This window comes from Haliotis rubra, unplaced genomic scaffold, assembly GCF_003918875.1.
Source record: "Haliotis rubra isolate DU_JTF1 unplaced genomic scaffold, ASM391887v1 Scf117, whole genome shotgun sequence".
NCBI classification, from domain to species: Eukaryota; Metazoa; Mollusca; class Gastropoda; order Lepetellida; family Haliotidae; genus Haliotis; species Haliotis rubra.
In genome coordinates, this window is record NW_025765081.1 from 1 (window position 1) to 432,796 (window position 432,796).

A 432,796-nucleotide genomic window follows, 5' to 3' on the forward strand; every position below is an offset into this window, starting at 1 on the left:
GGGTACTTGATTTCCGGTTACGCATTGCTCGGATAGCTTTTTGCGTCTGATCGATTTCCGAAAGTGATGCACATGGAGCACGCCACAACAGTGAGTAAACAGTTGCTGAAAAGATTGTTTTCGCCAATATTCAAGGATGTCAGCTTGGGGAAATATTAGCCCTAAGAGTATATATACCTACTGCAGGTCAAATATCTGTGTTTTATGCGGATTTTCGTTTGTTGAGAGATCAGTGTCAGTGACCGGGAATTTTGTAAGTCCTAAAACAGTAGCCGCTTGTCGATTGGTTAAATCCGGTTCGCCATCTCTCATTTGATTGACAGTCATAGGTCGCTCAAAGGTTAGCTGACAGGACCTTCTACTAGGTTTTGTTAGTCTCAGTATAGCAGTGTAACGAATAATACTGAGCCTAAGTTTACTTAGGGCTGCACGTTAGGGTCAAGCCATGTATCAAACCCTTCCACACAGTTTGAGGGATCATCAAGATCATGATTTTTGCATATAGAAGATGAACTGGCAGTTCTGAATGAAAACCAAGAAGATATTTTCTTTAGGCTAGGTTTTGGCATGTTTGCTCACAGTTCAACTGATATGACCTCCAATACAGAGTTTGTTGATGGAGAGAGGTACTAAACTGGAGTAAAGGTGAATCTTGTCCTTTACCTTGTTTACATTGATGATCACTCTCTTGTCCCCAGGCAGCTGTTGATTTGGCCCTGCTGCAGCTGTTGTTGGCTGTCAGCTGTCACAAGAGCCAGGTGTTACTGTACCGCCTGGATGTCAACCTCCTAGGTCGATCCCCCAGCCCGGCAGACAGGGTAGGTACTGCACAGACACCACAAAGGTATAGGTACCTTCGTACAGAATAGACCTCATCTTTCTTGGATGGTCACCTGGTCCTTCGAATAAAAGCTGGACAAACACAGCAAGCATGTAGCACTTGGGACCTTTGGCCATTCATGGGGACCTAATCTACCTGGTTATAACTCAGTCATTTTATCTGTGAAGATAATTATTGTCAGTGACAGCTGATTGCCATTCCATGTAAGACCAGTAGACAATAAGTGATAGGATTGTATGATGTATGTTTGTGTCTTTCCAGAACCAGTACAGCGGCATGGACCACATCAAGCTGCCATCACTCACGCCACTCATCCTGCCCAGAAACCAGGTGAGGCCATGCTGCCTTGTTACATATAGGTGGATCTGTAGGCAGAGGTTCCAGTGTTATAAGATGTTACATTTGACTGATTAAATGTCAAATACTTGGCATGGAATATGACCGAATGATATATTTTGTATTGTGTTTTAACCATGGAGACTATTTATGAATATATTCTTAAATTCTGAATGCTGAAAGTTGTGAATAATTCCATTGATACTGCTTCTACTGTGCGGTGGACTTGGTGATATTTGACCGATATGTTGACCAATATTTTCAGCTGGCGTATGAGCACGCCGTGGCACAGCACCGCGGAGCCGGAGGAAGAGATGGTGCAAAAGATGAAGCTGGCTCGCAGGTACAGCAACACCGGGGAGGAGAGAGAGAGACGCCACTTCACTGACTTGTCTTCTGTAGGGGGCGATAATGGTTGCATGTGTGGGCAGAATAACCATAGTTACACTTAACTGAGAAGTGTGCTAAACTGTGCAAACATTAAATCATAAAATTAATTTGATCATTACAAATAGTAGTGGTATCGCGGTTGTGAGGATAGAACAGTTCCACCATGTGGCCCAATTAGGGTCTGGCAGTAACATTGTATTACTGCAAAAAATAGGTGTCATGAACCAGATAGAGTGGACCTTTGCACTAGTTTTGCCAGGCCCAGATTAGATGATTTTCAGCCTGGAATATTTCTGACTGTATAATTTAATATTCACCCACTCCCTCATAATGATCATAGTTTTAGTTTAAACTGATGATACCCGGTGAAGATCCGGGTTAGAATATTGATCTTCAGTAACCCATGCTTGTCGTAAGAGGCTACTTAACGGATCGGGTGGTCAGGCTCGCTGGCTTGGTTGACACATGTCATCGGGTTCCCAATTTCCCAGATCGGTGGTCATGTTGTTGATCACTGGATTGCCTGGTCCAGACTCGATTATTTACAGACCGCCATATAGCTGGAATATTGCGGTGTAAAACTAAACTCACTCACTCACTTAAACTGATAATGAGACCATGAATGATGGGGATCATGTTAAAGGGAGATAACTGATGATAAGTGCTTCCTGTTTCAGCAAGTCTAACCTGGATGAAGACTTCCAGGACTACCTGGAGAGGGCCAGAACCTGGCACCAGATGACGGTCACAGCTCAGGTGGGTTCAGCTGGAAAACATTTACACAGAAACTGTTAATGCAGGTATAAGCTCATCTAGTGCCTCCAAATGATGTCATTTATGGCTTGGACAATATAATGATTTAATCTGACCAGATTTCATTTAATGGGTATAAATATCCAGAAAACAGTTCAGTATTGGTTACTTCATTTGGACAGGTAAACATCAAGCTTTTTCCATTTGGAGCGTGGGTAGCCCAGTAGTTAAAGTGTTGGCTTATCATACCATGATATTGCTGGAGTATTAATAAAGGGGGCGTGGGTAGCCTAGTGGTTAAAGCGTTGGCTTCGCCATTAAGACCCGGTTCGATTCCCCACATGGGTACAATGTGTTAAGCCCATTTCTGGTGTCCCCCTACCGTGATATTGCTGGAATATTGCTAAAAGCGGCGTAAAACTAAACTCAGTCAGTCAGTATTAATAAAAGCGCGAAAACCATACTCACTCACTGAATGTGTGCAGGTCCACCGTGGAATGACTTGGACCAATCCTTGACAGTCATTTATATATTAAAACAATGAAAATTGTAAACATATAACTGTTAAAATGTAATTATAAACCATGTTGGTTAGTATATGGAAGTCATGTAATGCATTTTTCATACCGATACATTATTGTCTAAAATAATTATGTCAGCATTAAGGGGTCAAACCTCACATTATGATGGACACAGGGACTCAGTCCTTGAAGGTGCTGCTTGTAGAGTTGTGTCTCTTTGCTTAACTGCCAGTTGTCACCCGGAATCAGATCCCTTTCACTCTGGTTAATAGGTTGTCAGCCCATCCATACCAATGGATGTTGAAGAAAATTGCAGCATTGACCTGAAGCTGGATTTCGCGAATATTATAGCAAGATCAGGAAACTGTAGTAGTATACAGGATAGGGTACGGGATCAGGGGTAATCTAAAGCTTCATTTAATAGATGAAGCCTTAGTCGGACCCTTCCTATTACCATCTACTACAGTAATCTAAAGCTTCATTTAATAGATGAAGCCTTAGTCGGACCCTTCCCATTACCATCTACTTTTTCATAAAATAAGACTTTAGTCGGGACGCTTACTATAGCGGACGTTGGTATCTTAACTCTATGTCGTGGTTGACGGGAGGTAGCATTGTGTCATACGGTATGATTAATAATTCTTCTCTTACAAATCCTCTGCCGGGCCATCCCTCAAGAAATACAAGGTAGGTTCGTCTGCTTTCATATCAACTTTATCTATGTTGTAAGTTTTGACTGACCATATCGGATCTGTGGCTCGCCACGGCTATCCCCTTCGTGTTCCCCGGCTGGTATAGGTACCCTCACGAAATTCTATCTGGTATCTGTTTCTCCTTCCCACGCAGCGAGCGGCCGGCTCTGCTGCTATCGATTTTAATTTTATAGCGCCTGCCGGCTTTTACCGTGAGACGAGTGACTTCATGGTTGATTACCGACACCACCTTTAGGTAACCTCATTACCCATTCAGTCGATCGCTTCCCTGGGGCAGCCATCTCCTCGCGATACTGATACCCAATAAACGCTCAGCCAAAGTCCTATTGAATCTCCTCAACTATGGCTTGGCTGCGATGGGCTCCAGCCGCATTCACGCCTGACCTTTTGTATCGTGGTTTGGCTAGCAGTTGTGACACGGCACCCATGAACTCCCGCCCAGTCAACTTGAGCTCTGATGGCCATGTCAACGGACTGCGCTTGTATATGCGTTCCATGGCTTGAGCTACCTGGGCAGAATCTTTCGCGGGTCAATGGTTCAGCTTCCTTATACCGGCTGGCTACATCCACGATAGTCAGAGCATATTTGTAGGTTTTCACGTCTCACCCTGTCGTGAGGTAGGAACAGCAGGTCTGCTTTGGTGAACGCTATTAGGTACATTAATACCAAACTTCCTTCTAGGCACATAGCGTGGTGGTGGCAAATAGATCTGCCACAGGGCTTGTTTTTCAAGCCACGCTTTGGCTTCCTCCGGGGTACTCGCATTTTAGCCAGCTTATCTACAGCTTAGCTCCTTTCCAGTACCCACGCTGGCTGTAGTAAATAGCCTCAAACTTTCTCTGGTTCCGTGACATGTCACCATTTATTTATATCTATGTTCTTGGTTCAATTTTCTCATGCCCGTATCGCTGCATTTGTTTATCCCATCAATGGCTATCCAACGCTTAGTGTCCATAGGTGATAATGATGTTTTTATTTATAGTCAGCCCGTATATCCTATGCCCATCACTTCTAAGTGTGTTCATTTTATGTTTAAAGGTACGGGTCTTGAACAGGGCTTCCTTGAATCTGGTGTGTTTGATGTGTTGTTTCACCACGCATGCTTCTTAACACCCTTAGCTTCCGGATCTCACCATTATCAGCCTTCAGTATAGAGTACATCTTAGGCCTCAACCCTATGTACTCAGCTATGGGCGATGCCAGCACACTCGTCCTTCATCTTACCTAGGACCTTTTTATTCACCGTGCTGTGTATGGCATGGTCCTTGGGGTAGTCGCTGGTGTCGCATAAATCGAGGTGTTTTTCATGTCCTCGCATTAATCGCCCGGGTTCAATCTCCATCAGCAGGGAATCCGCGGTCAGTGTACAGCACTTCACACCTGTCGCCGCATTCGTTTCTTAAGCTCGTTGTAATAAAAAAGTCATACATCAGGTGTTTGGATAAATCAAGGATGCTCATCCCAACGTAAACAGGTCGGTTTAATATTATGTGACTTTTCTTCATGTGTATGGCAAGCTGCAGGTCGCTATCGAATATCTTACTACGGTTGAATGCAGGGTTAGCGATCAGCTTCCTGAGTTTTTCCTCCTCATTCGACCGAACCAGCTTCACGATCACGCCGCTTTCCTCAGGTTCTCCATCGCCTTACCGTAATACCGAAGTTGTTCATGAGCTTATACAAGTTTTTCTCAAAGTCACTGGTGGCCAGCTTCGCGGGTCCGTGGTTCATTCTGATGTAAGGCTCCATCCAGGGGCTCTTGATCGAACACGAGCACTCTGTGTATTTTGGTCAGTTTCATACCCAACGACAGGTACAGCTGCAGGTTGCGATAGTGAACTATGCATTTGGTCTTATTCATTAAGTTAGGCCACGAAGTTTTCAACGCCCGCCACCCGCCTATCTAACAAGTTATGTTGGTATTCAGACATCCAGTTCGGGTTTCAACCCTCATATCGCTCGGAAGCTAGGGGGTAACTGTTGTGTGACGGTGTAACGCCTTGGGATACTCCAAGTCTCACTTCGAGGGATATAACCTTTATTCAATCCGCTGATGCTCATAACATCGACCTCATGTGACGCCCATTTGAATCCCCTGTGGGTAGATACTGACTCATAGCCCATCCGCATAGGTTATTTATGCGTCGAGATAGAGAATGTGATTGGTTGGCTTGCTAGGGTCGGGTGAACCATTCACGCATTGATTATTTGCTTTAGCTGCATCGCTTGGTTACCATGGAGATCCCACCTCGCAAGCCTTTCTCGATGAACAGGTGCATGTCATAATCAGTAAGCAATTCCAACTTAACTCCGGGTCTTTTAAGCAAGGCATCCCACGACAAACCTGGGCTGGTGTAATACCATGCTGGATCTAGTTTATACTGCTTGATACATGTCCTCCTAAATGTCTCAAACACGCCGGCTAATAGTAGTACATCCATCTTCAAGTACAGATCGTGGATAGTCACCCAGGTTTTACAACCAAGTTTATTCCATACATTAATAGCGCATTTAAGTAATCGCCTTCGGATATTTCCGTAGTCTGTCAGATTGCTGTAAAATTCTCGATGATGGGAGGTAGTCTGGTCTCGGGGCTAACTTAGTCCAACTATCCATGTACTCATAGGGATACACACTCCTTCCTCATAAGCAGAGATCTAGTCTCCGGCTGCCTGTGTATCGATCGGTGATAGGGAAGGTATCGTTGGCTTTGATCAGGGCTGGCTAATGACGACAATAGAAATTGACACGAAGTCAATGAACCTAAGTCCGTCTAAGCTGAAAGAGAGAGATATTTCTCCATGTTGTTGGGAATGCATCGCTATATTACCATCGATTTTCAGCGATGGCCTGCATGATTAAGTGAGAGTCGTCGTACCCTCTCAAGTTGTGAGACAACGGAATGTTTATTGTCTTAGGGTTGATTCTAAGCTTGAGGTTACACTCACGCTATGAGCGGTAGCTATATACTTAATACGGTTATGTGACAGTGATCTCAAATCAATCACCGTTCAGTGGTGAGTCACACACGCGACAGTTAATGCTATGGGAGTGAGCTAACCTTGTCGGCTCGGTCATCGCAGCATAGGAGCCGCATTCTATGCAACTTTTCCTAATAATTTCTTCTTCCTTCCTTCAAACTTTAGAAACCTTTCAACAGCTGTCTAGACCCTTCTGTATACTACGGGATTTCTGCTTCACCGGGCTTCACAACGTGACTGACTATGTATCCAAATCCACATGCTTCATGCTCTTGTGTTTTGTATGTGAAGGCTTCACCTGTGGGAGTATCCCCAACAACCTTAATTGGTTTTGACCAAGGCTTCAAAGTCGTGATATGATATAAGGAACAGACATTTGCGAACGTGGTTGTAGAATTTTAGGATATTGTCCTTCCTCGGGCATATCGATGCGTGATATTGCTCTGTCCTACACCTTGACAATACTCCTGGTGGATTCTAATAAATCAGCTCGGGCTGAAACCGCGCAGACATCGTGATACAAAAGTGTTTTTCCCACTTGTATTTCGGAATGATCATTACAACAACCGACTGGAAATGTTTGATCCACGGTAGTGATACTTTTCACCTGGCTGGATCATAAATATATTGATAACACGCTTCCCCTACCAACGAGCTGAGCCTGTGTATTATTGTTGTGTCGCCTTAAGTGTCCAAAGACATTTATAGCTAGATTATTCTGTTTTTCTACACTTTAGTGATCTGGGATATGGGGTTGGTTCATCTATACCATGCCATCCAGTTGAGTCCATCGGGTCTTGGGGATAACTAGAAGGCCTGCTCGAATTAGTGTCAGCTGGAAACAAAGCTGATCTGATAGCTAATCTCAAGCAATCGTTTCCTCTCTATTCTTAATCGCTTACTATGGCCTGTTTTTCTTATAGTAGGGAGGTAAGTCTAGGTATGACCACGCTTTGAACGGCATCGAGTTAGCCATGCAATACAGATAGACAATACATCGATTTTATCTACAGCCCACCCGATCCCAAGTGTGTGTAGCTCTAGGTATTCCTGTATCTGCTGAAAAACTAGTATCGATCGTGATGTGTTTATAGTCTCTATCTGGGTCGACCTCTTGTACACCTCGGAAGTAAGGCTGAACGCATTCGGTAACATCCACCGCGTTCTTTTGAGTGTCATTTTAATTACATGATTTGAAATTTGATACTTCCAAGACTGGCTAGTTCCTGTTTTATTTTATCATCATCTATCCCTAAGGGGCTTAATATCGGGAATACATCTATATTCCTATCAACGCAGCGATGCATCAGCCTCTTAAATACTTACTCTACGCGCTCAGTCGCGTAATGAATCATATAGTATTCATAATTAAGTACATAATAACACCTAAGGGAATTAATGGCTATACCTAATTGGGCATGATAGTGAAAAATCGCATATCCTCTCCGTCCACCCCAATGAACTATTTTTAGATGGGTATTTACAGTCAATTGCTCACACTGTTTGACATAAGTATTCCTTGAAGTTTAGCAGGGTATTCCGATATACTTTGTAAAACAATCTATCTGATATTGAGTCGTGATGTTTCCCCACACATACTGAAGGACGAGCATACTTAAACACCATCTTTAATCCCGCACCATTTTCAATATTACCTGAAATCTGGAAGTTCAGTTTATCTTTGAGTATGTTTTTACTTGGGAGATTCTGTAATAGCTTCACTGGGATCCAAGTTCCCTGACATATCATATCACGTATCGTATTAATAATAATCTCTAATTGGGGTCTATCTTGAGAAGTAGCCACCGTTCTTTTTATTATGGAGGCCTTTTTTATCGTAAGATACGGTGATGTCTGATCACGTTAAGCTTCCGTGAGCTTGCATAAATAAACAATAGTGTCCTTTGGACTCCTAGCCACCACACACAGACCACGGTAGTTTGGGACTTCCCATGTGGGAATAACAGTACCCATGAGTGCCGCGATACCTACTACAGGTCTCAGTCTTCCCCATAAGTATATATTCCACATCTATACATGTCTAGCATACACTTATATATTGTGTATTAATTCTAATTGCTTCACAACCAAAGCAGTCAGCCGCTATACCCAGGCGCTATGAAGGTCAGTTCCGCGGGTCCATTTGTCCATTTGATGGTGTATAGTACTGAAGCGGTAGTGTTGGCTTCTGTAGTGGCTCCAATGGATTTACCAGTTAATGAAGTAAATTATTGTATCTTTTAAGCTTCGTCGTCGACGCCGTTACTGGAATGTTTGAGCGGCATGGTTTTCCGCAGCCTGAGTTGTTAGATTAATGTAATCGATCCGGCTGGAAGCGTTGTTGTATGAATCGCCTGTGCTATTTGTAAAGTTCTCAATGGCGAAGAGATCGTGTCAGCTTCCTCTCCATGCTGTATTTCCAGCCCACGGCATTGAAGCTCTGGAGTTTAGAGAGGAGGAAATTATCTCCAGAGAAATGCACCAGGGCATTCCGCACTAACGCACCACCGCACCATCATAGCAATCGTGAGCCATCATCCTTATATTTATTTCCATACGTATCTTCCGGGTATTATCTCCTTGTTTTACTAGGATGTCTTTTTGTGGCCATGCATGTATACCAAAGGTTCATTGTTAGCATACCCATATCCTGTAGGTTGAAATCCCAGCTTGCAGTAATTAGGTTGTTTAAGCACCATTTTGGTCAGCCGGTAAGCGATCCTACGGTAGACTGGCGACCACGCGTTGGCGTGGGTGCATGCGTCGTTAACCTAACGTTTTTCCCCTCAGACATTATGCGTATGGCATATAAAATATATATTTTGGCGCATGATATCTTGGTTGACCTTTAATTCGGGTGACTTCACCATAGTCGTGGTATATAACCACGCGGGGAATAGCGCGGCTGCAAAGGCGCATACAACTAACAAGAGTAGCTCGGGTGAGTCACCCTGATAATTTTATGTTGGTTACACCACCGTTTTTACCGCAGCTACTCTTACGGTTCTTCTGCCTGGTCACCTGTGTGAAGGGGTCACCTCCAGTTAATAGAGATCTCCCTCCAGTTGGGGTGGGAGGATTCTCCTCGAGAGGGTCTCTCTCTCCTCGCCCGGGGAGTCTCTATTACGGCATCCATGTCTATACTATTATTATTATTTTTCCACTCTCAAATTGACAAATGCTTTGCCGTAATAATGCATACGCCGTCACCGGGCTAACTGTATACCATATTTGTGGATACAGCTCGCCTTCATAATAGAGCTCAAAAGTGTTCGATAAAAGGGGTCTTTCTCTAAGTCTTCTTACAGGCTAAAATTCGAGCTCGATACGGGATGGGAAGGATGACGTAATACCAGTGTATATCTGGGTCTTAGCCGATCCCACAATAATGTCTTTGTCATTTCTGAACCTAATTTTAGCCTGCATTATTTAGTACAGTTTGCTCGATTTCTTCGGGCTGACATTTTTGGCTGAATTTTATCCCGAGTGTACTCCCAAAGTAATGTTTTTGGCTTTGCCACCAACAGCCAGCGCCACCAGTTTCTCTGGCTATCATCATCCACCTGTGGTGGTTAGGGTACCAACGGATTTGCTCTACTTAGCTCCTCACACTCCATCCTATAATATGATAAGTAAGTTTTAGTTTTAACAATACTCAATATACGATATGTTTAAGCGACATTGCAGAAATAAAGGTTAAGTTGCTGACCTATTTGCATACTTCAAATGTCATGGCTATAACTAAATGCTGAAATTATTTTATGCTATAGCATTGTAAGCTTTGCTAAGCATTTTACTAAGCATTGCTAAGAATTTACTAAGCATTGCTAAGCATTGCTAAGCTAAAAACACACTATAGGCTACTTTTCGGTTGGTCTGTCTTGAGCACTGCGAGCTTAGCGATGTTGACAGTTTCAGCTAGCTGTTTCTTCACCCGTTCTCCGTCTCTAATTTGCTCATCACATACGTTCTCTCTCAAACCTCTCGAGCGTAATCCGCAATACTTGCACGTTTGAAATAAGGCTGTACGCATCGCGTGCTACTCGGAGGTCTTTCAACGCCGAGTTGAACTTCTCGTTCTTTAGGCGCTAGACGCTTTTCGCGTTAATGGAAGGCCTGAAAATGCCAGGCAATGCGATAGCATATCTCTCTTTTTGTTATCTGGCGATTGGCCTCTGCAGTCAGTCCAGTATGAACAAACGTCGACTCCCCTTCACAAATTTCCCTATATGGTAAAAAGCTTTCAAACATTCCTGTAGGCGTGGCCCGGATCGACTCTGTGTAATGCGTCAGGGTCGATATGGCAAAAGATACTTTTCCGTAATGCCGTTTTATTCAGCGTAGCAAGGTAGGACGCGGTAATGCTGATGTGGTCGAACCACATCCTCGTAGTACTTCCTCCGGCACCATCCAGCACGCAGCGGTCTTCCCACAGCCAGTCTGCCCAGCATTACTTATGGCGAAAGTGTAGATTAGCGGGGCAATCAATCAATGGCTTGCACGATATCCCATTGTCTATATTAAGTTATTCCATCCATAACGACGACAGATATAATTTCAACACCCGGTAGGTTGGGCCTTCTGGTAATCTGTGGATAGTAATTCCTTCCAGCTACCATTGTGTCTATTTCTAATGACCGCTACCGTGGCAGTTTATAGATCATCATTAGTTCGCGATGGCCAAACCAGCGAAAGCTGTACTTGTTGTTAGTTAAGTATTACCGCCGCGATTTGCACGGATGATAGGTCCAGGTCTTTATTATATATGGATGTTTTGCTCGCATACTTTTTTTATCTCATCCCCTTTTGCTGATACGCCCTCATACCATGAAAATAGAAGCAGCTGGTTATTGCATCCCTCGATGGTCACTTCCACCTTTTCCGATCTCTGGGTTGAAAAACTTCACAGCTGTGTATCCCTCTCCGGGCGGCTCGTAATCCCTCCACGAGGAGGTGACTCAGGGATGCCTTCTTTCGCATCGCTACCGCACGTTCAGGTTGATATTCCACACAGTGGCGGCTCTTATCCCGCATGCGCATGGATCGGAGTACCTCAGTATATCGATCATACAGGATGGCCACATTCCCCGAAAGGTACTGGCTTCAACCTGCCTGGCCAGTCTCCGGTCGACTAGTGACCATGTAAACCGAACCAGAGATATGGAAGAACAGCGGCTTCCGTAGCTTCGTTCCGGGCGATACGCACTACTTTTACTGTAATTAGTTAAGCGTGAGCTTTCATTATTCAAGCCTATCGCCGTAGCGGCTTGGTAAAGCGGCGCGTGTTCCATCAAGCAACGCTTCGAAGTCGAAGCGTGCGCAGAACCTGTTCCCGCGTGCAGCGGCGATGGCCTTTTGCCGTCGTGATCTTAGATAACTGGTCTGCCGTGAAGGGGCGTACCCAATCTGGCGACCTCGGTCGGTTTGTTGATGCCCTGGTACACGTCATTGTAGCCAGTTTCTCCCTCAGCGCTTTTCCAGAGGTCCTGGCAGCGGTGAAAGGCGTCGTATGCATTAAATTTAACCAGCACCACCGTTTACCGGTGATCTTGATGAATTACGTTTTCTTATTAATGAAACCGACCTACGTTCCGCGCACTATTTCAGCGTTTATGCGTTGTCGAGGAGGTCCACGCGTGATGTTAGGCATGGTCGAAGACGAAGTGCCTGGTACAATGGGGCCATTCAGGCGCCTAAGGTTTGGAAATCTAACCAGCAGCGTTTGATTCTGGTCTATCTTGCTGGGATGTTGGTGATGGTCACCCGACTGGCCTTACGGGCTTTGACACCCTGAAGTGGCTCTCTCGATCTCCTGAAGGATCTAGTTTTCACCGTGACATTGTTATATAAATGAAATATATGGGGTTTTAATACTAAATAATGGCTGAAGGCGATCATGAAGAAATACCTATGGATGATATGTGGGGATGATAGTGCCCTAACATTCGAGGATGATGAAACCTCATCTCGCAAGGCAACGAACTCGAAGCAGGCCACAAGCGGTTTTACGATGGTTTAAAGAGGATAGAAATTACGAGAGCCGTGGGGAGAATATTCCAAGTTTTTTGTCGATGGCAAGGGCATCGCCATGCATTGAGGGCTCACCAGAGATCGATCTTTATGAATAAGCCGCATCTAGAGAACCGCTTTGCTTTATCAACACTCGCAGTTTAAGCCGTGGGGGTGACTTTATCCGCTGATGAACTAGGCTTCATAGATTACGGGCGCACGCCTAAAAGCCCTTCCCTTCAAGATCTGCAAGACATCAGGGGCGCCACATCGATCAAGACATGACTGATAACATTGAAAAGCTGTTGGCCACCTACCATGACAAACCCTTTACCCGGATTCGAATTCGTACCGCCGAACTTCGCGGGGGCTGGACAAGGCCATGCAAACCGATTCACGGCCATCTCGCGGAACAAACACAGCCAAACTGGATGATATAGGCTACCACATAAGCCATGAAAAGGTCAAAACTCGGTGAAATCGGAGGACGGAGTCCCTGAAAGCCACCATCGAGGAACTAATACGAGTTTGGAAGATGAAAAAGAAGACCCGCTAGAAACGCATCCTCCTTCCGACCAGCTTCTGATCCCAGGTCAGCCGTGGTGTCGAAAACCCGCTGATCGAAGTCCTCCACCAAGACACCACGGGCTAGCTGATAGGCATCCAATCCTGTTCCGAGCAAGGGATCACCATCGCCAGCATTTTGACTGCATTGGGCTTCATCATATCTACCCTGGTGGTGTCACTGACGCTTCGCCGGCGGTGGTGGTACACCCACGACGCACCAAGTGGTGGTGGTGGTGTCAGAGACTGGATTAAAACTCGGGAAACTCTAGCTAAAACTGGCTGGTAAGGTCAGCCGGGCCCTACCCGCATCCTGGGTAGCATCGCCTCGTGGTTGCTGGAGCTTGCTAAAACTGCCAATGGCTTAGTCAAAACCTGTGGGCAGCCATCGTCGCCCGTGTATGGTCTGGTGCACGAGCGGCTAAGGAATTTTTAACCAAATGAGCCCCAAAGCTACCCCACCAACCACCATGGCTGTTTCACGATCGATGTGCTGCTGATTGGAGGCTGCAGACTGGGGCTGTAGGTGTGTGTGATGATGAACCCTAGGCTCCGGTGGGCGCTTACTATACCCGCTTTCACCCGATCGTGGGTGGTGGGGACGGGGACGATTGACATCGAAAGGTTGACGCCAACTTTTTAGTCCGCCGCGGGCTATTTCCAATTATTTCGTTGTTGTAGCCCACTCACTTTTTTTACTCTCAGTTGCATATCGCTTCTCGAGCCATGTACAGTCCCACGTCGAACACGAGGTCGACTCTTCGACCTGGCGTATTCCAACACGCCTTGGTAGCGTTTTATGGCACTCGGAGATCAATCTGGAGCATTGATAGCATCCTCTACGCTGACAACTAATTGTTTCTAAAGGCCGAAAGCAGTCCCTTTGCTAGGATATTTGAACGCTTACGCTTTGGCGCTGCATGCAACAGTGCCCACACGCGTACACGTTAGTCTCGAGTCATTCAAGCTGCTGATTGCGCTAAGTACGGAAGTATACCCTTCGATTCCAACATGAATTTTTTTTCCAGTCACCCCTGCTCGAACTCTCCAAACTCGGGTAATCCTTACTGCTCGTCCGAATGCCATGTAACGGTCATCCCACTCGCTGGATTGTGATATGATGATAATGACTTGTATCCCTTAATCTTGCAACTTCTCGCTGGCTTGCACGAGGCATGTTGTGAACGACATAGGAATACCTTAACTGCGGTTCGGTCCCCGCAAACGCCAATCCGGCTTTAGTGTCGATTCAATTCGACTGCAAATACGCCTCAGAGGCCCGCCTATATCGTATTGGTTGTTTACTGCATTCCACGCCTTTTCCTGTGAGAGTGGAGCTGATCTCTTTGGAGGATAACATGACCTGGTGGTAGTACACTTTGAAACGCGTGAACACAGACTGACTCAGCGGTCCACCGAGTGTCGGATACACCACACCTCGCTGTAGCGCCAATCACACGGCGAAGTTGAGTTGATTCTGCCAGAACTGCATCGGGTTGTTGAACCTGCTGCAGTACTGTCTTAACGTTAGTCACCGAAAACTTATACTTATCGAATACATCTCTATGAACTGGGCCGAAAGGCCCACAACCCATCAGCTTACCACGATCTTCATGTTTTAAAACTATTATATATAATGAGTTTATATAAACATGTACATAACACTTCCAGGAATAACGAAGCGGAGGCGAGGCTTCGCTGTACCACGCCGCATCGATAACACGCCGGGTCAACTCCGAAGTAGCACTGTGCGATATCACCTACCTACCACGATGGACTAACATCAACGCTTAGCTAGCAACAATAAACTGTTCGTGAGGTAGATGGCGCTTAGCAACAAGATAATTGATGGTTACTACAGTGTGTGCCTCTCCTAAGCCGATAAGGTATTCAAACCATTGGGAAGCCGAACTCAAGATGAACGACTCAAAGCGGTACAGTGGTGTTAATCAACAACGGAAGAAACTCCTTGAGGCTCGGTCGACCACCGGCGACACTTTCGGTATACAGCCTGAAGAGAGATAAAACCAACGACTACCGCCTACAGGCTACGAAGTTACCCCGACCTAGTACCGCATCGAGCTGTGCATTCATCTCAAATCCAGGTTAGCACAACTGGACAATATTCAAGGAGGCCACCCTTCAACCATATACTTAGAGCAGTGCCGTTAAAAGCGCGGAGAAATACAACGATCGCAGAACCGAGAATCGCTTTCAACGATGGCAATATAAGAGGTTAACCCAGGGCAACATCCCTGGAGCTGATAATATCGGTGTTAGATATAAATCATAATCTCGGTGAATATAGGATACTCACTTTAACGTATAACGCTGCATAAAATGACCAAGCGCCATGCCATCCCGGAATGAAGTTGAAAAAATGCACCAATGTGGGGATCTCCTCGATCTCGGGACACACGCTCTGGTTCGAGCACTCGAGTAGATGGTAAAGCGTACTGCAACTTAAAAACAGCATTTACAAACGCTGAAGTTTCCGTGGTACTAGCAACCTAAGCCGAGTATAGTAGATACCTTCCCAAGAGCCGTAGTCAACACTAAGTACACCCTTGTCAACACGGTGATGACTGGATGATATACCCATCGCTTAGGGCAAACTGTTCTGGCCTTAATCAACCGATGTTGAGCACTACCGTCAGCGAAACAAACAAACCATATACCAAGTTCACCGATGATGACAAGTGGGTGTTATTACCGGATTAAAGTCGACTGGTTTCTCAATATTAGGCTCGGCTCCCCTACGTGGTTTACGGATAACAAAGACAACCACCTAAACAGAAGTCGTCGGAACAACGGAACCCTGCTCGCGGGCTTTCGACATCCCGACTCAGAGATCATCGAAGCGCAGTCATCAGCCCACTTCGCCAGTATGGCAGCCTCACATGCTATCGAAAGTAAAGCGGGGATGCAAAACGTGGTATTGCGGTTGGTGTCTGAATTCGAAGGCGTGGTCAGGATCCTGAGACTCACCGCTTAACTCAACATTGATCATCCAAGTCTACCTAGGGAACCATCGCTGGATGATGTAGAGATCGTCGAAGGGGGTCAAACTCGTGGGGAAACAACAACAGTATCACGCTTGCAACGCTTACGCCACGCGGCGGGTGGGTGTCGACTCCAAAACCAGTCTGCAGGGTGTCACCGTGTACCACCACCGTGGGAAGACACTATATCACTAACCAAGATATTCCTACCCGACAACACTTACGACAGCTTCCATGGGGTGAAGTGCACCCCTGAATTATTATCAGAAAACCAGTTGGAAATTATATCGTAATAATATAGCAATGTCTTGATTTCACCCCAACACTACGATTAATCGACTTAGGGGACACGGAGGATCTTCGACCAGCTACAGGGAGGAAGACACCTTGTATTATCCTGCACTTCAAAAGGCAATGTGTATAGGCGGTGTCGTTATCGGATTTTAAAGAAGCCTCAAATGGATAGTCAACTTAACACTCGCCTCACCTTTATATCACATCAAAAAGAAGATGGGTATATCTATGAAATTAAAGAATAGCGGTACTACCGGGTGTTTCGCTCCGGACCAAATACAAAGATTGTACTAAGACCGACTTTACCCAATATGTTACTAGCATTCCACGGGGTGAGTTAAATTATGAATGCTACAGACACCGATTGATATTCCAGTTGTGCCACCAGGCTCCACACTCATCATAGAAGTCTACATCGCTAGAGTTAATAGTAATAATCTAGAACAACAACTTCATACCTGGGGTGATAGTACACTGGAATCCTCAGAAAGTTAATGAACGCTACTGCACCATCATCATACAAACGACCCCTCTAACGGGTTCTATAACCTCCTCAATAAACCCCTCCTATGGGGATCGTGTGTGGATGTAAAGTTACCTATTAAACTCTCATCTATTTTCCTACATGAGGATTTACACCTTATAAGCCTCAAGCACGCTTGATCGACTGTTAAATGAAACCCAATTAAAATATCTTTTGTAATATATATTATAGGATGGGATTGTATCCAGGCATAGATGAAGTAGTGGGGAAGACCCTGGAACCGTGAGATCGGTTCCGCTTTGAGGCAATTATGTGATGTAAAACGCCTAACCAGAACAAGATCGCGGATAAGCGGAAAGCACTGTGTAAGAAGTACCATAGAGTTTCAATGCCGTCGGACGGGACCGATACTACCCTTTATGGCAGCCAGCATGGGCCTAGGGGTGGCAGGTGTTGGGTTGTTAGCTACCATCGTAATAGCACTCTATAGTGATGGGGCTCAAATAACGGCTGGGGTGACAGGGGTGTTGGGGTTAGGGCTTAAGCTTGTATCTCGCAGACTACATCGTGAAGGCATTGAAACATAATGAGATCGGGGTTCTAGCTGAAGCAAAGCTTAACACTATAAGCCGATCTTATTTCCACGGCACTCACTGATAACAAAATCTCGGAGGAGGAGGTTTCGCTTTAGTCCTCTGAACTCGCAAAAATATAACAAAATGAAACAAGATATTCAGTCCAAGTCTCGTGAAAAGTACTGCTATCAGTGAAGATGAGAAAAAAGTACATAGAACAGGGAGTACAAAAGCCCGGCAAGCTTATTACAAAACACCAAAAATATAACAGACGCATTTACATTAAACTGTTTCACCGTGAGGTAAACATGGCATAGTGTCATAGATAAGGTAGACATCAAAGCCGAATTTAACCTAACTTATACTACTTAATAGATGGCCCCGCAGAGGGTTGTGAGAGAAGAATTATTGATCGCATCAGATGACACAGTATTACCTCCTGTCAACACGACATAGAGGTAAGATACCAACGTCCGCTATAGTAGCCCCCGACTAAAAGTCTTATTTTATGAAAAGTAGATGGTAATGGAAGGGTCCGACTAAGGCTTCATCTATTAAATGAAGCTTTAGATTACTGTAGTAGATGGTAATAGGAAGGGTCCGACTAAAGGCTTCATCTATTAAATGAAGCTTTAGATTACCCCTGATCCCCGCACTCCTATCCTGTATACTACTACTGTACATATATTATGTAAAACAAAAATAACAGCCATAGCAGTTCTTCTGTCTACTGCTCCACACTTGGCCCCACTTGCGAATGTCTGGCCCATGATATATACTTAATATGATCTTGTGTCTTGTCTTGACATACAGAAGAGAGAGGTGAGAGTTAGTGTTGTGATGATAGAGGGTTAATTAAAAGTTGGTGTTATTTTTTCCGTATTATATTGATGTTTTTTGTACAAAAGTATCAATTATTTATAATTAGCCTTTGTGTGACAGGTGGAGTACATGTTGTAATGAAATGGTGTTATTCAGAAGGTTTGGGTATCATTTGACTGAGATTAGATTTGACCTTATAGTGGACAGTACATTTGTATTGGTGTGCTTTTAGTTGTTTCCTCATCATTTAATATGTATGTAGCATCCTTTTTAAAAATGTCACTTTGGTTTCCTAGATACAAATGGTTCAAACTTTGGTTTCCTAAACATGTGTGGGGTATAAGCTGTTGTGTATAATTCGTCCTGGACAAGGTGCTTCACCTTGATCTTGACCTTCTGCTTGCATTTTACTCCTACATGAAAATGTTTAAATCCAATCAAACCCTGATTAGGGAAAGTTCATAACTTATAGCTAGGGAGGGTGATGATGATTGTTTGGGGGAATCACCCATTTTGTTCTATGGAGGTTGGGGGCGTCATCAATTTTGTACACATACACATTTTTTTATTTATTTATTTATTTATTTATTTATTTTTTTTGGGGGGTCCCCAGCTTACTGAGGGGGGGAGGTGTTCCACTTACTTTGTACATACATTTTTGGGCAGGAGGGGGTCATTCACATACACACACATACACACACACACACACACACACACGCACACGCCATGAATTTGGAACAGTGCCGTATGCAGACTGTCGGGTGGTGAGGCTTGCTGACTTGATTGAGGCATGTCAATCACTGGGTTGTCTGGTCCAGACTTGTTTGATTGTTTACAGTATGTCACATATAGCAGGAATATTGTTGAGTAGCATTAAACAACAAACACACACAGACAATAAACGAAACACTATACAAACACAGATCAGTATAAACAAAAACTCCATTCAGTGAGTTCCTGCGATGGAAGAGGGGAAAGTGAGGGTCAATATATGTATGAAATTTGAGACAAAAACTAAGCTGGAAATAGCAATCAGCTGGACACATGTTTTCTCCCAATCTACTAGTTACTCTGTTAAAAACACAAAAACATGACACAAAGAAGGTTGACACAGTGGGCGGAATATATTGTAGCTGAAACTAATTTTGAATCACGAAATAATATATTCCAATATCATGGTAGTTTAGTTGCAGTGTATAAATTATTTATTATTTATAAGTATACCACTAAGGTACGACTGATTCTGATGTTCAGTTCAAGGATAAATATTGACAAATTTGCTTGTGGTTAGTATACATAACTGTGATTTGTCGATCACTCATGATTTCGCCAAAATTAATGTAAGCAATATTGACTGAAATGTTAAATAAAATTAATAAAATCGAATTCCAACATAAGTCCAGATGCACAGGGAGCATATTCTTTAGAACCAGTTTGTGTAATGACATCAGTAAATTATCACTGAGATCATATGATACCCGCGCACTTTCATCTTGTTAGCGAGATGATGAACCAAGCCTTGTTATTATTCAGCAAGTGGAAAACAACAGTGTGTAGTTTCCACTGCTGGTAATTGGATTTCACTGCTCAGATCTGAAAGTTGGATTGTCGGTTAAACAATGTAGAGTGTAGAAGCCGTAGTGGCTGAGTGGGTTAGGCGTCTGACTGTGTGCTGGCGATCAGTTGCCTGACTCTGTGGGTGTGGGTTCAAATCCCTGATGGGACTCAACCCAACAAAAGTACTAGAATCTGTACTTTACCAAAAAAAAGTGGAATCCCAAATATTACATATTAAATTTGACCACTTTTAAAATGGGATTGTGTATTCATAGTGTTTAATTCGTTTTATTTAAATATTGTCCTGTATGCAAGTTTCTTTTGTGATATGTGGGGTTTGGAAAAGTGGGGTTCCATTATATAAAAGATGAACGGTGCAAGGACACCATATTGCCCATGAACATCTAACAATAGGTGCTGACTCTTCTCATGGCGGTGAAGTCTGTGTTAACTAGTGGTGATCCGATTAATTGAAATAATCGAAGATTGGTCGCAATCGATCATGTTTTCTCATAATCGAACACAAACAATTCTGGAACACTTGTTTTCATCAACACTATTTTTCACAAGGTTGGTTTTGTCTGTTACATTTCATAAACACTACAAGCTCGTTCCAAGTCATGATTGAATATATCTTAAAGACACCAAGAAATTTATGTTCCTAACATACTAGTCATCCTTTAAAGATGTTAAATGTTGCCAAAAAACCCCAATGGTTTCCTTATTTTTTTGTGCATTAACAAATTTCATAAATGACGATAACCAATTATTTTCGATGATTGATCGGTGGTAATGGACGAATCATCAATAATGAGATTTTAACCAATTCCCAACACTAGTGGTAACTACAGACACTGGCTATATCTGTCTCTGCCGGGCATTGACCTGTACTGAACAATCCTTCATAACACCGGTGATTCTACCATTTATGAATCTGTAATTTAATAAGTAAAGCATCTAATGGAATACATAAAGACTCTCTGAAAGATGAACATGCAGGCAGGTGCTTTCTGGTTTCATAGCAGTATAATTTGAACATTTTTCATGATAAAAATTTTGAAATAGAATTTTAGGATGATTACTTTTCAGTTTGTTGTAATTATTTATACCGGTAACTATGACATTTCCAGCTGTCTGTGATATGGTCTGATGATGGGATATGTTTGTCAGTGGTTCCTTAAAATGTGGCTGAAAGTGCTCTAAAAGTCAACTCTGCTTGCTGCTGGATGAAATCTTAACCTTGGGCAGATCATTACTAATACAGAGTGACTAATACACAGTGGTCAATGACAGCTTGAATTCTGCTTTAAAAAAATAAAGTACAATTTTTCCTTATCCTGACTCATGCTTATTGCTTGTCTTCTTCTTCTTGCGAACATAGTGGAACACGTGTATCTCCCAATTGAAGTTCCCTTCAATTAAAAAATCACTAATTAGCACTCACTACGAGTTACCTCCCTTACACAAGCGCGGGAACGAGGGCGCCATCTGAACCCATGTGCCTCACTCTCTCCTTCTTCGCCCAGTGAGCTGGACGTGAGAGCACCTGTGTCTCCCGACACACTATATCCTTTATTTATATTTAGTTTAGTACCTCTTATATTCATTTATAGAGGTGTAACTAGTATCCTTATTCAACTTGCATTGATTATTAGTCGTGTTTCTGCTGTTTTATTCACGGTTCGCCGTGTTTGTTCAGCAGTTTACGCTAATGAGAATCTGCACAGGTTGTAAACTACGTTATTCCGCTACCGATCCACATTTAAAATGCCCTAGTTGCATTACTCCATGTTCTATTGTTTCTCGCTGTAAATTATGTATTAATTTACCAATTTCTGCCTTTGATAAATATTTATGTTCCGCTTTGAGACGGAAGGCAGATAAATCTCGAAACAATCTTCAGTCATGGCTAATAGATCGGAGTCAGATATATCCTGGGTTACCTTCGGGATAAGCGTGGGACGAAGTCCGCTATATCCTAGAAGCTTTACCTGCATCCCAGGACGCTCCTTCATCACAGTCTAAGACTAGAAGAGCTTCCACGCCGCCTCAACGCATTCAAACCCCCAGGTCTACAGCTTCGTCAAAGGGAAATCCACGGCTACTACTAAAAACTTTGCTTCTGATATTCAGAATTATGTTTATATGATGATGACATTCCGATTATCATTCCAGATGTACGCCATAAGAAGTGACTAGTATCGGCTACCGCCACTTCAGCGCAGATCAACATGCAACCAGAGATGCCTACGCTGACGCCGAGATTATAACTGAGGGTCCCGGCCACTATCACAGAGAGGACACCCTCAACGCCAGCGCAGACCATCTCAGACGACCTGGTCAACCAAATCATGAGACTGATGGAGGACCGCTACGGTTTACAGAGGCCCCAGAGCCCAACCCAACCCATAATAAGTCATAGAGGGCCCCAGAGCCCGCCTTTGGCTTCGCTGAGGGGGGCCCAGAGCCCACAAAAAGCCGCCTCCGCTGGCGGGGCAACCCAGCCCGTGAGCTTAACACTTCGCTAAGGAAGTCCCAGGCCGCCTCCGCGAAGGAGCTAGAGCCTCACCAGTTGCGAGGGACATCGCGGAGAAGGAGCGCTTCGCCGAGCCCACACCCTGTAGAACACAGAGGTCGTTCGCGAAGCAAGCGCTCATATATTGATCGGACTCTGACTCGACATCTTCTCGCAGCGAAAAGTCGCCCACACCCTGTAGAACTAAGGTCTGGCTCCAAGTCATATTCACCCAGAAGATCTTTTCGCGAGAAGGCTATACTTCGAGATTCCAGAAGATCTAGAAGGGATACTTCGAGATTCGAAGTCTCCGGCGCTCGAGGAAGTCTCCAAGGTCTCCATATACTAGCCACTGTCATATATAGCCACTCGTCAGTCCGTTCAAGACATCGCATGAGTTGTCTATCAACTGCATGCCATATGCCGCCTACAAGCCTACGCCAAGACAATTGCACAGGCTATTTACAACACAGAACGCCGCTGTATTATTTTATCAACAGATGAAGAGCCTAATTAAGGATCTTCAAGCCGACTACCTACATCAAGGGCATCAACGACGCTTCGTGACCTTCACAGGAATCAACATTTCCGTGATAGATTGCTAGGTATGCAATCCCGACTACGATACGATTATCTCACATGCGACCATTACGCAGATCTGCAGACAATTCAATAACGAAAATTGAACAGCAGCCTTGTTACAGCGAAGTAAAACTCATAATCGCCAACGATTTCCTGAGAAGAAATATGTACAACAAGTTCAGCTTTAACAGTCTACAAGCTGACAACTTGCAAGTTTTATTGAACCTTATATAAGGAAGTCAGAATTATCTTCAAGACTGAAGTTACTTTCACGACAGCCTGGATAATAACCTACCCAGCATTAATATTACAGAGCGAGGTATTTCATACCGAGGTTTCGCTAAGCTTACCATTAACCCTCGAAACACGCGGTCACTCGGTAACTTCGAAGCTACGGGAAGACCGACGATTGTTCTAATATCAACATCGCACTATATTATACAAGGTTCCTTTTCCTGCTACACCGGGTGACATCACAGCTCGGGTACTCTACAGAATCAAAATGCCTTGTTCTGATTGGACCGAGATGGACAACGCCCTACGCAGAGGTCGATCATAGTTCACAGTTCAAGACATAGGTTGCAAGTGACAACAATATATCAGTGAACGAGCAAGCCTCCTTACAGTCCAGCTAATCTGAACCTTCATGATTGGGCTGCCTTCTTGAGGTTAGAGACCTCCCCTGTCAAGTAAGGATGAGGGCAGGGCAGTCAGGCGGTTTTTTTACATAAAGTTCAACGATGGCAGTCACCCTTGGTTGTGCACCTACATCGTCAAGGACTTCGCAGCGAATTTACCTCGACGACGGGATACAAGTGGATCCAAATCCATAACGTCTCAGACTACAGTTGAATTCATCATCAAGCTACTAACACAACTAGATGGTTAGTAAACCTACTTAAGTTGGACCTAGAACCTTCGCAAGATCTGCTAATTCTAGGTTTTTGATTTGTAACGGCGCAGAATCGTATAATTGTACCGGAGGACCATGGATCAAGATCCAACAGTCATTTCCACAAGCCTTACTCTCTCCGCTACCACTACGACAGTGGCAGAGCCTGTTGGGGTTACGCACTTCAGCTCAAGACATGACAGGCAGAGGCAGACTACAATTACATCCGTTACAAGTCATCATCAATTCGCATCTAGACGAATCTCTACCGTTCAATTTACCGGTTCAGGTCAAACCTCATCTACTATGGTGGACCAAGAGATCGAATGTTTGAATAGGCGTCTCGTTAATAGAGCTGGAATCGATAACACTTCTCTACGTAGATGTGTCACTACAAGGTTGGGGAGCCCATCTTGCCAACAGGACGGCATCAGGGCTATGAGCAATCAAGAGAGCAAATTACACATAAATCTGCTAGAGATGCAAGTAGTAATAAACGCCTTAATGCACTGGAGCAACTTACTACAGTATACCCAGTGGATGATTCACACAGTCAATTCAAAAGTGGCGTTTTATGTGAACAAACTAAGCTCAACCAGGTCCCCGAACCTATCGACTCTATGTTTTCAATTGTTCGATTTAATCGACAATCTCAACATACATGTCAGAGCATATCACATTCCAGGAGCAAAGAATGTGATAGCAGACGCTCTCTCTCGGCCACACATACCATCGCCGACAGAATGAATGCTCCATACAGAGATATTCACTCAAATTATCAAGGAAATAGGAACTACACTAATAGACCTATTTGCCACTCGATTCAACAAACAACTGACAACATTCGTATCGCCAGTTCCAGACCCACTAGCATTGGCAACAGATGCACTAAGCATATCGTGGAAGGGACTCAACGCGTCAGACGCTTTTCCGCCACCAGCGTTAATCTCACAAGTTTACTCAAAATCAGTCAAACACAGAGCCTCCATCTGAATTTGGTCGCCCTACTGACCAGCGAGAACGTGGTTTCCAACTCTTATTCAAGAAATCGGACAAATAATACTACATCTTACAGAGTGCTCGAATCTGTTAATACATCCGCACACCAAACAAGCATACGCACGGAAAGCCAGATATATTCCAACTTCACGCATGGATTGTATCAAGGCGTGTCTGAATAACAAGTTATTCAGCCAGAGCGCAAAGCAGTCTAGCTTGCCCTGCGTAACTCAACTTGCAACTTATAATGATGACAAATGGCACAGTTTTGTCAATTATGCTGCAAAGGAAGGATTTACAGCTAGATATGCTACTCATCCTCAAGTGGCTGACTTATGTTTATCTACGCCAGACTAAGATTTTAAAAGGCTCAACTTGTCCACCTATCTTGCAGCAATAGCTCTGTCATAACTGAGAACGGCCAAGTTAACCTAAACCCAGTTACTCGCCTTGCTACGAGCTTTCCGTTTCACGCTCCAACTTGGGATCTGAATATAGTGTTCCAACACCTCACAAGTGAGGTTTATGAACACGCTTTGATGATATACTTGGACCCCATGATACAATGAATCTATCACAATGGCCAGTAAGAGCACTGAAAATATATCTCCACCGAGCCAAACAGGAGGGAAAAATTCAAGAGATTTATTTCCTCTATCAACAAGCTACGCAGACTGAAGTCTCACGTACTACTATCTCCTTTTGGATCAGAACTGTCATACTACGTGCCTACAAGACTGCAGGACTCGACCCTCCAAGAGCTTCTAATCCTCATGATATTAGATTCAACATCTACACTTGCTCTACACGACAAGTGCTATTGAAATACCAGGGTTAATTCTGGAGATCCGATATGGTGTTTGCCAACCACTATCTGAGAGATATCACCACCGAGGACGTCTCAGGTATCCACCAATTCGGTCCCATGGTCCTCGCACAACAGTTGACAGTTCCTCGGAGAAGATAAGTCAATCTTACAGATTTCTACTTATCTTATAACAGTACTAAATAGCTACATGCTATATATATTTTGCTTAAGTTCTTTTATTATCTTAAGCTCAGTACTATGGTTATTATATCATACAATATATAAGCTAACAACTCTACGGGAGTTTGTTATTATATATTTAGCTTAAGTTAATCATATCTTAAGCTCAGTACTATGGTTACATTATAAATGTATTAGCTAACAAACTCTACAGAGTTTTTGCTATTATATATGTAGCTTAAGTTAATTATATCTTAAGCACAGTACTATACTCATATCATAAAAATATATTAGCTAACAAACTCTACGGAGTTTTTTGCTATTATATATGTAGCTTAAGTTTATTCATATCTTAAGCTCAGTACTAGGTTTATATCATATAAGTATATTAGCTAACAAACTCTAAAGAGTTTTTGCTATTATATATTTAGCTTAAGTTTCATCATATCTTAAGCATTATGGTTACATTATAACATGTATTAGCTAACAAACTCTACGGAGTTTTTTGCTATTATATATGCAGCTTAAGTTTATTCGTATATTAAGCTCAGTACTATGTTTATATCATATAAGTATATTAGCTAACAAACTCTAAAGAGTTTTTGCTATTATATATTTAGCTTAAGTTTCATCATATCTTAAGCATTATGGTTACATTATAACATGTAATAGCTATCAAACTCTACGGAGTTTTTTGGCTATTTAGGTAGCTTAAGTTAATTATATCTTAAGCACAGTACTATGCTCATATCATAAAATATATTAGCTAACAAACTCTACGAAGTTTTGCTATTATATATATAGCTTAAGTTTTATTCATATCTTAAGATAAGTACTATGTTTACTTCATAAAAGTATATTAGCTAATAAACTCTAAGGAGTTTTTTGCTATTATATATTTAGCTTAAGTTTAATCATATCTTAAGCTCAGTACTATGTTTATATCATAAAAGTATTTTAGCTAACAAACTCTAAGGAGTTTATGCTATCATATTAACAAGCTTAAGTCTATTAGTCTTAAGCATTGTATTAATGTTATATATACTTTTATCATAATAAGTAAATTGTAATAACCTTTATATGGCAGCTGATAAGTTAGCAGCAGGAATTCATCAGTTCAGTGCCTTTATGAAGTTCCCATAGGGTTATTACAATCATCACAGTTCAAATCACTAATTATTAAAATCCAAAGTATTATATATTCCCACCTCCTTTTCCGTCGGATTCTACAAGCAATAAGCATGAGTCAGGATAAGGAAAAATATGTAATTTTTAGAGTAAAATTGATATATTTTATACTTATCCTGACTCATGAGGTAAGCCCTCCCATCCTCCCCACATAACACTTTGGATTTCCCTGGAAATTCAAGTGTTGGGCTCAGTATATGAGGAGAGAGTGAGGCACATGGGTTGAGGTGGCGCCCTCGTTCCCGCGCTTGTGTAAGGGAGGTAACTTGTGGTGAGTGCTAATTAGTGATTTTTTAATTCAAGGGAACTTCAATTGGGAGATACACGTGTTCTACTATGTTCGCAAGAAGAAGAAGACAAGCAATAAGCATGAGTCAGGATAAGTATAAAATATCAATTTTACTCTAAAAATTACATTTTTGTTACTCAGTCACAAATACCAGTACAATTAAAACAATTGTTGTTATTTTCTGGGAAACATATTATACATTCTTTTAAAGCACTTTTTACCATCAAACCATTATATTTTCATTTTCCAGGCCAATGAAGCATTAAAGGAAGTTGGGAGGCCAAAGACGTCCCCTACAAAGGTCAAGGTCATTGCAGGAGGCAGCGCATCAAGGGAGCGGATTCCTGTTACTCAGGAGGAGACGCTGATGATCCCTGAAGTGGATCAGCGTAGAGACTATGCTCACTTTGTGCTCCAGCAGAGAGTCGACAACATAGGACTGCGTCACAAGGATGAGGTCATGAAACTCTACCTGCCGTACATCCAATCATAACAGGGGCAGTGGGAGTAGCCTATTGGTAGCTGTTGGTCACAGCGATTAGGCACCAGGTAGACATCATGGAACTCTACCTGCCGTACATCCAATCATAACAGGGGCAGTGGGGGTAGCCTATTGGTAGTTGTTCGTCACAGCGATTAGGCACCAGGTAGACATCATGGAACTCTACCTGCCGTACATCCAATCATAACAGGGGCAGTGGGGGTAGCCTATTGGTAGCTGTTCGTCACACCGATTAGGCACCAGGTAGAGGTCATGAAACTCTACCTGCCGTACATCCAATCATAACAGGGGCAAAGGGGTAGCCTATTGGTAGTTTCTGGTGTCCCCTGTCATGATTTTGCTTAAATTTTTCTAAAAGCGATGTACAACCTCTTTCACTCCAATCGTAACAAACCCTTCACTGTTTCATCAGACTTGGCACCAGGTAGAGGTCGTGAGACTCTACTGTCGTACATTCAATCATAACAAACTCATCACTGTTTAGCTGACTTCACACAGATTAAGTGTTGGATCTTTCCAACAGTTTAATTTTGCAACGACCAAAAAATAAGTGTCATCATCTGACCAGGTCAATGGAAGAGTGAACAATATGTAGAACAAATTGATTGATTTCAATGGGATATCATCTCTCATAGTGTTTAGGGATCTGTGACGCAGATATACAGATATACTAGAGCTTAATGATGACCCGACATAACCACAACTGTTACTGTAATAGACTGTCCAACCATGCAAAACATACTGACGAAACATATCTGAAGCTGTATCAGTTCAGCCTTACAACTTACAACTTATTCCCAAAATAGTAATGATAGTATCATTGCTGTCTGACTGGCTTCAGCTCATTCATATCCTTTAGACTTGTGTTATCAGTATTACAGATAGGTGAAGACTTCACATATGTGCATGGAAAACAGGTGCAAGGTTCATCCGGGATATATTGGGAATGGAACTTTCCACCCACAGATTTATGGCCAAGAGGTACTAGATCCAGTTATATTCTTGCGTGGGCCCCTATGTGTGACATTCCAGGGCTGATCAGAAGCACGCTTCCCATGCTGCTAGAGCTGACTGATAAGAATCGGGGTTACAATATGAGACATGTCTCGTTGTGTGTAATCATCTCCTGACCACGTACAGGTGTATACACAACTGATGAGGTCCAACTTGTCCACAACTCAGACGAGATGAGTGGTCTGTGTAAAGAATCTAGGTTTGGGGAGAATACAACTAGTTCCTCTACATGGTCACCGGTCAAGAAACCAGCTTGAGGCAGTGTCTCTCCCCGGTGTGGCATGTTGTTCATACTGTCAGCCACTGGTTTGTCCGGGTCAGATGTACATTATGTTCAGGCTGTCAACCACTGGTTTGTCTGGGTCAGATGTACATTATGTACAGGCTGTCAACCACTAGTTTGTCTGAGTCAGGTGTACATTATGTACAGGCTGTCAACCACTGGTTTGTCTGGGTCAGATGTACATTATGTACAGGCTGTCAACCACTGGTTTGTCTGGGTCAGATGTACATTATGTACAGGCTGTCAACCACTGGTTTGTCTGGGTCAGATGTACATTATGTACAGGCTGTCAACCACTGGTTTGTCTGGGTCAGTATGTACATTGGTTTGTACAGGCTGTCAACCACTGGTTTGTGTGTGTCATGGTCAACCACTTTGTCTGGGTCAGATGTCGTACATTATGTTCAGGCTGTCAACCACTGGTTTGTCTGGGTCAGATGTACATTATGTTCAGGCTGTCAACCACTGGTTTGTCTGGGTCAGTGTACATTATGTACAGGCTGTACATTATGTACAGGCTGTCAACCACTAGTTTGTCTGAGTCAGGTGTACATTATGTACATGCTGTCAACCACTAGTTTGTCTGAGTCAGGTGTACATTATGTTCAGGCTGTCAACCACTGGTTTGTCTGAGTCAGGTGTACATTATGTTCAGGCTGTCAACCACTGGTTTGTCTGGGTCAGATGTACATTATGTACAGGCTGTCAACCACTAGTTTGTCTGAGTCAGGTGTACATTATGTTCAGGCTGTCAACCACTGGTTTGTCTGAGTCAGGTGTACATTATGTACAGGCTGTCAACCACTGGTTTGTCTGGGTCAGGTGTACATTATGTTCAGGCTGTCAACCACTGGTTTGTCTGAGTCAGGTGTACATTATGTGTACATTATGTTCAGGCTGTCAACCACTGGTTTGTCTGGGTCAGGTGTACATTATGTTCAGGCTGTCAACCACTGGTTTGTCTGGGTCAGATGTACATTATGTACAGGCTGTCAACCACTGGTTTGTCTGAGTCAGGTGTACATTATGTTCAGGCTGTCAACCACTGGTTTGTCTGGGTCAGATGTACATTATGTACATGCTGTCAACCACTAGTTTGTCTGGGTCAGGTGTACATTATGTACAGGCTGTCAACCACTGGTTTGTCTGAGTCTGAGTCAGGTGTACATTATGTACAGGCTGTCAACCACTGGTTTGTCTGGGTCAGGTGTACATTATGTTCAGGCTGTCAACCACTAGTTTGTCTGAGTCAGGTGTACATTATGTACAGGCTGTCAACCACTGGTTTGTCTGGGTCAGATGTACATTATGTTCAGGCTGTCAACCACTGGTTTGTCTGGGTCAGATGTACATTATGTGCAGGCTGTCAAACAATGGACAGTTACCTATTGGAATCTGGTGCTGTCCTCATCTGGGGGCACAGTGCACCATCAGTGTAATTAAAGGGGGACTCTGCTCCAATAGTGCAATTGTAGGGCACTGCTTCATCTGTCTGCAAAGGGGACTGCTCAACTAGGGGCACTGTTGTCCAATATTCCAATAATGGGGAGCTATGCACCATATCAGCCTTATTAAAGGGGAACTGCTCAGATATTGCATTTAAAGGGTACTGTACACCATGCATGTAGTTATACTGACTGACGGCCTGACTGACTAGGTTTTGTTTTACGCTGCTTTTAGCAATATTCCAGCAACATCACGGCGGGGGACACCAGAAATGGGCTTCACACATTGTACCCATGTGGGGATTCGAACCCGGGTCTTCGGCGTGATGAGCCAATGCTTTAACCATTAGGCTACCTCACCGCCCCGCATGTAGTTATAAGGGTCACTGTGCTCTAATAGTCCAGTAAAAGGTGACTGCTACATCCGTCTAATAAAAGTGGAACTGTGCTCGTTCAGCATAGTTCAAACGACCATGCTAATTCGGTCTAGTTACGGGGACGATGCTCCACTAATCTAGATAAAAGAGTCACTGCGTTCCAACAACCTAGTTAAAGGGAATTGCATTCCATCAGTTTAATAAATGGGACACTGGGCACCGTCAGTCTGTTTAAAGGGGAACAGTGCTAAATTCAATCTAATTAAAGGGGCACTGTGCACCAATATTCCAAGCATCAGTCTAGTTGAAAAAGGCTTTGTCTTTTAAAAATTTACTCTGACACTAGGTTAACAGTAACTGTCATCTAGATACAGCTGTTTTTAATAGCTTGGTCTCCCTGCCTCTTCCAGTAACAATAACTCCTGGCTTACTCAGAGATATTGTTCTCACTGAGTTCTCCAGTAATTGTTTAGCTGTGTAATATCTGGGTAGTTCTGTCGAGGAACTGTTCCATACATTGTATGAAGTAGTTACAATGTAATACGATCTGCTCTGGGATCACATCAATACAATTAATATTCACTCACTAACAATTATTATTGCCATGTTATCTTCAACTGAACCTTGATTCAATAACGACTACATTTACTTATCATAATGGCCAGTAGCATATTCTCCTGATTCAGTTTAATATCGAACATCTTACTCATGTTCTATATCATATATGGTACCGGGCTAGATAAACATGTCTGGGTCAAACTGAATGTGTTCACTGATAAAATACTTCAGTGTCATCGTCTATTTTGAACAACTGTGAGTATGCAGTTTGTCCTGGAGTTGAGCCTTAGTGAGTTCAGTATGTAGATGATAGTGTTAGGTTCAATACATGTCATGGCGCACGAATCATGATAAAACGTGTAGATAGGAACCCATGCTCATGGGTTCAACATCCTGGATATGTCGTGTTGTATTTCTACATTTCTCAGCCCAGTGCTGCATCATTTAGGGCTTAATTACCTACGACATCAAGGTGATATGTCATGAATAAACTGAAATACTGTTTAATGCGGAGTTAAACCTAACTCACTCACTGATGGAATTCTTTTTTTTATAATTTCTTTATTTTTGTTGCATTTATACCTGGTTGCACATGTATATAATTGTCTATCTAAACCAAAGGTGTTAAGATGACCAGAATTTAGTAAATTGGTTAACATGTCCATACATTTGTTGTGTATTTCGTAAAGTAATTGGCCAGGTTGGAATTTTCTGTTGGTTTATAAAATCTTGAGACTTGTCCAGTTGTCTTAAAACATCTGACAATAGGAAACAATGGTGAAGTACATGAAATTTGAATTTAATATCCTTCTACAATCAATCTCTTCAAAATCAGATCTTAATTTGTACTACCTTTCTTTGAAGATCTTTACTGAGATTGTATGAAATAATAATTCTATTGTTCAAGGTGTGACTTGTATTTCCATATTGTCATGTGACAACTTAATCAGTTATGGCACAGTACTCCTTTAACTGTAATGAATAAGGGTGTTCCTAACTTCTTTTGTGTGGTGTACATGACATTGATGAATTGAGGTCTTTATATTGTTGAAATATATAAATTATATCATAGTTGACGTTCAGCATGTAACAATATGAAACTCCATTGTTAAAAATGAGTACTTTTATGAAGAAAAGAGCATTCATATGAAGAAATAATTAATATATCAAACAGACATTTTCCAGCTTATTAAACTAGTACATTTATCAATATAATGTTTGCTTTACCATGAAAAAGTGATGTCAGTTTGATTGACTATTCTGATCTGTTAATCCCGTACATTACCTTTTCATATAAAGATCTGACAGAAATATTGAATGTTGCCAAGTAAATCCTGTGTAACTTTATGTCTTCGATGTGAATGAAACTTTTTGTCAGGCTGATGTGGGGAGAGTGTGGTAGTCAGGGAAGTATATTATTTAGTCTATGAACAAGATGGCTGTGTAGTCAGACTAACCATTCTTCATCAGTACATAGTGTTCCTGACTTATGAGAAACCTGCTGAGATACCATGGATTCAAGCATCTCTGTGATATATTGCTGTGATATTGGATTGTGTTGTATATATACATTCAAGTTTGTTGGAATGGATATTTATGTAACCAGCATTATTTATTTGAGCTTGTTTTATTGCTGAACATACCCTACTAGTTTTAAATTAAAGTATTGGTATTGCAATGTTGTCTTGTTTTGTTGTTTTCAATAAAACTCATCAGCTTTAGATTATTTATGAAGTCTTACTAGAAAAAGGTACTCTGAACTGATTCAGGGCACGGGTAAAGGCACTACAATTTGTTATTCAGAGATGCATCCTTAAGAATCTTCTGGTCATGAGTTTGAACTTCATTTTAACTCCTGTTACGATCCCTGTCAGAAGAACATCTACAATTTGTGTCATCCCCGATAATCCAGCATGTCCATTCCATTAAAGGAGAATCCGACCGAAAAAAAACCTTTTGATATATTGTAAAGGATATTCTAAAAGTCACCTTCTGTGATAAAAATTGAACAAAAAGTTTGTAAAATAGTAATAAAACAACAAAAAACGTACTCGTATTTCCGCCTTTTACGGAAACACCCGAAAGTTAATAAGCATGCGACATGACGTCGTATGTGCCTGTTGCTGATGGCTGCCTCTATGATTTAAGAAATACAGTTCGCTCTACCACCATGTATAGTGTAATAAAACACACTTTCGCCCTGAACTATTATAGTTAAAGTACGAGGATAATTACGATTAATTTAAGGCAGAAAACAAATGACGGTGTCGGTGACCTAAATTAAGAATCCTCGCACAGGGCTAACTGGCGCGCTGTTCTATTGATGTGTCTGCCCCCCCTATGCTAACAGTTTGATGACGGTTTACGTTCGGGTTCTTTGGTGACCTAAATTAAGAATCCTCGCACAGGGCTAACTGGCGCGCTGTTCTATTGATGTGTCTGCCCCCTACGTTAACAGTTTGATGACGGTTTACGTTCGGATTAAATATCTTCTCTGAATTACTTTCATTACATCTGTCATTAACGTAAACCATATGGGGCAATATGAACGTTGCATTTCTACTACCAACGTAAGTTTAGATCAGTATGTAGCCGTGTTTGTGCGGTTCGGCTCTGGGCTGCTGCTCAAGACGACACAAAGCAATGGTGATGAAATGAATTTTATTATATGAAGAATGAAGCTGTTGCTGAGGTCAAACCTGAGAAGGGAAAGAATGTTTCCAGCTCAGCAACAGCAAGTGGAGTGATAAAAATTAAACTCAAGTAAATAATTTTAACAAATTGTAACAATAAATATTAAATAGTTTTAAATATCACAGTAAATATATTATCAATTCAACTACCAGGACAAGGTTATTGCACTCTTGAACAAAAATGAAAGCACATGGTTTCAGCCATGTTTATAATTTACATTAATTGTAAAGTAATATATTTAACTAAATTTATATAATTATCAATTAAATATTACTTTTAATGTTATAATATTATTATTGCAATAACATTTTACACCTTTTTATAGGAATTTATAAAGTATAGAGGCAGATGGAAACAGATTAGAAACATGGCCATACCTGAGAAGGGAAAGAATGTTTCCAGCTCAGCAACAGCAAGTGGAGTGAGGTGGAAAACAGGTGGCCAAAGGATGTAAGGTCAGAGGACACAATAGCCAATTAGAAAGTAGGTAGCACATCAAAGGAAGTCTTTGATGTGACCTATTAATAGAAAAGGGAAAATCCCAAAGAATGGGTTACCTGGCTAAGAATAGAGAAGAAGTGAAGGGAAGTCCTTGTTGACAAGGGTACATGAAACAGAAGGAAAAGGTGAAGATGTACAGAGGCGGCATTCAACGGCAAGACTCAGACAACATGGAACAAATGAACATTTAACATTTGATGATATTTATGAAACATGATGAAATGAATTGTGATGTGATTTAGCACTAAAAATAAAAGCACTGCTACAAGTACATCCAGACGAAGCTGAGTAGTCATGCGACATTCCACGATTGCATTGTGGGAATGTAAACATTGCCAACGTTACAGATATTTTTTGCAGTGTGATTGCAGTTCCTTTTGTGTCAAATGGGTGACTGCGATTTAAAAAACACAATAATTATGCTTCAGATGGGAAAAAAAATTAGGATCCCAGTTCTCATTAATTACGCAGCAAGTCTCTACACAAAATCCCAGCCTGGTCGAACAGAGATAATATTCGCGACGCAGATAAGTTATTCCCCGAAAACTGGTGAATTATAAAATACTTGTCAGGACAATGTATGTTTCCCAAGTGTTTGGTTATGGAAATAGTTATGGTTCTCGGCCATAGCCTTAGAATGGCATCTTGTCAGCCAATGTGAACACAGAACAACTTTCACGGCACACACTACAGACAAATAGCGAGTCTGATGCCGACGTGTGTAAATAGACAAAATGGAAAACAATGAAAGCAACAAATACTTCATGCTTTGCCGTTGTATTCGGCAATGTTTCGAGTTGACTGTATCATTTAGGGCTCCAAACCGAAAAGAACGTCACACAGTAATTCTCAGTTAAGTTGTACAAATGCTGTCGGACTGGTTACAGGCCCCGCTATCCATACCGTGAAACCGCAAATCGACAGTATTCAATAGTCAGATGTAATAGAAATTTTTGGTAAACTACAATAGTCACAAACATTTGAGAAAATATTTGAAACTGACTGTTTCTATACAGTTGGTTATGATTTTCTTGCTGTCGGCAAAGCATATTGCCGTAAATAATTCTCTTCTAGATAATACTAATTACTTACAAGTCAACGTAATAAACCAGAATGATGAAATTTCAAAGTGTGCTATTATACTTAAGAACATAAAAATCAAGAATGAGAAAGAAACAAAAAGACAATTTTTTGTTTTAATTTTGTCGGTAGAAGTAACGTAATTTACGTTATGGTAACTGATGTACATAACATTTACTACATATAAACAAGTTTAGCAAGTAAAATGGGTTGTATAATATGCCGAACACAATATTGATTTCAAACAAATGTCTACTGATCAACAAGGAAAATTAATAGAACGAACTAATCCATTTTATGTTCAGTTATTGGAGCGATGTTTTAAGGATGTAATCATACGTGACGGTCACAGTAAAATAAGTCTCATAGGAATCGATGCTGGCCCTAATCCATTTACATGGATAGCTTAACCGTGTATGTTTCCAAACATTAAATCACCAACACGGAGTAATGTGGCCCTCATCCTGGACATTTAATATAAGGATGTAATTTACGTTGTGTAATTTACGTTTAGTAGATGTTCAGAAATCCATTGTAAGTGCAAAAGTGCACCACAAATACCCTATGCAATCACACGTTGGAAGCAGTGGTCATTTCAGCACGTCATTCGAATGTGAACTTTGATGAACCGGAGTTTCCTGATTCATCCTGAAGTAGAATAAGTGTTTTTCAATGATAAGGATGACTGTACTGTTTTGACACATGCTGTATAATGATTCCGAGTTACATTTTTGCAACATTACGATAATATATTGATTAATCAGTTTAAATACTTTCATAATTCAGACATGATTTATGAAAACCATTCTTTGCCTTCCATGCATGGCCCTGTAACGTAAATTACAGGAATTGTGACGTATATTACTTTTCATTGCCTCTACATTAATCTTTTCTGTATAAAGCACAGGTGTATAAAGTAAGCTGAATATTGAAACATATGGTTTCCTATCAAGTGATAAAGCAGTAAACCTGTGATTGGATCGTGGGGATTTAAACTTAAAGATGTAAACAGAACTAATTTCAGTGTTTCATTATTTGTTGATGTAGTTTATATGATACTTGTGAAACTGCACACAATGATGATAATACTTAAAAACATGCATGTTTTATCCTTAAACAAATGGTTATTGGGATACTCTTCAAAGTAGTGATGTTATTGCATGCGATTCATTAAAGCAGTTATGAAGTCTCACATTAATTGTGAACGTAAATTACATTACTTTTGGGGGGGATTGTTTGGAAAGTGGCATTATGTTAAATGATGGAATCTATACATTATTGCTTGAATTGTGGTCATCTATTACAGATATAATAGCTAATTCTCAAGCAGAGAAAGAAAGAGAATACAGAGAACGGGAAAATCAGCATTGGGAAACAAATGGAATAGGAAAGAATTGGAACGTGTTAAAAGTATTATAAGCAGACCAGTACACTGTTTAGAGCTGAAAAAGAAAAATTAACCGTAGCGAAAGAAACAAAAAGAATTGTCAGAAAATATGGAGAAAATGTAAAAGGCATTCTAGCTACTATGACCCAGAATGAAGCGACTGCAGAAGTTGTTCCACGGGAGCCTGCAGTGACTAAAATGTCTGATGAGAATGGTGTGTCCAGTACAACACACGAATCAGTGAGTTTAAGCTACCTGCTTTTATTCATGTACAAGTTTCTGTGTTTTATACGTTCATATACGTCAAATGTTTTTCGAAACCTCTGCTTTGGTCCTTGCTTATGATAGTATCACCAATGACCATTTATATTTAAAGTTGCAATTGTTGACAGGTAATTTACGTGACAGTGGTATTTTGATCAGGGTTTATGTGTCTAATGTTCAAGGTCAGGTTAACCATAAGTTGTTGGTTTCATTAATTAGTTGTCAATTTGGAAAAAAACAACTTCTAAATATAGGCATTAAAGAGTTGCACCTTTTGTCATTTGGTATTGTTTATTTGTATCAAAATTAATGAAACATTGTAATTTACGTCCCTCAAAAAAAGAATGCGTTGTTATCCAGATGACTGTTAAGATCGTTGGGACCAGCATGTGAGATTATTGCCTGACAATACAGTATCACAGTGACAGGTGATAATCAAATATGAAACGCAGCAATTCTGTTTTAGCATTATCGATGAGAAAGCATATCAGTTTTAACAATGTAATTTCCTTTCATACCCAGTATAAAAATTCTGAAATAATAAAGTACATGCCCGGATGTTCATATAGCTTTTCCACATAGATGACATGAGAAACTGTCTATCTTATTCTGCTGTTTTTGAAAATATCAATGTATTGCTAGTCGAAAGGCAGCTTGTCATTGTGGCTTGGGTGTCACGTAAATTTCATTGTAGCATCAGGGTACAGTAGTATAAAGAGCTGTTGCAGGGTAATTGTCTGTGCCTGAGTGTTGAATATTTAGTAAAAGGTTCTCTAATGCTTGTACTTCATGAAAAGTAATGCAATTTACCGAACATGAAACATTTTTTTCCCGCGAGTTTCCACTGGCAATTGTACATTTTAACTGAGAATGGCTGCATAGCGAAACATTTTCAAGCTCATGTGAAATCTCTTACTGATTTTGATATCTATCTCGTGGGTACCAGTGGAACTGCCCCAGCTACAAAATGGCCCAGCAAATTTGGTCAATCATTCTAATTTGGTCAAATTTATTTCAAATGATTAAATATATGCTGTAAATGCATAGTTTTTGTCAACTTTGATATTATGTTCTTCATATAAAGTTATTAACAAGTAATATTTCTGATAAATATTCCATCAGTAAACTCATAACTATGTATATACTTTATAATATCAAAGTTGACAAAACTATGCATTTATGGCCTATATTTAATCATTTTAAATAAATTGGGGCATTTTAAATGGTGACCGGACAAAATCCACCCCAAAATTGCCACCCCGGACAAAATCCACCTTTTCTTAACCAAAAAATGGACAAAATCCACCCTTCTCGAATTGCTATTGTTAAAAGTTTGAGTGTGGCCTGATCTTTGATCAAGTTGTTTTTCTAAAAAAATGGACAAAATTCACCCTTCTCAAATTGCTTTTGTTAAAAGTTTTAGTGTGTCCTGATCTTTGATCAAGTTGTTTTTCTCAAACATTGTTTTGATAGGATTTACGTTTTCCTAATTGGCTCTTGTTCCTAGATGTTGTTTCAAACATTAAAGGTTTCTCCATTTGTCACATTTTGATCACTACTTAATCCTCTTCCAAATGTGCTTACAAAATGTGCTTACATATGTATTTTGGTTGTTTTTGTTATCGATTATGAATGACTGATATGAATAAAATTCATTTCTGTGACTAAACATGTCATTAGTTTGTGTTTTTCTTAGGGTGGATTTTGTCCGGGGTGGATTTTGTCCGGGTGGATTTTGTCCTAGGTTGCAATTTTGGGGTGGATTTTGTCCTGGATTCGCTTACCACGTTCATGAGGGTCCGTATAACCTTAGTGTTGATTATATATATTTTACATAAAAACTGTAAATAAAATTACACAATGCTAGGATATATTTCTTTGGGTTAAATAATAGTATTCTGTATTATATTTTACTGACGACTGCGTCAGAATTCATCCCGTTATATTATTGTGCATGTTTGAACTTGTTCGCCGAGAACATGTGCACAGCTGATTGCTATTTCCGGCTCAAATACAGACGGTAATCTTAATTAATTTATAGAGCAAAAATTGTAACTAAAATTACACAATGCTAGGATATATTTCTTTGGGTTAAATAATGGTATTCTGTATTATATTTTACTGATGACTGCGTCAGAATTCGTCCCGTTATATTATTGTGCATGTTTGAACTTGTTCGCCGGGAAACGTGTGCACAGCTGATTGCTATTTCCGGCTTTGTGTACGAGACAAATACACACGGTAATCTTAATCCCTGCAAATAATACAATGCCCAGCAAAAACGACTAATAACTTAAAAGGTAAATAATCTTGTCTAGTGATGTTTAATTGCAAATTTGACGTCTCTACTGACAAAGTCGTCTTCTGTTGTTTGTTCACGCGAAGTGATACGATGTTGTTTTCTTACCCCTGGAAAAATGTTTGACGAAAGCGTAACCAATGGATAAGACGACCCCCTTCTACAGACTGCTTATAGTCGGCCAATAGACGGTCATATATAATTTACTTGTAAGTTTGAAATACTATTTGCTATCATCAGCCAAGATAACTTCTTGAAATTCCATAAACTGTAGGTTTTAAAGGCATTATCCCACTTCTGGTCAAATGTATGTGATTAATAATAATAGTTAAAAATCTCTGTAAAATAGAATTATAGACCCAGTATATTCATAATTTACTCACAGATTTGAAATGCTAATCTATATCATCAGCCCACACAGCTTCTTGAAATTCCATAAACTGTAGGTTTTAAAGGCATTACCCCACTTCTGGTCAAATGCACGTGATTAATAATAATAGTTAAAAATCTCTGTAAAATAGAACTATTGACCCAGTACATTGATAATTTACTTGTAAGTTTGAAATGCTATTTACTATCATCAGCCAAGATAACTTCTTGAAATTCCATAAACTGTAGGTTTTAAAGGCATTATCCAACTTCTGGTCAAATGCACATGATTACAAATAATAGTTAAAAATCTCTGTAAAATATAACTATTGACCCAGTACATTAATAATTTACTTGTAGGTTTGAAATGTAATTTCTTATCATCAGCCAAGATAACTTCTTGAAATTCCATAAACTGTAGGTTTTAAAGGCATTACCCCACTTCTGGTCAAATGCACGTGATTAATAATAATAGTTAAAAATCTCTGTAAAACAGAACTATTGACCCAGTACATTGATAATTTACTTGTAAGTTTGAAATGGTATTTACTATCATCAGCCAAGATAACTTCTTGAAATTCCATAAACTGTAGGTTTTAAAGACATTATCCCACTTCTGGTCAAATGCACGTGATTCATAATAATAGTTAAAAATCTCTGTAAAACAGAACTATTGACCCAGTACATTGATAATTTACTTGTAAGTTTGAAATCCTTATCCTATCATCAGCCAAGATAACTTCTTGAAATTCCATAAACTGTAGGTTTTAAAGACATTATCCAACTTCTGGTCAAATGCACGTGATTCATAATAATAGTTAAAAATCTCTGAAAATTTGAATTATTGACCCAGTACATTAATAATTTGCTTGTAAGTTTGAAATGGTATTTACTATCATCAGCCAAGATAACTTCTTGAAATTCCATAAACTGTAGGTTTTAAAGGCATTATCCCACTTCTGGTCAAAGGCACGTGATTAATAATAATAGTTAAAAATCTCTGTAAAATAGAATTATAGACCCAGTACATTCATAATTTACTCACAGATTTGAATGCTAATCTATATCATCAGCCCAGACAGCTTCTTGAAATTCCACGAACTGTAGGTTTTAAAGACATTATCCCACTTCTGGTCAAATGCACGTGATTCATAGTAATAGTTAAAAATCTCTGAAAATTTGAATTATTGACCCAGTACATTAATAATTTGCTTGTAAGTTTGAAATGGTATTTACTATCATCAGCCAAGATAACTTCTTGAAATTCCATAAACTGTAGGTTTGAAAGGCATTACCCCACTTCTGGTCAAATGCACGTGGTTAATAATAATAGTTAAAAATCTCTGTAAAACAGAACTATTGACCCAGTACATTGATAATTTACTTGTAAGTTTGAAATGCTATTTCCTATCATCAGCCAAGATAACTTCTTGAAATTCCATAAACTGTAGGTTTGAAAGGCATTATCCCACTTCTGGTCAAAGGCACATTATTAATAATAATAGTTAAAAATCTCTGTAAAATAGAATTATAGACCCAGTACATTAATAATCTACTTGTAAGTTTGAAATGCTATTTCCTATCATCAGCCAAGATAACTTCTTGAAATTCCATAAACTGTAGGTTTGAAAGGCATTATCCCACTTCTGGTCAAAGGCACATTATTAATAATAATAGTTAAAAATCTCTGTAAAATAGAATTATAGACCCAGTACGTTAATAATTTACTTGTAAGTTTGAAATGCTATTTACTATTATCAGCCAAGATAACTTCTTGAAATTCCATAAACTGTAGGTTTGAAAGGCATTACCCCACTTCTGGTCAAATGCACGTGATTAATAATAATAGTTAAAAATCTCTGAAAATTTGAATTATTGACCCAGTACATTAATAATTTGCTTGTAAGTTTGAAATGGTATTTACTATCATCAGCCAAGATAACTTCTTGAAATTCCATAAACTGTAGGTTTTAAAGGCATTATCCCACTTCTGGTCAAAGGCACGTGATTAATAATAATAGTTAAAAATCTCTGTAAAATGAATTATAGACCCAGTACATTCATAATTTACTCACAGATTTGAATGCTAATCTATATCATCAGCCCAGACAGCTTCTTGAAATTCCACGAACTGTAGGTTTTAAAGACATTATCCCACTTCTGGTCAAATGCACGTGATTCATAGTAATAGTTAAAAATCTCTGAAAATTTGAATTATTGACCCAGTACATTAATAATTTGCTTGTAAGTTTGAAACGCTATTTACTATCATCAGCCAAGATAACTTCTTGAAATTCCATAAACTGTAGGTTTGAAAGGCATTATCCCACTTCTGGTCAAAGGCACATTATTAATAATAATAGTTAAAAATCTCTGTAAAATAGAATTATAGACCCAGTACATTAATAATCTACTTGTAAGTTTGAAATGCTATTTCCTATCATCAGCCAAGATAACTTCTTGAAATTCCATAAACTGTAGGTTTGAAAGGCATTACCCCACTTCTGGTCAAAGGCACATTATTAATAATAATAGTTAAAAATCTCTGTAAAATAGAATTATAGACCCAGTACATTGATAATTTACTTGTAAGTTTGAAATGCTATTTCCTATCATCAGCCAAGATAACTTCTTGAAATTCCATAAACTGTAGGTTTGAAAGGCATTATCCCACTTCTGGTCAAAGGCACATTATTAATAATAATAGTTAAAAATCTCTGTAAAATAGAATTATAGACCCAGTACATTAATAATCTACTTGTAAGTTTGAAATGCTATTTCCTATCATCAGCCAAGATAACTTCTTGAAATTCCATAAACTGTAGGTTTGAAAGGCATTATCCCACTTCTGGTCAAAGGCACATTATTAATAATAATAGTTAAAAATCTCTGTAAAATAGAATTATAGACCCAGTACATTAATAATTTACTTGTAAGTTTGAAATGCTATTTACTATTATCAGCCAAGATAACTTCTTGAAATTCCATAAACTGTAGGTTTTAAAGGCATTACCCCACTTCTGGTCAAATGCACATGATTAATAATAATAGTTAAAAATCTCTGTAAAATAGAACTATTGACCCAGTACATTAATAATTTACTTCTAAGTTTGAAATGGTATTTACTATCTTCAGCCAAGATAACTTCTTGAAATTCCATAAACTGTAGGTTTGAAAGGCATTATCCCACTTCTGGTCAAAGGCACGTGATTAATAATAATAGTTAAAAATCTCTGTAAAATAGAATTATTGACCCAGTACATTAATAATTTGCTTGTAAATGGAAATTAAAGTCAATTATACAGTGTGATAGCAAAAAAACAATTGCCTGAACACAATGCGACAGTACTAACCTAAATATACTGTAGAACGTTGAAGTTGAACGAAAAGTTGCATCCAAGGAAGTCTTGAAAAACACGTCCTCACTCAGTGAGTACAGAGGAAAATATGATATGGGTAGAGATTCACTGGCAGGAGAACAGTCGAGGGAAGTAATCGGAAGGGGGCAAGGGTTATCTAGGTAAGGATTACCTCCCTTTGTTATAACATTTTTTTATTTTTTATCTAAGGGAGTCTGTAACACATCACCAAGTGACGGAGGAAAAGGCTATCAAAACCCAGAGGTAAGTTTACTTATAATTACAGACAATACTCATGATTGTTCGTGTTAGCTACATACTTGCAGAGGAATATGGAAATATGTAACTGATAATTTTCAGTGTCTCCTCACAAAAACTAAATCATATTCCGCGCATAGATCGCCTTAAGTTTTAGAGTTAACCGGGAGCAGTACTGCAGTAAATAGGGTTTTACGAAATTGTGGACTGTTTATCCCAGTTCTGGTCTGTCCCAGTTCTGGTCTCTACATATGTGCAATTACTCAGGCGACACTGCAGTGTTGAAAGTATGAACGTTGACAAAATACTCCCAATAAGCCAAGTTCCAAAGGCTGCTCGCTATGATTTTCTGCTGTTATTTAGAACATTCGTAATATAAGCATATACGATAAAAGTTTATAACAAAAATTATCAAAGAACAAAAAATCAGTTTCGGGTATGACGGAGGGTGTTATGTCAAACAGCAAGTTCTACACACCCCTCAAATTTAATAATATATTTTATACAAATAAGATTTCTATGCATCTTCCAGTCAAAAGTAAACCTTTTACAATTTTGCTGATGTCTAAAATTGGAATGCAGGCGGCAAGCTATGAGGATGTGTACGCATATTGTTCAACATTCAGGTCAGGACTTGCTCATGGCTATTTATAGATCATAACGTAAACACTTGATTTTAGAGAGAAGCTTTCTATTTTCTGTTTGAAAAGAGATTGCTTGACATGGGATTGTTACTCTTTCTGTGGTCTTTTACATAACTAATCATCTCCTTGGATTTCCATGTAAGTATGGAGTTTATTCTGTAAGCTGAAACAGTCTAGATATGAGGTCGATTAGACAAGGAAGTAAAAGGAAGAGAACCATTATCATATGAAGATTCAGTGTATGTGTGTGAGTGTTTCACACTTATGAGGACATCACATTTTGTTCAGAACATTATATGTATGTGCTACTTTCTCATTTTCAGTGATCATGCCGAAACTATCTGAAAATCAATTTTTTTGTAACTTTATTTCTTTTTGCCAGTACATGTTTTACAATAAAGGGTAGTTCATGGTTCAATACACAAAATATCTAAACAAGGGCATCATTCTAGCCACATGATGGTGTTCTGTAAATAATAAAGTCTGGACCAGACATGACAGTGACAGTGTAAATAATAAAGTCTTGACCAGACATGCCAGTGACCGACATTATCTTCTGACAAACATTGGTTGCGAGAGACAGTTTCTAAGCCGGATGTTCACAGGTTAGGTATAGTGATCTCAAGATAACTCGATTATTTAGTGTATCTAGGTGCCTCTAACGCTGACATTTCCGTGCCTTTTCCGCCCAGTATGTTGAACACCTTACTTAATATTCCAACAATATTCTGAACGTCTGTACTGCCTCAAACCATAAACAACCAGTGAAAGATATTATGAACAAAACAACTTTGGGTGCTTGTTGGTCCACACCTAAATCTGAGATCCATCAACTTGCCTTGAGTGACTAGGTTACTAGGCACCGATTCTAACATTGTGTGGCCACCATCTATTACTAGGCACCGATTCTGATATTGTGTGACCACCACAGGATCCTTGGCACCAAATCTAACCTTGTGTGACCACCACAGGTTACTAGCCACCAAATCTAACCTTGTGTGACCACCACAGGTTACTAGGCACCAAATCTAACCTTGTGTGACCACCACAGGTTACTAGGCACCAAATCTAACATTTTGTGACCACCATATAGGATACTTGGCAGCAATTCTAACCTTGTGTGACCACCTGACCACCATAGTACTAGACTCCAATTCTACCCTTGTGTGACCACCATATGTTACTAAGCACCAATTCTGCCCTTGTGTGACATAAACAAATATATGTAATGGAAAGCTTGAAGCATCAACAGTCACAGAGTCCCATCACTTTGGTGAAAACAGACCACCTCTGGTAACTGCTCTTAAAGATCATTATGTCTCGAACATGTAACAAGGTTGTCTGTTGTTTAAAGCTGTAACTTTCCAGCGATAATATGGCGTTCTGTAAATAATCAAGAGTGGCCCGGACACTACAGTGACTGACATTATGCACAGGTTAGGTATAGTGATCTCAAGATAACTCGATTATTTAGTGTATCTAAGTGCCTCTAATGCTGACATTTCCGTGCATTTCTGCCCAGTATGTTGAACACCTTACTTAATATTCCAACAATATTCTGAACGTGTGTACCTGCCTCAAACCATAAACAACCAGTCGAAGATAATATGAACAAAACCACTTTGGGTGCTTGTTGCTCCACACCTGAATCTGAAATTCATTAACTTGCCTTTCGTGACTACCTCAGGTAATAGGGCACCAATTCTACCCTTGTGTGACCACAATATGGTTACTAGGCACCAATTCTACCCTTGTGTGACCATCATAGTTTACTAGGCACCAATTCTACCCTTTGTGTGACCACCATAGGTTAATAGGCACCAATTCTACCCTTGTGTGGTTACCACACCAATATGGTTTACTAGGCACCAATTCTACCCTTGTTGTGTGACCACCATAGGTTAATAAGCACCAATTCTACCCTTGTGTGACCACCATATGGTTACTAGGCACCAATTCTACCCTTGTGTGACCATCTTAGGTTACTAAGCACCAATTCTACCCTTGTGTGACCACCATAGGTTACTAGGCACCAATTCTACCCTTGTGTGACCATCTTAGGTTACTAAGCACCAATTCACCAATTCCACCATAGGTTACTAGGCACCACCATAGGTTGACTAGGCACCAATTCTACCCTTGTGTGACCATCATAGGTTACTAAGCACCAATTCTACCCTTAGGTTACTGTGACCATCATAGGTTAATAAGCACCAATTCTACCCTTGTGTGACCATCTTAGGTTACTAAGCACCAATTCTACCCTTTGTGTGAACATCTTAGGTTACTAGGCACCAATTCTACCCTTTGTGTGACCATCTTAGGTTACTAGGCACCAATTCTACCCATTGGGTTACTAGGCACCAATGTGTGACCACCATAGGTTACTAGGCACCAATTCTACCCTTGTGTGACCATCTTAGGTTACTAGGCACCAATTCTACCCTTGTGTGACCACCATAGGTTACTAGGCACCAATTCTACCCTTGTGTGACCACCATAGGTTACTAGGCACCAATTCTACCCTTGTGTGACCATCTTAGGTTACTAGGCACCAATTCTACCCTTGTGTGACCATCATAGGTTAATAAGCACCAATTCTACCCTTGTGTGACCACAATATGGTTACTAGGCACCAATTCTACCCTTGTGTGACCATCATAGGTTAATAAGCACCAATTCTACCCTTGTGTGACCACAATATGGTTACTAGGCACCAATTCTACCCTTGTGTGACCATCTTAGGTTACTAAGCACCAATTCTACCCTTGTGTGACCATCATAGGTTACTAGGCACCAATTCTACCCTTGTGTGACCACAATATGGTTACTAGGCACCAATTCTACCCTTGTGTGACCATCTTAGGTTACTAGGCACCAATTCTACCCTTGTGTGACCATCTTAGGTTACTAGGCACCAATTCTACCCTTGTGTGACCATCTTAGGTTACTAGGCACCAATTCTACCCTTGTGTGACCACCATAGGTTACTAGGCACCAATTCTACCCTTGTGTGTGACCATCATAGGTTACTAGGCACCAATTCTACCCTTTTGTGTGACCATCTTAGGTTACTAGGCACCAATTCTACCCCCTTGTGTGACCATCTTAGGTTACTAGGCACCAATTCTACTACCCTTTGTGTGACCACCATAGGTTACTAGGCACCAATTCTACCCTTGTGTGACCATCTTAGGTTACTAGGCACCAATTCAACCTATTGTGTGACCAGCATAGGTTACTAGGCACCAATTCTACCCTTGTGTGACCATCATAGGTTACTAGGCACCAATTCTACCCTTGTGTGACCATCTTAGGTTACTAGGCACCAATTCTACCCTTGTGTGACCATCTTAGGTTACTAGGCACCAATTCTACCCTTGTGTGACCATCATAGGTTAATAAGCACCAATTCTACCCTTGTGTGACCACAATATGGTTACTAGGCACCAATTCTACCCTTGTGTGACCATCTTAGGTTACTAAGCACCAATTCTACCCTTGTGTGACCACCATAGGTTACTAGGCACCAATTCTACCCTTGTGTGACCATCTTAGGTTACTAGGCACCAATTCTACCCTTGTGTGACCACAATATGGTTACTAGGCACCAATTCTACCCTTGTGTGACCATCTTAGGTTAATAAGCACCAATTCTACCCTTGTGTGACCACAATATGGTTACTAGGCACCAATTCTACCCTTGTGTGACCACCATAGGTTACTAGGCACCAATTCTACCCTTGTGTGGCAACCATAGGTTACTAGGCACCAATTCTACCCTTGTGTGACCACCATAGGTTACTAGGCACCAATTCTACCCTTGTGTGACCATCTTAGGTTACTAGGCACCAATTCTACCCTTGTGTGACCACAATATGGTTACTAGGCACCAATTCTACCCTTGTGTGACCATCATAGGTTACTAGGCACCAATTCTACCCTTGTGTGGCAACCATAGGTTACTAGGCACCAATTCTACCCTTGTGTGTCACCATAGGTTACTAGGCACCAATTCTACCCTTGTGTGACCATCATAGGTTACTACGCACCAATTCTACCCTTGTGTGACCATCTTAGGTTACTAGGCACCAATTCTAACCATGTATGATTTGTTGTTTAACGCCTGACAATGTAATTTACAGATTGACGTCATATAGCTGTAATATAGTGAAGTGTGCCAGCGGTGTTAAACAGCAAACAAAAGTATTGAAATAACAGAACTACCTCTTGCCTGAAACAATGTTTTACTGAAAAGTGCTGTGGATCACCTTAATTGTAGAGCACTAGAAGTTTTCAGATCACATCCCCACCCCAAGGATGGGTACCTGACATACAGTTCATCCTTGTTTAGTGGCTGATGGAAGCAATGATCTTCAAAGTTCTTTTTTCAGAGAGGTGTATTGACTTGAAAAACTATTCTTTAATGTTGACACAATTTCTGTTTCAGTTACTGTCCAGTGATCCTATCAGACTGCGCACATTCAAGCCATGGCGACAGCCCCCGCTAAGTATGTGATATTTGATATGAATGCTAATGGGGACTCCAAAGCAGGGATGAGAGAGAAAAGAAAGCATCACATTGCAAATGTGTTAAAGTCAGAAAGCCCCCTGGTGGTTTTCCTCCAAGAATTTCTCTGGAAGGGTATTCATTCGAAACCATGGGAAGAGTTTGGTATTCCCGACCATTTTCAGTATGAAGGCCACAATGAAGCAGGTTTCATATTTGATACAAGGGAAATCACATACTTGAGGATTGACAACAAAACATCGGTGCGAAACATGTATGACACCATGGTGAAGGAAAGTGACATGGGCTCAGACTACTTTGAGCTGCCAAGACTTTGCGTCTATAAAATAGAGAGCAAAGGAGCTCCTAATTTTGAGATCCTCTGTGCCAGTTGGCATGGTCCTTATAAGGTGTCTATGGAGAAAAAGCAAAAGGCCCTTGATACATTGGTCAAGTTTCTTTTGAAACTGAAAGTGGAAGAGGAGAATATTCCACTCTTGCTTGGGGGTGACTTCAACATGTCAGCATCTGCTGTGAAGAATAGACTCCCTTCGAATGACAGTTTGATGCTAAACACGCCAGGTGACTCGTCTATAGATATGTTCATCGTGAGCTCCGATATAATGCAACTATTTAGCGTTTCAAAAGTTGATACCATGAAAAGTAATGAAGCGTTTGACCATTTGCATTTGAAAATATATTTAATCCCTAAAGAACAAACAGGGGACGAAAGGCCACAACGTCCTCCTGAAGCGGAAAGAGGGAACAAAGTGGCACAAGGTCCTCGTGAAGACCAAACAGGGGACGAAGGGCCACAAGGTCCTCCTGAAGCGGAAAGAGGGGACGAAGGACCACACGGTCCTCCTGAAGCGGAAAGAGGGGACGAAGGGCAACAAGGTCCTCGTGAAGACCAAACAGGGGACGAAGGGCCACAAGGTTGTGAACAAACATTGCCACCAACGAAGAAGAAAGCATCGCCATCAGAGGATGAATCCAAACAGAAAACTAAAGGCCAAGAAGGAATGAGCCCTGAAAAACAAACAGAGGACGAAGGACCACAAGGTGCTCATGAAGAGGAAACTGGGGACGAAAGGCCACAAGGTCCTACAACAGAGGACACAGGGGATGAAGGGCCACAAGGTTTGCTACCAAAGCTCTAAAAGAACAAATCGGGCTGACACAGTCTAGTGGTGATGCTCTTAAGTGGACTATTGCATCAGTCATAGGCTACTTGGGACCAATATAACCCAGAATCCCTACAAACAATGGTGGTGTTGATTTTAAATGTATTTGGGAACATTTCATAGTATAGGGGCATCCCTCTCATCCTGTATGGAGGTATTCTGATTCAATAATGCATGTAGAGGATTCCATCATACATGTGCTAAATTTTCAATGTTGATCTATGCTGAATAATTGTGGGATTGGTTGGTAACTTGCAGTACAATGAAAAAGAGTAGTCCACAATGAGTGGTAGAATGGAGTGGCGAGTGGGTCTGAGAATCTAGCTTCATGGAATGGAGGCATTGAACAATGGATAATCAAAGATCGTGTTAGTCGCTTCTTACGACAAGCATGGGTTACTGAAGGCCAATTCTAACCCGGATCTTCACGGGTGTCGGCACTGTGAAAATGTCCAATTTCCTAAATGTTTGTATCCAAACATATACTCATAAACATGAAAAAGAAGACATTTACTAGAACTAGCAAAAGTTCTAGTAAATGTCTTCTTTTTCATGTTTATGAGTCTTTCTCAAAATTCATGCATAATTATGTTATATGTTTGTACCCGACAAACTTAAGTCAAAATCAATAAAAAAATTATGGTAACCAATGTATCTCAGTTTAGTCTACCCTTTACAGTAACAAAATTGGAAAAGATATTTTTGTATTTATTCTCTCTCTCTCTCTCTCTCTCACACACACACACACACACACACACACACCAGTGGGCGATATGCAATTTGATTTTTGTTGTTGTCTATTTCCTATTTGTCAATAGAAAGCATTTAAATGATGTAACAGCTACATGTTTAAGCCTTTTTTGTATTGAAAATCATTTTCTAGAAAAGAGGTCAAACTTTGTCACAAGGTTTGATGTCACAACCGTAACCCTTCCCCCCACCCACCCCCAAATTGCAATAACGATTACACCCTGTACTGTCTTCTAATTCTACTTCATGTTTGCAAGCAATGGCAGTGAGGAAACATGGCTGTCAAACACTGACACAAAAAAATTCAAATTGTGTGTATAAAATGATATCTGAGATTTTTGCATGTCCTAACCGTTACGGTGGTTACCATTGAAACCAGTTAATTTTGTGAAGTACCTTAGACAGTAGGGGAAATCATTTGAAACCATGTGCTCAGTAAACTTTGGGGACCAGTTATTGTTTGAAAACTGATATTGTTAGTGGCTGTCACTACCGTTACGGTCACTGCCGTTATCATGGGTTTTGTTACGGTAAGGACAGATTTTGTGACGGCAGTGACATTTTTCTAGTTTAATCTTGTTTTTATCTAAATTTTCAATTCAAAGATACCAAATGTTTTGGAATATTATTTAACATAAAACTTTCGTATCAAATGAATATAATCAATAATCATATAAGTATGATTGTGTTGTTACGGTTAGGACAGGGTGGGGTAACGGCTGTGACAAAGAAGAACACGGATGTGATAGGGCCAATACGGTAGAGACATTATATACCGCCACAATGTCACTGTCGTAACATGCAATCTTTACCTGTTTTTTACATGACAGGGACATCTACAAGTAAATCTTTTGCCTATTACATATTCTTCAAACATTCTGAAATATCTGACTGACAAATTTCACTAAATTATCTTTTAAAGTAAACATACAAAACTGGCTATTAATAAAAATGTCACTACCGTTATTGTGTCACTACCGTAACAATTAATGCCAATGTCCACGCCATAACATTATCATTTTCCTTATTTAATTAAAATTGATTTATCTGTTTATGTCTGAAATTTGTAGTGCAAGTATGTTTGGTAGTAGAGCTAGTAAGTAGTAAGCATACTATAATTCATATTCTCATTGTGAAATTTTTGCTACATTTTACTTTATATTTGCAAATCAGAAAAAAAAGGATATTGTTTGGCTTGTTGGCCCCTTTTAAGCAATAAATATATATTTTCAAAACTCATTGGCCATGTTATGTTGCAAAAATAGATATTTTAAGATATATCATCCTTGGATTTTTGTTAGATATACACTTGTGGAGGAAGGGGGTGGGGCATAGAGAGAGAGGGATGGAAGGAATGAGGGATGGATTGAGTGAGAATGATTAAAGGAGGGGTGCGGTGAGTGAGAGGTATGGAGGCATGGAATTGATGGATGATGGATTGAGTGCGAGACTTGATGGGGTTGTGTGGGATAGAATGGATGGACGGATGTCTTAAATTAGAGATGATGGGAAGGAGTGTGAGATAGAAACAAGGAAGAATAGAATGGATGGATGGCTTAAATTAGAGATGATGGGAAGGAGTGAGAGATGGAAACAAGGAAGGATGGATGGATGGCTTAAATTAGAAGATAAAGCTTCTCTGTTTTCAATTTTGCGGTCCTTTATTGTTGATTTAAGACCGCTAAATGTAATTTAAAAACCGAACGTGAGGTTTTAAATTAAACATTTAGCGGTCTTGATTCAACGATAAAAGACCGCAAAAATGAAAACAGAGTAGCTTTATCTTCATTCTAGCACGACTGATAAGCGTTTTAAAACCGAACTGTTTGGCGCGCAACAGCCCAAGGCGCAAAGGGGCGTTTTTCCTGGAAATCGCTTGGAATCGTCCCGTTCAGGGACAGGTTGTGTAATGAACAAAATAAGACATTTTCAACAACGTAAATGCTTTATTTCAGGAAGCAGTATGCTTGTATCTGTAACAAGTAGCATACATAATTAAACAAAATACAGTTTATACTGTGAGCAAGTAGATTTTCTCAAGCGAATTATTGATCTCCCCTACTGTATGACAATCGACTCGCCCAAATGCAAGTCATGAACTCGCTAAGTTTAGTCGCCGCTAACTTTATTCACGGAAATAATTGTTGATAACCACCGTACTATTCCCAATTTGGAAAAGACCTGACATGCCACGTTTTATGTGGGATACATGGACAGTTGAAGTGGAAGGACTGTGCATTACGGCCGGGACGGAAGCGGTCAGGTTAGGGCGTGTCGGCCGACGTGTGTTGTCGACGTCAACACACGTAGATCTGGACCCGGTTTGAATATACTGCCGCTTTAGCGCTGCTGACGGATTTTCCAGCTTCGTAGTTTCTTCACTGGGATTAGGGTCAAGAATTATTTCTTCAAACCATTCGCTTTTTACTTAAAAACACCAAAGATGCTGCCCGAGATAGAAATTGTCGATGTCCGACATGTTTGTTTACAAACAATAGGGTCAACGAGTTCAGTGTATTCATAAGCGGTGAATCAGTCTTTTAATAGCGGTCTTAAACTGCCATTTAAGTACGGTTTAGATGAGCTCTCAGCCAATCCGAATCGAGTATCACACAATGTCGTGCTAGAATGTTTGTTTATGGTTGGGTCTTTACATTGAAATTGAGTTTGAATATGCTTTTGATAAAAACTAAAATGATAGGAAGGTTCTCAAAAAAATGTGGAGGAAAAACTGATTTTATTGTATTTTTCGAGTTTTGATAAATGTTTTATTATTACTATTTCATTCACGACTGTAAATATAGTTCACTTCAGTTCAGATATCAGCTTTGTTGGGGGTCAAAAGGAAGTAGTGCGGCAGTGTTGTATACTGAAGCGGTCATAAAATCAGCCGCATTTACAGTCCAAATTGATTGTCCAATCAAATTTGAGTATTTCACATAGTCATGGTAGAATGAGGGATTACACTCACTTTATTTTTTCTTGAAATATGATATACTAGTGTCCTTATGTATATATAATTGATTCCATATTGTCTTCAGATGTTGCATGCTTTGTGCATTCATAATTTGGATGTATAAGATGATGTAAAACTGTCGTGATTTGTGAAGAAAAAAAGAAAATGTTCAAGTATCCATTATATGCTTCCGATATTTGATTTAAGTTGTAATGCATTTAGTAGTATATACAATGGGGGTACGAAATCACTTTCAACAAAAGCCTCTGCAAATCCTTATTTCACAAATAAAGCTTTTGTCAGGCCCTTAGATCTCACCCCATTACCCCTACTATTATAAAAAAAGTTTGAGACGCCAGCGGGATACGAACCCCACATGTATACCTCACAGCTGCACCACTCAACCGACTGAGCTACCGGGGACTTAAATGCGTATGTTTGTTTAATGGGTCTATCCTGAGATAGCGAACTAGCACTTTCCTGATCATGTGACATGTCGTGTTGACAGGATACTATATTGGGATTACTTGGTAAGTGTTAAATATTTTGCTTGGGGGGTAACATTGTGCCGTACGGTATGACTAATAATTCCTGTCTAACAAACCCTCTCCCTGGCCCATCTCTCAAGTAGTACAAGTTCGGCTCATCGGATTTCATGTCCACTATGTTGTAAGTTTTGACTGACCATATAGGATCAGTGGCTCGCTTACGGCTATCACCCTCGTGTTCCCCCGGCTGGTATAGAGACCTCACTAGGGCCCTATCTGGTATCTGTTTCTCTTTCCCACGCAATGGAGCAGTCGACTCTGCTACTATTGATTTTAGTTTGATAGCGTCTGCCGGTTTCTTGCCGGTGAGACGGGTGGCTTCATGGTTGATTGCCGACACCACCTTAGGTAGCCACGCGACCCATTCAGTCGATCGCTTCCCCGGGGAGGCCATCTCTCTCGCATACTGATGTCCGAATAAGCGCTCAGCCAAAGTCCTATTGAATCTCTCAACTATGGCTTGGCTGCGATGGGCTCCGGCCGTGCCACGCCTGACCTTTGTATCGTAATTGTCTAACAGGTGTGACACGACACCCATGAACTCCGGCCCGGGGTCAACTTGCAGCTCTTGCAACTTGCAGCTCAACTGCGCTTGTATATGCGTTCAAATCCTCGGGCTACCTGGGCAGGGTCCTTCGCGGTCAAGGGTTCGGCTTCCTTATACAGGCTGGCCACATCCACGATAGTCAGGGCATACTTGTACCTCTTATCGTGGGGTAGGAATAGGAGGTCGGCCTGGTGAACGCTATTGGGTATGTTAATACCAAACTTCCTTCTAGGCACGTAGCGTGGTGCTGGTAAATAGATCTGCCACAGGGCTTGTTTTTCAAGCCACTCTTTGGCCTCCTCCGGGGGTACTCGCGCCATTTTAGCCAGCTTATGTACAGCGCTAGCTCCTTTCCAGTACCCATGCGGGCTGTAGTAAATAGCCTCAAACTTTCTCTGGTTCCGTGACATGTCACCCCGACATTTATATATACATCTATGTTCTTGGTTCAATTTGCTCATGCCCGTACGCGTACGTGTTTATCCCATCAATAGCTATCCAACGTTTAGTGTCCATCGGCGACAGGGATGTCTTGTTTATAGTCAGTCCGTATATCCTATGCCCATCACTTCTAAGCGTGTTCATTTTATGCCTGAAGGTACGGGTCTTGAACAGGGCTTCCTTGAATCTGGCGTGTTTGATGTGTTGTTTCACCACATACTTCTTAACACCTTTCGCCTTCCGATGGAGTACATCTTAGGCCTCAAACCTATGTACTCGGCTATGGGCGTGCCAGCACACTCGTCCTTCATCTTACCTAGGACCTTTTTATTTACCGTGCTGTGTATGACATGGTCCTTGGGGTAGTCACTGGTGTCGTACAAATCGAGGCGTTTTTTCATGTCCTCGTACACGTCCTCGGTTCGAATCTCCATCAGCAGGGAATCCGTATCAGTGTACAGCACTTCACACCTGTCGTCGTACTGTTTCTTCAGCTCGTTGTAGTAAAAGTCGTACATCAGGTGTTTGGATAAATCGAGGATGCTCATCCCCACGTAAACAGGCCGGTTGAATTTTATGTGGCTTTTCTTCATGTGTAGGGCAACCAGGTCGTCGGTGAATATTTTGCTACGGTTGAATGCCGGACTGGCTATCAGTCTCCTGAGCTTGTCTTCCTCATTCGATCGAACCAGCTTCACGGTCACGCGTTTCCTCAGATTCTCCATAGTCTTACCAAACACCGAGTTGTTCATGAGCTTGTAGAGATTTTTCTCAAAGTGACTGGTGGCAAGCTTTCGGAGGTCTGTGTCCATTCTGATGTAAGGCTCCATCCAGGGGCTCTGGTTGAACACGAGCACACTATGTATTTTGGTCAGCCTCATACCCAACGACAGGTACAGCTGTAGGTTGCGATAGTGAACGATGTACTTGGTCTTATTCATTAAGTTGGGCACGAGTTTTTCAACGTCTGCCACCCGCCCACCTAACAAGTTATGTTGGTACTCAGACATCCAGTCTGGGTTAACCCTCATACGTTCGGGGGCCAGGGGGTAGCTGTTGTGTGATGTGTGTAATGCCTTGGGGTATTCCAAGTCAACCTCGAGGATATAACCTTGGTTCGAATCGTCCACGATGCTCATAACATCAATGGGTGACGCCCATTCGAATCCCCCTGTAGGTAGATACTGGCTCATGGCCCAGCCGTACAGGTCGTTGGCGTCGAGATAGAGAATATGATTGGTTGGCTTGCTCGGGTCGTAGCCCTTCACGTATTGATTATTTGCTTTCGCGTATCGTTTGGTTGCCATGGAAATCCCGCCTCACAAGCCTTTCTCAATGAATAGGTGCATGTCGTAATCTGTGAGCAATTCCAACTTAACTCCGGTCTTTTTCAGCAAGGCATCCCACGACAGACCTGGGCTCACGTAATACCATGCGGGGTCGAGTTTATACTGCTTGAAACATGTCCCCCTAAACGTCTCAAACACGTCGGCTAACAGCAGTACATCTGTCCTCAAGTACAGGTCGTGATAGTCAACCAGATTCTTACACCCCAGTTTATTCCATAAGTTAATAGCGTGTGAGTAATCGTCTTGGGATATTGCCGAGTCGGTCAGATTGCTGTAAAATTCTCTGATGGGGAGTAGTCAGGTCTCGGCGAACTTGGCCCAACCATCCATGTACTCATAGGGGTACACACCCTTCCTCATCAGCAGGGGTCTAGTCTCGGCGTCTGTGTATCGATCGGTAATAGGGAAGGTATTGTTGGCCTTGACCAGACTGTCGAGTGACGACAGGAGGAACTGAACCGAGTCGATGAACCTCAGACCGTTTAAGCTGAAGGAGATGTATCTCTCCATGTTGTTGGGGATGCACGTTAGGTTGCCGTCGATTTTCGCGATGGCCTGCATGATTAAATGAGAGTCGTACCCTCTCAAGTTGTGAAAGACCACGGGGATGTTTATTGTCTTGGGGTTGATTCTGAGCTTGAGGTTACACGCGCTGTGAGCGGCGCCTCTATACTTACCGGTTATGTGGCAGTGATCTCTCACCGAATCACCGTTAAGTGGTGAGTCACACACGTGGCAGTTAGTGCTACAGGCGTGGGCTAGCCGGTCGGCTTGGGACATACGCATGGGAGCGACTGTATACAGTGCATTCCTAATAATTTTTTCTTCCTCCTGCAAACACTTAAGAAACTTTTCAGCCGCCTCGGGACCCCTATACACTACTGGAGCTTTTGTTTCCCCATCACATCGGACGACAACGTATCCAAACCCACAGGCCTCATGCTCCTGTATTTTCTGTGTGGTTGGGGTCCCCCCAATATCAATAGGTTTGACCAAGGCTTCAAAGTCGGCGTAGATGACATAAGGCACGGACATTTGGTTCTTGTGGTTGCCGAATTTTAGGATATTATCACCTTCCTTAGGCATGTCGACTCGTTTGGCCGTCTGCCGCACACCTTGGCAATCCTCCCGTTGGGATTCTAATAAATCAGCTTGTGTGAAGCCGTGTAGGCACCGTTCGCAGAAGTGGCTCTTTTCTCTGTGTGCCGATTGGTCATACAACAGCCTGCTAAAGTGTTTTATCCACGCGTAGTGGTACTTGTCACCTCGCTGGATCATGAATATATTGATAACGCGGAGAGGGGGGTTCCCCAACGGACTGACCCTGTGCACTATTGTTGTGTTACCTTCGTGCCCAAAGACATTTATAGCTAGATTATTCTGTTTTTCTACTTTAGTGATCTGAGATATGGGGGTTGGTTCATCTATACCATCCCAGTTGAGCCCATCGTCTTGGGGATAACTAGAAGGCCTGTTCGAATTAGTGTCAGCTGGAAACAAGGCTGACCTGATAGCTACCCTCAGGCAATCGTCTCCTCTATTCTTGACGTTGACCATGGCATGTTTTTTCTTATAGTAGGGGGCAAGTCTAGGTATGACCCATCTCTGAACGGCACGTAGTTAGCTATGTCTAGATAGACATTATCGATTTTATCAACAACCCACCCGGACCCCAAGTGTGTGTAGCGTTCTAGGTATTCTCGTATCTGCTGAAAACTGGTATCGATTGATGCGTCTATGGTCTCTGTATGAGTGACGACCTCTTGCCTACCTCGGAAGTAAGGCTGAACGTACTCAGTGACCCCATTCCCCATCTGCTTATCGAGTGACATTTTCACTGTGATCTGAAACTTTATACTTCCCAGATTGTTTAGTTCCTGGTTGACTTTATCAGCTATGAGAGGCTTGATATCTGTGATGTCTATGTTCCTATCAACATGCATGCGCCAGCCTCTCAAATAGTTACCTACAGCGCGCTCAGTGGGTATGAACTGTAGGTCAATAGCTCTATTCTGCCGTAATAGTCCTACAAGCTGTGGCTTCCTCATACGGGAATAACCACCTAAACCCAAATTGCGTACCTCAGCTTTTAATTGTTTTACAGTGGGAGGTTTTGCTCTACGGGGTCATGTGATAACAATGCGACTAACCCGGCTCTCCCCAGGTGGGAATAACCTGTGAACCCAAGCTGTTTTGCTTGGACTTTTAATTGTTTTACCGTGGGAGGGACTTGCAGGCCTAGTAGCCGCCAACAAGGCTGATTTCCTCATCCTAGAGTAACCAATCACACCCCTCTGGCTCGCGATCTGCTTGAGTTAAGCTAACAGTAGTCATAGTTGCGTACACACCTAGGTATATCAATCTCTAATTGGGCCGCCGGCAAGGGCCAACCTTGATAAAAAATATAGTGAGGTGTTTTAGTAAATATCTAGATACACCTTATCGATTATTCCCTCGGCCCACCTGGAACATACGCAGCATAGTAGGGTGTTTTGTATTACTTGCAACGAGTTGTCAACAAGTATATCTATCTCCCCATGCACATCTACTCGCCCCCCATTAAAGTAATTCCAAGTGTGCCCAGCCCACGGCACATCAAACCCTACTTTCACCATGATTGTAAACGAGCACCCCGTATATAGTTCGCTAACAATCATGGGTTTGAGAACACTGATATCTATACTTTCCCCCACATACATCTGCCAGCTTCTCAGGCAATTTTCCCTGGGCTCAATTTCCACAAACATAGTTATACCTAGGTGTTCACAGTCTCTAATTGGGGGCCTACCTTGAGAAGTCGCCTACGTTCTTTTATGTAGGCCTTTTTATTCTCGTAGATGAGATGATGTCTGACTACGTTCGCCCCGTGAGCTTTGCATAGGCAGTAGTGCCCTTTAACCCCTATGCCACACACAGAACACGTGTAGTTAGGGCTTCCCATGTGGAAACAACAGTACCCCTCAGTCCTGCATCTCCTACCACAGGCTTCTTTCTTCCCCATAAGTATGTATTAGCATGCATGTGCACGGAGCAGGTCTCATGTTTAGCATACTTATATGAGTATTTAGTCTAATTGTTTTGCAACCAACGCATTCGCTGCTATACCCAGCACGATGAAGACCAGTTCACGGTCCATTTGCCCCTTGGATGGTGTGTAGTACTGAGCGAGTGTGGGCTTATTGAGTGGTTCCAGCTGTTTACCTGTTAGTAGGTAGTATTCTCTGCGCTGCGTCGTCGACATCGTGGAATGTTTTAACGGCATGGCTCTCACGCCTGAGTTGTTCGTTAATGTAATCGATCCTCTGGAGACGTTTTTTAGCGTACTTGGATTGTGCCGCCTGTAATCGTTCTACAGCGAGGTCGTGCCTCTTACGCTCTGCCTGAATCTCAGCCGCGTGCGACTCTCGTAGTTTCGAGAAGAGGAAATTACTCCCGGAAAATGCCAGGGCATTCACTAACGCCCCACCGACCATCATGGCAATCGTAGCCATCCTATATTTACTTCATAATATTTTCAGGTAGTATCCCTTGTTTTACTAGGATGTCCTTGGTGGCCATCGCCATACCAAGGTTCATTATGAGCATACCCATATCCTGCAGGTTGAAATCTAGCTTGATAGTCTGTTGTTTAAGCACCCTTTTGGTCAACCGAGCGTATCCTACGGCTAGACTGGAGACCATGGTGGCGTGGTATGCGTCGTTGACGAAAGTTTTCCCCTCAGACATTATGTATATGATATAAAAATATATATTTTATAACATGATATGTGGGTTGACCTCTAATTGCGGGGGTTTCTCCAGGGGCTCCTCCCCGGGCTCCCTGTGTCGTGTATATAACCATGAGATAGCCACGGCAGCAGTTACGCCTGCAACCAACAAGAGTCGAGTCGGGTTCACCTTGATAATTTTATGTTGGTTACACCAATTTTTTTTACCGGCAGCTTCTCTCTTAGGATTCTTCTGCCTGGTGACTGTAGGTGGGGTTTCCTCCAGTTGTGGGGTCTCTCCCTGGGAGTCTCCTCCCTGGGGGTTTGAGGCGGGGTCTTCTCCTGTGCAGTATCCATCTATACTATTATTATTATTTTTCCCCTCCTTAAATTGGCAATGCTTTGCCGTGATAATCGCCGCCGTCACCGGGGCTAACAACATACCGTATTTGTGGTACAGCTTGCAGCTGATAGAGCTCAAGGCATGTTCAATAAAAGGGTCTTTCTCGAGGTCCTCCCACAGGTAAAGTCGGCGCTCCGGGGGGATGGGAAGGAAGTATGACGCAATACCAGTGTATATCTGGGTCATAGCCGATCCTATAGTCTTCGTCATCTCGGCACTGAGTCTAGCCTCGTATCTAGCGTACAGCTTATCGATTTCTTCGGCTGACATTTTGTGAATTTTATCGGGAGTGTAGTCTCCAAAGTAATGTTTGGCTTTGCCACCAACAGCCTACGCCACCAGTCTCTCTCGCTTATCATCACTCTTATCATCGCCCACTGGCACCAACAGTTGCTCTAGCAATTCATCACACTCCATCTTATAATGTGATAAGTAAGTTTTAGTTTTAACTATATAATATACGGTATGGGCGAAACACAGAGAAATGAAGGTTAAGTTGCACACGACGAACACTTCAAAAACAACCATTACTATAACTATAACTGATAAGTGCTAAACGCTAAGCATATACTAAGCATTGCTAAGCTTTGCTAAGCATTTGCTAAGCTTTGCTAAGCTTTGCTAAGCTTTGCTTAGCTTTTACTTAGCATTGCTAAGCTAAAACACCCTATAGGCCACTGGTTGGTCGGTCTTGAGCACAAGCTTAGCATGTTTAGTTTCAGCGAGCTGTTTCTTCACACGCTCCCTATCATGTTTGCTCATCACATCGTTCTCTCTCAAACACTCCTCGAACGAATCCCTGTCCTTGCAGTGAAATAAGGCCACCCATCGCGTCTGCTCCCTGAGGTCTTTCAACACCGAGTTGAACTTCTGCGTTCGCACCCAGACGCTGTGATTTGCGTGTCGGCCGGAGAAGGCCAGGTACGATAGCATATCTCTCTTTTTTGTTATCTCACGATTAGCGCTGCAGTCGTCCAATATGAACAGCGTCGACTCCCCTTTAACTTTCCCGTGAAGAGCTTTCAACCAGTCCTGCAGACGTGTTCCCGGGTCGACTCTGTGTACGTCCGGGTCCGTCATCACCCAAGGTCTTTCCGTGTACGTTCTATTCATGCTCAGAGTAGGGCACATGAAAACGATGTTGTCGAACACATCCCTGTAGTACCCCTCCAACATATCCAAAACAAAACGGTCTTCCCACAACCAGTCTGCCCACACACTATGGCGCAGTGTGGGTCGCGGGGTAAATAAGTAGGCAGTGGCCTACTAGAAGGCCTAGTAGATGGCTTGCACGAATCTCCCATTGTCTATATTAAGTTGTGCGTCCATAATCACGTACAGATATAATTTCAACTTGCCCGCGGGTTGAGCCTTCTTGGTGATCTGGATTGTTATCCCCTCGCTGCCTTTGTCTATGCGGCGACCGCTACCGTGCAGTTTATCGTCATCCGTGGATCGCATGTCCAACCACAGCGCGTACTTGTTGGTCAAGTATTCACCGATATGCACGGAGGATAGGTCAAGGTCTTTGGTTATGTATGGGTGTTGTTTGATGGCTGGTAGCTTTTTTATCTAATCCCACTGCTGGTATGCCCTCATACCATGACTGAACAGCTGGTTGGGCACACCCTCGATGGTCACTTCCACCTTTTCAATCTCGGGGTTGAAAAACCTCTCGCTGTCCCTCCTGAACGGCTCGTAATCCTCCACGGGGACGACCAGGATGCCTTTCATCGATCGCGCCGGCACGTTCAGGTTGATATTCCACACAGTGTCGCTCTTATCGCGCACGACTGATCTATGCCTCAGTATGCGATCGTACAGGATGGCCACCTTCCCCGAGTACTGGCTTCGAACCTGCCTGGCCAGCTCCGGGCTAATGACCATGTCGAACTTCAGAGAGATGTTGTCTATGGTGTAACTGGCCTCATCACCGTTTGGCATATGCACTACTTTGCTGTAGTCATTAAACGTTAGCTTGTATTCAAGCCTATCACCCAGCGCAGCCTGGTAAAACGGCGCGTGTCCCGTGAGCAACTCGAAGTCGAGCGGCACGCAGAACCTGTTCCCGTACGCTTGGGCGATGGCCTTTTCACCGTCCGATATCTTGTCTAGTTGGTCTGCCGTGAAGTCGTATCCCACGCGCAACCGGGTCGATTTGCTGATACCTTGGTACACGTCATTGACGCGTTCTCCCTTTCTTTTCCAGAGGTCCCCGTAGCAGTGAAACACGTCGCTGTCGTCGATGCTCAGCACCTCGTTACCGCTGATCTTGATGGTGGTTTTCTTGATGATGGCTCGACCTACGTTCCGCACTAGCTCGCGTTTGTCGTTGTCGGAGGTCAGGTTGAGGTTGAAACCGCCAGTCATTCTCGCCAAGGTTTGGGAATCTAACCAGCAGCGTTTGATTCTGATCTATCTTGCTGGGATTGTTGGTGATGGTCACCGACTGGCGCACGGCTCTGACGCCTAGAGGCTCTCTTGATCTTCTGAAAGGATCTAGTTTTCTACCATACATTGTTATATAAATGAAATATATAAGTTTTAATACTAAATAATGGCTGAAGGCGGTTATGAGTACATCCCTATGGATGATATATGGGATGATAGTGCCCAGGCATTCGAGGATGACACCACATTCACGCTAGGCAACGAACTCGTGAAGCAGGCCGTCAACGGGTTTTACGATGGTTTAAAAGGGGATAAAAATTACGTAGAGCCGTAGGGGCGAGACTATTCCAAGTTTTTTGTCGATGGCAAGGGCACGCTGCGATTGAGGGATCGCCCGGAGATCGATCTCATGAATAAGCGCACGAGAGAACCGCTTGCCTTATCAACATAGGCAGTCGCCATGAGGGTGACTTTATCTGCGATGAACTAGGCTTCATAGATTAGGGGGGCGCACGGCCTAAGCTTCCCCAGGAGGCCGCTCAAGATCTGCAAGACGTCAGGGGCGCCAAAGCGGATCAAGACATGACTGATAACATTGAAAAGCTGTTGGCCACCTACCATAACAAACCCTTACCCGGGTTCGAATTTACCCTTCGGGAACTGCGGGGGCTTGACAAGGCCATGCAAACCATTCGCGGACATCTCGTAAACAACACGGCCAAACTGGACGCGATAGACGACCACATCGCCCATGAAAAGGTCAAACTCCGTGAAACGGAGGACGAGTCTCTGAAATCCACCATCGAGGAACGAATACGTAATTTGGAAGAGGAAAGGAAGACTCGGCTGGAAACGGCATCCTCCTTCCGAGACCAGCTTCGATCCCAGGTCAGCCGTGCGCGGGAAACCGTTGATCGAGTCCTCTACCAAGACCCCACGTTAGTTGACAGGATTCGGATCCTGTTCCGGGAGCAAGGGATCACCATCGCCAGCATTCTGACTGCATTGGGCTTCATCATATCAACCCTGGTGGTGTCATTGACAGGGGATACCCCCATGCCTGCCGGCGGCAGTGGCACACCACCAAGTGGTGGTAACTGGATAAAAAAACACTTGAAATCCCCAGGGGAGGCCCTGGCTAAACTGGCTGGTAAGGCCGCCGAAGCCCTGCCCAGCATCCTGGGTAGCATCGTCTCGTGGCTGCTGAGCGCTCTGGCTAAAACTGCTACGTGGCTCAGTCAAAACCTGTGGGCAGCCATCGTTGCCGTGGCGGGTTTGGTGTACGTAGCGGCTATGGAATTTTTAACCAAATAAGTCCAGCCGCGACCCCACCAACCACCAGGGCTGTTTTACGGTCGATGTGCTGCTGCTCTGCAGGCTGGGGTTGTGGGGGTGTTGGTTGAACCCTAGGCCCCGGGGGTGGCGCCACTATACCCGTTTCACCAGTCTTGGGTGGTGGGACGTGGGGGGTGTTAACATCGGGGTTGACGCCCAACTCTTGGCCTGCCGTGGCTATGACTATTTCGTTGTTGTAGCCCACCACTTTTTTTACTCTCAGTTGCATATCGCTCGGAGCCATGTACAGCCCCACGTCGAAGACGTAGTCGACTTTCGACCTGGCGTATTCCAACACGTCTTGGTAGCGTTTGATAGCACTCGGGAGATCAATTGGAGAATTGATAGCATCCTCAACGTTAACAATGAACTGTTTCTGAGCGTCGTAAGCAGTCCCCTTACCGAGGATATTGGAACGCGTTTGCATCTGCGCGCAACAGCCTTCACACGCGTGCGTTCGAATCGAGTCGCTTAACCTGATTACCCCGGCACGAGTGAACCCTTTCGACGTGTCCAACATGAACTTTTTCCAGTCATCCTCTGCCCCCTGCTCGAACCTCCAGACTCGGTAATCCTTGCTGTTGTCGAAAGCCATGTAACGGTCATCCCACTCGTTGGTTGTTAGGTGATGATACGACTTGTATCCCCATTCTTTCAACTTCTCGCTGGCATCCAAGAGGTGCATGTTGTGAACGATGGGGTTACCCAACCCGTGGTTCGGTCCCGGCAAACGCCAATCCGTCTTCGGGTTTAGTTCGAATTCGTTGCAAATACGTTCATAGGCCCGTCTATCGTGCTTGTTGTTTACTGCGTTCAATGCGTTGTCCTGTGGGACCGAAGCGCTGATCTCTTTAAGGATACGTCTGACCTGGTAGTACACGTGGAATGTGAACACAGACTGACCCAGCGGTCCACGCCGAGTGTCGGTCAATGTCACACCACACCCCGTTGTAGCGCACCACACGGCGAAGTTGAGTTGATTCTGCCAGAACTGCATCGGGTTGTTGAACCAAGCATGAACTACCTTAGCGTTAGTCACCGAAAATTTATACAGGCTGAACACATCTAAAAGCTGGGCGTTGAAATACATCCCATCAGCGACCACGATCTTCATGGGTGAGAAATCTACGTCCAGTTTAGGGCAAAACACTCCAGGGGAGTACATTTTAAAACATATAATGAGCATATATACTCTAACATGTACATAACACTTCCAGGAATAACGAGCGGCGAGGCCGTTCAGCTGACGCACACGATCGATAACACGTCGGGTCAACTCGAAGTCGCACTCTTCGATATCACCTACCTACCGCAATGGACTAACATCAACGTCAACAACAATAAGCTGTTCGTCAGTGGAGCTCGCAGCCAGATAACTGACGGCTACTATAGCGTGTGCTCGCTAAGCGATGAGGTCTTCAAACCCCTGGGAGCCGAACTCAAAATGAACGACTCAAACGGCACAGTGGTGTTAATCAACAACGGAAGAAACTCCTTGAGGCTCGGTCGACCATTGGCGAGGACACTAGGTATGTCGCCTGACGAGATAAAACCAACAACTACCGTCACAGGTACGAAGTTACCCGACCTAGTACCGTACCCGAGAGCTGTACATTCATCTCGGCCAAGTGAGCACAACGTACAACATTCAAGGGGGTCACCCTTCCACTATACTGAGAGCAGAACCGAGTCGTTTCACCGCGGCAGTATAAGAGGTTAACTCGAGGCAACATACCTGAGCTGATAACATCGGTGTTAGATATAAATCATAATCCCGTGAATATAGGATACCTCAGCATAACGCTTCACATAAAATGACCAGCGCACAAGGGCCTGGGTTGAAAAAATGCATCAATGTGGGGATCTCCGACCTCGGGGACACACGCGGATTTGACGCTCCCGGAGTAGATGGTAAATTGTACGCCTTGCAACTGAAAAACAACATTTACAAACGCGTTGAAGTTCCCTCCGGTGGAGCCCTAGGTGATATAGAAGATACCTCAAGAGCGACCGTCAACACTCGGTACACCCTAGTCAACACCGGTGATGATAAATGGATAATATACCCATCATTCGGGGGCAAACTGTTCGACTTAGACGATGTTGAGAGCACTACCGTCGCCGGAAACAAACCATATACTCTCGTCTTCACCGAAGATGACAAGTGGGTGTTGTTACCCGATAAAGACGACTGGTTTCTCAATATTAGGCTCGGCTCCCCTTACGTGTTCACGGATAACAAAGACAACTACCTAAACAAAGTCGTGAACAACGGAACCGTGCTCGTGGCTTACGTCCCGACTCAGAGACGTAGCATTATCATCAGCCCAGTCGCCAGTATGGCAGCCCACATGCTATCGAGTAAACCGGGAGTGCAAGACGTGACATTGCAGTTGGTGTCTGAATTTGCTGGTGTGGTCAACATCCTGGCGAGCCTACCGGGTAACGCCACTCTGATCATCAAAGTCTTCCTAGGGGAACCATCGAGGGATGATGTCGAAATCGTGAAGGGGATCAAACTCGGGTGGGCGAAACGACACCAGTATCACGTTTGCACAGTTTACGTGCGGGTGGGTGTCGACTCCAAAACCAGTCTGCAGGGTGTCACAGTGATCGTGGAAGACATGATATCACTAACCAAGATCTTCCTACCTGACAACATACACTTCATGGGGGTGAAATTAACCCCTGAACTATTATCAGAAAACCAGTTGGAAACTATATTGTAATAGTATTATAGCAATGACCAGTCATCGTCCCAACGCTACGCTTAACGACCTAGGGGACACGGAGGGATTCGATCAGCCTGGTGAGGAAGGTGGCTCATACGTCCTACACTTGAAAGACAACGTGTATAGGCGGGCGGCAATGGCCGATCATCTACCCAAAATCACACTCAGGGACCTAGGAGACACAAGGGGGTTCAATCAGCCTGGCGAGGAAGGTGGCTCATACGTCCTAAACTTAAATGGTGGTGTGTATGCGCGAGTACCTCAGGCAGAGCCCGAATGGTTGTTCAACATGGCCCTCACCACACCTTACGTCTCTTTTCGTAGTGTTGATCCTAGTGATAGGGATATCGCCGAAATTAAGAACAGCGGTATCTTGCTCGGGGGGTTTCGATCCTCGGGCCCTCAAAATATAACAGTTTCCCAAACCCCAAATCATCCGGGTTACATGTTAGATTCAACCGGGATTTCACAGTTATCATTTGGGATATACGCTGACCTACCATTTTCTAGGTGTATGCCCCCAGGCTCCACATTAATCATAAAAATCTTTTTAAAACACGCCCATAGGGTCTCATGGGATCTTTTATCTGGGGTGGATATAAGTTCATCTATTGTTGGATCTAAAGGCCCCTATTGTAGTATCATCATACGACGGGACTCGGACCCCCCACAGAGGTTGCTGCCCCCCTTAATAAGCCCCTATATATTTAGTATAATCCAACATTTACCTATTGACATTTCCTGTATTCGCCTACCCGAAAACGTAGGCCTTATAAGCTTCAAGTACATTGATCGGCTATTAACTGAAGACCAATTAAAAAATATTTTATCAGATATATTATAGGCACACAGAATGGGTCTATACCCAGTCGTAGAGGAAGTAGCGAAGACCCTGGAAACCGTAGACGGGTTCCGCTTGAGACAGTTATGTGATGTAAAACGCCAACTAGAACAAGACCGTGACACGCGGAAAGCACTATGTAAGAAGTACCATAGAGCTTTCAATATCGTGGACGGGGCTGATACTGCCCTTATGACAACCAGTATGGGGCTAGGGGCGGCAGGTGTTGGGTTGTTAGCCACCATCGTGGCCGCACCTATAGTGCTAGGTATTGAAATAACAGCTGGGGTGGTAGGGGTGGCAGGGTTAGTGCTTAAGTTTGCATCACACAGACTGCATCGTAAGGCGTTGAAACACGACGAGATCAGGGTTCTGGCCGAAGCAAAGCTGAACACAGTAAGTGAGCGTATATCCACGGCACTCACTGACAACAAGATCTCAGAGGAGGAATTTCGTTCAATTCTATCTGAACTCACAAAATATAACAAAATGAAACAAGAGATTCGATCCAAGTCTCGTAAGTCTGCTATCAGCGAGGACGAGAAAAAAAAATTACATAGAACAGGGAGTACGAAAAGCCCAGCAAGCCTTTATTACAAATACCAAAGAGATCATAGGCGATTCACATTAAACTTTTTCATAGAGGTCAACGTGACATAGTGCCACGTGGAGACGGAGCGATGATGCAATCCCAGGATAGACCCGTTAAACCGACATACTTTAGCTAAGTCCCTGGTAGCTCAGTCGGTTGAGTGGTGCGGCTGTGAGGTATGTGGGGTTCGTATCCTGCTGGCGTCTCAAACTTTTTTTATAATAGTAGGGGTAATGGGGCGAGATCTAAGGGCCTGACAAAAGCTTTATTTGTGAAATAAGGCTTTGCAGAGGCTTTTGTTGAAAGTGATTTCGTACCCCCATTGTATATACTACTCATTTACTAAATTATATCTGCATCTACTAATTTGAATCAGTATTTTCAATCAGGTTATTCTCTATAACATGTCTGTTTCACTTCTCAGATTGGGTAAACCCGAGACAGATCCATTTGAGACATTTACTTGTATTTCAAATCTTGTGTTTTCTGGTCCTCAGATACAAAAGTTCTCAATTATCATCTCTCATTGATGTTGTATCGTTGTATTATTGATGTTTTTACCTATTTGTATAATCGTTATAGTGAGTGAGTGAGTTAAGATTTAAGTCACATCGGCAATATTTCAGCCATATCGTGACTATAAACAAGTTGTGAATTCACCATAAATACATACCCAAAACATGGGTATACAGAATGGCAAGTCACAAGAATAAAAATGCGAAATTTCGCAGTTCAATATCGTGTATGGCCGCCCGCGCATTCACCACCGCCAAACACCGTATCCTCATCGACTGCCTCATGCTTGTGAACACATGGTTGGGGATTCTGCGCCATTGCTCTTGCAAGGCAGCGCCAAGTTCCTGCAAATTCTGAGGTTGGTTCCTAAGACCACGAAGCCTTCTCCCAAGTGCATCCCAAACGTGCTCTATTGGATTAAGGTCAGGGGACCTCGATGGCCAGTCCATGACGTTGATTCCAGCGTTTTGAAGGATATTTCGTGTCAACATCGCGGTATGCGGCCGAGCATTATCATGCTGGAACTGTAGACCTGGGCCATGAAAAGAAACGAGTTCAGCGGTGAGCACCTGGTCGCGGTAAGCAGTAGCTGTGAGGTTTCCACGGATGACCAGAAGTCGGGAACGGTTGTTCCCACAGAAAGCACCCCACACCATGCAACTTCCGCCCCCGAATCTGTCGACTTCCTGTACACAACTTTGGGCATACCGTTCACGACGTCGTCTCCAGACTCTATGCCTGCCGTCTACGAATCTGAGGGTAAACCTGGATTCATTGCTAAAGACGACTCAATTCCAGTCTCTCTGGGTCCATCGGAGGTGACGTTGGGCCCACAGCAGATGTTGACTTTGATGAAACGGCGTCAATATTGGCCCACGATATGGACGTCGAGAATGGAGACTGGCAGCTAGCATCCGATTTCGAATGGTCTGTGAGGACAACCAACCTCTAAACATCTCAGCCCTGGTTCGTGTAGCCGGCAGAAATCTGTCACGTAGGTGACGTAGGACGATTTGACGGTCTTCTTCTCGTGACGTCACACGTGGACGACCCGACCTTGGGCGATCAGAAGTGGTGCCAGTTTGTTGTAGACGACCTCGCAATTGATACACAGTACGACGGCTGCATCCCATTGCTCTTGCGACGTCAATAACTGATCTTCCCGCTTGCAACATGCCAACGGCCCGGCCCGTTCACGTTGCACAGTTGACAATCGTGGCATTTTCAAGTACCGTTAGAACTGTGGTTTAGAAGTGTTTTTTCAATTCTTGAGGCCAATGCAAACACGTGCATATGAAGAAAACTTCGATGCGAAGATCACGTGATCGACTGCACGTGCAAAACCTGATTTGGCACTAACGTCATTTGCACGACGAATGGATGGGTTTGAGTGGGTTTTGCTAAGGTTTTTCTAGAGTCGAAAGATAGGGATCCCATTTCGGATACATAGATGAATCATCAGAGAAAAATTATTCATTATTTTTCAAATTACGTTTTGTGAAGTTTCTTTTTTGACTCAGTATATTATTGATGTTTATACCTATTTGTATAATCGTTATAGACTTGACATACTTATGTATAGGCTTGAGCTTAAGTCATTGGTCAGTCGCAAGGGACGACATGCTCTACACCAGGATGGGCATGTATAACCAGGATATTTATTACAACAAACTTTCAGGTCACATGCAACGTAAACACAATTTTGCAGATTCTGATACCTTTCGGTATGGACTTACCGAAACAAATCGTCAAAAATGCAAATTCATCTTATAAAGTTGAAAAATAAAGCAATGAAAAAAACCGCTCGAAATCGGAGTTCAAACGTTTCACTAATTTTCCCCCGACTTTTCGGGGGAAAACTGGTTTCAACAGCTGGGCTGCGCTCATAGCACGTGCGCAGTGAAATAGGTTCGCGCAGCTTGGAAACGGGTTGTCCGGTGAATACTCGGTGAAGGCTTTGGTGTGAGCTATTTTTCTAATGTTTTGTTGATATCTCACAGGTGCGAGCTTTTTATATGTTATGACAGTAAATTAACTGTTTATATAATTTCATTTGTCTATTTCACCACACGTTCTTCTTACCGAGTCACTTTCTCAATTCGATACTTAAAAGCAGTGTCATTATTTAGCGTTGACACAATTTCTAACTGTGATATAGATATGTCATTGTCACAGACAAAACTCAATGTCTTGTTTTATTGACACCTGTGTGTCTGCCTGCCTGTCTGCTGATGACAATATTCAATACACAGCTGCTATCACTGACCACATGCAATTTGAACTTAACACCAATCAGGCTATACACCATAAACAAAATGCATTGATTTATGGCCCGAGTTCGGTCTCTGTCACATTATGTAATTACACAGACAGGCAGGTGTGATACTTGTACACATGACATCTTATGATGTCTGTTGATTGCAAAATGGTATACACAAAAAATGAGCATGTATTTACAAAACCCAACATCTCTATATATACACACACGAGCCGTGAGGGCATCTGCAAATGAACCAGTCGTTACACTTGAGTGCACACCCACCCGCTCTGACTGGGTTCGGTATCCCGGCTGCTTCGTTTCTGGGGAAGTAAACCCAAGTACACAATATTGCACTTTTGATTTGCGATTGTACGCTTATAATTTTGTTTATATGTTTTTTTCATAACCAGCAATGTATATTATATGTCATGAATAAGTGATAATTGTGTTTTAATTATGTTTGATTTTTTGGTTGCATGTGACTTGGAATATAGATTTGAAATCAAGCTAAGAGGGGTCAATGTACTTGCAAATAACAAATATGATAAGGGAAATGAGTGGATAGACTGGATCGGGTGATCCAATATACCCTTTAGGAAACTAATGGTCAGTTAGGAGGCCAGAAATTGGAAAAAGGACACCATGAGGGGTTGGAATGAGTTGAAGAGGTATCATCTGGCACCTACCTGTCTGGAGTACGGTTTAGTTGTGAACGGTTGACAATTGACTTAAGCTAATTAATTAAGCAATTTTATACCTGGAAGAATATTATGGTACCGATTAATTCTTGTATATGTCATAATGGGTTATGACTCATTTTAGCATGACGTAGGACATTATTTCAGGGGAGGAGGTGCCAAAATTGTCATCAGTACTGATACTACTATCAGTCCAGTGAGTGATGCGGACAACTAACCCACCGTTGACTGAAGAAGTTTTCTCTGTATATTGAGAGAATAGTCCAGATGAAGTAAACTAAGTTAACAGTTGTATAAGAGAATAAGGGAATCGTCGTTTGTTTTAGATGTTTTACGTCGGCTTCAGGCTGGGGCCTATGTCGCCCTTCCAGGAATTCAGTGAATCTGTGTTGGTGTATAGATCAAGTAATATCTGAGGACCATTGTGCCATAACTATTCCAAAATAAAGGATTTGAACAGCTCACCGGACTTGTTGACTTTATCTCAGCTACATCATCCCCAGACCAGAAGAGTGGTCAGACTGAGAGTGACTGGGCAGAAGGGCATAACATCCAGACACCCTATGGTAACATATGGAATTATTCAGGTTCTGCCCCACAGGCCTATGTTAGATGAGTGAGTGAGTGAGTGAGTGAGCATGTTTTTTAAGCAATTGGGCAAAAAAACAAACATGCTCGGTCAGTAATTTGTGAGTGAGTTTAGTTTTACGGCACTTTTAGCGATATTCCAGCAATATTATCACAGCGGGGGGACACAAGAAACGGCTTCACACTGTGTACCCATGTGGGAAATCGAACCCGGGTCTTTGACGGTATTAGCAAACGCTTTAACCACTAGGCTACCCCACCGCCCTCTATGTTAAATGAGATATGGTTGGTTAGATTGTCATGCTGGGGTTGCGTCCTGACATGTCTGCGCGCGGCGTTAAACAACAAACCAACCATCCAACCAACCTCATCATACACCAGCAGCATAATACATTGCTTGAAGCGTTAATTCCTGATTAATCACAGTCTGTCATGTTACTTGAACATCGCTGACTCAGTGTTAGACAACAAACAAAGTAATGAAACAGTAAATGAAAACACAGGCACAGTTTGTTTCACAGCCACATTTATTGTTCCATATTTGATAGAGTTGAAACGATACAGCAAAATCATGATACGATACGTACCATAACACCATGATCGATACACATCTTCACAGCTAATGGTGTGGACACTTCTTGATTACAATTATTTACTTCGTAGCAGCTTTTTTTAAATAACGTTTGCAAATTGCTAAACACGTTTCGATATCTGACTGACAAAAATGCTGGGGTCATTTATAGAGTAACATGTTGTTTATTTTAGTTTATTGTCTTGTATCAATACAGAAAAGAAAAGTTCATGATGTAGATATACATTGAAGTATCGTTCCATCCTTAATATTTGACAATGTTTGACATTGAATAAGTTCGACAGTGGTCCCCTGGGCTTGTGAATGGTGACGACACTCTACACCCTGTGACAAAAGTACCTGAACAGGCTGAACTCACAGGACTTGTGATCAAGCCTGGGATGCGATGCCTGATGTCTCATCAAGCAATGCAACATACAGTATTTCAATGGTAACAAAATCTATACAGTGTTTCAGTATTTAGTTGAAAACTAGTGAAAATGTGAATACCATAAGGGATTAAAACCTGCACTGTTTGAAAACAACAAATTGCAAGCGAACATTTAGAAAGAAAACAAATTTTGCAATTTGGTGTATTTCAAATTCCACAGGAACATCAACATGTAACTAATGATAAAGGCATACGATTGAAATCACTATTCCTAAAATGGCAGATTATTTTCTGAAACTTGTCCTTGTGTGAAGTGTTACTTCAAACATTTTGTTTAAATAATTTAGGCTGTTGTAGCTGACATGCTTTGATGCCAGTGTTACTTCCTTCCAAATGAAGAATAACACAAGAGCTTCCAGATGCATACCACATACATGTACCTTATCATCAGAGAGAAAGCAGTTTCACTATATTCACCAAGTTCAAGCACCTCTAAGCACAGAAGGTGCTAACATTATGTAAATTTATTATGGCTGGCTTGCTTACATGAACCATAACAATTCGTACACAGCACCACAGATTAATATTAATCTGTCATTTGGTTGCATCAAACATCTGCTGATCTTTCACCCAGGAGTGAAAGGTTTGTTTGTTGTTCAACGCTGGTTGCTAAATGACGGTGGTCTGTTAATAATCGAGTCCGGACCAGACACCCCTGTGATTTACTGCACCGCTATGGGGATACGAAAAGATGCAGGAATCAACGGGTCTAACTACCCCATCACCTCTTACAACAAGCAAAGGTTGCTGAAGGCTATTTACCACCCACATCTTCACGGGGCTAAAGAACTGTTTGGCACTACTTCGAGGCTGTAATAACTTTGGAAGCAGGACGAAGAATGAGTGAAAAGAGGTAAGAAACTGTAGCTGGACCAATATTTTTGCAGTGTTTGATATAGTTTAGTAAAGTTCGCATTTAACTGCTTCTATCTTCCCGACGAACGCTATTCTCCGTGAGTTCCGTCCATGATTTTAATCGTAGAATATGTGTTCTTTTAATTTATGACTAATTCTTGAAAGAATTATGTAAGTCCAGCCCCTAGTATGGTGGTGTAACTTCAATTGCTGGTATTTCCAGTCAGTTTTTATATTGTATTGTTCCATAACAGAGGTTTATTTTACAGTTCCATGCTAGTGTTAATTCTCTGTGTGTGATCATCTAGTTATTTTACTGTCCTTTGTCGACAGATTGTGTAACATACTTTATGAATGATCAATAGATGACTTGTTTTAGTTACGATAAGGCTGAAATATTGCCGATGAGATTCTAAATTTTAGCAGGGCAGGGGGGTCAGCTGCCCCCGAAAATATAGGGGCTCTCCCCCTCCCCTATTTTACAAGCTGGAAATTTTTAGGGACCATAATAGAGAATTAAACACAAATTCAAGCCTCTGGTAACGTTGAAAAAATAACATGATCACAAAAAAAAAATCCGCTAATGATAGAATCCAAATTTTTTAATTCATGTCACTCAAAAGTGAAAGTAGAGGCAGTCAGGCTGTTATTAACAGCCAACATGGATTCGAATCAGCGGTAAAAATACCACTGACAGTAAGCTGTAACAGGGAATGATGGAGCATAAATGAATCTCGTGGGTACTTCTTCCTTCTTCAGCCTAGCTTTGGGATTTGTATGCCCCATGTGTGCCTGTCTCTTTCATATGCGTCCGACTCGGAATGATCGGACCATTTCTCCTGCCTAAGTCTGTCTCTTTACTTGGAAAACGGAAGAAATGGTGGCTTTCCATTGTTCGATGATTCCGTGCATCCCCAGGCAACAGAATACACCATCGTACCATTTACAAAAAGGACAGAAACAACACAATTTGTACTACTGTAGCGCTTGGTCTTTGGCAATATGGCGGACTCCAGGCACATTTGACGTCACGAGCGGAAAGGTCACGTGGATTCCAGCAAATATGCATAATGGCCGAAGCTGAGATTTACAGAAACTGTTTTCGCGATAAAAAAATAAAATAATTATACATAATTTTTAATTGAAAATTTGGTAATATGTTTCTGATAACTTTATCTTTCACCAAGCAAATTATTGCAATTCACTCGTATTTTCCTTTAAGATAAAAGCCCTGGGTGCCGTTCCACTAACCGATCTTAGCCCTATGCCAATCGTAAACCCCTAAAATCCCAATCTTAGCGTGACGTTACGATCGGCATACCGTTCCACTAACCAATCTTACCTAAGTCAATCGTAAAGTTAAGATTCAAAGTCTAAGTTGCTAATGACCAACTTAGGATAGCTAAAATCAATCGTAGAGAAACCAAAATGGTGGCTTTCCTATTCTATGTGAAAAATAAGAGCGAGCATTTCACCGTGAGCGTCCCCTAAAATCCCCCATGAAATGAATTTGTATATTTCTGTGATGTAAACAAACACTGCACTGAAGCCTTACAAATGTCAGGCCAGTCTGACCACTGTCGTCATGGGAACACAACCGAGCGAGTCGGTGTGACACATTTGTACAACAATATTGCAACGTCATGGTTAAGAATAACGACAGCCGTAAAGTGAACAATGTTCTGAAGCAAAAAGAAACAAATATGTTTGATTTCACTGCGCATATTTGGTGGGGGATTCTAAAGGCAAGCCGCGTGTGATTCAAGATTAAATTACATTTGTGACGTCATTCCATTGTCTGCTCGCTCCATTACTTTTCAGGAATGGAGCGATGTGTACCAGCTTCAAATTAAAGACTTCATTTTGTCATTTTGACATATAACTTTGATAACAGAAATATTCCCAATACTTTGAATGTAATTTAAGTAGGGTAATATCCTCGTAACTCTCCATTCCTTAAAAACAATGTGCCTCTCGCACGAAAGAGTCTCGATCTAAGCTTGGATCGGATCGTAAGATCGGGACCGGCTACGATCGGCCTAAGATCGGTTAGTGGAACGGGTGTAACTTTCAGCTAAGACGATTGTAAAATTGGCGTAACTTGCTAAGATTGATCTTAGATAAGATCGGTTAGTGGAACGGCACCCTGGCACATTCACCCAAAAGCTTCATTTTAAGGTCAGTCTGAATGACCATGATGAAACCATCCTAAAAGCAGTCATCCAAACAAATTACACGATACATGTTACCGGAACTCTGTATAGGGGAAATGCACACCTGTGTTTGATGGACAGAATTGAAGTACAATTTATAGCCAGAGTTTTGGGGCAACTGGAGCCTTTAACAAAGAAAATTAATTATGTAGAATATAAATAATGTGCCTTTCCAGGCTTCATATCCTGCTCAAATCGCACAGGATCTGATAATCTGATTATTATTACCCCGGATATCCCAAGCAACATTTAAAAAAGCTGAAAAAAACAATAATCAAGGTTGTTGTGATGTTTCAAGATACGAGATAAAATCAACACTGAAAAGATTATTTTCTGATTTTTTTTCATTGTAAATGTCCTGATGAGCCATCAAGGATGTTTGACAAGTTTGGTTCAGGTTATGCAGACATTGCTTGCTCAAATTAAAGCTTGGCTTGTACAAGTAAATTAATTGTTTCTCTGGACTCGGGTAATCCCTAAAACTGCCTCCACCCCAAATCGTTTGAAGCACTGACAATGAATCAGTCCAATTCTACTTTTTGGCACCAGATTTCAACTTTTCCTAAATGAGATACATGTATATGCCATTAACAGTGAACCAGATTTAGCATTGACACTGTTAAGTTGTGAGGTAAAATCAAAGAGGAAGTCATCAGCAACAGGCACATATGACGTCATGTCACGTGATACCCCCTCTGCTCATTAACTGTCGGGTGTTTCCATAATAGGCAGAAATACGAGTACGTTTTTTAATGTTTCTATTGCTATTTTACAAACTTTTTGTGAAATTTTAATCACGGAAGGTGACTTTTAGAATATCCTTTACAATATACTCAGGGGCAAAAGAAACGATGCCATAGTATTGAGGATAATTAATAAAAGATGACAAAAGATAAACAGAAAATCAATGTTGTAATTTGAAGACAAACAGGTGAGGAGCATGGAAAATCAAATTCATTAATCGAGGGCAATAATTGTTTGAGATAATTGCAAAACAAAACAACACATAATATTCATATGTCCTGTATTCGATCACTCCAATGTTATGAGATACGTCAATGTCAGTGATACAGGGACACTCCTGTGAGTCAATATCGAGTGTGGTCACCACTGGCATCGATACAGGCTCTAACACGACGTCGAACAGATGAGGTCAGACGTCTGATGACGTGAGGAGGTATCCTGTTCCACTCCTCCCTCAAAGCCTGGATGAGGGTTTGTCTGTTCACTGGGGCGACCTGTCTGGCACGAATCTCCCTCCCAAGAAATGCTCAATGAGTGAATGGTCCGGAGAGCGTGTTGGCCATGGCAAGACAACACCGTTGTTGGCGTTGAGAAATCCTTGAACACTTTGACTTGTGTGACATGGGGCGTTGTCCTGTTGAAATACGGTTCTTCGATTCTGTTGTAGGAAGGGTAGAACAACTGGCCGAAGGACTTGGTCGATATAACGCTGCCTATTCAAATTCCCATCGACAACAACCTGATCTGTCTTTCTGTCACCACATATCCCACCCCACACCATAACGCCATCACCAACAAACAGCTCAACAACCTCCTGCACGCAGCAACGGGCCGTCCACTCTCCTCTATGTCGATGCACTCGTGTCCTGCCGTCAGGTTTGTTGAGGAGGAATCTGCTGTCATCAGTAAATAAGACTCTGTCCCATTGTCTGCGCTGCCAACCTTGAACGATATGTGCTCATCTCACCCGTCGACGTCGAGGAGGCGCCTACGTGCCACACCGCGATAGGGTCTGTAGGCTCGGATACCATGCTGACAAAGTCTCCTGGACACCGTCCTTCTGCTGATACGATGACCCAGGGCAGTCGATGCTGATGACGTCACAGTGATGAATCGGTTGCGCAAATGCAGGGTACGCAAGTACCGGTCTTCAGCTGGGGTCGTGACCCGAGGTCTGCCACTCCCCGGCCTGTCCCGTGTCCTGCCTGTCTCTGTCTGTAACAAGTCATCAGCCTGGTTATTGTAAGTCGGCTACAACCGAAGATCCTGGCGACGTGATTGTGGGTAGCGTCAAGCTGGATCATGCCGATTGCCCTTTCTCTCTCTTCTTTCGATAATCTCGGCATGGTCGCAAATGTAATCGTAAAATGTAGATGTTCATAAACATTTTCACGTGCCTTTATACCGAATCACGTGTGTCATGTGTGCACGGGCACGAAACTTTCGTGAATAAGTTCACTTTTCTGGGTTCTTGCTTTGCACCTGCATCGCTGTTTCATTGAGTCAGTTTTGTTGCGTTCGGCTGAATGTTTCTGACCATAAATACTCAAAATATCAAAGTCCAAACACAAATTATAATTTCGAAAAGTTTGGTATCGTTTCTTTTGCCCCTGAGTGTATATCAAAAGTTTTGTTTTCGTTCGTATTGTCCTTTAAATAACCACTTCACTATGCTACCTCACCAACCCTTGGTGAAGTAGTTGAATTTGGTGTCACAGCTCACTAAGACTGCGTGGATTCTTTGCTCAAATGATCAAGCACTTGACTCTTTGGTCCAGATTACATCAAGTTGACAGACTGCCAACAGAAAGCTGGTATATTATTGAGTGTGTTGTTTTAAATGCTGCAAATTGCTTATTAGTTTTTGAGTATGTTGTCGCGAAGAAGAAAGAAATACGTCATAAAGTAAGACTGTTACAAGTTCGATTACTCAACTGAAAACGACATGTCAAACAAAGACGGGGCGAATACGTCAATGCCAATTTTTTGTATATTTTTTCTGTGCATGAGCAAAAGATATTTAGAACTAAATTATCCCACAACATTGTCTTCATCAAAGCTATATATAGTTTCTCCAACAATAACTAATTAAATTCTAAATATATTCACTAAAGCCACATGTGCAAAATATCATGCTGACAGCGTTTGTGATCTGTTGGGATCTGAAAAGCCATCTTGACTATCATTTAAGCTCACGATAAATACTAGCGCGCACCTGCTGATTGGAGTTGCTTCCCTTTGCCTAGATACGCTTTGATCCACTTCCGGAAATAACAAACTTTTCACAGATGTGTTTTCTAAGCTACGCTTGATTATAAACATTGTCAGGCTATTGTCTGAACAAGGAAGCAGAATCTACCATGCACGATCACACATTCTAACGTAAGGAAGTCGGAGAACAAATCACGACCTAACCACTAATCGCACACGTGCGTCGCCTTGGGTAACTTTGGACTTTGGATTAGCTTGATGCAGACGTCACGCTCGGTCGAGTTCAACTTTGCTCGGAGGCTCAGTTGGGTAGTTCGCGATTTGATGGGTGGCAGCATGTTGCTGAAAGCGGCAGCGTTCCTTGCACTAGGCGTAACATTGTCTTGTTATGCCGGCTTTAGCTGTGGCCTGACCACAGTCATTGTGTTTTTAGTTTATTTATTGACTGGCGGTCACAGGTTTGCCTTGGTGGTTTGCAAGACACTTCCTCGAGATCTGAAGTAAGTAATACTAAGTTGAAATTTTTTTTCTCTCTCCATATTGATATTAACTTACTTCTAGAAAACAAAACGTGATTGTCATTTACACGTGGTAGCTGTGTGTCTTGCATGGGTTATACTTGACATTCAGGGTAGATTTCATTGTTGACCTTCGTGGATGTGATCGAAACATTTTGCTAATTATTTCTGATATATTTCTTCGCATTTTGAAATCATTTCCCGTTTTCAAACTATTTTGAGGATTTTTGTGTTTCATTATATAAAGTGCTGTTTACTCTTTTACGAAACAAAATCTGAATTCATGTTTGGGAACAATTAGACGTAGATTTGGATTAATTTGAAGGTATCAGTCATTGTTTTACAAATGGGATACAACTGAATTTCACTTTGGCAATATTTCAGCCACATGTGGTGATGACTCAGTATAACGTAACATCTATTGATAGTATTAAATACCTTTCAACATGTTTCATGTCATATTTTTTTGTATTATTATAAGTCTGTTTTGTGTGTTTAATCACTTTAAAACGACATTTGTTTACACAGATGTACTCTATGAAGTTATGTTTCAATGATAATTCACTGCTGAGCATGTTAAAGTAGACACATTGTTCCGTGGATATGGTGTATTAATTAACAATAGATTACTATCTGCAAGCATGGCAAGTATGTAGATCTTTGATTTCACTTTACATCTGCATCAGGCATCATACTGAGATGCACATGTGGACCAACTTAGGCAGCACACTTCCTTGCTTTATGATTTACAGACTGCTGTGGTATTGAAAACAATAATTTATATAAACAAACTTACCTACCCCAAACAACATTTATTCCATCCAAAGCAAATTTATACGAGTATTCACATATTACATTGCTATAGGTAGCACACTTCATTATAACCGTTTGATAACTGTTGAGTATATTGCAATTGTTTGAAGTTTGATCATACACAGACTATACCCGTGAAGATCTGTGAGAATTGGTCTTCAGTAACCCATGCTTGTATTGACATGTTATGTTGCTATACATTGTGATAGGTTACAAGATTATTGCAGTACATAGCAGCTACAAACTAACTTCCCCGCACCTAAGTTCACTGAAGTATGAACTTCTTAGAGCTGGGTCCAAAGTGTATGAACTTTGAACTTGTTGGAGTTTACTCTTACTCAATGAAGGTTTATACTCTAAAAACTCTTACAAGTGAGACGAAATTACATTGACGAAATATGACCTCATATTTACACTGACTGCTGTAGTACAACCATACCAGAAGAAGTATGTCTTGAACATGAGAAATGATGTCAGTGTAGTCTTTGTACAGTCTGTGTAAAATACATGTGAGCAGGGCTTGCAAACATGATTGATAATGGGAATTATTTATGATAGGAATATAGTTTGATAAAGTAGAGTTTAAATATACCTCAACAGGCTTGTTATTGGCTTTGAATAGCTTTCATAAGTGATACACACAACGGGGGGAAATTTATGGATGTCAGCTTCTGTGTTGAGAGAAGTTCAGAGTTCTGGGGTATATTCTTACTCATTCATCAGGCGAATGAAAGCTAGGATGCATAGAACTCTATATCATGTATATGTATACATGTGAAAAGATGGAAGGGAGCCAGTAGTTAAGTGATGCAGACTGGACAAATGATAAACACCTGATGCATGTGTGAAGCCCATTTCTGGCTTTTCCACCCACTCCCCGCCGTGATATTGCTGGAATATTGCTAAAAGCGGTGTCAAACCCTACTCACTCAGTCCTGCATTAGCTGACACGCTGTGATGTAACTGGAATACTGTTCACGCATGCTGGCTCGCACTCACTAATGCAGATAAGTGTTCACTCACTTGAACACACTGGCGCTGGCACGCACATACCCACAAATCCCAAACCACTCTAACCACCAAATCCCACCCCGCTCTGTATATTAATATTTGTAGGTTCTACTTCCCGAGGAGGTTTCTAGGTAGCCCAAAAAATTATCTGTAATTTGATATAACAGATTTATTAATTTCATCTTATGGATTGTTTCTTTCACCTTCCCTGCCCTCTACTGATGGTCAGTGGGTGGTCACCTGGTGGTCAGTCTGATCATGGTCATTAGGCATGAGCTCGTTATGTCATACAGCCTGCAGATACCCTAGGGGTCTGGATTAGTCAAAGTAGAACAATAACCATGACAACTTCTTTGAGAGACATTTAGAAGTTGGATCAATAAGGAAGGAAGACAAAATATGTTATCATCCTTCCTTGTAACCTTGACCTAAGAGATTTGCCCAGTACCTTATGTTTCTTAATATTTTGTTCCTGATTTTGTCAGTGTTGAATCAAGTTTATTTATTCATTTTGATATTAAATAATGTTTGTGTAGCGACAGTTTGGTACCTAACTCTGAGATCTTGGGTTCGAATCCTGAATGAGACTTGACCAAGATAGTGCTAGAATTTATATTTTAATTTGAAAGTGTTATCACAAAAAAGACATATTTTCCAAATGACATGCTGGGATCATGAGGGATGATGTTATCATTTGACTCAACCCTAATGTATGTTATGTTTGGGGTTACATTTTCTCAGCAAAGCACAGATTCTAGTACTTATGGGGGAGTTAAATCCCATCTGGAATTTGAACACACACTCTCTCATAGTAAGTCAGCACACAAAGTCAGCAATCTAACCCACTCAACCAAAAATGGGAGACAGAAAATTGGTAGTCTCCCTCCCTCACTCATTCACCACATCCCACATCAATATGCCTTGTAATGTATCAGATGTATTGCGATCTGGAACTTGTAAATCAATATCTCACTAGACTTGTATTACGATACGGAACTTGTAAATCAATATCTCACTAGACTTGTATTACGATACGGAACTTGTAAATCAATATCTCACTAGACTTGTATTACGATACGGAACTTGTAAGTCAGTATCTCACTAGACTTGTATTACGATACAACACTGTGTTGCCGTATCGTTACAGCTATACACCCCACCACACTCTGTACATTTGCTGGTTGAGAGTTATTTATTATCCCCCGCAACGCGTTTTGCGGGGGGTATTAAAATGGACTCCATCCGTCCGTGCACATTTGTCTTTTCCGGAGCAGGGTGCCGTTCCACTAACGGATCTTAGCCCTACGCCAATCGTAAACCCCTAAAATCCAAATCTTAGCGTGACGTTACGATCGGCATACCGTTCCACTAACCGATCTTACCCATGTCAATCGTAAAGTTAAGATTGAAAGTCTAAGTTGCTCATGACCAACTTAGGATAGCTAAAATCAATGGTAGAGAAACCAAAATGGTGGCTTTCCTATTCTATGTGAAAAATAAGAGCGAGCATTTCACCGTGAGCGTCCCCTAAAATCCCCCATGAAATAAATTTGTATATTTCTGTGATGTAAACAAGCACTGCACTGAAGCCTTACAAATGTCAGGCCAGTCTGACCACTGTCGTCATGGGAACACAACCCAGCGAGTCGGTGTAACACATTTGTACAACAATATTGCAACATCATGGTTAAGAATAGGGACAGCCTTGAAGTGAACAATGTTCTGAAACAAAAAGATACAAATATGTTATATTTCACCTGCACTTATTTGGTGGGGGATTCTAAAGTCAGGCCGCCTGTTATTCAAGACCACTGACAGATTCTACATACGTTATAGAGGATGCCTCGTCACGCCTTGTTTATTCTGATTGACAAGGTTCAGGCACATAATAAAAGCTCTGACACAATTGACATTTTTAAGTCCAGACTTAAAACCTGTTCTCAGTATATTACTTATAATCTCGGCTGTAAATACTCTCGTGAAATTATCTGTACATAGCGCTTTGAGCATGCCCCAGGATGTGGAATAGGCGCACTATAAATATGCATTTATTTTTATTATATTATGCCTGATACCCAGCGTTCACACACACTTGCACCTGAAACCAAGGTGCTCACTACCCTAATATTTTGCTCTAGGTTTTTTCTCCACGCTTTACACTTGGTTGGAAAAATACCCATTAGAAGGCCCGGATTAGAATATTGAACTTCGATAACCCATGCTTGTCGTAAGAGGCCACTAACGGGTTCGGGTGGTCAGGCTTGCTGACTTGGTTGACACATGTCATCGGTTCCCAACTGCGCAGATCGATCCTTATGCTGTTGATCACTGGATTGTCTGGTCCAGACTTCGATTATTTATAGCTAAGATACATAGCGTTCACTAACATGAACGCCATGTTAGTGAACGCTATGCATCTTAATTAGCTAGATTATTTACAGACCGCCGCGATATAGCTTGACTATTGCTGAGTGCGGCGTAAATCTAAACTCACTCACTCACTCAGTTGGTTCGTAAACTACTTCCATCATTTGCTAGACTATGCAAAGGGAGATAACTCGTGCCTCGCATTCCTCTATCTCTCGCACGAAAGAGTCTTGATCTAAGCTTGGATCGGATCGTAAGATCGGGACCGGCTACGATTGGCCTAAGATCGGGTAGTGGAACAGGTGTAACTTTTAGCTAAGACGATTGTAAAATTGGCGTAACTTGCTAAGATTGATCTTAGATAAGATCGGTTAGTGGAACGGCACCCAGAACTCTAAAACCATTCACTATTTCTTCACCAAACTTGGCACATAGATAGATCTGGTGGTGTACTGGTGCCTTTTGGTAGTTTTGGAATTCTGAATAAAATATTGTTGGCTTTTCCATGGCAACAAGTTTGACATAGCCTGAAATTGGTGGTAGTGCTCTTTTCCGGAGCAGAACTCTAAAACCGTTCACTATTTCTTCACCAAACTTGGCACATAGATAGATCTGGTGGTGTACTGGTGCCTTTTGGTAGTTTTGGAATTCTGAATAAAATATTTTTGGCGTTTCCATGGCAACAAGTTTGACTTAGCCTGAAATTGGTGGTAGTGCTCTTTTCCGGAGCAGAACTCTAAAACCGTTCACTATTTCTTCACCAAACTTGGCACATAGATTGGTCTGGTGGTGTACTGGTGCCTTTTGGTAGTTTTGGAATTCTGAATAAAATATTTTTGGCATTTCCATGGCAACAAGTTTGACTAAAACAGAAATTGGTGGTAGTGCACTTTTCCGGAGCAGAACTCTAAAACCGTTCACTATTTCTTCACCAAACTTGGCACATAGATTGATCTGGTGGTGTACTGGTGCCTTTTGGTAGTTTTGGAATTCTGAATAAAATATTTTTGGCGTTTCCATGGCAACAAGTTTGACTTAGCCTGAAATTGGTGGTAGTGCACTTTTCCGGAGCAGAACTCTAAAACCGTTCACTATTTCTTCACCAAACTTGGCACATAGATTGATCTGGTGGTGTACTGGTGCCTTTTGGTAGTTTTGGAATTCTGAATAAAATATTTTTGGCATTTCCATGGCAACAAGTTTGACTAAAACTGAAATTAGTGGTAGTGCTCTTTTCCGGAGCAGAACTCTAAAACCGTTCACTATTTCTTCACCAAACTTGGCACATAGATAGATCTGGTGGTGTACTGGTGCCTTTTGGTAGTTTTGGAATTCTGAATAAAATATTTTTGGCGTTTCCATGGCAACAAGTTTGACTTAGAATGAAATTAGTGGTAGTGCTCTTTTCCGGAGCTGAACTCTAAAACCGTTCACTATTTCTTCACCAAACTTGGCACATAGATAGATCTGGTGGTGTACTGGTGCCTTTTGGTAGTTTTGGAATTCTGAATAAAATATTTTTGGCGTTTCCATGGCAACAAGTTTGACTGAGACTGAAATTGGTGGTTGTGCTCTTTTCCAGAGCAGAACTCTAAAACCGTTCAAAATTTCTTCACCAAACTTGACACATAGATAGATCTGCTGGTGTACTGGTGCCTTTTGGTAGTTTTGGAATTCTGAATAAAATATTTTTGGCGTTTCCATGGCAACAAGTTTGACTTAGAATGAAATTGGTGGTAGTGCTCTTTTCCGGAGCAGAACTCTAAAACCGTTCACTATTTCTTCACCAAACTTGGCACATAGATAGATCTGGTGGTGTACTGGTGCCTTTTGGTAGTTTTGGAATTCTGAATAAAATATTTTGGCATTTCCATGGCAACAAGTTTGACTTAACCTGAAATTGGTGGTTGTGCTCTTTTCCAGGAGCAGAACTCTAAAACCGTTCAAAATTTCTTCACCAAACTTGGCACATAGATAGATCTGGTGGTGTACTGGTGCCTTTTGGTAGTTTTGGAATTCTGAATAAAATATTTTTGGCGTTTCCATGGCAACAAGTTTGACTTAGCCTGAAATTGGTGGTAGTGCTCTTTTCCGGAGCAGAACTCTAAAACCGTTCACTATTTCTTCACCAAACTTGGCACATAGATAGATCTGGTGGTGTACTGGTGCCTTTTGGTAGTTTTGGAATTCTGAATAAAATATTTTTGGCGTTTCCATGGCAACAAGTTTGACTGAGCCTGAAATTGGTGGTAGTGCTCTTTTCCGGAGCAGAACTCTAAAACCGTTCATTATTTCTTCACCAAACTTGGCACATAGATAGATCTGGTGGTGTACTGGTGCCTTTTGGTAGTTTTGGAATTCTGAATAAAATATTTTTGGCGTTTCCATGGCAACAAGTTTGACTGGCCTGAAATTGGTGGTAGTGCTCTTTTCCAGAGCAGAACTCTAAAACCGTTCACTATTTCTTCACCAAACTTGGCACATAGATAGATCTGGTGGTGTACTGGTGCCTTTTGGTAGTTTTGGAATTCTGAATAAAATATTTTTGGCGTTTCCATGGCAACAAGTTTGACTTAGACTGAAATTGGTGGTTGTGCTCTTTTCCAGAGCAGAACTCTAAAACTGTTCACTATTTCTTCACCAAACTTGGCACATAGATAGATCTGGTGGTGGTGTACTGGTGCCTTTTGGTAGTTTTGGAATTCTGAATAAAATATTTTTGGCGTTTCCATGGCAACAAGTTTGACTTAGCCTGAAATTGGTGGTTGTGCTCTTTTCCAGAGCAGAACTCTAAAACCGTTCACTATTTCTTCACCAAACTTGGCACATAGATTGGTCTGGTGGTGTACTGGTGCCTTTTGGTAGTTTTGGAATTCTGAATAAAATATTTTTGGCATTTCCATGGCAACAAGTTTGACTAAAACAGAAATTGGTGGTAGTGCTCTTTTCCGGAGCAGAACTCTAAAACCGTTCACTATTTCTTCACCAAACTTGGCACATAGATAGATCTGGTGGTGTACTGGTGCCTTTTGGTAGTTTTGGAATTCTGAATAAAATATTTTTGGCGTTTCCATGGCAACAAGTTTGACTTAGCCTGAAATTGGTGGTTGTGCTCTTTTCCAGAGCAGAACTCTAAAACCGTTCAAAATATTTCTTCGCAAAACTTGGCACATAGATAGATCTGGTGGTGTACTGGTGCCTTTTGGTAGTTTTGGAATTCTGAATAAAATATTTTTGGCGTTTCCATGGCAACAAGTTTGACTGAGCCTGAAATTAGTGGTAGTGCTCTTTTCCGAGCTGAACTCTAAAACCGTTCACTATTTCTTCACCAAACTTGGCACATAGATTGGATCTGGTGGTGTACTGGTGCCTTTTGGTAGTTTTGGAATTCTGAATAAAATATTTTTGGCGTTTCCATGGCAACAAGTTTGACTTAGCCTGAAATTGGTGGTAGTGCTCTTTTCCGGAGCTGAACTCTAAAACCGTTCACTATTTCTTCACCAAACTTGGCACATAGATTGATCTGGTGGTGTACTGGTGCCTTTTGGTAGTTTTGGAATTCTGAATAAAATATTTTTGGCGTTTCCATGGCAACAAGTTTGACTTAGACTGAAATTGGTGGTTGTGCTCTTTTCCGGAGCTGAACTCTAAAACCGTTCACTATTTCTTCACCAAACTTGGCACATAGATTGATCTGGTGGTGTACTGGTGCCTTTTGGTAGTTTTGGAATTCTGAATAAAATATTTTTGGCATTTCCATGGCAACAAGTTTGACTTAGAATGAAATTGGTGGTTGTGCTCTTTTCCGGAGCTGAACTCTAAAACCGTTCACTATTTCTTCACCAAACTTGGCACATAGATTGATCTGGTGGTGTACTGGTGCCTTTTGGTAGTTTTGGAATTCTGAATAAAATATTTTTGGCATTTCCATGGCAACAAGTTTGACTTAGCCTGAAATTGGTGGTTGTGCTCTTTTCCGGAGCTGAACTCTAAAACCGTTCACTATTTCTTCACCAAACTTGGCACATAGATAGATCTGGTGGTGTACTGGTGCCTTTTGGTAGTTTTGGAATTCTGAATAAAATATTTTTGGCGTTTCCATGGCAACAAGTTTGACTTAGCCTGAAATTGGTGGTTGTGCTCTTTTCCGGAGCTGAACTCTAAAACCGTTCACTATTTCTTCACCAAACTTGGCACATAGATTGATCTGGTGGTGTTCTGGTGCCTTTTGGTAGTTTTGGAATTCTGAATAAAATATTTTTGGCGTTTCCATGGCAACAAGTTTGACTTAGCCTGAAATTGGTGGTAGTGCTCTTTTCCGGAGCTGAACTCTAAAACCGTTCACTATTTCTTCACCAAACTTGGCACATAGATTGATCTGGTGGTGTACTGGTGCCTTTTGGTAGTTTTGGAATTCTGAATAAAATATTTTTGGCATTTCCATGGCAACAAGTTTGACTTAGCCTGAAATTGGTGGTAGTGCTCTTTTCCGGAGCTGAACTCTAAAACCGTTCACTATTTCTTCACCAAACTTGGCACATAGATTGGTCTGGTGGTGTACTGGTGCCTTTTGGTAGTTTTGGAATTCTGAATAAAATATTTTTGGCGTTTCCATGGCAACAAGTTTGACTTAGCCTGAAATTGGTGGTTGTGCTCTTTTCCGGAGCTGAACTCTAAAACCGTTCACTATTTCTTCACCAAACTTGGCACATAGATAGATCTGGTGGTGTACTGGTGCCTTTTGGTAGTTTTGGAATTCTGAATAAAATATTTTTGGCATTTCCATGGCAACAAGTTTGACTTAGAATGAAATTGGTGGTTGTGCTCTTTCCAGAGCAGAACTCTAAAACCGTTCACTATTTCTTCACCAAACTTGGCACATAGATAGATCTGGTGGTGTACTGGTGCCTTTTGGTAGTTTTGGAATTCTGAATAAAATATTTTTGGCGTTTCCATGGCAACAAGTTTGACTTAGCCTGAAATTGGTGGTTGTGCTCTTTTTCCGAGCAGAACTCTAAAACCGTTCACTATTTCTTCACCAAACTTGGCACATAGATTGATCTGGTGGTGTACTGGTGCCTTTTGGTAGTTTTGGAATTCTGAATAAAATATTTTGGCGTTTCCATGGCAACAAGTTTGACTGAGCCTGAAATTGGTGGTAGTGCTCTTTTCCAGAGCTGAACTCTAAAACCGTTCATTATTTCTATTTCTTCTGGTGGTGTACCAAACTTATTTTTGGCACATAGATTGACTCTGGTGGTGTACTGGTGCCTTTTGGTAGTTTTGGAATTCTGAATAAAATATTTTGGCGTTTCCATGGCAACAAGTTTGACTGAGCCTGAAATTGGTGGTAGTGCTCTTTTCCGAGCAGAACTCTAAAACCGTTCATTATTTCTTCACCAAACTTGGCACATAGATAGATCTGGTGGTGTACTGGTGCCTTTTGGTAGTTTTGGAATTCTGAATAAAATATTTTTGGCGTTTCCATGGCAACAAGTTTGACTTAGCCTGAAATTGGTGGTTGTGCTCTTTCCGGAGCAGAACTCTAAAACCGTTCACTATTTCTTCACCAAACTTGGCACATAGATAGATCTGGTGGTGTACTGGTGCCTTTTGGTAGTTTTGGAATTCTGAATAAAATATTTTTGGCGTTTCCATGGCAACAAGTTTGACTTAGACTGAAATTGGTGGTTGTGCTCTTTTCCGGAGCAGAACTCTAAAACCGTTCACTATTTCTTCACCAAACTTGGCACATAGATTGGTCTGGTGGTGTACTGGTGCCTTTTGGTAGTTTTGGAATTCTGAATAAAATATTTTTGGCATTTCCATGGCAACAAGTTTGACTAAAACTGAAATTGGTGGTAGTGCTCTTTTCCGGAGCAGAACTCTAAAACCGTTCACTATTTCTTCACCAAACTTGGCACATAGATTGATCTGGTGGTGTACTGGTGCCTTTTGGTAGTTTTGGAATTCTGAATAAAATATTTTTGGCGTTTCCATGGCAACAAGTTTGACTTAGCCTGAAATTGGTGGTAGTGCTCTTTTCCGGAGCTGAACTCTAAAACCGTTCACTATTTCTTCACCAAACTTGGCACATAGATAGATCTGGTGGTGTACTGGTGCCTTTTGGTAGTTTTGGAATTCTGAATAAAATATTTTTGGCGTTTCCATGGCAACAAGTTTGACTTAGCCTGAAATTGGTGGTTGTGCTCTTTTCCGGAGCTGAACTCTAAAACCGTTCACTATTTCTTCACCAAACTTGGCACATAGATAGATCTGGTGGTGTACTGGTGCCTTTTGGTAGTTTTGGAATTCTGAATAAAATATTTTTGGCGTTTCCATGGCAACAAGTTTGACTTAGACTGAAATTGGTGGTTGTGCTCTTTTCCGGAGCAGAACTCTAAAACCGTTCACTATTTCTTCACCAAACTTGGCACATAGATAGATCTGGTGGTGTACTGGTGCCTTTTGGTAGTTTTGGAATTCTGAATAAAATATTTTTGGCATTTCCATGGCAACAAGTTTGACTTAGCCTGAAATTAGTGGTAGTGCTCTTTTCCGGAGCAGAACTCTAAAACCGTTCACTATTTCTTCACCAAACTTGGCACATAGATAGATCTGGTGGTGTACTGGTGCCTTTTGGTAGTTTTGGAATTCTGAATAAAATATTTTTGGCGTTTCCATGGCAACAAGTTTGACTTAGCCTGAAATTGGTGGTTGTGCTCTTTTCCGGAGCAGAACTCTAAAACCGTTCAAAATTTCTTCACCAAACTTGGCACATAGATAGATCTGGTGGTGTACTGGTGCCTTTTGGTAGTTTTGGAATTCTGAATAAAATATTTTTGGCGTTTCCATGGCAACAAGTTTGACTTAGCTGAAATTGGTGGTAGTGCTCTTTTCCAGAGCAGAACTCTAAAACCGTTCACTATTTCTTCACCAAACTTGGCACATAGATAGATCTGGTGGTGTATAGATTCGAGATCTTTCCGTGGCAACAAAACTTGTGACTGAAATTGGTGGTGTACTGGTGCCTTTTGGTAGTTTTGGAATTCTGAATAAAATATTTTGGCGTTTCCATGGCAACAAGTTTGACTGAGCCTGAAATTGGTGGTGGTAGTGCTCTTTCCGGAGCAGAACTCTAAAACCGTTCACTATTTCTTCACCAAACTTGGCACATAGATAGATCTGGTGGTGTACTGGTGCCTTTTGGTAGTTTTGGAATTCTGAATAAAATATTTTTGGCGTTTCCATGGCAACAAGTTTGACTAAGACTGAAATTGGTGGTTGTGCTCTTTTCCAGAGCAGAACTCTAAAACTGTTCACTATTTCTTCACCAAACTTGGCACATAGATAGATCTGGTGGTGTACTGGTGCCTTTTGGTAGTTTTGGAATTCTGAATAAAATATTTTTGGCATTTCCATGGCAACAAGTTTGACTTAGCCTGAAATTGGTGGTTGTGCTCTTTTCCGGAGCAGAACTCTAAAACCGTTCACTATTTCTTCACCAAACTTGGCACATAGATTGGTCTGGTGGTGTACTGGTGCCTTTTGGTAGTTTTTTGAATTCTGAATAAAATATTTTTTGGCATTTCCATGGCAACAAGTTTGACTAAAACTGAAATTAGTGGTAGTGCTCTTTTCTGGAGCAGAACTCTAAAACTGTTCACTATTTCTTCACCAAACTTGGCACATAGATAGATCTGGTGGTGTACTGGTGCCTTTTGGTAGTTTTGGAATTCTGAATAAAATATTTTTGGCGTTTCCATGGCAACAAGTTTGACTTAGCCTGAAATTGGTGGTAGTGCTCTTTTCCGGAGCAGAACTCTAAAACCGTTCACTATTTCTTCACCAAACTTGGCACATAGATAGATCTGGTGGTGTACTGGTGCCTTTTGGTAGTTTTGGAATTCTGAATAAAATATTTTTGGCATTTCCATGGCAACAAGTTTGACTTAGCCTGAAATTGGTGGTAGTGCTCTTTTCCGAGCTGAACTCTAAAACCGTTCACTATTTCTTCACCAAACTTGGCACATAGATAGATCTGGTGGTGTACTGGTGCCTTTTGGTAGTTTTGGAATTCTGAATAAAATATTTTTGGCGTTTCCATGGCAACAAGTTTGACTTAGCCTGAAATTGGTGGTTGTGCTCTTTTCCGGAGCAGAACTCTAAAACCGTTCACTATTTCTTCACCAAACTTGGCACATAGATAGATCTGGTGGTGTACTGGTGCCTTTTGGTAGTTTTGGAATTCTGAATAAAATATTTTTGGCATTTCCATGGCAACAAGTTTGACTTAGACTGAAATTGGTGGTAGTGCTCTTTTCCGGAGCAGAACTCTAAAACCGTTCACTATTTCTTCACCAAACTTGGCACATAGATAGATCTGGTGGTGTACTGGTGCCTTTTGGTAGTTTTGGAATTCTGAATAAAATATTTTTGGCGTTTCCATGGCAACAAGTTTGACTTAGCCTGAAATTGGTGGTTGTGCTCTTTTCCGGAGCAGAACTCTAAAACCGTTCACTATTTCTTCACCAAACTTGGCACATAGATAGATCTGGTGGTGTACTGGTGCCTTTTGGTAGTTTTGGAATTCTGAATAAAATATTTTTGGCGTTTCCATGGCAACAAGTTTGACTTAGCCTGAAATTGGTGGTTGTGCTCTTTTCCGGAGCAGAACTCTAAAACCGTTCACTATTTCTTCACCAAACTTGGCACATAGATAGATCTGGTGGTGTACTGGTGCCTTTTGGTAGTTTTGGAATTCTGAATAAAATATTTTGGCGTTTCCATGGCAACAAGTTTGACTTAGCCTGAAATTGGTGGTAGTGCTCTTTTCCGGAGCAGAACTCTAAAACCGTTCACTATTTCTTCACCAAACTTGGCACATAGATAGATCTGGTGGTGTACTGGTGCCTTTTGGTAGTTTTGGAATTCTGAATAAAATATTTTTGGCGTTTCCATGGCAACAAAAGTTGACTTAGCCTGAAATTGGTGGTTGTGCTCTTTTCCGGAGCAGAACTCTAAAACTGTTCACTATTTCTTCACCAAACTTGGCACATAGATAGATCTGGTGGTGTACTGGTGCCTTTTGGTAGTTTTGGAATTCTGAATAAAATATTTTTGGCGTTTCCATGGCAACAAGTTTGACTTAGCCTGAAATTGGTGGTTGTGCTCTTTTCCGGAGCAGAACTCTAAAACCGTTCACTATTTCTTCACCAAACTTGGCACATAGATTGGTCTGGTGGTGTACTGGTGCCTTTTGGTAGTTTTGGAATTCTGAATAAAATATTTTTGGCATTTCCATGGCAACAAGTTTGACTAAAACAGAAATTAGTGGTAGTGCACTTTTTCTGGAGCAGAACTCTAAAACTGTTCACTATTTCTTCACCAAACTTGGCACATAGATAGATCTGGTGGTGTACTGGTGCCTTTTGGTAGTTTTGGAATTCTGAATAAAATATTTTTGGCGTTTCCATGGCAACAAGTTTGACTTGCCTGAAATTGGTGGTAGTGCTCTTTTCCGGAGCAGAACTCTAAAACCGTTCACTATTTCTTCACCAAACTTGGCACATAGATAGATCTGGTGGTGTACTGGTGCCTTTTGGTAGTTTTGGAATTCTGAATAAAATATTTTTGGCGTTTCCATGGCAACAAGTTTGACTTAGAATGAAATTGGTGGTAGTGCTCTTTTCCGGAGCTGAACTCTAAAACCGTTCACTATTTCTTCACCAAACTTGGCACATAGATAGATCTGGTGGTGTACTGGTGCCTTTTGGTAGTTTTGGAATTCTGAATAAAATATTTTTGGCGTTTCCATGGCAACAAGTTTGACTTAGACTGAAATTGGTGGTTGTGCTCTTTTCCGGAGCAGAACTCTAAAACCGTTCACTATTTCTTCACCAAACTTGGCACATAGATAGATCTGGTGGTGTACTGGTGCCTTTTGGTAGTTTTGGAATTCTGAATAAAATATTTTTGGCATTTCCATGGCAACAAGTTTGACTTAGAATGAAATTAGTGGTAGTGCTCTTTTCCGGAGCAGAACTCTAAAACCGTTCACTATTTCTTCACCAAACTTGGCACATAGATAGATCTGGTGGTGTACTGGTGCCTTTTGGTAGTTTTGGAATTCTGAATAAAATATTTTTGGCGTTTCCATGGCAACAAGTTTGACTTAACCTGAAATTGGTGGTTGTGCTCTTTTCCAGAGCAGAACTCTAAAACCGTTCACTATTTCTTCACCAAACTTGGCACATAGATAGATCTGGTGGTGTACTGGTGCCTTTTGGTAGTTTTGGAATTCTGAATAAAATATTTTTGGCGTTTCCATGGCAACAAGTTTGACTTAGAATGAAATTGGTGGTAGTGCTCTTTTCCGGAGCAGAACTCTAAAACCGTTCACTATTTCTTCACCAAACTTGGCACATAGATAGATCTGGTGGTGTACTGGTGCCTTTTGGTAGTTTTGGAATTCTGAATAAAATATTTTTGGCGTTTCCATGGCAACAAGTTTGACTTAGCCTGAAATTGGTGGTTGTGCTCTTTTCCAGAGCAGAACTCTAAAACCGTTCACTATTTCTTCACCAAACTTGACACATAGATAGATCTGGTGGTGTACTGGTGCCTTTTGGTAGTTTTGGAATTCTGAATAAAATATTTTTGGCGTTTCCATGGCAACAAGTTTGACTTAGACTGAAATTGGTGGTTGTGCTCTTTTCCGGAGCAGAACTCTAAAACCGTTCACTATTTCTTCACCAAACTTGGCACATAGATAGATCTGGTGGTGTACTGGTGCCTTTTGGTAGTTTTGGAATTCTGAATAAAATAATTTTGGCATTTCCATGGCAACAAGTTTGACTTAGACTGAAATTAGTGGTAGTGCTCTTTTCCGGAGCAGAACTCTAAAACCGTTCACTATTTCTTCACCAAACTTGGCACATAGATAGATCTGGTGGTGTACTGGTGCCTTTTGGTAGTTTTGGAATTCTGAATATATTTTTGGCGTTTCCGTGGCAACAAGTTGACTTAACCTGAAATTGGTGGTTGTGCTCTTTTCCAGAGCAGAACTCTAAAACCGTTCAAAATTTCTTCACCAAACTTGGCACATAGATAGATCTGGTGGTGTACTGGTGCCTTTTGGTAGTTTTGGAATTCTGAATAAAATATTTTTGGCGTTTCCATGGCAACAAGTTTGACATGGCCTGAAATTGGTGGTAGTGCTCTTTTCCGGAGCAGAACTCTAAAACCGTTCACTATTTCTTCACCAAACTTGACACATAGATAGATCTGGTGGTGTACTGGTGCCTTTTGGTAGTTTTGGAATTCTGAATATATTTTTGGCGTTTCCATGGCAACAAGTTGACTTAGACTGAAATTGGTGGTTGTGCTCTTTTCCAGAGCAGAACTCTAAAACCGTTCAAAATTTCTTCACCAAACTTGGCACATAGATAGATCTGGTGGTGTACTGGTGCCTTTTGGTAGTTTTGGAATTCTGAATAAAACAATTTTGGCGTTTCCGTGGCAACAAGTTTGACATGGCCTGAAATTGGTGGTAGTGCTCTTTTCCAGAGCAGAACTCTAAAACCGTTCACTATTTCTTCACCAAACTTGACACATAGATAGATCTGGTGGTGTACTGGTGCCTTTTGGTAGTTTTGGAATTCTGAATAAAATATTTTTGGCGTTTCCATGGCAACAAGTTTGACTTAGACTGAAATTGGTGGTTGTGCTCTTTTCCAGAGCAGAACTCTAAAACCGTTCACTATTTCTTCACCAAACTTGACACATAGATAGATCTGGTGGTGTACTGGTGCCTTTTGGTAGTTTTGGAATTCTGAATAAAATATTTTTGGCGTTTCCATGGCAACAAGTTTGACTTAGACTGAAATTGGTGGTTGTGCTCTTTTCCAGAGCAGAACTCTAAAACCGTTCACTATTTCTTCACCAAACTTGGCACATAGATAGGTCTGGTGGTGTACTGGTGCCTTTTGGTAGTTTTGGAATTCTGAATAAAATATTTTTGGCGTTTCCATGGCAACAAGTTTGACTAAAACTGAAATTAGTGGTAGTGCTCTTTTCCAGAGCAGAACTCTAAAACCGTTCACTATTTCTTCACCAAACTTGGCACATAGATAGATCTGGTGGTGTACTGGTGCCTTTTGGTAGTTTTGGAATTCTGAATAAAATATTTTTGGCGTTTCCATGGCAACAAGTTCGACTTAGAATGAAATTAGTGGTAGTGCTCTTTTCCGGAGCTGAACTCTAAAACCGTTCACTATTTCTTCACCAAACTTGACACATAGATAGATCTGGTGGTGTACTGGTGCCTTTTGGTAGTTTTGGAATTCTGAATATATTTTTGGCGTTTCCATGGCAACAAGTTGACTTAGCCTGAAATTGGTGGTTGTGCTCTTTTCCAGAGCAGAACTCTAAAACCGTTCAAAATTTCTTCACCAAACTTGGCACATAGATAGATCTGGTGGTGTACTGGTGCCTTTTGGTAGTTTTGGAATTCTGAATAAAACAATTTTGGCGTTTCCATGGCAACAAGTTCGACTTAGAATGAAATTAGTGGTAGTGCTCTTTTCCGGAGCAGAACTCTAAAACCGTTCATTATTTCTTCACCAAACTTGACACATAGATAGATCTGGTGGTGTACTGGTGCCTTTTGGTAGTTTTGGAATTCTGAATAAAATATTTTTGGCGTTTCCGTGGCAACAAGTTTGACATGGCCTGAAATTGGTGGTAGTGCTCTTTTCCAGAGCAGAACTCTAAAACCGTTCATTATTTCTTCACCAAACTTGGCACATAGATAGATCTGGTGGTGTACTGGTGCCTTTTGGTAGTTTTGGAATTCTGAATATATTTTTGGCGTTTCCGTGGCAACAAGTTGACTTAGACTGAAATTGGTGGTTGTGCTCTTTTCCAGAGCAGAACTCTAAAACCGTTCAAAATTTCTTCACCAAACTTGACACATAGATAGATCTGGTGGTGTACTGGTGCCTTTTGGTAGTTTTGGAATTCTGAATAAAACAATTTTGGCGTTTCCGTGGCAACAAATTGACTTAGACTGAAATTGGTGGTTGTGCTCTTTTCCAGAGCAGAACTCTAAAACCGTTCACTATTTCTTCACCAAACTTGACACATACATAGATCTGGTGGTGTACTGGTTCCTTTTGGCGTTTCCGTGGCAACAAGTTGACTTAGACTGAAATTGGTGGTTGTGCTCTTTTCCAGAGCAGAACTCTAAAACCGTTCACTATTTCTTCACCAAACTTGACACATAGATTGGTCTGGTGGTGTACTGGTGCCTTTTTGGTAGTTTTGGAATTCTGAATAAAAATATTTTTGTCATTTCCATGGCAACAAGTTTGACTCAAAACAGAAATTAGTGGTAGTGCACTTTTCCGGAGCAGAACTCTAAAACTGTTCAAAATTTCTTCACCACACTTGGCACATAGATAGATCTGGTGGTGTACTGGTGCCTTTTGGTAGTTTTGGAATTCTGAATAAAATATTTTTGGCATTTCCATGGCAACAAGTTTGACATAGACTGAAATTGGTGGTAGTGCTCCTTTCTGGAGCAGAACTTAAAAAATCTTTCAATACTCTCCTTCCACTTTTCTATATACACACCTAAATATTTGACATAATCATAACTCGTAGACATAATCATGAAGAGTATTTTGCCATTGCGGGGGATATTGATGACTTTGTCTTCTTGTTTTATAGTTTATGCTGTTCAATGTTCTGTGATTGCCTTGGAAGTGTGCTTCTATGCTTCAGTATGTGATTCATATGATCAGATGTCATTTTACTTATATTCCAGGGGCCTGGTCGTGCTCTTGAAGTTGACATTAGGAGTGAAGTATCATCTCAGGAAGAATACCACTGTTCCAGCACTTTTCCAAAGCAATGTCAAGAATAATCCCCAAAAAGCTTGTTTTGTATATGAAGACAGGACTTGGACATTCGAGGATGTGGAAAATTATTCAAACTCGGTGGCCAACTTTTTTCACGAGGCAGGATACCGGAAAGGAGATGTTGTGTCAATCTTCATGGAGAGTCGTCCCGAGTATCCGTGCTTCTGGCTGGGCCTATCAAAGATTGGCGTTGTAGGGGCCCTCATTAACTTCAACCAGAGGGACAAGGCTTTTGCCCACAGCTTGAATGTGTCACAGTCCAAAGCACTGATATTTGGAGGGGAACTATCTCAAGGTGAGGAACTGCTGCTGCTGCTTTCATGATAATAGAAGATGCAGTACTGGCTTATGTAGTCCGTGTTCCACACTAATACTGGTCTTGAGGACCTGGAAAACTGAATATAGATGTGGATGAATTTTGTTTGTTTAATGCCACACTCAGCAATATTCCAGCTATACGACGTCAGTCTGTAAATAATCGAATCTGGCCCAGACAATCCAGTCATTAACACCATGAGAATTAATCTACGCAGTGGGGATACCCAATCCTGTTAGTTGCCTCTTACGACAAGTACATGCTGCTGAAGATCAGTCGTAATCCGGATTTTGCAGGATGTTTATGTGGATAGACAAAGTCATCTTAGTTTGTATGACTTTTGAAATCAGACATATTGACGTTAAATTCTAAACCAACAAGTAACTGAAACAACCGTATGTGGTACAAAGGTCACCTTCTTCTCTGGTCTTTCATTCTATTTGTGGGGTGGTGGGGTAGCCAATTGGTCATTGTGTTCACTCGTCACGCCAAAGGCCCAGGTTCGATTCCCCACGTGGGAACAATGTGTGAAGCCCATATCTGGTGTCCACCACCGTGATGTTCCTGCAATATTGCTAAAAGCGACGTAAAACCATGCTCACTCATTCTAATTGTGCAGTGAAGTAATACCTTTCAAATCCTTATCAGGTCAAGACCAATGTGTCAAGTCTGTTTTAGATTCACCAGGACCAGTAGGTATTTCCAGAAGCTGGTTCTTTCGACCTATGACTAATTTTGGTCAGTATTATTCATTGACAGTGATCAGAAATATTTGGCGCATCTAGCAGTCTTCTCTTCCATTAGTCTGCTGAAACTTTAGCCTCACAGGATGTTCTAGTTCCTCTGTTAGCTTGTGATTTGTGTGAGTGAGGTGGGCATATTGGGTGAAGCATGGGGATGCTGCCTTGAGGTTTCTTTTTCCATATACTGAAAATGAATGGGCAGTTCCGGATGGAAAAAAGAAAATGTTTGGATATTTATTCCCTGTTGGTTCAGTCACATCCTTCCATGAAAGACATCAGAATTGGGTGTGGTTTCATTTCCCTCTCATCAAATGTGAGTAAAGCTGCCAGTAAAAAGCTGCTCGAGTTTGCTCATTTTATGAAAGCCGAATCGGTTTTGAAAGATGACATCTGATTATCTCAGGAATCCATCCTTCATGTGTGTGCTCAAAGTTAGCAGAGGGTTCACACAAAACATCTTCCTGTTGCCTATGGAGGGTGTGTCTGATCTTGCCAGAGGGAAGTATTTGTTTGCTTTTAGTGTTTGTTTGAATTGTTCTACATATTATTATCCCCCGTCACGAAGTGGGTGCAGGGGTGGAAATAACCCATTGCCCGATGCCCGAGTCCAGTGTTTTTTTCTGTTGGGCAAGCAAATTTGTATATCACACTGTACCGGTGTCCAGTTGATATTCCAATGTTAATTATGTTGTTTATTTAAAAAATCAACGAGAAAATGGCCTGTATAGTGGAAATATTATCAGGGCAAGTGATTTTACATGTGCCACTGTACCGGCGTACACTAGCAATTTTAAAGTTATTTCCACCCCTGGGCTGGGGAATATTGGTTTGAGCTCCGTCCGTCCGAGATGATTGGGACCGATTTTCTCAAAAGCCGTTATAGATAGGGAAACCAAATTTGGTATGTGTTTTCAGGACATGAATGCCTTGATGGAGTTGAAAACGGAAACCATGTGACAATTTGTTACAGAGTTATGGCCCTTGTCATTCATTTCTTGACTTAGTGCACGGTATCCCCAATGGGGACAGACTTTCTCAGAAACCGTTATAGATAGAAAACCAAATGTGATATGTGTTTTTCCAGGATATGAATGTCTGGATAGAGTTCGAAAACAGAAACTGTGTTACATTTTGTTACAGGGTTATGGTATGTGATATGTGTTGTCAGGACATGAATGTTGTGGTGGAGTTAAAAACAGGAACCAAATAGGAACAGAACACTGTGGGGGGGAATATTGATGACCATGTCTTCTTGTTTTGTCTGTATGTCACATGATGGGGGCCTCAGCTTGAAGTGTGGTCTTGTTTCTGTTGCAGCGGTGAAGGATGTTCTCCCCCTGCTGGAGAATAACCCGACTTTGTACAGCAGCGGTATCCTAGCAACCAATGACATCACACCCATCAACCTCGATCAGAGGCTGCAGAAAAGTCCAACCTATCCACCACCATATACCCAGGGGTGTTTTAGAGGTGGGTGACATGTCTGCACTGCCTGTACCCAGGGAGGTTTCATGGGTGGGTAGCACGATCCATCCCTGTCCTCCATCATCACCTACACTACACACAACTACATTTGTGGCAGAATGGATAAAAGAAGAATGCATTTGTAGCAGGGTCTGGAGTCATCCCAAAAATGACATCTTTCTACAGCTTGCTGACGGGGTTAACCTCTTTGGTCATGTGGACAAGGAGTCCGAATTCGGATCAGAAGGTCCCTGGTTCAAATCCCAGCACGAGACTCGGAAATTTTATGACCGCTACCATTGTGTTTTTTATAAGTTTTCGTATTTTGGCCTGTATACTCAGATTACAAATACTTTTGTTGATACAGTAAATTATCATTATAACAAGCTCATCGGACAACTAGTTATAGTTCATTATCACCATGGTAACTGTAGTTTGTTATGTGCACATTTCCACTAAAACATACATCAAGTTTCCTGGGAAAAAACACAGTTTGTTATATTTGTCAGTTCTTTTTGTTTAAGTGTGTTCCTTACAAATGTATTTTACTGTATTTGTAAATGTTCCAGGCATCTGTTAACATCACAAGTTGTTCACTGGTCCAGTGAACAACGTATTTATCTTACCAAACTCCTCAATATTAATTTTGAACTGTTTGAAGCATGGGTATCTGATCATAAGAAGAAGTATCAGAGTTAGGCAGTTAGCCAATACTGACGACAGACGACAAGAAAAACAAATTTAGAGTTACCTCCCTTTCACCGATTTGCATTCGCAAAACATCCATAATTTCTCTACATCAAACGTGACTCAATTATTTGAGATAAGGAATAACTAACACAAAGTACCAAATGAATCCCACAGTTTGGCATTCCCAGTGGGTAACATAGAAAATGTTACTCGCTTGTTATGTAAGCGGGGTACATTGAAAATTATAGAAGAGCGCTCAGCCAATCAGAAACCGACATTTATGTGTGAGGTAAGATAATAACTGTTGACACACATGAAGTCTGACTGTTAATTTGTGTTGCATATATGATGCACCTGTACTGCATCAATTTAGGAAAACATGCTAAATACAGTATCTGTTTCTATGGCGGCAATGCTGTAGTTATTTTATAGCCGAAATGATGCAAGGCGGGGTTGTTTCACAGTGTGAGCAGGTGATCTACAAGTGAGATCATTTACTTGATTCATCAGGGCCAAGCAAGGTGTAAGTTTTGATCCTACTGGGGGATTGATTGTTGTTAGATTATAGGGATCGAAATAGCGCTTCATTTGCGCTCCATGGTAGTGGTGTGACGATTCATCGATGCATTGATTCATGGGCTGCTGATACAGTGAATCGATACAAAGTTTTACATTGTTGTCTATCCCGATACGATACTTCAAATGGACCACGATACATCGATGTTTAACTTTGAATATTGCCCGAATCACGATATCTGTCAAGAAAGAGGACTTACTTTTGTTTGATGATGAAAATATTTGCTTACTTATTTTCTCTTCATAAGTAAAGTGTAACGTTTTCTCAGAAATTCTTGCGTCAAACTGTGTCGGACACAGCGCTCGCATGTTATCAACATTCACAACATCCGTCTATAAACATAATTATCCTGTTTCCGAATGAACATCGAAAAACGCTGGCGGAATTTGACGAAATACTTTAAAATGTTTTTGTTTTGATCTTAAGGTGTTTTATGGTTGGTGTTAGAATTAAAGATTTTAGTATCATGATACGATGTGATCGTGATCGCGACCCTTATATATCGATTTGTATCGTGATCGCAGCTTCAGTGCACAATACTTTGGCAATATATCGTCGCGACTAAAATGTTATTATTGTGATGTAACGTATTGCAGGTTGTATGCCAATACCAGCACTATTCCATGGCACAGTAGATATTGAAATGGCACAGATGAAATATTTTCAGTGTGCCCTGGTGGCACGCCTAAAGTTATAATGATAATACTCAACATAATTCATTTAATGGAAAATGTGATAAATTTAACCAACTGATTCCAAGCCTAGTTTTGCACCCTATCAAACTGTTTAATGACGGCACTCTCAATCTGAAAGCTTAACATGGACATGGCCTTGTGAATAACAGGAAATCATCCCGTTTTGAATGAAAACAAAGGTTTGTGGGTTACTTTATGGGTCTGACCGCCTCCGTGGTGTAATGGTTAGAGTGTCCGCCCGGAGAGCGGAAGGTCGCGGGTTCGATCCCCGACTGCGTCATACCAAAAGACGTTAAAATATGGTACTTGTTGGTCCCTGCCTGGCTTCGCATTAATGGGTACAACAAGGACTGGTCGGCTCGGAGTCAGTATAATGTGTCTGAGTGGGGTATTCATGCTTCACTGCGGCATGGTATCTCAGTGGGCTAGCACTATAAAACCAGCTTCAGTCTGGGCTAGTACAAGCAGCCGCACATACACATACACACGCATGCACGTCGTCATATGAGCGAAATATTCTCAAGCACGACGTTAAACCCAATTCCACCACCACCACTTTATGGGTCCAGGACATAGCTGAACTATTCTTGCAGTCTTGATAGTGTTTAGGAAATGTAGCTCTCAAGTTTACAGGTTTATGTAATGTTTACTGCTTTATTGAACAATAAATTGAAATGACGTAATTGTTGTGATGTTTAAAGTTGAATTGTATCATGAAAAGGAATGGACACACTTATTATCACAACAGAACACCTTAATTATCTGTCTGTGCCCTAAGTCACCCTTAGAAAAAAATGAAATTTGTCCCTAGATTACCAGTACATACAGGTAAATAAGGGGTTTGTGTCAACAAGGTTTCACTGTATCTTTTCAGATAAGCTATTCTATGTCTACACATCTGGAACAACCGGCCTACCAAAGGCTGCCATCGTCACCCATACTAGGTGAGCTCTTCATTATTGTTTGTCATTACTATAGTCTGTTTGCAGTGAAAACGTACCGATGAATTTCACTTTAAACCAAAAAGTAAAACAAATAAATTGAAATTAAGACTGCGAATCCTCATGATTTTACCTTGCCAATTGAACATTTAAATCTCAAAATTATATTCAACTTAGGATAAAAGTTGTTTTACAAACGATCATAGATTCATATCGCTATTACTGGGTGCCGTTCCACTAACCGATCTTAGCCCTATGCCAATCGTAAACCCCTAAAATCCCAATCTTAGCGTGATGTTACGATCGGCATACCGTTTCCACTAACCAATCTTACCTATTCAAAGTCTAAGTTGCTCATGACCAACTTAGGATAGCTAAAATCAATCGTAGAGAAACCAAAATGGTGGCTTTCCTATTCTATGTGAAAAATAAGAGCAAGCAATTTCACCGTGAGCGTCCCCTAAAATCCCCATGAAATGAATTTGTATATTTCTGTGATGTAAACAAACACTGCACTGCACTGAAGCCTTACAAATGTCAGGCCAGTCTGACCACTGTCGTCATGGGAACACAACAGAGGGAGTCGGTGTAACACATTTGTACAACAATATTGCAACGTCATGGTTAAGAATAGGGACAGCCTTGAAGTGAACAATGTTCTGAAGCAAAAAGATACAAATATGTTTGATTTCACTGCGCATATTTGGTGGGGGAATCTAAAGGCAGGCGCATGTTATTCAAGACCACTGACAGATTCTACATACGTTATAGAGGATGCCTCGTCACTCCTTGTTTATTCTGATTGAGAAGGTTCATGAGGCACATATTAAAAGCTCTGACACAATTGACATTTTTAAAGTCCAGACTTAAAACCTGTTCTCAGTATATTACTTATAATCTCGGCTGTAAATACTCTCGTGTAAATTATCTGTACATAGCGCTTTGAGCATGCCCAAGGATGTGGAATACTATAAATATGCCACTATAAATATATACCCAGCATTCAGCGTTCATTAATTGCACCTGAAACCAAGGTGCTCACTACCCTATTATTTTGCTCTAGGTTTTTTCTCCACGTTTACACTTGGTTGGAAAAAAACCCATGAAGGCCCGGGATAGAATATTGAACTTCAATAACCCATGCTTGTCATAAGAGGCCACTAACGGGATCGGGTGGTCAGGCTCGCTGACTTGGTTGACACATGTCATCGGTTCCCAACTGCGCAGATCGATGCTCATGCTGTTGTTCACTGGATTGTCTGGTCCAGACTCGATTATTTATAGCTAAGATACATAGCGTTCACTAACATGAACGCTCATGTTAGTGAACGCTATGCATCTTAGCTAGATTATTTACAGACCGCCGCCATATAGCTGGACTATTGCTGAGTGCGGCATAAATCTAAACTCACTCACTCACTCAGTTGGTTCGTAAACTACTTCCATCATTTGCTAGACTATGCAAAGGGAGATAACTCGTGCCTCGCATTCCTCTATCTCTCGCACGAAAGAGTCTCGATCTAAGCTTGGATCGGATCGTAAGATCGGGACCGGCTACGATCGGCCTAAGATCGGGTAGTGGAACAGGTGTAACTTTTAGCTCAGACGATTGTAAAATTGCCGTAACTTGCTAAGATTGATCTTAGATAAGATCGGTTAGTGGAACGGCACCCTGGTTTGTAGTACAATGGGGTAAGCGCAGTAGTTGGAACTGTGAAACAAATGCACATGCGGTACGTGAAGAGCGTTAACTTATAACAATCCTTGTCATTCTCGGTGTTTCATTTGATGTGCATATCCCCTTGTAATACAAACCAATAATAGCGATGTGAAACTATGATCGTTTGTTTAACAACGTTTATCCTAAGTTGAATCAAATTCTGAGATTTAAATGTTCAGTTGGCAAGGTAAAATCAGTCTTAATTTCACTATATTTGTTTTACTTTTTGGTTTAAAGTGACATTCATCGGTACGTTTTCACTGCAAACAGACTATAATAACTGTTTTATCTTTGGTTTAAAGTGACATTCATCATCACTGTTCATCGTACATTGTTCATCACTGCAAACACTGTACATCATGTTCATCACTGTAACTGTTCATCACTGTTCATCATCACTGTTCATCACTGTACATCACTGTTCATCACTGTACATCACTGTTCATCACTGTACATCACTGTTCATCACTGTTCATCACTGTACATCACTGTTCATCACTGTACATCACTGTATCACTGTTCATCACTGTACATCACTGTACATCACTGTACATCACTGTACATCACTGTTCATCACTGTACATCATCACTGTTCATCACTGTACATCACTGTACATCACTGTTCATCACTGTACATCACTGTTCATCACTGTTCATCACTGTACATCACTGTTCATCACTGTTCATCACTGTACATCACTGTTCATCACTGTACATCACTGTTCATCACTGTTCACTGTACATCACTGTACATCACTGTTCATCACATCACTGTACATCACTGTACATCACTGTACATCACTGTTCATCAATGTTCATCAATGTTCATCAATGTGGTGTCTCAGATGTCGAAGCACACTGACTCATGTTATAGAGTTGCATCCCTTGGGTGTGCCAGAATCTGATGATTTGGGGTTTGAAGTGAAGACTTGTTCTGATGATGTTTCCCGATTTGCCAGCCCCATACTCCTGCTTCTGTCAATATTCAGGCAATGTGTGCAGCGTTATATGATATCCACTCTAATTGTGTTTTATCTGGTAGAACCCATGCTCTGTTTCTGCCGTAGCCCTAGAAGCCAGTCATCATCAGTGTTGGGAGAAGCTCAGCTCCAAGGATAATACTTCTTTCTTCATTTCAGGTTTTACTACATGGCCAATGCCATTCGCTATTTCTTCAACATCAGCCCAAGTGATGTACTGTACGACACGCTGCCCTTATACCACACAGCAGGGGGAATCCTGGGAATTGGACAGGCCTTCATGGGAGGCACTTCTGTTGTCATACGTAAGAAGTTCTCCGCCAGTCAGTTCTGGAGTGACTGTGCCAAATACAACTGTACAGTAAGTTCCATCAGTTTCCTCCCACCAAGATGTAAATGTCTGAGAGCTGCAGAGCTTCAGGCTCTTCCACATTAAGCTGACTTCTAAGATGCTCAAAGGCGCCAATAGTACTTTATCAGACGATAATGTAAACTTTTTGCATTACGTCACAATGTATTGGCGTCACTGCGCCATTCCCATCTGCCCCCTCGTAATCAAGCGAACGACCTTTGGTAACCGACGTCATGATGCATGTCAGTTGTAATCGCCTCGTACAGCCTCCTACAGTAAACTACTCCGTAGCACCCTGTTTCTTGGTTTGCAGTTGCTTCACTTTGCTAACATTACTGGTGGAAACATTACGTTTATATTTTTGGATGGATATAATGTCTCAGTTCGACTCACAATTAAACAGTGACACGGCAGCATTCGCAATGTTTACATTCCCACAATGCATCCATGGAATGTCGTGACTAGTGGGTTTCATCTGGATGTACTGATCTAAACTTATGTTGGTATATTGCCCCATATGGTTTATGTTAATCACAGATGTAATTAAAATAATTTAGAGAAGATATTAACCTGAACTTAAACTATCATCAAGTGCAAGCTTCTTCCCGCTTTAACTATTATAGTTCAGGGTGAAAGTGTGCTTTATTACACTATACATGGTGTTAGTGCCAACTGTATTTCTTAAATACTCTGATTTTACTGCAAAGGATGTTAAAATTATGTATTGCACTTTTGTTTCAGATTGCTCAGTATATTGGTGAAATCTGTCGCTACTTGCTTCTCCAACCATTCCGGCAAGAGGAAACTCAACACAGAGTTCGTCTGATGTTCGGCAATGGACTCCGACCTCAGATATGGGCTGACTTTCAGAAGAGGTTTGGGGTCAAAACTATGGGGGAGTTTTATGGTGCAACTGAGGGCAACTGTAATATAGGTGAGACACCATGGTTCAACTTCAAGTCGTGTCAAAGAATGTATCTGTTTAGGAGCCTGTTTGTAGTTCTGTCCTTGACCTTTGTTCCATAGGCAACTTATATTCATTTGACCCTGTTATTTGTGCAAAGCTTAAAAACCTGTGTTCAGTTTTGATATGATAAAAATGGGCAGATATATTTTCCCTTTAGGGAAGCTAAAGAATTGGGTTAAGTGTGAAAATGTTTCATTTATCATGAATTTGCTCATTCACCTCAACTTTTCTGGAAGAATACATTTAGATTTATTTCTGAAATGTCTTCATGTCTATTTCAGTAAATTTTGAGAACAGAGTAGGAGCTGTTGGCTTTACAACCCGTATTGCACCGATTTTGTACCCAGTAACACTGATCCGAGTGGATGAAGCTAGTGGGGAGCCTTTGAGGGACAGACATGGAATGTGTATACATGCTCAGCCAGGTGAGTCTGACACAGGATGTGTATACATGCTCAGCCAGGTGAGTCTGACACAGGATGTGTATACATGCTCACACAGGTGAGTCTGACACAGGATGTGTATACATGCTCACACAGGTGAGTCTGACACAGGATGTTTCTGCATACTTGACCATGTTTACCTGTTTATTTCAGGTGAGACCGGTGAGTTGGTGGGGAAGATTGTAAAGGTGCAACCCACTGCGAGGAGTTTGCTCACGGCTGACGGATTAACAAGAAGGCATCTGAGAAAAAGGTTGTCGAGAATGTGTTTAGGAAGGGAGACACAGCATTCCTTACTGGTCAGTACACAAGTTGTGAAAACAGCAGTTGTTATATTAAGATGAAGGTCGATAAACTGAACTAATGGACTAGCAGAGCCAATGTGGCTGTAACCATTTCCTTTCTGTCTGAGACCTTGTTGTAACACTATTTGCTCCACTAGACTTGCATGGCCAGGTACTTTTATGTTTTTTATCAGACCAGGATGCTAGAAACTAAGGACAGCAGTTGATGGAAACCAGTTATTTACTTGTAACAGATTCCATATTTGGAAATACATGTATACACCTATCAGCACCTTGGTTTAGGTCAGTTTAACATACAAGGCTTTCCTTGTTTGCAGGAGATGTGTTGCTGATGGATGAGTTGGGGTACATGTATTTCCGGGACCGAACAGGAGACACGTTCAGGTGGAAGGGAGAGAATGTATCCACATCTGAAGTGGAAGGCACCATCCACAACGTCCTGAAACTGCAGGATGCTGTCGCTGTATGGCGTGGAAGTCCCAGGTACTAATCTCACCTGATCTTACACAGGGCAGGTGTATGATTATTTGAATGTATTTTCACCTTCCACCTTTGTATCAAGTGAATGAGTCAGGATCAGACAAACCCATGACTGTAAGCATGAACAATTGTCCTGGTGAGGTAGGTGAGGTGAGGTGAGGTGAGGTGAGGTAAGGTAGGTGAGGTAAGGTGAGTGAGGTGTGAGATGAGGTGAGTAAGGTAGGTGTGAGTGAGGTGAGGTGAGTAAAGGAGGTGAGGTAAGGTAGGTGAGGGGAGGTAAGTTGAGGTGAGGTAGGTGAGGTGAGGTCAGGTGAGGTGAGGTAGGGGAGGTAAGTGAGGTGAGGTGGGGGAGGGGAGGTGAGGTTAGGTGAGTAGGTGATCTAGACTTGTAGTTGGCTGGATGGGTAAGGTTGCTTACTTTGTCTGCTGGCGATTAGGTGACTTACTCTGAAAGTCTGGGTTCGAATCAACGCTGAGGCTCCACACAAAAAGTAATAGAATTTGTGTTTAAGAAAGTGTAATCACAAATATAATGCGTCACATTACATTACTTATAAAACAAGTTTGTATTTTTGTGGTAGATTTTAAGACAAATAAGAACAAAAAGGAGAATCATGATGATGCTTCTCTCCATTATGTGCCATGGATGGTAGACGGATATCTATGACTTCTCATAGGCAGATCCAGAGGGGGGTGCAGGGGTGTAAGTTTATTAAATGACCATTGGAATGATCTTAAAAATGAAGTGTGCACCCTTTCTCAAGAGTGTGCACCCCCTTTTTCTAAAAGCTGTATCTGCCCCTGCTTCTGTAGGCTACGAAGGTCGTGCTGGAATGGCTGCCATTGTGGACGAGACGAACTCCTTGGACCTGGCTGACCTGAACCAGGCCCTGCAGCGGTCACTTCCGCCGTACGCCCGGCCGGTCTTCATCAGACTGACCAAGGCGGTGGATACCACAGGTAGGTCTTACAAGACTAGTGACAATGAGTCTCATCAAGGGAGCGTCTAGGGAGGGTTATATGAGCAGGGTCAGAAATTGGCTCCAGCATCAGTCAACTCAGAGGAGGAAACTGAAGGGAAGAAGGAACGTCTTAATATCGTGTCACTGTTTGGGGAAGCAAATGTTTTAAGTGTATACTGTCACCAACACCTTATATTGTCTAAGGCCTTTTGGAATTTTCGGAAATATATTTTTTGGGTTTCCATGGTAACAATTTTGACATTGATTTGTTCATAGTGGTGTGTTTGTCTGGACCACTGCAGTGTTAGAACAGGTGTTATTGAGCATGGGCATTGGCTTTCCATGTTTGCCATTATGTAACAGACCCGTGAAGGTCCGGGTTAGAATATTGATCTTCAGTAACCCATGCTTGTCGTAAGAGGCTGACTAACAGGATCGGGTGGTCAGACTCGCTGACTTGGTTGACACATGTCATCGGTTCCCAATTGTGCAGATTGATGCTTATGATGTTGACTGGATTGTCTGGTCCAGACTCGATTATTTACAGACCGCCGCCATATAGCTGGAATATTGCTGAGTGCAGCAAAAATTAAACTCACTCACTCACTCATTATGTAACACAATGCGTAAGTAAATTTAAAGTAAATGTCCGGGATGTTTTCAGGCACCTTCAAGCTGAAGAAGACGGATCTGAGGAAGGATGGGTACAACCCTAACACTGTGAAGGACAGACTGTATTACATGAATGCTAAGGCTGGGATGTTTCAGCCCATCACCCAACAAGTCTACAGGGACATCTGTGATGCCAAGATCCGACTCTGAGCATGTGTTTGGTTCTGTGATAAATCAACTCTCATCACAGCATTCCAAGTGCATTATTATTTGGCCTTGCTCTTCATGACAGAACTGTGCCTACATTGAAGTATATCCTATATTTGTTATAAACAAAGTCGATATTAGAGTTGGTTTAGATCAATATATACAGAGTGCAGGGGACAGGTAATACTGTTTGATGGCTATTGTTGTCCTTTGGGGACGTCCTGTATAGTGGCTGCTGTTGTCCTTTTGGGACGTCCTGTATAGTGGCTGCTGTTGTCCTTGGGGACGTTGGGGCGCGTCCTGTATAAGTGGCTGCTGTTGTCCTTTGGGGGCGATCCTTTATAATGGCTGCTGTTGTCCTTTGGGGACGTCCTGTATAGTGGCTGCTGTTGTCCTTTGGGGACGTCCTGTATAGTGGCTGCTGTTGTCCTTTGGGGACGTCCTGTATAGTGGCTGCTGTTGTCCTTTGGGGACGTCCTTTATAATGGCTACTGTTGTCCTTTGGGGACGTCCTGTATAGTGGCTGCTGTTGTCCTTTGAGGACGTCCTGTATAGTGGCTGCTGTTGTCCTTTTGGGGCGTCCTGTATAGCGGCTGCTGTTGTCCTTTTGGGGCGTCACTGTATAAGCGGCTGCTGTTGTCCTTTAGGGGCGTCCTGTATAGTGGCTGCTGTTGTCCTTTGGGGGCGTCCTGTATAGTGGCTGCTGTTGTCCTTTTGGGGACGTCCTGTATAGTGGGCTGCTGTTGTCCTTTTGGGACGTCCTGTATAGTGGCTGCTGTTGTCCTTTGGGGACGTCCTGTATAGTGGCTGCTGTTGTCCTTTGGGGACGTCCTGTATAGTGGCTGCTGTTGTCCTTTGGGGACGTCCTTTATAATGGCTGCTGTTGTCCTTTAGGGGCGTCCTGTACTAAGCGGCTGCTGTTGTCCTTTGGGGACGTCCTGTATAGTGGCTGCTGTTGTCCTTTGGGGACGTCCTGTATAGTGGCTGCTGTTGTCCTTTGGGGCGTCCTTTATAATATGGCTGCTGTTGTCCTTTGGGGGGCGTCCTGTATAGTGGTGGCTGCTGTTGTCCTTTGGGGACGTCCTGTATAGTGGCTGCTGTTGTCCTTTGGGGACGTCCTGTATAGTGGCTGCTGTTGTCCTTTGGGGACGTCCTGTATAGTGGCTGCTGTTGTCCTTTGGGGACGTCCTGTATAGTGGCTGCTGTTGTCCTTTGGGGGCGTCCTGTATAAGCGGCTGCTGTTGTCCTTTAGGGGGCGTCCTGTATAGCTGCGCTGCTGTTGTCCTTTGGGGGACGTCCTGTATAGTGGCTGCTGTTGTCCTTGGGGGGCGTCCTGTATAAGTGGCTGCTGTTGTCCTTTGGGGGGGCGTCCTGTATAGTGGCTGCTGTTGTCCTTTTAGGGACGTCCTGTATAGTGGCTGCTGTTGTCCTTTAGGGGCTGCGTCCTTTAGGGGCGATCCTGTATTGTGGCTGCTGTTGTCCTTTGGGGGCGTCCTTTATAATGGCTACTGTTGTCCTTTGGGGATGTCCTGTATAATTGAGGACATATGTGTTACTAGAACGAGTGAGAACTGATGATTGTCCATTTTCAAGAAAGAATCTAACTATGCGCATGAATCGTCATGACTCAAGATGAATTGTTTACCATATGGTCCCCACTCTGTATTGGCATCACAAGAGAAATGTTCCCTGTCAAAGTTTTGTTTGATATCAGATAGAAATGATTCATGAAAACATATTCAAAGAGATTTATTTCAGTCTAAATCATGAGAGTGTGGAATTGAACAATGTCTTATTAATGCTCAATGAACACTCCTGATAAGATTTGCTCAATTAATATTTTTGCAGGTTCTGGAAACCAAAAAGTCCCTTAACACATCTTGTTTATTTATCTGATTCTTGCCACCATATTTTGAGATCCCTGGTCCTGTTTTCAGTCGGCTTCCGTTCTAAACCTGAAACCTTTATGGAGCCGTAGTATAGCCTCGAAGTTCAAACGCTCACTTGTCACCTGAAGACGCTGGTTCTATTCCCCACATGTGTGAAGCCCATTTCTGGCATCTCCTATTGTGATATTACTGGAGTATTGCTGAAAGCAGCGTAAAAACTCACTCACTCATTACTGAGTAACAGGATCGGGTGGTCAGACTCGCTGACTTGGTTGTCACATGTCATCGGTTCCCAATTGCGCAGATCGATGCCCATGCTGTTGATCACTGAATTGTCTGGTCCAGACCACCACCATATAGCTGGAATATCACTGAGTGCGGCGTAAAACCAAACTCACTCACTCACTCATTACTGGTAGATATAAGAAACATTGTGGAAATATGTCGGTTTAGTGTATAACATCATAGTTGGGTGTAGCAACAAGTGATTATCAAGTCATTTGTAGGGAGATAAATAGATACATGGTTACCCCAGCTACTTTTACATGAAAGTCCCCCAGCTACTGTTACATGAAAACTCCCCAGCTACTGCTACATGAAACTCCCCCAGCTACTGTTACATGAAACTCCCCCAGCTACTGCTACATGAAACTCCCCCAGCTACTGTTACATGAAACTCCCCCAGCTACTGTTACATGAAACTCCCCAGCTACTGTTACATGAAACTACCCCAGCTACTGTTACATGAAACTCCCCAGCTACTGCTACTGTTAGCTACTGTTACATGAAACTCCCCCAGCTACTGCTACATGAAACTCCCCAGCTACTGTTACATGAAACTCCCCCAGCTACTGCTACATGAAACTCCCCCAGCTACTGCTACATGAAACTCCCCAGCTACTGTTACATGAAACTCCCCAGCTACTGCTACATGAAACTCCCCAGCTACTGCTACATGAAACTCCCCAGCTACTGCTACATGAAACTCCCCAGCTACTGCTACATGAAACTCCCCAGCTACTGCTACATGAAACTCCCCAGCTACTGCTACATGAAACCCCCCCAGCTACTGCTACATGAAACTCCCCAGCTACTGCTACATGAAACTCCCCAGCTACTGTTACATGAAACTCCCCAGCTACTGCTACATGAAACTCCCCAGCTACTGCTACATGAAACTCCCCCAGCTACTGTTACATGAAACTCCCCAGCTACTGCTACATGAAACTCCCCAGCTACTGCTACATGAAACTACCCCCAGCTACTGTTACATGAAACTCCCCAGCTACTGCTACATGAAACTCCCCCAGCTACTGCTACATGAAACCTCCCCCAGCTACTGCTACATGAAACTCCCCAGCTACTGCTACATGAAACTCCCCCAGCTACTGCTACATGAAACTCCCCAGCTACTGTTACATGAAACTCCCCAGCTACTGCTACATGAAACTCCCCCAGCTACTGCTACATGAAACTCTCCAGCTACTGTTACATGAAACTCCCCCAGCTACTGCTACATGAAACTCCCCCAGCTACTGTTACATGAAACTCCCCAGCTACTGTTACATGAAACTCCCCCAGCTACTGCTACATGAAACTCAAGCAGTATCATCAACAATTTTATCAACACATTCCCTTGACTGAAGTGTGATATATTTACAAAGGTTTTTTGAATGTGTGAATGAATTAAATGGCTTTCTGTGAATATTGCCATGCAGATATTTATGCAACACTTGCATGATTTCTCAGGACTTTGGGTTCTAAATGTTAATCTGATGCAGCTATTTGGTCCAACATGATATACTGTATTAAGCAGTATTGTAAGATTGGTCAACTATTGACTGTTTGCTTGGTGTGCTGTGCAACAGTTAGACTAAGTCATTTGTAAACTTACATGGATTTATTTTACTCATTCAAAGATAATGGGTGTCTGTTGGATTTACTTTCTGAAAAATATTGTGTTATAAAGAGGCATGCAACCATTGTGATATTTTCATGGCATTTCATGATGTGGATGTCCGGAGCATTTTGAGGGTAGAAGTATCTTCAATATTGTGAGATTGAAACATTTCATTGACAAAAGTTTTTATGGCCATATGTAATACTTGGATATACCATGTTACTGCTTGAACTTGACGACGGACAGAGTTATTCTAGATGTGTCAAGGAACATGGTTTAGAGAGACTGTCATATTTATCAGGGGCGGTGGGGTAGCCTAGTAGTTAAAGCGTTATCAACAGTCACTAACACACACATAATCAAGTCTTGAAGACTTGGTTCTCTTGTTGAACAATAACCTTAACATCATTCTCAAACATAAAGAGTATCTGTATGCGTGATTTGATTTGGGTTGGTGTGGAGTTACTATTGCATTCATTGCCAAAGGACAGAGTCTGTGTGTATTGTGTGGAGAACTGATAGTATGTTTGTGTGACTGTATTTATTCAGGAACTATGACTTTGTAATCTCCTACAGAAGATGACCTTCTGTACATTTGTAAATAGAAACAAATCTTTCATTGTATATGCAATAAATCTGTCTTTATATTTTGGGTGATTCTCGTTAATATGTAACACATAAAAACCAGCAGCAATAATTCCACTCTGGACATTCTGTTGCTTACAGAAAGGGGCAAGTGTGAAGGAAGGAGGATTTACTTTGCTTTTCTGAAATGACGGCCCAGCCAATGTCACCCTGAGACCTAGTGACCAATCTAGGGATTGATCGGTGATGGTGTTTACCATGACTGAGCGATCCCCACTCCAGACTGTGCATTAAAGGCAACTGGACATTACTATGAGGACAGCATACTAACACCCTTTGATGCCTTGTTTGCCATGTTGGAGGATGATGTTTTACGCATATTGTCAGTTCCCTCCTCCTGCAGCACAACGTCCATAGAATGGCCATCGCCAGGAATGTTCCCAAACCTTTCCCTCACTGAACCCGTGCATTAATGATTGGGAGATGTGGTCTTCAAAGTCACAAGCCGTGGACCACAATAGCTGAACTTGGGCTGGTGCAGCAAGAGGAGTGAAATTCCTCAAATTGCCATAGGGAGACTCGTACACAATGTGCATCATAGAGAGAGTGAGAGACAAATCGAGGGGATATTCTGCACTACTCATTAAACACCGACATCTTCCATCAAGATCGTTGGTTATCATCTATTAACACCGACTGGTAAACTGTCTTAGATTATGATCGGTTGTGATGTGTTTCCAGTTTTGTCCATTAGAACAAACATATATTTCTAGAAACTACTATCTCTTGCAAGTTCTGGCTTCCATGGAAATTTTCTAACCATGGATGGTGAGGTGAGGTGAAATTGGGTTTTACGTCGTGCTTGAGAATATTTCGCTCATATGACGACGTGCATGTGTGTGTATGTGTATCTGCGGCTGCTTGTACTAGCCCAGACTTAAGCTGGTTTTATAGTGCTAGCCCACTGAGATACCATGCTGCAGTGAAGCATGAATACCCCACTCAGACACATTATACTGACTCAGAGCCGACCAGTCCTCGATGTACCCATTAATTCCGAGCGCCAGGCAGGGACAAACAAGTACCATATTTTAACGTCTTTTGGTATGACGCAGTCGGGAATTGAGCCCGCGACCTTCTAACCATGGATCACCACAGGGGCCTGACTAGGCTAAGGCTTAGTCTCTCAATATATATAATTTTGATACTAACAAACAAACCTATTTAAATTGAAAAGGCGCCCAAGGCAGACCAGAGATTCAGCGAACCTGAGGAAATCTAGACTTGCTTCATTAAGGGCTTTAACACTGCAGTGAGGGCTAGGCAGTAGGGAAAATAATGTGGTTCAGGGACTGTGAGACAGACTAGGGCCTGACTGATGTTGATTGACTTAAAATATTGAGTGGATTAATGTTGTTGAACTCCAATCAGCAATGTTCATGCCTTATAACCTTGGATGGAGTGAAGGTTAGAACTGCTCTTCAGCAACCCATGCTTGAGGCAAGGGGCTTAGTCTCTGAGTATACAAGATTTTGATAGAAACAAATTATTCCTTTTAAATTGGGATTTAGTTTGTTTCATGTAGTGTTTTAGCATTACAAAAGGGCTGGGCGGAAGGGAAAATAATGCTAACATGTTATATTTGGAATTACACTCTCTAAGTAAAGTACAGATTCTAGTACCAGCATGGCATTTTTGGAGGCAGACTAGAGATTTTACGAACACTTCAAAATGCCCTCACTCCCCATCCATGGCAATAATGAATGTGGCATTCTACTTGTATCGAAACAGCCTGTGGAATGGTAGTGTCTGGGCCAGGTATACAGGTGGTTAATTTCATGAGCATCACTCAGTCGGGGTACGATGACACACTTCGGTCTTCGAGCCTAAGCGTTCGATTGGTCTTGGTTACTTCTACAGATAATGACATATCCCTCGGCCTGACAAGTACCAGTTCTACCCAGAAATCCCCATGTGGTGAAAAGGAATAAGAATTATTTTCTAAAGACCGCTTCATCCAAAGCTGACTTTCCGGCGTTTACTTTGTAATGAATCTTATTAACATTCATTTGTGGAAAGTCACCATTTACAAGAAGCGCTAGTTAAATCACTGACGTCAGCCAGGTATTCCGCCTGATCGCTTCCACAACTCGCTCTGCAGTATGTATTGATGTTCAGCTCCCCCATTAAACTGAAATACTCTTCATGTTTTACCACGTTTCTTCCTTAGAAATGGAGCGATCGGCGAGCCTAGTGCTTATAGCGCTCACTCATCACGCCGAAGACTCGGGTTCGATTCCCCGCATGGATAAAATTCAGGAAGCCCTTAGTACATATTTGTTATCGTTGATATATAATGTTTCCTGTACAAAACGTACGAGTGAAATAATATATTTTATCTTACAGTCTCATTAAATCAGTTCGAAGGTCTAACTATCGCTACAAGTTCATCCCGTACATCCTTTATTCCAAGTACCATATCTCTCTTAAACAAATGTGAAGATACCTAAATCAATGAATTTATGTAAATATGTTTTGTATCTCTGTGATGTGTCAGTAGCTCTGCTGATGTAACACAAATTCCTGAAAAGGCATTAAAGTATTATTCTATTCTATTCTAAGTTCGGGTAGAACTACGATCTGCTTTAATAAGATCTACTTACCATATGTCATTATGAAAAATAACGGTGTTTTAGACAATTGAACAGTTTTGGAAACCGCATTAGAGTTAACTGTTTGAGTGAATCACACTATTTATCACACTTTATACCAAATGAATTGCGTCCATCTGTGTCTTGGGGCGGTGGGGTAGCCTAGTGGTTAAAGCGTTCGCTCGCCATGCCGAACGCCCGGGTTCGATTCCCAAAGCACCATGTCATTTGGTGCATAGAGAGTATTTCATTATTGTGCAATGGTAGGTCCTATTCCATACGAATGGATTGCTATCGATCGACGAATATATTTGTTTTAAGACTGAGAACACTTGGGGTTTCTCAGGCAGAATTGGCCCCAAGCCGTCACTTGTGTTCGTTAGAGACGATTAGAGAGAGAATTATGTGTCATGGTACCCCAACTCCATGGGGCGTTGTTCAGGCGATATCAGTGACAGTTCGCCGTCATATACATAGCTTATTATCGGCGTAAAACAACATTCAGTCGATGTTTGCTATTGACTATATAGCTGTCTGTGAGAAGTGGTAGGGGTAGCGCAGTGGTTAAAGCGCTCGCCCGTCACGCCCGGGTTCGATTCCCCAAATCGGTAAAATGTTTTGAGCTATTTCTGATTTTCCCCGCCGTGATATTGCTGGAATGTTGCTAAAAGCGGCGTAAAACTAAACTGACTCACACCCTTATTTGCATGTTTAGAGCTTTTATTTTATAGTTTATGCAACCCGATGGTATCCCTCGCCGTGATATTGCTTCAATAGTGATAAATGCGGCGTAAAACCTTACTCACTCTCCCTCACTCGTGTGCATGCGTGAATTAGTGAGTTTAGTTTTACGCCGCACTCAGCAATATTCCAGCTATATGGCGGCGGTCTGTAAATAATCGAGTCTGGACCAGACCATCCAGTGATCAACAGCATGAGCATCGATCTGCGCAAATGGGAACCGATGACATGTGTCAACAAAGTCAGCGAGCCAGACCACCCGATCCCGTTAGTCGCCTCTTACGACAAGCATGGGTTACTGAAGATCAATATTCTGACCCTGATCTTCATGAAAGTAGACGGTATGTATGTACGTACAGATGGACGCATGCATGTACATATGTCTTGGCCATTAGGTGCCTTACCCTGAAAGTGTGGGTTCGAATCCAGGATGGGACCCAAAAGGTACTAGAATCTGTACAATACTGGGAAAGTGTTATCCCAACTTTAACATAGGTTACATTCTTGAAGATGATTGCCTTGAAAGCGGCGGCTTTATGATGCTGAGTAGGAGTGGGACCGGAAGGTCTCAAATGATTGTGATTGAAGGGAATTTGAGTACTGGGACCAATCAGGAATATATTTATGCAACAGAACGTCCGAGTTCCAGCTCATTAACTCCAGATAATATTTTTCTGCAGTATTAATATTTAGATTAATCAATTTATCAATAATGTGCCGAATGCATCCTTCTTCAGCGTGGTGAACCCCAGACATAGGATTAATGCACTCTCGAAATTCACACGTGAAGATCCGGGTTAGAATTGATCTTCAGTAACCCATGCTTGTCGTAAGAGGCGACTAACGGGATCGGGTGGTCTGGCTCGCTGACTTTGTTGACACATGTCATCGGTTCCCATTTGCGCAGATCGATGCTCATGCTGTTGATCACTGGATGGTCTGGTCCAGACTCGATTATTTACAGACCGCCGCCATATAGCTGGAATATTGCTGAGTGCGGCGTAAAACTAAACTCACTCACTCACTCTCTAAATTAGTTCTTATCTCCCTGGGGAGTATACTAAACCAAGCAGCTTGAAGAGACGTATGGAGGTTACAGTCAGCATTTCATACTACCTGGTACCCATTAGACCATGTCTTCATCTATGCATTGTAAGAGGCGACTAACGGGATCGGGAGGTCAGGATCGCACATATCATCTTATCCCAGTCGTGTAGATCGATGCTCATGATGTCAATCACTGGACTGTCTTCCCGACATTTACAGACCGCCGTCATACAGCAGGGTTCACCTTGTTGAGGGCGACGTTAAACAACAAACAAATAATGGTCCCCATTCAGAGCTTTAGAAGAGTGAGTGAGTGAGATTAACGCCGCTTTTAGCAAATATTCCAGCAATATACATTGTGACCATGTGGGAAATCGAACCCGGGCGTGACGAGCGAACGCCTTAACACTAGGTTGGTTTGTTGTTTTACGCCGCACTCAGCAATTTTCCAGCTATATGGCGGCGTTTTGTAAATAATCGAGTCTGGATCAGACAATCCAGTGATCAACAACATGCGCATCGTTCTCGCAACTGGGATACAATGACATGTGTCAACCAAGTCAGCAAACCTGACCACCCGATCCCATTATTCGCCTCATTCGACAAAAATGGGTTACTGAAGACCGATTATAACCGAGATCTTCTTGGGTCTTAACCACTAGGCTACTCCCACCGCTCCTGTATTAGAAGATGCCACATGCGACGTGTTTTAGTATGTTACATATTGTTGCCTTAGAAACTCACAAGTCAAGCTTGCAAGGTTGACCCATGCACCTCCTCACCGCGACCAGGGTTTTTCAAATCGCCTGACTTGTGGCCTGTACACAGATCCACGCTACATAATGAGTGAGTGAGTTGAGTTTTACGCCGCAGTCAGCAATATTCCAGCTATATGGCGGCGGTCTGTAAATAATCGAGTCTGGATCAGACAATCCAGTGATCAACAACATGCGCATCGTTCTCTCAATTGGGAACCGATGACATGTGTCAACCAAGTCAGCGAGCCTGACCACCCGATCCCGTTAGTCGCCACTCTTACGACAAAGCAAAGTCGCCTTTTGTGGCAAGCATGGGTTGCTGAAGACCTATTCTACCCCGGATCTTCACGGGTCCCACGCTACATAAACACAACACAGGTTAAATAAGGAATGTTTAATGAATAATGACCACATGATCACAGACAAAACTAGAGAAACTCAAGGAAGGGAGGTAACTCTATTAACACTCTTTGCCCGTCCGTATGTTATGCGTAGACGTGACTCATTATGGAACATATAAATGTGTTTCAAACTTAATAATTGTACATGGTTCTTGTCATTAGATTATTTATGCAACGTGATATGATGAAGAACTATACCATGGAGTTATTTGAAAACAATGCTGAACCATAATGTTGTTGGAATCGTTTTAAGTGTTCTAAATATAAAATTTAAAGTAAAAAGAAACACCGTATTTATTTCCACCACTCGCAGATCATCCTCAGTGATCTAGGGAAGTTTACCCATTCGTCACCAAAGTTTCGTTCCAGAAGTGTCGACGCCATCTAAATATCTCCTATTATAAAACCTAGCGTCCAAACGAAACTATGGTAGCGAATGGGGCCACAACTTTTATTGTGATAAAACGGAGAAGTAATACCCTGCCTAATCGAAAATGCAATTACATATGATTTGTAATAATTGGAAAAATGTTTTTCATTCTTTATATATATAAAACCTTTAATACGAAACATACTTTCTGTGAATTCGGCTTTTCTTAAACTTGTGCGCAATATAACCAGTAAAGTGGAACCTCATTAAAACGGACGGTTGGTCTTCATTTATGAAGATATCCGCACTTCTAAACAATGGACATATATATAAAATATAATATAGTCACATATTCTGGTCGCAACAATTTGGTAATAGAGAGAAACTATCCAGATATATTTTTAATAAATATCCCTCAGTGAAATATACGCCACACTATGTATACTTAGATATTCAAAGGTTTATGAAAAAGCATAGGCATTGCATATAAAGTGAAAAATGAAGTTTTAAAAAATGTTTCATATCTGAAAGAATACCCTCGCATGTCATGAACAAGTGAAATAGACTGTTGTCTCGCCTCGCATTATGTGGCTGCACGTGCAGCACGTGCGAGTTAGTTTCAATCCCAGATGTCGTGTCAGTTCTGTGTCACTGACGCGCATTTGCAGCACGTGCGTTGCTTGGGTACTTAAAGAAGTACAAGCACACCTGATGGCGAAAATGGTAAGGAATCGATATTTTTTACCATTAATTTCCTCAGCAAGAAAATATACAGTCAGGATAATTATTCAATAAGCAAGATAAGTATCAATTACACTTTTGCCGAAATTTCATGAAACATATCCACAAAATCGAAATGGATGACCATTAACTCATTCCAGTTTAATTCATTCCGAAATTTTGTACTAGTAAACAAAATTGAGAAATAGGGTTCTCTGTTATTAAGCCAAATGATCCTCAATCACGGGCTGCACATGCATATTATGCAATTCTCTCTTTGCACGGGAGGTAATTATAACTGCAATAAAGTTATAACATTCCTAGCTGACCTTTCAGTCGAGGCGAATAACATTTCATACGTGTGCCCTTGCTTTTATTCTTGCAGCAGACATTATATCACTATGAAATTGTCTGGGTCATACCCATCAATATCAATGCATCCTTCGTGCAATCCATAACGGACCGTATGTCCCTATACTCTTGAGCTCCTGTTGTAAAATCAGTATGTCCATTTTGATACATGAGATCCATACTAAAGAAGGTTTTTGTCGACCCGAATTTCAAAACGTAACAAGTTTTCACGTCTCAGAACAGGAGTTCGGTATCACGGTGACCTTGTCAGTGTATAGCTTGTTTACATCTCGCCCCCTGGCGGCAATGACCGTTACCATCTCACCTGGTCAAATGAAGAGGTCAAGGTCAGTGTCAAGGTCACCGCTTACCTTCCAAACCGAAAATCGAAATCAGGTATAGGGGACATAGAGTTCATATACATAACCATCCCAGCAGTAAAGTGTCCACTGTTTCTTCCCGATCAACATGTAATAAATGGATCTACAGTAAAATATTCGCTTTGTGCTTTTCAATTTTTATCAACCATAGCCAAGTAAAATTAAAATGACCACATGCACAAATACATATGACGAAGCAGTGCACTATGCGAAATAAAGAATGAAAATAAAGTATTCACAATAACAAAGAAATAAGTATTTCTATTTTGCATTCAACTGGGCACTTGGACGTCCTTGACCTTTAAGGATAGTGCCATCAAAATACTTCCACTGACCCACTCAATATCCTCTTTCCTCATTGACTGAGAGGAACAGGCATTCAGTAAAGTATAACAAATCTGTTCAGAGAAAATTGCTGTTCCAATTTCCCGTTTCACGGTTTAGGTATCCGTTGCTATGGTAACGCACTCCCATGATGCCCATATTTGGTGTGTCCAACCACGTGCACCACCGGTAAAGCAGGCTTCTGTGCCGCCATGATGTTCACAACACTCTGTAAATCTGTTGGCTAGCTACAAGGCAGAAGTGGAGCGCGTTTGGATCAGAACAGCGTGATGAGAAGGGTTGACTCGAATTCCACAAAAGTCTTGATCATGTCTGAGACGGACGCCTCCGTGAAACGTCCACATCGGCGATTCTGTCACTTGAAAGACCAGCCTTACGTCCCCCATTAAATGCCGCTATTTCTCCAGCGGAAGAGACGTCATTGTGGCGGAAGAACATTTTTACGAAATTCTCCTGGCATATTGTTATTCCCCGCTGGTCTGTACTGGGTCACCACGACATATCGATCTTGACCTTTCACCTTGGATATTCCTACGCCAATTTCTGAAGTAGATCTCCAAATCATTTGGGTGAAGTTCATCGCACCTGTCGAATAGAGAGGTTGTAATAAGTCTCGCTGAAGAAAAATATGATATTAGATATAATATTCCATACAATCATATAGTTATATTTCACTTTAATCTCGTCGGTAGCAACTTTTTTCACTTTCGACGGCTCCTCTGAAACGACAAGCCCTGTGGAGCTTAAACTCTGCCTTAATTACCCAACCCGTCGTGTCTCTGCAAAGCGTACCCAGAGAATTCGATCCGATTTTTAACATCGCGCCTCTGCAACCATATTGTAAACGCCATTACAAATTACTGTATCAATATTGAATTTGATATTCAGATTAGCATGCTAGAAGATAAAGAACATGTAATAACATGGTTTCTTATTGATGCGCTTTTCAACATCCGGGATATTTCAGCCTATTTATCCTTGCAGGCTTGCCTCCAAGGTTCGATCACAACATTCTGATCTGTCTTCAAATATGCCTGTCACATTAAAAATTTTTGCTCATTGCTGAGACATTTCTGTAAGTGTTACTATTACATACAATTTACAGTAGTTTAGACTAACATCTAGTCTCTGAAATGAACATATTTTACAAAAACAACAACAAAAAACGGTTAATAAATAATAGTCATAAAATATAATGAAAAAGAGCCCTGAGATTTTCTTCATTTTCAGACTTGACATACATTCTAGACTTGCATGGGCTTTCTTGGATATTTTTGTTTCGGGGTCTGTATGACAGACCAACAGTGGTTATGTGGAATGACTAACATGAACATGTGCTGTTATTTGCTATTTTTAGACTTGTGCTATATTTAGACAGAGCTCTAGAGGCTTCCGTCGTTTTCTGACCCACAGAATATCGTAACATTTAGAAAGATTTGCTGTAGTATTTTCTAGTATCTAATTCTGGTGTATATAAGGGGAGTGGCTATTGCCTCCCATCTCACATTACATGTCAAGCCACAAGAAGATCAGCATTGCATGTGACGATCATACCTTGGAGCTCTGGATCTCTGGGGCCCTGGATCTCAACCCTGGAGCTCTAGAACCCTGGAGCTCTAAAGCCCTGGAGCTCTAGGGAGCTCTACAACCCCGGAGCTCTACAACCCTGGAGCTCTAGAACCATGGAGCTCTAAAGCCCTGGAGCTCTAGAACCCCGGAACTCTACAACCCTGGAGCTGTAGAGCTCTGGAGCTCTAGAACCATGGAGCTCTAAAGCCCTGGAGCTCTAGAACCCCGGAATTCTACAACCCTGGAGCTCTAGAGCCCTGGAGCTCTAGAACCCTGGAGCTCTAGAGCCCTGGAACCCTAGAGCCCTGGAACCCTGGAACCCTGGAGCTCTAGAACCCGGAGCCCTGGAGCTCTGGATACTCACTGCCCAGCCCTTTCTACTTGGATTACTGTTCATTGTCTTTACCATCATTGTCTTTACTGCTATAATCACTGCTCTTATATTTTGTTACCTCTGCCTGCTGCCCCACAGTTTGCACTGCCATAGTTCCACCTTCTATCATCTAATGGAGGAGGTTGGTGCAATACAGCAATCTGATAAACTTGGTATCCAAATCTGATACCTATGCAAATTACGTCAATCCACGAACTACTTTCACAAAACTCCATACACGCCATGCGAATCCTAAAACGGATGATGAGGCACGAGTGAAAGGCGATCGTCTAAGAAAGGCTCGCATAATACAATTTCTATTCCAAATATATGATATTAATGATACGGAAACACACTCGGTTAATAATCTCTATATATTGTTTTTTTAACTTGGTTAATAATAGAGTGCAGTTGTTAATTACAGCCCATTTCTTTGTTGTTTGCGACTATGCTTGTCGTAAGAGGCGACTAGGGATCGGGTGGTCAGGCTTGCTGACTTGGTTGACACATGTCATCGGTTCCCAATTGCGCAGATCGATGTTCATGCTGTTGATCACCGGACTGTCTGTTCCAGCCTCGATTATTTCAGACCGCCGCCATATAGCTGGAATATTGCTGTGTGCGGCGTAAAACTAAACTCACTCACTTTGTTGCGTGTTGGTTTCCCACTTAGTTCTTGTACGGACTGATTCCTGGTTAACTATTTAGTTTCAACTTGGGGATGGACACATGTACACATGCGGGGAATCAAACCCTGGCCTCCGCGGGCTCATGATATCAATCACTGGATTGTTTGCAGCGTCACATAGCTGGAAGGAGACGTTAAAAAACAAACAAACCTAGCTCCCCTATCACGACAAAGTTTACATTTGTACCTCCATGACAAACATGGCACTGCGAGTGGGTATAGCTAATGGTATCCAAGAGAGGATTTGTCAGATAAGAAGTTACGAAATCTGATTTTATGAGTTTGTAGTTAGGTTTTGTCCCCAATCTGTACTCACCTTTCCGCCATCTTGGAGTTGAATAGTCATATTTAGCACACTCTCTGTACCACTGTTTGGAGACCTCCTCCCCCACGGGATCCTTGCCGTTCAGGTCCAGGAAGATGATGTTCTCTCCCACGCCTACAACACAGAGCACAGGGACATGTCAACAACCTGCTTGAGTTTCCTAGCCAGATGTAAGTGTCGCATCATATAGCACAGTACTGACAGCAGAATAAATAAAAACCGAAAAATAGAAAATGAAAAATAAATAAATAAATATATATACTCTCCCCAAAAAGAAACGCATCATGAAAATAGCAATTTCATGTAGTAATGAATTAAAACGTGATTCATTTTACAAAAGGTTTTGCTCTGTTTATGAGTCCTATGGTGTTTATGTTTTGAAACATCACAACAAAACGCACCATCCGTAAAATACCCGTATTTAACAGCATGATTTTCAATTTCGGCGTGTAGTGTCACAGAATACACAATTCACATGCAATGCACGTGAAAGTTGAGGATCAGATAGTCTCAATGATGGGTATAAAAGGTTGATCGCTGTCTGTCGATTATTCACTGTATTTGGAATATTGTTGACGAACGCAAAATGCCACGTCTAAGTGAAGCCAACCGTCATATCGCCGTTGGTTTGCTTGAAGCTGGCCAGTCTCAACGTGCAGTTGCCCGACGCATGCATGTTCACTAAAGCACCATTTCACGGCTCTGGGAGAGATATCGCCGCCAGAATGCGGTATCAGATGCCCCTCGTAGTGGGCGACCTCGAGCGACCACTGCGGAGCAGGATCGCTACATCCGGGTACATCACCTGCGTCATCGAACAGCTACGGTGACCAGTACCGCTCGACAAATACCCGGATTGAGGAGGCTTTCTGCACAGACCGTCAGGAACAGGTTGAGAGAGGCTGGTTTACGTGCCAGAAGACCTTATTTTGGCCCTGTGCTTCGACAACAACATCGTCGACATCGAGTTCAATGGTGCACCAAAGTTCAGGCCTGGAACCTACCGAATTGGCGTAGAATCTGGTTCAGTGATGAATCACGATTTCTATTGGAACGACGCGATGGAAGAATGCAGGTGTACGTCGACGTGAACGTTTCGCCGACGCTTGCGTTCCCCAGGTGGACAGATTCGGCCGGGGCGGTGTTATGATGTTGGGGGCGATCACCTGCCGTAGGAGAAGGGATTTGGTGATGATCCAGGGCAACCTGACAGCTCAACGGTACTGTGACGAAATCCTACGCCCACACCTCCTTCCAATCATTGATCGCAAGAGGGAGTTGTTTCAACAGGACAATGCAAGGCCCCATTAGAGACTTCCTCCAGAATCACAACATCAATGTGCTCCCCTGGCCCTCAAGATCACCGGACTTAAACCCGATCGAACATATGTGGGATGCCCTGGACAGACGGGTGCGACGCCGTAACCCTCAGCCCCAGACACTTCAGCAACTCGCACAGGCACTACAGGCAGAGTTGGCTGCGTTTGGGCAACACGAGATTCTGAGACTTATTCGTTCGATGCCGAGGCGATGCCGTGCAGTTCTGGATGCCCACGGTGGTCACACGAGGTATTGACTTCAGCGCCACCACACGTCTCCATGTGACACTCAAACTGACTTTCCTCGAGTTGGTGCCAAAGACGGATAAGTCTGCATTCCCAGTGTGCAATTTCGCTATATTTCATTGACTCATAAAGCCTACACGATGTTTCAAAATACACATAAAAATACAGTTGAAATTTCTATATACGTTTCTTTTTGGGAGAGTATATATACACTAAAATAACCAGGATTTAATAGCGTTTCTGTCATATCACAGCCTGTTAGCATTGCGTTGAGTGCGTGAATGAGAGAGTGAGAATGAGTTTACGCCGCGTTTAGCAATATTCCAGCAACATCACGGCGGGGGACACCAGAAATGGACTTCACATATTGTGCATTGTACCCATGTGGGGAATCAAACCCGGGTCTTCAGCGTGACGAGCGGACGCTTTAACCATCAGGCTACCCACCGCCCCATGGACTGGTTTGTTCTTTAACGCCGCACTCAGCAATATTCCAGCTATATGGCGGCAGTCTGTAAATAATCGAGTCTGGACCAGACAATCAAGTGATCAAGAACATGAACATCAAACTACGCAATTGTCAACAAAGCCAGCGAGCCTGACCACCCGATCCCGTCAGTCGCCTCTTACGACAAGCATGGATTATTGAAGATCAATTCTCACCCGGATCTTGACGGTTTGCAATAAAAAACAGGAATTAACAGCGTTTCTGTCATATCACAGCGTGTCAGCAATACATTGAAGAAACCGTATGTTGTATCGTTCGAGATCGAGTTTGTCACTTGGTGGAACAACAACCACGGATGTTCTGATTGACAAGGGATCATTAAAGGGACATAACTCTATATCATGATGTGTTAGATTCCGACGTTCATACATTTTGGACCTCGTTCCATGAAGGTTCATACTCTTATGAACTCTCGCAAAGCGAGAGTTAGAACTTACCTGACCAGTGTGATTCATGCATACCTTGGGCAGTACCCTAAATGAAACGCATAAACTGTGATCCTCACTTAAAATGTCATCTTGCAACAACTTTGTGTTCCTGCGCACGTGGCCTCGGTGCGAAGGGAGACTACTCTGAGCAATATCTGGATCGGCAGCTATTATTCACAAATACATTTCTTTGTCTATCGGCAGTACGTCTAACAGTGAGTGAGTATGGTTTTACGCCGCTTTTAGCAACATTCGAGTAATATCGCAGCGGGGAACATCAGAAATGGGCTTCAAACAATTTACCGATGTTGGGAATCGAACCCGGGCGTGACGAGCGAGCGCTTTAACCACTGGGCTACCCCAACCGATCCACTTCTCACAGAGAACCATGTAGTCAATAGCCAAACGTCGACTGAATGTTGTTTTACGTCTATAATAAGATATCTATATGACGGGAGCTGTAAGTCAAGTGTAAGTGATATCGCCAGAACGACACCCCGAGGAGTTAGGTCACCACGACACATAATAACTCGATCCTCTCTCTAATCGTCTCTAACGAACACAAGTGACGGCTTGGGGCCAATTCTGCCAGAGAAACCCCATGGGCTCTCAATCTTAAAACAAATATATTCGTCGATCGATATCAATCCATTCGTATGGAATAGGACCTACCATTATACAATAATGAAATACTCTATATGCACCAAATGACATGAAGACCACGTGTACTTCACCAGATTAGTGCCTCTGGTCTTCACTCGGTGGCGTGCGGGAGTCTCACAAACCTCACCTTGCTGGTGTGAGAAATGGCACCCAATCACGCATAGATCACCAGTCTAAATATACCATCGCCAACCCCGCCATTAATTACAGTATGTCCATATTCCATCGACTGAGATGCCAGTCATTTGACAAGACTCTTGTTGGTTTAGTTTTTGATGGGCGGACGTCCATTATCCACTTAGGCAGCTCGTGGAGAAGTGTCTGGTAAATTTGACCAATTTGTTAGATGAAATGCCCAAATATGGCTTGTATCCAGCATTGGCTTTCGCTGTCTATGTGCGGCTTGGAATCGGTCAGAGTCAAACCATTATGGACAATGTGGAAGAAAGTACCTTACAACGGGAGCCAAAGGCCAGTGACCAGCAAAATAATTTGTCTGATAGTCTGAAGGTAACACGCGAACGATGTAATTTTACGATATTTGTTTAGGAAGATATGTGATTATATATTTCCCTGTACAGAAGAGGTATTTTCAGCTTATGGTAAAGAGGCGGGGGCTAGCCAGTTTGTTCAAGGGTTAGTTCATACTGAAGGCCGTGGTTCGATTCTAAACATGGATGGAAGGCGTGCCACTTCTGAAGTCTCTCCGCCGCCATATGACTAAGGAGCTGCCACTTGAGTTCTCATCTCTCGCCGACTCACACATTCTCCATCAGTGAATCCCTTCCAATAGTCTCATCAAACCTTCTGATCGTGTATTGGGCTTTGTTAGGAGTACATGCAAATCTGGTGTGACGATAAGTCTATTATTTGCCAATAGACTTTGCCACGCCAACCCGGACGCATCTTCAAGCATTCAGTATGGCACATACTCTGATGTACAAATGAAAGTTCACACATGGTGTTTTGGATTATTTTCTAAGAAATACCGCAAATGTTTTGAAAAGGTGTTTGCTTGTCACTTAAAAGTAACAAACATTGCGTACGTCTTGCCAAAACACCACATATAACGTGTTGGGAAATAATCCCAAAGAACCAGGTGGGTACTTTCTTTTGTACGGAAATTTATATTCAAGTGGGTTACACATAAACGATGCGGGTGTCATCACCCTCCTCACCCCCAGAATCGCAACATCAGTGAGTGTTTAGTTTTACGCCCCTTTTAGCAATATTCCAGCAATATCACTGCGGGGGACACCAGAAATGGGCTTCACACATTGTACCCATGTGGGGAATCGAACCCGGGTCTTCGGCGTGACGAGCGAACGCTTTAACCACTAGGCTACCCCACCGCCCCGAATCGCAATATCAACTACCTTTATACTCTCAGTTCTCATCTGATCACTCCGAAAGCCGATTGCAGTTTAACACAAATCTCGGAAGCACATGTTAGAATTCAACTTTAAATTAATTCACCTATGACTTTCGGTTGAAATGCCTGATTAGATTTGCTGCTACCATACTTTCATCATATCGGTAAATTTCTAAGACCTGCATATTTTCAGTCTGTCCTCCCACGTAAACGCGATGATATAACCGGAAACCTGTTGAAATCAGCGTTAGAACCAACCAACTCACTAACTACACGAGTATGCCCTTCCTGTTCTGAAAAACCCAGATTCAGACTAACGACTACCAGTATTGACCTGTGGAACTGTTCAGGGCCCATTTATAAATCACGTACATCACTTTCAGGCCAAGAAACAGCACTATCGTATCGCATCCAAGAATTAAAACACAGTCCGTCTGTCTGCTAACTCGGAATTAATTACCCGCCTGCCGGTGTGTGGTTACAATCATTCCAAAGAGTTTCACATGCGGCACCGAAAACAATGTCTGGAAGTCGACTGCTATCACACCATTCGTCACCACTCGGGCTTACCGTAACCTCCAAGAAAATTCGTCTACCTACCAATGGTATCCGCGAAATTGCGACAAACCTTTCAGAACGTGCGTTTGACATAAAGTACTTCGGTTAAAGAATCTTTCAGGAATGCATTATATTTTACAATTATTTTATCCCTTCATAACAAAAGATACGTTCAGTCTTGATGCATGTACAATGACCCCCCCCCTCCCCCCCCCCTCTCTTTGGCAGTGAGTGAGTGTGCGTGCGAGTGTGTGTGTGTGTGTGTGAGTGAGAGAGATGCATGCTTAGACACCGAAAACAACATTTATTTAAATAAACGCGGGGGAAATATAAGCGTTGACGTTCCATTTAGCTATGCCCATTTACGCTAAGACGGAACCCAGTCTCATTATATGGTCACGAAAGGGACCCAAGTTGGTCATAAAAGCGATCGGCGACCAGACCGGAGACCGAAGGACCTCTGTTATGTCAAGTAGTTGGTCAAGAGGTTTAAACGCACAGCTCCTTAGAAAAGCCGGTCTGGACCAGCACCAATACGTCTGGGGTCTGTTTCACTTCATATAATCCATGATTGTTGCAATTTAACCCCTCAAGCCTTTTCCTTGGATTTAAGGCACTTCCTTCCATGCTTTTAAGTCGCATACTTCCTACGGAAACAGGGCCCATTTGAGATATCTTTGCTCACCAAATAAAACATAAGTTGAAAAAAATGAATGCACATGGTTTGATGTTTAGGGAGCTTTCATTCGGAAACCCATTACGACTGCTGGTTTGATATCCGTTAATTTACCTGTAACAACTTAAAGCGTTTTTCTTGATTTTGCAAAGCTTCATAATGGCCTCCGCCACGAGTGGAGTCACGGCAATCAGGTATGGACAATTTTTTTTTTAAAGATGACATTGACATTTTAGTTTTGATCTGACTATTTGTTCGTCAATCAGTCACATAATTGAAACAAAGAATGCAATAACTAATTTGACATGTAAATTATGTATAATGATTTAAGAGAGTGGCGGTTATCTCCAGATCTTAAACCAGCTTCCCATCAGCAGCCCCGAAAGCCACACTTTGGATAAATATCCAAACATTTCCAAAATTGAGTTGATGTGTCCTTAAGTTTTCCCAATTTGTATAAACACGAATTACATAGACCTACTTTACATCATGGATTAATTATAAGCCCTCTCTGTCTGCCAGGACAAGGTTTATTACATGTCATGAAAGTGAACCTTTGTCAGGGAATAATGGGCTTATTGTGGTAGAATATACATTTAATTGGTACCCCTCTAATTAGCACCTGCCACAAGAGGTGGACATTTTAGTGGTGTATCATTGCGTAAAAACAGTCAACTAACCATGAAATGTTGTTTTAAGACTGTGGGCTAATTTGGGCTTGTGGTCAGAGACTGTGTGTACATGCCCGGGAAGGCTGAAATTGATGACCGGCCACATGCAAAAATGTAAATATGACTATTGACGGTGAGGACACATTTCAAGAATGTTTTGTGCATGGGCTTGTCTCAGACACTAGTACTCGAGTGTAAGACTTATCACCAGGTTTAGTTCATATATCTAAGATATATGTTTGTGCAAATGGCAACAAACTTCAACATTATCATTATTATTGTTTTAAAGATATAGGTTTATTATTATGTGTAATTATTGTATGTAAAATACCTATTAGCCTATTATATTGTGCTAATTATAGAAATAACCTAAATCACGATGCTTCTCGGTTTGGGGGTAGGAGCGTGTGCAGTTCAGTCTAGAATATTTTACCCATATATGATAATACAATATAGAAACCGGCTATAGATTGCCAACAACTGTAGATATAACACCATACTTGGGACCATGAGGACTTACAGTTCATTTGCTTCCTGCATGGCCCCTTGCTGGATTTACACTATCCCTTCAGCCGTTAGCAATTGAATATTCGAGTAAAGTTGTTTACACAGAATATATACATATCACATATATATAATACATAATAATAAATAATATCTCTGTTCAATGGTTTAATTATTTCAATCGATAATTGGTTTACTTATCTAAAGATACTAACAAACCTTTGTTCGATATCTGAGATCTGACTTGCCAAAGAGTCCACCCATTCCTGTTTTGTTGTATGTTTCATACATCATTATAATAACTGACTGTATGTTTACAATACACAAACTATACACGACAGTTCAAACATTCGAAACAGCCGAAACACAACCTACCCATTGGTTAACGATATAACCAATCTCTGTTCATTCTGCTGAGTCACCAAATGTTCCCTTCAGAAATTTAGGCCACGTCCCATCACCTGTCACCTGTCCTTCCTATGTGACAGGTATATCATAAAAACGATTGGTCATACATAACAAATGATCAACCACTGTAATGAGCAATTGAGATAGTAAGGAGTCTTTCAGGAACGTGATCCAATCCATCACATGACGCTTTGTATCAAGCGTTCACTCTGACTTAGCCAGAGTCCCACCTAAAAGGTCTTGTTGAAACAACATTGCACTATGGCTAGGTGAGAGATGCGAGCCAGGTAATTAGCACTAGCCACCGAAGCGTGAGCCTTTGTTCAAGGGCTATAGTCTATATTATATCTACAGTGTGACAAGATTAAAGAAATATGCGAGTGTGCGTTTTGTAATAATTGTAAAATCAAAATTTGGTTTTAACATATATATTTATGTGTCTCCAGACAAAATAACATTTATGCGATTAACACGATTACAAAAGTACATGACATCATCTGGGTAATACCATACTGAGCATCAATAATACATATCAGTGTACATGTATCTCCCTTAAACACATTTCATGAACCACAAATATCACTAACTGAGCATTTTGTTAAAACAAACTATAACTCATATGGACGAAGTGTTATCAGAACTCTAACTCCAGTCAGCCAAACCCCACTCTGGCTTTGTGAGAGACCAGTTTTTACAGAATCTGGCTAAGTGAGAGGACACCGTATCAAGTCAAGACAAGGAAAATGTATATGCATGGTAATATATGGTTGCAGTGATGAAACAAAGTGACAAAGTATGAATCTGTTCCATCTTACTTCATATTCATATTGGTACTGTCCTTGAGATATATGCAATATTAATAGATGTTTTGTAAAATTAAACCTCACGCAAAGGTATGAGAGAGACAGTTTGTTTATGTATGTCTCGTGTCTTACATACAAGAAATACACACAAATGTTAATTACACATAAATGTTCGATTCGCCAAAGGTCTACGGGAGAAACTTGCAATAAAATTACATATAACGTTGCAATATATGACAGCACACCTGCTATCTTTCAACATATACCTTTACGACACAGTTGAACAATCAAGACTTGTTTGAATGACTAGACAGTTTCCTGTTTAATCCCCTAGGTGTGTAGAACACTAATTAGTCTCACCACACAGCGAGCCAGGCAATCAGTGAGGGGCTCCAGGTGTTGGAGCAGTGAAGCGACTCTCTGGCTTAATGAGTTCATGGTGGCAACACCAAATATATTATGTCATGAAACATCAAATTTCAACTCCAATCATGCCTGTTAAAACACACACTAGCCTTTTTATCATAAGACTTTGAAGGTAATAACCCCAATCTCATTACGGTGCTTTTACAAACAGGGAAATAGTGTACATTCTCCAATTAACACCTGTCGCAAACATTTGTGTTCATTAACGGTGTTATGCAACGGGTGTATTCACGAAATCTCATGCACTTTAACAGTAGATTTGTTGTGTTGTCAAAGATGCGAGGTTTGACAAATACTCAAATGAATTTCCTTTTTAATAAATCACAGTGTAACTAAATTAATGTGACCATTTACAAGAATCATGTTACATGTTTCATTTTATATCAAATTAATTTCCATAGAAACCAGGACACAAAGTCACAGATGATTCCACAGACAGGCATACATTTGGAAGATAAGCATAACATAAGCAAGCAAATGATACATATAACTTTTAATAGAAATTTCACGAATCTCACTAATTGAGCTTTTTGTTGAAACAAACTATGAGACCAGTTTTTACAGAATCTGACTTAGTGAGAGGACACCGGGTGAAAGAGGAGATGTCCAAGCCAACAATGTCACAAGTGGACTCTCATTTGTCCTTTTATGTTAAACATGCATAAATCGATAAATTACTAATAATACATAAAACATAACATACATAACTGTGTATGTCACAATAATCAATGTCCCTGTGGCTTGTTATTAGAAGTTGGAAGTCAGATATGGCATGTCGGACATCCAAAAGTGAAACTCTGTATTTACGTTTATTTAATGATTGTTGTATTTGATATGCCATTCATATGATAGTTCATATGACGCCACATGCTTCAATTGAATTATGTATTACAAATTGTGTGGGACCGGTGTTCATATAAAGTGTAAAATTGTTCAAATTCATTTTATGAATAATAATAAAACGAAACAAAAAAGCCCCACCCCCTGAATACATGGAGATGTTTGGAGTTGTATGGAGAACTGCAATATAATTACTAAACAAAAAACATTCCCTCAGTTGTGAAGGCCGTGCGATATTGGTATAAACAATCAAACAAGCCCAGTGGACCAAGCCTCATAATCCATGACATACCCCTTAAATAAACAACGTGCCTGACTGGCAAACAACGATACCATTTGTATGACATATATTTCTTTACTTGCTCCACAAATTGTTGTATGCACTGCCCATTGTATTTCTTCCAACAAATACAGTACGGACATTCGTTAAGATTTGAGATGCGTTCACAAGGTGTGTATGCTAATAAATTTAAGAATCATGAGAAGAGGGTTTTAATTAGTGACATCCGAACTGTTTCGAAATACAGTAACAGGTTATTCAAGCCAGATGAAACCAGCAGAAAGTTGGAGAAGCTGCAGATGGGAGGAGCAACTCATATGTAATTGGATGAACTCATAGTTCTGAATATATATATGAACACCCGATAGGAAAATGCAGTCCATTATCGCACATCAATATACTGAATTTTGTGCTATCGTAAATTTGAGATTTTGCATCTACGAAGCCGTCCAGAATGTCTGTCAGCGATATCTCTTTAGAAGACGCTATCAGCTCAGGTAAGTATATTATTGATTACACAAGATATCAGTAAGGCAATCCTGATGATGCAATGTGCTCCTTCAACAGTACAGTTGTTGAGAAATGTTACACTCAAGACTACCATACCAAATAATGACTATTTAGTATATTGAATCACAATTTGAAAACAAAAGTAACAGACCGACTAATTGGCTGTTCAAACCTTTAATGGATGACATAAAAGTTCTCCCTGGGGCTTGTCAGGATAGCAGGTTGAATATACTCCCTAATTAACACCGGCTATTTTTCTGTGGGACTGTACAGTGGCCAGAACGGTAAACCAAAGATCTGTATGTCGAATTGATATTTCAAAATATGTCCTATCCCTATTTTGAATCGGAGACAGTACATTATCTTGTATGCTATGTTTGTGTTCCAGGGAGTGAATACCAAATAGACACAGACCAAACTAGTACGACAGACTCTGCCAAAGGCAACCAGGTAATTACGGTGTCACAACTGCATATTCTTAACATGGTCAAATGCTACTTCTACCATGTATTACTTACTGTACTTACTGTCAGTGAAATCAAACCTCATTCTATCTCAACTAATGATAATCTTAATGTCCTGAAATAAGGGAAACATATATTCCGACTTCTCTGTCCAGACAACAGCAAACGTATTCACTTTTCTATCTGAGTCGATGAAAGAAAATCTTGTGAAGGTATGACCAATATCCATTGTTTATTTCATTATCATGGTTCAAAATGTTGTATAAGAATGCAACTGAATTTTCAGAAATCCGGTCACCAATCACGTCCGCGAGCGACAAGAATGAAAATCAGACAACAGCGAGCAGCGGTGCCGTTCACGTCTACTCCTACGGCAACGGCCTGTGCAAATGCAGCAGCTTCATTCCTGTTATCAGGTACTTTCTCCGATGTTTCAATGGGTGTTCCCTCTGAATGTAGTTCCAGTAATTGTAATATAACGTGGCTTCTTTGATGGTTATGCATTTGATGTTTACGTGTGTCACAGGCTAATGTTTCTAATTACAGACTGCGAAACTGAAGACGATCATCAGTTTAACCTTGACAAGAGATGCTGTAAGTAGCGTTTATATATAGCAGGATTATACAAATTAGTTACTAATATAACAATATACTTTATCTTATCATTTTACGGGAAGTGCTTGGCTATAACAAAAATAGCGACGTACTTCAGTCAACTGTCCTGATATAGAGTTTGCAAAATATTCCACGTTTTAGAAGGTACAGTTTACATATGAACTGAAGTATCGTAAAACAAATTTGTAATGCCGAAAAGGTTATTGTCAAGATTTCAAGAAACGAAGAAACTCCGTGAAATTCTTAAAGGTCACATGCAACGTAAAATACAACTTTGCAGATTCTGATACCTTTGGAATTACTGAAACAAGTCATCAAAAAATGCAAATTCAACTCATAAAGTTGGAAAAAAATGCGATGAAAAAAGCCAGCTAAGTCGGAGTTCAAACGATTCACTAAATTTCCACTAGCGCTGGGGGAACAAGTGCTTTCAACAGCTGCGCTCATAACGCATGCGCAGTGAGCAGGTTCGCGGAGCTTGAAACACGATGCATATCAGGATTATATATATACAAACAAGTAAATAATATCCTCGTTGCATAAACAAAAAACATGTTGATTGTGGTAAGCAAACAAAACTCAATCTGCCTGCCTGTCTGCTCACGACAATATGCAACACACAATTTCAATGTCACTGACAACATGCAATTTGAACTTAACACCTATCGGGCTTATTACGCCATAAACAAAACCGAATGAGTGCATCAGCTAATGAACCAATAAAACGACCCCGTTACACATGAGTGCAATCACACCCGCTCTGACTGGGTTCGGTATGTTTGATTTTTTTGGATGCATGTGAATTTTAACAAAACTTTGCACCAAAACGCAGCTGTTCTCATGCACGATATTTGCACACGATTTTCAGTTATTTGATGCATGATCCTCGTGCAATTCATCTGCATAAGGTTTGCAGTTGGTTCCCAAAAGTTGTTGGAGAAATTCATCTTTGATGTAACCATATATTCATATCATACAGTGAGTGCTTTATTTGAGTCTAAACTTTTGATGGGTAGTATATGACATCAGGACGACAAGGCAGTTCTTCAGCAAATAACTTTGAATTGTACAGTTTCAGAGAAGCAACACACGGAAGATATTCTACAGATAATGGAACGGAGGATGAAGCTGATGGAGGACAAAATGTGGATTGCTATTGGTGCCCTGAGACGAGATGTCGCAATGAGAGATCGACAGGTATGGTGTAGCGCTAAATCACCGAGTTATAGTTATTTGTTTTTCTTTTGCGGTTATACACTTGTACATTATCTGAGTGTATGTTCCACTTGAACGAAGCTTCCCGGAGAGGCCACCTGTCTATTACTTAAATAATCAACTAATCAACAGAGATCAAGGTTATTACATCCCTACGGCTTACGATCAACTAATCAAGCCTAATCAAGAATAACCCACCTTTCTCCACTGGCTTCAATCATCTCCTATCACAACAAGCCCCATGTCAACACACTGCACATCAACCTCCTCTACTGTATAAACACATACCCGTCATGTATATAATTCTCCTTGTGCATACATTGTGCATCATTTGCTTGATAACGGTGTTAGAATCTACACCGAAACGTCGCATCCACTGCAACAAAGAAGTTGTCATATCCATAAAAGTTCTTGATCCTCATCATACCAGCTACTAAATGCCACTTAAAGAAGTAATCAAGGTGTGAACGTGGGGGGCAGTTTTGGAAAATGTACTAGTTGTCAAAACAAAGAGTTACTCTGCAAGAAAGTATGTCATTTTCAGTAATTTCATTTGCAGATTGCAGATATGCAAAAAACAACTGGAGAGACTGCAGAGAGGAAGGGATAGTCAAGAACCAGTGACTGGAAACAAACAGAAAGCAACTAACCATGCAAAGGTATTTCTGCTGCCATTTCAGTAACTTTTGGTAATGATTTTTAGACGATTCAGTGTTCTGACACACTTGAGTGAGTTAATATTTACTGTCACATCGGCAATATTGCAGCCATATCGTGCCGCTGACACGCAAGTCATATTTATCGGAATGTTGTATTTTTTCCCATAAATCTTTTACAGGCAACTGTGAGGCAGGCACTTCAGAATGCAGAGACTGCTGGAGGGATGGCTCTAAATCCACAATACAAGTATGAATATACTATATATATATATATATATACACTAAATTCAAGAGTTTCAATGCATTAAACCGTTCAACAAATACAACTTCAGGTAGAATTACGACAATCTTGACTCTTGAGTGATAACTTTGTCTTCCACAAGACAATAAATTTAGAACTTTAAATTCAGGTTGGAAGCAGAGCAGAACAAGGAAGTTGTGGACTATGCTTGGAACTTTGCTAAGACAGCACTCCCTGCTATTCCGCGCCCTGAATTTCAAGGTATTGCAGTTTTGCTATACAGTTCTTAATCAGTTAATGATGCATTTACATGCGTCACTGCACAGCCATAAATAAGCAAGACCCACTATAATGTAATGATAATACTCATTTCTTGACTTTCCGAAAGTGATTTTTTGTTGCGTAGTACAAAAACCTGTTATGTTCATGGGCGATTTTATTTAACCATTGTATTTTGTGATGACTTCGTTAGATATGTAATATTCATGCGTTTTCTGCCACTGTATTGCATTTTTTGTTCAGTTGCTATGAAAAGATGTCTACAGACAAAGAAGGAAAGGGCCTCAAGACAGAAATGTGGCAGCCGAACAAAGCGGAATGATGACATGAGAAAATACTCCAGAAAATCTACAGTAAGTAAAAATAAAAACACAACAAGGTGTCCTAACTGACTTGACTCACTCATCAATTAACATGTTAATTGATGAACCTTAACTGACATGACTCACTCATCACTCAACAAGGGATTAGGCCTTGTCAATTAGTGAATCTTAACTGAAATGACTCACTTATCAATTAACAAGGGATTATGTATTGTTAAACATTGAGTTTTTGTTAGAGGCTGAACATGTCCAATAAATATTAACTATTAACTGTGTTCAAATCCACTAAACATGCAACTATCGATATTACTGACCATAAGATTATCAGAATAGCCATTAATTCAATTATCACGTTGGTTTTACACTCACTTTACCTATATGGAAATATAAGTATGAGCATATTGGTTTGTTTTCTTCAGAAGAGTCGTAACAGAGTGAAGGGTATTCGAAAAGCTGACCTCCCCAGCCACAAAAAGACCAAGTATGAAGAGGCTTTGAAGAATGTTCAACTCATGTCATCGGAAGAAAGTGATATTGACGAAGGTGGCTTCAGATATTTTATTGTGCGACCGAAGGTCGAGTCACGAGAACTGATGTCAGCAAAGAGGCTTGCTGATGAAACTTTTCAACAGTTGCAAGGTCAAGGGGCCATCCCAAAGGCAAGGCGTGTCCGTGGACCACCGTCCAAAACCAACATCCCAAGAATGATTAATGATCTGTCATGGGTCAACACTGAGTATGGAATGTTTTAGATAAGTGGAGAAAGTTTACGTCGCTTTTAACAATGTTCCAGCAATAATTAATTAAGTTGACGTGTCTGGTGGCTGGTGTATAATATATAGTATAATATATCTTCTATAATATATATATTATATAGGATGAAATAGATCAGATCATTATAATAGCATAAATGACGCTTTAATGTATATATAATGCCATTATAATGATCTGATCTATTTCATCCTAAATAGTTTTTCTTTCATCCAATGTTTTGAAGCTCAAATGATAACATGGAAGTGTTACTATTCCAATCCATTCTTCAAATGGTCCAACAATATAGTCATTATGGTTACCACCGGCCTGCTGTTTAATTACTATCAAGTTGGATGATATATTAAATTATGCGCACAAACCCACACAAAATATCTGTGATTTGTGAATTCTGTTTTGACAAGGAAATATAAGAATCATTATAGAAACTATGTTCCCTCCCTCTGAGAGGAGCATGACATTATTTATTCATTTTTTGATAATTTTATTTGCATAATAATGGGGCTATCAAAAATTGAAACAAACTCCTGTATACTACCATTGCGCCAATATTGCGATATTGACCATGGAACAATGTTAAAGGTCACATGCAACGTAAAATACAACTTTGCAGATTCTGATACCTTTTGGTATGGAGTTACCGAAACAAATCATAAAAAATGCAAATTCAACTTATAAAGTTGTTAAAAAACGCGATTAAAAAAGCCCGCGAAATCGGAGTTCAAACGATTCACTGAATTTCCCCGAAACTGGGGAAAACTGGTTTCAACAGCTGCGCTGCTCTCATAACGCATGCGCAGTGAATAGGTTCGCGGAGCTTGAAATAAGATGCATATATCCTGATTATATGTAGGCCTACACAAAGAAGTAAATAATGTACTCGTTACATAAAATAACATATTGATTGCAAACAAAACTCAATGTCTGTTTCATTAACACCTATATGTCTGCCTGCCTGCCTGTCTGCTAATGACAATATGCAATACACATCTTCAATCACTGACCACATGCAATTTGAACTTAACGCGTATCGGGCCATAAACACAGGTAAATGAGCCAATAAAATCATCTCCGTTACAGTTGAGTGCACGCACACTGGCTCAGACTGGGTTCGGTATCCCGGCTATCACTGACTGCTTCGTTTCGAGAGAAGTAAAACCGAAGTATAAAATATTGCACTTTTGATTTGCGATTATGGGCTTATAATTTGTTTATTTGTTTTTCTTAAGCAGCAATGCATTGTATATATCATGAATAAGTGAAAACTGTGTTTTAATTATGTTCGATTTTTGTTGCATGTGACCTTTAAGTTCAGTCGGTTAAAATGCCAGGTTCCTCGTTCACACATACATAGAAACTAAAACCTTATCACAAAACCAAATGCAAGATGTCCCTCGTTTAGAAAGCAAAGCGAATTTTAACAGATCAAGTTATCCTAAGATGGCAAGAAGATAAACGTTCCAGCCTAAGGGGTTTCTATATTCAATATTTAAAAAACCCACTGTCTTTTGAAAAATACCTTCTATTTCCAAAATCTATACATGACCCTATTTTGAAGTTTAGAACCTCAAATTTAAATCTTACAATCGAAACTGGCAGATGGCAGAACATACCGAGAGAAGAAAGATTATGTAGACTATGTAATTGCAACTTAGTTGGTGACGAATTTCATTATCTTTTTAAATGCACGTCACTTAATTCTTACAGAAAATCAAAGCTAAGCAAGCTAAGCAACTATTAGCAAGGTCATATCACCTGTCAATTTTAAACTTAGCAACTGTCTATCACTTTGTATCTCTCATTTGTATAAATTGTTACATAAATAACTCATCATCATGACGCATGTCCATATGTATACACATTTGTAAATATTGTATAGTTAAATGCTCTTGTACCACCGATGGTGGTTTTATGAGAATAAAGAAGTTGAAGTTGTAAGAGGCATATAAACTGGGAACTGGGTTATCCTTCCAGAGGCTGTTTTAACTGTTCACTTGCTAATTAACAAGACAGCAGGCCTTGTTAATTGGTGAATCTTAACGGCCTTGATAAGGTCGTTGGGCGTACATTTACCATCACCCATCGGTTATCTCCCTTGTGGACATATAAAAATTGGAAATTAATCAACATACAACCAAGTTGAACCAACTTGTTTATGCTGAAAGATGTACATCGAAATGTATGCAATAATCAGGTATTGTTACCACATACGTGGTATGATGCCTTATGTATCCCATACTGTTTAATGCAGTATAAGTGAAATCTGCTTCAGTGTGCCAATGACCGATCTATTGAAGTTTTACTTTGAGTGAATGCTACCTAACAAAATGATCTGAGATTAAACGTCTCACTGAAAATTTGTGTAATCTTATCTCAAGTACTAAGAAATACTGAATGTTTACGTAATACATATAAATCTACCGGTACCAGGTTGATGTGTCTGGCCATGAGTAAACTAACAATGTCATAGTGATTATATAATTTTTAATTTCACCATTACATGAGTCATTAAAGCCTCATTTATGCCATTATAATGTTCTCTGATCCATTTCATCATAAATAGTAATTATTTCATTCAATGTTTAGAGGCGCAAATGATAACCTGAAAATGTTGCTGTTCAAGTTCATTTTGTAGCGTGATATTATTCAGTGGTCCAACCAGTATAGTCATAAAGGCTACAAACAGCCTGATTTTAATGACTATCAAGTTGTTAATTGGTTAATCTACGGCCTTGATTCGCTCATCAAGTAACGAGGGTCAGGTCTTTCGGCGTACATTTACCATCACCCACCAGTTATCTCCCCCCTTGTGCACATATCCAATAATTGGAAACGTATGGATATCTCATGTATCCATTTTGGATATGTCTTGGAAACATCATCTTTCCAAGATTGGAAATGTCTTGGAAACATCATCTTTCCAAGACATTTCCAAGCTTGGAAACATGCATTTTTTTTTCCAGTGTAAGTAAGTGGTTTTAGAGGCATTTAGAGTGAGTGAATGAGTGAGTGAGTGAGTGTAGTTGAACGCCGCTTTTAGCAATATTCCAGCAATATTACAGCAGGGGTCACCAGGAATGAGCTTCACACAAGAGGCATCTAGAACTTGGGGCAGTAAGGAAGTTTAACAATATAATCATGGACAACTTATATATCACAGCGAGATCGATTTTTCGGTGTAGATTCTAACACCATCATGAAGCCAGTGATGAACAGAAAAGAAGGTGATTATAAACACTCTTCAAAAAAGAAACGCATAGGTGATTTTGAGAATATTGGACTCAATTAGCTGCGGCAAAACAATACAAATATACTATTTCTTTTCCAAAACGTCATCTTTGTGTGATTGTAAACTGGTTCAGCGCCAAAACGCGGCAATTGTAACCTTTTCCCTTGTTTTAGAAGCGTTTGAAGAAATATTTGCCAAAACGTCGCCAAGAAAACATGCGAAAGAAAATGCACGTGCAAGTAAGCGGAAAAACATGCGGCATCGATCACTATAAAAGAGGAAACGTTGGTGTTTGGTTTTTCCCATTCGTTTTTGCCTGGAAAAGAAGAAATCATGAGTGCCGCCAATCGAAACATCGCCACTGACCGCCTTGAAGCTGGGGAGTCGCAGTCTGCAGTTACCCGACATTTCAACGTTCATCAGAGCACCATATCTCGCCTTTGGGATCGTTTCCTGCAGACCAATTCCGCCCAAGATCGCCCGAGAAGTGGCCGTCCAAGAGTTACCACACAAGCCCAGGGCCGCTACATCCGGGGTTTTCACTTGCGTCATCGTCTTGCCACAGCCGTGGAAAATGCACAATGCATTCCTGGTTTGAGAAGAATTTCCGACCAAACTTTCAGGAATCGATTACGTGAAGTGGGGATTCGACCATGAAGGCCAGTTGTCGCCCCTGTTTTGACAGACATCCAGTCGGTGGACTCAAGTAAACAGAAACACAACAGTAAAGGCTGCTGTTGTGTTGGCGAGCTCTTTGTCTATAGACATGTGAATTTTCACCTTTTTACTATTGAATGAATTGCCCTTAAAGTAACGCAATAAATTCTTCTAAAATGGCTGATGCTTTTCTTTTTTTGAAGAGTATATATACACGTTAACCCTGTAGTACCAACAGAAAGATTATGGCTGATGAGATGACAAGCTGGAGGTATGTAATAGCCTTGGTCACGGTTGACTCATGGTTGGAGTCCATTGATGTAGATAGCGTCTTGGAGATTTCTGATTTTAAAGGGGCGGTTGGGTGGCCTAATGGTTAAAGCTGTTCGCTCGTCACGCCGAAGACCCGGGTTCGATTCCCAGCAGGGTACAATGTGTGAAGCCCATTTCTGCTGTCCCCGCCGTGATATTGCTAGAATATTGCTAAAAGTGGCGTAAAACTAAACTCACTCACACACTGATTTTAAAGTCTTTGGGGTTGGTTGTTAGACTTTTGACCCTGTCCCACTGGATACTGTGGCCGGGATTGGCTCTGATATAAGGATGACTTGAAGTCAAGTTTTGATACTGAGGTCTGATGCTTTTTGATTCGGGCTGTGCGGGGTCTGGATGTTTCACCAAGATAAGTATGTCTATAATTGAACGTGTTTACTGTTCCCAATATAACAAAGACTGACTAACTGAGTTTTACGCCGCTTTTGCAATATTCCAGCAACATCACGGCGGGGGACACCAGAAATGGGCTTCACGCATTGTACCCATGTGGGGACTCGAACCCGGGTCTTCGGCGTGACGAGCCAACGCTTTAACCATTAGGCTACCCCACCGCCCAATATAATAAAGAAGCTGTTGATGCATATACTGTTATCCTCCTTCACGTAAGTGGTATTGTTCAGCCAGGTGTGAAATGGGTACCCGACAGGAAGACTGTGACTGTTAAACCTTCTAATGCTTTATACGGCAACTTGGGCTGTATCCTCCCCGGGGAGTTGAGAATAACTGATTCCTTGAGACGTGTAATAATATTAACGCTTTGAGCATGCGATGGATGTGTTAAGCCCAGCACAATAGAACTACACACATCATTATCATTGCTATCAGAATGGGGATAAAACAGAATAAAGTAATTACAAAACGGTCTCCATGAATAGAACTAAATGTTCAATTCATATGAAACACGATACATCATAGCGCTTGCATTAAGGTCACGATGACCTAATGCGTTACATTGTAATCCCAAACTGAAGCATCATCCCAGAGGCCATATCCAGTGCATAACCAATCCCATGTCAATAATACATACCACAATCCAATTAATCTGAATCGTTACCATCTTGATACTTTCAAACATTAATTGAATGCCATGAAATATGACGATCGCCAAAAGCTAATGTATTTCTATTCTGCGTGACTTTCATTGTAGCCGAGATGTTTGCGCTGAATCCCGATTTGAACAGCCATGTAAACAAAGAGTCCGAGCGATCACTAAATCAGTGTTTGTCAATGTACTCCTTAATTATCGATGTCCACCACTGATTAATCATAATTACGTCATTGATGAGTTATTTGTGTTCTGATCGCTGTTCTATTGTAGCTATGCATTGTTCTGTTGCAGATCAGGTTGTTCTATTGTAGCCAGACTTTGTTCTGTTGTAACCAGACTTTGTTCTGTTGTAACCAGACCTATTGTAAATAGGGGTTATGTTGTACAGAAACGTTGTTCTGTTGTAGCTAGACTTTGTTCTGTTGTAACCAGGCTTTGTTCTGTTGTAACCAGGCTTTGTTCTGTTGTAACCAGACCTATTGTAAATAGAGGTTATGTTGTACAGAAACGTTGTTCTGTTGTAGTTAGACTTTGTTCTGTTGTAACCAGACTTTGTTCTGTTGTAACCAGACCTATTGTAAATAGAGGTTATGTTGTACAGAAACGTTGTTCTGTTGTAACCAGACTTTGTTCTGTTGTAACCAGACCTATTGTAAATAGAGGTTATGTTGTACAGAAACGTTGTTCTGTTGTAACCAGACTTTGTTCTGTTGTAACCAGACCTATTGTAAATAGAGGTTATGTTGTACAGAAACGTTGTTCTGTTGTAACCAGACCTATTGTAAATAGAGGTTATGTTGTACAGAAACGTTGTTCTGTTGTAACCAGACTTTGTTCTGTTGTAACCAGACTTTGTTCTGTTGTAACCAGACCTATTGTAAATAGAGGTTATGTTGTACAGAAACGTTGTTCTGTTGTAACCAGACCTATTGTAAATAGAGGTTATGTTGTACAGAAACGTTGTTCTGTTGTAACCAGACTTTGTTCTGTTGTAACCAGACTTTGTTCTGTTGTAACCAGACTTTGTTCTGTTGTAACCAGACCTATTGTAAATAGAGGTTATGTTGTACAGAAACGTTGTTCTGTTGTAGCTAGACTTTGTTCTGTTGTAACCAGACTTTGTTCTGTTGTAACCAGACTTTGTTCTGTTGTAACCAGACCTATTGTAAATAGAGGTTATGTTGTACAGAAACGTTGTTCTGTTGTAACCAGACCTATTGTAAATAGAGGTTATGTTGTACAGAAACGTTGTTCTGTTGTAACCAGACCTATTGTAAATAGAGGTTATGTTGTACAGAAACGTTGTTCTGTTGTAACCAGACTTTGTTCTGTTGTAACCAGACCTTGTTCTGTTGTAAATAGACCTATTGTAAATAGTTATGTTGTACAGAAACGTTGTTCTGTTGTAACCAGACCTATTGTAAATAGAGGTTATGTTGTAACCAGAAACCAGTTTGTTCTGTTGTAACCAGACTTTGTTCTGTTGTAACCAGACTTTGTTCTGTTGTAACCAGACTTTGTTCTGTTGTAACCAGACCTATTGTAAATAGAGGTTATGTTGTAGCTAGACTTTGTTCTGTTGTTACCAGGCTTTGTTCTGTTGTAACCAGACCTATTGTAAATAGAGGTTATGTTGTACAGAAACGACTTGTTCTGTTGTAACCAGACTTTGTTCTGTTGTAACCAGACCTATTGTAAATAGAGGTTATGTTGTACAGAAACGTTGTTCTGTTGTAACCAGACCTATTGTAAATAGAGGTTATGTTGTACAGAAACGTTGTTCTGTTGTAGCTAGACTTTGTTCTGTTGTAACCAGGCTTTGTTCTGTTGTAACCAGACCTATTGTAAATAGAGGTTATGTTGTACAGAAACGTTGTTCTGTTGTAACCAGACCTATTGTAAATAGAGGTTATGTTGTACAGAAACGTTGTTCTGTTGTAACCAGACCTATTGTAAATAGAGGTTATGTTGTACAGAAACGTTGTTCTGTTGTAACCAGACCTATTGTAAATAGAGGTTATGTTGTACAGAAACGTTGTTCTGTTGTAGCTAGACTTTGTTCTGTTGTAACCAGACTTTGTTCTGTTGTAACCAGACCTATTGTAAATAGAGGTTATGTTGTACAGAAACGTTGTTCTGTTGTAACCAGACCTATTGTTAATAGAGGTTATGTTGTACAGAAACGTTGTTCTGTTGTAGCTAGACTTTGTTCTGTTGTAACCAGGCTTTGTTCTGTTGTAACCAGACTTTTAGAGAGAGAGACGTATTGGATTATTTTAGACAGTTGCAGACGCCATTTTGAATGTAGCTGCTACGTCACCGTGTGAAAACAAACACTTCACAAGTGTAAGTGTAACAATGACTTCATTTGAAACATAAATATTCATTACATATGTGAGATCACACGTACCAGGGTGACGCGATGTACATTCATTTATTTCTTCGTTGTCAACAAATATTTCGCAATGCTGAAGTCTCCGTCCCCAGTACTGCTATTTATAACCAAACGCGTTTACTCCACAAAGTTTATTGTGGGTTTGTTTTACGTCAGCTGAAATCAGCTTGCCCGGCGTATTGATTGTTTTCCCAAGGTCTTCATGTGCGGGGATATATTTTTCCAGATGTACATTCATCCAGTGTTTCGATCTCAAGTAAAATTCCACGGATCGTCTCATTATGTTCAATGTACCGGATGGAATTTAAAAAATACAATCAATCTAACGGCGCACTTTGGTGCAGTGGTGAGATGCGAGTTGAATCGCGATGGCATGAAACTGTTTAAGGAACATGTGCAAAGATTTATTGGCTCTGGGTCTTAATGAATTTTGTAGGAGAAAACTCGGCACGAAAATCTCGTTTCTCTCTCTAAGTCTGTCACGAGTTCGTGGTTCGCTTTGATTTTCGCTGTTTAGTGTGATGGACTGACAGATTGGATGCGTGTGGAATGCGTATGTTTGATTAGCCGATGCGTCAGGAGTGCTATGTGGCAAGAGATCAGTCAAGGATGCGTATATCAGATGATGTGATGCGTGAGTTTTGCGTATGTCAGATGATGTGATGCGTATGTCAGATGATGTGATGAGTCAGTATGCGTATGTAAGATAATTTGATGCGTGAGTGATGCGTATGTCAGATGATGTGATGCGTATGTCAGATGATGTGATGAGTCAGTATGCGTATGTCAGATGATGTGATGCGTGAGTGATGCGTATGTCACATGATGTGATGCGTATGTCAGATGATGTGACGAGTCAGTATGCGTATGTAAGATAATTAGATGCGTGAGTGATGCGTATGTCAGATGATGTGATGAGTCAGTATGCGTATGTCAGATGATGTGATGCGTATGTAAGATGATGTGATGCGTGAGTGATGCGTATGTCAGATGATGTGATGCGTGAGTGATGCGTATGTCACATGATGTGATGCGTGAGAGATGCGTATGTCAGATTATGTGATGCTTATGTCAGATGATGTGATGCGTGAGTGATGCGTATGTCAGATGATGTGATGAGTCAGTATGCGTATGTAAGATGATTTGATGCGTGAGTTATGCGTATGACAGATGAAGTATTGCATCAGTGATGCGTATATCAGATGATGTGATGCGTCACCGGTGCGTACGTTAGATGATGTGATGCGTGAGTTATGCATATGTCACATGATGTGACGCGCCAGCTGTGTGTATGTCAGATGAGTTGAAGAGTTGGTATGCGTATGTCATATGATGTGAGAGGTGCGTATGTCAAATGATGTGATGAGTCGGTATGCGTATGTCTGATGAGGTGATGCGTGAGGTATGCGTATGACAGATGAAGTATTGCGTCAGTGATACGTATGTCAGATGAGGTGATGAGTCAGTATGCTTATGTCAGATGATATGATGTGTGACAGATGAGGTCAAGAGTCAGTATGCGTATGTCAGATGATGTGATGCGTCACTATGCGTATGTCAGATGATGTGATGCGTCAGTAAGCGTATGTAAGATGAGATAACTCATCAAAGTGAGATCTAAGTACTCACTGGGGTTACCCAAATATCACGGGAAATTTCATCACAAGTCACGTCAGAAAGACCTTTTTATCACTAGTACCACTTACGAGATAACGAAAGTCAAATTCCGAATGTGTTTTCTCATCACGCGACCTCGGAAAGGTGAACACGGGACATTCCTAACGACGGCTTTGATCTGTAAGTGGGTAGACATTAAAAACGGAAGACACTTTCTACAGCGCAGAAAGTACTGCCATACTATCCCAGCCATCCATTAGATATTCCAGATTTTTCTTTAGAATGTCCTGTTTTTAAGATTTTTCGTCGAGATATTTTTTCAAACCATAATCTGGAAAGACGAAGGCTGGTCGGCATAAACGGAGGTTAACACGGTGTAACCTATCAACTTTTTGAAGAACATGTGAATTACAAAACCGTTTTGAAAAACTCCTGTGATAAGTAAATTATTCTATTATTACTTAACTAGGATGACCTTCCTTACGAGTTCATATTTTATTTGGTTAATATTATTGATCTTCAGATAACCATTCGGGGCGACTCGGATAAGTCCGCTACTTCGATGCCTCGGGTAATGGAGTAGTGATACAAGTTCAGTTAAAACCGTATAACCCTGATCCATCCGCATATAGTTCGTAAAACACAACTGACGTCATAACAACAGGTGAGTCCGTACTGATTGCAACTTAGGTATGCGCTTCGATATGAAGACATAAGCAGACGTAACCATTTTGAACCGAGATATAAGATCCAGGGCCCCGTTCAACAATGCGATTGAGGCGCTAGGACGGCCTTAACTCCTACATTTTAACATAGACACACTACAGTCAGAGCTCTACCATCGCATTGTGGAACAGGGTCATGGTTTCTGCCATGTTGTGTCAAGCGATAGTTGTGTGAACGAAATTGGTTCCAGTATGAACTCTGGGCAGTCCAGGTCGAGGCGCTATATAGCTCCTGTAAGTCTCGCGAGACGCTACTTCCGGTACTAAACTGGTTCCCGGCACCATTGCGCGCGCCAATTACGATATGCTAGACGGGGCCCAGCTTACTTCCGGTACCATATTTTCTGTGACAAGCATATAATCAGGACCAGTTCTGGTTCCAAATTACGCGACCACCAAATATGGCTAATTTGGGGATGTTTTGAGACGAAATTTGTTATTCCTGCAAGGATGATCGGTTCCTTACTGTTAACTGACAGCCATGAGGTATGAAACGTTGTTTTGTTTTTCACCGGAAGTACCAAAGTCTCGCGGAAGAGCTGTGACCTACTTACGGACCCTATTCTACTGATGAGATGAGTGTCAGCTACCCTACCTGATGTTTCACTGTATTGAAGATAACCCCTCTCCGACAGACTGTTGGCCCACACCTGTGATTCTTTACAAAGGTCTTCCGAGGGAGATAATTCTGGACTTCCGTGGCACATCCGGAACGAGTTATGTCCCTTTATCATTTCCTGTTTGAAGAGACTGAAATCTGCAAAGAAAAGACGCAAACATTACCATTGTATTACATTTTGTAGTTATATTCAACGAAACCAGTTCACTTTAGGTATTTTATCAACACTACAATCTGACAAGACTTGGTCCCAGAGTATGAAAGTAACGCAACCTTTCATTCTGGTTTAAGGTGCGCCAATTCACTGCTCGTCCCTATGATGTTTCTAGCTTTGTCACCAAAGGGCTAAACGTCTGAGACAAGCATGATTTGGACAACCCTTGTCTTGATCAGTTACCACCAGGACTGTCAGAATTGCACGTTCTTATAGATCTTAACTCGAGGCCAGACGCTCTATACGTCAATAGTCGCATCGTATCGCTGTTTCTAAAGTAAAATCGCAAATCCTGCAAAACATCCAGATATCTAATTCACAACTTGATTCACGATAAATATTAGGAGTTGGTCAAACCTATATTTCAAAAGACAATATAGTCACGTGTCCTTGAAGTACAGTACTGGGCAAAAGACGTTACACGTCCATGTAAGATTATCGCGAAATATAAACAAACAAGGGATGGTGATTCTATGGGAAGTGTATTAAATTGTATTTGACTGTTCATTAAGTCTAGTAACCTTTGCAATATCTTGTCAGATCTAATTGTCAGGAGTACGCTTTCTTTTGCGTGGTAGTGTAGTTCATATGTGTAATGGGTAAATGATCAACTGTCAAAATATAATGAATACAGACAGCTATTTGTTTGGCGTGTCTGTATTCACATCCACAATTTGAACATTCAAATTTTGCATCAATTTAGATAAGATGTTGATCGTATTTGTAATATACTGAACAACATTAGAAACGCACCACCCATATAATACGAAATAAGTCCGTCAGATTGAAATGTACCCATGATATTTGAGCATCATCGGTGCATTTTAGTGTGGTGCGTTTCTAATGTTGTTCAGTATATTTAGACCGAAACAAAACAATTTCAAACTTTTTCGGTATAATACTTGTACAGTTGAAGTCTTCAATGGAACAGAATCATTGGGATATGCTATTAAACACACGACACTGATAGGTCTTGCGATGAGCAACAACACTGACAGCTTGCTTAGTTTTCTACATACACGTACTTGAAAAAATATATCGGAATAAGTTTCGAAGGCTGTAACTCCAAACACCTCACTGACGTTGAACGTCATTGACTGTATTTTCAAATACCCAACCATTTCTCCTTCTGACCAAAATACTGTCATGTTTCTTATTCCGACCAGGTGTATCTACGGAAGTCACATTTTTATAAAGAATGGCGCGTCTTTGTGCTAGAAAAACACTGGATCAGTTGAACGACGTTTTCTTCACGGCTGAGGCACAAAAAGAGTTGTCACTAAAATAGCTGTTTTGAGTTTCAATCTTGTTCTTGTGGATAATTAGCTGAGAACCTAATTATAGTAAACAGCATGTCTTCCATGGAAAAGATTAACGTTTCTCCCTGGAGGATGTGCAGCTACAACACGCCGGGAAGTGGGGAGTTTCCATGTTTGGCAGTGTGACTTACGAAGGTCATGGTCAATGGCGGAGTGTACAGGGTTCTACGAGATCAATTAACTTGTACACCACAAGACGGAAGGTCGAAGGTTAGCAAGGGCGTTCAAAATGTGTAAAATACCGCAGATGACACATGTAATAGATCTATCATAAAGCAGGTTACAAAGAATCGTAATTGTGTTTGTTACAATAAAAGCATCTTGTGACGTAACCCGGCCGTAACTACTAACATGAATAGGGTCCATTTTGACGCGAAATACAAGACGTCATATAACGCTGCTGACGTCGGCAATATTTCAGCCATATTGTGACTTCATTAAAACTGTCATCGAAGAATGTTATCGAAGGACAGATTAACAACTTATCTAGTACTATATCGCTGATGGTTTTAAGCTAGTTACAGAACGGTAAAATATGTACATGAGAATGTGTTTCAACACAGGGATTTGACTCAACGTGGTCAGTTAAGGATATAATCTTTTGTCTGGATCTACATTTGTTCAACAAACATATCATCATAGGCAACTGTAGGTAGTATGTGAGTTTGTCATTCAGGGATTTAAAAACCTGCCCCGAGACATTCACTCATTTTAAAACGTCCCCAAAGAAAAGAATTTCATACCTAATCACCTGATAGTAAACTTCACATTCGCAGGACCCGTGAAGATCAGGGTTAAAATTGGTCTTCAGTAACCCATGCTTGTCGTAAGAGGCGACTAACGGGATCGGGTGGTCGCTGACTTGGTTGATACATGTCATCGGTTCCCAATTGCGCTGGTCGATGCTCATGATGTTGATCACTGGATTGTCTGGTCCAGACTCGATTATTTACAGGCCACCGCCATATAGCTGGAATATTGCTGAGTGTGGTGTAAAACTAAACTCACTCACTCACATTCGCAGGGTCGCGCTTCATATATATTTCACGTGCATCATGTACAGGCAACTGATGATGTATATTTCACGTGTATCACGCAGACAACACATGGTGTATATTTCACGTGCATCACACAGCGGCAACTCATGGTGTATATTTCACGTGCATCCCGCAGAGGTGATTTGTGGAATATATTTCACGGACGTCAGGCAGGGGCGACTCGTTGGGTGTTCACAGTTAACCGTGCATTTTGACATGCATGTACAACAGTCGAGTTTAAACATTTCAATAGGTTCGGTTCTATCAATATCATCTATGGTTTACAGTTATGGTGCAGTTGAATCCTGGCGTCCAACCAACCAATTTCAACGATTCGAAAGTCTCGAGATCAGACGTGGTCCACAGTATAGGCTTACAGATGCCTTACTGCCCATGTCGTCCGTTAATAACACGTAATTTGCTCCGGCACTAATAAGCTCTTGCAGTCTGTGAGAACAGCTTTGCACTGTTGAGTAGACAAGAATAACGGCTTTTGAGCGTTCAGATTCGCCTAATGACTGCTCATCTGTACAAGGTCTTGTTGTAGTAAGCTGCCTATTTGCCAAGCTTAAAGCGGTTTCGTTTATTTCATACATGGGAATATGGGAATCTGATGTTAGTAAAGTTTGGGTAGTGACGCCAGTGTCAACGGCACTCCATCATGGCGTGACATCCACGTGGCTGAATTGCGCATGTGCGTCACGTGCACTTACAACGTGAATCGGTAAACCTAGTGAACCCTCCCCAGTCACGGAGACAACGTTCTTGTCACATTTGCGACATCTACACTGCTCAAACACTTCTTTGTTCTGAAATACACAATTCCAATACAAAGAAAGTGTCATTACAACTGTGTGCAGGGGCGGATGCAGTTTTTTTAGGAAGGTGTGTTTGTGTGTGTGTGTGTGTGCGTGCGTGCATGCATACTATTGAGAAAAGGGAGGGTGCACATTTCATTTTCAACCGAGTTTCAATCGTCATTTAATAAACTTTCAGGACAAATGGGGGGGGGGGTGCGCGCACCCCTGCACCCCCCACCCTCACTCTCTCTCGCTCTCTGGATCCGCCTATGGTGTGCATAATCATACCTTGGCGTAGCCAGTGCACCATTTTGCCTGTAGGAGGACGTGCAATATTGAGAGGTTAACAAAATTTAAGTGACCTAAAATAAACTCCTTGGAGCCAAGCGCGGACATTGTTATATTACCCCTGTTAACCTAGGCTGCCTGTGAGGCGCTTGAAGGTTAACAGTCATATCACTTATCCCACCGGGTACCCATTCACTGCTGGGTGAATAGAAGCAATTAAAATCACTTGTCTAGGTGAGACCACATGCGTCACGTGTGCTTCGTTGGGGGCAGGACAGAAGTCCTAAAAACTCTCAGGAGTCAGGCTACCAAATATGGTCACCCATCCAAGATCTCCCTGACCAACTGTGCGTACCTTCAACGGCTTTGTGACCTAGGCTCTGTGCAGGACCACACACCACCACTTGGATACCATTTGGGCACCCAAATGATAGGTATCTTCACATAAGACAGACCACCCAAAACACAACACATTTTATGGTTGGTTGCACAAGGATTAATTAAGCTGTACCCTTGATAATAATGGCGTGTGCCCAGATGAAAAAGACAACATTACGTATTAACTATAGTTTATCTTTATGAAATTGTTGATATTACTTTACGCTGACGATACTGTCATATTAGATGAAACAAGTGATGGATTGCAAAAATCTTTGAATGTGTTTGACCAGTATTGTAAAGAATGGAAACATAGTGTCAGTGATGAACTTCACTTTTTATTATAATGTCCAGCACTAAACGCCCTCAGAAATCAATTTCTTCCCCAATATGTGTGTAAACATCGTACTATTGAAAAATGTGTTTATCTAATGAAATGTGATTATTCACTACTTAATTCTAAAGTTATCAAAACTGGACTTTACTCAATGTTTTAATATGTTACAGTATCAATATGCTGTATGTTCTCTGAGTCACTATTTGTGATTTTTGAGAATAAATTTCGGTTCTATTCTGTTCTGTTCAGTAAAAGGATCAGTAATATGTTACTATACTCTGTAGTGACTCTGGGTCAGCTCATTACTTAAATAGGGGTGGACAACATGGCTCAGCTAATTAGTGTAGTCATTGAGTCTGTCTTATGGGAGGTCTTTCTTTTGGGAGTGAACCAACTGAAGCCCCTAGTCAGCTTCTCAATCCCTAAACTTTGTCATTTATCTTTCGACCAGCGATTACAGTAATAATGGGAATCTCTCAACCTAACGCTTAGTCTCTGAATTCATATAAATTTGATACAAACAAATAAGTCCATTAAAATTTAAAAGGAGCCCCAATGAGATTCAGATTGAATAAATCTAGACTTGCTTTAGCATCGCAGAAAGGGCTGGGCGGAAGGGAAAATAATGTGGTTCAGGGACTGTGAGACACGCTAGATATATTGCATCTCACTTGGGCTCCCTTTCCGTCCAAATGCAGTTGTTCGTTTTCATGGAAATTACATATTTTCAGAGGCTAAGCGTCAGTCTACCTAAACCCCAAACTGATAGATTCGAGTTGCCATACGTGTACGCAAAACGGTTTGTGTTGAACGTTGTCAATATTGATCTTCTTGATTCAACCACGCGAGATGGAAGGATATGTAATTCTAGCGCTTGAGCAAAACACCTATTTACTTAACGTGTAACAACACATTTATGCTTTTACAAACGACAACCAGTTTCTATGGCAATATCGGATGATTGTTCTTTACATAGACGTATCGGCTACGTCCACCCATAAATAAAGGGAATAGCGGAGATTTTGAACATATGTGAATCATTTTCTTTCGGAGAACCAATGACAGGAAATATACACTTAGAACACGTCAAGAACACGGTCGTTACGAATCGTTGTATTGTTGCTTGGTGTTGCTAGCTCGTCGCGTTAAGAACACAAACACAACATATTTGCCGTAAAAATTCTGATTGCACTCGAGTGCTTCGACATGATGGTTGATCAGCCTGAATACCCGGGTTCGATTTCTAAATATTGTTACAATGGTCTTAGTGTCATTTGACCCGTGAAGATCCGGGTTAGAATATTGATCTTCAGCAACCCATGCTTGTCGTAAGAGGCGACTAACGGGATCGGGTGGTCAGGCTCGCTGACTTGGTTGACACATGTCATCGGTTCCCATTTGCGCAGATCGATGCCCATGCTGTTGATCACTGGATTGTCTGGTCCAGACTCGATTATTTACAGACCGCCGCCATATGGCTGGGATATTGCTGAGTGCGGCGTAAAACTAAACTCACTCACTCACTAGTGTCATTTGTTTTTGTTTGTTGTTTACCGTAGCTAGATGACGATGGTCTGTAAATAACTGAGTCTGGACCAGACAATCCAGTGATTGACATTATAAGCATCGATTTGCAATTGGAAATCGGAAGCGATGTCATGCATCCATGTCAGCGAGCCTTCTTCGTCTTAGTCATGATATTGTTATATATCTTAAAGCGGAACACATTGCAACAAACACCACAATCATATTTGGAATTCGGATCATCTTGCTCCACCGCCAAGGTTTGAAACTGTATATCGCCCAATAGGCCTCCAGACTCTTTATTTGTTTGCAGCTTAATCACCTGATTAGCTATACAGAGTTTCTTCCCCTTTGCCCTCCAGGATTCGGAGATCGTTTTTTCGAATCCGATTAATACACCTTGGGTGGTAAACATCGGCGTGACATGATTTTTTAAGCTGTTCAAAGCGGCATAAAACAAAACTCAGGATTGGAAGTCTGAGCTGGGGTGGAGTCCGGTGTAACTACCACGTTTGGCGCTCATCGAGACAAGTCAATTGTTTAACTGGTGAAATTAACATTCAAGAAAAGCGCTGCACGCTGTGACATTTATGGGTCCGTGTGTTTGCAGCAGCAACCCCCCGGACAGCGATGCTATTAACACGCAGCAATCAAAAGGGATGTCAAAAACCTATTTCTCTGCAATGATCTGCAACTTCACTAGCGACAGGTTCATGCAGATTCGTGATAAGATCGCTGAGTTTGACAGCCATGATGGCACCTCCGAGTCAAGCCTGGCTGTTATACCGTGACATTTACAGCGCGGAAGTGGATCGATGAATGAAGTCGTACGGCTATACACTGGCACTCATTTCAAATTTATTGAAATTGATCACTCGTGTAATCGTCTTCACATATTTCATGAATTGTGAATGTAAAAGTTATCACTACTACCAATAAGGTGAAATACTCTTGGCGTGGTAGCCTAAGGCTGAAAAGATGAGCTTTCATCTGTGAATGCCCGTTGATAATATCGAGGTAATTTAAACGTATGGGTTGTTCCCCACAGCGATAAAGCGGTGTTTAACTCCCATACTTTAAGGCTGGCGTTCGAGTGTCCCTTTCTGTTGAACCGACTGTGGGATATCATGGAGGGCGCACTTGTCAAGGAGAGCAGAATGTCGATGGTTCGATTCTCGTCTTCATAGCAATTGGCATTATCAGATGGTATTTGTTGTTGGTGATCGTCATTATAGAGGTAAAAAGTAATGGGGCTTGGTCGGCTCGGAGTCAGTATACAAACTCCGAGTTTCGAACCCGGGTCTTCATCTTGACGAGCGAACGCCTTTTACCACTAGGCTATCCCACCGCCCCTAAACATACGTGCACGAATGTTGCTCCAAAGGTGCAAAACGCTTCATCACGATGTAACCCCATTTCACCTGGCCTCAACTTTGTTGAACGGGAGTAACACATTTAGAAATCTCAAACAACTCCAAGAAAATGTGTATTTTGTTTGTTTAATATTTCAGGTGCATGAGTGAGCGAGTTTAATATTACACTGCTATTCGGAATATTCCAGCAATATCACGGCCGGGACAGCAGAAATGAGCTTCACACGTAGTACCCATGTGGGGAATCGAACACGGGTCTTCGGCGTGACGGGCGAAGGCTTTAACCACATGGCTACCCCACCTCCCTCAGGTATATGAAAGTACAAGTCTCCGGTCTAAACCATGTTGTGGACGATGCATGATTTGCCGATAGTTAAATCAGTTTTCCTTATTTGACATTCTCGTTCAGGATTGCAGAATCGTGGTCAGAACCAACTGCAACCACAATAGCAGTTTTTAATAATTTGATTTTAACGGTGAACCGAGACGAAACAATATTATCTATTTCAACATATTAAATATCGTGAATGCTTGGAAAAAAGCTAATTCGTAGTCCCGAGTAAGCACATATAATGCTGAAATATACACAGAAACTTGCACAGAAACTTGCACAGGAACTTACACAGAAGAAGGCTTGCAGTGTCCATTAGGAAAAGACCAAGTACTCTGAAAAATAAGTTTTCACGCTTCACGTTTTCCGCGTCCTTGTTGGTTGATTTTTGGAACAAAAAATTCAAAACAACAAGAATCATGAGAGTGCGGATATACGTTTCGGAATGAAAGCAATCACGTTTACTATTACCCGAAACTACTTTTTACTGTTAAAACGTTCGGAAAGTACCGAGGTTGAACGTGTAACGTGTTGACTCCGACTGACACAAAACCCTGCCGCTGCTAACTGAAGCATCGCCACGATCGGCCATCTCCGCTGAAATGACACCTCTGAGATGACAAGTCGCCATTGTAAGCCGAGACCATATTTGACCCTCGATCCCGCTAGCATATGCCCATCACGTGATTGCAATCGGCAGCCATGAATGCCTGGACAGAAAAGCCTCAGAAAATTGGTAATCTGGTGATAGTATATGATTATGTTCGGGGATAGATCACTACTGTTTATCTTTGCAAATGCAATGATTGTTTGTAGTCAATGCTAGTCATATGATCACTTTAGAACAGGTACCCTCGTGCTGTTATATATAGTCACCACATTGGAACCATATTTTCATAATGCTGTTGTATACAAGTACCTTTTGACTGCATTTAGGATGTTGCAAGCTCATGTAAGCATCCTGGATACATAAGGGAAACGAATATTCACCTAACATCAGAGACCATATACCGATGAACCGATAAAGCCGGGGACTGGATTTGTTTACAAACAACATCGTTCAGCTGAAACAAATATATACTCATGATAAAGTCACAACTGAACAATCGACTCTGCTTTTAACAGAGATTTCTTATGGATGTGGAAACTAAGGGTTTTGACGCTTCTGTCGTTCAGACCGTAGCCTGTTCACTGATCAGTTGCTGTTACGGAAAAGGGCGAGATTTCCCGACTGGCATTGTCAGAACCATGCCCGTTCTGAAAAATGAACACTTTCACACATTATTGAAGCCGAAATTACTAAATGTACGATGTTTTAACCCGTATTTATTTTCAAACACCAAAAAGCTACTAATTCATATTATATAGCTTAATAAATCAGCATTTTCACGGCAAAATAGACGCTTTCCTTAAATTCGCATAAAACACGCGAGGAAGACTGCAGTAACTTTAATTATCCTCGGCCGGGCCATCTGATTGAACTGATGCAATAAACAAGCCACTGGTGATGAGCTTGCTGGGGGTCCTGTCATCCCTCATGTAATTATCTGATAACGAGAGCCGTATCTTTCACTCGGCAAGCCCAACAAGATGAGGTGCCACATGCTGGTCGCTTAGCGTGCAAAGGGCATATTTCTGTCACACACAACTTTGATTGGCTATATTCTCACAGGGCGGTTGAGAAACAAACACACCCATCATACCAGAAACGACTACACCTTTACGCTCATACGTTCATGCACGGACGATATATACAGTGTTTGTGGTCACGAGCCGTAATAAACAATGAATTGATTCAATCCTGAATCTTTGACCGATCTTTGTAATATTCATTAGCGTTCTGTCAAAAGGGTATGTTGGTGTGATCAAATTAACCATATTATCGAGCAACTAATCTGCCTCTACATGAGGTGTGAGATGCCTCGATATAAAATCGATCTTTGGGAGAAATGATGTCATAATCAAAGATGATATGCATGTTTTTCATCGGCGAAAAGGGAATATAATAGTTTATAAGCCATAAATATCTATATCAACAAGATAAACAAAACCAACTCATAGGAAGCCCGCCAGTGTTACTAACGTAATATAAGTATGATATTTGTTGGCGTTATTGCAAATAATAGTGTTGACGCCATACAGACCGCGCCGTTGACGTCATATTATGACGTCACAATTATGGTGACGTCATGGCGTATACTTTTAGACAACGTTGAAGCATCTTCAAGCCTCGGTTTTCAATAAAGAATGCACTTCCTTCCCCAACACCTTATAGTCTGTTTGCAGTAAAAACGTACCGATGAATTTCACGTTCAACAAAAATATAAATCAAAAGAAGTGAAATTAAGATTGCGAATCCTCATAATTTTACCTTGCCATTTGAACATTTAAAATTCAGAATTTTTTTCAACTTAAAATAAAAGTTGTTTAACAAACGATCATAGTTTCAAATCGCTATTACTGGTTTGTATTACAAAGGGGTAAACGCAGTAGTTGGAACAGTGAAACAAATGCACGTGCGGTACGTGAAGTGCGTTAACTTAGACCAACTCTCTTGTTCTCGGTGTTTCAGGGGAATGTGCATACACCCTTGTAATACAAACCAATAATAACGATTTGAAACTATGATCGTTTGTTAAACAACTTTTATCCTAAGTTGAATGAAATTCTCAGATTAAAATGTTCAAATGGCAAGGTAAAGTTACGAGGATTCGCAATCTTAATTTCACTTTATTTGATTTACATTTTTGTTTGAATTGAAATTCATCGGTACGTTTTCACTGCAAACAGACTATAAGTATGGATGACATTGACATTGTTACGTCCTCGGATGTATTCAACTGATAAAATGCATCCAGAAAAAAACGTGTTATAATTCCTGTATTTTCCTGGCTATGAGGGGTACGTGAGTCCCAAAACATTCAAAGTAAATTTAAACATACCATTTTTCTAACCGTAGAATATGTGTTATTTTAATTTATGGCTAAATGGTCTAAACTTGCTGACAGCTGAAGGGATGGTGTAAATCCAGCTGGGGTCCATACAGGAAGCTAATGTACTGTAAGTCACCATGGTCCTTAGTATGGCGATCTATCTTCAGTTGTAGCCTACTTAGCCTGTTCTTATATTGTATTGTCACACATAGTTAAAATGTTTTAGAGTTCATTACTAGTTTTAAATTGAAATCTGTGATAAACTAGTTATTTTACTGTCCTTCGTTGACAGGGTTATATAATTTACCTTCATTTATTATGATTATGAAATTATAACTTGTTTTAGTCACGATATGGCTGGAATATTGCCCCTGCGACTTAAAATCTTAACTCACTCACCCACTCCTGGCTATGACTCATTTCATATCTTCTGTGTGTATTGGTCGATTCCACCATCTAGCACTTCACAAGCCTTATCAAGTTGAGTACAATATGTGAAGCCCATTTCTGGTGTCCCCCGCTGTCATATTGCTGGAATATTGCTAAAAGCGGCGTACAACTGTACTCACTCACTAACCGTATCAAGCATTGTGACCAACAAATCACCTTTTACGACAAGACTTCCATGACAACCGGCATGACCGTACGGAATAAAGCTACAATTGTGTATCTGTTCGTCATAAGAAATCCTACCTCTATGGAGATTCGAACCTGGACCACCGGGGTCGCCAGTATACACGAACTATGTAATAGTCGACAAAACTGAAGCGAAATATTTACCTCAATACTAACCCCAACAACACTCTTGGAATGAACCATTCTTAACTCGGTTGAATCGAAGTATTGTTTATGTCGACATAACGTGTAGGTTCAGACAGAAACATTACCGACATTAAACTAAATTCGGATTTGCGCTTTTCGCGAATTACAAGTATTCGATATATTCGATGAGTTCGAGTTCACCATATTTTGACATATCAGTTAAGGACCTCTGCTTGTAGCACTTGAAGCCATTATTCGAGTAACTGCCATTTCCGAAACACGCTATTGACGTGTCTAACGTCTCATGAAATAACGACAAGTAGGCTATTTCGAACCCTCTTCACTTACTAACCCGGCCTGACTTTAAGAGCCTGACACTTTCCCTTTAACGCTACGATGAACATCCCTTTAACCAAATCAGTACATTTTCCCGTTACTGTGAAAATAGCTTTTGTGACCCAGTCGAGCTGATGTCATCCCTGTGCCGAGATTGGAGTATGTCTGCGATGTCTATATCAATAATAGATGCAATATACAATACTATTGACAAGCGATGTCTGACACATATGGATGTAGATTTCACTGAAATGGACAAGACTGGTCGGGCAGTTACTGCTGCTCTCGCCGTGACTCTAGTGAAATATACTCGCCTCTGTCGCGGTAAATAACTGTCACGATTTGTCTAAAAGAGGAATCGTGATAGATGCGAACATGTAATTGTTGATGGTATCGTGTTACGATGGGTTTGGACGAACACCGCTTTAAGCAGTGTTTTATGTATATCACAGTGTTCCAGCTGCAGAAGTCCGAAGTGATATCGATGTAGGTCTCAGGCATCACTTTATCACTTTACCGATAACACAAGCACGGGTGCGACGCCATTTGTCTATTGTTTTACGCCGCACTAAGCAGCACTGTAGCGTCATGACGCTGGTCTGCAAATAACTGAATCTGTACCAAACTAGTGATTGACATCACGAGCATCGATCCACGCAGTTGGGATGCGACGACATGCTGGGTATGGCATTTACAAATATAGAAACAGTATAAAGCCGATACTGGACTCGACTGTAATATATTTTTATACTTCTTTAAAATGAATTTTAGGATGTATTTCAAGTTTTTCAAATATGTTATAGGGCTAACAAAGAAACAATGTCGTTGTTTTCGGTATTTCCCCACTTCATAAAAGTCAACAAACATATGACAAAATGTTGACTGACTTTTGACCTTTTATAGTCATTGTCACTACACATGATTGTCACAACGTGCACGTGCATCTTCCGTTTAATTTCTTTTGCCTTGGCATCGCACAGTCTTATATAATTGTTCCATAACGCTACAAAACCTTAAAACGCTTGCGTTTGTGCATTACAACCAGTCAACGAACATGTGACGTCCTGCGTAATTCAATAAAAACTGCATTTATAATAAATGTTTCATAAATAAACTAAATCAACATTCTCAGTATCCCCTTTGAAAGAGCAATGAGTGAATGGCGGCCATTTTCAAGATGGCCGCCATAACTACCTTCACCCGGACATTTGGGAAATCCATAACATGATTTCATGCTGTGTAGACTTCGGTTATTTAAAAATCATGATGGAAATTTAACTCGATCGGTAGTCAAACATTAAAGTCTGGCTCATGGGCTGCTATGGGTTTCTGTGTCTGTGTAAGATGGCAGTATGCAACAAGCATATTCATCAGTATCCATATATTGACAGGCGATATACTTATGCAAGAGTATAGACATCAGGGAGTATTGATACGAGAGCATCTGTCACACACAGGCTGCAGGCGAGCCACATCACCTATACACAAGACTCGTTCAATAATGCATGCATAACCTTATTTATATAAGAGCACCTCTAGACGTCAATAAGTAGGTCAAACCCACTACACGTCTGCAACAGTATGTACATGTGTTATTCACGTGCTAATATTCGTCAGTCGAACTTTTTGCATGATTGGGCATAAACTGTTCACTAATAATAAAAAATACCTGAAATTTTGTTGTTGATAAATATATCATTACAAGCTCATTAAGCACTTGCGAAAGTGTGTTTTCAAAATGACTCAGCGGTTAGAATTTATAGTTTTGAAAGAGAAAAAATGGTGTATATTTAATTTCAGGAAAATATAGTTAAATGCAGGAGAATTTAGGAGAATTTTCTTCATGATTATAATGTGAATTTCCCAATCGTGGTTATTAGGTATCTGCAATCTCGAATGAAGCGTTAAGATCGAATAAAACGTCGTGCAAAACGTTAGCACATTTGGTGAAGTTTCCGCGTATTCATTGGCCCAGCGGTAATTATGTTAGCTAATCACAAAGGCCGTTTTCGATTCCCCAAGTGGACACATCTAGTGTCTTATAGAAAAAAACGTAGACTATAATTCAATCTAACTCATCAAATAAACCAGCAATGTCGAGATAACGAGATCAAAATTACATCGAGACAACGTTGACCTCGAATTCGACCGAGGGAACTGAGTTTGAAACACAATTTAAATTCGCCTGATTCGATCCGAATTTCTCCGATTGGATCATGCATCCAGTGCATTGAGAGATCAAACCCTGGACCCATCTGACAATCCTTCAATAAAACCTGTTATACGGGTAACCGAACTGATCTCAACTCAAGACAATTTCTGCAGTTTAAACAAGACGATTCTGAGTAGATTAGGGAGACTGTCATTTGTCTACTTACATGCGTTTAAATTGAGACGCTCCATATCGTCTGTGCTCGTCCTTACAAGAGGCACATGCCCTAAGAGTAGAAATAATTCGATTTGGAATTCTAAACAGTTGTTCTACTTCAAAAGGGAAAATCGATACCAGCATCAAATAGTCTTTGTGACGAAAGTCCCGCTGACGTATAAATTCCTTCGAGCTAAGAAGAAAATTCTAATTTCGGATTTTCAATGACGATAGACGGACGTTTTGTTTGACCAAGAAGGCTTTCATTTTGCCGAAGGGAGTTGTGTGTTATTCGAAAATAAGCATTTGCTTGAATAAAGGAATTTTGTTTCATAACAATAGAATTTGTTTCGACATGAAATTTTAAAGGCAAAGGAAGTCCTGAAAAAAAACCAACTGAAAAATTATTTTTTGTTTGAGTCACTGCGAAACTATATGATAAATCCTTTACTGAGTTATTGATTCCAGTGACTATATGGGTTTGTGTCAGATATGCCCGCACAAACGCCATTGATTTTTCATTATATTTACTGGAAGGTTCAAATGAAAACGTCCATATGTTTCACTGACAGGTGGTTGATCTACCAACTGTGGATATCGCTATTTCCGTTACCAGAAAGCAATCTGGATTTTACGACATTCTGTTAACGACATATCTCGTCATAAAACCACCGCATCTGGGGAGGTATGTCATTAAAGGCGTTGCCCGACATCTTTTTGTCAACATCTTAAGTGTCTACCTGTAGTATTCGTTTCTTGGTACGATCGTGGCGCCAGCTAGTGTAGATCATGAGTTGTGCCCCTTTTGAAGAAGATCCGATATCAAATCAGATCGCTGTCTTTTGGAATGGCTTCACAGATATGACTACCATAGCAGACAACATGTTCGATGAGATAAGGACAAGATTTGAGACAAACTGAAAGACTACCACAGTAAAACTACTTAGTACTGACAGACAGACAGACAGACAGTGTGTTTTATTACTGTCGAATTTCGTTCTTACTATGACAGCGGTACATAGTATATATCAAGTAAAAGTGCACATTGCGGCAACATGAAATGCTCAGCTGTCTAAAAATAGCATCGCATCTCAGTCATTGTAGCAAGCCTTTAGTCGTTTGAGTTAAAAAAAAATCCGTATGATATATGCACTCAGATATAAAAACGCACTTGGGTTTGATTTCGATAACATTTTATTAGCTTAACGTTTGGGATACTTTCAAAACAGATGTGACAAGTGGCCCATTCGTGACCAACTCGTGTTATTCCGGGACAAGCCGAAAAGCGACTCGTGCCCCTCTGAAAGGATTATGTGCTGGTGTATGAACACAAGAATTACTTCAACCAAGAACAATAACTCCAGTAGTAATGAACAGCACACACGCACTTGTTGTTTTTCCAAAGAATTAAACTTCTTTGAAATGCTACTATAAATAAAACAAACAAGAATAAATTGTTGAAAAAGACCTAACGTAATTATTCATGGCTGCTCATGTTTTTTTCCAAATGTACATTTCTGAATGTGGTTTGAAAGTTAAAAAAGAGTAAAATGTGTCTGTTTAGTGTAAATTAACTTCTTCAACGTTCCCTGACATTTAGGAATCGCTAATGTTATTTCTTTTCCTTGAATAGACAGTTACAGTAATGGTTCTTCAGGTGATAGTAGTCTCAACACAGATACACATTTGTCACAACAACCTATGAGTATGTAGTTTGGCTGTCTGAAGCTCTCAGATGTGTACCACATTTCTTTTCCATAAACCAATTCTGTCAGCAATATAAGCTATATGTTAAGGTACCTTCAATAATAAAATAAAAAACATAATTGGAATTTCGGAATATTGGGATTGTGTTTCATGTGATGTGACACAAAAATATATGACACCTATTTATATATGTAGTAACGACGTACAACAAGACTTACAACAAGAACAAGAATACCAATATATTTTCTTCACTTCTTTATACATATATAGATGTAAACTCTTCCAAAAAGAAACGCACAGACCAAACATAAGGAAATGTATTAAACGTATTGAAGTGTACATAAGTCGATTAAGCTCAAACACAGATGAAGGAAATTCGACACATGGATGAGCATATGTATTGTAGTCATTGTCAGCATTAATTCGGTTCATTACTGTACATGTGTGAACACAAGGGGGCGCTCATGTCAGCACCTGGTAACACCATCTCTTGCAGCCGTCATTGTTCGACTTGGGCGGGATTTCACAAGTACTATATCATATCTTACTATTGGATGGCATGACAACAATAACACTATAGTGGCACGTGTATTTTTTAGCCATATTTGCGTCATGAATTGCAATACAGAAATATAGTCGTTCATTGAAAACGTAGATTTGTGTTCATTAGTATAGGGCCCATAAGTAGGTCACGGCACTTCGCGAGACCTTAGTACTTCCGGTAATAAACAACATTCCATACCTTTTCAAATGACCTCATGGTTGTCAGTAAGGTATCGATAATCCTTACAGGAATAACACATGTCCGATCTAACCATCCCCAAATTAGCCAACTATTACGACTGTCAACAGCTGTGACAGCCAAGCATGTTTGGACACTTAGTCCGGTCTAATAAAGTCATATTTAGCGGTCGCGCACTTTGGAACCAGAACTGGTGCTTGAATATATGCTTGTCACCGGAAATGTGGTACCGGATGTAAGCTTGGCCCCGTCTCGCATATCGCAAGTTGGCGTGTAAAGGGAGCCGGGAACCAGCTTAGTACCTGAAGTAGCGCCTTGCGAGACTTACAGGCCTATTGTATTTGCTATTCAGCCTGCGCAATAGGAAGTACCCGGTTTTTTTAAAAATAGGATGTGAAATTTATTGATTTTTATCTCATCATCATCATCATCATCATTGGTTCGTCGTTCCCCTTCCACATGCCCAAAGGCATTCGGCTGCAGCTCCATTTAATTAGCGAACCACACACCGATCACCTTCTGACAAATCGGCCACATGTTTCGTGCTGGTTTCCATCGACTACCGATCAAAGCAATCGGATTTCTATTTAAATTTCACCAAGATCCGTTTCCGCAATATTATATTTTTCATTTTTCGAAGTTTAACTTTTGAATGTAACCGGACGTGACGACCAGAAATATAGTTAATGACTTTGCATGTCAGGAAACTCTGCGTTGTTGTGCCAAGGAGGGATTTTTTTGAAGAAAGGTTTATTTCTGTTAGAGGGAAACAAAAACTAGACGTATGATCATAATTTGATCACGGGAGGAGAAGCATGAACTTGTCTTTGTTTTGTCTAAAGTCAGAAAACGGCTTGATTGCCTGCCAGATCTTGATGATGCATCTTCATTCTATGATAATAAAACACTACCAACTCTTTGACGCACCTTGCTTGGGGTGAGAGCCCGCTATCTCTTCCTCTTTCATCAGTTGCGCTTTTAGTAGAATTCCTCTCACGCATCAGTGTAATTTGATTGGACAGTTATATTTATCGTCGAGTGAGACTCAAAACGAGGCTATGGTTGAGACTGGGTCGACCGTATTGATCACAATAAACAGAAGACACAATACCATTCATTATCGAGGATGGCGGTTGATCAGTCAATAAACTTATATGTTCAATGTCCAAACACATCAGCGACTCTGATCAAAGGATTTTAGATTCACTACATATTCAAAGGTGTTCAAATGAGCGAGTTGGTTTTTATACCATGGCAATATTCCAGTTTCACATATCACACGATTCGAACTCGGGTTGTCGAGGCGAGCTCTAGTCACCAGGTTATGCTAGCGCTCAACCATCTCACAACCTACAACAAGTATCGCTATCAACATATCCGTGATGTCAGCCCAACTTGCCCGAGATACCAGTCTAATGACCATGAGGTAAGCAAACTGAGAAATCACAAAGCTGAAATTCAGTAACTGAATAAAACACGCAGTGTAACCTACAAATTTAGAAACCACAGTTCTGTCTCTCGGCTAGGACATGACACTTTGTTAGTTTACAAATCCAAACACCCACAAAGGAAATTACCATGCTGAGAAACCACTGTACAGAAATCTTCAATTTGAGAAACCATGGAATAATTCATAAACTTAGATTCCACTCTTTGAAAAATGGCAAATTGTAACACTTGTGAAATTAATTAAAACACTATTGATAACATGCTAGTGCTAGTCTGTGTCACAGTCCATGAACCACATTATTTTCCCCACAGCCTAGCCCTCCCCTGTAGTGCTGAAGCACTAAATGAAGCAAGTCTAGATTTCCACAGGTTTTGAATTATCCACCGACTCGGGCTCCTTTTCAATTTAAATGGGATTATTTGTTACTATCAAAAGTATATATATTCAGAGGCTAAGAGCAAGTCTACGCAAGTGTTTGCATCTTGGTAAACCGACACTACCCTCTGGCTCCATTCGGACCGCCTCCATGGTGTGGTTAGAGCGTCCGCCCGGAGAGCGGAAGGTCGCGGGTTCGATCCCCGACCGTGTCATACCAAAAGACGTTAAAATATGGTACTTGTTGGACCCTGCCTGGCGCTCGGCATTAATGGGTATAACAAAGACTGGTCGGCTCGGAGTCAGTATAATGTGTCTGAGTGGGGTATTCATGCTTCACTGCGGCATGGTATCTCAGTGGGCTAGCACTATAAAAGTCTGGGCTTCAGTCTGGGCTAGTACAAGCAGCCGCACATACACATACACGCGCATGCACGTCGTCATATGAGCGAAATATTCTCAAGCACGACGTTAAACCCAATTTCACCTCACCTCACCCTGGCTCCATTCAATATGGATCTGATATTCCCACCTTTAATTTTTAATAACATTTTACCGACCAATCAAACGACGAGATAGGGAAGATAACAAGGGTACGGGGGAAAACTCGCACTGACCAAAACCACCACCATTCTTTATTTACACGGAAGCAGCATGTTTCAGGACTTTCTTTAGAGTGTCAGTCAAGTCTTAGTGTTGAAATTTTCACAAGCTCTGTCATAACCAATGACACTGACTGTAAGGTTGCATATACCGTCAACCCATCAATTAAGCTGGTTTGTAACTCGCATTCTGATTGGTCCGTTAGACTGGGAAGCTTAGCAAAAAAAGCTGGCTGATAAAAATCAAGGGCCAATAATTTGAGATCATGAGAAACGGGCCTGACATCCAAGTCTCTCGTATTTTTCAGTTCCACACAAATCTGCAAGCCACCACTCAAACCCGGCATGTCCCACTCTGCTAAGTGCCACTCACCTCAAGACTGACATGCACGTCTTTCCTTCATGAAGACACTCGCACGGTAGGATCTGTCAATTATACAGCCATTCATAATGAAATTGTGCACCGCTCCGGGATTGGGTTTTACATTATTCTTCAAAATTAAATCGTCAAGCTTCGAGGGGGAACGTGAATAAGGCCAAAATCAATTCCATTGTTGTTTTCTTAATACCCAGAGATACAGTTTTGTGAAAATTGCCTGCTTGTACGATCTATTTGTATGGAGGTGATCTCCGGAAATTGGGTCTTTGTTCATTTGTTGAACTGCCTGAAAACTGTACACATTAAGTTTGAGATCATTTAAGGCTTGCGTACATGTTTGTCACATTCAGTAAAAACATCACCAAATGCTGAGTTTTACCACGAAGCTCATTACTCCAGAAACATATATTTGTTATCTGTTCATCAAACACTAGAGAATATATAAATAAAATGAAGAAGATGGTGATGGTGATGGTGATGATTTTGTGGTGATGTTGCTGCTGCTGCTGCTGATGATGATGATGAAGAAGAAGAAGATGACGATAATGATGACGTGGTAGTGTTGATGGTGTTGATGATTGTCAGAAGTGGACAACACACATACATTTTCAAAATCTGCTAACTGCTAGATGTAAACAAGTCTGTAATACCAAGCAAATGTTCATTTTCAAAATAAAACGAATGAACTTTAAAATGTTAAAATTGGTTCTGTGTTCATTTGTTGAACTGCCTGAAAGCTGTACACATTAAGTTTGAGATCATTTAAGGTTTGCCTACATGTTTGTCACTTTAGTAAAAGCATCACCACAATGCTGATTTTTCTCCCTGAAGCTCATTACCCCCAGAAACATATATTGTTATCTGTCAATCAAACACTAGAGAAAATATAAATAAAATGAAGAAGAAGAAGAGGACGATGTGGTGATGGTCATGATGTGGTAATGATGAAGAAGAAGCTGTTGATTATGAAGATGTTGATGATGATGAAGATGATGATGATGATGAAGAGGATGTTGTTGATGAAGATGATGATGATGGCGTGGTGGTGGTGGTGATGGTGTTGGTGATTGACGTTGACGATGATAAAAAAATAGTGTATCAAGACAGAGGCAGAGGTGGATAACACACATAGATTTCCAAGATTTTGTTAACTGCTAAACAATTCTATAATACCAAGCAAATATTCATTTACAAAACAAAACGAATGAACTTTAAAATGTTAAAACTGTAAAGAACTCGACATTCCTAATTTCAGCTTTTACGGCATAGTGTGACGTGGCTTGGCAGTTTTAGGCGAAATCAATAACTTGGGCAATGAACAACGCAAATATGACACACGTTCTTCTCGGCCTTCGATGTTAAATCGTTTAAAGATTATGTTTACCCTAGTACTGAATGTTTATTTCAAAACGGAAACCTATTTTGGAGTGAGTGAGTATGGTTTTACGCCGCTTTTAGCAATATTCCAGCAATATCACGGCGGGGAACACCAGAAATGGGCTTCACACATTGTACCCATGGGGGAAAGCGAACCCGGGCCTTCGGCGTGACGAGCGGACGCTTTGACCACTAGGCTACCCCACCGCCCCACCTATTTTGGAGGGTTTTAAATAGTGAAATGGGGAATGATCTAGCTTCAGTCAGTGCACCGGAGGCAGTTATCGATGATGTGTGTTACTGTTATGCCAACAACATGATTCACAAGATTTAAACCTTCACAGGCCAGAGCAATAAAATTGGTTAATCACCATTAAAAACACACAGAAAGTAAACAATAATAATGTATATACATGTCGGTTCCATACACTCTTTGTATTCTCAAGACGCTAACAATAGATCCTTGTGCCCTCAGTGTACATTCTCAGCTCCCTAGGAAGTATACAACACAAGCTGTCTTGCACGGACAGTCATTTGCACATCTTATACTTCCGGGTTCCGGCGAATAAACATTTATGCACTTCAAAATTTGTTTATTCTGATTTCCAACATAAATGGATGAATGCACCAAAATCAAATAAAAAAGTCCTTCACTTATTTGTAGAATGAACGAGACCCATGAAGATCCGGCTTAGAATTGGTCTTTAGCAACCCATGCTTGTCGTAAGAGGCGACTAAAGGCATCGGGTGGTCAGACTTGCTGTTGATCACTGGATTGTCTGGTCCAGACTCGATTATTTACAGACCGCCGCCATATAGCTAGAATATTGCTGAGTGCGGCGTAAAACTAAACTCACTCACTAACTATCGGCTGCTTGTTGGGACAGGTTACATTGAAAAGTGAAACTTCGTGATGGAAAATATCCGTAGTAGTTTCTCGTGCTGTTTCAGTGTTTGTCGGGGGCGATAAACAAGCAGATATTATTGTGTGGCCTAACCAAAAGTACAATCATTAATAACAAGCTACAAAACATGGCTAGCAACTACACCCACACCATGAAGACGTTCATGTGTCGTGAAGCCGTCGAAGTCAATGACAGCCTACATTTCAAGTCCATATCAGACTTCGCATGTCAACAGCTGTTTACAATTACCATTACCTCACAATAAATAACCCACGTCGCTGTCATTCCTTCTAAAGACCATGTCAAGTATTTGATATTTACAGGCGCTAAGGCAACAGCGAGGTCGCTAAATGCATCGAGTGCTTTATAAGGATTTATTGTCAATATCCGTAACGAGATCATATATGTGTGATTGACCAACAATAGGGCCATTGATCGAGAGGAAGCCACAGGCCGCTTGACCACCCACGTAAATCTTGACAGGTGATCGGTTCAGAGTCCTTGTAACTAATGGGTGAGAGTGGGTGACTTCTGTTTTAGGCCGCTTTGTACAACACTTCAGTTACTTGACAGGGTGTCATCCATAGTTGTGAGAAAGCCCGAACTTGAGTGATGCAAGTCATACAAGTTTATCCTATATTGCCCTGATAAACATACAAATGCAATCATGGCGAGGCTGGGATTCAAACCAACGATCACAGGATTCTAGCACGTCTAGGGGAGGTAACTCTGAGTGGGTCATTATCGCTTGACGCCCCATTGGCATCTAGCAATTCTTCTGGGTCGCTTTTTCTTACATGTCATAAATAAATAGGAAAATGGGGCCGTCGAAATTATTCTCAGATAATCTTTATTGCGTAATGAAGAGGCCACAAGCATAAACTACATAAAAAACATACATACATATGTATTCACACGAGTAGTAACATTTACATGTTTTTTTCAAATATTTTTTTTTCTTTGTACTGTTGCATGGAATATAAACATTACTAAATTCTGGAGCATTGAAACCTTTGTACTTGTAAGTAGTAATGTAAATATAATAGCGTCTGGATATCTATAAACATGATTTGGTAAACATTTTCTTCTAAGATCTGAGTACAGCGGACAAATAATAGCGTTTGGATATCTATAAACATGATTTGGTAAATATTTTCTTCTAAGATCTGAGTACAGCGGACAAATAATAGCGTTTGGATATCTATAAACATGATTTGGTAAATATTTTCTTCTAAGATCTGAGTACAGCGGACAAACAGTAAGGAACTGGTACTTATCCTCGACGGTATTTACGTCACATAGTCGAAATTATTATTAAGTTAATATTCAAATTTGGGACGAAAGGAATGTCAGCTGTCAGAATGTAAGTGAATGTTTGGTTACGCCGCATACAGCAACGCATTGCCATGAAGCTTCCAGGGTACATCTAGGAGAGAGGCAGATGGATCATCACAGAGTTTTACCCAGAGAAGATTGAGGAAAATGATACACCATGTGGCGTTAAAAACGGACACAAGAACTAATCTAAGCAGCGTGTGTAGCACTGGCTACTAAAGGGCTAATATTCACTTAGTTTTACTGAATGTTTTCGATTTTTTTTCTTAAATGTCAAAGTGACTGTTTGTCATTCTCAAATTAGTGAATTGTTTCCGTACATCATATAAGATTTATAAAAACTGTAATAGCTACTTCTTTCAGTCGTGTCAAAGTTTTATAAAATATAAAGTAAAAATGATAAAGCTAAAGATAGAATGTTGTATGAAAGGGATTGCTGGGTTTAATTTCATATCTTGTCAAGTCAAAAGGATTAGTGTACAAAAACATTTCAATCTCAACGGTCTGTGTCGCATGTTGAACAAATTTCATTTCAAAGATTTGTTGTTTGTTAATAAAGGTCATATTCTGTAGCAAAACCATCTTCAGAAAATCTTTTCCTTTTCGTCTTTTATGTGCTACCTTGCCCTCAGCTTGTGATCAGACACATGGTCACATGTCAGCCCTTCTGTTATCAGTATTACCAGCAGATATGTTTGAAGATTAAACTCTCTTAAACTAAAACTTATAAGAGTTAAGTTCACCTTGAAATGCAATAACAGTAATATTCTTTCAGAACTTTATCTAGTGAGCATTAAACTTGATGTCAACGTGTAACTCGCTATGCTTATGGTGTATTTCTCTACAGTAGCGCTGTCATAAAAGGTTCATTTCTCATTAACAAAAACTAGCTTAAAACGTGGGATAATTTATAGCATCTCACCCTCGTATCATTTGCCATTAGATATATCACCTCTCCTCCATAAAAGTTATAAATTTCCTGGCGAAGGCTAAAATGCTCTCGACTTTTATCGACTGGAGCTAATATATTTCATATCAAAATCCGCTTTGAGGAGATGCTCTATTTATGGTTTATGACAATGAAGTTTTATAGTTACGGGATACCAACATCGGAATTAAGTTCAAATATCGATATTTCCCTGTAAAACGTCTTATCCGAGTTCGACCGACTGAGCGTGGGTATGTGTTTACATTATCAACCACTAGTTTATGTCAACCAATTGGGATACGGATAACGTGATGTGTTCTCGCTGTCAACCATACCTTTGTACTTACGTATTAAAGGGCGATGGGATAGCCTAGTGGTTAAAGCGTTCGCTCGTCACGCCGAAGACCCGGGTTCGATTCCCGACATGGGTGCAATGTGTGAAGCCTATTTCTGGTGTCCCCGCCGTGTTATTGCTGGAATATTGCTAAAAGCGGCGTAAAACTAAACCCACTCACTTACTTATTAGACGGTGTGGATATTTGTTCATTCTATTAACCACACGATTGTGTTAACCAGACATGCTCACAATATCAGTCATAGGTTTGTTCTATCCAGACACGAACAGTGTGGGTATTTGTTCATGCTATCGATCACAGGTTTGTGTTAACCAGACGCGGGCGGTGCGGGTATATGTTCATCAGTCAGTTCTAAGGAGACAAGAACAGTTAGAGTAACTTCCACACTGCTGTCAACAGGAAACACATCCACCTATCAGAACGTTCACATCAAAGACCACCACCACCAGATCAAACAAGACATAATTATCACCTTTCCCGACGCACCATACCGGTATGCAATCCTAACAGCCTCAAAGAAGAAATCCAGCACCTTAAACACACGGTTCTTATCCGCAATGGACATTCCGAAAACACAAAAAAAACTCCAAATTACCAAATCTCGCTTCCAGATCCAAACCAGCCACACCACACATCCTCACCTTCAACCTATGTCAGAATCCCTCCTGTCATCAGATCAGGAAACGTTTAGTGAGTGAGTGAGTTTGATTTACGCCGCTTTTAGCAATATTCCAGCAATATCACAGCGAGGGACACCAGAAATGGGCTTCACACATTGTACCCATGTGGGCAATCGAACCCGGGTCTTCAGCGTGACGAGCCAACGCTTTAACCACTAGGCTACCCCACCGCCCCAGAAAACGCTAAAAAATAATTTAAAATTACCCAGCCAACATCATATCGTTGTGATGTTTACCGCCGACAAAACTCTTACATCATCCACACCAATGGTAATAGGTCCCGTCCAGTCCACGCTAAAACCTAGGGGATAATTGTATGCCATCTCATGCAGTTGCGGAGACAAGCATATTGGGGAGACAGAAGGCCTCTTTTGTAAAAATACTGACATGAAATTAAATGTGCCCTTTATGAACACCTAATGGCAGCGACCTACGATTCTCCATACAATCAACAGTCACACGAAATAGAGGAAACGACAAGAAACTGTTGAAATACAAAGACAGAATTCAGTCATTCAGAGTCCAAGGCATCTAGCGACCCAAAGTGTACTCCACTATGCTTAATCATGCCGTTAAGTGGACATCTTGATTGCCTTCTTGTTCCGGTTACCAGTCAGCCTCTTGTTACTACAAATAGCCAAATCACTACACCATCACTGTACTTAACTGGCTTCACTCCTGTCAGTCTCTCACATTATATTGTTATCTTTGAACATTAAATATATCGGGTGAAAAGATATCAAGATCTCTACTCTCACTCTCTCTCTCTTTCACACACACACACACACACACACACACACACACACACACGCACACGCACGCTCGCACACACATACGCTCACTCACAATTCAAGTATGAGGTATAGCTCTAAAACATCTTCACAAAGAATAATAAAGGTTTGTCATCCATAAAAAATTAAATTAATGTTTTTCCAACTTCCTAATGCCTATAAAAGACTATCAGCCACCCATTTATGTTAGCCAGGTCCGTATTCTCTACAGACAATCCCAGCAATACATGATATTGTGTCGGCTGTAAGGCTGTTACTGTTCTTAGCCATGGTGTGAGTTTGGACAGCTGGAACTCTACTGGAATCCCAGCAGTGACTGAACATGTGTCCGCATTCACACATAGAACACGACTTGGGGAGCTTATCACACAGGAGGGGTCCGGAAATAAATAGCCTCTACAACACAGCACATCCAGCAACATTGTTTATACCCTCAGAAAATGTAAACTGATTTCTTTGAATTAAAACTGTCTGGCTACCAGTTTGGAATTATTTGCCAGCCATCTCTTCATTGAACTCTTTCAACGAACCTTTCATCGAAGAAAACACACACTATAGGCTAACTGTAGAAGTTTTTTCACAGTGTGTGGAATTTAGCGCCGTTAAATTAAGTTGTCATATAGGGTTTAATTAGTTTAATATTATTAGTAGTGGTAGTACCAGTAGTAGCAGAATTAACATTAAAGGTAGTATTGGCACTAGTAGTAGCATAATCCTGCTGTCGATCTTGTTGTGAAGACGATATGTTTGTAGCGGAGGTTTATGGGTTTTTGTATAAAGTTGTCTATTTCATGTATACTCCACATGTATGACACAGGTTTAAAATATGAAAACATTCAGTCTAAAACACTGGCGGGCATTTCAGGTACATTTGTATATACTCTTCATATTCATTCAGGTTGGAGCTACAAAATGCACACCTCGGTTGACGAACAGCTGCTGTGTCATTACAAACGTCACGAATGTAGCATCTTCGTCCAGAAATCTCAGATACAGTTTGATGATGATAATTGTGATTGTAGTGATGATGATGATGATGATGATTGTGATTGTAGTAATGATGATGATGATGATGATTGTGATTGTAGTAATGATGATGATGATGATGGTGGTGATTGATTGGTGATGATGATGATGATGATGATGATAATTGTTGTGATGATGATGATGATGATGATGATTGATTGTGATGATGGTGATGATGATGATGATGGTGGTGATTGTAGTGATGATGATGATGATGATGATGATAATTGTTGATGATGATGATTGAAGTGATGATTATGATGATGGTGGTGGTGATTGTAGTGATGATGATGATGATGATGGTGGTGGTGATTGTAGTGATGATGATGATGATGATGATGATGATGATGATGATGATGATGATGATAATTGCTGTGATGATGATGATTGAAGTGATGATTATGATGATGGTGGTGGTGATTGTAGTGATGATGATGATGATGATGATGATGATGATGATGATTGAAATGATGATTATGATGATTGAAGTGATAATTATGATGGTGGTGGTGATTGTAGTAGTGAAGATGGTGATTGTTGTGATGATGATGATGATGATGATGTGTTGCTAGTGGTGAGGATGGTAGTAATCATGCCCCTCAGAAACCCCTGTCGATGTGTATTGATGCTAATGGCGGTACTCGTGTTGACACCGACATCCTCTGAGCCTCGCGATGACAGTGGTAATGACGCTGCTTACGAATCTAATGACGGTGAAAGTGACATTGACAACATCGAACACCAACTCCAAATGGAAAATACGACGCACTGCTACAAAGACAGGGCTGTGTCCATAGCCAAACAATGAACATTTCATTCCAATCTTCATGGGATATAAAAGCCTCATTCTGATTTGTAGACTGTCATGAATCTGGCTTTCAATGGACGGAGATCACCCCAGCGAAAACGGTCAACACGATCTGGGTCACCGCGACCCAGCCCGGGGTCTTCAAATGCCGTATTGAATCGAATCGATACGCGGCCGTATAAAAGCAAATAGACGGCGTCCAATAACGCACGGGGCTGTCTTATCAAAGGAGAACGAGTGGCAATTTATGAGATTTTGATTTTTGTTGAAAATATTTACGATAACTAGCAGTAAATCCCACTTGTAGACGGAACGCCGCGAGCCAGAAGCCGCGCAGAACAAGGACCCTCCTGGGACTGAAGTTCCATGTATATAGAATGGTTTCCTCATTGAAGTGTTGATACTGAACTCCAAAAAATGGTCTTTAAGTATGAAAAGGCTTGAAGCTTGAAAGTGTTTCTTCCGCTGAACAGTGTGTTTGATGTTAACTGTATTTTCTTTGTAAGAAAACTTGCTTACATTATTATGTGAAAAACCTTTGATTGAGAGTATACCAAAAGAATAAATAAACTTTATCGCCACGTCGATCAACCTGATAGGAAAGATGGACAGAGTTGTGTCCCGTGGGAGTGACAGAGATTTATATGTGCGATCATCGGTTCGAATCCCATGTGACCCTGATGATGTTTCTTATTCTGCCGGGGCGGTGGGGTAGCTTAGTGGTTAAAGCGTTGGCTCGTCACGCCGAAGACGCGGGTTCGAATCCCCACATGGGTACAATGTGTGAAGCCCATTTCTGGTGTCCCCGCCGTGATGTTGCTGGAATATTGCTAAAAGCGGCGTAAAACCAAACTCAGTCAGTCAGTCTTATTCTGCCACCGCCATATCCCTCAACGTTGGCTCTACCGATTAATAGCCTCCCACATTACACTGAAGGAATCTCACTCACTCACTCACATACCTAGGGGATTCGTGGGGAGAATATGAACTACCATCCCGCTGGTATTTTAAGAGGATCGGATAGTATCGATGTATGACCAAGTTGATTCCACCATCATTATTGGAACCGGATCAATGTTCCTAACATCAACCACTGGTTTGGCGCCTTTTGAATATTTATAGGTTGTCGCTCAGAAAGATTACACGAAACACCAAACATGCAGTTTTCTAATTATTTACATTCTATTGTCTGGTTTGGGATGCCGGGGAAAAAAGAGGCCTAAAATGCACCCTTGATACTGTGTGATTCTGTTCGCCAGACATTTATATTCCGAGGATTTTCGAGCCATGTCGGACTTGGCAACTTCTGGATAGTACGTGACAATTATTCTAATTTCAGCGTAAACCTTCCCCCGTTCCTCGAAGGAATATGTATGCTACGATTGTCAGACTGCATGAGACTATGCTAAAGCGCTGGGAGAGCGTTGTGGAAAGGGGCCCGTATTGGGTTCCTTTCGAGTCGGTAATTTCCGGCAAGACCCGAGAATCTTCGGCATGAAATAGACACATTTACCCCAAAGAGATTTTCAAGCGGGACTACCTGATAGACAGTCTGGACAACCGTTAAACTACAGGGACAAGAACTGATGGAATAACACGTTCACAGAAACAGCGCGCGTACCTACAGGATTGCATCGTCCAAGTCCGTGATTCTGTCGGATACTATCGAACACTGACAGGTCGCATTTAATTCTGTTTTAGGTTAAACACAACAAGCTGTATTTGGTCAAAACACTTTCAGGGTCATGTTTTAATTATATTTTATAATTTCCAAATACCAAGTTGGCATATCAGGGTATATAAGTTGGAATTTCAACATACTAAGTTGTAAGATGAAATTGCAAGGTATGTAAGATGAAATTATATGTTTATGCAATAAAATAATAAAACAAATACATTCCGAAGTAGGTGTTTAGTTATCATGAAATTTCAAGTTGGTCTTCAAATTTGAAAATAAAGATGGCACCTAAAAGCTTCCGCACAAATGCCAGCCAAGAGGCAGTAGTTTCTGTTCAGTGTTAACGTCATCAACAGACAGATAAAGGTGGGGTGAGACTCAACGTCTGTCTGTATCAGTGGCTGGGTATTAGAGTGAGTTAGTACGCCTTTAAGCAAGTTTAGCAATATTCCAGCAATATCGTGGAAAGGGACACCGAAAAACTCTCCACACATTGTAACTATGTATGGAATGGAACCTGGGTGTTGGGCGTGACGAGCGAACGCTTTAACCACTAGGCTACCCGACAGATACAAATGTGTTCACGGTGCATTTAATTGGGATCCGTACATGATTTCAATGACCGAGTGAGTCGAGATTTACGCTGCTTTTAGCAATATTGCAGCAATATCACGATGGGAGACACCAGAAATGGGCTTCACACACTGCACCCATGCAAGAATCGAAACCGGCCTTCGGCGTGACGAACGAACGCTTTAACCATAAGGCTACCCCACCGACTATAAAATGGATTTGGATGAATATGTGGGGTTTGCAGACAGAATAAATAAAGAATAAACAGAATAAACTAGTCTACCCATCCTGTTATCCCATTTGTCTTCGAACTTGACAACATTTACAAATATTTAACGTCAGCTATTCTGCACAGAAGGTTCCTTTCTGGGGGGTCTCTCGGTAAACGAATCCTTTAAACCAAATGACTTTCGTTGGATCAAATACAATTTTTCGTGTATTTTCTCGAGCACCACTCTCGGTGCTAAGCCTCCATTTTGTACCTTGCTTTAAAGGTCACGCATCCACATGGAGTTTAATTTAGAGTTGGATTTGAATTGAAATTAAATTTGAAGGGACCTTAGCCAAATCTAGTAGCGTCTGCTCTCAGTCAAAGCAATTTCCTCCCGAAAACATCAATATTGTCGTGGACGTCAAGTTCGTTTCACTTAGATATCGATCTGTAAATTTCAACAATTGCATTATTGCTTGTTTGAACATCAAATTGTAAAATAATGTCCAATAATTTTCCTAGAAAACACCCCAACCGAAGTCGTTGATGCTTCTAAAAAAATAATAATAGTCTTGTAATGATTTAATGTGAAATGTTTGTTGTATTACGCATAACTCAGCAATATTCCTGCTGAATGACGTGCAAGTAGTCGAATCTGGACCAGAATATCGAGTGATTGACATTATGAACTACGATCTATTCCTCGTAAGAGGCGACTAACGGGATCGGGTGGTCAGACTCGCTGACTTGGTTGACACATGTCATCGGTTCCCAATTGCGTAGATCGATGCTCATTGCTGCTGATCACTGGATTGTCTGGTCCAGACTCGATTATTTACAGACCGCCGCCATATAGCTGGAATATTGCTGAGTGCGGCGTAAAAATAAACTCATTCACTCACTCCTATGGGAAACCGCCTACATGTTTCAACCAAGTCAGCGAGTCAGACCACCCGATCCCGTTACTCGCGTCCCCTCAGCATGGGTTGCTGCAGGTTTATTCTAACCCGGATCTTCTCGGATCTGATGTGAAATGGAAAGCTTAAACTAGCCTGTCATGTATTTCAGATGAAACAAAACAGTTTGATAGGGATTTCCGTGTCTGTGCCTGGTTAATAACAACTCATGATCTCACGGCATCAATTACAAGCGTCCCGATTTAAAGTGGTTTAAATCAAAATGCAAGGCTGTTCCACCTCTGCATATAAACAGTCTGCAAATGGCTACTTTAAAACAAAATATTTATCCAGTTTGGGTTTATGAGAAAGAGTTTCTATGCTCTCAAATGTACAGAACATATTAAAATGATTTGATTGGAAGAATGCTATTGAGTTTTGTGAATATATTCACTATTGGGGACTTGCTTTCATTCAAGATAACGAGAATCACATTTATATATACATATACATTCAAACATCAGTAAAATCGAATATAACTGAATATATTGGATCTGTTTAAGTGTACTTACAGGACAATAACATTTTTCAATTTTATCGTGTTATTGGGAGCGAATTATCTGAGTTTATTTTTAGGCCGCTTTTAGCAATATTCCAGCAATATCACGGCGGGGGCACCAGAAATGGGCTTCACACATTGTACCCATGTGGGGAATCGAACCCGGGCCTACGGCGTGACGAGCGAACGCTTTAACCACTAGGCTACCCCACCGCCCCGTGTTATGGAGAAGTGGTGTACGTTGAGCAACAATGTTTCAACTGTTATACATTGTACCTGTATGTACCATGATATTATTATATGAGTATTTATGTAGCGCTATAGTCCATGCCATCTACATGCATGCTCAAAGCGCTTTCTTTTTCCCTCGATCATGGGATGTAAATCTCAACGGCACATCGTATTGTTCAATCCCAACTCCCTGGGGATCAGACACTAATCGCACCAAGCACAGTCAAATTGTAGCGCAAATAGGGTTGCACAACAAAGAGAAAATGACCAGTCTTCTAATATGCGAGTGAAGCTAGCAAAGGTTGGCAACGTGCTTCCCTCGCTTCGGTTCGAAAAATATTTTTAATATCAAAATAACATATCGCCATCATCAAAGATAGACACCCATTTCCTCATAGAGTTGTGCTCTCAGATTTCCAACCTCATATTTAATGATTACTCACGTATAATATATTTAATTCAACATTTTAAGCGAAACTTGTGGCATGTCAAATCGTTCTTTGCCTCCATTACTCCTGCCAGCTTCCGGTTCATCCTCAAATTAGCCAACTATTACAACTGTCAACAGCTGTGACAGCCAGGCATGGGTGCACTCTTGGTTCGGTCTAGTAAAGTAATATTTGGCGGTCGCGTAATTTGGAACCAGAACTGGTTCTTGAATATACGCTTGTCACCGGAAATCTGGTACAGGAGGTAAGCTGGGCCCCGTCTCGCATATCGCAAGTTGACGCGCGCACAAAAGGGAGCCGGAACCAGCTTGGTTCCGGAAGTACCACCTCGCGAGACTTACAGACCCTATACGGTTTGGACGTGCAATAGCAGCAATGCATGCACATAAAACGCACGCCTTGGCAATTTCTTTAACGAGGCCCATATGCACATGAGGCCCTTATGCACATGATCGACATAAGCCACACCATGCCTTGACAAATTTTCAGTGAGATTTGCGCAAGATCATCATGACCAAACTCTTGACCACAGGCGCGACTTTGAAGCCTTGTGATATCATTTTGCGGACCGCTTACATGTACTCCACATACTGATTTCAACGGCCTACTCGAAGTATTATTAACAAAACTCAATTGTGTCACATAAATACGAAAAAAGTTATAAATGGATAAATGCATGTCTCGCCTAGACTCTGAGCGCCATGGCAACGAAACAACTTTTCATGAAAGCTAAACGATTATTGATATTGCATCGTGACAACGAGGAAACCTGAGTATCACTCTGGATACAGTTAAGGCGCCTAGCAACAACCGCAGCAGTCAGTGCTACCCTCAACTCACCCTCTGATCGGTACAAAACCAGTTCGTAAATTTTATGAAAGACATTGATTACGCACAAAGGGTGTCCTACAGGTGAAAACTAGATTAATTACTTGTCGCTCGAACGTAAATCCTTTCACCAGGCTTTCGAAAATAATGAGAAAATGATAAATAGTTTGACTAGTCACATCAATTCTGCTTCTGCTTTCTACCACGGTGAAGTCTAATGTAACCAGGTTCTCACCAATGGTGTACAATCGATGTAACTGTTACACCTATATACCTAAATTTGATTCTGTGCTGTTAGCTGACCTGATTGTGTGTAAGTAATCTGGTTAAACACCATTTTTAGCAATAATCATCCCCATCGCATCCTGCAACCTTGGTGGGGGTTTGTTTGTTTGTTTGTTTGTTTGTTTGTTTGTTTGTTTGTTAACGCCGCACTCAGCAATATTCCAGCTACATGGTGAAGTTTTGTGAATAATCGAGTCTGGATCAGACACTCCAGTGATCAACATCATGAGCATGTATCAGTTGGGATACGTTGACATGTGTCAACCAAGTCCGCGAGCCTGACCACCCGATCCCGTTGTCGCCTCTTACGACGAGAATGGGTTGCTGAAGAACAATTCTAACCCGGATGTTCACTGTCCTTGTTCCCCGCCGTGATGTTGCTGGAATATTGCTAAAAGCGGCGTAAAACCAAACTCAGTCAGTCAGTCCTTGATGTACGAAGAAGCCCCCAACGAGGGTGTTACGCTAAGTCAAGGCTTATAAATTTGAGGTGAGGCGAAAGATCTGAACCAAGGAATCCAAGGGGCGTGACTCTACAAAGCGAATTGAATATGAGACTTAAAGAAACTGTGCTTAACAAAACCTAAAACATTTTTACAATGAACACAATACTTGGCGATAATTTAATGTATGGTTGCATACAAAGAGCTGTTTTAGACTTCCTCGTTAAAACTGGAAAGTATGACATAATTTAACTGAACATAAATATAACAGTTTGTTAAGTGTTGGGCGCATATAGGCCTTTTGAAGCCCAAGGTCGCCCTAAAACTAGTGTTGGGAATTGGTTAAAATCTCATAATTGATGATTGGTTCATTACAACCGATCAATCATCGAAAATAATTGGTTAGCGTCATTTATGAAATGTGTTAATGCACAAGAAAATAAGGAAAAAAACACGTTGTTCTTTGTTGTTGTTTTTCACATCTTTAAAGGGTGACTTGTATGGAGGAACATAAATTTCTTAGAGTCTTTAAGATAAATTCAATCATGACTTGGAACGAGCTTGTAGTGCTTATGAAATGTAACAGACAAAACCAACCTAGTGAAAAATACTGTTAATGAAAACAAGTGTTCTAGAATTGTTTGTGTTCAATTACGGGAAAACATGATCGATTGCTTGGTCGTTTAGTCACTGCGACCAATCTTCGATTATTTCAATTAATCGGACCACCACTACCTAAAACCTTACCTACCTACCTACCTACCTACCTCGAATATAAGCAACAAAACCCTTTTTCACACCCATAAGCAATCTCTGCCGAAAGCAGATTTAATAGTACAATTCCGACTATATCATGAGCATGTGTTTATGAACCACTATAAACGAAGTGATGACACCGGGTGTCCGTGAAACGGTGAGCATATCCTGCCGAACCGGTGGCAGGAAAGTCTCAGTGTTGCTGCTGATAGAGAGGGGGCGGTTTGGTGGCACTTAGAGCGATGTATAAACAAAGGCTTGTAATCGGTGTGGCATAGGGATTCGAACCCATGATCAGCAAAACCCTGGTAACTGTGGGGCGCTCTGAAAGTTTCCCTACCCCAAATATCATTCTGTCTTTGCCGTGGTAGTGTTGACAAGAAGGGATGAGTCTCGGAGTAAGTATTATATTAGTCTGTCATACAGACCCTGAAGCAAATATATCCAAGAACTCCGACGCAAGTCTAGAAAATGTGGCATTTCCACAGCTTCGGAAAATGAAGAAAGTCTCAGGGCGGGAAAATAAACTTGTATTTGACGCTCGGAATCGAACCAGGACTTTTCGTGTGACGAACAAACTCTTGAACCTCTGAGCTACCCTACCGACTGGACTGAATCATTCATCACGGCGATTATGGGAAATAAACTTGCATTCGATTACGCCCGCTCTACGAATATATGCAATTATATACATATTGTGTTTTCACGTCAACAGTATCGAGTAACATAACAGTACATGACTGCCATTCAGTTCGAACCATGTACACGATAATTCCAAGCCGCTATTGGTGTTGATATCAAATTCTAACGGTAAACGTTCAATCGACAACAAATAAAATGTCCCCTGAAAACAAATCAGATACCTGCCCAGATTATAAATCGATAAATCGTGACACGTGTTTCATGTTGATGAAATCCGTCTCACTCGAACCTTGTTCATTTCACAAACCGGCTATAATCTCACCTTCATCACTTCGGCCACGCCCACCCATCCACGCCACCCCCGGGATGTAGCTCCATAGGCTGCTGACGATATTCATCTTAATCCTTGAACTAAATGCCCGTGAGTGATATCTAGGTGATATCGAATATTAGGGTACGTAGATATATCCGGAACTGATCACCATATCTTGAAGATCTTCAAGTGAGGTGAGGTGAAATTGGGTTTAACGTCGTGCTTGAGAATTTGAACATCTTCAAGCACAATATTATCATGTGATCATCGACCATCTTCTCTTGTCAAGGATATTCCAGAAACATTACATGCGCCTCTTTAACGCTACGACCCGTATGTTAACCACTGCAGCTGTAACAGCTGTCTCGCACACAGCAGATCAATAATGTTGACAACAATCGCAATTAACCACAACCACTTTCTATTTTCAACGAGACGAGGATAAAGTGCCACGTACCCCGATACAGTGTAAACGAATGAAGTTTTTTAATTAATATTTCAAAATGAATTCTGGTGTTTAGAAAGGGTTAATGTCCCAATGTGCACTGTCAGTGAAGCGAGTCAGAATATCGATTTCCTGGCCCATAGATATAGCATAACTTAGTGAAAAACAAATCGATACAATCGGAATAATAGCGTTATCGATTTTTGTGTTAGACAATGTGTTTCAATGAATGAGGGGTTTGGGAATAATGATAAACGCAATTAACGAAAAGGCAGCCAGGACTATAAATTAAATGTTTTATAAAACCTACGGCAAGTTCTTTGGACCGTGAAATGTTCAAAATTGAGTTTAAAAACACCTCAAATATCATACCAGCCTCAAAAAAGAAAGAAAGTCAAAACCGTGAAGTGTTGCGGTTCGTAAAAGTGTTTTAACACCTGGGGTTCGAATCTACGAGCAGCGGATCCTGACACGTGTAAGGGAGGCAAGGCGCAAAGAATTGCTATGCACCACACCACATTCTACATCAACGATTAAACGTAAACACTGTCTTAACTTAGACTATGAACCCGAAATATTAGTCTGGATGTACTAGACGTGACGTATAGAGTCTAATTTGAAGTCAATTCACGTCACATTGCGTCAAATATGTCGGCATCATAGGTCAGGGATCTCCCAAATTAGATCCGAACTGGCCTTTTTTTTAACAGTAGCTGTTGATCTCTACTCGATAATATCATTAACTTGGTCCCTAATCTTATCACTTTTATTTACTTAACTGCTCGTTGTTTGCCAACGGACAAGACAACCGAGGCACGGTAAGACATTAATCAGGTCCTTGGCGGCGATGTTCGTGTATTTGGGTCAAGCTAATGAATCAGATGTCTACATCAATATGTCGACTTTCTGGCACAATGCTGAATAACGCCCATAGCGGAAGCGACTCATCAAATCCCATAGACATTGGCGGCTTAGTGGCAACAGTCATTTCTCCAATCAGTGAGTTCCTTCATGTACCGTTGTTTCGGTTTTTTTATTTTCGCTTTGTGGAGATTGTTGATCAGCCTTACTGTGAACAGCAGTCAGACATTATTTCAAACATTCAGTAAAATGTGAAACAGAGGTATACCGTCAGTAAAATGTGAAACGAGGCAATCACGTTCAATAAAGGCAAAATAATTCCGCCATCATCAGCAAGACTATTCTGTACCTTCAGTAAAACACAGCTTCAGCAAAATGTGAAACACAGTTGCTACCTTCAGCAAAATGTGAAACATAACTGCTACCTTCAGCAAAATGTGAAACACAGCTGCCACCTTCAGTAAAATGTGAAACACAGCTGCTACCTTCAGTAAAATGTGAAACACAGCTGCTACCTTCAGCAAAATGTGAACCAGCTGCTACCCTCAGCAAAATGTGAAACACAGCTGCTACTTTCAGAAAAATGTGAAACACAGCTGCTACCTTCAGTAAAATGTGAAACACAGCTGCTACCTTCAGTAAAATGTGAAACACAGCTGCTACCTTCAGTAAAATGTGAAACACAGCTGCTACCTTCTGTAAAATGTGAAACACAGCTGCTACCTTCTGTAAAATGTGAAACACAGCTGCTACCTTCTGTAAAATGTGAAACACAGCTGCTACCTTCAGTAAAATGTGAAACACAGCTGCTACCTTCAGCAAAATGTGAAACAGCTGCTACCCTCAGCAAAATGTGAAACATAGCTGCTACTTTCAGCAAAATGTGAAACACAGCTGCTACCTTCAGTAAAATGTGAAACACAGCTGCTACCTTCAGTAAAATGTGAAACACAGCTGCTACCTTCTGTAAAATGTGAAACACAGCTGCTACCTTCGGTAAAATGTGAAACAGCTGCTACCTTCTGTAAAATGTGAAACACAGCTGCTACCTTCAGTAAAATGTGAAACACAGCTGCTACTTTCAATAAGTATGTAAGTGTATACATTTCTTGGTACCTCATACCGTGATCTTGTAGCAATATTGCTGATAGTGCGTAAAACTATACTCATTCGTAGGCGCGTATAGAAGTTTAGTAGGTTTTAATGGTAAATCCGCTTTGGGGCACTGGGCGAATACGTATCCTCGCTGTAAGTAACACACACCTCGGCAAACCCAACGTCGTGTACCCATGAGGTTTGGGGTTAGAATTGATCTTCAGCAACCCAGTCTTGTCATAAGAGGCGACTCGCTGACTTGTTTGACACATGTCATCGTATCCCAACTGCGTAGATCGATGTTCATATAATTGATCACTGGATTGTTTGGTTCAGACTCGATTATTTACCGTCCGCCGCCATATAGCTGGAATATTGCTGAGTGTGGCGTAAATACATCGTCCCGTATTGACTGAGATAATTTAACGATCTAAGATCCACCGTCTACCGTCTTATTAATCAAATCACTGAATCAAAGCCATAATTTCACAGGTTGTTTGAATCACCCAGGTTTCCGAACAGTTATTAAAAATATACCGCCGTGGGACGCCATTGCAACTGCTCAGTGGGAATTCTATATTGACTTACATTCATCTGTGTACAGGTATTGACGAGGTATATATTATGCAGGAGTGTGACAGTCGTTGTTATTCTTGTTGAAGGGAACTTGACGGAGTATTCTTTTTCCAAACAATGAAGATTATTCTTTCTAAATTGAACAATCTTTTGAGAGTTTGAATTTCACATATTACTTTTTCTTTGTTATAGTCGATCGACTGCGTTGCCATAACTACAGAATAACATATGTGAAAAAAATCAGAATGATCAATGTAACAAAAGAAGAACTGTTTTATTGGTAAAATGATAAAACACCCCTCGAAGCCTACATTCTCAGCAACCCGCCATGGGCATGTTGTGGTAACAGTGTTGTTTGAGTGTACTTAATGACACATCTTTTGAGGGAAATTGTAAAGGTAGAAATAAATGAAACAATAATACTGCAAAATTAAAGACAGTATATACTGCAATGTAGATTTGGCTAGATATATAGCGTTTGTCAGAACAGCGCGAATTGGCGATCAGTGGTTTACTTTGACCACTGGACTGGAAAATCCTGAAATACACTGTTGAACATATCATTGCCCAGATCAGATCACAGTTGGTGATGACGTCATAGTGACGACCTGATAGTGACGATGTGATGGTGACGACCTGAAAGTGACGACGTGATAGTGACGACCTGATGGTGACGACGTGATAGTGACGACGTGATAGTGACGATGTGATAGTGATGACGTGACAACCTGATAGTGACGACGTGATGATGACCTGACCACCTGATAGTGGACGACCTGATAGTGATAACGGATAGTGACGTGATAGTGACGACGTGATGACGTTAGTGACGTGATAGTGACGACCTGATAGTGACGACGTAGTGATGATAGTGATGACGTGATAGTGACAACCTGATAGTGACGACCTGATAGTGACCACCTGATAGTGGACGACCTGATAATGATGACGTGATAGTGACGACCTGATAGTGATGACGTGATAGTGACGACCTGATAGTGACGACGTGATAGTGACGACCTGATAGTGACGACGTGATAGTGACGACCTGATAGTGATGACGTGATAGTGACGACCTGATAGTGACGACGTGATAGTGATGACGTGATAGTGACGACCTGATAGTGACGACGTGATAGTGGACGACGTGATAGTGATGACGTGATAGTGACGACCTGATAGTGATGACGTGATAGTGACGACCTGATAGTGACGACCTGATAGTGGACGACCTGATAGTGATGACGTGATAGTGACGACCTGATAGTGATGACGTGATAGTGACGACCTGATAGTGATGACGTGATAGTGACGACCTGATAGTGACGACCTGATAGTGACGATGACGTGATAGTGACGACCTGATAGTGACGACCTGATAGTGACGACGTGATAGTGACGACGACCTGATAGTGATGATAGTGATGACCTGATAGTGATGACCTGATAGTGATGACGTGATAGTGACAACCTGATAGTGACGACGTGATAGTGACGACCTGATAGTGATGACGTGATAGTGACAAGCAGATAGTGACGATCTGATAGTGACGACCTGATAGTGATGACGTGATAGTGACAACCTGATAGTGACGACCTGATAGTGACAACCTGATAGTGATAAACTGATAGTGACGACCTGATAGTGACAAACTGATAGTGACGACCTGATAGTGACCAACTTATATGACAACCTGATAGTGACAACCAGATATTAATAACCTGATAGTGACAAACTGATACTAACAACCTGAAGGTGATAAACAGACATCGATAACCTGATAGTGATAAACTGATACTAACAACCTGATAGTGATAAACTGATATTAATAACCAGATAGTGATAAACTGATATTAACAACCTGATAGTGATCAACTGATACTAACAACCTGATAGTGATAAACTGATATTAACAACCTGAAGGTGATAAACAGACATCGATAACCTGATAGTGATAAACTGATACTAACAACCTGATAGTGATAAACTGATATTAATAACCAGATAGTGATAAACTGATATTAATAACCTGATATTAACAACCTGATAGTGATAAACTGATATTAACAACCTGATAGTGATCAACTGATACTAACAACCTGATAGTGATAAACTGATATTAACAACCTGAAGGTGATAAACAGACATCGATAACCTGATAGTGATAAACTGATACTAACAACCTGATAGTGATAAACTGATATTAATAACCAGATAGTGACAAAGTGATATTAATAACCAGATAGTGACAAAGTGATATTAATAACCAGATAGTGACAAAGTGATATTAATAACCAGATATTGACAAAGTGATATTAATAACCTGATAGTGATAAACTGATATTAATAACCTGATATTAACAACCTGATAGTGATAAACTGATATTAATAACCTGATAGTGATAAACTGATATTAATAACCTGATATTAACAACCTGATAGTGATAAACTGATATTAACAACCTGATAGTGATAAACTGATATTAATAACCTGATAGTGATAAACTGATATTAATAGTTTTAGTTTAGTTTTACGCCGCTTTTAGCAATATTTCAGCAATATCACGACCGGGGACACCAGAAATGGGCTTCACACATTGTGCCCATGTGGGGAATTGAACCCTGGTCTTCGGCGTGACGAGCGAACACTTAACCACTAGGCTACCCCACCGCCCCACTGATATTAATAACCTGATAGTGATAACTGATATTAATAACCTGATAGTGATAAACTGATATTAATAACCTGATAGTGATAAACTGATATTAATAACCTGATAGTGATAAACTGATACTAACAACCTGACAGTGTTAACCTGATAGTGATAAACTGATATTTATAACCTGATAGTGATAAACTGATATTAATAACCAGATAGTGACTAACTGATATTAATAACCAGATAGTGATGAACTGATATCAATAACCTGAGAGTGATAAACTGATATTAATAACCTGATATTGATAAACTGATACTAACAACCTGATAGTGATAAACTGATATTAACAACCTGAAGGTGATAAACGGACATCGATAACCTGACGGTGATAAACTGATACTAACAACCTGATAGTGATAAACTGATATTAATAACCAGATAGTGACAAAGTGATATTAACAACCTGATATTAACAACCTGATAGTGATAAACTGATATTAACAACCTGATAGTGATCAACTGATACTAACAACCTGATAGTGATAAACTGATATTAACAACCTGAAGGTGATAAACGGACATCGATAACCTGATAGTGATAAACTGATACTAACAACCTGATAGTAATAAACTGATATTAATAACCAGATAGTGACAAAGTGATATTGATAAACCAGATAGTGACAAAGTGATATTAATAACCAGATAGTGACAAAGTGATATTAATATCAGATATTGACAAAGTGATATTAATAACCTGATAGTGATAAACTGATATTAATAACCTGATATTAACAACCTGATAGTGATAAACTGATATTAATAACCTGATAGTGATAAACTGATATTAATAACCTGATATTAACAACCTGATAGTGATAAACTGATATTAACAACCTGATAGTGATAAACTGATATTAATAACCTGATAGTGATAAACTGATATTAATAGTTTTAGTTTAGTTTTACGCCGCTTTTAGCAATATTTCAGCAATATCACGACCGGGGACACCAGAAATGGGCTTCACATATTGTGCCCATGTGGGGAATTGAACCCTGGTCTTCGGCGTGACGAGCGAGACAACTTAACCACTAGGCTACCCACCGCCCCACTGATATTAATAACCTGATAGTGATAAACTGATATTAATAACCTGATAGTGATAAACTGATATTAATAACCTGATAGTGATAAACTGATATTAATAACCTGATAGTGATAAACTGATATTAATAACCTGATAGTGATAAACTGATACTAACAACCTGACAGTGTTAACCTGATAGTGATAAACTGATATTAATAACCTGATAGTGATAAACTGATATTAATAACCAGATAGTGACTAACTGATATTAATAACCAGATAGTGATGAACTGATATCAATAACCTGAGAGTGATAAACTGATATTAATAACCTGATATTGATAAACTGATGTTAATAACCAGATAGTGATAAACTGATATTAATAACCAGATAGTGATAAACGGATATTGATAACCTGATAGTGATAAACTGATATTAATAACCTGATATATAGTGACAAACTGAAATCAACAAAATGATAGTAAACCTGATAGTGATAAACTGATATTAATAACCTGATAGTGATAAACTGATATTAATAACCTGATAGCGATAAATTGATATTAAGAACCTGATAGTGATAAACTGATATTAATAACCTGATAGTGACTAACTGATATTAATAATAACCAGATATTGATGAACTGATATTAATAACCTGATAGTGATAAACTGATATTAATAACCTGATAGTGATAAACTGATATTAATAACCTGATAGTGATAAACTGATATTAATAACCTGATAGTGATAAACTGATATTAATAACCTGATAGTGATAAACTGATATTAATAACCTGATAGTGATAAACTGATATTAATAACCTGATAGTGATAAACTGATATTAATAACCTGATAGTGATAAACTGATATTAATAACCTGATAGTGATAAACTGATAGTGATAAACTGATAGTGATAATGATATGATAATCTGATAGTGACAAACTGATATTAATAACCTGATAGTGATAAACTGATATCAATAACCTGATAGTGACAAACTGATATTAATAACCTGATATATAGTGACAAACTGAAATCAACGACCTGATAGTGATAAACCTGATAGTGATAAACTGTTATTATATAGGTAGTATTTTTCCTGTACCACGATTGGTCAAAATACCGTCACATGATTGACTACAAAACACGAAATTGACTTGAGTTTTCTGATAAATTACGATATTGACTTGGGTTACTAAAAATAGACAAGGAATCCCGTACGAAGGGGCTTCCCCCGCTTTTCAGCCAATCAGATCACTCGGTTAGATGGCACAATGTGTGTATTAAAAGTTTATGTTAAAACCCGTTTCTCTTTCATTATATAATAAAACAATTATAGACTCTTGTAGAGGTCGATATCTGTTTTTATTGACCTGAGAAAAACAATATCGACCTCGCAAGCTCGGTCGATATTGTTTTACTCAGGTCAATAAAAACAGATATCGACCTCGACAAGAGTCTATAATTGTATAATATTAATACCCTGATAGTGATCAAGTGATATTAATAACCTGATAGTGATAAACTGATATTAATAACCTGATAGTGATCAACTGATATTAATAACCTGACAGTGATAAACTGATATCAATAACCTGATAGTGACAAACTGATATTAATAACCTGACAGTGATAAACTGATATTAATAACCAGATAGTGACAACCTGATATTAATAACCAGATAGTGATAACCTGAAAGTGATACTGCAATACTTCATTTGGAACAGTAAACAACAAACATCGGGGCCATGATATATGGACATGATAGATAATGCTTTCGGTCATTCTCAGTTTCAGCTTGTCGCCAGCGCCAAAGCTGAATGCATGTGTATATTTATTAATACCATATGTACAAATAACGTTAAGAACCGATGGGTCCTTTTATTTTCAGTACGGGCGACTTTAGAAGGCGTTGCAGAGTTCCTGCCAGATCCTATGATCCGATTTCTGGGTTTGGCATGGGTTGTTCTACAAAGGCGGTAAACATTTGAGATCTTCATAATGTCGGGATTTCCTCCCTAATCAGTCTGTAACGTTATGATATGACCTAAATACCACTAAACACAACATATACTGAGAGAAACAAATAAAGGAACACAGGACAATTTAAGCGTTCCTTTAATATTTTCCAGTTTTCTTCACCAGCTTTGAATAACGCTGTGGGAGGAAATCTGAGAATAAAAAAAGGAACACTGCCATAAACTGGTGTTCCCTTATTTGTTTCCCTCAGTATATTTCACTCACCTGATAACAGAAATTGCGAAACACATTGTTTTGAAACTAAATAATTCTGTAATAGATCTGTTTTAAGCCTGTCCAATGATTTAGATATACAAAAAATCTTCAAAAACGTGCATGCTAGGAAATTGAACCAAACGTGCGTGATAGACTAGATAAAGCATACCAGGAGGCGGCTCTCTTATTTTATTGTAATTGGAAGGCGTATTAAGAACGAATCTTTGAACCTGCATGAAACTGTCTCTTACATGTTTGAATAATTCTTTATATTACGTCATAAGATATAAGAATTACAAAAATGGATGTCGGAATCACAGGAGATAGATATCCCTCTGACATTTCGCCATCTGTTGTCTCAGATCTTGATGGATCCGCAAACACTTGATTCATGCTTCTTGACCATTTCTTGGAATCAAGTGTTTTATAAATAAATGCTTACTCAAACAGATAATCCCCTTTAAAACACTCATCATTCATGGATCATTTCCAATATGATCGATGAGAATAAATAATAAGATTCCAGAAGGAATGGACTTTGGTCTTAATAGTGTATTGATAGCCACATCGGAAAAATAATGATATAACTGAATGTTTTGAATGGGTTAGTGTCAAAATGGTGAATCTTCAAATAAACATATTTATTTAAGAATAAATATTTATTGAAAATTGGGACAATTCGAATGAAAGCTATGACGTCACAAAGAAATCGCATGAATGTACGAGCTTGAAATAAAGAACTATTCAAAATAATGCACCTGCGAACTAGTTGGAATTGTTTCAAGCACGATTCATGATTTTGTTGATGCAAGGATGTAACGAAAATGTATCCAAGGAGCTGTTTCACATTTGCGAACTCAGGAGGTACGGCGAATTTGTATGCATATATTTTAATTAGCCCAATGTAAAGATACCCCTTGGGTAAGAATACCCAAGGATAAATGAACACAGGATTTATATGTCTACCATTTTGGTGAAACCCACGGGCACGGGCATGGGTACAGCACTGACAAACACAAAAGTAATCCCGGCGACCATGAATACGAACGCAGGATCATAGGTTCTTGGAGCTACACAACTCGGTGCAACGAATGTCGTCTCCTTAATCGACTGGGCCTGTCGTAGCCCTATTTAGATGTGCTTAAGGTTATAATTTACCACGGCTCCGTGACGTTGACCTTTTGGCAATCATCGTATGTCGTTATCCATGATCAAACACTCTCGATACAGGCAACGGGGAGCTGTTGGTCATGCTGTCGAGGAGCTTTAATTTGCTGTGCTGAGTTGCCTCCTCAGTCTGGTTCAGGATCCGATGCTCTTGGGTCCAAATTCCAAATATGCACTGATTCGACGCTTGGTTTGTCAGAACGTCTCCCATCATGTTGGATTTCACCTACAATCTTTGACACACTGACCTTCCCTTTAAAATAATTTATTCTGGGTTGTCTCCCTTTGCTTTTCAGGATCTACTACTTAATTAATTCGAATAACGTATTCATTTTGATAATGATTGTTTTGTCAACTGTTTGTTGTAAGGTTTCCATTGTAAAATATGATCTGATATATACATCTAAAACTGGTTAAAGAACCCTCCGATTCTTTCATATCACTATCGTTAATCTGTTATCGCAAGACAAATTACTATAGTAACATCTCCAAATGAAACTGACGAGCAAAAAGAAAGTACACAGGTGTAATTGTTGTTGCAATCCCGAATATGCGTTCTAACTAATACAATTATTGAAAAACATTGATTGTATAGAACGCAACCATCATGTTTCATTTGCCAAGATGCAACCAAAAACATTTGTACGTGTTTTGCACGAATTTTTGCAAAATTGTGATTATTGTCCCATGCACCAGCACTTTTCTGACAGAGAGTATAAAACCTGTTTGTCGTGAAGACTGAACAACCACTTGACAGAAATCTCACGAGAAAATGCCAAGATTGACGTCGGCGCAACGAGAACGGGCCAAAGGAATGACACAAATGGGTGCTTTCAACAGCGATATTGCAAGGACATTGGGTTGCACAAGACAAACCATAATTCGGCTGTTTAACCGTTTCAGTACGACAGGCCAGACATGTGATCGACCCAGAAGTGGACGTTCCAGAGTCACAACACCCCAAGAGGATCGCTATCTGCGGGTTATTCACCTACGCAACTGGATGTTGACGGTGACGTCATCAGCAGCCACATCATTGGGTCATCGCTTAAGCCGATTCACAGCGACAAGACGACTTCGTCCTGCTGGCATGTATGGGCCTACCGACCGCTGCGTGGAATGGCCTTGACCTTCCAGCATCGTAGGAACCGTCTGCAGTGGTCATCACTACATCGCTGTTTATTGTTACAATGTCATTTTGCTGATAGAACACGTGTATAGCAGTGTGCTTCAACATACATTTTCCATTTCATCAAAAGGTTTTGTTATTTTTATCTTATTGGAAGAAACACAACCTGTGTACTTTCTTTTGCGCATCAGTTTAGGTTGTCCATAACATATTGTTATTTTGACATTTTGCCAAATTTCACCCTGATATCCTGCCAGTAAATGCTAAGAAACAAATATTATTCAGTGTGACATCAACAGTAACATAACCTTTGCCTGTGGGCCGTGGGCCACGAGTGTGGCTCAGTCCAAAACCCGTGTGTCTCATGCAAAGGTTCACAATGACAGTTCGTGCCAACACTGCTGTCTGGGTGGGCTCTATCACGATGACCGCTGGGACAAAACATACATAATTCATATCCTCCAAGATCAAAGATACCTTCCATCACCGTAGGGCATACATGCCCGGATGTAAATGTCGGAAAGGAGAGGTAGATTTACATTTTAGCGACTCAAGTTCAGGAAACTATCAGATATGTGATGACGCACTACAAGGCTCGACACATTGGTGTGTGTGCGTGTGTGCGAAGGGCAGGGTTGGACTTAGGGTTACGGTTGGAGGTTATGGGGATATGTTTTCGGAGGGGGAAGAGTTACTGGAAATAAGCTATGAACAGGGACTTATACATCAGCCACTCCTTATGTGCGTGTTTGCGTGCGTGCGTGCGTGCATACGTACGTACGTTCGTTAATACAACTCCTTAAGGGGATATGTTTTCGGAGGGGGAAGATTTACTGGAAAGAAGCTATGAACAGGAACTGACACATCAGTCACACCTTTTGTATGTTCGTTCGTTCGTTCGTTCGTTCGTTCGTTCGTTCGTTAATGCAACTCCTTAATCCCAGCTACAGCATGATGACTCGTGAACAAAGAGGACTGGACCGGGCAAACCATTTAGGTTTGCAACAAACACCGATCCAGCCAAGTCGCGGACCGGACAACCGGATCCACTCAGCCACTCTTTCAGCCACCAAAGGCTGCCCTGGACCCATGTGAACCCTGAATCCCCGTTAAGGTCCATGTATACAATCACAAAGTTTTCTAAACATTTCAGTAATACCTTGTTCTTTTAGGCAACACACCGAACGCTTTTCAAGCAAAGGATCGCTGATCCTTGAACTAGAAGGGACAACGCGCTACATTGTAAAGGAGAGTAATCACAGCGGTAGGAATTGGGTTTCAGATAGAAATTCAATAACGTAATTTAATTCATCAGCTGTAGCGTTTTTATTGTTCTAGTGTTGTAGTGAGTGATAAAATGGGTTTTAACCAGCATTAGAAGGAAACTTAGGAGGCGTGTATATTGCGTTAAAATCCCAACAGAGAGCAAATGTGTCAAGTATTCGCGGAATATGTCAAATTTATGATCGCAGACAGTTTCCAGAAGGTGATTTGTATGTATGGTTGCTAAGCGATGGGTCAATAGGAAAATTACTATTGATTTTTCGACCACTTTTAGAGATACCCGAAAGGAAGAATGCAATGCATCCTGAATATATCAAACTGCAAACATCTGTTAGTCAAACATGGTGATATACAAGCGTAAGAACAACTACAGTTCTGGTTATTATCCGACAATGTATTTAAGAAAATGACAGTGAATCGCCATGAACAGAAAATGTTCCTACAATGTAGGGGTTCTCATTTAAAATAATTTTAATTCTGTAAAATTAATCAATCAATGTTTCTAATGTAAATACTTTGGCGTTTTATAAAACTACTCCAGACAGAATATTAAAAACAAAATCAACTTGTAATTGTGGGGCAAGTGGGGAAGAGCGGATTCTTCTTTAGCGCTTTTTCCTTCTTATATCGGGGTCCCTTAACTGTCTATTTCTCTCATGAAAATTCATCAGAGTGGATTTTTGTGTTTTCTTGTCCAATGTCATGTTCATCTGCTTCAGTGATCTGACAAATTGGATGTTTTCTTGAGTGGCGCAGGAAATCTTTCATGTTGAAATTGTCGTTACGTAAGTGTAATATAAAACTATACAATAAATTAAAGTTTGACATAAACCCCGAGAACACAAGGGAAATATTTTTATACAAGTGTGACATAAAGCTATGTGATATAAATGTGATATATAACTCGATAACACAAGAATGGTATAAAGTGTCTCTAACAAACGTTTGATATAAAACCTGTGATACAAATGTGACATAAAAGTCGACAACACAAGGGCGGTATAAAGCCTTTCTTACACAAGTTTGATATTAAACCTGTGATATAAATGCGATATTAACTCGCCTATACAAGAATGGTATAAAGGCTCTCTAACACAAGTGTGATATAAAACCATGTTATATAAATTCACCTGCACAAGAATGGTATAAAGTATTTCTAACACAAGTGTGATGTAAACCCCTTTGATATAATTGTGTTATAAAACTCGTTAACACAAGGATGGTACAAAGTCTCTCTAAAACAAGCGTGATATAAAAAGTCTGTAACACACGTGTCACATAAACAAACCGAAACACAAGTGTCAATTAAAAAACGTACTTAAGTGTGATATAAACTCGTCAACACAAGTGTGACACGTTGTTTGGATGGTTTCAACTTACGAGCCAACTTAGGTTCTTTGAGAATGTCAAAGAAATAAACTTCTCATTGCATATCTTGACATGCTTGTTCTGGAGCCAGTGAATGCACTGAGTACAAAAGAATGTCAGGAATATGCCAAGAGATTCAGATTCAGGGCATGCCGACTTACACGTAGTAATAACACCGCACTAGTCTCCACATTACACTTCAAGCACAAGTTCGCAGTACAGTACTGACAATTGTCTTGGCCCCTCAATATAACACTGGTGACTGTCTTGTCTCCTCAATATAACACTGGTGACTGTCCTGTCTCCTCAATATAACACTGGTGACGGTCTTGGCCCCTCAATATAACACTGGTGACTGTCCTGTCTCCTCAATATAACACTGGTGACTGTCTTGTCTCCTCAATATAACACTGGTGACTGTCTTGTCTCCTCAATATAACACTGGTGACTGTCTTGTCTCCTCAATATAACACTGGTGACTGTCTTGTCTCCTCAATATAACACTGGTGACTGTCTTGGCCCTCAATATAACACTGGTGACTGTCCTGTCTCCTCAATATAACACTGGTGACTGTCTTGTCTCCTCAATATAACACTGGTGACGGTCTTGTCTCCTCAAAATAACACTGGTGACTGTCTTGTCTCCTCAATATAACACTGGTGACTGTCCTGTCTCCTCAATATAACACTGGTGACTGTCTTGTCTCCTCAATATAACACTGGTGACTGTCTTGTCTCCTCAATATAACACTGTTGACTGTCCTGTCTCCTCAATATAACACTGGTGACTGTCTTGGCCCCTCAATATAACACTGGTGACTGTCTTGTCTCCTCAATATAACACTGGTGACTGTCCTGTCTCCTCAATATAACACTGGTGACTGTCCTGTCTCCTCAATACACTGGTGACTGTCCTGTCTCCTCAATATAACACTGGTGACTGTCCTGTCTCCTCAATATAACACTGGTGACTGTCTTGTCTCCTCAATATAACACTGGTGACTGTCCTGTCTCCTCAATATAACACTGGTGACTGTCTTGTCTCCTCAATATAACACTGGTGACTGTCCTGTCTCCTCAATATAACACTGGTGACTGTCTTGGCCCCTCAGTATAACACTAGTGACTGTACTGTCTCCTCAATATAACACTGGTGACTGTCCTGTCTCCTCAATATAATATAACACTGGTGACTGTCTTGGTCCCTCAATATAATACTGGTGACTGTCTTGTCTCCTCAATATAAACACTGGTGACTGTCTTGTCTCCTCAACATAACACTGGTGACTGTGTTGGTCCCTCAATATAACACTGGTGACTGTCTTGTCTCCTCAATATAACACTGGTGACTGTCCTGTCTCCTCAATATAACACTGGTGACTGTCCTGTCTCCTCAATATAACACTGGTGACTGTCTTGTCTCCTCAATATAACACTAGTGACTGTACTGTCTCCTCAATATAACACTGGTGACTGTCTTGTCCTCAATATAACACTGGTGACTGTCCTGTCTCCTCAATATAACACTAGTGACTGTGTTGTCCCTCAATATAACACTGGTGACTGTCTTGTCTCCTCAATATACAACTGGTGACTGTCTTGTCCCTCAATATAACACTGGTGACTGTCTTGTCTCCTCAATATAACACTGGTGACTGTCCTGTATCCTCAATATAACACTGGTGACTCTCTTGTTCCTCAATATAACACTGGTGACTGTCTTGTCCCTCAATATAAAACTGGTGACAGTCTTGACCCCTCAATATAACACTGGTGACTGTCCTGTCTCCTCAATATAACACTGGTGACTGTCCTGTCTCCTCAATATAACACTGGTGACTGTCTTGGTCCCTCAATATAACACTGGTGACTGTCTTGTCTCCTCAATATAACACTGGTGACTGTCTTGTCTCCTCAATATAACACTGGTGACTGTCCTGTCTCCTCAATATAACACTGGTGACTGTCTTGTCTCCTCAATATAACACTGGTGACGGTCTTGTCTCCTCAAAATAACACTGGTGACTGTCTTGTCTCCTCAATATAACACTGGTGACTGTACTGTCTCCTCAATATAACACTGGTGACGGTCTTGGCCCCTCAATATAACACTGGTGACTGTCCTGTCTCCTCAATATAACACTGGTGACTGTCTTGTCTCCTCAATATAACACTGGTGACGGTCTTGTCTCCTCAAAATAACACTGGTGACTGTCTTGTCTCCTCAATATAACACTGGTGACTGTCCTGTCTCCTCAATATAACACTGGTGACTGTCTTGTCTCCTCAATATAACACTGGTGACTGTCTTGTCTCCTCAATATAACACTGTTGACTGTCCTGTCTCCTCAATATAACACTGGTGACTGTCTTGGCCCCTCAATATAACACTGGTGACTGTCCTGTCTCCTCAATATAACACTGGTGACTGTCTTGTCTCCTCAATATAACACTGGTGACTGTCCTGTCTCCTCAATATAACACTGGTGACTGTCCTGTCTCCTCAATATAACACTGGTGACTGTCTTGTCTCCTCAATATAACACTGGTGACTGTCCTGTCTCCTCAATATAACACTGGTGACTGTCTTGTCTCCTCAATATAACACTGTTGACTGTCCCGTCTCCTCAAAATAACACTGGTGACTGTCTTGGCCCCTCAGTATAACACTAGTGACTGTACTGTCTCCTCAATATAACACTGGTGACTGTCCTGTCTCCTCAATATAATATAACACTGGTGACTGTCTTGGTCCCTCAATATAATACCCGTGACTGTCTTGTCTCCTCAATATAACACTGGTGACTGTCTTGTCTCCTCAACATAACACTGGTGACTGTGTTGGTCCCTCAATATAACACTGGTGACTGTCTTGTCTCCTCAATATAACATTGGTGACTGTCCTGTCTCCTCAATATAACACTGGTGACTGTCCTGTCTCCTCAATATAACACTGGTGACTGTCTTGTCTCCTCAATATAACACTGGTGACTGTCCTGTCTCCTCAATATAACACTGGTGACTGTCTTGTCTCCTCAATATAACACTGGTGACTGTCCTGTCTCCTCAATATAACACTGGTGACTGTCTTGTCCTCAATATAACACTGGTGACTGTCTTGTCTCCTCAATATAACACTGGTGACTGTCTTGTCCCTCAATATAACACTGGTGACTGTCTTGTCTCCTCAATATAACACTGGTGACTGTCCTGTATCCTCAATATAACACTGGTGACTCTCTTGTTCCTCAATATAACACTGGTGACTGTCTTGTCCCTCAATATAACACTGGTGACTGTCTTGACCTCCTCAATATAACACTGGTGACTGTCCTGTCTCCTCAATATAACACTGGTGACTGTCCTGTCTCCTCAATATAACACTGGTGACTGTCTTGTCTCCTCAATATAACACTGGTGACTGTCTTGTCTCCTCAATATAACACTGGTGACTGTCCTGTCTCCTCAATATAACACTGGTGACTGTCTTGTCCTCAAATATAACACTGGTGACTGTCTTGTCCCTCTCAATATAAAACTGGTGACTGTCCTGTCTCCTCAATATAACATTGGTGACTGTCTTGTCTCCTCAATATAACACTGGTGACTGTCCTGTCTCCTCAATATAACACTGGTGACTGTCCTGTCTCCTCAATATAACACTGGTGACTGTCTTGTCCCTCAATATAACACTGGTGACTGTCTTGTCTCCTCAATATAACACTGGTGACTGTCCTGTCTCCTCAATATAACACTGGTGACTGTCTTGTCCCTCAATATAACACTGGTGACTGTCTTGGCCTCAATATAACACTGGTGACTGTCCTGTCTCCTCAATATAACGCTGGTGACTGTCCTGTCTCCTCAATATAACACTGGTGACTGTCCTGTCTCCTCAATATAACACTGGTGACTGTCTTGTCTCCTCAATATAACACTGGTGACTGTCCTGTCTCCTCAATATAACACTGGTGACTGTCTTGTCTCCCTCAATATAACACTGGTGACTGTCTTGTCTCCTCAATATAACACTGGTGACTGTCTTGTCTCCTCAATATAACACTGGTGACTGTCTTGTCTCCTCAATATAACACTGGTGACTGTCCTGTCTCCTCAATATAACACTGGTGACTGTCCTGTCTCCTCAATATAACACTGGTGACTGTCCTGTCTCCCTCAATATAACACTGGTGACTGACCTGTCTTGGTCCTCAATATAACACTGGTGACTGTCCTGTCTCCTCAATATAACACTGGTGACTGTCCTGTCTCCTCAATATAACACTGGTGACTGTCTTGTCCCTCAATATAACACTGGTGACTGTCTTGTCTCCTCAATATAACACTGGTGACTGTCTTGTCCCTCAATATAACACTGGTGACTGTCATGTCTCCTCAATATAACACTGGTGACTGTCCTGTCTCCTCAATATAACACTGGTGACTGTCCTGTCTCCCTCAATATAACACTGGTGACTGTCTTGTCTCCTCAATATAACACTGGTGACTGTCTTGGTCCCTCAATATATCACTGACAACTGCCCCGTCTCCTCAATATAACACTGGTGACTGACCTGTCTCCTCACTATAACACTGGTGACTGTCCTGTCTCCTCAATATAACACTGGTGACTGTCTTGTCTCCTCAATATAACACTGGTGACTGTCTTGTCCCTCAATATAACACTGGTGACTGTCCTGTCTCCTCAATATAACACTGGTGACTGTCTTGTCCCTCAATATAACACTGGTGACTGTCTTGTCTCCTCAATATAACACTGGTGACTGTCTTGTCCCTCAATATAACACTGGTGACTGTCTTGTCTCCTCAATATAACACTGGTGACTGTCCTGTCTCCTCAATATAACACTGGTGACTGTCTTGTCTCCTCAATATAACACTGGTGACTGTCTTGTCTCCTCAATATAACACTGGTGACTGTCCTGTCTCCTCAATATAACACTGGTGACTGTCCTGTGTCCTCAATATAACACTGGTGACTGTCCTGTCTCCTCAATATAACACTGGTGACTGTCCTGTCTCCTCAATATAACACTGGTGACTGTCTTGTCCCTCAATATAAAACTGGTGACAGTCTTGTCTCCCTCAATATAACACTGGTGACTGTCCTGTCTCCTCAATATAACACTGGTGACTGTCCTGTCTCCTCAATATAACACTGGTGACTGTCTTGGTCCCTCAATATAACACTGGTGACTGTCTTGTCTCCTCAATATAACACTGGTGACTGTCCTGTCTCCTCAATATAACACTGGTGACTGTCTTGTCCCTCAATATAACACTGGTGACTGTCTTGTCTCCTCAATATAACACTGGTGACTGTCTTGTCCTTCAATATAAAACTGGTGACAGTCCTGTTTCCTCAATATAACATTGGTGACTGTCTTGTCTCCTCAATATAACACAAGTGACTGTCCTGTCTCCTCAATATAACACTGGTGACTGTCCTGTCTCCTTAATATAACACTGGTGACTGTCTTGTCCCTCAATATAACACTGGTGACTGTCTTGTCTCCTCAATATAACACTGGTGACTGTCCTGTCTCCTCAATATAACACTGGTGACTGTCTTGTCCCTCAATATAAAACTGGTGACGGTCTTGGCCCCTCAATATAACACTGATGACTGTCCTGTCTCCTCAATATAACGCTGGTGACTGTCCTGTCTCCTCAATATCACACTGGTGACTGTCTTGGTCACTCAATATAACACTGGTGACTGTCTTGTCTCCTCAATATAACACTGGTGACTGTCCTGTCTCCTCAATATAACACTGGTGACTGTCTTGTCCTCAATATAACACTGGTGACTGTCTTGTCTCCTAAATATAACACTGGTGACTGTCTTGTACCTCAATATAACACTGGTGACTGTCTTGTCCCTCAATATAAAACTGGTGACAGTCCTGTCTCCTCAATATAACACAGGTGACTGTCCTGTCTCCTCAATATAAGACTGGTGACTGTCCTGTCTCCTCAATATAACACTGGTGATTGTCTGAATGTAACACTAGTGACTGTCCTCCCTCAATATAACACTAGTGACTGTCCTGTCTCCTCAATATAACACTGGTGACTGTCTTGTCCCTCAATATAACACTGGTGACTGTCTTGTCTCCTCAATGTAACACTGTCTGTCTTGTCCCTCAATATAACACTGGTGACTGTCCTGTCTCCTCAATATAACACTGGTGACTGACCTGTCTCCTCAATATAACACTGGTGACTGTCTTGGCCCCTCAATATAACACTGGTGATTGTCTTGGTCCTCAATATAACACTGGTGATTGTCTTGGTCCTTAATATATCACTGACAACTGCCCTGTCTCCTCAATATAACACTGGTGACTGACCCTGTCTCCTCAATATAACACTGGTGACTGTCTTGGTCTCCTCAATATAACACTGGTGACTGTCTTGTCTCCTCAATATAACACTGGTGACTGTCTTGTCCCTCAATATAACACTGGTGACTGTCCTGTCTCCTCAATATAACACTGGTGACTGTCTTGTCCCCTCAATATAACACTGGTGACTGTCGTGTCTCCTCAATATAACACTGGTGACTGTCTTGTCCCTCAATATAACACTGGTGACTGTCTTGTCTCCTCAATATAACACTGGTGACTGTCCTGTCTCCTCAATATAACACCGGTGACTGTCTTGTCTCCTCAATATAACACTGGTGATTGTCTTGTCTCCTCAATATAACACTGTTGACTGTCCTGTCTCCTCAATATAACACTGGTGACTGCCTTGTCCCTCAATATAACACTGGTGACTGTCTTGGTCCCTCAATATAACACTGGTGACTGTCTTGTCTCCTCAATATAACACTGGTGATTGTCTTGTCTCCTCAATATAACACTGTTGACTGTCCTGTCTCCTCAATATAACACTGGTGACTGCCTTGTCCCTCAATATAACACTGGTGACTGTCTTGGTCCCTCAATATAACACTGGTGACTGTCTTGTCTCCTCAATATAACACTGGTGACTGTCTTGTCTCCTCAATATAACACTGGTGACTGTCCTGTCTCCTCAATATAACACTGGTGACTGTCCTGTCTCCTCAATATAACACTGGTGACTGTCTTGTCTCCTCAATATAACACTGGTGACTGTCTTGTCTCCTCAATATAACACTGGTGACTGTCTTGTCTCCTCAATATAACACTGGTGACTGTCCTGTATCCTCAATATAACACTGGTGACTCTCTTGTCCCTCAATATAAAACTGGTGACAGTCTTGACCCCTCAATATAACACTGGTGACTGTCCTGTCTCCTCAATATAACACTGGTGACTGTCCTGTCTCCTCAATATAACACTGGTGACTGTCTTGGTCCCTCAATATAACACTGGTGACTGTCTTGTCTCCTCAATATAACACTGGTGACTGTCCTGTCTCCTCAATATAACACTGGTGACTGTCCTGTCTCCTCAATATAACACTGGTGACTGTCCTGTCTCCTCAATATAACACTGGTGACTGTCTTGACCCCTCAATATAACACTGGTGACTGTCCTGTCTCCTCAATATAACACTGGTGACTGTCCTGTCTCCTCAATATAACACTGGTGACTGTCTTGGTCCCTCAATATAACACTGGTGACTGTCTTGTCTCCTCAATATAACACTGGTGACTGTCTTGTCCCTCAATATAACACTGGTGACTGTCCTGTCTCCTCAATATAACACTGGTGACTGTCTTGTCCCCTCAATATAACACTGGTGACTGTCCTGTCTCCTCAATATAACACTGGTGACTGTCCTGTCTCCTCAATATAACACTGGTGACTGTCCTGTCTCCTCAATATAACACTGGTGACTGTCTTGTCTCCTCAATATAACACTGGTGACTGTCCTGTCTCCTCAATATAACACTGGTGACTGTCTTGTCCTTCAATATAAAACTGGTGACTGTCCTGTCTCCTCAATATAACACTGGTGACTGTCTTGTCTCCTCAATATAACACTGGTGACTGTCCTGTCTCCTCAATATAACACTGGTGACTGTCCTGTCTCCTCAATATAACACTGGTGACTGTCTTGTCCCTCAATATAACACTGGTGACTGTCTTGTCTCCTCAATATAACACTGGTGACTGTCCTGTCTCCTCAATATAACACTGGTGACTGTCCTGTCTCCTCAATATAACACTGGTGACTGTCCTGTCTCCTCAATATAACACTGGTGACTGTCCTGTCTCCTCAATATAACACTGGTGACTGTCCTGTCTCCTCAATATAACACTGGTGACTGTCTTGGTCCCTCAATATAACACTGGTGACTGTCTTGTCTCCTCAATATAACACTGGTGACTGTCCTGTCTCCTCAATATAACACTGGTGACTGTCTTGTCCTCAATATAACACTGGTGACTGTCTTGTCTCCTAAATATAACACTGGTGACTGTCTTGTACCTCAATATAACACTGGTGACTGTCTTGTCCCTCAATATAAAACTGGTGACAGTCCTGTCTCCTCAATATAACACTGGTGACTGTCCTGTCTCCTCAATATAACACTGGTGACTGTCCTGTCTCCTCAATATAAGACTGGTGACTGTCCTGTCTCCTCAATATAACACTGGTGATTGTCTTGGTCCCTCAATATAACACTAGTGACTGTCCTGTCTCCTCAATATAACACTAGTGACTGTCCTGTCTCCTCAATATAACACTGGTGACTGTCTTGTCCCTCAATATAACACTGGTGACTGTCTTGTCTCCTCAATGTAACACTGTTGACTGTCTTGTCCCTTAATATAACACTGGTGACTGTCATGTCTCCTCAATATAACACTGGTGACTGACCTGTCTCCTCAATATAACACTGGTGACTGCCTTGCCCCTCAATATAACACTGATGATTGTCTTGGTCCCTCAATATAACACTGGTGATTGTCTTGGTCCCTCAATATATCACTGACAACTGCCCCGTCTCCTCAATATAACACTGGTGACTGACCTGTCTCCTCACTATAACACTGGTGACTGTCCTGTCTCCTCAATATAACACTGGTGACTGTCTTGGCCCCTCAATATAACACTGGTGACTGTCTTGTCCCTCAATATAACACTGGTGACTGTCCTGTCTCCTCAATATAACACTGGTGACTGTCTTGTCCCTTAATATAACACTGGTGACTGTCGTGTCTCCTCAATATAACACTGGTGACTGTCTTGTCCCTCAATATAACACTGGTGACTGTCTTGTCTCCTCAATATAACACTGGTGACTTATAACACCGGTGACTGTCTTGTCTCCTCAATATAACACTGGTGATTGTCTTGTCTCCTCAATATAACACTGTTGACTGTCCTGTCTCCTCAATATAACACTGGTGACTGCCTTGTCCCTCAATATAACACTGGTGATTGTCTTGGTCCCTCAATATAACACTGGTGATTGTCTTGTCCCTCAATATAACACTGGTGAACTGCCCCGTCTCCTCAATATAACACTGATAACTGCCCTGTCTCCTCAATATATCACTGAGAACTGCCCCGTCTCTCAATATAACAATAATATAACACTGTCAACTGTCCCGTCTCCTCAATATATCACTGACAACTGCCCCGTCTCCTCAATATAACACTGACAACTGCCCCGTCTCCTCAATATATTGATCATCAAAGAACATTAACTTACGTGCATGATGTAATTTCGTTCTATCGGTCCCCATGTGCCATTGTTCTATGGACCCTCAACGAACATTATCTACGTACTTGATGCAATATTATAAGTTGTTCACTGGTCCCTCGGGGCCCATAGGTTGATGCGCCCTCTATGTTTGGTTATGAACATAAACAAACAGAGAGGGTGCATCAACTCATGGGCCTCGAGGGACCAGTGAACAACGTTTTTATCTTACCGAACACCTCAACGTTAATTTTGAACTGTTTGAAGCACGGGTATTGGATCATAATAAGGAGTACCGGAGTTAGGCAACAGCCCAAACAACTACTAACATGAAGTACAAAACGAATTCCCAGTTCGGCATTTCCAGCGGGTAACACAGAAAATTTCACGTACTTGATGTAATATTGTTCTATGCACCCTCAACGAACATTATTTTACTTTCATTATGTAATATTGTTCTATGGACCCTCAACGAACATTATTTTACTTTCATTATGCAATATTGTTCTATGGACCCTCAACGAACATTATTTTACTTTCATTATGTAATATTGTTCTATGGACCCTCAACGAACATTATTTTACTTTCATTATGTAATATTGTTCTATGGACCCTCAACGAACATTATTTTACTTACATTATGTAATATTGTTCTATGGACCCTCAACGAACATTATTTTACTTACATTATGTAATATTGTTCTATGGACCCTCAACGAACATTATTTTACTTTCATTATGTAATATTGTTCTATGGACCCTCAACGAACATTATTTTACTTTCATTATGCTATTGTTCTATGGACATTAACATTATGTAATATTGTTCTATGGACCCTCAACGAACATTATTTTACTTTCATTATGTAATATTGTTCTATGGACCCTCAACGAACATTATTTTACTTTCATTATGCAATATTGTTCTATGGACCCCCAACGAACATGATTTTACTTACATTATGTAATATTGTTCTATGGACCCTCAACGAACATTATTTTACTTACATTATGTAATATTGTTCTATGGACCCTCAACGAACATTATTTTACTTACATTATGTAATATTGTTCTATGGACCCTGAACGAACATTACTTTACTTACATTGTGTAATATTAATATTGTTCTATGGACCCTCAACGAACATTACTTTACGTACTTGATGTAATATTGTTCTATGCACCCTCAACGAACATTATTTTACTTACATTATGTAATATTGTTCTATGGACCCTCAACGAACATCATTTTACTTACATTATGTAATATTGTTCTATGGACCCTCAACGAACATCATTTTACTTACATTATGTAATATTGTTCTATGGACCCTCAACGAACATTATTTTACTTACATTATGTAATATTGTTCTATGGACCCTCAACGAACATTAATTTACTTACATTATGTAATATTGTTCTATGGACCCTCAACGAACATTACTTTACTTAGATTGTGTAATATTAATATTGTTCTATGGACCATCAACGAACATTACTTTACTTACATTGTGTAACATTAATATTGTTCTATGCACCCACAACGAACATTATTTTACTTACATTATGCAATATTGTTCTATGGACCCTCAACGAACATTATTTTACTTACATTATGCAATATTGTTCTATGGACCCTCAACGAACATTACTTTACGTACTTGATGTAATATTGTTCTATGGACCCTCAACGAACATTATTTTACTTACATGATGCAATATTGTTCTATGGACCCTCAACGAACATTATTTTACTTACAATATGTAATATTGTTTTATGGACCCTCAACGAACATTGTTTTACGTACATGATGTAACATTGTTCTATGGACCCTCAACGAACAGTATTTTACTTACATGACGTCATGTTATTCTATGGACCCTCAACGTACATGTTTTACGTACATGGTGTGACGTTGTAAGGTACCTTCCATGTGACATTATTCTCGGACATTTCCTGATCGTTCTAAGCACACTCAATAAAACTCTGTAATCCCTCAACGAATTACTTTACGTACTTGATGTAATATTGTTCTATGGACCCTCAACGAACATTATTTTAATTACATTATGCAATATTGTTCTATGGACCCTCAACGAACATTATTTTACTTACAATATGTAATATTGTTCTATGGACCCTCAACGAACATTGTTTTACTTACATTATGTAACATTGTTCTATGGACCCTCAACGAACAGTATTTTACTTACATTATGTAATATTGTTCTGTGGACCCTCAACGAACATTACTTTACTTACATTATGTAACATTAATATTGTTCTATGGACCCTCAACGAACATAACTTTACGTACTTGATGTAATATTGTTCTATGCACCCTCAACGAACATTATTTTACTTACATTATGCAATATTGTTCTATGGACCCTCAACAAACATTGTTTTACTTACATGATGTAATATTGTTCTATGGACCCACAACGAACATTATTTTACTTACATTATGTAATATTGTTCTATGGACCCTCAACGAACATTATTTTACTGACATTATGTAATATTGTTCTATGGACCCTGAACGAACATTACTTTACTTACATTGTGTAATATTAATATTGTTCTATGGACCCTCAACGAACATTACTTTACGTACTTGATGTAATATTGTTCTATGCACCCTCAACGAACATTATTTTACTTACATTATGTAATATTGTTCTATGGACCCTCAACGAACATTATTACTTGTACACATTATGTAATATTGTTCTATGGACCCTCAACGAACATTATTTTACTTACATTATGTAATATTGTTCTATGGACCCTCAACGAACATTAATTTACTTACATTATGTAATATTGTTCTATGGACCCTCAACGAACATTACTTTACTTAGATTGTGTAATATTAATATTGTTCTATGGACCATCAACGAACATTACTTTACTTACATTGTGTAACATTAGTATTGTTCTATGCACCCACAACGAACATTATTTTACTTACATTATGCAATATTGTTCTATGGACCCTCAACGAACATTATTTTACTTACATTATGCAATATTGTTCTATGGACCCTCAACGAACATTACTTTACGTACTTGATGTAATATTGTTCTATGGACCCTCAACGAACATTATTTTACTTACATGATGCAATATTGTTCTATGGACCCTCAACGAACATTATTTTACTTACATGATGCAATATTGTTCTATGGACCCTCAACGAACATTATTTTACTAACATGATGTAATATTGTTCTATGGACCCTCAACGAACATTATTTTACTTACATTATGTAATATTGTTCTATGGACCCTCAACGAACATTATTTTACTTACATTATGTAATATTGTTCTATGGACCCTCAACGAACATTATTTTACTTACATTATGTAATATTGTTCTATGGACCCTCAACGAACATTATTTTACTTACAATATGTAATATTGTTCTATGGACCCTCAACGAACATTGTTTTACGTACATGATGTAACATTGTTCTATGGACCCTCAACGAACAGTATTTTACTTACATGACGTCATGTTATTCTATGGACCCTCAACGTACATGTTTTACGTACATGGTGTGACGTTGTAAGGTACCTTCCATGTGACATTATTCTCGGACATTTCCTGATCGTTCTAAGCACACTCAATAAAACTCTGTAATCCCTCAACGAATTACTTTACGTACTTGATGTAATATTGTTCTATGGACCCTCAACGAACATTATTTTAATTACATTATGCAATATTGTTCTATGGACCCTCAACGAACATTATTTTACTTACAATATGTAATATTGTTCTATGGACCCCCAACGAACATTGTTTTACTTACATTATGTAACATTGTTCTATGGACCCTCAACGAACAGTATTTTACTTACATGACGTCATGTTATTCTATGGACCCTCAACGTACATGTTTTACGTACATGATGTGACGTTGTAAGGTACCTTCCATGTGACATTGTTCTCGGACATTTCCACATCGTTCTAAGCACACTCAATAAAACTCTGTAATCCCTTTAACATTGATCTATGTGTCATCCCTGTAACGTTGCTCCATATATACATCACGTGGCATTGTTCTATTCACAACTCAATCAGAATTCAGCCTTGACCTTTGATAAAAGTGATAGGTAATCCCGGAGGTGAATGTATTACTGCCAATAAAGGATTATCGTGTCTCCCGCTGAAATTACAGCTGCCTTTTCTATTTCCCAAGCTCTGTTTCTTGTTTGACCCACATAGCTGGCTGAACATCAGTCGCCAATATTGGCTTCTTCATGTGAGACTATAGCCTTGTGTTGTGTAGACTGGGCATTGTATACATTATAAGGAACGTCATGCATGGACCTAACGTTATATACACCAGATCTCATCGTGTGTTGATATTAAGCTAGGTTTAGTTTAGGAACCGGAGATAGACAGGATTGACTTGATCTGTGCTGAGAAATGACCTTATATGGAGATGTTCTGGTCTCTTTACTTGGATGTAGTGTTTTGGAGATTGTATTTAAACGTGGTAGTGTTTGTAAGTTTGTTGCTGTGTAATGCAATTCTAGGAACCTTCATCTGAGCCAGACAAGCTGGTGATTGACATCATGTCATGCTGACATCAGTGATTGATTGATCCACGCAGCTTGGTAACGATGTATCACCAAATCCATACTAAACCCCTTCCCTTCAGTCGCTAGTTCTGGATAAGAACGTCATGAAATTCGAAGTGGTGCGAACCTAGGTTTTACACTAAGTGCGTTGATGAGGAATTCTGGACAGAAACTGCATGAGCATTGTCGAAGTACACAACTGATAAATTGTCCTTTATTTAAAATATATCACAAATGTCACCAACTGATATTCACTTCGATATATCCGAAATAAAACATTTGCGGTTAAAGTATCAATGTTGAACACTTCACATTCGAAGAATGTCAATATTAGTTTTCTTAAAAAATGATGATAGAATAACACTCGGATAGTTCGCTAACCTCATCCTGGGCGGCATCATATATTCAAGCATATTGTTTTTCACCCGAGATAGTGACATATGAGGTGAGGTGAGGTGAGGTGAGGTGAGATGAAATGGGGTTTAACATCGTACGTAAGAATATTTCTCTCATATGACGACATGCATGCGTGTGTATGTGTGGTTGCTTGTACTAGCCCAGACTTAAGCTGGTTTATAGTGCTAGCTCACTGAGATACAATGCCGCAGTTAAGCATGAATACCCCACTCAAACACAAAATACTGACTCCGAGCCGACCAGTCCTTGTTGTACCCATTAATGCCGAGCGCCAGGCAGGGAACAACAAGTACCATATTTTAACGTCTTTTGGTATGACACGGTCGGGAATCGAACCCGCGACCTTCCACTCTCCGGGCGGACGCTCTAACCACTACACCACGGAGGCGGCAGTGACATATGAGGACTGACAAGCAAACAAAAAGCACACATGGCCTGAGAGCTATTTTTCGCACTCTATTTTTGAGCCCACCAAACATCAATTAGCTTTTATCTGCCCGCCTCTCCTCCTCCCCTTTGGCCTGAATAGCCAGTTTGCATTAACCAGCCTTCAAGGGTTACCTCCGACGGTGCACCTGAGAGACTATTATCATTGTCCTGTTCCTCCATCGCTGACCAGACCAGCAGAGACCCACCTTATCGCTGTTACTCCTTAAACAAAGGACAAAGGGGAGACATGCTGCTCGTCTGGATAACATCAGAGGATGCAAAGCTTGATTAGTATTGTTTCAGAATCAGCCAAATCGAATCAACTTAACCCTTCACAAGGCGTTCTTCTAGCCTCAGTAATAGCGACTCCGATGTCTTCAAATGAACTGATGCCGCATGCTAAATATGACAAGTGATGAGGGAAATAGCATGAATAGATTATTGATTACCTGTCAAATTTTATATGACGTTGTGTTTAATTTAGGTGAATTGTATTAAATGTCATATCAGAGGAAAGCAGTTACACGTTCAGTATGATTCTCCCAGTTTAACATTAAGCCAAATTGTTGTCTTATCGTGATTTTCATTCTGTGAGATATTGGTGTGCTTTTACACGACAGACTCGTGAAGATCCGGGTTAGACTTGATCTTCAGTAACCCATGCCAGTTGTAAGAGGCGACCAACGGGATCGGGTGGTCAGGCTGGTTGACAGACATCATCGTATCCCAATTGCGTAGATCGATGCTCATGGTGTTGATCACTGGATTGTCTGGTCCAGACTCGATTATTTACAGTCCGCTGTCATATAGCTGGAATATTGCTGAGTGCGGCGTAAAATTAAACCCACTCACTCTTATACGACAATGATTTGTTGTGAATAAAATTTAAACATAGGCTACATCATATTATTTTTACTTCCGAGTCCGGAATGAGTGTTCCAATATGGGTACATGGTCTATACTTGGTGAGCTGGGTTTGACACCACTGTAAACAGCATGATAGATCCGTGTTAACCTGCGTGGGAGGAAATCTTTGAGTGATGCAGATTTTTAACGTTTGTTTTTAAATGAATCCCCAGAATAATATCATAATGACAAAATCGAATTATAACCAGGGCTAATCGGTGATTTAACCTACTGATCATCGTATCCTGGCATAACTAAGGGGCGCAACCGTGTACCATTGTCACTATGTGTTTGCCCCGGAATGAAATTAACACAAAAGATGTTCCATCAATTCGTCGGGCATATATCGACCGGCATAAACGCCCGTAACTTTTTATATTACAGCCCATAGGGGCCACATACACAAAGCGAACTTAGCGCTAAGACTATCGTCACTCATAAGAGACATTAGCATTAAGACAGTCGTCGCATTTTTAATATATTTATAAATATATACAATGGATTTCTATGGTATCCAACTCGAAGCTCTTCAACGGTGCATCACAAAGTCTGGGAGGGATAGAAGGTTATCGTCACATGACTTATCCCACCGGGTACCCATTTTCTGCTGGTTGCGCATTGGGAGTTTTAAAGAATTACGATTCTGTAGCTTTCAGCGATAAGTGAGTCCCAATGATACCTTGGTCACGTGATATATGCTGTTGACAGCTCCGAGGCCAAACAATGACATAACTCTGAGCGAGTCAACACAATCAACTCAGTAACACACATGCATTATTGATCCTGTAATGCATTTATATTACACAGGAGGCTTTCGCACACAGGATGTTCAGATGAGCTAATCATAATGTTGTTGTTACTAGTGACGTATACACAGAGATTCAATTACATTCTCAACTCCCTTAGGATCACTCTCTGGTACATACATAAGTTTAACTATATTTTTCGACACACTTAATACCCCTGAGAGAAAGGGAGGGGGGTTGTGGTGGTCGTGGGGGTCGCATGGTTGGTCAAGCAGTATTCGCTGTACAAAATTTCCTCCCTTTGTTATATCAGGATCAGCTACATGGGATGCACTGGGGTGCTCCTGATAGACGATACGGACATGTTTCGATAATTCATGTGCCTTACAGCGCACATGCCATCATCGAACTTCGTTCCGTCGATTTCGGATAAAGAGCTGGTGACATTGCTGAGATGAGTTAACTTGGTATTTCAAGGCATCATACACTGTCTAAACATAAACATTATGACATAATATTTTAATAATGAATCCGTATTCGTAGTTGATATTATCATTCCATCTTTTAAAGCCTTTTCAAAATGGCGACTGTCAGAGGTTGGTTGTGACGTGATACTGGATTATTTGCACAAACATAGAATAGATGTGTATTGAATGTTACAAATGGATGAATAAGTGATGCATAGCGTCATTATATGTATCATATATCTGTTATACAAAGCTAGAAGAAGTGAAAGACCAGAAAATGACAAATATTGACCCTAAATGTTCCATTATTGGCATTAAATCACTCTGTCGGTTGTCTCGAACCATGGATTACCCAAAATGTCCCCATGTGTTCGACTATTCACAACTGCCTTTAACCATAATCACCCATGCACTCAGTCCAAACTCTCTGTTCAGAACTTGAAACAACGAAACTAAATATTAACGCAAGTAAATAGAAGCGAAAAAACCCTTTCCACATCTAGAAGAAATCTCTGCTAAAAGCAGAGTCGATTGTTCAGTTGTGACTATATCATGAGTATATATTTGTTTCAGCAGTATTACAGCTGTACGATGTTGTTTATAAACAAATCTAGTCTGGACCAGGCAATCCGGTGATTGTCACCATGTGATACGATGACAGAGCTTGTGTTTATGAATCACTATGAAATAGTGATGACACCAGGTGTTGGCGAAAAGGTGAGCTACCGTGTCTACCATAATACTTCTTGAAAGCTTTACAGAGGCCTTGAATATCGTACCCATGATCAAACAACTTCAGGGCAAGAGTGGCATGACGTTCTTTGAAATCCTGATAGAAAGAGCACGCTCGATAAACCTATTCTGTTAGAAAGGGTCATTTCTTGATAAGTTTACCACAATTTTTATTAAAAATAATGGCAGACTACGTCCTCTCCCCTCTACACGCACGCACGCGCGCACACACACACACACACCCCCTTACGCTTACTCCTCAATATTACTTTATTGAGTCTATGGGTATTAACGTCCAACACATTTCCACTCGGGCATCAAAATTATGCTCTTCCTCTAGTAGTCAATAAGATGACTGGCCTGCATCAAGGACATCCAAAAGGGTTGTAATCAAGTTACAAGATGTAAGAATACCATTGTACAGATTGCGATCCAGTGTCAAGTATACAGTATTAATACATTACATTCTACAACCATCATGATCACTGGCCCTGATCCAGCATACGGAAAGTGACAATCAAGTAAAGAGACTGAAGGACGCAGTCCAGTGGTTTCAACGCCTGACTTGAGGAACATCGTCCACACAGATTGCTTCACTCAATATTGCCAATGAAATGCTGGCTGCTTCAAGAGGACGGTGTTCTGCAGCTAATCTAGCGGAAGGCTTGACCGATGGCTACTTCCAGACAGCTTAGACTATCAATAGTCGAACCTGTATGAAATCCCATCAAGGGAGGCTGGGACGTTTGTAAGTGGAATTATTTGTATTCTGATAAAACGTAATTTGCCATTGGTATATTACATTACAATAGATAACATGTTGTCGTCCTGGAAAATAAACTGATGTCATATTTTTCGGGACCTCCGCATCAACTGTGGTATTGGTGCCACGGCTTTCTGCTGTTTTTTAGATAGAGTTGCCTGTGTAATATTAAGAGGTAATGTGTATATATTTAAGAAGTCTCACAAAAAATGTCCCAAATAAGCACATCTGGCTGGCATTAAAACTGAAACGAACTGAAAAATTAAAGTCTTAAAAGTCCGTCCCTTGATTGGTCGGGGATTTATGCCTGGGACTGAAGTCGTGTTCTCGAATATTCACGTTTGTCGTTTTGGTGGACGAGAACATCTGCGAATGTCATGAATGATCACGTGACTTTCCATATATGGATATACTGTTACATGAGACAGGAGACACCACTTGGCAGTGTTGAGCATCTCCGATAAACTGGCGTATATTTCATGCAAGAGCAACGACTACAGGAACGATCGCTGTACCAGCTCCTGTGAGCAGTAGAGATTGTTTTATACGTCACAACCAATGACAGCAGCAAAAGTGATCATTTCACAGAAACAAAAAGGTTTGAACAGGAACATGTCCCCCGCCGTGATATTGCTAGATTGCTAAAAGCCGCGTAAAACTACACTCAGTCAGTCAGTCATGGGTGTACGGATTCTTGTTTCATCAGGGTTCTCAGACATTATCAGAAAATTCAAGAAAATGCAAAAAATGTAAGGCTTTGAAAAAAAGAATATCGGACCTATCTTCAAACGGATTATAATAAAGCACTATAAACAGGTACAGAAAATACGAGACGTTTTGAATCTTCTCCTTCTAAATTATCAAAGTATGTGAAATACAATCATTGGTCACGTATACTCCTGGCCATCACTATATGCGATACACAATATATTCAGTTGTTTCGTCCATGACATGGCGACTATCTCGTCTAATTCCGTCCACGTGACTATCACGTGACACAGCACAGCATGGCGGACGAATTTGCCTGATGTACACTTTGAATGTTTGACTTGAACTTCAAATGAGAAACTATGCAACGATGCTATGAGCACAGGAGTGAGTGAGAGAATGAGTGAGTTAGTTTTACGCCACACTCAGCAAGATTCCAGCTATATGGAGGTAGTCTGTAAATAATCGCGTCTGGACCAGACAATCCAGTGATCAACAGCATGAGCATCGATCTACGCAGTTGGGATACGAAGACATGTGTCAACCAAGTCAGCGAGCCAAACCACCTGATCCCGTTAGTCGCCTCTTACGACAAGCCTTGGTTACTGAAGATCAATTCTAACATCTAACATGTCACATCCTGGACGTATATGCATGTGTACTCACATTCGACATACACCTGTTGGTTGAGTGACATTCAACATACACATGCTGGTTGATTGACATTCGACATACACAAGTTGGTTGTGACACATTCGACATATACAAGTTGGTTACGCCACATTCGACATGCACATCTTGCTTTGACCCACATTTGACATCAATATGCTGGTTGAATCATTCAGGATGAACCTTTTTTTAACACATATTCGGTATTCGGGATGAATATGAAATAAATTTACCATTTTAATGAACCCCAGAAGGTATGGTACAGAACACCCAGTATCGTACCAGCGTATCGTGGCCATGCAAAGGGACGCTGCAACTCTACTCAACAAACACCTGCAACCAATTGGCAAACCACTTACTTGTTCTTTGCCACCATCGAACATAGACGCATACTATTCTTTGACCCAGCAGGTATTTCGGGAAATATTAAGGCAGCCCCTAAGGATCACTTCCAAAACTTACCCTCTAAAACAGATCACTTTTTTATTCTGTGTACATGATACAGTATGAGTACAGATACAATCTCCATTCTCGCAAAGTAGGGATAGAATGACTTGAGTCAAACATTCTGGGGGCTGCGATATTTACACATCACAGACCCCCTTTAATAGGTCTCCGCTCCTTCACAATGCTGCATCAGGCTGGGCGTTATCAGCTGTTAAAATCTAACTTTTCATGTAACAAAAATAAATATTTTCTTTCGATAGTATCTACACATAAAAATCATTACGACCATCGAACGAGAATGGTCACGGCGAGATGTGTTATGGGATATATGGGTTTCCATAATTAAAGTGGAACGCGTAATAGTATTTATTGATACATAAACCAGATGTGTCCCTATTGGTAAACGATATTATTGACACGTACTTTGTGATTCACATAATGAAAGCACCCATCGATGCAGTAGACAGGTGGTATAACGCCACGATGCCACAATGGTACTCGGGGATATATAATTGTTGATAGTACCACGAGAATTCAGCTGTATGTATACACCAAGGACAAGAAGCTATTATACTCTATCATTGCAGAAAGACATTCTCTTTGTGGCTTTAGATGTCAGGTGACCGCCAGGCACAGCAAGGTCGTTTGATGAATAATGATGATATGTATTATAACATGAACGGTGAAATGTAAACAAATAAACATCAAAACATGGCGATGATATAATGGTCATTCGTTTCCTGTATTTGCAATGGCGGCCGGTAACCTCAAGGTCGTTGTTGGAGAACTAAATCTTATATCGTGATGAGAAAGGAGTTATCCAAACGGCGTGTTGAGATGCCGCGAGGTCTCAGTACTTACCTCGTTCAGCCATGTGTCTCCCGCCAAAACCCGAACACGGCAGACGATAGTTCCGTCAGCAGACGACAACTCTAACACACAAGCACAGCCTAATTCCAACCCGTGTTCATCTCGTGTAATCCGCAAATTATTAATCCATGTCTGTTAGGTCGACAAATCGTGATATTGTACGCTGTTACCCAGACTTGACACCTCTCCACTGAAATTTTCGTCTTCCAGCACTGTCGTCTGCTTCCACTAAATGGATGCAAAAGTCCCAAAGCGTTTAACGACGGATCGATCGTGGGGATATTTCCAAGCAGCAGTAGCATACACGTAGTCAGAGCCGATCTCACTCAGGCGGTTTCTGCTCAAGGTTGGCTATATCGCAATAATTGAGTTCTGCTGCCAAACTCCTCGCATCGTAATCTGAATTAGAGGGAGCATCCCTACCTGTCTAAATGTCATCAGATATAGCCTCCAGACAAGATACCATGGGGTCCGAGAAGCATCATAATTATCATATCTATAACGTGACGATCTCAATTATTATGTTTTAGGAGGTCACAGCTGGCTTGTGTGTTTTATCTGGTTGAGCAGTAAAGGGACCAGGTCTTCTCCAGATAACGACAGCAGCCATGGATGGTGGTGCCACGCACGGTGACATGTGCTCGTGTACGCGCTACACAGGTTCAGGGCATATCATTGACATTGTTTAAATGTTGACATGGATTTTCTAAATTAATAATTTATGCTATAAGTTTTAGGTTTACAGTATTTGGTAATATTAGCTTTTGGCTTGATTCTCTGAAGACGAACTGTTTTCATCTCGAGTTTCAGTGTAATTAGGGTAGGGTAGCCTTGTGGTTAAAGCTTTCGCTCGTCACGCCGAAAACCCGGATTCGATTCCCCACATGGGTACAATCTGGGAAGCCCATTTCGTGTGTCCCCCGTTGTGATACTGCTGGAATATTGATAAAAGCGATGTAAAACTCACTATCTCAATTCTGTGTAATTACCGCTGTACTGGATATTTTAGTGAATAATATGTGTAACGGTCATTGGTTTGAAGCTTTCATTTTCTACCACGTCTTTGGTACCGTATGGATATAACATCCTGAAAACATCATCCGTAAACCAATATTTCCCTTATCCAATGGAAACACCGCATGAGCATGTATAAAAGCCTGTCAAATTCATAGCCATGTTATAATAAAAAAGGTAATTATCTACTGCGTGCTACCCGACTTATGGATGTAATCCCCATGCTGTAGTATATCTCGTGAGGTAGGATCTAACCGACTTATGGATGGAATCCCCATGCTGTAGTATGTCTCGTGAGGTAGGATCTACCCGACTTATGGATGTAATCCCCATGCTGTAGTATGTCTCGTGAGGTAGGATCTACCCGACTTATGGATGTAATCCCCATGCTGTAGTATGTCTCGTGAGGTAGGATCTACACGACTTATAGATGGAATCCCCATGCTGTAGTATGTCTCGTGAGGTAGGATCTACCCGACTTATGGATGTAATCCCATGCTGTAGTATGTCTCGTGAGGTAGGATCTACCCGACTTATGGATGGAATCCCCATGCTGTAGTATGTCTCGTGAGGTAGGATCTACCCGACTTATGGATGTAATCCCCATGCTGTAGTATGTCTCGTGAGATTGGATCTACCCGACTTATGGGTGGAATCCCCATGCCGTAGTATGTCTCGTGAGGTAGGATCTACCCGACTTATGGGTGGAATCCCCATGCTGTAGTATGTCTCGTGAGGTAGGATCTACCCGACTTATGGATGTAATCCCCATGCTGTAGTATGTCTCGTGAGATTGGATCTACCCGACTTATGGGTGGAATCCCCATGCCGTAGTATGTCTCGTGAGGTAGGATCTACCCGACTTATGGATGGAATCCCCATGCTGTAGTATGTCTTGTGAGGTAGGATCTACCCGACTTATGGATGGAATCCCCATGCTGTAGTGTGTCTCGTGAGGTAGGATCTACCCGACTTATAGATGGAATCCCCATGCTGTAGTATGTCTGGTGAGGTAGGATCTACCCGACTTATGGATGGAATCCCCATGCTGTAGTATGTCTCGTGAGGTAGGATCTACCGACTGAGCAGGTAGTAGCGATCGTAGCACTACTGTCGTAAGTCTATGTCAAATTATGGGAGTTACGACTGTCGTACGTAACGCTACAATCGCTTTGAGGAACGGTGCCCTGTCGCCACCGAAGCAGAATGGCTAGGTGCACTTGAGAGTAGTCGGTAGTAGAGGTACTTGTCTTGGTGTGTTATGGTGACGTGCATATAGGTGACGACATGGACTCACCAAGATGTAGCTTGTAATTTTGTAGTTACGTAACTGAGGTGAGATACGTGTGCTTTCAGTACGTATGGCAAAGAAGGTATGTTTGTGAGGCGAGTATCTAGGAAGACGTGGGTATCTTAGTGCGGTAAATACTTACTGTGAGGTGGGCATGTTTGTGAGGCGAGTATCTAGGAAGACGTGGGTATCTTAGTACGGTAAATACCTACTGTGAGATGGGTATGTTTGTGAGGTGAGTGTCTAGGAAGACGTGGGTATCTTAGTACGGTAAATACCTACTGTGAGGTGGGTATGTTTGTGAGGTGAGTATCTAGGAAGACGTGGGTATCTTAGTACGGTAAATACCTACTGTGAGATGGGTATGTTTGTGAGGTGAGTATCTAGGAAGACGTGGGTATCTTAGTACGGTAAATACCTACTGTGAGGTGGGTATGTTTGTGAGGTGAGTATCTAGGAAGACGTGGGTATCTTAGTACGGTAAATACCTACTGTGAGGTGGGTATGTTTGTGAGGTGAGTATCTAGGAAGACGTGGGTATCTTAGTACGGTAAATACCTACTGTGAGGTGGGTATGTTTGTGAGGTGATTTATCTAGGAAGACGTGGGTATCTTACTGCGGTAAATACCTACTGTGAGGTGGGTGTGTTTGTGAGGTGATTTATCTAGGAAGACGTGGGTATCTTACTGCGGTAAATACCTACTGTGAGGTGGGTGTGTTTGTGAGGTGAGTATCTAGGAAGACGTGGGTATCTTAGTACGGTAAATACCTACTGTGAGGTGGGTATGTTTGTGAGGTGAGTATATAGGAAGGCGTGGGTATCTTAGTACGGTAAATACCTACTGTGAGGTGGGTATGTTTGTGAGGTGATTTATCTGGGAAGACGTGGTTATCTTAGTACGGTAAATACCTACTGTGAGGTGGGTATGTTTGTGAGGTGATTTATCTAGGAAGACGTGGGTATCTTACTGCGGTAAATACCTACTGTGAGGTGGGTGTGTTTGTGAGGTGATTTATCTAGGAAGACGTGGGTATCTTACTGCGGTAAATACCTACTGTGAGGTGGGTGTGTTTGTGAGGTGATTTATCTAGGAAGACGTGGGTATCTTACTGCGGTAAATACCTACTGTGAGGTGGGTGTGTTTGTGAGGTGATTTATCTAGGAAGACGTGGGTATCTTACTGCGGTAAATACCTACTGTGAGGTGGGTGTGTTTGTGAGGTGAGTATCTAGGAAGACGTGGGTATCTTAGTACGGTAAATACCTACTGTGAGGTGGGTATGTTTGTGAGGTGATTTATCTAGGAAGACGTGGGTATCTTACTGCGGTAAATACCTACTGTGAGGTGGGTGTGTTTGTGAGGTGAGTATCTAGGAAGACGTGGGTATCTTAGTACGGTAAATACCTACTGTGAGGTGGGTATGTTTGTGAGGTGAGTATCTAGGAAGACGGGGGTATCTTAGTACAGTAAATTCCTACTGTGAGGTGGGTATGTTTGTGGAGTGAGTATCTAGGAAGACGTGGGTATCTTAGTACGGTTAATACCAACAGTGAGGTGGGCATGTTTGTGAGGTGAGTATCTAGGAAGACGGGGGTATCTTAGTTCGGTAAATACCTACTGTGAGGTGGGTATGTTTGTGAGGTGAGTATCCAGGAAGACGTGGGTATCTTAATGCGGTAAATACCTACTGTGAGGTGGGCATGTTTGTGAGGCGAGTATCTAGGAAGACGGGGGTATCTTAGTACGGTAAATACCTACTGTGAGGTGGGTATGTTTGTGAGGTGAGTATCTAGGAAGACGTGGGTATCTTAATGCGGTAAATACCTAAGGTAGTTGCGAGGTAGTTGTGGCTTCAGTGCTGTAGGTGCCTGGTTGAAATAGATTGAAATAGGGTGAAATAGTTTTGAAGAGTAGGTTAGCTAGTCGGGTATCTGTGTGAGGTAGGTGTCTGGGTGAGATAGATGTCTGTGTGAAGTAGGTATCTGGGTGAGATAGGTGTCTGTGTGAGATATGTGTCTGGATGAGACAGATGTCTGGGTGAGATAGGTGTCTGTGTGAGGTAGGTGTCTGTGTGAGATATGTGTCTGGATGAGACAGATGTCTGTGTGAGGGAGGTGTCTGTGTGAGATAAGTGTCTGGGTGAGATAGATATCTGTGTGAGGTAGGTGTCTGTGTGAGATAGGTGTCTGTGTGAGGTAGGTGTCTGTGTGAGATATGTGTCTGGATGAGACAGATGTCTGTGTGAGATAGGTGCCTGTGTGAGGTAGGTATCTGTGTGAGATATGTGTCTGGATGAGACAGATGTCTGTGTGAGGTAGGTGTCTGTGTGAGAAAGGTGTCAGGAATAGGTATTAATCTGTGTGAGAAAGGTGTCAGGGAGAGGCCTGAGTCTGTGTGAGATAGGTGTCAGGAAGAGGTAGGTGTCTGTGTGAGACAGGTGTCTGTGTGAGGTAGGTGTCAGGAAGAGGTAGGTGTCAGGAATAGGTATTAATCTGTGTGAGGTAGGTGTCAGGAAGAGTCTAGTCTGTGTGAGAAAGGTGTCAGGAAGAGTCCAGTAATTGTCTAGTAGTTTGGGCACCTTGAGAAGACGGAATCAGTTTCGACAGATTGTGCTAAATATCTTGAACAATCGACGCTCCACTCCTCTGAGACAACTAAGAGTGTTATCGGTTTAAAGCCATGACAGACATAACCCAATATGGCCTTTACTGCAGGCTTCAATAGGCAAAGATGGCGTTTTGTGCTCCAGTCACGACAGGCAGCCAGTAATACACGTTTGGAAAGGACTAGCTGCATATCAATCGGAACACACCGAAGTGTGTGGGAACTTCACGAAAGTTAACGAGAAAGACCGAGCGGCACGTCATCTGATCCTGCGGGACATGATATATATCCCCACTCACACAACTTCAAAACAGAGAAAGGAAATGAAACTATCACGGAAATTGCCGAGGCAATGACGCCGTAAGATGAGCCGAAAGTGGGGAAATGATCCTGAGTCTAAAATAAAAGATACAAAACCCTTTCCATAATCAGAAAACCTCTCTGCTGCAGACGCCATTGTAAGATCATGAGCAAGTGTTTATGGGTAATTGACCAATAGTGATGATTCCAGGTCTTCGTCAAAACGCGAGGGGAGGTAGTAACGATCAATATTTTGAACTAAACTCGGATCTTGTGAAGCTCACAAGACTTCTCCATTGCCCCCCACACGCCAAACATCTGGGTTCGATTTCTCATATGTGTACAATGTGCAAATGGTTAAATTGTTCGCTCGCAACGCCGAAGATCCGGGGTCGATTCCTTACAGGGGTACGATGTGCAGCAATGCCTCCGTTCCTCGCCGTGATGTTGCTGGAATATTGCTAAAAGCGGCATAAAACCATACTCACTCACTACTTTGCCTATACAGACAACGTACATACTGATAATGTGTCAGTTTGAGACAAGGTATTAATCATGGTGTCGTAGTGTCAATTAGTGGTGGTCCGATTAATTGAAATAATCGAAGATTGGTCGCAGTGGCCAAACGACTAAGCAATCGATCACATTTTCTCATAATCGAACACAAACGATTTTGGAACCGCTGTAATAGAGTTTGAAATACTTGATGATAGAACATATCTAGGACGTTGTCAGGGCCTGAAAACGTGTTTATTTCTAAGAAAACTCACTTCACTTTCTGAAAAGTCATGACTGAATATTTCTTGAAGAATCTGGGAAGTTTATGTTACACTGGAACTGAATCATTTTACACTGGATGTGAAATTTGCAAATGTAATTTGTGCAGTTTCAAAAAACAACAACAGAGAACCAAATGTTTTTTCTTTATACTTATCTGCAACTACAACCTGAATAGGAAAATTTTAAAAAATGACGCGAACCAATTTTTTTCGATGATTGGTCGTTGGTATTGAACCAATCATCAATTGTGAGATTTCAACCAATTCCCAACACTAGTGTCAATCCATGGTGCCAAAGTTCTCATATTGCATAAACGAAGATTAACAACGTGCAAGTGTGAATTGTGCCCCATGCGAGGATTTTCAATTTCCTGTCCAGATACTTGTCATCCATTAAGGATGGTTACTATTACCCCAACGTCTTATCATACTACAGTCTACTCCTAATATACATTTAGAATTATGACAAGACGTTCTTGCGACGACGATGTGGTGGTGTTGATGACGACGACGACTAAAATCTCTATACATCCACGATTAAAATGTTTCAACTAATGACAACATTAACAACAAACTTGTTTCTTATCTTCACATAACAGGTATTGTGTGTAACATTTTGCTTATCTTCACATAACAGGTATTGTTTGTAACATATTTTGCATATCTTCACATAACAGGTATTGTGTGTAACATATTCTGCTTATCTTCACATAACAGGTATTGTGTGTAACATATTTTGCTTATCTTCACATAACAGGCATTGTGTGTAACATATTTTGCTTATCTTCACATAACAGGTATTGTTTGTAACATATTCTGCTTATCTTCACATAACAGGTATTGTGTGTAACATATTCTGCTTATCTTCACATAACAGGTATTGTGTGTAACATATTCTGCTTATCTTGACATAACAGGTATTGTGTGTAACATATTTTGCTTATCTTTACATAACAGGTATTGTCTGTAACATATTTTGCTTATCTTCACATATCAGGTATTGTGTGTAACATATTCCGCTTATCTTCACATAACAGGTATTGTGTGTAACATATTCTGCTTATCTTCACATAACAGGTATTCTGTGTAACATATTTTGCTTATCTTCACATAACAGGTATTGTGTGTAACATATTCTGCTTATCTTCACATAACAGGTATTGTGTGTAACATATTCTGCTTATCTTCACATAACAGGTATTGTGTGTAACATATTCTGCTTATCTTCACATAACAGATATTGTTTGTAACATATTTTGCATATCTTCACATAACAGGTATTGTGTGTAACATATTCTGCTTATCTTCACATAACAGATATTGTGTGTAACATATTTTGCTTATCTTCAGATAACAGGTATTGTGTGTAACATATTCTGCTTATCTTCACATAACAGGTATTGCGTGTAACATATTCTGCTTATCTTCACATAACAGGTATTGTGTGTAACATATTCTGCTTATCTTCACATAACAGGTATTGTGTGTAACATATTCTGCTTATCTTCACATAACAGGTATTGTGTGTAACATATTTTGCTTATCTTCACATAACAGGTATTGTGTGCAACATATTTTGCTTATCTTCACATAACAGGTATTGTGTGTAACATATTCTGCATATCTTCACATAACAGGTATTGTGTGTAACATATTCTGCTTATCTTCACATAACAGGTAATGTGTGTAACATATTCTGCTTATCTTCACATAACAGGTATTGTGTGTAACATATTTTGCTTATCTTCACATAACAGGTATTGTGTGTAACATATTTTGCATATCTTCACATAACACATATTGTTTGTAACATATTCTCCTTATCTTCACATAACAGGTATTGTGTGTAACATATTCTGCTTATCTTCACATAACAGGTGTTGTGTGTAACATATTCTGCTTATCTTCACATAACAGGTATTGTGTGTAACATATTCTGCTTATCTTCACATAACAGGTATTGTGTGTAACATATTTTGCTTATCTTCACATAACAGGTATTGTGTGTAACATATTCTGCTTATCTTCACATAACAGGTATTGTGTGTAACATATTCTGCTTATCTTCACATAACAGGTATTGTGTGTAACATATTCTGCTTATCTTCACATAACAGGTATTGTGTGTAACATATTCTTCTTATCTTCACATAACAGGTAGTGTGTGTAACATATTCTGCATATCTTCACATAACAGGTATTGTGTTTAACATATTTTGCTTATCTTCACATAACAGGTACTGTGTGTAACATATTCTGCTTATCTTCACATAACAGGTATTGTGTGTAACATATTTTACTTATCTTCACACATTAGTTCGGACAGCCTCGGACAATTGTTGTCCTGATCAATCACATTCTGTCTGGTCGTCATACAGGTGAGTGAGTGAGTGAGTTTAGCAATATTCCAGCAATATCACGGACACCAGAAATGGGCTTCAAACATTGTACCCATGTGGGGAATCCAACCCGGGTATTCGGCGTGACGAGCCGACGCTTTAACCATTAGACTACCCCACCGCCCCCTTGTACGTTTAGAGTAACCCACGTTAGGGTGCTGACAAGCCATGCAACATTAATCACGGCCAATCTGGGATTCGAACTCGACATGGTTTGTGGTAGTACTATGGGATGCGGAAGTCCAGGCGAGGCAGGTCTCCTTATGAGGTAGGTGACACTCTTATAGGATCACACAATCAACTGATTGACAATAATCTACACGTACGTAATTCGCTTGCGATGACTCGCATCAACCAGAGTTCAAAGCAGTTGTAGCGTTACGACTGACGTAAGTATATGTTATACTATATGAGTTACGACTGTCGTAAGTATATCTTATACTATATGAGTTACGACTGTCGTAAGTATATCTTATACTATATGAGTTACGACTGTCGTAAGTATATCTTATACTATATGAGTTACGACTGTCGTAAGTATATCTTATACTATATGAGTTACGACTGTCGTAAGTATATGTTATACTATATGAGTTACGACTCTCGTAAGTATATGTTATACTATATGAGTTACGACTGTCGTAAGTATATCTTATACTATATGAGTTACGACTGTCGTGTCGTAAGTATATCTTATACTATATGAGTTACGACTCTCGTAAGTATATGTTATACTATATGAGTTACGACAGTCGTAACGTTACCAACGCTTTGTGAAAGGTGGCCCTGGTCAGTGAGTCTGACCGCCCGATCCCGTTTGTCGCCTCCTGCTGAAGACCAAATCCATGCCGGAAACTTCACTGGATTTTAGTTGAAGTATAATCTCGATTGTTTTCCTCTTCATTCCCCACGCGATAGTAATCATCATCATTGCAATCATCATCATCATCATCAGGGGCGGTGGGGTAACCTAGTGGTTAAAGCGTTGGCTCGTCACGCCGAAGACCCGGGTTCGAATCCACATATGGGTACAATGTGTGAAGCCCATTTCTGGTGTCCCCCGCAGTGATGTTGCTGGAATATTGCTAAAAGCGGCGTAAAACCAAACTCAGTCAGTCAGTCAGTCTTTATTCCCCACGCGACAGCAAACGCCACCAAAACGATTTAGAAATTACAGGCGAAAGTTTAATAACATCGAAACTGGTGTCCAGGACAATTATGTAAGTTTCAAACACTGTCCCAACCAAGTAAAGTAAACATTATTTGACCCTTCAATCTTACAGCCAAATAGAAATAAAGATATGACACTGACCAAGTACCATTTAACCTTAGTGACCAAGTTTATAAGACATAACACAAACCTCCATTACGACCAGCTAACCCGTGAATGGTCGAAGGCAATCATCCTGAAGACTTACCCATGCACAGAGGCTCTGAGTAACAACAGACTTTCGCCAGCTCCTTCCGAGCGAATTGGATACCAGTCTTTTATGACCCCTTTGGGACCAATTAACGAGGCAATCTTGGCCGCAGTTCCTCATCTGAATGCTCGTATCGTTGCAAAGGATACGTTGAAAGGCGTCAATGACGTCGACGCTCCTTTTGATTAAGCACTGGTCAATGATGGGAAATGTCCGATGCATGTTTCGAAAGGGTTTTCGGTCAAAGGTTTGGTGTGTTCACGATTGTGATTTCAGATGAACAATATCATTTACGGAACATAATGCAGGGGATTATTGGCGCCGATTCTGCAAACGTTTGTTTTGACGATGTCGTCTGAAACCAAGTCTTATTCTGGTAGTCTGCAAGAAAAATAACAGCATTGTATGCCTGTGTTCGTCAAACGAGCTATGACGTCAGTGTTTCTTTATGAAGAGACGTTGGCCAAGAACGCTTAATGGTTGCGCCCGGATGTCTGTAGGGTATTTGACACAGAACAGATTTTCACAGCTGTTTCTATGTTTAGTGTTGAAATGACGTTCAATTTGCGTTTTATCTCGGAGGTTTTCAAACAGTGGACATTAGCGGAGTCGATTGATGTTTATTATTGCGTAACCATGGTAACGGGCATTTTCACATAAATCAATCAGTAATAACGGTTTTACTGTGTCAGAAATAAGGGGATGAGAAAATGACTATATTACACATCATGGACATTGTGTCAGAGGCGGATGCTGTCGGTAGAGCCGGACACGCTTAGCCTTTTCGTGAACACCTGGTGTCATCTCAGATCTGTCAATGATCTTGTGATATATGTTTAACAGCCATTTTGCCCTTTACGTCAAATGGGATCTCTTTAGAAGCATAATCGAAGCCGGCTATTACTTGGCATAGACCTTTCATATTTACACGGTCAACAACTTGATGTCGACTAATGACGGGCGGGACCACACCAGTCAAACAAACGGTCGATAAGCGACCCATGCTATTGTGGTACGATACCAAACAAAACCGCGGCCGAGATGGGTTTTGTTCATCGGGCTTCTTATTACCATCACTACCACAAGCCCTTTTGTCGTAGTGAGGATTAAACATTAAAAAACCCAAAATTTGTTAGATGACCCCCGACTCGAAATGCTTCACAGTACAACACACCATGACTTGTACTGTGAAACATTTCGAGTAGGGGGTCATCTCAATTTTTTAATCTTTAATCTTCGTAAAGTGAGTGAGTGAGTTTAGTTTTGCGCCGCACTCAGCAATATTCCAGCTATATGGCGGCGGTCTGTAAATAATCGAGTCTGCACGAGACAATCCAGTGATCAACAGCATGAGCATCGATCTGCGCAATTGGGAACCGATGAATCCTCGTAAAGACACGAGGGCCTGTGATCACTACTGCATTGTCTCCATTCGGTACACAATTCAGCCTCCGATGATGACAAGAATATGAATATTACATCACTGATATCCCACTAGGAGATATTACCAGTTTATAAATTATAGTCAAATTGCATCATATCTTGGTTTCTAGAAGGTAGAAGTAACTTTATTGTTTACATTTGATGACTAAGAAACTGCTGTTTGCATAAAGATCAACAACGGTTCCTGGCGGTTATAAGTGATTGAACAGTGCCATAAACAATCGACATAGTTTATATAGATCTATATTTATATTATTAAAAATAGTTTTTAAACAAAACAATCCACCGAAGTCGTCTATTTGTAACAGATGTGCTAGTTCAAGCGAGGGGTTTAGAGTCAATGTACTGAATATTTCTAAACCGGAAGTGCTCTGGGCAAGTCGATCATCTTGCCACCTGATTGGACAGTTTTATCCGGCGTGAGTTCATCAGGTCCATTAGGTCTGAGAGGCGGAAAATGAGATTACTTCTGGAACTTGAATACAGAACGAGCGCTGCTGTTTGAACCAGAAATTTCACAATACACGTGTAGTTACCATGCTTACCCAAAACAGATTTCAAGCGTGTATTGTTTCGTAAGTCATGATTGAAAGGACCCGTGAAGGTCCGGGTTAGAATATTGATCTTCAGTAACCCATGCTTGTCGTAAGAGGCGACTAACGGGATCGGGTGGTCAGGCTCGCTGACGTGGTTGACACATGTCATCGGTTCCCAATTGCGCAGATCGATGCTCGTGTTGTTGATCACTGGATTGTCTGGTCCAGGCTCGATTATTTACAGATCGCCGCCATGAAGCTGGAATATTGCTGAGTGCGGCGTAAAACTAAACTCACTCACTCATGATTGAAAGGATCTTTGAAGTCTTTTTGGAAGCAAAGTTTGCTGTTTTGAGTGAGTGAGTATGTTTTTACGCCACTTTTAGCAATATTCCAGCAATATCACGCTAGGGGGCACCAGAAATGGGCTCCACACATTGTACCCATGCGGGGAATCGAGCTCAGGCCTTTCGGGGTGACGAGCGAACGCTTTACCACTAGGCTTCCCCACCGACCCTGGTATTTTGAAGTTCTCGGTGTTACCATTTTGCTTTGCCTTGATTACAATCAACAGTACGAATATATATGACATGTATGTATATGATTTAATAACAATATTGACTCTTGGATGATCAGTGCGAACACCGAGTTGCGTCCCTTCTTCACATCAGGTTTCCCTGATCGAGCTGTAGAAGTTTCATGATTATATTACATATATTAGTAATAAAATCATGAAGTTTCTACACGAGTTTCATGAAACCAGTCAGCGCAGTTGGTGATGCTGACAATCTAGTCAACATCACCAACTATACTGATTGGTTTCATGAATGAGGTGATGTCTACGATGGGCTTCCTTTGGGTCTCGAGTATGACCGACAGTCATTAGTTGTAATGGCGATTTTATAAGAATTTTAGGATTCTACTTTCGGAATCAACGATTCGAGTAATTCAGTTTTACTCATTTGGAATGCTGGTTCAGAACGACCAGTTAATTCTTGGCTGTGAATAAACTGCAACAACAATCGAGTGGCGTCATCACATGGGGCGATAGGGTAGCCTAGTGTTGAAAGCGTTCGATCCCCCGCGTGGGCACAACGTGTAAAGCCCATTTCTGGAATATGGCGCAAAACCACTCATAGAACAATGGTATATTTTTCACGCTTGCGTGTATGAGGGGAGGAGTATATGGATTCATGTGTTGTCTTTAGCAGCAACCCATCCATTTCTAAACTTATAGTTATATAACGGTGACAGTGTGGAATAGTCTTATACACAACTACCATGTGGAATCATTCTTGAAACAGAAGACGAATAACCAGAGAGCTGAATACACGCCACAACACATGTTCAAACTCACCCCTCCGTAGTGTAGTGGTTAGAGCGTCCGCCCGGAGAGCGGAAGGTCGAGGGTTTGATCCCCGACCGCGTCATACCAAAAGACGTTAAAATATGGTACTTGTTGGTCCCTGCCTGGCGCTCGGCATTAATGGGTACAACAAGGACTGGTCAGCTAGGAGTCAATATAATGTGTCTGAGTGCGGTATTCATGCTTCACTGCGGCGTGGTATCTCAGTGGGCTAGCACTATAAAACCAGCTTCAGTCTGGGCTAGTACAAGCAGCCGCACATACACATACACACGCATGCACATCGTCATATGAGCGAAATATTCTCAAGCACGACGTTAAACCCAATTTCACCTCACCTCACCTCACAGTGCATGTTCCACATCTATCCGGAACTTACTGGCTGCTCCATAGAACAACAGTCATTAGTCAATCAACACTCGTTTGATGGTGGCTCAAAATAAAAAAAAAACACAAACAAAAAAATATAAAACATATATGACGAAATAAAATAGAAGTGAAAATCCCATTTTACCCAGTTTTAAAATGGCGCAAAACCCAATTCACTTACAACAAGTGAAGTTTGGATCAACACCGCTTTGAAGAACCTTGTGTCCTTATCAGATGGGCATCAACATCAACCACTGTATGGACAGCACGACAAGACCATTATGAGATGAGATGATCTTTTCATCATTGATAAGTTATAAAAGGTTCTCTGTGTAATCAAATCTATTCTAAAGTGTTCATAATGATTTTGTTTAATGGCACCAGTAGGTTTCATAACTTCCAACATCAATAAGTCTCATTGATTACATCAATTATACTTGGCCCACAACCAGGTGTGTTAATTACACACTTTATAAATTGTTTATCTATGTGAAGGTTCCTCCCACGCTCCACTGCGTGATGGGCAGACAGGTGTGTCTGATTCCGTTCTGGGAGACAATGGAATGTGGTCACATGAAACCAGGAAGCAGATTTGCTTATATTGACATCAATAAAATAACATGTGTTGATGGGTAGGGATTACTTTCTAACATTTCCAGATTGTTCGGATAAATATTCTGATCATTGAAATTTGTTTATACTAAGCTTGTCTCCTCTGTTTGAGAAACGTATTCTATTTAGAAATGACAAAAAAAGAACCCCAGTAAACTCATCCCTCCAAAAAACATGAAAATGACCCCCCCCAAAAAAAAATAAAATAAATAAATAAAAAAAAATAATAATAATAATAATAATAATAAAAACCTGTAAAATATATAAATAAATAAATGAGTGAATGAATGAATGAATGAATGAATGAATAAAATAAAACATAATAAATAAAAAACAAAACAAAAAACAACAACATGGAAGCCAACAAAAATTACAAAAGCAACAACAACAAAAGGAAAACAACAACAGCACACAGACATACAAAAACCTCACGTCCCAAAGGTCCCCATCTCAACAAACATATTGAATGACAGGACACCTCAGTCGTCTCTCAATTATGTACCAGATCCGGGCTGCCCAACCATGTGCACACAGTAATGATGGTTTTGGCGATTTCCCATATGATGATCAAATCTGATAACACTGATCAACAAGGAACTTTCATGTGTGATTACTGTTTGTATTTCTTCTCCCGTGCCGTCCCCTCCCGTGCCGACCTGACTGCAGCATCGCGTGACAGAGCTGATGTGAAAATTACGCCATTTTTCACCCCGAGGCGGCTGTTAAATGATATACAATTGGGTAGTGTTGAATACATTTATAGTTGTAAAAAGGGGGTTGTCTTATACGGAGCAGCTGAGAAAGAAGATCAAAACAGCTCTCTTTGACAGAATCATATGTTTTTGCCTAGATCTGAAACAATAGGAAATAAATTGAACCTACACCGGAACTATATTTTTATTTCAAACATTAAATTCACCATGGACGGGAGATTTTAAATAAACACGGTACGTCTTTCTTGCTGTTATGTATAGTTCGTTGACAATTAAGTAACAAAAGTATTTCTAGACGTTTTTTAAATCATGCTGTTAGGAATTGTGTTGTATGGTCTAAATTAATTTAATTTATTGAATAATTTACGGTATTTTTACGACGTGCAAGAGTGAACGAGTTGAATCATACCAGTAACTTTCACCATCCCAAAATATGCTTCACACGTTGAAAACACCGTTGTAAAAACACTTATTGTAACTCAAGGTACCGCACTCTTGACATAGAATGATGTTGGTTTTAAACGTGTACACGAAAAACTTCATGCCTACATCTATGGGGCATCTGTCTGTGAACACCATCTCCTTAGTTATTGTAAGATATATCTTTATATATGCTCGGTACAACCTGCCAAATTGAAAGTTCATTGAAACAAGAGTCATCAGAAGATGACATATCCCCCCGGCCCCCACATATTTGAAAGGACAAATCATCTGACAGTTACTTAAAGTCCAGCTTGATGTCTTTTTAGACTAAGTCCAAATCGTTTCCATGGAAATCATGAAAAATATAAATGCCAAAAATGTGTAAATAGCAAAAGGCACCACTTCAAGATCTGTCTCATATATCTGCCAAGTTCTGTTGAAAGATATTGAACGGTTTTCGAGTTGTGCTCCGGAAACGAAGCCCATCCCTCCCTTTTGAGACTAAGTCCGAATCGTTTCCATGGAAACCAGGAAAATAAAAAAGGCAAAAATCTGTAAATAGCAATAGGCACCACTTTAGGTTCTGTTTGATATATCTACTACGTTTTGTTGAAAGATATTGAACGGTTTTTGAGTTGTGCTCCGGAAATGAAACCAATCCCTTCTTTTTGAGACTAATTCCGAATCGTTTCAAGTACCAAAAGGCACCACTTTAGCTTATGTTTGATATATCTACCAAGTCTTGAAGAAAGATACTGAACGGTTTTCGAGTTGTGCTCCGGAAACGACGGTCACCCTCATTTTGAGACTAAGTTCAAATCGTTTCCATGGAAACCAAGAAAATATAAAAATGACAAAAATCTGTAAATAGCAAAAGGCACCACTTTAGGTTCTGTTTGATATACAGACAGACGGACGAGCCGTCCACTATACACACACCACCCCCCACCCCACACACACACACCCCGCATTACATGCCGGAGGGATAAAAACAGTATATCGAGAAATGTGCATGGATTGACAAAAAAACACAACTAACCAAAAATAATAAGAACAACAACAAAACCCAAACACACAAAACACACCAACATAAAAACCAAAATGCGAATATGATATATCGATGACACAAATCATAATCAATAACATCAGAATAATCACTATCGTCACCATCATCTTTTTGCAGGAATAGAGGTTGTAGTATCAGGATTATCATTATTGTCAATATGTGCAGCAACAATCTCTTCATCAGAACCAGCAACAATCTCTTCATCAGAACCAGCAACAATCTCTTCATCAGAACCAGCAACAATCTCTTCATCAGAACCAGCAACAATCTCTTCATCACAACCAGCAACAATCTCTTCATCACAACCAGCAACAATCTCTTCAACAATCTCTTCATCACAACCAGCAACAATCTCTTCATCACAACCAGCAACAATCTCTTCATCAGAACCAGCAACAATCTCTTCATCAGAACCAGCAACAATCTCTTCATCAGAACCAGCAACAATCTCTTCATCACAACCAGCAACAATCTCTTCATCAGAACCAGCACCATTATACTCATCAATATTAGTCTACATTTCTATCAAAATGTCGATATGTCACATCATCGTCATCATCACTCCCAAGGACGTCGTCGACATCGTAAACTATTTCAAAACCCACCCAAATCCTAAGGACAAATCGGGGTAGCCTAGTGGTTAAACCGCTAGCTCGTTACGCCGAAGACCCGTGTTCGATTCCCCACATGGGTACATATATTCAATACAAAACATCCAAATGCACTAGTATGATGAATTCGTTATTTCTCTGTTCCCATGACATCTTCGAGTTCAATACAAAACAGCCAAATGCACTGGTATGACGTTCTATATTTCTTATATACCCTCTTATCTTGCACTAATCTGTTACTTAATAAAACAAATCAGTAGAACCGGCAAGGGTTCAATACGGAATCTATGGTTCTATACGGAATTTGACCACGTCATCCGTATTGCACCCCTATATTACTATCCTAAGTTTACACGGGTATATATAGAGAATCTCACCCGAGTGTCTTCTGATATCAATTATATCTTCACGAGTTGATAAAGTTACAAATATCCGAGGCTTGCCGAGGATATTTTTACTTTTATGAACGGGTGTTGATATATTTGATATCAGAAGACACGAGGGTGAGATTCTATTTATCATCAAAAATCCTTCTTCATTAGTTTTCAAAGAAAAATGTACATCTCTGAAGACAGTACTACCATTAGACTTGCAGTGTAGCGATGTCATAGCATTGTGACGTCATCCAGTTCATGACGTCATAGCATTGTCAGGGCATTGTACAAAATCTACTGTCAAAATGATATCTCCTAGGAGATATCGTATGATCTCACACAAGCAATATCTCCTGTGGAACACAGTTTTGGATGATAAAATCAAATCTAGGAAGCCCATTTCTGGTGTCCCCTGCCGTGATATTGCTAAAGGCTCCGTAAAATTAAACTCACTCACTAACGGCAAATATCAGAACAAATCTAAACCTCGCTGGCAATAACGCAAGCAATCCTCATAACAGAAGTGTCCTTCAATATATTAATATGGTTCTTATATCCCCTTACCCATATAAAGATAATATAAGTGGGCGATCTGCGTCGTGTGTCCAGCTCTCCACTACAATGTCCACTGAAGGGTCAAGATAGAAGTATTACCCGGCCATCTGGCCGGACTCAAGCATAATCCATTTAAGAGTCTATTGATTCCCCCGTTGCCGTATACATTCGATCTCCGTGTTTACTGCTACAAGGAAACGTGATCGCCACAAAGCTCGGAGCGGATATCGGTAGCATTGTGGAAGTCTCAGACACTGGGCAAGTCCACTTTTTGCCGGAGGGGTGTGATATTGACGATACAACTTAATCACATAATTGTGCTTTGGGTTTTCGATGGGGAAATGTTTTCACAAAATGACAAATGGTATTTTTTTCGACCATAGTTTATTAATGTTTATATCTTATTTCATCACGTTCCTTACCCAAAGGGTACGAGTAAATCGAGCATAAATAAAACTTTCTTTCGATGGTGTTCCATATCAAGGACAAAATTCCTTATCGCTTGTTGTTTTACGCCGCACTCAGCAACATTCCACCTATATGGCGGCGATCTGTAAATAATCGATTCTGAACCAGACAATCCAGTGATCAGCATGAGCATCGATCTGCGCAATTTGGATACGACGACATGTGTCAATCAAGTCAGCGAGCCTGACCAACCGATCCCGTTAGTCGCCTCTTACGACCAGCATAGGTTACTGAAGACCAATTCTAACCTGGATTTCCATGTCACAAAGATTATGATTGAAAAAAGGGGGAAAAAATTCTAAAACTAAGAAAAGAATACAACGAATATACAACAACTATTAACTAAGTTAATTAAAAGGTGAAATAGATGAATATAAAATAGATAAAAATAGCAATAACAATAACATGCAAACAGATATACGATTAACAACACTATGATAATTATGATGATATTACACAACTACATAACACTACAGAATATTATGATATATATATACAGAAATGAACTGTTAACAAAATCATGCATGGAAAAAAAAAGAAAAGAAAACTTCGAAACATCCAACAGAAGCGCTCAACAGACTGTACAGATGATCATAATCTTGCCTACAAGTATACGACAATCTGCACACAAGATACCCTTTCAATAAATGAACTCGTCCTAATTAATCGTCCAACATCGACCCGACAGTCTGCATTATTGTCTCCAGAGGGGGTTACAAGTGGATGATTAAATGACTAAATTGGATGAGAATCATTTGACAATAGAGACAGCTTCTTTTTAGCATGAAGATCACCAGGGCATTCACCGGCTGGGTACTAAGGAAGATGACTTGGCGAAAACAAGAGCAAATCGTTACAGAACTGTCGGTGTTGTTTGGAGGTCGTGTTTGGGAACGGGAATAATTCCCACAAAAGTCACGGAATTTGATAAGTGCAATATTTATGATGCCAGACTCGCGAAAATGAGATTGTTCCACAATTATCGGAGAGTGTTTCTATCGAAATTTAATCTACTGATTGATTTATTAGTACCGCAATGCGGAAATAGCAGGACCATCTGATCACAGTTGAGGGAGTTCCCCGTGGGCTTCAAGAATATTAATATAAGAACAACATATTGTTCGTTTTCAGAGTTCAGAGTGGACGCTGGACTTGCGTTAGGTAGGACGCCTTGGAGGACTATTTTGTTAATGGATTGATGTATATGGTTCTTCATCATGCATGATTCTTCATCATGTGATTCTTTATCATGTGTGATTCTTTATCATGTATGATTCTTCATCATGTATGATTCTTCATCATGTATGATTCTTTATCATGTATGATTCTTCATCATGTGTGATTCTTCATCATGTATGATTCTTCATCATGTGTGATTCTTCATCATGTATGATTCTTGATCATGTATGATTCTTCATCATGTATGATTCTTCATCACATACAAACCCCACATGGGTGCACTGTGTGAAGCCCATTTCTGGTGTCCCCCCAAGTGATATTGCTGGAATATTGCTAAAAGCGGCGTAAAGCCATACTCACTCACTCATCGCAATGCTTTGAAGTAGCACCAGAGAGCAACTTCTCAATCGTTTTATATTGTTCACATCTTTCAACCTTTCTTCAAGAAAACTTGAATAGATTTGAAAGAGAAAGCACGGCGGAAAACTGCTGCTTTTATGATATTATTCATCTACAAAGTTTGTTTGTTAGTTCTGTTGCTTAGAATGAAAAACGTAAGTGGTCGCACTGTAATAAATCAATTATTGACCAGACATTCCAGTGATTTGGACACGATGACATGCATCAACTAATCAGGAGGCGTGAGCCGGACTTCCCCACCTCGTCTTCAAAAGTGAACAACTACAGATAAGGTGAGGTGAGGTGAGGTGAAATGGGGTTTAACGTCGTACTTAAGTATATTTCGCTCACATGTATGCGTGTGTGTGTGTGGCTGCTTGTACTAGCCCAGACTTGAGCTGGTTTTATAGTGCTAGCCCACTGAGATACTATGCTGCAGTTAAGCATGAATACCCCACTCAGACACATTATACTGACTCCGAGCCGACCAGTCCTTGTTGTACCTATTAATGCCGAGCGCCAGGCAGGGACCAACAAGTACCATATCATATAAAATAACTAGGACAATACATATTTGTCAACATATGAACGCCAATGCCAGCTTAACAACATAACTGTACAACGATTTACATAAATTTTAGTTAGTCCTCAAACTCGAAAAAAATAACAAATTGTCAAACCGAATAATACTGATGTCCATTGTACTTGTTACTGTTACGAAAACACCAACCATTGTTAGGTGCCTCGTAAATCTGACAATCTTCATTTATAACTACTTAATATTAAAAATCATGTTTCGCTTGAATCCGAGTACAGCTACAATTTAACAAAGACGAACCTTTTCCATGAACATCTAGTGTCATAAACATTTTTCAGTGATTCATATACATGACACATAACGTCTGTCACTATTTTGCCAATTTAAGCACACAGTATAATGAAAACACACCCATAACTATTTTTGCTGGTGTAAATTGTTTCCTGAATGACGTTTCTAACGAAACACGTTTTTGTGTTTCAAAATGATACCCACAAGTGATGAGACAAATTGAAATCCATTATTTTTTGACAGTTTGTAATTTTATTGATAGGTGTGATGACTACGATCTATTAGAGACGCACAGTAGTACTAATGTTTCAACTGTCCATAGCGCCCTATTACGCCTTGTTCACATTTGCCCTGCGATGGGTCTACGGCGTCCGTAAACTGCCCGTAGCTCCATTTCCGTGCGATCTACGTGCGGCGGCAGGCGTCGGCCGTACGATTATCGCACGATATTACGGGCGCCTTAGCCTCTACGATTTTATCAAACACCGAAGTTTGACAAATTTGAAGAAAACGTAAGCCCGTAGCCCGTAGCCCGTAGCGCATCGCACGGGCACTGCTAGGCACCGCACGGAGGCCGCATGATGGCCGTGCGGCAACCTTGCGATGGACCAGCCATTTTACCATGGGTATATGCATTAGCAATCCGTAGCAGTTCTATCATTTATCTCATTTGAGACAGGCCCAAGACAAGATGCACATGGTAAACGGATCTCCGCTCAGCCTGGGCACGATCTCCGTACAGTTTCTGTGCAGCCTCCATGCAGGTTTGCCTCGGCCTGTCCCCAAGGAAACTGCTCGATGCTAGTAGACAATGTGAACATAAACGTCGTTGTCCGCGGTCACCCATGATGCCTAAAAATCGTTCGGAAAATCGTTGACTACTTTATCGTACGACGCCCGTGGCAATATGATCCAGGTCTAAGTGAGATCCTTTTGATAAGTATATAACTGAAATTTGGGATATCCGAGAGTAAATATATTTACTAGAATACGGTATACATAAGCAGGCACAATTACAACTTCAACTATGTAAAAGTAAACATACTTGACCTTCAGTTATCCATTCATCTAATGTTCACTGCTAGTTTACCTTTTACGCCAATCAGATAATCGTGTTTATTCTCTTGCGTTGAAGTTCAATATTTCTTGTCTATTTGACAATGAAAGAACTGACTGACTGACTGAGTATGGTTTTACGCTAATATTCCAACAATATCACGTGGGCTTCACAAATTGTACCAATGTGGGGAATCAACCCGGCCTTCGAAGCGAACGAACTAGGCTACCCCACCGCCCCGGCACAGATTCTTCTGGAGAGCTAAACATGATCAATTTTATGATATTATACGTTATTTGATTGCAACAGACAACCATACAATTAAATGTTAAAAATAATGTGTGGTACAACCAATATTCGCATCTTGTTCAGCCAAACGAAAACCTGCTGTTTGACTGATGGCGGAAGTCCCAGACCTGGGAATCAATTTCATGCCATTCATGACATTGATTGACAGGATAATGACAAAGAAACATACAAGTGGTGGAATCAATTATCTGACCACTGTAACGAACTGATGCCCGGAAGCCGGCCACTGGACGATTTGGGGTCCTAAGTTTCTAAGCATTATTGAATTTTCATTTCACACAGTGGAATTTGCAACTCTGAGTTACAACCAGTAACTTTTCAAAATTTGTTTTGAATTGATTGAAATTGAAATTATGCTGGACAGCTATTTCTAGCGGTACTCTTGAAGATCCGGGTTGGAGGTGGTTTTCAGTAAACCATGCTTGACATAATAGACGACAAACGGGATCGGGTTGTCAGACACGCTGACTTGGTTGACACATGTCATCGTATCCTAATTGCGTAGATCGGTGCTCATGATGTTGATCACTGGATTTTCTGGTCCAGACTCGGTTATTTACAGGCTACCTCCATATAGCTGGAATAATGCCGACAGCGGCGTTAACCAACAAGCAATTAAGCAAGCAAACAAACCCTATCCCAACAGTTGGAAGCCAAGCGCCATTACTTGGTACAGCAACAAGTTGTGTCTGTATTTCTCCTGGGGTCTAGACAAACCGTAATTATCCTGTTTACAAGATGTAAGACCTGCATCCAAATGATCCATTTGATAAGTTGGAGGTATTATGCATCTCCCCGAGGGATTTCTGAGACACAATCGATCCTTGGTATTATTTGCGTCGTCAGACCCGACTCGGTAATATACAGCATATTCCTGGTGATTGTCATCGGTGCTCATGCTGTTGACCACTTGTTGGTCCGGTCAAGACGTGATTAGATACAGCCATGAGGTAGCTGGGACAATGCTGAATATAACGTTAACAAGAACGTCAACATTCATTTCAATTCAATCAAGCTTTCATTTCACACACGGAGAGGATTGTGGTATTTTACGTGTGCTTCTTAAGACGAACACAGTGATATTGAATCAAATCATTGTGAGTCATGTAACGACAGATGCTGATTCACACACTGCGTGAATCGTGATTTAAAAGCAAAAGACGTTTATAATAATTGCAAAGAAATCTGGTATTACAATTTGTTACTAAGCAACAGTTCATAAATAAGAAATGCTATTCGAGTTCGACTTCCCACAGTTGTAACCGAGGTGGGGAATATGATCGATTTGTCCTCTGGTTGGTTTTGTGAGAATCTTAAAGTCATTTAAGGAAATATTTCTGTATTTAGCAAAACTCAAAACAAATGTTTTGGCAAGTAAACAATAGTGCAATTTTCACAAACACGGAACCCGTTGTGACGTTTTATAAAATATATAAACTTAACGATATCTCTGAACCACAAACCCGTGAAGGTCCGGGTTAGAATGAGCCTTCTGTAACCCATGCTTGTCGTAAGAGGCGACTAACGGGATCGGTTGTCAGTTGCGCAGATCGATGCTCATGCTGTTGATCACTGGATTGTTTGGTCACAGACCACCGCCATACAGCTGGAATATTGCTGAGTGCGGCGTAAAACCAAACTCACTCACTCACTGAACCACAAAGATCCTATCCGAACTACATACAGTATGGAATCCTGGAAGGGACATTGTCGCCTTGTCGCCCAAACAAAAGCAAGCAAAATGTGGCAAAATTTACTTTCGTTAGTTTGAACTTTTTGCTTGTGTTCGTGAGGGCGACATTGTCCCTTCCAGGATTCCATAATACAGTTTTGTTACAGTTAGACATAAACATGCAGTGTGTGGCTACAGCGAGGTTACCGCGCTTAACTCTAATTTAACCGTATCGACAGCCTGTTTTTATGTTTTTACTTGCGAGGTTACATCTACAGGTATCCAAGATTGACAGAACGTGTGAAGGAGAGATACTTCGTAGTAAAACATTATGTGGAAAGCCTAATAATATCAAGCAAGCCTTTTACTTCCGTGCGCGTCACTATTATGACGAGACGTGACGCTATAAGTATGACGTCACAGTCAGATACAGGAGTCGCCACATTGCGAGTTCCTCTAATAAGCGCCGTGTACGTTTGGTATTTTTTATAACTGTATTCTCCCTTGATCCAAAAATAGATGTATTAAGGACTAAAAAAAATTTCATATCAATGTTAGGCATATATACGTTGTAATACTTGTTTAAGCTAAGACTATTCTTTCCTTGATATTTAAGGTATATGTAGTAAAGTACTCACGGACATAGAAATAAAATGTTTTTGGGCGTTTATTTGTTTATTACTTCATAAGGATATGTAGTTTTAACAAATATTAAAATAACTATGTTTTTCCCAACTATCCTTTTAATTTGGTCCTCTAGTCATCATCCAAAATACCATTTTACAGGTAAAAATACCCAAAAAGTGTATATTATCAACAATTTTAGAAACATGTCATAACTTACGTCACAATCAACAATGGGTGGCAACAAGTACCTGTAGCACTGTTTAGACGGGAAGATGCAGTTGCACGTGCGTTCAAATAGCGATTGTGCAACTGACAATCAATGCCATGAATGAACTCGTAAAATTAGTAAACTTTCAACAAGAGTACAGGCATGAAAAACGTGCTGAGAAAATCCCTAAATCAATTATTTGCATATCAATTAGGATAAAAGAAATAAAGGATGAATGGTATATGACGTTTTTCATAAAATATATTCTATACGTGAACCTATGGAGAGTACATCTCATTTGCATACTATAGCTTGCATGAGAATCGTACATCTTGAGGTTGATAAAATTTCAAGGGGTAAAAATGACACGATTTGCTCTCCTGCAAACTCATTTCTTTCGGATGATTTTACAAAAGATGTTAAAAACAAAAGTTGGGAAAAAACGATAGTCATAGAATATCTAACAATCAAACTTTAGTTGAGTTCAAAACTTTTTACAAAATTTTCTGACGGTCATTCTAGACTGTACAGGTTTATTACCTTCGTGCTGGTTTTTGCTTACCGACCAAGACAAGAAGGATATTCCGCAATATTCCAGCTCCATGGCGGTGTTGGGTCGTAAATTGTAATACAAGTCAAACTGTAATGCTTGCAGCAAATTGTAATAACCCTTGACGTAAATTCTAATTATTTTAGTTGTGGTAAAATGTTAGATATATTTACATAAATTGTAATAACAGTTGTCATCATTCGTCAATACGCGTGTGTTCGTTTTCGTTGCATTTCATAATCATTATAAGCTTGTTAGCGCGATGACTTAAGAAAGAAAAGATGAATTTTGTTCAAATTTGGTACCAAGGTGTTTAGGCGTTATTCATCGACACCAGTTGAATTTAGTGACCTTGAGATAATTTGCAAAGGTCACAGCTAAAAATATGAGGGTTTTGCCAATATAAAGAATGTTAGCTCTATAACTCGAGAAAGGATTTACAGGTTTTGCTTAAAGGTAGTCCTAAGGTGCGCTGGGACCATATGCAGACACCAGCTGAATTGTGCAACCTTCAGATTGATAAATACTTATGCAAAATATAATAACCGTTGTATCGAGGGTGTTCTTGGCTAAAATTAATGACTAGAAATGATATTCGTTCTGATATAAAATCGAAATAAAATCTCCAACTGTCCTCTGTACCATGGTATTTTGGCAAATGTCTGTTGAGGTTTTGATATATACACATATATAGAGGGTTGGGCTTCTAAGGGGTATATCTAACACGACCCACATTTTCGAACCTTTGATCAGCCACTAAAAAGAAACTGGCGATCATCGATTTTGAATGAGCTTCGTTCTTCAAGCCTGTAAACCTTTTAATATGATTAAATGAACCTTTGTCACTTATCAAACAAGAAGTGAAGTTGTGCATTTTTATAATGGATTTCTAAAGAAATCTGATATTCGTTTCCATGGAAACTATTGGGACGTTGGTATCTGTTATAATCATTGAAACCACATTTTGGCCTTCATCAGAATGTTTGACCCTCATGTATCTCCTTAAATCATAAGACCATGTATAAGTATGTCCACACACAGAACAGATATTCATCGTGATGTTTCTCCTCCAAAGGTCAGTGACAGAACAACAAAGTTCTGGGCTATTCATACCTCCATTCATTGGCTCTACTCTGATTCTCCAATGACCATAGGCCAGACTGGTTACACCATCTTTGGGAAGATATCGCTTGTCATTGAAGGGAGACGACCAAATATCAGTGCATAAAATGGGGTAATATGGGAAATGCTAATGGAACTACTATTACCTTAATTGTTGTGATTGCACTTGTAAAAATGACTGTAAAACTTAGTGCTTAGGTTTTTCGTGAGCATGGTTTACACTAGAGTTGTGCAAGACGATTTGAAAGGTAGGCCTACTAACCCACTGACCTAGTTATACAGGCCACGTCTGTTGTACATAGCCAGGCGTGTGTGCACAGGTTAAGACTCGAAATATATTATTGGCTACAAGTGGACAGACATTACACTTTATGTAAAACTATGTACAGTACAACCAGAAATTATTGAGAATTTAAAGATTGTAAAGTTTTTAATTTTTTTTTCACTCATTACTCACGTATTAAATGTGAATAATAGCAGAACATAACTCCGGATTCAAAGACAGGTAAACAGTTAGTATTTTGTCATGTCACCATGGGCAGGAATGCAGGCTTCAATGCGGCGGGGCATACTTCTGATCAAAGAAGTTAGAAAGTCGTGGTCCATGCTGTCCCAATATCGGACCACCTCTTCTTTCATTTCAGCAATATTTGTCAGATTTTTCTTATTGACACTTTCCTTCATAAGTCCCCAAACATTTTCTATTGGATTTAGGTCAGGGCTATAGCTTGGCCAATCTAATAATGTCATATTACTGGTCCGAAACCAGGCCTGTGAATGCTTTGAACGATGTTTTGGGTCGTTGTCCTGCTGGAACGACCATAGAACACGTGACTGACTGACTGAGTTTAGTTTTACGCCGCTTTTAGCACTATTCCAGCAATATCACGGCGGGGGACACCAGAAATGGGCTTAACACATTGTGCCCATGTGCGGAATCGAACCCGGGTCTTCGGCGTGACGAGCCAACGCTTTAACCACTAGGCTACCCCACCGCCCCTAGAACACGTGAGAACACGTGAGCAGATGGAAGTAAATGTCCCTCGAGAATATCTGTGTACCGCCCACTGTTCATATTCCCTTCAAATACACAGAGGGGCGTTGTCCCTAACACAGATATGCCACCCCATACGTTAAATTTCGGACTGTACTTTGGGCGCTGAAAGTTTGTTTGGTCACAGTTTTTCAGTTTGTTTGGTCCAGAATTTCAGTGTATTAGGAAACAGCCACACAGAACTTTCATCTGAGAAAATCACATTGTCCCAGTTAAAATTTCAATGCTGTAAGCACCAGTTCAACCTTCGCTCCTTTTGTTCAGGTTTCATGATCGGTGATGGAATTTCTTGACTTTTCAGCCAACCCATTGCATGCAGCTCAGTTCTAATTCTTGTGTCAGATACTATTGGTGGTCTTCAGTGCCAGCTAGACACTTTAAAATCGTATGCAGATAAGTGGGGATTAACTGTAAATTTAGATAAATCTAAAGTTCTTGTGTTTAGGAGAGGTGGGAAATTAGCGGTTGAGGAAAACTGGCTTTATAATGGGAGAAACATTGAAACGGTAAACAGCTACAAATATCTAGGTTTTGTGTTCACGTGTAATTGTAGTCTCAGGCAAGCTGTCTCAGAACTTGCAGCTCGTAGTAAGAAGGCTTTAATGGAATTAACTATAAATTTAAGGAAATTAGGACCAATACCTTTGGAAGTATTTTTAAAAATATTTGACAGCCAAATTCAGCCAATATGCTTGTATGGGTCAGAAGTTTGGGGGGTTAAAAGATACGATAGCATTGACAAAGTTCACTTACAAGCATGTAAAATATTTTTAAATGTCGGTCCACAGACACCAAATGCAATAGTATATGGAGAGTGTGGACGGTTTCCAGTTTACATTAATACCTACGTTCGAACGATGAAATATTGGCTTAAGTTAATGACAATGATGGACGAATTCCGAAAAAGGCATATAGTATGTTATACTACCTAGATACTGCTGGGTACCACACATGGGCGTCTGAGATCCGGCATATACTTTGGTTACACAGCTTTGGATTTGTCTGGTTTTCACAAGCTGTCCGTGATCCGTGCGCTTTTATTCACATTTTTAAAGAACGCTTGATCAATATGTTTTACCAAAATTGGACATCTACTCTGTAAACAGTTCACGTTATACGTTATATGCAAAATATAAGAGTCTTCTTGAGCCTGAGGGGTATCTGTCTTCAAATTTGGAATACAAATTCCGTAAAGTATTGGTCAAATTCAGAGCTGGTGTCTTACGTTTACAGAATAACGTAGGTAGGTGGCAGAATATTGATGTATCTCAAAGAAATTGTCCTGCATGTAAAGTAGATTTAGAAGATGAATATCACTTTTTGTTGAAATGTCCAGCTTATAAAGATCTTCAGGATAGATATTTGCCTAAGAATTTGCAAGTAAATATAATATCGTTTAGAAATTTCCTTAAACAAAACAAAACTGAAGACATAAATAATCTAGCTCGTTTTATCTATTATGCATACAAAATAAGAGAAAAGTTAGAAAAATAGAAATATGTATTAAAATTATTAAACAAAATCCATTACAGCTATACATGTATATATGTTACTGATATTTTTCACTGGGTGTGTAAGAAAATCTACTCAGGTAGACAGGTAAATGCTACATCTTTTAAGAAATTGTTTCTTGTTTTCATACCTGTTTCGAATATGTATATTAATATGTATATGGGCCTGTGGCCTTCATACGTAATAAACATTTTGATGATGATGATGATGATGATGAATTGTCTCCTTACAGACAGCCACAGTTCCTCTATCAATCATATCCAGCCTTAAGTTTTCTAAACTCCTTCGTTTGTTTTAGAAACAAGAATACCAAGCCGCCTCCTGTCACCAACAGTCAATTTTCTGGGCCTACCTGCGCCTCCCTGGTGCTCAATGCCATATCCATTTGCAATATTTTTCAAAACACGATAAACAGTGGGCAAAGGGATGCCTGTTCTACTTGAAATCACTTTAGCTGATCTGATGTCCTTGTTATAATACTCTAAAATCAACTTCCTCTTCTCTAAATCATCCATACTGAGGATCACTGAAAATGTCTCTGCTAGCAAGTAAACAAAGGGGATAACTCTTCACAAACTAATGAAAAAGGATTAACGGAGTTGTCTCTCTTGAATGAAACCAAGCACTTGATAGCTGGTCAAGGTTGTTTATACTAGAAATCCAATTAAACATATTCCTAAAATTCTCAATAATTTCTGGTCATACTATATAAACCTGAACCTTCTGTTCAGTTGGGAAGACTTATGTAAGTAGCTTGTTACAGATCCGTAGAACAGTAAGGACTGTTTTACATGACAAGGTATGCTTACGTGACGATGTGAAAAAATGTGACTGTTGATCTCATAGATTATATGGATTATGCGATACTGTGGATAGATAATAATGAGCAGGTGGGAAACATTAGTATACAAAGATTAATGTTATGATGTGATGTAGCCGAGAGTCCAAAATATAAAATAGGTTACATTTGACCACTTTCTCAATGACACTGTGTAATCACTGATTCTTCTACTTCTTTCACTACAAACATAACTTCTGCAATATCACTAGTATGTCTTCACCTAAACAGATTCAATAGTTTTGATTTCCTTTTCAAAGTCTTCATGCGGATAATGATGCCATTTAAATAGGCCAAACAAGACAACATTTCTGCATACTGCAAGGCCAACATGAAACAAATGTGTATGCTTTCATCCATGACTTCATCGGGCGGTGGGGTAGCCTAGTGGTTAAAGCGTTGGCTCGTCACGCCGAAGACCCGGGTTTGAATCCCCACATGGGTACAATGTGTGAAGCCCATTTCTGGTGTCCCCCGCCCTGATGTTGCTGGAATATTGCTAAAAGAGGCGTAAAACCAAACTCAGTCAGTCAGCCAGTCCATGACTTCATCCAAACAGAAGACGTGAATGACTACTGATTGAATTTTTGCAAAGTATTTTTAAGATCCTTAAGTCCTAATTGCGAGATAGTATCTTCTAATTAGGAGATAGCTATGTCCTAATTAGGAGACAGTATCTCTTAATTAGTCAGTGTGTTTAGTTTTACGCCACAGTCAGCAATATTCCAGCTATATGGTGGCAGTTTGTAAATATTCGAGTCTGGACCAGACAATCCAGTGATCAACAGCATGAGCATCGATTTGTGAAATTGGGAACCGATGACATGTGTCAAAGTCAGCGAGCCTGACCGCCCGATCCCATTAGTCGCCTCTTACGACAAGCATAGTCGCCTTTTGTGGCAAGCATGGGTTGCTGAAGACCTATTCTACTCCGGATCTTCACAGATAATCTCCTAATTAAGATATTAAGTCCTAATAGGAGATAAAAATTCAGATTGTGGCACTAGGACTCTTCCGCAGTAAAGCGAAGTTGTTCCTTCCTGAAACATATCCAGAATATTTACTCACCACTAAGTTAGCAAATACAAGACAAGTCCTTGTTGCAAACTGTTTATTAATACATTGTATATACTCTGAAATAAGCAAATTAGGTAGCAGTGGAGAAGGTAATGTTTCACTACAGGAAATATGTCTAAAAACTAGAAATAAAAGGTCTGTACAGAAACAACATAGTAACAGCCACAAGCAGTTAGCGTACATGTACAGTAAAATCCAGGAACTATTTCACTAAAAAAAAACATGATTTTGATTTCAACTGAAAACAACAAACTGCCCTACATGCAATAGTCCACTATGAACTAGTGAGTGAGCGAGTTTAGTTTTAAGCAGCACCCAGCAATATTCCAGCTATATGGCGGCGGTCTGTAAATAATCAGGTCCGGACCAGACAATCCAGTGATCAACAGCATGAGCATCGACCTACGCAGTTGGGATACGATGACATGTGTCAACAAAGTCAGCGAGCCAGACCACCCGATCCCATTAGTCACCTCTTACGACATGCATGGGTTACTGAAAACCAATTCTAACCCGATCATGGGTTCATTATGAACTAAGCAGTTAATTCTTACACGAGAAACATAAACCTGATTATGCATGGGTCCTTGCCAGTAAAACACTGACATCCAACTTAATTCAATGTTTAAGAACTGCCATTTTGCCATTTTCATGAACCACGAACAAGAATCTATTACTGAGTGTCTTCAGAAAATTTGTATTTCTCACCAAATCACAATTACTTGCCCGTCGCTGATGTTTTATATATCAAGAACATCTGTAAAATTATTTTACCTGCTACCCTTCAATGGGGCAAAACATTTTGGCTTAACTAAGTAATTGTAATAACCAGATTGCCATATCAAATAGGCTAATATCTAATGTCACAATTAAAATCCCATTGTACACTTTCTGTTCACTGTCTAAGCAAATGGTTACATGTACAGCAACCTCTTAACAAAACCAAAGAGACATTACATGAAAAAATGGCACTTTCAATGGATCTTCATACAAAAAGCCTTCAAGGTCTATCAGAAATTACAAGAAGACAAAGTCATCAATATCCCCCGCAACGGCAAAATACTCTTTATGAATATGTCTACTAGTTATGATTATGTCAAATGTTTTGGAGTGTATATAGCAAAGTTGAAGGAGAGTATTGAAAGGTTATTAAGATCTGCTCCAGAAAGGAGCACTACCACCAAATTCAGTTGAGGCCTAACTTGTTGCCATGGAAATGCAACAAGATGACATCCTCATAGTCAGAGCCTAAATCACGTTTCCACAGTAACCACAAAAAATATAAGTCTTATCTGGGTTTAACCATCAATGGCACATCTCTGGATCATGCTTGATATGTGTACCAAGTTTGATGAAGCTAGTATGTATAGTTTATTAGATGACATCCTCATAGCCACAGCCTAAACCACGTTTCCATGGAAACCGTAAAAAATTAAATTCATATTTGGGTCTTATCCCCAAAAGGTACATCTAGGGATTATGCTTGACATATGTACCAAGTGTGATGAAGCTAGCATGTATAGTTTGGGAGATCTGCTCTGGACAAGATGACATTCTCATAGCCACAGCATGTCATGTTTCCATGGAAACCACAAAAAAATAAAATTTGTATCTGGATCTAACCATCAAATGGCACATCTATGGATCATGCTTGACATGTGTACCAAGTTTGATGAAGCTAGCATGTATAGTTTGGAAGATCTGCTCTGGACAAGATGACATCCTCATAGCCACTTGCAGGGGATAAAAAGATGAGAAAGTGTAATGGAATGCAACACTAGGCAGACTCAAACTACTTAGCTCTTTTTGCTAATATTCTGCCGAATATCGGCAAAAACCCTGTTTATCGGTACGATAAACTGTCATACAAAGTTCTTAGTCATTCCTATCATAAAAGAGAAAACCCTATCTATACAGTATACACTAGTATATGCATAGGACTTCTTCTAAAACTCTCATATGAAACCATTCTGTTTTGTTTTAACAAAAATCTGCTTCAGTGCTTTTCTACTTCTGTGACATGTTGAGCGGAAGAACCATGTTGAAACATTGTCATTTAGCTTTTCAAAGCCTTGCTGTGTGCTGTCAGATTTCCATGGAATCTGATCATATCACAAACACGGTATGCTACGATATGCATGTAAGGAGTCACGTCTTTAGTTTGATGAACCATCACAAATGTCTGTACCCACTGCTTGCACCTTTCACCACATGAGGCAATTTCTGACTCTTCAGATAAAGGTTTCCCAAGAATGGTGCAGATAGGTGAGAACTCATACACAGAAAACGTATGTGGAAGAAAGTCTGCTATTACTGAGTATGAGAATATGCTGGGAATATCCAGTAAAATCACGGAACATGAATCTTCCTGAAGCTTTATCATTCTTGAAGATCAAATCCACACCAAGACCCTGCACACATCTTTCAAAGCTGGAGATATTGTAACACACTATTACACCTTTGACCATTGTCCAAAACCCTCAGCTCTGTGATTAGATACTTCACCAACTGATCTGATATGCGTAAATACAAGTGAAGCAAATCTGGAACTCTTCCAATAATTGGAATAATGTCAAACAATGGAGGATAAACACAGTTCAAGTTATGTGACTTTCTTGTGGCCATCATAGATTCATACATATCTCCTGTACAGTTCTTGCTCCCTGTGAAACCTCACTAGCTGACCACTGCAAACTGGTGTCCTAGCAACTTTTTGATGGACATATACACCATATACACCTGTAGGTGCAAGCACATGATGATATATATTCCTGAGACTGTTCAGAAATTTCAGATCACCACCTAGATAAGAAATCATCTGAAATATTTCACCCCTAATCTGGGCCCAGTTTCACAAAGCTCTAGTACTCCATTACTGTTACATAGGAGATCTAAGTGAGAAAAGTTAACTTTTCTGCAGAAATTGGGCCCAGGGCTCTCAGATAGGTTTTCAAACATCAGTACGTCCATCACTGTTACATAGGAGTACTGGAAAACCTTAAGTGTACATTTAGAGTACCGAATGGAATTTAATGGAGTATCAGTAATCTTGTATTTCGTTTCATAAATGCACCACAACATTGCTGCTCTTGTGTAAACAGGTCAATAAACAATAAAACAATACTTTTTCAGATAAATACGTCTGTAAATGATTCTAAGACCGTGCACCATTGCTGTGGTGTGTATCTGCTACGTTTTCTAAATTACTGCCTACCGTACCGTGCATATTTTTTATGCGTACATACGCTGATACGGCCCTAATCTGGAGCCCTGCCTAATAACTACATGATCTAATTCCTCAATGATATCTAAAAGTGCATTTGAAATATTCTGGTAACTTTCTTTCCCTGAAAATACAGCTAGAAAATAATTAACATTTATACAGAGAGAGTTTTCCTCCTCAAGGATGGTGAAACCAAAATTGATTAAGTCTCATCTCCTACCAAGTTCAGTACCAGTTAGTTTAACATGCAAGTGTTTACTTCCAAGAAGCTACTCCTTTGGCCCAGTTGCCAAAAAATGTGAAACACAGATACAGAGCCTATCTTTCAGAGATTGCTGTACAAGTGAACTAGGATCTGGAGTGTTAACTACAGTCCGTTTGATTTCATTTGGGGCCGATGAATTGCACACTAACACAAAATCTAATAATTGCAACAAAACCAAATGTTGCAGTCACATGAAATCGACAGACCAACACTGATGATTTGCCTCATAATTTTGGACACCTGAATGAAAAGGTTGTTTAACAAATGATCTTAATTTTAACATATGTTACATTAGGGATTACACTTTCTTAGTAAAGTAGATTCTAGTACTTTGTTTTGTAGAACTGCCGAGGTGTGAGAGTTACATGTGTGAAGTTGAAATTTCTCTGCACATGCTTTTCGATTACCTTTTTCCAGTACAACAAACATTAATCAATTAATGGCAAACAGTATTCAGAAACAACAACATTGAGATCGTAATAATCAGTTTCCCAGGTTTCTAGTAACTGTTTATATTGTTTTCCCCCTTGTCTCTTAGTCCTATCATGCTTTGATAGTAGTTTCTTTAAGTAAGACTGCAGGACAGGGGACACTTTGTCATACAAAACAAAATCACTATCAATGTGATGCCTGTCGCAGACGAAACACACAACCCCATCACAAACATCTCGACTGAATCTGTTTCCTGTAGGCGTAAGCTTCTTGAATTCTTGTAGTAGTTTTAGTTTTGACACTTTTAATGATATGGTTATCGAACTGTTTTCATCGTATTGTGCCATAATGATTTTTTCCTGGGATAAGTTGGAGCTGCTGACAAAGTGATCACAACACAAACTAATAGTTCACGTCTGATGTAATATAATCACTTTTAAAATATTGTTCCAGTTCCAGACATATTTTGAAATGTCAGGGCAGGGTCTTAAAAGTAGGCTACAGAACTACACCTTTGCCAGTGTACAACTCAGTTCCTTTTTTCCTCACAAACAGAAGAAGATAAATCCACGATGTACAAAGTTTTGCTTCATGTCAGTGGTGTACTCAATCACCACGGAGTTTCTTCTCAGTAGCCAAAGCGGACGGTTTCAGTGTTGATATAACCCAAGTCAATTGCGCGGTTTACGATCATGTGCCACCAACCCTGTTTCAACAGGATGCCTGGTGAGTGAACATCTAGGAAGACAAATTCACTCCTGAACAGCTGTCAAGTCTTGGACTGAAGCGTCTTCGTTGAAAGTCAACAGGCCAGTGAGCTGTGAACTTTGCAACAGATCAGTCTTGTTTGGTCTTAGCTAAGATACATAGCGTTCCGCAATAGAGGAAATCTTTTCTCGCACCCGTTACGATTAATGCGCACGAAATATTTGCAAGCAAGCATACATCGCATTCGATTTCTCATTTGGCCGGCGCCATTTTGAATCACGTGATCTATGACGCGTCGGGGGATTCCCTCCCTAAAATAGTAACACACGTGTTCTGTACCTCGTCTCTTGTTTACATCGAGTTTTCGTGAGTAACCATACATTTGTACCCAACTAAAACGATTGTATGGGGAGATTCGTTTCCAAGCTACACTGACTGATCACCCTGCGCATTCCACGGCTGTTTGCAAAGGAATTGCAGGTGAGTTTTCAACGCTCCTTATGTTATTGCTGTCACCACGATGTGTGTTTCTGTACTTGTCGTGCATATTTGCTGACAAAACAGTTTATATATAAGACTTATTGAATTAATTAATTGACCAGTTTACGAATCAATTATCTTTATAGTTAATTTATACAAATGAACTTTAATATTCCTCAGTTCACATTTCTCCTTCATTGAATATTATTTTAAATATTTCCATGTTGTAAAATAATAAATATTAGGTTTCAAGCACCAGCTTTAAGCCTTGCTAAAACATCTTTTCATATCCATATTCGCAACCAAGTAGCAAAACAATTGTTGGTTATTTTCCATCATGAATTATAAACACATACTAAAAGAAATAAATTCTTAATAGAGGGAAAGGATAATTCAAAGTGCTTTACAATGCCAAGTCTGAAATCTTAACTCTTGTGCATACATCATTGGACAAAAGGCTTTCATTTGTTAGGTCATTTGGAGATATATTCATTTGCAAACATTACAGTACCTCTTACCTCTTGTCAGCAAAGATAGCAGGCTTTCCAAATTATCAATGAAGTGTTAGCTCAGAAAGTCTGTTTTTCAAGGTGCAATTAGATGTTTATTGATAACACTGACAATGATAAGGATATGAAGTTGTGCATTAAGTTTATTCTTTTAAGGGAATGAATTTAAACTCATTATAAATTAAAGTGAAAATTAATAATTAACATTATATGCACTTTATTGACTGGTGCTACCATTGTCAATTGTAATAATCAAGGATGAAAGTTGAGAGAACAGACCATGGATGACACTGTCTGTGCCCATTGTAAGGGCAAGATCAGGGGTTCAATTTTTTGTTGAAAAGCCACTTGCCACAGGGCAAATGACTTTAAGAAAGTAACTTGTCCTGACTAGTTTTCCACTTGCCCTGATTTTTATTTAATCATGATGATGTAATTATGAAAGGATAAATCAACATGGTATTTGATTTTAATGTTTATCAAGAAGTGATAAATAGCAAAGAAAGATAACTCTATTTATTATCGATATCATTGCAAAAATTTCTTCATTTCGTTCTCATATCGTGTCAAACTTTAATAGTTACAGTTTGAGCAGATATGAAATGAAATCCAAGTTTATTTGCAGTTTGAAACCGTAAGCAGAAATATTCTAGTAGCCCATGGACAAGTAAGATACCATTAATTGATCGCCCGAAATGAAAACTGACTTGTCCCGGGCGTTGGGCAATGGGATATTTGAACCCCTGGCAAGGTCAAGATAATAACAAAGGGATGGAAGAGACATACATGTAGTTGCAGCTTAGTGTTTGATGACATGTCTGTTTTTTTTGTGATACTTGCTATGATGACCTATCCAAAAATCATCAGAGAGAAAACAGAGAGGTCATTCCTACTCCTGGAAAATCCCCTAAGCCTAAAGAGGTCAAGTTAGGGACACCGTCAAAAAAGTATGGCATTCATTCTCTATCAAAGGTTAGAATTTTGTTTGCTTTTGAATTATGATTGTATATTACATGCATAATATTATGGTGATGCATGACAAAGCTAGAAATGTTTCAATGCCAAATTTACAATGACTACTTTTGATGACAATCTTTTACAATAATATAATAAATATATATTACATAAAGGTACCAATACAATGTATAAGAAAATATTGTACTTACCTTTAAATCTGTACCATAACTTTTTGTACTTCAGCCCTCTGCCCCAACTACCAGCATTACTAGACATAACTACTAGTATACACATGCAGTGACATCACCTCTTCAAAGAAAAGGATTTTGGAGAGCAAATATATTGAGCTTCACTAACACTTTGAGAAAAGAGGTTGGATGCTATCTATCACATAAAGATGCATTTTTGAGACAACCCTTACACAAGAGTCTTCATACCATCAACTGGAGTGCTTGTCTTAAAGAGCTCAGCACATACATGCTGTCTGTTATTACATTTCTCACATCAAAGCTGACAAGTAGACATGGCTCAGTTTCAAAAGTGTGAGTAACAAATTGTGATTAATATTTTGATGTTACAGTAAAATAAAATCTTTACTTCCAATTATATAAATTTAACAAAACTTCAGATTTTCTTCCTTACTCTATCAAAGTATTTCTTGTACTGGAAGAAAAATTTCATTTTTTTTGTTATCAGGAATAGTAGCTGTCTACATCCATCAATTGGCTTGCTCTTGGCCATCATCCTTCATGTGAACAACAGGCAAAAGCTCAACTTACTCCAGAACAATGATGGCACTAGAATTGTACTGGCATGGTGCTCCACAAAAGGTATATTATTGTTGTTACATCTGTGTTGTTTGTTTCTGTATCAACAGGCTTCATTTTCAACAGATATTGGGATTTAAAGATTAGACATACTATAGGAAAGCAGAAGAGCAATTTAATACACTTTTCTGATTTCACAGACTTGCAAACTTTGATTATTAGAATATCATGGTTTAATAAAAGGAAATAAGTGAGAGTTGATTTGAATCTTAACCCTTTACCTGCTGATGTAATATTTGGGGTATTTGTATCTTTAGTCCCTGGCCTGTCTATCCTTTATTAATGAACCCGTGAAGGTCCGGGTTAGAATGAGCCTTCAGTAACCCATGCTTGTCGTAAGAGGGGACTAACAGGATCGGGTGGTCAGGCTCGCTGACTTGGTTGACAAATGTCATCGGTTCCCAATGACGCAGATCGATGTTCATGGTGTTGATCACTGGATTGTCTGGTCCAGACTTGATTAATTACAGACTGCCGCCATATAGCTGGAATACTGCTGAGTCCGGCGTAAAACTAAACTCGCTCACTTTATTAATGAGTTATGATTCCTAAATGTCAGCCACTTAGTAATTTATTTATTTATTTAATTCAGCTGGTAATAGGTTAAAAGCCATGTATTACAGGTACTCATTACAAGATCAAGAAGTGCGTACATAAATAATTTGTTGATTCGTCTACTAATGTATTGATAATTTCATTCAGCTCCTAACAACCTTCCACAAGATGCACTTATCAGCTAGTGCAGACAGTGCACACATAGAGGTTGATAGCTCTGTGCAGCAGTACAAGGGGAAAATAGAGGAGAAAAGGGATGAATTACAAGTAAGTATATCCTACATTTATTCCAAATTACTTAATGTTTAGCATTTTAGTACACATATTTTCTGTAGTTTGAACCAAGTTGAGTTTAAACAAAGATGTGTCATGAGACTGTCAATTCAGTCAACATGTCATCAAACCCATAGATATACCCATTTTTAAAAAATGTAGTTTTTTTGCTTTGTAATGTAATACTCATAAATGTGATATTTATTGATGTTGCATATGAGGTAAATTCTGGTAGTTTTTCAGTGACAAACCCTATAAATACATTTGCTTGGTATTTACAAGATTTATTTGTATGATAATAGGCAATTTCAGAAAAATGGTTATTTTAAATGAAATCCACAGTTTATATATGCCAAGATCAGGTCAAATTGCAAAGCACATTATCAAGTAAACCTCATAAACCCACTAGCAATATGTGTATGCGTGTCAATTGTGAAAGTTTACCTACCAACCCAAACAAGTTTTAACGCTAATTATTAGGGTTGGGTATTGCCAAAATTTTCGTATTGCTGACGTATCGCAATATGTGTTGCAATATATTGTGAAAGTGTAACACATGGTTTAAGGCAATGAAATTACAGTTTCCTTTTTTTGAAACAATGCCACTGGCCACTGGCAGGACTCAGATGTGATTGTACAAGAGATCAATTGAAAATGTTTCCAAACTGAAGACTTCGCTCTAAAGTTTTGAACTCGAGAGAAAAAAGCGTCTGCAATGGCATCCGCTATTTTGGGTTGTTTATCAATACAACAAGTGCTGGTACCAATCTATTTTTTTTTATTTATTTATATGGTTTAAAAGTCATGCAAATGCAATTATATGACCAATAAACATTCTCAAAACTATTAATGTACAATAAAATAAAGGAAAAACCAATGTAATTAGTATTTTTGACTACATCAGGAAAATTACCAGTCATGGTCACGGAAATTGCTGATGGTATCGGGTGAACCGGTTCGCAAAAAGTGTACCACAATATATCGTATTGTGAAGTTCGAATTGCAATATACCGGTTAATCGGTATTGTCGCCCACCCCTACTAAATAGACAGCCAAATGGCGAACACATATTCTGTTCAATCTAAATCTTTAATGTATCTCTACCATTTAAAACATAGAATAGATATATAAGGTATCATACATCATCATGAAGTCATATGAGAAAATAACATACTAGTTCAGAACCGTTGTTAAGTATTGTAAATGTTAATTATGAAATTTAAATTGTATTTTTAAATAATCATTTCAGAAACTGTTGGCTAATGGTGAAATCAACCCTCCTCGGGCAGAGCAACAACTGTTTGTTGATACAGCTACTTGTGGTAACTATCAAAGTCATTTATTTTGTGTCATTATTTCACAAAATTAATTGTTTATGGACCTAAATGTGATTAATGTCAGTAAATATACAAAACTTTTTAAGATTTTTTTGTATTGGAAATGAGCAAGTGAGAATAAAATTTCAATGATTCATATCTAAACAAGAGTAATTGTACAATTTTGGATCTATTATCTCAGTTAATGCTAATTCATTTATTTAGTGAAACCAAAGGACTTTACTTTCTGCTGGGATAACACCGAAATTGAAGTTAGGGCACGTCATCAGCTGAAGGACAAAAATGTGTCTCAAATGCTTTGGGTGCTGTGCTACGCAGCCACCAACCGTGTTGCAACAGAGTACCTTGATGATACACCTCCCACTGTTTCTGCAAGCGACATTCCTGTGGAGGTCTACCTCCAGACCCAGCCCACAACTTAACCCTGAGAGACTGGTTACTGTTTGGCATTAAGCAGGCCCTAGTCCCATCTCTTCCAGAATTCAAGAACTGTCACCTTCCTAAATTCATTGCGCATGAGCACACGGGTGGGATGTCCAAGAAATCTGAAATTGTAGGTTCAAATAAGTTATAACCCTTATTTATGAATGATAAGTTAAGACCTTTTGAATCACTGTTTTTATAGTTCACATGAGTGCACTGGTGATGTAGATGTTATTCTTTTATTTGTGTTCACATGCTTTCATTTTTTCTATGAATATATCCATAACTGATATAAATAACAACACGTTGACAGATCAATCTTGGGGTGCTGGACGAAAACCCTTCTACGACGGATGGAGCAATCAGCATCTGTGAACATCTGACAAGACTTGTTCCAACCTATCCACACGGGAGGGCTACACTGTGATGGGGGAGCATTTGAGTGGATGGTTGGTGCCAGGAGAGTGAGGGTATCAGACCGGGTCCTCTGTGCCAGCTGCTGGGGGTGGAGCCCAGAGCTCAAGAGTTCCACAAGCGTGGCTTGATGCTGCAGGTTGAATAACTGTTAGGGTTTACACTATCAAAGGCATGATGCATTAGTAAAATAAGAGATAAAGATGATTTACAGGTTTTAATAATTGAATATAATCGTGGTTGTTAGTGCATCGTTAGAATTTAAAGAAGATTAATTATACTGTATGATTTACAACTTTACAATCATATAGGAAGTATTATGACTATATTAGAATAAATAGGAAAAGAAACTTTCGCATAGATTTTGTATTCATTTACCAGTTGTGTTGTAGCTGTAGAATAGGTAATTCTTCATGAATTGAAAATCATGTTATATTTTCCCTTGATTTATTTTTCTCTGCTAGCTCATTATGGACAGGTATTTCAAAGGGGGAAGTCAGGTAGATAGAGGTTCATTATGGACAGGTATTTCAAAGGGAAGTCAGATAGATAGAGGCTCATTATGGACAGGTATTTCAAAGGGGGAAGTCAGGTAGATTGAGGCTCATTATGGACAGGTATTTCAAAGGGAAGTCAGGTAGATTGAGGCTCATTATGGACAGGTATTTCAAAGGGGGAAGTCAGGTAGATTGAGGCTCATTATGGACAGGTATTTCAAAGGGGAAGTCAGGTAGATTGAGGCTCATTATGGACAGGTATTTCAAAGGGGAAGTCAGGTATTTCAATGGACAGGTATTTCAAGTCAAGTAGATAGATAGGGCTCATTATGGACAGGTATTTCAAACGAGGAAGTCAAGTAGATAGAGGCTCATTATGGACAGGTATTTCAAACGAGGAAGTCAAGTAGATAGAGGCTCATTATGGACAGGTATTTCAAACGAGGAAGTCAGGCAGATAGAGGCTCATTATGGACAGGTATTTCAAACGAGGAAGTCAGGCAGATAGAGGCTCATTATGGACAGGTATTTCAAACGAGGAAGTCAGGCAGATAGGGGCTCATTATGGACAGGTATTTCAAACGAGGAAGTCAAGTAGATAGAGGCTCATTATGGACAGGTATTTCAAACGAGGAAGTCAGGTAGATAGAGGCTCATTATGGACAGGTATTTCAAACGAGGAAGTCAGGTAGATAGAGGCTCATTATGGACAGGTATTTCAAACGAGGAAGTCAGGTAGATAGAGGCTCATTATGGACAGGTATTTCAAAATCAAAAGTCAGGTCTGATAGAGGCTCATTATGGACAGGTATTTCAAACGAGGAAGTCAGGTAGATTCAACATCATGGACAGTTTTCAAATCAAAGAAGTTCAACATCAAACTTTGTTCAACATCAAAGTTGTTCTGAACCAACACTCCGTCAAACACAAGGTCATGGATTGCTTCAATCATGTCAAACACAAGGTCATGGATTGCTTCAATCATGTCAAACACAAGGTCATGGATTGCTTCAATCATGTCAAACACAAGGTCATGGATTGCTTCAATCATGTCAAACACAAGGTCATGGATTGTTTCAATTTGAAATGACATGTGAAGGACTACTTTGTCTTTTGGCCATGAACATTCTTGGCATGGAGACCTATGACGAGGAACTGCCTTTCATTAAAACCCGGAAGGACAAAGAATGCCAATTAGGGGAAACTTCAGCTGTAGGCTTTTTTCATAAAAAAGAATCAATTCCTAACAAATTACTTAAAATGACATTGTAATTATTAGAGTTATTTTTTGCACATCATTTTGAGTTAAGGTTAAATATTATCAAATGTTACAGAGAATGCTTGACCTTATTTGGCTTCAACCTATCTGTGACTCTGTGAGGGAAGTTGTTGAGGCTTTGGTTCCTCCAACAAGTCGCTTTAACTCAGCTGTTAAGTAATTTATTATTTAATTTTAACTTTTGTCTCTAAATGTAATATAGTGTCTCATAGGCCGTAATGGGCGGATTTTGTACTCAATTTTATGTGTATATTTTATGATGCCTTTTATGATGTACAATTTGCGGCACTTTAATAAACAAATATTTTTTCTTCTTCTTCTTCATTAGGGGTGGTCCTTGTCATAACATTGCCATGGACAAGTGCAATGAGTTTCTCCATAATGAATTCAAACGTATTATATGTCAAATATGATGGTTCACAGTAACTTGTTAAGAGATAGATATCAATAAACTCAAAGAGGGTGTTTCATGAAATGATTAAATATGTACAAGTAAATGAACTGGTAAAATAATGTTAAAGTCTTTTATATCGTAGGCGTCTTACAATGACACTAATATCATACATGGACTTATTCTTTCTTTCAATTTTTATCAAAAAGATATAATACTTTTAATCACAGAAAATCTCAAGAGAACACGCGACAAGTATACCAACCAAACAATCAACAGAAGTAGTTACATCACGGGAAGCGTGACCAGAGACTTGAACAAAACATTTGCCCAAAATGTAGCAGATCATGAGCATGAGGAAGTGAGCTATGAAAAAGCAAATTGCAGAAAGCGGTTCTGGCTTTCCTTGAAGAATACCAGGCTGGCAATCTCTTTGGAAAAGTGCCAGGTAGAGCTCACACACAATTCCAAAATTTCAGCACTAGTGAGTGTCACCTGGTAATTAGGAAGCCAGCAAAGGTGAAAGCTCGCCTGCGTCATACTCCAGGAAACTTGACAGGTGGCGGTTTGCAGCAGCAAGACCCCTGGACCAGCCTGACCAACACTTGCTTTGACAGTGGCTGCAACATGCACACAAAGCACTGGCACCAGATTGTCCTGGACTGCAGTCTGATGTGCACTCATCCTTGTGCTCCACTCGCTTGATTTCAGCCCGTCCATACATTCCAGGTAGAGAACCTTCAGGATGCAGAGCCGGAAGCAAGCTGCTTCTTTGCTCACCTCCTTATGCAGTCCTCTGACACAATCTTTGGTGATTCTTTTGTCACTGATAGTGACAGTTGTTGCAAGGAGGACAGCCTGACTCTGTCGACCATCTCAACCTGCCCTGCCTCCCTCCTGCCTGTAGACTTTGAGGCAAATGTTCATGAGGAAATTTTTTCAGGATCTGTTTTTTGGCATATTCTGATGTTTTCAAAACAAACACATCAATTAAGTTTTATAAAAAGAGATTATACAATAGACACTTTGAATATTTACCATATCCAGTAATATGGGTGGCAGTACAAAAGTAAAAGACTTTCCAAAGCCAGTGACAGTAATAAATATAAGCAGCATTGAAACCTCACCTGCAATTCCTTTGCAAACAGCTGTGGAATGCGCAGGGTGATCAGTCAGTGTAGCTTGGAAACGAATCTCCCCATACAATCGTTTTAATTGGGTAAAAATGTATGGTAGCTCACGAAAACTCGATGTAAACAGCGACGAAGTACAGAACACGTGTGTTACTATTTTAGGGAGGGAATCCCCCCGACGCGTCATGGGTCACGTGATAGAAATGGCGCCGGCCAAATGCGAGAGATCGTGCAAATATTTATTTTGGGATTTTGTGATAACGAAAATAGGGCGCACGTGTATGTATAAGTACAAAGAAGTCATTCATATAAGTCTTTCGTGCGCAATAATCGTAACGGGTGCGCGAAATTGCAACCAAGAATTTCCTCCATTGCGGCCTATGGAGATATACAGCGGGTGGCCACAATATTACGTACATTGTCCATATTTTTTAGTAAGTTTAGAAATTAATCTTACTTTGAAACTATCGCGTTTGAAAACTAACTCTAAACGTAACCAATCTTAGCGAAATAGTAGAACCGAACACGCCCTATCGTCACGTGACATTCACGCGACTGAAAAAAGTCGTCTGCTCGCTTCCGTCTGCTATTTTCGTCGACATGGGAAAATCTCAAGACTTGCCATCGGCCGTTAAAACTATTATTATAGAACGATATCAGGATGGCCTAAATTGTTCAGCTATAGCAAAACATTTAGGCTTGCCCAGAAGTACTGTATATTCTTGTGTAAACCGTTTTCAACGAAGAGGCTCGATTGAGAATCGCCATCGAACAGGTCGTGCTGCCAAGGTGTCACGGAGAGGTAGGAGACAGTTGTTTCGGATCGTGAAAGTCAATCGCATCGCACCTTTACATGAAATTACCAACATTTTTAATAGGGGTAGAAATTCCCCTGTCTCACGGAGGACAATTAGACGGGTTTTACATGAGAATAAATTTCACAGGCGTATCGTTAGAAAGAAAATAAGAATTCGAGAGAACAACATCAGAAAACGTCTCGCATGGGCAAGAGGGCAAAGGTACAAAACTGTGGATAATTACTGGAATAGAGTAATATTCAGTGATGAATGCAAGGTTATTCTTGGAGAAAATAATCGTGTATATATGAAAATTCTGAGGAACAAGGGTCATATGACCAAGTATTGAGGTGAGTCACCCTTTATTTCATGCTCTATCACCATTTGAATAAACCGCGCTGACAGGAGGCGTCGCACTCGGCCAGCATCAATGTACGTAATATTGTGGCCACCCGCTGTAGTTTAGCCAGCTAAACGTCGTGTTCCTACCATACTTTGGTAGGAACACGACGTTTAGCTGGCTGAACTAATGGAGATGCTGCATACACGTATGTTAGTGAAAGCTATGTATCTTAGCTTTGGTTACTATAATACTCGCATCAAACCGTTGGCTTTTGCTCCATCTTATCTGTGGTTGTGAGGTAGCAAAGGTCTGGTGTTCATAGTTAGATTTCTAGGAAAGTCCCACCTTTCTTATTCGCATTGTTGGAAGCATCCTGTCTGATAGAAAAAACTTTCATAGATCACAGTGAAATTTAGAACAAACGTGTCTGGTAACAATAGGCTAGAATGTTCATTTGATTTAGTCAACAGTGAGAGCTGACAAGGCATTTTGTCAGGCAAGCGATGAACGATATCCCATAACATGACTCCTTACATATGTAGATGTTTCAAAACAAACATCTCCAATGGGGTTTTTGACACTTAAAAACATCCGTTGTTGTCTCGATTATCGCCTTAACAATTGTAAAACATGTTAGTAACTTATAAAAGCTAACTATTCGAAACATCAGCCATCATTCAAAAGTTTACAACATATGTGTGACCCCTCGTTACAGCCCCAGTGAGCACCCTCGCCGGTAATCAAATGACGTCCGTAAAGGTGAACAAGCAAGAGTTGTCTCACAGTGCGAGAATTACCTCCCTTTCCTAACCTACCGTCCCCCTGTAGGTTACACACCACCAAATGTTTTCCCATAGACTTCTATAGTAACCTTATAATTTTTTTTTAAAAATAGACAGGCTATCAACAGCCATTCCATGTACACATGGGTACACTCTGGCCTTTAAACTACCATAAAACAAAATATCAGGCCAACTTGTCCGGGCTCGTTTTGCGAGCACAGGAAGCGGAACACATCAACCCCAGTTCCACACCAAATGTCACCTACTGGAAAATATCTGTACACACAATAAGCATAAGTGATGGTGATAAAAATGACAGCACTAAGTCCTTAAAATTGTGGTCAGTTTTAATTACTGGTTGGATGTGCTTTTTAAAAACAAACATCTTACACTATTTCATCCAATCACAACTGTCGCATGCCTCTGTCTCTCTTGACTTTTTTTTTTTTTTTACATACGGACCGGCTCAGCGAGCAAGCGATACTGATTTAGTGTAGTGGAACCTGTAGCGAACAAAAAGGTGTAGATTCGTCCAAAATGTCCTCAACCGTTCACATCGAAACATATAAAATAAGAACATATTTTCAGTGAATGAAAGTATGTTTGTAAGCGTCATGACACAAATTTCAACTCATTTTGACTTAATTCGGCTATTTTAGAGCGATATCAAAATATCTCGCCCATGGGCGAAAATGCTCAAAATTCATGTTTTTTTTAGGTTTTGGAGGTTGTAGATGAATGAAAGTATGTTAAAAAGTATCGTGACACAAAATTTCATTTTGACTTAATTCGACTAATATAGGGCGTTATTTAAAAAGTCTCGCCAATGTCAGAGGACAGTAAAAGAACTAGAGTATCAAGGTCAGATTTAAAACAAGCATTTAATGTTAAAATAAGGGCACTATTTGGACATAACACCATATGAAACAGACTATAGATCGCCAGCAACTAACAGTACTTTTGCTACCTGCATAGAACCTGGATGGATTTGCATCGTCCCTTCAGACGTTGGCGATTATGCTAACATTTAGCCATTACTTAAAACACATATATCCTACAATATATAAACCTGTAGATCTAAATTTACTTCAATGTTTTGGGACTTACGTACACTCTCAGAAGGAAAATAAATTTACTCTACTTCAACACCCTTTGAAGGTGAAAACGCCCTTAATGAAACAATTGCCGCGTGCATTATAGAATTGACATTAAATTATTGAAAGCTATTTCTCGTAAAATATGACCTTGCGACAATGAAAATAATTCCATAATGAAAAACAATTAACTTTAATATTCAAAACATACACAAATAATCTCTGGTATTGTAAGACGCGTCAAGAATAATTTCACCGCTGTAGAATTAACATGAAATTATAGAAACCAACTGCTAACATAATTTGAAAATCCGTAATGAAAAAGCGTTTGTCACAAACATGGCTATTACCTCCTGCCGCCGCATATCGAGATCTGAATATCCCAATAATGTGTGACCCTGAAAATTATCTAAAGGCCACTGAAACTGTCCTCGGATGCCTTGATACCAAATGCGAATATTGTGATGGGTGAATACGGACGCACAGAGCGCCTCTTGATAATATTAATAAGAGTGTCATCGACAAGTTTATGCCAAAATAGTTAAATTATGGTTTCTTTTGAAACATTACTACACAACAACACACTTTAAGTTGTCCCACTATCTTTCCCTCGAATCTCAAACCATTTTAACGAGGTATCTTAAAGATCACATAAACCCTAGGGGGTAAAAATACATAAATCACTAACTGGCATCGTTATAAATGAAACCCCGTCATTAAAACTACTCATTTCGACCTTTAATTGACTTAAATCGACCTTTTTGACAACAGTGCACAATTCTCACCCGCGAACGAAATTTCAACCAATCAGAGCGGCGCGACTCTGTGACGTCATATGAGGAATAGCTTTGAGGGCCGATGCAGAATTCATCTACATTTAGGGGTAAATTATCTTGTTTACAGGCTTGTATAAACCTGAAATCGTGACAATTGTTGTGGAAAATGAAAGCTATATGTTCTCACAATCTACTGTCATTTAATTTTGTCTCCTGCTTTTGCCTAGTTTCCGAGTTACAACTTGTTTTCATAGACGCTTCTGTCACAATTGATTGGTGTCGTTAGGCCCTATTTGTATAATGACTGATCCAAATTGATCCCATTTCTGTGTTTTTACCTCGATATTTAATCATGTCATGTAAAAATCTGTTTGTATTCTCAAAACAGTGTCGGCCCATAAGTTTTCACATGCAATACAGCAATTAATACTCCTTGTTGTAACCCGTGTTAGGTGGTATAAACCTACATGTTATTTGTCATCATTCACTTGATGGTCAGTTAATGAATTTATAACAGGTATAATTAGTGGTAACACACTTAGATTACCCGACAAAGGTTCCCATTTGGCATTTCTTGTGTCTGGAGTAAATATTCAACATTATAAACATCGATCAAAGGATTAACCGATAACACGCTGAGTGATTAATTACTTTTATCTTACACAGCGGAATTGTCAAAGGTAGTGTTTATGTATGTAGATTTACTAATCTATACTGAATACACTCTGCCGTGTCGGTGTCTGCGTAAAAACAACGTCCTTCTTTCAAAGGATTAACCGGCAATACATTGATTGATTGCCCATTATTGGCTAACTAAATTACTGTTTTTTTAATGAAAGGCGGACATTATGCAATTAGTTGCCAGGTGTGCTATCTTGGGTGACCAATGAGACTATACACCAATACCTGAAAAGATTTATCACTTTTTTCGTATATTAAACTGTTAAAAAGACACATCATTTGGAACAGTTTTGTGGATATTGATGGATACATTCCTCAAACAAGGTAATGGCCTGATATTGTTCCTATAACTTTAATCTGTTTTAATTTTAATATTTGCATTTTGTTTTTTATTCATTTGTCGTAGCATTCAACAGAATCATTGTTTTCGCCGTGAAGTGTAATGAGACAGACAACATACACTAGGGTGTGTGTGTGCGAATTATGATTCACATTGGCAAACTATAAAATGTCTAGATATTACAGTTCTGTTATAAATTCACTATAAGTATCAGCAGATCGTCAGCTTTTTATTTAGTTTCAAAATGCATAAAAGTATGATAATAAACTAATTAGGATTATAAGACCAAATATAAAGACGCACATTGACTAGTATCTACATACTGGTGAGTGGACATTAACCATGTGAATGTAGCAAGAAATTTATCGCGCAGTATTGTGACTTCGACCCCCACCTCGCTTCCGTGGAAGAAATCGTTATGTTATAAGTTGTGTCATGCAAAATCCTTTTGGTTATGATTCAAATACAAATTTAACTACGAGTAGAAAGTAGTTTTGATTTTCTAACTTGATGAAAACAAACTATAATCTCATTAATTCTAACAGACTTTACGATTTTCAAAAATGACGGCGCCCTGTCGGGGAACAACCGCCAGTCTGTGGATAAATGTGATATAGGTTTGTTTTCACCGAGTTACAAAATCAAAACTACTTTCTACTGGTAGTAAAATATGTATTTTATTGATGGCCAATAGGATTTTGCATGACATAGCGTATAACATAACAATTTCTCTCCTGGCAGCGAGGTGGGTGTCAATATAATACTACTTACAATATTATTGTTACTTCGACCACAACCTCACTTCCGAGGAAGAAATCGTTATGTTACAAGTTGTGTTATGGAAAATCTTTATGGTCATCAATCATATACATATTTTACTATAACTAGTAAGTAGTTTTGATTCTTTAACTTCCGTGAAGCGATCTGAACACAAGTAAGATATCGTTTCAGGCTTCCACAACGCTCGCTTCAGCACTCACAAACATAACCCATTTAGCACGAACTGCGGGTCCTGTGGAAATCTGTGCATGGTGACACCATCACCCGACCCCTAGGAGCAATTGACGACAAAGCAACGATTCGGCATGTCGTCGTTCATGTCGAGAAATCATCAAAATGATGAGCGTGCTACACACTTTCTATACAACTAACTGAAAATCGTTCCTCATATGACGTCACTGCAGTGCTCTGGCGACAGAGTTACGTAACCTGTCTGTGGTTTCGTTGGCGGGTGAGAGGGAAGCAGGCGACTTTTTGGCCACTTTTAATCGCTCGGTATTAATTAACCACAAGTTTTTAAAGAATAAATTTGGTGTTCCGCATAAGACTAACCACAAATCTTTCATATGTAATGGTTAAAAGAGTAACAAAAAACAAAGTTTAGTGGTTCTTTAAGAAATGCGTAATGCAAAGACACAACCACTCGCGCACTTACGTATATTTAAAACTTATTACAATTTACGTAAATACTTATTACATTTTACCAAAACTAAAATAATTACAATTTAGGTAAATATTTATGACATTTTACCACAACTAAAATAATTACAATTTAGGTAAATATTTATTATATTTTACCACTACTAAAATAATTACAAGTTACGTAAATATTTATTACATTTTACCGCAACTAAAATAATTACATTTTACGTGAAGGGTTATTAACATTTGCTTCAAGTACGTCAGGCGGCCCAGACATAGACAAAATATGAATAGGAATAAGTGTTAATTCCGAGTCATTGTATGTATCACACATTGTATAGTTGCCAATGACGTGTTGTCTGGCACTTAACGTCCAAACAAGAACACATGTAGGAATTGTGTTATATCGGAGCAAAAGGTAAGCATGGAATGAGAAACTGTAGAAAATTAATAAAGATGTGAGTAATTTTGGAAATCAACACCTGCAATCTTGATTATGAAATAAACATGAAATGTACAACGACATTAAAATCAACACCAACAATCTTCACAATGAAATGAACATGCAATGTACAATAACGACATTAAAATCAACACCTACAATCTTGATAATGACATGAACATGCAATGTACAATAACGACACAAAAAATCGACGCCTTCTTTTGCTCAAAAGTCATGGCTCTTCTTCAGTTATCGGAGGTTGTATACATGCATGAATGAAAGTATGTTTATAAGTATCATGACACAAAATTCAACTCATTGTGACTTAATTCCGCTAATTTAGAGCGATATCAAATATCTCGCCCATGGGCGAAAAAAACATTAGGCCCATGGGCGAGAATGCTCAAAATTCATGTTTTGGAGGTTGTAGATGCATGAAAGTATGTTCAGCTACTTTAGAGCGTTATTAAAAAGTCTCGCCCATGTAGTCAAAGGACAGTAAAACAAGAAGAGTATCAAGGTCAGATTTATAACAAGCATTTAATGTTAAAATAAGGGCACTATTCGGACATAACACCATATGAAACAGGCTATAGATCGCCAGCAACTTACAGACTTTGCTACCTGCATAGAACCTGGGTGGATTTACATCGTCCCTTCAGACGTTGGCGATTATGCTAACATTTAGCCATAACTTAAAACACATATACTAGTATCCTACAATTAAAAAACATGTAGATCTAAATTTACTTCAATGTTTTGGGACTTACGTACACTCTCAGAAGGAAAATAAATTTACTCTACTTCAACACCCTTTGAAGGTGAAAACGCCCTTAATGAAACAATTGCCGCGTGCATTATAGAATTGACATTAAATTATTGAAAGCTATTTCTCGTAAAATATGACCTTGCGACAATGAAAATAATTCCATAATGAAAAACAATTAACTTTAATATTCAAAACATACACAAATAATCTCTGGTATTGTAAAACGTGTCAATGCGAATAATTTCACCGCTGTAGAATTAACATGAAATTATAGAAACCAACTGCTAACACAATTTGAAAATCCGTAATGAAAAAGCGTTTGTCACAAACATGGCTATTACCTCCTGCCGCCGCATATCGAGATCTGAATATCCCAATAATGTGTGACCCTGAAAATTATCTAAAGGCCACTGAAACTGTCCTCGGATGCCTTGATACCAAATGCGAATATTGTGATGGGTGAATACGGACGCACAGAGCGCCTCTTGATAACATTAGTAAGAGTGTCATCGACAAGTTTATGCCAAAATAGTTTAAAATTATGGTTTCTTTTGAAACATTTCTACACAACAACACACTTTAAGTTGTCCCAATATCTTTCCCTCGAATCTCAAACCATTTTAACGAGGTATCTTAAGAAATGCGTAATGCAAAGACACAACCACTCGCGCACTTACGTATATTTAAAACTTATTACAATTTACGTAAATACTTATTACATTTTACCAAAACTAAAATAATTACAATTTAGGTAAATATTTATGACATTTTACCACAACTAAAATAATTACAATTTAGGTAAATATTTATTATATTTTACCACTACTAAAATAATTACAAGTTACGTAAATATTTATTACATTTTACCGCAACTAAAATAATTACATTTTACGTGAAGGGTTATTAACATTTGCTTCAAGTACGTCAGGCGGCCCAGACATAGACAAAATATGAATAGGAATAAGTGTTAATTCCGAGTCATTGTATGTATCACACATTGTATAGTTGCTAATGACGTGTTGTCTGGCACTTAACGTCCAAACAAGAACACATGTAGGAATTCAGTTATATCGGAGCAAAAGGTAAGCATGGAATGAGAAACTGTAGAAAATTAATAAAGATGTGAGTAATTTTGAAATCAACACCTGCAATCTTGATTATGAAATAAACATGAAATGTACAACGACATTAAAATCAACACCAACAATCTTCACAATGAAATGAACATGCAATGTACAATAACGACATTAAAATCAACACCTACAATCTTGATAATGACACATGAACATGCAATGTACAATAACGACACAAAAATCGACGCCTTCTTTTGCTCAAAAGTCATGGCTCTTCTTCAGTTATCGGAGGTTGTATACATGCATGAATGAAAGTATGTTTATAAGTATCATGACACAAAATTCAACTCATTGTGACTTAATTCCGCTATTTTAGAGCGATATCAAATATCTCGCCCATGGGCGAAAACATTAGGCCCATGTATGAGAATGCTCAAAATTCATGTTTTGGAGGTTGTAGATGCATGAAAGTATGTTCAGCTACTTTTAGAGCGTTATTAAAAAGTCTCGCCCATGTAGTCAAAGGACAGCAAAACAAGAAGAGTATCAAGGTCAGATTTATAACAAGCATTTAATGTTAAAATAAGGGCACTATTCGGACATAACACCATATGAAACAGGCTATAGATCGCCAGCAACTTACAGACTTTGCTACCTGCATAGAACCTGGGTGATTTACATCAACCCTTCAGACGTTGGCGATTATGCTAACATTTAGCCATAACTTAAACACACATACTAGTATCCCAAATTAAAAAAAAACATGTAGATCTAAATTCTACTTCAAATGTTTTGGGACTTACGCATTAATTCCTCAGAAGGAAAATAAATTTACTCTACTCAACACCCTTTGAAGGTGAAACGCCCTTAATGAAACAATTGCCGCAAGGCATTATAGAATTGACATTAAATTATTGGAAAGCTATTTCTCGTGAAAATATGACCTTATGACAATGAAAATAATTCCATAATGAAAACAATTAACTTTAATATTCAAAAACATACACAAATAATCTCTGGTATTGTAAACGTGTGTCACGAATAATTTCACCGCTGTGAGAACTAACATGAAATTATAGAAACCAACTGCTAACACATTTGAAAATCCGTAATGAAAAAGCGTTTGTCACAAACATGGCTATTACCCCTGCCGCCGAGATATCGAGATCTGAATATCCCAATAAAGTGTGACCCTGAAAATTATCTAAAGCGCCACTGAAACTGTCCTCGGATGCCTTGATACCAAATGCGAATATTGTGATGGTGAATACGGACGCAACAGAGCGCCTCTTGATAACATTAGTAAGAGTGTCATCGACAAGTTTATGCCAAAATAGTTTAAAAATTATGGTTTCTTTTGAAACATTTCTACACAACAACACACCCTTTAAGTTGTCCCAACATCTTCCCCTCGAATCTCAAACCATTTTAACGAGGCATCTTTAAGAAAATGCGTAATGCAAAGACAATCAAACACTCCGCGCACTCACGCATATTTAAACTTCTTATTACAATTTACGTAAATACTTATTACATTTTACCAAAAACTAAAATAATTACAATTTAGGTAAATATTTATGACATTTTACCACAACCAAAATAATTACAATTTAGGTAAATATTTATTATATTTTACCACTACTAAAAAATAATTACAAGTTACGTAAATATTTATTACATTTTACCGCAACTAAAATAATTACATTTTACGTGAAGGGTTATTAACATTTGCTTCAAGTACGTCAGGGCGGCCCAGACATAGACAAAATATGAATAGGAATAAGTGTTAATTCCGAGTCATTGTATGTATCACACATTGTATAGTTGCCAATGACGTGTTGTCTGGCACTTAACGTCCAAAACAAGAACACATGTAGGAATTGTGTTATATCGGAGCAAAAGGTAAGCACTGGAATGAGAAACTGTAGAAAATTAATAAAGATGTGAGTAATTTTGGAAATCAACACCTGCAATCTTGATTATCTTTTGCTCAAAATGCATGGTTCTTCTTCAGTTTTTGGAGGTTGTAAATGAATGAAAGTATGTTTATAAGCGTCATGACACAAATTTCAACTCATTTTGACTTAATTCAGCTAATTTAGAGCGATATCAAAATATCTCGCCCATGGGCGAAAATGCTCAAAATTCATGTTGTTTTTCTAGGTTTTGTAGGTTGTAGATGAATGAAAGTATGTTAATAAATATCGTGACACAAAATTTCATTTTGACTTAATTCGACTAATATAGGGCGTTATTTAAAAAATCGCGCCAATGTCAGAGGACAATAAAACAACTAGAGCATTTAATGTTAAAACAAGAGCACTATTCGGACATAACACCATATGAAACAGGCTATAGATCGCCAGCAACTTACAGTACTTTTGCTACCTGCATAGAACCTGGATGGATTTACATCGTCCCTTCAGACGTTGGCGATTATGCTAACATTTAGCCATAACTTAAAACACATATACTAGTATCCTACAATTAAAAAACATGTAGATCTAAATTTACTTCCATGTTTTGGGACTTACGTACACTCTCAGAAGGAAAATAAATTTACTTCAACACCCTTTGAAGGTGAAAACACACTTAATGAAATAATTGCCACGTGCATTATAGAATTGACATTAAATTATTGAAAGCTATTTCTCGTAAAATATGACCTTGCGACAACAATGGAAATAATTCCATAATGAAAAACAATTAACTTTAATATTCAAAACATACACAAATAATCTCTGGTATTGTAAGACGTGTCACGAATAATTTCACCGCTGTAGAATTAACATTAAATTATAGAAACCAACTGCTAACATAATTTGAAAATCCGTAATGAAAAAGCGTTTGTCACAAACATGGCTATTACCCCCTGCCGCCGCATATCCATATCTGAATATCGCAATAATGTGTGACCCTGAAAAATTATCTAAAGGCCACCGAAACTGTCATCGGATGCCTTGATACCAAATGCGAATATTGTGATGGGTGAATACGGACGCACAGAGCGCCTCTTGATAACATTAGTAAGAGTGTCATCGACAAGTTTATGCCAAAATAGTTTAAAATTATGGTTTCTTTTGAAACATTACTACACAACAACACACTTTAAGTTGTCCCAATATATTTCCCTCGAATCTCAAACCATTTTAACGAGGTATCTTAAGAAATGCGTAATGCAAAGACACAACCACTCGCGTACTTACGTATATTTAAAACTTATTACAATTTACGTAAATATTTATTACATTTTACCAAAACTAAAATAATTACAATTTAGGTAAATATTTATGACATTTTACCAAAACTAAAATAATTACAATTTAGGTAAATATTTATTACATTTTACTACTAAAATACTAAAAATTAGGTAAATATTTATCATATTTTACCACTACTAAAATAATTACAATTTACGTAAATATGTATTACATTTTGCCATAACTAAAATAATTACATTTTACGGCAAGGGTTATTAAAATTTGCTTCAAGTATTACAGTATACGTCAGGCGGCCCAGACATAGACAGAATATGAATAGGAATAAGTGTTAATTCCGAGTCATTGTATGTATCACACATTGTATAGTTGCCAATGACGTGTTGTCTGGCACTTAACGTCCAAACAAGAACACATGTAGGAATGGTGTAATATCCGAGCAAAAGGTAAGCATGGAATGAGAAACTGTAGAAATTAATAAAGATGTGAGTAATTTTGGAAATCAACACCTGCAATCTTGATTATGAAATAAACATGAAATGTACAACGACATTAAAATCAACACCAACAATCTTCACAATGAAATGAACATGCAATGTACAATAACGACATAAAAATCAACACCTACAATCTTGATAATGACATGAACATGCAATGTACAATAACGACACAGAAATCGACGCCTTCTTTTGCTCAAAAGTCATGGCTCTTCTTCAGTTATCGGAGGTTGTATACATGCATGAATGAAAGAATGTTTATAAGTATCATGACACAAAATTCAACTCATTGTGACTTAATTCCGCTAATTTAGAGCGATATCAAATATCTCGCCCATGGGCGAAAAAAACATTAGGCCCACGGGCGAGAATGCTCAAAATTCAGGTTTTGGAGGTTGTAGATGCATGAAAGTATGTTCAACTACTTTAGAGCGTTATTAAAAAGTCTCGCCCATGTCGTCAAAGGACAGTAAAACAAGAAGAGTATCAAGGTCAGATTTATAACAAGCATTTAATGTTAAAATAAGGGCACTATTCGGACATAACACCATATGAAACAGGCTATAGATCGCCAGCAACTTACTTATGATGAACATGCAGTGTACATTGACGACACAGAAATCAACAAGTATACGTACCCTCCGCCATCGTGTTATCCCTGTCTGCTGAATATACGCGACTGTTACATCCTGAAGTTCTCCCGCACCACACTTATGTCCCCGCGGTGTTAAAGACACACATTGCTACATTAGGTGGATAAAACTGTCATGAAGACCAAACTGTGATTAATTTTGATTGCTGTGATGCCATTGACGATTGTTTGACTGTTGGGTGTTATATACTTCTATTTCAAGGCCTCCTGCATGGTACCTTAATGAGGCGCGCTGGAATATTCCCAGATTAGACAACACTGAAGTTAAATCTGAAGATGAAGGAATCAGCGCTATGTCTTTGGTCACCCCGTTCCATCCATTCCATTGACAACGTTTTTCCCTCCAAATCAAACTGACCCGTGAAGATCCGGGTTGGAATAGGTCTTCAGCAACCCATTCCTGTCATAAAAGGCGACTATGCTTGTCGTAAAAGGCGACTAACGGGATCAGGTGGTCAGGCTCGCTGACTTGGTTGACACATGTCATCGGTTCCCAATTGCGCAGATCGATGCTCATGCTGTTGATCACTGGATTGTCTGGTCCAGACTCGATTAGTTACAGACCGCCGGAATATTGCTGAGTGCGGCGTAAAACTAAACTCACTCACTCACTCAAAATCAAACTAAAACCCGGATTAATCACGTGAAATTATACACAAGCTGCTGAAAGCTAGGTTAACTGTCAAATAGTTAAACGACACAATCAAACAGGAAAACAATTCGCATCGTGTAATTATTTTGTGAGTTTCTTTTCTCTTTACTCTAGATGGTATTTGTTTTGAGGATAGGCAGGTTTCTGCTGGTGGACTGAAGTCCCCGAGATCCATCATAAGCTCAGTAGCTTAGGGACCGTTCATAATTTATGGCGAGTGTGTGTGCGTTAGTGCGTGTGTGATGATGATTTTAAGGGGGTCACCCATTTTGTTCTGGGCAGGTTGGGGTCATCAATTTTGTAAATATGTACAAGGGGGTAAGCACTTTTGTACATAAAAGTATTAAAAAAAAAAATCATGGTTAAAAAATATGGGAAGGGGGTGGGGGTAATTGATTTTGTACATGACATGCAACGGGGACCAATTTGTGCATAAATGTTTTGGGGTGGGGATGGTGTGGGGTCATTCACATTGAGTGAGTGAGTGAGTATGGTTTAACGCCGCTTTTAGCAACACTCCAGCAATATCACGGAATGCTTCCATTTTTAAAAAAATATGTTTAATGTCGGAAGCTACGGCAGGACATGCTTATCCTTTAGCGGACACCCGGTGTTAACACTAATTTTCAGTGATCCATTCATATCATTTTCACAGCTATATTTTTTTAGCAATTTACACGAAACTTGTTTGTGAGGATAGTTAAGGTTCTGTTGTTCCTGTCTGTCTGTCTGTCTGTTCCTTATGTACTGATGTTCTATGTTTATTTAGGTACTACTGCACATTGCGGAACTTTGTCTGTTCATAGATAGATGTTCCACGGACGTGGCACACTACAGCCTTTAACGCAGCCTCTTCAGTTACAGTCATTATCGACACAGTGCAGCCAGCAGGGACATTTACAGTTTCCGCATTCCTGTATGAGTGTGTCAGCAAGGATGTGTACCGTCTCAACTAGACACACTTTGTGCTGCGTTTATTTCTAATAATTGTATCTGTTAGATTACGGCATGTTATTGTGTGTCGTCTACTAATACTATTATAAATAATAGCCTTTTCATTATTATCTATCCCTACTTATCTAAGAAATACGGCTATATGATCTTTTAAGTGTGTGTCCATTACTACTACTACTACGACGACGACTACTGGTGCTGCTGCTGCTGCTGCTGCTGCTACTACTACTACGTATTCAGTCTATTAGGGCTTGATTACAAAGTAGTCAACTCATTCCTGACACCTACGTCGTAAAAGTTTCATGTTCCGAAACCCCAGTCGCCATCAGTCTGCGCCAAACGCACACATACGAGAGAGAGAGAGAGAGAGAGAGAGAGAGAGAGAGAGAGAGAGAGAGAGAGAGAGAGAGAGAGAGAGAGAGAGAGAGAGAGAGAGAGAGAGAGAGAGAGAGAGAGAGAGAGAGAGAGAGAGAGAGAGAGAGAGAGAGAGAGTTTGCTTTACCCATAGGAAAGTGGAGGTGGATCCAATCAGTGAAAGAATGTGTTATTGATGTATAATGTCGGACAAATATGCAATGTCCTTATTTTAGTAACACACTTAAAGGGCTCCTTAAAAAATCATTTTAACCGTTTATATTATCATAAGCTTCAGCAGTTATTGACTTGTCAAAAGCCTTTCTCCGACAGAAAGCTGTACACTTTGTACAACTGTGAGCGGTCAGATTGGAATCAAAGATACGATGACTACGATTGTGGCGAATGAGTACAATGGGGTTTCCCCACATAGGTACAATGTGTTCAAACCACATTTCTGTGCCCCAAAACCATGATATTGCTGGAATGTTGCTAAAAAAGACGTAAAACCATACTCACTCAGGATTCCAAGACAAAATATTTGCTGAACATTTCAATACCATTTAAAGGGGATGGGGCGACAGCCAATGCCAAACCCCAAAAGGGCCCCTTATTGACCTTGTCGCCTAAACAATTAACCGGGGCCATCCCTTGGATCACTTATTGATCTGTCCTAGATTAGAGACTCCGTTAATCCCGTTCAGTGCTTCGATCAGGGATGACTGAGACAAGGCAATTACTTACCCCTTCCCTGCTTAACGCAAACACCTGGAACGAATGAGCTTACTTTGCACCTCGATCAACGACGGTGGAATATGTTTACACAACAGGTAAGTGAAGATAAGTCCATTGTGAAGTAACAGGTACGTCTACAGGTAGCTTTGTGAAACGACGAATTATTTGTATAGTTGATCTAATTATGCTTGCGCTTATACATGTACTTGCATTAACATTAAAATGTGAAGTGTTGTAACGAATGGTTGTCCTTCACATAACAGACTGGTTATATATTTGTTTTATTTTTTACATATTTTAGTATATCATCTGAAAAGGGAGAGAACACATTAATGTGAATCGATCTATTGATCTATTTTGTTTCTACTCTAATCATCGTGAAACTGTTACTGATGGCGAATGTGGGTTGATGTCCCAGTTTTTAAGCACATGAGATGAAATACATTTCCCCAATATCGTGACGAATAAAAAACAAAACTGTTCAAATGTTAATATACAACATTATTAATTTTTATTATTTATTACTTAACAGTAATGAAATACCTACACAAACAGCATCAGTACATTCACCTGTCTATGATATATGACTGATGGCAACAATGGTGAAAACATGACCGCCCCAATATTACATTAAGGACACATAAGTATGTGTAACTTGCGAAACAAAAAAAAAACCCGTTTTTCAATAAAGGTGTTTTGTTTCCCGTTTAATGCCACACATGACACTGGTCTGTAAATAATTGAGACTGGACACGACAACGTAAGTCATTTGTTGTCATGTTGACGCGCACTCAACAGACACCTGTCGTCGTATTCCAACTGCGTGGACCCATGCTCATAGTGTCAATCACTGGATTGTCTGGTTCAGACTGAAGTCATAGAGATAGAGTGTTTCGTAGGACAGCATTAAACATGGAAAAAATATTAATTTTATAATATTGGTATAAACATATTTATTTCCTGAAAGGTACATGAACTGGATTGGTCAGCGAGCTCAAAAGAACTTATATGAAGACGGCTCCAGTATATATCCAGTATATATATATGAAACACTATCATGACAAGGAAGACAAAAAAACAACTATATCAAATGAAAATAGATGTTTTGACATGTAGTCAAAAGATTGAGAATATGATGGGTAGATACATTTATGACAATTGCAGTCGGCATCACCAGTAGTATAGTTTTAAGTGTAATAAGTTATAGTATATGATTTGTTTAGTCAAAAAGTCTAGTTTCAATTTTAAATTGATGAACTGGTTTTAATTTTAAGATATCAGATTGAGTTAGAGGGTTCATGGAAGATGTTCCATATCAGATTGTTTCCAATGAAAAGCTATTGGTATATTACAATTTATTTGCGCTTATATAATCAAATCTGGAACATACGAAGAGGTAATGACGTGCATATTCAGTGGCGTGGCCACATAAACAATCTGCTCTTAGTTTATAATAGTTGCAGTAAGGAGAAGTGCACGAATTCATTTATCAAAATAATAATGTACGTATCTAATTAAAATAAACACAAGGCAACCAAGGCAATATTTTTTTACATCAAATCAACCACGAATAGATTGTTTTGCTGGATTTGATTGAGTTTTCAAGACGATGCGTGCGCTATCCAAGAGACTGACCGATCGTTTAGATGCCAGATTAAACATTTGACACCTACATGTTTAATTTCTATCAAAGCATTCCTTTCAAGTTAGACAGGTGAGGTTTTGCCTCATCAAAACACAGGAGACAGGACTATAATTGAAATGTCTTAGGTCAATGCGCCGTCGCGTGTGTGATCGTTCTCGTGAACACGTTACTGTTATAACAAAACGCTTTCTCTGATTGGTTGCTTTCTTAAGACGCCGGACTTCTAAACCAATCATAGCCCACGACATGCCTCGTCGCGGGTAATTCGCCTGTCTGAAACCATGGTCCAGATTAATGAGAGACGCCGTGACGACCTTAACACCACCAATCTGCTCGGTCGCTGCGGGGAACATCCTCCCCATAAAACCCCAACAGACGGAGGGATATTCAGCATATGTTTAAACAGACGAAAGCAGCATACGTGTTTTATGTTTCCGTTTGAGCAAGTTTGTTAAACAGTTTGATACTCGCCAGCTCTCTCAGTAACATGGCAATGAACGCAAATACCGGCATACTCCCTGGTGATGGCTCGTTGACGTTTGTCGGCCGTCCTTTTCCTCGTGAAGGGTTGACACTGCAAATTCCAGATCACGGTAAGAGCTATTTGAGTGAGCGAATATTGTTTTAAACCACAGTGAGTGAGTGAGTTTAATTTTACGCCGCACTCAGCAATATTCCAGCTATATGGCGATGGTCTGTAAATAATCGAGTCTGAACCAGACAATCCAGTGATCAACAGCATGAGCATCGATCTACGCAAATGGGATACGATTGCATGTGTCAACCAAGCCAGTGAGCCTGACCTTCCGGTCCCGTTAGTTGCTCCTGACAACAAGCAATTGTTACTGAAGATCAAATCTAACCTGGATCTTCACGTGTCTTACGCCACAGTCTTATAAGATGTAACATACTTATGGTAATAATTGGAAATTGCAAACATTGAGCAATGATAGCTATGTCTTTATGAATATGAAATTATCTTTATAAGTCTCCAGAATGATATCAAGAAGTAAATTCTTATTGACACAACTGTTCAGATCATTTAGCAACTGGTAAGGACAAACAAAAACGACCATGCGATTTATCTTACTTCAATGGTATGGTTTCCACCGGTCTTCGGCAGGCTAAGGAATGTGTCGAGTTGTGTCCCTTAGTCTCAACAGGATCTTCTGTTTTGGGGTTCGAATAAGTGATTCACCTGTTTTCTGTAACAAGTAGTAAATGTCAAGATCTACATCGATGCAGGTTACTCAAATAACTGATAATTTGTTTTAGGCGGCGTTCAATCCATCTCGGTCATTATTTTCGATAACATTTGTTGTTTTTCTTACAGGACCCCAATATGTACAGGCTGTCATCACGCTATCCTGGACGAGTTTGTGTCGAGAGTCCAAGGCAGGTCATGGCATTCTCGGTGCCTCAGGTGCTCTGTATGCCACGAATACCTCACTCACACGTGCTATGCTGAGGGACGTCACTTATATTGCCACGAACACTTTTTCAGGTATGTGAAATTCCAGTCTTACTCTCACTTAACTGACCGCATCTCAGTGGGCTAGCACTATAAAACCAGCTTAAGTCTGGGCTAGTACAAGCAGCCACACATACCCATACACACGAGTGCACGTCGTCATATGAGCGAAATATTCTCAAGCACGACGTAACACCCAATTTCACCTCACCTCTCGCTTAACTACATGTAGATTGGTTATTATCGCAGACTTTCTGGGTTCAATATTTGGTTGTGGAAAAATTAAATACGTTAAATCTACGATTTTCCTGTATTACATGATAGTCACTAAATGAAATGCTCTCTCCAAGTTCATCCTTATTTGACGTATCATAACATGTTAAAAACCTTAGCATTCTTAGAGATCTTTTCCCTGTACACCTAACGGAAATTGTTTCTAAGGATAGTCAAGGCTGGTTATTCTTTTATACTGTCGATCATTACATATGGTCATTACGAAGACATAATAAATACATTACCTACAAAATGTGGTACTCGACAGTCGTTGACCCAATACACGCCTATGATATTCTGTGAAATCTTCAAACAATGTGTTAACTGTACTAGGCTAGTTGTCTTCTCCACTGACTGTCCACTGATGTCCAGCCATATCAGTGTCCTGTTGATAAGCGCCTATGGACCAGACAAACTCGTGATTGATAGAGTGAGAGACGCTATTACGAAACGATGTATTTGTTTGAAAATATTTAATTCAGTGTTGAAATGGATTGGGCACAAGTTATGTAACTTATTACCGCCCGCTCCCATCAGAAACATTAACAATAATGAATGGACATAATAATATTAAGACATATTATTGATTAATCGAAGCGCTTACTTCGTACAGTGTATTTATGCACATGTCTAAAGATATTTTCATTAATAGTATTTGGCAGAGCAGAGTTGCCTTAAAGAATGGTATCAATGTCTAAGTGAACTTTTGATAGTCTTGCTTCAGATCAAAATGGCAACTGACAAATTTTGAACATTTTAAAAAGAAAGGGTTAGCATCTTCCACCGGAGCACCACAATTGCTTGCTCTATTCTCTGATAGATTAACACGAAACAGATCAGCATGTAATGAACTACACGAATGTCTGAACTTCGTGTGTAGTATATTTGTCTTTCTTTCACCAAATAGAAAATATGTTTGAACCTTGTCATTTTTTCCAGATAACTTTGATTTAAACGATGATAATGAATTTGTACATTTTGTTGTAGAGGAGAGAGCATTCCATAAACTTGCAGAATCATAAATAAATGACTTTTGGAGAATTTAGGAACAGCCAAATCTGAACGATGTATCGAGTCTGAGCACTCGGTCTATGTAATGTAGGCTCTCATGTCTAGCATAACGTATCCATTCTCGCCCAGAATCACCACGGCGTGTGTAATATATACTCAACAAAAATGTCAAGGACCATCCCTATTTTCTATATTAAATTATTTAATAGTTCATATCATGATCCAAACAATACTTAAATATTGAATATTGGGGTGGTCCTGAACTTTTGTTGTTGAGTATATAACACATATAGCACCGACACACAGTCACCATCAACGTCTATCGCGATGCTCTATTTTCGTTCACATGGGGCATAAAATAAATGTTTTATCAAGAACAAGTTTATATTTTTAGCGTCTATTTATTCCAGCAGGTTACTTGGTGCGAAGTGCGCTGGGTGTGGAGGAGCTATACAGTCAACGGAACATGTCCGGCGCGTCCACGCCAATATATATCACCTGTCGTGTTTCACCTGTGTTATATGTGAGATGAGCTTGGAGACTGGGGAGGAGTTTTACCTGCGAGATGACGGGGGCCTTATCTGTAGTCATGACAACAACAACAAGGACGCAGGTGAGGACGTTAACAAGAAAATTATCTTTAGAATAATTTACGACATCCCAGGAATTTCAAAATTATCTGCCGCGAGTGCAAATATTGAGGCCGTAAATTCAGGTTCTCGGAATTCAACATTAGTTCACTATGGGAAGGAAAACAGTGATATCATTCTCCAGACGTCGCATGAATCATCATGACGTCATTAATGACGTCATGTTTCAGTATTTGCAAAAAGCATGATTGTCTACGAATACTAATACGCAATCGCTTACAAATGGAAACGTAGGCTTGAATCATCCATGAGTCACTAGAGACCTTTTATAGTTCTGACTTAGAAACACTTTAACTATATCCCCATAATTTGTTCATAAATCTGATAAAATAGACACGAAACGATTCTTCAGAGTTGTCTTCCATTGCCACACCAGGAACCGCTGTTCGTAAACTCGAATTTCAAATACTCTCCGATAATTATCCTAAGGTAGTCACCATTGTGCACGTGCTCATCAAGTGACGAATCTCTCGGCATTAGCGCCATTTTATATTTTGTCCCAACATTTACCTGACACGACGTGTAACCAATAATGGTTTTTTATTAAAAAAATTAAACTCAGTTCGCTTCCACATCCTGTACTGCGATTGACCATTACTGCGTGAACACACAAATAGAAACAGTGAAACTGTCAATGCAAAGTGTCCAGTCTCGTAACTTCTTTGAGTGGCATTTTAAAAGTTGAATATTGACAATCGTTATGGATAACAACTTCTTTTATTTGTGACGTTGTTGACAACGGTAAAAGAATCTGTATCGAAACGGCGCACTCGCGAAACAAAAGAAGTATTTATCCATAAATTGTGTCAGTATTGTACAGTTACACAACTACTTCGAGAGTAACCATCTTAAACGTCGATATGTTCATTCAATTAATCAGTAATGTTTATTCAGTTGAAAGGCTTCAGACCGACGTACATAAATGTTGCCGTTTACAGTTTAGAATTGCGAGTGAAGGTTGTATGTTTTTATACCTATAGTTCATAGCAAGAAAGAGTTGCGTATGTTTAAGGCACCTTTTATGTAATTAAAGTAAACTTCTAGATATGTTCATTTTAATCTGTCTAAACTTTGACTTTGTGAAAAGAAAACTATGCAAAAACATACCCTACAGAGCCGAATTGTTGTCAAAACATTTTTGTACGAGTGAGTGAATATTACTTCATTACGTAAATTTATTTTTAGTTTAGCCCAAACCTGCTGTAATATTTTAGAACATAGACGCTTTTTAATGTACAAATAACTGTATGGTGTGTTTCACATTTTTAAAATTTATATACTTTTGTGTGTTTACATTGTACAAAGATTGTCCTCTTATGTGTTATAATTCTCTCATAAATCGCTTTTATATATTGTATCACTTATATGTATTATAGGTATGCGAGTGAGATGTAAATAAACTATTCCGTCTGTCTTTCTGTCAGCAATCTTGACGCTATTCAATGCGATATATGGTATGAGTTGACTGTACAATATGTAGTGTTTGTAAATATGTGACTCATGCACTACTATGAACACCCTTTGTCTATTCCAGGTCACGGATTTAGGGGTATGAATGAAAGAAGATCACGAACAACGCTAACAGCCCGTCAGACGGAAGTACTCAACAACAGTTTCCGGTCATGCTCAAAGCCTTCCCGGCAGATGCGAGAGCACCTGAGTACCGAAACCGATCTTGATGAGAGAGTTATCCAAGTCTGGTTCCAGAACAAGCGGGCAAAGTCCAAGAGAGATCCAGATAATTCCCCTGAGTCATCCATGGTTTTAAAACATCCCCAACGACTGGATTTCGACTCCACTGAGGCTGCAGCGCCTATGGGCAAAGGTCAGTACATGTTCGACCGACATGAAACCAGGATTTATTCAATCAATGTCGTGATGCATTGTCCGATGTCTGTAACTTATGTTTTCGATATCTCTTATGAAACGTGGCTTTAGGATACATGTATATGTTTTATCTATCATCCTGGCCTAAAATATACTCTTCAATAGAAGTTAAAGAGCACCTGATTAATTAAATTGATTATAGTTAATCTGTTAATTAGGTCATGATAGATTGTGAACAATGATATGAAAGACATGGATGATTTTCAATTTTGTTTGAATTTTATATTATACATGTACTCCAGTATTCCTTTCGCTTCTGATTTTTTACTTCTGAGTTGACGAAGGCGAACGTCATATCACCTCTCTTGAACATCAATACATCTGACACATTGAAATTGCTTCCTGCATATCTAGTAAATCCAAATTCGTAAAACAACCAATAATTGTTCAAATGATCTTAATAATCCAATCCATAAAGTTTCAAAAGAACTGAAGGTAAATATTCGAACAATGAAAAATAGAGTAAGCGATTTATCTTTACATGTTGATTAATTTATCAACTCTAAATACAAACACTTGTAATAAATTGATTAAGTGTTATTGAGTGTTAACCACCGCATTGATAACATAAGCATAAGTAGAATTATAATTAATATTAAATAACTATACATAAATGACTTTTAGAATGCAACTTTTGTCTTGATTTGTACTTAATGTCGCCAGAAATTCACTCATTTGTTGCACAATTCCAGGTTCTGAAGACGCCGGAGTTTCACATGATGTGCCCTATACCGTTCCCTGTGCGCCCCAGCAAGCCTCTTTCTCTGACTTCTCGTGGGGAGCCGAATTTTGGGATGCGCATTTTCCGTCAAGTTTCGACTTAACCGATGGCGATGTTTGTTCCAGTGATAGTGCGTGGGGAGGCTGTGATCAGATGATGAATTGTAGACATTGATACATTAAAATTGATTTTGAAAACAATCCCGACCTCTTATGGCACAATGTTATATGTTTAACTGAGTGAGTGAGGTTATCGTCGCTTTGAGCAATATTCCAGCAATATCACGGCGGGAGACACCAGAAATGGGCTTCACACATTGTGCCCATGTAGGGAATCGAACCGGGGCCTTCGGCGTGACGAGAGATCGCTTTAACCACTGGGCTATCGCCCAAACGTTGTAAACAATGAATGAGTTAAAGAAATATAACCTACCTCATCGACTTACTTTGTACAGACGGGTCACGGTGAAGCTTCTTGGAAAGTGTCGTTTAACTGCATATAGTAGGCTAAACTCACGCACGTACCCATATACCAGGTTCTCACCCAAGCTGAGAATCGATTCCCAATACCCAAGTCAGCGACGGCCCATAGTGGTTGTTGGCAAACTAAACTGTTAACTTGGCAAACTATTTGGGCTGTTGCTCATGCTATCAACCACTGGTTTACGAAATGTCCCATCTTTCGAGTAGAAAACGTTAGCAAAACCCACTAAACCACCATTCGTCATAAAGCTGGAATAGGTTTTGCACGTGCTATCACGTGATCTTCGCACAAAACACGTGTTTGCATTCAGTCACTTTATACCACAGTTCTAACGGTAATTGAAATGCCAATATATTGCCAATTTGTAACGTAAACGTGCCGTTGGCAACTGTGACAGATTTCTGCCGGCTACACGATTGAGATGTTTAGAGGTTGACTGTCCTCACAGACCATTCGAAATCGGTTGCAGGCTGCCAATCTCCATTCTCGACGTTATATACAGGCCAATATTCACGCAATATCAACGTCAACGTCTGCTGTGGACCCATTGTCACCTATATGAGAATGGAATCGAGTCGTCTTTAGCGATGAATCCAGGTTTACCCCTAGATTCGCGACGGCAGGCATAGAGTCTGGAGACGACGTTAATGAACGGTATGCCCAATGTTGTGTAGTGAGGTGAAGTCGACAGATTCGGGGCGGAAGTTGCATGGTGTGGTGCTTTCTGTGGGAACAACCGTTCCCGGGTCATCCTTGAAACCTCACAGCTGCTGCTTACCGCGACCAGGTGCTCACCCTGAACTCGTTCCTTTCATGGCGGCTCATGGCCCATCTACAGTTCCAGCATGATAATGCTTGGCCGCATACCGCGATGTTGACACGAAATTTCCCTCAAAACGCTGGAATCAACGTCATGGACTGGCCATCGAGGTCCCCTGACCTTAATCCAATAGAGCACGTTTTGGGATGCACTTGGGAGAAGGCTTCGTGATCTTAGGAACCAATATCAGAATTTGCAGGAACTTGGCGCTGCCTTGCAAGAGCAATGGCGCAGAATCCCCAACCACGTGTTCACAAGCATCAGGCAGTCGATGAGGAGACGGTGTTTGGCAGTGGTGAATGCGCGGGGCGGCCATACACGATATTGAACTTAGAAATTTCGCATTTTCATTTTTGTGACTTGACATTCTGTATACCCATGTTTTGGAACGGCGGTGTAGCCTAATGGAACTGATTATGGCACTGTCAGTGTATAGAGTATATCCCACAGATCTCAGCAATGAAATAATAACAATTTAACCATCTTACCATCTCTTGTTCTTTTAAAGTGCCCTGAAGAAAGAATGTGAAGTTTCTTTTTTGACTCAGTATATGTGGGCTGTTGCTCATACTGTCAACCACTGGTTTACATGTCCCACATTCGAGTACTTATAGCGTGAAGCCCATTTCTGGTGTGCCCCGCCGTGATATTGCTGGAATATTGTTAAAAGCGGCGTAAAACTAAACTCAGTCAGTCAGTCGGTCTTTTCAAATGTTCCGAGGAAGGGCATTTGTTATATGCGAATAGCTGCGGCTGCTAAACATTGTCCATGACCTAACAAAAGTATAAGTACGACTCTTGATACGTTATGGACTATCATATTCGTTCGTATTATGCCATGACTCATTAACTTGGTAATATGGACGAATTGGGTGATCCTTCAATTCTTTTGACTAGTATATATGTTAATTGTAATTAAGAGTAAGTGAGTGAGTGAGTGAGTGAGTTTGGTTTTACGCCGCTTTTAGCAATAATCCAGCAATATCAAGGCGGGGGAGACCAGAAACCACTAGGCTACCCCACCGCCCCATGTGTAATTAGGAAGGGAGGTCACTCCATCCTGAGAGCGCCACCTACCCTATCCGACTACTGACTAGAATCATTTCAGTATCGTTTGACCTTCTGGATATTGTGTCTGTCTCGTCTCGTCATAAGAATATAATGGACTATAAATGCCCACCAGCCTGTGGTCAAGTGTGTGGAGGAAACTATCAACGTATTTGAACAGACACTTTAAACTCCACTTCTTGGTCATTGCTCCTGTCTAAGTGGCTACAGACAGGTCAAACGCCAACAAGCATACTTTAATGTGATTGGTCAATGAGCCAGACGTCTGGGAATATCAACCAATCAACAGCTCGCTAGGATTTGACGTCGTAGTGGGGTAGGTTACATAATACATGTGTACATACCATCTTTCTCTGTTTGTGCCATTCAGCGAGTAAGCTTAACAGCGAAAGGGTAGGGTAGCTTAGTGGTTAAGACGTTCGCTCGTCACGCTGAGGACACCGGTTCGATTTCCCACATGGGCACAATGTGTGAAGCCCATTTCTGGTGTCCCCCGCAGTGACATTTGTGGAATGTTGCTAAAAGCGGCGTAAAACTAAACTCACTCACCCACTCACCTAACAGCGAACAGATACCGATGTATGCTGTCTCACCTCAACGACGCTGACAGTCACGGCAAGACGTCTGAATATGTTGATGTTGATAATATTATGTTGATGATAATTTTTATGGAGAAGCTTGTACAATGTGAATGACCCCCTAAAATTTATGTACACAGAAAGTGACCCCCACCCCCTGCATGTCATGTACAAAATCAATTACCCACCCTTACCATTATTTATTCCATAGTTTAATGTACGAAATTGCTGACCCCCAAGTACATGTGTACAAGGTTGATGATCCCCACCTTCGCAGAACAAAATGGGTGTTAGTTTGTATGAAGTGGATGAATAATCATAGTGTTAAACTACTATCGACTGGGGCAGACGCGCCATGAGTTATTCAAGTTCGAATAAATGACTTCCCTCTATTGTACACGCTCCTAAAGGCTGACGGTGAATGTATATTCGACATTTCAAGCATTCTTTATGATGGCTCAGTTTTGGCTCATATAAAAAGTATACAAAATTCAATTCAAATTAGTTTTGGAGTCCACATATCAAATCATATACGAATACAAAAGTATACAAAATTCAATTCAAATTAGTTTTGGAGTAGATTCTTGTTGAACATTATTGATCTGACATTAATCATTTTCGTCTGTTAATCAATCACATGACGGAAATCACAGAACGATAACAACCCACAACGTGTCATGGATACCGGAGGAACACATTCATGTATAAATAATGCAAATAAAACAATGCGTAATCAAACATAATAGTTTTCCAAACACCCCCCTCGAACCCTCTTTGATCGCGACAGTCAACAGATCCCCCTAGATACTAAGCGAGAGGCCAGTTAACCTGTCTCAGCATCCCTCACACAGATTAGATATCTCTGCTGTGCCCACAGAACACCTGCCTGCTGCACTATGATAACAACTGCTCCGATAACCTTGGTTGATCGATCACTTAAAAAAATCGCTCATTTCAAGATATGTTTAAATTATGCCCCTGTTAAGTGATGCATTCTCTTTTCCACTTAAAAAATTAACATAATTGACATAAGCAAATGAGATGATGTAATGGAACATTTTTGCAAATTAAAGCAAGATTATTAAATTGTAGAAAAAATCTTTTTGCAAACAACCTGATTTTGACGGAATGTTTATGATATGATGTGATTGATTGTATTTGACAGTTCACGGGAGAGTATCGCTTTGTTAGCCAACACTGAGAAGTTAATTACTTTTGTATACATCTGAGATACGTCGAGGTAAATATATTTTTCTGTGAGGGTTGAAACATTGAAAGAATATATTCCCGACATAATTTATTTTACGATTACATTGCATTTCATATACTAGTATGCCTGAATGTAAAGATATTTCAAATATGTTCATGTGGACTGAAGATCACTTTCTTAGTTTAATTTCTTGTGTGGAAAGGCTAGATAACGTTTGTAAAATAGTTTAGTGACGTATCATGTCTGTGTATTGTATTTATCACTCGTACGATTTATCAGGTAATTGTTTTCCTTAAACTGCTAGTTTTTACGCCGAAATATTTCAATATCAAATGCGTAGATACCATTATAAAAAAGTACATGGACACAATGTGTGAAGCCCATTTCTGGTGTCCCCCGCCGTGATGTTGCTGGAATATTGCTAAAAGCGGCGTAAAACCAAACTCAGTCAGTCATTTTGCTAAAGATCACCATGTTGGGCAAGCCCTGAATATCTTAGCAATATTCCAGAAATATGAGTAGGGGGGTCGTTAAACCCGGATTTACGAGCGAACGCTTCAACAACTAGACTACCCCCACCGCCCTCTTCCTTACCTTAACGAACCCACTACCATAGGCTAGTTGCTATTGAAACAGCCCCGCACAACAAACACGAGACCTAAGACCACAAGGCAACCCGATTTTCATTCAGTGTGTTCTTTTATGTTTATAGTTTATAGAAATTAAAACAACAGCGATATATCTGGCAATACTGAATATCTGATATATGGATCCATCGACATTCTGTTTTAGAATTAAGGACTCCATTCATAATGGCAAATAAAGTATTTACATATTTTAAATGGTGGCCTGTACGCCATATTTATTTGGAAATATATGCCATTTTTAACAGGCTACAAAGAAGGAATATGATTGCTTGCACAATATTTAATTTTCCAAAAGATCACATGTTGACCGCTTGTGTTTTTCCCGTGTGTTACCTGGTGTGTGAGTGAGTTTTGTTTTGCGGCGCTTTTAGCAATATTCCAGCAATAACCACGACGGGGGATACCAGAAATGGGCTGCACACATTATTCCCATGTGGGGAATCGAACCAAGGTCTTCGGCGTGACGAGCGAACGCTTTAACCACTAGGCTACCCCACCGCCCCTGTTACCTAGTGACACATCCAGGTCGATGTCCTCAAGGGAAATAGGTGTGACTGTCATTTCAGTCGTAGTGTCCGCTGGCACATAGCTCATATTGCTTATATTTTATTACACTTGTATTTCACAAATTGCCATTCACAACAATATACAAGCTGTGTGTGCGGCCCCACAAGATATTACAAAGCCAGTTGTAACAAACATTGAAACTGTTGGAAAAATTTATTAATTCAAATTCCAATTTGTCATTCGTCATAAATAATGGGAGCACCAATATATATACATCTATCCAAGCATAAATATATACATCTATCCAAGCATAAATATGTATTATCTATCAAAACACCAAACTGACACAGTTCGTGGAAGGTGCAGAGGTAAGATAGCAAGGTGTTCGCTCGGCACTTCGAAGAGATAGTTCGTTTCCCGATGCAATCAGAACTTCTGGGCCCAAGAGTAGCGTGAACTCTCGGAATCGTTGCGGATGGATGTTCCTTGAATCGGGTGTCCATGTTCGCAATTATTGCAAGGCGGCTTATATATTTCTGTCAACGTACTCGTACGTTTTGTCTTTACTTTCACAGCGAGAGAAATAAACATATGTACATACAACAACAGCACGGATTAGTTCAAGTCTATAGTAGGGAGGTCACTGTCTGCAGTTGACCAGCTGGTCACGTGTCTCCCACGAGACATCACCGCGTCGACTTGAACACACTTCCCCGTCCTTGAGATCAGCAGGGTCAAGGTCGACGTTTGGGGGAACAAAATTTGCATCCCACATGTCCGGGGTTGCTGTCCAAGGATGTCCACCAATGCCGGACAACTGCAACGGGACGTTCAGGAATTCGGCCAGGTGGGAAAAGTCGCATGGAGTCTGGGGCTGTCTGTGACTTTCCAAGCAGTCTGTAATAATAAAATATAAATCACATCATCACACCATCGCTTTCAGTAGCACTAGAATTCAGCTGAATCTCTTGAATGGGTGTATATCAATGTGGAACTGCCTCGCCAAAATCAAATAACGGTTGATTGTTGTTCTTATGCATCAATAATGTTCCAGCTACGTCACGTCGACTTCAACATTTGGACCATTTGGATTTTGGACTAAACAAACTAGTGATTGAGATGAGCAACGCCACATGGTGTCTCGGTACGCGAAAGAAAAGGTCTGACGCTAGTTACAGAACCTGACCACACAACTATCACCAACAATCATAGTTACTGGGGACGACATTTAATCCGGCATTCAAACGGGATGAAACATATGGGAGAGGACAAAGGACATGATAGGACCATGGGTGGGTGAGTTATTGTTTTAAACCGCTTTTAGCAATATTCGCGATATATCACTCCGGGGGAAATCAAAAATGGGCTTCACACATTGAGCCATGTGGGAATCGAACCCGGATGACCGGTGTGAAGGTCGAACAATTTAACCATTAGTCTACCCCACTGCTCTTGGAAAGGACAGTGTAATATCTTCTCGTCTCTTACCTCCGTTCACTATAGGTAGCGGGAATCCACCAGGTGGAGCTGCCACCTGGTCCAAGTTCACTTCCGGTTGATCTGCGCATGCATTGTTGTTCCCGTCTGAAGCATCAGTGTGATCTCTCTTACACTTGGCCCGCTTGTTCTGGAACCAAACTTGAATGACCCTTTGGTCCAAACCGGTCTCTCTGCTTAGACTCTCCCGGGTCTGTCGAGAAGGCTTGGAACAGGATGTGAAAGCTGTTGTCAGGATGTCCATTTGGAGATCTGTCAAGGAGGTCCTCGATTTCTTTTCTTGAAGGTCAAGAGTCTCCTTTTCACCTGGAATTAATGACATATTTTGAAATGTCAAGTATGTGTAACAACAAGTCAACAACGGCTTTGATTTCAAAGATTCACCACATGCCTACCACGGGAATATTTAGGACAAGTAATTTCAACGAAATATCGATCGTTTGGGGTACTCGTGGTCAATCGTGAGGTCAGGTAGAAACGTATTTATAACATGCAATTGACTGGTCGCTTTTTGGAAGTTGGTGAGTAAATAAAAGAACAAACGTTATAGAAGACATTTCTGGATTATTGGATCTATGTGTTAAAAATTCTGCATGAAATGTCACGAATGCAATCAGCAAGTTGTCATCCCTACCGGTGTATGTTCTCTGATAGACACAGAACATTTACGTTACATTATTCCTTTACACTATCCAAAATTCAACTATACCCACAACTGCATGTAAGTTATGCTAAATTTATTTGACGGAACTGCCTAGTCTTGTCATGTCCATAAGTTTCGGAGTTTGGGACTTTAAAAGTTGGAGGCCGATGTCCATAAAAAGTACAACTCAAAACAACTCCAGAGTGGACAGTTGTGTGTAGCAATAACACCGGCCATGACGAAGTAACTATAGTCAAAATCCGGTGTTCGTCCTAGAGGCTTGTTCCTCCTAATTTGGAACGAACTGAAGTTACACTCACGAGGCTATCGGGAATCGGAGGTTCAAATGATTTCAAGAACATATGAGGGAGAGATTTGGTGAGTACATTTTGCCTTAAGCAGCATCAGAGGCATTGCAGCTATTTGCGACTTGACAAAAATATACGCAAGGACATATAATTATAATTATATGAAACATATTTTGACAAAATATCTTAAGGTCTTGACGAAACAAACGTTCTGACCCTAAAAGGTCTATTTTTGGTCAGGTAGTTGTTTCAAGAGCTGAAGTAGGTTTGTATAATGACCCGGAGAAGATTTAAGATCTTCCCGAAATATGCCTAGAGTGGATGCTAACAGCAACAAACCTAGCACCAAATGACACAAAATGAGACAACAAAGGCCATGCATAGTCACAGTAGAAATGTTCTGACCACATGAACACCTGTTGTCGTCCGAGGAATCGCCTCCACCTGCACTCAAGTGACCATGAACAATGAGTGACCGGCCTGCTGTTTGTTACGCTCGACCATCCACTGCAATGATTGACCACCTTCGGCAAATACAATAGGCTACCATTATAGGCTAATCCTACCATATTCTCTGATCCCCCGCTCCATGTAAACGCTCAAGGGGTAAGGATCAGACACGCGAGGGTCTGTAATCAGACTGTCTGAGTTTCAAACGGATCGGCTACATGTTTATAACTTTATGATATTTAACTTTCAATAGCAAATACCATGTTATCAAGGCCATCCATGTTTGTGTTTACAATTCTACATGGTAGCGAGTAAAATAACTGTATTACTATAACTCTTCTTCCAGGTCTTATCTGAATTATTCTCCTGTATATGCAGTGTGTGTTCGGCCTTATTTCGTCTTTTTAATTTACCTTACAATAAATGATATGCCCGAATTTTCTTTGAAGTGAAATCATTACTTCTCTCGGCGGATAAGAAACCCCCCAGCGCTTTTCAGATATTAATTGAATTATTTTACTTAAAAATTAAGCATACCACTTTATGGATGACAACGTGTTTATTGCATAGAGCAACGTTTCGATGTAGATTATTACACCGTCGCCCTTTGCAATGAACAAGAAGTTGTCATCCATAAAGTTGTATGCTTCGTTTTTAGCTCACCAACTTCTAGAATGCCGATCAAACAATTACATTACTTTTAGAATTTTCAAAATCTGTGAAATATAAAAATTAATCTTGTCTAATAAAATAAACTGTTGCGTATTGAAAGTTTTCATCAGTAATGTTTAAATATAAAATGCTAAAATAAATGATGCTTAAAGTCCAGACGGTGTCTGGCGAGTCAGTATCAAGGTAAACTTTCTGTAATTGTGAGAGGGGAAGGTAGCACTTATATGTTCTCACCTGTGTGTTTGTCACTGTGGTAGTCATGACTACAGATGAGGCGCCCGTCATCTCGAAGGTAAAATTCGTCGCCGGTCTCGAGTTTAATGTCACATGCGACGCACGTGAAGCAGGTCACATGGTAGATATTCTCATGGGCCCTTCTGACATTCTCTGAGGGTGGTATTCCGGTCCCGCATCCAGCACATCGGGTGCCGAGTAATCTGTTAACAACGACATTCACATTACAATGCATGTACGTACTTGCATGTTGGGTGAATAAATATATACATAATGTCTGTTTTGAATTACCATCAGATTTGTAATCCGGCTTCTAATAGTTTATGTTAAAGTTATAAGATTTACGGAAGAGAACGAGTATTTTTGCAGGAATTAATAAACAATTGCCAGCACTAATTGTTGATTTGAAAATATCTGAAATATCGTCCCATTATCCTGTACTTAATACACAAAGGGTATTTATTTTCTGGGGAAGTTAACTCATAATATAGTTTTGACAATTTTCTCAATACCTTACGCACATAATACGCTTTCAATACAATATTGCCTTTAATACAAGACAAATATATGGATAACAACGTCTTTATTTGTTTCACACGACGTTTCTGGGCTAGTTCTTGCCCCTTCTTCACAAACGTCGTGACAAACAAATAAAGAAGTTGTCGTCCATATATTTGTCTTGTATCACTACACTAACTTCTAAATGCCTTTGAAGAAATTTCAGTATTGCCTTTCTATACATTTTCGTACACAGTGTATTTGATATGTTTACCTGAAGAAGTCTTTTTGACAAAATACTTGAGTTCCACGAGCGAAACATGTTTGACTGAGACTCTCGTGACACACACAGCATCGGAGGCAGGCAGAGTGCCAAAGACGACCTTGAACCTGCAGGATGAACTCATCCAAGATGACATGCCCACACCCGGTACACAATGGTGGTCCTGTAAACACCAATGTCGGGTACAATAGGCAATGAATACACTTTGCAAAACCGGGTATCATGATGAAATGAACTGCAGTTATCAAAATAATTCAAACAGACTAATGTTATAATATATAATTATATATTAGTAAACAACAGGAACAAAACCGTTCCATTTTCATAGGAAAATATCTCAAAAGCAGAATTGATTGTACGATTACGGTGCAAGAGAGCGAGAGAGAAACGTGCGCCGTTTTTGGGCACGTTTTCTCGATGTGTCGGGGTCAAGAAATGTCTGCTCGAAGGTTAGAATTTGCATAAATTTCCGCGCACTTGGCACATATGTTTATACGCTTTTGATACAAGTATATGACGATTAGAAGCAAGTGAAGATGTTTTAAGTTATAATAAGGATAGTTTTATATTACAATTTTGTCTTTAGATTTTAATATACATTTGAGAAATATTTTATAATAACTATTTTATAAAAACTATACCAAGCAACATATAACGATCATTGACAGAAGAGATATGACAGTTGAGATGTTTGCATGAACATAAGAATATCTGAGAGAGAGAGAGAGAGAGAGAGAGAGAGAGAGAGAGAGAGAGAGTATTTCTGAAAGTTCACCCTACGTCTCAACGGAAATTCTGAAGGGAAATTGTTTTTTAGCAAAACATAGATGTATTTCTAAAATGCCATCTTATATTCTACCATAACTCAGTTCTAAGAAATACAAACACACAAAACCCTTTAATACACTATATAATGTAAACCGAGTATGTAACAGAACCAAGAGCAGGTGTTGTGATTTGAAATTCGATTACCAAGTGAAAATTATGAAATATATCAAGAGGTCAGACTTTGGTGAAAGAAAGTACTTGTCCTTTGAAGTTGGCAATCGATAATCAAATCTGATTGAGCTGCGGGTGACTGTTTTTGTATGCTTCATTTTCAGTTTGGAAAAAGGTCAGAGGATGTTTTCTAATGGGTTGGACTATGACAGTTAACTTACCGTTGCTGGTCATCTGTGGTTGCGAGAATCCTGACTCGGTCGGTGAATTGGAAGAAGTGGGTAGGGATGCAGCCCCACCCCCCGGGGACATGACGTCACTTCCGTTCATTATCATCATACAACAGGTAGTAATATGAAATAATGTCCACTTCCAGTAAATAGCAAGTGCTTCAAACTTAGATTCTGAAGAATCCTGTCGCCAAATGTTGGTGATGCTGGGAAGATGTAGCATGAAACACACATTGACAGCAATACTTGATATGAAGGTATATATACCTGTAATAACCACAGACACGCAGCTGATATCAGACTTGCGAATTGCTCGTGAGTAAGCTTTTCTCGGTCGGTGATTGGTCGAAAAGCCAGACGTCTGGAATCGAGAGCTAATCAGATATCGCGGGCCGGGGTGCGAGACAGTCACGTGACAACACAGCTATGACCGCCTGGTAAATTGCCGTTAATAACAATCATGATCTCGTCTAGTTTGTTTTGTCATTAGAACTCTAGATGTGTGTCTATGTTAGGAATAGCTGCGAAATCTTGATAGCTTTGATAGTAATTAAACATGTTAGTGTCATTGAGATTTTTACTGGGGTGGGGGTGGGTATATGTCAGGGACACAGACACACATAAACCTACACAAAAAACACACACTGTAAACACTGCTGACTTTCTGTAAATCCTACATGAACTATTTCTTTCCCCAATATTGTCACAGCGTCACTGAGCATCTCTACGGTGGATAATATGCTCTTTATAAATATATTATTTTTACAATTGTTGTAGATAGGTAACAACGTTTTTTTAAAGTTGTCAAAATAAACTCTACAAAACAATATGACATTAAATTCAATATTTGTTGAAAAATGATTTTACGGTTGGCTTCTGAGAGTGGCATATTAGAAGTTGGGAAGTACAATATTGAACAAACTGTATGGATAACAACTAACAACTTCTTTGATTTCGTGAGTGCGACGTTTGGATAGTTTCTAGCTACGCCTAGGTGTTTGAATTCCAAAGACAATATATCAAGAATATCATATATAATTACATATTTTTACAGACGTTTTACATATTTCTTATTTCGGTAATAGAGTAAGAATCTATGATTTCTCAATAATTATAAATAATGTAAATCTATATATGCGTATTTATTTAATTCGAGAATATATGCTGTAGAAGTGTCGTATTTATCACGGGAATTATTCATCCGTGGCGTAAACATTACCAGTGTCTTCAAACATCACTCCTGGTTGTTGTGCAAACACCGTAAGTTCGTGTGCTATCAGCCAGACATCTACAGGGTAATTCACCCGTCTCCCCACCCGTCCAGCAAACAGCTGACGAGAAAGGTTTGATCCTTGTCGTACTCCTCGCTGAACTGAGACAATACACACAGGTAGTGCTTCACGCGGCGGTCTTGTCGCGTTGACAATTCGTGCAATAGAGCGTGTAATCCCCACGGTTAATTAGCTCACAGCGACCTAGACACGATTAGGTCAGGGGTCGTAATCCATCGGCGAGGGAAATTAACCAGTCTGAGTGTATTAACTCATTTTGTTGTTTCAACAGGTTGAATATGTGATATTGATTAAAGGATTCTTGATTAAAGGAGCGTGTATGTGTTTTCCTATCTTATATGAGTGGGATATATACATCGTACCTATAATTTAAAATGTGATTTTGCTAAACTATTTCCGACATAGTCGTGTATCATCAGTAGACATGTATAACGCATTTCATTTTTGTATGTTTTAAGCCAGTTGAAGCTGCTTTTGAAAATAAATTATTTTCACATTCAACCCGGTGAGACGAATAATATTTATTTCTATCCCATATAAGACTATTTTCTTTGGTCTCTGAATCTATGCATGGAATATATCAGATTCAGAAATGGTGGTACAACTAATAGCTAATTAATTCTTGAATGAATAACTAAAAACAAAACAACAAAACGCTGTACTGGAAAGAGGATGCAGCTTAAGAATATATTATAATATCATAGACCTTAATAACATGGTTATTTAAGCCGTGGGCTAATGTTTTCAAACATACATGAATGTAAATATAACCCATAGGGGTGTCAAACTGTGAATCAGGACTTCGTGGTAATGCGAAATAATTAACCATAAATTATAAGAAATAACATATATTTAAAGCAAATCGTTAAACAAATTTACGTTCATTATATATTTCGTCGATTATTAAACGTTTCTCTATATTATAGTTCATGGCAATTGTTCATAATCAATTGCTGCGAGAAATTCACGGATCGGGAAAATGTTACAAATACTACTGTAGACGGCTGAATTTGCCTATCAGAGAAATTACAGACCTTAAAGTAATCCTGTCTAGTTTTCCCCGAGGTAATTAACCGCAGAGGATTTCACGGTTCGGCAAAGGTATTATGTGTTGACAGTTTGAAAGTGTGAACACACCATACTGAATTGTGTTTTCCTCCCGGATGAGTGTTAGACAATATAAGAAAACAACAATCTAGAGGCCAGGTGAGCTATCGAGACGGTGGAATTACTTTCTTTACGTACGGTTAATTACCTGAGCAGAGGTAGGCAGGAAGTGGTCGCACACATGACCTGCTTACACGTGTCCAAACGCTTGTGCTGCTATAGCCTCTATGAGAAAACATTTCGTATTCATGAATTAATTTAACCGCGCTGTTGTCGGAGTTATCTAGTTATCGGCATAAGGTTTAATTTTTATTTGTAAACCCCCAACCCCCCACCCCTACTCTTGTTTCGAGTGAGTCGGATAATATTTACAGTTACATTGACAATATTTCAGGAAAAATACATTTAGACTATAAATCCGATAGAAATATGTATAGTAAAGAACTTTAGTATCACAGACAATGGCTTATAACTAGCATGTTTTCTTAGAGAAGACATCACTACACAGAACGATACAATATGAGCGGTTAAATAGTTTAACAAAATCACATTTTAAAGTATAGGTACGATGTCCACATCCCACACATATAAGAAAGAATAAACATACACACTCCTTTAATCAAGAATAATTTAATCAAGAATATCACATATTCAACCTGTTTTGTCCAGGTGGTTTTTGTCCGGGTGGCTTTTGTCCTGCTCCCAATATTTCAGCCGTATTGAAGATATTTACACAACGATTATTCATTGATTCTTTAAAAATATTTCTATAATCAAAGGTACAAGGCCAATACACATTTGATTGCTAACATATATAATGTTTAATTCAAGACGACGGGACATAATTTTTGGATTAATCTTTTTAGTCATAATGTCAAGGTCACAAATCTAATCAGTTTTATTTCCGCACGATGTACATACAGTCAGCTCTCGTTAATCCGACACTCGTATAGTACTGATTTGATATGTTCAGTCACTTTTGTTTGTCAGTGGTATTGATTGATTTAGTTTATATTGAGTCTTTGATTTCTTAAAGTCTTGATTTCGTTGATTACTAAAGCAATCGTTTCTTTGGTTTCCTTAGAAATGGCGAATGAGATGCAATAGGGGGTTAACCTCGCGTCAAGTTTATTGCATATCAAACTATTTTAATTTTTGGGGGGTAAGTCGAGGTGGGTGTGACAAAATCCTACCCGGACAAAATCCCATAGGTCAATGTCTGAACACTGCAGACAAAATCCCAACAGTGTGAAATATGACATACAATTTATTTTGAAATAGATCTATTTATTTTTCGTCATAAATAAGCAGTATTGATTATAAGCACTAATAACATGATTCAACGCAATCTCATAACATAATGCATCCTCCAGGCATATTTTCATGCTACATGTAATCATCTAAAGCAGACTTGTGTCGCGTATTTCTGTTCACAGTCTCAAGTGTTCCTATTTCGGCACGAACTTCACCTGGGGCCTTCTAGGTATGGGACAATAGTTGATGTGGCTTACCCATTTATGATAGCAGCATGAGCTTCTTCTTCCAGTTACATAATCAATTTCATGACTTCTACATATGACTCGTAAGCTGGATGACTATAAGATGTATCAAGAACCGGATTCTCCATTGTCAACGATGATTCATGGACCCACGACATTATAATGCAATTTTTCTTGAACCTTCCCACCTCATACTGCTCTTATTTGTAACCTTCTTAGTGTACAAACATCCATCTAATACTATTTTAACTCCTCCCTTAATGCTCTTGAAAACATGCAAATAAAACATGCTAATCAACTTATCTCATTGGCTTCTGTCATGAAAACATGTTAATTAAAATTGGCGAACAAGGGTAGCAATAACATATAAAAATGGGATTTTGTCCTATGTTGGTCATTTTGGTGCGGGATATTGTCCAAAGAAAGTTTGTTACAGAAAATACCAATTTGACTCAATTTGTAATATAATAAGTTGTGTTTCACGCCGCTTTTATCAATATTCCAGCAATACCACAGAGGGGGGACCTCAGAAATGGGCTTCACAAATTGTACCCATGTGGGGAATCGAACCCGGGTCTTCTGTGTGACGAGCGAACACTTTAACCACAAGGCTACCCCACTGCCCTTTCACTCAGTGGAACTGTGTTTGTACTTGCATAGTTCTTGTTAAGTTGCTACTCATTAAAATATGCAGGTAGCAGAGATACCATAAGTTCTTGGTATGGTGACAGGAACCACTTTGGCTGCCATTGATCCAAATCCCATTTCCGTACTGTATTGTTATGAATATTAATAACTGCTTACATACATACTAGTTTCAAGTCTATACCTGCGATACTCTTTTTTAAAAATTTTTTTAATTGGTTCCCAAGATTACAATATTGCAGATATACCAAGCCGTGATACGTACGGCTTAAAGTAATATGGCTACACGATGTACAGGTGAGATATTTTTGTATTAATATATTTATAAACATGCATAATTCATTAAATAGATAATGTACAGATAATGTCAGGTACAAGTCAATACAGTTTGAGTCATCTAAGTACTGGGGAGAGAAGGCTCCATTTATGATGGAAATTATTTATTTTATTATTTTTTGCTGATATATGTTTTTCCACAAAGAATATTTCTTTTAGAGTTTTTATATAGAAAGTTAGATTTGGAAGCATATTTTTAATACTGCATAAGTGAATATGTCTCTTGCAGCAATGATGATGTGATTTAGTAATCTATTTTCATGTTGAGTACCAAACCAAATCATGTTTTTTGATAATTTCAATGGATGTGGATAATAATTGTTAAGCCAAATTTGTAGGTTTATCCAAAATGTTTGGGTCTCCTGACCTGCGATACTCTTGTTCTGTTACTGTCTTTCGTTGACAAGTTTTACATTTAAACAAATGTTACTGACGTATAAATTGTTTAAGTCAGGTATGTCTGCAATATGACCAATGTGCCTATAAATATTAACATGGAACAATACCCATTAAAATATTTATACATATAATTACATGTAAACAAAGAAAACACAAGTAATATGGATAATACGATCACATTAACTGAAGTATACAACATATGCTTCACTGTAATATATCGCCCTAATTCAGGTTCATTCAGTACGGTGTCAGTGTAAATCATACAGCCTTGACATTGTATCTACATGTTTTGTGCAGATCCACTATCGTTGTAAACGTTGACAGATCCATGCTAATATCTAATGCCAAGTGATACCTTGGTGATTTAAACTGACACCTGCAATATGAATCTTTCTTACAGTGTGATTAGATCAATGATTTATTGTATGTACTTCAGTGAACGTCGTTTTCCAGTAGCAGCGGAAACATTCAGGGCAAGTTTATAACCGCTGAAAGACTGATCGGGCAGAGTCTAAAATATGCAACAGTTATTGAGCATGTTTCTCAATGTCAAATCCAGGAGTTCATACAATTCTCTAATGTTCCACTGAGAGATCGGCTCGTTTTAACCCTCTTGCGTTTCCGTCCACCCCTTATTCATTTCTGCAGATGACGCTTCCAATGGCTGCCAACAGCATCAGTAACCACGGAGAAACCAATTCAGAACAGCTGCTGGGTTTGGCTTCACCCTCACCAGAGAATGATTAGTCCCAGTAGGAGGAAACTAAGCAGTTGCTCATAGTTTCCATAGAAACCATGCAGTTCCTCATAGTTTCCTTAAGGTAGTCTATGGGAGTGTTAATTTTCTGTGCCCACTGGCTATATTTCTCAAGGTATACATTTATCAGATATATATAGTTCTCACATGACAATGTTTCTTGCAAGGAAACCTTTGTTTACCAGCACAAAGCATGGCCTTCTCATTACTGATGATTACTCAGGCTCTTTGATGTGATTGCTTCTGGAATGATTTACGAATCCTGTTTGACTTTATTCCTCGCGAGGTAATCCAATAAGCTCTACGAAATACATAAATGACCTGAACTTTCAGTTGAATGACACGCATGCCACTCTAACCAAAGTGGTGTGTATGTCGGATTGTAGATCTTCATTAAGTCTCATCTGATGAAATTATATCCATAGCTTTTATCACGCTGAAGACCCTTGTTCCATAACCAACATGGTTACAATCGGTGAAGCGCATTTCTGGTATCATGATATGGATTCAATATTGCTAAAAGCGGTGTAAAACCGTACTCACTAACTATCAGCTGGAAGAACAATACTTTGACATTCAAACCATCATCCCTTGCACTGTTGCAGACGAGGATCTTGCTCCAAGTTGATTACCTCGCAATCACACACAACAGTACCAAGACGTCTGAGCAGTCAGTGCTGAAGAACTTCAGGGATGCTTCACACCTATTCTCACGACATGTGCACCAGCTGATTACTGGAACTTTTTTTTTTTCAAATAATAAGTCATTTATTGTTAGAACATCATTTATTGTTCACAAAATTCAAACTCAAAAGTTAGAAGTCGAAGAGAAAACGAAGATCGCCAATCATGATTGGATACCCATGATTGGTGTAAACTAATTTGCATACATTGATCACCAAACTTATTATACAGGTTTTTTAAGCTTAGTGTTACTGGGAATATATTTGACATACGTTTGATCTGTAATATATTGTGATAAAGAACAGAACCTGGCCATTATACAACTTGAATACAAATCTTGTATTCTACGTTACCGTAACACTACCATATCTGTATAGAAATGTCGAAAAATTACTGGTGAAATGATGCTATTCTATTACACAGACTTCCATTAAAAGATACTAAAGTGATTAACTGTTCCTTCGTTTCATTCATTATTTAAAGTACACACAGTACAGAAGCACAGTGACAATTCACCCAAACTGTAATCACGTTACCTGTTTAGTTTGATGTAGAATATCAACAATGATAAGCCAATTAAAAGTAAATAATCATTCAGTGTTGCGAAGAGTTCACGCCATAACTTTAGATCCATAAAACTCTCTTACCTGAGTAGCCCAGATAGTGTGTGATCAGTTGTACTCAGGTAAGATAGCCATTGGACAATTGTGCACATTTCAATCACGCCACTGAACCAAAATGTCCGGCTCGCCATGTGCTTTTGGCGCTTGGATGACTGTGCCAATATTACTTTTGGAACTAATGGACGGTCGGTGCCAAAGGTACGTAACTATTGTGTGCAAACCGAGAAAAAGATGATGCTTCTTTGGAAATGAGGTAACGTAGATTACATAACGTAGATTACACAGGCGTCCTTTCAGCAGCCATCAAACGTTTAAAGTGTACAGGAAGTCAGAGTATCTCCGTCACTTAGTTGTTACTACTGAATAGGTCCGTTCATTTTGAAACCCTTTTGGTGACACGCGATGTATAGTTTCTATCTTATGGTGGTCACGTAGATTACATCCTTAAAAATCTCTACAACTTTAAACCTGTGAATCAGCATGCTGACAAATCAGCAGAAATTAGGTGGCTGTGAGATTGATATTGTATTGTCCCAATATTAAACTGTAAATAAGGAATACTGTCTAATGAACACATATACTTTTTATAATAATTATGTGGTCATTTTCATGGGGTAACGTAGATTACACTGTTTTGGAGACATCATATTTAACATAAATTCTAAATATATTTAACCACATGACGATATGTTCTGGGTATGGACGAAAGGGACAATACCTTATGTAATCTGTTTGTTCACACCAGATGACTATTTACTTTGAAATATTCACTCAAAATGTTATACTATCATTGGAGACATGCCCATTTTGGTGATTTTGACTAACTTTTTTACCCTGAGTCACACACATGAATAACAGATCTTTAACCATTTCTATGTCTCGGATACCCACCAAGCCTGTCGCCTAATATAAACATGAAACAAACAGGTGAAATCAGTAAAAACGATTTTTTTTTTCAAACAATAAGTCATTTATTGTTAGAACATCATTTATTGTTCACAAAACTTAAACTCAAAAGTCAGAAGTCGAAGAGAAAACGAAGATCGCCAATCATGATTGGGTACCAATGATTGGGTAAACTAATTTGCATACATTGATCACCAAACTTATTATACAGGATTTTTAAGCTTAGTGTAACTGGGAATATATTTTTACATAAGTTTTATCTGTAATATGAAACAACAGAACCTGGCCATTATACAACTTGAATACAAATTTTCGTGAGTCATCTCAGCATCTTCTGTTCCTCAACTGATGTGTAGGAGTAATGTCTGCATCAAACGGCCTCCACATGGGGGCCAACTCTTTCACAGCTTTGCTTATTCCATCTACAGACTAAGAAACACCAGTGGTAGTGGTATACTTAATTTCCACTCCCTTTAATGAAAACTGATTTCCATATTGAACTAACAGAAAGGAATGGAGGCAATGTTTGCAATACTGTCGGGGTGCACCCTGGACTTGTTCACCCGTGTCTTATCCTTTAAGCCAGACAATGGTCCAGTGGAGCTCTTTCTGGAATAATGAGTTGATGGTGAACTTTAAACTTTCGCAGACAATGCCGACTGCTTGTGATGCAATGTGCCCTGGGTTCATCTGCATATTATTGACTTGAATTGTATCGACTATCCATGGCAATTCTTCACGAAATGTTTAAAGTACTGTCGGAAATAGAAAAAAACCCTTTTTTTTCGCATTTATATTTACAATTTATGTAGTCAGTATGTGAAAGTGTGAAATATCAGTTAAACTAAGTTAGGCCTAACTACAGTTTCAATGGTAGGGAGATAGGAAATGTAGAAATAGGACTTTACTGAGGAGAGATTAGTGCAGAAATGAGCAATGCAGGTATTTTCTAAGTCCAAAGCGACTTATTTGGAACAGACCATGCAAATTAGTGTGCGATGATATTGTATTATAAAGGACACTTTTTAAATGCCCATTTTGAAATTAAACCCAGCTTCATTATAAACGATAGCTGGCGTAAAAAAAATAATTTTGATACTGAAACTATTAAGGATGTAGCTATCATGGAGTCTCACTATCACTATAAAGAGAAACAGGTAGGAGGGGTCGTCTCAAAAGCAAAACCAGGACGGGTGTCGCAGACGGTGGTTGGAGTCGGGCTGGGGGATAGAGATATCAGCTGAGATAAGATAATCCTTTCGGGGAATTAAACTGGGGAAGCAAACGGCATGTCATAACAATTTACAAATAATATCCAATCCTGTCGATCTTCGGGTGGTCATGCCACCTATATATTTTGAGACATTTAATATGATCATACTCTTTTACATATCTCAACATAAACTTTATGAAAGAAAGGCACGCAACATGTTAATCAATAGATGAGACATATTCAGCACACATGAAAAAAGCACAAAATATCTTTGATATGCCCCCGTGTGCCTGTAGGCAGCACATGCATTTCATGCCAGGTGAGTCGACGGTCCGTCGTCATACCTGGCTGAGCGACCTAATTGCCATCTATAGTCTGATCTATTGTTTTCAGCAGCTATTCGTATTTTTTTCTAAGTTTTGACCCGATTTTACAAGCAAACATGCTTTTCTGGATATCCTATTACGCATCCCATTGAACGCTCAGTTAGGCCGATGTGGGTTATTTCGACATATGCTATTAGCAATTGTGTAAATTTTAGGGATACAGAGTAACAGCCTAAAAACAGTTGTTTTTTTCTATTTCCAACAGTACTTTAGTACCCGCTTCCGGTTAAATGTCTTCATCAAAACAACATTTTCAGCCATAACCTGTGTATGCAACCTTAGCCACCTTGTGAGAGGTCGACGGTCCTATGCCAACTATATGTGTTGAGGTGAGGTGAGGTGAGGTGAAATTGGGTTTAACGTCGTGCTTGAGAATATTTCGCTCATATGACGACGTGCATGCGTGTGTATGTGCATGTGCGGCTGCTTGTACTAGCCCAGACTTAAGCTGGTTTTATAGTGCTAGACCACTGAGATACCATGCCGCAGTGAAGCATGAATACCCCACTCAGACACATTATACTGACTCCGAGCCGACCAGTCCTTGTTGTACCCAATAATGCCGAGCGCCAGGCAGGGACCAACAAGTACCATATTTTAACGTCTTTTGGTATGACGCGGTCGGGGATCGAACCCGCGACCTTCCGCTCTCCGGGCGGACGCTCTAACCACTACACCACGGAGGCGGTCACTAAATGTGGTAACACAGCTGACACACAAAGTTTTCGCAACGTTGTGGGAAGGTTGTAGATTGGTAACGTCATGACACAACGTTGGTATTACGTCATTATTACGTTATGTCACAACGTAATAAGAACGTTGCAATGTTACGTCGAGGAAACGTTATGCTTTGGGCTCCTCGCAACGTTATAACATCGTTTCGTATAAGTTGGTGTCACGGTTTTCTGTAAAACGTTTCACTTTGACAACCTTTCTTCACTATTCAGAGCTACAGCTTCAGAAAACACACAACCACGACAACATGCAAATTGACGAATAAAAATTGAATTGAATTTCTGCTTTGTTTTTTATGTATTGTTCACTACAGGGAAAACTATTCAACTATCAACGTTAAATAAAACGTGAGACAACGTAAAATACGTCTGCATCAAATAACTTTAACCTTGTGGCGACGTAAAATGACGTATCACAACGTCAGGCCACAACGTTGTGACAGCGCAAATAGGAGTCCACAGAATAACGTTGTAACAACGAACGCATAACTTTGTGACAACGTGAAATTGTTAGCTGGGAAACAGCGAGAACTCTTCCACAATATTCGTTCATCACGCAGAAGACCCGGATTCGATTCCCCGCATTGGTACATTGTGTGAAGCCTATTCCGTGTGTCCCCCGTCGTGGTATTGCCGGAGTATTGCTAAAAGCGGCGTAAAACCAAACTCACTCATTTTCACAATCAGTCAAAGGGTAGTGGTACCTGAGTTGTGAAGGAACTGTCGTACTGTGGCCTTAGTTGAACTGGGAACTGATATTCTTGCAATCGCCCTTCATCGTGACTGACTCGGACACAAAGCCATCACATACACTAAACGCGAAAAGAAACGTTACCCTCTTTCCTTTATGACGGAGGTACCTATCTTCAGCTGGCGTTGTGATGCGTGGACGTCCACTTCTTGGTCTGTGTACGGTGACCCCAGTCTGTCTGAAGCCCTGAATAAGTCTTATAACCGTGATGCGGTGGCATCCGAGGGCGTTGGCAACAGCATTGTATGTCGACCCCATCTGCACCATCCCAATGGCTCTTTCCCTCTCTTCAGCTGTTAATCGTGGCATAGTTCTCGTACTTGTGTATCATATCATGTATTCTAGGCTCTCTTCATACCCTATAGAATCATTCTTCATGTGAAATGAATGCAAAACCTGTTCGACTATTGCTGCGTTTTGTCGATTGATATTGCTATGGAAAATTGTTACTTTGCAAGCAAAAATGTTAGCAAAGATAATTGTAGATGTTCCTAAACACTTTTTTCACAATATCAAAGACACGTTTTACTTGTTTTCACTAATGCAAATCAGCAGAAAATGTTTCAAAAGACTGAAATCATAGGAATGCTTATTTTACAATTGTACACACTCTACAACAGTTGATTCTTGTTTTAAAAGTTGAAATATGATGACTTTCAATGGTTTATCATTGTCCCAAAACAGAAATTTATTTCAACCTCCAAGTTCTTTATAAGCAGGGATTTCAACCAAAAGTGATATTCATCTTCTAAATCTTCTTTACATAAGGGCGAATTTCTCAGATATACTTCAGTATTTAGCCAACTTTTTTCTGCATGTGGTCAAAATTGTACGAAATTCATAATTCAGTTTTGAAGATACATACTTATGAACCTCAAATGGAATCACCGCGTTGTTCTTCATGTGTTAATCATATTGTTCGCCCCTTGCCAGTAACACATCTTTTGTTGATTACAGGGACATACAGCTGGTGACCGACGATTGTAGCTTCCACGTATAGATTTGGCATAATGTGTCAATGTTTATGTTCGCAGTTTGATAAAGGGACAGTCGGCCTCCCAAGTAGCTACAGATTTACTTCCTGAATGTAAACCCAGAATAGATTACACGTAACCGGTTATAATTCCAGATTTGATTTAGGCATTCGTAGACGATGTCACATTGACCATATACATTTTAAACACACATAAATGTTGAAGGACGATGATCCTCCAAGTCCCCTGCCCTCGCGATGTAAAGTTCAATGTCAATCATGTCTTGCATGGGTCGGTGGACCTTTCTAGTGAGGGGCATAGTCATCGTCACCCAACTTCATCAAAGATCTTCTTACTAATCCCTGTGCTTGTTTAGTTCTTGAATCAGAATTACGTGATAAAATGTATGGGAAACGCGGCTTCATCAGAGTCGTACCGTGAAGATCCGGGTTAGAATTGATCTTCAACAACCAATGCTTGTCGTAAGAGGCGACTAACGGGATCGGGTGGACCTGTAGACCCATGCTCATGATGTTGATCACTGGATTGTCTGGTCCAGACTCGACTATTTACAGACCGCCGCCATATAGCTGGAATATTGCTGAGTGCGGCGTAAAACTAACTCACTCACTCACTCATCAGGGTTGTCCAGCGTTTTGAAATGTGATGGAACCAGCGAGTTTATGTGTATTCATAAGGCGTGTGTGATTTGCGTATAACTGCCTGAAGAGGTTGTAAAATACGTTTTTGAAATCAGCAATGTGATAACCGCACCAGTATTCAAACGCGGACAGCACGCATTCGTCCAGAATAGATGTGAGTTTCTGATGTGTTCGGTGAAATCCACCGTGGTGGAAAGTGTATTTGAAAATGTTGTATTGTCCTTGTCATACAGTAAGTGAGGCATGGGCAATCTCGATCACCAAGAGGCCGTATAAATTACCATTATAAAGTAACAAAACCTGTTGTGCCTAAGAAGCAAGGCAGCGACCGAAGATCAAGACAACACGAAAAGTAGAATAAGATGAATACAGCACGTATTTTGCATGGGTCGCTATAGAGACATTTGATGGCATCAAGCACCTAAGATAAAACATCCAACTCAATTCTTTTAAAAACATTTGAGGGGAAACAAGCGACAGAGGAGCACTTGAGATGACTGTACCAGATCAGCTATGATGTTTTTAAAATAATTCTTCAACGTCCAAAGTAGTGGTCAAACATGAGGATATTCCCAGATGGTTCCAGCCTTCTAACGGACAATACCCAGTAACCATAGTAGTGGTCAAACATGAGGATATTCCCAGATGGTTCCAGCCTTCTAACGGACAATACCCAGTAACCAAAGTAGTGGTCAAACATGAGGATATTCCCAGATGGTTCCAGCCTTCTAACGGACAATACCCAGTAACCAAAGTAGTGGTCAAAGGATATTCCCAGATGGTTCCAGTCTTCTAACGGACAATACCCAGTAACCAAAGTAGTGGTCAAACAGGGTATTCCCAGATGGTTCCAGTCTTCTAACGGACAATACCCAGTAACCAAAGTAGTGGTCAAACATGAGGATATTCCCAGATGGTTCCAGTCTTCTAACGGACAATACCCAGTAACCAAAAAGTGATAATGATTTAATATGCCGCCATCCTGTAGATCTTAGTGAGAGTGCACTGTTATCTCAAATTAGCAAAATATTGACATATGTTGATCAAATATTTCATCACTTTGACTGACGTATGAAGCTCAGAATACTTCAAAGCTTCTTTCTAGGATTCTTCCTGTCTGAAATCTGCATCACGATGTCTCTTTCAAACGTCTGAATGCTCTTCCCATCAGATTCATAACGACATAGCCGGTATTGCTGAAGTGCTGTCGAATTAAGTGATGATATCTATTTGCAGTGTTGATGTGTCAATATTGAACATACCAATAATCAATACAGTGACTGCTTTCTATGGAAAAAAACCCATGTTAGATATGTCACTTCTTTGAGAGGTATTGGAGCAGGGTAAACCCAATTAGTCGCTCATCGTCCGAGCATCATGTACGCCACGCATGTCATAAACATGGATTCAGCATCCGCATCATTTAATGGTCTGGATGGGAAACAAACACTCCAACGCAACAGCTGGTAACTTCCCCAAACAACACCCACATCTTAGACCCCTTAAAACAACAACAATTCTGGTTGAGTGCACAACGAATCCTCTAGCTGATACCTATTTCTTATAATGGACCAGTCCAGTAGAATCAATAAGAAAATAGTGAGTGAGTGAGTTTAGTTTTACGCCGCACTCATCAATATTCCAGCTATATGGCAGCGGTCTGTAAATAATCGAGTCTGGACCAGACAATCCGGTGATCAACAACATGAGCATCGATGTGCGCAATTGGGAACCGATGTGTCAACCAAGTCAGCGAGCCTGACCACCCGATCCCGTTAGTTGCCTCTTATGGGCTACTGAAGATCAATATTCTAACCCGGACCTTCACGGGTCAATAAGAAAATACTTTATATTGATTCAGCATATTTACTGAGTTCAACATGCACAATAAATAAACAATAAAGATAGTACTATGTCAGTTTGGTAATTATACATCCCATACACCTTGACATCACATCAATAACAATAAGATATTTAATCATACTTAATCACCATGACCATTTCTCAAGTCCATTAGTAACACATGATCCACTATAATCCAGATATAAAACTTAATTATCCAAGATGTATTAAGTGTCCGACTGCATCCAGGAATCCCTCCAAGTTGTTGTTGGTTCTTGGGCCTTGTGTCTCATGGTGGTTCTACAGTGCCAGGGAGAATCGCGCATCATAGTCAATCTACTTGTTCAACATGCTGGGTGTCAGGAGAATAGTTCATTACAAAAGAAAGTACTCTGTGTAGTATTCGAGTTGATGAGATTAATAATAGTTACATACAACAGTTTATACATACTTTACTGTTGTAATTATAATACATGTAGTTATTTCAAAGGTACTCCACGTAAATGATCAAAACAGTTGAGTCCTTTCAGATTGTGAGGAGATTTTTAAATGAAAAATTATCACCTATCTTCAAACGTAATCCCCGTTGTAGAGTAATATCATTTGTTGATCAAGACAAGCTAGACCTACTCAGCAGGGAGCACTAATTAGGACTGTTCCATTTTAGCCATGGGTGTTGTCCTAATCAATCTCCCTCATTGGTATCTAAGATATGGGTGTCTAAGTTTTAGGAGATAACCCAACAGCTTCATGCGTCTGGGTTGCCTTACCTAAACTGAACTGAACTTTATTCACCCAGGCTGCAAACTGCAGCATAAGAGGTGCAAAAATAATATTTACATTTATATACAACACGAAAAGTATATACAAACGGTATGATAGGTGCAATGTACATCGAGCTAGTTACATATTAAAGTATTGAAATTATTTCTTAAATAAAGCCATAATTATTTTACAAAAAATTGAAAGTTTTCTTAAAGTTCCTGGTTTCTTGGTGTCAAATAGGATATTCATTTTATACATATTTGGTGTAATATAATAATACCTCTGGATATATTTTTCTCTTTCTAATTCTAATTTGGGACATATAAATAAATAATGAAATTCGTCACCAATATCATTTAGGTTACACATAGTACACCTTCTATCATTTACTGGGATTCGTCGCCATCTATCTGTCTCCATTGGAAGAAAATGATTTGAAGTTCAAAATTTTAACAAGTTATTGTAATGCAGAAAATTTAGGTATGGTTCAAAATTGAGAGATGGAGTTTTGACAATGCTATAAGTGGTTGCTTTGGAGGAGGTTTCAATTGTTGACATCCATGTTTGCTGATAAATATCTCTTAATTTACTTTTGATAACAGTTTTAAGCCAAAATATACTTGTAAAATTTTGGGATTTCCAGATAAAACTCAGTCCAAGATTGTCGAAAATCTCTCAAGATAGATTATCCATTTATGTTCACACTTGCCAAATATATAATCGTTGAATATTAATTTAAATATTAAGAGGCATAATTTTGATGATTTTCCGGTTATAAGTTTAGCCCCAAAACATACCATTCTGCTTTTGATAACATTTACAAGTGGGAATCCACCAAACTCGCCATATAACATAAAGTTAGGTGTACTTTTCCTGAGTGATACTAGATATTTGAGAAAGCGTAGATGGACATTTTCAAAGCAAGAAGTATTTTTACCGAATACCCGTAATGATCCAGGTTAGAGTTGGTCTTCAGCAACCCACGCTTGACGATAGAAGCGTCTAACGGGATCGGTTGACACATGTCATCGTATCCCAATTTCGTATATCGATGCTCATAATGTTGATCACTGGATTGTTCGGACTCTATTGGCAGGAATATTTCTGAGTTCGGCGTTAAGCAACAAACAAACAAACAAACAAACAAACAAAAGCGTTACCCGAAGCTAATCCTCAATCCCAGTAGTACATTTATAAAAGCTGGTTTGGTTTTAAATATAATGTGTCACCCATATCACGGACAGAATAAGGCATGCTTGTGGAGATTCGAGGGAGGGCATCCAGAGAAGTGATAATATGTTCTTTTGGAAACAATGTGATATAATGTTGAAGCATGCTTGTCTTTTGATGAGCGGTATTAATATCTCAGACAATATGAATGTGCACTGCCGCCTGAAGATGAGGCAAAGATGTAAGTTGTAGAGCATCACTAATGACAATGAGTGAGTGAGTGAGTTGGGTTTTAAGCCAGGCTTAGCAATATTCCACACGTATTACGGCGGGGGACACCAGAAGTTGGTTTCTCTCGTTGTCATTGATTCGGGGATCGAACCTGGACTTACGGAGTGGCAAGGGTACCTTTCTTCTGATAGGTGGCTCTGCATTACTCATTGTGCCTTATGTTGTGATCACAACAGACATAATGTATTTATTAAATGACCCCTAGTTGTGTAGAGGTGAAATGGGACGTTTTACGTCGCCTATAGAATTATTCTACCTGTATATCGACTACACGTGAAGATCACTTTGTCACATTGCAGTTCATTACCATGAAGATCCGGGTTACAATTTCTGAAGAAGGCTTGTTTTCATCAACCAAAAGTGGTAAGAAGCGATTAACGGGATCAGGTGGGTTGACACATGTCATTGTATCCCATTTGCGTAGATCGATGTTCACGCTATCAACTGGATTTACATTATCATTAACACACCACGGTGATGTAGCTGGAATATTGCTGAATGTTGCGTTAAACACCAAGACACAGATACTCATTTTCTTCTTTCATGATTCCTCAAAAATATAAGGAAAATATGGAAAGTTGAAAATGCGTTTAAAATATAATGGACAAGACACACCTGTGTCACAGTTGAGTGCGTAAATGCATTGTCTCCATGTAGAATGGGCATTGTCTTCAACGCGTAGATTAATATGATGAGAAAAGAAATCAATGAAACGAAAGGCGGTGTCACCTGCAGGCAGGTATCACAGGGCAGTCTAACTAAACGCAGGCACAGAGCAAGCCAGAAGACACTGCATCACAGGAAGACACCGTGCCACCGGAACCTTGAAACACATCGTAGAACAATTGGCATGTAAGAAGTCTCCCCCGAACGGGAATCTAGCACCACAGATGCTTAGTTCATTACAAGAGGATATTGCCACACAGTTGTGAAGCACATCGGCGTACGCCAAGCACATCGCAGGAGTGAAGCACATCAGAGAAGCACATCAGAGAAGTCCAGTTAACCACCTTCCCATAATGTTTGACCTAGCCACCTTTTCTCGCCTTTTAACCATATATGCCACCATTTCCCGCACTATGGCGTTTTGTGATATCAGCTCATTCGTCGTCGATGGACAGGTGTTGAGAAACTCTGATTTTGCGTCTTTTCCCAAATCGGACATTTTCCGATGTGCCGGATTATGTGTGACATACAGCGTCTGTAAATCATTCAATCTAAACACGAAGACCAGGACCTGTTACCTTAGTTTCAAAGATTCAACGGATACGGGAAACGTACAGTTAAATGCTGATTACATCCAGAGCGATATCAACGGATGGCCCAAGGTATGTGAGGTGTAAATACGTCTTATCGCATGATCAGATTATACAGCGTTGAATACATCATGTGTTATATTTAGGATTATACTTTCTTGGTATAGTACAAAGTCTAGTATATTTTTGGTTGAGGCCTATCCGGGATTCGAACCCATACTCTCTTTGCGTGGCACCAAACGTACGTAGTATAGACTACCAGTTGTGAGACTTCTATTTGGGTGGAAATCTCTCTGGCTGAGTGGGTTAGATTGCTGAATTCGTGTGCTGGCAGTTTTGTCAATTTCTCGGAGTGGGTGTGGGACGGTGGGGTAGCCTAGTTGTTAAAGCATTCGCCCGTCACGGCCCGGATTCGATTCCCCACATGGGTACAATGTGTGAACCTTATTTCTGGTGTCCCCCGCCGTGATATTGCTGGAAAATTGCTAAAAGCGGCGTAAAACCACACTCACTCTGAGTGTGTTGGTTTGAATCCTGAGTGTAACTCACCCCAAATGTAACTAGAATTTGCACTTTACTACAAACATGCATTCCCAATGATAAAATGTTTCTTAAGACCACGTTCTTAAAGGTATTGTGCATTCAGAGGTCTTAATATAGCTATATTTAGGTTTGTTTATTCGTAATGCATAATTTTGGGGGTTTTCAAAGATACGAAAAATCGTCTCAAGTCAGGCTATCAAATAGCAAATAATACCGTCTTTGTGCAAACTCTGGCGGTTTCCTTTTTGATATACGAATGGAAATTATGAGATACATTCATGCGGGTAATATTTGATACCAGGACAACGAATCTGGAACCAACCGCCTGAGGTTGGAAATGTGAACATGTCTGATTGTTGATGGCCGTATTCTTATTAGAAGCAGTATCCGATGACTCCATTTTTATATTTTATTTTTATTAAATTATTAATGCATAAATAGTGCCTGATCACGCTGTCTCGTGTGTGGCCATTTCTGATGTCCCCCGCCGTGATATTGCTGGAATATTGGTAAAAGCGGCGTAAAACTAAACTCACTCACTCATGTGTGAGTGAAGTTTGTTACCAGGTGAACCTAAATACGTTATACCCTCAAACATCCGCAAGTGTAATGGTTAGATTATCTCAAAGTGTGAAGAGGACAAATATCGAATGTTGTTGTGTTTTGTATAAATGGGAGTCGTGAAAGGCCTACTAATGACGTTTCTATATACATTGATTTGTGAGTGAGTGCAGTACAGCAACCCTCATTCATTTGTCTCGAAACGTGTCCGGTACATTAGGAAGACATTCGTGTTATTTCCTTCAGGGTTATTCTAATTATCTGAGGGGCGGTGGGGTAGCCTAGTGGTTAAAGCGTTCGCTCGTCACGCCAAAGACCCGGGTTCGATTCCCCACATGGGTACAATGTGTGAAGCCCATTTCTGGTGTCCACCGCCGTGATATTGCTGGAATATTGCTAAAATCGGCGTAAAACCATGCTCATTCACTCTAATTATCTGAACATTTCAGAGCAGAATGTTATATTTCAGCGTATAGGAGGACCTTGTTCTCAGCACACCTGCCACCCGACTACTTTCTGTGCTGTGAGTCGTTCAACAACAGCCACGGTTTGCAGTAAGTTCATACGATCGCTAATATACTCCTAAAAAAACGCTTAGTATAACTAGTTTTATGCATGGCAAACTAATTTATACATGTAGTCGGACAAAATCGGGTCAGGCTGGCTGACTTGGTTGACACACGTCATCCTTTCCCAATTGCGCCGATCGATGCTCATACTGTTGATGACTGGATTATCTGGTCTAGACTCGATTATTTACAGACCGCCTTAATATTGCTGAGTGCGGTGTAAACCTAAACTCACTCGCTCACTCACTAGTATAGGTCACGACAGGTTAACTATAGCCGTAAAACTAGGGGGTTCTGTACCTTCTTTTGATAAATGTACATGAAAACATATTAAAGTCGCACTGAACATGAAATAGCGTCAACCTGATGAAAACGACCATTAATTCTGTACATTAGAACGATGAACGGTTAACGGTAGAAAGCTGTCGCCATCGTGTGTCAAAAGATACACTTCACACTTGTATACTAGCCACATAAAGAAACTGTGCACACAGAAAATTCTTTCAGAATTGGAATACAACACAGAAAAGACGACATGATGTAGACGCTTTATAAGCTGAAGTATCGGGCCTCAACAACATGTCAAAAGAACATGAACAATATCCGTAACGATGACGTCAGAAGTTCAAAATTGAGTCGGGAGTCACACGTCGAAGTCACAAAGTCAATAACAGGTATGACCATCATGCGCGTGAAGCACAGCAGTGCAACGACGACGCATAGAGGCTACCAAATTTTCCAAATGAAGGCCTGGGGAATGGTTTGGGACGTGGTCACTGCCGTCTGGAACCCATCTGTGTCTGATATGAGTCACCCGAATCCATCTGTCCTGCCTTGGCGTCGTTACTCGGGGTCGCCCAGAACGTGGGTGGTCGGCGACGTCATTACTGTTTCCCTAACGCCTGAACAATGCAGATATCGTGTTACGATGGCATTGGAAATGTGCTGCCACCTGTTGTTGGCTCATGCTGCTCGACCCTTTCCAATGGCTTCATGACGTTGAGCACATGTCAATCTTGGCATGATGTGCATGTGACTTCTAATGTGCATTTGTGAACGTTTGAATGACCAAAGATCAAGCTTTCGACAGTGACAGCAATTTCTGAATTTCACATGTTGTGAGCAGCTGCACAGGCTGCACGTGCAGTAACACATTGCAAGTCCATAGGCCACCATCAATGACGTCACGTCGCCTGGCACCTGCATGAGCGTTTGATTGTCTCCAATACTTGCTATGTACACACCTTTATTTATGCATAAGGACGCTGTCTGTCTATCTTTATATTTTATGTGTGCACAGTTTCTTTATGTGGCCAGTATATTTAGAACAACAGATTTTCAGAATACGACAGGTTGTGAGATACAATGTCAGGTACCCAAAATGGCTTCAGGTGAGCCAAATCTACAGACTTTGTATTCACTATCTTGGGAATGCTGACAAGTCATTTTTAATAAGACAAAAAAATCATATGTGGCTGTTTAAAATTTTCAGAAAGCATTCATTCAGGACATTGCACAAAATTGTGTGTGCATTGTTCTCTGGATTAAGTGGGACTCTATTAAAGCCTTGCAAGATAAGATATGCTTATACGGACGAGTTCCCCGTGTACTGTTGGTTTACGGCAAGGTTGTGTACTTCGTCCGCTGTTCTTGTGTTTGAATCAGTAAACACTTCACATGGCTTCGTCAGATTGCAGTCACATGGTATTCATAAAAATGATGTCTGTCTACCAAGGATAGAAAGATATTCACGGTTTAGAATAAATAAACACAAGGTCAAAATTATTAACACAACATGGAAAAATAAAATTAATTAATATACATTATAACCAGGAATATAGGCCACCAGTAACCAAAGCTGGAACCTGCAGACTTACAGTTCAGATGAGTCCCCAGCAGGATTTATGCTATCACGTTGGTCATCATCGGTTGTTTGTAATGCTGAGCAATCTTAATAACGAATAAAAAAATACAACCAAGGCAATAAAACGCGAGTTAATATTATATATAGATTATTAGATTTTTATTACAAAAGTAGGGGGAGAATAGTATACAAAACCTCTTACCACTCGAATTTCACAACCATTAATTAAGCAGTTAATGATCCCTTTACACTAATTTACACAAATATTGAAAAGACCCGTTAAAGGGGTCGAATTATAATTACTTTCCACTGTGTGAGAGAGTTTACACGGTCAAAACAATATCTGCATTTAATGAATATTCATAGGTATTGCAACTGTGTCCAATGAAATATTGTCCGGAAGCAGCTTGGTCATGTCTTGACTATGGAATCCGAGAAGGGACATTGTCGCTATGTCGCGTGTCGCCCTTTGGAGGAATAAATATTATCAAAAACGCGACACGCGACATCGCGATAATGCGACAATTGGCGAAATGTCGCGTTGTCGCGATGTCGTGTGTCGCGTTTTGGTTAATTTTGCTTCATTTTGCTTGTATTTGAGAGGGCGACACCGCGACAATGCGACAACGCGACAATGTCCCTTCCAGGATTCCATACTTGACCGACAACCCAGACAGTATAACCTAGATTCTGTGTATGCTTGGAAGTGTGTTGACAACATCTTGAATGTTCCACTTCATTTGGGGGCGGTGGGGTAGCCTAGTTCGCTTGTCACGCCGAAGACCCGGGTTCGATTCCCCACATGGGTATAATGTGTGAAGCCCATTCCTGGTGTCCCCCGCCGTGATATTGCTGGAATATTGCTGCGTGTTGCCTCGGGAGCAGAATCTGCCGTTGCGTTATCAGCGATTGCAGAACTACTGGTCCCCATGGTACCTGGTATTGTGGTTAAACTTTGGTTGCTGGCGATCGTACCCCGTTTGTGTACTGTGGCTTTCAATGACAGTTTATACTTTTATATGTTATCAAACTCGTTTTGCTAAACATCTGTGATAGTCTAGTTATTGTATCCTTCGGCAACTGGGTTCCATAAGTTTACATACAACTGTGGTTGTTTTTTGTAATGTTTAAAACCCGCGTAGATCCTGGCTAGAGATGTGATCTTTAGCAACCTGTGCTTGAACAGATATTTATATACATAACACATCGAGTCTGGATCAGACAATCCAGTGACTATCGATCAGTTTGCATGCGATGACATGTGTCAACCAAGTCAGCGATTCAGTGATATAGCTTGGATATTGCTTTGTGCAGCGTTAAGCAACAAACAAAGCACACAAAAAAAGAAATAAAAAAGAAATCAATGCTTAATTTTATTTCGTCATAGCAAGGCTGAAATATTGCCTATGCGATTGTATATTTTTACTCCATTTTTAACACCCATTCCAACACTAATTAATTCTAAAATGTCAGGTATTAATAGATGATTTGGAGAAGTTGTTGATTTACCAAACATTCGGGCAGTCTCATATGTCGATAAATCTAGATATTTTAAGCGAGTCCTTATGCAATTTACATTTGGACAGACTGTTAATTTGAATGCTGAATAAAAAAACAGACCGTTTTAATGAACGATTGTACACGCATTAAGCAGTCGATAGTTCTTCTGTTTTTACGGAAACTGCTGTGGGTATTGGCATTGGGATCATTAGTTTCCAAGATCCACACAATTTAATCTATTCGAGAGCATTCACAGAGCTGTCCATGGTCTGTAAAAGAAAATAGTAAACATAATAGTTCGATAATTTAATAGATTAGACGATCACATCAAGGTTGTCCTGGGGCTGTTTGCATCGATATACAAGTTTAATTTGCTTCTAAATTTCTGAAGAAATTAACGTTCGCCTGTTTTAACAGACAGTTGGCAATGCAAATATGTTTATTAAACAGTTTCATATCCGGGCTATTGATATGTTTAAGCAGGAATGGCATTCAACTATTAATGAAAGTTCTAGATATGATTCATATCGTCAATTTAAGTCGTTGCTTGAGCCAGAGTGTTATCTTGCTCACCTTCAATACCGAAATATTCGCAATGCTTTTATACGGTTTAGATTAGGCCTTAATGATTTATTAATTAACCGTGGAAGATATGCTTCTATGGAAAAAACCCAAAGATTATGTCCATTCTGTTACATTATTGAAGATGAATTCCATTTTATGTTTATTTGTCCTGTATATGAAAATCTAAGAAATAAGTATCTACCGCAACTGTCTTTATCTCAAATCAACGTTAATCTATTGTCTTCCTTACTTTCCTGCAAAGAACCTCCAAAACAACACCAAGTTGCTCTATTTATCTACAATGCATTTTTGTTAAGAAAAGAATTGATTAGTTAGAAAGTTGATTATATATGCCATTGTCAAGATGTATCTCTTTTGTATATGGGCCTATGGCCTTTCATACAATAAAGAATTGAATTGAATTAAGTGGTTGGCAATCTTGTACAATTAATTGTACACTGTACATTGTACCGTTAATGTCATTCATCACTGATGAGATATGCCTATTCAGTAGCTGTGTACCTAAATACATGTGTATGTACATTTTGCCCAACAACGGAAACCGATCAGCTTCAATCAAGTGATGAAGTTCTTCTCATTTTTCAATAAGGAAGTTGAATAATAGATTGAACATCTCAAAACATTGCCTAGTCACATAGGTGTTCATAGCAATCGTACTGTTTTGTCTTCCGCGAAAGGAACTGAGGGCAAGTAGTTTTAGATAAACACACAACACAACAGAAAGCAATCCTAACTGGTCTTGCTTTTAAGTTATATCTGCATAAAATGATGGTCCACTTAAATTGACTCCTTTTGCTTTTGAAAATGGTACAGAAGGTCTACCTGGCGACGGGAAAGAAATTAGAAAGCTATCTTCTGGCTCCCTACTGAATGAATACAAAAAGCAAACCCGTCACAAATCGTACTTTCAACAAAGTCACTAACGCAGTTTGCTGTGGTCTCACCTCACTGGACCCTCAACAGTAGTAAAGGCATTGTCCGGAGTTAGGACGTTGCCTTTGAGGTTAACATCGATCCGGAATTACGCCTGCAAGGAGTCACAGCTGTTAAATGTCTTACTGCCAGAAGAGAAAATGACCAACACATATCTGTTTACATTCGGTCTTCCTTCACGCCCAGAATCACTAAAGGCTGGATACTGTCACTTCAGGGGAGATGCTTGTCAGTACCTACCTTTCAGTTTCACCATCAGGGGCTAAAGCTAACAGTAGATCTTCTGTTTTAGTAAGGCAGGGTGTGATCCACAGCCCTGTTTCAATTCATACCAGTCTTCAGGCTTCAGTTCGAATAACTTTGCACATTATTTTTACTTTCTCCATGTACATTCATCTTAGGACAGGCCTCGGTTGCTGAAGGCAATTTTAACTTGGTTAGTTTTCTTATAACTTAATTAGCACAAAGAATCAAAATGTACATAAAAAATGAAATCTGATAAAAAACACTGAACCATTTCCAAGGTCTTAAGATTTTATGGAAATCCACATGATAGCAGGCGTCGCCAGTTGTGTTTGACCTTGGGTTATATACCCAATATAAAATAAACTGTTCTGAAAAAATCTGAACTTCTTAAAATCAGTGACCAATACCATATTCTAATTCTTGCAGTTGTTGCCCTTTGGTGGATCCTTAAGTGAGTTCCTGGCATGCTGATTCATCGAGAAAAATGCTTGCTGCCTTCTGTGGTTTCTAGAATGTAGTTTAGGTAATGTTTCTGGCATGCTACCTTGTGAGATTCTGGTATGCTGCCTGGTCGAGTTATATGCAGGCAACGTTCTGGGGTTTCTAGCATGTAGTCTATTTAAATTATTGTGTGAGTTTCTGGCGTGCTACCTTGTCAAGCTTACGACATTCTAAAATATATTCAACGTTTGTAGCGTGATATTGAAGTCTTTCAAACTGTTGACGCGACTGCACCATCTACTTGGAAACAGAAGCATAAGAAAACACATAAATATTTATCTTTACTTCATATTTTCAGAGCCGGTGCAGTTCATGAACCCAGAGGAAGATACAAGCACATATTACGAATTCGTCGACGCTGGCAAGGCCTGGGATCTTGCAAAGACAGACTGTGAGGACCGAAGTGGACATCTTGCCATAGTGGAAGGCACGGCAGAGAACGAATTTCTTCAGAACACTGCGATAGCGTGCGGTAAGGTTGTATACTGTACTCATTTTATGGTTAATTCATTTACAAATTGACGGTGGTTCCGTTCTGTTAAAATATCTGATTCATGTTTGGTAAAACAAACATGTATATTTGCGGAATCTGTCTTTAATGGATAGATGTTGAAACGTGTCAGCTATTGACAGATGGCGTTATGTTTCTATCGTTGATGTAATGTCGTAATTTGCCTGTCACAGACAGATGGCATGTGCCTTCCATTGTGAGATGTCTTAATGTGTCTCTGATAGATAAAAGTAGTAATGTGCCTCTCATGGATAGACGTCGTAATGTGCTTTTCATAGATAGATGCCGTAAAGTGCCTCTCATAGATAGATGCCGTAAAGTGCCTCTCATAGATAGATACCGTAAAGTGCCTCTCATAGATAGATGCCGTAAATTGCCTCTCATGGATAGATGCCGTAAAGTGCCTCTCATAGATAGATGTCGTAATGTGCCTTCCATGGATAGTTAGTTCGGATACCTCTACACAACGGTCTGCTGGTGGATTTTGCAGTCACGAATCTGTAGGGCAGGTTTGTACGTCACGCAGCGCTCTAGTCTAGCCCTCTGCGATCTGCAACGTTGTCCTTCTGTTGTACACATTCCTCAGACGGTGTATTGTGTGACTACTACAGAACTGGGCTCGACCAAATGTTGCTACGGATTGTTGAGCACAGTGCTTACCCATGTCACATTCACGATGCTGATTTGCGAGTTGCGGCATACTCGCTTCTTTATTCAACTTGCAGTGCTGATTCGTTTTCCTGTTCAGCATAATCTTCGTGCTAGCATTCAAATGCACGGGCGCTCGCTAAGATGATCCGGTGACTCGATGAACGTCATTGTTGTGCTTCATGCGGCATAACCCTACTATCCACGTCGGTCAAGGCCATGTTCAAACGGCCTACATGTCATTACCGTGTGTATGAAGACACAAAATACATTGCCGTGTTTACAAGAGACTAAAACAAATTACACCCCTCACACTTATTACCAATAAGGTGGTTGTCGGGTTTCTTATTTTGTAGAGTATATGTCGATAATTTGTGAAAATGTAAATGTCAGTACAACGAAATATGTAACACATTGAAAATCAGATTGGGATAAAGAGTCCTTTTTCCTCATCACTCAACATTTTCGGCTTGAAAACTCAGCATATATCCAAGTAACTTCGTGTCCGAACATATGCCTAACCTTTATAGCAAAACGAAATTATAATTTTCCATGTATGATGTCGGTAAGTTGAATGAGATGTTCTGTTTAGTGAGTGAGTGAGTACTGTTTTACGCCGATTTTAGCAATATTCCAGCTATATCACGGCGGCGGACACCAGAAATGGGCTTCACACATTGTACCCATGTGGGGAATCGAACCCGAGTCTTCGGCGTGACGAGCGAACGCTTTAACCACTAGGCTACCCCACCGCCCCCTGTTCTGTTTAGTATTTAATATAGAATAAAACAAGTAAGAAGCTCAAACTTTTTCGGCATATTGTAGGAGTGTTCCAGAAGTATTTTGATGAAGGAAGATACATATACTCATGCCAATAATGGTTGTCACCCCTTCAATTTTTTAATTAGCGAGGGGTGTGGGTGGGGTGGGGTGTGAGGGTGTGTGGGGGTTGGTGGGGGAGGGGGTGACAACCATTATTGGCATGAGTATACATAGCTACTTACAACCCGTTTTTGTACTGACACCGTATTACAATACTTTCACCTGGAACCCAACACTGAAAAAGTAGTAGGAAACAGTTAACTTTAACAGAGATCGCAGCACCTTCCTCACTGTAGATTCTAAGAGTTTGAGCTTTAAGTTTTAGTGAGTATATTTATCGAATGATAGGAAGTTTGTTTTGTTTTTTTATTTATGCATGTATACATATACCATTGTATTATAATGAAACGTTTCAATACATGTTTGCCTGTACCATGAAATATGTAATTAAATTTAATATAAATAAAGTTTCCGACCTGTACACGTTGCTTATTTAACAAATATTTAGAAACTTCCTGTTCTAAAACGAAATCATAATATATAATAAATTGGACATTTAAATAGAGCAGAATATGCAGAAATACCAAGATGTTTGTTCCTGATCAGATTTGAGCGACGGAAAAACAGTTTCTCACACTGTCAACAAACGAGCTTGGGCAAACCCTTTATTTATTATTAATATATATAATACTGGCTGTGTATTCATGATAAGATTTGAAAGAAACAAAATTTGCTAAGACATTTTCACATGTCTCAAATACTTAGATGGATGTGAACTCTTTGATGTGTATAAACCCATTAAAGCACCAATCATTGTCAACCTCTGCAGCTGGGGAAATCCTGGGTTTGAAGTCTCCGATGTGCTCATTGAGTGTCTCGTGTTTCAACAGGTTATAAAGGCTTCCTATAACGTCGTACACTTTTGTGTTCAATATTCAATTTAGTCATCGATATTAACACACTGGAACCGGAATCTCTTGCCATTGAGTAAATATCTCAATTCTAAACACACGTTTGTTATAGTTTGAAACCTCCGTAGCAACACGGTCTGACAAACAATTGTACAAACTTCGATTTCTTCTAGACGAGATAACCAGATCCTTTGTTGTACTAAAGAGCTGGTCATTCTGTAGGGCCCTTCAATATGGCACTGAAAAGGAAAAATGTCTTCAAGAATTAAACACAGTGAAGAAAACACAAAACAAATCTATCTTGGAAGAAGCTGTACATACGTTTATGTGAGGCGCATACTGATATTCTTGCGGCGTTGCGAAGGCGTTGTATACGCACGAGCAAAAGAAACTAAACCGAAACTAAAATTATTATTTGTCGTAATAAAAATAGATAAAGTGTTTAAAAAATGCTGTCAACTAAATACCTAAACGAGCTAATAGGTGTGTTTCGGAAAGCCAAAATTATAGTAACGGGTTCTGATGCAAAATGACTTAAACCGTGACAGTTAGACAACTTCAACTGTTTGGATAGCTAGGGTAAATAAGAACTGCAGTGCAGCCATCTGCTGTAGCATTCAGTTCGTCATAAAGACACAACGATCATACCAAGGGTTTGGAAAGAAGAGAGAGACACGGTAGCTCTTAAACTCAGCTCGAGGCCAAGTTAAGGGAAGACTTGCCTTACCGTGAACAGACCCAGGAGTGGTAGACGTTCCATCTCAGCCTCCAATCGCGGAGTGACCTTCACCGGTCATCATCGACGTCAAAGATGGCGGTGGATACAGACCGTCAGCCAATGAGGAATAAAAACAGGTCACGGGTACTCTTTTCTGGCGAAAGTCCATTTGATCTCTCCAATCCTGATGTTACAGCTTGTATACCCCGTCGACAAGGCCTGCTAAAGAGAGTTCTTCAGGAGTTCTTGCTTTTCGGCGGTGGTAGCGTCATGGTTTAGGGCGGTATATGTTGACAGAAAATGACGGATCTTGTAGTTTCCAACGCCGATATCACCACTCATCGCTATCGGTGTGAGGGACCTCGTCCAGGTTTTCACTCGTCCATGCAACAAAACCCTCGGATTATATTCCAACAGGACAATGCCCGACCAAACAGCGCGACTCAGCATGAACTTTCTCGACGCCGATGTGACCTTTATGTCATGGCCATCCCGAGACCCTGATATTTCTTCTATTCTGTATGTGTTGGTTTATTTGGGATGTAAAGTAAGAACAAGACAGATTCTTGTAATGCCAAGACTATGTCTGTTAAGCACCTGTGGAGGAATGGCGCCCATGCCACCTCAGGTTATTCACGATCTGACGTACTCCGCACGTCGTCGGGTGAGAGCTAGTCTGTCTCACAGTCCCTGAACCACATTATTTTCCCTACTGCCAAGCCCTCTCTGCAGTGCTTAAGCCCTAAATAAAGCAAGTCTAGAATTCCCCAGGTTCAGGAATCTCTGGTTTCCCTGGGGCTCCTTTTCAATTTAAATGGGTTTGTTTGAAAATAAAAATATTCAGAGACTAAGCATTAGTCTAGGTGAGAACCTGTATTGATGCCATTGTGGGTCGATATTGACAAAGTTCCTGACACTGTACTGTCCACTAAATGCACTGTTGAATGATCCAATATCGACTAACCTCAGACTCGTTGTTGTGCTCTGTGAAATCTTGTATCAACCTCCTTTTGAAGAATTTCTTATGTGCATGCAAAAATGTACTTTGCAGTTGCATCTATCATTTCTCAACTGTCATATCTCTTCTGTCAATGATCGTTATATATTGCTCCGTGTAGTTTCCCGTGTGGCTGTAAACGTACAGGAGAGGACAATTGTCTGATAGTTATGAGTTTGTTGGTTAGATTATGTAGGAACTGTACACATGTAGAGTGAGTGAGTAAAGTTGTAAGCCTGTTTTAGCAATATTGCAGCAATATTACAGCAATATTACTCCAGAAACGGACTTCAAATTTAATTACCCATGAAGAATCGAACACGAGTCTTTGGCGTGACGAGCAAACACTTTAACCATTAGGTGACCGCAACTCGACAAATGTACATGGAGAAAAGGCTTTTAGTTGTGACTGTTGTTAGAACGTTGGTTACAAGGAGCGCCCGCACTCTCTCTCTCTCTCACTCTGTGAGTGCGTGCGTGCGAGTATGTGTGTGTGTGTGTGAGTATGTGTGTGTGTGCCTGTGTGTATATCTGTGTGTATGTAATTTCAACAGTTACAAAATACGTTTCGTTTAACGTCCGATCGAAAATTATCTACGTATAATAGAATGATAAGCTGACAACGGTTTTATCCCGACAAAATATTATAAGATATTTCTCAAATGTATATTTTACATCTATGGACAAAATTGTGACATAAAACTATCCTTGCTATAGCTTAAAACATCTTCACTAGCTTCTAATCGGCATATACTGGTATCAAAAGCATATACACATGTGTGCCAAGTGAAATTCCCCGATATGTCGTGCCCAAAAACGTGAGACTGACGCGCACGTGCACGCACACCCATATATATGTGTGCATGCATACATATATATATTCTAACCGGTCTCACATTGTAAGTGTAATCATCGTGAAAAAGACGTTGCCATCGATATAATTATTTTCACACATCAATATAAATATAGATATAGATACACCTGTGTTTATATCCCCCAGGATACTCAGCCAAGTTGCTATGGTTCGGGGCGACTGATGCAGCTGTTGAGGACACGTGGAGATGGGTAGACGGGAATCTGATCCAGTTCACATCATGGATGGATGGACAACCCAACAACCCAGGAGAACAGGACTGCGCTGGATTTGTCATCGGCACCGGCTGGAAGAGCAACCCCTGTAGCTATTCCTATAAATACATCTGTGAAATTAAACTTTAAAATGTTAATTAATAAATATATGCAAACATGATAGGGTGAAAAGGGTCCCTAATTTAAATCAATGAGTGTATGTGTGTGATAGCTCGGGGGAGGGAGGGGGGAGGTGGTTGTGTGGGGGATGTTTGGGGGTTTGCAGTTTCCATGGAGACTGGCTGTTTGTGTTTCAGCTTCAATTATTTTATTAGACTGGGGGCCTGAATACTATTTCCTCAATTTCTTACAACAATGTAAGTTTATGGCATACAGTTTCTTGAAACATTAATTGTTTATGTTGCATATGTATCGAATGAACAAATTTGGGTGTTGCTCTATCTTTAGGAGTTTAGCAGGTGCTGACTAAGGACTATTTCATGTTTACCGTGATTGTCTTTCATGGTTGTAAAACTATACCACATGGTCGATGGTTTCGCCCCGTAAACCTGCATTTCTTTCGTCTTTCAACCCACACCGAGTTAGTATGCCGTGATGTAGAGGAAATATGGTTCAAAGGGGCGCGAAGTCAAACGCTACCAGTCTCAAGTAATACTGTGTAAACATATAAAAATGACAAAAAGGCATATTATTTTGCAGCATATTGTGTAAATGATAAGGACTCAATAACTGTTTGAGAGGCATTCTAGAAGAGGTAATAATAAAAATGACACGTCTTTATGGGTGATCAACTTCTTTATTATACAGTGGCCATGTTTCGGTATAGATAAATACCGTTTTCAAGCATTTTAAGGAATGGCAAGACTTTATGGGTGATCAAGTTCTTTATTGTACAGTGGCCACGTTTCGGTATAGATAAATACCGTTTTCAAGCATTTTAAGGAATGGCAAGACTTTATGGGTGATCAACTTCTTTATTGTACAGTGGCCACGTTTCGGTATAGATAAATACCGTTTTCAAGCATTTTAAGGAATGGCAAGACTTTATGGGTGATCAAGTTCTTTATTGTACAGTGGCCACGTTTCGGTATAGATAAATTCCGTTTTCAAGCATTTTAAGGAATGGCAAGACTTTATGGGTGATCAAGTTCTTTATTGTACAATGGCCACGTTTCGGTATAGATAAATTCCGTTTCCAACAAGACTTGTCAGTCCGCTGTACAGTGGCCACGTTTCGGTATAGATAAATCACTTGTCCCTTGAGATCATTCTTTAAATGAGGCCACATCTCTAAAGGCGTAGTGACGTCAATCATATGGGTGATCAACTTCGTTAAAATGGTGTGAAACGTCGTTATAAGTATCTGCTGAATCGCCACAAGAGTTGAACATCAACAAGACTTGTCAGTCAAGGTGGTCCCTTGAGCATAGAAATGAGGAACATCTCTAAAGTAGTGAGCGTCCGCTCAATCGTTAAATAATGTGTGACCGTCGTTGCTGCTGAATCACAAGAGTGACCCTTCAATCATGGGTAGCAATGGTGTGAGCGTCCGCTCGTCATTTCCGACCCGGTGTCCCCACATGGGTACAATGTGTGAAGCTATTTCTGGTAAACTCGGCGTAAACCCAAACTCAGTCAGTCAGTCAGTCGTCACACCGAAGATCCGGGCTGGATTGCCATATGGGTACAATGTGTCAAGACTATTTGTGGTGCCATGTTATTGCTGGAATATTGCTAAAAGCGACAGGAAGCCCTAATCACTGAAACGCGCTTAGACCGAGTAAAACAAAGAATTTATAATACTATGTAAGGCAACATTTGTTTTAGATTTAATCAAATTTAAAGGGGTGGAGATAATTTCATTTCAGATCATTTGTTTTGTTTGTGCGTTTTTCATAAATAAAATTTTGTGTTGAAGCTGATTTGATGCCGTTATTTGTTCAAGATAACATTTTTGTCTTACTTATCACTGGAACATCGCTGTGTCAGCAGGACGATCGATTATGTCGGTGTTCAACTGTGTAGTTATGAAAACTAGCAGTTGAAAGATCGCCTCTAGCCTTTGTTTAACGGCACATGGGTTATCTCATTCTTGCCTCAAGTCAGTGTAGAGGGATCTCATCCTTGCCTCAAGTCAGTGTAGAGGGATTTCAGCTTGGTATAAGTCAGTGTAGAAGGATCTCATCGTTGCCTCAGGTCAGGGCAGAGGAATCTCAGCCTTGGTTTAAGTCATTGCAGAGGAATCTCAGCCTTGCCTCAAGTCAGTATAGAGGAATCTCAGCCTTGTCTCAAGTCAGTATAGGGGAATCACAGCCTTGGCTCTAGTCAGTGTAGAGGGATCACGGCCTTGGCTCAAGATAGTGTAGAGGGATCACGGCTTGGCTCAAGTCAGTGTAGTTTGATCACGGCCTTGGTTCAAGACAGTATAGGGGAATCTCAGCCTTGGCTCTAGTCAGTGTAGAGGAACCTCTATCTTGGCTGAAGTCAGTGTAGAGGGATCTCGGCCTTGGCTCAAGTCAGTGTAGAGGGATCTCAACCTTGGCTGAAGTCAGTGTAGAGGGATCTTGGCCTTGGCTCAAGTCAGTGTAGAGGGATCTCGGTCTTGGCTCAAGTCATTGTAGAGGGATCTCAACCTTGGCTCAAGTCAGTGTAGAGGGATCTCCGCCTTGGTTCAAGTCAGTGTAGAGGGATCTCAACCTTGGCTCAAGTCAGTGTAGAGGGATCTCGGTCTTGGCTCAAATCAGTGTAGAGGGATCTCCGCCTTGGTTCAAGTCAGTGTAGAGGGATCTCGGCCTTGGCTCAAGTCAGTGTAGAGGGATCTCGGCCTTGGCTCAAGTCAGTGTAGAGGGATCTCAACCAAGGTCAGTGTAAGTCAGTATAGTGTAGAGGACCTCATCCTTGGCTCTGAGTCAGTGTAGAGGATCTCGGCCTTGGCTCAAGTCAGTGTAGAGGGATCACGGATTTCTCAAGCCTTGGCTGAAGTCCTCAGTCAGTGTAGAGGGATCTCAACCTTGGCTCAAGTCAGTGTAGAAGAACCTCGGCCTTCGGTGAAGTCAGTGTAGTGTGATCACGGCCTTGGTTCAAGACAGTATAGGGGAATCTCAGCCTTGGCTCTAGTCAGTGTAGAGGAACCTCTATCTTGGCTGAAGTCAGTGTAGAGGGATCTCGGCCTTGGCTCAAGTCAGTGTAGAGGGATCTCGGCCTTGGTTCAAGTCAGTATAGAGAGAGATCTCAGCCTTGGCTCAAGTCAGTGTAGAGGGATCTCATCTTGGCTGAAGTCAGTGTAGAGGGATCTCGGCCTTGGCTCAAGTCAGTGTAGAGGGATCTCAACCTTGGCTCAAGTCAGTGTAGAGGGATCTCGGCCTTGGCTCAAGTCAGTGTAGAGGGATCTCGGGCTCTTGGCTCAAGTCAGTGTAGAGGGATCTCAACCTTGGCTCAAGTCAGTGTAGAGGGATCTCGGCCTTGGCTCAAGTCAGTGTAGAGGGATCTCAGCCTTGCCTCAAGTCAGTGTAGAGGGATCTCGGCCTTGGCTCAAGTCAGTGTAGAGGGATCTCATCCTAGGTTCAAGTCAGTGTAGAGGGATCTCGGCCTTGGCTCAAGTCAGTGTAGAGGGATCTCGGTCTTGGCTCAAGTCATTGTAGAGGGATCTCAACCTTGGTTCAAGTCAGTGTAGAGGGACCTCGGCCTTGGCTCTAGTCAGTGTAGAGGGATCTCGGCCTTGGCTCAAGTCAGTGTAGAGGGATCTCGGCCTTGGCTCAAATCAGTGTAGAGGGATCTCGGCCTTGGCTCAAGTCAGTGTAGAGAGATCTCATCCTAGCCTCAAGTCAGTGTAGAGGGATCTCGGCCTTGGCTCAAGTCAGTGTAGAGAGATCTCATCCTTGGCTCAAGTCAGTGTAGAGGGATCTCGGCCTTGGCTCAAGTCAGTGTAGAGAGATCTCATCCTAGCCTCAAGTCAGTGTAGAGGGATCTCGGCCTTGGCTCAAGTCAGTGTAGAGGGATCTCAACCTTGGCTCAAGTCAGTGTAGAGGGATCTCGGCCTTGGTTCAAGTCAGTGTAGAGGGATCTCAACCTTGGCTCAAGTCAGTGTAGAGGGATCTCGGTCTTGGCTCAAATCAGTGTAGAGGGATCTCCGCCTTGGTTCAAGTCAGTGTAGAGGGATCTCGGCCTTGGCTCAAGTCATTGTAGAGGGATCTCAACCGTGGTTCAAGTCAGTGTAGAGGGATCTCGGGCTTGGCTCAAGTCAGTGTAGAGGAACTCGGCCTTGGCTCAAGTCAGTGTAGAAGGATCTCGGCCTTGGCTGAAGTCAGTGTAGAGGGATCTCAACCTTGGCTCAAGTCAGTGTAGAGGGATCTCCGCCTTGGTTCAAGTCAGTGTAGAGGGATCTCGGCCTTGGCTCAAGTCAGTGTAGAGGGATCTCAACCTTGGTTCAAGTCAGTGTAGAGGGATCTCAGCCTTGGCTCAAGTCAGTGTAGAGGAACCTCGGCCTTGGCTCAAGTCAGTGTAGAAGGATCTCGGCCTTGGCTGAAGTCAGTGTAGAGGGATCTCAACCTTGGCTCAAGTCAGTGTAGAAGAACCTCGGCCTTGGGTGAAGTCAGTGTAGAGGGATCTCAACCTTGGCTCAAGTCAGTGTAGAAGAACCTCGGCCTTGGCTCAAGTCAGTGTAGAGGGACCTCGGGCTTGGCTCTAGTCAGTGTAGAGGAACCTCGGCCTTGGCTCAAGTCAGTGTAGAAGGATCTCGGCCTTGGCTCAAGTCAGTGTAGAGGGATCTCAACCTTGGCACAAATCAGAGTAGAAGAACCTCGGCCTTGGCTGAAGTCAGTGTAGAGGGATCTCCGCCTTGGCTCAAGTCAGTGGAGAGGGATCTCGACCTTGGGTCAAGTCACCGTACAGAGATCTCATCCTAGCCTCAAGTCAGTGTAGAGAGATCTCATCCTAGCCTCAGTCAGTGTAGAGGGATCTCGGACTTGGTTCAAGTCAGTGTAGAGGATCTCATCCTAGCCTCAAGTCAGTGTAGAGGGATCTCGACCTTGGCTCAAGTCAGTGTAGAGTGATCTCGGCCTTGGCTCAAGTCAGTGTAGAGGGATCTCGGCCTTGGTTCAAGTCAGTGTAGAGAGATCTCATCCTAGCCTCAAGTCAGTGTAGAGGGATCTCGGCCTTGGCTCAAGTCAGTGTAGAGAGATCTCATCCTAGCCTCAAGTCAGTGTAGAGGGATCTCGGCCTTGGTTCAAGTCAGTGTAGAGGTATCTCATCCTAGCCTCAAGTCAGTGTAGAGGGATCTCGGCCTTGGTCTAAGTCAGTGTAGAGAGATCTCGGCCTTGGTTCAAGTCAGTGTAGAGGGATCTCGGCCTTGGCTCAAGTCAGTGTAGAGGGATCTCTGCCTTGGCTCAAGTCAGTGTAGAGAGATCTCGGCCTTGGTTCAAGTTAGTGTAGAGAGATCTCACCCTAGCCTCAAGTCAGTGTAGAGGGATCTCGGCCTTGGCTCGAGTAAGTGTAGAGAGATCTCATCCTAGCCTCAAGTCAGTGTAGAGGGATCTCATCCTAGCCTCAAGTCAGTGTAGAGGGATATCGGCCTTGGCTCAAGTCACTATTTAGGGTCGGAGGTTGAGTTGAGCCGCCTACATAAGACAATATAAGTGCATGTACTTGTTTGTCACCGTGACACGGTTAAGTGATTTTTTCTGACGCGGGACATACAACGTTGAAAACGAGCTGAACATTCAGTTGTTTCGAGTCAGTTGTCCGTTCACGGCGAATTCCTTCAATTTTAACAATTATTTAACCCATCATATATCAAATCCGATGTGTTGAACTTTCGGTTGTAATTTGATATCTCCTAGAGGTCAACTGCACGTATAAAAGGGAGTTCCACATCTTCCGTTCTTGTACCTGCATGCTCCATGGTGCACGTTTTGTTGTGCAACTATTGGTTATTGGAATACAATACAACAAATACGGTAGTCCCTGTTTAACTTTCTTAACACTTCATGCACGTTCTATTTGCTTAGGTAAAACAAGCAAGCACTCCAATATTACATAACAAATGAACGGAAATTCGATGAATACAGATCAAAGAAAGAAGCCTTGAAATAGCCTGGGTGGGAAGATATATTTTTATTTCAGCTCATGACATTCGTTCCCTTGACCTTGACAGCTCTCCAAAAAATAAACTCAAGATACAACTAATTATGTTCAACCATACCGAATATCAAATCAAGTTCGATATGTCTTATAGGGATGTACGTGAATCATTGTGCGAAAGTAGTCCCACAAGTTCATAATTCTTTAGCTATGAACGTTTCACCTTAGACGAAACCCAGTCGCAAACATGGCGGTGGGAGGCGCGCGGTCGCTATTAAACTGGTCGCGAATGTACACGTCCAAGACGACAAGCCCACTGGCCGCCCGAATCCACTTATTACGTATAAAACAGACTCTGGTGCGTCTTATACAGTAGATTGATTTCTTAAAAAAACGTATACATGAGTGTTTACCACACAACTAATTTCATTTTCAAAGCGTCCAACATCTCACGGTTTACACTATATTCCATCAACGTGTTTTATCTCACATGAAAAGACTTAAAAAATAAGTTGTGCACATTTAGTTATCGAACCATTTATTTGTATGCTCCTTTGTGTTTCATTTGGATCTTTTACTGTGTTTATAATACATGCCTTTGCTGCCCCTGCTTCACGATGTCAGCCGTTCAAACATACCTTTTTACAGGTATCGGGAGCGGTGGGGTAGTCTTGTGGTTAAAGCGTTTGCTCGTCACGCCAAAGACCTGGGTCTGATTCCCCACAGGGGTACTATGTGTGAAGCCGATTTCTAGTGTCCCCCGCTGTGAAATTGCTGGAATATTGCTGAAATATTGCTGGAATATTGCTGGAATAGTGATGAAATAGTGATGAAATAGTGCTGGAATATTGCTGAAATATTGCTGGAATATTGCTGAATATTGCTGGAATATTGCTGAAATTGTGTTGGAATATTGCTGGAATATTGCTGAAATATTGCTGGAATATTGCTGGAATAATGATGAAATAGTGTTGGAATATTGCTGGAATATTGCTGAAATAGTGCTGAAATATTGCTGAAATATTGCTGGATTATTGCTGAAATAGTGCTGAAATATTGCTGGAATAGTGATTAAATGATGCTGGAATATTGCTGAAATATTGTTGAAATATCGCTGAAATATTGCTGGAATATTGCTAAAATAGTGCTGGAATACTGCTGGAATATTGCTGGAATATTGCTGAAATTGTGCTGGAATATTGCTGGAATATTGCTGAAATCGTCGTAAATACACACTCACTCACTACAGGTATTGGCCAAACGTATTCATCGAAAAGAATAGACCATACATGAAGACATATCAGCCGATAACCAGTCTGTGAGAACAAGGCACCACGTGATCAGCTACACTAAGTCACATGACATCAAAGGCCATAGACAAACATCCCTAGTGCAAATCTGATCTTCCTTCTTTGAGCGTCCCATAAAGTCGAACCGACCAGTTGGAGAAATCGTTACAACAGTATCCGTCCTTGCAGCTATTTGAATGCAGTATCATCAGAGTAAATGTTTCTGGTAAACGTTCCTGATGTAATGTATTGATCTGGCTACACAGATCGAAGATGACATTATCACGTTTCAATCTGTTTTGTATCTAAACAAAGTCACAAACCTCCGCTTAAACCGTGACAAGATTGAATTAAACACTGTTTCAGCTTCATTAAAGGTCAAAATGGGGTGACATTAAAGTATAACCCGACATATAGTATTATACCAAACTTTCAATACAACATTTACAGTAAACGTACAATGTATATACTGAAGGAATCAAATAACAAAACTTCCTTTACTTTTATATCTTTACATTATCTATTGAAAGAATGAGAATAAACTTGGAAGGGAAAAAACAGGAACACATGTGCTTTAATGTGTTTCCTTTTTTGTTACCCTCAGTATATTTGCAAATATAATTATAAGCCATTCTACAAATTTACTTTTAACTTATGATTTGTTTACTTTAGATTACATATGGTTGGAATATTACAGACACGCGCTTCATTCACTCACTCACTCACTGCTCATTGGATAACAACACAAAAACTAACCGTTTATGAACTGCAAGTGTGAAATAAGAGTGTCATATCATTTTTGGTATGACTGGTCCAGGGGTTCGAACAGCGATCACCTGTTGTCCTAATATCAGGAAACATTACCCACGTTGATTCGGTCAGCGAATCAGTGTGAATTCCAGTTATATTTTCAGCTCCCTTGGAAGAGTACTTTTCGCCAAGATTCGTTAAACAGAGGGGGCGGTGGGGTAGCCTAGTGGTTAAAGCGTTCGATCGTCACGCCGATGACCCGGGTTCGATTCCCCGCATGGGTACATTATGTTAAGCCCATTTCTGGTGTCCCCCGCCGTTATATTGCTAAATTCACTCACTCATTAAACAGAGAAATGCCATGATCTATTATTTTCATGATGTTGACATAACATGGCTCTTTTCTACACGGTTTTCCTTCCTGTATATCGTGCAAACAGAGGCTATACGATCAATTATTGATTGCACCTACAACTAAAAGGTCAATGAGAAAGTTGCACAAAATCAAACACTCCAGGTGTTGTGTCAACCTCCCTGCTCTCAGTCAATTTATTATAGACCAACAGAAGACAGTAACCGATTTGCCTTCGCTTTTGCCTAAAGCAGTAAGACTTGCGTTTGATCGTCTTGGCATGACAAAAAGAAGAGAAAGAATATAAATGTACTAATTAAGGATTTAATTTTATCATCCAAAACTGTGTTCCACAGAAGATTTCGCTTGTTTGAGATCATATGATATCTCCTAGGAGATATCGTTTTGACAGTAGATTTTGTACAATGCCCTGACAATGATATGACATCGCTGAACTGCAAGTCTAATGGTAGTACAATGTTGAGAGATGTGCATTTTTCATTGGAAACTACACAAAGAATGATTTTTGATTATAAATAGAATCTCACCCTCGTGTCTTCTGATATCAATTATATCAACACTCGTTGATAAAGGTAAAAATATCCTCGGCAAGCCTCGGATATTTGTAACTTTATCAACTCGTGTTGATATAATTGACATCAGTAGACACTTGAGAGAGATTCTCTGTATATCCAACTGACAAAGACACAAACATCGCTTTGAGATTAATATGGCGCCTGGCTGCTCAAAACAGTGCTGCATTTGTTGGAACAACAAACCTTAACAGTTACATACAAGCTCCACATAGTGAGGGCCGTCTTGTGGTGAAAGCGTTCGCTCGTCACGCCAAAGACCCGGGGTTCGATTCTTGTGAGAAGAGACCTCTGTGGTCAGGCTTCACTGACTTGGTTGACACATGTCATCGTTTCCCAATTAGTCATCTGTTCGATGCGCATGCTGTTGATCACTGGATTGTCTAGTTGACACTCGATTGTATACAGACCTCACCCTATATGGTTTGGAATATTGCGGCGTTGAAAATAACAACAACAAAACATTAACTAACATTAGAAACCTCATCCTCCATCTTGACATACGAAACAACAGGTAGGGTGGAAGGTAGTCAAAGCATTCGCTCGTCACGCCGAAGACCCGGGTTTGATTCCCCACACGGGCACAGTGAAGACCATTTCATGTGTACCCCGCCGTGATATTGCTTAATGTTTGGTAAGCCATGCTCAATCTATGTGAATTTTGATAACTTGAAAGTACGATCATAAATAACGCAAAACATATTGTCGCATTCATAATTCTGCTGTCCATTTTATTGTTGCACCAGATAAAATAGAAAAATAACGTTAGTATTTAGTCAACCGTACCATACAAACACCTGTAAAGTGAAATGCAGAGTGACATGTTCAGATATATCAGTTTGTGGAACACTGTTGATTGTTGAAACTGATATCGGCGGAACCGGAACTACCAATGATACAGATGACCCGGATGTAGGTTTGGTTTTCCAGGAAGACAAAGACCACTTGTTCTCGCTGTGCCCTCTGACTGTAACAACGATGTCATCCGACACATCTATCTGGACAACCCGTTTTGGGGACACGGGTACTACCTTGCTCTCCTCGCCGTATATCACGACTTTCTTGGAGCTGCAGATGAAAGAGAAATTCGTTCTTGATTGTCCAACTTATTCAGTCTCCTTTCTACTACGATAAACTAATCCTTTTGCTGATAATACATAAAGGGCGTTGGGGTAGCCTAGTGGTTAAAGCGTTCGCTCGTCACGCCGAACGTGGGTTTGATTCTCCACGTGGGTACAATGTTTAAAGCCCATTTCAGGTGTCCCCGCCGTGATATTGTTGGAATAGTTCTAATCCCATAATAATGAATTGAAATATTAATTTGAGCCCGGGCCAAGCCGGACCGAAAGCTGTGATACTGTGTGGTTGTTGAGAATGTATAGAAAATAGGGCTTCACTTTAAGCAACGTGTTTGCTTCAAATACTACGCTTTGAGACTCTATAAAGACGTACTTAGGTAGATACAACTCTATTCTAGAGATATAGACAGAAATCAGGATACATGCGTGGGGTTTAAGTTGTTTTGAGAGCCCGGGCCATGGCGTACCGAACGCTTGTGATACTGTTTGTTGAGAATATGTAGAAAAGAGAGCTTCACTTTCAGCAACGTTTTTGCTTCAAATACTACGCTTTGAGACTCTGTGAAGTGATATGTAGGTAGATATATTACTAATCTATGGATATAAACACATTTCAAGATACACGTGTGAGGTTTGGTTGTTGTTTTTGACAGCACGGGCCAAGTGGGGCCGAACAGAGGCTAAACAGATTGCGGATTTTGTTTTCCGAGGACTTTATTTTCCTAAATCGTTGGGAATGGAGAGAGAAAGGGGCTTCACTTTTACTTTACTTTATGAAGTGATATTTAGGTAGATATAATACCATTTTGTGTTTCATGTGTATTAGTAAATATAAGCATATGCATACGCGCCGGTATTGTTTACAGTGAAAACACATAAGAATTTTTGTTTTGTGAATGCATACTTTGTTTGATCCTTTATTACATATTACAAAATTTTGTGATTTCAAATATTTCTTTTAATATACATAATCATGTCATATTTGCCCATTGACACTCGCCGATATCCACGTCTCTTTAACATAAACATCCTGTGCTGATTCAGCCTGAGACAATAAAAGTTAATTAGGGAACCCCAATATCTTAGTTAAGGAAAGAAAAGCAGTCAAAACACTGTCACTTCCTGGCCAGGACCGCTAAGAGAAGTAAGCAACACATAACAACAAGGCGGTGTCTTTTCTACGGGAATCTCGGTATGAAGTCATTGTTGTTGTCTGGGTTTTTCACCATTAACTATACATTTTCAAACTATGCATTTGTGAAGACAGGAAGTGTATCGACCCAAATGTGAAGGTTTCGTTTTTAATATTCTGCAATCCATTTTAGTATTACCCGGTGGCCCGTCCGGGCCGACTTTTCTTGGCCCGACTTTTAGGCCATCCCTACGTTGTAGTACGTTTAGATCAAATTCATAAAGAAGTCGATGACCTACCCCTGATAAAACACAGGGCTTGTGTAATAGAGGCAGGGACCGCTGCGGCTACAGCTCTTGCTGATGGAGAGCGGTGACGATGGAGTAAAGGCCGTAACGGACGTCTTCTTATCAACTGAGCGGGGAAATACCAGTGACGCGTTAAACTGAAAAGAAAACCAAAAATATTTATGATATAGGCGTCAGGCGCCTGTGGTGGAAATACAAGTTTCGATTACTGAAGGGGTGTTTTGCCATTCAGTAATAATTGCATTCATCACTTTCCCACAACGTCAACAATAGATGTCTCATTTCCTAATGCCGGTATTCCAGAAGTTCTCATTTAAAGGGTAGTATTTTCAGTAAACTACTAAGTTGGTGGTAAGTTTCGAGGAAAACTGACAACCAGCAGACTATTCGATTCTTTGAGGTAAATACAAACGACAAACAGACATGAGAGAGTCCTTTTGACTTTCAGAAGAAATCTCTGCTAAAAGCAAAGTCTATTTACAATTTTGACTACATCATGATTTCGTTTGACGCCGCATTCAGCAGTATTACAACAGTACGACGTGGTATGCAAACAATCGAATCTGAACCAGACAATCCAGTGATGCACACGCTTGTCAACTGTTCACCTAAAAACGTTCGGGAACGTATGGCACAAGTCAAAATTGGGAATTGCATCGTACATCATTTGTGTCACTGATGCATCAAATATTGAAATGCCCTCTACCTGTCTACAATAAAACGTTGTGACAGCTTACTGATGCCTGGAATGAAATCTTAATCGAACGCAGAACCATTCCGTCAGCCTCGAGAAATCGATTGAGCGATTCGAACTATATGTATCCTGAATGACTTTATACCATGTAGGAAGGCAGACCCCCACCGCAGCCAAGGGCAGTTTAGTAACCACAGCGCTCCGATAGTCCCATGACAAACCTTCAGAGCTTGAGCTACAATAACCCGTAAGCCAGAGATCTATTAAACGGGGAATGTATTTGATAATATTTAAGCATTTTACAAGCCTGTTTGTGCCCCACTCGTGTGATTTCGGGACAAATCTTCTTTGGGGTTGCGGAGAGGGAGAATGGGGACAAATACATAAAAATCGTTAAAAGGAATTCCGGAAACTCACGAAGTCGAATCCGGCCGCACTCGGTGTTAACGCAAAGTCTGCTTCCATGGCAGAGGCCATGATAATTCGAAGACAAAGTCTCCGATTCTGGAATACGTGGTATAGATTTCTCCATTCGGACCAGAACCATCTTGGAAGGCTTGCTGAAAACGAGAGTTTTCCATTTCATTTAACAGTTCCTTCAACAGTCATTTAAAAAAATCATCATAATCACTTTCCATCAATATTTAAAACATATGTATAAGTGTTTCCTCTCTGACAGTGCTTTATGCCTGATTGGAATAACTCAAAATATTTGATAAAACACATTGTTTACTGTGTAGACTACCCAATTTTTCACGTATCACCAAGAATCATCCATATCATGGGGTTTTGATGTATGAGATGGTTATAACCGACAGATTTGGCTTCCCTGTTGTTTTAAGCGGGTTTAACAATATACCAGCAAAATTACGAATGGGGACAACAAACATGACTTCACACATAATACCCATATGGGGAATAGAAGCCGGGTCTTCGGCATGACGAGCAAACGCTTTAACCGCTAAGCTACCCCACCGCCCCTTCCCTGGTTAAAATGCCACCCTATGATACCATAAATTGTCCTGGACAAATGAAGGCGCTATAATCAAGATAGACTGTATGTGTAGGCATAACATAGCATTGTTATTTGTAACAATTAGCGTTTTATGTTTCGATCAGATAAAAATGAGAGATAATCGACCTGCCACATTTGACTGTCAATGGCCATGGCTGGTTTTGATGGCTGCAGAATCAAACCGTTCATGTTGCAGCATCTGAAACAGAATGAGGGAACGACGTAACCAACACCATCCTGGCTGAATCACGGCCTAATATAATCAGGGAAATATACACATCAGTTTTAGTTTCAAGAACCCCAGAACATACGCTGGTGGTCAGTTACCTCCCTTGCCTCGGGGAGATGGTCACCGGGCTCTGATCCATGACTTGATTGTCTTGTCAAGTGTTTGTTCACAGGCCACCGTCTTATGGAAGTGACGTTTCTGTACGACGCCAGAACGACGTCTTTTATGCAAATCTTGAGATGGGGGAGCCACCTGTAGGATAGGACCTGTTTTCTATGAACACCTGCGTCCCGAGCGTTCGTAGCGCTACGACATTCGTAAGCCTATGATAAACTATGGAGTCACGACAGGTCGTAACGTTACGAACGCCTTATGGACCGGGCCCCTGGTGTCATAACTGATTTTCAGACATCCATTTATACACGTTTCAACACCATGTTGCCTTTTACGCACAGCTGAATCTGTTTCTGCAACAAATCGACATTATACTTCTTTGCTGTTGACTTACGTCATGAGGAGGGTGACGTTTGTGCCGTTGACGATGTCTCCTGGGGCGACAGGCCCAGTGCTGAGGGTGGAGACGATCACCTGCAGTTCGCTGTGGGGTTCCGTTAGATCTGGGAAAGTGAAACATAGCTTTTACTTACCAGTTTAACTAAATGTCCTACACCTATTTACAGAATCTAGAGGCGGTGGGGTAGCTTAGAGGTTAAATCAATCGCTCGTCACGCTGAAGACCCGGTTCGATTCCTCAAATGGGTTCAATATGTGAACCCCATTTCTGGTGTCCCCCGCCGTGATATTGCTGGTATATTGCTAAAAGCGGCGTAAAACCATACTCACTCACTTAATTTAGCGTCTTAGTTAAGCTTTCAAAAATATTTATGGTAGGCATTTGGAGGCCATTTCCATCAAGGAATGTGAAGGCCACGATTCAGTAACAAATTTCTAACTATATTTCTTATTTTGACTTGATATATTCTTTGTCATTAATATGTGACAGTTGTGCAAGACCCGTGAAGATCCGGGGTAGAATAGGTCTTCAGCAACCCATGTGCTTGCCATAAAAGGCGACTATGCTTGTGGTAAGAGGCGACTAACGGGATCGGGTGGTCAGTTTCGCTGACTTGGTTGACACATGTCATCGGTTCCCAATTGCGCAGATCGATGATCATGCTGTTGATCACTGGATTGTCTGGTCCAGACTCGATTATTTACAGACCGCCGCCATATAGCTGGAATATTGCTGAGTGCGGCGTAAAACTAAACTCACTCACTCACTCAGTTGTGCAAAGGGGTCTTAGATCTCAGTGTACATACGATCATGGGAACTCCACGAAAATATTGTGTTCAGTTCTTGGTCAATCAAATACAGCTGTCAACTTTGTCACCTCCAATATACAGGTTGATGTTCATGAAGCATCCGCGTCCCGTGCTGGGATTCGAACCACGGACCTTCTCATCCGAAGTCGGACCCCTTGTCCACATGACCAAAGAGGTTAACCCCGTCAGCAAGCTGACTTACAGACTTACAGACTTTCCGTCTGGACCAGACAATCCAGTGGCTGACATCATGAACATCGATCTACGCAACTGGGTTACTATGACAAGCATCAGTCAAGTCTAACCACCCGATAATGTTAAGGAAAACGTGTTGCTTGTTATCACTTCCAACTCGGGTCCAACGGTATGATGGTATTACACTGCAAGTTTAAATGACGGTTTTCAGATATTCCAAAAGAGGAGTCATCTAGGAGTACTGATTTTTGTGGGCTTATTTAGATAGAACCATCAACCAATAGCAGAGAATCTCACAAACAGTTACCCGGATATTTTGGGTTCCCAGGCTGATGCTCCGTCGACCAGAAGGTGTCCTTGAATGGAGCTATACCCATGGCGTCTGCGAAAATTGACGATATTCCAATTTTCCAGTTATCTGCCCCTGCCCGGTAGTCGCCGCTGACTCTGGCCTGAGAGATTAGACAGACAACATATGGTGTGTTGAGCTCAACTGGTAGCATGAGCTGAAACCATCGTTGTGTTTAACATTCCAAATATTGACATGTGGTATTCCGGATTTTGTGATTTTGCTGTCAAAGCTTTGGCAACTAAACTCATTCTGCCTGGACATGCAGTACTGTATAGAGATGTCTGACCTACCTGTGTGACGACCGGTATCTCCAGACTCTGCATGGCGTGTCTGGGGTTGGACATGTTGGACATGCAGTACTGTATAGAGATGTCTGACCTACCAGACTCACCTGTGTGACGACTGGTGACTCTGCATGGCGTGTCTGGGGTTGGACATGCAGTACTGTATAGAGATGTCTGACTCACCTGTGTGACGACCGGGATCTCAGACTCTGACCTCATGCACTGTATAGAGATGTCTGACTGTGTGACGACTCTCCAGACTCTGCATGGCGTGCCAGGGTTGGACATGCAGTACTGTATAGAGATGTCACTGTGTGACGACCGGTATCTCCAGACTCTACATGGCGTGTCTAGGGTTGGACATGCAGTACTGGATGGTGATGTCATGATTCCGGGCCCCCCTTCCCATCTGCATGAGCCACGTCCGTCCAAGACTGACGTCAGACAGGGTGATGTTCATCTCATTGAACTCCACGTTCAGCCAGTCCTTCATTTCCAAACACATCAAGCATCAAACACTTAAACGCTTCTGTACAAAAATATATTCATAGCACACATCAGATCCTATCATACCCAAGCATGAACGAGCTGTTTGTTGTAGTTGAAGAATACTACTGGCAAACAAGGATAAGTTGGACCGGCGCAGAGAACGCGGTGCACGGCAATGAGCAAACCCATTTGGTTTGTGAAAGGAAGAGCAGATGTAGGCTAGTGCACGTGCATTGCAGGCAGGCACCCATACATGCTAATACGTGTCAATTGTCAGGTCGGTGCTCGTATCAGCGACAAATGCTGATTGATGATAAAGATGATTATGGTGATGCTTACGACAATGATGACGACGATAGTGACGATGCTGGTGATGATGATGACGACGATGAAAATGATGACGATAACGATGCTGATGGTGATGGTGATGGTTAGAGATGATGATAAAATCACTTTTCAATGTGTATCATTACGAAATTGAAATATGGTCTCCCTTCAACCTCCCCTTTAATCTCACGTCCATCTTTAAAGCGGGGCACGGTGGGATATCCCGTCCGCTTCACGCCGAAGACACGGGTTCGATTCCACATACGTATAAAAGGTGTGAAGCCTGTTTCTGGTGTCCCCCCGCCGTGATATTGCTTGAATATTGCTAGATGCAGTGTAAAACCATACTCTCTCTCACACTCTTCAAAGCGGAATTTAAAAGTTTTAGTTACAACGTATACAACACAAAAATAGATTGTCATAGTTTGAATTTGTCTAAATTTCACTCTAAAAAATATGGTTTCAAACTTCAGTCAAATTGAAAACCAGTAAAATGAACATAATCAACGAAAGAACACATTTCCCATGATTAAACTCTCTGATACGGAGGGTTGATAATAAACGTACCTGTTCGTAAAGAGTCAGTCCCCATTCTCGCGACGTCTCAAATAAATAGTCCCAAAAAGCCTATCAAATGGAAAAAAAACAAACATAATTTCATTAACACTGTGGAAATAATATGTGACATTTAGAATAACAATCATTGTAGAAGTTGGTAGATGGTGAGTGGTCCTGTGCTCACAAATCAGTTGAAGTTAAGCGCGGATAGTTCTTGGATGGGTGACCGTGTTTGGCAGCTTGACTCCGGAGAGTTTCTAGGACTTCAGTCCTGCCCCACAACGAAGCACATGTGATATATGTGGTTTCACCTTAGGCAAGTGAGTTTGTTAAAAATCCAGCAGAAAATGGGTACCCGGAGGAATAAGTCATATGACTATTAACCTTCTGGCGCCTCACAGGCAGCTTGGGTAATAATAATCAGATTATGCACTTTGAGCATCCTTATGCTTGGAAATAGCGCCACAGAAAAGCACCGTTATTATTATTGTCATAAAACATTTGGTATCCATATTTGGAAATCACCTGGTCAATAGGAATGGCTTTAGACGTTGCCTCTTCAACAATAAAATCAAACTGGCCACCGTTCTGTCTCGCATAGGTTGTCTTTGATGACCTGTCAGTGGACATCATTAATCAAAAAACATCGAATGATTTCAATTATGATGATGATTAAAATATACCCCCATTCAGTAACACATATGACATGTGCATGTTGGCGCTTTCGTTATGAACCTGACGCATAGTTGTTTGTTTGAGTTTTAACGTCACACTCAGCAATATTCCAGCTAAATGGCGGCGGTTTGTAAATAATCGAATCTGGACCAGACAATCCAATGATCAGCAGCATGAGCATCGATCTACGCAATTATTGTTATGCGTTTTCTTTTTAGGGGTTTGGGAATTTAGCCCTGTATGTAATTTCAAATTTGAGTTTGTTCTATCATTGAGGTGGATTAAGTATCCCCGAACAACCTTCATTTCAAACCATTGTAACGCTTTACTGGAAAGTGTCATTACTTCACGGTCTACCAAGCATACCGTGAAGTCCTTTATTCTATCGCCTTCTCCTGTTAAAGGGACAGTTATCTGTTTATGCCATGATGCTCGTGGGTGCTATAGAAGAAAACAGCCCCTCACAAATGACGTCTACACGATGAAAGTGGTTTCAAGAGTATGCATCTGTTTCTATACTTCCCCAACAATATCGCTTCCCACGCCTCCCTCGACTGTCTTCTCACCAGTATCGATTATGCGCTCCAACAGGCCAGCCTGTCTTGTCGTAGAGGGACCTGAAACACAAGGTATATTGTATCATGTTGGGTTCGAATCCAGGGTCGCGACATGCATCACACCAGGCTTTCCTTCCACATTCAGCGGGCACGATATGATATAACTGAAATGCTGCACACGAAGCATCCTCGATAATCTCCAGGGTATACGTTACGATCACTCTCCACAATACCCTGGATGCATCCACGGCTTGGTTCCATAATTATATTACCTCCCTTGGTCGGCTTTTTATCCAATCAGGTGTCTACGCTGGGAAGTTGAGCGAACCAATCACAACTCACTTTCGCTTCTTAAATTATCTAACCGTTTAAACTTGGCAACACAATTGATGCAGAGGTACTCTGAAAGAGGTAGAAGGAGTTCTTTCATATATTTTTTTAAAGTTTCAGATCTGTCAATTTGTCTGTATTATTTTCTCAAAAATCTGAGTGGCACTCCGAACAAACCTTCACGACTGCGGCGCTATCTTTGTTGACACTGGCAAGCTCGGATGTAACGGCGGCTTAGCTGATTGGCTACTTTGAGAATGCGGAGCAAGCAAAGGGAGGTAATATAATTATGGGGCCAAGCCGTATATGCGTCCAGGGTATAGTGGAGAGTGGTGGTAACGTATACCCTGGAGATTATCGAGGATGCACACGAAGCGGAAACGACGCGATATTGCGCTAATTATAAAGGTACTTTAACAGAGGGATTACATCAAATTTAAAACAAAAACTAGGTTTATGTCCTGTTCTGGCTGATTCTAACGATAAAGACATACCGGATATATAGAGATTACAAAACGAGTGGTTGTTGAATATGGAAAATATTCCAACGAGATATTTGTAAATATATACTTTGATTTATTTACGAGCGAAATCAAGCAGACAATGCCGGATGTAAACAAAACGAAATTTACGTAGACTTTGACGTAGACTTTGATAAAACTGGCATATGTAAAAACACTAGAACTAGTCTTCTATTAACTGTTAGTTACACATTTTACAGTGTCTACTTTCATTCCGATTGTCCAGATATCCCCTGAACATGGTATAACAATCATTAAATATCCATGTAACATATAACTTTGAACCATGGAATTCTTCAACTAAATACAAGTATGACGCCTCTGGAGAGGTACCAACAAAATTTGTATATTATCAATATACTACTATATGTTACTAATATCTAGGTCTTCAAGGGCAGCTTACTAACAGTTGGAAGAATACGGACTAGTTTACGGGCGGTGGGGTAGCCTAGTGGTTAAAGCGTTGGCTCGTCACGCCGAAGACCCGGGTTCGAATCCCCACATGGGCACAATGTGTGAAGCCCATTTCTGGTGTCCCCCGCCGTGATGTTGCTGGAAAATTGCTAATAGCGGCGTAAAACCGAATTCAGTCAGTCGGACTAGTTTACAATGAGTTCTTGAGGGCCCGTACAAGGATTCTTTACGTACAGACTTCACCGGCACTGCTTGCTCCGCTGATCAAGGGAACTTAAGCAGAAATAGAAACAATGCAAACACCAAACCAATAGTATTGCTTGAACAGATATCTAAAGGATCATCTATTTGGTTGTTATGTAATACATTAGAGAACGCACATGTACTGAATACATCACGAACCGCATTGTATTATTGTTGACAACATAAATAATTACATCTGGAAAAGAAAAATGAATGTTCTGGATACATTAACGATTCTTTTCAAGAACAGCTCTTTGCCAACTACCTTTGTCTTTTTTCTAAATTCGCTTTCGTGTTTAAGGCTTTTAGGGCGATTGCCGTCACCAGTAACACGCCTGTTTCACACACCTGTAACACACCTGGGATTGTTTCTTTGACTTGGATTGTATGCATCATTTTCAATGTTCAAAGTGCTAATGCATGGCACTAGCGAATGGATGTCATTGTTTTGTTGTAATTAGTTGTGTTGTTTCTCTTGGTTTATTAAGATGATTGCTGTGGACGGAAACTATTCTCCAGGTACAGATAAATATGCTGTTTTATGTCTCATGGGGCATTTCTACCCGGAAGACATTTCAAAAAGCCTAGGTGAAAATTAAAAAAACCAACGAAACGAAACAAAATGTATGTGTGAATGTGTTCGACTCGAACAAACAAATAGCTTTTTGCGACAAATAGAATAATTCTATCCTCAGTATCACAATCCTGTTATGAGCAAGGAACATTAATAATTACACAGCCCTGGGGATATAAAAGTGTATTCAGACTGGGCACAGAGCGAGTACAATGATTTTAGTCAATAATAAGAATTTTCCTTTGTATCCACGGGCGCCTGAAAACAGACCCTTCATTAGAATGTATACCGATCATTGTTTTCATAATAGCAAACTATGTGTTGATATAACTGTGGCACTGAGAAAGCGTGATCATTTGGAGAGATATAAAAGGTTGAAAAAACCCACCATTCAGTGCGTGAGTGAGTATGATTTTACGCCGCTTTTAGCAATATTCCCACAACTTCACGGCGTGAGACACCAGAAAGGGGCTTCATACATTGTATTCAGATAAGTATTCGAACCGGGGTTTCGGCGTCGCATGCCAACAGGACATGTGAGTTAACATGATCATGATACACTGTATGAATGTCAATTGGTCAGTGTGGAATACTAGCGCAAATATTCTGGCTACACTCTAACAACGATAATAATTCACTGAAAACTTCCTCTAGCACTTGATTGCCTCTTTTCTGAAAATGAAAATTAAGAATAAACATAAATCCAAAGAAGCTTATTCTTCCTTGTTGTCCCCAAAACGCGATCCGTGAGAGTTATCTCCCTTGGTGAAGCGAGGGAAACCTCACAACTGTTTCAAGAAGTCCCCAAAAGGAAGGTACCCAGAGATTACTAGAGGATGGATGGGTGGGTTAATCCTCAAGTGTTAGAGGTATTATTATTATTATCACTGTTGAGAATGTCCAAAATGCTTACGAGTACATCCCTCTAACACATGATTGCCGAATCCCACAATGACGTCACTATGACGTCACATGACGTCACTTCCTAACCATTTACGTCCTACAGATATTCACAGGAATACAGGTTTTATCGCTGACTGGACAGTCTCCGATCAGAAAACCACAATATACCATTTGAGGCGCTAGACGCAAGAACGATCATCAGCTCACGACAACCAGCCTCAGCTCTGAGTTGAGAGGTAACGCAATGAAAGATGTCTGTGCTTGTCCAATTCCCAGTCTGTTTTGCCCCAGGAGGTTTAGGCAGAAACAATTGATACACGTTCATGGAGACCCTGCAGATGTTCCGTCACATCGCGAAGGTAGAAAGACGTGAAAGTATCAGAGGAGCCCACTGGCCGGCATAATCTTCTCCACAGATACAGTTTTCCAGGTAGCAATAAAGGAAGATATAGCCTCTATCTCCTGTGGCCTGAGTGATCCATACACAGGAGGCTAATGTTCAGCCACAGCATATATAAGTGAGTTATATGGTCTTTTTCACCCAGGCAGCGACTGTGGCCTTGCCAATGTACTTATCTGAATTTTCTTGACAGATCAAGAGACAAAGGTTCAGTCCTCTGAATGTATCACTGCATGGTACGCGGTGTCTTTGGGTAAAGAGTCATTCTGTGATTCTCCAGCAGTTCCTGACAGTGCTTGTTCCATGGGCGCAATGACAACTGTATCCAGCTGTGACGATTGGTTACGACTGATCTAATCCTAAATGCATCTGAAGTTAGGTGTGGGCGATAATATCGGTTAACCGGTATATTGCAATTCGAACTTCACAATACGATATATTGCGGTACACTTTTCGCGATACGATCGGCAACTTCCGTGATCATGATCGGTAATTTTCGTGATGTAGTCAATAATACTTAAAACATTTGTATCTCCTTTATAGTGTTATACATTATCAGTTTTGGGAATGTTTGTTGGTCATATAGTTGTTTTTGCGTGACCATGTAAAAAAAATATATAGCTACCGAAGGCAGACGCTTTTTCTCGAGTTCCAGGCTTTAGAGCGAAATCTTCTGTTTGGAAACATTTTTTTGTGGTATCAAATATGTTTATCGTGCATTGTATGTTTTCTGCACAAGGTAATTTTGAACGTGCAAAACCTTCGCAGGAATGAGTTTAGTTTTACGCCACAATGTTCCAGTAATATCACTGCGGGGAACACCAGAAATGGGATTCACACCATATACCCATGTGGCGAGTCGAACCGCGAACCGTCGGAGCGTTAGCGCAGGCGCAACAGACCCAGGGAACCAGGCTGTCCGGCGTTAACCTTTGCAGGATGTTCGAAGATTTTCAATTGTTACGTTCTGTCGACAAGACCATCTCCTTCCTGAAACTTGATCGTAACGTAGTTGGATGCCCACAAATATTTCGGTACGCTTCCGTATCATTATCAACTCATGTAGTATTATTTCACGACAAATGCCAAAATAAGCACCATTGGTATTCGTGTGTTCTGAGAATGCCTACATTTATATTTTATAGAACTGTACCCTCGCGAAAATACTGTTAATATATTCCCCGCTTGGGGCATACTTGTAAAATATACTGTTCAATCTCCGAGATGCGTCTGTGTCTCTCCTGACAAACACCATCTTGCCCACACAAAACGTTTAGGCCTTGGCTAAGTCAGGCTTAAACACTTACTGAAATCCACTTGGAAAGAGTTCGGCCATGGGAACCCATGTCAAAGTGCCATCTTGTGGTCCTTTAGGGTAGAAGTAGGAATCGAACTGGACGTATCTACAAGGGAAAAGAAAACAATATTGTTATGAAGATGTGTTTTTGTTATTAAATATAATGTCACATTGATTATTAACCTTTAGTTGTTATGGGTAACAAAAGTTTATAGCGCTGAATGTGGATTTGAACTCACACCTTGAACTTACGCTATGTATTTTCACCGTTTGAGAGTGGGCTCGGGAGTTGCCTCCCCTTTGTTTGTTTTGTTTCAGTGGAAGGGGGGTGGGATTCCAGTAAGTTCTAAATGCTAGTTGTGAGGCGTGGCCTTTTCTAGAATTCTCTGGAACTGTATAAGAGGTATATAAAGGGTTGTTGCTGAGATGGATGGAGGGACTACTTTGGATTTACGATTTCAAGAGGCCTCGTCTACAGTGAACTTTCAACAGCTGTCAACAATATTCGATCAGTACATCTGTTTTTTACTGGGAATATCAATACTTTGGTGAGTTAATATTTTAGATTTGCGACCCAATATTTTAGATTTGTGATCCAATAGTATTGTATTAGACACATGTTCTGTCATTCATTGTAATCTTGTTTATTCAATATACAATTGAATATTACAGACTCGTCTATGTTTTATTTTGCTGGTTTAAAGGGGACTCACAAGCCTTTTATCTCTGATATATAAATTGACTGACTGACTGACTGAGATTGGTTTTACGCCGCTTTTAGCAATATTCCAGCAACATCACGGCGGGGGACACCAGAAATGGGCTTCAGACATTGTACCCATGTGGGGATTCGAACCCGGGTCTTCGTCTTCGGCGTGACGAGCCAACGCTTTAACCATTAGGCTACCCCACCGCCCTATAAATTGAAGGGGTACTTACAACAAGAGTACATATGTACATATTAGGGAGCTGGTATTTTAACTTGTCAACAATCCCTTTCACATCTGTGAATAAAATATGTTTGAATCCAGTGATTGACATCATGAGCATCTATCAAGACGTATGTCATGATGACATGCATCAACCAAGTCAGGGAGCCCCACCACCACATCCCGTTAGTCGGGTGGGGTATCACGGATAGGGTGTCATGGATGGGGTGTCACGTATAGGGCGTCATGGATGGTGTGTCATGGATAGGGTGTCATGGATGGGGTATCTGGATAGGGTGTCACGAATAGGCTGTCACGGATAGGATGTCAGGGATAGGGTGTCGCGGATGGAGTGTCACGGATAGGGTGTCACGGATGGGGTGTCACGGGTGGGGTGTCACGGATGGGTGTCACGCATGGGTCGTCACGGATAGGGTGTCACGGGTGACAGGAAGCGTGTATGGAAATTGTCAGACATCTTGGCAACTAACCTGTAAGGAATACCAGTCCGGTTGACGTAGGCTCTGACGTCAAGAATGGTCTCTTCATAGTTCTTCCCGGGTTCAGTGTTGTAATAGTAATAAGCCCCTAGGACAGATACAGATCACAACAATCAGCAATTGTTAAGTCCCATAATACATTTCAGACAAAATGGCTTCATATATGCCGTTCCATTCTACAACAATGGACTGACTGACTGACTGAGTATGGTTTTACGCCGTTTTTAAGCAATATTCCAGCGATATCACGGCGGGGACACCAGAAATGGGCTTCACAAATTGTACCCATGTGGGGAATCGAACCTGGGCCTTCGGCGTGACGAGCGAACGCTTTAACCACTAGGCTACCCCACCGCCCCTACTACAACAATGGAGGTTACTATTGCACGAGTGTACTGTCTATTTTATAACATCGCACTGAGCGATATTCCAGATATATGACAGCTAGCGGTTTGTAAATAATCGCGTCTGGACCAGACAATCCAGTGGTCAACAGCATGAGCATCGATCTACTCAACTGGGATACGAAGAAGTTGTGTCAACCACGTCAGCGAGCCTGACTACCCGATCCCATCTGTCGCCTCTTACAAACATGGTTGCTGAAACAATTCTAACCCGGACTTCCACGGGTTTGTCCCGCCAGAACCCAGCTATTTACACAGCTACAATTCCTTGTGCATAGCTGCTTCCATAAATCGTGGTTAGAATCTTGTTTAGCATAGACAATGTTAGAACCATGTCCGTGTTGTTTGTTTCATCTGATGCCTGTATTCTTTCCCACGAGAAGCTAACAAGCCAATACAAGACATAATGTACAAACTGGCGTTGAACCTAACCCAGCTAACACACAACGTTTTCGCAACGTTAACGTTATGGGGAGGTTGTAGATTAACATCATGACACAACGTTGTCAAAATGTTAGTGTTACTATCACTACTATACAGAGTCTAACAAACCCTAGTAGAAGGTCGCGTCGGCTAATCGTTTGAACTGATCAATCAGAACACAGCTTACCAAATCGCGAAAGTTAACATTCGCGCATACCATCTGAACTTTTACCTCGAAAACGTTTGTACTCGAACGATTCCGAATGTTATTTTGCGCACGATCGCTTCAGAGTGATGACGCCATTATTCACAACAGTAAATAAGCAGTCGCTGAAAATAGCGTTTTTGTCAATATTCCAGGATGTCATCTGAAATATAATAGTAACCATGTCATCAAGGTCAAATCTCTGTGTTTTATGCGGATTTTCGTTTGTTGGGGGATCAGTGTCAGCGATCGGGGAAGAGGAAATTCAAAAACACTTTACACAGAAAATCAAACTGAATAAATAGTTGCTGTTGTCTGATTGGTTAAATCAGTTCGGCCATCTCGCTTTTAATTGGACGGTCATAGGTCGCTCAAGGGTGAGCTGACGTGACCTTCTACTAGGGTATGTTAGACTCAATACAGCAGGGTAACGAATAATACTGAGTTTACTTAGATTGTTACTCTATCTCTCACCTCCATCAGTCCAATATCCAACATAGTTGAGGGTAAGATCGCTCTGTCTGTACGCGTTGTCTTTACCGTAATACCTCCTCATAAGCGAACCCCAGTCAGACATGGCCTTGATAGAAGGAACATTAACATCCAGTAATCAAACGTATGTAATAAAGTTTATACAAAATGATTTTGAAAAATCAGTATGAAATTTAGTACAATGGTCATTGTAGTTCCGATTATGTCTCTTCATGCTCCGTAATTAACCATGTTCATATCGAGTGAGATTTACCACGATGATAGATTAATGATATCTTTTCGGCGGAATACTTTTACCTCTTGCGGTAAATGAGAGGAACAAATCTAAATACTTCCATCGTTCAATAATTCAATTTTCCAAATCTATCATAAACATAATGAATTTCCGTTTCCCCTATACTCTTTTCCTTATCAATATCATTGTAAAAACTGAAAAAGATCACAGTTTGACTAACCCACTCAGTCCCTATACGTACCGCGTTAATTCCATTACTACTGTAATACATGATTGTCTCATACGTGTAGCCAGTCGGAAGCAGTTCAGCGCCGCCAAATATGCCCCAACTGACGCGCTTCCGGTCGACATCTTGAAACATGGAGGCTGCCATAAACTGGCTGAACGGAGCTGTGATGACGACGTTGTTATCTTTGTCAAAGAGAACCAGAGGACCACTAACAAGACCGCTCTGCAACTTCGCCTTATCTGCCGTAAATCTAAAAAATAGATGTATATCATAGGGGTAAGGCAATAGCTTTGTGATGTTCGTAAGGGGACGCGGTGGGAGAGCTGGCTAAGGCGCCAGGCTAGTGATCCAGCGAGCTTGAGGTGACGGGATCGAGCCCACCTGTGACCGGGTGTAAAACCTTGTAGTCAACTTTGCGTGCAGACTCTCTCAGTGTTGTCACAACCCCTTGTGTACAGTACACAACCACGTGCACTTAAAAGAACCCATGAATCCGTTGGTGGCCACATGAATACGCGCAAACACCTAGTTGCGGGTACAGCAACGTGCAATAAACTTGGACAAAATACTGTGACTACGTGTCCCAGTCCGACCAGCTGTGAATTGGTACCTCATAAGGATGGGAAAGCCACGTCAACTCGGTGCGCGTAGTGGCTGCATGAGTTGTATGATCCCCAGGGAGTTGAGATTGAAAATACATTGTGCCGTTTGAGACTGACATCCAATGATCGAGGGAAAAACAAAGCGCCTTTGAGCAGGTGATCTGGATATTGGAGCTATATATATAAATAAAAAATAAACAAGTTTGTTTATTTCTTACACCTCACTCAGCAATAGTCAAGCTAAATGGTGGTCATCTGTAATTAATCGAATCTCTTCCAGACAGTGATCAAGCATGGGCATCGATCTACGCAATTGGGAACCGATGACATGTGTCAACCAAGTCAGCGAGCCTGACCACCCGATCCCGTTAGTCGCCTCTTACAACAAGCATGGGTTGCTAAAGGCCAATTCTAACCCGGATCTTCACGGGTGTTGCTTTGTGAACACAGGTATTCTGCTTCTTTTTCATAATAGATTATTATCAATTGTTTTCTTGGCGCCGCCCTCAGCAATATTCCAGTTATATAACGGCGGTTTGGAAATAATAGTGCGAACCAGACCACCCAGTGATTGACATCATGAACATCGATTTCTGGTACTGAGACGATTACATACATCATCATATCATACAAGCCAGGTTGGGCCTGAAAATCCAGTAATTAACACCACGAGCATCGATCTACGCAACTGGGATACGATGACATGTGTCAACCAAATGGTTTACTCCCATAAGAATTACATCCCATTTGAACTACATCCCAAATTAACTACAGGGATTAATTAGGGATTAATTATCTGAGTAAAGGCACCCCCATGGCATGTAATGAGCACAGCCCATCAGCTCTCCCAGAAGGACTACATGCTTAAAATCCTATTGACCAGTAATTATGTTGTTGTAAAGGTAATCTAATAACCAGAAAGTAAAGGACAAGAGAGAAGGGTATGCTGTAGTTAGTGAATGTTCTTGTATTCATATGATAGAAAAAAACCAATCCAAGCTTAGTATATTGGAGTAAAGGTAAAGGTAAATTGGAGTAAAGGTGAAATATATACGAATGAGTTTTTAAGTTAAAATATATAGTATTGTTATAGACTGCAATCCAGTTGACTACTTATTGAAGCTGGGCTAAACTAGTTCTACATGGATCAGATTGAACACTGAGGATGAAAGTGACACTACATTATCACACTAAATATATATGCCTATCTATAGATGAACTATCTATACATCTATATATAAAACTCAAGACTTTATCTGCACAAAGTCTTTCGCCGTTCAACGGCTCTTCATGTGTACAATGAAAACTAAGTGCCGTCATAGGCGACGCAAAACGGTAGTAGCTATGTCGTCATCATGTGTATGACGTTACAGTTAGTGACAACAGGTAATATTATATAGGTAGTATTTTTCCTGTACCACGATTGGTCAAAATACCGTCACATGATTGACTACAAAACACGATATTGACTTGAGTTTTCTGATAAATTACGATATTGACTTGGGTTACTAAAAATAGACAAGGAATCCCGTACGAAGGGGCTTCCCCCGCTTTTCAGCCAATCAGATCACTCGGATAGATGGCACAGTGTGTGCATTAAAAGTTTATGTTAAAACCCGTTTCTCTTTCATTATATAATAAAACAATTATAGACTCTTGTAGAGGTCGATATCGGTTTTTATTGACCTGAGAAAAACAATATCGACCTCGCAAGCTCAGTCGATATTGTTTTACTCAGATCAATAAAACCGATATCGACCTCTACAAGAGTCTATAATTGTATAATATGTAATAGATATATAAGACATATCTTCTTAGGTAGTTGAAAATGCTTTTCATAAAGCGGTAAAAATCCCAAGAGAGACACTTATGAAAACAAAAGAAACAAAAACAGAGATAGACATTCTACCATTTGTTGGTACCTACAATCCTAATAACTGTACAATTATGCCCATTATAAAAGCACATCTTTCAATTTTGTATAAAAAGGTTTATCAGTCAGTGTAACAAAATGTCAAACACCTCGATGTTGAACTTGTTCAATCATAACTGAAGACTCCAGTCCGTCAAAAAATATAATTAATATTCATTATCAATTTATGCTTACTTTTTCCAAAATGTGTGTCGTTAAAAAGTAATTTAAATATGAGTAAGGATAATTTGGAAGATTTACCTGGGCCCCGTTTCACAAAGCTCTCGTAAGCCTAAGATCTCGTAACTTTTCTCGTAGCATTCGTACCTCCATTACTGTAACATAGGAGGTACGAATGCTACGAGAAAAGTAACGAGATCTTAGGCTTACGAGTGCTTCGTGAAACGGGGCCCTGATTAGTATGGCACTGACCAGTGAGTCAGGTTCATTATAAGCGTAGGGGTGCATTTTCTAATCCCAATTAGCCTACATTGTTTTTGTATGCGAAATGGGATGTAGGCGAATTGTGATGTAGGCGAATTGAGATGTAGGCGAATTGAGATGTAGGCGAATTGAGACTAAACCAGATGCAGGTGACAGCATGTAGTTAATCTGTGCACTGGACCATAACATGTGTTGTTTTAAGCTGTAGTGGGAGGACACCAACCAAATCGGTCTACTTCCATTTGTGAGAACTCCCAGTTGTGAGACTCCCAGTTGTGAGACAGTGGAGTAGGTACTTAGCAAAGAAAACACTACTTACTCCCCGATCTGATAGAATGGATTAACCCCAGCTAATTATGGATTAGCTATTTAACTTAATCTTGTGGATGTAACTTAATGAAACTCTAAAAGATAAAGTAATTAACCTACTCAGATAAATGGCTTTAAAAAATAAACATTTTGTGTAGGTAATTTGAAAGACAAATTAATTTACCTACTCAGATTTACGTGTTTGAAATATCTAGCAATAACTGTTGTAACTATAATTAATCCAAATGTATTTATTAACCTTTGACTGCTCTTTCCGATCACCATTATGGCAGGCTTTCAACAAGTAGAATATATCACCAGTTCACGATAATCTTTTTCAGTATTTCAGTATCTATTGAAAACAATAAATGCTCTTCAACGAACAATGTCTTCTGTGTTAATTAACTCATTAATGAACTATGCCTCCTGCGGGTATTATTCAGCAACAGGGCTGTTCCCACTTTCATCGTAGGGAAGGGGAAGCACCACCTGTGTGCACTGAACCATTAATTAATGTGTCTCACAACTGGGAGTTCTCACAAATGGGAGGACACCACCAAATCAGCGAGCCTGACAACCCGATCCCGTTTGTCGCCTCTTACAACAAGCATGGGTTGCTGAAGATCAGTTCTAACCCGGATCTTCACGGGCCTCATGCGGTTGGAACAGCACGACAACAAAGGAATAGCTATCGTGATATAATCATAAGCTATCAGTTACCTATAATACCACATGCTACTGTTCATTAACACGTAGTTTCGCTTTTAAATAGTCATTATCAAAATCATTTCTTCAGTTCCAGTCATAAGTTTCTGAGTGTGCTGGACGTGTTGAGTATTGAATACATAATTTGCCAAGCCAGCGTTTTAACGGTCCCTGATTAATTTGAGAGTATCTTGGTCATAATAAAACTGAAAGCTCGCAGGTTCCCATAATGCAATAGAAATGTAACGAATAACACTGAGCCTAAGTTTACTTTGACTTGCAGGTTCAATGTTAACGCACAGATTCGTTATTTTTATGATTTTATGTGCGTTTCAGTTAGTTTATAACGCGATTGTTAAAACGTTTAGTTCTTCATGTTCCAAATATTTTATCTTGCAGATAGGAATCACATACTAACTGACAAGAAGATCTGATGCCAATGGGACTGAAGCTAACCCATTGCTATACATCTATATATTTCAGATTACCTACTTTTCGGAATAGTATATTGATTGGACAAACTCACACTCCTAACTTCTTGTCATCCCCAAACATGAGACCGCCGTATGACAGGTACCCCAGCCGGGGCTCGGACTCTGGGATCTGGAACGATGGGAATCCAGACACGACCTTGTCGGGGTCACCAGTCGATGTGTCGGCGGCGCCACCTGGGAACATCTAGGATATCAAAGAACGAGACGAGTGGAGGGTGTGGTACAGTGTGCATGCACTACAAGCAAAGTTAACTGTAAATATACACCTCAACAAAATATACGCTAGTTTAAATATGAAATAACAATTTCTTAAAACCATCTCTTGTATTCATTTTCTGGCGAATTGAATTTGCCATTTTTCTAACTGATACAAAATCATTAAAATGAGTGAATGTGTGAGTGAGTTTAGTTTTATGCCGCTTTTAGCAATATTCCAGCAATATCACGGCTGAGAAGACCAGAAATGAGCGTCATACAGTGTACCCATGTGGGGAATCGAACCCGGCTTATCGGCGTGAAGAGCTACCGGTTTAGCCACTAGGCTATCCCATCGCCCCTCATTAAAGTGAGATCTCAGTTCTCGCTACCGCTATACACAGAGATCTCGGAACAGGTGTTGACAGGTCAGGTCAAAACGACCTTTCATCTGACCAATCAGAGCGTCGCTTTCCAGATCGGTTCAGTTTTCAATTCATAATCGAGAGCTTTGTCAAAATGTTTTCCGAAGCGTAGTCTGGATTGGAAATCATCAGTTTGAAGCCCGTGCGGTAACACTAGATACACCGGTCTGGTTCATGTCGATCGCGACTTGTTGGACATTTCATTGGTAGGTCAAAGTTCGCGAACATTGGAAGGTCAAATTTCGCGAACATTGGAAGGCCATGTTCCGCAATCCAAAACCGAAACCGTATAGTTGTTCCCGTTCAACTGATTCCGAGTGGTATTCATGTGCATCGCGAAATATCCGTTACTGTGTATTTTCAATACTTACATAAGGCAATCAAATGTATCTAATACAACAGTATGACAGTTCCGGTCAAGAATACGACACAATGGGAATGGAATCGTCCTAGGGTACCTTTCTGTATTCGCATTATGGCCAAGGTACGTTTCTGTATACAGCAACGTACCTGGGGTACATATCTGTAGTACCCGTGCCGACAACGACCCCTTCAGCCATACTAGGTAGGTCAAAGTTTGCAAAAGGTCGTTGTAATGGGGTGTCTAGACTAACAACTTGTCTCTGAAATGAACATATTTTTACAGAGAAAAAACCCAGTTTATAATAAAAAAACAATAACTATAATGAAAAGGAACCCTGAGACCTGAGAAACTGTGGAAATCTAGACTTGCTACATATTGAGCAAGGGATTTCTTGATACATATTTGATTCAGAGTCTGTTTGCTAGACAATGGGGTATCCTCAAATGTTTCCGTCGGGTTAGCAAGCAAAGATTGCAAAGAGATGTTAGTACACCATGTTTCATTCTTTTCATTTCATTCTTTCTAAAATATTTTTTGGCAGAAAACTAATTTGAGAATTAAGTCAACTTCCTTTCATACACTCACCTGTTGGAAAATGACAATTGGAAGATCAGGAGAAATGTAGGTTTTAATGCAGCCTATAACGCTGCTAGCGCCCGCCATCATGTCAAAACATATTGTCTGCCACTGTCCAAGTCGATCAAATCCACTCGTGCCTGTGGTGATATTTAACTTCAAAGAGTTATCTTCCGTGGTATACGTTTTCCCGCCAACGTGGACGAAGGTGGGGGCGCTGGCAAGCCACGTGACATTCTTGACGCGGATGCTGTAGGTGCCGTTTGTTACCACTGAGATGACAAATGGATCTTCTGCCGCGTGTTCTGGAACGGTTCCTGGAAATGAATAGTAGAAGACTTGCATTTCAGATATGTTACAAGAGCCTGGTTTTGAAGATGGCCATGAGTTGTACCTGAATTAGCTTCGACAGGCGCGTAGCAAGCCATATTTTTTCTTGTAAGCCCGATATGTTGCGAAGCTTTATCTGAGCCATCTCCCCCATCTCATACACCCCTCCCCCCCCCCCCCCGGCAATGCAAACTTTTACTCTTGTACGGTACCCCTCTCCGCCAATAATGGACTTTAACTTACGTAGCAAAGCGCATGCACGTGGTTTTCTGTGTGATCGTGCGTGCGATATGTGTGTGTGATCGTGCGTGCGTAAGCGTGTCCAGACTATTAGTCCGGAAAAAAACATGCATACGTTTGACCGACATGATACTGACCAGTGGTTGTTGTGTCTCGGACGCCAGGCTTGGCAACAACAAGTACCACATTGTAACATATTTTGGTAAGGTCGGGGAACGACTGACCGTATTTCAGCCAGATGCTCCCTTAACTTGACTTTCGAACATACAACGGATTGTAAAATACTATTTTCTGAGTGTGCTAATCTCAGTACAGTGAGTATACGTAGGCTGAATATTCTGAAAAGGAATCCCTACAAAATATTTGATTGTATCTCAACAGAATAAAGAAACTATTTTCACCAAAATTGAGAATTTCATGACGGAAGGGTTCATATATTCTACATGTTTAGGTATTTTAACATAATTGCATTTAAGGCAGTCAAGTCCAACTCCATATAGATCACCGGTATCCGTCAGGCGATGCATCGCAGAAATCGATGATCTCAGTGAGGTTGAAGTTTCGTTCACATTTACGACATCTTGGCAGGGATAAAATATTTTTCATCCAAACTGTCTTTAATATTTGATGGGCCAGGTTGGAAGGGGGTTAGTTGCCTGGCGGAGAGAAGGGCGGTTAAGGGAGGGGATTAGGCGTTCGCTAACGAGTACAATGCGTAAAACCCTTTTCAGGCGTAAAGACATGCGCACTCGCTCACAATCCCTCCGAGCTATAAAAAACATGGGAAACAAAGCCTGTATTTTTATACATGCACGCCATTTCTACATCAACCTATTTAATATTTTCCACGTCGCAGGGTTATTATTGATCATACAGATTCTACAAACACCTGTTACAGGAAATTCAAAACAACAAGTAGAATGTTCTAGACGAATAATCTGTAACTGCAGTTGCATCTCTGAAATACATGCGGTGGGACAGTTACAGTTTATCATTGGAACTGGTTTCTGACCTGAAAGATACTGGGATGATAACGCGGAAGTAAGGTGAGTGAGTGAGTTGTGCTGATCAGCGTGGAGAGGGATGAAATTGCAAATGAGATAAATGTCGTGAAGATTTATCGTTTTGTTGGAAGCAATGAGAGCGAGTTGATATCCTCACAATAAGAATCACAATGACTACGAATATTTTATTCGAAATATATGGATCCTGTTGCGAACAAGGGACACAACTCTGTATTGCGTTATTCTAGTCATGTAACAAATGCGTTATTCTAGTCATGTAACAAATTAACAGGTAATTTTCAAAGCATGTTTGAGTACCTGTTTCTCTTTTCCTACTTGAAAAACTTCGGTGATGTGTTTCCATTCTCAATCATAAATTGTATTTTTCTAATGATCGGTAATCCTTATGTGGAGGCCTAATGTTTAGAAATGAGGCACTATCTTTGTATATATTATTTAGATAAATATACTTTGTTTCGTGTAGAGTAAATCTATTTGTGTGTTAGGTAAAGTAAATTTACCTAGCCCTAACCTGGGCCTCCTTTCACAAAGCACTAAGGTGATCGTAAGTCACTAAGGTGACCTTAGTCCAGTGTTAAAGAATGGGAGTAAAGGTCAACCTTAGTAAAGGTTGCTTCGTGAAAGAAGTAAACCGGACATAGTTTAAATCTGTTCCAAAAGTGGAATTGTTAGATGAGACGGGTAGACTAGTGGTTAAAGCGTTGGCTCGTCACGCCGAAGACCCGGGTTCGAATCCCCACATGGGTACAATGTGTGAAGCCCATTTCTGGTGTCCCCCGCCGTGATGTTGCTGGAATATTGCTAAAAGCGGCGTAAAACCAAACTCAATTAGTCAGTCAGTCAGATGGAACAGAATAGGGAGAGCACCAAAGATTATTCCGAATTATTATAACTGCCTACAAACTAAAACTAAGCGCCTTTGAGCAGCTGAGCTGAGCTGGATATCGGCGCTATACAAATGTATGTATGTATGTGTGTGTGTGTGTGTGTGTGTGTGTGTGTTTGTGTGTGTGTGTGTGTGTGTTTTTGTATGTATGTATGTATGTATGGTATGTATGTATGCATGCATGTGTTTGTATGTATGTATGCATGCATGTATTTATGTATGTTTGTATGTATTTTTTGTCTGTATGTATGTATGTTTGTGTGTGTGTGTTTTTGTATGCATGTATGTTTGTATGTATGCATGTATGTATGTATGCATGCATGCATGCATGGCTGGATATGGATGGAAGTATGTATGTAAGTATGTATGTATGTATGTATGTATGTATGTATGTATGTATGTAGTAGCTGAGGTGAAATTGGGTTTAACGTCTTACTTAGGAATATTTCGCTCATATGACGACGTGCAAACTTGTGTCTGTGTGGCTGCTTGTACTAGCCCAGACTTAAGCTGGTTTTATAGTGCTAGCTCACTGAGATACCATGCCGCAGTGAAGCATGAATACCCCACTCAGACACATTATACTGACTCCGAGCCGACCAGTCCTTGTTGTACCCCTTAATGCCGAGCACCAGGCAGGGACCAACAAGTACCATATTTAAACTACTTTTGGTATGACGTGGCCGGGGATCGATCATCGAACCCGCGACCTTCCATTCTCCGGGTGGACGCTCTAACCACTACACCACGGAGGCGGTTACGTTTATTACTAAATAAACTCTGTTTTAAACTGTATGAAATATTACTTACTGCAATATACTACTCCCGACAGTATCAGCAACAGCCATATCTTGAGGTGATCCCATGGTTGTCTCAAAACTATACGCTTCTCGTTGTTATCACCTTGGTGTTATCACTAATATCACCATTCAGGTGACATATTGCCAATACGACTGTATTGTGAAACATTTCAGCTGACGCGGCAAGTTCATCTGGTGATATATCTAAATGATAGGAAAAAGAGCGGCATGTTAGCTATAATAATACAGGAATAACTGTTCAAAGCGCTAACAAAATCATTACCATGGATCGATTCCCTACGATTGATTGACTGATAGTTGTTTAACACCGTAGTCAGCAATATTCCAGCTATATGGCGGCGGTCTGTAAATAATCGAGTCTGGACCAAACAGTCCGGTGATCAAAAGGATGAACATCGATTTACGCAACTGGGATACGATGACATGTGTCAACCAAGTCAGCAATCCTGACGACCAGATCCCGTTAGCCGCCCCTTACGACAAGCATGGGTTACTGAGGACCAGTTCTAACTCAGATCTTCACGGGTCTGGTTCCCTACGAAGCACACAACCCAAGCTGCCGATGAGGCGCCCAAAGGTTAGCAGCCACATCACCATCTCATTTTTCCTACCGGGTACCCATTCACTGCTTGCGTAGTTCGAAGTCACTTGCACTTATGTATCGGTGCGGGGAAGGACCGTGGCCCCAGAAACTCTCAGGAGTCAAGTTGTGCACAGCTGCACCCATCCACTTACTCTCCGTGGACAACATTGCTTAACACATTCTGATTTACGCCCAGGACCGCGTGCAGCTTGAAAGTGAAACGAGCAACGCTCCATTCAGCAATAACCACTCAAGCATTTCTACTACAAGCAGACAGCAATGTGATAGACTTATTCGCTGTTTAACATGTGTCTACCCCATCAAGCACGCGTGGCACGAATTTGAACGAAGATCACGTCGTAAAACGTTATAACGTTGACCTTGACATTGCAATAGGTAAGGAGAAACAATCGCGTTCCATACCACGTCTTCTCCAGACAAGACCAATGGTGGCCAGAAAAGAGACTGGTTGTCAGTATGGGGGAATTCGTGAACACCCGGTGTTAATTGTTCCCGTTTCTGCTAATGTCCATGTAGGGGCGGTTGGGCAGCCCGGAGGTCACAACGTTCGCTCGTCACGTTGAATACCCGGGTTAGAATCCCCACATGGGACCAGGTACAATGTCTGAAGCCTATTTCTGGTGTCCTGGTTATAATGAATTACATATGTATATGTATTATTCTAATAAATAGAGATTATTACACAAACAAGTGTGTCATACGACTTACACGAAACGAGTGTGAAATTTTGTATTGAACACGCTCTCGCTCGGGCAATACATAATTTTGCACGAGTTTCATATAAGTCGTGTGACACACTTGCTCGAGTGTGATAATTTCTTTATCAACCACTTTATTCATGTACATTTGTGCAGTAAAACACGGTAAGCAAGTGTGACGGCCCACTTCATTGACGTCACGTTCAATTGTTAAATGACGTCACAGACGACGAAATACAGAAACAAAGGTTGCTAGGCAAAAGTGATATGTGCACATGTCCACATATGATATATATGACACTGGTTATGTTTCACCATATGGATAATAATGAATTGTATTACCTACGAGGGCGAAAATATCGGGGTCCATATTTTTTTCATACGATGCCCTAGGGTGAAATATCACTTTGTCATGGTGACGTGACGTCATAAACAATGCTATGACGTCACGTTTCTTCTGTGACGACTTCGGTAATAAACAGAATATCATATTCGTGCCCATATCATACTATATTTCCAACACTCGTGTCTACTGGAATATCCCTCGCTCTCACCAGTGAAAAAACAACATTTAGGCACTTGTGTCGTAAACATAGTAGTATGGGCACTCATATAATATCCTCTATTTATTATCACACTTTATGACATACTTGCTCGTGTAATAATCTCTATTTACTATCTTACCACGTTTCCCGTTTTTAATCGCCACACTAGCTCGTCTGTAGCGTAACTAATATCTAATTACATGTGTATCACAAAATTGATTGCACGCCTGTGCACAGAATTTCGATTGGTTACACCTACAGTATACATACTGGACGTAAATAAATTTAAACTGGAATTCCACTCTTGTCAAGCGGGGACAGAACGCAGCTTACTGTACACATGTGAAATATAGGCAGGCGCCCAGTCCATTTACAATCGAGAAAGTCACTGTCAGGCACTTTCCGTACGTTTCCGCTTGTGACGTCACAGTCATGACAGCCAGGTGAAATCAGCTAACGTGTAAGTATGCATACCGCCATCTGATTCGATTTACTCCATTACACGAGATAACCGCATATGCACGGAGATATGGTCGACCCGTAGTATTTTCGTGCAGTGTTGAGTGCGTCACCAACTTGTACCTAGACCCAAGAGCGGGAGTTTATCGCGCGATGAGCGACACATCGATCGTGCGCTTTGGGCCATGTTTATTTGAGTATTACGTAATCGGAAGTGCGAAGTGCGTGCGCATAGTTTGCTAAAAGTTTGCATGGGTCATATGTTTTCAATTCTGTTACGCTTTATTTGTTTCGAATCCTCACTTAATAGATTCTCTGAAAAATCTGCCATGTTACCTGTTTCGCTGAATAAGGTCAAGTCGGCCACGCGTGAATTCTATTTCTTGTGACAAGCAAAAACCCAGTTGGGTGTTTACATCCTGAAATAAATAATAACGAAAACATTTAATGGCTGTGTACGAAATAAGAAATAACATTAATTCATCTGATTGCAGACTTAAATATACATAGCACATTATGATTACTCTTATTTAGAAGTGTACTGTACATATGTACAGTTTTCCGTTATACGAAAATGGTTACTTTGAATGAGTTTGATACCAGTTCTAACAACTGTGCATCATTAGATAAATCACTGATGGAGAAATATAGTACAATGGCACAATTACACACTAGCTTCGAATGCTACAAATAAAAGCTGGACCACATTAAATTACAGATATGGAGGATGTGTATCTGAATGCCAAGTCCCCACACTTCCAGCTGTGTACAACAACATTATCAACATTGTACGCCTAACTTGATCGAAGCTAATAAACAAATGCGCCAGCAAATTGTCATTGAAATGTACTTTAAATGTCGAACTCAAAGACTAATTAGCCAGGGCTAATCACTGACATTATCAAAATACTTATAAATGTGGAAATGATTGATTATTATACAATGAAAGTTTCCTACACATATGATATGTGTGTTGAACATATTCTGCTTTAAGTAATTATATTGACACATCCTTGATAATCTCCGGGGTATACGTTCCGATAAATCTATACTATAGTCCGTTTGACTTCATTTTGGACTGATGAATTGCTCACTAACACAAAATCTAATAATTGCAACAAACCAAATTTTGCACAGTCACATGAAATCGACAGACCAATTCTGAGGATTTGTCTCATAATTTTGGACACCCGAATAAAAAAGTTGTTTAACAAACGATCATTATTTTGTTGTTACTTTTCGCTATTTCTTATGAGGGGGACCACTTGCTGGTAGAACAGCCAGGTAATCACCAAGGGTGTGCAGTGCAATTTCAATTACTCACGTACAACTTGCACACCTGGCTGTTCTACTAGCAAGTGGTTCTCCCTCGTATGAAATAGCGAAAAGTGACAACAAAATCATTTGGTTTTGTTGCAATTATTAGATTTTGTGTTAGTGAGCAATTCATCGGTCCAAAATGAAGTCAAACAGACTATAGTACCCTTGACGCATCTAGTCAGCTGGACCCAATAATTGTATTACCTCTCTTTACCTCATAAACTATGACTACATCTGTTTAGGTGACTCAATCAAATATAATATGTGACTGTCCCAGACTGAAATAAAAACTATTTAGGTGGTTGTGACAAGGTTTGTTATTTAAATATTAAGCTTAAGTCAGGTAACATTAGAAAAAGACTCACAGCGTTCATTCTAGGCCGTGCCCTTGCGTCATTCGCACACTAACATTAAACATGGTGCACTGTACAGGTACGGGCGGGGCGTGCTGGCGCATCCCTAAAGGTAATTCTGAAACGCATCACGAGTTTGTTTTCGCTTTGCAACTCAAGCAAAACTCAAGTACGTCTTTGGTTGCTCTTGTTGACCTCGCCTGGATTGAAAGTTTAAAAAAGGAAGTGAACCCATACTAGTAATGAGTAGTGTATGGCTAAAAAGTCATAGCAATTTGATATGACCCACAATATTTTCTAAATGACCCACATAACTGAGGGCTGGTGGGCCATGGGCTCACTTGTAAAAGCCCTTGAATGAACACTGGACTCATTAAGGTACTGGGTATTTATTGAATACTAGTATATGACAAGCATTGGGGGAAGGTCACTGTTTATATTGTCATAGCAACATAGACACCTCCCCCAATCCCTCACAGGTACAGACACACAAAGACAGATAGACACACCAAACAAATGTGTGCGCACACACATGCACCCACCCACACACTGACACTAATGATTTTATGTATGGACTGATAAAGCCACATATTGAAGGAAAGATGTTTGTTTAAAGTTTATTATGCCTTCTATGTACCAAATTTCATAAAGATGGCATGTTCTTTGAGGGAAAAACATAACTGAACAGAAAATGTATGAGTTTTGTAAAATGGATTGTGAATATGTAGATTCTGGTGTTTCTGTGTGAACTGACCGACAGACTGACTGAGTTTGGTTTTACACCGCTTTTAGCAATATTCCAGCAATATCACGTCAGGGGACACCAGAAATGGGCTTCACGCATTGTACCCATGTGGGGATTCGAACCCGGGTCTTCGGCGTGACGAGCCAACGCTGTAACCACTAGGCTACTCCACCACCCCCTATCTGAACTGGGATTGTGGGGTTACTGTTGTTGAAGTGTTGCACGTCAGGCCGAAGGCTTGTGTTTGATTCCCTTGGGGACAATATCTGAAGCCCATTTCTGGTGTCCTCAGCCATGATATTGCTGGAACATTGCTAAAAGTGACATAAAACCCAGCTCACTCACTCTGTCTTAACTGGTAAATCTGTCAAACTCTGACACAATTGAATTCACAACAATTATGTTCATTTTCAAAACAAATTCATACCGTGGATACTGAAAACAGTATCCATGGTAACCCATATATGATCATTCCAAGTGGAATAACGCTTCACTTGCACACCATACTTTCAATCAATATCATCATTCACAGACTGCTGTTACATTTAGTAAGTGATAAACAGTTTGATATTTGATCAACTGAAAAATGAACAAATGTTGTTTCTGTGGACAGCCGATCCCTATTGTCGAGTACAGCCATGATGGATATCAGCTGGCACCTCGTCTGAGTTGTCACTTCTAGCTGTGGAGAGTTGTCTCCCTTTGACATACCAGAAACCGGTGATTGTGGGTTCGAGATTCACCCTGAATTGGTTTCTAGGTATGTCAGTGATTTCTGTTGGGTTTAAAAAAAGCAGTAAACATTTGAGGCCTGCAACAGTTCAGGCTCTTTTCTCAGGTTAAAATGGCACACCATAGTACAAATGAGTGAGTTTAGTTTTATGCCATTTTTTTTTCAATATTCCATTAATATCATGGTGGGTGGACACCAGAAATGGGCTTAACACATTGTACCCATGTGGAGCATTGTACCCGGGTCTTCATTGTGATGCGTGAATGCTTTAACTTTTTTCTAACCCACCTCCCCTATAATACAACTGGAATACTGTCCTCAGTAGTGTCAAATGAAAGTCACTCACTCACTCAGACCCTTTGGGATGAACTGTGGTTTGACACATTGAGCTGTGATGTTATCAGACAAAGTTAATATATTCTGCATACCCGTGAAGATCTGGTGTAGAAATGGCCCTCAGCAACCTGTGCTTGTAAAAGGCGACTAACGAGATCAGGTGGTCAGTCTCGCTGACTTGGTTGACACATTGTATCGTATCCCAACTATATAGAATGATACTCATGCTGTTGATCCCTGGATTGTCTGGTCCAGACTTGATTGTTTACAGACTGCCGCCATATAGCTGGAATATTGCTGAGTGCAGCGTAACACAACAAAATAACAGCATACATTATGTAATCAACATTGTAAACCAAAAGCCACTGTGTTCTTTAATCTGATTGGTTGAAAAACGTGATCAAATGGTATTCGATTCCCGGAAATCCGCTGCGTATTAATACATACAAACATCGCTCACACCATTGTATTGTTACGTCGTCAGCTGTGATGACATCATTAAAATCATATTGTGATGTAAAATCCGAATGACGTCACAAATGAGCAGTTCCAGATGCAACCATCGGAGACCGCCAAAACGGCTGGCTGATGACATTTCACTGCTGTACCCATACTCGATGTCAATGAGTGCAGACACAAAAACGTGTGTGGACCTTCTGGTTTACTTTTGTGTTTACAATGGCGATAAACACCATGTGTTGGCCAATTTCCGGGTGTTATTGAGTATATGAAGCATGGGAATATTTCATTTGAAAACTCCGGCTGACGCCGTCGGTTCCAAATGATTCCCGTGCTTCAAATACTCAATAACACCCGGAAATTGGCCAACACATTGTGTTTATCTCCTAATTAATAACCGGAGGCATTTTGTCATATCTACATTTAAGCGTAGAGATCTATGTATTGTCAGATTCACATTCATGCATTAAGTTGTGGTGTGAGTTTTAACTTATTAAACTGAGTTTGAGACAACCAGGAATTCAACACATCCCGTTCAACACGTCAGGGTACAAATGGTGGTAGTAGATGCAGTCAGACCTAGCCACACCAGACGGTGAGTTCAACACGGTGGGTGGTTTCACTCGGTGTATGTGTTAGCATCTTTGTACGTGAAGCACGTGCTGAATCTCTCTGTACTGGGTGTACATTTCCATGGCAACTGATGCAGCTTCTGAATAGAAAGACAAAGATTTGGAACTGATAAAGAAATTCCTGTACCAATTTTTTTTAAAAGTAACACTACTTCAAAATTCAGTGTCATCATGACCATCTCTAGGCCAGACCAATTTTATTTTTTGTTTTATGGATTTTGTTCTCAGAAAACCTAGCAGGAGGGGGAACAAAATCGCCAGTTAAAGCAAAAAGCCTCATGAGTTTCCATGTTAATTAACTCTTTTGGTTTGTTTATATCAACTAAAATTAAGTTGAGCGAGTTTAGGTTTCACGCTGATTTCAAGAGTATTTCACTAATATCACATTAAGATTAGGATTTTATTTTTTGAGGTGGGGGGGAATTAATTTTTGTTTTCTTTCATATTGTTGAGAAAAAAAATGAACGGCGGATCCGTAAAACACGAAATAAAATTGGTCTGGCATTAATTAAAAAGTAACAATTTTCTGTTTTTCCGACTTGAGAGATTGTTTTATTTTATGCTGAGGAGGCACTGAAATATATCTTTTAGAATAACCAACATGGAAAATATACAAATATTGTTTAATGCAGCTTTAATGATATCTATTGACATCACACCAGTTAAACCCCATTTCACGTGACCTCCTCTTGTATTATATTAAGTGGCTTCATCCATGTGTAAAGCTCTACATCAATACACGTTGTTGGTTTTATGTGGTATTTTCAACGCCATCCGGTGATTCCACAGTATTGGCAAGTGTTCTAGTAGCACTGTAGTATTTCCATATTTCCTTATTCGGTCAACAATAGATTGGTCAACTGATACATCAGAAAAATTTAACCTTACTTCTTTCTGATTTTTATAGGGTTTTGGCTATGGCTTGTTGAAACATTGAACCATTTGAACACATGTTTTCTTATTTGCTCTTAAATTTGTTTTCTCACAAGTGTTCAGCATGGATGCGTTTTGTTTCAGATCCGGTTAGGTTTAGTGAAGATAAGAATACATCAGGGTAACACAGAAAATGGCCATTCCAGAAAAGGTAAGTATTTGTGTGTTGGGATAGCTCACCACAAAACAGTTACCCCGGTACTGGTCTGTGTTCCGTGTGCTGACTCTCATGTCTGAGGACCGCCTCTGTGGTGTAGTGGTTAGAGCGTCTGCCCTGAGAGCGAATGGTCGCGGGTTCGATCCCCGACCGCGTCATACCAAAAGACATTAAAATATGGTACTTGTTTGTCCCTGCCTGGCGCTCGACATTAATGGGTACAACAAGGACTGGTCGGCTCGGAGTCAGTATAATGTGTCTGAGTGGAGTATTCATGCTTCACTGCGGCGTGGTATCTCAGTGAGGTAGCACTATAAAACCAGCTTAAGTCTGGGCTAGTACAAGCAGCCGCACATACACATACACACGCATGCACGTCGTCATATGAGCGAAATATTCTCAGGCACGACTTTAAACCCAAATTCTCCTCCCCTCATGTCTGAGGTTTTTCCAATGTCACAGACTACAGTGGTACTGAGACAAGCCCTTGTGACACTCTGTGTCCCCATAGCAGTGAGTGAATGAATTATTTTGATTTAAGTTGTCACATCAAGTTTGTTGTATATTTGTGTAATCTGTCACAACAGTTTACTGTGTGAGCCTACTGTGCTTCAGTGTGCTGGGAAATGGAACATTACAAGGGTGGAAATAAGTTTAAATTGCTAGTGTACTCCGGTACAGTGGCACATGTAAAGTCACTTGCCCTGATAATTTTTCCACTATACCGGACGTTTTCTTGTTGATTTTTTAAATAAACAACATAATTAACGTTGGAAAGTCAACTGGACACCAGTACAGTGTGATTTACAAATTTGCTTGCCCAACAGAAAAAAACGCTGGACTCGGACGTCGGGCAATGGGTTATTTCCACCCCTGCATTAGTGTGTGGTAGTATCACAATATAATCAATGTCTATGTGGTTGTGCTTGACTAACACTTAGTCCCTGAATATATATAATTTTAGTTGTAAAAAATAAACCCATTTAAACTGACAAGGAGCCCCTAGGAGATTCAGAACCAGGGGAAATCTAGACTTGCTTCATTTAGGGCGTAAGCATTGCAGGGAGGGCTAGGCTGTAGGGAAAATAATGAGGTTCAGCCAAGTCAGCGATCCTGACTACCAAGATGACCATTTCTCAGACGATAATTAGTTGTGTGTAAAAATATCTGAGAAATATGGATCACTGCTTGACCTATCAGCCACAGGCTTGCTGTGATAGTAATGAAAAACTGCTTAATATGCAAGGAAGAAACATACATTTTGATTTAACTAAAGGCATGGTAAATGTCGTCCAGTGATGTAAATTTGATTACTGCCAGGCTGCCCCAATATTGCTCACTGTGGCGCTAACACTACACAGATATATTAAATCTGCGGACTCTGTCCAGTCATTCCGCCATGACTTGAAAACCTATCTCTTCAACCAATAACTCTGTTTATTTTATTCTTATTTTTAACCTTGTGAAGCACCACTGAGCAGCCACCGAACACAAAGCTGAGTCATTTGCCACAGGGGTGTGGGGGTAGCTTACTGGTTAAAAGCATTCTCGGCAAGTTGAGAAGCCAGGTTCAATTCCCACATGGGTTCAATGTGTGAAGCATTTCTGGTGTCCCCTCGCCCGTCACTGATATTGCTGGAATATTGCTAAAAGTGGCATAAAATTAAAACTCATTTGCAACAACTACAAGTAGATATCCCCTTTCTTCTGTATATATACCCATGAAGATCCAAGTTGGAATTGATCTTCAGTAACGCCATATATAGCTGGAATATTCCTGAGTGCAGCGATAAAACTAATCTCACTCACTCACTCAAGCTCAAATAGCAGTCTGTAAACAATCGAGTCTGGACCAGACAATCCAGTGATCAACAGCATGAGCTGCAATCTACGCAGTTGATCATGATGACATGTATCAACCAACCATGAAAGTATGGAAGAATCCCATTGGCTTGATATATTGTCGGAAGGGAAGGAAATATTAACTTGTGCATACTAAAATATTATTATCTTTGGTTTCAAAGGTAAAACAACAACCCACTTAATCTGGGTGTTTCTAATAGTGAAATACATGCTATATAAAACAATCCGAAATAATATAAAGCCAGAGTTTAAAGTGCTTCAAAGGGAAATACTCAACTACTATAAAGCTACCAAATATACAGCATTTTCTGATGCAAACCCAGCAAAATTTTATGCTTTCTTCCTTCCATACACGTTTTGCTAACTATACTAACAACCTAGATGTTTTATAAGTATAATACAATTTGACAAGTACATCTGAATACTTGTATACATATTAGCCTTTAGGCAAGGATAAACAGATACATTATAGTAAACCCACCCTCAACATATGATGATTGTTTGTATTGATGGTGATGATGATGCTTGCACAATGTTGATAGCGAGGATGTTTTTGTATGATGTTCTGTGCAATGTATTATGACAACAAATTGATGGCGAGGATGTTGTGTATGATGTTTTTGTACAAATGTATTATGACAACAAATTGATGACGAGGATGTTGTAATACGATGTTTTGTACAATGTATTATAGAAAGCACCAAATGTACTTTGGGAAATAAAAAATACTTTAAAAATAATTAAAAAATGTATCAACCAAGTCAGCGAGCTGTCAGTTGCCTCTTAGGACAAGGATGGGTTACTGAAGACCAGTTCCAACCCGGATCTTCACTTGAGTTACGATGCAGTTTGAGTTACTGGTTGGTTCATCCCAAACAGAGTTTAGACATTGCTGGTCATATATCCAGCTTGTCTTTCTAGATTTTTCTCAGACGAACAAATAAGCGTCTGTATCTTACTAAACAGTGCCTAGTTGATACCACTAATTGTATTTTGACAAATTCCAGTTTATACAACACTTGAGGTTTGAAAGATTTGTTTCTTGCAGGGACCAAGGTTGCCCATTGGTGCCTTGAGATGTGACAAGCGCCAGTCACCTATGGAACAGGAGAGAAACAGAAACTGGATATCTTTAATGCCAAAATGCCAAGAAAAATGGTAAAGTCTTTGCCCTCTGCACAATGATCATAATTACAAGCTCACATCAAACAACCCATGAGGATCGGGTTAGAACTGATCTTCAGCAACCCATGCTTGTCGTATTAAGAGGTGATGAAGCGGGATTGGGTGACACACGCTTGCTGATCAACAATGCGACCTGTATCAAACACCTGGAATATTGCTGAGTGCAGCATCAAACGCAAACATTCAATTTGAAAAGTGAAAAGAAAAGTTGGGTACTCATGCATTTTTGGTTTTAAGTTGTTAATGAAACTAACATTTTAAAAATTACCCAAAGTTTGCTATTTTCATAAAAATCTGGCTGTTTTTAAATGAACATTCACGATTAAAAATGTGTTTAATCTGTCTGTTTAAAGAATAATCTTTAAACTTGCATTCAGTTCGTGATTTGAAAAGAATATTCAGATTAATTGTCAGTAAAATTAAAGTACATAAATTTTATTTTATGTCTTTTCAAAGTTTGGCTGTTAAAGGAACCATCAGACTTTACATTGTTGTAGAATGACATATTTTAAGAGTATTTATTTGAAATAACTGAACTATATATGCTTTCTCTCTTCAAAGTTTAGACTCACATGTATCCGTTAGATTTATATCTCAAAGGTTAATAGTTCGAAGTGGCAAAGATGGATTTTAGCAATACAGTCGAAGGCGACCGTTATTATGCAGCTTCTGATAACTCAATATCCACGTTTGTCTCGATATAACATCTCTGTCCCGCCAAAATCCTTCATAATTTATCATTATTCAAGCTCTTTTAACTCAATATACGGATGTCTCTCGATATTTCGGATATCTCGATATAATTTCATGGTCCAAACCAAACCAAGCAAAATTACCCTTTTAACTCGATAATTGCAAAAGAAACTCGATATTCACCTACCTTGCATGGACAAGTACCCTCCTGAACTGAGGTTGTTTCCACATGTTTACACACTACTGCGCGGCATGAATCAAAGGGATGTGGTAGTGTAAACTAATTAGGGCTAATTGAGTTAAAAGGTGTCACTTGTTTGTTATTTAATTAGGTAGTAACTAAGTAGGAATTGAAGTTAGAGTACTCACTGTTACAACTAAAGCACTACTGATAGCGGATTATAGTTTTGAATCAAAACATACTGAGAAGCCGCTTTTTTCTTTCATAGTGATATGTGTGATGATATGACCTGGTCGGATGTCTCCAAACTTCGGATAACTCGCGATATTTTTCTTGGTCCCATGAATATCAAGAGACAGCGGTTTTCGACTTACCTTGAAACATATCATAACAAAATTAACTTTGAATTGTATAAAGCATGGATCTGGCATCCAGAAAGTAAAAGAAATTCGGCATTGTTCATGCAAGCTGAGCTACGTTTTGGGGTGAAATTATCCAAAAAATAAACAAAAAGCCATTCGTTTATTAGTTGTGTAACCTCATGCTAATGATCTTTTGAATCTGACAGCTTGTTTTACAATACCTTCTGATCATTTGCAAGCATAATCCAGTAAATGATAGAGACATCAGGACTTATTCCATTAAGATTTTCCTACTTTTCTAAAGTGAGTCTAAACTCTTGAAGAAAAGCATAAATCTTATCAGGAACTAAAGCATGAAAATATTTCTTTAATTTTGTGATGGAACATATTAAGACACCAGAAATTTTATTTCTTGTGAAAATGAATTACATTGCACAGATGCATGAAATACTACACTCAATATACAGAACCATTATCCTAAATTCTTGGATACACCTTGATTTAGTGGATGTCAGCGGAGTATCATGCTAGATCCAGTAAATCAGAGTCTCATTAGCGTCCGCAGCCAGTGCACTGATGTCGATACAATGCCGCGCCTCACTGACCGGGGGTTTGGGTTATCTTAACGTTTGCAGCACTCAGGCGGGGTGTGAATCAAAATATTGGGACATTTAGGGTTTGTTTTAATAGATGATAGATGAGAGAGAAAATTCCATTCCCCCTCAACCCTTCCCTTCAATTATCCCTTTCTGTATCAGCAGAGTGAGCGTGGGCAATCTCAAGTAACCCATTCTGATGTACTTTGAAACAGGGCCTGTTTTTGGAGGCATGGAATGGTTTGGTGGGGTGCAGGCGGAGAATTGGGCAGGAGAACTCTGGGAGTGAATGGTGACTGGTGCATGGATGGTGGTGGGCTGGAGATGGGTGGCGGGATGGCATCTGAGAATTCTCAGGAGTTGTGCTGGTGGCTAAGGCAATGTTTGGATGTTTGGAGTGGGCTGTGCATCCGTGGAGTTGCTGGCTGGTGGTGGCCCACAAAATAGTGACATAATTTTTCTCGGATCAGGAATTGCAGAACAGGCCAGTGGGCAGGACATGGGTCTGGGTTTCTGTTGTGTGGTGAGCTGTTTGCCGACATCATGTTGCTGACACCTCATTTGGTGGGCACGCTCTTATAAATTGAATAGCCATTATTGAAAGTGGAACTCATGACTAGCTAGAACATGGGTTAGCCCCTGGGATGAACTCGTTTGAGAGAACATCTTCAGGAGGTGACTTGGTAGCTGGACATTCGTGAGAACATTTCATGAACATTCATATTACCATGAAGATATAGGGTTTTTACTTGCTAGAGTTGGAAATGTCTGGGTTTATGGCTCCTCCATTGTGTAAAGCCCGGTGCCACAGTGATTTCTGTTGGTTATGATCTACGCTCCAGAAGGTAAGTTGTCTCCCTTGGACCTGAAGGGAAATTGTCTCCTTTGTACAAACACATTGAAACTGATCACGATGTCACAGAAATATTGTTGATTGTGGCATAAAACAGCATTCATTCACTAAAATATAACATTTTCAAAATAACAAAGAATACATTACTCCTAGTTCTTTTAATGGGAGTGTTTTCTTTCAGCTTCCATGGACAAAATTGTGAGTGAAATTAAGCAAGCAATGAGGTACATACTGAGATATACCAAGGAGTCAGTCCAGGTTGGTGCAGCTTCCCAGTCATGCTTATCCTTATATACATGTGACTTAGCTTATCAACTCATCTGTGGACTGACCAGTGAAGATCGAGGTTAGAACTGATCTTCAGTAACCAATATCTTAAGGATAAATAAGCGCAGCACCTTTTACATGATATATACTGGTCTGCAGACAGACCGACAGACAGACAGACAGAATATATTATAAGAGTCTCACCTTGTACATAATACAACCCTATGAAGGTCTAAGGTTAGAATTGTTTTTCATTAACCCATGCTTGTTGTAAGAGGCGACTAAACGGCATCAGGTGGTCAGGCTCGCTGACTTGGATTGACACATGTCATACGATATCCCCATACCTGTCAACTCTCCTGCATTTTGGCGTGAGTCTCACGCCTTTATTGACAAATGTCGCTCCTCACGCCTCCAAATAATAATCTCACGCATATCTGGTAGCCAAAATAATTTCAAAAAATTAATGCAGCATTTTAGATTCGTTTTTGCGTAAAGTTGAACATTGAAAGAACGCCTGAATGAATGAAAGTACTAAAACGATGTTTATGCGAATGATTAAACTTATTATTATTTATTAGCATGCATCTTTTAGTGTCAAAATAATGCCACCAGAAGGCTCCAAATGCTCCTGAAAATCACTCACTAAACTTCATTTTAAGCTGGGGGGCTTTGCCCCCCAGAGACCCCCACCAGGGCGTCGCCCTCGACATGACCCCGCTGGACCCCTCGCTGGACCCGGCTGGACCCCGGCTATTTTTTCAGTCTCACTCCAAACCATCTTTAGGGGTTGACAGCTCTGTATCCCTATTGCATAAATCGATGCTCATGATGTTGATCACTAGATTGTTTGATCCAGATTATTTACAGACCGCCGTCATATAGCTGGAATATAGCTGAATGCAGCGTTACACATCAAACAAACAAACTTTGTAGGGATTATGGGTTGGAAAGGGTCAATCCATAAACTTATTGTCTGACTACCTTATGGGTTCAAACTCTGACAGGCTCGGTTTGTTGGCACCACACACTACCATGGGTTTCACTTTACAGGCACCTATATCACACCACATGTCTCTAAAAAATAAATAATACATTTCTCTCAATAATACTAACCACCTGCCCTCAGGGAAGCTGCCATATAATTTATTCCCCCACAAAATAATGATCTAGATTACAATGTTAAATTAAAAATGTTCGAATGAATTAAGTCATATTGACTCTCACACACTCTACCAACCATACATTATTTCAAGTGAACCCCATACAGTTATGTCCCTTGGGAGCTCTTTACAAATATCCTGCGCACAACTTGTGATTGGAACCAGTTCGGCAAACACCGACAACACCTCGTGCGACAGTTTTCGATGTATGGAGCAATTGTTTACATTCCATATATGGCAAGTGTTCCCTGTTTGGAAGCTTTTCGCCTCAAAGTTTAAATTATCAATTTCAGGCATGTCGTATAATACAGCTTTTTTTGCATCATTAGGAAGGTAAAGTGAGTGCATATACCCCAATATATATAATATAGGCCAAAATATTGTCAAAATGTGTGACCTTGTGCCTTTAAGTAATAGATGTCAAGCTGTCATGCCATGAACCTGGCAAAAGCAGTCTCACTCACTCACTCACTCACATATAGACAGTACTACTACATGTATAATCAGTTCTAGTGTGAAGATTATTGTAGTGATCTCTAAAATTTAAGAGGTGGAGATAACATGCTATCCTGTATGTTGCTATGGTTACAGGGGTATCTACCTGTGTGGCCACTCAGCTGGGGGTCACCTAGCGGCCATGATGCTGGCTTGTGAGTTCGCTGAAGACGACGCCTTCGACAGCGAGATGATCAAAGGTCAGACCAAACAGTTTATTACTGGCTGCGCTCAACTTAAGCATTTAGAACTTGCACTGGTGCAACCTGAAACTGCAATGTGCAATCTGATATACTGTAAACGTACTTATTTTCGCGTGGTGCAATTTTCGCGGAATTGACAGTTTAGACTACATCGCGCGGTCAATTATTCGCACAATCAGTAATTGCCGGAACTGCCAGCTGTCTCTTTGGCCGCCACTAATAGCAGTGAAAACAAACAGAGTTGCTTAACCTGTCAGGCGGCGTTTATTGCTTACTCACAGGAAATCCCTATCTGTGTGATATACCAGTACACAGTAATCCGTTACTCACGGAAGAGATGAAAAACACATCAGTCTTATGTTCCGAATTCTGACGATCTGACGAATTAACTTCTACTGTATATGAAGCTCTTTGTGATTTCAAACAAGCCGGGTTGTTGTGAATGAGATGATTGAGTGTTAAGTGACTATTCGCTTCATATTGTACTGGTAAATAAAATCTTAATGAATAAATAAAATACTGCTGTATTATTTCTTTCCGAGTCGTTTCATGGTAATCTGTTTTGTATCAAACCATCTGTCATGTGACCAATTTCCATGGCGGCCAGCCACAACACACATTGCTGTTTTCGCTAATTCGGCGATGGGATTTGGCTCATTATTTAATTATGTTTTGGGAATTCCATTACAGCGACAGTTAAGTATTATTCTTTATGCTACTATCAGTCGTTATTTTAAGATTCCCGTAGATTTCTGTCTTCAAACTTGATGTGTTATGGTAACAACTCAGGGCGAAGCGCGGGCTAGACTGAATGAATGACTGGTTTATTCATGCGGTGTATAAATTTTCGGCTAAAATGTTTTGGGCGCGAAAGCCAAAATAAAACCTCTTGCCAAATATAAACGCTTACAGTATCTCATATTTATACCAACTTGTACCCAGTGCATGTTAATATTTTGTGTTCAAAGAACACCGACTTCTGCTGGAAGACAGAATGATGAGGAACTGGTTTGGCGCAATGACTCTGATGAGCTCAAGGACAGCGACTGAATAACTGTTACTGTTCATGTCAGCATCTTATGAAGTAAAATATAATGATCATATCATGCCTGGAACAATTTTGTTATGATGATGTTCTGAGTCATTGGGGCAGTGGATAGCCTAGTGGTTAGAGCGTTGGCTCATCACGCCGTAGACCCGGGTTCGATTCCCCACATGGGCACAATGTGTGAAGCCCATTTCTGGTGTCCCCCGCCGTGATATTGCTGGAGTATTGCTAAAAGCGGCGTAAAACTTAACTCAGTCAGTCTGAGTCATCATTACTAAAACTGAAGCATTATGTATAATTTATTATTGAGCTGCAGGTGCACCTTGTTTTAGTGTGGTGCAACAGGCTTATTACTGCAGGTGGTTTCATTTCCTTCAATTAGCCCCTGCTCAGGTCAATTGAAATAATCGAAGATTGGTCGCAGTGACCAAACGACCAAGCAATTGATCACATTTTCTCATAATCAACATAAAACGATTTTTTACTACTTTTTCCGTCTTTGAAATTCTTGACAATGGAACATATCGTTGAAGTTGTCAGTGCCTGAAAACGTGTTTAATTCTTAGAAAACTCACTTCACTAACTGAAAAGCCATGACTGAATATTTCTTAAAGACTCTGGGAAGTTTATGTTCATGATATATCAGTCATCACATTAAAGTAGCAAGTTGCATCATGTTATACATATCTGCAATAACAACCTGGATAGGAAAATATGAAAAATGACGCTAACCAATTTTTTTCGATGATTGTTCGTTGGTAATGAAGCAATCATCAATTGTGAGATTTCAACCAATTCCCAACACTAATAATTAATATTTACTTATCTGATCATATAATATAGGTTCTATTTCCAGAACGTGATTATTAGAGATAGTTTGTTAATATAAATTAGATAATAGATTAAATTATATGCTAACTTTATATGGAACGGTAGAAGGTTGCACCAACTTTCCAATCTGATAATCACTGTCAGGGCTTTAGAAATTCTTGGTAAGACTTAGCTAAGCATTCATACTTGCACATATCTGATTTAACAAAATCATGCCACAGTGTAATATAATATGTCACTTTTGATATTTTAATCACCTTGTTATATATTGACACTTGGACATCAACACCCAAAAACGAGTACAGTCAAGGGATTAATTGTGTTCTATGCAGGGATTCTTTATTTAAAATTTCTATTATTTCCAAATCACAATTAAAGGCTGACTTAGAAAGCAGTACAGAGGTGACTTGTGTTGGCCAGACACCTGCTTCTATAGAGGTATCATATAGTGTTGAACTGAAGCAACAGATCTCATCTTAATAAATCTAACAATGTGACACATGTCTATTTCACATAAACGAATGAGAATTTATTTGATATTTCAAACTAGTCTTGAGGATACAGCATTTGAAAGTTACTGGTCATGATCAACATGTTCAGCTTGTATCTTATGGACATATTTGTATTTATTCCACTTTGACAATACAACCTAATTAACTTTCCTCACTGCCATATTTGGCAATAATGACCTTAAGGTCGAAGGTCTATGGTAATAGTATATAGTCTATAGGTCTATAGTACAGAGTAATATACTGAGAGAAACAAATAAAGGAACACAGGAAAATTCAAGTGTTCCTTTATATTTTCCAGTTTTCATCACCAGCTTTGAATAGTAGAGGAAATCTGAGAATAAATAAAGGAACACTGCTATGAAGTTGTGTTCCCTTATTTGTTTCCCTCAGTATGTTTGTTTCGAAAGGTAATGTGTGATATTTTGTTTGATTCCAGGTGCGGCTCTAATCAGTGGAGTGTATGACCTCCGGCCTCTGACGAAAACATACGTCAATGACCCGCTGAAACTGAATGAGTATGTCAGTATTTGAAGCTCAACTTTGTTTTTGTTCATGCTGTGTGTTTGTGTGAGTCTGTGATAGAGTCTGTGGATTTCATGGATTGTCTGATGATTTTAGGGACTGTCTGTATGTTTCATTCTCCGTGTCTGTTTTTACACCAGCGTATTGCCTTCAGTGTTACCATGTTATAGCTGTTTTGTAATGTGCAGTCTATACAAAATAACAGCATGATATCAGACTCCACAAGTCATGTCAGTTATTTAACTGGTATATCCATTGGCTTAACACGTTTGTGGCACTCAATATATTATTATTTTTGTGACATGTTTGTGTTTGTTGCTGTTGTTGTTGTTGCTGTTGTTGTTGTTGCTGTTGCTGTCACTGCCTCAACTTGCCTCTATAGGGAGGATGCGTGGCGGTTCAGTCCTGCCAACTTCATCGCCGAGATTGCTGGCCTCAGTCAGCAGCGCGACATCCTCATTGCTGTAGCAGAATACGACCCACCAGAGTTCCGCAGACAAAGTGCTGATTTGGAAAAAGTAGGAAATTATATTCATACTTTTAACACAAACTATACTAGTAGCTTGTTGTGGCTATCAATATAGAGATAAACAATCAGGTACAAGTCGCATGGGCGGATCCAGCAATTTTGAAAGGTGGTAAAAAATTCTTCAAAGTGGTCTTAAGTCATTTTAAAAGGGGGGGTTCGAACCCCCTGAACCCCCCCTCTGGATCCGCCAATGAAGTCGTGTGGTGAAGGTTGGAGGATAATGGTTATAAAATGGAGGTTAAGGGTGAAGGCTGTTCTTTAGTAAATCTGGAGGGCCAGGGTGTCAGTGGGCCCTGAACCCCCCCTCTGGAACCGCCAATGAAGTCGTGTGGTGAAGGGTGGAGGATAATGGTTCTAAAATGGAGGTTTAAGGGTGAAGGCTGTTCTTTAGTGAATCTGGAGGGCCATGGTGTCAGTGGGCCCTGAACCCCCCCTCTGGATCCGCCAATGAAGTCGTGTGGTGAAGGGTGGAGGATAATGGTTCTAAAATGGAGGTTAAGGGTGAAGGCTGTTCTTTAGTGAATCTGGAGGGCCATGGTGTCAGTGGGCCCTGAACCCCCCCTCTGGATCCGCCAATGATGTCGTGTGGTGAAGGTTGGAGGATAATGGTTCTAAAATGGAGGTTAAGGGTGAAGGCTGTTCTTTAGTAAATCTGGAGGGCCATGGTGTCAGTGGGCCCTGAACCCCCCCTCTGGACCCGTCAATGAAGTCGTGTGGTGAAGGTTGGAGGATAATGGTTCTAAAATGGAGGTTTAAGGGTGAAGGCTGTTCTTTAGTGAATCTGGAGGGCCAGGGTGTCAGTGGGCCCTGAACCCCCCCTCTGGACCCGCCAATGATGTCGTGTGGTGAAGGTTGGAGGATAATGGTTCTAAAATGGAGGTTAAGGGTGAAGGCTGTTCTTTAGTAAATCTGGAGGGCCATGGTGTCAGTGGGCCCTGAACCCCCCCTCTGGACCAAAATGGAGGTTAAGGTGAAGGCGTCAATGAAGGTCGTGGGCAACCCCTGGTGAAGGTTGGAGGATAATGGTTCTAAAATGGAGGTTTAAGGGTGAAGGCTGTTCTTTAGTGAATCTGGAGGGCCAGGGTGTCAGTGGGCCCTGAACCCCCCCTCTGGACCCGCCAATGATGTCGTGTGGTGAAGGTTGGAGGATAATGGTTCTAAAATGGAGGTTAAGGGTGAAGGCTCTTCTTTAGTAAATCTGGAGGGCCAGGGTGTCAGTGGGCCCTGAACCCCCCCTCTGGATCCGCCGATGATGTCGTGTGGTGAAGGGTGGAGGATAAGGGTTCTAAAATGGAGGTTAAGGGCTTAAGGCTGTTCTTTAGTAAATCTGGAGGCCAGGGTGTCAGTGGGCCCTGAACCCCTCTGGACCCGCCAATGATGTCGTGTGGTGAAGGTTGGAGGATAATGGTTCTAAAATGGAGGTTAAGGGTGAAGGCTGTTCTTTAGTGAATCTGGAGGGCCATGGTGTCAGTGGGCCCTGAACCCCCCCTCTGGATCCGCCAATGAAGTCGTGTGGTGAAGGGTGGAGGATAATGGTTCTAAAATGGAGGTTAAGGGTGAAGGCTGTTCTTTAGTGAATCTGGAGGGCCATGGTGTCAGTGGGCCCTGAACCCCCTCTGGATCCGCCAATGAAGTCGTGTGGTGAAGGTTGGAGGATAATGGTTCTAAAATGGAGGTTAAGGGTGAAGGCTGTTCTTTAGTAAATCTGGAGGGCCAGGGTGTCAGTGGGCCCTGAACCCCCCCTCTGGACCCGCCAATGAAGTCGTGTGGTGAAGGTTGGAGGATAATGGTTCTAAAATGGAGGTTAAGGGCGAAGGCTCTTCTTTAGTAAATCTGGAGGGCCAGGGTGTCAGTGGGCCCTGAACCCCCTCTGGATCCGCCCTGAATGATGTCGATGTCGTGTGGTGAAGGGTGGAGGATAATGGTTCTAAAATGGAGGTTAAGGGCGAAGGCTCTTCTTTAGTAAATCTGGAGGGCCAGGTTGTCAGTGGGCCGACAGAGCAGGCCAAGAGTGATAATCAGGAATACAACTCTGTCACTCTTCTCCAACAGAAAGAATTGTACATGAGGTCATTAAGATTGTTGTGTATGCTGACAGACTGTGCGGGTGACTGGGTTTGTTGCTCGTTATGTCAACCACTCTCTGGTTCACCACAATATTGCAATGACAACAGTTTTAAGTCTCTCTCTCATACCTTGAAAGTTATCTATTACACCTCCCATTAAATGTACGCATTTGGCTTACCTATATTAGAACTTGTAACCATAAACTTTCAATAGAAACAGGTAGATGGTATGATATTGTTAAAGAAGAAAGATTATGTACACTGTGTAGTGAGTGAGTGAGTTTAGTTTTACGCGGCACTCAGCAATATTCCAGCTATATGGCGGCGGTCTGTAAATAATCGAGTCTGGACCAGACAATCCAGTGATCAACAGCATGAGCATCGATCTACACAATTGGGAACCGATGACATGTGTCAACCAAGTCAGCAAAACTGACCACCCGATCCCGTTAGTCGCCTCTTACGACAAGATAGTCGCCTTTTTATGGCAAGCACATTGGTTACTGAAGACCTATTCTACCCCGGATCTTCACGGGTCTGTAAACTGTGTAAGAACACAATAGGAGATGAACTTCACTTCATGTTCTATTGTCGATGTTTAAGTAATGTAAGAAATTCATTCCTACCAAGCTATTATTGTAATTATCCTTCATTAGATAAATTTATATCCCTCATGTCTTGTACGCATAAAGCACTATTGTTAAAAATAAGCAACTATGTGAAAACCGGACTACGTATGCTCCCATGAAACAAATCTGTACATTTGTATTTTTCTCTATGTCACTATTGTGTGATCTTCATGAGAATAAACCATTCATTCTCTCAGTCTACCACTATCCGAATAAGGCTGTTAGTGACGACAAGAAAACTACTGACTGTTTTGGATATGTGTCCCTGGTTCACATGTTCCAGGAGCTGTCTGCCAGAAAGGTGAAGACGAGGTACATGGATGTCAGCGACACAGATCATTTTGATGTCATCGAAAAATTGCAGAAGGATTCTTACAGGCTCACAACGGTAATGATGGAAACTTGGGACAGTTTCATCAAGTCCAGAATATTTAGTTTTTCATGATGTTTCTTTTTTCAAGACTTTGGGACCACTGGGTCTGATGATCTCAATCTTCCATATCACCTCAGAACACAACCAGATTTACCTGTTTTAAATCAAATCTATAGACTTGTCTCTTTGCTGAAGCATCTGAACTCTATTTGATATCAATACCATCTTAGAGCCAAAGCACCTTTGAGCCGGGTTTACGGATATTGGCTTATACAAGTATATGTGTGTGTGTGTGTGTGTGTGTGTGTGTGTCTGTGTCTATGTCTGTGTCTGTGTCTGTCTGTCTGTCTGTCTGTCTGTGTCCCCCTGTATGTATGTTGTATGTGAAATGTATGAGAGATAAATGTAATTCTATAACATTTGTGAGTTTCCCCAAAGTAACTTAAATTTGGAAATGTTGAATTCCTGAGTTTAGGCACCTATTTGTAACGTATAATGAGTGGGGATCATCTGTCTATCACGATGGAAACATGGAAACAGCTGTTTCAGCTTTCATTCATTACTGCAATTTGTCTTTTGCAAATGCAAATACCAAACACTTTTAAAGGTTTCAGCTGTGTGGAACTTTACACACTGCACTCCTGAGGGGAATCATCCAACCTGGTTCTTTAGGTGACTGAATGTTCTAACCAAGAGGCTATCCTACATCCCGATGCAGAAAAGTCTGTTGTTTGAGATTGTTTGGGGGTTATGATGTTATTCAACTCACTTTTCAACATTCTCCACATTCCAGGAACTACTAAGACTAATGAAGCTATCATAAGAGCTCATGCTTTGTGAAGATGGCTAACAACTGCTGCCACCCATCCAGATTCGCATTGGTTTATGACGCAGTTGATGTTCTCAGTGCACCTCCCTGATGATTTATATGACCTGGCCAGTTGCATGAAGAGGTCTTCTGACTGACCAGAAATCGGAAAGGAATGTGCCATAGTCTCAGATAAATGGGATTTATTCCAAACCGATTGGATCTGTGAAAGTGTCATTTTCCTCCACATTTTCATCAGTGGCAAAATTTAGTACTAAATATGTTCAGATTCTGATCTCCTTACATATTCTGCAGATCCTAAAATATTGTTAACATATTCTGTTGTTTGTCACAGAAATGTTTTCATGCAGAACATGAAACTGAAGGCCAGCATGATAACCTTAACTCATACTGATCACATTGTGATATATCCAGACAAAGCTTAAAAGAAATCGAAATGTTTTGTTTGATATTATTAAATGTTAATACCTCTTCATAACAAAGCTTTTATTTGTGAAATGTGGAATACAGGGTGTCTGGTTTAAAATTAATTTATCTATGACATATTAGCTGTGCATGTCCTCACAGAACTTGTGATCAGTTCAGTTTGATTGTTGCAAAACCGGAGCAACTCAGTCTTATCTAATAATTCTATGTTTAAAACATTCGGGATTGCATCCCTTTGGGTGTTCCAGGAGCCTGTGACCATTGCTCTTAATTTTCACATTTTCATTGATTTTGATCCTTGGTTTGTGAGAACCCTGCCTGTGCTCATCAATTTTACCAATAATCTTGATGCCTATGATTCTGTTTTCGGCTTTGCTCCAATATAAAGCTTGTGTAGCAATAGAAATGAAATCCTGGTCAAAGTGGTGCTGACCTCAACTCCGCCTCTAATTCATTTCCTTATGTCCTCAACAAATTCCAAATCCATGCTTGGGGATATGCAGTATGGGAAACTGGTATATTCTCTCAATATATAAAGTGATGTTTTTTCCGCTTTAAATTCCTGGTGCAAGTTTTAAAGAGTACCTTTTCAGTGCAATTGACATGCAGAATATAAAGCTGCTCACCTTAAATCTGTCTTTTATTACTTTATGATGTTGAATGCTTTCGACAGATAGCATCAGCTGCTTATATTTCCCTGTCATTGTGCCTCTGTTAACAACCCCAGGTGACATGGCATGAGAACAAGGTAGGCCAAGCCATCTGAGGTGCCTCATTTGACTGTCAGTGTGCTTTCTTTGAGCAATGCAGAATTCAGTGATTGAGGATTTGAATCCTTGGTTGTTTTGATTATATTTGTAGGTTTGTCAGCCCTATACCTGTGCCTCTGTAGGGACATCAAAGGCTGTTTCCTCTGCAGTAAGCTGACATGTCACCATAGAACTGGAATAGTGCTTAAAGCAGCATTAAACTCACTCAATCACTCACTCACTCACTCACTATGACAGGAAACTTGTGTTTTCATATGTAGATGTTAATATTTGATAAACGTTTTGAATGTCTGATGTTCTCCAGCTTAGGAATATGTTTTGGATTTTTATGTATGGTTAGGATTGTGACATTTTGTTACTTGCCATGAAATAATCCGAATTTTGTTTGTTCATTATGTTGGTGGATTTTGTACTACCTATGCAGATAGATAATGATCTTCATAAATATTTATGTTTTATATTTGCTATGCATTTTATATTTTCAAGTTTGTTATATCTGTGCTGTATTTACCATTTGAGAATGGACATATCATTCACAAGTTCTGATCAGGAACTTATACAAGGTGTCACTTCAGTGATGTGTGGTAGAATGGCAAATTTTAGCATTGTGTCATTTAAATATGAAGCAATGGTATGGATTTGGTCCAGGGTATTAGCAGAAAATAACTTAATACTGTTGATAGTGGAGGAGGAACAGATATGGTGACATGGTATTGATTTTATTCTGGGAGAAGAAGGAAGATTGTGTATTTTGATATTTACAGTTAACCACTTTGATATGGTTGGTGATGGTCCAGGGACATTATGAAATATGTATTTGGTGACTTGGGCTGGGTATTGGCAAATAAATTGTATTTCAATATATTCCGATTCAGGTACCTGTATTGCGATACCTATTGAGATATATTGGGAAATTAAGTGTTTGACAGTGAGTGACACTAACTGTGCATGTCAGTCCTATTTTTCTACATTCTAAGTCCCTAAACATATATGTTATTGCTTTGATTTGAAGCAATCTTAATATTAGGTTGGGTAGTAAGGGATTCCCCGTTTTCTTTTTATACAGCTCATAGTATACTGAACAACATTAGAACGCACCACACTAAAATGCACTGACAATGCTCAGATGTCATGGGTACATTTCAGTCTGACGGAATATTTCGTATAATATGGGTGGTGCGTTTCTAATGTTGTTCAGTATATTACAGTATGTCGTTTTGTCATTGGATAATGAAGGAAAACATTTGTTGTGAATGGAAGGCTGTGTTGATTATAATTTATAACATAAAGATGATCACAAAAACTTCATATTTGTTTTTTAATATACCGGTTCTCAGAAAACATATTACAATATGTATCGTTTGAAAAGCATATTGCGATATACTGGGTGTATACCGGTAATACCATGCAGTCCTATTGGTGACATAACTCATATGGATGGGTTATCAAGAGATTAAGGCCAGTTCTTTTTGAGGAAAGTTTTGGAAAGTTGATGACTGATAAAGAATATGACATAAATATACTCAACACCATCACTTGAATGTGACTGTCTCCTTGAAGTAATTAATCATTTAATGTTCTAGATTTTAGGCTCTAAAACATCCCCCCTATGAATACCTGAGACAACAAACACACTTGTTCATGACCAGGGTTTTTATTGTAATTAATTGTTTTTTTAGACATCCGATTCCTGTAGGCCAAGTGATATGGCTGGATAACCCTGCTGCCATTACTCTGACCTCAATATTGAATATGTACTCAGGTTGTTGGTATATATAATTCTATATGGCACAGTATTCTGGTGAATATTTCAATGAGAAGGACATGTGTGCCTATCGTTTAGCCTATTGTAGGCTGATTTATTATAAACAATAAACAAGAATATGTTTTGTTTGCGCTCAGTTGATGTTATTTGTTGCTATATATAGTCTCCCTGTTGATACAAGGGCGGGAATAGTCGTGGGTGTCCCATGCTTGTCATGAGAGCCAAGGAAAATTAAGATCATATAGATCATAAGGATCACATAGATTATATGGATCATATTGATCATATTGATCACATAGATCAAATAGATCATATAAATCACCGATGACATACATCATATATTCTGTATCAAGTCTGTACCAGGGTACTGTGTGTCCCGCGAAGGATACATGTGGAGGGTTCATGGTGTATGCTGTCGGTCACATCAGGGATATGATGATCCCAACACAGTGGATATGGTAATGAAACTCTACAACATAGTTCAGTATACCGCTACAGTTTCAACAATGTATAGGGGCAATGGGTTAGCCTGATCGTTACAGCTCGTCACACTGAAGACCCGGGTTCGATTCCCCACATGGATACAATTTTCGAAGCCCATTTCTGGTGTCCTCCGCTGCGATATTTCTGGAATATTGCTAAAAGCGGTGTAAAACCATACTCACTCACTCGCCCACTCAAGTACCTATTTCACTGTATACTATAGCTAAGTCAGTAGAAGCACAATTACATCGGCAGTATAAAATAGAAAAGCAATTGGTCTTTTGAACTGGGGTGGCATTGGCACCACACACCCAGGGGTGCAGTTACCATTAAAAAAAAGCCTGGGCTTCTTTTTATTCGTGAGTGCGACGTTTCGATACAGATTCTTGTACCGTTGTCAAGCATAATGGAACATGAAGAAGGGGGAAGTGTATATATACTGGATGTAACAATGTAACAAAGAAAACAACATAATTAACATAATTGGCTAGGCAGAAAGCTGATGAAACCAGAGAGTAGACAAAGGACAGGCGTGGAAGCCAATGATGTACAAATAATAATGAGATGTTTATACAGTAGATTGGGCTTGGTGGATGAGTGCATCATAAGCGGATGGAATGAAGTATCCTTGGTCTCTGTTGATGGTGGGCTTTTGGCGTTTGATGTGGATGGCTTCGGTCTACTCTCTGGCTTCATCAGCCTGTCCTTTGTCTACTCTCTGGCTTCATCAGCTTTCTGCCTAGCCAAATATGTTAATTGTTTTCCTTCTAATTCTTGCCAAAATGCCTCAGATATTATCTGAACATAAGGCTTTGCAACCTATCGGGCTTACACAAGAAAAAATTGGCTTGCTACGCGCCTGTCCACACCCCAACAACTTTCGAAGCACGATAAAATCATTTCCGTCATCTGCAAATGTATATGAGAAAAATATAGGTTTATGTATTTATGAGAGTCGTGAATAATTAGGTACATCACCAGTTCGTTTGTTTCTAGTGCTGTGATCCTGAACACTGACTGGAAGCAAAAAGTGCAGCGGCCTTCGAGACAAAAAGTATGAGTGAGTGAGTGACTATACGCCGCACTCAGCAATATTCCAGCTATATGGCGGCGGTCTGTAAATAATCGAGTCTGGACTAAACAATCCAGTGACCAACAGCGTTAGGATCGATCTACACAATTGGGATACGATGACATGTGTCAACCAAGTCAGCAAGCCTGACCACCTGACCCTGTTAGTTGCCTCTTACGACAAGCATGGCTTACTGAAGATCAATTCTTACCCGGATCTTCACGAGTACAAACAGTATGACTTCGAAGCGGAAAGTTCACTATAAATCCTTCATGATGTCATGATGTTAATATGGTACTATGTTTCTTATTTACACACATTATTTACCACATTGGCGGATCCAGGGCGGGGTGTGTGTGGGGTGGGGTGGGGGGGGGGGGTTGTTCGACCCCTCCCCCTCCCCTTTTGAAAAAATGACTACAGACCACATTGAAGTTAATGTTTTGCATTGGTGGAGCCAAGAGGGAGAGGGGGTTCGAACAAAAGAAACAACCCCACCCCAATTTTGAAAATTCCTGGATTTAAAACAACTTTAAACTGTTCGAAGTGACAAATATTGGAATTGTTGAATTTGATTGGATCGGATTGCAAAATGAATCATGTATGGATGTGAACACAATGTCCCCGAGTTCTGGCCGGGAGCTGTTGCGGGCCTTGTCTTCAATGAGCAGGTTTATCTAAATACAGGGCGTTTCTGGAGCATATATGAGCGGTACTGTAACCGTCCTAACTACATCCTCCATTGACTCAAAAGAGAAAATTGAAAAGATGGGGTACAGAAGGATAGTCTTTCAGTCGTGATCACTTGACACACACATACGCGCACGCGCACGCACACACATCATTTTAGATTGCTTGTGATGAACTCTCAGAGAGGGACAGTGAAATGCCTCTCACGATGTCTCAGTGATGGAGGCTGTATATCTGTCTTGGTGAACAGAACCACGGGACGCTGCTCGGGACTGAAGCTCACCCCCCACACAGCGCCGGGACAGACGGAAACATATGACGCCATGTATACGTCTACGTGTAAAAGTACGTAAACGTTATTTTCTCGTCTTGTCTCGATACGTGTATACAACATTGGATTACTGAAAGACCTCCATTGGCTACTTACAGTTCTTCTGACTGCTTACAAGAGCTACCATGATCTGGTTCCATCTTACCTGCAAGAACTGCTGCACACATACTCTCCATCTAGATCTCTTCGATCTCAGCACAAACGTTTCTTTACAGTTCCAAAGTATAAGTCACATTTGGTTAAAGAACTTTCGCCTACGCTGCCTTAACCTTATGGAATGAGCTGCCTACAATGCTCAAATTAGGGATGAAACCGTGCCTTCCTTCAAATATAATCTAAAGACTTGTCCGAGCAGCGCACAGAGCAAACTACTGTTTTTAACAGATGTGCTATAAAAATGCACATATTATTATTATCATAATACTTATCTTTGTTTTTCACACACATTGATATTGTTCATATTTGCCACGCAAGTTAAATATTGATCTCTGTCAAATTAGACAACATCATTTTGTGTTGTATAATTGTGTAAAAAAAACTGTTTTAAAAACCTGTTTAAAACGGCTCTGAGCCCCACGCAATTCCTTTCCTCTGTCGTGGCTGATAAAAAATACCTATAATTAAATACTACAAATCTGTAGGAGTGTTTTATACTTGTTAATTGTCAAGGCTATATATGAGATAAATGCGACCGTAACTCTGTTCTCAAAAGAAACACCGAGTCTGTACATTACCATTCATGAACCTGTTAAAAATAATGCTGAACACTTCACAGAAGGAACTGTGTTACCAGTTGTCACTCACATACACGTATTTCCTGCCTGGATTATCAAGACTATTCTACACACGTGATTCTTAAATGATCAACAAACTCGCTTGCATACTTTCGTTTAGCGACTCGAATGACAAAGCGCTACTTATGGCCGATCAATCAAATTGCTCCCAAGTGGGTTACAAGAACAACGGTGACGTCAAACACTTGAAGCAAATATGTTGTGTATTTATCGCAATAGAATTCAGATACAAAACACTGGATAATAGATCAACCAATGTTTCCGATAAAGGTAGAAATACTTCCTGGTCAAGTCAATTTCTCGTGGCCCCAGCCGTTTATTGCTGAAAGCGCCAAAACTCACACACTCCATTTTTAGATTTCTGATCTTTGGGATCCAAGGAGATTCTTGGGGAAAACAAAGGTCCCCAGTATCCCGAGCTTTTTGGTATGAACCTGGGAATGAGGATTGGTTAGAACTGGTGGCCTAGTTGTGTGTAAACAGAATAATAATGTGTCCATATATAGCGCCAAACTCCACAGCAGGCATGCTCATTGCTCTAACAATGATAGCACAGCACATTATTACCCCTGATAACCCAAGCTGCGCTAGAAGGTTATAGTCACATGGCCTATCCCACCGGGTACCCATTTTCTGCTGGGTGAAAAGAGGCAAGTTTGAACAAACTCACTTGCCTAAGGTTAGGCCACATGTATCATATGTGCGTTGTTGTGGGGACAGGACTGAAGTCCTGGAAACTCTGAGGAGTCAAGCTGCCAAACACAGTCACTGATCCAAGCACTCTCAACGTTGTTTAATTTCACCTGATTTGTGACCTGAGCTCTATGCACAGAACCTCACACACCCACAATAATGATCATTGCTTGTTAATCACTGTCAACGCTGTTGTCAACGCTGTTCTTTCTGTTGTCAGGAAACTGTAGTAACTTAGTGGGCGTGACCGAAATTATCATTTATGGAAACATACAAGCATCGCATGGTTAGCCAATCAAATGTCAAGGAAGCACTAGTTCGTTGCATAGTTACTTCCTGGTCAGCAGCCCGTGTATCACAATAACAAAGGTCTTAATACAATTCTATACAATCCTGATCTTTTCCTGCCCATAGACCATAAATACACAACCTCAAAAGCTAGGGTGGTTTTCCTGTCTACCATCCCGTGGGTTGTGGGAATGAGCAGAGAATGATGACTGCTGGAGCTAGAGCGTCTACCCTCATCTGTTGTGCGCTGTCGTTCTACCTTGTCGGGGGTAAGAGACGTTTTACTGTTAATCTTGCTTTTGCTCGTTGTCATCCGGGTGTAGTGATTTATTCACAATACATTTCTTGGCTATGGTAAATAAATCGGGTCGAGATTTGGGAAGGGAAGGAGGTTAGGTATTGGAGTGTTCCTGCTAGATGTGGTGGTGGGGTATTCCTGCTAGATGAGATCGTGTTTTGTTGTTCTTGCTAGTTGAGGTTTTGAGCTGTTCCTGCTAGTTGAGGTTGTGGGCTGTTCCTGCTAGTTGAGGTTGTGAGCTGTTCCTGCTAGTTGAGGTTGTGGACAGTTCCTGCTAGTTGAGGTTGTGGACAGTTCCTGCTAGATGTGACTGCGGAACGTAGGTGTTATCGTTTTATCCTGTTTATTGTGTCTGTACAGGCAAATAGTTCGGGGTGGTTCCTTGGGACCGTTATGGAATCGGTGTGCCTCAGAGGCTATTTGAAACGTTTTCAGCATTAATTTTACTCATATCCGCAGCAAGAAATATAATGATAATATATTGTTCAAGTATTTTGACTTGTTTAATATGCTCACGTACATTAGTTTAAATAAAAAAAAAAAAAAGTTTAAATTCATTAAGGTACAGACTATTTGATGACCTCTCCAAGCCCAGACTTCCATATTCAAGCTGTATCTGGGAGTCAGAGAGGCACCTACTCCATCAACTACCCCGGTCAACCTTCACCGGAGTATTCATTACCTCCATGGTCATCCCACTCCATCTACGTCGATACCAGCATGGCTGTGGTGTCAGGAACGGAGAACAAATCCTTCACCGTCAGTGTCACCGACAGCACCGCCATGAAGGTGTACGGCCGAGATGCCTACACCCCGCTCCCCATTCCGGCTTTAGGACAACACTATGTATTCTCTAGTTGTCATGGTTTCGTCAATACCACTACAGTATTGATATTAGCTACACACAGATACAACACAACGGTTGATATTACCTTTAAAGTGCAGACCAATATCACCGTCAGCGGTTTGACTTATAACAATGAAGAAATGCTACGTCTGAACTTGAGTGAATATCAGACTTTTACACTGAACAGTGATGCTGACCTCACAGGTACGCGGATCATCTCGGAATATCCAATAGCTGTTTATGCAGGTACGAGGACCAATGGGATCATATCCACTTACGACCAGCTTTTACCTGTGAAACATCTCGGTCAAGATTACGTCATTCCTCAAAGTGAAAATTCGAATAAAAACACTGTGATATTCACAAGCGTGTTTAACGGAACCAGTATTAACGTCAACGGAGGCCTTTCTCTGTCGTTTACAGGGTCATTTTCCCTCGGGGGATTCTATTCGGATGGCGCAATGATTGTCAATGCTTCCAAGCCAGTTCTTTTGACATTATGTAGGGGAGGCGAAGTATCTTTGAGAGGGTTTTGTGTCGTTCCGCCATTGTCACTTCTACCCCGGGGAACGTATTTACCCCTGGAAGGAGACTCCTTGAAGGTCGTAGCAGAGGGCAAGACAAGTGACGTTTTAGCGACTGCACCTACAGGTACGGTGTCAGTTCAATGGAGAATGGTTCAGAATTCGAATTACAGTATTGGCACATTGAATACATCTTTCATACCGTCCTCCTCGTTCTCCATCACGTCCATGGATGGATTGGCCGTGTATGTCTTCTCTGACGCCCGTCTGTATACCGGGGGATATCATTTCCCTTTTGAAGATGCATCTTTAACATCGTCAGCATCATCACTGGTTGACACATCGTCGTCGATCTCCGACACAGACACAGCAACGACGATCTCCTCCGCAGACACAGCAACGACGATCTCCTCCACAGACACAGCAACGTCGATCTCTTCCGCAGACACAACAACGCTGATCTTCACAGACACAACAACGCCGATCTCCTCCACAGACACAACAACACCGATCTCCTCCACAGACACAACAACGCCGATCTCCTCCACAGACATATCACAGAAATTGCTGACGTCATCGTCAAAAGGTAAAATGATCTCCAATCAAAACAATCAGAGATACGAGCATACATACACAATTGATGGCGCCTTAAATGGTTAACTTACAAAATCAGCCGTTTCGTAAGTAGATTTATATACCGTATACTTACACATATTTTGATAAAATTAATAATAATACAATTCTTGAAGCAATAAGAAAAGTTTCATCTGCAAATATAAAACAAGGCCCTCGGGTCATAATCTTCTAAAGCATTGTTTATCTGGTTGCACGTCGTATGTGAAGATATTTATGCAAAAATGTCTATAGTTTGAAAAGGATTACATATCAGTAAACTTGCCATTATTACCGGACGAGGATGAAATGGTGAGCGAATGAAGCTGATGTTACCTTGATGTGTTATAAGTGTGTCTGACTGTGGGTGTGTATCTGCGTACGTGCGTGCGTGCGTGCGTGCGGTACTCGCGAATGCACATGCGGCTCCATGCTACGTCACACCACCTATCAGTAACGGTCACAGCACGATTATCCTTCTAATTCTATGCTTTTAGCACATGCATGCTTCACACATGGATTCGTTATCAATGAATTCGTCTACAAGCGACGATAATTTGCTGTTTATCATATAAGTAAGACTCATTTTTGCTGCATTTCACATGATATGTTTGCTTATATACTGAACATCACTGAAAACGCACCACTTACAAAAGTTCAGATTACTAAAAGCACGTGTAAGGAATTGATATTTTTTAGTGGATAATAACAGATGGACGACTGACAAAAGCAGCAACACAGAAAAGACGCTCATTCATTTCATTGTTCCACAGTCAGAAAGGATCAAACACACCTGGGGTCAAATCGAAAAGTCAATATCGCGTGTGACCGCCATTTCCATTGACACATGAAGTGCAACGTCTCCTCATTGAGTCAATAAGCGTCCGAATAGAGTTCTTGAGGATGGCATTCCACTTCTGCAGTAGTGCAGCCTCAAGTTCCCGGATGTTTCGCATCTGTTGTCGCCGCGAAAGACTTTGACCATTTTCGTCCCACGAATGCTCAATGGGGGATACACCTGGCCACTGTGCTGGCCAAAGAATAACCTGGATGTGTTGCTGGGCCAGATACTGCATGGGAAGTCTAGTTGTGTGTGCCCGTGCGTTGTCCTGTTGAAAAGTATGGACATCTTGGTGGTGATTGAAGAATGATACGACGTGATTCTGAAGAATCTGGTCACGGTAACAAAGGGCATTAACTCTCCCTTGACAGACATGAAGGGCAGTTCTGTGATTGTAACTTATTGCACCCCAGACCATGACACTCTCACCACCCTACGGTCTGTCTGAACCACACACCGATAAGCATAACGTTCACCACGTCTACGCCAAACACGTAATCGGCCGTCGGCATTACGTAGGTGAAGACGTGACTCGTCAGTGACTACCACACCATGCCATTGTTGTAAACTTTACTGAACATGCCTGTTTGCCAATTGCATACGCTCATTACGGTGTCTGTCAGTAAGAATTGGTCCAACGTAAGGACGTCGAGCATGGAGCCCTGTAGCGTGTAGACAGCGTCGGATGGTGTCAGCGCTGATGACCCCACGTCGACCTTGAACTAGTGCAGCAGTCCTAGCAGTCGGCAGTGTTTGATCACGGATATGGTCAAGGTCAATATGGCGATCCTGACGGGAGGTCGTGACACGTTGTTGCCAAGGTCGTTGAAGGTCACGGGTGCTGCCTGTCTGCAGATGTCGTCTATGAAGCCCAACGATGGTGGAGTGGCCAATTCCAAGTTGTCGAGCAATATCCCTGCTGCTGGTGCCAACCTGAATCATGCCTAGTGCACGTTCTCTTCCGTGAGGTGTTAACCTCGGCATCTCTGTCCTCGTTTCACAATCGTTAGTGAAACAATGAGGATCGTTTCTCATACACCTGCTTTTAATGTCACAGTCAGCATGATTTCAGAATGAAATTCGCGCTTTTTCATGGAGTGGCTGCAGGTTGATGTGTTTTGGAGTAAAGTGTCATACTGTGAACAGGAATTTGTTTCTAAAGCATTTTGTCAACCGACATGCCCTTCGACTTCATGTTAGTTATATTCATTGATCATTGTCCTGCTGAAATCCATCTTGAAGAAAATATGGACAATTTTAGACTGGTGCGTTTTCAACGATGTTCAGTATATTATTATTATTAGTTTTGCATCAGAATAATACCTTTAATAATTTAATTTATTCGTTTGTATATATTTATCTACTCAAGTGTATTTATCCTTCCTTTATTCCTTAATGTATGCCTTCTTATAAATGTGCTTTCCCGTCGACTTCTGTTGTTGTACATACAACTTGCTGTCTTACTGAATGCGGCTTTTCATTTATGGGGATAGTTTGAACTTCATAAAAGATATTTTATAACGTTTACTGATTTTAAAATGAATAGAATCATTTGCTAAATCTGGAAAACACTCACAACAACATTCCTATGTATTATTATCAGCTGTATACATCAAAGCATAGTTCTCAGTCATTTATCTCAAATTTGCTTTTCCTATTTTCCTAACTGCTTAGTATTCCAGGTATTTCTGAAACGTAAGTACGGTGTTTATTTTATTTTCTGACACTATGCTCAGGCAAATCTGAATGTTTACGGTCTTAATTACTGTAACATGTCTTGTTTATAGTTTCTCATAAGGTAATGTCGTATTTTTTGTATTACTGAAGCTTTAATTTATGATATCACTCATGGTCTAAGTAATGATATCACTCAAGGTTGAACATGATATCACTCAATGTTGAACATGATATCACTTAAGGTTTAAGTTATGATATCACTCAAGGTTGAACATGATATCACTCAAGGTTGAACATGATATTACTTAAGGTCTAAGTTATGATATCACTCAAGGTTGAACATGATATCACTCAAGGTTGAACATGATATCACTCAAGGTTGAACATGATATCACTTAAAGTCTAAGTTATGATAGCACTCAAGGTTGAACATGATATCACTTAAGGTCTAAGTTATGATATCACTCAAGGTTGAACATGATATCACTTAAGGTCTAAGTTATGATATCACTCAAGGTTGAACATGATATCACTCAAGGTTGAACATGATATCACTTAAGGTTGAACATGATATAACTCAAGGTCTAAGTTATCACTCAAGGTTGAACATGATATCACTCAAGGTTGAACATGATATCACTCAAGGTTGAAGGATATCAACATTGAACATGATATCACTCAAGGTCTAAGTTGTGATATCACTCAAGGTTGAACATGATATCACTTAAGGTCTAATTTTGAGTTTTACAAATGGTTTGCTACTGGTATCGTTTATTGATGATTTTGAGTTTACTTTCCGTGTAAGTGTTTTCCAGTCAATATTGTTCTGCATATTTTGTTCCTATCAGCAGCTACCTGAAATGAAGAACCAACGATGTAGTTGGTCTGTCTGCAGAGATGACAATAAGACACGCTCGTTTCAAATTGAAAAGCAACCACCACGTATGTTATATGTATGTACACCAGTGTCAACTTTCTATATATGAATATTAAGCAGTTGTGTTTAACCTTATTAGGTTACACCCTGACCTACATCTGCCGAGGGGCGGTGGGGTAGCCTAGACGTTTAAGCATTCGCCCGTCACGCCAAAGATCCGGTTCGATTCCTCACATGGGTACAATGTGTGAAGCCCATTTTGGCGTTCCCCGCCGTGATATTGCAGGTATATTGCTAAAGGCGGAGTAATACTAAACTCACTCCGTCTACTGAATCAATCTGTGGAATCGGTTTGTTTAATCAGTGTATTGAATCAGTATGTTGAATCGGAGTTTTGAATCAAGGGACTACAAATCGCCACAATGTGCTGTGCAGGGTTGTGTCCTCTGACAGATTCCTATGGCCATGGGTTCGAACCCATGATTCGCCGTGATTCTGTTTGTTTTGCTCCGTATCCGCGTTCCCGGGTTTCACAAAACTAAGGCCTGCTTCACTTCCGACTTCGCTCCTACACCAAACTGATACAGTAGTCACATCTAGGAATGATATGAGTGAGTGAGTTTAGTTTTGCGCCCCACTCAGCAATATTCCAACTATATGGTGGCAGTCTGTAAATAATCGAGTCTGGACCAGACAATCCAGGGATCAACAACATGAACATCGATCTGCCCAATTGGGAGCCGATGACATATGTCAACCAATTCAGAGAGCCTGACCACCCGATCCCGTTAGTCGCCTCTTACGACAAGCATGGGTTACTGAAGATCAATTCTAACCCGGATCTGCACGGGTCTCATAAGAGACTAACATAGTCTACAAGTCACTCATTGGATAATAGAATGGCCCTAATTTTTAATCGCATGTTATGTTATATTCCAGGCGGTGAGTGTGGTCTCCAGCTTGAAGACAGGATATCGCAGCCTACTTAATCTGGAGTTTGGTATTCCGAATTTTGGAAGGAAAAACTATAAAACCACCATGATTTCATTCAGCCACAGAAGATTTCTAACTGATATACTGTAATAAAATACAGATGTGTCGAACGGTAATGAGTTGATTTCTCGGTTGTGTAGAAACGAATACCCGATCCAAGCGATATTTTAAAGTTTCATTGTGTGTTTTACCTCTGATAAGTCGAATCGGATATGACGAACTGATTTTATTATTCCGATTCAGAGCAGAATAACCCTTGGCAGCAAACTCAATGTTTACATCATATGCGCAATAGTTTAGAAGGATGACAACCTGTGGTTCTTTAATCCAAGACGGTTTTAATTACTGTCAACTCCGACGACTGCTACGGTCTGATATAAGTCACGAAGGGCCATGATTTGTGAGTTGTTTCCGGAGCAGCGGTAACCGTAGTTCTTGGAACGAGTTACACATTTGCCCAGGCCCTTGGTTTGTACGCATCGCATATATACACGTTAGAAGCTGTCTTCTACGTGTTTGTCAGTTGTGAGGCTGAACGTGTGGTGATAGACGTACCTCGTACTTGACGGAATTATTGTCTGGCAGCCCAAAGACAGTTTAAGTTATAAAGCTGGGTAATACTATTGCTGTGCACACTTGTCGGACATGTGTCAAGCTCGTGAAAATATGATCAGCTGAGCAGAGCATGTCCATGAGAACTGCAGACGGATGCAGATTGTAGGTCGCTCATCTGCCAAAAAGCAGGCAAGGTAGGCAAATGGGACAGAGCCGACAGACGCCGAGAAACCAGAAGAAAGGCAAGCCAGGGACTTAGAGGGACAAACTGACCAGTCAATCCAACCATCTACAGCCTAAAAGTCAGTCTCACTTCGCCCTTTCCCCAGGTAGCCTCTGCCGGACTCGCCCTGCCCCACAAGTTGTACGTTAACCAATCAAGACTAGCATTCTTGTTGTCACTACGCCTCGTGTAGTCTCAAGAGCTCCTGAAGTGTTACAGCTGTTGAACACTGATCTGTTCGATTAAAAATCAATGCCTAGACAACCAATCAATAACTATATAGAACAAACTTTATGGATAACAACTTCTTTTTATTCGTGAGTGCGACGTTTCGATACAGATTCTTGTACCGTTGTCAAGCATAATGGAACATGGAGAGGGGAAGTGTATATATACTGGCTGTAACAATGTAACAAAGAAAACAACATAATTAACATAATTGGCTAGGCAGAAAGCTGATGAAGCCAGAAAGTAGACAGAGAGTTGTTTCTTTGTTACATTGTTACATCCAGTATATATACACTTCCCCTTCTCCATGTTCCATTATGCTTGACAACGGTACAAGAATCTGTATCGAAACGTCGCACTCACGAATAAAAGAAGTTGTTATCTATAAAGTTTGTTCTATATTGTACTTCCCAACTTCTAAAATGCCACTCAAACACACAATCAATAACTGATCTTTAATGCTTACTTTGTCAAACATGGCGTTGTATGATGCAGTATTATTCATCATAAAACAGTGTAAACCAGGATTAAATCTTTTTGTGTAAGTAAAACTGACAGTAGGTGGTGGGTACATCTGCAGTCACTTACAGTAGGTGGTCGGTCCATCTGCAGTCACTGACAGTCCCGCGGACTTTGGGTCCATCTGCAGTCACTAAAAGTCCCGCAGGCTGTGGGTCCATCTGCAGTCACTGAAAGTCCCGCAGCTTGTGGGTCCGTCCGCAGTCACTGTCAGTCCTGCAGCTTGTGGGTCCATCCGCAATTACTGACAGTCCCGCAGGCTGAGGGTCCATCCGCAATCACTGACAGTCCCGCAAAATGAGGGTCCACTCGCCATCGGGCTCAATGAGGTCACCCTTTCTCATGGCCTCCAGCGATGCAAACGAAGCATAACATGTTTTCCCAATATTTACACTAAGCATGAAGGCTCTTGTTTCTGTGTATTCAATCGATCTGCACAGTCCCTCCTTCATCGTTAGGCATCTCCTCTTGCAGTCTTCAGGCCCTGCAACTTGGTAGAATCTGACGTCATTGTTGCCCTTCACACCAAGATCTGGATACACACTAAAGGTAGTGCCAAAGGTTGAACCTGAAAGAGCAAATGACAGGGGTTTAAACACTATTTCAGTGACGTCACGGCGTCAGGGCCACCCATGACAAAACACCAACCTACCAAAGGTCGTACCGATTCACACTTTGACTCATCGCACGAGCATAGATACTGTGAGACAAACCATATGGCGATCGAAAACCAAACACGCAAACAGGCAGATCCTGACGCAATCAAGGGACGCTATTCTGCACTTCTGTATACCCTGATTAATGAGGGAACGACACAATCATTCAGCTAAAAATACGACATACACCTTCAGAATAACTGGATAAAGAATATACTCGATCCAAGTGTGTAACTCGATTGATAGGGAAATTGGGGATCAGCTGGTCTGGCTCGCTGAATTGGTTGTTGCCTGTCATCGAAAATATATTCTGTAGATAAATGCTTTGGGCGTCAATCTGGTAAAGATTCCATTATTTACAGTGAGTGAGTGATTGTTTAGCTTTACGCCGCACACAGCAATATTGCAGCGATATGTCCGCGGTCTGTAAATAATCGAGTCTGGACCAGACAATCCAGTGATCAACAGCATGACCATCGATCTACGCAGTTGGGATACGGTGACATGTGTCAACCAAGTCAGCGAGCCTGACCACTCAATCCCGTTAGTCGCCTCTCACGACAAGCATGGGCTACTGAAGACTAATTCTGACCCGGATCTTCACGGGTCGGCGACAGATGGAATGCATACGTCAAACATGGTAAAAAAATTTTTTTAGTTCGGTCAACTAGTTTACAGCTGGTGTATTTCTTAAAACAACACTAACTCACTGAATAGAATGGACACATAATGACATATTTTAAAAGCTGGGATCACTCACTCACTCACTCACTCATATCCATTTCTGTGAAACGACGCTGCGAACTTGGTAAAATATATTTCACAGTATTGTTTTGTAAAGTCAGTAAACGTATAACAACCACTCACACTGCATACATGCCCCGGCGGACGGTGAGTACAACAAACGTGGACGACAGTAACATTTTCCGCCGTAGCATCCCGACCCCTCCATTAGGCTGTCACAGTCGCTGTCGAGGTAACAGGACCCACCTATGACGCGATGCTTCATTGCTGAAATGGCGAGCATATATAGTCTCTACGTTAAAAGGCGCAAATATTTGTCCAGTAAAAGTCATGTGACCTCACGTACTGATTTGTTTCCCTCAGATATTGGCACCAGCTTATTATTAATACCAATATTATGGTAATAAGTCTGAATATTGTCAATGAGCTGTTGCAATATTCCGTTAACTGAAGTGGGGAAGGTTTAGAGCCCACTTCAAGATCTGTTTGATATATCTGCCAAGTCTTGTAGAAAGATATTGAACGGTTTCCGAGTTGTGCTCCGGAAACGTAGCCCACTCCTCCCTTTGAGACTAAATCTGAATCGTTACCATGCAAACCGGGAAAATAAAATTGAATACCAAAACTCCGCAAATAACAAAGGCACCACTTTGGGATCTGCCTTATATATCTGCCAATATTTAGTGATAGATATTGAGCGATTTTTGAGTGATGCTCTGGGAACGAAATCCACCCCTTGTTGAGACTTAGTCCAAATTGTTTCCATGGAAATCCAGAAAAATGCCAAAATCTGTAAATAGCAAAAGGCACCACTTTAAGTTCTGTTTGATATATATACCTATTTTGTTGAAACATTGAACGGTTTTTAGCTCAGGAAACGAAATGACTACGGACTGACATAAAGACGGACGAGGCGTCGACTTTATACCCCACACTATATGCCAAGGGAATAAAAATCAGCACCATAAATAACGTGACGAAAAAGATATGACGTAAAACACGTCTAGTTTTTACGACAATTTGACAGCACAGTATTATGTCTTCCAATTTGACTAATCAGTATTTGGCATACATGAAGGGCCACCTCCTCGTGGTGGGTGCTGGGTCACGCTAAGCGCCCTTCAACCCCCCGTTGTGGACCCGGGGGGATATTAGGTCCACCAACCCGTTTGCCGTGGGTTGCGCCCCTGTGTCGGTGGAGGAAGGTAGTCTGGTGGTTGAGGGCACTGGTTCCAGGAACAGTGTTCCTTTGCCCAACACACCACTTTGACCCTGACTTCACCTAGACGGGTGGTAGAATGGGCCCGGTTCTACCAATCGGCTGGTCATGTCGAGCCCTGTGCATTAAATTGTATCTGCACAAAATTTATATTATGTATTACATTTTTGACTTTAGGTCTTGACGCATTTTTGTTTATAAATCATCACTTGATTTTGAAATATGTACTATTTAAATTGCCTAGAGTCTTATGCCCAGAAGGCGATGGCTCATGGGCCAATCTGGTAGATTGATTACTTGTTTAATCTTTCTGCTTGAGTATATCATCCCAGTATCCTTGGTGCTACAAGTCGGAGGTCCACTTGTATATAGCACCGTCTTTTATGACACTCCGTGGTGGGTGGGGAGCTGGGTTGATGAATCTTTTATACATTAACATGGAACCTGAAACCCCCCTGAGAAAAAAACGTCAGCTTGATAATGATCAAAACACAAATGATAGTTATAGACCATTGACGCAGGTAGATTACTGGCCAAGATTTCTAGTGATAGAATCTCCAGACAAAAAGCCAATTAAACTCAACCCGTTTGCTGTATCTAAAGCAGTGTATGGTATTGCAGGAGACGTTAAAAATATCAAGCGAATGAGATCTGGGTCGTTGCTCATTGAATGTAGTAAACGACATCAAGCAGCTAACCTGCAGTCAATTGATACTTTGGCTGGATTCCCTGTTTCAGTGTCAATCCATCGTACACTGAATTCAAGTAAAGGCATAGTCAGGGATCGAGATCATCTTTTGGAGGACATGACGGAGCTTGACATCATGCTTGAACTCAAAGATCAAGGTGTTACGTACGTGAAACGTTTTACGAGGCGTAAGAATTCAGAAGTGATTCCAACAAACACATATCTGTTTTCATTTGTCTCTCCGACGGCACCAAAATCAATCAAAGCCGGATATTGCAATCTTGAAGTTGAATTGTATATTCCAAATCCATTGAGGTGTTTTAAATGCCACAAATTTGGTCATGGGATAAATTCTTGTTCAAACCCTATAACTTGTGCTCATTGTGGGGAGCAATCTCATGTCACAGAAGACTGTACAAACAACTTTAAAAAATGTGTCAATTGTTCAGGACAGCATTCCTCCTCATCAAAAGACTGCCCGGTATGGAAGAGGGAAATGGAGGTCAATAAAATAAAACATTCTCAAAACATCAGCTATGCTGAAGCTAAGAAACTTGTTCCATCTGTTTACCCAAGTAACTCTTATGCTTCTGTTATTAAAAGAACACTCACGACCACAGCCTCAGTTGAATGTCAAACAGAGCTGACATGGATAAAATCTTCTACTCCTGAACCCATCCCAAATCAAGACTTGTTGACACGAGGAGAATCTGCTACCCAGACTGCAGACGTGTTACAAGCTACAGTGACGGCCTCTCAACCTCAGTCTATGCCTTCTTCACAGAAGGATTCTGCTTGTCCAAAGACTCAACCAGATAAAGGGAAGTCCTCCGGTACAACCGTTCATTCAAAATCCAAATCAGATTCGTGTCCATCTAAATCTGTGCATGGAACTCAAGTTACGCAAACTGTGAAAGGAAATAAAAAACTAAATAGAATCAACCATAGCGATAGAATCGCTAAAGGTTCAAAAGATGACATCCAGCTTTTTAACAAGTATGGGTCTCTCGAAGATATGGATACGTCCGAACTTATCCATCATCGGTCAGGGAGTTCATCGCCTTCTAAATCAAGGCGTGGTAGATCGCCAGTAAGTGCACCCAAATCATGAATCATTCACAAAATATATTACAGTGGAATTGTAGAGGGTTAAGGACTAACTTTAATGAATTGCAGCTTTTAGTCCAAGATTTGTCACCACGAGCATTTTGTCTGCAGGAAACATATCTGAAACAGACAGATACGTTTAATCTACGTCAGTACGTTGCATATCATTCCTTCTCACCTCCGGGTGATAGAGCCACTGGTGGATCATCAATCCTTGTTAAGCATGATGTTATTCACAGCCCTGTCCCACTTACAACTAATCTTCAAGCCATTGCAGTGAGACTTACACTTCATGTTGTCTTTACATTATGCTCACTGTACATTCCGCCTTCTTCAACACTTCACCTGACTGATCTTCAAGCTCTCTATGATCAACTTCCGAAACCCTGCATTATCATGGGTGATCTTAATGGCCATAATCCGCTCTGGGGTGGTACAAATACTAACACTAAAGGCAAAATCCTGGAAGATTTTATCTCAAATAATGACATGTGCATATTTAATGATGATTCAAGCACGTATCTGCATCCTGCAACAGGCACCTACTCTTCTCTGGATTTGTCTCTTTCAGACTCAAATCTACTTAATGAATTTGATTGGTCAGTACACAACGACCTCTGTGGCAGTGATCACTTTCCCACGACACTATCAGAAACTTATCCAACTGATTCTCCATCTATTACAAGATGGAATTTTTCGAAGGCAGACTGGCCTTTATTTCAAACTTTATGCACATCTAAACTAAGACCCGAATGTTTCAGTGATATTGCTGATCCTATTCAGGTATTTTCTGACGTTTTAAATGTAATAGCTGCTGAGTGTATACCAAAGTCCTCTACAACTCCACATGTGCGAAAGCCATGGTTTAATGCAGACTGTAAAATGATAGAAAAGCGAGGAAAAAGGCAGAGAAATATTTCCGCCATCACCCAACTGTCCACAACTTAAATCAATTTAAAATGCGCAATGCGAAGGCACGTCGTACCTTCAATCAAAATAAACGGCAATCTTGGAGGAACTATGTCTCCAAAATTAACTCACGTACGTCAATGTCTAAGGTATGGAACATGGTTCAAAGAATTAAAGGCAAAGGATCAAAATCTGCTGTTCACCATCTTAAAGATGGTGATAATTTAATTACTGACAAGTCTAAAATTGCAGATAAACTTGGCGAAACTCTTGCCAAAAATTCTTCATCGGCAAATTATGTCCCTGAGTTTCAGAGATATCAGAAACAACAGGAAAAGGCTAAACTTAATTTCGAATCCAATAACGGTGAAGATTATAATGAAGTGTTTTCATTATATGAGCTACATACTGCTCTTGAGCAAGCTCATGACACTGCAGCGGGTGATGATCATATATATTACCAGCTACTGAAACACTTACCTGAATCATGTCTGATGACAGTTTTAGATATATTTGACAAAATATGGACGTCTGGAGAATTTCCTCCTTCATGGCGTAATGCCATTGTCGTCCCAATACCAAAACCTGGCAAGGATCATACAGATCCGTCTAATTACAGACCAATATCTCTCACTAGCTGTGTCTGTAAAACCATGGAACGTATGGTGAATAATAGACTAACTTGGTATCTTGAAACCAATAACCTTATAACAAATATTCAATGTGGTTTCAGGAAAAATCGTAGTACCATTGATCATTTGGTACGTTTAGAATCCTTTGTTAAAAATGCAATCGTAAATAAACAACATGCCGTATCGATATTCTTTGATCTCGAGAAAGCATACGATACCACCTGGAAGCATGGCATTTTGAAGGATTTACATGATTTTGGTTTGAGGGGTCGTTTACCTCTTTTTATATCACAGTTTTTAAGAGGCAGGCAATTTCAAGTCCGAGTGGGTTCTACCCTGTCTGACCATTATAATCAGGATCAGGGTGTCCCACAAGGCAGTATTTTGTCGGTCACTTTATTTAGTATCAAGATTAACAGTTTGTCAAAGGTTTTAAATGATTCAATTGATGGATCTCTATTTGTGGATGATTTTAATATTTCTTGTCGCGGTAAGAATATGCATACTATTGAACGGCAAATGCAGCTGTGTTTAAATAAAATAAATAAATGGTGTCTTGAAAACGGCTTTAAATTTTCTAAATCAAAACTAATTGTATACATTTTGTAGAAAATATAAACCGCATAAAGACCCAGAACTGTTTCTCAATGGCGCTCCCATCAAAGTTGTAAAGGAGGCCAAGTTCTTGGGTTTAATATTTGATTCTCATTTAACGTTTCTTCCGCATATTAAATCCCTTAAAACTAAATGCATGAAGGCACTTGATTTATTGAAAGTCGTTTCAAATTCTAAGTGGGGAGGGGATCAAGCCACTCTCCTACATCTATATCGATCATTGGTTCGCTCGAAACTTGATTATGGCTCCATCGTATATGGTGGAGCCTGCAAAAGCAACCTTCAACTTTTAGATTCTGTCCACCACCAAGGCCTGAGACTTTGTCTTGGGTCCTTTCGAACTTCTCCTATTGACAGTCTCTATGTCGAGGCCGATGAGCCTTCTCTTCCACAACGGCGTATAAAATTATCCTTACAGTATTTAACAAAACTATATTCTAACGAGTCTAATCCTGCATTTAACTGTGTTTTCAATCCTCTTTATGAGGATTTGTACAACAAAAAGACTGCTCTTGTTCCGCCTCTTGGGCTAAGAATTAAACCATTCCTTTCTGCTGCCGGCATTGATCTTGAAACTATATCTCCTTCCCGTCTTCTTTCTTCTCCGCCTTGGCAATTGGTTAGGCCACAAGTTGACCTAACATTAACTACATTTAAAAAATCAGAAACAAATGAATTACAGTATAAACAAGAATTTAGTCAATTAAGAAATAGATATAATACATACAAATCCTTATTTACAGATGGGTCCAAGGATGGTGGCGCAGTGGCATGTGCCACTGTCATTGGATCCAGAACAATATCTTCTAGAATACCGGATAACAGCTCTATATTTACAGCAGAAGCAAACGCCATCTTAACAGCTCTTAAATATATTCAACGACATCCTAAACATAAACAGTACATAATCTTTTCCGATTCTCTTTCGTGTCTTCAGGCTATTAAAAATATTTCTTGTAAACATCCACTTATATTAGAAGTTATTGAATTGCATAATGAGCTTGCTACTGGCCAATGCGACATCGTCTTTGTTGGTTACCCAGCCACGTTGGCATTTCTGGGAACACAATGGCTGATCTTGCTGCTAAGGCAGCACTCAACAAATCTGTGACACCACTTCTGATCCCATGCTCTGATTACAGAGCTGCTATTAGAACTTACATCCGTGATCTGATGCAAGATAAGTGGGACACCCAAGTAGGTATCAATAAATTACATGAAATAAAACCCTATATTGGTTACACCTACTTGGGTTGTCAGTCCAGATTTGAAGAGGTCATCATGCGACGATGTCGTATCGGCCACACTAGATACACGCATGCGTACCTATTGAAAGGTGAGGATCCTCCGTTTTGTATCCCTTGTGATGAGAGAACCACGGTCAAGCATGTCCTGCTTGACTGTGTTGAATTCTCCATCATAAGGGGATAAATACTTCAATGTGAAAACAGTTAAGGATCTTTTACTACTGTTAATTCTCATTTAATTCTTGGTTTTTAAAAGAAATTGACTTAATGAATGAATTTTGAATAATATGGTGATCTACCTTCAGTTGTTGGCGATTTATAGCCCATTTTACGTTGTGTTGTCCCCTATAGTTAAAATGTTTTAGATTCAATTACTAGTTTTACATATATATCTGTGATACACTAGTTGCTTTACTGTCCTTCGTCGGCAGGTTTTTATAATATCTATATATATATATTGTTTTTCAATATCAAATGTTCTCGTCACGATATGGCTGAAATATTGCCGATGTGACGTTAAATATTAACTCACTCACTCACTAATCAGTATTTAACTTGCGTGGCAAATATGAGCAATTTCAAGGTTAGTAAAAACTCAATATTATATCCATTCTGTGAACCGATGTAACGACACGGAAGAGAAAATAACGTTTACGTACTTTTACACGTAGATGTATACAATGCGTCATCTGTTTCCGTCTGTCCCGGTGCCGTGTGAGAGGTGAGCTTCAGTCCCGAGCAGCGTCCCGTGATTCTGTTCACCAAGACAGATCTACAGCTTCCATCACTGAGACATCGTAAGAGGCACTTCACTGTCCCTCTCTGAGAGCTCATCACCCAGAGCTGGTCATCACTTGGCGGGATGAGGCTGTACCTGGACATATGAAACGAACATTTCGTCACTTCATTTGTCACTGAAACTAGTTGCTGAGCAAAGTACAGAAGGACAACAAGCCAGTTTGATAAGGGTGACATTGGTGTAGCTACAACCCGCCTGCTGTTGTCGACTGGCAAGAACATGTACACTGGGTACAGTTTCTCAGTTAGAAAATCAGATAAAACATGACTTTTGACTGAAACTGAATCCAGCTAGTATTTTACACGTTCAGAAAACATGAAAGTTTAATAACAGGATGGATCAATCATAGGAGCTCTTGACGCCTTCATCCGGTTTTGTTGAATTATTGCTTGAGAAGTTTCAAAACTAAAATCACAAATAAAGTCACAGGACGTTCCGCTGTGATATTGTCAGGTTATTGCATAAGGCGGCGTAAAACAATACTCATTTACGTAGTCAGAGGCATAGAGTGATACCAAGATTACATGTAATCTTGTTCATTGGTCTTCAGTAACCCATGTTTGTCCTAAGAGGCGACTAGCGGGGTCGGGTGGTCAAGGTCGCCGATTTGGTTGACACATGTCATCGTATCCCAGTTGCGTAGATCGATGCTCATGCTGTTGATCACTGGATTGTCTGGTTCCATTATTTACAGGCCGCCGTCATATAGCTGGAATATTGCTGAGCGCGGCGTAAACATGAACTCACTCACTCACTCACTCACTCATATTACACTGTCATTGTAATTCGTCTTTGAGGGGCATTTTAGAAGATCCGGGTTGGAACTGATCTTCAGTAACCCATGCTTATCGTAAGAGGCGACTAACAGGATCGCGTGGTCAGGCTTGCTGACTTTATTGACACATGTCATCGTATCCCCATTGCGTAGATCGTCAACGACTTCAGAGAGCCAGACCACCCTTACAGACCGACGCCATTTAGCTAGAATATTGCTGAGTGCGGCGTAAACATGAACTCACTCACTCACTCACCATATTACACTGTCATTGTAATTCGTCTTTGAGGGGCATGATGCTCATGCTGTTGATCCGTGGATGGTATGGTCCAGACCTGATTATTTACAGACCGCCACCATATAGCTGAAAAATTGCTGAGTGCGGCGTAAAACTGAACACACTCACTCATATTATGCTGTCATTGTAATTGTACTTCCACGGAATTAGTGCTGCCACTGTGTATCGCCATTAGTTTGCGATAATCTGCATCGATTTGAAAACCTTGAACTATATATTACATTCAATATTTGTAAAACATATCTTTCTTGTTCGCTGATATAGCGGGCGGTGGGGTAGTCTAGTGGTTAAAGCGTTGGCTCGTCACGCCGAAGACCCGGGTTCGAATCCCCACATGGGTACAATGAGTGAAGCCCATTTCTGGTGTCCCCGCCGTGATATTGCTGGAATATTGCTAAAAGCGGCGTAAAACCAAACTCAGTCAGTCAGTCGCTGATATAGCATAGCATTCGTTTACCTACAGATTCAGGTTCAGATAGGGTCGATCATACTTTACGGCTAGGGGTGGTGATAGTGTGTTAGTGTGTTAGTGTGTTAGTGTGTTAGTGTGTGTGTGTGTGTGTGTGTGTGTGTGTGTGTGTGTTAGTGTTGAGTGTGTGTGTGTTAGTGTTAGTGTGTGTGTGTGTGTGTGTGTGTGTGTGTGTGTGTGTGTGTGTGTGTGAGGGGGTTGTACTCATTTTGCCCTGTGGAGGTAGGTGGATTATCAATTTTGTACACATGTACTAGGCGGTGTTTATTGATTTTGTACATGACATGCCATTAATTATGAACGGACCCTTATTGTATTTAATTTACAAATAGACACGTGACAGAGTGTTGACAGCCCGCCTTCAGTGTAAAGGTCTGATCTAAGGATACCAGATAACAAATGTCAACGTTGTATATTTGATAACAGCTGACAGATACACTATGTTTCGTCTTAGTTTTTTGAAGGTAGACAGCATTTTCTCCAGACGCTTAGCATTGTATAGATTCTTTTGGAAATGTCAGATTTGGAAAGCGGATGCCAATGTTGAAAAACTAAAACGATAATACCCAAGAAAATGAAACAGCTTTATGTTTAATGTAATAGAAATAACGTAAAGCAGAGGTCTCAACCATTGTGTAACAGTGTTTCAAGCGTATTACGTTGATTCTGTTGACATTCTGCAGGGTGGGTGGGTGATGGTGGTGGTGGTGGGGTGGGGCTTGGCGGGTGTGTGTTTGTGGATGTGTGTGATAGTGTGCTATATTTAGACCTGTGCTATATTTAGACTGAGAGTTCTGGAAATTACTTCAAATTGCTACATGGGTTTTCCAGCATTGTAAACCCAATATATCAAGGCAAGCTCCAGTGACAGTATATACAAGGGGCGCGTTTTTTGCCTCTGTGATCTCACTGTACACCCCAAGTTACAAGAGGGGCGGTGGGGTAGCCTAGTTAAAGCGTTGGCTCGTCGATTCCCCGAATGGGTACAATGTGTGAAGCCCATTTCTGGTTTCCACCGCCGTTATGTTGCTGGAATATTGTCAAAAGCGGCGTAAAACTAAACTCACTCACTTACGGTACAAGAAGATCACTTTTCATCAACACCCATATGACATTTGTAAGGGGTGGGGTGGGGTGGTGGTTACTTTATGCATAAACCTGGGGGTTGGGGTTGGGGTTGGGGGTTGGCATTCACGTTGTACATGCTTCTCCATAAAAACAAACATCAGACGCGCCCGCCCGCACACACACACACACACACACACACACCCCTCCCCAGCCATATATTATGAACGGCCCCTAAGTACATTCCTGTGAACATCCGGGTTAGAATTTGTCTTCAGCATTCCAGGCTTCGGGATCGGTTGGAAACCCAGTTCAGGTGGAAACCCATTCGAGTGTTCTCGTGTTCTTGTCCAGCCATCACCACACGGTAGGAACTAACGTTAGCAAGGGGGTGTTGATAATTTTAAGGGATTGTGTCATCCATTTTGTTCTGAGAAAGTAGAGAGGTCATCAATTTTGTACACATATTCTAGTGGGTGGGGTGGGTGGGGTGGGGGATGGGGTGGGGTGTCAGTTATTTTATACATGTTAATATTGAAAAAATTATGCTTTAACATTATGGGAAGGGGAGGGGGTCATTGATATTGTACATGACATGCAGGGAGGTCACTTACTTTGTACATAAATCTTGGGGGAGGGGCATCAGTCTAAGTAAACTTAGGCTCAGTATTATTCGTTGCACTGCTATACTGAGTCTAACAAACCGTAGTAGAAGGTCGCGTCAGCTAACCTTTTGGATTGACCAATCAGAACACAGCTTACCAAATCGCGAAAGTTAACATTCGCACATACCGCTTGAACCTTTACCAAAAACGATTCCGAATGTTATTTTCCACACGATCGCTTCCGAATGATACACATGGAGGACGCAATGAGTAAACAGTCGCTGAAAATAGCTTTTATGTCAATATTCAAGGATGTCATCTTGCGGAAATATAAGCTAATAGTAACCATGTCATTAGAAACCCCTAAGCGTATATATTGCAGGTAAAATATCTGTGTTTTATGCGGATTTTCGTTTGTTGATAGATCAGTGTCAGCGACCAGGGAAGAGAAAATCCAAAAACAGTTTTGTAAGTCCCGCCGAACTCTAACAAGTAGTCGTTGTCTGATTGGTTAAATCCGTTCGGCCGTCTCGCGTTTGATTGGACGGTCATAGGTCGCTCAAAGGTTAGCTGACGCGACCTTCTACTAGGTTTCGTTAGACTCAGTATAGCAGTGTAACGAATAATACTGAGTCTAAGTTTACTCACATTGTACATGTTTCTCCATAAAAATCATCATCACCCTCCCCAGCGCTCCCGCCATAAATTATGAACGCTCCCTTATATCCTCATCGCTAATAACTGACAAAAATATTGAGAAGTCATTTTCATTAAAATTCACCTAATGGCTATTAAGAAGAGCCCGAGTTTCCGGTTTTGCATATGTAGCCGGGCGTTGTGTGTAATGTCCAGCCACTGGGCTGCTAGTCATAACAAGAAAAGTTCTCAATGAAGGGATTTGTTCAAAGTTTGGAGGAAGGCTGAAAACAGAGAACCTCCCTCCTATAAGAGTTCATGCAGAAATGTATAATTTAAGCCAAATAGTTTAAATGGCTGAAGCACATGGTTGAAGACCATGTGCTCAGTCAGAGTTACAAAATATGCAGTAACTGGTAAATATTTAGATAAATGTATGAAATAATATTGTAATTAAATATGTTTTATAATTATGAAGTTGTGAGATACCCTTTAATGAATAGTATTTGTTTACAAAACAAAGTACAGAAAGATACGAATATTGAAATCTGTCTCACCTGAAAACAGAGAACCTCCCTCCTATAAGAGTTCATGCAGAATGCATGAGGAGGGCAGGTGAGAAAGGTAATCAGAGAGGGGGCCAAAAGGCCAATCAGAATACAGGTAGCATCTGACAGGTGTCAAAGGAAGTCAAATGCTGGACAGTTACATTAGGTGGTGGAAGTGTCTAAAAATAGAGAAGGGGAAGTCCAGGTGAAGCTGGAGAACTCAGAGACTGCTAAGGGTATTGAAGACTGAAGATGTTAGTGGGCTGACATTCAACTGCAGACAAGGACAACATATAATACAAATAGCATGAAATGATGATGATGATGAAGTGGATGACAATGTGTATATATAAATGTATATGACAATACTGTGGGGGTTATGAGAGGGTGGTACTTGAGTGGTCATAACTCAGTCAGAGGTATAGCCACCACCCTGCTACATACACCCCTGCTTTGGGAAATGGCGACCTCGCCATTGAAAAAGTGACACTGTAGCAAAACACCCTCACACCCAAACACTTTGTTGTACAACAAACTGTCCATCAGTCATCCATTTTGGCTTTGTGCGGTTACGTCCTACTCGCCGAGGTAATGCCTGGGGAGTGGACGATACTGAGCCAGGGATCGGACTGGTTGGTGCTGGTGTGGATGGTGTAGATACAAGTGAAGTACTTGCTGGTGGCGAGCTGACTGAAGGCAGCGGCGACACAGGGGATGGTACCGATACTGGAGAATGTATTCTCAAGACCTATGTCGGTTGTTGAGATTTCCAGTGTTGCATCGGCACCTGTGTCGTTGAGTTCGCCAGATGATGTTGTTGAAAGCCTGGTTGTCGATGGTGAGCGCCGAGGCCTGGGTATGGGCTGGCCATCTGTACCAATGGGAAGGAGCAAATTACGATGAAGTACACGACATTCTCTGGTCCCTTCCTTGCAGACTTTAAACACAGGAATGTCGGCGTGAGGTTGAGACTCAACAACATAATACTCATCTTCCCAAAGATTGGCCAGCTTTTGCTTCCAACGCATGTTGACGTTACGCACCAATACAACATCACCAACCTTGATTGTGGCTCCATGTGCCTTAAGGTTATAAGCTTTACGCTGTTTAGCCCCTGCCCTTTCAAGGTTTGCAGCAGCAAGCTCATATGCAGTGTGTAATTTGCGCTTGAGATCAGCAGCAAACTGCGTATGAGTTGGAGATGAAATATTGGCCAGTGATGTGCCAAATGCCACGTCAACAGGCAGCCTAGGATGTCTGCCAAACATGAGGAATGACGGAGTGAACCCGGTAGACTCATGGAGAGAACAGTTATAGGCATGCGCTAAGTGAGAAATATGGTCTTTCCACTTTGCCTTTTGCTGTTCCTCAAGAGTACCGAGCATCCCTGAGAGCGTCCGATTAAACCGCTCACATAAACCATTACCCATCGGATGATACGGAGTGGTTCGTGTTTTGAGAATGCCCAGTATGCTGCACAGCTGTTTGATGATGTCACTTTCAAAGTTCCGGCCCTGATCAAAGTGCAACTTCTCTGGAATGCCATAGTGAACAATGAAGTGATCAAACAGTACTTTGGCTGTGGTACGTGCCGTCTGGTTGCGGGTTGGAACAGCAACAGCATATTTGGTGAAATGGTCCGTAATGACCAGGACATTCTCATAACCACCAGTGGAGGCCTCCAAGCTGAGATAATCGATGCACACCAACTCCATTGGTTGAGTGGTTTTGATGCTTACTAGCTTTGCACGCTCAGTTTGGTTAGGAGCTTTACGTAGAATACACCTCTGGCAGCTACAAATCCTTTTCTCCACATCCGTAATCATTCCCCAATAAAAACCGAGTCCGAAGAAGTGCCACGGTCCTGTCCCTACCAAGATGTCCCATGCCGTCATGTAGATGGGTAATGACCTCATGTCTTTTAGACTGGGGAACAATCACTTGATAGTAGGGTGCTCCAACATCTGTGTGTTGTTGCCTGTGGAGAAGGCCATCTTTGAAAGCGAGTGAATCCCACTGACGAAGAATGGCTGCATTGTCTCGATCCATGGATTTGAGAGCCTCCTTGTTAGGGCGTTTACCATTACGGATGGAATCCAAAATCGAGCAGATTGAGGAATCAGCTTGCTGATATAATTTCATCCGTTGGTTAGCAACATCAGAGGGTGCCATACCATCGACCGCCAACATGCAACTCATCACCTCCTGATTGAGGGAGAGTGTCTCCACAGCGCATGATGGGACAAGTTGTCCATTACAAACAGCAGACACAGTTTGTATGTCCATGGACTCCCGAGGTAACCTGGACAAAGCATCTGCATCGACATTCCTTGCACCGGGAACATACTCAAGTGAGAAGTCATAGGTGGCAAGTTCTGCGAGCCAGCGATGTCCAGTTGCATCTAACTTAGCAGAAGTTAGAACGTAAGTAAGGGGATTATTGTCAGTCTTCACAGTGAATGAGTTGCCATACAAGTAGTCATGAAACTTCTTGGTGACAGCCCACTTTAGAGCCAGAAACACTAACTTATGAGTAGGGTAATTGCGCTCGGCTTTGCTGAGACTGCGACTTGCATAAGCAATCACTCGCCTTTGATTTTCTTGGTACTGGTACAGTACTGCACCCAAGCCATCCCCACTTGCATCAGTGTGCAATGCAAAGGGCAGAGTGAAATCAGCAAAAGCCAAAACAGGAGCACAAGAAAGCCTGCTAATAACCTCACCGAAAGCTGACCGTTGAGCATCCCCCCATACAAATGGTTGACTAGACATGCTCTTACCTTTGGACCTCCCACCATGACCAGCAAGCAAATTAGTCAATGGTCCGACTGGGCCATAATGTATGAACAATGTGAAATGTATACGAGAAACCTTCAAAAGGCAACAAGACTAACTAACTGTTGAGTTGGGTCCCAACAAGAAAGGGCTAATTATATGAGAGGTGATATCCAAGTGCAAAACTCCTAAATATCAGGAAACAATGTGCAGCCTCCTACAACAACTAAGATACAAGATGGAAGAATTGATACGGGTTGTAAACCATCTAAGGGGAACAAACAAACAACCAACCCCAAAGAGCAATGTTACAACAATATAAGTACTGGTAACCAGACAACCACAGACAGTGTGTGGAAATCTGAAGAACAGTACACGTGATATGGATGAAGGCTATAATGGGAGATGATGCATGATGAAATGAAGAAACAACACAAGACAAGACAAAATATTCATAGTAAATGTTAGTGGTTTGCTGAAAAGAGATACTTCCACTCTGAAGGATAGACGTCAGAAACAGCTAGGAAAAAAGAAGTAGTGAGGATAGAGTTTGGTACTGATAAGGTATGTAAGAAGGGTATCAACACAAGTATAAAATTATTAAAATGAAAAAATATTTTTGATTTTGAAATTGAACTGTTTAAGTTAACTGTAGGATAATTTGAAAAATATATTTAGAAACAAAATCGAATAATTACCAGCTACAATTAAAAGTAAACAGTGGAGAAATTTTGAATAGAAATGAACTCTTAAATTATATTACTGGAACAACTTTGTTGATAATGAGGTTGAGATGAATAAGAATTAAATTGAAATATAAATATATGATTTAGATAAACATGGTAGACATAGAAATGTTGTAGAAATAGAATTTGTACAAAAGTCAATCTGTAAAATCAGTGATTATAAATTCCAGAATGTGAATATAATATATATGGCAAAATGGCACCCACGTATGCTACGTTAGTTTTAGGGTATTTGGAACGAACTCTGGAAACCAAAGTGAAAGAACAGTTAGGACCTGAAGTCGCTGAATACTTTAGAATAAATTGGCGACGTTTTCTTGACGATTGCTTCATGTTATGGCCCTTTGGAGATGAAAAATTAACTCTGTTTTATAACATCCTAAATAACTTGAACAAACATTTACATTTTACCATGGACTCAAATTATTCTGAAATTCCATTTTGGACATCATGGTAAAACTATGTGGACGTAATCTAGAAACAGATATATATTATAAACCTACAGATACTAAACAATACCTTCATTTTTCATCTTGCCACCCGAGTCATATAAAGAGAAGCATTCCCTATAACTTAGCAAGACGTATCTGCATGATTGTGTCACAAATACCGACAAGGAACATACGACTTGCAGAACTAAAATCATTTCTACAGTCCCGTGGATACCCAGTTCTTCTTGTGGAAGATGGAATAAAGAAAGCAATAAACATAGACAGAAGGACACTGTTGAAAGTTCGTGATAAACAAATAAATAACACTGTCAATCTGACCTATGTTTCAACGCACAACCCCAAGAATCCGGAACTTTTCATATCATAAGACAAAATGTTCCAATTTTAAATGCTGATATGAAAATGAATCGAATTATGGCTAATGTAACAATGATAAAGAGTAAACGCCAAAGCCGTAACTTAAAATACATATTGACACGTGCCACATTCGACTCATGTATTAAACCTACAGAATTCAGTATCTCAAAATGTAAACGGGGAAATTGTGGAACTTGTGAATATATACTTGAAACTTCATGTATAAAGTTCAAAAACAGGAAACAATTATTTCATGTACGCTCTAACATGGACTGCTCCGCAAAACATATTATTTATGTTATTATATGCCAAGGGTGTCATGAAGAATACATTGGACAAACGGAGTGCTTGAGGGACAGAATGCGCGTCCATAAACAACAGATTAAGGACCCCAAAACAAGGTGCATCCCCTTAAGCGCTCACATTGACAAATGCGCAGCAGGAAAGGAAATAAAATTTAAAATATTCCCTTTCTATAAAATGAATACTGCTGACGCCATGCAGCGTAAAGCTAAAGAAAACTTTTCATCAAAGAATTGTGTCCATCGTTAAATAGGTAACGCAATGTGTCTGAATTATACATGTTTTCATTGTGCTACTAGTACTGTCAATATAAAGCCGCTAATGTGACGTCATGGCAACGCCGCGTCACAACATTTGTATACAGTTGCATTGTGACGTCATGACAAATTGACGTTATAACATAATCCGTTTAACTGTAATCACTTCTCCCTGAAGATAAAAGTGAAACATGTTGGAGAAGATCCGTGTCGTGTGATTATTTCAGAAACTTCTTCTTATATATGTACTACTGTACGCTCGGTATTCTCATCACTTTCTTTATATATATATACATATATATATATATCACAGGATACTGTTGCAATTGTGATATTGCAGTCTGGAATATATATGAATATAAAAATACAATGTCATATAGTTGTATCACCAATGTCTGTTTTCAGGTTCTGTTAAAACAGTTCAAGTCCTGAATGTGATACACACAAAAATCTTGAAAATGTCACAAGCTGAAAATGCACAACTTGTGAATCCCAAACACATCACCGAATTAGTCCGAATGAATTGAAGTCCATCCAGGAAGGTTTGGGATTATTCTTGAGACTGCATGAACTCTTGAAGTTGAAATGAGATGAATGATGAACTGCCTCCTCTCACTGTGAAAGTGATGTTGTTGATTGGACTAGCAGCCCCACGTTGGGCGCCATTTTGTAGCCAGGAGTGGTGTGTAATGTCCAGCCACTGGGCTGCTAGTCATAACAAGAACAGTTCTCGATGAAAGATGAAGTTTATTTGGGTTCAAAGTTGGGAGGAAGGCTGAAAACAGAGAACCTCCCTCCTATAAGAGTTCATGCAGAATGCATAATTTAAGCCAAATAGTTTAAGTGGCTGAAGCACATGGTTGAAGACCATGTGCTCAGTCAGAGTTACAAAATATGGAGTAACTGGTAAATATTTAGATAAATGTATGAACTAATATTGTAATTAAATATGTTTTATAATTATGAAGTTGTGATATACCCTTTAATGAATAGTATTTGTTTACAGAACAAAGTACAGAAAGATAAGAATATTGAAATCTGTCTCACCTGAAAACAGAGAACCTCCCTCCTATAAGAGTTCATGCAGAATGCATGAGGAGGGCAGGTGAGAAAGGAAGTTCAGAGAGGGGGCCAAAAGGCCAATCAGAATACAGGTAGCATCTGACAGGTGTCAAAGGAAGTCAAATGCTGGACAGTTACATTAGGTGGTGGAATTGTCTAAAAATAGAGAAGGGAAGTCCAGGTGAAGCTGGAGAACTCAGAGACTGCTAAGGGTATTGAAGACTGAAGATGTTAGTGGGCTGACATTCAACTGCAGACAAGGACAACATATAATACAAATAGCATGAAATGATGATGATGATGAAGTGGATGACAATGTGTATATATAAATGTATATGACAATACTGTGGGGGTATGAGAGGGTGGTACTTGAGTGGTCATAACTCAGTCAGAGGTATAGCCACCACCCTGCTACACAAATACCAAACACTTTTAGGTTTCGTTGTGTGGAACTTTACACCCTGCACTCCTGAGGGGAATCCAACCTGGTTCTCTAGGTGAGTGAATGTTCTAACCAAGAGGCTATTCTACATCCCGATGCAGAAAAGTCTGTTGTTTGATTGTTTGGGGGGTTATGATGTTATTCAGCTCACTTTTCAACATTCTCCACATTCCAGGAACTACTAAGACTAATGAAGCTATCATAAGAGGTCATGTGTGTGAGATGGCTAACAACTGCTGCCACCCATCCAGATTCGCATTGGTTTATGACGCAGTTGGTGTTCTCAGTCCACCTCCCTGACGACGATATGACCTGGCCAGTTGCATGAAGAGGTCTTCTGACTGACCAGAAATCGGAAAGGAATGTGCCATAGTCTCAGATAAATGGGATTTATTCCAAACCGATTGGATCTGTGAAAGTGTCATTTTCCTCCACATTTTCATCAGTGGCAAAATTTAGTACTAAATATGTTCAGATTCTGATCTCCTTACATATTCTGCAGATCCTAAAATATTGTTAACATATTCTGTTGTTTGTCACAGAAATGTTTTCATGCAGAACATGAAACTGAAGGCCAGCATGATAACCTTAACTCCTACTGATCATATTGTGATACATCCAGACGAAGCGCTAAAAGAAATCGGAAATGTTTTGTTTGATATTATTAAATGTTATTACCTCCTCATAACAAAGCTTTTATTTGTGAAATGTGGAATACAGGGGGTCTGGTTTAAAATTAATTTATGTATGACATATTAACTGTGCATGTCCTCACAGAACTTGTGATCAATTTAGTTTGATTGTTGCAAAAAACTGGCGCAACTCAGTCTTATCTAATAATTCTACATTTAAAACATTCGGGATTGCATCCCTTTGATGTTCCAGGATCCTGTGACCATTGCTCTTAATTTTCACATTTTCATTGATTTTGATCCTTGGTTTGTGAGAACCCTGCCTGTGCTCATCAATTTTACCAATAATCTTAATGCCTATTATTCTGTTTTCGGCTTTGCTCCAATATGAAGCTTGTGTAGCAAACGAAAAATGAAATCCTGGTCAAAGTGGTGCTGACCTCAACTCCGCCCTAATTCATTTCCTTATGTCCTCAACATATTCCAAGTCCATGCTTGGGGATATGCAGTATGGGAAACTGGTATATTCTCTCAATATATAAAGTGATGTTTTTTCCGCTTTAAATTCCTGGTGCAAGTTTTAAAGAGTACCTTTTCAGTGCAATTGACATGCAGAATATAAAGCTGCTCACCTTAAATCTGTCTTTTATTACTTTATGATGTTGAATGCTTTCGACAGATAGCATCAGCTGCTTATATTTCCCTGTCATTTTGCCTCTGTTAACAACCCCAGGTGACTGGTACATAGCATGAGAACAAGGTAGGCCAAGCCATCTTGGGTGCCTCATTTGACTGTCAGAGTAGCTTCCCTTGAGCAATGCAGAATTCAGTGATTGAGGATTTGAATTCTTGGTTGTTTTGATTATATTTGTAGGTTTGTCAGCCCTATTACTGTGCCTTTGTAGGGACATGTAACACTTGCATCAAAGGCTGTTTCCTCTGCGGTAAGCTGACATGTCACCATAGAACTGGAATAGTGCTTAAAGCAGCATTAAACTCACTCACTCACTCACTATGACAGGAAACTTTTGTTTTCAAATGCAGATATTAATATTTTTATAAACTTTTGAATATCTTATGTTCTCAGTTTAGGAATATATTTTGAATTATTTTGCATATTAATTAGGAGATAAACATCTGTGTTGGAAAATCAGTGGTATATAATGAAATTGTTATAGCTCTAAATTTTATATTTATAACCTCACGCTGCGTGTTTGGTTTTATATCAAATTTAGAGTAATTATAATATCATTATATACCTCTGATTTTCCAACACAGTGTGTTTATCTCCATTCTACCATAACTGTGTTATTAAGATTTATAGAAAATACATACTGTGTGGAAAATCAGAGGTATATAACGTGAATATAACCTCTGAATGATTTTGATTAACCAATAACAATCCAGTATTTACTGATGTCATGGTAGAATGTATGGTTATGGTTGTGACATTTTTGTTATTTGCCATAAAATAATCTTGCTTGTTTGTTCATTGTGTTAGAGAATTTTGTACGACATATGCAAATAGTTAATGATGTTCATAAATATTTATGTTTTATATTTGCTGTGCATTTTATATTTTCAAGTTTGTTATATCTGTGCTATATTTTGTTGAATAAATACCCTGGACTTATTCAATATCATTTGAGAATGGACATATCGATCACAATTTTTTGTCAGTAATTTATACAAAGTGTCACTTCAGTGATGTGTGTTAAAATGACAAATTTTAGCATTGTGTCATTTAAATATGAAGCAATGGTATGGATTTGGTCCAGGGTATTAGCAGAAAATAACTTAATACTGTTGATAGTGGAGGAGGAACAGATATGGTGACATGGTATTGATTTTATTCTGGGAGAAGAAGGAAGATTGTGTATTTTGATATTTACAGTTAATCAGTTTGATATGGTTGGTGATGGTCCAGGGACATTATGAAATATGTATTTGGTGACTTTGGCTGGGTATTTGCAAATAAATTGTATTGCAATATATTCCAATTCAGGTACCTGTATTGCGATACCTATTGAGATATATTGGGAACTTAAGTGTTTGACAGTGAGTGACACTATAGTACTGTCGGAAATAGAAAAAACCCTGTATTTTCTCATTTATCTCTACAATTTATGTAGTTGATATGTGAAAGTGTGATATATCTGTTAAACTAAGTTCGGCCTTACTACAGTCTCGGTGGTAGAGAGATAGGAAACGGAGAAAAAGGACTTTACTGAGGGGAAATTAGTGCAGAATTGAGCAATGCGGTTTTTTTCTAAGTCCAAAAAGACTTATTTGGAACAGACCATGGCTTTATGCAAATTAGTGTGCGACGATATTGTATTACAAAGGACACTTTTTAAATGCCCAATTTGAAAAAGCAAAACCTGGGGTCGGGCTTGGGGATAGAGATATCAGCTAAGATAAGATAATCCTTTAGGCACGTCATAACAATTTACAAATAATATCCAGTCCTGTCGATCTTCGGGTGGTCATGCCACCTATATACTACGATGCGTTTCTATGGTTTTCGGGTATCATACTCTTTTACATATCTCAACATAAACTATATGAAACTATATGAAAGAAAGACACGTAAGATGTTAATCAATAGATGAGACATAGTCAACACACATGAAAAAGCACAAAATATCTTTGAGATGACCCCTTGTGCCTGTAGGCAGCACGTGCATTTCATGCCAGGTGAGTCGACAGTCCGTCGTCATACCTGGCTGAGCGACCTAATTGCCATCTATAGTCTGATCTATTGTTTTCAGCAGCTATTCGTATTTTTTCTAAGTTTTGCCCGATTTTACGAGTAAACATGCTTTTCTGGATATCGTATTACACATCCCACTGAACGCCCAGTTAGGCCGAAGTGGGTTATTTCGACATATGCTATTTGCAATTGTGTAAATTTTAGGGATACAGAGTAACAGCCTAAAAACATTTTTTTTTCTATTTCCGACAGTACTTTAATTGTGCATGTCAGTCCTATTTTTCTACATTCTAAGTCCGTAAACATATATGTTATTGCTCTGATAAAGCAATCTTAATATTAGGTTGGGTAGTCAGGGATTCTGTTTTCTTTTTTATACAGCTCATAGTATACTGAACTACATTAGAAACGCACCACACTAAAATGCACTGACAATGCTCAGATGTCATGGGTACATTTCAGTCTGACGGAATATTTCGTATAATATGGGTGGTGCGTTTCTAATGTTGTTCAGTATATTACAGTATGTCGTTTTGTCATTGGATAATGAAGGAAAACATTTGTTGTGAATGGAAGTCTGGGTAGATTTTAATTTATAACATAATAGGCCAGTAGAAAATCCCTGTTTTTAGTTAACCTAGACATTTGCGATAACAAGCCAATTTGTTGACAAAAATGATTATCATGACCCTGTGTGTCTGTAATAAAAACCCAACCAAAATCAACCTTGGGGAAATATGTTAAATTTGTCATTAAAAAATTGTTACTTGAGCTCCGTGTGTATGTTTGACCTGTATGTAGTTGTCAGGCAACTAGTACCGTTTTCAGTCACAACAAAGATGTCAGCCCCCAGGTGCTACCTCACAACTCAAGGGCATTTAATGCCAATGTTATTTTCAAAGGAAATGTCTTCAACTGAAAGCTGCATTACAGGTAACTATAAACTGTGTGGACACATTTATTATATTATATGCAGAAAATTTCGTCTTTAGGTATAACTCTAGCATGATAAAACTCAAGGGTTGTCCTATGTGCATTTAGACTACATATACATGGGATGTCAATTTTTTTCAATCTAGTTGGAACTGTTTAACTAAGCATGATCTTGTTGATGCTATTTTAAAGTGAGAAACATAATAATATGATCTGCTCACTAAATAACATCAAAATAATAGAAAAATAATGTATTATTATCAAAAATATGTTCACTACATCGTCTGCTAGAGGAAGCGTCATATACTACTTTCTCACAGGCAAATTACATGTGTCAAAGACCCTATGCTGAAATCTTCAGAAATATACATAATTTTTCAAACAATTTAAATAAACATTTTTAGATGTACATTAGCAGTATTCAAAGCCTTATTATTTTGTTGTTGTTGCAATTGATCCCTTTTATATTTATATAAAATGGGATTTATTTTAAATCATATTTTGTTCTGAACTAATGTAAAGTAAACATAGCAAATATCTGTAATGAATATTTAATAAAATCCTGCCAAAAAGTTTAATCTCACAGAAATCACTGATTTTCAGCAGTTATTTTAGGCAGTAAAATTGAAAAATTAATAAAAGTACAATTTGAATAGGGTGAGACCTTTCACAAATGAATTTAATTATTTTTAACAGTATGTAGATATTCACAAGTGAAGTTTTCTTTTGATATTTTATCTTCATTTTCTGAAGTATCTCATACTAAATAAATCAGAAGAAAGCTATTAAAAATATAAAATATAACTGATGTATCATCAAAACATTTCATTCTTTATTCTTGTTTTTCAGAAAGCACAGACACATCTTGTGTGATCTGTAACCGGGAGAAAGGGAATGTCAAGCTTTCACAAAGGGAATTTCATCTCTAATTGCTGCTTCGAGGAAGAGATGATTTACATGAAAGGTTAATGCAGGACAAACTATATTTTTGCATGAGAAATGTCGGAAAGGGTAAACTGCTTCAAAAAAATGTCAAAATGCTGTTGGTAAAAATGTGACTCATTCAACCTCACGTGACTATGAAACCCACTGCTTAATTTGTGCTGAGCAAACTGACTGATGGATTAAGACGCCACTCTGATAGATGTTCTGCGATAAGCTGTATTGAGATAGCAAGCTCAATTGAGAAAAAGAGCAAACTTCAAAAACAATACTTGAAACTTGCGAAAGAGACTTGATGAACATTCATTGCAAATTAAGGCAAGAATCATTTGTGCAGGTGATCTCCCGGCTGTTGAAGCCAAGTATCACAGACACTGTATGCAGCAGTTTCTCACAGGCAGAGGTGGAGGAGAGTCCAGTACTAAAAATAATGACACAGTAAACTGCAATGCATTCCAGCTTTTATGTGACTGTTTGTCAAGGAATCCTCAAAGTCAGTTCACAATATATGATCTGCAGGAGAAAATGAGTTTGTATCTTCCTGATGATGTTCAGCCTTACAGTGTCAAACATCTCAAGCGTCGACTTCTTGAATATTATGGTGGAGATCTGACAATATCAGAAACAGATGGCAAAGCTAATGTTGTGACATTTGTGAAAAATGCATCATCTATCTTACAGGATTCATACAGTTTGGAAGATAATACCCTGGATGATGAGATCAAGCAGGCACAAAGATTGGGACATCATGTCAGGACTTCAATAGAAAACATCATCAGATGTGTTTTATCCATCCCCGCAAGACATAAACATAACTGAACTTGAAAAGACATTCCTACAGTCCTGTTCAATTTTGTAAACAGTATGATGGGAAAACCAAACTCAATTTCGGCCGCAGAAACGCAACACCTGGAAATTGTTTCACTTTGTCATGTGCTTATGCAAGCTTCAGCTCAAAGCCTTATTTGTCACCCTTGCTTCTTTCTACTGGTCTTTTGTTCATCAGACTACAAGGTCAAAGATCCTACTGAATGTCCTATCTGCTCTTGGACTCACCGTATCCTATGACCATGTTATGGATTTTGAAAAGTCAGCTGTTTCCAGTGAAACTATAGATGACCTTCCGGCTGGAATCTCCTCCGTAGACAGGTGGCGGATTTTGTCAATGGATTGCAGATAATTTTGACCATAATGAGGACACTCTCACAGGACAAGGATCAACACATGTCATGGGCGTCATTGCATGCCAAACCCACCTTCAGAGCACAGATTCATAATTAAACGGCAGAAGAAAACCACTGGTGCTAGTGCTAGTGCTGGTGATTTTGGGGACATTATCAGGCCATACCTACCATCTAAGGAAAACATCATCGTTGTATTTGAAAAAATGGAACCTATATGTGTGACTTTGTTTGAAAAATACATCCAACAGGACACCCTGTGAATGTTTGCAAAGTACTACCAAGCTGGCAGAAGTGACTCATGGTGAATCATGGTTCTGCCATTGTGTACCATACAATGATTCCTTTGAACCCTCAGGCAAGTTTTTATTCCTTAGAACCCTCAGAGCAGTTTTTAGTACCATGTCATGACAAGTGCCTTCATTTCAGTGCCTATGTCAAGAATTATATGCAATTGACAGGAAGATATCAAAAGACAAAATGTTTTCTACTTTGTTGCAGACATTTTTTGTTCTGAAATAACATCAATAGATATGCTATTTTGAAGTTA

At 40.4% G+C, this 432,796-nt stretch overlaps 11 protein-coding genes and 1 long non-coding RNA gene across 24 annotated transcripts; 6 read left to right on the top strand and 6 right to left on the bottom strand.

Moving 5' to 3' along the window:
* Nucleotides 1-698: 698 nt before the first annotated feature.
* LOC124257873 lies at nucleotides 699-29,339 on the top strand (the record flags this gene model as incomplete). The annotated part of the gene is made up of 6 exons (XM_046692009.1): nucleotides 699-844; nucleotides 1,103-1,171; nucleotides 1,443-1,520; nucleotides 2,245-2,323; nucleotides 18,278-18,286; nucleotides 27,547-29,339. Coding segments are annotated over 6 exons (624 nt in total), but the record flags the coding sequence as incomplete, so codon positions are not given.
* A 10,250-nt stretch (nucleotides 29,340-39,589) lies between these two features.
* Nucleotides 39,590-50,498, top strand: LOC124257146. 6 transcript variants are annotated; one of them, XM_046691187.1, is made up of 4 exons: nucleotides 44,356-44,468; nucleotides 48,781-49,568; nucleotides 49,668-49,698; nucleotides 49,738-50,498. In XM_046691187.1, exons 2-4 carry the CDS (start codon nucleotides 48,822-48,824, stop codon nucleotides 49,998-50,000), a joined length of 1,041 nt encoding a protein of 346 aa, XP_046547143.1. In that variant the 5' UTR covers nucleotides 44,356-44,468; nucleotides 48,781-48,821; the 3' UTR covers nucleotides 50,001-50,498. The 6 variants fall into 6 exon arrangements, with proteins under 6 accessions (XP_046547108.1, XP_046547143.1, XP_046547116.1 ...); XM_046691152.1 differs by lacking the exon at nucleotides 44,356-44,468 and adding exons at nucleotides 39,590-39,639; nucleotides 43,637-43,692 and having other exon boundaries at nucleotides 48,781-50,498; XM_046691160.1 differs by having other exon boundaries at nucleotides 48,781-49,698.
* A 29,269-nt stretch (nucleotides 50,499-79,767) lies between these two features.
* Nucleotides 79,768-111,071, top strand: LOC124257175 (long-chain fatty acid transport protein 4-like). Its single transcript, XM_046691198.1, is given in 13 exon segments — nucleotides 79,768-80,223; nucleotides 98,261-98,649; nucleotides 100,731-100,883; nucleotides 103,714-103,783; nucleotides 106,640-106,841; nucleotides 107,574-107,766; nucleotides 108,081-108,224; nucleotides 108,396-108,467; nucleotides 108,470-108,541; nucleotides 108,865-109,007; nucleotides 109,009-109,030; nucleotides 109,841-109,987; nucleotides 110,654-111,071. Coding segments are annotated over 13 exon segments (2,007 nt in total). The 5' UTR covers nucleotides 79,768-79,981; the 3' UTR covers nucleotides 110,812-111,071.
* Nucleotides 111,072-111,296: 225 nt separating this feature from the next.
* LOC124257889 (putative protein FAM47C) lies at nucleotides 111,297-112,480 on the bottom strand. The gene is made up of 3 exons (XM_046692010.1): nucleotides 112,454-112,480; nucleotides 111,716-112,289; nucleotides 111,297-111,661 (listed from the first exon to the last, which is right to left on the bottom strand). The coding sequence occupies exons 1-3, from the start codon at nucleotides 112,478-112,480 to the stop codon at nucleotides 111,297-111,299; spliced, it is 966 nt and encodes a 321-aa protein (XP_046547966.1).
* An 8,278-nt stretch (nucleotides 112,481-120,758) lies between these two features.
* Nucleotides 120,759-279,354, bottom strand: LOC124257184 (Golgi-associated plant pathogenesis-related protein 1-like). 3 transcript variants are annotated; one of them, XM_046691222.1, is made up of 4 exons: nucleotides 279,330-279,354; nucleotides 151,283-151,444; nucleotides 125,893-126,015; nucleotides 120,759-123,531 (listed from the first exon to the last, which is right to left on the bottom strand). In XM_046691222.1, the coding sequence occupies exons 1-4, from the start codon at nucleotides 279,337-279,339 to the stop codon at nucleotides 123,365-123,367; spliced, it is 462 nt and encodes a 153-aa protein (XP_046547178.1). In that variant the 5' UTR covers nucleotides 279,340-279,354; the 3' UTR covers nucleotides 120,759-123,364. The 3 variants fall into 3 exon arrangements, with proteins under 3 accessions (XP_046547178.1, XP_046547170.1, XP_046547164.1); XM_046691214.1 differs by lacking the exon at nucleotides 279,330-279,354 and adding an exon at nucleotides 221,967-222,565; XM_046691208.1 differs by lacking the exon at nucleotides 279,330-279,354 and adding an exon at nucleotides 186,641-186,955.
* LOC124257208 lies at nucleotides 155,443-172,955 on the bottom strand. The gene is made up of 3 exons (XR_006893203.1): nucleotides 172,946-172,955; nucleotides 162,257-162,267; nucleotides 155,443-155,538 (listed from the first exon to the last, which is right to left on the bottom strand). It is a non-coding gene; the product is annotated as an uncharacterized LOC124257208 (long non-coding RNA).
* Nucleotides 279,355-284,170: 4,816 nt separating the features above from the next.
* On the top strand, nucleotides 284,171-289,896 carry LOC124257905 (LIM/homeobox protein Lhx3-like). Its single transcript, XM_046692011.1, has 5 exons — nucleotides 284,171-284,220; nucleotides 285,017-285,187; nucleotides 286,849-287,051; nucleotides 288,623-288,913; nucleotides 289,668-289,896. The coding sequence occupies exons 1-5, from the start codon at nucleotides 284,171-284,173 to the stop codon at nucleotides 289,868-289,870; spliced, it is 918 nt and encodes a 305-aa protein (XP_046547967.1). The 3' UTR covers nucleotides 289,871-289,896.
* A 5,753-nt stretch (nucleotides 289,897-295,649) lies between these two features.
* LOC124257921 (LIM/homeobox protein Lhx3-like) lies at nucleotides 295,650-300,767 on the bottom strand. Its single transcript, XM_046692013.1, has 5 exons — nucleotides 300,755-300,767; nucleotides 299,586-299,757; nucleotides 298,814-299,016; nucleotides 296,498-296,812; nucleotides 295,650-295,906 (listed from the first exon to the last, which is right to left on the bottom strand). Exons 1-5 carry the CDS (start codon nucleotides 300,765-300,767, stop codon nucleotides 295,650-295,652), a joined length of 960 nt encoding a protein of 319 aa, XP_046547969.1.
* Nucleotides 300,768-318,529: 17,762 nt separating this feature from the next.
* Nucleotides 318,530-332,866, top strand: LOC124257260 (C-type lectin domain family 10 member A-like). Its single transcript, XM_046691278.1, has 4 exons — nucleotides 318,530-319,127; nucleotides 320,629-320,713; nucleotides 326,656-326,829; nucleotides 331,965-332,866. The coding sequence occupies exons 1-4, from the start codon at nucleotides 318,819-318,821 to the stop codon at nucleotides 332,180-332,182; spliced, it is 786 nt and encodes a 261-aa protein (XP_046547234.1). The 5' UTR covers nucleotides 318,530-318,818; the 3' UTR covers nucleotides 332,183-332,866.
* An 8,954-nt stretch (nucleotides 332,867-341,820) lies between these two features.
* Nucleotides 341,821-371,852, bottom strand: LOC124257216. Of its 6 annotated transcripts, none has more exons than XM_046691252.1 (19): nucleotides 371,751-371,852; nucleotides 367,749-367,942; nucleotides 364,467-364,774; nucleotides 362,930-363,081; nucleotides 358,444-358,681; nucleotides 357,950-358,055; nucleotides 356,435-356,531; nucleotides 355,025-355,120; nucleotides 350,342-350,392; nucleotides 349,626-349,716; nucleotides 349,110-349,169; nucleotides 348,091-348,213; nucleotides 347,733-347,786; nucleotides 347,398-347,542; nucleotides 346,081-346,189; nucleotides 345,470-345,542; nucleotides 344,746-344,888; nucleotides 343,626-343,771; nucleotides 341,821-342,183 (listed from the first exon to the last, which is right to left on the bottom strand). In XM_046691252.1, the coding sequence occupies exons 3-17, from the start codon at nucleotides 364,545-364,547 to the stop codon at nucleotides 344,772-344,774; spliced, it is 1,593 nt and encodes a 530-aa protein (XP_046547208.1). In that variant the 5' UTR covers nucleotides 364,548-364,774; nucleotides 367,749-367,942; nucleotides 371,751-371,852; the 3' UTR covers nucleotides 341,821-342,183; nucleotides 343,626-343,771; nucleotides 344,746-344,771. The 6 variants fall into 6 exon arrangements, with proteins under 6 accessions (XP_046547208.1, XP_046547204.1, XP_046547201.1 ...); XM_046691248.1 differs by lacking the exon at nucleotides 371,751-371,852 and adding an exon at nucleotides 370,081-370,195; XM_046691245.1 differs by lacking the exon at nucleotides 371,751-371,852 and adding an exon at nucleotides 370,015-370,166.
* An 8,998-nt stretch (nucleotides 371,853-380,850) lies between these two features.
* LOC124257937 (kynurenine formamidase-like) lies at nucleotides 380,851-391,042 on the top strand. Its single transcript, XM_046692014.1, has 7 exons — nucleotides 380,851-380,990; nucleotides 381,456-381,458; nucleotides 383,488-383,591; nucleotides 386,422-386,500; nucleotides 386,890-387,025; nucleotides 390,015-390,119; nucleotides 390,898-391,042. The coding sequence occupies exons 1-7, from the start codon at nucleotides 380,851-380,853 to the stop codon at nucleotides 390,925-390,927; spliced, it is 597 nt and encodes a 198-aa protein (XP_046547970.1). The 3' UTR covers nucleotides 390,928-391,042.
* A 15,599-nt stretch (nucleotides 391,043-406,641) lies between these two features.
* LOC124257267 lies at nucleotides 406,642-408,096 on the bottom strand. Its single transcript, XM_046691290.1, has 2 exons — nucleotides 407,963-408,096; nucleotides 406,642-407,007 (listed from the first exon to the last, which is right to left on the bottom strand). The coding sequence occupies exons 1-2, from the start codon at nucleotides 408,045-408,047 to the stop codon at nucleotides 406,718-406,720; spliced, it is 375 nt and encodes a 124-aa protein (XP_046547246.1). The 5' UTR covers nucleotides 408,048-408,096; the 3' UTR covers nucleotides 406,642-406,717.
* Between the last annotated feature and the right edge of the window lie 24,700 nt (nucleotides 408,097-432,796).

Coding starts and splice junctions, on each gene's coding strand:
- LOC124257146 (XM_046691152.1), top strand. CDS start 48,822: ATGGCGACAGCCCCCGCTAAGTATGTGATATTTGATATGAATGCTAAT.
- LOC124257889 (XM_046692010.1), bottom strand. CDS start 112,480: ATGCCAATACAGAGTGGGGACCATATG. Junction 112,290..112,453: donor TACAGAGTGGGGACCATATG/GTAAACAATTCA, acceptor ACGCCCCCAAAG/GACAACAGCAGCCACAATAC. Junction 111,662..111,715: donor AGGACAACAGCAGCCGCTTA/GTACAGGACGCC, acceptor ACGTCCCCAAAG/GACAACAGCAGCCACTATAC.
- LOC124257184 (XM_046691208.1), bottom strand. CDS start 186,716: ATGAATATCGTCAGCAGCCTATGGAGCTACATCCCGGGGGTGGCGTGG. Junction 126,016..151,282: donor TCAATACAGTGAAACATCAG/GTAGGGTAGCTG, acceptor TCTGTGTTGTAG/GCGTGGGAGAGAACATCATC. Junction 123,532..125,892: donor AACTCCAAGATGGCGGAAAG/GTGAGTACAGAT, acceptor TCTATTCGACAG/GTGCGATGAACTTCACCCAA.
- LOC124257905 (XM_046692011.1), top strand. CDS start 284,171: ATGGCAATGAACGCAAATACCGGCATACTCCCTGGTGATGGCTCGTTG. Junction 287,052..288,622: donor CAACAACAACAAGGACGCAG/GTGAGGACGTTA, acceptor TGTCTATTCCAG/GTCACGGATTTAGGGGTATG. Junction 288,914..289,667: donor TGCAGCGCCTATGGGCAAAG/GTCAGTACATGT, acceptor GCACAATTCCAG/GTTCTGAAGACGCCGGAGTT.
- LOC124257921 (XM_046692013.1), bottom strand. Junction 299,017..299,585: donor TGTCAAAAAGACTTCTTCAG/GTAAACATATCA, acceptor CGTTGTTAACAG/ATTACTCGGCACCCGATGTG. Junction 296,813..298,813: donor CCACAGTGACAAACACACAG/GTGAGAACATAT, acceptor CATTAATTCCAG/GTGAAAAGGAGACTCTTGAC.
- LOC124257260 (XM_046691278.1), top strand. CDS start 318,819: ATGTTTGACCTAGCCACCTTTTCTCGCCTTTTAACCATATATGCCACC. Junction 320,714..326,655: donor AACAACAGCCACGGTTTGCA/GTAAGTTCATAC, acceptor TCATATTTTCAG/AGCCGGTGCAGTTCATGAAC. Junction 326,830..331,964: donor GAACACTGCGATAGCGTGCG/GTAAGGTTGTAT, acceptor TATATCCCCCAG/GATACTCAGCCAAGTTGCTA.
- LOC124257216 (XM_046691252.1), bottom strand. CDS start 364,547: ATGATGGCGGGCGCTAGCAGCGTTATAGGCTGCATTAAAACCTACATT. Junction 347,787..348,090: donor ACATCACCATCCAGTACTGC/ATGTCCAACCCT, acceptor TGCATGTCCAAC/ATGTCCAACCCCAGACACGC. Junction 346,190..347,397: donor TGGGAACCCAAAATATCCGG/GTAACTGTTTGT, acceptor TCACTTTCCCAG/ATCTAACGGAACCCCACAGC.
- LOC124257937 (XM_046692014.1), top strand. CDS start 380,851: ATGGTTTGGTGGGGTGCAGGCGGAGAATTGGGCAGGAGAACTCTGGGA. Junction 386,501..386,889: donor GACCCGCTGAAACTGAATGA/GTATGTCAGTAT, acceptor TTGCCTCTATAG/GGAGGATGCGTGGCGGTTCA. Junction 387,026..390,014: donor AAAGTGCTGATTTGGAAAAA/GTAGGAAATTAT, acceptor CACATGTTCCAG/GAGCTGTCTGCCAGAAAGGT.
- LOC124257267 (XM_046691290.1), bottom strand. CDS start 408,047: ATGGAGGGGTCGGGATGCTACGGCGGAAAATGTTACTGTCGTCCACGT. Junction 407,008..407,962: donor CGCCGGGGCATGTATGCAGT/GTGAGTGGTTGT, acceptor TTGCTCTTTCAG/GTTCAACCTTTGGCACTACC.